At 37.7% G+C, this 497,134-nt stretch overlaps 1 protein-coding gene across 5 annotated transcripts; it reads right to left on the reverse strand.

Moving 5' to 3' along the window:
• Positions 1-666: 666 nt before the first annotated feature.
• Positions 667-475,583, reverse strand: SLC25A21 (solute carrier family 25 member 21). Of its 5 annotated transcripts, none has more exons than XM_054588867.1 (11): positions 475,141-475,583; positions 186,668-186,716; positions 126,298-126,381; positions 50,662-50,728; positions 44,413-44,472; positions 41,039-41,146; positions 28,686-28,850; positions 7,069-7,250; positions 6,098-6,150; positions 2,971-3,028; positions 667-1,517 (listed from the first exon to the last, which is right to left on the reverse strand). In XM_054588867.1, the coding sequence occupies exons 1-11, from the start codon at positions 475,208-475,210 to the stop codon at positions 1,514-1,516; spliced, it is 900 nt and encodes a 299-aa protein (XP_054444842.1). In that variant the 5' UTR covers positions 475,211-475,583; the 3' UTR covers positions 667-1,513. The 5 variants fall into 5 exon arrangements, with proteins under 5 accessions (XP_054444842.1, XP_054444922.1, XP_054445006.1 ...); XM_054588947.1 differs by lacking the exon at positions 667-1,517 and adding an exon at positions 397,136-397,258 and having other exon boundaries at positions 2,594-3,028; XM_054589031.1 differs by lacking the exons at positions 667-1,517; positions 475,141-475,583 and adding exons at positions 397,136-397,258; positions 441,237-441,256 and having other exon boundaries at positions 2,594-3,028.
• Between the last annotated feature and the right edge of the window lie 21,551 nt (positions 475,584-497,134).

Below are 497,134 nucleotides of genomic sequence, written 5' to 3' on the forward strand. Positions count from 1 at the left end.
TTCTGCTCTAATGAATGTAAAAATGGCTTGCTGTGAAGTTTACATTGTTGTAGAGAAGCATGTTTCACATGTAGGTAAACTGGTGGTGGTATTAGAAATACAATACTATTTAATTTTTTAAATTTCCCTTTATTCATTTCTGTAGTCAGAGGACACAGTTTAACTGATAAATCTTTCTAGACCAATTTTAATGTTAACAATAGAGCTGTGGGGTATATGTGTGTGCGAGCGTGTGATTATGTGTTATATTTTAAAACAACTGATTTTCTTGAGCAAACTTCTACAGTTTTTATCTCTTCTGTTTATAAAGTTCGTCCTGTTTGGCAATATAGGCTTAAAAATACATTTTTAAAACATTGGTATAATCCATCTATTGGAAAATTAATATATTGCAAGTTTTTGGTATTAGTTCTGTGCAATAACTAAAAGGGCACATCATTAATATGGGTGTTAAAGATGCATTCGTTAGATGATTTTGACTTCTTCCTATCTGTGCTGTGCACAGCCCACAGGGCAACCCAGTCTCATCACATTGGTTTCGTGGATTCATTTAAAACTCAGATGGCTAGATAAGCTAGGTTTTCAAATCACTAGGATGTAAACAGTAAGCAGATTTCTGACCTACAAGTTATGTCCAAGGAACTGCTTTCTTCAAGCAGCAGCTATCTTATAGAGAGCTTTGAACTGCATTTATTTCTAAAGCAACTGAAATTCAGTGCTACAAGCAGAGGATAATAACTTTAGGAGAAGAATAAGCAGAAGGAGCAGATGAACTCTCAGGGCCATAGTCTTCCTTTGATCTTGTATAACTCCTATTGACATCTGGAGTTCCTAGTCTGGTGAGAAAATAGACTATAAACCAAATGAAACAAAGATACCAATCCAATATCTTGGTGGAGACTTTAAAACCATACCATACAGGGACTCTCCTGCTGTCCGGGAAAACTGGCATAAGGTACAGAATTATTCCTTATCAGATGTTTTTAGGTGGCTATTAGGAGTCTTTAAAAAGCTATCAATTGTTTGTATGGAAACATAACTAAATGTTATTTTCTTTATCTAAATTAAGAAATCTCTTGTTATGCTATTTATAATTTTTCTGGTTCTTGTGTGTTTTAAAAATCTAATATTAATGATATCAAAGTCTTCTTGTTTTCTTTTCTTCTTTCCCCTCTAGGTATTTTCTTAGCAACAGTGAATTCACATGAAAATTTTAAAAAACAACAGAAACCCCAAATACAATTTGCTATTCAAAGCAATTATGGTTTAAAGCTAATTTTAAAAATAAGAGAAGGACGATGGGATGGGATATGAGGCTGAGATTGTTTGATTTTTAAACATTATTATTATTGATTAATGTTGACACATTTCCGCTGTTTCTTAGGGGGTAGAAGTGTTTTTTAATTGGAAAATGCATCCTTCAGAGATCCTTTTGCATCCCATCCACACGGAGAGGTTAAAGATGCAATTTCATGGCTTCTCTCACAGGAGAGAAAGAATTACCTGCAAGGTATTACCTGCAAGGACAGAAGGCAGTTGTACAATAGACACATTCTTATTTCTCTTGTTTTTTCCCCTACTTTCAATGACCCTCTTTTGAATATTGGGCTGACCTATAAATTTTTTAAAAAACCATGCTGGAAAGGATGTACAACTGAAGGCTGTGTATGTATATACAGTATGTCAAAAAGCCTTTATTTTTATACTTCAAATGCTCTAAATTAATAAAAAGTAATAATTACCATGCTATCTTTTATTTTTTTATTTTCAAAATGCTTACTGACATAGTCTCATGGTAGGAATGTCCCATAGTAGTAGTTAAGAACAGGTGTCACCTAGAATATGCAGATATTTTTTGGTGATTTTTAGCTACTGAAGTAGCATCATTTAAGGATGGGGATATGAAATTCTGTTGTTATATCAAGGCCTAGAAGATATTTTTTTGGAGTATGTGTTAGAACAGGAATCTTTGGAAATGCTAAGAATGTACTTTTATTTTGAAACATCATTTTTCCTGAATAATACAGGTCTTAACACTGCAAATAGACTTCTCACCTGAAGCTGTTACTCATAACTAATAACCTGGAAATGTACTTTTACTGTAAACATCCTTTTTAAGAAAGGCATAGGTAAGAGTTCTTAACAAAGGTACCTGGACACAAATGCAGGCAGCACAAATGGGCCCAAAGAGTGGTTCCAATTTGTGACTTAACATGAACATATTCAGCAACAAAACTTGTTCTCAAAGGGAACTATGTGAAGGAAAGTAGTTTAATAAAACTTCATTTTTCTATTTGTCACAAAAGACTTCAAATATCTGGATTTTAAGTATGACCTGCTTTAAATAGCATTGCAAAATATAAAGTAGATTTTTAAAAATGTAGCTGAGATTTGTATTATTACTAAAAAAACCAGATTTACATTTTAACATAAATTTCAATATTTTTAAAAGACCATTTTAATGCACTTTAAAAATATTTTCATTATGACTTTTAAATATTATTTATGGAAGAGTTTAATTCTTATCAAAACTGCTTAAATTTTGCCTTTTTCTTTTTTTACCATAAGCATTTCTTGGCTTTTGGGAAAAAATAATTATTAATACAATGATTTTCATTGTGCAGCTATGTAAGTTAAACATAGGTCACAAAATTTAAAATGCTTTTATGAAATATATCTGATTTCTATGCTATTTTTCTATATTCAGTTTATATAACTTATTGCTTTATATTATTTTCTTCTTATAATTTTATGGATATTGCCATAACTATAGTCTCAAATTGTATAGAGATAATTTCTCAAGTATCAAAATAGGTTTCATTCTTAAACTGTTTTCCCCTTTATAATTGTATATAATTATTGTATAATTATAATTTATAATTGTATTGGCCTAGCTGATTGATAGTCTCAAGGTGCTGTATAGCAAATTTGAATTATCTCAAGGGGTAAGAACACTTCATAGGCAATCACCAGTTCTCCTGAAGCCATGAATAGGTGTATTCATAAACCAGCAGCATCACCGCACCACCTAGAAAAGAAAAGAGCTGGCTTTCATCACAAATCCTGTAAAATAATGTTGTCTTTCCCAGAGTTTCTGAATCCACGAAGTCCCATGCAGCCTGTCAGGCCAGGGCTGTTTAGATCCATCAGTTCTTGAGCTCCAATACATAGATACAAAACTCTGTGGAACATTCTTAGAGCAAAATCAAGACCATCTTGAGTCTCCAAATACATTTTTTCCCCATGAGTTTCTGTAACTTTCATCATTTCTCATCAGATTCTTTTTCAGACTTTTAATTTTTAAAAGTAAATAAATATAGACATTTAGTCATGTAAGGGCATGTGGCTTTCCTGCGAACAGAAGGCTTCAGATTCTTCTCACATAGGCAAAGGATTTGTCTTTTTCAGTCCACAATTAGCATTGTTGTAGTTGCATTCAAGAAGAAAATCTCTAAGATGGTGCTTGATGAATGAATCTAGTTTTCTCTTACAGCTTTCAAATTGGATTGCAATGTGAAAAATAGCTTCTGAATACTAAAAAAGAATATGAATTGCAAAACTAAGCTAGTTTTTATCCTTTTTTTCCATTCCTTTTATCTGCCTAGGCCATATATGGGTGTCACTTGAAAATTTGGTAGTAGGGGTTGGGTGTCATAAGAACACCATTCATCTTGACAGAGAAGAGTTATATAACTGGCTGCCAAGAGGCTTACTATGTAATATATCAAGAGGAATATGATACAGGAAAATAGGCTCCAAGCCTGCTGAATACCTAGACATCACGGGAGCATTTATATGTGGGTGATTCTGCGTTCTATCGGATGCAGTAAATTGCACATGTTATGTGTCCTTTAAGACAATCTCTATTTATTCTTTCATGTCTGTGTGAAAAATATTACAAAATCAAAATGTGGATAAATATTCTCGGCAAAACTTAGAGAAGACTTGGGTGCATGAACAGAGGACTGACTTCTGACAGAAAGAAATAAAACTTGATTTTGGTTTTAGTTATTTTGTACACACTGCCATATGCTTTTAAAAAAAATCTACAGGCCGCACATGTTTGTGTAACCTTATACCAAAGATAATGATCTGCCTGTAATTTTCATTTTTAACCCATGAAGATGCTCTATTAGACCTGCCTCACTGCTATAGCCCTCTTGGCGCTCTGGCAAATGAGGAGGGACATACTGTAGAGGGTTGTTAATATGTATGTAACTGCTGTGTTTGCTCTCAGTAACTATTCGTGGTGTAAGACGAGAACACACAGAATTGGGCTAGTTTTCAGTCTACTGATATTTGGAGTTTAAACCATAGGCTTTGAGATTCTCCTTTCACAGGAGGTACCTATCAGTAGCCACGAAGAGCTACTAAGGCTGTTACAAAAACAGGATGAGATGCTTCTCCAGAGCGAGGGATGGGAAGTCCAGGTTCATCTTCCTTTTCTTTTTTACTCTTTCTCTTTCTCTCTTTTAAATTTTATCCTTAACTCAAAAGTCTTACCTTTCTTTCTACCTTTCTTTCCTTTGAAGTTGGTCGGGCTTGCATGTTTGGAATGAGAGTGGAGGCCAGGTCTTTGAATGAGCTTTCCAGTCATTCAGTGTTGTTTACTTGGACAGTACATTCACAACAACGCTTTTCATTAGATTTAACACCACAGCAACTCAGGACACCTCATGCAAAAATATTTTAAAAGCCAACCAAACATTTGCAAGCCTTTAACAAAACTTGGGGTCAGATTATTTAAAGAGTTTTGGATTAAGTTTCCAGTCAATGACCATATAGTTAAACTCTCCAGGGTTTTCACCCTTTTCACACCCATCCCCTCCTGAGAAAGCTGGGTTAGGGCCAGTCCTATGATTTTCCCTAATGCTAGGTCTACGAGCGGGTTTTTACTGTGTGGTGAAGGAAAAACACATACTTACAGAGATAGTTGCACAAAATCACCAATATTCTCATTATTGGGTCCTTTTATACACATGGGCCAATGACTAACAAAAGGCAAGTCTGAATCTCAAATGTGAAGCACAATCCATGCTTAAATGCCTAGAAAAGTTGGGATAGATGGATTGGGAACTGATGAAGTGTTTTCTAAATAAAAGAAAATATTATTTACCAGCATCAACTTACAGACTGTTGTGCTGTATCTCAGATTGGTAGAAATGCTGGTTATTTGGGTTGAGATCTAAGGGTGAATGTGCATGCATGTGAGGGTGGTACAGGAGGAGGACATGAATGTTAACAAAGAATGGGAAAGGGAGAGAAGAAAGGAGTAGGGGAAGGTTCTGAGGAAGGTCACCAGGATGTCTAAGTAGGTGAGTGTGGCCTGCTAAAAAAAATATGTGTGTTCTAGTGTATACTTCCGTACTTTTTCACAATGTTGCTTATAATCCAAGACTATTTGCCCAGGCGGTTGAGTCTGTAGCAGTTATTTTCTTATCTATTTACATAGAGGCAGCTGACTCTCCCTGAGGCAATGGCAGCCGTTGTTTTTTTTTTTTTTTTGTGGGCTGGCATCCTGAGGTAAGGCCCGGAGCCAGGAGCCTCCACCGGCATGCTGACAGAGGCCCGGACGGTGAGCGCCAAGCTGTGGCTCTACCACTCCCTGGAGGTGACTGTGAAGACAAGTGGCTCTTGCTGTTCCTGGAGGCAAAGTTGCCCTCTTTTTCTCTTTTTGAAATGAAATTGAGGCAGGAGCAAGAATGAACTAGGAGCACCAGGGAAAGTTTTATTGGGCTGGTCCCTCACACACTGAAAATCCTCCCGTCCAGCCAGACGCCACTGTGTATATGCCTGGGTGCTCATTCCATCTCCAACTCCAACTGGCTGTGGATCCTTTCCTATTGACTTAAGCTGGCCTTTGGCCTCTATCAGCCTCCAGCAAGGCTGTAAATAGTACCTTATAAACCCAGGTAGAACGTTTCTAATGGACGTGCCTTCAGTATCTTGAATACTCACCAGCAACTTCATATCCGCAACGTTTCTGTCTTTCACAGTGGGAGAAACTTTTATTGTGTTGCTGATAGACACCCATAAGAAAAAAAGAGGCACTAGAACAATAAAGAAGGAAGGATATAAGTAATAAAAATGCAATTACCTGGTCCAAGCCTCATTATCTTGGGGAGCAGGCCTTTGTACAAAGCTAGAATCCTGTAAGTGAAAGGAAAAGAGCAACATTCTTATTCTGAAAACAAAATGGAGTTGTACCTCAGCTTTATTGAGGTGCTGACCTGGCATTAAAAAAAAAATTGTTTGAAATTATACACATCCCAAACCAGACAGTATCTGGCTGAATAGTCTCTGCAACAAATTGGACAAGGGGAAAGAGTTCATTAATTCTTTATTACCCAAGCTATGCTGGTCTTGCCCAATCAGAAACATGATTTCCATCAGCATGGTGGTTTTTGCTTTCAAGACATGTCTTACTTCTGAGACAGTTATGTATGTGGACACAGTGACTTCTGTAATTGAATTTAAAAGGCTACAAACTCAGTCTTCACATAAGGAAATATGATTCAGTTTAGATCAAAATGACAAAAAATTACTTATTTGAGAATAAGGCTTAGGTGAGGAGGGATAAAGAGACAAAAGACTTGAAAAAAAAATGACCAGCAGAAAAAAGTGCATACTTTAAATTTTTAAAAGAAAACTAATTTCACGGAATTTCCATGTTTAATTCTCCCAGGAGAATATAATTAGGATAACTAGGTGACATTTGGATTACATTTACACTCAGAAGACAATGACTCTCCTGCCCATGTGTGTTAACAGGGCATGTGATATGCAATAGCATATTATGCAAACAAGCAAGCAAAAAGCCCATCTCAGCATTTTAAGACAAACACGCAGCATCTTGTATGGTGGTGGCTGATGGTTCTTGACGGTGTAAGAATGTTTTGCCAACATGTCATTATTGTGTTATCTTGCAAAGTTGGTCACCTACCCCTGAGAGTGGCTCAGATACACACCCAATTTAACAGAGCTTAATGGCTGTCATCAAAACGGAAGTACAATAAGGTTTGAACAATCCTTGAGTCTTGCTCATTTATTAAAATAAGAATGCTTTACCCTTCTTCCTGATAGACTGTTGCCATTGTTTCAAAACAGGTTCTGTACTTGATCTCTCCAGGAACTGGCTGAGGCCCTTGAATCCTACTTTTGGCAACATCAAAAGGGATGTTAATGACTGAGGCTATTGTGCCTGAGAGAAGACCAATCCCAAATTTTCTTAAAAACTCCAAGGTTGGATCCTAAAAGAAAAGAAGAATAAAATAACAGAAAGGGAAGCGGAAGCCCCTGAACCGGTTAAACACTATAAAGCAATATGTATTTAAGCAGAGCGTTGCACTCCAGGCACCCTCCTGTTATTCCAGCGGAACACATTAGGGCTTCCTAGGCTGGAACTTGTTTTCTTGACAATCCCATTGGCTATGTTTTTACACATGGTCTAAATTGCTGAAGTACACATTTCCTCACACAGGATTTATAAACACAGTTCATAAAGAAAGACTGGTATGGCATATGGGGATGATTTGTATAATTGGGCTTCACAATGTACTTAGTATTACTGTATCAAAACAGGAGAAATCCAAGCACACTATTAGCTAATTGGCCAGAATATTTTACAAATGACAGCAACTTCCACCATGAAGCCTACTAAAATGCTCATTTGTGTGTGGACCCCCAAACGTTAAATTAAATCAAGGCTACTCTCGGTCTGCTTCTATTCCTCTCCAGGTTTTTTGCATTTATTTTCACGTGTAGCTGATCCACTGTACTGAGAAGTGCTAGCTTCCTGTTATTAACAAACCAACTTGGGGAGGCCGCAAAACAGCCTGTGACATTCTGTGCATTATAAACAGTAGTAAGTCACTGGACTAATTGGCTGAAGAATTTACAACCCATTGTTTCTGAATCTTATTCTTCCTTCATGGCAAAGGAAGAAAAGGAGAGAGAGAGAGACAGAGAGAGAGAGAGAGAGAGAGAGAGAGAGAGAGAAACATGGGGGGTGGAGGGGAGGGGAGAGAGAGAGACACACACACATGAGAGGTGGAGGGGAGGGGGTAGAGAGAGAGCTAGAGAGAGAGAGAGATTTCTTCTTTCCATTTAAATTTAGGTCCTTTACCCTTTACTTTGGTCTGATTTGATTTTCCACCCCTCCCTGCTCTGCTTTCTGACATCAAAGTATTTAATTAGGTCTTATGTGGGAGTCACTTTCCTTCAGCCTATTTTTGTGCTCAGTGAGCTCACATTATGTTTTGTTATAATGAATTTGCTGGGAAGTTCTCATTATGTTTTCAGCCTCAGTATTGCCCCGAAGAGAGGTCATCTCATATACCATATGCTGCTAGAAGAGACCCCCACCCCTTTCCATATCTGTTCCCTGCCCTCTCTTCTGGTTAATATTTCAGAAGTGTCTTTACAGAGAAACAATCCAGGTTATTCTGTGCTCCTATTTTATCCAGTAGGAGAACTAAAAGGGGGAAACATCTCTGCTTAATTAAAAAACAAATCAGTTTCTGAGCATTGCATACTTCTAGGTCTACAGAAGAAGAAAACTTCCAGAAACTTTGAAATTTTCAACTGAACCAGGAGCCAGGTACCATCACAGAAATTCCTATGTGGCTAGATATAAAAAAGTGAGAAGTTCGGTAATAATTCTTGGATCCAGGCCATACAGGTGCCGGGTAGGTTTAAAGGGATTTAAAAACCAACAGGGTGTTTCAACAGGAAAAACAATGCAGTGATTGCAGTGTGAGTGAGGTGTGTTTTAGTAATCCTTCCTCCCCCCACTTTTTCTCTTTTACAAGGAGACAAAAATGCCCCAATGTTGCCCTTCTCCATCATGGCACAGAGCAGAGTCGGTGCTCCAGAGGACGGTGGACTCAGGACCTGCTCTGGTTGTCTGACTTTGCACGAGTCACCGAATCATGGTGTATAGAAGGGATGCTTTTAATATCTGCCTTACCGTTGAACTGTATGATTTTTCTGAGAAATAAAAACAACAACAGCAATAACAGTTCTGCGGGTGTTATACAGGCCTTGCAGAAAATGGGTAGTATTTTTATGAAGTCTGTCTTCTAAAGACTGAAAGCACCCTGTAACAAGACTCTCTTCTGGTGTCTCTGTGATGCAGCCACGCTCTCTCTCTATTTCAACTGAGGACAAGAGTGAAAAGGAAGGCTGGTATGCACACTGTTCTTCTGGAAAGTTCAGGGGAACTTGTTAAGCATGCAGCTTCTATCTCCTGATGTATTTGCTGAGGATTAGAATTGAAGATGAAGGGTAAGCTGAGGCACTGAGTGAAGGTCATGATGCTTGAGACACTGTTGGAGACCAAAACCTAAGGTCTTCAAGCCATCATAGCATTCACCGGCACTATGTGTTGATGCTGTATTTTCTGTACATTTCCCAGCACAATGGTAAGGTCCCACATTAGTTCCCAAATCCAGCTGTGCATCAGAATCACCTGGGAGCTTTATAAAACATGGATGCCTGGGCCCCACCTCCGGCTCACCTCAGGTTCGCCTGCAACAGTACCTGAAAGTTGTTTAAAAAGACCTTCGGGACTTCTGAAGCTACTGGGCTGAGGACCCATGTTTGGATTCAGTGATTTTGGTATTTCATGCAGGCAAAGCAGATGGTCAGTTGTTCCCCCTCTGGGAGTTCTAGGAGGGAGAAAAGTCTTGGGATGGCTGAGAGGTATCCTTTATCCCCTGGCCTTGGGGCCTGTAGCCAGACTCTTCCTCTGGGACCATGGTCTGCTTCATGGGGCAGCCTGGCCTGGGGGAGCAGTCTCAGCTCACCTCAGCTTTCTTTGCTACCTGTCATCAACCACCCACAAACGAATGCAGCCTCTCAAATGCCTTTCATCCTCATCCCTCCACGCTACTCCCACTCCTCTGGCTTTAGTTCAGATTCCCAGCATCTTTTCCAGGTCTTACTTTCTTCTTGCTTTCTACTGTCTATTCCTCACCAGGATTCTCTTTTTATAAAAACAGATCTGCTTTGGGTATCTCTCTACTCAAAGACCCTCAATCTTTCCCCACTGCATGGAGAGAAAAGCCAAAGCTGCTTTGGTTTCCTTCTTACGATATGCTTCCAATTTATCCTTCTAGCAAGTTCTACACCTTTACCCCCAAACCCACACTATGGTCACACTGGTTAGATCATAAAACCGCAAATTTATACCAAGCTTTTTTCTATCTCCATGTTTTTCCTCAAACTATTCCTACAGCCTAGGATGCCCTTCTCCTTCATATTTACCTACAGCAGGGTCCAGCTGAAATATCATGTTGCCCAGGAGACCTATGGATCCTGGTCAAAATTAATTTCTCCCTCTCCTGTACACCTGCAACACTGTCTGAACAATCACTGTTCTTGCTATGGCTCACTTTGGGTTTGGTTTTATTTTTGCTCTATCTTCCCTGTTGGTCTGTGAGTCGGCACAGCATAGAAGCATGTGTTATTCTTTGTGTCATCTTTTGCACAGTGTACAGAGTAGGTGCTAAATAAATGTCTGCTGATTGGCCTATCAATGTATTACTTATTTTTTTTATTTTTATTTTTTTATCCTCATCTGAGGACATGCTTATTGATTTTAGAGAAAGGGGAAGAGACAGAGAGAGGGAAACATTGATGTGAAATAGAAAACGTATTTATTTTTGTAGACACAATGAGAATCAAGCTTAACTTTTAATCATCATTTCTCAAGACTCAGTGTCTTCTAGCCTGAAAATCAGCCTTTATTAGAATTTTATATTTCTGTCTTCCTGTCAGGAGGCATTAACATGAGGACATGAGAAGGCACTGGACATTTGCAAAGTGGACTATTTCAGGACAAATGAATTGAGATCCTTGTGTCACAGAGTCAGACCTAGGGGCTTGTATCCTCCACTGCTTAATGACTCACAGAAAGAACCACAACAGCAGACTAACCAGAGTTTAGCAAAAGAAAGCAATGGGCACAGAGTAAGCTCTTGAACTATTATTCTTTGGGCTCTTGTTTTTTTTAAATCCTCATCTGAGGATACGTTTATGAATTTTTGAAAGGAAGGGCTGCGGGGTTGCAGGGAGAGAGAGGGAAACATCGATGTGAAAAAGAAACATTGAGCGGTTGCCTCCTGTAGCCCTAACCAGGGACTGAACCTGCGACCTAGCTATGTGCCCTAACTGGGAACTAAACCTGCAACCCTTTGGTGTACAGGATGATGCTCCAACCAACTGAGCCATCTGGCCAGGGATGGGCTCTTCCTCTCTTATACTTCCTGATCTTTCCCCTAGCAGGGAGAGGCATCCATTTGCCTCAAGAATGAAGATTGTTGTGTTGTAACAGAACTACAAAAAGAGAGAAAAGGGTAATATTTAGCGTTTTTGGTTTTCGAATTAGACTCTTCCATGTATTACACCAGTTATAATCTTTGAGGTAAGAACTATTATCATTATTCCTATTTTACAGATGAGTGTACTTAACCTAAAAGTTAAGTATGAGGAGGGAATTTTTGTTACATTCAAGTGAACTCATAGGGCATAGTTTTTCTACTGATACTTCTAGGGGCCATTGGGTGGGCCAGTGGAGGAGTTGTCCAAGAACCTCCTGAAATTTTAAGCAATGTGTATATAGGCTTTTCTGGAGAGCATTTCTATAGATTTTATCTGGCTCATAAAATTTAAAAACAATTTCATGAAACCATTTCCCTTAACAATACATTTAAAAAGTAGGGAAAGAGTGGTGCAGGGTTGAAATTATGGGGGCTGAAAGTAGGAAGGTCTCATTTTTACAGGGGTTATCAGACAATTCACTTTAGTAGAAAGACTTCTGCACATGTTCTACTCCAGAATCAGGTGACTCATACTTCAACTATATCTATGATCTCAGTGGTTCTCACAGTGTGGTCCCTAAAACACCACCAACAGTATCATGTGGGAACTCATTAGAAATGAAAATTGGGGTTCTACCCCAGGCCTGCTGAATCCAAAACTCTGGGGGTAAAGCTCAGAAATCTGTGTAAACAGCCCTCCAAATTATTCTGATGGGTCCTAAAGTCTGAGAACACTGCTTAACTGAAATTACGGTCCATCTCTTTGGATTCTTGGACTCAATAAGGATGCTCTAAGCATCTTAAAATGCTTCCCAGTACATCCCAGATGCTCTAAGTGGTTCTGGATGTTCTGGGAAGCATTTTAAAGATTTCTTTGGTAGAAACAGGGCTTTGTTTCTTAAGGCTGCAGGATTAAAGGCAATGCTGTTAACTTTTTAATCTCTCCATCCTCAGCTCAGTCCAAAGCAAGAATGCACATCTGTAAAGTTGTTGGGTCTCAGTGATTCTTATCACAGAGTCCAAATGGGTCTTCTGTACTTACTGGCTATCAATAAATCACTCCAGCATCACCGTCAATAACCACAGCAACAAATTACAAAAAATAATAGCAAAATAAATAGAAGCAACCCCCCCCCATATATAATGATATTTGTATTATTTTCATACCTTTCATTATGGGAAATAATGGTACTATTAATAATTACTTATTACAAGATATAATGTTTATGCAAAAAATATACAAAGCATATATACTATGTTAAGAACCCTATAAATCAGATATGTAACACCATTGTTCAGACAAAGACATGAAACTTAAAGAGTTAAGTCAGTTGTTCAAGATCATACTAGTTATAGAAGTGGATTCTGGATTTGAACTCAGGTTCTTCTGACTCCCAATTATATGTGCTTAATCATTACATCATTTGTTTCTTATCTGTAATTCATTTGTTGTGTATCCATCCGATAGATATTTATCTAATAGACATTTATCTATATCTATGTGTGCCTGGTCCTACACTGGGTACTAGCATTGAGTTTGGAGGTAAATGGCCCAGAGAGGGGGCGGAGCTGGGTATACAATCAAATATCACAGCACGGTGTATTGGATCCTAAAGTGGAAGAACGAACAGAGTGCAGGGGCGTCTTGCAGCAGGGAGAAGAAAGCTAGCTACTCCTGGGCTTCCCACTGTCAGTGCCCTGTGAGATAGTACCTAGCTTCTGCTCCTTAAAAGCTTAGTCATTTGTTGGGTGCTCAGGAAGTCAACAGGAGACATCTCATTGTTACTAGTCACCGTGCATTAGCCGAGCAGCTGGCCCTCTGGCTTGAAAATTATATTACCTGGAATGTAATTTTTCCTTGTCCATTAGTTTATTTTAAAAACTGGAAGAAGATGATGATGATAATGCTAAGACACTTACTATGCGCCAGGTGCTGTGTTAAGTACTTCCTCTATGTTGAAGACTCACAACATCCCTATAGCAGATGAGATAACTGAGGCTTACAGAAATGTCATGTCTTCAAAGGGATATAATTTTGAATTAGTCAAAAGAGAGCCAAGATTCTATTATTTAGAAGTTAAGAAGCCAAAATATTGAGGAGCCCTGAGACTGTCAGGCATCAACAAGTAGAATTAGAGACGCATGTTTGCCTCTCAGGACTGCAGTCTAATTCAGCATCCAAGGAGATCACCTCTCAGTCCAACTGGTAGGAAATGATATCCTAGAATCACAATATTAGAAGTGAACTCAGAATGTCACCTAACTTAAACAGTGACATCTGCAAGATGGCAAAGTAAGAAGACTTGGAACCTCCTTCCTCCCATAAATAGACTGATTCAGTAACAATTCATGAACAACTTCTCTGTGTGAGAAATCTAAAAATTAGTTGAAAGTTTCCTGCACTCTGGGTAAACACAAAACAAGACTCATGGAAGCCAGCAGGGAGATTTCAGAGTTCTTACCCCTAGTGTAAGGCCATATAATTAGGAAGACTTCCCAGCCCTCAGCTTCTCCCAGGAGAAGAAAGAATTGGTTTGCATGTCCAGCACCCCAACTTTTCTGAGGATATTCCCCAAAGGACTGGCATTTGTATTGCCAGGCTTGGAGCTCTGAGGGGTTCAGCACAGTTTAGCCACCCGAGGGAGAACAGAGATGACAACGTGGGCTGGTAGATGCCACAGGCCCTCCTCACTGCTCAACACAGAGTAAGCGGATGAAAAATCCTAGCTCTCAGTTTCCACTTTGGGAGTCAAAGAGTTGATCTTTGTACCCAACACTCCAACTTCTCTGGGGTTTCCCCCAAAACTGGCATTATTCTTTCCAGTTTTGGAGTCCTGATGGGTCCATTGCAGTCTAACCACCTCGGGGAGAACTGAGATGGAGGTTTGGACTTGTAGATATTGTAGCTCTCCACTTGCTCGGCACAGAGTGAGCAGACAAAAACAACAGCTTCCTGCTTCTCTCTGGGGAGGGAAAGAGTGGGTACAGGCCTCAGAAGCCTCTAGTCTGACTGAATCGTGGCAGTCTTCTCTTGTATGAGGCCAGTCCATGAAGATGGAGAAAGGTGCATGCCTTTTGTAATGCACATATACCAAGACAGAAGGTCAGGTAAGACCAAGAATAGCCAAATACATCCTGAGAAAAAAGCAAAAAGCTGGAGATATGATACTTCCTGACTCCAAAATATCTTACAACGCTATAGTAATCAAAACAGTAAGATACTGGCATAAAGACAGATGTATAGGTCAATGCAACTGAATAGTAAGTGCAGAAATAAACCCAAGCACATATGGTCAACTGATCTTCAACAAGGGTACTAAGAATACAAAATGGGGAAAGGAGAGTCTTTGACAAATGGTGCTGGAAAAACTGAATATCCACATGCAAAGGAATGAAATTGAACCCTCATCTTAGACCATGCAAAAAAATCAATAAAAAATGAACCAAGTAATTAAACACAAGACCAGAAACTATAAAACTCCTGGGAGAAAATATATGGGAAAATCTTCATGACCTTGGTGTTGCCAATGATTTCATGAATATGACAGCAAAAGTGCAGGCAACAGAAACAAAAATAGACAAGCTTCTGAATAGCAAAAACACAAAAGAGTAAAAAGACAACCTGTGGAATGGGAAAAATACTTGCACACCATATATCTGATAAAGGATTAATATGTTAAATACATAAGGAACACCTATAACTCAATACCAAGAAAACAAATAACACGACTTAAAATGGACAGAGGGCTTGAATTGATATTTCTCCAGGGAAGACATACAAATGGCCAACATGTATTTCCCAACATGTATCTCATCGTGTGGGAATATGAGTTAAACCACAATGAGACATCACTCTGTGTCTCTCAGAATGGCTATTATTAAAAAACAAAAGACAACAAGTGTTGGCAAGGATATAGAGATATTGGAACCCTGTATACCCTTGGTTGGAATGGAAAATGGTGTAGCCTCTATGGAAAACAGTATGAAGGTATCTAAAATAATTAAAAACAGAATTATTATATAATCTAGCAATCCCACTTCTGGGTATTTATCCAAAAGAATTGAAATCAGGATCTCAAAAAGATATTAGCATCCCCTATGTTCACTGCAGCACTATTCATAATATCCAAGATGTGGAAACAACATAAATGATAGAGAAAATGTGGTATGTACATACAATGCAATACTATTCATCTTTGAAAAGAAGAAAATTCTGTAGTATGTGACAACATGGATGAATCTTGAGGGCAGTTTATTAAGTGAAATAAGAAAGTCACAAAAAGACAAATTCTGCATAATTCTACCTATATGAGGTAACTACAATAGCCAAATTCATAGAGTCAAAGAGTGGAGTGGGTTGCCATGGGCCAGGGAGAGGGAAATGGGGAGTTAGTTATTAATCGGTTGGTGTCAAGATTCATCTAAGCAAGATGAGTAAGCTCTAGTGACCCTGTACCAATAGTCAATGATAATGTACACTTAATAATTTGTGGAGAATATATCTCATGTTAAGTGTTTTTACTATAATAATATAAAAGAATTTAAAACATTAATGGAAATAGAATATCATCTAGCCCAAGTAAAATAGTTAAGATGGGTCATATTTTAACTATGTAAATGGATATTAAGGTTGATAAAAAAACTGTATTTATTAAAAACTTCCAACTTACTACCATAATTTACTCCAACTGTTATCAATCAAAAATTTCCTTTGTTCCTAACCCACATTCCTCATGCATAAGCATAAACTATTTTACTCTAATTTTTTTGCTCAATTGCAAGGGCAATCAACTGTCACCATTCTTGATGTAATTCATTATGATTTAAAAACCATTATTAAAATAACCTTTTCTTCCTTTAGCTTAAAGAACACAGTTCCTTTTACATATTTATGTATAAGAAGTATGTGTTATTTCCTCATCTACTAATGAGTTTTGTTATTTTTTTCTTTTTGAAAATATTTTATTTACTTTTTAGAGAGAAGGGTAGGAAGGGAGAAAAAAGGAGAAGGAAACATCGATGTGCAAGAGAAACATGGACCGGTTGCCTCTTGCACACCCCGCCAACTGGGGACCTGGCCTGCAACCCAGGCATGTGCCCTGACCCAGAATCGAACAGCAACCTTTTGGTTTGCAGGCTGATGCTCAACCCACTGAGCCACACCAGCCAAGGCTCTTATTTTCTTCTAAGTATTTTCCAATTTTCCTCATAAAATATAACTAAACTAGAACTGAGTAGCTTGAAACGTTAATGAATATTACATGCATTGATAGCAATACAAAATCCAATATTCATAGTTAAAAATTGATAACTCCCCTGCAAACATTTTAAGGCTGAGGTTACCATTTCACTTTACAAATGAGAAAACTGAGACAGAGGGAAGGCATAACTTGCCAAAAAGAAATGGCTAACTGATAAATACCAGAACTGGGAATTAATAGAATTCTCTGGCTGTTTCCCACATTGTGATCTTTTCGTGATTGCAGAGCTAAAGAGATGTATTTACCAGCCCCTCTTCAGGTTGATCGATGGGTTTCCATGAAAGGACATATTATTTATAGACTCCCCAAAGCTTAACAAGAGACACTAGTAAATGATCCTAAAACGCTGGCAGCCATGATGTTCCATAACTTCTAAAAATTCAATGCAAGGTACCAAGTCAGCAGAAATGGGATCAAATGACTCAAAAGAACTAACAATCAACCCAGTACATATTTATAACTAATCTAACCATCTAATACAATTATATAGCCAAATAGCTAAAGACAGCAACAATAATTTAAGGCAGTGGCACTTTAGGAGTTAATATACAGAGAGGCAAAATATCTTGATCCAAAAAAGCATATGCCTCCCCTTTTCACCTTCCCTGGCATGGGCTTTGATGCCTCGCTTAGTGACTGGCCAGCTGGCTGCTAGCTAGATAAACAGAGAACATTTGCCCATCTTACAGGCCTTTGTGATTAGGGTCTGGCATCTTTAAGAAGACATTCCACACAGAGAAATGCCAGAAGGAGGGGGTTAGGAAGATGGGTGAAGTAGGAATTATTAGCTAGTGAGGACCAGGGGTGTGGGGGAGATGGGCCAGGAAGCCTGATGTTCCTTGCAAGGCAAGATTGAGCAGAGGTCACTTAAAGGAGCTCAGCATGAATATGTACATTAGTGTAAAGTCTTCGAACCTTCCTACCTTATGTCAGCCCTTATCACATTTCTTCTGCTCTCTGCAATTCACTTATCTCTTAATTCTCCCTGGTACCACACCAGATCTGAGATCCTCTCTGTGTTAACTTTAAGTCATTTTTACGGAGTTTCTAAGCCTGCACTTGAAGTCAGTAAACCCTGGTAACACAGACAACCTTAAAATGAGCACACAGAGAGAAATGTTCTCTGTTCAGGATCGACCTTGGATGATCCTAGTGTGGATTCAATGTTGCTTGTCAAAAATTGCTAAAATAGATTTGCCATTTGAAGAGCTAAACTTATCTTTCAGAAGTGACTGAGAGACACCACATAAAATGCTTTGGATAAGGAAATTAAAGACAATATGTTGGTCCTACAAGGAATCACATGATTTTCAGGATATCACAAAACATTTCTTTTCAGAACTCTTTTTTTCACCTCCCTCCTCCCTGAGTGGGTGAGTGAATTGTTGGATGAGGAGAATGTCATGACCATAACAGAATGGTTCAAAAAGAATTGAACATTTTAATAAATCTATTACTCAGCAATTAGATTGTATATAAACATGCGGTCAAAATCTATTTTAACAGGCTTTATCGCAGCTATTTCCACAATATTACAAATGGCAGTCTGTGTTAACAGAGAACATCAATTCTATACTTAAATTCATTCTGTCCCCTTTATAGTACATCACAATCAGTAGTTAGGGATGGTTATGATGCAGCCCTTCATTTCTTCAAGGCTGTAAGCAAGAAGTGCTGTAAACATGAAGTTTGTGATATATGAAGAAACTGCAAAAAGCCCATTCCACTAGGACATTTTTGAAAGTTTCATTTCCTTTTTGAGTCACTCTTGATTTCACAAAATCACTTGAAAATTCCCCCAATATTATTCTGATTAATAAGACATCAAATTAATGAGGCGCCGAATGGAGGACGGAGGGGAGGATAGCTGGAGAACCCTCATCTGGCTAAACAAAAACGGTTCTGTGGCAGATGCATCTATCTATAAGGCAGCTGGGTGAAGATGTGGAAGGTCGGCTCATTGGCTCCGCTGGTGACATGGGCTGGGAGGGGAAGCAAGAGTGATAGATGAGGGTCCCAACATCAACTAAAAATTAACATCCAGGCTCAGCACTGGGATGACACCGCAGGATTAAATTTAAGTTCAAGGTGAGAGAATCTTGACTGCTGTTCACATAATCTGGGATTCTAATTGACCATAAAGATTCTTACGTGCCAACGTCTTGATGTAAAAGAACACCCATTCTACCCCCCTCCAAGATCCTGACTAATCCTCCCTATCCATTCTTTGGCTGCATTAAGAAAAGGGTGTGTTCAGATCACAGGAAGGGTTGATCCTAGTGTACTCTGAATTGATCAATCTACAGCATAGTATTGTGTTTAGTTCTAACACTGACATTGACAAATCTCAGTGGGAGAGGCAGAATGTACAGAGAACCAGAAACCATGTCATTTTTGAAGAGGAGTTGAGAAACTGCATATATTCTGAACAAGGAAAGACTCCAAGGCTCACGTACCCAGGCAGTTAAAGAACTACAGTACAATGAGTAAGAGCATGGGCTCTGGCATCAGATTGCCTGGGTGCAAACTTTCACAGGATCTGTGGCAGAGGGCACCAAACTCTTGACACTTTTTTTGAAGACTCCTTCTAGGCCTCTTAAAGGGCTGGGCCATGGCACATTAATATTTGTATATATACTGGGCCTGCCACATCACAGGTGTTTAATATATCCTTTCTCTCTCCCTTATAAAGACATACTACACAAAGAGTTAAGGTCTCAGGAGCAGTTACAAAGGAGGTAAATACATGCACTGGTTAAGCACCTGGTAACAACCACAAGGCAAATAATACCCACTCATCACTGTCTGCACCACAGCCACCATGAAAATGATGTGGCGTGTTGAAATCGTAGTTGTCTCCTGGTAACTAAACAAGGAGGCAGCTTGAGTGAAAGTGAACTGCCTTCTTTTTAAAAGAAGACCTTTGCATTTTAGATATAACTTTTAGCGGGTCCAAATCAACTAGAGTCGATTCAGCTCTCAGTATATACCTTCTATTTTCTCTAATCTTGGTTCCCTTTTGTTTTTTGTTCGTAAACTTTGACAAAAGCATTTTATCCCTGATGTCATGATATCATGCTGTTTGTCTCCCAGTGAAAATACTTGCTTTTGAAGCTTAAGGAAAAAATACATTTGTTTCCACTTCACAGCTATCAGAAGAATCTATTATAGTGTTTGTTTTTTCTTCATGTGAGATAATCTGGGGAAATGCTAGCTCCTCACTCCACGGAAGGTCACCAACTGAAATGAGATGGTTTAATTGATAAGCATTTTTTTAAGGAATGTGGAGTATTCCCAAGATCCTATCCTTGCAGGGCTCTGGGCTTTGGAATGAAATCAAAGCCTTGTTAAAAGCTCAGCATCTAAATGTAGCCATTCAGAAAATAGCCATGAAAATTCCTTTTCCTCCCTGAACTATCTGTTCTTTAAAGTGTTGTGAAATATAAAATAACTTTAGAGGTTTTACCCACTTAGCTTAAATTATAAAATACATACGATGTCAAAATAGGTTGTGTTTACGCACAGCAGTTGTTATTCGATTAATCCATATATTTTTACATATACATATATATCTGCACATACACTCACAACTCTCTGCTTCTCTTATCAATGTTACATATATGTATATACTTACTTATTTACATGGGTAGATAATACCTTCTGAGAGTCAACTATATCACTGAGTATTGTCATACAAAATGCAGAAAGGTATTACTATATTTCCTTGGGAACTCAGTAGGATTTTTCCGTTTTGGTGTGCTTTATCTATTCCTTTCCTCAATAAAGGCACTGACTTCAAGGAAAACAAACAAACCAGGTTCCCAAAACAGAATCCTAAAGGTTGAGAAGCCAGGGCAAAGGCACACTGACATGCTTTGATATGGAGGTAGGCAGATGATCAAGGAATCTTTGAACCAAGTTATTTCATAAGATTCTACTTCTAGACTTCTATACATGAAACTTTCCCATGCCCACTTAGTTCCACTTATGTACTATGTTTGTTCAACATGACCCTTCAATTAAATCCATTAAAGGGGAGTCAACTGCCTTACTATTACTTGCCTAAAACATTTTGGCCCCCCCCACCCTCTGCAGCCTCCATGGCCTCCTTTGCCCCATGATTCACCACACGAACAGTTACCCTCACGCTTATCTTCTCCCAGCTTCCCCAAGTCTCTTTCTGCTTCAGGGGTGTCACACTCCCACTCATCCTCTTCATTTTGGCCTGGCTAATCCTCATCCTTGAGTCCCAGCCTAAACATTGCCCTGCCCCTCCATGGTTTCAGATTGGGATCCTTGGTTATGAGTTCCCACAGCTTGATCGCTGTCTTTCATGGCACGTGCCATGATTGCCATGATAGTTCCCTGTAGAATGTGTCTGTCTCTTCTACTAGAATGTAAACCCCATGAAGGCAGAAGCAGTGTCGACCCTTAGTGAGCTGGTGCCTGGCTCATGGTAGATGTGTCACAAATATTTTTGGAATGAATGAATAGATGGAACCCACTGAGAATCTAAAGCTACTTGCACCTCATTTTCATCCACTTGTGTGGTGCCAGACTGGAAAATTTTGGCCTGAAATTTATTAAAGAAAGTGTCTGAATCCCTGCGCCCCTCATTCTGCCCTCCCCATATCCCTCCTTCACAACACACATACCCCAGGGATTCTGTGAAAACTGACAGTGAAGGACATGGCTTTTTACTGCAGTCTTATCACATATCCTGAAATTTTATAGATAATATATATTTGTAGTTTTAGCCCACTGGTGACCAGAAGAGAGAGCTGTTCTTAATGAAACTTTAATGCTTTTGCCCTTCCCATTACCGGATGACTGGTAAGAACAATGATCAAATAAGAGAGGATCAGAAAAATAAATGATCATAAATTAAAACCTACTGAGCTAATTCTACTGAGATTCTTCTTTTCAAAATACAAACAGCTCTGACTATGATCTCAACTTGAACCCAAGGGTATACTTTTAATTCAGCTAAGTGCACATCTTAGGGAAGGATATAGCTTTAAATTATGAAACTAACACATTTCCACATTTCTGCTTATAAACTGAAGTGGGTCTGGCACCACCCTCAGGCTTTCTACAGAATTTACAGAACAAAGAAAATATTAAAAAATCAAAAGGAAAAGAAAAACATTTGCATTTCTAAAAGGTAATCTTTTATAAATATTATCTTAGGAGAAAACAAAATACATTTGACTTAATGCTGTTTAGTAAAATGACCACAGGGACAGGTCTAAATACTTTATCAAGTAAGAAAGATTGAACACGTGAAAAACTGTTCTCTCTTAGAATATTTCTAACTTGCATATGTCATTTACCTCATAGCAAAATGCAACACAAAAAGGTCTATTGTTTTGGCAAAATAACCTACAAACATTCTTAATTAGGATGAAAACTAAAAGCATAGTTTATATTGTTGACACTCATGAGCTTTAGATGATAATGATTTCTACTATCATTACAATTGTTATCATTATTATTTTACTTATGGAATCATGAAAAACAGTAAAACTGGAACTAGAGGACAAAGTTATTAAAAACATGCAACATTTTAATTTTACAATTCACATTTATGTGTCAACATCACAAATATACTCCGAATATCTCCAACTTGGAAGGGGAATGAAAGACATTGTTTTTTGGGATGAAATCTTACTCCCATGGATATTTGAAAAAGATGTCAGCATTTAAGTCAATCGGTATCTGTTGCTAGTGGGCTTTACTTTGAGAAGAGATGGCCTCCTTGTGGGGAAGAGGGATCATTCTTTATACTGATGTTCCATTTCATTTATTGAAAGATGGAAATGAGGCCTCCATTAAATGAATTCCATGGCCAGTTAATATCCAAAGCAGCCTTTTTCTATTGTAGCCACTTACTCACCATTCAGTAGGAACAGCTAGGTCCTAAAAATAAATCTGAGAGACTATGATACAGGTCACCATTTCAAGCTGTTAATTTCCAGGTTTTCCAGGGCTATATCTTATAATTCTGTGTTTTTATGGATTATAGACTAAGGACTGAATGGGGCACAAGTGAAACTTGGTTATTATCTGAATATTCTAACTATTTCACTTATTTTAATTTTAGTAACCACTTTAGGAGATAACTATGTGTGACAAAATACAAGGTAAAATGTAGAGTTAAAGCATTGCATGATTCAGTGGGAAGAGTTCTGGCGTCCAGCTCTTTCCCTTCTTCAGTTATATGACCTCAGATAAATTACTTCAGGAACTTTCAGCTCTGGGCTTCAACTAACCATTTGGTTCCCTTACCTGAAAATGACAGTTATTGTAATGAAAATCAGGCAAAATCAGGGTCTACAAAAATGGTTTTAATAGTACAAAGTGGCTCAGAAGGTCAAGCCATTTCTGTAATAGCTTGAAAAATGTATCTATGAGAGATTACCCATCTGAAGAGTTAAGTTAAAAACTTCAGGGGTAGGGACTTCTGGTCAAGATGGAGATATAGACATTCTTCGCCTCCCCTTGCAATCACAAAAAGAATTACAACTAAATCTCAAAACAAATAACACCCAGAACTGTCAGAAAATTGAACTGTATGGAATCTGACAACCAAAGATTTAAAGAAGCCACATTCATCCAGAAGGGTAGGAGGGGCAGAGAGCTGAATATGGGTGGAGAGGCATGGTGTGGTGTGGAGAGGGGCTGGTGGTGGAATGAGCACAGACGGTTCCTAATTCATGTGTGATGGATAAAAATTGGGAGTGATACCTTGGGAGCAAGGGACCCCAGCCCTAGGCCAGACTGCACATCCCAGAGTTCCAGCATCCACAAGATTAAAAACCCCATAACTTCTGGCTGTAAAAATCAGTGGGGGTTGGGGCAGCAGAAGAAAATGCCATATTTTCAGGAAACTCTGCTTAAAGGGCCTGCATGGTCTTAAAACGTATGCAAACCCACCCACTCTGGGATTCAAAACCAGGGCAACAGCTGGAAGGGCACCAGTCACATTAGGTGAGTGGGTGAAGTGATTGGAAACAGGGTGAGTGCCAGGAAAACCTCCAGAAGCCAGGCAGCAGCAGAGTCCCTTTTCTAAGCCTTCCCCCAACACAGAGTCACAAAGCAGTGAAGTGGGTTGCCCCACCCTGGCAATTACCTAAGGCTCTGCCCCACACAATTTACAAGTGCCTTTTCGACAATAGGCCATACTACTAAAACAGGGAGTCAAAGCAGCTCTACCTCATACACAGAAACAAAGAGAGGGAGGCTGTCAGATTGAGGTGACAAAGAAATATGGCTCAAATGAAAGAACAGAACAAAACCCCAGGAAAAGAACTAAACAAAATGAAGACAGCTAACCTATCAGATGCTGAGTGCAAAACATTGGTGATCAGGAGCTCAAAGAATTCTTTGAGTATGGCAACAAAATAAAGGAATAAATGAAGGATACACTAAGTGAAGTAACGAAAAATCCAGAGGAGACCAACAGTGAAGAGAAGGAAGCCAGGATTCAAATCAATGATTTGGAACATAAGGAAGAAATAAACATTCAACCAGAACAGAAAGAAGAAACAAGAATTAAAAAAATGAGGATAGTCTAAGAAGGCTCTGGGACATCTCCAAACATGACAACATCCGAATCATAGGGATACCAGAAGGAAAAGAAGAGAGCAAGAAATTGAAAACTTATTGAAAAAATAATGAAAGAAAACTTCCTTAATTTGGTGAAGGAAATAGACATGCAAGTCTAAAAAGCACAGAGACTCTCCAACAAGTTGGACCCAAAGAGGACATACCAAGACACATCATAATTAAAATGCCAAAGGTTAAAGATAGAGAATCAAAAGCAGCAAGAGAAAAGCAGAGAGTTATGTACAAAGGAGTTCCCATAAGACTGTCAGCTGATTTCTGAAAAGAAACTTTGCAGGCAAGAAGGAGCAAGAATTATTCAAAATGACGAAAAGCAAGGACCTACAACCTAGATTACCGCATCCAGCAAAGCTGTCATTTAGAATTGAAGGGCAGATAAAGTGCTTCCCAGACAAGGTAAGGCTAAAGGAATTCAAGATCACCAAGCAAGTATTACATGAAAGGTTAGAGGAGCCTATTTAAGAAAAAGAAGAAGATCAAAACTATGAACATTAAAAAGGCAACAAATTCACAACTATTGACGACTGAATTGAAACAAACAAAAAAACAAACTAAGCTAACAACTAGAACAGGAATGGAATCATAAATATGGAGATCATTTGGAGGGTTATCAGCTAATGGGGGGAAGGGGAAGAATGGGGAAAAAGTACAGGGATTAAAAAGCATAATTGGTAGGTACAAAATAGACAGGAGGATGTTAAGAATAGTATAGGAAATGGAGAAGCCAAAGAGTTTATATGTATGACCCATGGACGTGAACTAAGGGGGAGATTGCTGGAGGGAAGGGGGGTACCTGTCGGAGGGGGCAAAGGAGGAAAAATTAGGACAACTGTAATAATATAATCCATAAAATATATACTTAAAAAAAACTTCAGGGGTGGATATCTGACCTGAGTTATCTGGGCTTACTGTTTCAAGTTCTTATTTTACCTCTGTAGACATAGCCCTAGAGTTCAGTAAAATGTGAAAAAGTTAACTAGGTACTCTATTTTATGAGATTCTATTAAATTTTTCACTGATTTATTACATGCTTATTATGGAAGCTTCCAACAGCTCAGAATGGTATAAAGAAAAATTACTTTCCCTCCACTGCTGCTTGCTTTCTCCTGCTCCTGCCCAACATGCGCGCGCACGCGCGCACACACACACACACGCATGCACATTCATATGCACACATGCACAAATGACTCCCAATTTCCAGTCCCCAGAAGTAATCTTTACAGACAGTTTCTTGTAAAATCAAATACTTCAAAAATGGAACACCCTGCAAGACAATTTATAGATTTAAAAAATATGTTAAGTTAGAGAAAAATCTAGAATTATCCCATGCCATTCAGGGTTGGTGAAATCTCAAATTCCCTTGGAACACTGAAATGACCAATTGCTGGGTGAGGGAACTGAAACAATAACCCTGTAAACAAACTGTCCAAAGCGTACGGCTAGAGCCGGCCTACAGCAAAGATGGAATAAAGATTTCAAGGAACACCACCTCCTCCTCATGGTTAACAACTTGATGACGTTCTTCAACATGTTTTAATGATTATCATACCTTCCTCTTCACAAAGGATTGATTTATTATGGTTTAAATTTAAAGAATACTGGTTTCCCAGTTTTGAATCAGGCTTAGATTACAGAACACATAAAATCAATGACTTTGTTCTAGGCAAGAAAAAACAGTGTTCATTTAAGTGCAAAAGAAACAGTCCTGGGGAAAAATTCTTCACACAGTTCTCCATGCTAACTATTCCCACCACTAGTTTGCAACCTCTACTCCTTCCCTCACCCCTGTCATCTGCACCACCACAATGAACATACCTATGGCACCTTAAAATCACAAACAACTTTACATACTATTTATTTCAATTTCCAAACAATTTTGCCAGGTAGAAAGAACTGTAGCTCCTTAATTTGCAGATAAACAAACAAACAAACAAACAAACAAACAAATGAAACCCTGAAGCTCAGATCAGGGAAGTGATTGGCCCAAGGCCATTCATCCTATAAAGGTATGTTCACCCAGGTTACTGCTGACTCCTAAGTGTCTATACCTCCAACTCAGATCTCTCCTCCCAAGCTCCAGGACCCACCATCAATACTCAACATCTGTACTTTGGAGTTCGTTCCAAATGTGGTTAAACTCAGTTTCCAGGCTAAGCTCATAATATTCTCCCATAAACTTTTTTCTTATTCAAGAGTTTTCTTTTGCAGTGACTGACACCATTATCCTTTCAGTTGTTCAAGCCAAAAACCTAGGCATCCTCCCTAACCACCGCCCCTGTTCTCAATATACATATCGACTTCATCACCACATCCCATAGATTTTGCCTTTTGAAGATTTCACAAACCTATTCATTTCTTACTGTCTCCATCATGAACACTGTGGTCCAGTACCCCGGCATCTCACACTGAAATCATTTCCACGTTACACCCTGCCTTTTCCTCACCACTGTGCCTCCCACCCATTTTCCAGGCTGCAGTGAGAGTGATCAGGTAATTCCCTCTGCTTAAACTCCTTTGTTGGCTTTCCAGTGCTCTTCAGATAAAGATAAGACTCCTCACTGGTGCCTCTACAGGCCAGTAGGATCTCTTCCCTGTGAACTGGAAAGGTAAACAAGCTTGTTCCACAGTTGCAGAATACTATGATGTCATTTAAAAAATGAATATTTAAGCTTCTGTTTTTTAAAAAATAATGCACAACATTTAATAAGTTAAGTTCATTGATTAATTGTAGAATGAAGTTTGCACTTGTGGCTATCTTTGAGGAACATATGACCATATGTAAATTTTATTGATCTTTCTGAATTTCCTTCTCAAATATAACCAAATTCATTATATTATAACATATGCATTAATATACATGCACAAATACAGGGTCTAGCAGGAGTAACACCTGCTTGAGTGTGGTTGGTAGGGTAATAATATGGGTTAACAATTTATAGTTTTAATTTGAACATTTCACCTAAAATGTCATATGGTGTGCTTGAGTGTGATATTGTTATGTTACTGAATTAAATGCCTATGAGTTTGTAATAAAAGGTTTTGTACTAAAGAAGGGGGATTATTTATGCCAGACCCTGTATATGTAATGAAATGCACAGGATGGGGCAAAAGTGGGTTTACAGTTGTGAGTATACGAAATAGTTTATTCTTGTATGATTATTTGTTAATTATTGCATTATTTTCCATACGAACAACTGTAAACCCACTTCTGCTCCACACTGTATAAAACTTATATAATATATGTAAATAATTTATATAATTTATTTCATTGTGTGTAATCCCTATCTGTCTCAAGCCTTTGAAAAACTGGAGAAAGGGGCCCAGATGCTTCACCCATGTTATATGGATTATTCATCTAAGGGTCTGAAAAACAGGGTCGGCTTCACAGGCACGTGGCCTGCACAGTCATCAGGGCCTGCACTGAGAAGAGCCCAGTGCTTCGTTTATTGTTCTACCCTTGCTGTCTTAAAATTCTTAAGTTTTGAATGAGGGGCCTGGCATTTTTGCATTGCCCTGGGCCTCACATTTTAGCTAGCCCATGCCAGCTAAAAATGATCTTTATATATTAAGAGTTGAAGTCTTGCAAGTCATCCAGGACCCAGGTGTTTATTGCACTTTATTTCTGTATTTCATGAACTTGATAGAAGAGCTCTGAGAACCACCAGAGTCAGAATTATTTTGTATTAAGCAAAACAAAGACCTGAAACCCTGCTGGAAACTGCCGGCACGTGAAAAATGTTTCCCTAACTGCTGCTTCCAGGATTGCAATTTTCATCGTGAGCAAGCGATATGATGGCGCAGAAGACTCTGGGCGAAAGCTCCCAGATGCTCATTTTAAAGCACATCGTGTGCTGCTTTTTTCTTCTAGAGGTTGAAAAGCTACAGGCATCTGTAAGTTACCATTTTAAAAACAATGATTATTAGTATTTTGCTTCAAAAGCAAAGGATCCTAGGAGAACTTGTTTACCACTTGCCTTCATTAATTTAGGCCAATTTAAAAATGAATACCTAGGTAAGATTTAAATTTTAGGCTGACAATTTTTCCCATGAGCTCAAAATTTATTTAGGATATAAAAAGGTAAACTTTCTGAGAAAGTTATGCTTTTCCGATAAAAATTAAGTAATAATGTAGTTTCTAGACATTCCCATTAGCGATAAATGGGAAGGGTACATTTAGGTATGATGGTACATTCAGGTATAATGTAATTGGTATCAGACTCGGGTTCAAGTCTCTGCTTTGCTATCTACTGTGTGACCCTGGGAAAGTTATTTGACCTTTCTAAGCTTCACTTTCCAAGTTCAAAACAGGGATAACAGAACTGAATAAATAAGATTGATGGGAGGATCAAATTATAGAACCGATATAAGTGTTAAGCACAGTGACCGGGACATGACAAACACTCTACCGACGTGGCTGTCATCATTGACAGGATTTTTCCTCTAGGAGATTATAGATTTTAATCTATAAAATAGTTACCTTATTGATAGGGACAACGTTTTTAACGTTGAAGTAGAAGCCAAAATAAACCATGTTGAAAACTCCATGACGTCCCAAAGTTGCTGTAAATCCTTTGTTGAGGCCCCGAAGTCCCAAGCCTTCCTTCTTAATGATGTGTCTTGCATAACTCATAGTGGATGGTTGCTGCAAGGAGAGAGGGACAAAGCCAGGAAGATCATCTTTGGCAATGTGAGACACAGTAAATTACTATTGGGCTACCCTTCCAGCCAGAATTATTAGGGACTTTTTTTCCCAAACATGAACAATCAGGCCTAAATCCATGCTTTTAAAATTAGGAAACCCAAAAAGTAAACAAAATTGCATGTATAACAACAGCCTTAAATGGAAGATTCTTGGCAAAGAAAACCATCTTTGGTGGAATTAGTGAAACTAATGTCATGTAATAACTATCACCACTTTCAACATGTTAATAGTTCTATCCAATTCTGGATTATCCACACTAATGGAGGGGATTAACCATATGGATACACTAGTAATCCATAACTGTGTATAATCCAAAAGGAATTTATATCTGTTTCCTGAATTCAGCGTGTCTACCTTTCTAATTATGTTTTCTAAAGTGAATGTTACATTGCCTCAACAGTTTAAACTGGTGCTAGGTTAGAAATTGGGCATGTCTCTCTAAAAATAAACAAATAAAATCTTTAAAAAAAAGACAAAAAACAAGCGCTGGCTGGTTTAGCTCTGTGGACTGAGTGCCAGCCTGCAAATTGAAAGGTCACTAGTTCGATTCCTGGTCAGGGCATGTGCCTGGATTGTGGGCCAGGTCCTGCGCTGGGGGCATGTGAGAGGCAACCGATTGATGTCTCTCTCCCTCTCTTTCTCCATTCCTTTCCCTTTCTCTAAAAATAAATAAATAAGATCTTTACAAAAAAGAATTTGGGCATGGATAAATAGCAGTTGATTGTAGACTTCCTCAGAAAGGCGGGCAATCTGTATGTGTATTACTTTCTGTGATAAATGATAAATTGATGGTGTTGGGAGTACTGGGTTACCTTTAATTTACTCCTTTCCAGTCCTCTGATTGATTACCCAAGGCTGAAATACCTTGACTGCTGGATCCAGCCTATTGCTACTTCTGGAACATGCTAAAGAGCTCACCATAGTTTGCCCTGAGGTTTCTAGTTCATTACAATACAATTATGACAGCTTATGTGGGTTTTTAGAAAAGGTTGTTTCCTTTCTTGGAGGTACAGTACAAAGGATACCTCTTCTCGTTAACTTTTCAGTAGTAAAGAGAGAAATATTCAGTATTTATTTATTTATTTTGCCCATAAGGCAAGCGGTTGGCATGACATTCGTCTGCTATTTTGCTGGAATGGGTTGCTGGAGCAGTCATGGAAGTCTGATGTGCTTTCTGACTAAAGTGTTTTCTTATCATGTGCAATTAAATCTGCATCAGCAGAATAGAACAAATCCAATCAAGGCTTTTCATCTAACTTGTATTTATAGCTATGTCATTAACACGATACATTAAATGAGCTTGTTTATACAGTAAATTCTATAGTTTTTGCTCATAAATGTTTTTAAAACTCTAGCTACAATTCTACACTCAACTTCATCTTTTCATTTTAGAGGATTAATTATAATAAACTATATTAAGCTTAAGGAAATCTTTTTTCTGTAACATGGAAAAAAAATCACATGAGAACATATCTTAAACAATAAAAGACATTTCATATAGGAAAACCAAAAACTCTCAGAAGCTTACATTTCACTCTCTTTTACAAAATGGAACTTTTTTGTTTGTGTTCTGGCACATTGACTATCAACCGAAATTGTTTATTTTCGTTTTCAAAATAGACGCGAGGACAAGTTGAACAGGAGTTCATTTCTGCTGGAGAGACTCTGGAAGTTCTGAGCAAACTGCTAGGCACTGCTGTCTTGCTCTGAGGAAGGCAGCCTTGAGGGCAGAGGAAAGGAGATGGGGCAGCTTCCCTGGGTGTGGAAGGAACAGTGCAGGAGGGAGGGAGTTCTCCTGGGTCTAGACTGATGGATAGCGGTGCTCCCTGCATCAAGCCCAAGCTTCTGCCCTGTCCTCACCCAGTCTGAGGCCTCAAGGTTTGAGAAGACGAGAACTCAGAGGCCATCTAGGTTCTAGAGCAACAGAGAAACCAACAACTTTGAGTGAAAGTGCAGGTGAACATAGCTTTCTTTAAATAAAACAGATCTAAAGGTGTTTCTAAAGGTGTTTAAAAATCCTAGGGTTCTAAATTATCGGAATTAAAAGAGAAGACTCCTACTAGATCTTGGTGAAGATGAAAAAATATTCAAATGACATTTACGGATGGTCTACTGTATGATTCTCACTGGCTTGGGTGTTAGGTGGGTACAAAGAAGTATAGCACATGGATTTTGAATTCAAGTGCCTTGCTGAGTTTGAACTCGAGTTATGAATCAGCAAATAAGTCAAAGGGTAGTATAGTAGTTAGAAATAGGGGGTTGGAGCTAGACTGCCCCAGGTCTGGGTCTTAGCATTGCCACTTGCTAGCCCACGCAATTATTTTTACCCTCTGATTTATCCTCACTTTACTCATCTGTGAAATAAGGATAATATATAATCTTCTTCATAGGATTGTTGTGATAAGTAAGTCAATGAACTTTGTCCTATGTAAGAATTCACTGTGTGCTAGCTGTTAATAACGAGAGCAATTATGCTGAAGAAAAGTAGTTATAATAATAAAATAAGAGGTAATTATTTTGTTAGTTGAAGGCAATGACAATTTAAAAAGTGAAGGCTGATTCGAGGTAGAGGAAGGACATGAATAACTAGCCTCTTTCTTTGCATTCCTTCTGACTACCCCAGAGCCCTGGACGCTTGTGACAAAGTCCAAAAGAAATGTACCCAGAATGCAGATTATAGGTCTGCTTCCTCTGAGGCTCAACTAAATCCAACCCCTAGGCTAGAGATCTCCTTCCACAGTTAGTTCCCTACCACAGAAGCTTGCCTCTTTAGAGCAGTAGGTCTTGCAAACTGGCCTCTTCCCTATCCCTCATAGGGAATCATAGGTAAGAATCATAGGTAAGAACTCTTGCTTGTTAAGTTTATGGACTGTAGAAGCAAGGCCACCCAGGAGAAAAAGTTGGGAATGGAAAAACATGCTAACTGGCCTCCACCCCACACAGTTTACAGCCTAGAGAGCACATTCAGGTATGTTACCAGGTGCCTGGAACACAGTAAGTGCTCTTCAGTATTAGTCATTATCATAAATTCTTAGTACTTTACATCTATCATCTTATTTAATCCTCTCAATGAGTGTGTGAGGTAGGTATTATCATTATCCCCATATGACAGATGAGGAGACTAAGGTTCAGTAACTGGGCAAAGATGGCAGAGTGAGCGGTAGTGTCAAGTGCAAACTGAGCCCTCGCCTTATTCCCCACAACTCCAAGTTTATACTTTTATACTCTGCTTGGTTCTGCCATCTTAGCACATATGAATGCTTCTCTCAAAAACCCTGTAAGGTGGGTAGCAGGTATACTCTCCTCATTTTGCAGGTAAGGAAACCATGGATTGTTAAGTAATATTTTTAAAGTGAAAACACTGGTAAATGGCTTAATCAGAGTTCTCCTTCTAATCCAGTGCTGTTCACATTTTGTGGATGCATTCTTGTTATATATATGCAGTAAGATTTTCAGAGTTTGATAATCCATCTCATGCAGGTAACAAATATGTAATGATACACATTTATTTCTTTCTGGCAATTTGGGGTCTTGAGATTAAGGAAAACCTGAACTCTAATTCCCATACCAATTAGAATTGTGCTTCTTGCTTCATTCAGTGATATTGTATCACACACATGTAAGCAAATATTTCATTAGAAAGGCAAAACATGATTTCCACTAGGATGCTTAGATAGGAAAATATAGAATCACTTTGACTAGGTCTCTGTAAACACAAGGAATTTTACTAAACTTATTTGATTACTGGGCTTCCATTTCAAAACCAAATAGAGACTGATTAGCATCATCAGCCAAATGATTCCCATACTATCCAACCCAGCAGGTCACCCACAGTTCGGTTTCCTTCCAATATTTAGATTCACTTCAATTTTCATATTTAGTTACCAATTGTGGGCCAAATGACATTCTAACTTTCTTAGATGTACCTTTTATTGACCGTACCAGAGTTGCAAGAGTGGAGGAGTAGTGGATCGGGATGTACCTAATATTGTGATACACACTGCTTTCCATATTGATTTATAGAAATCGCAGTTCACTGGTCCTGAAGGAACTCAAAATCTTCTTAAATTTGACTTCCACTATTGCCGACTGCCAATTCTGGGTACTCCCTGTTCTTTAATGCATCATTTATTCAACAATATCCATTGAGTGCCTCGTAGGTGTCATGCATTGTGCTAAGTGTCTAGTACAGTACTTTGCCCATATTTAGGAAACTTAAATATTTTTGTTTTGATTTTTATTTGGAGAGATATGCTGATAAATTTTATATGTACCCATCAGAATATTCCATAATTATGAAATATGGAATCAAATTTGTTTTAAAAATCCTGAAGCAACTTAATGTAAAGAGAATATCCTTAACCTATACAATGCTTCAAGGCACCACTCCGGGGCACTGATTCCTTACTCTCTGAGAGCCCAGTATTACCAACAAATCACTGAGATGACTTATGGCAGCCTGAGCTATTTTTTCTGGAGTTCTTCCATCCAACTACTGACCATAGCTGGCTCCGATTAGCTTGTGAGATCACAGACGGGTTTTTGGTGGCACGCACTCTTCCCTGGGTAAACAGCTATCAGAGAATGGCCAGTAGGTGCAGGTGAGGGGTGTGTGTCAGTGGATTTCTCAGTCCCTAAAGCCAGGGGAGCGCTCTTGGCACACCATGTCAAAACACAGCACGCTCCACATTTGTTCTTGTACTTGCTTCTTATGGCAAGGCGAATTTTGTTGCATTTTAGAGTCAATTGAATAAGGGTGTTGCACTGGATTTCATCAAGTGGCTGAGAAGCAAACCGGATGAGACCTTTATACAATGGAGTAAGTGTCCAAACTCGGGCTCCCAGAAAAACACTGCTTTGTTAAAAAAGAGAAGACCCAATTGCTATGCTTTGGTAGGAAAACACCCTTGCTCTTCAGGAGATAGATGATCACTTATCTTTTTCGTTACTCAAATTAAGTCTTGAGGCATTTTCATAAACTGGAAAAAAAAAAGCAAAATCTCCCATTTATTTGAGAACAGACTGTAAGTGAAAGGAGAGGAATCAGGCTAAAGAATCCCACATTTGCAATTTCTTTTAGCTTACATACGTCACTAATTCATTACAGTTTATTTGAATAGGGCATGATTATGGACAAAAAGACACCCAAAATATAATTATATTGTATCTAGAGTTGTACATTTGACAAACAGGTCTATTTTAAAACAATCTGTGAGTGGAAAATGATTTGCTGTAAACAAACTCTCCCACATGCTGAGCCACAGAGCTCCATTAACACCAAGCTGATGCCAAATAACTGTCCCCGGAGGAGCAGCGGGCCCTCCAGTCGACCAGATGCTGACACTGTTTCTTGCCCCTGCACTATCTCAAGAGCAGGGAGGAGGTGGACATAGCACAGGGGAAAGAGCTCAGAGGAAACCAGCAAAGCGGTTACTTTTTCATGGGTCCAGAAACACTTGATTTTCTCTTAAGCTTCTTAACTAAGCACATTTCTTTATCCCACTGAAAGCAGTGTGGCTGACTAGAAAGAGGCCTCTATGTTAATGCTGTTTCTTAGAGCCATTAACTTCATTGGGCTTTACTTTTCCTATCTGCAAAATAGACATAAAGCCACCTTATGGGGACAATGGGAGGATTTGAAATACTTGGTGTGTGTGTGCAGTTAGCAGAGCAATGGGATTAGAGGGAGGTGTTGACAGAAATCATCAATTAGTTTTTCGTTAGGATAGCTTTGTATCACTTATGGAAAAAAAAACATGTATTACTTTTGTAATACAGAATGACATGAATTTAAAAAAAAATCAAATGAAGGTGAAATCATGTAAGGCATGCTGCACAGTATCTGGCATACAGTAGATGCTCTGTAAATGGTAGCGATTATCATTACTTCAAAGTCTCAATTCTGAAAGCAAAAATCTAGAGTTCCTGGCAGAGCTGAGTGGAAGACTGAAGTCTATTTTCTACAAATGATAATAGAGAGGCAACTTGGCTGCTGCTTTAGCTATTGTTAAAAGATAACTATCGGAATGGATTCATATACATAGTTCACTATTCTGCCCTCAAGAATCATAGACTGGAAAGAAATAATTTATGTACCAAACAGCTTCCAGGCAGTGTTTCACATAGTAATGCAGGGAAAATTTGAACTTAACTCAATACGCCATTCATGAGTGTGGACATGCCCTTGAAGCTGGCTTCTCATACTGTCTGTACACAGAGCCACATAATCACTCTCTGTATAACTCAACTTCATCTTCCTGAAAGAGATGATCACAAAATGCAGTCCTTTTATTCACACTATGTTGACTCTACATAATATATCTAAACTTAAACATTTGTTAATTGTCTATGGAGAAAATAGTCACTAAGCTTTGTGATATCGTATAAAACCTAATAGGTTTCTATTAGATCATTAAGTTCCCAGGATAAAGTGTTCAGAACTATATTTAGTGGTGATATCCAAAACCGGATTTTAAAAAATCCTTATCTTTAAAGATTCTACTATCAATGATGCATTTGCTATTGATTCATTGAGCCTTAAAGTTATAATCATAGAGGATATGTAGAAGACTAATTATTCCTTTCTTGGGATGAACGTCTATAAAAACTAAATAGCGGCAAAAGAGGCATTTGCAATTTCCTAAATGTCTGGTTTTATGTTTGGGGGTGAGAATGATTATGTTCATATGTAAAGCGGATAACAATGACAGACTCTAGAAGGAAAACCTGTGCCCCATCCACACATCGGAGGCCAATCCTATAGACCTCAAGGGAAGGAAAACAAAACCCGTTAGCCAAATAATAACTTTGAAGTAGATTTCAAAGTAGAGAGAAAAACTGGGAAACAATTCATACAAGATTTTGCTTCTGGGAGAAATTCACATTTTCCAGGCTAGCAGAGAGCGTGCCAGCCAAATACCACTTGGCTTCACACAACTGATTTGAGACTTCCAGTTCTTATAAGTATACAGATAAAAAATGATACATTCTCTTAAGAAGGGGAGAAAGTTCCTATAAGGACAACAAGCTACAAAGTCACACTTCTGGTGAAACTGGACGTGCAAACTACCTTCAATAGAGAAATCCTCAGGCAAGCCTAGTCCTAAACCAAAAAGACTACAGACAAGAACGACATTTTGCTTGGGTTTAGTTTGAAGGACAGGGAGAAACTTGGGTCCACCCAGATTTTACCTGAACATGCTTTTACACCCACAAACCAAACCAGACCATGACAAGGCTGTGATTACTCCGCTCCCCACAGAAGGTCAAGCATATTTAAATTAGAGACCAGTTTTCTTCCCTTTTTTCTTTTTCTTTTTCTTTTTTTCTTTTTTGAGATCGGTGTTCTGTATTCGCCGTGAATTTTAAAATGCTGGCCAAGATTCTAGTGTTGGAATTGGGAAGTGTGGCAGGGCTTACAATCTTTGGCCGACATGGCGACAATTTAAAAAGCAGCGAAGAGACAAGCACGCCCATTGAAATACTTTACACAGAAGACAGAAAAAAAAAAAAAAAAGAGAGAAGTATCAGAAATTGAATTAACCACAATTTCCTTTAGATTTTTAGAGTAGTTTATGGCTAACCTGGGTGGAAAGACACATTTTATGGGTAACATACTACTGACTGGTTAGAGAATCAGATCTAGAACAAGGAGGGGAGAAGTCAGGCAGCTGGGCCCGCAGAGAGCCTGCCATGCCCAGGAAATCCTGATGGGAACTGCCCTTGGGGCTCCAAGAACAAAACAGACGCAGCCCCTGCTCTAGCCAGTAATGCCCTTGAGCTCCAGGTTGGGGGGCCTGGTGCTGGATTTCATGCCTCAGAGGCCCCCATTCTGGCTCTCTGCCAGTCATCCTCTCCCCACAGGACTATGGGGGCATCTGCCTATATCCCACAACCTCCTTCTGGACACGTTGGACTGTGGCAGTCCTTTTGCTCCTACTTCATCACTCTGCCATGGCCTGTAAGACATAAGTGTAATATTAGGAGTAACATCGACGACAGTTGCCTTAGCCAGTCTTCCACTGAAGATTCTCCCTCAACAGTAGCAACTTCTTAGGAAATTTCATATTTGGAGGACCAATTTGTGACTCACCTCCCCAGGCCGACAAAATAGGAAAATCCACAATCACTGTGTTGCACCCAGGGTGTTCATATCCAGGAGGGGAAACATGCTACCTAAGAAACTCACAGTATTGGCAGAGCAAGAGTTATCTACCAGCAAATAGCCTCTGGGAAAATTGCTCTGCTTTTCTTAAGGGTGTTGTCAAGCCACTATTCTGTATCCGCCCATCCAGTTAGTGTTCCACCACAGCTGGTACTTGTAATTAACTGAAAAGGCTAAAAATGAGCTTAGTTCACACCTCCATGTGAAGTGACTAAGAAGTCTTGATCAACAATGCACATTGATCTCATGCAGCGATTCCCGAGGAAGAATGTCTTCATTGTGGTAAAACTCATTTCAAAGTGGCTTCAAATACACTTCTGCTGCTATATATGTATGACAGTGGACCCACATCTGAGTTTAAAGACTTTGTCAATAGGCACTGTAACTAGGCTGTCGGCCCTTAGGCCTTGATAAAGAATTCAGGCTATATGGATCCAACTGGCAGTTGAGAATGACCTAAAGAACAGGCGGCCCATTGCTCAGTAAGCTGTTTTCATGCCTACGCTGGAGTCAGTTGGGACTGCTCCATATTAATCAGGGCAGTACCTCAAGATAAATCTGTCTCTACTTAAACTTAAGGATTTATAAGATCAACTTCCATGTAGAAATAGTTTTCTTTACTTAAGTGTCTACCATGTACCAGCCGCTATGTTAAGACCATTTCATATATCATCACATTTAAATTCACATAAAAAGCATGTTGTAGTAATATCCACTAACAGTTATTAAACCATTACTATATGCCAGACTATATTGACAGATTTATATATATGTCTCTTTTAACACTCATTATAGTATTTGATGTGGCTATTACTATTATTCTTCCCTTATGAAAGAGGAACCTGGTTGAATCCTAAGATGGGCCAGCAAGTCATTCCCACCCAGATCAGCTGGGAAGGTTCTCCTTGAGGGTAGAGCCGTTAGAACATTACTTTTCTTTATACTATTCCGTGTTTCCTAAATCTTCTATGATGAACACCTGTTACTTTTTAAAGTGAATGTTCACAGAATACAGAATACATTCTCACGTTAAACATTCAATTACACAAAAACATTCCCTTAAATTCTTGCCTTTCTCTCTCCCACTTCAATCTTCTTTTCAGAGGTATCCAGTGAGAAGTTTGTATGAATTCCTCTAGACCTGCATTTTCTTCTAAGGACGGCACTACCCACATGTGGCTATTCAGAACTTGAAATGTCGTAGTTCAAATTCAAGTGTGCTTGTAAGCATAATATATATATGAGATTTAAAGACTAAGTATGAAAATAGAGTGTAAATTATCTCATATAATTTTTATAGTGATTACATGTTGAAGTGATAATATTTTGGGTATATTGAGTTAAATAAAATATAGTACTAAATTAATTTCATCTGTTTCTTTTTACCTTTTTTAATATAGCTACTACAAAATGTGGCTCACATTACATTTCTATTGGGCAGTGTTGCCCTAGATCATTTATACACTCATATGTATACATAGGAGTACATAGTTGTTTTGGTGTTTTCTAACATAAGTATTCATTACCTTTATACTTGGATTCAAACTTTTTTTTCCTTAAAAAAAGTATAATTTTTAAATGCATTGGGCCTTTAATTAATTGTATTCTTCCTTCCTTTCTTTTTCTCTTCCTCTTCCCCTTCTTCATCCCTACCCCCTATACTTCTTGAAAACCTTCAAAATCCCATAGTGAAGAAAGCAATAATTAGTCTTGGCCATACAAACGATCAAGTGAGCACACCTAATATTTGGATGAATTCAATACAGGTTCAGATTAACAAAAGGGTATTCCTTTGGTGGGTAAAAGAAAGCACTAGTCAGTGGAGAAGGGCTTTGGAGTTATTGGGTCCTAGACAAAAGACACAGGAAATAGATTTATTGCCAAAAGTGATGGGAAGTTACTTTTAAATGACTAGATCCAAATTTGCTATTCTTACCCCATCATCTGTTTCAGGTAATTTTTTGCGATAGGCATAGTCCCATTACTTTATGTTGGGTGACTATGTACTAGTAACTACTTTCAGTTTGATCAATATTGCCTATAAAGTAGCACCTCAGTTCAGCCACCAAATCTTGATAGTTGCTGACACGTGTGACCAACATGATCCCTACGTTGTTAAGTTCTGACTAGTTGAAGCAATATTGCAAATATTTTCTAATATACTTAATAGATTTTACTTTGTCTAAGTAATTATCTGGCAATGAATCCAGTGCAGTGGATTATGCAAAAGAAATGATCCCAAACAAGTGCCCCTTTCTTCTCTACTTAAAAAATGGCTGCATAAACATAAACAGTTTACGCAGACTGCATTCGTGTAAATGAGCTGGGAACACATGTACATGTGGCATTCTTGTGTTGGGCTGGAAGGGGTATTCCCATGTTCTAGCAAGGCCTTAACCCATGCAAAACATTAACAGCTCTTACTTGGCCTAAGTGTAGAACCTCACTGAGGGCAGAGGAGAAAACAAAGAACAAAAGGCATGAGCAGAGGTGCCGTGATAACTCATTATTTTCATTCTTGAGAGCGCTACCTGGTGCTTGTCCCACTGTGTCCCTCTGGTTACCAGCTGCCTTGATAAAGGATGCAGTTGGAGACCTGTTTATTCCTTTGCTTACTCATTGCTGCTCCAAGACAAGCTTCCCAACAAGTAAAGTGAGGAATTGGATGGGGAGCTCCAAAGTTTTCTAGCTAGTAATTCCCCCTGTCTAACAAGGCAGATTTTCCATGAGCAGATTCTATGGGTCTGTTTTAAATGCTCCATATTGATAGGGCATTTGAAAGGTGTTTCTTTCATTTCCTCTTATTCCTCATTGTTCTTTTTCTATCAGTTAAGAAAGAATAGAAAGAAAGCAAACAGAAACAAAGACTAGGGTAATACAAAGATTTTCAATCTTTTCTGAAATGCTATATATCAGTGTTATTAAGATAATCTCTTGAAACTTAAAAGGAAAAAAAATCTCCCTTAATTAGGATTGACTTCAACTGAGTAGATACCATCTGCTGTAGCAGGCTAACCCTGTCCTCCTCGGGCTTGGCAGCTACAGGTGAGTAGCCCCCCCCCGCCCAACCTTTCCCACACCTCTGCTCAGGAAGCTGCCAGGGAGCTCTCAGGCAGGAAGTGGGGTGGGAGAGAGGGGGCTCTCCACCCACTAGCAGCTGCTTAAGTAGTAGGCAGGGGAACTTTTCTATAGAGAAATTCAGGTCAGCAGATACTCCAAACCAATTTATACCACATGCTACCCAGTTGTGGAATTAAATTAAAATGCTGAGAAAGACCTGGAATACAAATCCCCTTATTTTTTTCTCTACCTTATGCTTGGTACCCAAAAGAATAAAGCAAGAACAGTTGGACTTGGTGGTTTAACAGGAATTATTAGGCAACGGGAAGGAAACAAAGTCAGCATACACCAAGGGAAGCTGTCTTCACGAAACATCATGTACCAGCGATTAAACGTCAAGACCTATCATCGTCCAAGTGGTGATATCTATACAGGTTTAGTAACTTGCTCTTTCAGATTTAACCCAAAGACAAGCTTGACAGATTATCAGAATCTTTGGGGGAGGGTCATGGGTGGAGTGGGAAAAGGGTTGAGGTAATTTTTTTTTAACGACTTCATAATTTTTTTAAGAAACAAAAATATTCGAACCTCAGTGGTTTTGCTGCAGTCTAGTCTAGCATAATGTAAAGTAGAAGTGTTGCCAAATGTAGGGAAAACATCTCCAAATAAGTCATTATAGATTACATTAGAGCTCTAAAATAAAAATGTGTAAACATGTGTTTGTTTCTCAGACTTCAGCGTGTTTTTGTTAACATTTTCCTTGTGGGAGAAATTTGACTTTTCCTTACCAATAATTTTCTATGATTTTAGCAAGTGAATAAGAGCTGGGTTCATACTTTCTTATAAATACTTAAAAATATTTGTTTTTACATTCCCTCAACAATAGAAAACCTTAAATGATTACCTCTGCAAATTTGTTCCGATTGGCTTGCAAGCCAACTTTTACTACCTCAAAAGGGTTAACCACGATGGCTTCTGTTAGTCCAGATCCCAGTCCAGCAATGGCAAATGTCTAGAAAAATTAAATCAATGAATACTTTAAAGCAAGTTATCATGTGTATTGGGTAACGCATCTTACTCATAACACTATGTAACTGAATGTTGTGATGAGAATGGAGAAACTTACATAAATGCACCATATACCATTACTAAACAGCCTTAGTTCTTGATTAGATGCTGACAATTCATGAAGAAGAAATTACAGAAGCCGCAAACCACATCCTAACAATTCAAAATAAAATGTCAAAGCCCCATCAACAATGACTTTTTCCTTTAATGAAAAGAAAGGTTGTTTTACTGATTCAAGGTGAATACTAAAACATGTGCACATGTAACAATTAACAGAGGGTTTGACTTGTAAAAGGAAAGCTTCGCTTTTTAAAACATTTACTTAAGTACATTTATTGAGCAGATTAAAAAATTCAAGGAGCAGAACCACAAATAAAGCATTTATAAAAAGCAAAATTTCAGGTACCGAAACAGTATAGCTGAACGCATTTAAATTTAAGGCCATATTCTTAGAGTCACTATTTTAGACTATTATCAAACAAAAAATTATTTTTTATTCATCCTTTCCCTATTTTTTAAAAAACTGATAATTGCCATATTCTTCTAAACCTAGAAGCCACGGAATGAGGTTGGAAAAGACTAGATTGTCCTGAAGGCCTCAACTAAAATCTAGAACATTACTTGCTATCTGTTAAGAATCTCTGCAGTAGGAAAGAAAAACTTTCTAGAATTTTTCTCTAAAGGTTCTTAAAGGTTTTTCAGAAAATCCATATCAAAAGAACCACAATGAAAAAACACACAACACCCACACATACACACAGAGGAGGAAAACAAAATAAAACAAAGCCTTTACCTGCGAAACAGATGTGAAAAAAATAATTCTTTAGTGCTGAAGTTCTAATTTTAGAAGAGGTAGTACCATGTCCAACTAAGAGGGAAAAAAGCTAGTGAAGAATAAAGAACAGATAACTCTTACTAGGAGTCTGTAATTTCTTCAAAGTAGGAGACTAAAAGAAAGTGAGAAAGTAATGTTCTAAGACCTTAGCAGTGGAGGGAAGTCCAGAGCTGGGAGGTCTGGGTTTAAGTCTCGGTTCTGCCACTCACTGGCTGAGTTAGACCAGAGCTGCCACATACAGTAGTTTGTGCACAACAATGTGTGTGGAATCTGCAGTCTAGCCTACACCTGGCTTGCCGAGCAGGGGTCCTGGAGAGGCATCAGTCCAGAGAAAGGGGTGCCTTTTCATAATTCACATGAAGACACCACATGCATTATCTGCAGCTCTGTGTCTAAGTCACTGAATCTTTTATAAGCCATAGTTTTCTCATCTGTAAAATGGAAACAATAATATCTAACCTCCTTACCTAAGGTTAAAATCAGGTGTGAAAGCCCTTTGTAAAGAGCTACACAAAAGCCATTCTTACTGTTGCACATACAGGTGGACAGCAAGAATGGCATTGTACCCAGATTCCAGAAGAGAGGGAGTAACTAATGATGTTTTCCTTTCCCGCTCCTTCATTACAATTTTAAACATGTTTTAGAGGGTAATAGACCAAATATTTTATTCATGTATCTTGGACTTCCATCATGGGAGCCAAAAGCAGGGAAAGAAATACTAGTCCCCAACTTCTCTGACTGAAAAAGCTAAAATCCAGATGTTCAGGTTTTTATAACTACATGCAATCTTCCAAGTAATTCACTATTTTGTTCTATAAACTCAGCTACATTTGCTGTCAGAAATAGCGTTCAGCGGTCCCTTGTCAAAAGAATTGATCAGCTATCAGCAGATCATATTACTTAGATTGTTCCAGAGACCAGCAATAACTGTTGGGTTCCCAGCCTCCTAGGCTTTTCATGTGAGAGCACCAGGGGACATTTAATGGCTGTTTAAGTGTCTAGCTGTATCAAAAAAAAAAAAAAAAGAAAAAGAAAAAAAGAAAAAGAAAAGAAAAGAAAAGAAAAAACACTAGAATAAATGAGTTCAAGAGAAGGGGAAAACTGTATACAGTTTGCATTCACTTGGTTATGGTAACTGGAGTGGCCAAATGCTTTTCTGTTTCAATTCTCAAGAGAGTCGAAAGAACTGCATTTCTCACATGGTACCAATGCTCTGCGCAGGAACAACCAGCTGGCCCTCTGGAGACCACATTTTATTGTCTTTTGCTAGGAAGGTTTTTAATTCCTTTTTTTTACAAGATGTTTTCAAAGTTAAGGAGGACATTAAGGGGAGACACCGAGGAATTAAAAAATAACTTAGGACTAGGCTACCACTTCTTTTTTATGAGGCCACGCCTCAGAGCCACCTTTTTAGGTAGGAGGCTGGACAAGAGGTTTCTTTGTTGTAACACTAAGCCATGCTATTAGTTTTCTTAATAGGACCCTTCCTAGAAAAGGGACATGCATGACTTTTTAAATAACAGATATTTCTTGGATAGTCTTTTGGCAGAGTAAATGTTCTGAAATGAACCTGTACAAGTAAAGTATTTAAAGAATTGAAGCTCAGAACACTACCTTTTTGGTTGCGTTTTGAGGTACATTTTACCAGGAAAACAGGGGTGGGGGGATTCAATTGGAGGGCCAGTGCAAATTTTACTTCGTTTTGTTTAGAAGATTTGAAGGGAGAAATCAGTGCATTTGCTTTCTCTGGAGCTCCCATTGCAAGCACATATTTGTAGAAGCCAATTGGTCAATATAATTTAACCCGTTTTGTGAAAAGCAGCAAAGTCATTCAGAAGGAAAGGAGTGGCATTGGAAAAATGTTCAAATCAACAAGTGATTTTCATGTAATAGTTGACATGTGTCATTGTATGATTCCTATTCTCCCTGACTATAAAACGTTCTTCAGTCCATCTCTGACCACAGAGTGATCCGAAGTCCTATATTTTCTATAGTAAGTAAACGCTGGAAAAGTAACCTGCTAGGAAATAATTTTAGGCACGTTGACTTTTGCATAGATATGTGCAGTATGTAAACATGCATGTTTTGGCTTTAAAAAAGTCTTTGACAAATGTACTCTTTATTTTACATTCTTGACCACATCTCATCTGAGCCTTCCTACACATATCATTATTATCATAAATTCATCACAGGGTGCTATAAAATAGCTAAATTGTGAGTTATTAGGAAGATGGCTTTCAACAAGTAGCTGAACATTGAATAACTTGAATTCATATTTTAGTAGTTGGGCTTGGGGAATCAAAAGGCTTTTTGTCTCCAGATTTTGCTTTATGAAATAACACACGCACTTAAGTATAATAAATATTCTCACTTACCAATGCTGGTGACAGTGACACATATCCTAGCAATTTCTTATACTGCTCAAAGGTGAAAAACTGTGAAACAAAACCAAACCCAGAGATTTATTACAATTTCCTGCAACAAACCCTTTAATTGACTCAAATTTCTTTAGTAAATCATTATATTAACCAGCATTTAAAAAATGATAAACCATTGAACACAGTTTTTAATCTGGTCTCAGGTAGTTGCTATTGGTTTTTACTTTAACATTCACATTTTCAAATGCAGCTATAATAACCTACAGAAGAGCTGATGGAATCCTTTATAGCAGTAAATGAACCATACAGCTTCCATTTACCATGACCATTTCCAGTTTCCCCAGACATCAATAGACTTCTTTTTTTATGGCAGTGATTCAACATTATAGGCATAGAGACCTGAAATCTTTGGTCTCCTCTGTTTTCTCTTGAATTGCTTTCCCAGTGAATGCCCAATTATCTAACTGACTTGTAAAAGACATCCATTTCTCAGCTTTAACTTTCATTTTTATTGCCATGTCTCTACTGTTCCATGAAATTTCCAAATACTCAGCAATGATGAAGATGTCATCATAAATAAGGATAGGACCCAATGAGGTCATCTAGTCCATCCCTGCTTAAACCCACACTGTCCTCCTCCACCTGAGCAGAGGAGAGCTGCTTATTCCTTCCTTTAAAATATGGTGATGATGAAGATTTTGTTGGTTGCTTCAGTAGACAATGTTTAATATAATTTTCCTAAAAATGAATTTCTAGGAAGGGAAATCTAATCAATCACTTTGTATAACGTACCCAAGATGCACTTTTCTCCAACATTTTGGGCAACAATGCTGCTTGAATGTGATGTTTTGCCCCTGGGTACTCTGTTTGATAGCCTCAAGCAGCTCTGATAAGACACTCTCTTAGGTCCCGCTAGTTTGTTTCTCAAGACCCCAGAAATGGCATGGTATTTTGTGATTGCATATATCTTCTACTCTAGCACTTTTTAACCTAGTGAAATGAAGCAAGAAAAACAATGTAGATTTGGAGGACAAATAATATTCTGTTGTTAGAAAGAGGTAGTACTGTAGTGTAGACATAGCTCAAATGTCTCTTTGGGCATCCCAAGAGTCATTACATCACCAGGTAGACTTTCTACTAAAGACTCACAAACTAGTTTTGTGCCATGCTCCTTTAGGTTAACTATGGTTGTAGACTTCTCTAAAAATAGGATTCCTTTACTCATTCAACAAATACTTTATTGGATACCCCATATGTTCTAAGGGGCATGGGGGATGCAGCACTAAACAAAGAGAACCCCTGTCTTCTTGACCTAACATTCCAGGAGGTGGTAATAACCCTCAAGCTGTATCCTGAGGTTACAACAATACCATCAGGGACCACCATTGGCAAGGAGGAAATGCATTGCAGTTTTAGGCTTTAAAGATAATTTATCTTTTCATCCTTTTTATGCTCATCATCATCACTGTTTTTGACAATTACCCTGCCATTATTTTGATGGGAGCAGTTCTGGGTCTGAGTCCTAGCGGTACTACTTGGTTGTGAAAGCATGGGTGAGTTGCTTGACCTTTCTAACCCTCAAGAACACAAAACTTATTTTTTAGAGAAGTTCTTAAATAAGAGCTTTAAGAAGTTCTTGAATTTGAGTAAGATTTCCTGACATGCCTGGCACATAGGAGGCTTTCAGAATATTTTAGTTTCCATTCCCTGTCTTCACTTTGGCTACTAAAGGAACCATAAATGCCTTAGTTATCTGTATCACTCAGGAGAGTGTGCTGTGGTCCAAGAAACATGCTAAGGTCTTAGCATGTGCTCCTGCATTTAACCCATAAAACATCATCAGGTCACAGTTATAATACAGCCATGATTCCCATTTTATAGATATATGTCCTGTAGTTACTGAATGGAAGGAATCAAATTCCCCTGAAGTCTAACGCCAAGTGTGTTAAGCCTGTGTGTGCTCTTAACCATGGTACTATAATCACTGCTGAGTCATGATTGTTAGTGGTTTGGGTAGAGATTCCTTGCCTTGGAGTTCTCTTACTGTTGAGGTCTTCTTGCCTTCCATGACCCTGGAAGCCCAGAGTCCCTCAAGGCAAATTTCAAACCTTTTTGACCATAATCTACATAAAAAAAATACTTGCCCAACACAGGCACATGTATGCACATGTATGCACACAGCGTACTCTTGTATTTATAACCGAAACAAAACATGGTTATAAAATAATATTTACCCTTTTACTAAGTGTAATTCCGTTTCTATTCTACTTCATTAAAAACATTTCTGGTCATGACCCACTACATCTAGTGACTCACTCACCTGATTTCATTACTTATGGGTCACAGTCCACATTTTGGAAACACTGCTCTAAGGGTCCTCACTGGGTTCAGGAAGTTCTGGGAGATGATGGACTTACAAAAGGCTTAATTACCTTGATCCCTTCCAGTGTGAAGATGTGCTTTTTTTTTCTCCTTTTTGACTTTCTCTCATTGCATTACCATGGAGGCAAGCCCCTTCTGAGTCCTCCTTGCAGTGCCCTGTGCATTTTGAAGCCTTCCAGCTTGGCTGGTTGGAACGGGTACTATTCTCAACCTCATGTGGCTAGAGCATTGTTCCCTCTAATTCCTTGGATGGCTCTTTCTCAGGCCTGCGAGTTTCCTTACATGCATGCACTGGTAGTTCTCAGCTGAATACTTACCGGGTGTCTCTGCAGATCTTAGGACTTCTTGCTCAGTGCAGCTCTCCCCTCTCTGGTACTCTGTCCAGTGAACTGCAGTTACCTTGCCCTCCCCAGCCTCTCAGGTCCTTCTCAATCCAGGGAATCCACACACCTCTGCCTGTATTCCCCTGCCTGCTCCTGGGCCTGGAAACCCTTTCAAGGCAGTAAGGTGGGGCAATCCATAAGCTCATTCCCTTTGTTTCCCGTCTCTCTGTCCTTCCTTGTCTGATGTCCTGTGTCTTGAAAATTGTGGTTTCATATTTTGTTCATTTTTTATTGTTGCTGTTTCAGGGAAGAGAGTAAGTCTGGTCCCTGTTACTCCATCTTGGCTGGAAATGGAAGTTTTGGCCTTCCAGAAATTCTGAATAGTAGATGTGGGAATTTCGGGGAACAGGGCAGGAATGTCTCCTGTCAGAAATCAATAAATTTTCTTTCTGTTTCTCTCTCCCTATATATTCCATTTGCTCCTATAATATCAGCTGAACATCTACTATTTGTACACACTACGACAGGCATAGGAATAGTGGTGAACAAACAGCCTTCACAGTTTATAATCTCTCATGAGTTTTCTTAGGAATAAGCATTCCCTGAGGGTCTGATCATGGAAAAATGGTGTTTCTGGAACTGTGGCGCTCAAGACTGAACCCTGGAACCTGGAATGTGGTGCTGCCTGTTTCTGGGGAACCAGTTGGTCTCTTTCTGAAGTCTTCATTTCCTTTTGCTAACTACAATACTAACGGTCTTCATTTGTAAAAGAGAAAGTTTCATTTACTCAGCATCAATGAATCTTATTATTTTCATGATGAATCGTATTTCAAAGAATCAAGTACCAGAAAAGCTTGACTTTGTCTGTTTCTGATTATAATAGTGATTGTAACTGAAGTGTCACTTCCAAGGACGATCTATATCTATATCTATATCCATGTATATATAAAGAATTCATAGAGTATATATATGTGTGTGTATGTGTGTGTATACACACATATATGATTTCTGAATATTTTTTCTGAAGTACACTTTGATGACATACAATGAAGCAGTTTATGATGTATGAAATTGTTACTATCACATGATCACTTTCCTCACAAATCCTAAGATAAATATCTATAAAATGAATGTTTTCATAAATTGTGTTGAAAAAGTAGTGCTATCCATCTGGCAAAGATACACTTTAACTCCAAGTTATACTTAAAAAGCCAACGTACTTACCATATGTCTCAATAATTTTAAGGTAAAAACTACTTGAAACAAGATGTCTGGGACACATATACCATATCCAGTTGCCCAAAAGTTCATCTGTTAACCATTGTTCTGACAGGGAGCATTGCTTTTTTTTTTTTTTTTAGTAGAGACTAACTCAGTTTTGTAAAGCTCAATGATTTTTTTTCCTTCAGTAAAAGACTGTTCAACATTGATAAAACTTAATCCTTTTAAAGTTTAAGTTGCCTCCAATGTATAGTATTAAGAAAGAATATTCCAGGAAAAACTTCAATTATAATTTATTTATACATGTAAAACACCGAACAAATGAATATATCATTCCACAGAGACAAAATGACTTTCCGTTTGAACAGGAACTCAGCTCTGTTTGTTTACTTGGGCAATCTTTTATCAAGTGAAGCCATTTCATAATTCAATTCAGCCCTCATGTGTACTTTGGTGAACTTTTTCCAGATTCTCTACTGAGATTCAGATCCTTATAATGAAATTTGTATTGAAGTAATAAAGTGTAATCATCAAGACTATGGCAAAAAAAAGGATGAATTGATAGAGGAAGTGTGTTTTAAAGCTTTGCTTTCTGAATTATAGACCTGAATTAAGTCCTATTAACTTACTATTTTAAAATAATGTAAAAGTTTGGTGTCTGTGTATATAAGTGGTTATTTTATCATAAATTTTAACCTAGCCACCCTCTTCTTGAGTACAAGTACACTTCTCATCTTTCAGGAATATCAGGAATGTGGAGTGAGCAGTGTATGTGAGAAAAAAGCTTTGTCATTAATTGAAAAGGAAGTATTTCAGTCTAAGTTTATGTTATCCTTATCATGGAAAGACAAAGCCATATTTAGTGCTGTCAGTGGTGTGGGTGTGGGGATCAATGCCAGCTAGAGTTTCTGTGATCTGGACTTTTATCTGAGAGAACACATAAAAAAGTGATCAGACTTAGTTCCTATTTCCTCAGAAGCCCTGCTAGATCTTCATGTTCCTGCCCAGATACTAAACCAGTAAGTAGCACATAAACTCCATAGTTATGTCATTAAGAAGATGGAAATCAGGACAATGGAAATAATAATTTTGTAAAAGCCAGAAGAGAACATTTTAACAGAGGAGATGCAGAGGTGAGGGGAATGAAGTCAGCATGCCAAATAAATGTTATATGAGAATCATATCAAGGAAATACAGTGTATTAGTTTGTTCATAAAATGGGAATGATTTAGGGAGAAAGGTTTTTCCACCTATTCCCTCTCTTCCCTTTTCCTTCTCTCTTTCTTTAATAATTATTGTTCCAATGGAAAACTTATGAATTACTTTGAGAAAAGGTCCAGCTATCTTGTGGCTACTGTGTTCCGATTACATGAATTTCATTCACCATTGTGCTTTTTGTATGATTTCTCCATTAGAAGGGAGTGCCTTTACCTGAAAAAATAATCCTCAAACTAATATTGCAGAGATTGATCAAGCCTAATTAGAATAAAAGCTATGCTATAATTTCTGCAATAAAAATTTTTTCTTGTTTTTAATTCACATTAATGCCCCCATGGGTTAGTGTGGGATGTTTTAATGTAGAAGTTGTCACTGTAGTGTACTTTCACCTGGTTGGAAAGCATACAAGGTCTGTCTGGAAAAAGCGCAGCCATTGTTAATATAACAAGAACAGTTTTCAAAACATTGATGTAACCTGGCAGCCAAGGAGAGTGGACAAGAATGCACATGCGTGAACAATGATGACTTCACTGTACTACTCAGTGGGGATGGTAGATGCTGTTTAGTGAGCATGTATACTGTGTGGCCGTCACATTCAAAATGACTGAGCAAGTAGAACAACAAATCTGCATCAAATTTTGCAGTAAGCTTGAACATTGCTCCGTGGAAACTATTCGGATGATTCAGAAGACCACAGCTATGGGCAACTGGTGATTGGCAGCTTCATCACAACAACACGCCTGCTCATGCATCACACCTCATGCAGAGTTTTTTTGGTGGAATCCAGGTGACTCAGCCCTGCTACAGCCTGGATTTGGCTATGACTTCTGGCTTTTCCCAAAACTAGAATCACCTTTGAAAGGGAAGAGATTTCAGACTGTCAATGAGATTTAGGAAAATAAGATGGGGCAGCTGATGGTGATTGGGAGAACTGTGTGAGGTCCCAAGGTGCTTACTTTGAAGGGGACTGAGACGTGATTGTACTATGTACAATGTTTTTTCTATCTTGTATGTCTTGTAGCTTGTAGGTAATTCAATAAATGTCTCTATTTTTCATATTACATGGCTTATACCTTCTGGGCAGACCTCATACTTTGCTTACCTTCACTGCTCTTTTTGGTGTTTCAGCCAATATTGGTGGTAGAATTCCCTTGTAAAAACCAAGTAGCCTGTTGGAGAAATAAAAGACTTTATGTAAGAAATGAAAGTAGAAAATAGGTAATTCTGCCTTTGGTAATAGATAAAAGCAACTAATCTTAAACATTCCCAATTGTTCAATTTAACACACCAATTTTGAAGTTGTTCTTTGTTTTCATTCTAGAGAGATTATGAATACTATGTTTGTTAGCATTGTTCAGAAGAAGAATAAATAATACTGAGACTGCTATCCTTTCGGTAAGTTGCTAAATACAACCATGAGTTATGCCTTAAAGATGAAGTTGATTCTCCTCAATCTAAGGATCTTGAATTTATTTCCTTTGTTGTGTGGTATGTAGGATGTGTTTCAAGCTGTCTATAGTCTTGCATTTCCTCTTTTATAGTAACCAAATGAGGTTAGGGTTACACCAGAGCCCACTAGCCTCAAACTTTATGAGGCTAACAAGATGATGAAATCTCAATTTTAGCTTTACTAACACGAGGAAACCAACAAGCTCTATGGCTGTGAACTTGGGCTCCCAGGCCTGTCCTGATTTGTCAAAATTTTTTAACTTCCTTCATAGAGATGGAAGTAGGTCAGGGACATACATTGCTGACAGAAAAAGTGCCAAACTCCCTTGCTGATACGCAGTTTCACAGGGCCTGGGACATCTATTGTTGCCATTGTTGAGAAGCTTGTCACATATTCAGATGATTCTAGAAAAAAATGAGCAGGTATGCTTATGACAAGATTATAAGTCATCACTTATTTCATATTAAATTTTATGATTCAAAGTTTTAAATTTGTCTGATCTAGGATCTAGACATATGTATGCCATACTCTCATTTTAAACCTGGAAATACATTAATAGAAAAAATATATTCTGTACTATTTTCTGAGATAATCAGTTTCCCTGATGAATCTGTAAGTGACTACAGAAAAAGGCAAGACTCAGTGTGTCCCTATGGAAGGATGTCCATTTTACATGAGGCTAGAGATTCTTTGATTGATCCTTTAAGCTTCACTCAAGCTTCTTTACATTAGGTTCTGCTTCTAGCTGTGCTTCCAGGACAAGAAAGGCAAGAGTTTATTCAGACTAATGCACTGTGCCACCCAATCCAACATGGTGACCTCTTGTTGTTCTTTTATTAACTGGCTTACACAGCACCCTTCAGTGAGAAGAGCAAAGACTTGTTTTACAGCTTTTAAATTGTTAGCTCCTTGAGGGCTGGGTGTACATTAGAGTGCTTGCACCAGGCTCTGTGTATGTGTTGTGTGTATAGCCAGAACACAAATGTTTGTTAAGTATATGAATTTCATGAAGAGGAAGAAAGGAATCAAATGATCCCCTGATATGCATTTACTCTGCCTACTGTTTTTCACTTAATGGCTAGTACTAGCATTATGAATAAGAAGTAAAGCAAACACATGATTTGAAGAACTATGGGAATTCACAAATTCCCCCTACCTCCTTTCATTCTAATTTCAACTACTGATGCCTGAAATTCACTTGTAAAATTTAAATGCCACTCTTGTCCATCATTTAAATTTCATTATAAATTATTACAAAATTTTCAGCATGAGAGTGATTAAGCATAGGTTTGATCTTCCTAAAAGATAAATGTGATTTTCCTGAAGTTCTACATTTATAATGAAAGATATTATGAGTCCTGTTCTTTCTGTGCTGATTATTCCACTTCTGGAATATTATGTCTGGTTATGGAGGGGGGTGAGATTAAAAACATTTAAGTAAGTGAGGCTTCTAGAACAGAGTGTCCTGGTTAATAGAGGTACTTGAAATTCCATATGACAGAGAAGAGTTAGAGGAAGAACAGTTGCTCAGCATGAAGAAGAAAGATCAGAGGGAAAGACATCAAAACATGATGGATCTCTTGGAAGGTGAGCATGTAGGAAAGAGATTAGACTTGTTTGTTTGTTTCTGGGTGTTAGAACTAGGACCAACAGGTGCAAGCAACAAGGAAAGACACATTTTGTCCCAGTAGGAGCTTAATACAAGGAAGTACTCGTAATAGTCAGAATTATCTAGAGATACACTGGGCTCTTCTGAAAAGTGGTGAGTGCCCCTTTGTGGTATGTGGTCAAGCAGTCTGGATGGCCACTGGGCATAGATGCCAGGCATGGGATATACGCAGTAATGGATGGACTTGCTGGCACTCCAGATAGGTCTCCTCCAACCCTCAGATTTTCTTGTTCTAAGAAAAAGAACAAGAAGACATGGGAAAGTACTTTTCTGAAGAGACAAACTCAGCCTTGCTTCAAACTTTTGCCTAAAGTAGAGCACAGCTTCTGCAGAGGACAGAGTCTTATGAGTGACACAGAAAGTCTTCATTTTAAAAACAGTGCGAGAAAATATTAGAAAGAGGTGTAAGGCAGGAGGGAAGAGAGGCAGCTGGGAGAACAAAAAGGATTTCATATGAAAAGATCTGGGAGCCAGAGACATCTGCTTCAAGTTGTCAATGCTTCCTTGATGCACCCTCCTTCCCTTCTCCTGGCTCTGTTCCTTTCATGTGCAATCATTCCCCACCCCCACCCCCACCTCCTGCCATCCCACCATCCTGAACTTTCTAACAATGAATTGATAGCACTAATGGGAAATTCCCAAGGATCATAGGCAGTCTTTGCTGGCAAATGGGAAGCTAGAGTTATCTACTTCTTGCTATGTATTCTCAGATATCCATGTAATGGTGAACATCTCTGGAATAGTCAGACCGGCACCTCTTCTGGTGAGAGCAGCTCCACCCATTTTTTTTTAACCACTGGAACTGATGTATTAGTACAATGATATCGCTTGTAGGCAGTGGTTGATTGGCACTTTACCAAATGGATCCAAATGGTATTCTGTCTCTTTGCCCTAGTTAATGCGATCCAAGCTGGACTTAGCTGAGTTTTGTTTTGTTTTGTGTTTTCCCCTAGGACTTTGGAATTAGAACTGAAAACATTAGTCTTGTTCTGTGTGGTTGAAGCTCTAACATATAAAGCTAGAAAATCAATGGCAGTCTTCTGTCATTTGGAGGAAGTCAACATGCACTGATGAAAAAGAAGGGAGCTACCATTCAGGGAAACAGAAGCAAGATGGTGAAGGGAAACCCTGGAACTGCGGGTATGACTCTGCTGCCAGGATGTCTGTAAGCCGAGTTACCTCTCAAGCCTTTTGAATATGAACGTTTCCCTTTGCTCTTGATTCACTGAGATACCCAGTTACATTTATAATACATTTACTTTTTTACTTACATGAGTCTGAGTTGGGTTTATTACTTACAACCCAAAGTTGTAAGTAAGCCCCTCCTGACAAAGTGGGTTCTGCAGTACCTCAATTCCATGCCCTCTCACATGAAGAGACTTTGTTAGTTAACATGGGCCCTTGGGCCAATCAGAGGAGGCACACCCAAAATTTGAGCAAGAGAATGTAGGCAAAAGCTTAGGCTGATGAGCTATTTTTCTGACTTGATGAGAAAATTACTGAAAGTTTTCCTAATGTAAAGTATGATATAGAGATTCTAAGAAAAAGGAGTTGCAATGTTTTATGAAGGACATACATTTTTTTTTTTCTGCTTAGGAACTGACGTTTATATCCACATGCACAGTTCATTCTGCCAAATTTTTCTGCCTTCATGTAGTTTTGGTTTGAAATGTAGAACATGTAGCTTACCAGGACAATAACTAGGGAAGCTGAAAGATTTGTGACACCGTATCAACATGTTCGTACTGCTTACTTCTCAAGAAGCAGACTGACACTCCTTGGATCAATAGAAAGTGAAATTCTAATGTTTATGTAGCACTGATGGCAGTTCTTTTCCCTGAAAAGGCAGTAAAGCCACCACTCTGGTTTTAAGTTTGGATCCACATCAAGCCAATTGGACAACCCTTTGGAAGAGGCACAAGAACCAATGCCAGACCTCCCATAACATTGAAGTATAAACTGTATGGCAGCCCTCATATTGTTTCTCAAAGTTGTTACTTCTGAAAATTGTGAGTTTGATTTTAACTATCATGTGTAGGAAAATGTTAACTTGGATGTTTATAAACTTTTGCTGGTATTGTTATCAGGAAAAACAGTCAAAATTTGTTGAATGCTTACTATGTTCTAGTAAGAATAAATATATGAAGGCATATGGACATATTTTGGTCTCATTCAACTTCCACAAAAGCCTTTGAAGTAGGTATGCTTATGTTCTTCATTTTGCAGGTGAGGCCTACCATCACATCACCACCAAATAGGACACAGTGACTCAAATCAAGTTCCAGTGTCCTCACAGTCCTAGTCCTTGACCACTGGGCTGTGCTGTATTGCAGTTTTTCTTGAAATAAAACTATTTTTCTAAACACTTTTTGAAAGTCATTCCTGTTGCAAAAATGTTCTGTCATTTCTTATTTTAGGAGCAAGCAGAAATGGAAATTAAAAGTCAGGTTTCCATTCTGTTTCCATTCAATTCTGTTCTAAAGTAATGTGAAATATTACCTGCATAACTGATAGATTTGGGCTGAGATGAACAAGATCTTCTTGTGTCTGTGTGAAAGCTTTGGGGTTGTTGATTAAATATTTTCTAGTTGGATCAAAATGAAAAAAAAAAAAAAAAGTAGGCCCTAGGATAAACGTTCTTCCCTCCTAGGATAACTTTCGCCCTCAAGAGGCACACCAGGATAATTCTGTCAGTGTGGGAGAAAAACAATATTTACTTCAGTAATATGATGAAACACTGAATACTAATAATGTATTCAAATAAAAACTGTTATCCAAAAAGCCATTGGGGAGCATTGTCAGTTGCTCTCCTGATAGATATTCCTCAAATTCCTCCTTGTTCCTTGAGGTGCAGATATTCACCAGCTCCTATGCTCAGAGAAGAAGGCCCTTCTCTAGTCCAGGAGAGGAAGCAGAATTCTTCAAGCCAATCATGGTAGTCCCATTCCCTTGCTAGTGAAATGCTGTCACTTGTGTGGACATATGACCCAACTCTAGCCCATGACACCAGCGAGAGGGAGAAATGTATGCTGCAAGTCTTGGATTTCCAGCCTAAGGAAAAGAGGCATGTGAGAAGAAAAGCCCGTCTTTGCTAGATGTTGTCCTAGCTGCATGAGGTGTCTGTGTGCTGTGGTCAGGTAAGATATCATTACCCACAAGCTGAAGATGGCCAGCAGAAATATGGAAAGACCTGGAACTTGATGAATGAATTAACCATTCCTGGCATCCTAAATAATCTAAATTTATGATTATGTGAAATTAGAAATAAATCTTTATTATTTGAGCTTTCGATTCTGTCTTCTATTAACCTATAGCTAAAAATATTCTGATACAAACAGCCTTTAACACGCCCATTTCTGAAAAAGTCTTAAGCAGTAATTCTTAAATCTTAACAAAGATAGTTGTTAAATGTTCAGCAAAGCTTTTAAAAGGAGACTGTGAGAACCACTTTAGATGATTTCTTTGAGGAACCCATCACACACTAAAATAAAACTCTGTCCCATTATGATGGTTACCTGTGAGAGAACCTCATATCACAGATAGAATGTGGAGAGGCTTGTAGGCAAATATGAGGATGGGTTTTCAAGTCCCTAAAGCATTCAGATCATGATGGTTCATATACTAATGAGAGTTGTTGTTAGAAACATAAGTATACACAGAGCACTACGATATTGGATCACATTTGTTTTTAATTGTATAATCAAAACAGACCTTGTATTACTTAGGCACATCTATAAAATGAAGATCAAAACTGCACTGCACGTGTTCTCAAAGATTCAGCTCACACACAGCTTATTTGAAATACAGATTTGTGCCAAACCCCACAAAATAATTTTACCCCTCATTTCCCCATCCCCATTTCACAGTCTGAAGCTATTTCACATATTGGGTGGCTCCAAGATCATACGTAGACCAGCCAATGAAAAGATGTTGACTGTATGAAGCAAGGAAATGTGGAATTTCCTCTGGGTTCAAGTTTTGGTCCCATCTTGGTGGCTCATTTACAGCCAGCGAAACCCCTGAAGAAGCCTTCCTGCTGTCTCTCGTTAGTAGGCTCCAATTTTAGGCTGACGGTCCAAACTTCAGGAGTCCAAAGGGACCAGAGAGATCCTTCATTAAACATCTTATACCTGACAACATCTTTAGTCCATTTGGATGGCTGAAGAAAAGTTACTTGCTTTAAGTCAGCTACTGAAATCTGACGACTTTGTGGTAAATAGTGAATAGACAGAAGAGTCAAAATCTGACTCAGGTAAAGAAACCAATATGGAGTGGAAAAATCACATGTGCTGTCTGTACCTCCTTTTTTCCCTCTTGAGATGGTTGGGCTGTTATTTTCCTAATATAGTGTGTAGGAAAAGTTTGTTGGGAAGTCATTTTTACTGCAGAGTTGGAATGCTCCTCCAGCCAGGCTGGGGGTTCTGAAGCTGCTAGGCTAGTGAGCAGGGTGTTGGTGTGAGGAGCAACAACATGGCCTCTTTTCTTCATTGCAGCCCCAAGGAGGAAGGGAAGCTGCAGCTGCTTCACAACTGACCTTTGGAGGAAGTCTTACCTTGTTGTCCATCAGAAAGGTTATAAAGCTCAACTGATAGATTACTGAGAAATAAGTATAAGGAAACCATGAATAAATTATCTTCCCATCTAAGACAGGAAAAGATCAATGTACAGATCTTCTGTGTGTCAAAACTGAGGCTTCCCCTGGTTGTTGGAGACGAAGGGCTTTGGGTCCCAAACTGCTGAGATTCCTAACCAGCTACCATCACCGAATGCCAGGATGGAGGTGCCCATCATCCAAGCCTGAAAAGGTCAATTGGAGAAATGATTTCCAAGTTGCAAAGCCATTTCTAAGCCACCTGCAACACACTCACATGCTGCATGAGAAGGATGCTTTCACCTGGATCCCACTTCTTTGCCAAAAACCTGGCATTCTGCAAGCGTCCAGGGCAGCAATAATGCTCATCGGTGAAGCATGAAATAGGAACGACAGGGAAAGTGACACCAGATCTCCAGTCGGGGAAATTGGAAAGCATTAACACATCTGTGTACCTAACAGAGCACAATTACTACATTTTATTTTGTTTCAACAGTCAGGACCTAAATGAACATCACCATTCAGTTTTGTTCTGGGCAATGGTCCAAGCTCATCTTGGTACAGTTGATTTTGAAGCCTTACGATCAATCATATCTTCACAATTTGTTCTTCTTTCAGGCTTCAGGCATCCTTCTGATTTCCATTTCTTGTTTGGAAGCCTTGAGTCATCTGTTCTGGCAACATGACCAACCCAAATCAGTCATTTTCTCCAAATTATATTGAAATAGGGATCTTGCTAGTTTGTTTTCTTCCTACTTCTTTCTTTCACATAATTTTCCCTTTAAGGATCTCCTAATACAAAGCTGATTGAAGGCATACAATATCCTCTTTCTTTTGCTGTTGTCAAATCCAAGTTTCTTACCCACATGCTGTAGCTCTGTAATTAGAACCGTGAGGGCAGCACTGTTATGAGAGCTCGGCTTCCATTGCTGGATGGTGTTGTATCCCAGGGTAGGATTCTGGCCCTGACACCAAACCTTTAGGGCATTATTCTGACATCACTTACACTGATTCACAAAATCCAAATGAAAGAGTGAGTTTTCATGGCTCTGTTATTTGAATTATGTAGAATCCTCAATCCAAAGCTCTCAAAATTACATGCATCTTGGGGCCCGTTTCTTTTCATTTAGGCAAAGAGGAGAGGGAAAACTATGTATCCTTCAAAGGAAAGAAAAAAAGAGCTTAAAAATTGACAGATTCTTCTTTTAAAAGAATCAACTCAACTTCAAGGAAGTGTAGCATAATTAAAGTTTTAGCTAACATTCTTACATAAAATATCAAAAGTTTTCCCTGCTTCAAATCACATCAGGTCTTCAGAGTTATTATTTTTCATTACAGAGAATTAATTGAATTAAGTTTCTGCATATGGTCCTTGAATGTATTTCTTACTCCAAACCATACCACTTTCATTATATGCTGTATGAAGGAATTCTTTAAAGTTTTCTTGAACACACGTTTTTAACTGAACTTTCAGTATGATTTTACCATGACAATTAAACTTTGTTGATGTGTCTAAAATAAACTACAACTTTGATTTTCTAAGACATGAAAAATTAGTTTAGCTGTCAGTATCACTTAGGAGGTAGGCCCCTGGCTCCACTCCCTGGAAAGTTGGCGGGGTGCTTGCTGCACTGAACATGTTGCACAGCTCAGCCCAGGAAGGCATTAGTGTGATATAAGATCCAGAGCCCTGATGGAAAATGCTAAGGAAAGAAAGAACAGAAAAGATATTTGAGAAGCAACTAAAGTAGTACATAATGTGGGTAGAATGTGGTGTTAATTGCTCCATTAATCTATAAATGAAAAGACTTACTTAGAACTAACTATGCAAAAAGTGTATTAATTTTCAGAGACAGCAGATTGCCTTATAAAGACGAAGTCATTTCCACTAGGAAATAAGAATCATAAGAGCAGGCATTAACTCATGTGGATGGCAAACTATGAGAAATAGGACTTGGGGGGAAAAAAGAATGGGACTGAATGAAAGCCAGGAAAGAGGAAAGAGGACCTTAATCATGGAGTCAAAAAAGTCCATCTCTAATAAATAAGTCCCACTGAAGAAAGTCTTTGCTCCATTCTGTTCACCCTCATCCTCTCACCAATCCCCTTTTACTAATTTCCATTAAATTTTTTTTTATTTATTAATTTTAGAAAGAGAAAGGAAAGGGGGGGGAGAGAGAGAGAGAAACACTGATTTGTTGTTTCACTTATTGATGTATTCATTAGTTGAGTCTTGTACGTGCCCTCACTGGTGATTGAACTTACAAACTTGGTATATAGAGACAATGCTCTAACCAACTGAGCTACCCAGCCAGGGCGGCTTTACCTCCATTTTTAATTCCTGTTTTTTCCATTCATGAAGTAATCATCATTCATTTATTTACTCACTCACTCGTTCAATATGTTTTGTTCTAAGCACTAAGCTAAACACGTTTTTCTAGGGTCAAATGTTGATTCAGGAGTCTCATTATTTCCAAATCAACTGAGACAATTTTCTCCAAGAATCCTTCTCTGAGGTGGCAGACAAAAACTTGATATTGCACTTGCCTGCAATATTTGAAAGATGTTGCCTTTCTTAATACATTATGTATTTAGCACATAGTAACACTCAATATTATATTGAATATACTTATATTCCAGTAAGAAATGCATATACTTATGCACAGATACACAGGGATGGGCAAAAGTAGGTTTAAAGTTGTTTGTATAAAAAAAGACATGCAAGTTATAATTATCACAATAGCTTTATTAGCTCAAAAGAATGCCACTTGCAACTGTAAGTCTACTTTTGCCCACCCCATCTATACATATACATTTATGTATATAGATCCGTCCATACATAGACATGATTCAGTATCCATATTAATAGTCTGAATGACTTGTATATTTATAATTGAACAGAGCATCTATTATTCACATGATTACCATATTTAGTCCAGGACACAAATTGCTTGACAATGGCTACTCCTGTTCTTTATCACCACCCTTGGGCATTTAGCATGAATTCAATGTTACCTGTCAGTAAAGGCAACACGATGTAGTGGGCAGGAGTGTGGACTCTGGGGCCATACTCTTGTGTTTGAATTCTGGCTTAACCACATGTTAGTTGTTTATTCATCATGAGAAACCATGGGCAGAAAAGGTGAGCAAATTAATTCTAAAGTGTTCCCGCCAGAATAGAGATTTTTTAATGCTAAATCTCTTACAAGCGCTTATGGAAATGACTTAGTACATTGTTGTAAGTAACATGATTTAATAGCTTGACCTAGCTGCAGAGCTATATATGACCACAGCTGGGACAGAGAGCCTCAGAATTCAGAGATGTTCTTCACAAATGGAACCTTACCTAAGTGCGTGATCCAGTGCATCAGGAATTCACACCCTGTTGTGGAATTCTGCTGCAACCAATTCATACATGTTTGAGGTCAAAGATGTTGTTCACTAAGTGCACTGAGCAGACTACTCCCAAAGTATAAGTCACATTTGGAAACATGTTAGCTCTTTTTATGGCCTCCAATTACTACAGTAGGCTCCAAATGAATTTCTTGAGGTGCCCCCTGGTGGACTTTTAACAAAACTGAGTATTAAGAGAAACTTGAGAAATAAAAATAGCAATCATTGTGCTAAAGGCTTTACAACTATTAACCCATTCAAAGATTGAACCCTTTTCATTTTATAGACAAGCACATGAAGACTCAGAGAACCAATCTTCCTATTAGTCAGACAAGTGGTAAGCTGTGGAGTTGGGATAAGAACCCACATCTACTTGACTCCAAAACCTCTAGTCTTGAATGTTGTGCTTGATGTCTGTGGAGAGAGAGAGAGAGAGAGGGAGGAGAGAGGAGAAAGCTAAAGGGAGAGAGAGAAAGAGAGAGAGAGAGAGAAGAGAGAAGAGAGAGAGAGAGAGAAGAGAGAAGAGAGGAGAGAGGAGAGAGGAGAGAGAGAGTCGACTGGGTAACATCATTCTACTTCCTGGCTCTAGTGCTCCTTCTGTGACTGTATCTCTAATTCTCAGGCCCCAGGCTCTGCTTGGTTTCTGGGAGGGGCTCAAATACTGGTTTTTGAATGGAGAAACAGCTGGCTAAACCAGGGTTTATACTGTCCTTTGTCATCCATAGTCCCATATACCAGAGTTTCTTAAGAGCCTGAGTTCTTATTGAACTGACTGAAACACAAGTTAAATGTAGCCACCAAGCTTTCTGGATTAAATAAGTTGAAGTCTTATATGTAGTTTATGGACTTCAGGATACGCACAATTTTCCAGATCACTTTGAAGAAATTTTCCTTCGTAACACATCATTACCAATGAATACTTAAGGCCTATTTTTCTACCCTGACTCTTACAATCCATGTCTTAGAAAACCACAAGCTGGATAATTTATGCAGGATTCAGGATATTTGAAAAACAATGCAGAAGACAACTCTAGGACTTAGATTCTGGACTGCAGCTACCTCTCCTTGGTGATTCCATCCAGTCCTGTTACTTTAATTATCATCCATATGCTGATAACTGTCATATGTCTCCAGTTCATCTACTTGTCTCCTCAACATCTCCAGTTGGGCGTCATAATTAGCATGTTCAAGATGAACTCCTGATTCTCCTTTCACAAACTTGCTCTATCCACAATATTCTCCAGACCAGTTAATAGCAGCTCCATCTTTCCAGTGCACTTGGACCAGGAACAGTGAAAGCATTTACCTGAGTTCTCTCTCTTATTCATCTCTGTCACCCTGGTCCAAGCCTTGATCGTACCTCACTCAAGCCATTGTGAGAGCCTCCTAACTAGTTTTCCTACATTTTCTCGCAATGCAGAGACAGACTAGTCCTACTAAAAAGAAAAGGTAGATCACGTGACTCCTTTTTTCCAACCTTCCAATGCTCTCCTATTTCCCTCAGAGCAAACCCAAAGTCCCTTCAAAGGCCCCAGGCCATGCGCTTCCACTATGCTGCACTATGTCTTCTACCTCATCTCTTTGGTTCACTTCCCTCCAGCCCCACTGACCGTCTTGTTTCTTGGACCAGGCATACCCCCACCCTAGGGCCTTTGTACTTGCTGTGTCTCATCTGGGATTCTCTCCTCCACATACCCCTGTAGATCACTCCTCACCTCTTTCAACTCTGTACCAATGTTACCTTCACAGTGAGCTTGATCTCACTGTGAAGCATGTTCAAGATGAACTCCTCACCTCTCACCTTTCTTTTATTTAAAATGGCAATACTCTCATCTCAGTACTACTACCTATCATTTCTGCCTGCTTTATTTTTTCTTTATAGAACTTATACCTGCTTGTTTTATTTATTCTCAGTTGCTCCCCTTATTAGGTCAGCTTCATGAGGACAGGACAGGGTTTTTTGTCTATTTTATTTACTGGTGTATCCCAGGGACTAAATATAGGACCTGACATATAATCAGTGCTCAGTAAATATCTGTTGAATAAAAGAATAAATGCATTATATTCCCACTGACCCAGCCTGACAGTGCTATGAATAGAAAATTGTATCTGGCATTTTGAACTAATGCAGAATCAATCTCTTTTATTTTCCCACTAAATGTCAATTCTTCCTGTTTTCTTTGGAATCACCTCGACTTCACCAAAAAGGCTATAAACAAGGGAAGTGTTGGACATTTGATCTAGTGACTATGAGTAGACTTCAGGAAATGACAACTGAGGAAGCCTAGATTTCATATGAATTATTACTCCTTATCAGGTACCAACCTGTGGCAACAAACGGCACTTTCACCCACCCAATCAGCCCCATTTCTTCTCTGTGCTGGCAGAACCTAATCCTAGTGCTCACACCTTTGAGGCCATGTGCTCAGGGAAGAAGGACTGTTCTGGCATAATTGATTTAATCACCTGCTCTTACTCTCCTGGCTCTAACTGTATGAGACATGAGCATGAGACTTAATGTTAGCCAACGAAACCTGAGGGGGCTTTTGAGAGAGGGTTTTTCTTTTCCTTTCTAAAAGATAGGCTTTTTGTGTTTTACCCCCAGGTATGTTAATTTGGTAGGTCTGAGTAGAGGCTCAATAATTTGCATTTTAACACCACTCTAATTCTGATGCAGAAGGTCCAGGAATAGCACATTGAAAAATAGAAAAACATACTTTCCTGTTAGGTTAATGACCTAGAGCTGCTCTTACATAGATGTCCGTCTGTTAGGAAGCGGCCTAGAGCACTCAGTACCATTATCAGGCAATTTCCCTGGGAACTTCACAAAATCATCCTCACTTTCCTCTACTTTCTAGCCTAGAGTGAACACTGCTAATTGCTGGTGTGCTCCACGTCTCTGATATGGCCATCTCTGGCCTCAGAAACCAGGAAGCTACAGATACTCTTACGATCAGTCACCACTGAATGGGGGACCAGGTAGCATCCTCCCAATTTTTATTAGAGGGACTTTGTTCCTGCTTCTTTGTTTTCTCTTTGGTTTATTTAGGAAAAACACTGAGACATGCCAGAAACAATTATTATCTTGCCACACCTTTTTAAAAGAGATTAATATTTCATTCCACATCTGTCTATGAAGGCTAGCAGAAATCTTGGTTGGCATAAAGCACATTTTGACTGATTAAACACAAAAACAAAATTTAAACGAGGGGGCTTTTCTCAGAACAGGTATGCCAGGAAGTTGCCTCCTCTGTAAAACAAGCAGGACCACACCTATGGCCGTGGAGCTGAAGAGTGTAGGAGAATACCTTCCTTATGCTTTATGGAATGAACAACAAAGAAGTCAGGTTTCTCTGGGGTTCTGCGGGTTGATTTTTAGAGAAGGAACACTGCATGGGGAATGTGCCCACAGATTTAGCTTCTAAACAGATTACTTGTATGAAGAAAGAGACCTGTGAATTACTGACTGATCTTGGTGTTTACACTTTCTACCGAAGCCACTAACTGTCCCAAGAAGTTCCATGTCCCTCACATGCAGTCTGTATTTTTTAGGGACTATTCAGTTATTTATGAGCAAGTATTTCTTGAGCTTATATATACCTGGTACTAATTACCAACAGTACATCAAATTTGGTCATTGAAAAAAGCAAAATGCCATAATTTTGTCAATTATCATGTCCATAACCTGGAGACACAATATTTCATTCATCTGTATAATTTGCCCATGAGGCAGGAAAAGCACAAGAATATTTTTCTCCCATTTTTCAAGCAAAAAATAGAATGCCTAAAGATTAATTTGGATTCCATATTTGGAGTTTGAATATTTTTCCAGTAAATTAATCCATTCATTCATTGAACAACTGAGTGTCTGCTATGTTCTAGTCATGGCTCTTTGGGTTAGAGATAAAGCAGTGAACAGGTCAGACTCATTGCACACACTCACAGAGCCTAGGTCCTGATGGGGGAGCCAGACGATAAACAGGCAACAAACAAATGGATAAAATGATGCCAGATCTATCTCATTAATTATTAGGGAAATGTAGTGAGATATCACTTCACAGCCATTAGCATAGCTATTACCAAAAAACCAAACCAAATCAAACCAAAACCCCCTGAAAATAACAAGTGATAGGGAGGATTAGAGTGATTGGAACCCTCGTGCATTGCTGGTGGGAATGTAAAATGGTACAGCTGCTGTGGAAACTGTATGGTGGTTCTTCAAAAAAGTAAACATAGATTTACCCTATGATCCAGCATTTCTACTTCTGGATATATGTCCCAGAAGAATTGACAGCAGGGACTCAAGTGGATATTTGTGTACCAATGATCAGAGCTGCAGTATTCATGATGGCCCAAAGGTGACAACGGTCCAAATACTAATCCACAACCGACCAATAAATGGACAAACAAAATGTAGTACATACATGCAATGGAATATTATTCAACCTTTAAAAGGAAGGAAACTTATACTTGTGACAACACGAATGAATCCTGAAGACATTATTATGCTAAGTGAATTCTGACACAAAAGGACAAATGTTGTGATTTCATAACATTTCAGAAAGTAGAAGGGTGGTTGCCAGGGCTGAAGGGAGGGGAAACGGGGAGTTAGTATGTAATGGGCGCACAGTTTCCGTTTTGCAGGAGTAAAGAATTCTGGAGATGGAGGGCGGTGGTGGCTGCACAACAACATGAATGTACGCAGTGCCCCCGAACTGTAACCCAAACATGGTTAGAATGGTAAATTTCATATAATAGCTATTTTACCTCAATAAAAAATACTGCCAGAGAATGAAAAGTTAAAAGGAAAATAAAAAAGGAGGGTAACCATTTGCTATGTGGGATGGAAGGAGGTGACTAATTCTGCCTAGGTCTTCAGGGAAGGCCTCCCTGGAGCCCAGAGAGGACTTGTATTTAGAAGAGGTACAGCCTATTAGAAAATGAGAGAACGTTTAGAAATGGAGAGCTTTAGGAAAAATCACTATGTTTTAAGAGACCTCTAAGGCAGCAGTTGATAAGCTTTTACTATGTTCTTCAAGTAAGGAGAATAGAAATACCGTGATTTCCCACGTAGTCTCTTGGGAGGCCCTAAAGGTTAGTTTTAAACATAGTTCATGCTCTTCAGGTTCTTTCTTCCCCCTATAGGGAACTTCATGCATAGTAGTTGCACACTGTGATGATACCAAAAGTTTTAAACAAAATCATTTGGTAAGACCCACCAGAAGCAAAGGCAGTATTAAATATAGAATTCTAGAACCATAGCATCGCCCTTCAGAGTCCTTATCCTTGCTTCTGAAGCTAGATTTCTCTTTGCAATGTCTCTGTCAAGTAACCCCACATCTCTCAGCACATGCCACACTCTGACATCCTTTCAGAGTGTCCATCCGATCCTCAGATGACTTTACCATTGGGTGGGTGGGTGGTGGGGAGAGACCCTCCTGCCCTGAGCTCAGTTCCATTTTCATCTGAATCTAGTTATCAGGTGTGATGGTTAATTTTACTTGTCAACTTGACTGGGCCGCAAATATGGTCAAACATAAGCCTGGTGTTTCTCTGAGGGTGTTTTGGGGTTTTTGGGGGGGGGGGTTTTGGATAAGATTAACATTTATATCAGTAGGCTGAGTAAAGCAGATTGTCCTCCATTATGCAGGTGGAGCATCATCCAAGTAGCTAAAGGCCTGCATAGAACAAAAGGTGACCCTCCCCCATGTAAGAGAGAATTCTGCTTGATGGCTTTCAAACTGAGATACCAGCTCTTGCTGGTTCCAGTCTTTGGAATTGGAGTGGGACATCATCTCTGCAGATTTTGAATTTGCCAGCCTCCATAATCCCATGAGTTAACTCCTTATTTATCTGCCTGTCCATCCATCCATCCATCCATCCATCCATCCATCCATCCATCCATCTTATTGGTTCTGTTTCTCTGGAGAACTTTGACTAATATATCAGACCATATTTAAAAAAAGTATAATTCCAGTTCTCTTGAGAAACTGCAAAACATCTGAAGATGCTTATTGAGGCCTGTGATGCTTCTCTTTTTATAACAGAACTCCAGGCCCCTCATTAAACTACCTTGGAGTCCCTAGACAAAAATTCATACTTAGCGTGGGCTGATATGAGCATGGTTGAGCAAGACCACTACCTAGTTGTTCTAAATGTTAAATCTATTCATGTGGCCAAAGACAAATTTAGCTTTGTTTCATCCATGCCACTCTGTTGTGTATATGTGTAACACACACACGTATATACAACCAATTGTTGTAAACCTACTACTCTTCTATCTCCTTAAGGCCATAATAAAAAGAAACAGTGATGGGTAAGGATAAATATGTCCCAAGTACGTTAAAAGGGATGGAAATAAGTTTTAATGAGGATCACTTGGTATATATAACCTTATTTCATCTTCATTTACAGATGCAGAAACAGTTTCCACACTGACATAGTTAGGAAGTGCTTGAGGTGGGACTGAAGCCCAGGCCACTCCAACCCTGAAGCCCAGGGCCTGTCCAGTGCCCTGCATCACACAGCACACACACTGTCTGCACTTAAAATATAAGGTGATGGATGGCATGAAAATAGGAGGGAAAGAACACAAAAGAAGAAACAAACAAGAAAATTATAATATAAAGAAAAATTGAATTTAAAAGCAAAGGTATTGTTAACTCTACTTGTTTTTTTTATGTCTTCCCACAGAATTCAAGAATTTTCATAGAAAAATTCATACTACCAATAGGAGAATGTACGGCAAAGGAGGAATTAATTTCAGGTAACTTAGGGGTGAGGAAACAAACAAAAAAACAATGCACAATAATCATAACTGTTAACTTTAAAATTGGTGTTTAAGATGAAAACTGTAAGTGTTGGGGAAATAGTGTAGAAAAATAAAAAATTTTAATTGATATAAACTGCTATCTGCAATTCTAAACCAAAGCGAGAAGAAGGAAATTAAACAGAAAATTCCATTTAGTCTTGACCCTTGAAAAACTGTGGCCCAAACTACACCCCCATTTATATGAAATAATAATGAATGGAGACAAATCTGTTCTCTGACTACATTTTAGAAAAATCTCACGTAGAAGTTTTCCTTCAGCCATAGGCATGGAGGTTTCCTAGTCACTGAAGAAAGTAATAGTGTGATACCTAAGAATTCAGTTACCATCCACCCTGAAAAACTAACACTCTCTTCAGAAAGTAGGTATTTTGCACACAGAACAACCCCGTGAATCACATATATGCACACATATGGGCATACTCACACACATGGTAGTTTCCCCCTCCATCTCTGTCAGTGCTTTGTGGTGACAGTAACCGACCCCTTGGGACCCACACTCCCATGGGGCTTGGAAACATCCCACAGAGCACCAGTTGACATTCCTGGTGATGGCCTCAGAGTCTCTGCCCCTGGAGGCTAGGTGGATTATGTGCAGAGGCCCGGGCATCCCTACCAGGACGACAAAAGAGAGAGCCTGGGACTCGGGGCCGAGAGTGGATTTCCTGCATGGCTGAGCCAAGCGCATCCAACTATCCAGCCAGATGTTTCTCTATATGGTCCTGGCAACCATGGCTTGAGAACGAGCCAGACTTTGGCCTGATTTCTATACTGAAAAGCTTGATGGAATGCTGGGGTCGTGCCATCCCGTAATAAAAGAGGTGGCCCTTCAGATTGGCACATCTTTCCCATTTGTGTTGGGAGTCCCTCCAAAGGGAACAGGGGCCTGAGTAAAAGTGGGTGTGTCCATCCAATCCATGCCAGGGCCTAGGGGAGGCTGGGGGGTGGGGGCTGAGGGAAGGTGGATGGAGAAGAAAGGTTCTGAGTGATTGGAAGCTGTTGCCAGATGGGCTGGAAGAGGTGCTCTGCTGCCTCCCTCCCACACCAGGGGATTGCCTGGCTATGCATGCTGCTTCACATCTGTCAGCTAAATCAAAGATATATAATTGAAGATGCAAAGCAAGAAACATTACGTGGTTCACAAGGCTCCCTGAGGATTTCTGGACCTGTAATCCAGTGAGGAGATTTTAATGAGAAGTGAGCCTAGTGCTCTCATCTGTGAGAGAAGATCTCACCCCAGCTGTGTTTAAGGATGTGGAAAACTTCTTTTGCAAAATGGGCAGTCCTTCTTGATTGGTCACTGCCTGCCCATTTCTCTTGGAACCCTTTGGCCTTCCTCCCAGAGAACTGTTTCTTTTTGAAGCTTGGGCAATTTCTGTGCCTGAGGAGGGCTCAAGAGGTGCTATGATTGAGGCTTTAGGACAAATGTGTCAAGGAAGGCTGTCTAGATAAAACCATTAACCTGGTATAATTTCTTAGAGCCAAATTTAAACGTTTCCAAATGTTTAATCATAAAAGTAATACATATTCAAGGTAAAACTCAAACAGTACATAAGGATGGAAAGGATGAACTAAAAATGTAAATAGAATCATTTGCTCACGTTCCTAGAACAGTGCTTCTCAAGTGTTCTGTGGTAAGTGAATAACTTTTCTTATTTCCAATTCTCATAGACAATAGCTTTTGTAAAAGACAATAAAAATGAATTCTAGCACAATTACAAAAAAGCACCTAAAGGCATACAAAATATTAACTCATTAAAATATTCCAAGTTCAACACATCACACACATAGATGTAGTGGCAATACCAAATTGCTGTAACACTTCTAAACAGTCCCAGTTTCTACACTTACAGTGGGCCACACTTTGACTATTCATTTTCTTCTGGAGATTTTCAAAAATTATATATATATATATATATATATATATATATATATATATATAAATAACACGAAAGTGCAGATAAATGTTTTTAAACATAAAGGAATCATACTATACATATTGGTCTATAACTTGCTTTTGTACCTAATATATTTTGGTATTTTTCATATTAGCCCATTAAAGATCTACTTCATTCTTTTTTGTATGCAACTACATTTTTTTTAAAGCTGATCTCAACATCTGTGAGTATGCACATGGCTTTTAGATTTTGCTTACAGTCAGAATATGATGGTATGACCTCCAGAAATGGACTGGTATTAATTCTATATACATTTTGATGCTGAAGTCACCACTAGCATTTGTTACAATTTCTGCTTTGTGAGCAAAAGCAAAATGTTCTGCAGTCCAAAGGTTCTTTTTCTTCAAACTAGCTTGTTAACCTCTCTGAGTGTCACAATGGTAGTGACACGATTGGAATAAGCATCTGTCACTTTGCACAGCATAAGGCATGCCCTCCTCCAGAGAAGAGGGCTAGTTGTTCACTGCAAGGTGGTAGGGAGCGATACTTCAATGAACAGGCTTTACCTTTTCCAGTAAGTAACAGAGAAGTGTACATACAACAGTGAACGCTGCGGGGGTTCCCCACACCACTGCCTCTCAGTGAACAGCGAGCCCTTGGTGGCTCAGATCAGAAAGAATGAATGAAGGGAAGGTCACACTGGAGACTAACCTCATCTTAATGCCCAATTCCTCTCTTGCGGTATTTTTGCCGGAGAAGTGAATTCAGGGGCTATGTGATTACCTGCGTGGTTTTTAACATTACTGCTAGGGCTTTAAGTGGCCCATTGCAGGAACAGTTAGCTGTGTGTGTATAAACCTCACTCCCAGGCAGGCAGGTCTTGTCAAGACGAATCTGAACGCTTGGCCCCAGCACAGGGCGCAGCCTGGGAGACGGGTGTAGTGTTTCTGATATTTGTGTTTTAGATGTCTCCAGTGCAGCCAATTATGTCAGCTCTCCGGGCATGTCTGGAAACTCTGGAAAGGCTTTGTGTTGAAGGCAAAACTGCTCAAGCAGAAAGGTGAGTTTTCCTTTCTCCTGGGTTAGCCAAGTCAAAAGGCAGAGGAGGTTCTAGGTTATTCCCATGAAGTTCATCAATGAGTTTGGTTAGCTCAGATAGGGGAAAACCAGCAAAAACTCCCATCTGCACTTTCAGTTGAGAAGAGAAATAATCTCAGCTACTCCAAAGACTCACAGGGCTGAAATTCTCTTCCTGCATGAGAACTACATGCATACTGAGAGGCAGTGTGGGAACCTAATGGTCTGGTCTTGCTAAGAGTTCAAATGGTCCTGAAGACAGCAGCCCTGAGTAGAAGTGTCTAAGCTAACAGCCAAGATCAAATTACATGGAGAATAAATGAGCTTCATCAAGGGCTGGTTTAGGTTCGCTTCTGGAGCACGCATTATCCATGTCACAGGAGGCTCAGGAGAGGTTTGGGCAAACCACCCAGAGCTGTGTGAGCATTTTCATTATTGTCTTGTGCTCAGTCTGGGCTCTGAGACGGCACCTGAGTACCAGCATTGTCTGTACCCGGAGAGGACTCAGGGTGCAGCATTTCATCAGTGACCTTCCAGCCCCTGGTGAGCAGCTCTTGTAGGGTTTTTTTTTCTAACCCTGCACAGAGCCCTTTGAGTGGAAACCTGCCCCAGCAGGCCTACCTTACACATCCCTTCAGAAATGTTTTCTTTTATTCTGAATACGCTCTTCTGAGTGGGCACCCTTCCTACACTCAACCTTTTCTGTGTGAAAGTAAAGTTGCCATCTAAATCTAGGGGATAGATTTTAAATGTGTACCTCGTTTCCTTCTCAGAAAACCAGGAGTCCCTCTCCCTGTAAACATCATCCTCATGTCGGAGCTCTTAGGTGGACAGATGGTTGTGCTGACATGGAAAGGCTTATTTTTGTCTTTGAGCTCCCTGATCTTACAAACTCTCCGCAGATGGGTTCTAAACGTTTTGAGGGGCTGACACAATCCCTTGGTGACAAGCAAGCCCTCACAGCCCTCATTCTTTCATTGCTCTTTGGCCTAAGCTGACCTCATTTATGTCTTGCTGAGGAGAAGGGGTAAGACCGCAGAATAACTCAGTTCATAGGTGCAGAAAAAGACCACCCACTTCCCCCTTGCAGCACTTGGAGCTCTCAGCTCCAGATGATAATAACTAAACTAGTTACAAAAGTAAAATTCGAAGTCTCTGGACATTTTTTTCCTTGTGTCATCCATTAAACGATTTGGTGCACACCTTCCCATGCATGCTTTCTCTCTGGGGAAGTGCAGAGAGAACCTTGCTGTCTGCCGGCAGCTCACCAAGGACTTGCGTCTGGGAGATGCGGACACTCTAGTTCCAGAGGTAGAAGGGCTGCCTCCCCTGTGACGGAGCCTCTGCACTGTTGTGTTCTACGCCATCATAGGCCATGGCAAGGCCAACCCAGGTCACATTTTACCGGTCATGACTAAATAATTACTTGACATTATTACCATGTTCATTTATGAAGCCCTTGTAGGTGATCATATCTGGAGAAGGGATGTGACAATTTTTTTTATTACATGTCTTATGGAGGCAAGGAGAAGCTTAGCCCCTACCAACCAAGGCCTTTAAAATGTAATGGGATGAAAAACTAAAAGTAAACACAAAACTAAGCACCATTTCCGACCTGTCACAGGAAAGGAACCACCAGCTCCACACTGGCACATCCAGACTTTGTCTAAACAGCTGAGGTTTTTCTGTGTTAAAGGGAATGGCTTAGTCTGAGATGTCCGAGAGCAAACAGCTACCTCACACGTAGTTATTAAAAATGTTTTCACCTCCCATCTGACTCCCACACTCACTTCCATAACTAACGATGGCCAGGGAATGCTAGAGTGTGTGTCTAGAATACTCTTCAGAAGACTGCCTGGCTCCATCCCAAAGAGAGAGGGCTAGAGAAAGGGAGGAAAGATGATCACAGGTGAAGAAAAAGGAAAGAAAAAAGAACAAATGGAAGGGAACAAGGAGAAAGAAAGGAAGGAAAATACAAAGAAAAAGGATATCAAATGGTTTCTGCCTCATTGTTATTTTTCATTCTTGCCAAAGATGCTTGGCACATTCTTAGAGACTGCAGAGCCTGTTCCTTGAAAACCAACTGGATGTCTAGACCAGGCTTAAAGGCACCTCTCTAATTATAGCCACAGAGATGTTCCTCTTCCCTTTCATCTTGAGCCTTTGTGGGGCTCAGCTCGGGCCCTCGCCATCATCTTCTGAAAAGTTATACATGCCACATTGCCATTCAATTTGTGCATCCAAACAGAAACCTTGAAGCATTTTTCTCTTGCTTAGGTTGGCACGGCCAGCCCATGGGGTGTGACTTTGCTACTCTCCCTTGTCCTCCCCTTTTCTCTCCTTGAGCACTTATCACATTAGTGTCCTGTTCTATGCCAGACATGTCTTCACGATGGCATTCACTTCAGACAGCTTCCTGGAAGGGGCAGCAACTCTGCTCCTCTCCCTCAAAAGAGGCAAACCAGGAAAATATTGGCTTCTCTCTATAGAGTTGGTTCATTTTAAAGCTGACCTAATCAAGTTGCAGAGCCTACTAATGAGTATTTTGAAATAATTTGCAACAGTTACTGAAAATCAGTTAATTGACACAGATTTTCATGAAGGAGCATAAGATGCATTTTGCAGGTAAAGTAAACCAATAATTGTAACTGACTTCTCACAGGCCACACAGCAAGCTGAGAAAGAGCCAGCTTAAGAGCTCAGTTTATGAATCACTATTCTGGTCTCCTGACATTATATTTGCTTAGAAGCAATTTAAAAATTAAAATGGGATCGGTCTGGGAGAATAAAAAATAATACATAAAAATGTGAACTATTATGGAATTTGGTAAACTCTGATCAAAATATCAAAAACTACAAAGAAAAGCAAATTGATGCCTAACAGACTGGGTGACTTCAAGGACATAGCAAACTCTTGGTATTAGGTTCTAATTATATGATTCATATTGTATAGATAGTAACTGGGATCAATTTTAGGTTTTTCCTCTTTTCCTTTCTCTTTTCAGGTGTCTGTTTATGTTATTGCTTAAAACTGGGATATAGATGAGAGAGAAGGAAATGTATAGCTCAAATATTCTCACTTTTATAGTGTCAAAATCTTGCAAAATAGAGGATGCTTGAGGAATTATGGGTAGATTTCAATAATAGGAGCTGTATTTGCATATGTAAAAAGGGACCATGTAGTGATACACTTAGTTAAGGCAACACCACCAATGCTAGTCAGTTGTCTTGCAGACAGAGCTGCTCTCTCCTCCAGGGATCATGCAGAATGGGTCCGTCATGTATTTAGAAATCTCAGCAGTAATAATAATCCTGTCAGTACCAATTCATATTGGGGTACCTATGACATCTTAGGTACTGAGTTAGTTATTTTATACCCATGTCACATTATGATACCCATTACAATAATCCTGAAATAGATTTTAATTTCAGTTTTTCCATGTGAGAAAGCTGAGCTCAGTCACAGTGGCAGCAGGAGGGGAGAGGCAGCCTGTGTCCGAGTGCTGTCTGTCATCAAGATTTGTTCTCCAGGTCCAGTCTCAGTGGAAACTGTGTCTCATCCTGGGAGAGGCAGCAAGGAGGCTTGTCCAAAGGCATATGGGTAGCAAGAATTTGAAACCAGTGTGTAACTGCAGAATCACAGGCATTTCGAAACTCCAACTTGCCTGGATGGTGCAAATTTACCTGAGCTTGAAAATATAAATTGTACTCAATTCCAGTATAAAGAGGCCATCAAGCATTTAAATGCGGGATTGAATCCTAATTTAAGTCCTATACCGACTGCTTAGTTGTTGTGTAACCTTGGACAAGGATCCCTCTAAGCTTTAGTTTCTTCATTATGCTGGTCTTTTTGAGTTGGTATGTGTGTTGAGATAATATTTGTAAAGAACTTATACCTGTGCTTGGTGCCTAGTAAGCCCTCAATAAATGTTAGTATTATTGTATCTCTGTAGCATAAAGTAGAGTTTAAGGACATGCCATTGAATTAATCCAACATAGTTATTCAGATCATTAGCAAAAATAAACCCATTACCTAAATTACATAGACCCTGGTAGTTACGGGGATGCATGAGCTTACAACTACCGTAAGGTGAACATCATGTCATAATTATCTTCCTCAAGCTTAAAAAAAAAGCCTGTTAAACCATGGAAAGCAAAGACATTATTAGGTCTTAGAATTTCAAAAAGTTAACATTGCAATTTTATAAAACAAATGCAACATGCTAACTAAATTATATTCAATGTATACCAAATAAAAAATAGACACACTGATCCTGAGGTGGGATTTGAATTAGTACCATCGAGGCCCAGACCTGGATTTTTCTCTGGAAGGATTTGGACAGCACATTCATTTGTTTATTTGTACATTCACCCAATCATTTTTCTCTCTTTTGTTCATGTAACACATACTTAGTGTTGCTAAGCTGTGCTCGGGTGGTGCTAGAAACACTGGGGTGAATCATGGGAGCTCTTCCCCTGTCCCTGTGGAGTTTACAGTCCATTGGGCAGGATGAAGATATTACACTATTAACAAATAACTGATTAATTGCAAAGGTGAAGAATGCTTTCAATGAGAACTATGTGTCACTTAGTCATTCTGCCGTTGGAGGTAACACCAGGAAGAACCTTGAGCTGCTTGTGTTTGGTAAGAAATGCTCACCGGATCATCCCAGATATTTGAGTGGGAGTGGTAAGCCTGAAATAGATGTTCACTGTTGGGGTGGGGTCCCTGCTTGTTTCAAAGTGGTGCTCATACAGGAGCCAGACATGGTGGGGCATACTGAGAAGACCAGAAAAAGAAGCCCCATCAAGTCCATTACCATATACACTGTGTATCCACCAAGGACAAAATGAATCCCAAGGGTGGAACCATCTAGGAACTTGTTCTGGTAACAATGCCCCAGCCCTGGGTCGTTGAGATTGCTTCTGTGGCCCAGCCTCCAACAGCAGCTAGGTTTGAGTATTGGGGATTCCTATTAAAAACAGTAACACTGGAGAATAAAAGTAAGTCCAGGAAGCATGGGTTTCATTTACAGTCTTCATGAGACATTAAAGCACAAGTTGTATTGCTTGGAGACCAAGATAAAACAAAAGGGACTCCAGACTCACACTCCATGCACACACACACGCATGTGCACACACACTGGCGCAGGACCCAGCATGGCTTTGGTGTGCTTAGAGCTCCAGCAGTGACCATAGATATTCACAGTAAGGAGGGGAGAATGCTCCTAAAGCGTTCCTTTGACAGCAGGCCCCCAGCAGGGTCTGTGACAAGGTATCCCATATGGCTTCAGTGTCGGAGGAGCCCTTCTGCACAGGGGATCTTAACCTGGAGGAAGAACAAGGGACCACAAGATAACTGGCTCTCTTGCTCTTGAGCACATTGAGACCCCCTGTGTAGACTTCTGGAACTAGGTGAGCAGGAGGGTCTTTGTCCCTTCTCTTTAAATCTGTGTGGGCTCTGTGACTATGTTTTTAAATCCTCACTTGAGGGCATGCTTACTGATTTTTAGAGAGACAAGAAGGGAGGGAGAAAAAGACAGAGAGAAACATTGAGGTGAGAGAGAAACATTGATCAATTGCCTCTCATTCACTTCCTGACGCAGGGACCGAACCTGCAACCCAGGCATGTGCCCTGATTGGCAATCAAACCCAAGACCTTTCCATTTACAGGTTGACATCCAACTGAGCCACACCCACCAAGGCTCTGTGACTGTTGTGACCAATAGAATATGGTTGAAGTGATACTGAGCCAGATTTGGGACCCAGGCCTTAATGCAAGTAGAACTTCCATTTCTTTAATTTTGTAATGCTTACTCTTGGTGCTCTGACTGCCATGTAAGCAGTGTGACTACCTTGAAGTCACCAAGCTCTGAAAAGCCCAGGCCCTGGAGAATGACCTCCATATGGAGAGAGTTAAATGCCAAGTAGCCCTGAAGCCCCAGCCATGTGGGTGAAGAAAACACCTTAGAAAGGATCACTTAGCTTCAACTGTCCCAGCTAACCACGTGGGCCAGAGAGGAAGCACCTCACAGGTCCTTCCCGGATTTCTGACCCACAAACCGGTGAACAAAATAACGTGATTGTTTCAAGCTCCAGTGTTTTGGGGTCATTTGTTTCAACAGAAGAAGGTGACTGGTACTGGAGGTCTGAAGAACAAGTACTAATACCAAAGATTTAGCTGATGGGTGTGAGAGCGAAGATGCCAACATTGTTTATCATTGTTTCCTGTTTTGCTTCCAGTGTGCTGTAGACTGGAAAACTCAGGTTATACTAGGAAAGATGAAATATTAAAACAGGAAGAAGTTGCATGCTATACTGTTTGACTTTTCATCCTGTGTTTTTGTTTTTCTGGCTCCTCCTGTGCATCCTTTTCCTCTGGTACCCCCCAAACATATGTGTTCAAAAGGAGCTGTCCCTGGACTTTTCCCTTCTCTCGTTTGGACACTATTGACTGTCTTCAACTTCAAATACTCCTCTGTACAGACGGCAACACACACTACCAATAGGCAATATCCAGCTCCAGAGTCTACCCTGGCCCACAGGTTCTTGCTCTTGACCTGCCTACCTGATGCCTCTTGGAACCTGAAACTGTCTTCTTGGGACTGGAGACTCAGCATGTCCCAAATAAAACTCTTTTCCCACACAAAGACAGACCAAATGTCCTTATTTCTAAAAGGCAAACTTGTAGGGTTGGCATGAGGATTACACAAGAAAACACACATAATGGGTTCAGCACAATATGTGGCACCCAGTAGGTACCTAGGAATGGGAGCTCATGTCTCCACCATGCCAGTGCTGTGTGATGATACTTATGTTCATTACAACAGAGCTATCACTTATACAGTTATAAATACAAACAATTAGGACGTAATATCAGGCATGTCTGGGGACACTCACATATTAGTTCTTTCTTTTGTCTTACTACAAGCTTTCATTATAATTTTTTTCTATTTCATATTCGGTGATTCTTATGCTTGTTAATCACTTAGTGGACTTAATACTCCTAGATTAGGAATTTTAAAAAATCTATCTGGTACTTCTCATAGTGCTTCATAAAGTGGTTTTTATATAGGAGGTGCTAACAAAATGGAATGGAATTGGAAGCAGAAATGCTACCACACTGTATTCTAGCCCAAGAAAAGTTCTATACCTGTGGGTGAATCCTGCATCAATCAACTGAGAGTGAATCCTGACTACTCTGGTTTTGTTCTGAACTCACAGGATGGCAGCATGTAAATACAGAACCAATGAGAGCCTCTTCTTAGAGTGGAAAGTAGATTGTGGTATTACGATTTGCCTTGGAGTGAGGCAATGAAGGTCATAAATTCTGTGCGGAACTTTGAGAAAGTAAGTATAAAAGTAAAAAGTGAGAATCTGAAACTAGTTATTTTAGGGACAAAAAGGAACCATCAAATCTCGAAAAGCTGGAGTGAGTCAAATACACCAAGGATCAAATGTGCAAATCCCAGGACTGCACTTATTCACTTCTCATAGTGAATGCTCTTTTCCTCCTAATCCATTATGCTAATACATATGCCACATTTTATGAGGCCAAGGTGAAAACTAATCAGGCTCTATTGTAACTAAGCCTGTTTAGCTGACACATGACACCCAAACGGATTTCTAGCCTAGCAAATCAAGCCCGCTGGTATCTGCTGGGAGGTGATGAATAATGAGGTAATCACAAAGGATTGTCTCACCAAGGCACTTTGTGAGGAGGTGGCAAAACAGGCTTCAGATCTGAAGCTTTAACCCCTTTTTACTGGACATCTGGTACTGCAGATAATGCTGTGACGGGCTGTTGTAAGGCTGTTGTAAGCCCGACACACATGTGGGCCCACTCCTGTGGCCTGTTTCAGTGAATTTTGCGGTGTGGAAAACGTGTAGCTGCCTGCAGAGATCTACTCTAAGAATCTTTAGGATTTCAAATGGCTCTTCGAATATCTGTGGCCCAAAATCACCCACTGACAATAGCCTTTGTTTAAGGGCTTCAGAGCATTTGGGATGGGCTTTGTATTTGAAGCATCAGAGAAGGAGGGGCCCAGTAACTTGCTCACCTAAAAAAGGTGGTGGAAAAAAGCCAGCTGTAGGTTGAGAACAAGCAAGCAAGACAGACACACTTAATACCAGAGTCAGCGTCAGAATGAACAAGGATAGAAGCAACTGTGTCACTCTCTATTAGTGCTGACAGCCTTGAAACACATAGAGAAAACCCAAATCAGTCAACTGACAATGATTTGGACTCAACTACTTATTAATTTATTTTTAATTATTTTAATGACCCATTTTAAAAAATAGTATCAGTACGTGCCTCATTCTGATTCCGGCGTCACCCCTTCTGACTTACCAGGGCTTTCTAATTGTGGCCGCAGCATCCCTACCACATCTGGAACCTCTCTGGGGGAGGCACTAAGACACGGATTGCTTTCAGCTGACCGGAAGCTGCTCTCAGACAGACCTGAGTGCTAATCTCTCCCGATTTCAAGACAGTGGTTACTTCACTGTTCTAAATCTTAGCTTCCATGTCTATAAAATGACAGAGTAACAGAGGCCATACTTTACGGCTATGAGAAGATATAATGAGTAATGTGGGCACAAGGCTAACATGATGCCGGGCTAAGTACCCAATAAATGATAGCTATTATTATAATTACCCAAAGGTGATAAAAAGTCATGTGCTACATTGTCTTTATACTGCTGTCACAAAGCAATATGTCGCTTGATGCAATGTCATCTGGTATTGTTGCAGCTGAAAACAAGGGAAACATTTGTTACCAAATAAGGTGTTTGTTACCAAAATGTCTGTGGATAACACATTGGAAGTATAATAGTGGGGCTCTTCTCTTCATCATGCAACTTAAGTTTCTTTGTCTTTGTTTTCTATGTTGGTTCTTTTTAACATTTCTATCATGTTTCTAACAAAGACAAACGTTTTCTTCCACTGGGAATTGTCAGGGCAGGCATAGTTCGCCTTCTCCCTTCAATATTCCCATGAATGGAAGAGCTTGTTTTTGAAGGAGTTTTCTTTTCTTTTCTTTTTTCAAACTACTTCATTGAGGTATGATTAGAAAGCCGTACATATTTGATGTATACAACTTGATAATTTTGGGAAGGTACATACACTTTTGAAACCATCACCACAATCTATACCATAAGCACACCCATCACCTCCAGAAGTTTCTTCCTGTCCTCTTTATATTTTTATTTTTAAAAAGAGGTGTCAATAGCCTTTCAGGTATGACTGCTTTTAAAACTGTATACATTTTGAAGGTCATTTATAACTTAGAAGTGTTTCATCTGTCAACACTGAAAAAGGATTTTAAAATAAAATACTAATGGTTATAAAACAGAGCTAAATTTCTAAAAATCCCAAGGAGAATCTGCTCTTATGACAGTATTTCCATATTATCCAAATGCTTAACAAGGACAGTAATATTTCTTTGGATGGCCCATATTTAGGTATTTCTTCTCCCAAGGGTATATCAGGATTTTAAAACTTTCCTTAGTTGCTTAAAATTCTTTTTTAAATGTGTAGACCCAAGTTTTTCCTACAAAAATAGAATTCATGAAAAGGAAACTGTAGAAATCTTTCAGAATATGAAACCTCAACAGACAATATAATACTTAAATTGTTGTGTAGTACCTATTATTACATTTCTTTCTTTTTATTTTTACACTTCTTTAATTAAGACTTCTTACTCTTACACTTCTGGGCAAACATTGTTTTCTACCCTATTTAGTGCTGCATCCTCACAGGGCCTGGCATGAGGCCTTGTTTGAAGAATGAACAACCTATATTTCCTGTCAGGTCAGAGACTTCGTTGTCTGAACATAGCAGCCACGTCTTCAGAGAGCTGTCTAGAATCCATGCCCATCGAAGTCAAGGCACTGCAGTCTAGACAGAGCTTGTCTCTAAGACTGGGACCCGAAGGATTGCCCTGCTTTGGTTTATATCTATTTCAGAAAGCATTATGCTATGTATACACAGCATTTGTTGTTGATTATTTATGATTTCTAGAAAACGTTAGGCAGCATACCTCTTGGTGAGGCATATAATCTCCTATTATAGCTGTTACTACCAGGAAATCAGATTTGACTTACGTCTCTCTTACTTACATTCCCTTAATGGGACATAGGTAGATTTAGAGGCTGCCTGTACTTCATTTTGCCATATGTAATTATGTTATATGTATAGCCAGTCTTAAAATTTTTTTGGCTCTATTCTATTACTCTTGTAGCCCTCTTGACTTTTAGCATAACTGCTTTATTTAGATGTTGAACTTATCTCTGATGTCCACCTTATGGTCTCATGTAATATTAGTCCCCTTCTCTTCCTTATCAAGGAAGTCTAACTTGAATCATATCTAAGGTGCTGCCTTCTGACTCCACAGCACAGTAACTGATAGGTCAACATTCCACTGTGATAAACAGCAGGTAAGGATGTAGGTTTTCAAGAATAATATCTTGTTAGCTCAAGTTTTGTTATCTGACAGCCCATCTGCTCTTCAGCCTGACTGCTATACTTAAATCTTTAATATGCTTTTCAAAATTATTGTCTAATAGTTCCCTTAATTTGTAAATCTTAGCATTCCTCAAGCACTGTATGTGCCTTACAAAAACAGAAATACTACAACTAAAAACAAGGAAAGATACAAAATAAATCACCAATTTAATCTTATTTTTGTAATTGTCATTTTTGGATGATAGCCAAGAATGAATTTTTTTTGATGTGGCTTATGAACTGAAGTACAACTCCCTCCATTGTTATCAGAACAAAGATCACTTACTTCGAATGGCTCAAGATATGTAAACACAGCTGGTCCAATAGCTTGAGTGGCAACGAAACACACTGCCACAGGAGAGCTGGGTTCAGGTGTGACCCAAGGACTCAGACACCCTTGTGCGAAATGCCCAGAGGCCGTACTGTGTCTATTACTAATTGAAGCAAAAACTTGTGCTCTTTAGAGAAGTTTCTCCCTTGCTGAACCTTAGAACTACAAGATAGAGTTCCCAGATGAGCAAAATTTCAAAAAAAAAACAACAAAAAATTTTAGAGAGGTCTTACATAAAGTCCTAAAATTCCCAAATTTTATTCTTGTCAAGTAAGAAACAGTAAAAAAAACCCTACCAGCTACCATCTCCATCATTTTATTAAAAAGCATGTTTAACATAAAAATATTAACAAATTACACATATATCCTTTTAAATCAAATACATTTAAACTATATAACAACTCTCTTCTTATCAAGCACTGTGTCAGAGAACACTTGTTACACACAGTGTCGTGTTTGGGTCTGTTGGCCTCACCCCTCTCTGTTAAGTGCTGATTGCTGATGCACAGGAGTCTAAGCTCACAGGCGGGATCAGGTGGGGCACCATTTTCCTTGAGCTAAATGATGAGAGAGCTTGTCATACCCAAGATTCCACATTCCCAAAATGCGCCACTTCAAGAACACTGCTCCCAGGCTGCGTGGGTTCCTTCAGAAGCAAGTCACACCACAGAAAGCCTCATGGGAGGTGAGAGAGAGCTCTGGTAGGCTGGCGCTCAGCAGGCGTATTTTACTGTATCAGAATCAAAGTGAGGAAAATCTCATCCAGACTCGGCAAACGACATGTTTGGAAATCCTTGATATTTGCAGGGAATAAATCCTGAGACATAAAGAAACTCCAAATCTATGAATAAGAAGACATTTGCACAGGCGCCTCATTTTTTAAAGAATTAATTTATCGGTGTTGTTTTTAAAACATAAGTATTTCCAAAACATGTCATCTTTCCAAGCCGAGCAAATACTCCTGGAAGATTTACTTATTTTATCTTTCACACGATGACTACTCTTCTTTTCAGAGAAACCAAGTTTTTAATCACCGAATTACTGCCTACATCAGGAGCAGAAAACAAAAGTCCGATGGAAGAGGGATGCTGAGTGGCTGACGAGGCTAACTCACTAGCTCCTCAATCATTCCCTAACTCGGGCTTCAAAGTACATGTGATTCGAATTTGAACCTCAGCAAAACTGCCAATTAACACATCACAAACCTTCATGGTCGATTGCAAATATTCAAAACCTAGAGTGTTAAATCTGTGAATACCAAGGGTCTCCTGCATAGTTCTCTGGCAGTTCAGTGTTACATAATTTAGGGTGAGAAACCCACACTGCTGTTGGGAATGGTAACAATCACTAACTACATCTTCGTTTGCTGCAATTCAAAGCACAATAAAATAAAAGCAAAAAATATTTTTAAAAACAAACAGCAGTTGCGTATATGAATATCTCTTGTTTTCACTGTGCACTGGTGTGGTGGTGAATGGATGTTATGAATTAAGACATTGGGAGGTCACAGAACATTGTTCTGAAGAAAAAGCTGGTGGAAGGTCTCTTTATTGTTGAAGTACTATGCTAAACAAAAAAAAAATCTCACATTTACCAACATTCTTGAGGATTTCATGTTCTTTCAAAATAAACTTAAAATACTTTGCCTGGTTGCATGCATGATGACAGATTTGGAGAAGAAAAAAATCTCTGGGTGGCTAAACAACAACGTGGAATGTTTGCATCTTCTCAGCTGTGAGTGATGAGTTAGCGCCCCACACTGCCGATACTAGGCTCACCATCTCAGGTGCCCATGTCACCTAATTAACATTCCTTTGAAAAGACCCCTAACAGACATAAAAGTGGTTCAGTCAGAAATAGAGTATGTGACAGAAAAAACGTCTGTGCTTGGCTCATCCTCAGGTTTTACAAGTCGCAAAGAGAATATGTTAGAAAGTTTAAAAGTCAAAGCAATGTACACCTATTATGCATCTGAGAGCTAGAACTATGTTTTTAATGTTTTTTAAAAAATAAATAGTCCTTGTACTAAAGGAGCTCAAAATTTCACTGTATTGATAAGCAGCAGCACACTAATAGCAAATATAATAGTAACATTTATTGAATGTTTACCAGATGTCCACTGCTGTGCAGTTTTATTTAATCCTCATGATAACCCTATGTGGAAGGTTCTAAGGTTCTAAACAAGATATAGATGAGAACACTGAGGCTTAGCGAAGTTAAATAACTTGCCCAACCAAGTATCTCTGACTTCAAAGAACATGCTCTTAACCATTACATCATACATACACACACATACATATGTGCATACACACATACATGACAGTGGGAAAAAATAGAACTGTAACACGGTAAAATGTTCACTGGCATTCATTGATGCTTCATGTAATGAATGAACATGAGTTATATTAAATTTCTATTTGACAGACATTTGTAAATGTGTTGGATTAATATGACTACATCAACTGAGCAAGTGAGCAGAATGACCAGATGCCAGCTCAAATTCCTTCTTTCCTCTGTGGAAGGAACTTCTAGGAGTGCTTTCTTTGTATTCCTATAACAGTACATGCCATCTTTTGCCATTTATTGTAGTGATTTATGTAGGTATTATAATTATCTACTAGACTATAAACTCTTGAACAGAAAGGATTTTGTTCCTTTCTTAATATTCAGTAAGTGTTTTGTGTATAATAGGAACTTGACATTTGTAAATTCTAACAGTCTGATCAATTACTCAGAAGGTATAGAGAGTAGTCACCCTATGTATGCTTTTGATTTCTTTGATTATGTTGTTAGTTTCTACACATTGCTTTGGCTTGTGTCTTAGCAGACATTCCATGTTACACTGGATAAAATATTTTTAAAGTAGAGAAAAAAATAAAATGTCTTTTTCTCAGTATTTTTCCTGAGATTTTTTCAGATAAAGTCAGAAAAAGGAAAAGAACTGATAGTTTGCTAGGTAGATTTTGATAACATATTCTGAACTCCAAATTCTAAAATGAACAAAAGGCTCTATATCCATCTTACTAATACAAACTGAATTATTTTAGTGACTAGTTTTAAATTACAAACAAAGAAGTACAATAAGATCTCAGATTATCTGTTGGCTTGTGAGGACATGGACTAATTCTAGAAACTTTTCTTTCCTTAGTAATGTAAGTTGTGTCAACTATCCTGTCATTTTACTTAAACAGATTATTACAAATTAAAGGAAAATGCTGATGTTTCTATTTTAGAAATAACCTGTATTTAAAATGTTTTGGTGAACATTTAAAATAATTTGAAATTGATCCCATTGGTGTTTAGGTACAATCTTATTTTAATCATTTGTGCAGTATAACAATATTAATAAATATAACAACAGTAATCATGTACTTTATTCTTACCATACATGAGATTTTACTCCCTTCACTCTAGAGTTGCAAATGAGGCATTTTGTAATTGCTCATTTCCAAAGAACTGTGTGAGCAGAAATTAATTCCCATAGGACTTGTAAAAAGAAGTATTTAGTGAATACTTAGTGAAAAGTACATGATTGCCACTCAGGAAATCAACAGTGGAAAAGGGAAAGAGTAGAAACTCAGTCCTATGTTTAAGCTTGGTTCCCAAAATACTTAGGTTTATCCTTAGGAGCCACACATAAGAATTATTTAAAGTAACCAATGATGTGAAGTCTGTATAGTCTTCTACAATAGATATTTCCCATCTAATTTATAAAATTTTACAAACTGACAAATACTTAAGGGCTTTGCAAGTCAAAAGCAGTCAACTCTAGTTGTGGAAAAAGAGGCACCGGTTTTAGCATTGGGCTTCATGGGGTCCTCCGCTGTGGAAGTCATTGGCATAGACATTGAAAAGAATGTGTGTGTATGAAACCCATTCAAAGAGAAGGAATCTCCTATATTCCATAACCAAGCCACCCTTTGGTTAGACACTTTTTACTGTCTCCGAGCACAGAGGATTCATTCTGTTTTCTTCCATTGCCCAGGCCTGTGAGTGATTTTTGTGCCAGCTGCCCACATTTGGTGAGGATTTAAATTCTTTTACTTTGTACTCATCAATGCTAGCCATCATATTTAAGAGTCCTCCCAAAGCTCACCCAAACACCCTAGCTCAATATTTCCTTGACTTCTAAATTTCAAAATTCTTTACCACCACTTCAATTTAGCAGTCTGTTCCCAAGCCCTGGTCATTGCATCACCTGAAATTGAGATACTTTGAGACATCAAGTGTGACCAGCAATTCTTCTATCCTTGCCCTGTTCCTCTCGCTGCCTTGGTTCAATAATATCTGCCTCTTAACCTCACCTGGACCTGCTCTTTTCATCTTTCCTATTTACCTCTGTTCATTAGAACTTCTCATGGATTGCTATCTTTCCTTATTCTTCGTAATTTTTTTTTCCCTGCAATCACACTCAACTCATCAATTCTTAAAAAATTTTCAACTGCTTTTTTTTTTTTTTTTGCTTCTATCCTCAGGTTCTAGTATCACTGGGGAATATCACATGACCTGAAGTTTGGTGCCACCCCAAATGTATGGTGCCAAGTATCAACTGGGAACTCAAAATGACTCCTGATAATCCTGCTATGAGTTCCTGGTCTTTTTTCTATCCTCACAGGTGCTTTTTCTAACCTTCACACCACTTTTCTCAAGTTCCCTCTCCATTCTCATCAGATAATCTTGCCTTCTATTTTGCAGAGTAAATAGTGGTTATCAGGGAGACTATCTGTCAACATCTAGCTCCCCACCTTCAGATCTATTTACCTTCACACATCCTGTCTCAGAGAATTAGAGATACCTCTTCCTGTCAGAGTGCATTTCCCTACCGACATCATCAGCTCATGCCTCCTCAGAGGTCTGATACGTCAATTACTCCCTTTCTTGCATAAAACCTATTTTAAGTCCCTCTCATCTTAAAACAAAACAATAACAACAAGAACAACAAAATGTGACCTCTGCAGTGAGTTGAATAGTGACCTCAAAGGGAGGTGCAAATCTTAACTCCTGGTTCCTGTCAATATGACCCTATGTGAAAATAGGGTCCTTGCAGATACAATGAAAGGATCTCAAGGTGCGATCATCCTGGATTTGAGCAGGCCCTAAGTCCAATGACGGGCGTTCTTATAAAAGACAGAAAAGGGGAGGACATACAGGGAAGGCTGTGTGAAGATGGAGGCAGAGACTGGAGTTCTGCAGCCACAGCTCAGGAACACCAAGGATTGCCAGCAGCAATCCAGGAGGCAGGAGAGACATATGGAATGGAGTCTCCCTCCCCGAGAGCATCCAGAAAGCACAACTCTACAGACACCTTGATTTCGAACTTCTGGCTTCAGACTGTGAGAGAATGAATTTCTGTTGCTTTAAGTCATAGGGTTTGTGCTAATTTGTGACAGCAGCCCTAGGAAACTAATACACTCCTCACAAGTCTCTCTACTTATCAATGATTTCTTTTCTATTCCTTTTTAAGAGAGTCTCTACTCATTTTCTATCTCTTAACCTGACTGTGATGCTGACACTATGCGCCCAAAGTCATTATCTTCCAATAGCCACATGGAGTGGGAACTCCCATTCCTCCCATGAGCTTTCTGCTGTATCCACACCAAAGATGCTCCTTGTTCTTTACAACTCTCTTCTCCCTTGGCTTCCATGACCACTCCCTCTCTGGGGTACTTCCTACCTCTCTGATCGCTCCTTCAATGTCCCTTCAGTGGCCTCACTTCTGTTTTCGTCTTAAATTTCAGCACACTTATCCCTTGGCCCACTTCTCATTCTCCAAGGCATTTTGACTCTTTCTCCCACATATATCTCACATCTACTTCTTTCCTCCCCATTCCGATAATAAGTACTACAGAAGAGGATAGTCTGTAGAAAGATGAATGGAATATTTACAAATCTCTCTGAGCTTCAGTTTCCTCTTTAATATTATCATGAGGCCACCAACTTATAGGGCTGCACAGAAGTCATGAAAAATATGTAGTACAATGACTACTCAACATATATTAGTTCTTTTCTCTGTCCCATCCCCTTAGTTCAAATGTTCATTCATTCATTCATTCACTCCAGAAATATTTATTGAGCATTACCATGACAGGTCTATTCTACGTACACTACATGGATAAGGTACTTACATCCTGAACATGTAAATACAAAAGAGCATTTCAGACGGCGATGACTTCTATAAAGGAAAAGCAAATAGACCGATGTCACAGAGAATGTCACAGTCTACCTTAACTAGAATGGTCAGGAAATATCTCTTTGAAAGAGCTACATGTTAACTGAATACTGAATGATGAGAAGCTAGCCCCACAAAGAGCAGGGAGCAAGAACACTCCTTGTAGAGGAAATTAAAAGTGCAGGGGAGTAAGTTAGGGGTGAGCTTGGTGGCGCTGAGAATAGAAAGGAGGCCGCGGCATCTAGGGCATAGTGAACAGGGAAAGTCCACCATCTTTCATCTGGATGACCGTAATCACTTTCTGAAGGAGCTGTCCTTGCCAGTCTCTTTCTACTTTGAAACCTTCCTATTGGTCTCAGAGTGATTTTATTAAAATAATAATAATAGACAACATTTATGGAGCATACTACATGTATCAGACATTGAGAGCTTTACACATGTCAAGCAATTTAATCACATCACAACAACCCTCTGAAGCAGGTATTACTATCTATTATCTCCACTTAACAGATGGGAAAAACAAGACACCAAGAGATTAATGTACATGAGTCACGAAGACAGTGTGTACTGGAGCTGTAATCTGAACCCCAAAAGTGGGATGTGAACATAAATCTGGATGCGTCACTCTCCTGCCTTAAATTCCTCAGTGGCTCCTCTGGACTTCCAGGATTAGAGCGTGAGCTATTTCATCATCTGCTTCTGTCTCCCTGCCCAGCTGTGACTCCCCCCACATATACCCTATCTTCTGGAAACACCAGATCACTTACTGTCCTGGGACATGCCATCTGGTTTTCCCTCTGTCTAGGACACTCTTTCTTCTTTTTCACCTGGCTGTTTATACCATTTGGTTAAGATTCAGCTTAGGTGTCATTTACTCTTTTTCTTTTTCTTTTTTTAATGCAACAAGGAAAGAGGTTATTTCAAGAGGCAGCCAAATGAGGAGACAGGGAGAAAACCCAAACCTGCCTCCTGAGGTGGAAAAGATGATGTCTTTTAAAAAGTTTGAAAGGGAGCTTTACGTGCAAAGGGAGAGGAATGAAAGAATTCTCAGATCTGGTCAATGGAGTCAATGATTTGGCATGGAGGGCAGTTTTTCCAGGCCTTGCACCAATTCTTCTTTATCGCCGTGGTATCACAGGAGTCACCTTCTGTTAGTGTGGACTCCTTGAAGTCTGCAGGGTTTTCCTCGATGTTTTCTTCAGATTCAGTCAGTCTCCTGATTCCTGATGTTGCTACTAAGCCATGTTCCAGCACCTCAGAACCTCAATGGCACCTGCTCACATTTCTTTCCCTTTGGAATCGCTTCTTCTGTGGAAGCCAGATGTCAGAAAAGGAGGCCACTGAAGCAGGCCATGGAGAGGTCCATGTGTTAAGGTTTCTGGCCAATACCAGTGAGGATGGAGGACTTGCCATACACCTGGCTGAGCTCTCTTGCTTTCTCATGTAGACATGGGGGAGTTACGCTGAGGCAGCCAGTGAGTAGATGTTGCCATCTGCTTTCTTTACTTTACAAAATGTCGTAAGTCTTGTCTGCTTCACTGTCATTCCCATGGTAACATGGAAGGCCACGTAGGGTGCTGGGTCCTTAGATACCAGGGGCAGATCAAAGCAGGCGTCCTTTACTCTTAAACACTATGCTCACCTTTCCACCTGTGGACACATCTACCACTATAATCACCATCAATTAAGGTATCTTCCCCCTGACTAGGCTGTGAATGACTTAAAGGTGAGCACTGTCAGATTCATATGTATCTCAGCACTTAATATATTGGATTGGTCAAAAGGTCTGTTATGGTTTTCTCTGTAAAATGAGACACATTTTTTCATTTTCACCAATAACTTTATTGATTTGGATATTTTGAGTATGTCATCTATCTCCTGCTATTTGCTTCTAGTGGGTAGAGTCCAGTAATGTTGCTAAACATCCTCCAATGCATAAGACAGCCCTACAGCAAAGAATTAATTATTTGGCCAAAATGTCAATAGTACCAAGAAATTTCACAAACCAATTTTAACACATTCAATCAGTCACAGCACCTTCTCCATACACTGCACAATTTTCTTTTTTTGCATTTCAGTTGTGTTTTCACCCTTCTTGAAATAACAAGGCATAATGCACCAAAAATATCATGTATTTTTTTCCATCTTCAATATTGAAATGGCTGCACAAAAATTCACCAATTTTTATAAGTTTTTTAAAAATGCACACTGATATGACAGTTGTCACAATACAATCTAACAAAATTGTTTCAAATGAAGTTAAAGAAAACAAAGCACTACTAGAGCCATCGTACCTAAAAAAAAACGTAATGGACTTTTTGGCCAACCCAGTAGTACCAAACACATAGTAGATTCTCATTCAGTGGGTAAGGATGCAGTACACACATAAAACGGACTATTACTCAGCCATAAAAAAGAATGCAGTCTTGCTATTTGCGACAACATGGGTGGACCTAGAGGGTATTATGCTAAGTGGAATAAGTCAAACAAAGACATACACCATATGATATAACATACGTGGATTACAAAAAACAAAATAAATAAACACAACAAAAACAAACTCATAGATACAGAGAACAAATTGTTGCTTACCAGATAAGAGGGGGAAATGGGCAAAAAAGATGAAGGGATTAATAAGTGCAAATTGCCAGTTATTGAAAATAGTCATGGGGATGTAAAGTACAGCATAGAGAATATAGTCCATAATATTGTAATAACTATGTATTGTGGCAGATGGTTACTAAACTTATCAGTGTAATCACTTTGTAAATTATATAAATGTCTAATCACTATGTTGTCCATCTGAAACTAATATAATATTGTCCGTCAATTGCAATTGAAAAATTAATAAAGGAAACAATGCTGAATGAATGAATGAGGGACAGTGAGGGACCTGCCATATTTGAGCCCTTCATGCCAGAAACTTGGCTAAGCTTTTTTTTTTTTTGACTCTTTTTTTTAATTGTTGTTCAATAAGCTTTTTACATACTATTATCAACTAAATGTTTATGTTCCCCCCAAATTCATATGTTGAAGCACTATCCCTCAACGTAATGCTATTTAGAGATATGCCTCTCAAGAGGTAATTAAAGTTCAATGAGATCAGGGTGGGAGCCTAACCGAAGAGGCAGGTGTCCTTATAAGAGAAGGAGGAGACACTAGCGAACTCAATCTCTGTGTGGGCACAGAGAAAAGGCCCTGTGAGGACATATTGATAAAGTGGCCATCTACAAGCCCAGAAGAGAGCTCTCACCAGAAACTGACCCTGCTGACACCTTGATCTCAGACTTCCAGCCTCTCGAACTGTGAGAAAATAAGTGTCTCTTGTTTAAGCCATCCAATCTGTGATTTTTGTTATGGTAGCTCGAGCATATAAATACACATATATTTTCAATTTGATGTTCACGTCACCTGTTAAGACAGGTACCTTCTATTTTTGGAGAGAGAAGTGGAGAGAATACATGCATTGGGTTTCACAAGGTGGTACAGCCATGCTTTGAACCTGGATTACTTGAACCCAACACTTAACAACAAGAAAGGTAGAAGTGTCTGTCCTCCAAGACCTTAAAAATTAGCTTTAGGGACATGACTAAAACACCTGAACAAGACTGGGTGGGCAATGTCCGAATCTCTCTCTTAATTTCTTGTTCTGTGCTGATGACCCAGGGGACATGTCCATTTTGACGTCTCCTTTGCCCCTCCAACGCAATTCAACACCCCCTTTCTTCCAAAAACTTCCTTTGCTCTCAGATGCCAACACAGCTCACTTCATCACCTCAGTAGAAGCCCTTGGGATCACAGAACTGGTTTATTTCTGTCTTTTTTCATTTCATGCCTATTACACCCCACCCCAGTCTGAGTCCCATAATTTCTTCATTCTCCTCAAGCCCTTCCCCTCCCTTCCCCTAGCACCGGCATCCATGGCAGCCCACAGGACCTCTTTCCCACATTACTGCAAAAGCCTTCAAACCTGTAGCCCCACCAAATCAAGCTCTTGACTAAAACTCTTTGCAGTTGCTCCATGTGCGGTTGGGTTTAGTTCTCATTAAAACCCCAATAACCTGAGGGCAGCCGCAGCCCCTAACATTACCCTTACACCTCCTAATGGCAATTGTGGTTCTAACCTTATGCTTTTCCCCCTCCTGTCAAGGACTCTTTTGAGAATCAATGAAGATTCTCAATCAATGAAGAATCAATGAAGATTCTCAAAAGAATGGATTCTCCCCAGAAAAACACAGGTACACACAAAAACTGGCTGACAGTGTCATACCTCCAGAGGTCTGTGAAGCCTAGATTAAGATCCCTATTGCTGAACACCGATGACCAGACTGGAAGGTCAGTATATGTGCACCCCAATTCCTGCTCTCAGTCCTGTGGATTTTACTGAAAACCTACTTTGTGTATGAAGGTTAGTGAGGGCAGAAGTCATTTGACAAGGCTCAGTTAAGTTGGGGCTTGATCTAGATTTCCAGGCATGGCTATGATTGAACAAGTAGAGGAGGTTAAAGGTATCTAAGGAAGGAGAAAAGGCATGAGTAAAGGCATCATGTGAAGGACATGAAGGTGACCCTCTTGAAGAGATGGGATGGGCTGCTTGAGGGAGTGAAAACTATATAGGAGTGTAAAGTAGAATCAGATCTGACTTGGCACAGAGGGCAGCGAGGAGTCTATAAATTTCTGAGCAGAGAAAAGACACGATGATAGTGATGTTGAGACAAGTGGACACAAGAGAAGGGGGACGAAGAGAGAGAAAGGCTGGTTAAAGCAGCTACAGTGGTGGCAGTGAGAATGGAGAAACAGAAAGAACTGAAGAAATGTTCCAGAAGAAGAAGAACTACGAATTGGCAGGGGATGGAGTAAGGGGTCTAGAATTGGAAAGAGTCTGGGAGAGGGCAGGACCAATGGAGCTGGGGGCAAGGGCATTGGTGGTATCTCGTCACAGGCTGCTGTGCCACGCACCACACAAAAACCAGCATATCAGGTGCCTTTACCAACTTACAGTCTAAACCAGACACCAATGATTGCATCCAACATACTTCTCAGAAATTCTGCAGTCAGTTGTAACAAATGCTGTTAAGTGAATTAAATACATGAGTAATGTTCCCAGGACATACATCAAAATGCCCACATGGAAAACATCTCAGAGAACAGTGCCCTGTACAGAGCCTACTTTTAATGCAACAGCATCTAATCATTAGTCATGTTTGCATTGTGCTGCCTAAAGCATTCTCAACAATAGTAGCATTAAGAATGCCCAATGGCATTTGAATTGGCTTCACATAACTTCACTTATTTTCTAAATAAAGCATGCCCCTGGTTTTTGATGTTGGCATCATCTAAAGATGCACGGTTTGCATTGAAGGAGGCTCTCATAGGTGACTGCCACTTGTCACAAGCCTTTGCATAGGCACAGAAGAGAGTTTAGATGGTAGCAGGAGTAGCATCACTGTTCCCCCAGGTTCACCTCACACATCAAAATTGCTCTCCAAGGCCAAGCTGTGTGTCTGTGTGCTTGGCAACAGCTGCAAGTAGAAGCTCAGTGGCTGGGTTACTTTACTGACTCTGGGATGATGTGAACTATGAAAAGTGTCTAAAACATTCTCCATTGTGCTCAATCATTTTAAGTGAAAGTAGGCATGAATTTAAATTTGGGGCAGGGGTGGGAGGGAAGATCAACTCACCCTCACTTTGCTGCTGCACGCAAAAGGAGTTCTTATTTTTCGGGGGAAGGCTAGATTCAATAAAGACATATTCAAACCACCATGGGATGGGGTGCAGCGTTACCATTAGAATGCAGGCCCAAGGGTGTCCAAACTAGCCCCAAGCTAGAAAAGAAGTCCGTGTAAATTAACATAAATCAGAAACTACATCTTGGGCTCTCTTCCCCGCTTTCTCCCCCAGAGACTTCACCAGTCAGTGAGGCACACTGCCCAAAATTATATTGTGTGTCTGGGATGAGAAAATTTTTAAAAACTTTAAAAAAATGTGAAAGAAAATTTAAGGGCTTGAACATTCTTTTCACCTTTTTTGTTGAAAGTGTCCCTGCACCACCAAAAATGATTACTCAGTTTGTCAGATACTTTGTTGATGAAAGTTATTAGTTTTTAGCAGAGAAGCCCAGGCACCATAGGTGAGCTCTTAATGACAGATTTGGGGAATGTTTAAATCAAGCTGTGGTTTCAGGCATTTTCCAGCCTAGAATTCAGTAGACACCTTTGATCAGCTTAACTATTAGTGCAAGAGTTAGTGTTTTAAATCAGGCTTGTTATGCAAAGAGTTCAATAGTTCCCAATAGAAACCCACATTTACGCTGCCCAGATGACCCACATGCTCAGAAGGCCCTGGCTGCTCGGCTGCTCTTCTTCTTTGGGCTGGAGATATCTTTTTTTTATTTTTTAAAGATTTTGTTTATTTATTTTTGGAAAGAGAGGAAGGGAGGGAGAAAGAGAGGGAAAGAAACATTGATGTGTAAGGGAGACAATCAGTTGCCTCTAGCATGCTCCCAACTGGGGACCTGGCCTGCAACCCAGGCATGTGCCCTGACTGGGAATCGAACTAGCAACATTTTGGCTCACAGACTGGCATTCAATTCACTGAGCCACACCAGCCACGGCTGGGCTGGAGATATCTTGAGAGTTAGTTTATTGATGGCAATGGGCTTATGTGAGAGTGGCCTGAGACCTCAGCATGCAGTCTAGAACTGCCCTCATTTCCCCAGCTTTAGCTTTAAGGCCAACCTTAATTTCTTTCAGGGTTTGAGAGAGCTAGACTGGGTTGGGGGCAATAACCTCAGGTGTTCCCAGGTGTGAGCAGATATCCCTTCCTTGTAGGTACAGACCCATAAGCTAAGGCCAACTAGACAACTTCTAGACACAAAAGTGGCAGTAGCAGAAAGAAGGGGCCAAATTGGATGGGTTCAGCTTTGTCTTTCTCTTCCCTACACAAAAGCAGAGGACATGTGGGAATGGAAACATCTCCTGAGCATTTACCATGTGCTACTTGGTATCTAACACCATGAGCCAGCTATCCTGGATCCCATTTTAAAAATATGGAAACAGAGTTTTAGGGTTCTGTAAGCATACTATACTATATATTTTTTGGCAGTTTGCTTTTTCAAATTTTTTATTTTATGTAGGAAGCAACGACCTGCAATGTTGGAACTGAGAGTAAAATGAATTATTTGGATGTTCTGTGAATGTCATCTATCCTTACTCTTCCTTGGTCTGAGGGGCTCTCAGGAAGGCTGGTAGCTAGGGAAAGATGGTTCAACATAGTTTCTCAATGAGTTCTGTACCCTTGTGGGGTACAAAATGGACCCAAGAATACGTACGTGGTCAGCCCTCCTACAGCAATGGATCAGGCAAATGCATTTAAGAGCTCTCCATTCCTCTCTGGCATGAAGGTGGGGCGCTCCCGAAGGGAGCAGAGTGAGCCACATGCTTCCAGCTGCTTCACTCTTTCTTATGGAATTCTAATTCCATTTGAGCCTTGGGTTTGACAACAAAACCCAACTAACCAAAGAAAGTAGCGAACAAACAAAAAATATGTTTGCTGGATTCATCAACATGTATTTAGTAGTCTGACACATCCCTCTGCCAGTCATCTAGAAAGGAACTTCGTTGTGCCTGACCTGAATGTGAAAAGCAGAGATGTATATTTTTTTCCCTCATCTACCCCAGAGGGATGGTGAGAGGATTACTGAGATAATTGCCATAAAGCCATCTGAGCTTCTTACCGAAAGGTGCTACTGGAATACAAATTATTATTAGCTATACCATTGTTATGTGTTTAAAAGTACAATATGAAAAGCAGGGTATATAGATCAGTGTGTCAGCATCCTACATAATTTAAGTTCAATTTGAAGTTGGTTGTTTTTGCACGCTCAGGTCCTATATTAAAGCATTCTTTTGATGAAAGCACATACAAGGGGCCAGATGTAGTTACCCTGCAAGAAGAATAATGAAGGTGCAAGAACAGACATGCACAGGTAACACCTGTGGAAATGGATGTTTGAGCTTTCATTTCTGTAATGCATGTTTATATTACAAAGTCCCACCACAGTGAAGTGGGGGAACTCTTACAAGCCTTTATTAAGTGGTTCATGTACAGATCATGTGACCTGAGACCAGCTAGAGTTAGACACTGAAATTTTGCTTTAATAAGGGGAGCCTTTTGATAGAAACTAAAAATGTGGTATCACTGAACATTCTTGGGGACAAGCAGGATATTTCTAGTTATTTAAGACTCTGCCCATAAGTTTGATACTTGGGAGGCACCCTGGTGTACAGGCAAGGGCACGGGCTCTGGAGTCAGACACGCCTGGATTTATTTATTAGCTGTGGGACCTCGGGCACCTTGGTTTCCACCTATAAAATGGGGACAATAAAATCTACCTCAAAGGTTGTTGTGAAGATCACATAATGTAATGTGTATAAAGAACCCAGCACCAGAGTAGGCACTCGTTAAAGATTATTCTGGTTCCCTGCTGTTTGGCACGTTTCAAGCACCTATATTGTTCTTCAAATGCAATCACTATGCTGGCATCAAAAAAAAAAAAAAACCAAAACAACAAAACACCAACTTTTGAATAGTTGAACCTAAATTGTGGGCAACCCGGGGGCGATTTTATTTTCTATAAATAACTCATTAAAAAGATATTCTGCAATATTTCTCCAATTAGGACAGGTCCATTCAGAACAGGCTGATTAGAACAGCTCCATTGGAAAACTAATTGTGAGAATAGCCAATAAATAAATTACAGAATATTCTTAATTTGTGTCTAAATTCCCAGAGACACAGTTTCATGGGCAGAGCAGAAATTCTCAGACAGTTTCATCCATCCAACAATGTCTCTACACAGTTCTTCTTCAGAGTCCTGAAATCATACTAATTCTCTTCCTTTAGAACACAGAGGTTCAGTACAATTTACTGCTCCCTTCATCCTCCTGGATGTCCTTGCACTTTAAAACCCCTTTTAAGGGCCATCTGAAAAAGGAGAAAGAAATGGCATAAAAATGGGGGTGGGGTAAAGTGGGGAAACTTTGAAAGTTTGGCATATCGCCCCGCGCCCCAGGCCCCAGCCTCTGCACAGGAAATGTTTTGAGCCACGCTCCGGCCTCAGTGGAGGCCCACAGGCTTTCACAGCAATTAGAACTGATGGAGGTGAGGCCCCTCACCTCTCTGGCAATTATGAGCCTGTGGTAATAAAATAAACACACACAGCCACTGTCCTCCACAAGTTTTCTTGCTTGAGGGTTGCAGAATCTACATTGAGAGCCTTGATAATGATTGCTAGAGTGTCGGGGCAGGGACTGGGGTGGCGTTCTGTATCATTTACTCGGGGGCCCTGGATGAGCTGGATTCATGCATAGTACTTAGGCACCTGCTCTCGTGACTGGAGGGAGTTTTGCATTATTTGGCAAGAGTGGAGGAGGGGAGGAAATGAGGAGAGAGGTGATCCAGACAGAACCAATGAAGTACCTCTCTTCAAATGTGCTCTACTCAGAATTGCCTGAGAAGCCATGAAAGCCATGTGGGGTGGGGAAGGGAGCAGCCATTTATTCTAATCCTGGATGGGGTCCTCTTTTATTATATACCTCAGAACTATCACCATTAATTTTCCTTTTTTTTTTCTTACTAAGGGGCCAATGAAACTACTTCTTTTTAATGACAAAAACAATAGATGAAATTCAAATGGTTTTAAAACATTACTTAGCCTGCCAGTTTTAGAATTTAATTTCTGGATGTTTTCAAAAAAGACAAACTTCTTGAAGAATTCAAAAATTAATGCTGGAATTGACATTAATGTAGAAAAAGTGAAATGAATAAACAGCTCATTTTACACTAAACAAAAACATATTTGTAACAAAATGTTAACAAAATGTTAACAAAAAAGATGTAAATGTGTATAGAATAATATTTAGTAGAATATAATTTTATAGAAACTATCTCGTACTAAAATATATTAAGAAGTTTTTAAAAGGATTACTTCTTCCTGTGACACAGAAACATGTCTGGTTACCACAGGAATAACCAAGATGGAGAATTGCTTTCGCCTCATGCTATTTTGAACACCTACACTCCATGTTTGGTTTTCTTTCCATGTAGGAACAAATGGTTTCTTTGAATAGTTCTTTGCAAGCATGCCTGTTTTAATCAGAATGTTGTGCAGCGCGTAAAACCTAGCTCTATCAAACGAAGGCAAAGCGTGGTGTAGACACTCTTATTTGTTTGATGTGGACCCTAAGCAACGACAAACACTAACGTAAAGCACATTGCTCTCCATACTTAGAAAGAAAAAGACAACATTTATGAGGAACTCTGCGTTTATTTCTCAAGAAGTGGAAGAAATAAAGTGACCACTTTTATAAGTTTAGACATATTTACAGCATTGCTTTATTTTCTTAGAGCATAACGGCATCCATTCATCACTGGAGAGTAACAAAGCAGTAACCTGATATATGACAAATACTACGAGCTTAATGGCTGATGTCCATTACCGATGGGTCCCGTTCGCTCTTTGGAGGAGATTGGCACTGAAGGATTACTGAGCAAACAGAGCACCTGAAAAAACTTGCACTCCACAGTCTGTCATCAGGGCTCCGATCGGGGGCATTACCTGAGAACAGCGGCTCTTATCTGAAGCTGCAAACTGCTGCCACTGCCAAAAATCCTCAACAAAGAGCAGCGGTCATGGAAGGATGAGCCACCGAGGCAGGCACGGGGGACGCTGCCTCTCCATGGCCCACCCCTTTATGGATCACCTGAGCCCAAGCACCACACCACCCTTTAATCGTGGATGACCACAGCACTGAGGACAGCCATCCTACATCTGTATGTGTTGAAAAACATAAAGGCTCCCAACGTTCTCTCGTAACACTATAAAATATTTAGCATTTAAATTGCATTTTTAATTTCACAACCAATTAAGGAATGTGTCTGTGCATACGTTTAAAATTCTGATGGAAACCTTTGGAGTCTACCAATACTGAAAATATGTGCTTTGCTGTCATCTGTCTTTCTTCTCCTTTCCTAAGAAGACCTCATATTCCTGAGAAGCTAAACTTGTCTTACTGGTTTGGCCCTCATGAAAAGTAAGTCACCGCTTTCACTCTGTAGTTATTTTACTTAGAAAAGATCAGTTTTCCAACCTTAAGAGGTTATGGTTTAATAGACTTGTCATATTTGTAAATTCCCGGTGAAAACAAGATTTTTCTGGGTTTGGTCTTACTCATTTTACTGTGTCTGCAACCAAAAAAAAAAAAAAATATGTACGGATTTCCCAGAAAAAGATATTTACCTAATGTTTCTTATTGTTTTGTACATGTATTTTATTTCAATTATATGTTAACATTTGATGTATCTTCTAATAGCCACTTAATTTCATTTATGGTGTGATAAGTATAATGCATACAACTATTAACTTTATGGCAGAAATAAAAAACACTTTACAGAAAGTTTTATTATTTGGAGTTAATACTGACGTTGCATTACTATAATCTCTCATAAATAAAGTCAATGAAATGAATGGTAGAAGTCATTTGATGCTTGAAGTACTGCTACTGATAATCTGTTTTCCTTAAAGTATTTCACAGTATTTATTTGAGGGGGGCGGGTTGGAGGTGGGGGAGTAAGTATCTTCAAGGAAGAAAGGACAAGGATTGGACAGAAGGAAGAACATACGATTTTTTAAAGAAAACAGTTGGCAGTTTGATATATACATGTATTTAAAGCTATTATGCTTTCATTTTGCTAAAAATGAAAAAATTTAGTTCTTTGAATCCTCATCCAAGAACCAGGCAGCATTCACTATACCCTACGCCTGCCATTAGGCATATACTCATTTATAGGCAGGGTCAGATAAATAGAAAATGTTTAAGAAAATATATAGAAAACTAAAAGTTAATCTTGAAAAAATGTTCATCTTGCTGACATAAAAATTCATCTTCTTACTATAGTTGCACTTTATATTTTTTCCCAGTGAAGAAGAATACTTCCAGCCAAATCAATAGCTGGTAAAAAAGAGCAAGGCTGATACGAAGTACTGTTTGGAGCTTTCAAGATGAGATCCGTAGCTTCATGGAGAAGCATTTAATATCCATTGGCCCCCATATATAGAAGTGTTTTGGTTAAGGTTAAATGTTCTTTCTGAAGTGTGATGGCATCTCAGGATGTAAGTATATTTATAGTAATAATTCAAAAGCAATAAGCAGAATAATAATTAACTAGCTCAAAGGAAATGTCCAAACCAAAATAAATCACCATCATCAAAGATTTCAGATCTATGCAAAAAATTCAATTCTTTCCAAACCTAATTTTTGAGGGTTGGTGTATCATTCCATTTAAATCTGTAAATCGTCTATATCTCTCCTGACTTTGAAGTTCTGCCACATCTGTTCTTGCCAGGTAAATGCTGAATTTATTCTGCTTTAGCTCATAAAAAAAAAAAAGCCTATGGAGTAAGCATTCTTAATTCACAAAATTCTTTTGCACATGAACCTTTCTTGGATATCAAAATGGACACTGTTCTGCTCACATTAAAGCCACTAGTCTACTCAATTATAAATTGTTGAGAACTTTTGTTCTCCAAAAAGCCTGCAACACTTTTGAGGGTGTAAAAATAAGTCCTCTGTTAGAAAAACCACAAAATAATGGGATTTGGGAAATCCGCTTTAAGATGAAAGGTTAGCTAGCACACACAATTGCACGGTGATGATTGCCCCACATTTTGAAAAATAAACTTTTCAAAGCAGGAATTTTGGAAGGCAGGACTATTATAAAACTACATATATCATAGCATCACAGCCCTGGAAGCAAGGGGTTGTGTATAGCCAAAATCTATATTACATCTTCCAAAGACAGTATTTCAGTAATAAAAGGAACATATTATATTTCAATTTTCATTTAGTAATAGAGTTTAAAATAAATGCAGCAAGATATATCACCAAAAGACTGGCCTTTTCTTTTCTTTTTTTAAATTTCAAAACAAATAGCAAGAAATAGTGAACATAGGCAAATGGCTACAGGCTTTAAAACTACGGTTTGTACCTATATTAGAATGGTTAATATAATTGAACTGTAGTCTATTTCTAAAAGGATCCTCCCAGAATTATTTAAGTCTAAAAATGTTTAGATAAAAATATAAGTTGCTAATAATTATCTTTTTCAAACTAAATTATTCCTATTAGGCAGCACTTTACAAATGCATGTATTACTTTGAATTTAACTTAAAACTATTCCACTAAATAACCTTTCACAGGGAAACATTTGCTCTTTACAATAATATTCTTGTTCGGTACTTATTTACTTCCTCCATCTAAATAAAAACACGTTACCTGCCTTTTAAAGTCTAGAAACTGATTTTACAAATCATAGAAAACCTCCAGGTTTTAGTATCTAATGTCTATGGAGAAAAACCTGGCTTAATTACAGTTCTTAGCTCCACCAGCAGCCATTTTAAACAGAAAACTGGTTTAGTTGTGTTGACAATCACATTTTAAACTGATTCTTTCCAGATGAAAAGATACTTTTTCAAACAATGTAATAAAAATGTAAACTCAGCTGTTTCACAGACATAAAAGTGATTTATATCACATGTACTGTGCTCATGGAGTTTTTCTCCTTACACAATGGAAGTTTTATTTTAAGGAAAAGTTAATAATTAACAGCTAGAAAAATCCCACAATGCAAAGAAGTCAGCCATAGGGGATTAAGCACCCCCCTTTGCTCTCCCACAAAAATCAGCCAATAAACCTGGTGAGAAAATGATGTGATATTTGAAAATTAGAGAGTCAACATAGGGATGGTCCTTACCTTTGGTGGGTGTGGGGTGCAATAAGGAATGAGGGGAGGCACCAGGGGGCTTCTGGGAGCTGAAAATATGCTGATTTTTGACCTGAGTGCTGTATACAGGGGTGTCTAGTTTGTGAAAATTCACTGAAATTGTACATTTGTGTGTACTTTCTGTATTATACTTCAATGAAATTTCTTTTTTTTTTTTTGGAAAAGGATTGCATACTGTCTTTTTAATGATAGTACGGGAAAAATTTTAGTGAAACTAGATAAGTACTCTCTTTTCCAAAAATACTCTGAGGTATAGTTGGACCGCCAGCCATTCCCCCACAGAACTGTATTGCTAGAGAACTAAAAACTATGCCAGTGGCTTTGGTGATGAGTCCCATGCTAATCCTGAGAAGCAGGGATTTTACATTTTAGAAGAGAGAGCAGTGTGTGTGTGAGAGAGTGTTCCTATAGTTTCATATTTGAAATCTTCACACAAACATGATCTTTTTGAAGAAACTTTAAAAGAAGACTGTAAAATTCATGTTTATAGCAGAATTTTTGATGGCTGTGAATCTGTTTTCTGTACATCCAGTTCCCAATTATTCCTGTTAATGGGAGGCAGACCACAGGGGTAATTGAAACCCCATAGTCACAAGCTGGAACATACCACTCCCCCATCAAAATGGGGGCCCAAGTATTAAATAAATAGAAAAATTGGCCTGTGTTTTAGCTGCTAATAAACTGTGAAATGTCCAAAGTGTAGGCAACTGCAGGGCAGGCCAAGAATGTTATTCAGCTAATGATCCCCTGAAAAATCTAGAATCAGATACATTAAGGAGATACCTTTATATATCTAAAGCTTAATTTGTACACTTGTGCTACAAACTTCTGTGTTTAAAAGCCTATAGTTTAATCCAACAGCACAAACACAATTACCACATCCACTTCCCCAATACAAAGTGTGGGCAAAAGTAGATTTACAGTTGTCAGTACATGAAACACATAGTTTATGTTTATCTCGTTACTTATTAATTACTGCAATATTTTCCATACAAACCACTGTAAACATACTTTTGCCCCACCCTATAATATTTCTTCTGTCATTAAAAAATAAAAAGAATGTATAGGATTAATTTTTAGCCTCATGCTTTCTGAAATAGTAATCAGTTGCCCAACACCACCAGGATTCCATCAAAGAAAATAATTTTACTAATATCACAGATCCTATCATATCTTACATACTACATCTTAAAGGCAGTTCTCTCCACTTCTCTTGTCATAAAACTCCTCCTTCCTGTTATTTGTTAATCCTTGCCTTCCTGTAGTGCCCTTACCCTCTGAAATGGGGCCTTATACTGGCTTTATTCTTCTGTTTTTTCCAAACCTGAGTAAAATAAAAATATTATTTTTAAGCATACAAATATGCACACATGTTTAGCTCAAATGAAACTAACAGGTGAGATGGTAAACAGGCAACGTATGGGCAAAGATACTGTGATACGAGCACCTCTCCATACTGTGTAGTGAATGCCAAAGAATTTCCTCTTAATTTGAAATCACTTAATCAGATACTGAGAGAAAATAGAGGAAGGGTGTCAGGAAAATGGGGATAGAAGGGATGTATAGGCAAATTGCTTTTGGTCCTGGCAAAGTCCTAATAGAAAAATCTGAATAAACAGACTAAGAGTAAGAACCTCCAAGCAGCAAGGAAGCTGACGTGTTATTCTGTACCTCACGATCATCCCGAAGCAGAAGCCTCTTCTCACACCCCTTCACCCTCTGGCTCCACCACTGCCCCTAAAGACATACAAGAAATCCCCCAGCATGAATACCATCACAGTCTCATACATGTCACGTTATTTGCAGTTAGAAGTTAAGGAGAAGGACAAGCATAAGTATGTGATGAACCCAAAGTTAATGGACCAACTGTTTTCTGAGTTACTTGTGTACATCCCCAGGGTCAAATTCAATCCTTAGAAATCCACGTGCAGTCTCCATAGAAATAACTATAAACACCAAGCAGGGAAAAATAGCTGCAGTCAGTCTTTTCTCTGTATTGACATATGGCCTTTATTCCCTCCTGGCTTTATCTTTTGAATGGCAAGTTTTGGCTTGGTTTTATTTATACAATGGAACTTCATCAGCTCACATACACCTTCAAGAGACCCAGAGTAAAATACTCATTGTGGGGCTCAGTAAAGAAGTAGAAAAAACTTGGCAAGAAGAAACAAATCAAAGAAGTTCATGAAACACATTTATTTTATTGGGCTATGAAAAAAATACAGACTTGGAAAGTGAACATGATGTTACCTCAAAGGAAAATAAATAGTTAATAGAGATGAAGGCGTCAATCAGCAAGAATCAAGGCAAGCACATAAAAAAAAGGTCTGTGGCCGAGGCTGGTGTAGATAAAATACCACACAGGCAATGAACACATAGAGTCAGGGCTGGTGCACGGAGTGTTAACAGGGGACTGAGAAGCTGTTTTCTAGTTAGTGATGTTCACTTTTTCACTTCTCTCTAAAAGTGTTTTCATTTCTTAAAAAAAATGAAAGGAGAAAAAACATTTTAAAACACCCTCACTTTCAATGAAATTTTAATGAAGTGAACTGCAATGAGTCTTTTAATAGACATACAACACCAGTATGTAATATGCTTGTTTCAAGCTGAAACAGGATTAAAAATATGATTATGTAATAAATCAAAAATTTAATTGTATAGCTGCTTATCAATGATATGATTAAATGTCCTAGTAGAATAAGACTCTTGTCCAAGTAATAAAAACTAAAGGTTTGTTTATAACCTTTGTAATACCAATGGCTCATGCATAAAACTGACTAAAAAATCAACAACATGAAAATATCATAAATTTTAATAAATCCAACTTTTGCTTGCAGCATAAATTTATGCATTTGCTGCCTTTGTTTTTACCATACATCATGATTATATTATTGGAGGTGGCTAGACCATTCTGGTGAAAGCTTTATTTATTATGACTTTGTGAATCAAGGGGAAATGAGGGAATTCTCAGGCTACCAATATGATTAGAGCTTATTATAATAACCTTAAAGATACGATAAAAATTCATCTATTTAAATTGCTCTTTTTATTATGGAGATTTTTGGGGAAACTGCTTTAAAAAAATTAGAACATGATTTTTAAATGCTGTTGAGTGGTATACAGCTTAGAAAATGATTTACTTCGTTATTAAGCCCTAAGGATCATAAATAAAGTGGTCAGTTTGGTCAATTTAAGTTACAAGTAAACCAATCCCTTGTGATAACAGTTCTGCTCGGGGCAATCTGATTGCCGAGGTCCGTTTCAGAAGTCCAGCTTCGTGAGGCGAGACTGGCGGCACAAGCCTGGTTGCCTAGCAGATTCTGTCTAAGGTCCAGATGTCTTACAGAAAGGGTGAAATAAAATGTGAATCACTGAGATTTAGCATGTCACTAGAGGTTTTTGGTTTGGGTTTTAAGGAAAGGATGGATTTACAAAAGGTTATTTGCAACTTCTAGATTTCCAATCACAGAAGTCCAAGGCAGAAGAGGAGTTTATTTCTGAAAGTGGGGCCAATGTGGATTCGAGGCTGATGGTGTGGATCTGTGAATCATTTGTACAGTGTGACTCGCTTGCCCTAATTCAGCCCATCCGTTCTTCTTGGGACAACAGACAGTAGCCTACTGTTCGCCCTGCAGAGATTCTGGTCACCAATCCAGAGGAGAAACCAGGAACCCAACTTGAAGAACGAATCAGAGAACCATGCAGGAGCAAGAGCTGTGCTGGAAAAGTAATAGGCAGTTCATGCAGACTGGTTTGGGGGACATGGGGAAGAGTAGCAGAACTCAGCATTTGCCGCACAGCACGTACATGGCCCCCTCGGAACAAGTATAACCTAATACCAAGGAGTTGTTCCAGTGCATGGGAAACAGGATAAAGGACAACTGTGGTATCTCATCAGGAGAAGAGATGACTTCCCTCATTTATTAAGAAAGTAAAGTGTTGCACTACATAAATCAGAAGGGCCCACAAGTCTCTAAGTCAGTTGACTCTCAGGAAAGCTAACAAGTTGATGCTCTAGGAACAGAATAAAAATTCTGCAAACACCGTAACTACCAATTTACTAGCAATCTCTGCATGACAAAACATTATAACACTTTAAAGTATAGGAAATCATCATCACCATGAGCATGATGCAGAAAGGAATTAAGAATCAATGAAATAAATAAATGAAGCTGATAAATGAATTATGTGTATTGTACTTCGTAAACAAAAAAAATAGTATTTTTCTTTTTTTTTTAAAGAAGGACCAAATCTATTTAAATAGAGTTAAATTTTTCCATATAGTTTAGTTGAATTAAATAAATATTCGTTGAATTCCATCTATGACTCAGGCATTATGTCAGGTCCCAGGGACGCCAAGATGGGTGCAATTGGATCCTGACCCTTGAGTAGCTCGCTACTGCCTGGTGGTGACTGTGAATTCATTTTAGGTGCATAGCTGGCATATGATTCCTTGAAAAGGCAACCTCTCAGCTGCTACAAGTCTGACATTCCCAGAGTCTCTTTGGTCTGTTCACATTGCATGCATTGTACACAGCACACGCACACAAAAACATCCCCAAATCCAGGGGGTCATTTAGTTGCAGTGATGAAATTGAAAACTGAGCTAGTTGAATGTTCACATATCAGCTTCGTTAGCATATACACAGCTTTTTCAAGGGAAAGAGCCAATGAACTTTACTTCACTGCCTCGGGGCACTTGACTCAGCTAGTAAACCTGGTTTCCATTTCTAGCTCTGTAGCCACTCCTCAGCGACCTTTAACAGGCTCTTTAATTTTCTTCTGCTATTTATTTTGCTCAATGCAAAATAAGATCAGGAGTGTGTGTGTGCATGTGTGTGTATGGTGATAAAGAGAGGAAGTAATAGGTGGCCTGAAGAGTCCTAGGATGAATTAGATGAGTATAAAATTCTTGCTTATTTTTTGGAGGAAAGATGTTAGGAAAAGAGTATTAGTGGTATCACTATCAAGTTAAAAAATTAAAGTTAAGCATTGTTAATCTAACAATAGTTTATTGAAATACTTTAATAAATTATTTCCAAATGCGTAATAGTTTCGCTTATAGAGAGAATAGCTTATTTTTAAACTTTTCAAATGTCAGTTTAAAAGAAAGACAAAAATTTAATGCTGTTGATGCTCAGATAAAAGCAAAACTGAAAACATGCAACTCCTGAACACTTTCAAACCAGTTTTAAAACAGTTTAAAGCAAATTCTGTTCTTCTTCCCCACCAACAATTAAAAATAACAGAAACAAAAAACAAAATAAAAAATGTTAAGAGCTCTTATTATACGTAAGTTATAGGAAACCGTAGAAAGAGCAGTTTATATTACAAGCAATGTAGTTTGGCTTTTGTTTTACTGTTATCTAGAAAGTTTGCATGGCCCATGTAAATTCTACACAGCAGTGAATCTCAGCACGGTAGCATGTTCCTTTTCAACATTTTACTTCCTTCAAAACTCCTGTTGTAAAACATACTTTGGGGTAGTGAAGTGGAGGGGAGTGGAGAGTGGGACGAACGAAGGGAGGAGTGTGAAAGAAATCAACACAAAACGTTTTAATGTAGTTGATCCCAAACCTTATTTGAGAAGTCTGAATAGGATAAAAAGGTTTTCTCTATTCAGTAGTTTCACTTAATCCTCAGTCTAAACATTTGCCCCAATAAACATTAGATTATTTTTATGTTAGCTATAAAGCTGTCAGTCCTCAATAAACAGATACACTCCTGGTGGTTTTACCCTTGCTGTCAAAGAATTGTCAATATGCACACTGGCTCTTAAATTAAAACAAACACACAGGAAAAGAAATGTAAAATAGAATCACACAGCAGAGTTTAACAGGAGGCTGTTGAAATCCTAAATAAATGATGGTCCAAATAGTCTATGGTGATTAGAAGTTCAATATACTGTGATATAAAGTAGTCAATGCGTTGTTAGCGCCTTGCTGTCTCCTTAATGGAATGCTGTAACCTCTCCTATTCAGGTACACCAGACCCTTACTTTAGTGTCTCTCAATTAAATTTTATGCCTGATGTGTCCATTTGTCGTAGGAAAAGCAGCAAGTTCAATGAAAGGGACACTTTGAAGATTTTTATTTCCTATGGAGACAGTTTACTTTGTCTGGAAAGTCCCTTCATAGTTTTTGTGGATCTTTCTCCTGTGATGGAGAAAGGCTATATAAGAGATCTGAAGAGATATGGAGGTACTGAAAATGCAAACCCATTTTCCAACTGGTCAGATCTCTACCATTTTTGCAGTTGCGTTCAGGACGATTTTTCCACAAAAGCAAATAGAATCATGTAACTGAAACAATAATTTTTGCCTATTCAGTCCTTCCTTTCATTGCAGAATTAAGTTTTTAGAAGGTCAAAGTTGTCTTTTTTTTTTTTTTTTACATATTTTGTGTGCTAACAGGGGACTGTATACACATAAATAGCCACTAAGTGCTATTTGTTTGCTGAGTTATGCGTTCTTCTAAGACTGATAAAAACAGCATAAATAAAGAAAAGACGTAGATACCTGTTCTTGGCTATAAGAATGCTGCTTTTTGCCCTTCACCTCCAATACTGAAAACCTTTGTAAACTTTAGAGAATTGCATCTCATGCTAGAGAGAAATTAAGAAATACTTCATGGTATGAATGTCCAATATCACAAAAGGAGATATTCTTTTAATTTTGTTTATTTTAATCTTGTCTAGAATGAGTTGCTCTTTTTATTTTGAGAGAGACAGAGAGAGAAAGGAAAGATGGAAGGGAAAGAGGAAGAAAGAAAAAGTCTTTTATATTGCAGCGTCCAAAATAAGAAAATAAAATAGGATGTGGGACACTTAGAAATGTAACCTGGGTGAATAAAGACTTTGAGGAGGAGAGAGTTGAACACAAATATACTGAGAATCATAAAGTCCTGATGAATACTGCCTTTGTTATATGTAACAAACGTATGATCTTCCTTGCCAAGACTGAAAGAAATGGATTTCCCCAAGGAATGTCCCATCACTGCAAAAGAAATTGGCCATCAAAAGACATCATGCTCTGAGGAGGTGTAGCAAAAAAGATTAAACATGTAAGACAGGTGATGGGGTAGAGGAAGAAGTGAAGACAGGGATGTAGAAAAGGTAAAATGTCAGCATCCTGAAAATGAGATCCACAAACATGAAAGGAGGAAATTGAAAGTGTCAACTTTAAACCCCTGGTTTTGTATTTTGTGGCCCTGAGCAATCTGCAGTTTAAGGAGAAAGACGGGACATTCTGTTCATTGTGGTGGTGTTGCTTATGCACCAAACACACATAAAACAGCTCACGCCAAAATATATTAAGTAGTGCCTCATTGTCCAGAAGTAACATCAGAAAAAAATGTAAAGGTCACACTGCAAGAAGAGTTTAGTGCCCTAGCAGATGTGACCAAGCAATTTGGTTTATTAATTTTCCATGTATGTTCTAAAATTTGCAACTAGCCAGTCAGCCAAAGCAGAAAAATTCTGTTTCTTTCATTTCTTTTACAATGATATAGAAGTAAAGATCTGGAGCCAGATTACCTGGGTTCAAGTGCCTACAACCTATGACACATTAGATGAACAGCATAAATATTTTGGCCTTGGTTGACTTGCTGATAAAACAAGAAGAATGATGGTTCTTCCTGATGGGTCATTGAGAAAGCTGAGTTCATGTATGTAAAGCACTTAGCAAAGTGCCAGGCATCTGATCAATTATTTTAGTTGCTTAAAATGAGATTTTAAAAATTCTGTGATTTCTCTCATCAAAAATATATGTTTTATTATTATTCCTGTTCAATCAAACAATTGAACAGGAATTGTTTGATATATTCAATCAAACAGTTACAACATTGAGTACCTGCTATTGCACTATGGTCCTTAATATTTAAGAACTTACTAAATGATTAACACATTACACACTGACAATAAAATACACGGGTTGAAAATCACCTATTGAATTTTTATTTTCTGTTACATTATTTTTCAAGATTCCCACCTGAGTATTTTTAAAAAACAGATTTCATCTGCCTGGTTAAATTCCTAACTTTTCTTCTACTTTCTTAAACATACTTGTTATATCTTTTAAAAGAATTCCCAGTCTGTTATATATCGTTATCATATGATCCAGCAATTTCACTTCTGCATATATACCCCACGCAGGGTTTCAAAGAAACATTTGTATCCATATGTTCATACCAGCAGTGTTCACAATAGCCAAAAGGAGAAAACCACCTAAATAACCATTGACATGTAGATGGATAAACAAAATGTAGTATATACAGAAATGGGGTATTAGTCTTCAAAAGGAAGGAAATTTTGACACATGCTACAACATGAATGAACCTTAAAATTATGCCAAATGAAATAAGCCAGTCATATAAAAAGATATAATCTCTATCATTCTCCTTATATGAAGTACCTAGAGTAGTGAAATGCGTAGAGACAGAAAGTAGAATGGTGACTGCCGGGGCCGGGGGAGGGAGAAATGAAGAGTTATTGTTTAATGGGTGCAGAGTTCAATTTGGGAAAATGAAAAAATTCCAAAGATGGATGGTAGTGATGATTTCACAGCAAATGTGAATGTACTTAATGCCACTGACTCATGCACTTAAACATGGCTAAAACGGGGAATTTTATGTTATGTATGGTATGTGTACCACGATAGAAATTAAATTAAAAGTCCTTGTCTGATAATTCAAAAATTTGAATCTCTTATTGTTTCTCTTTCTCTTGACATTTGGTTGTTTGGTCTTTTCCCCTCCTAAAGTCCTGTATTTTTATTTTTCTTTCTTTTTCTTACTGAACAACGACATTGTGCATAAAGAACAAATCAAGAGCCTCTGGATGACGGTACCTTTCGCCAAAGCGGAATAAGCTTCCAACCTAGCCAACAGATGGAGTAAGCAGGTCATCTTCACCTCACTGAAGGTTGGATTTAGTCTTTGTTAGGCCTAAACAATGTGTTAGTTTTTCCCAGATTTCTAGGGCAGAGCCCTTACACTTGGGAGTGAACATTCAGGGTCTCAACTGAAATCCTGGAGCGTTTACTGGGATTCTTCTGTCTGGCTGGGCTTGAACTGCAACAAAACTCTGTCTCCCAGCATCACGGGGCTGATGAAATTTCTGCTCATCTCTGTAGCTCCCCAACTTCTGTTTTTGTTTTTCTGCTGACATGAAGCTTAGGAGTGGCAGTTTTTTCTCTGCAGTTTCCCTCTTCTCTGGGATTTGTTATCTTCAGGCCCCAGTCATGTGGCAGCTTGAGCACCAACTTGGACTCCTCTCCTCAACCAAGGCTTGGTCTCAACTCCCTCCCCAGCTTTTCTCACAAGACTTACCAGAGCCTTCAGTGAAAAAGCCTGGGTGAATGGAGGGCTCACTGAGGTGGGCTTCCTCCCTTCCACTGTGGTAGCCCTTCATGAGTTTTGTCTGCTTTTTTGGCTCTCTAATGTCTTCGAACAGTATTTGTGTGTAGTTTGTACAATATTTACAGTTGTTTTCAGCAGGAGGGTTGTTCTGATTCAAGCTACTCTGTGACTTGTGTGTTAATAATAGCTTTTAGAATTCTAACTCTTGGTTTGTCTCTGATTCTGTTTTAAAGATTCTTTTGCTTTTACTCCATTACATTTTTTTATCGACCAGAACATTGGTTGTTATTTATACTGTTTTGGGTCCCTGTGCTTATTAAACTGTAGGCAGACATTGTTTAAAGTACAGTAGTGAAGACAGAACACATTCTAAGCAATGGGGGTAGATTGTTTGCCCTTCACCAGGTTCTTCATATCCCTTCCAGTTTTCCCAACTAAAGCCCCCAAAACCATCGAGCGACACTCATCAATGGTGAATTCCCTCAATCTGAACCTATTTGCAAAACACAACCTCCTACTTTTAGACCTCTGCACGGCCATTAACAATATTCTACTATCTTGCTGAAGCTGTTACAAAAATGATATATTTTGGAGACAGAGACAAATTATTGTCTTTAGAATGTTGGTCTTAATGATATCGCAGGGGTAGTAAATTTTTCTCCATATTAGTTTTGATTTGACAATATATATTTTCTGTATTATTGTGGCTAGAATAGCTGAGTATATAAGATCTGTCCAGGAAAAGTCCAGCCATTGTTAATATAATGAGAACAGTTTGCATGGCATTGATGTAACATGGCAGCCAAGGAGAATAGACTGGAATGTTCATGAGTGAACAATGATGACTTCACTGTACTAGTCAGTGGGGTTGCTAGGTGCCGTTGAGTGAGCATGTGTACTCTGTAGCCATCTTATTCAAAATGGGCGAGCAGAGCAACGAATCTGCATCAAAATTTGTATTAAGTGTGAACATTCCTTCACAGAAACTATTTAGATGACTCAGAAGGCCCCAGCTATGGGCAACTGATGATTGGCAGCTTCATCACAACAATGTGCCTGCTCATCCATCACATCTTGTGAAGAATTTTTGGGCTAAATATCAAATCACCCAGGGGACTCAGCTCCCCTATAGTCCCAATTTGTCGCGCTGTGACTTCTGGCTTTTCCCAAAGCTATAATCACTTTTTTAAGGGAAGAGATTTTAGACCATCAATGAGATTCAAGAAAATACAATGGGGCAGCTGATAGCAATTTGGAGAACTGTGTGAGGTCCCAAGGTGCCTACAATGAAGGGGACCAAGGTGCCCTATGTACAATGTTTCTTGTTTCGTGTATCTTCTTCAATAAATGTCTCTATTTTTCATATTACATGGCTGGATATCTTCTGGGAAGACCTTATATGAAACCACCAATCATTCAATTAAATTCGGAAAACATAATCAGGTAATGAGTATATACAAAGAACTGTGTGATATGCTTTAGGAGCCCAAAGATGATTTCATCAGAGTTCCACTTGTAGTTACAAATAATTAACTATGATATTTATTTACTAATTTACATACCATGTATTATACTGAATGCTTGCAACACAGTCAAGTAGGTATTACTATCTCTATATTACAATTGAAGAAACTGAAATATAATGAGATTGAATAATTTTCCCAGGTTCCAAAATTTATACATGGCATTCTAATCCACATATACCTGGCTCAAAGGAGAAATGTTGTCATGGAGGATCAAAGTGCCATAAGAGAACAGACGGAGAAAATTATTTCCACTTTGGATGATGAGAGAAGGCATGAAAGAGAAGACAGCATACAAGTTGGGCACTTAAGAATGACCATAATCCTCTTAGCTGAACAAAAGGGGAAATTACCATTCTTGGCTGATGAACATGCACAGAAAAATTATTCATGGAATTATAATTGGTCCAGAAGGGACTGAAAATAAAGTGCATGGAATGACTCTAGTTAAGATGAAGCTTGAAAGATTAGAATCTGATAGATATGGTCGGCCCCAAATAAATATGTCTAAGGTTTCAGATTTGCTCTTGTAGTACCTAATTACTGTGTAAATAAATTTCCTCAACACCAAGTGGCAAAATTTTATTACCACACAATTTATGTGGGGCAGGAAACTAGGTGTGATTTAGCATGTGCCCCTGACTCATGGTCTCCCTAGAGCTGCAGTCAACTGTAAGCTGCACTTGAGGTCTTATCTGAAGGCTTGACTGTTAGAGGATGCACCTCTAAGCTCACTCATGTGGTTGTTGGCAGAATTCAGCTCCTCCCAAGTTGTTGTTGGACTGAGGGCCTCAGTCCTCATTGGAGATTGGTCAGAGCTACTGCCAATTCCGTGTCACATGGGTTTCTCCACAGGGGACCGTACCTCAGAGAAATGGAAAGTCCAGAAACCAAAAGAACAAGAGTAAGACAGGGCCACGAAGATGAAAACCAGTCTTTGATACAGTTATCTTAAAAGTGATATCTTACCACTTCTGCTATATTCTTTTCATTGGAAGAGAGTCAGTAAACCTAGTCCATGCTCAAAGTAAGGATGATACAAGAACATAAACACAAGGAGTTGGGGATCACTGGGGCAATCGTTGCGGCAGCCTAGTATAGGGATCAGCGGGAAATCATCAGAAGATCTCTGACTGTGCAAGTGGCATAGTTTGTCCATTGTGAGACATGCAAGCCAAAAACTAGAAAGTCAGTTGAAATTTTCTCTTCTCACTCAAATCCATATTCATTGTTAAGTCATTCCAAGGAGTTTAATTGTCACATTTTTTCTAATGGTACATAAAATAATAGCACATCTTACAACTGTCAGTGTTTCGGATTCTTTGCAAAAGGATAGGATGCCTGTGGTGGCTTCTGAGAGAGCAGTTTGCAAATATAGGTGTGGACAAAAACGAGATCATGGGGATTAAGGAGTGGCCAAGTGGTTAAGAAATATTTTCATAGTCTAACATATTCTATTTTACACATGAAGCTAGATCTCTAGTTATTGACACAGTAACTTTCTATGTCTCCAGTTACCCATGGTCAATCATGGCCTGAAATATTAAATGGAAAATGACGGAGGTAAAAATTCATAACTTTTAAATTGTGCACCATTCTGAGTAGTGTGATAAAATCACACAATACCTCGCTCCATCCAACCTGGGGCATGAATCACCCCTTTTCCCTGCATATGCTACCTGCCCATTGGTCACTTAGTCGCCCTCTTGGTTGTCAGATCAGCTGCCATGGTGTGGCAGTGCCTGTGTTCACATAACCCTAGTTTCACTTGATAATGGCTCCAAGGTGCAAGGGCAGTGATGTTGGCAATTCAGATATACTGAAGAGAAGCCACAAAGTGCTTCCTTTAAGAGAAAAGGTGGAAGTCCTTGACTGAATAAAAAAAAAAATCGTATGTTGAGGTTGCTAAGATCTATAATGAGAACAAACAGTTCATTTATGAAGTTGCTTAATTTATAAATTAAACTTTATCATAGTTATACATGTATAGGAGAAAACAGTATTGACAGGGCTCAGTACTATCCATCATTTCTGGCATGCACTGTTACTGTACGTGCTATCGTTTAATGGACGACATCACAATATTCTTTTAATTTTGGTTCCTGTATAAAGAGTGCCAACCTCTGGGAATTTTGTTATTTGGATTATAAAATGCACATTGACCTATTCACTGAAAATTTAAAGGATTCAAAAAGGTAATGACACAAGAACACATTCTTTTCTTTGATTTTGGTTCTTGATTTTTTTAATTTAAGGAAGGCTTTATGTAAAGAAATCAAAGAACTCATTCACCTAATGCAACTACAAAGTCTCTTTAAGAATGTCTAAATCTCATCTCATATTTTTTCTCCTTTTTGTTACCAATGAGACTGTGTCTGCATTAGAATTTCTTGTACTGGGGCTTTGTTTTCCTGTGAGCTCTCTGTGGCCAGACAGGAGAATTTCAAACACGGTGTTATATCAGCAGGAAAACAGGGACCCTGCATGTGGCAGGCATCTGCCCTGGGTTTTTGTGACCACATATTTCAACATATGTTGCAGTTAAAAGATAGTTTTCACCTCTTCTGATAATTCATCCAAGGAATTTTGGTTAAATGCCTTATCTTGTGTTTCATGCGGTTTTCCTGGTTATTACCCAACACTCTAGTTGAGTTAGGCAATGACACTGGCAGGTCAAATAACTGAGTTTAAGTTCATGCATTGAACCATAACCTTACACTGAGTCCTGTAACTTCCTTTTGGAGTCACCTCTGTCCTGATGGTCATGGGCTTCCCCATCATGGTCTCACGGGATGATGGTGCCACACTTCAAAAGACATTTTAGACCAATTTCATTTGCCCAAGACACCATTTAAAATTATACCCTTGTATTCTGTGAGTGCTGATCTCAGGATCTCATCTGTTATTCTGGGAATCTCGCTAAATCCTTTCTGCTGAAATCATCTGGTTTGCAGAATGTAACCAGCCATACCATCTCTTCCCAACCTCCCCCAAATGCTAGTCAGCCAAGTGAGATATATGACAATGCTCTGAATCCATAACAATGGAAACGGTGTAAATCTCAGGTGCTGCTTCTATTATCACTAACATCACTATTAAGTTATTGGTAGAGTAGGGAGCATGATATAGGATGCAGAAGATCACTGAGGAATACCTTCTGGGCAAGTCCCTTAACATTTTATCAATTTCTTAACTAGAAAACTAGAGTTCGTACTCCTCACCGGGTTACCTGCCAGCATCCTTGTAAATATCAAGTGAGGTAACACATTCGATAAATGGTAAAGGGCTAAAATGGTAATAATGGTTCTGAATATAATCACTATTATAACAATAGTGTCTGAATTTTCTCCTTTCCTTCAGTTTCAAACCACCTGAAAGACCTAGAGGAAAGGCAAAGCTAAAGTCATGAGACTAAACAAAAAATTCCTGGACTGGTGATGAGAGCAGAGAAACTGGGTGATTAAATATAATCCTAAGCAGGAACTGAGTAAAAGCTTATCATAATTAATACTCATGGATTCTCCAAGGGCCTCTGGCTCGAGGGATTTGTAGAGAAAATGTAGCAATCTAAACCCTAAATAGTCCAGTTAGAATTTAAACACAAGTATGTGCGTATATAACTTCCCATGTGACCGTTTATTTCTGAGGAAAGTAAAATGAGATTAAATTTGCATATGACTAGGAACAGAAGATCCTACCAGGACAGCATATTGAAGTATGTGAGCCTACAAAATCAGAGACACTAGATGAAATCAATGATGAAGATAAAACATTAACTCTGTTAACCTTATTTATTTCAAACGTGCCTAAATTGATTTCTACGATAAGAGAATTAGAAAATGGTAGAAGAGTTTTTTAAAGATTTTCTTTCTCATTCTCATCTGAAAACGTTCAGTTTAACCACCACCAGAAAAAGGATTTTGTTTTTGGTAAAGACATAATATTTTTCCCAAGGTGACTATGATTCTAGCCCATCAGAAATCCAGAATAACTCAAAATAAAAGGCCTAACAATATTTCCAGTGGGATATCTCCCATTGACTACGGAACCTCTTCACCTCCCATTAACACTCTATAAAACATAGGGAAGATCTGCTCAGGCTCTGAATTGAGACACAAACCTTCCCGAAAGACAATTCCTTCCACCCAAACAATTGGCCCTCCTTCCCCTCTTGTCAGCACTGAAAGCTGAGAGAGGCTGTGTTTGGTCTCTTAATCAGGCCTTGCTGACGGGCTGACATCACTGCAAACGTTTTCACTTACTCTTTGGCAACAGTTAAATCCTTGCCAAAGGCCAGTCAGTAATTCAGAAAGCACTGTCAGTGAGAGGCTGGGGGAGTCGGAGTGTGACTGTCAGCTAGCAATCCGCGGTGATGACAGGAGGGGAATCTAGGAGCCGAAACCATTTTAAAGGTCACTCTGTGGGCAGAACAAAAGCCCTCTGATTTCAGAAAGGGAACAGAGCTCTGGGACACTGACGTTCCGGGGACGCTGCTTTCTGGGCCCTCTCACCGTGCATTACCCACTCCCTGAGTGTGAAAACTACTTTCCCACCCAATACAGCTCAAAAACACAACTATTTGCCTTCACAGGGGTATAAAACAGTCTGGTAAAATAGAAATGCCAAAATAACGTAGCGATAGTTCAACTGCCTGGCTTTTTAAAAAAATGTTGAAATAAGCTACTGTCTGCGCTTCTTCAGTATTCTTCCTCCTTACCCTTCACCCTTTCATTTTCAACCCTGGATTGCTAAACAATCAGTTTAAAGTTCTTAGCAACATAGCATAAGCTTTTTGTGAAAAGCAATTATACATATTTTATGACTAAAAATGTATGAGGATAATGTATGAGGGGGAACCCCCCAGAAAAAACTGGAATTATCTTCTGGGGGGTCGGCCCTTGTAGTGCAGGCTTCCCCTGCTAGGCGAGTGTTCTAAGAACCCCTCCGTATCAGCCCACCAGCTGGCCTTGTTGTGAGAGACTGCGTTTGGCTTCAGTGAATTTTTTTTTTGAAGATTCTTTCCACAAGTTTGCCCATTTCATGATGGGTGATTTACAGCGCACCTGCTCACACTGCACTGAGTGTTCAGCAGTTTTTGACCAAAAATAGCATCACCTCTGTGCCCCACCCTCCCTATTGATCTCCTCTCACCCTGAGTGACTTTTTTTTTTTTGTCTCCCTGGATGAAAAAAGTACTCAGAGGGAAATGGTTTGCTGATGTGGAAGAGGTGAAACAAAAAATGGCAGGATCACTAAAACACATCAAAATTCATGAGTTCAAAACCCGTTGTGAGCAGTGGAAAAAATGTCTTGATAGGTGTATTGCATCAAATGGAGAGTACTTTGCAGGTGACTAAATTTTAAACATGTAAGAATAAATATACAATTTTTTATAAATAAATTCCATTCTTTTGGTCCCCCCTTGTACTAGAGCATTGATAAACCTGTTTTAAAAGGAACACAGTTATTCAAGAAAAACAATAGTAGGCCCATGACTGAATTGAGATCACCTATTCTTCTCTTTCCACAACAGGAGAAGGCTGGGAAGAAGAAATGGCTTCAGTCTACTTATAAGACCTACCAGACAGATTTGCTATAGTTATTCTGTAGCAAACTCTCACATGCTGCGTTGGGGTTTTTTTCCTGGTTTCCCTTTTTCTCTCCCTAGCTAAAGAGGACACTTGTGCCATCATCAGATGCCCAGGCAGGCCAGGGCCGAGCTCAATAGTGCAGGAGCAAGAGCAGCTGGGACTTTCTTCTTTCCTCTCTTCCCTCCCATAAAAACAATGGAGCAGGGATATAATGTACCACATGGTGACTATAGTTACCAATACTTTATTGTATACTTGAAAGTTGCTAAGAGAGTAGCTCTTAAATATTCTCACCTCTCCCCGCCAACACACACGGTAATTATGTGAGGTGATGGAGGTGTTAACTAACCCTGTTGTGGTAATCATTTCTCAATATATATGTGTGTATCAAATCATCACATTGTACACCTTAAACTTACACAGTGTTATATGTCAATGATATCACAATAAAGCTGGAAACAAAACAAAAAAGGGAGCACTCAAGGGAAGTCCAGTGGGTGCTGGGAAGTCCTCTTTGGTAAAAAAAAAAAAACAACAACAACAACAACAAAAAAAAAGGGAGATAAGGCGTTCAGGGCACCAGGAAACTCATGACAGACACAGCGTACCCCTGGCACGCACCAAAGAATGAATTCTCTTGGGCAAACCCAGTCAGCACTCAGTGTTCTATATACACTTGATCTGCACTGCAAATTATCTGTTTGGGGACCTGGGGTGTATTCTGCAATTATTCATCTGTGTGAAAACGGCACTGTTAAGGGGCAGTGAGTCCACAGTGACCCGTGACTCAGCTGTGTGTGAACTCCACTGGATCTGCAGGCAGATCAGAGGGACCAGCCCCAGGATTTGGAGAAGAGCGATGCCGAGAACCATGTACCCATTCCAGCTCAGCAATGCTGGGTAGATGAGCTGGTTTCTGATGGATGATGAAGGCGGGTAGAAAGAAGAAGGAAAAAGCAGCAGTAACCATGGGGCCTTGTGAGGTTGGAACTTGGTTTAGGGGGTGGAGCTGCTGATTGTTCAAACACCCAATCAATGTTCCTGGCTTTGGGGTACGGTTAGCGCCTCCACTGTCTTTTCAAACCCATGCTTCTCCTCACATCCACAGGACAGTGTGGGGGCAGGTTCCGGAAGCTGCTTTACTCAGGGGAGTTTCTACAGGGGCAGGTCTTTCTGTTTTCAGAGGTCTTTTCTGTTTTCAGGGTGGTTTTCAAAATCACCCGGCAGTGTTAGATGGCATAAGCCACTTTTTAAAAAGTAGACCCACTAAGACCAAATTAAGCCAAAGATCTTGGAGTGAGTTCACCTGTAAAAAGAAAATGTCCAAATCTTACCAGGTTGTTGTTGATTTTGGGTTGTAGACGCCCCGCTTCCTTTGTCTGTGTCAAAAGCCACTCATTCCCGTTCTTAATGAAAACAAGAGGGAGTGATTATACCTCCTGGGGCTGTGCCATTTATGCTGTCTGAAAGGCACTTAAACGACTGGCACATTATCTCACACATCTGGAGTTTACCAAATTAGCCAATTATGCTGGAGCTCATAAAACAAGGCCTTAAATGTCATTTAACTAGAAAATATTATAATCACCAAGTGGTCTGATTGTAAGATGATACTTGGGGCAGCATCAGTGGTTACAGAATACAAATCAGTGTTTGTGAAACAAAACACAGTTCAAATGCCCCCCAAATGCAACCACATAGTTTCTACTTTCTGAAGAAGACAGTATATCTGAAAGCACCAGCAATCAACATGTTTCTCATTTGCTACTATGTTTAATCTGACTTAGTTGTTTCCTAGTTATTTGCCTTGGGCAAAGCAATGTCCAAGATTTTTTCTCATAAGAAAACTAAGGAGCATGCACGATGAGAGTAGACTGATGGGAAACCATAAACTTTTCAGAGATACGGAGTTGTCTGCAAAGAATGGGACAACAACGGAAATGTCTTCAATTGTTAGAGGTTTGTGGTGCTGCCTCTGAATCAACAAGATTTGGTTGACTGAACATATTAACAATGGCTGGAAAATGTTCAGCCATTGTCAATATAACAAATAGGGTTTGAGCAAAATCGATGTAACCTGGCAGCCAAGGAGAGTGGACTGGAATGTGCACGTGTAAACAATGATGACTTCACTGTACCAGTCAGCGGGGGCAGTACATGCCATTGAGTGAGCATGTGTACTGTGTAGCTGTCGCATTCAAGATAACTGAGCAAGTAGAGCAATGAATCTGCATCAAATTTTGCTTTAAGCCTGAACATTTCTCTGCAGAAACTATTCGGATGATTCAGAAGAATGATTCAGATTGGCAGCTTCATCACAACAGCGTTCCCGCTCATGAATCACATCTTGTGCAGAGTTTTTTGGTGAAATATAAAATCACCCAGGGGACTCAGCCCTGCCACAGCCCCGATTTGGCGCCCTGCGACTCCTGGCTTTTCCCAAAACTAAAATCACCTTTGAAAGGGAAGAGATTTAAGACCTTTGATAATATTCAGAAAACAACAACAGGGCAGCTGATGGCAATTGGGAGAACTGTGTGAGGTCCCAAGGTGCCTACTTTGAAGGGCACTGAGGTGTCATTGTCCTATGTACAGTGTTTCTTGTATCTTGTATCTTCTTCAACAACTGTCTCTATTTTTCATAGTACATGGCTGGATACATTCTGGACAGACCTCATATAGTGGTCTCTCAGAGCTTTCAGACTTCACTTGAAGGAGGAGCTAAAGCTACTCTAAATTGCTATGGGATTTGATGGAAGGTACATACCAAATGTATTTAAAAATTAGGGGTTTACAACCACTACCTCCACACTGTGTTCTTTACATTCAATAAATAACTACAAAATTTGGTGTTCAGTGAAAGGTGATGTAGTATAATGGAAAGACCATGGCATGCCACTAATACCTTGGTGTTTTTGAGCAAGTTATTTAATTTTTCAGATCTTCAGTTACCTCATACAGAAGACAGACATAATGATGCTGTGTTGTGTTGAGAACAGTCTGTTTAGAGAGAAATAAATGAGAAAGTCCCTAGAATAGTGACTGTGCACTGAAGAAAATATATATTAGTTTTTTTCCTTTACTTATGTCACCAAAAATATCTTGTTCTTTTTAATACTTTTCTAGGCATTTTCAGGAGAGAAAGAGTCAGGGGTGGGCAGTCCTGGTTTTCATTAGCGTATTTATAATCCCTTCACCCATCTGTGAACATCTCAATCACTCGCTTTAAAGGAGGGGCAAGTATGAAAGAGTCTATAAAAACATCCATGAAGTACTCTGAAGCAAAGGAAGTGAGGCACATTGCATGAACACATGATAAACAGAGTTACCAGCCACTTTTTGGTGGGAGAGTACAAAATAAACCTTATTGGTTTTAGAGACACCTACTCAACTATGCTAAATCTTCGTGTCTTTGTGGACTGGCAATCACAGTAGATGGATCTGTTAGTTTATTTTTGTCAAACTGAGAAAGATGAAGAATCATGGCGTCACCCTGGCCTGTGTGGCTCAGTTGGTTGGAATGTGGTCTTATAAGCCAAAATGTTGTGGGTTTGATCCCTGGTTGGGGTGTGTATGGTAGGCAACCAACTGATGTTTCTCTCCCTCTCTCTCTTTCTCCCTTCCCCTCTCTTTAAAGTCAATAAACTTAAAAAAAAAAAAAAGAATAATGGATACAGTGAAGTGCTCTCAACAGTGACAAATTCCTTTCCTCTGAGTTCTTTCTTTTTTTTTAGAGAAAACAGTAATGGCCTCTTTGATAAAAGTTAATTAAATATGATGATTTCATATTATAGAAATCCTTACTCAGAATTTGAAAGGTATTTATTTTTTACTTAAATTAATTTCACTTCTGTGAAGCTGGGTTGAAAAACTATGTCTTTAATGAAATTACAAAGACAAACAATTTTAGAAACAGTAAAAGGTTTTGGACCCAGGTGATTGAGCTACTGTTTCTGGGAAACATGTGAATTTTGCACAGGGAGGTGGGAAATTGCATCTGTAAGAACCACCACTTCGCTTTGTTACACAGTGGAAATGGGATATCTGTGCAGATTCTAAGTGTCTTATCAGAGTTTAATGTTTTCGAACAACAGAAAAGGACTAGCTTTCAAAACCTTTGACTTGGGGGAGATAGGAAAAGCCAGGAGATATGAATTCTCCTAATATGGTAATAGTCAAGTTGACTGGCACTATCCTCCTTGCAGAGCACAGACCAAACTGACCTCTCTGGACCTGAGTGAGAACATCTTGGAAAGCAGAGTGTACTTCAAAAGCTAAATAAGAAAATCAGAAAGAATCACTTTTACTAGGAAAAAAACAATTCAATAAAGTATATGTTAAAAATCTTTCTTTTCTTTTTTAACCAAAGGCAATGAAATGCTCTTACTCTATATCAAAAGTAATGGGCAGCTTTTTTCCTTTACAAATATTTCCATCTCTAAGAGTGGAGCATTCTGGCCTTTGGCTAACAGCATGTCCAGATCTAAAGGCCGTAAAGAAAGAATGTCAATTTGCTCTAGAAGCAATTATATGTACAATCTAGGAAAAGGCCAATTTTACTATGCAAGGACCACACATACTGTATGTTTGTTATATTACTTGATATCAAAGCAGAAACATCAAATTCCTCCTAAAACACACATGAAATGAAGAGCCTGGCTAAGAAACTCCCACGTCCAATTCAGAGATATCTGTTACAGCTTACAGGACTTGGCAATGCTGACACTACTGTTTTAATGCAAAGGGACATGCTTATAGATTACATAATACACTATGACTTTTTCCCATATATTTTGAGTAAAATGAACATGGCTTTGATCCTACTTGTTATAAAACAGGTACACTGTCAATGTATGGCACTTAGGCATCACATCACCAGTGTAACAGCAAGAACTTGCTAATCCTATGTCACTAGGTGACCTCAAAATATTTAATCAGGTGTCAAGATGATTATCATAGCTTCAGAGGGGGTGGTCTATAGCAAGAATTATAATTTCTGTTTCATTTTACATCATTATGATGCTGCTGTGATGATATGCATTCATCTATCTGTTCAGTATGCAGTTACTGAGTATCTTTAGTCAGTTCCAAATACAGACCTCAGGAGTACAGAGCTAAATGAGACAGGGCCCTTAGGGAAATAGATTCTTGGGGTGGGGGAAGGGAGACAGAAAATGAGCACAATAAATCAGGGTGATGCATACTATATTTTATATAGCATATGTGTATATAGAAAGAAAGACTCATAAAGAAAGCATGTGGTAGAGAAAAGATGGTCAGAGAGGGTGAAACTTGAAGGTACCCTGGAACGAACAGCAGTAGTTTCTTGTGCAGATTAGAAGGCTGGTCCTCCTGGAATAGAGAATAGCAGGCAAAGCCACCAGAGTGTGAGTGACCACAGGGCTGAGAGGCCTGCTGTTCCTGGATCAGGTTTGTGTATGAGGAATGAGCCTGGAGAAGAAGGGACGGCCATATTAGAAGGGCCCTGCATACCATGGTATGTTTGCATATTCTCAAAATACTCTAAAGATAAAATAATAAAAACAGTATGATACTGGCATAGAGACAGATCAATTAATGAGACAGAACAGGAAATGGAGAAACAAAATAGAAAAATTAGGTGGCATATGTGAAAGCTTAATATGTGAAAAAGCTAGCATTTTCATTCAATGTAAAGGATGAATTTTTCAACAAGTGGTGCTTGGCTATTTGACTAACCATTTGAAAATGAAATTTAATTCCTATCTATCATATTGCACATGGGAAAAAATTCTTATATGGATTAAAGATTTAAATGTAAAAAGTACCAGAAGAGAATGTTTATAATCTTGGGATTAGGGGATGTTCTTCTTTTTAAATGTCACATCAAGATCAGATATCAGAAAGGAAAACACACATATAATCACAAAATCACAATCTTCAAAAAATACAAACTTCTGAAAGGTGCAAGACACTATAGTTGTAAGATAAATGACGAGCTAGGAAAAATATTTGCATTCTATGTAATAGTCAAAAGATTAGTGCTTATGATAATATACTAAACTCCAAAACGCCAATACAAAAGAACCTATGCACCCCAATGTTCATAGCAGCACAATTTACAATAGCCAAGTGTTGGAAGCAACCTAAATGCCCATCAGTAGATGACTGGATCAAAAAATAATGGTACATATACACAATGGAATACTACGCAGCAGAAAGAAAAAAGAAGTACTAAACTTTGCGACAGCATGGATGGAACTGGAGAGCATCATGCTAAGCGAAATAAGCCAGGGGGCGAAAGACAAATACCATATGATCTCACCTATAAGCGGAACCTAACCAACAACGCAAAGAAGCAAGGAAAATATGACCAGCAACACTGAAAGGAAAAGAAATCAACAGAGACAAGAGGGAAGGAGGGGGGCAGGGAAAGGGAAGGGAAGGGGAAAGTCAAGGAACATATAGCAAGGACTCATGGACAAAACCAAAGGGGAAGAGCTGAGGGAGGGAAGGTGGGAGGGGGCAAGGGAAAGAGGTGGGGGGAAGGCAGAGACAAATGTATTTAAAAAGTAAATAAATTAATTAAAAAAAATATACTAAACTCCTACAAATCAATAAAAAAAAACTAACCTAAGAAAAAATACGCAAAGGACACAAATAAGCAATTCATAGAAGAAATGATACTTTATGATATAAAAGTATGTTCAATTCCAGTCACATCAAAGGAATGTAACAGCAGAAAATCGGAATGGTGGAAAATTATAACCCGCTCCACCATGCTTTTGACATTGTTTCTGTAAGTGTTGACTCTGACTAGTAGCTTGTAGATAAACAGCATGTTTGTATAAGAATCCTAGGAGCTAACTCCAAAAGATACAAACTCCAACGTTCAGGCATCCCCCAGCTCTGGGAGGTTTGCTGACCTTCAACTGTGGAGCCCCGATGAAGGAAAGTCAGGATGACGTGAAGCCAGGATGACTAAACCAGAATGATGCATGCCGGGCCATCACTTGCTTTAACAGAATGGACTGTGTTGGTCTGCACTTTTCTGCCCCCTCCCCTGATCTCTTTGTTCTGTACCTCTCTCCCTCCTTATAAAAACCTCGGACTCCACTGAGATATGAGGATGGGCTTTGAGACATGAGTCTCCTACCTTCCAAGTGTTGGCACCTGAATAAACCACTTTCCTTTACATCAGCACCTGCCTCTCAAGTATTGTCTTTTGTAGCTGCAGGCAGCGGGACCTGCGTTTGGCTGCAGGAACACTATTAAGGTGGTTTTATTTTTTCACCTAGTAGATTGTAAACAAGACATGCATATGAGTGACATACACCAAATAACGGCTGATAATGCCCAGTGTTTGAGAGGTTGTAAAAAAGGAGAATTCTCAAATACTAAGGGTATAACATCATTACATACTTTTTGGAAGATAATTTGGTAACACCTAATCCTGTAAACTTCATTTCATAGAAATATATATGTATATACACAAATATGCAAAACTAGTATAAGAATATTTACGGCACTGCTGTTTAAAATAGCAAAAGTCTGAAAACAACCTAACGATCCACAAAAAGGATGAATTTAATAAAGTGCAGCAGGTACATATGCTTTTGTAATGTAAAGATGTCCACAATCTGTATATTTAAATAAAACAAAGAGGTTAGCAGAATAGTATCCACAGTCCGATCTGCCCAGAGGTGCAGTGAGCTGCAGCCGGCAGGAGCGTGGGCTTTGGGGCCCAGCAGACCGGGAGCTGAGTCCCAGATGTGCCGCTTACACCAGCTGTGTGAAAATCACTCACTTCCCTGAGCCTTGGTTTCTTCACCTGTCCACCTGGAATGGAGCCCAGTAGAACTTACCTCACAGAGTTAAAAGGAGAATTCCTAGTACATAGTGAAGCTGAATATATTTACTAGTTATTATTATTACTCATCATTTTTGTGTAATTATTTTCAACCAATTCTCTTATGAAAACAACTTCAAGTAAGAAGCAAATCTAATCTCCATTGGAAGATTATACTGGATAAAGTCTTCAACTGAATCTATGCATCAGAGACAATTTTAGCTTATAAAACCAAAATATTCTACTTATTTGTTCATCTAATTGAATGATGAATTTGACACATCAATTTCTGACATAGATCAGTCTTGACTGAATATTCATAAACCACAATGCAAACAAGGAATGCATTTGGGCAACAGTATCAAGAATCAAAGTAAAGAACTGTTATGTTTACATAGTACCAGTTATTGAGAACTCTAAAAAGCCTTCATGGCACAAATTAGAAATTGTCCTCTAGTCATTAAACTGATTATTAATATCCTTTTAATGGTAGTTTCTATTATATATGTATTAATTTTTGATCATATTATCAAGAACAACATAAGAAAGTAGGAAAGCACCCTTTTAAACATTTTTCCCTAATGAGACTAAGAAAATATCCCATTCGAAATGAGAAGATGTGTTATGTAATAATACGTTTAAATACCTATATCAACATAGAATCTATATATGGAGAACCATACATACCCTTCTCTTCGGAAAATTGTTTGAAAGCTGTCTCCTAAGCTTTTATAACTGTTTGGATCAGTTGAACTTCTCTGAATCTGGAACCTAAAAACAAAATCAAACAAAAAGAAATCCAAGTTAAGGATTTTGTCAAATAGCTTTTCTCATTTTTCAAAGTCTTAGGAAACTCAGCTTTTACAGATTAATCCAAAGTACTCTTTTTAGGTATAGATTTTTTTGATTTATTTTTATATAGCTTTTATCTTATTTTTGTAACCTTTAAAATTGTATTTCTCTGAACTTTAATAGAAACTATAGAAAGAGTTTGTTTTCCATCTGTTTCTCAGCCAGACAGATGCACCCTGAGGCATTTATGCTTTTTGCTTTTGTGAAAAGCATACACAGATGTCATAGATTGTGTTAATGTATAATTCAGAAACCTGAAGATGCATATAAAAGAAGGCTCTATTTCTTATCTTAATTAGTGCTCCTTGATGGTAATTTAATACAAAGGTTGAAACTACAGAGCAGCTAATGTGGCCTAACTTTGATCCTGCCTGTGAATTTGGCATTCACTCTGGCCTGTGCTTAGAGAAGGAATTGGTGCTGTGCTGTGATGTATCCTCCTCTCACTACTTCAGATGGAGTGGAACGGGTCACTGTGGGTAGTTCAGGCTGCCTGGATCTTTAGAGAAGTACAATGCTCTACATACAGTTGGCGCTCAACATAAGTGTTTCCCATTGTAGAATGCTAAATTGTTTTTTCTTTTTTTGTGTGTGTATGGTCATGGATCTCAGAAGTCTAACCTTCAAAATATGGAAATTTTCAGTATGAGGGTCTTAACCTCTTCCTTTTGTATTCTACCTTCGGTTTGTTTCTAAAGAGATTTACGACAGGTGTTTTCATTTCCTGACACCCCAGCTGGTCTCTGTTTTTGGGTTCCTTTAGTCTGCCTACTCCTTGTGCTTAACTTCCTCTTCCCAATTCTGAATTAAGGCCCTTACCCCTTCTGTACTTTCCTACACAATTTTACCGAGCATTTTTAAAAAGCGTTTTCAAAAGCATCTCCCATATTGTCTACTTTGAGATGCTTTTCTCCGATTGTTGGATTTGTGATAGGAACACAGCCTCTAAGAGTGATTTATTTTGTAGTTCCAGACCCCAGGGAATTATGCTGAAAACTGACACATACATCACAGAAAATAGTGAATAATTTACTCTGAAGCAGTTGGGCATATGAATGAAACAAGTACATAATAAGATTGGAAAGGGAGGCTGGCTTACATTTGATTTTATAAGGTGGAGGACAGTTGTTGGATGTGATTGTTTAGGAGACTGGCCACTCTGAAATGAGGGAGGTAAGTTTTCTAGCAGAGTACCTGGCACATAGAAATCCCCTAAAAATATCTACTGCTGATTGGATGGATTAGAATAAAAGTATAAAGGGCAGAATGTGAAAGCAATACAACAGTCTAGGTGAATATAATGTCAGAATATGAATGGTGGCAACAAAAATGTAATGAAAGGGATGTACTTGCTCAGTAATCTCTTTTTTTAATAAACAAGTTTTTAAAAAATGATGCATTCAATATGAGCCCCTCTTGATCCTCTTCGACTCAGCAAGTAATATTCCACGGCTCTAGACCTGCTACCATTGTTGAAGTTTAAAATGTCATAGACATTCATTTTCATAATGGTTCGCTTATTAAGCTTATAGCTCTATTAGCATGGTCAATTTTAGAAGGTTAGTTTCTAAGTAAGAACTATATCTCTAAAATTTAAATTTCATGGAGTTTATCAGAAGATAATGGACCAGAACAGCTAACTCATTTAAACTAGTCTGGATTAAGAGGCGCATTTGGTGTGCGTATCATCCCTGGCCCAGAAGACTCAGTAAGCAGTTCTGTCTAGAATCAAGAATGCGATTTGCTGGTCAGGTAGTGGACTATGTTTCACATTCCTGGATTACTGCATATAGATGAGATGACAAAATCTTTATTTCTGCATTTGCATATTTGTAATCTATATTCACTGCTGTTTGAAAGATTTTCTTATGTCTAGTTGGGAAGTCCAAGATTCTTCTCCAACTGTTCTTTCAAGAAAATAACTTAAAATAGTTTTATATATTATAAAAGCATTACATGTTTATAGATTTTTCTCATAATATCTATAACTTTTATTAAGTTTACTTACCTCTGTTAAATTCCTTTCTAGATGCTTCTCTTCCAAATTACCACGTATCTTAAAAATATTTGCCACATGAAATAAGCTGCTACAGGTTTTACAAAAACCCAGGGCATTATTTCTCAAGAAACTCAATAAATAAATAAATGATGAAAAGTAATAACAATATAAGGAAAAATATCCAGAAATGTCAAGTGGCAGCAGCACCACGTCACCCAGGTGTTCATCAGAGGAAGCAATTACTGCTTCCTGCGGAGGACCAGAAAAGATTTCAGGAAGCATTTCAGGATGGAGAGGGGATTTGAGCTGGGCCTGTGAGGCTCAGAGAGACAAAAGAGTGAGCCTGGAGGAGGCATTTCAGGTGGGGAAATGAGAGAAACAGGGGCCAGTGAGAAAAGAGCTGTCCCTTCAAGAGAAGTAAAGGAAAAAAATCCCCACCAGGGCGACCTCCTGAATCTCCTTAAGGATGGACGTTACAGCAGTCCGCTGGTGCCATCCAGTTGCGCAGGGTGGGGGGAGATCTGTGAGGGTTAGAGGAGCCTATTTATGAGATAAAAGTCAAAACCCAGTATAGGTCATTTGGCTTTTTCCTGAGGACTCAGCTGAGGACTCTGCATGTCCATTTCACAGTCATGTGAGTCTGGTCCTTTCACAGGGACTGTGAAAGAGTCAGCAGAGGGTTGAAGCAAGTGCACCTCAATGCCTGGAAAACTTCCTGCCAGCGCCAGACACCTCAGCTTTATCTGTGATGTCTGCATGCTCGGGCACGGTGGGTCTTCTCTCAGCTTAAGCTTTATCTAACCTGGCCATTGGAAATCTAGGCACTTCACTCACTTGTTGCAATTTCTTTCTTTTTTCAGGATCTGACAGATGGTATTTTCAATCCACTCTTTATTATGTTGATAAGCGTTCTTGAACATCTACCATGTTTTAGGCACCCCACTATTCGCGGCATTACATAGAAGACGTAATTCTGCCCTTTAGAAGCTTATAGTTAGGTGAAGGAGTTAGACAAATAGGTTATTACTATGCACAAGGAACAATGTTTAGAAATAGTGTTTCAGAGTACTAGATGTTAGACAATGAGTTTCATGGATACTGAATGAACACTAGTATCATTCTGATTGGAAATTATATCATGCGTGGACTGTGGCTAACAGAAAACAGTATGACGTAGAGACACTGGAGGGAAGAGGGAAACGGAGGGATATCCTTGAGCTAAACATCTGCGATTAAACTTTACCCACCCACGTTAGAACAGGCAACAAAGACAGCCGGTGGAATCCTTGAGGAGTGTTCCATTCAGAAACTGACTGGTGAGTGACGCTATGTTAATTACAAACAGGAGTGACAACATCAGAATAGCATTACATGAGGAGAGTCTGCAACTGTCTTGTCAAGCAATGCAAGAGGATGAGCCAGCATGGTAAATACTAATTCCTCAGTAAGGCCTCCCCACCATTCTGTACTGCTAAAGCAGCTGGAGGCCCCATTAAACGGGCTAAGGCAAGAACGGCTGTGTCTTGTATTGCCCATCACGCATACTGCGTGTCTACATTTTGGAGAGAGAGTCCATGCAGTATTTAGTTCCAGTACACATGGCTTATTCTGATCATAGAGTTATCAGTTCTTCTAAAGAATCTGTTTCAAGTTGATATAATTACAGTGCATTTTGGTCAATCATGTAAAACAGCAATTTCCTTCTTCCTCTCCACTACATTTCAGCAACTTAAAAGGTTTCTCTCTTGGATTGAAATTTTACATCAGCATTTTCCAAGCTGCGTTCTGTGCTAACAAATTCTCTCTATGCTTGAGGAGATAATTTTCCACTTACGTAATTCAACCTTTGTAAAATTATTGAAATACAAAGGCTAAGCCATATTACTCTTGGTTGTATTTAGAAGAAAAGGTTGGACCTTTCCATTGTCCCAATAAAAGCAGCTTAGATATATCTGGAATCTCCAATTGAGTAGCTTCTTTTATTAGAAGGAAAAATTGTTGCCAAACTGGCAAATTGGAAAATGAAGTATAATACTTGAGGAATACTCAGCACCTAACATCCAGTCAGAATAAAACACAAGGGAAAGGAGTGGGGCTCATACCCTCCATTCTATTGCCCAGGAGCCAGCAACTCCATCAGCTGTGACACCAGGGGACACAGCACTGCACACCTTGCAAATGGAAGGGAACTGCCCTATCAGGGCAAGGAAGGGCTGCTTAACACTCACAAAAGCATGTTTTTAAAAGCCAAAGAATGATCTCACTCACTAAAATAATTTTCTCTACACTAGTCAAGAACCATGACTGCACCATTTCCCACTGACCTCACTGTGTGCTTAGCCAATGATACTCAACTTTAAACTAGGCTGTTGTTGATTCTCAGCACAGTTAGAGATGCCACTTTTAAGTGTTCTCCTTGCCAGTGCACCTCTTAAGATATGGCCATAAGAAAGACATGTTTGTAAGAAGGAAGATAGCATTTGCTACCTTCAGAATCACAGGATAAGGTTGTTTGAAAATTCCAAAATTGCAAAGGAATTTTGTAATCTATCATTGTCTTTAAAAATGTTGATGTCTAATGGAGGCTATTCTTGGGAGTAAAGGCTTTAGGACTACACACACACACACACACACACACACACACACACAGTTTATATATTTGTATGTAGGGCAGCACTTGAGTTGCAAAAATCAGACTAGGGTAGGTGATGAGATTTTTCCTGAAGCTATATTTGCACAGTATGCACTCTGCTTTTTACTTAGATCACATGGTTTTTGTTGGTGCTTTAGGGTAGGGAACTGATGGATATTTGGGCACCGGGGGCATGGAGCAAAAGCCAGTCCAAGCCGTTCCTTTGACGCTGCCACCAATCCCGAGCAAAGCAGTGAGATAGATGAAGTTTATTCCTAGCTCATTTCTGTATCATTTTAGAAGTTCAGTAGTATTCTTGTACTCTGCCTTACCTTCCTACATTCAACCTTGCACTCAGAAAAGCACTCAGAATCAATCATTATCCTTCTTGTGGTTTTTAATTTGATATACTATTTCTCAGAATGTGTTCCTGTTAAAGGGATTTTGGCTATCGAAGACGAGGCAGGAAGATTTGGTTTTGTTTAGGGTGGGGATGCTGGGGACATTTACCACCAAGACAGTCCTAAATGGCACTGTTTTTCCTGAGTCGAATTTTTATGTTACCATAATGCACTGGGCTTCATAAAAATAACACCTTTGTGTCAAAGGAGGTGAGGAGGCACTTTGGGGAAGGGAAACACAGGCTAGAAGCCACCGGCTATAATTCCCATGTGACCACCAATAAACAGTAAACACTGGTGAGATTTGTAATGTAATCTCTCATTGCCTTTCTTCCAGCTCTAAAATAGGACAGCAGATATTAGAGGACACTTCGATTTTGAAAGGACAGTGACACACATACTTAACATCCGAGTTTGCTAGCCAAAAGAGAGAAGAGCTATTTAATTTTGTTTTGTAAAGCCCAAAATTCCATATTTTATGGGAGTGGAGACTGCTAATAAAAATAGTACACTGATAATAAGTGGTGATGAACCTTATGAAACTCCCTGCAGGGATCTTTGTAAATGTGATATGAACAAAGATTATTAGTAATTACCAGAATGTTACACGTGCTTCTTAACAAACACTTAAGAAGCCCACTAATGAATCAGAGATTAGCAGGCTAAAGGTTTGCAATTACAGAACACATTAAAAGTATAACTGTAGGAAGATTAAATAAAGATTTTAATTCACTGTAATTAGCCTATCTTACCAAATAAGACGCTACTCCTAAGAAAGATGTTTGTTTTCTTCCTGGTTGATTGAGCATGGCCAAAGTCAGCCTGAACATGCAAAGGCACATCTAAGGTTTTGAAATTTAGGTGTACACACCTACCTGACACACTTCGGGAAAAGGCTCTAGAAAGCACATCTTCAGAAAAATTCCCACCATGTAGATTTGTTTCCTGAACTCTGAAAAGTCACCAGGGAGGCTCCCCCAAGAGAAGAAGTGCCTGTCCCCACGAAAGGCTAACCACCGAGCTGACAGGGAGCAAGGCTTCGGCCTTTGCCGTCCCTGCAGAGAGCCCACAACGGGAGGTGCAGAGACGAGGCAGCCGGTTCTGGAGATGATTCTGTCAGGGTTTTTTTAATTTTTATTTATTTTTATTTTTTTTATTTCAAGCAAGCACTGGAAGAAAGAGTTTGCTCCTACCATTTCTCTATGTCTATAGATTTATTATTCTACTTTTAAGTACCTGGTGATTGTGAATGGTAATTAGAAAAAAAAGTTAGCTATGGATACTTTGTTTTACTTCAGATTATAATACCACTGCACACGCCTTAGCAACAATGAGCACAAGAGTCCTTAATCATGTTGGAAGGGTACAATTTACAGTTCCAGACACAGATTTCTGTCTCAACATTCCCTGAGATCCCCATCTGCAGAAGGGGCTAGGTTAAGAGTTTTGGGGACCCAAAGATGAATAAACCACAGATCTTATCCTTTAGGAGGGAACAAATAGGTGGCAGGGGGTAGGGATGTGTTTTTAAATAATTATAAAATAAGGCAGAATACAAATATTAAATAGAGATTCTAGAACCTTGGTTCACCTGCCCTTTAAGCATTGCTTTGCAGTCTGGGTTCACAGCCTGGACCTGGCATCAATTAACACCATAAAATAATGCTAACAAATCCACAAGCGTCTTGAGTTTGGCTCTGCCCCAGCAGTGATCACTGACTGAAGTTCAAAAGCTGCACTCATACTTATTTGGCTGTTTATCAAATTATTCTAAAAATTCAGGGAAAAGAAAGGTACTTTTCCTGATTGTTGCTCAATCATCTACTATGAGAGTCTCTTTATAAAAGAAGTAGAAACCTGTACCTGGTTAAAAAAAAAAAAAAAAGATGTCCTTTGCCTGTTTAAAATGTGAATGTATTCACCAGGGGTAGGTAGGGCTAGGTGGGCTGGGCTTTGCTTTCGCTTAGGGTTTATGATACTGTAAAGAAGGCCAATAAATTTCTCTATGTGATTATAAAACAGTTTATAATTTGAAGAAATATGTAACCTGGAGTGCTCAGTCAGCCTAGATAATTACTACAGATAAAGTAACAACATCTTGGCAAGGGCACAAAAGCAAGGGAAATCCATGCCGTGTAATTTTGAACACGTTTTTGAACAAAGCCTCAAAAATATTATCTCTCTGAAATATCAGATCAACCCAGATAGTCTGATTGTAATGTAAGTAATTTCCTGTGATCCTAGACACATCTAATTGCAGTCTCATTTCACAAGCCAAGGAGATTTAAAGTCTGATATTCTGTGACTGTACATTTTACAACTTATACTTTAACAGTACACTTAAGGATCCTGTAAATGGTTCATCATTTTGCCAACCACAAATTTTGTTACAATAAATAATTACCTACGTGTCCCTGATTATTGTGATGAAATAGATCTAGCTTTGTGCATTTTACACAATTATAAGACATATGCTATTTTTAGCATTTAGAATCTGCATGACACTGTAAAAAGAGTCATGATTTGAGAGTTTATTCTACCATCTAGCTGTATATATTCTTTATGGGATAATAACTAAGTGTACTGACAATATAATTCTAAAATTTATTTTAATGACAATATGCTAGTTAACAAGTCAGGAGCAAATGATCATTAGAGATTACAACCTAAATCTAATAATGATAAACCACAAGTAATAACATAGGCTAATTGACATAGCTGTATAATTAACATGCTCCAAGCGTAAACCAGTCTCAATTAAAAGCTTGACTAGCGTGACTTTCGGACATTTTGCTTTGTAAGATACATGTCACATTATAAAACTATGCTTAATATTAGATGATAGTGCTGCCACTCTTTGAATATAATGTGTAAATTATACATCTATTTAATTACATTTATATTTAATGTCCACAAATGACCTCACACCTAGATGCACCCGCCTACATTTTCCTAAGTGCACTGAGAAATAAACTGGTCATTACATGGTTAATTAGCATGAAACCAACTTGTATGGGGGAATGAGGGAAAGGTGGCTCACAGACTGGAAAAATACCCATTATCTAGATAATGAGGATAGAGACAGTTACATCAGCTTCGTCATGACAAGTATCAAAGTTTTCCCATATTCCCCCAATATTTACAGTTTTTAAAAAACTTGACAGCCCCCCCAACAAAAGAGAAAAATTAGCTATATCCTTTCTCTCTCTTATCCTCCCTGCTCACCTCCCTGGCTGCTAGCATCCACCAATAGCACCTGCTGTCTGGAGACAGAGAACACATCACTCTTACCTATTCAGCATCAGTTCATTGCTCAGGATGAGACTGCCGTTCTTGGTTTCCAGCCTCCATAAAACATTTTCAGAACAGGGAATTAGAAAGCAGTCAAGTCTAGTAGAGCCCTCTCGCTGGCCCTGGGAGCTGAGCCCCTTCATAGAAAGTGATTGTGCACTAGAGACCATAGTCCAGGGTCCCAGTCAGGGAGCTGTCAGAAAATAGTCTCTGGAGACCGAATGTACCATTCCACTTTATTTTAATTAATCAAATGTGCCTATTTTATGGTTTACTTAGCACTGATAAGGAAGGATACTTTTCAATAACATCCAAGAAAGAAAGATGAAAAGAGTGAGTTGTTTCTTTGCATTCATAAGCATAAATGCTTATGCTAGAAAGAAATTTGGGGAATGGAGATAAATAAAGTTGGCTAATAAGGAAGAAAACATGCTGTTTATCATATTTGAGGAAAATTCAAGGAACGGTTTTTTCTTTATTCCAAGATTGACCTCATATGTTACCAAGATTTGGATGAATTGTTATCAGTTTCAAATGTGGACACAGTTTTCAAAAGCATTTCATAGGTGGACAGAACCTCAAAATGACAAGGAAATAGTAATCATCCTGCTTAGCTGTAAATCACTTTTAACTTTGAGAGCATTCTTACACACATGATCTCAGCTCTGCTTGCTCTTTAGTTTTACAGGTCCTTATATTTGTATGGGTAAAATCACTGGAAAAAGAAAAACAAAAAAGTATCAAATTGGAGTTAGAAATGCATCGGACTAGATGAAATAGGTTTACTGAAGTCTCTCAGTTGTACTATAAATTTCTCTCTCTAGTTCAGTGAATGACCGGTGAAGTTGGTTCGATGAACCCACGCTTTTACAGTTGTCGAAAAGGGAATAATGTTACTCCCTTGGAGTAATTGAGGCTTATCTCTGGAACTGTAAAGAAATGAGCCTGCATTAACTGTGCTGGAGAAAGCCAGGTTTCAGAAATGCATGGGTCGTGTTCATTTAATTTGGTTCTCCACTGTCAGGAGTATAGACTGTCGATGGAGAGAGATCTCTTGATGGGAGGTGGGGCGGGTATCTACATAGGAGAATTTTGATGCCATTTTTTATTTGAAGAGCAAAAGACATGTGATTCCTTTCAGCCCTCATTGTGGACAACTGGTTTGATACATTGTAGACCTCCAAAATATCTTTTTATATTTATCTAGCTCTTATTTTATGAGATTTATTTATTTCTAAATGTTTAAGTACCCACTGTGTGACTGGGGAACTGCCTCCAGGCCAATATCAATTAATGAACTTTAGGACTTTCTCTCTCTGTCTCTCTCTCCATCTCCTCCTCTTTCCCTCCCTCCCTTTCTTTTCTCTCAACTAAATGTTTTGATAATGAATATTCCATTATGTCATGAACTCACAAGAGCCCCAGTGGAAGGGTGTGTTTTCCTTGTTATCATCAAATAACATGCTAAAAACAATTAAAAATCACTTAGAACACAGGCCACCGAAGAGATGTATGAATTATTCCCACCCAGGAGCAGGCTTAACTTGTCTACAGAACTTGTACGGAAAACTATGCTTTACTAATTAACCAAGTGTTTAATTAAAAACAACTAATGTTTTTGACAGAATCACAGATGGGTACTTTGGCAGGTAGCAAAGCAACTACAAGACAGTTCAAGTCATTCAATTTTATAAAATGCTGATCTTATCCCAACTAGCAGCTTTTACATAAAGGTAACCTTGCATTTTTAAACATAATTAACTTTAAAAAAAAAACAATGCTCTCTGTTCTACAAATTAAGATGCAGATATTTAGATGTCTTGGTTAATCTAGGTTCCCTAAAATCTTAAACACTAAACAGAAGGCATTCATTTAAAATGAGACCCAGGCAAGTGAATACACGAGACTTAAACCTCCCCCTTCAAACTTCTGCTAGGGCGAGTCTGGTTGCGTCCACGAAACTCTGTGCACTCTTATTCAATTAATCATCAAGTAAGTGCGGAGATTAAATTTAAACGTCTGGAGAATTAGCCCCTCCCTTCACAAGTTAAACCTTATCGTTGAGTACAAAAGAGCAAAAAGTGTTCTGAAACAGTGAAATTTACAGAGAATCCCAGCCAGCTAACATTTATTGAGTGCCTGCTCTGTACATGGCACTTAGGTTTTATACTCTGACTCTCTAAGACATCAATCCTCTTATAGAAGTTTGCATTCTAACAGGGGTCAAAACAGGTAGCATTAAAGCATTAATGACAGGTAAGTCTTTGCAAATTTGTCATATTCTTGCTTGCCTTCTTAAATAATACATAGGGAGCCCAATGTAGCATCTTCGTAGTGCTCCAGGCTGGTGGGAACCTTCTGAAAGGCGGTTACCCTCCTGTGTTATTGTTATATAGCGATCTCTTCAGGCCTCACAAGGCTTGGGCAGGCCAGTCCATACTTTATTGGCCTCACAGTGCTTTACTGAGTTTTTGTTTTCCCTGTAGGGTTTTGGCCTACATGCCCCTAAGCCACTCTCCTTACTCCCCTCACTCCCTCCCACTCTTCTTCCCATTCCTCCCATGATTTGTAATTTGCTTCTTAAAACCAGCAGTGAACCAAGGACCAAATAACCCAGCTTGGTCAAGGCTCTTAGTGAGGGCCTCAGGGGCCATACTATGAGTCGGTCTGTGAATGTCAGTGCCTGGCCTTTGCAACATCTATTCTGGCTGGTCAGAGGCCGTGTGTGTGTGTGTGTGACCAGAGAGTTGAGGTTCTGACATAAGAGGCCTCTGGCTGAGCTCGAACTTTCCCTGAGAAAGACCTGTTCTAACAGAAGGGAAGAGGCAGACAGCCTCCATTTTGCTCTCGTGCTCCTTTTCCCAAGGCGCTGCGGTCACGCTCAGGTGGAGCTCCCCCAGGCACGTGCAGTCTCCCTTCCTGGTCTCACTTCAAGGGCTTAAAAAAGAGTCCCGCTGTTGCTGGAGCCCAGCTAGAACTAATATATAACTTGAGTGTTGAGGATGATAACACAAAGCACAGCTGACTCCAGCCTTCCTCATTTTGTCCCCCTATGTATTTTGTGCGTTCCATTTCTGTTTGTTTCCCATGTTTTTGTGTTTGTTTTCCATTTCTTCCCTATGGGCTGTGTGGGTCTGTTATTTAGATTCTCATAGATGCATGTTTAGTTTGAAAATTTGAGAAAAATATGAAAATGACTTTTGAGAAACCTACATATTTTCAGAATTCTGACTAAATCACTGTGGTTTTTCTGTTGGTTCTGGTAGGATTGCACTATCCCTTTTGGGGGGAAGTGAGAAAGAGAGAGACAGAGAGTGTGCACAGCAAAGGATTCTACTTCCCAGTAAAAGTACTTTTGGAACTGCTTAGCCCACTCCTACTCATGTGTGTTAGGTCAAATTTTGGCAGAAATCATGGAACAGCTGCAATTCCATAGTTTGAATTGTCTCTTTAAAAAAAAATCTTCATATAATTTATAGAATTGTTGGCACATATTCCCTAAATTTTTGACTCCCTTGAATGTAGACAACTTGGAAAAAAGGGATTGGGAGAAATGACTATTTTCAATGGTTTAGTCATTATGTTCACAACTTTAAATATGCAATGCCAAGAGAACTTTCTGCAATTAAGACTGGTTCAAATAGACATTTTAAAAGTAATATTATTTGTGTCAGACTGAGCTTCCATTATCAAAATAATTAAAAAGCCATACAATTTCTGAAAGTTTTTATGACTTAAGAAAAAAAAATTTACCATAGGTAAACAAGTATACAATTAAAGGTACCAGACTTTCAGATAAAATAAGATAAAGTAAATTTTCTTTAAGATCTCAAGTATGAATATTCTAGAAATATTAGGCATAAACAAGTAACTGTTTTTGCAACATTGCAATACCTATCCTAAATGAGCATGGCTTCAGCAAAGGCTTTGGTAGTTAGAACTGATATGTCTCAAGGTAGCACACATTGGAGGGAGAGATGGGGCTATTATAGAGACCACGTGTGACAGGAGGTATAATGAGGTCTCCTGGGACCTGGGATTGGGACAGGGGAAATACATCAGGGACTGCTGTGGAAGTGATAAGCTGTTCACCTAAAATCTCCTTTTCCATTGGGTGAAGCTGATGCTGGGAGGTACGTACACAGCCAGATAGTGAGTAGATCTCCAGCCCTCTGTACACATAGGTGTAGATAATATTAGTTCTTTTCAATGGAGTCTAAGTGAATTGCTGTGTGTCACTTCTAGACTGAGGCTTTTAAGAAGTGAGTGAGGCTTCTTCACTCTCTCTCCTGTTCTACATGCAAGGCATAATTTGCAAGATGCATTTTACATCAAGACTAGCTACAGCTTACAGCAAGTCTGTATCAGCTGCAAGAAGGAAGCTTTAGTGGGTGCAGAGAGACAAGATGAAAGGAGCCTAAATCACACACTGAGGAAAACTTCCTACAACCTGGTAATATTCACACTGGACTATCATATATTTTATTGGGGTAAACCACTGAAATTTAGGGGGTTATTTGTTACAGCTAGTTTTGCCTTACCTGATCCAAGAATCAACAGTGTCCTGTCTCTGTCTCTCTGTTCTCTCTTCAGACCAGCTCCTTCTGGTTCCTCATGCTTACTGTTCCCCCACAGCACTGACTTTGATAGAGCAACCCAGCTTTGGTGTAACATGACACAAACCTAGTACCCACCATTTACTCCTTTCTGCCACCACATGTGCCTAATATCTTTTATTTGCTCTTCCAGATTCATTCTCTGCCTTTTTCCACCCTATTCACTGCCCTGGGAAGTGATCTGGATGGATTACATTAAGAGACTCCGGAGCTCTCTGCCTTCCAGTTAGATTTGGTCATTAAAAAGTCCTGGCAGGTGACAGGAGGAAGGGAAGAAAATGAGTTCTTGGTATTTATTTGTCTGGTTCCTTCCTGTGAGGCTTCCTCAGGCTTGTCTCTGTCAACAGACGTTCACTGCTCTTCTTAAGGAGCCCTGTCTTCATGACTTTCATCTTTCAAGTTTTGGTAACCTTTCCCTTCACACATGCATTGCGCTTAGAGGTAGTGAGTGACAGCTACGCCTCCTGCTTGGTAGCCCTGGGATCCTGAGTTCTTCCTTCTGACTTCCTTACACCCTGCGCAGAGGTCCCTTGGTAATTAATCCATTTATATACCCTCTTCAAAGCATCCTAATTTGAGAGTGTCATCTGTTTTCTATAGATTTTCTCACTACAAAACCATATCACAGTTAAAATTCTTCAGGGAGTCGGCTGTTTCCCACTCGCTCGCTTGGCCACGCCCAGGGGACAGTGTGACTGCGCGATCGTGGCCATCTAGCCCATGGCTTCAGGCCAGACTGTGAGTGATGGCAACTCACACAGAAGGAGGAAGTTCGTAGGCACCTTAAACCTGGTCTACTAAAAAGTACATCTTCATTTCTTCTGGGAAAAGTTTCCGTTCTTTTCACTCCTCCTCATCTATATGGCTGCTGTCATCCACTGTTGCATTTTCCCCCTAGTGGTTTGGTCACCGCTGACGGAGAACATTACTGCTTTAAACAGGATCGTGCATTGTACACAGTGCACAATCCTAGTACACCATTTAGAACCCAGGTCTTTACAGTTAGAAATAGAAATGTTCTTGAAAACAAACAAAAGAGAAAAGTTTAAATAAACACAGAATCATGTTTTTGCAATGTTATTTCGTAGGGGGAAAAACACCTTTGTGCCAGCCTGGATATGCCAAGGTTATGTCATACAGCATTTGCATTCAAAAGGCTAATCACAATTTTCTCTTTCACACGTATTTGGTATTATTCACATTCTTTCTATTGCCATTAGTTCCCAACAAAAAGAAGCTATATAAGCAACCAAATGAATAAATAATTATTACTATACCGAACATCTCACCACTTCCATTGAGAGGGAAGTGCCTCATACATGCAGGGCCAGGCAGTTTTGGTAAAGTATTTGGTAACTTAAGGCATTGTAAAGATGGGCTGTGTGGATATCCAGGTACAGAATTCAAACATTTTATTTTTAAGGGGATTTTTTTTTCTCTAAATATTTTATCCTAGTATACTAGTAAGTCTTTGGTGATAACAGTTGATCCTTTTTTCTTATTTCAGAAAAAAGGGAACTAGAAAACACATTCTTCCTCTGGGAGAAGATAAACTGAGAGAAAAAAATATATTTTTTCACTCTATTTAGTTTTAAAGTTTCATGTTTTATAGACGTTGTAATGAACTTAAGAGTTATTTTTCCAAATTAACATATTCTTTTTAACTTTAATATTCAAATATCACTTGTTTAATTTTTATTAAATTTATTGGGGTGACATTGTTTAATAGGATCATATAGGTTAAAAGTGTACATTTCTATGACACATGATCTGTATATTGCACACAATGCAATAAGAATATACAAATCAATATATTCTTAGGGAATATCACCATTGTCCTTCACCATACATAGGAAATCAACACTGACCCCTTCTCAATATCCCTCATCATCAATTTCATGACTTGGAATTCATGCAAAAGCTTGAACAAATGGCCAGTTTTCCCCTCTCTGCCACCCTTCCTCTGCCAAGCCTTCCAGCAGATACACGCATGTACCTAAAACCAGGGAAATAAGTGTGCTTAGAGGTCAGTCGAGCACAAAAGCAATTTATTTACACTGATTTCTAGAGGATGTGTAGAAAGTGATTTATCTTTATTCGACCATGTTTCTTCTAAACAATAACTACATACAAAAAGACTATTAATATAGCACTAGAGCTTTGTGTAAATCCACAAAGGCTTAATACTGAACTGTCCAATGGGGTAGTCACTAGGCACATGTGGCTACTGAGCAGTTGAAATGTGCCTAAAGCAACACAGGAAATCAATTTATTTAAATCAATTTAGATTTAATTTAAAAGCTAAGGAAGTGTAAAACCTTTTCTATTAAACCTAACTTCATCATTTTGCTGGGAATAAACTTTACCATTGCATTCCATAAGAAGTATCATAGTAAGCATGGACTTTTGGCTTTTTACAATGTGGCTAATATCATATTTAAAATTATATGTATAGCTCACATTATACTTCTGTTGGAAAGCTCTGGCTTAAAGAGCTGATATAAGGCTAAAGGGTTAGGTTTTTTGTTTGTTTTTGCATACAGCTGCACCTTAATATATGTAGCATTACCAGAGTTCGTGGGGAAACATCTCTAGTACAGAGTAGGGACAAGAGTTAGGAAAGCAATCTGAATTTCAAATTCAGGTCTCCTCTTATAAGCATAGTGTTACTTGTATAAAAACTCAAATTCCTCATCACTTGAGTTTTTAGTATGTTTAAAATAAAATAAGTTCCCATCACAAGATAATTTTATTATGCCAGTTTTCAACTGATTAAAGATGAAAATGCATCCTTGGTGTCCCTTGAACAATCTTTTATGAGATGTATCAACCCTTAGAATGGAGCAGCAGTGCCTATAAGGCTGGCAAAACGTTTTCTGAGAAATTCATAATGGAGTCTACCAAATCAAAGTCCAAACCAAATTAGGAACATTGAAAAGACACTTAAAATACACAATGTTCTTTTCCTTCAAGCTATTTGAGTTGCAGCTGAAGATACCAGTGTAGTCTTTTCCAAGTATAAAATTTGAGAAAGATTAATACATAGACATGCTCAAGTCCTTTCCACTCCTGTGTCTTTGCTAGTTTGATAAGAATTAAATAGAATCTTCCAAACATAAGGGATTGTCAGTGTAGTCTTAAAGAAAACCAAATCATTCACTGAAAGACAGAAATAGCCAGTTTCTCAGGACAGTACTGGAGAGGAGTTGGAGCTGTTTACGTAGAGATAGTTTCTTGAAAATCACCAGAGTGTGATAGAAATGAAAAAGTGCTTTTTCTTCCAAATCAACCTAATGACTTTTATAAAATAATAAACATACCTTCATTATAATAAGCAATAACACTGATTTGAGATCTTCCCATTTAAATGTATGCCTCTTTGTTCTTCCTTAGACAGGTCAAGAGACAAAGACTGGAAAGTTTGGGTCATATGGATCATGGCAGCACTGCTATGTCTGGAATTTTCTTATAAATATCCTATTGCTTTGAGGCTCACAAGCCCAGCTAAAACAGCAGGGACAATCTCATTTGCACTTTTATGGTTGTAGAGGGATTTTCAAGAGTTAAAACAATTTTCCATAATATTCTGTATTAACTTAACGGATCTGAAGTGTGATTATTACACCTTTTCATGCTTTTCTGCAGAAGCCTGACAATTTGGAAGTAATTTTAGAAAAACAAACAAAATTATAAACAAATGCCAACAGGAAGGCATTCTTGGGTACTCAAAAGAATCTACTCCGCAACAAATTTTTACTGCCTGTTTGCAGCTTTATGCCTTTTTAAGATTATTTTTTTAAACACTATAAATGACTGTTTCTACCCTTGTGAAAAGCATCACTTCAAAGGAACGTTCTGCGGCACTCTGCACTAACACATATCAAAAACAAAGTGGATGCCACCCTTCCTTGTGTGATTAAACAACAAATAACACTCTATCAGAATCTATTTTTACTTTACTGAAATAAATGCTCATGTTTACTAGTTTGAAAAATTTACTTTGCTTAAAATTAGAAAAAAAAATTAACTTCACTAAAAATACTTCCATAAAAGTCTATTAAAGTTAAATTTTCAATCCCTCTGTAAAGTACATAGTAAACTATACCAGACATAAGGATCCTAAAAAAAATGAGATATAAGGAAGTTTAAAAATCAGAGTCAATGAGAAGGGAATTCAAAGTAAATAAAGAGTACTATTAAAATAAATTTTATATACACACACAGAAAATAAATAAATGCTTAAGGGAGATAGGATATACAAATCGGTTTGATGGATTGGAGAACAGATGGGGTTAAACAGAGAAAACTTATTTGAAGCAGTTAACTTGTGATGCCAAGAAGGGTGGTTCTGGGGCAGTAAGCACAATGCTTTCATGGGTGCATGAGATGTTAAACCAGCACAGAAAAGAGCCCTGTTAGAGTTTTAAAAGAAGTTATGTGTACATCAGTAAGGGCTAATATCCTTTTCCTAAGAACTAAACTTACGATTATTGGAAGTTTAGGAGGAATGTTCTAGAAGTTTAGAGAAAAAGGTACATGTAGAGTCAAAAAGACGTTAAGTACCTAACAACAGGCAGAAATGAGAGTAAATTATCAAATAGTTGATTTGTATGTACTTAGGAAAGGGCATTCATTACCTGCCACTGAACTTGGCTCTGTGAAGGGAAATTGTGTCAGACCTATGTAATTTCCTCCCATAGAAGAGTGACAGGCAATACCAACCAACAGGAAGCAATAGTAAATAAGAATGTTAAAATAGCCCAGCAGAAGAGAACCAAAATCTGGAACGCAAATTTGATAAGGGGTTCGGCAATGTAAGATATACACAGATACAGCTGTAATTCTTTTCAAAGTCTGCCTTCTCTATGCAGACATCATTTAAAATTGTGTAATGTAGAAAACAAAGCTTCAGTAGACTTCTAATAAATATGCATTTGCAGTAGACGTCTAATAAATGCGCACTTGCTGAATTAAAATAGCAAACCAGATATGTCTTCTAAATTCAGAAGATCCTCAATTTTTAAAAATATCTACGAATAAAGAATAGTATAAATTCTAGGGTATACTTATCCTCCACCCACGGGCCTTTTGTGCATTTATCTCTCACAACCATCTTTTAAAGTGCTATGAGTGAAGGTGTGGATTAATTTTGTAATAGTGCAATATATAGAACTGCAAGCAACTTAAGAATATGGTAAAAATAAGACATTATGTAGCATGAAAAGAAAATACAAATTAGCATAAAGGAATATTAATATTCTAAACTGCAAGGATCTCTTGCATTTTTTGGGGGGGGAAGTGAATTTCAATCAGCCAAGATTTCATTGATTTTTCATATCTTTTAACTTTTCTTAGGATCAGGTTCTGTGACCCAGTGGAAATAGAAAAGGCTCTGGAGTCGGACAGACCTAGATTCAAATCCTGACTATGTCACTTACCCAATGCACAAACTTGAACAGGAAACTTAAACCTTTTTGTTTCTTTATTTGAAAATGTGATATGTACTTTGCCGTTTGCAGTTAGGATTAAGTAAGGCAATTTGTGTAAAATGCTTGGTATGCATATTTCTCAGTAAACATTGGCTCTCTTCCGCCACTTCTCAATCCTAACCTGTCCTCCCTTCCCTCTCCCGGACTGCCCAGGCATAAGGGAGAGGGATATAAAAAGGCTAAGAATAAAGCCCTGTCTTGTGAAACAGGAAAAGGGACACAGGCTCACTTCCTTTTACTCTTAAACCCTTGTTAAAGGTTTTCTGACTCTACAAGGGACCATTCACACTCATTTGGCATTCTCACCGTGTGTCCCAGTTTTTCCTCATCAAATGCCCAACAAGCTGAGCGAAAGAGCTTCCTTGTCCAGTAATATTTTTTACAAAAATTCTTCAACATTTTATATTTTAGGTAAAATGCAATACAAGCATGAATATGATCACCAACAAATGGTTACCTTATTAGTGCTTAAAAACACAGCCATCCCATCATGTTGGGTTTTCAACTGCAAACTTGAAATAAGAAATCAGTCCCTTTGTTCTTACAGACTTGTCCAGTTTTCCCAAGTTAAACAAAGGTGCACTTCCTAGCATGCATTATAACATCTTGATAACAATTTAGCACCTATGCAAAAAGAGTTAGGGATTATAAAATCACTTAGAATATATTATTTCTAGACTGAGCAGACATAATTCTTTGAGGATTAATTTCATGCTGAGGGTTAAATTTCACTTTCACGATAGGCGAACCATTGAGGCTAACTATTGCCAGGGGCAGCACAGATAATGAACCTGCCAAGGGATTAGCAAGGAAACACTTGTGTTATTATAAAGCGGGTACACTTCCCTTTCTAACCAAGTTCATCCTACATGACATTAACAAATTATTCCCTCTCTCTGCCCACATTTCAATATAATGTGAGCCAGCAAGTGACCCTGAACCAATGGGGACACAAGATAAGATCTTCTCAGTGCCTGAATGGCTACTAAACCCGTCTGAGAGAGCTAGAGCTCCTGCAGGGAAACACAAGGCATTTTATCTCCAGAGGGAGAGGGCCCTGCCTTCCTTGCTGCAACCTTCCTCAGTCATAAAGCCTCTGAATGGACACGATGCCAAGAGGTAGAGACGTCTTAATACGAGCACAAAAGAGGCAGTTTCCAGAAAACAGAAATGATACAGTTCGTTTTTGACAAACTCACAAAGACCTAATATTTTCTAAATAAGAACTAATGGCTTAGCATTTGTTAAAATATGCTCAGAGATATTTCTGTTTTTTTTAGACAAAACTATCCTTTTCTCAATAGCCTTTCTTAAATAACAGATTATTCATAGAGGTCAAAATTGTTTGCTTTTTCTCAGTCTTTGTTCTCAGAGTACCATCTCCTGCTGGAGGTTAGAGAGGAACTCCCTCCCATGTAATGGTTCCTCCCCACTCTAATTGACATTCACCATTGTCTCTGTCAACTGTGGTCTCCAGGTACTTGTCTTGTTTTTACTACTTGACTGTAAACTCCCTGAGGGCAGGTAGTTAATCTCAATTTACCTTTGCATCCCCCTAGAGTCCCACCAAATATCTTCACAGAGTGAATGCCCTGCCACCGTTGGCCAAAGGAACTTAACCAGTCTCTACATTTGAATATACCGATTCCATTGTTCAATGTTTGGAGCAAAGAACATCAAATGGATGTGTAGAACATGTGGTTCCTGTTCTCTATGAAGTTACAATTTAGGAGAGTTTATTATAAATTAGGAGTGCTTTTGTTAAGAAGCTCTTCTGTAACTGAATGGACCAATTGCTGCCAAAGTGAGAACTGCTACTTCTGGAACTTGCCAATAACGAGCAGCAGGAAGAGAAAATGTGAAATGTTTAGAACATCCATTGGTATTTGTTACAATGCAGCTTGGCTCAAATCACACATGTTATGGGAAGTACAATGTAGTTTTCTTGTGATGTATTAGTGCAATTCTTTTCAAAATATTGTCTTGTTAATAGTAGATAATGTTTCTATAAATTCACATTCTCATTTGCTAATCTGAAGTCATTAGAACTGGGCCCGTTATGATCTTGTTGCATTTCCTGTATATTCTTGGACCAATTGAACGTGCAGCTCATCAACACAGAGGTGCTGGATGGTAACATGGGAGCATTTTGTAATGAAGATGCAGGGTTCTAAGCTTTGCCTTCTGAACTCTGCTAGACTAAAGCACGACATGAGCACATATTGGAGAAGGCAGTTTCAGTAGAGTGGGGGAGGTGGGCATCAGTGTGCCTAGATATGGAAATGAGCTCATGGCAGAGAAAATGGAGGCTGACAGTAAGTTCTCTTCATCAAAAAGTTTGGCCGCTAAGAAAAGGGGAGAGAGGGCAGTAAAAAGAGGAATTAATAGCGAGTATTTTTAAAGGCGGGAGGAGATGAGCATATTTGTAGTTAGGAAAATCAGATTAAAAGGAAAAACCAAAGAAGCAAAAGAAAGAAGGGTTAGGATAAGTTCTAGAGAGGTAGAAGCAGGAGAAACTAATCTTAGAAAAGAGATCAGATACTTCCTCATTAAGACTATGAAATCAAGACTATGTTGTATACTTGAAGGTAATATAATAGTTTATGTCAAGTGTAATTAAAAAATTTTTAAAAAGGAAAACAAGAAAGACAAGAGGAGTGACACAAGTTTAAGCCAGAGTAGAGGATTTTTTAAGGAATTCCTGTCAGATGTCCCCAATTTCCTCACAAGAAAGGAAGGCAAGTTCATCTGCAGAGAGTGATGGGACAGTGTGCCACTGATTGGTGGCTTGTGGAGTGGGAGAGAGCCCAGAGAGGCTGCTGTGCAGAGCGGCGTGGGCACTCAGAAAAGAAATTAATTAGAAGTATTGCCAGCTTACTGTGGGACCAGGGAACATGGAGCTGGGACTATGTGTGACTGAAATGGCTGGCTATGGGCATCCAGAATGAGAGCCAAGTGAAGTCAGAGGGAGTGGAGGACAAGGAGAAGGAACCTAAGGGGAGTAGTCCTGAACAGGGTGAAGACACACGAGGGAGGGGCAAGAAGAGGGGGGTTTCAGATTTGATATTAGGGAGGTGGGTTTCCAGTCACCAGCCAGCATGGAGAAGAAAGCCGGGGCTAGTGCAGGGGCCGCGAGGACAAGAAGTTAAATGCTCGGTTGGACCCCTGATGATGTCATCGGGGAACGGGTTCTGGCATGCTGGAGAGTTGGGCAGCCATGTGCAGGAACTTGGTAAATGACCAAGGGGTGAAAGAGAAAGATGTTGAGCAAGAGTCAAGAACAATGACAAAGGCAAGTGAGGAACGTGTCAGCCCTTGTGTGTATAGGGGAGAAGCAGCAGCCTCTTCTGGAGGGTTATGAGGTGTTTCAGAGAATGTCGGGTAAAGGGGTAGAAGAGCGGGGTGAGATGTCTGATAAGAGAGTGGATGAGCTAATGAGCAGTAGCTAGAAATGGAGCAAATTTAGGGAGAACTGGGGCTGATGGAGCTTGGGGTCAGAGGGCATCAGGCAGCAGTGGACACTGGCTTTGCAGTTCCTTGGGTTCCTGAGCTCCTGTGCCCTGCCTGCACACTCTATTTCCATGATTCACCCACATGGTTAAAGCCTGACTGTGTCACACTGAAAAACTTTCCAAGATGTTGATCCCAAATTTTAACTTGGTGCTATCCTGTTCTCCCATTGTTTCCGGTGACTGGGCTCCTGAGTCCTGTGAACCCGTGTCCATTACATCTCCACTGCTCACTCCCAGGGCAGCAGGGCATGCAGGTGGGCTCCAGGTCTACCAGGATATTAGCAAGGAGCTCTGGGAACCGAGTCATCACCTCAGAGTCAACAGAAGAGATTACAGATACAGGTGTGCCACAGCTTTCCACATGGAAGGTTGATGGCAATAAGTGGTTTTATGACTGTAGTCCCAGATCACCTAGTATGACAAGCACCAAGAGGGAATTAAGTCAGAGTCAGTAAGTGTTCTGGGAGGAAACTGAGATGGCCAGAGGTGGGCAAAGTGCTCAGAGCTGCCAGGGCCCTTGCTCTGCTTTCTCCTCTGGGTGAGAATGTGGGCTTGCTGATGTGGAGTTCAGCTGGAAAACAGGATCCCAGATTCTTCCTAAAGAGTGAAATGCAAATTTTAAAGGAACTGTAGTTCAGCGTAACAGCATCTTCTCAAACATAGGTACTGACAACTGCATATCCCTGTTGGGATCTTTGGGAAGCTATACTGGGACACATAGCACCTGAACCTCCTCTGAGTGGCCACATAGCATCGACTAAGATTGTGTGGCTTTTGCTTGCTAAATAGATCAGGACTGTAATATAGACTTTACAGAGCATGTCTGTGTGGTCTCTTCCAGCCAGGCTGTAGTCTACTTGAGGTAATGTGGCTGGGGTGTAAGGAACAGCGTGCAATATCATAAGCCTGACACTGCAGGAGGATGGCCTGGTCTGGAGAAAATCAACCTGAGAGACAGGCAGAGTAAATTCCCAGGAGGCTGGAAGATCATGGGTAGAAGCAATTTATATTACTTGGACTGATAGTCCAGGCAACAGTGTCAGGGAGATTACATGTTGTACGTTAGTCAGCATTCCTGTTCATGGTAGCATGAAACATTGATGCTTATCTCTGGAGTTGAGTGAAGAGTTTTATTCATTTGTTAGTAATCACTAGCTGCCAGAAGAAACACACCTTTCCCTTTTAATAAGCATTTCAGTTGGTTAAGTACATTATACCAGTACATCTACTAGTCTCTAAATGGAACTTTCAAGTTGCTACAAGGTTAGTGCTTTTTTCAACATCTCACTTGCTATGGAGTATGCACTCTATAATCTGCCAAAACACATTCAGCTGAATGAAGTTCTTTAATCCACATAATTACTATCTAAGATATATTTATAATATTTTTATTTGATGTTTCCTTTAAAGAAGTCACTGAAGTTTATCCAAGATCACTTACAGTAATTCTCCATTTTCATATGAAGGTTATTAAACCTTAATTAAAGTGCATTTACAGTCAACTATGAGAGGCTCTCATTCAACTAATATTGACAAATTATATTATAAATCCCCATGGTCTTAACACATTAACTCATCTCTCAAACCACATTTCGGAACAGAGAACATTTGCATTGGTATGCAAAATAAACATTCAATTGAGTATCTACTATGAGGTGGGTATTTTCCCCAGAGAACACATAACTGAAAATGCAAAGAACTAGCTCATTTAAATAAGGATTGTCTTTTGGCTGATAGATCATGTTCACAGCTTAAATGGAACTGGCCAAAGGGAACAAAATTAACTTTCTTATAGCTCAATTTAGAAAAAGGCCACACTGTACATAACACCAAATGACATCCTTTGGCTCTGATGAGTTAACTTGACATAATCAAAATCTAATTCCCCTGTCTGCCCAAATCCAGGTTAACAATGACAAATACAACAGGACAAAACACTTTGATGCCAAAAAAAAAGGCCTCTGAGATTCAGAGGGTCCAGTTCACTTCTGGGAGAGGGTTAAAAGTTGGTGAGAAGTGAACTGTGACTTGAAGGGGAGACAGGACTTGAGCCCTGACTGACCCACAACAGCACCATGGAGGCAACCTCCCAGAGGGAAACGGGCTCGCAGAGCTGACTCCATGGGAACGTTCTTTGACCGATTCGATCGTCATGCGTCAGAGTAGAACTGAAGTCACAGTCAAGAATAAAAACAAGAGTTTTAAGAGAAAAATTATTATGCAAGAAGTCACTGGGAAAAACCCATGGGAGTCAATCCATCTGTAATTACAGACAAGAAACTTTTATAATGGATAACAAAAGGAAGAGTCTATTTCAACCGCAAATATATTTGTCTTTATCTTTGGAAATGCCAATGCAAAATAACTGTTTTGTTAGCCCCACTTGCAATTATCTTTTATCTACCAAATATTTCAGTGTTTTCAACATTATTTTTTAAAAAAATTCTGCAAATGGGTAACCTGAGAAAATTCCTTACAAGCCACATTAATGAGAACAGACAAATCAGTTTGTTTTGGACAGCCTTTACTCCTGTAAAATTTCTGAAAATGCATTGTCCTTCAAATAATTTGATAACATCGAGTTCCTTTGATTAGGCTCTGAAAAACCAAATATCTATCCAAAAGTTTCCTCACTTAATATTGTAAGATAGAATCATGTAACACACAAGGTTTTCAAAATCTTTCTAAATTTCAATAAACTGTGAGTTCCAAAGATTGCAGATGAATACCTTTTCATTAGATCTGATATCTGATGTGCCAGAAAAAAGGGAGAAAGAACCAAGAAGACGAGGGGGATAACATAAAACAGTGGCAGCTTTGACATTAGTGTTCTGGGTTTGAATGCTAGTTCCACCACTTAGCTGTGTTACTTGCTGTGATTCTAAAATTAGGATTATTGGGTGATGAAATGAAATTATGTATGGCAATGTATTTGACATAAAGCAAACACCAAATAAATGCTAATTCTCTTTTTAGGAACTTTGAGTAAATGAAGTTCTCTTTTCCCTTCTTATGAAGAATTAACACAGTAAGTTATGAGTTTTTTGAAGTATAAAGTATCAACATGTCCTCAGTTTGTCTATTACTCGTAGTACATAATGATTTCAAAAATGTGAGTTATCTCTCTCATGAAGACATTATCCTTAAAAAACAACTAGTAGGCACCTTCTTGCTGAAAAATACACATAGCTAAACACACAAAAGATCACTAATGTCTCAATTAACTCAGTAGTAATAACTTTGGGGCTTTTACTTCTACAACAATTATTAATGACTTTTGTTACATCTCTTCTACCCATTCTTTACAGTTCTTCCTCAAATGTACAAAGTTCTCCAGAATGCATAACTACGCACTGCCCCAAAGCTCCACTATTCTCCCAGACAAGAAACTTCACAATCATCCTGTATTTTTTCCTTTCCTTGCATTCTCTAATCTTCAAATTTTATTCAAACACCTTTCAGATTTGTCCTTTCCCCTCCATTTCCATTGATTTCTTAATATAGGGTTTATACTTATTCACGCCTATGCTCATTTATTAATTCCATCCTCTTTACTTACTCCTATTTGTAACAAACTGTCTTCCTATAATACCATTTTTACCTAACTAATACCCTGCTCAAGAATCTACACTGGCTCCCTGTTGCCTAGTTCATCAGGATCGAACACAGTGTCCTGGGATCCTTCTCCTCTGCAATCCATCCCCATTCTACTTGTCGTTTTAGTTTCTGCTCTTCTCCCAAACATCCCTTCTATCCAGGTAAGTGAGGCCACGGCACTGACCCAGCCTGCTCGTTTCCTCTGTGCTTTTCTTGTGCTGGTTTTTCCCCTTGGAGAATTCTCCCATCATATCTATTATCTAAATCTTTTGCATAGTCAGAGACCCTGCCTGATGACTTTGGTTCTCTCTCTTCTGTCAGTTTCATTTAAATCAGCACCAAATTTTCTTCTAATTTTCCCACATATTTTGCCTCTTTAAATAAATTGTAAGTTGCTAGGGGAGATGTGTCCTATTTTTTATGCATCCCTCCCACCCACCAGCCTACAGTCTATACTCAAGTAGCTGATACAATGACATACTAATACATGCTGGAGCACCAGATTGCTAGTTGTACAGCCAGTCTGTGTTCTTTCTCCTCTTCTTCCTAACAAATTCCCTGGTTTTATTTGGAACAACAATATGCCCAAGGGAAAGACTACAATTCTCAATCTTCCATGCAACTTGGTGAGGTGCTGGCAGAAATTATTAGGTGAGGCTCCCAGGAGATTACTTTGAAGGTGGCTGACTCAGCTGAGAAGCATATTCTTTTTGCCTGGAAGCTGGACCTGCAGGTGGAGCCCTGGCAGCCATTTTGTTCTATGAAGTGACTTTGCAAAAGGGCAGAAGCCACAAAGGAGAATAGAGAACTCATAAGATAGAAGGAACCTGGGTCCTGAAATTGTAGGGTTATACTCCTGATATATTTGGAAAGGAGGACTCCCTCTCGTTTACAGCTGAACACAATATTTAATTTACATTGGTGTCAATAAAGGAAAAAGAGGCTTGAGGATAATGTGATATAAAGTGGGGAGGAAATCACAATCTTTGGTATAAGTAGGAAAAGAATAAAGTAAGAAAGGTTTAAAAGCATGGAGTCTCAAAGGGGGCACCCATATGGCACTCCAAGCACATTGCCGCAGGAGCAGAAACTCGCACAGGGGGAGGCAGGCAGGTGTGGAGCGAAGGGACGGGTGTGCCTGAATCTATTACTCTCAGGGGACTGACGCTGAATATGAAGAGGAAAGAAATTGCTAGGGGACATGTTTGGCACCATATGGAAGGGAGTCTGGCTAATGCTATACAGATATCCTTGGTTAAAAACCTGTGATGTCAAGTAAGAATATTCACAATAGCTGTCAATTTAATAGCTGTAAGAGTCCTAATCAGGTATTACATGATCGAAACTCCACGGTGACCTAAGGAAGGTGAAGCTAGCAGAACATTACTGTTAACATCATGAGCAGTAGCCACACATTGAGCTAAGCAGTGTGCTACTCACTTTGCCTCTGTAATTTTAATTTAATTATTAAAACAATTCCATGAGGCAATTATTAGAAATCTCATTGGTAAAACTCATCTAGAGTCATTGGTTTTTAATATTTTGCCACACAATTTTTTTCTCCCTCTCTTTCACTCCATATGTGTGTGTATGTAAACATGAATATTTTGCTGAGTCACTTGATATTAAGTTGAAGACATCATGACACTTCACCACTAAATACTTCGGCATATATATCTCCTGAGAGGAAGGACATCTTCCAACATAACCAAATGCCACCATTTCATTTGTGAAATCAGCAATTCAGCACTGGTACAATAATATTATCTAATACTCAATCCACATTCAAACTGCCCCAGTTGTCCCAATAACATCTTTTGTAGTTTGTTTGTTGTTTGTTTACTGCACTCAGTACCACAGATCACATTTGATTGTCATGTCTCTTCAGTATCCCTCAATGTAAGATCACTGCCTGACCTTTTATTTGGTCTTTCAAGACACTGACCTTTTTGAAGAATACAGGCCAGTAGTTTGTAAAATGTCCCACAATTTGAATTTGACTGACTGTCCTTACAATTCTGCAGGTTAAACATAAACATTTTTGATAACAATATTACATAAGTGATGTGTCCTTTCTACACAGCACATGAGGAGGCACACTATGGCACTCTGTCCCATTACAGGTGGACAAAGGTACATATGTTAATGCTCTATAGTACTAAAAAAGTCAGCTATTTCAAAAGCATCTAACTTATTAGCATGTGAATCAAGCACTAATCAGGTTAGTAACAACAGCACTCATTTTCTTGTCCACTTTAAAAACATATCCTTCTTAATTTACAACTTCCCTTCGGTTACAGAAATACAGTGTCCTCTTATTTATAACAAGATTTACATCAAGGAGAATCGCTCCTGCTCCAGATAGTGTGCAGGCCCAGCCTCACTCACTGCTGCCTCCCCTGTGCCCATGCCAGAGGCTGGGCGCAGGTGGCACCAGCACTGCCAGCCGTGCGCACGGGCAGCGCCCAGCAAACCAGATCACGTAACACTGTGTTACCCAGAGGAGGCAGGAAGAGATGAAGCCAAATCTGAAATATGACCCCTGACGACTCAATCATTTCCATTTTATTTTACCTAATGAGGCAGGAGTTAAAATGCTGACCTGATCAGAGTCAGATGGAAGCCTTAGAGAAGCGAGACCCCCACTGCCCTCCTGTCCCGACACCCTTTGTTACCTCCAAGTGAGCTGAGACCAGGCTGTGAACCATGTAAATAGAAGGCTTCCAGGTTAATGAAAAGCTTCAGCACCATTCAAAAATCTGGACAGAGGGTCATGCCGTCTCCTAATCCAGAGAAACTTCATGCAGCTCAGTAATAAAGTTTAATGAATGCTGGTCATTTTGAATCATGAGGCTGAGAGCCTAGCCAAGGGCTAATAGTTTCCTTACAGAATCTCTCCTCTGGCAGGGACACAGCAAGTATTCGAAAGCTGCACGGGAAGCCAGTCGTACATGAAATGTAATATTCCATATGCCCAAATCCAAGGGGAAGTTTTTGAAAAGGGCAGTAAACATTTCTCACAAGCTGATGTTTTTATTAGGTGGTGGCATGCTTTGTGCGGCATTTCATTAATTAGCTGCAAAAGGAACTTTCTTTCAACACCGTGTCAGATTTGACCTATTGTAATCATGTAAACACAGTACAAAGCCAGGCTGCAAAGTAGCTTCTCCTTTTCTCCAGGAGCACATGCATGTAAGGCAAGCTAACAATTTAACTAAAACTGACCCTGGAAAAAGTCACTTCTTCCAGAGAATCAGTCATGGATTTTTTTAATATTAATTTTAAAATCGGACTATCCTAGCTGTCCAGAAGAGCAACCCAGAAATGGATGGATTTCTGAAAAAAGTAGACATCATGTTCAGAGTACATGAAAAAGCCATATAGAAAAATATGAAGATCAAATACAACTTTCACATGGGTGGATGCAAACCTTAAATCCTTGAGATTCATTTTAAAATACAGTAGAAATTATACTCCAGTTAACTAGTACATAAACTTAGATATGCCATACGTCAAATCATATTCTAAAAATGTTCTTGCTTACACACAGGAGAAATCTAAAACGTGCCAAGCCATGTATGAGGCACTGGGATTTTTCAGGAATGCAGAGAAGTTTTCCACATTTAAAAGTGCCTCAAGTTGAACTATTTCAAATAAAACTTCTGTAGAACATGATCCAATTGATGGCCAAATTATCAGATTTGCCTCAAAATCCTCATTCAACAAATAGGACTTGCTATTGGCTTCTACCTATTCTTGTAAAACAATCAGGTAGGATTTTAGACATTCTCTTGACCGGCAGGTCTGGGAATTCAATGTAAATGTGGATCGGAAGATTTATGGGGTGAAATATTGTGATCGCACATCGGCGCTTCTCCAGTTTTCCAGAGATCATAATTCCTGCCTCTGTTTATTATTCAGTTTATGGTTGGAGCATAACAGATGATTCATTTTTAATGTGATAAATGTTTGGGGGTTTGTTTGAGGGAAATAAAAGTTTATAGTTCAGCACTGGACATGGATAGTAAACTGGAGTGTAAGGCAATATATTTCTAAAACATGGTGATTAGGATATTTATTTGCTCCTTTATACGCTGAGCTCCAGTGAAGAGTGACTGATAGTGTTTACTTTTAAACCCCAAACCACATTACTCTGCTTTGCAACTTAGTGAACTTTCTAGAAAGAATTTCAATTTTCTCAAAAAATTTAAACTACTATTTTCTAGTTGTAAAAGGAATTTGTAATTCCTTACATGAAGACAACACTTACTAAACTATACAAAGCATAAAAAGAGAGCAAGATGTGATCAAAACAAAGTACCCCAGACCCATAAGAACTAACAGTCCATGAAAAAAAAAATGCTTAGAAACACATAGCAGTCTCCATTATTTCGATTATCTCTACGTTAAGTCAGATATTTGTTTAATTCATGTATCCATCTCTCATCCACACATTCAACAGAAATTCACTGAGCAGATACTAGATGTCAGACGTAGTTTTAGGACTAGTGACGCAGGAGCGAACAAGGCAAAGTCTGTGATCCCAACGAGCTTACACTCTAAGGAGGAATACAAATGGTAACTGGCATATACAGGTCCTAATCCTTTCCCGCAGTTCCCAAGTCCAAACTCTCAAAACATCCCAAAACCATGATTTCCCCCCTATTTCTGGCAAACTCATTTGGTGACAGAACCTTACCTGAAAAAGAAGTGAGGCTATCTGTATTTTGTATTCCATTCAGTGTGAATGTTTGTATGTTTAGGGTCAGAACTACTGTGTTTGGATTATGGAGTGGTACCCCAGACCCTGTTGGGGTATTTGCAATATACATGATAAGTAAGTACACTGTATTACTTCTATAAAATATAAAATTGCTGAATTCTGGAACATATCTGTCCCCAAGAGTTCTTAAAAACAGTTTTATTGAGGTATAACTGATATACAAAGAACTGCACATATTTAATGTGTACAATTTGATGAGTTTGGACATGAACATCCATGATGCTATCAGTACAATCAAGTTAATAGACATCCAACTCCAATACCTCCTAGAGTTTCTGTGTGTACTTTTATTTTTACTTTTTGTGATATGAAAACTTAATATGTGATCTACCCTCGTAACAAATTCTGAAATGCACAATACTATAATATTAACTATAGGTACCATGTTGTACAGCAGATCTCTAGGTCTTATTCATACAGCATCACAATTTAAACCCATTAAACTACAACCTCCCATTTCTCCCATTCCCAGCCCCTGGCAACCACCAGTCTACTCTCTGCTTCTATGACTTTGACTCTGCTTCTATGTCTTAGATACTTCATATAATTGGAATCACACAGTATTTGTCTTTCTGTGACTGGCATATTTCACTTAGCATAATATCCTTCAGGTTCTTTCACATTGGTGCAGAAGGCAGGATTTCCTTCTTTTTAATGCTGAATAAGACTCCATTGTACACATCATTTTCTTTATCTGTTTATCTGTTGGCAGACACCTCAGTTGTTTCCATATCTTGGTTTTTGTGAACAGTGATACAACACAAAATACACAATGAAAAGGAGAATGCTGATGTTTTTTAGAGATCCTGTTTTCATGTCCTTTGGGTAATAACCAGAAATGGGATTGCTGGGGCATATGGTAGTTCTATTTTAAAATTTTTGAGTAGCTTCCATACTGCTTTCCATAGCAGCTGCACTATTTTACATTCCCACCAAGAGTGTACAAGAGATTTGGTTGAGGAATTTAGATCTGTATACTATAGTGTCTGAATGTGAATGAATAGATGCATGGGTGAATGAATTAATAAACAGATGTTTAGAAATATTTTTTCAGGTGAATCTGATAATTTCATTAAAATATACAGCCATCAGTAGATTTATACATTTTATAATGTCTAGAATCTAAAGCCAAGTTATTTGGTAGTAACTGACCCTAACATTCATTAGTTCATTAATTAGTACTTACTTTGTCTACTGGGAAGACTAAAATGAGTACAGCATGGCCTCCACCTTTGTAAACATTTAATCTAGTAAGGGAAATAGATATGGAAACAGAAGAATGTCACACAAATATGATAAATGCCGCAATCACCTTATTCTACTTGGGAGAACTGGGCAGAGGAGGTGACATTTGAGGAGCGCTGAAAGATGAGTAGGTGTTTTCCAGACAGAGAAGGTGAGGGAGGACCCTCCAGGAGGTGGATTTTTATGTTTAAAGGCTCACAGAATTTGAGAAGGGCATGGCCTGTTTGAGGGAAAGGTGAGAAGGTCGCTGTGACGGTAGCAAAGCGTGCGCGGGGTTAGACGGCTATGGGGTGGAAAAGACGGGCTGTGAGCAGCTCTGTTTGTGGCTTTGCAAAGGAGCTTAGAAGTTTTTTATAGGACATTTTCAGGAATGGGGGTGAGTGAAATGCTTGGCTTTTTTGCTTTATTTTTTTGTTTTAGGAAGGTAACTCTAGAAGCATTACAAAGGTACGTTTGGATAGGGATCAATAGTGGAAGGCAGGCCTTCGGGAAGAGGTGATAAAGGCTAAACTGGGAAAAGGGCAGGGTGAGCAGGAGGGCAGACCAATGGATGCATGCAAGGAGGGGGAGAGAAGAGTCAGGGTGCCTAAGTTGGAAGACTAGGTGGAGAAAACCAGTTAGGAAAAAAACAAACTATAAACTGAGATATAATAAGGTATTGCTAAGTATGATTTATCAACCCCAGGATGTTCTCCTTTTAAAGTTATCCCCCACCTCAAAAGGTCAATAATATACTGTTTTTATACAACTGTGGACCCTATTCATAAAGCACAAAAATATTAGAAACTTTTTTCTTGTACTTAGGAACTTTCCAGTGGGACAAGCAAAAGAATTAGACATTAAGTATATTCTCCATGCTATCAAGGCCCAGATTCGTTTCCAGTGTCAATAAATCATCATAATTAACAACCTTTCAACTGAATGGATCCCAAAGCACTTTCCAAATTACGCAACTCTGGAGGTGAATTGCCTCAGCTGTCCAACAGCTGTCAGCAGCATTCTGCCACAGGGACAGAGCAAGAGGGAGGACGCAGAATCTCCATGGGGCTCCTTGCAGTACTTAGCTCCGTGGAATGCAATTCCCCAAAACCGAACTTGGCCCAGAGCAGGGTCTCATCTACTCTTGGTAGAAAGGCGGTAAAGCCATTCTTATCCTCAAATGGTCAACAGATTTCTCTTGCTTGCAAAAGATTCCTGCGAATGGAATCAATACCAGTCTTTGGCCTAAGAAAATCAGTTATATATTTACTTCAAATTACATTTCTTATTTTGGTAATGGCTTCCTTAATCGTCGATCAGGGCATGGTGGGGTTAAGTGGAACCTCATTTCTTTTTCACATATTAAGAGATCACTAAATAATTGTGAAATTGAATTCAGTCAGGATGTTTGGAATCCCATGTGCTCAAATCCACCCGTGTGTGTGTGTGTGTGTGTGTGTGTGTGTGTGTGTGGTTTGTTTTTGTCTGTTTGGAATTTTTGAAGGGCCATTTTTGTAACCTGATCAAATTCTAACTTTTCATTTCTCTCCCTGTTAGTTCAGGCTCAGCTAATCACACTAAACCCCCTAAAATATTCTCTTAATTCTATGCTTTTCCAACTAAGAAAAGCAGGGGATTTGCAGTCATAAAATCAATATTGTGAATATTCTTGGAGCTTCTAAAATATTGTAATATTTGGGAGAAATACAAAAGTTGATATGCTATGAAGTGTAATGTAACATTAAAATAAATCTTAAAGAAAAAATATGGGAATTTGAGTTTTGTGGACTACTCAGGTACATCCCTAGATAGTTCTCCTCTTGTTCTTCCCTGTTCCCATTTGCCCATCTGCATTTGCACCCCTTTCATTTGATATGGAGAGGACTTTCGAGTATAACTTTATGAGACACTGCCATAATAAGTACTTCTATTTTTAAAGCATGGCTCTCTTGGGCAGCAGGGGGATGAATTTTACATTTTTGAAATGACAAATCTGATGTTAAGGAAATAGCAGTGATGAAAGGCACTTATATATGTTTTATAATAAGTAAAAGCTATCACTGCTAGTCAGAGAATAAGTCAAAACAATTTAACTCCAGTTGAAGTAAATTATTTTACCGATGCCATTCTAACAGGAGAAGTAAGAACTTAATTGTTTTATATCAATTTAATAAAATGAAAGTTTCTGAATTGACTATCATATACCAAGCACTCAGCCAATTAAGAGACACTAAGAAAGTAAAATAAGAAAGAGTAAAATAAGAAAGAAATAACATCTCCAAAGCTTTGGGCTATGCTAATATTGGGGACAGTCTATCTGTCTCTGGTGAATCTTGGAAATCAGTTACCCAGAGCTTATTTCCTGCTAAAACTTATGGAAGAACTATAATGGACTCATTAGGATCTGTTATCTTGCTGAGTTAAATTCTCACAATCAAGGGTTTATAAAAAGTTATACTTAATTTTACTTACATTTAATTACTTGTTAATTCACTGCTTCATTAATTAGTTAATAAATCCATTACTTTACATCTTTATTTTTCTCCAGCCATGTGCCAGTCTCTGAACCAAGTGAGTGATATATGTCTCCTGTAGCCACAGAACATTCAATCTCGTGTGGATATAGGTCAATGAACATGTAAGTGGCAACACTTTTTATACGAAGTGCTATGATGGGGAAAGTCAGGGGGCACATGGCAGCAGGCGGATACGTGACCCTAACGTGAGGGGAAGAAGGCCTTCCAGAGGAAATGATGGCTAAGCAAACACCTAAAGGATGAGGAATTAGCCATGGAAATGGGGGAAGGAATGAGGTGGAGGGAAAACACTCTTCCACACGGAATGGAACTAATATGGGCAAAGGAAAGCAGAGAAAAACAAGAAAGCGTTGTTTGGGGTACAGCATGCAGGAAGGGAAACTGGCGGGAGAAGAGGAGGAAAGAGCATGCGAAGGCCAGATATGACCACCTGTAAGCAGGGCTGAGGAGTGTGGACTTCATCCTGAGGGTAAAGGGGATCCTAGCCCCAAAGAGCAGAGAAGAGCCTGTACTTCACCTAAACAGATGTTATCATGACTCCGCGAGTCAGAAAGCAAACAACATATTCATGCATGCTTCCTGTCACACCAATCCATGTTTGCAGAGAACTAATGATTGCTACCATGACGGGCTTTTTGTCAGAGTTGCTTGGAATTTTACATACATCATAGCATATACTGTAACTATTGCATTAGGTGGATATCATGACCTCCATTTTACAGATTAGAAAAAGTGGGATCAATTAAGAAATTGTTTAATGCATACTGTTTGTAAATCATAGAATTAGGACTCAAACCTAGGCCTGTCTTCCTCTAAAACTAAAATTCTTTCCATACCTTAGCTTACCATCTACACAAAGCAGTAGAAGAAGATAAAGTTTTCGCTGAGTTTCTCAGCGAAGGCTTGTGATCACAGAAAGCTATTTAATCAAAACTCAGACTTGTCTACATTTTCTTTCAATCTCTCAGAAATAATGTTCACCAGGGTACCTTGTAACCACACTGGAAAACTAAGTGATAGTTTATTGCTTTGTTATAACATATGACCTTCTCCACATTACCTGTACTCCCCAGGCATCGACTAGAGCCATAGCACAGGGCACAAAAGCCTCCTAAAATCTCTGAGAAGATTTCAGCACCATTCCACCAAGAAGGAGAGCAGGGATTCAGCATCTTTTTTAGGAAGCAATATTTTGGCCTTGATTATGCTCCATGGGACTTTTGCATTCACTACTTGAAACTCAGACTTAATGCATAATACAGGAGTTACACAGAGGGACCTAGGCAGGTGACAGAGAATCCTGTTTTCTCCACTGATTCCTTCCCAGTGGAAATGGTGAAGATTGTAGCAGTCTACTTTCTTCTTTTTAAATAAGAGATACAATTTAAGATTTTAAAGTACAGTGTTGAAAATTGTTTGGTATCTTTATTTAAAGGGAGATATTCTAATTATGAACAAGCTAACAGATGCTGGAGTCACTGATCATTTATTAAACTTACTCTTTATTATGCACAAAATAAAGCATGTAAGATAACCTGGGAGCCATATGTGTCACATGGTTTGTTAGGGCCCAATCACACCTAATTTCAGTGGCTGAAGAAAGAGAGGCAAGCAATTAAGGCAGAGTTTGGTCAGCTTCTGTTCAACCAAGGACGGAAACCTGCACAGCTGGAGACAATTCTGAGCAAATTGATCAGAATTCCTTTACCTAAGTAGAGCTGGGCTAACAAGTTGATACCCATGAGTTTCTATAATCAAGCAGCAAGAATTTAAGAACCCAGAAAGGCAAGTCACCTTAGACTATTCTATAGCTCTAAACCGTGTCATACCAAGAAACAGGGGGCACCTGTTAGTTTGGGCTAAGGCAGACTATTTTTTTATGAATAATATAATTTGCTTGGTAACAAAATCCAGTGTCAGGAGAATTAATCAGTTGAATGTAGCTCATTATAAAAATAAACTGATAAACTAGACAAAAAATGGGGACTAGAAACATTATGAAAATTATTACTCTTAATGCCATAATATTTGGGTATTCAAAATGTTGTGTCTCCTATTAAAAAAGAGAGACTTACACTTTAATGTGTGTCATTCAAATGAGCAGCTAAGAGCCTTGTCTGAGTTACTAATCCCCAGAACCCTCCGAAGGGTTGCTTTATATACACCGATGTTTGCTTGCTCTCTTGCTTGCCAACGCCATGACCAAATCCAAAAACAAAGTCTTTTCCTGGGACAAATCAGCTACTTTAAGGAGGTTTCCCTAATTCCTGAATAATGAACATGGTATTCTGGAAGGATACCAAACATATTTAACATTTGGAAGAGTTAGTGAAAACAGTTACATATTTTTTTAATGATAAAATGAATCTACCTCTCCCCAAATTTAGGATTATTTTTGCAGTTGCAGACTTTAACTCAAAGCCAAAACGTTCTGGAAGTACATTCACTGCTATTCAAATGAGCATGCTATGTAGCCATCCCTCTGTTGCATGGAGCAGGAAAGACCTACAAAGCAAAACCACCTACACAGAGAAAAACAACAAAAATGATGATAAGGTCCAATCTGTTTCCACCAGTCAGCTAAAGTGAACCTGGTTAGCTTGCTTTAGCATGGAAACACTCTTCCTTGATTCTACATCTTTTCTTAACTATACCATTGCTATTTAGGGGGAGGAAAACACACCAGAACTAACAATTAGACACACCTGCTTAAAGTGCCCTGTGCTCTGTTCACACTTCATGGTGTATCTTAAAGTGACAGCATATTAAAATGTCAATGCAATTCCTGCGCATTATGTAGCTATAACAGCTGAGAGTACAATTAGAGTTCCTAGCATTATGCAACTGAACTTGGCTCATTTAGAGTGCCCAAAATTCATATATTACATGAAATATATGTAATTTTCACAAGATATAAAAACAGAAAGATGGAAGTGTACTTTCCTATAAACTTATAAGTTCTTATTGGCTCTTTCATTTGTGTGCTATGAACACAGTCATAGTATTCTTTGGGAGCCTACCATCATGAGTTAGGTATAATACATAAAATTTTGGATAAAGAAAATTGCCACTCTGATATTTCCAAGACAAACACACAGCTAACCATATTCAGTATTAAATCTATATATTTAAAAACCATACAGGAAACTCTCCTAAAATTTTACATGGAAACCAAATATACTGAATTTAAATATAATGAATATCATAAACATGAAACAGGATCAAATTGCTTCCATGCACTGAAAAAGGAAAATTGTAAATCTGTTACAACATATATCCCTGCTAATAAATTGTGACATTCTTATTGTGAAAATCAGGAGGGCTATAAAGTACTTATACTGTAAGACTGTCTCAGTAGCCAAAATAAAACAGAATATTACAAAGAAATTTGGCACTAAAACCAAAATAACTGTTCAAGAGGAAATAGTATGATCAAATCGTTCATTTGAAAATAGTAATGGTAAGATATGAATCACACATTCCAGATAAATGTTTTGTCAGCGCTCTGTTTCCATTAAAGTCTCCCAAGGACAATCCTAAAATTGCAAAACCTGAGAAGCTGTCTGAGTGAATGCTGCACTGAAGTACAGCATTTCACAACAGATTGAGCACTTCTCAACAGAACTGTACTCCACTTTAATTTATCGACCTCTTATAAACAACGAGTTAGCCCTCTCTGAACTGCGGTGTGGCTAGAACACACTGTTTTGTTTTGTTTTGTTTTAAATATCTGAGCATTCATTTCTAACTTCTAGGAATCATTTCCTAATTTGCAAAGCAGCACCAGGACCAGCCTGATTCCCTCAACTCCCCCAGCCTCCTGCTCCCAGCTCAGGTCATCACGCCCAGGTCCTGTGCGGGGCCTGGCTACTATCTCACTCCTGAGAAGACCTTGCTCTGCCCACTTGGACATGCAAACGCATGCTTATTTGACTAAATAATTGGTCATACAGGGAAACGTGTTTTGACGGCTGCAGTTGTTCCAGCTTGGCTACTCCTGGTTCTGCTGGACCAGTGACAAATGCTACAGCTTTTTAATGGTCTGATCCCTGGGACTTTTATCAGCCAACACCCTATTTTTCAGAGGTCTTAGGTGTCCTCTGAGACCCTCCAACAAACACTGCTGCATTATGCATCTCGTGCTTTTGTTCCACTTGGATTAGAGAACACAGTCCATATATTGTCTATTTCCCCCACTTTTATACCAAAGTAGGTAGAATGAAAATCTTTTAAGCTCTAGAAACCAGAAGTGTAAGTGTTCATTTCAACTCAGTTTTGACAACTGGTAGATTGATGTGACCTTTGCTCATTTAAGGCAATATTTAAAGTTGAGGTATATCTTTCCTTTAATTTACTCATTCCTTCAGTTAGCACTTGTATAATACCTATTTGGTACCAGATACAGGGCTAGATGCTATGAATACATATAAATGTGACATGATCTCATATTTTCACAGAGGAGATGACAAAAATCTAACAGCATTTTTGTGTTAAACAGAGTATATAACACACACACACACACACACACACACACACACACACACACACAGAGTTTTATCCAGTGTCAGAGGAAAGAATCGTTCATTCAACCTGGAGGTGTAGAAGAGGCTTCACAGGAGTAGTCATATCTGAGCTATGTCTTGAACAATAGAGAATTTCCCCCAGGAGAAGCTGGATGAGAGCAATCATTGCAAACACAAATAGTATATACAGTGCTTAACACAGAAAATTAAAGACAGGAGAAGAAGGCTTGAAACAATATAGCTGCCTCACCCATCCCTACTCCAACATTGGCAGATCAAGTACCAGCCTAGAAAGGTCTAATGTTTAGAGTCAGACTGCCTAGCTTTGAATCCTGGCTGTCTCGTTTATATCATTTCTTCACTCTTAAGTTCCAGGTTCCTCATCTGTAAAATGGGAATAATAATAGTGCTTCCTTCATGCACTTGTTGGAAGGAATAAAGAGGCAACGTAGTAAGTAACTATACATAACACATAGCAAACGCTTGGTGAGGTCATTACTAATGAGTTTTATTGCTATTATCACCATTATGTGTAGTTATAGGTTGTGTATGGAAAATAAAAAATGACAGTCTAATGGAGATAGAATGTAAGTGTACCACAGTCAATTCTGAAAAACCTAGGTTTGGGTCCTCCTCGAAAGACCTCATATGTCCTATTTGTATCAACAAGGGGGACCACGGATGATTATAGTGTTCAGCGGAACACCTGTCAAGAAACCTACAGTGTGCAGAAGCCTGCAGCATGGGGCGAGGTTGTGTCTTTTATAATTTTATAGGGCCTCAGGCAGGGGAGGTATTTGGCCATCCTTGGAAACAACCAAGGGAGAGTGGTGATAGCAATTTGCCTGAGGTGCAGGCAATAAGGGGGTGTTTTGTCTGTATAGAATTTTTAAAACACAATAAACTCCGACTTGCTTTTTATGATTATCATCATTTCCTGGTAATTATAAAAAATGTCAGTGATAAAATGTTCTTCCCTGCTGGGCCAGCCACCCCCTCAATGTTCCATGGCTGGGTTGTTTGTTTTGTGAAATCTGAGGAGGCTTAACCCGCACCCAGAAGCTGGGTGCCTATGAGTACTTTCCAATGCTTGGGCATGGGTTAGTTCAGGAGCAGGAAATAGACGTAAGGGTCAAGCAGCCAAATAGAAAGTTTTAGTGGAGGCAAGTATTTGGGAAAAGTTAGGGGCAGGTCAAAGGGAGAGGCACCATCAAGAGAATCTCGGGAAAAAGAGGCTAAATGACATTGGATAGTGGGCAGTGAAGAGGAAGAGATAGACACATAGAAGGCTTCAAATAATATAGCTTCCTCCTCACCATTGGCAGGTGAGTGTCAATCCCAAAAGGACCAGCCTAGCTGTTTTTAGGAACACCAGCATCAACACCACCTTGTTGGAAGTGCAAATTATTGGCCTCTGCCCAGAATGGCTGAATCAAGTAACTCTGGAGTGAGGCCCAACCATCTGCGTTTTTGACGGGCCCTCCAGGTGGCTGGGACACACACTGGAGTCTGAGAGTCGCAGCTCTCCCCATCTACAGAGCAGGTCCCTGAATACAGTACCATGTCTTCCATGTCATAATACCATATTCGGATGCCTCACTGCTATTTGTGGCATTAGTCGCATATCAATATTTAAGCCTATTAACACATGAGACAAATGGATTCATTTCTTTTTTAAAAAATAGTTGTTTAGTTACAGTTCTCCCAATTTTTCCTCCATTGCTCTCCCCTGCCCTGCCCATCCCCTCATTTCCTCTATCAGTCCCCACCCTGTTGTCCACGTCCATGGGTCCTTTATACACGTTCCTTGATGACTCCCTTCCCCTTCTTTCCCTGTGATCCCTCTCTCCCCTCCCCTCTGGTCTCTGCTAGCTCTTTGTTTAACCCAGTGGTCCTTAATGGGGTTGAGGGGGATCTTGTCCCCCAGGGGGTATTTGGCAATGTCTGGAGAGATTTGGTTGTCACACTGGGAGGAAGGTACTACTGGCATCTAGTGAGTGGAGGCCCTGGGTTCTGCTAAAACATTCTACAAAGCCCTGGACAGACCACAACAAAGAATTAACCAGCCCAAAGTGAAGCCCAGGGCAGACCATGACAAAGAATTAACCAGCCCAAAGTGTCGACAGAGCTCAGGCTGAAAACCCGTGATTAACCTTACAAAGAAAGAGCTTTCTTTAGGATCCCTATTAAGTTGGGGGAAGGGAAAAACAAGGTGGGGAAGGTGACATCCAATCTGATGCCTTTAAACACAAATCTGCACTTGTGTGGGGAGGAATGTTTACTGATTTGACTGACTGTTTATTGTTGGTCCGTAAAGGAAGTAGGAGCTTTATGACCCTAACCGGGAACTGCTGGCTTTGTTTGCTCTCCTTCTCTTGAGCTTGTCCTTCTGTATATTGTTTCTATCCTGGCTTCATTCTTTGATTCCAAAGCAGTCGGGCCAGTCATGATTTGATCTCAGCTAAGTCTTCAGTCCTGGCTGCTCGACATGGCTTGTAAGAAGAGGCGGATTTTGGATCCTGCCGGTTCTGGTAGCGGGCACTGGGGGGAAAACCTCACTGAGTTGCTGAAGCCAAGATACCCTCCCCTCCTTAAACTGGGAGAAGCCAGTGGAAAGGGTGCCACTGGCACCAGTTTGCAGAGGTCTGTAGCTAATTAGGGCTGTGCCAGACACAAGGTGGGGAGTGACCAATATGTAGAAGCCCAGAGATACCCACACCCTGGCACATTGCTGGTACAGCAGAGGCGGGCAACAGGGCATGTATTGAGTGAGTCCAGCTAGAATCAGAATGAGGCAGGAACTGCGCTCAGTTGTGGGGACAGGAAGGAGGCAGATTTATGGAGATTGGAAGCTGGGCGCTGGAAACATGCCCCACACAGAAAATGTGGAATCAGATGTAAAGAAAAAGCGAGAGTCACAACTATTTGGCTTATGTTCTTTTTATGTAATTTGGGAGAGGCTTGTCTGCTGCGCTGTCCAAGGAAGCTCGCTGCTGGTGCAAAAGCCATTTCATTCCTGGGAACAACTTTTGGCATGTTTTTTTTTTTTTTTCTTTTCACAATGATTTTTACAGGCCTCACATTTACCACTGTTTGATGACTCTATAATGCACTCCAGTAGCCAAATGAAATATGGTTCTATTTTAATTTTAAAGGAAATTCTTTGTATTTAAAGTCTAAAGTGTGCTTTATCTTCTGCCTTGGGATCTGGACTTCAGATTTCTTATCATCAACTGCCAGGGAGGGGGGCAATCCGAAGGGTGCTCCGGAGGACAGGGCCGATGCAGGAAGCTCACTTCCTAAAAGACACCGAGAGCAAGTGAGTGAGAGGCCCTCCAGTAGAAACACCTTTCAGGCAGCTCCGCGGGAGTCTCTATTTAAACAGGTGACCTTGCGGAAAGAGGCTCCAGATCCCATTACCGACTGCCCGGCTAGGGGCAGATTTGTTTTTACGAGCTCTCAATGCACGCACTGGGGCCAGGCGTAAATACAGAGAAAACCCACGGAGACCTTGCTCTTTTTACACATACTATAAAGAAAAGAAAAATTTTGCAGCGGCTTTTTGAGAATGACTACCTATCAGTAAATGGCCAGCGAGCAAAGTGGCCCTCATTCACCTAGAGTTCTAAATGATCTAGGGGGACTCAAAAAGAGGGTCAGATATTTCAGCTCTCCTGCTTCCTTCAGGGGCGGCGAAAAGGGGAAAACAGCTGCTTGTATATGAAGCAGTTTAAGGGTCAAATATTGCTCGGCACAGCAGTGCTGACATCACTTAAGTCCCCCCAGGAGAGGGGCACTGGCGTCACTCGCTGGGCAGGGGCCACAGGCCTGAAGATGGGCTGGTTGCAACTCCCACTTTGTTTTTCCTTGAGCACCTACAGGTCAACAACCGCAAGTGAACACTGCAATCAAGACTAAAACTTTGTTTTTATTGGCTCTTTCAGGGAAACATTTTTTTTCACAGTTTATGAAAACACAATGTAGCCAGTAAGTTAAAATGTGAATTTCAAACTTTGCATAGTCATTAGATTAATCGTTAGTCATTCGTGGTTGACAAGGAGGGTTATAATTTGACACCTGGCAAAAATCAGGCCGATTTCAGAGAATTGAGAGTTGGGAAATGAGATGGAAAAAACACCCTCTTTTTCACTAGGAGGTCCCATGAAGTAATGTTTGCAAACCACTTTTCTCTCCGTAGAAGTCAACTGCTTATGATTCAGGGCTCTGATGTCTCTCCATCTCTGACTGCCGGACCTCCTCCCGCCTCCTCCCAGAGCCTCCTAAGCACTGGCCAAAGAATCGGTTCAGAAGGTTCCCAGAAGTGAACCTCTGGGAGTTAACAGAAAGAGATAAATAACTTCTCCACCTGATGCTTAAGCAACAAGAGGCCACCAGAAAGTTTCAGCATCAATTCTGGAAATGTTTTCTGAAACATCAGAGTCATGGGAGAAAAATGTTTTAGAATGACAGAATTCTTAGTTCCCAACCTCTCCATACTATCTACGACCATGTTCTTTTGTGTAATGTGATCAAAATATTGAACCCTGAGTTTGTATTTTCTGACCCCCGACCTCTCACAGGTGTTCTGGCTCATTTCCTGAGAGTTATGTTTGATTTGGGAATGCTTCTCTCTTTTCTCCCATCCCCTCGTTACAGTTTGAAACCTGGAACACCCGCATACAAGACCCTGACTATGCTGGACCCTCCCTGTGCTACCCAAAAAACACTCTTAAATGTTCTCCCAGAACTTGGCAAGCATCTGGACAGGGACAGTATTCTCACACTCTGGGAAATCAAAATGCAAAATAATAGTTCTTTTCCAATTCTTCAACCTGAGGATAAAATTCAGGGTCATTTCTTTTTTCTTTTTAAGCCTAACGCTTCCCCCCATTTTAGTACCGAAAGAATCAAATAAATAATCTACTTAAGTTTTCAGTATGTAACAAGGAAATAGAAATGCTAATTTGGAATTCTTTAGGAGCAAACATCAGCATAAATTCAAAATTATTCCAAGGTCATTGCTTCAGAAGCAGTGATCAACATTTTTATAATACATCTCTCCCGCTCCCTTCCCTCCCACTCAGGTTCTAGGAGAAGAGTCTAGAAAATATTACTTTTGGAAGTCACGCATTATTTTTGTTCTGAGATAAAGCTGGAGCCCTGCTTGACACTACCAATTTTAGTTGTCTCTGAAAAAGTTTAAAATACCTAACAAATACTGATTTTTTTTAAAAAAGGATATTTCTACACTTTTTAATTCAATGAGTTAGGCCAGCTACTAAGCTAGGAAAAAGAACAACCTTGAGGAATGCAGCAGGCCCTGTCTACTCCAACTGTCATTATGCATTAAAAAAACAAAACAGAACAACTAGGCTTATGAGCTGCTAGGTAAAAATAAGATATTGTGTGCGCTAAAAACATTTTCCTAAGGAGTATCCAGGATGGCCTCAGGAGGCCCATCTGCCACTAGCATCTTGTCTACCTGTCCTTGCATCACCCAGGGAAATGAGTCCTCCCTTCCCTCATCTAGTGGGTGGGATGGTCATCCATGCATTAGACGGAAGAAAGAGGGCTGACCCTTGGCAGAGGAGGATAGACAGAACTGAGAGAGACTCAATGAGCCCAAGTCCAGATCACAATGTCGCCATGTGCCAACACTCTTCCAGACACCGTATATATCCAGCAGTAAACAAACAAACAAAAAAAAAGAAGTGGAGGTGGGAAGTTAATGAGCTCACAAACAAATCAACTGACAAGATCAGAAGACTAGAGCAAAGATAAATAGGGTAACGAGAAAGAGGAACACAGGAGGCCACTTTAGATGAGACGGCCAGGGGCAACTCTCACAGGAGATGACAACTGAACTGAGGCATGAAGGTGGAGAAGGGGCCAGTTGTTCCACGAAGAGGGGATACCAAGCGCAGGGGAGAGCTTGGCATGCTCAAGGAATAGAGAAATCCCACTGCTAGGTATGTACTAAGATCAAGTTATTTTTAAGCAATAAAACATGATTTTAGAAACACAGAATATCAAACTGGAAGAAGCCGCTGAGACCTTTTGGAGGTATACCCTTAATTTCCGGGTGAGAAATCAAGTCCCAGGGCAGTTCTGTTAACGCACACAGCTGGGGCCAGCAGCGTAAATCTTTCTGCAAGACCCATTGCCTCCCCGAGCTGATGCGTGTTAATCACATTCTCCCTGGACACTGAAAGCCTGGACACAAAGGGATCATCTCTGCTAACCCGTCCTGTGGAAGTGAAAGTGCTCAGAATTCTAACCAGCTCCCCCTTTAGAACATCTTCAAAAAAAAAAAAAAAAATCAACACTTTTTCCATGTGCGTACTTGTTACACTTAAGAATTTAAAAGGACACAAACACAGAGAAGACTTAAATTATAAAGCCTTGAGTATTTAGTAGTACTGAACTACATCTGATAGTGAGATATCTAGCATGATATGTTGCTTTTTCACTAAAAAGAGAAATGCGTATCTTGGATAAATTTTCATTACCAAAAACTGAGGATATTCAGTTCAATTTTGGATTGTTTTTGCTATAAAAGGAAAGTATGTAACCTATTAGGTACTCACAAAAGTTTCACTGGAGAAAATATTATTCAATAACCCCCAAATGGGAAAATTTTCTTATGTAGGAACTTGGCCCAGAGTATGTAGAACTGCATCTAGAGAATATACAGCTCTATTTATCATCTTGCAAACTTCTTCATTATGTCAAAACTAAATCTCAGCTGCGCCCTGACTGCAAAGCAAAAACAATAAGGCTATTTTAGCCATCTCAACAAGAATATTTTGAGAATTAATCGATTTTCCAGGAATGTTAAACAGTTTTATCAATTTTTGGTCAAGGTTCATAGTTAATGACATTACATTATCAGCCTTAAATTTGTTTGTCTAAAGAAATTTATGATTTTTATTTTTGTTTCACAAAGAGGAAAAACAATTTTCTAGACTATCTGTGATAACCAAAGTTTAAGCTGTGCTACAGTCCCAACAATTTAGATTTCACTGGGCTTGATTCCCACTATATGCTCAACTCAGAGGCGGCTTTCCCGTGGGCATCGCCTGAGCTTCTAGGTTCAGCTCACAGTCAGAGATTTTTCTTCTCAAGCAGCTTCTTTCTCAACACTTATAAGTTTTCTCACGCTACAGGAAGAGTCCAGCTAAGCATCCTATAGTGTTTCCTCCACAACACATGACTTTTCTAAGGCATAGTCCAGCCCTTTTGCGACAAGCACCTGTTTTTTGTTTTTGTTTTTAGATAGACACAGCTGAGGAGCAAACTCCCCTGGATCAGAAAATTTTATTTTCACAGGTACCAGATTGCTTAGAGCTTAACTAGAAATCATTTACAATAAAATAAGTACTATAGCCTCGCAAAAAGCAAACATTTTAACTTTCACTTTACCTCTTGAATTTAGAGCTAGAATTTATCTCAGCCTTTGAATAGACACTGAAAATAGATAGGCATTGGTTCCAAATCCACCCCCTCAAAAGCTGTACTTAAAATAGGTTATGTGAGAAAAGTTCTTGAGTGCATAAGAAGCACTGAGAAAAATATCCCATTTGTTTTTAATTCAAAATAATCCCAAATCACTTAACTTTATTACTATATTTTATAGTCATGTTAAGTTCTAATAACCCAAAATTGGAATTTAACCCATGGCTAAGGCAAAAATATCTCATTGTAGGGGAACCAGTGACGGGCATTGGCAAAATCAATAGATGAATGAAGTTGTTGAAAGTTTAAAAGCAGTTGGGATAAAACCCTAAATGGGCCTGGGCCGTGGTGGGGGTGGAGGGACAGGAGATAGTCTTCATGCGGATGCTCATTTTAGAACTTACTTTCTCTTGACAAACGTAAGAAGTCTACTTAAGAACTCTTTACCTCTCATGCTCTGCTTTATACTTGCAGTTCTCCTTTTCTAGGCAGGGGAATAGTGAATCTTAACATAGAAACCTTTGGTTCCCAATTTCTAATAGTCAATGTGCCTCTTTGCTTGCCCTTACACCAAGATTCCCTGGCATCCTGCTTTCCTTGTCTATTGAACCACCTGTTTTCACCACAGCTTTCCTTCCACTCAGGTTCCAATACCTTTTACCCACCACAACCAAGTATGTATTTGAAATGAAAGGTTGCCACTGCCCTCGAGCACCGTATTTGCCACCAGGTTTGATTCTGTGCTGTCAATTCCAGCCCCTGCCTAGAGTAACCATTTTGATGAGTAACCCATAATGCCTCTATTAAATACCAACATATGGCAACATAGAGGATTTTTTCCTTTGTATATGAATATCATTGTGACTTGCCAGAATTATTATTTATTTAGGAAAAACAAAACAAAGCAAACATTTACCAACAAAGGAAGAAAAATGGTAAACACATTAGCTTGCCCGTCCTCTGGGAGCATCAATTCTGAAGCATGCCCCACCAGTTTCTCAGAGGGCTCCCCAGTGAAATTAAAGCTCTGGTTGCTCACAAATTTGATTTCCTAATAATGCATTTTGCACTTCTAGGGATCAGCTACCAAATAAACTGCCAGCACCCAAGTGTTTGTCTCAAGATCTGTTTAAAGGAACCCAATCTAATATACGTTTCAAATTGCATCAAACCCAAATTATCTTGTTTTCTTTAGTTAAGATAACATATCTGAATCCCTTTGCATTTTCCACACAGTTCCCGAAACTCCTCCTACTCTGGCAATCATTAGTCTATTTTCTGTATCTATGAGCCTGTTTCTGTTCAGTTTGCTTGTGTTTGTTTATATTGTTCTTTAGATTCCACATATAAGTGAAATCATGCGGTATTTTTCTTTCTCCGACTGACTTATTTCATTGAACATAGTACCCTTTGGGTAGATCCATTGAGAAATGCAGATTGTTAGTTACAAATTTGCCATGATGATGCAAAGTACAGCATAGGAAATATAGTTAATAATATTGTAAAACCTATGTATAGTGCTAGTTGGGTACTGGAAATATCCGGGGATCACTCTGTAAGTATATGATTGTCTAACTACTATGTTGTATTCCTACAATTAATACAAAAATATTTAATGTAAAAAAAAAAAAGAATTCTTTACCTCTCAGCTTAAGAAAAGAAAAGACATTTGGAGAAGGCCATTAGCAGGCATGAAGAATGCACAGGCTAACACAATACTGTATATTAACTATATTAATGAATAAAAAGAACACGTAGGCACTTTTCTTTCTCATGCCCTGGGCTGGGATCACCTGTGCAGAAGGAAGCAGAAGGAAGAGAGAGGTATCAAAACAGAATATACCTTATGTTATTAGCTATGGGGAAAAACACTCAGCTTATTTAATTAGTTGAGGGATAATAGCTACTGTACTTTAAACAAATACCAAACCTTTAAAAATTTATCCAAAAACACAATTTAAGGAGAGATTAAACACTTAACAAAGGTTCTACAATGTGAGTCATAAAAATAGTATGCTCCTCTAGGGAGTGATTTTTAAAAGAATTCTATATACAAAAAGAAAGAAAGAAGAAAGAAAGAAAAAGAAAGAAAGAAAGAAAGAAAGAAAGAAAGAAAGAAAGAAAGAAAGAAAGAGAAGGAAGGAAGGAAGGAAGGAAGGAAGGGAGGAAGGGAGGGAAGAAAGAAAGAAAAGAAAGAAAGTAAGAAAGAAATTAGAAACAATAGTTCAAGATTGTAAAGTGAGCTACAGTTGATTTACCATAATAGAACTTGTTATTTTATGTGGGACGAACTGACTGGATTTTTTTAAAGAACAGATTATCTCCTTATTAATAAATCTGACAAATAATTTTCACCTATGGTAGTATTATTCTACCTAAGATCTTTGGGACCGATTGTCCCCCACTACCTCAGAGCAACAGGTCCTTAGGTGTCCTTTCGTTCTCTCTCCTCCTCATTATTATTGGGCCACTGGAAAAGTGGTTAAACTGTTCAGCAGCAGCAAAGGCCAACATATGTGAAGCACTCCCTATGAATAAGGAAACAATCGCAACCTGGCCTTATGTTGAGTGGGAAGGACCACCAAATGTGAGGAAGCAACAAGACTTTCAAGTGTGGACCCTTCTGAGTTTTCCACAGTTCTGATATAACCCTTGTAATCCCAGAGAGAGGCAGAACATTGTCCAAGGACAAATCCCAGAAGGAATATTAGTGAAATCTTTTCACGGGTCATGGCCATCATATCCAAACCCTTTTCCTTTCGCCAGAAAGTGACAGCTACCCAGAGTGTAGACATGCAGCATTCTGCATGGTGCACAAAATAGAATCATTTTCTCTGGTTTTAGGGTCATGCTGAGGTTATATTAGTCTTCTGAATGAAATCACTATACAAATGTGGGACCTTTTAAAGTTTGCCATGAACTCATTAGCCATAATGAATTTAATTTGTAATAAAGCACCTAGGTGGGAGCAAATGTCATTTTAAAGCACACATTTATTCACTTAACACATACTCACTGCAGCCCTACAATATGCCAAGCAGAACACAGTTAATTGTCACCTCTATCCCTTCCAAATTTCTTATCCATTTTGTACTCCATTTTTATTTGATCATGTTAATAAATAAAATCTTTAATGATGACTGCATGGAAAAGGCTGACATAAGCAATGCAGAGTTGCAGTGTGCCCACCACCCAGGACTCCTTGCTTTGACTCGGTAACTGCAAAAAGACATTTCAATTATGAAATAAACCCCAAAGAAACCCTAAAAGAGTCATATAATTTCAAAAGCAAAATTGAAGTTACGCTCACATGTATTTGGGGATACTGTAATCATTTCATACCATTATATGTTGCCACTGATTGAATTAGCTACATGACAGAGTCCCAATGAAAATATGGTTTATAGGAATGTGGCTCTACTCATTGCTTATTTTACTTCAGACACATTCTCTCCATGGTTAGAAACAAGCCATGACAATGGTCTAGCCCGGAATTTCTATGCACAGGGAGAAATCGGGCATAACCATGGTCTAACCCTGAATGTGATCTTCATGTATTATAACATGGACAAATCATTATCATATGGAAATAACCCTTTCCACTGTCCCATTAGTATTTTTTCAAATCCAATAGACTCTACTACCTTTGCTCTAGACTCCATCCTAACTTTTTCCCACTGTTCTCTCCCCATTTTAAAAGATTCCTTTCCTTTTTAAAAGGAGGTTCTGTTGAGGGAAAGCATTCTTCATTCCTTTGTTTCCATCCTGCTGTTCTGTTGGCCCCAATAGTTGTTCAATGCCCCCATCCAACCTCTAAATTAAGTGTTCATTTTCAAGTTCACGGCTTTCCCCTCTGCCCCCCTACCCAGCCCGCCCCCCCACCGTGAAGGGAGTCTGTAGATGTTCCCCAGTCCTTGGCTCTTCACTCTCTGCTGGGCTGTCCACAAAGCAGCCTTTCACCATAGCCCATCCTCAGATTTCTCTTTTTTATTAAAGTTTGTGGTAGGCTTATGCCTCTAAATCATTTTTACCCATCAGAGCCATTTACCTTCTCTCCATAGCAACCAATGCTAACTTTTCTCCAATCTTCTGGCACTGATTTTTGCACCGGTAACTCTGCTCAGTAGGACAAAATGTGTTTTTTCTGGCTGTAGGTAATATATTCCCATATCATTCTCACAAACCACAGAATGAACTCTGCAAGGAAACTGCTGCTCTTCTACCTCCATTCACTGCTAACAAAGCAGTTTACATAAATGAAACCAATGAGAACCACAGGTTAATGAGATGTTTAACACAACACAACACACACACACACACTCACACACACAGAGAAATTCTTTACATCAAGACTTTTTACTGGACTGTCTATAGGGTATTCAGCACTGGTTTCCAAAGGCTGACCCAGTGGCCAGTCTGAGCTCGCTGCTTAAGCTTCACCCAGGAGGATGTTAAACATAAATATTGGTAGGCCCGCCCCTAGAGTTTCAGATTCAGCGGGGTTTGGGGGCCACAGATAGAAAGTGTAAATCAATCTCAACAGCTTGAGCAAAAGCCCCATAAGCATATATATAATAACACATGGATGCCAAGTTTTTTAACCCATGCGAGTCTTTAGAATTCACACAGTGATTAATATGTTTTGAGAGATGCATGATAAGACTTTTCGGTGAAAGTTAATTCCTGATGGGAGGAAGGATGAAAGCCAAGGTATGTATTGGCCTGTCCACTGAACAACAGCCTATGAGAATGTGTCTATAAGGAGTGTGAAATGCCTCTCCCCTTCTTACCTTCCCCAGCACCCGCCAGAATACATGCCCTACAGCTCTTTAACAGCACATGTTTTTAAAGGATCAGTGCTTACAGGATCAGTAATTAATTTAGTTTGCACCTGATGTATGCCCCTTTCAAAAATGAAATAAAACAAAATGATGAAAATGAGTGGGCAGCAGGGAAACAGAATGAACACCTCAGTAATTCTCTCTTCCTGAAGCACAATGAACCATTTCCCTTCCTGGAAATAAAAGTGTGAAAAGGATGTAAGCTAAAACCCCCTTGGGCTGTGACTTCGATAAATCTTTGGGGCTTCAAATGTCACTTTCTACACACAGGTACAACCCTTTGAATGCATATGTAGTAAAATTCCCTCTCACCTAGGCCCCTGCTTATTTACAATTGTCAACCCCATTCTAAGCAAGAGTATTCTTCAAGGAAACCACTGGACCACATCTCCTTCCCTTTAAAGAATTCCTTTCCATCACACTCCAGGCCTGTGGCCATTGCATTTGAAATGTGAGGGACCAGTCAGTACTGAGATGTGCTTTAAGTGTAAAATATGCACCCGATTTCAAGGATTGGTATAAAAAGGAATATAAAATGCCTCATTAGTAATTTTTATATTTATTGGTTAACGTTGCTATGACAATCTTTTGGGGTACATGACGTTAAGTAAGATATATTGTTAAAATTAATTTTACCTGTTTCTTCTTACTTTTTAAAATGCGGCTCTTAGAAAACCTAAAATGACATATGCGCCATGCATTTTATTTCAATTAGCCCGTGTGGCCCTGGACAAGGCCCATCGTAAAGCTTGTCACAATGCTCCCTCAGCACCTTCGATCCCTGGTGCCAGCTCAGTCCACCCGCTTCTCATCTTGGCGCACCCGGCGGAAACGTCCCACCTCACTCTTTCCCAGTTCAGTCACCGAAACTCCACCACAGCTTGAGATGCTTTTGTCCACTATCCTATCAATAATTTCTCCCTTTCTATTTCAACAGATTCTTACTTTTCACCTTTTTCATGAAAGCTTACATTTTAAAAAATGAATACAACAGAGGTGCATATTGTTCACTTTCTAGACATTCTAGTTTGGCCATAGAACTCATAGGGCTATTATTTCTGATTGTCACCAAATACTCATTTATTCGACAGCATTCACTGGGCACCTCTGGGAGGCCTGGCACTGTGTTAGCCATGGGGGTTCACTAATAATGTCAGCACACAGCCCCGAAATGAAGCATGGAAAGATGCCAACAGGAACATAGACTAAACCAATGCTCTCCTGCCCTCAGACCCAGAAGGACGCTCTACTTGCAAACACTCCTCTCAGGAAGGATTTAAATGCAGTGCTCACATAACACAAGTCTTCCGGCTTGGAAACTTGACACTGCCTGACTCTATAGTAAGCATTTCCCCTCTCCCACACTTTGTATTCTCCCTCGTGTTTCCCTCCATTTGTCTTTTTAGTCCCCTTTCTTTTCCTTTGCTGAAACAGTATTAAACATGATATATTTAGTCCTCACAATAATGTAGATACCATTTTGTTCTCATTTAAAGATGTGGAAACTAAGGCACAGAGAAGTAACTTACCAGAAGTTATATAGACAATCAGTAAAGAAGCAAGATTTTTAACCCATGCAGCCTAACTCTAGAGTTTTCTGGTTGGATGGATTCCTTCTAGAGTTCTTAACTATTAAGTTATCCTCAGAGAGAGTCCAAAGAAATGTCAAGGACCATGTGAGCTTGAAGATGTTGGGGCCACCAGGTGCCAAGTGAGAGAAGCCATCCTAAAATGATGAAAAAGGGAAGCTAAAAGAAAAGGGGGGAGAAAGGAAGAGCGCGAGAGTGACAGTGACTGTGAGAATAAGAGACAATATGGGAGATATGAAATACTACTGAATATTTTATTTAAATTCCTGGAGAATACAAAGCTAAAAACTACATTTGGTCTCCCTAGCTATTCAAGTAAATAGGGTCTTTGTCGTTTGTAGCTGTAGGTTCTTAACTGGAGGGTTGTAGACCCTGGGAAAGAAGATTCCTACTAAAAAGGGCTCCTGGTGGCCAACTGGGCTCAAATTAGAAAGATCCTAGCAGTCATTTCTACACAGCAGCCTCTATACAAACTGTACTTCAGTGAGAAGCCTGACCTGAACCACTTGCCGCTGAACTGAACCGCCTGCTTGCACTGTGCTTCTGCCACCTAAGCCAGCCCTTATAAAGGAGTTCCTAGAGTCCTATTTCAACCAATGGGACTGAGGCTTTCCCCATCCATTTGGATCTGTGCACCTATGTCCCCATCAGCATCTTCACTAACCAATCAGAGCAGCTCCATTCTGACCAATCAGGACAGTATCTTTTGGACCAATCAAACTGCAAGGACTTGAAGTCCTCATTTGCATGAGAACAGACCAATCAGAGTCCAGGGGTGGGGACTTCTGTTAATGTAAGTCAGCTCCCCTCTGTCTCTGAAAGCACTTTTCTTTTCCAACAACAACTGAGATTCTTTGGTTGAGATGAAACACTGAAGATGTCTAGCCAGAGCAGAGTGAACTGGCAAAGAAAGTGAGGTATTGGGCAGGTCCGTCCAGCCAGAGAGGGGCCTGGCCCCAGGGCCACCTCACAGCGATGCTGTTTTCACAGTAGTGCTGTTTCACCAATTGAGCTGTTTTGAACTGGATAAAGTTTCTTTCTTCACTGCATCCCAAATGAGGGATTCCTGTTGGCATTGAATGGGTGCCAATGATCAATGGTTGACAAGGTCTGCCCACAATTGTACAAAAATTCTCTGTATATGAACAGAATTATAAAACAGTGTATACACATCTATGTGGAGGCTTTCAAGGGAGACTATGATTCTTCCTTACTGCCATGTGTTCAGCATTGCAGTCAAACCTCATCTGCTAAAATCTGGTAAGAACAAAGCAACTTTCATGTGGCTACCCTGTGCTTACATTAGGTCTATTTACATGGAGCAGAATAAAATATTTCTTACATAAAGCCAAGTGCCACAGTGCCTAAAATCTCTCCATAAAAGATTTATTGATTATAACTTCTAATTATCTTTTTAAATGCAGAGTGAGCTCCTGTTAAGCATGATGAATTAAAAATGCATACTTATAATCTAAATATGCATTGATGAATGAAGAAAAAAATGTGATATGTATATATATGAAATATATTATGGAATATCATTCAGCCATAGAAAAGAAGGAAGTCTTGCCATTCGTGACAACATGGATGATGAATGGACCTTGAGGGTATTATGCTAAGTGAAACAAGTGAGACAAAGACAAATGTCAGGTGATCTCACTTATGAGTAGACTCCAAAAATGAAAGAAAAGCTTATAGATACAGAGAACAGACTGGTAGTTACCACGCCTTGGGTAGGGGATGGGCAAACGGAGGAAGGTGGTCAAAAGAAACAAACTTTCATTTATAAAATAAGTAAGTCCTGGGAATGTAATATACAGCATGGTAACTATAGTTAATAATACTGTATTGCATTTTTAAAAGATGCTAAGAGAATAGATCTTAAAATTTCTCATAAGAAAAATTATAATTATGTGTGGTAATGGGTGTTAACTAGACTTACTGCGGTATCATTTTGTAATGTATACAAATATAGATTCATTATGTTGTACACCTGAAACTAATATAACATTACATATCAATTATATCTCAATTAAAATATGCATGCTTATGCCAGCTTTTTCTGCAAAGCCCACTAAAATGGCAGTATGTCAGTCCTAGTTCTGTTTGTCTTCACACCCATTTCTCCCTCTTCCTTTGTTTTGCTCTGCTCTATTATGCAGAGGGTCTGCCATCTGCTAGGATGGGCTTCCCAGGCTTTCTTGCATTCAGCTACAGAAGCACTCATGAGAGACTGAAGAGTGCAGAAAAGAAGAGACCAGAGTATTTCTCTTCCTCCCTGTCTGCCTCAGGCAGTGAATTTTAGGCAGTGGCTGGTGCTCCTCTGAGCCTCCACCCTTCACTAGACAGATTTGCTATGGTTGTGGCTTCTGCCAGGTAACCCTGGCCCCTGGCCTCTGGTAACATCACCGCTTCCCTTTATCAGTGCAGCCTCGGGGAACAGAGGCAATCATTTAGAGAATGAAAAAAATAATGAAAAAAAATTTATGTGAAGAAAGAATTTGGAAACACATATTTAGAATCTGTCATCTTTCACTCAACAAAGAAAATGATTATGCACAAATGGATCCCCCAAAGACAAGGCTAGACTTCAAGAAGTAAACACATTTATTTTGCCATACTCCAGCGCATGAGATATTGTGGAAAATGAACCATTTCTATACCCAGGTTAATTAAGTGAATCACCTTATATATTATTATATATTATAATATATAATAAAATGTATTATATATAATATATTATTATAATATATAATAATATTAAATTATATACAATATAGTATATATAATATAGTATATAATATATAATATATTATTATATAGTATTACTTTCCAGTAATAATATATAATATGTTATTATATATTATTACTTTCCAGTAATAATATATAATAAGGGGCAAAAATAGCCCACAAAAAACCCTGTAAAGCAGGTAACATTTGGCCTGGTGTATACCATGCCCCACTTGGACAATGTCTGCAATAACTTAGACATCAGTGCCGTTGGATGTCATCATTTAGAAAAGTGACCTGCTCAAATAATTAATGCTACATAGTTTCATATACTGTCTCTTACAGTTTACAGTTTATTTTATTTAGAAAGGTAGTTATGTCCTAAACCATATAATAGTGAGGAGAGTTTAGCATTATTTAGTCTGTTCTGTCTACTCCCTATGTGTTAGTATCCAGTGATAAGTGCTACCAATCTTGCATATTCTACTTCTGTTGCAAAGTGAGTTGCATATATTTTGGACTTTCAGTTTACTCTATGATTGTGGGTTTTTGTTCAATGTATTTTTTATTATTATGCAGACCAAACACCATCCAGTATCCAGTTCCCTTCTCATTTAGGGCTATTGTAAGGATTGCATTTTCCATCCCCCTGGAAGTTAGGCAAGGGCATGTGACTGCTTCTAATAAATGAATGTCATTTTCATGAATACATCTACATGAAAAAGGAGATATAAAGCGCCAGTAACTTTGCACATCTATTTAAAAATTATTCTATTTGTCTGCCATACAAAGAAATAATATAATAGTAGTGCATATTTCTGACTGTGTGAGAGGTTGCCGCCCCTAACCTCCCTTTGTGGAAGGGTCAACTGTACAACAATTTTTGAAATTCATTGTGACGAGATTCTTATTAGCTCATCAGACTGTGAGCTCTTTGAGGGCAAAGCTAGTCTGGAACCCACACATACAAGATAATCAATACATGCTTGTTGAATGTATGAAAGAAGGATCGAGTGACTGAATAACCATAATTTCAATAAAACGTCTTGCTTAAATCATTCTTTTTTTCTCCTCTGTCCTCATTTGAACACTTCCCAAATTTAGGTGATTGCCCTTAAGTTACACTTTTATTTCTCAGCAAGACTAGCAAAAATATTCTGGCTTTTCAAAGAAGGTTAAAATGAAATCTAAGAAGGAAATGCCAGTGAATTTTGCTTTTTGTTTCCGAACCCTATGAAAGGATAGTCCAGGGAATGTGCACATCTTATATTTAAATATCATTTGTGGTTTCATTTCTTCTTTTTCAGTTTGGTGACTTAAGGCTGTTATCAGTGGAATGTTTGCAAACCCCCAAATTCATATTTTGAAGCCTTAACCCCCAATATGATGTTATTTAAAGGGAGGACTTTGGGGGATGTAATTAGGTTTAGATGAGATCATGAGGGTGGAGCCCCCATGGTGAGATTAGTGCCCTTATAAGAAAAAAAAGGTATCAGAGCCCCATTTCTCTGCCATGTGAGGATACAGCAAAGGGACTGCCTGCAAGGAGGAAGCGAGTCCACACCAAGAACCAAACTAATTGGCACCTTGATCTTGAATTTCCCAGCCTCCAGAACTGTGAGAAATAAATGGCAGTTGATTAAGCCACCCAGTCTGTGGTATTTGTTATAGAGGCTGAGGTAAGACAGAGGTCATATTCTCATCTTGTCTACCTCTATTAGAAATGTAATATGATTGAATTCAGCAAAGTAACAGGATAAAAAATTAATATCCAGAAATCAGATGCATTTTTATATGCCAATAATGAAGTAACAGAAAGGGAAATTAAGAAAACAATCCCATTTACAATTGCTTCATAAAGAACAAAATGCCTAGGAATAAACCTAACCAAGGATGTAAAAGGCCTGTACTCAGAAAATTGTAAGATATTGAAGAAAGAAATTGAAGAAGATACAAAAAAGTGGAAATACATACTGTATTCATGGATAGGAAGAATTAATATGATTAAAATGGCCACACTACCCAAAGCAACGTATAAATTCAATGCAATTCTTATCAAGACTCCAATGACATATTTCACAGAACTAGAATAAATATTTCAAAAATTTATGTGGAACCATAAATGGCCTGGCATAGCAACAATGATCCCGAGAAATAACTAAGTTGGAGGAATCATACTACCTAATATCAAACTGTACTCTAAGGCCATAGTGATCAAAACAGCATGATACTGGCATAAAAACAGACACATAGATCAATGGAGAAGAATAGAGAGCCCAGAAATAAACCCACACCTTTATAGTCAATATTCAACAGAGGAGGCAAGCGCATACAATGGACTAAAGATAGTTCATTCAATAAATGGTGTTGGGAACACTGGACAGAGACATGCAGAAAAATGAAACTAGACAACTTCTTATACCACACACAAAAAGAAACTCAAAATAGATTAAAGACTGAAATATTAGGCCCGAAGCCATAAAAATCCTAGAAGAAAACATAGGCAGCAAAATCTCAAACACATCTTGTGGCAATATTTTATCAGATAGATCTCCTCAGAAAAGGAAAACAAAAGATAAATAAATAAATGGGACTAACTCAAATCAAAAAGTTTTTGCACAGCAAAGGAAAGCACCCACAAAATAAAAAGGCAACCCACAGAATGGGAGAACATATTCGCCAATAGATCTAATAAAGGGTTACTATATAAATTTATAAAGAACTTAGAAAACTCAACACCAAAAAAACCAAACAATCCAATTAGAAAGTGGGCAAAGGACCTGAATAGAGACTTCTCCAAAGAGGACATGCAGATGGCCAATAGACATATGAAAAGATGCTCAACATCACCAATCATCAGTGAAATACAAATTAAAACCACAGTAAGATAATCATCTCACACCTGTCAGAATAGCTATCATCAATAAATCAACAAACAACAAATGCTAGTAAGGGTGTGGAGAAAGGGGAACACTTTGGCACTGTTGGTGGGAATGAAGACTGGTGCAGCCATGGTGGAAAGCATTATGGAGATACCTCAAAAAATTAAAAATGGATCAGCCCTTTGACCCAGTGATCCCACTTCTGGGAATATATCTGAAGGAGCCCAAAACACTAATTTGAAAGAATATAAGCTCCCCTAAGTTCACTGCAGCATTATTTACAGTCACCACGATATGGAAGCAGCCCAAGTGTCCATCAGTAGATGAGTGGATAAAACAACTACGGGACATTAAAACAATGGAATATTACTTGGCCATAAAAAAGAAGAAACTTTTACCCGTTGCTACAGTATGGATGGAACTGGAGAACATTACGGTAATGGAAATAAGCCAGTGAAAGAATGACAAATACCATATGATTTCACTCACATGTGGACTCTAATGAACAAACTGAACTAATAAGTAAAATAAAGTCAGACTCACAGATAGAGAGCAGGACGACACCTGGGTGGAAGGTGGTGGAGGTTAGGGGGTGGAAAGATTGAGCAAAAAGGAAAAGGACTGATGGATATGGACAAAAGTGTGGTGATTGTGAGGGGTGCAGGGGACTGTATGGGGACTAAATAGTAATGGAAAAAAATACAATAAAAAATTAAAACTAAAAAAAGAAAAGAAATGTAATATGATATGCATGGCATAGTCAGCTCCCCTTGCTTTCAGCAACCAGCCTAAGAGTCTGTGGCCTCTTTAGGTAAATTAGCAGCATGTCTATTCAATGACCAGCCTAGCTCATCAAGTGCAGTAGTCCCCCCTTCGTTGTAGGGGGTACATTCCAAGACCTTCAGTGAGTGCCTGAAACGGTGGATAGCACCAATCACTATAGATACTATGTTTATTCCTAAGCATACATACCTGTGATAAAGTTTGATTTATAAATTAGACAAAGTAAGAGATTAACAACAACACCTAATAATAAAATAGAACAACTAGAACAGTAAACTGTAATAAAAGTTATGTGAATTTAGTTTCTCTCTCAAAATACCTTATTGTACTGCACATACAGTGTGGATATGCTGGACAAAGAAATAATTCACGTCCTGGACAGAACAAAGTGGGATGATGTGGAATTCATCACAATACTCAGAAAGGCATACAATTTAAAGTCTGTAAATTGTTTATTTCTGGAATTTTCTATTTAATATTCTTGGTCCACAGTTGACCGTCATTAACTGAAACCTCAGAGAAACCGTGGCTAAGCAGGGTGACTGTATTACCTAATTGTGGCAGTAAGGGTTTGTTCGACCCTCTTCTTGCTTGGCACTTTTTGCTGTTATGCTACGTACAGCCTAGGTATAGTGTGCTTCGGTTTCACACAATATAAATAAATGGAAACTTGCACTATATTCTCAGAGCTTCTATTCTGAAAAAAAGAGTTCCACAATTCAGCCACACGTTTAAGTTTCTAAAATGCTCCAGATCATATTAAAACTCATAAGATTTTTTTCTCTTGATAAATAGATTTAATACATTGCTCTTATTTGTATCTGCCTTGAGTAGCAAATGCATTTTTCCTGGAAATATGGCATTTTACATTGGCAAACAGTTATAGGAATAAATTTGTTAAGCACCATTTAAGAAGTTTACTTGAAATTTGGAGTCTCACACCGAAATGCTGACTATTAAATAGTAATCTGTTATATGCAATGCCAAATGAAAGTCTGCTGCAATAATTCACTGGGTAAAGTTTAGTTTTTACATCATTTTGATAAATTTACCTCACTTAACCAGTTTAGCCACAAGTCATACCTCATGGTTGCATGTGAAGGCAGTAAAATATTATATGCCTTCAGATGACCTCAATCCAGAAATGCTTTTCACTGTTCACATCTTATCTGTCAAATACTATTTTCTTTAAGAAGTAAATATAAATGCCATTATTGGGAGAAGCTACCGGCTTGGGACAAGTTCTAGCATTTAGTGTTCTGACAGACCTTAATTTGGATATCAGCCAAAGTCAATAAAACTTGTTCATGCAGAACCTTACCTGGTTTTCACCACATCGAGGGGGTGCATCAGGCAAATTTCTACAAGACCTGAAAGATGATAAAGGAAAGTCTAATAAACACTTATGTAAGCACTGGTTCTTATTTCCTTAACCCTATTGATTTCTCAAGTATGAAGATGCAAATAAAAATCTTGGAACTTTGGACATCAAAGCTAATAGTTGTAGGCTAGTGGCAAAAGAAAAAAAGTATAATATGACTTTACTGCAGTAGAAGCAAGATATGTGAGTGAGTACTTACTGGTGCCCTGGCACAAGTTGGAAGGGGGTGCAATAGGGAAAAGAAAATGGACAGGAATCAGATGTCCTAGATCCCACTCAACTAGGCAGTAATTATTGTATATTACTCCAGTCCAATAAGTAGATATACAAGAAAGAAAGGGAGGAGAGAAAATAAGGAAGAAAAGGAGAGAAGACCTTTCAGCACCCCCTACACCACCTACTAACACGGCAAATCATGAACCTCAGTTTCAGTATTCATGAAATTAAGGGTAACAGCTTATAACTTAATAGAGAACATGTCTTAAGTGTTTACTGTATGCTAGGCATTGTTCTAAGCAGTGCTCAGTTTATCTCATTTAATCCCCACTAGAGCTCTTTGTGATAAAAAGTTAATATTATCCCCATTTTACAGCTGAAATAATTGAGGCACACAAGGTTAAACAAACTTGTCTAAAATCTCATAACTAGGAAGTAGTCTTAATCTTGTATAGAGCATGATCTTAGCCATTGTACAATGAGGAAGAATTTATACAGCTTCTTGCAAATCCATTGTAAAGCCTCTTTCTATTCTCTAAGTAGATAAGAATAGTAGTAATAATCATAAGAGTTACCTCATCTGCACTCTCTACACAGTGATGGTCATTTGCCATATTATCCCTGATATGTACAACTGCTGGCCAAGGTCAGCATTATCATCATCTACTTGAAGATAAGCAAACTAAAGTTGAGAGTGTTAACAGATTTGTCCTAAAGCCATCCAACAATGTTTGTGGGTAGTTTCTCTTTTTTCCCCCCTTTTAAATTATATTTTATTCATTATGCTATTACAGCTGTCCCAATTTCCCCCCTTTCCCCCTCTCCATCCAGCACACCCCACTCCCTCAGGAAATCCCCACACCATTCCATGGTGTGTCCATGGGTTGTGCATATAAGTTCTTTGGCTTCTCCATTATCTATGCTGTTCTTAACATCTCCCTATCTATTTTGAACCCACCAGTTTTTGATTTTTAATCTCTGCACCTTCTCCCCATTTACCCCTTCCCCCTACCAACTGATTACCCTCCAAAATCATCTCCATATCTATGACGCTGTTTCTGTTCTGCTTCTTTGCTTAGTTTGTTATTTGGATTCATTATTGATAGTTTTGAATTTATTGCAATTTTAATGTTCATCATTTTTATCTTCTTCCCTTATATAATTCCCTTTATCATTTCACATAATAATGGCTTGATGATGATGAACTCTTTTAGTTTTACCTTGTCTGGGGAGCACTTTATCTGCCCTTCAATTCTAAATGACAGCTTTGCTGGAATAGAGTAACGTAAGTTGTGGGTCTTTACTTTTCATCACTTTAAATGCTTCTTGCCAGTCCCTCTAGTGTGCAAAGTTTCTTTTGAGAAATCAGCTGACAGTCTTTTGGGGACTCCTTTGTAGGTAACTCTTTGCTTTTCTCTTACTACTTTTATGATTCTCTCTTTATCTTTAACCTTTGGCACTTTAGTTATGATGTGTCCTGATGTGGTCCTCTGTGAGGCCATCTTGTTTGGAATTCTCTGTGCTTTCTGGACTTGTATATCTACGTCTTTCACCAAATTAGGGAAATTTCCTTTCATTATTTTTTTAAATAAGTTTTCAATTTTTTGCTTGACCTCTTCTGCTTCTGGTACCTCTATGATTCAGATGTTGGTATGTTTAAAGATGTCCCAGAGGTTCCTAAGTCTATCCTCATTTTTTTAAATTCTTTTTTCTACCTGCTGTTCTGTTGGAATAATTTTTCCTTCCTTGGTGTCCTTGTAGATTTTTCTGTATTTCACTTAATGCATTAATTCATTTCTGCCTGGGTCCTTTTTATGGCACTGAAGTATCCAATGAGTTCCTGGAACATCCTGATAACCAGAGTTTTGAAATATGCATCTGATATATTGCTTATCTCCATTTTATTTTGTACTTTTTTGTGGGGAGTTTTGTTCTGTTCTTTCATTCAGCCATATTTCTTTGTCTTCTCATTTTTGAAGGCTCCCTGTTTTTGTTTTCTGTGTATTAGGTAGAGCTGCTTTGACTCCCTGTTTTAGCACACCTGTTAAGTTGTATGGAGTGGAGCCTTAGGTAATCACCAGGGCGGGGCAACCCAAGTCACCACTCTGTTGCTCTGTGTAGGGGAGGGCTTAGAGAGGGGAAAATGTCGCTGCCTGGACTCTGGAGTTTTGCACAGGAGGAAGCTGTCTCCTCACTCGTACTTCACTTTCTATCCTATGTCACCGGTGCCCTTCCAGTTCTTGCCCTGGTGTGGAATCCCAGAGGGTGTGGGTCTGTGTAAGTCCTAAGTACATTGCAGACCCTTTAAGAGGATATTGTTTCCTATGCCACTCCAACCCTCACTGGTTTTTACAGCTAGAAGTTATGGGGACTTATCTTCCTGGCCCTGGGGTCCTGGCCTGGGTGGTCTGGACTGGAGCTGGGATCACTTGCTCTCGAGGTATCCCTCCCATTTTTTATCCAGCACACATGGACGTGGGACTGCCCATTCCCATCTCCATTCCTTTCTGTACCACTCTGCGACACCATATTTCTCCACATTGTGGCCCCTCCTACTTGTCTGGATGAATGTGGCTTCTTTAAATCTTGGTTTTCAGACTTCCACACAGCTCAATTTTCTGACAATTTTGTGTGATATTTCTTTTGTATTGTAGCTGTATTTTTTGCTTTACTTGTGCATCGAGGAGAGGCACGTTTATCTGTGTCTCCACCTTGACCGTAAGTCCCCAATTTGTACCTCTTCATTCTGTCACATCTCCCATTACCCCTCCCATCAGGCAACCATCAAAATGCTCTCCATATCCATGATTCTGTCCCTGTCCTTCCTGGTTGTTTAGTTTGCTTTTTAGATTCAATTGTTGATAGATATGTATTTTTTTGCCATTTTATTGTTTATAGGTTGATCTCTTTTTTCTTAAATAAGTGTCTTTAACATTTCATATAATAATGGTTTGGTGATGATAAATTACTTCAGTTTTTTCTTGTCTAGTAAGCTCTTTATCTGCCTTTTGATTCTAAATGATAGCTCTGCTGGGTAGAGCAACCTTGGCTGTAGGTCCCTGCTTTTCATGACTTTGAATATGTCTTGCTATTTCCCTTACAGCCTGCAAAGTTTCTTCTGAGAAATCATCTGAGAGTCTAATGGGAACTCCCCTGTAGGTAAATAACTGCTTTTCTCTTGCTGCTTTTAAGGTTCTCTGTTTTTCTTTAACCTTTGGCATTTTAATTATGATGTGTCTTAGAGTGGGCCTCTTAGCATCCATCTTGTTTGGGACTCTCTGTGCTTCCTGTACTTGCATGTCTATTTCCTTCACCAAATTAGGGAAATTTCCTTTCATTATTTTTTCAAAAAGATTTCCAATTTTTTGCTCTCTCTCCTCTCCTTCTGGCACCTCTATGATGTGAATGTTGGAATGCTTGAAGTTGTCTCAGAGGCTGCTTACACTGTCCTCAATTTTTTTTGATTGCTTTTTCTTCTTGCTATTATGAAGAAAAATGATTGGTTGTTTTTTGCTTCCTTATGTTCCAAGTCATTGATTTGATTCTCTGCTTCATCCACTCTACTGCTGTTTCCCCATAAATTGTTATTTATTTCAATTAGTGTATCCTTTGTTTCTGACTGGATCTTTTTTTATGCTCTTAGGTACTCACTAAGTTCCTTGAACATCCTTATAACCAGTCTTTTGAACTGTGCATTGAATTGCTTATCTTCATTTTGTTTAGTTCTTTTTCTGGAATTTCGATCTGTTCTTTCATTTGGGCCATGTTTCTTTGTCTTGTCATTTTGGCAGCCTCTCTGTGTTTGTTTCTATGTATTAGGTAGAGCTGCTATGATTCCCTGTCTTGGTAGCATGACCTAATGTTGTAGGTGTCCTGTAGGGTCCAGTGGACAGCCTTCCCTGTCACCCAAGCTGGGTACTCAAGGTGTGCCCTTTCTGTGGGCTGAGTACTCCCTCCTCTTGTAGTTGAGCTTTGATTGCTGTTGGTAGGGCAATGAAAGGGATATATCTAGGCCAGTCAGCTGCAAAGACTGGCTGTGACCACTAACCAACAACCTCCACCCTCCATGGAAGAACAGCTGTTCAGGGGCATGGTGGCGGTGCTTTGATGTGGTCTGTAGCTGTGCATGGGTGAGCAGGTTCTGGGGTTTCCCAGTTGGTGCAGGCTAAGGTCAGCCCTCCACCTGTGTTCTACTTGGTGCCACCAAGCTTGAGCTATAAAGCAAGCTGTAGATGCCTGTTATTTGTGTTGGGATCAGAGATTCCCAGGTAAAGCCAAGCTGTTTACCTAGGCTGGCTGCTGCTAGTGCCAACCTAGGGCCACTCAGCAATAGGTATGGGGGCCGGGAGCTCACTAAGGCCAGCTGTTGCTTGTTTGAGAGGATTTAGGAACTTGTGAATCATGAGCCAAGACCAGCCATTCATATGGACAAGCCAATCTTAACAGCTTGATTGGGCCCATAAGTTAGGTGGGATGGAGCTTCCGGGAATCTCCAGGATGGAGCAAACAGTGTTAACCTGGTTGATGGAGCCTCGGATATGGCACTCACCTGCCGACTCTGGCTTTGTGGGGGTAGGGTTCACAAAAGTAGCAATGGCCTCTCCCTACCTTTCTGTCTGGGAGAGAATTGTCCCCCAGCTCTCGCCTTGATGCCAGAAACTTCAATTCCTCCCTGTATGCCACTGGTGCCTTTCAAGCTGCTACCCCATTACTGGAGCTCAGAGGGATGGACTGAGTCTGAGTAAGTGTGAGTGGGTTCTTTAAGAGAAGGTTTTTCCACCGACTCAATCCCCACTGGCTTTTGCAGCCAGAAATTATGGGGATTTATCTTCCTGGCACTGGAACTGTGGGTTGGGGTGCCTGGTGTGGGGCTGATGTGGAGGAATATCCTCATTCCTGAGATAACCCTCCTGAATTTTTATCCACCACACATTGATGTTGGACCAGCCCATTCCATGTTTCCATGTCTGTGTCCATCCTACCATTCTGGATGGATGTGGTTTCTTTAATTCCATAGTTGTCGGACTTCCATTCAACTCGATTTCTGATGGTTCTGAATGATGGTTGTTCTACAGTTTAGTTGTAATTTTGATGTGGTTGTGTGGGGAGGCAAGCCATGTTTACCTACACCTCAGTTTTGACCAGAAGTCTGTGGGTAGTCTCTTAAGGACTAAGCACTTACCTTTCTTTATTGCAAACTAATTCAATTTGAGCTCTTCGGTAATTAAGTTCTTCTTCCCCATCATATTTATAGGCACAAATATCTTTTATGTCTCTAGTGGTCAGGTCCAGCAAGCCCAGAGGACTTGTACCTTCCAAAAGGCTGACTTTGATTCCAAAGAACTTTAGGAGGTTCTTCCCGAATAAGCCTGCTATAGTTTACAAAGTCATATGCATTAACCAAAAATGACTGTCTTACTTTGGTTAAAACGAACAGAAATCAATATTTATTTCATTCCAGCAGGGATACTCCTTAGTCATTGGTAATCAAGTCACTGACCCAATCAGAATCATTACCTGGAGACTGGAGAAAGGAGCAAAGATCAGGGGCAACAGAATTACTGGGCATAACAGCAAGCCTCTGAGCCACTGCTTTTGCTCTATGAAAAAGCCTTGTTATTCAAGATCGCAAATGGTAAGGTCTTAATACACTTTATTTTGCTTGAAAATTCACATTCACCTTAACCCTGGAAGTAGGAATCAGATAACCAGAATTCTTGTCCTGGTGCCTTCAGGAAATGGTAACTTACCCCTGGAAGCATGAATTCCTTATCTGTAAAGGGAAAGGTTAAATGACCTTTAATACCTTGGAGATCTACAATAGTGTTCTATGTTTGTGTCTTCATTCTTGAATCTTATAATTCTAATTTATGTTGTATTAGCTGAAAAAAGGATAAAGGCCTAAACTCATAAATAAAGATATATCCTGGAAACTCAGACATATAGAATAACATTATTACCAAGCACTGCAGCAGGTAGATATCTAGTAAGGCCACTTCTTGCATCTCATGAGCATAAAGGAATAACACATTGAGAATCAGTTTACTAAAGTAAGTGCACACAGCTTCTCCCATTGACTTGGCAATAGAAAAAAAGCAAAATAATAAACACTGAGCACCACTAGTTGGTGTATCTCTTAAAAAGTTTACCAAAAGAATCAATAATCCAACAACTTTTAAAAACTAACAGCAGAACTTGGAGAATCTGTTCACATTTATATACACCAATTTGTTTATTTGCAAAATTGTTCTTGTTTCCTTTGTGCAAATGTGCATTTCTGGTGGTAGGACATTAATAATTTCTCTTTTCCCAGAGAATATTTTCATTTGAGGCAATTGCTTATTTATCACAATAACAAGCAAGCAAGAATTACTATTAAATTTTTTAGAATTAGACAATAGACTAATTTTATAAGGCTTGACCCTTATGCAAATTAAGAAAACCCAAGGTAGATTGCTATTGTGAATTTATCATATTGTAAATATTTTAGTGTTCTTACGGATTCATTTCACTTCAGTAAGATTCAAATGAAACTGGTAATGTGACCCTATCATGGGCACAGAAAAGCATGGGCTAGCCCCTGAACCTGAACGTTGGGATAGTCCCTGAATGTTCCTTTCTTTGAATTAGCTCAAGTACATGCCTTCACATGAGCCACCATTTCAGAGGGAGGATTAATACCCCTCTGTCATAAATTTTCCCCAGCCTCTCTTCTGAGAAGGTCTTCTGGCCTGTTGAAGTACAAATCTGCACTAAACATCAATTCCATCCCTTCCTTCTATTGTAACCCGAATCATACCTCATTTCCTAAGTACCAACATGATCATGCAATGATCAGTCATGATTAGTGAAAGAACAGTTTCTTCTCAGTGTTTCTTTCCCTGTGCTTTTCCTTTTCTCTGGAATATTGTCCTATGAGGACACACACATCCACTTCTCAGAATCCTACTTACCTTGAGTTCTCAATTTGGGCAGCCATTGTCCCAGAAACACTGAGACAGAGACTGTTAGTTGTCCCCTAGTACTCATCTTCATTTCTTTTTATCTGGCTTGAATAAATATTACATTTCCCAGCCTCCCTTGCTGCTAGGCATTACCACGTGACCAAGTCTGGTCAATGGAATGTAAGTGAAAGTGGTTTCAGCAACTTCTGGTAAGTCTTGTAAAGACTGGGAGCCTAGTCCCCCTCCCTTTTCCTCCTTCCTGCTGGTAGAATGTGGGCTTAGGGTTACAGTAGCATCCTAGACAATGAGGTGACTTTGGGTGCAGAGCCCACACATGGCACAGCAACAATGTAGAAGTAGTACCTGACATAGTGGTGTTCTGGTCTGTCTACTTCCAGATGGTCATGTTGGAGAAGAATGTCTATTTCCTTTAAGCTATTGCTATTTGGGTTTTCTGCCATTTGTACTCAAACTTAATTCTAACTGTTAATAGGAGCTCTTTGATGTGCTCCCACAGTACCCTAAACTTGGGTTATTACATGTCACTGCAACTGTTTTCTTGTGTGAAAACTCGATGAGGACAGAGACTCTACCTGCCTCAATCCCCTTTGCATTCCCATCACTTTACACAACGGCTGGCACTCAGTAAACTCAATAAAAATGTGTTGAATACATAACGTAATGCTGATTTGTGTTACTGTACATACCATTATTTCAGCTGATTCTCAAGATAAATTGAACTGGAAGCTATTTATTCTGCATTTACTTCATTAGTTTGGAAGTTATACAAATAAGCAACTAAGGACAGAGGAAAATTGGTAAAAATTTTATGAAGTACAGCACAGAAGGTGCTTGAACTGAAATACACAATTGAAATATTGTTACTATGTGAGAAAGCAACTAATCAATTGGCACCTAATGGATTGCCAAATGATTCTGAGAGCTGTGTGTGTGTGTGCAAGGGTATCATGCTAGGCACTGGGGGCATATCCTGATGCAGTATTAAAGGTAACTGCAAGGCTGAACAATTTCAAATACAGACACAGATGTGACCCATTGAGGACGGCCGTTTATGTAAAGGGAAGATGTTGTGCACAGAATAGAAAAATGCATAAAACTATGTTTCAGGCCCAATGGTTCAGTGCTGCTATTTACAGTATGAAATGTTACTATTTATGTTCTACGTCAATTCTAGTCTTGCGTTACTATTGACTTTTATACCGAATTGTCAACTCCCTTCAAAGAACTATGTCATTGTTCTCATAAAACTAGTAACAGAGTATGTGGACAAATATTTTTAAATGTTTAAGTAATATTTTAATTCATCTGTTGCCTGGGTTTTCCTCATAATTGAGTTTACTTGTCTTAAGTCACGTGTTGATTTATATGAGGTAAAGGCCATTTGAAAATATATGCCATATGTAAATATGAATATGAATCTCACCAGGAAGCAGTTCCTAACAGTTTTCACCTGCTTTGTCAATAAACACTGGTACATATCTCATAACTCAATAGTATCCTTTTTCTTTAGACCTGGGAATAGAAAACCACATTAAAGGTATCTCTTCCCAGATAAGATAAGATTGCTCTTATTTTGGAGAGATAAAATGCTTACAACATAAACCAGAAGATCCATTCTTTTAATCCATCCCTTTACAACCTGGGCCATAGAAAGGAAAGAAACAGTGGAGAGCACACTACTTCCTTGGTGGACTGATTGACAATGGCGCAGGCCCCCCACCTGCGCACTCCTGTGGACTCCTAAAGTACAGACACAGGGAAAGAGGCTCATTCCCTGCTTCATCTCCGCTTCACCCCTGCCTTTCATCCAGAAACAGGGCTGCAATGGGCTTCAGGAGCCTTTCTAGCCATAGGATGGGAGGAGAATGTGGAAGACAAACTGGGTGCCCGAAAGTTGACTTGAATATAGGTTATTAAAGAATAATGTCCAGTGATCCTCATTTAAGGTCTTAACCTTAATTTTAACTATTCAAAATGTTATTATACATTAATCTGTTCTAAGATATACTATTTGAGAACAGAGAATTCTAAATTTACTCTGCCCTCTTATCACTATGTCAATACACTGTTCCTTTCTCTACACTTTCATTATGTAACAATTACTATATTACATTTTATATCACCAATTATATTACATTATATTTCATTACAAATATCAAGAATAGCATTTATCATACCGTGCTATGGCTAGTAATATATAGAAATATATATGCAGACATTGTTGCCTATGTGAATGACATCTAGGTTTGTGAAAACACGTGGTCACATATGAACTACTAGCTCTTTAAGAAAACAGAATATTTAAGTTTATAGGCTCACTGAGTAAATAATGTCAACTACATGAAATGTACTCAAGAAGTTTTCTATCCACACTCACTTTTTTGGTGATCCCAACCCATGGTTTTAATTACCACCTATATGCTAACAACAGGCCAATTTACATTTCCAGTCCAGGCTTTCCTTTCAAAGTCTAAACTTAAACATCCTATTGCCTATTTGACATCTCTGCTCGGATATTAAATATCCATCTCAAAATTCACATGTCTAAGATGGGAGCCTGACCCTCCTCTCTCCACCGCAAATTAAAAATAAATAAATAAATAAATAAAAACCTACCTGTTATATTACCATGGACTCTTTGTAATCACCTTCTCTCAAAACCCTCTTCCAATTTATTTGAAAATCCCATTGGCTTTACTTTAAAATATGTCCAGCTACTCCCATTTCTCACTTCCTACACTACTGCCCGCTCCCCTCCATCCAAGGAACATCATTTCTCAGCTGATTAAGTGCAGCACCTCATTAACAGGTCTCCCTCCTTCCACCTTTGACCCCTTCCATCTGTTCTCACCCTGTAGCCAGAGTGATCCTTTAAAAGTGTAAGTCATTTCATGTCATTCCTCTGGTCAGCAACGGCTCCCCGTTTCACTCAGAGAAAAGACATACTGCATTCCTGCTCTCACCAACTCTCTTACTACTCTCCCACTCACTCATTTATTCCGGCCACACTGGCCTCTTCACTGTGTCCCAAACCTGCCAGGACCGCACCAGCTTTCAGCCTCTGCGCTAGCCATTGCCTCGGCCTGGAATGCTCTTCCCCAGGTCCTGCTTGACCAGCTTCCTTCCCGTGGTCGCTGAGCAGCCCTGACCGCGCGAGCGCGGAGCCTATCCCTCCGTAGCCCAGCACTGGGAAAACTCTTCATGCTGCTGTTATTTTCTTTTTTTCACAGTATTTATCAACTTCTAACATATTCCATTACTTACTTATTAATTATGTTTATTGTTTCTTAGCCCTCCGGGTAGAACATACCCTTCACCAGGGCAGAGATCTTTGTACTCTCCTCCGATAAGCACCACATACTCAGAACATGACTGATACGTAGCAGTTGCTCAATAAAAAAAGAAACTGAATTATATAAAAGAATAAACCTACAACAATGATGAGATTCCTTTTCAGTGGTATATATAAGCAGAAGTTTAATGAATTTAGTTTATAGAAGGGGGACTCAGTCATTCAAGGATTCCATGAAAGTGTTTAAGTAGGAAGTAAGCCTACTGATAGGCTCTCAGTCCATACCTATCTTCCAAGTAGAAAAGATAAATCCCCAAGATAATTTTGAGGTGCCTGGCCAGTGCTTTGGTAACATTTTATAAAGCAAAAGACATCTTAATATCTCCGTGAACTACAAAAGGATAAGGTGCAGACAGAGAATCGAAGCATTCAAGTGTCCCCACGATGTCAGTTACAGGTAAAACCTACGCCACCCTTTTGTCAAGCCCCAAAATCTCTGCATCGTACTACAGCCCCTTCCTGGGCATTTTCAAACTAAATCTAAGACTCTTCTATTGTTCTTTGAAATCCATGCTGTTCTAGCCATTACCTTAACTGATTTTGTCAGACATGTTTAACTCTTTAAAATATAAAAGAATCTTTTTATTGTTTGAAAGAGAACCACAGAGGAATAAACGGTTTCAAACTCTGCAAATTTGAAATTCAAAAATAGAACAGCTACAGACAGAACTGATATTTTTTCATCTACTCTGCTAGTCAAGCAAATCATTACAACATCCTATTTGATAGCCTGCCCAGAAAATGTGGTAGCCCTATTGAATTATAAGCAATGTGAGACTCATAAAGGGAAATCAAATATATTATGCTTTCCCCCAATAAGAGTTAAGACACACTACCTTGTGGCACAGTAAATTAATATTATGCACACAGAATTGGCTAAATAGGCACTGTGATTTGGCAGGTTTGAAAGATGTTGTTAAAAGTTATGCTTTTCGGCAAGCCGCTGCCTTCCCTGAAAATTTGAAGCAAATATTTTCATAGCCGTTTACTATTAGTATGTATTTTTCTAACAGAACTATCACTAAGCAATAGCTGTTAGTATATATCTGAAGGGAGTGCAGTGATCTCAGTGCATCCTCCCTCTCATAGCGTTTATTATCTAATTGACTTAGAATTTAGAAAAATATATTTCAGACTCATAAACATATGCATATATTATGGTCTAGAAATCATGATAGATAGAACATGTACAAAGGAGGAAGAAAAGTTGAGGCAGAGTTAAAAAATAAGTGAGTTTCTAAAATATTAAAACCCTGAATGCAGACAGGAAGGTTGAAAATTATTAAACAAATGAAAATATCACTTGTAATATAAAGTTTTCATATTAATTTTTTACTCAATTTCAGCTCAATGTAATATCTTTAAAAATTGCTTGTTATTTTAATTTGGTGGAAGTTATTCTTTCATTTTTATTTTTTATTAAACTCTATATTAGACCAAGCACGCTCCAAGTGCACTTCGGTAAAAGGACCAATTTTGAGATGTGTTGACCTTTTATGGAAAGCTAGCTGCTATCTATGGGCCTCACCACAATCAGTAACGCAAAGAGAAACATCAGGGGAAAAATAAGTTGCAGATTAGGCTGGTAAATGGTAAAGTACTTTTAGAAGTGTATAAAATGTCTTTAAAATAAAGGAATTAGAATAAAAAAGAGAAAATGGGATCACTTGTTTTACAGATTATATCTGTATATAATAAATATAACAACAGGAAAAGGTTGTGCTGTATTTTATTTATCTAAAGTAAAAAAAAAAAATGCTCAAGCTGACCAGCATTTCAAATTGGCAGTTTATGAAAATGCAGAAGGGTCGCTGAGAGAGGGGTCAGGACTCTATGGCGTGAGGGGAGGGAAGCCTGCCAAGTGCCAGGACCTCTCTTTCTACTCTAGAGAAGATTGTCCAGTTCTGGTACTCTGTTTTTTTTCTGCTTTGCTATAAACCAGAAAGAAAAAAACATTTGGCTTTGAACCAAGGTTTCTTTTTATTTTCTTTATTTTTATTATTGGCACTATTACAGATGTCCCCATTCCCCCACCCCCGCCCTTTGCCCTCCACCACCCAGCCCCTGCCTCCTCCCCTCTGGCCATCGCTGCACTACTGCTGTGTCTGTGGGTTATGCACAGATGTTCTTTGACTAATCTCTTCCCTTTCTTTCATTAAGTCCCTACATTCTTCTCTCCCCTCTGACAGCTGTCTGTTCTCTGTGTCCATGCCTCGGTTTCTGTTTTATCTGTCAATTTATTTTGTTAATTCAATTCCACATATAAGTGAGATCATATGATATTTGTCTTCCTCTGACTAGCTTATTTCACTTAGTATAATAATCTCCAGGTCCATCCACGCTGACTTCTTTTTTAGGTAAAAGTTCCTTCTTTTTCACAGACACTTAGTATTCCACTGTGTACATGCACCACAGCTTTTTTACCCACTGATCTACTGATGGACGCTTGGGCTGCTTCCAGACATTGGCTATGTAAATAACAAGGTAATGAACAGAGGGGTGCATGTATTCTTTCTGATTAATGTTTCAGGTTTCTCAGGATAAATTCCAGAAGTGGTATCACTGGGCAAAAGGCAGTGGCATTTTTTAATTTTTAGGGAATCTCCATATTACTTTGACATAAAACATTGTGTAAATTTAAGGAGCACAACATGTTAATTTGATACATTTATGTATAGTAATATACAGGGTTGGGCAAAAATAGGTTTACAGTTGTGAGTACATGAAACAGTTTACTCTTGCATTATTAGTTATTAATTATTGTATTATTTTCCCTACAGAGAACTGTAAACCTACTTTTGCCCCCACCATATAGTTGCAGTTGTAGTAATAATTAGCACCTCTATCATATTACCTACTAATCCTTTCTTTTAAGTGGTTGAAATAAGTCCTAGTCTCTTCCCAAGTCTGTTAACTTCTACAATATTGGCCTTCCTTTCGTCTTTTATTAAATTGCTTAGGAAAAAGGGGCCCTCCATCGTAAGAGTCAGGAACAGAACCCTGTCCCTCCCTGTGACCCCTCCAATCATGTACAGAAGCCGCCTCTTCCAGGCCATATGGTGTGCCTCTCTTCCCAACTTTGCATTCGTGGCACCGTAGGGATAGCTTGAAACTAACCGTGGTGGGAGTATTTATACTAAGGAAAATGGCAAAGACTATACATCGGAGTTTTTGTTTGTTTGTTTTCCAGAGAGCCTCTTGTTAAGTATTTACTAGCATGACAGTGTCCAAGTCTAACCACAAAGTCTGTTACTTAGCTTTTAGGTTCAAATGGTTTTAAAAGTATAGTAGTAAAAGGTGAGTTTTTATAATTTCCAGCTTCTTCCTCCTGCCCTCTCCAAAGGATATGAGCCCTTTAAGGGAGGAGATGAAATGTGGCTACAAAGCCAGCTTCACTCTTAGTCACTGGACAGAAGTTCAGAGACAGGAAGATTGCTGCCTTAGGCAAATACATAGCATCTTGCCAGGGGAGGAATTCAGATTTCTAGGTTACAAGTACCTAGTTCTTTCTTTTCTATAAGTCATTAACACCAATTACCATCAAAGAAAAAACAGAATAAAATTATAATGTGGTTTTATATTATTTCTTGCAATGATATTATTTATCTTGATAAAGACTTACGACTTTCAAAATATTTGTCACCATTGCCTTGATTAATATATAGCAAGTTTCCTGCTTTTACTTAATCACACTGCTTTAATAACTGCCTTTAGGTATGAGCTCTTAATTTTATATTTGCTGAGTAGCCTAGAACCACAGCTATACAAATTCTTATCTCTGAACTGTTCATTCCACACCAGCCTCTGTGCCGTGCCCATGAACTCCAGCTCACTCAGACAAGTGTTTTAGGTGAATTCCACAGACCATACTGTTTAGCCAGGTCTGGCTAAGCAGGGAAAAAGAAAGTTGACTCAGTTTCGGGGACTCCTCTTTCAATTATGTAGGTATCCATATAGTTTAATCACGCAGGATTTCTACTAAGTATGCATTAAGCTAATCTTTATTTCCACATGAAAAACCTGCAAAAATGAAATGGATTGCACTTATGTAAGATAAGTGTTGGCTAAAAATTAATATGCGGATACTAAAGTGGCTAAAAATAATATTTGGACATTATATAAACTCAAAGGCAGATGAATTTCATAACACAAATATTTTGTTGTAATAGCATTGCATATATTACTACTTACAGAAACACTACCCAAATAATAATCAATGTTTGAGTTCAATTATTATTCTTAAATTACTAATTCATTAGAAACAATATTTGCCTCCGCTGCTTCCCTCCCAGGGAACACCATGGGATGTTTTTTGCTACTGTGCAACATAAGTGTGTTTCATCTCAGATAAACATCTAAGAGGGTTCTTATTCACCAAATTTTTTTTTTTTAATGCCTACTCCATGCATAGTTCTTCCAGCATAGTTCTAGGTTCTGGTTCTCTTCTGCTTGCTTCCATTTTCTCAGGAGAATAAGAAGCAAGGTCATCAACTGAGAGTTAGAATGAGGAAGGGGAATTTAGAGAGACCAGAGAGGAGGTTTGGAAGAGTCATCAGTGGGAGAGAGAGAAGGGGTGATGATGGAAATGTAGTATGATTACTGGGTGGCATTAACGGTCCACCTGAGGCCAACAATCATGAAATTAAGTGTCATTTTCGGCAGCCACATTTGGCTGTTTGGGTGCAGGCAGAGTAAGATTAAACTAGAACAAGGTTTGCCAAATGAATATGATAAAGTGAGAGGGGGCAAAGAAAAAAAAATGTGTGCCAAAATAATGGTTGAGTGTGAAATTTGAGCTAGAAGAAAGGAAGTGAGAATATGACAGGGATGAGGACATGGTGGTAAGATCTTGTTGGTTCTGGTTGAGCGAGGATACTAGAGGAGAGATCTGGAAAGATAAGGGATGGAGTTGACATTGACATAACCCGTAAGTCCCATTTTTATTAATACATTGTACCTAAAGTTTGAATTTTTTTCTCTATCCCCAGTGCCTTTGTTTTGATTTGATCTTCATGGTTCCTTTGAGTTTATGGTTTCCCAAATACTTAACTAAGATCCGAAAATGACCAGAATGCACACACCCTAAGAAGTTAATATATTTAATCACCAATATGCCATAGTTTGCCATTTATAATGGGCACTCATGTTTTTGTGTGCCTTATACATGGGATTATACCCATTACAATACCCATGTTATGTAATCATTATACCCATGTATAATGTGCATCCTTATTTTTCCCTCAAAAATTTAGGCAAGAAAGAAGGAAGAAAGTGCATACTATACACGGCAAAATACGGCACATCATTTAGAAATTGCTGGAAGTGTGAAACACTGAATAAAATGATTATACAATCATGTTTATCTTTTCAAAGAAACAGTTCTTGAATTCATTGATCTTTTGTATCATTTTTTTTATACCCAATCTTGTTTATTTCTGCTCTGATCTTTATTATTTCCTCTCTTCTACTGACTGAGGGCTCTTTGTTCTTTTAAAAAATACAACTAAACAAATACAAGCCTCCAAAGATGGGATATTTAAGGCCCCAAACAAAACTATTTTGAAAGATTTTGAAACTACAGCACTAAGTGCTCAAAAATAAATGAACACATTCATATTCATATTCTGAATTAAGGTTAGACAGTAATTGATGAAATACATATTTTAAAAGACTTAATCATCCTCTCTAGGGAAGGCAGAGCTAACTTTATCAAGCAACTTAAAATGTGCCCTCACTAGAAGAATCCCTTCATGGTTGAAGATTAAAACTATGACAATGTACGCTGGAATTCTACAGGGTGCCTACAAGTCTTTACACATAGGCAAAGAAACATAATGTTATGAAGGCACTGTCAATCTGGATGACTTTACAGGACAGGAGTGACTTCTATATCCACTCGAGGACTAGATTTAGCTACCAAATAATTTTTGAATAAGTGAAAAATGAAGAGCAATATTCCTTTTATAACTCCAATTTCTTCATGTTTTACTTTGTTGCTACAGGATCAACTTACTCATTTTTCTCAGGAGATGTGAAACAATGGCAGCAGTGAAAAGAGTACCTGCATCCCTAGGACAATACTGGCGCTCCACCAAAATCCATTTGCTCTTTCTTCCAGGGCCCATGATATCTCAGAAAGATGGCCTTTCCCAGCATTTCTTCCATGTGGCCATGTGACTAAGTTCTCACCTATGGAATGTGAGAGGCAGACACCCTAAGGCTAGGAGTATGTCTCTTTTATACTAATTTCCTCTTTTGCTAACTGGAACTTTGGTGTGGTCCTGACTCAAGTTACATCTCACAGATGACAAGACAGTGCCCTAAGGGATGGTAGAACCACCATTGGGAGGGACTTGTGTCCCACAGTGACTCTGAGGAGCAGAGATTCTGTGCTGACCTGAACTGTTAATCGCAAGACTATTACACGAAAGAGAATATAAACTTTGTATTTGTTAAGCCACTGTATGTTGGATCTCTTTGAAGCAGTTAAGCTTTAACCTGACATACAAATACCAAGTCAAATAGCACCATCACACAGCTGCTAACTATGGCTTCACCCAAGGCTTCTCTTGCCTTGGATGAGTTTTGGAGCATTAGTAATTGAGGACTGAATTTAAAAAAAGATATTTTAAAGTTGATGTGGATGATATAGCTCAAGTTGAACAATTATTAAAATGAACAAAGTCTAAAATGCCATTGTCTAAAAAAAAAACAAACAAAAAGGATCAGTACTGTTTCTTCCACTGCAGAGTTTAATTTGTGTTTTGCAATGGCATTTCCCAGGGTGAATACATGTTCCATGTTTTCTGTTTTACTTTACCAATGAACAGATGGAGAAATTTGTGTGAGGGAAACAATGCTTTCTTATTCATGCAGGTAGTCAATTCCAACGAAAATAATTTGTCAGGGCTCTTTTAGTTGTTTGAGACAAAATTCAACACAAACCAGCTTGAACACAAAAGGGGAATTTGTTGGCTCATATTTGAAATGACAGAAATGGCAGGGATGCTTGGCTCCAAGACATTGTCTCCCCTTCCTTCATCTGCTTGTCTCTGCTTGTCTTTATTCACTCCTGCTACGGAGCTTTGCTAACATGGCCAGGAATACTGCCTCAGAGGGCTCTCAATTCCCACCCAGTCATTTTTAAGATGCAAGAGGCAAGCAGGATTCTTCTCTGCTGGCACAACAGAAAAAATGCTGGAAGGGCTTTGATTGGTCTTACTTTGACCACATGTGAACCCTGAGCCAGTCACTATGGGAGGAGTTTGTGGACACCTGAAAGGTGGGGCTTTGGTCACAAGCGTACCCCTGGACGGAGGACGACAGAAAAGAGAATTTCAGACTGTTAAGTCTCCTTGTAACATCTTTTTCTTTGTAATTTGGAAAACAAGACTGGGTTAGAATATTTGAATAATACTCTTGCTGCTTCCTTCTCTAAATAATTTAGTTTTAAGTTAATTAACTGTGTGATTCCCCCACATTGCTAACCATTTAATGACAATGATACTGGGACTAATTAACTGCACTTCATCTCAGAAAAACTTTCCTATAAGGAGCTCTAGTTTATAGTTTGGTTATTCTATATTCCTATGAGATTAGCAAGCTTGGAAAGGAAATGAAAGGGCTGAAGTTTTAAATATGAATATACAGCATAAGATGTTATGTCAGTTTGTGGATAAGGCCCCTGCTCACCTAAACTTGTCATTTATAAAGTATTTACTGTATTGGGAAAGGTGTGCAGAAATAGGGAAGACATAATCCCTGCTTGAAAGGTTTACATAATAACTCTGGAAGCCATTGCAATAGGGCGTCATAATTACCAAAACCATAAACTGCTTCCCGGAGTGGCAAACAGAGGCACCTTTGGCTGCATGTTACAATCCACAATTCAGTTTGGCATAGCATCTTGCACAAAAGTGTATCCCAAACCACTTTACAGAAGTTAAATTTCCATTCTCAAGCCAATATATGCTATACATTACAGAACAGCTGTGTGCAAACATTGCCTCATGGAAAAAAAAAGAAAGAAAGAAAAAGGAAAAACCTGAGGCATTAGGTCATGAGATGGGAATCCAAAGGAGAACTTAGGAGGCAAGGACCATGAGGGTGGGAGGGAGAGGGAGGGGAAAGACTGATGAGGAAAGACTCGCATTGTTTTACAAGCTTTAAAAATAGGTCTGTGATAAGTTAAAGACACATCACACACCTTTTCCCTGAAAAAAAGTTGAGAATGAGATAATCTTTTATATGAGTTAAAGAAGCAGTGGCAGAAGTTAAATAAACAGAAAAAGTATGAAATAGAAGCTGATACACTTTCAAAGTGGTGGTATAATTACACAGGATTAATAATCTCAACTAATATGGGGTAAAAGCAATACAATGATGTATTTTGAGTTAACCTGAATTATGGTGAACCATTATCTAGAAAAGTTAGGGTAAGAGGTGTACTATAAAAGCTAACTTCATGAGCATAAATACTATGCATGAATTGTGCATTTAAAAATGAATGGAATTTTATAAAATATACTGAATACTAAGAAAACCAATTAGACCACGTACTTTTAGAATCTTGTCTGCTTTTTTAAAAAAAAGAAATCAAAATATTAATTTTATTTTAGTTTTGAGTCCTGGAAGTATCAGTTAATAATGAACTGTATTTAACAAATGACAACAGTTTGTTGCACTTAAACTGGATTCATAATATAAAATCCTGCTTTTAAACCTGAATAAATTTTAAGTAAAAATTACTCCCAAGAATAGAAAAGGGGAAAAATGACTATTTAGATTTCATATCATTTAAATAATAGTAAAATTTTTAAATTGATTTTGGAGAGAGAGAAAGGAAGGGAGAGAGAGAGGGAGAAAGAGAGAGAGAAACATTGACTTGCTGTTCTGCTCATCCATAGATTCACTGATTGACTCCCGTATGTGCCACGACCGGGGATCAAACCCTCAACCTTGTTATATCGGGAAGATGCTCTAACCAACTGAGCTCCTTGACCAGGGCAATAGTAAAATATTTTTAAAAATTCAAATTCTCCATTTTGGATCTTTATTTGAAACTTAAGTTACTATTTCAAGTATCATCCACATAGCAAATTAATCTTCTATGCACAGCTTGCATAACAAACATTATTGATGTTCCATGAACTCCAAGATTATTCACTTAACCAAGGGTTTACATAACTCATTAAGAGTTATGAACTTCTTAATTGGTAGTTACAAAATAGTCAAGGGTATGTAAAGTACAGCATAAGGAATCAGTTAATAATATTGTAATAACGATGTCTGGGGCAGGGTGGGGACTGGAAACACTGGGGTGAAAACTTTGTAAAGTGTATGATTATCAACCACTATATTGAACACCTGAAACTAATACAAAATAATATTGAATGTAAACTGTAACTGAAAAATACAATGGAAAAAAAACTTATGTACTTCTTTAGAGGTGGTATATTCTTGAATACTGAAGTTTTCCACATAAAAATATGATTAAGTCTCTTGGCTGGTATGGCTCAGTGGATTGAGTGTTGGCCTAGGAACCAAAGGGTCGCCGGTTCCATTCCCAGGGTTGTGGGCCACATCCCCAGTATGGGATGTGTAAGAAGCAACCACACATTGATGTTTCTCTCCCTCTCTTTCTTCCCTCCCTTCTCCTCTCTCTAAAAAATAAATAAATAAAATCTAAATAAATAAAAAGATTAAGTCTCTATCTTGTGTAAGTTTCATTTTTGGCATCTGCTCATTTTAACTTGGCAGGTATCTCATTTTGCACGATGCTACAATATGCTGGAAAGTAAAGAAATTAACTCCATAATGTATTATTTCCCCCAACTTTTGGAAGTACTGGGTACTCAGTGGGTTGCAGATGAATTTATTATGACTGGCCTTTGAGGGATATTGAAAGTTACAAGATTATCACTGATTTTGGCAGCTTAACAAGGGGTTAGCAATGACTGATTTTATATATATTAAAAATCTCCTTAGAATGGGTAAAATTAAGGTGTTTTTTTTTCTCACCTTCTTAAATACACAGTATTTTCTTTTTAATCCACTCTATTTGGAAAAAAAATCATTGTGTCTTACAAGAAAGAACAATGGACTTCTCAGGAATTTTTATACTATCATGTATTTTAAGAATGGCAGTAGAATAAAGGATCCTCCCCTGCATCTTCTCCTCTCCTGTATGCTCATTCTAAAATGAAAAACAGAATCACGAAGTGGATAGCAGTGTTGGATCTAGAGTCAGGATGATCATCTTGGTTTAGCTGTTTTCTTATCTGTGGGATAGAGGTAAAAACTGTACTGACTTCAGAACTCGGCATAGTGCCTGGCATCCAAACGTGGGGTAAACACTGGCTACTCTTACAGTTGCTATTATTATTTGTACCTCTGAGACCTCTCAGACAATGCTGATATTTCTAGACACTGTGGTGAGGAGGGTTCCAGCTGTACGGTCGAGGTCCTCCTCGCCAGCCCCAGCCTCATCTGAGTCTCGCCATCGCACCGGGAGCTGCACAGGTGGGTTGCAGGTGACTCTTCAGCCTGGGCAGGCTGCTAACTGTGCTCTTCTCTAAGGAGGGAAGCATTATGTAGTAGAAAAAGGCACACATGTACACACAGGGCTCTGAAACCCTCAGCTAATGGTCTATAACAAGCTTCCAGAGGTTCTCGTGGTTGGACTTTGGAAAGAGGAAAGTGTCCGTGAACTCCTAGTATTATATGCTAAATACTTTTTAGTGTTCATTTTTATGCAAGAGGGGTTCACAACTTTCAACAATTTCTCCAAAGATTCTGTGTCTTGAAAATGATTAAGAACCACTCATTGATCTTTAACGTTCTCCTCCGTAAAATGGGAATTAAAAAAAAAAAGTCCTGTTGGCTAATGGGGTTGTTCTGAGGACCCATCTGAAGAGTGAACGTGCACTGTAAGTCATTCCTATGCAAGCATTTGCTATAACTAACCTTGCTACCATTTTTTTTCATCAGTCTGTATGAGCATTTCTGATTACAGATTATCATCCACAAGGAACTCAAAATCTTCTCTCTACTTTCTGATGCCACGTCATAGCTTGCCCAAGCAGGAGCCAGCAGTGTCCAACCCAGGGCCTGCAGGCTGCATGCCGCCCAGGGTGGCTGTGAATGCAGCCCAACAAAAAATCATAAATTTACTTAAAACCTTTTTTTTGCTCATCAGTTTTCATTAGTGTTAGTGTATTTAATGTGTGGTCGAAGACAATTCTTCCAGTGTGGTCCAGAGATGATGAAGGTTGGCCACTCCTGCCCACCATAAATATTGAAAAGAATATTGAGGCACTACCTTCAGAAAATAGTCTACAGAGCTTTTTTCAGTTTGCATAGTGTTCTTTTAAAAATGAATTGTCATCAACGTTTAGAAATCAAGAGTTTTCACATTTAAAAAATCAGATTTCCAAGTGAGCTGAAAAACAAATATCTGGCAACTTACAGTCACCTGCCTGCAAGGCAACGACTGGCTTAATTGAGTAGGAACATACGTTCCTCCTCCCTCTTCACCTGAATCTTGCTCTCTTGTTTCCTTCCTATGACTGGCCACATAAGTGCCCCTGGCCTATAGGTGTCCATTCATTTAAAAAAAAAATTTGTATTGTTGTTCAAGTACAGTTGTCTCCATTTTCCCGCCACTGCTTTCTCCCACCCTGCCCACCCCCTACATGTTCATTCTAAATTTTAACTGAGTGTAATTGCTGTGCTTAGAAAAGATACAAAGTATCACCTTGCCCTCTTTTTGTTCTTAGAAAGTTCTTTCAAACTTCAAATATAGAAGAGTTAGAATAAACATTCAGGTAATTGAGGACAAAGTGTCTGTATTTTCCACATACACTGCTTTTCCTACCAGTGAGTTCTTGTCCTGTGAAAGAACATCTTCTAACAGGAATATTGGAGGGCAAGCCCCACAGCATGAGTATAGGATCCAAGAAAGAGGCAAGTGATGTGACTGGGAAAAAGCCACAGGTTTTGCCAGTGCGAAGTCCTGATCCTGACTCCTAATTTGACCATGCACAAATCAATAGGTATGGAGAAATAAACGGATTGATAACATATCATTTGGGAAAACTTGAAATGAATCAGTGACTCAGAGAAAGTCCTAGTTTTGTCTTGAATAAAAATGTCACTCTTAAGGATAAGAAAATTGTGAAATATAGGACGGTATTTGTTTTCCTTAAATTTCATAGGTTACAAGAGATTTCACAAGGTTGATGTTTCCTGAAACTATCAAGGAGGAAGAGCCACTGTGAAAATTGAAAATACATGGTAAAAAATTAGGAATTGGGAAGTTCTGGGTGTCTTTTTAAATCAATGTTTCCTCATGTTATTAAGGGCCCCTAAACAATGAGTGGGCTGCTATAGATTACAATAAAGAAGAAAAAATGACAGAGGGAAACCCATTGATATGTGATTAGAATGGCCTTTTTTTCCAAAACAATTCTTAAACTCTAGTACATGATTATTTGCTCTAAGGAACACTTGATTTTTTTTTTTAATTGATGATGTTGACATTGGACTTCTGATGCAAAAGAAGACTATATCAATTACCTAGACCTGTGAAAGAGTCTAAGATTTATAAAGTCATTACCAAACTAAAACTTGTGCTGGATCATGTACTATAGCAAATGCTTTGGCAAAAGCGAGGTGGTGTGGCAGAGGCCGTCCGTTCAAGCAGTATAACCTGTAGGAAGTTTTTCTAAACCTAATTGCAGGGGCCACTTGGGTTAGTGCAAGGCTGCACTGTAAATCTGCCATTCTTAGAGGGCCAAATTTCTCAGTGCATATTGAACCAATATTACTGCTATGAAACTGTGTAAGCTAGATTGTGTGCCAATGTAGTAAAATGCTCCTCAATAAACTTGTTTTCACAAGAAGTTTGCCCACTCATGCGTCCCAAAGCTGTTGTAATCTTCATTGTTGAAGCTGATCTAACAGCAGGGACGTTATTCTATTTCTTGACATGTTTAAGTTCTCTAATGAATAAAGCTAACAGTTCATGGCTGCTTGGACTGTCACTTGATTACCCCAGAGGGATTTTCTTTTCTTTTTCTTTTTTCTTTTTTGTCTCTAAAATTGGCCTCCTAGTTTGTTTTTAACTACCTTGTGCACAGAGGTCTGAAGGGGAAAGCAGATCAAAGATCAGCGCGAGACATAAAAAGCAGCTGTAGTTAATTAAAGGCAAATGAAGGACATCTGACTAGATTCTTTATGAGCCGCCTTGTCACACATTCAACAGTCTATAATCTCTGTGACCTTGTCCCTTGGTCCTGAACTGTCGCCAGACCTGAGAAATGGATACATCTCAAAATTATATACTAATAGAAAAAAGGGAGGAATGTTAAGGGTGGGGCTTAAGAAAGAGGAAGTGATGTGGAAGAAGAACACAATGAAAGTGGAGTTACCTGGGATAATGGGAAGTCACCTGGAGTTTCCATTGTAAAGTATGAGTCTTTTCTCACATTGAAAATAAAGTGGTTTGTTAATGGAGAAGGAGAGGTAGATAATCAGATTATAAAAGGCAACACTTTGAAATGTAATACTTAGCCTGCTCTGATTTAAAAGAAAAGGAACTAATAATATTCTTAACAGTATCTAGTATTTAAAAAAATTTTATAATTGTTCCTATTTAAAAAAATGTTATTAAAATCTAAATCAAGTAAAACAATTAATAATTTTTCTAACTTTATAAAGCAATACATGTTCATTCCAAATACGTGAAAAATCCCAGAGACATGTAAGAAAGAAATAAAATTCTCCCAAAACCCAGCCTCTGAGAGAATCCTGTTATGATTTATATTTAAATAAAGAAAAAATTTTGGGTACACACTACCAAAAAAAAAAAAAAAGAAAAAACAAACAAACAAGGAAGTCTCATGGCACCTGTGCATGTAGATGGTCAAGACAGCTATGAAGCATGCGTGGTAAAATGGAGGCTCTGGGTTCTGACAAGTCACTGACCTCTATTGATACCTGGGACATGGTTATTAGGGTCTGCAATAGCCCTTGAAAAATGCATGTTCAGCATGGATAAAAGAAAAGCCACTGAATCCTCTCTAATCTATAACAAACTTACTTCTTACAGGCCCAGAATGGTGCACTACATGCCCCCATTTCCATTTTCTCTTGACTGGAGGTGGGGGATAATTTGGGAAAATCCCTAATTTACAGAAAATCTGAGGTCATATCTCTAGGAATGTTTTGGAAATTGCAAAGTATTAATTATTTATTAAGTATTATCAGAACTACCCAATGTAAGTGAGGGTTATTCTTTTCTAAGTTGTCATCTTCACCATCTACAAACACATTAAAAAGGTATTGCCACTGTTTAAAACATTTTTGGACATTATGAGATTTCCTTGAGCCTGGGATATATAATTTTCAAAAATGTAAAGTGGTAATTTTGAAGTTAGATTCAACTTCTAGAAAGAACAAAATATTAGATGAAACCAAGAGTGGTGAATATACATGCTGGTCAGACTGGATCATACCACCTTAGATATCAAAAGAAATGTAGCCACAGAATAATGTATTGATGATTGTATAGAGACCAATTATTTCCAAAGAGTATTCCAAGAGGGAGTGTCCATAAAATATTTTAAGGCTATGCCTTGACAGAAACTACTATATCTTCTTCAGTTAAAGAAGTGCTGGTTACTTTGTATTCACACTCTAATTGCACAGAACTTGAGAGGGGGAGATGTGGGACAGCTTCTTCGTCTAATTTGGATTTGACTTTCTATTGAAGGATAGAGAAGATGTGGTTGGGAGAGCAGAGAAAGAGTGGATTTCAGGAAGGTGGAATCATGTGTAAAAATGGTGGTATCACAGAAAATTTTTTAGGGCAGTGACACTATTCCTTATGATACTATGATGATAGATATACGTCATTATGCATTGGTAAAAGCCTGTAGGATGGACACCAGTGAGAGTGAACCCTAATATAAACTATGAGGGTGATGATGTGTCAATGTAGGCTTTTTGATTGTAAAAAAATGTACCATTCCAGTAGGGATGTTGAAAGTGGGAGGTGTTGTCTGTATGTGTAGAGACAGAAAATATATGGGAACCCTCTTATTTTCTCATTTATAATCTAAAATATAGTCTGATTTTTAAAAAGATGGTGGGGAAGCACAAGGCATTGATGGGGAATAGGAGGGAAAGAGAATTAGAAAGCATTCCAGGAAAAGGATTAAAAACTATAAATGAGAGAAGGCAAAATCCCAGGAAATGAATGGATTGCAGTATGTACCATGCTGTCGAATAGAACTTTCTGCAGTAATGGAAATATGTTATAACGTGTGCTGTCCAATATGGTAGCCACTAGACTCATGTGGCTACTGAGCACATGAAATGTGGCTAGGATGACTGAAGAAATAATTGTTTGTTTTCACTTACTTTAATGAAATCTAAATAGCTCTATGTGGGGAGCAGATACTGAACTGGAAAGGGCAAGACAGACCATGGAGTGGGTGGGGGTCCTGTGAATTAGGGATGGAGAGTTATACAGGAGAGGCCTAGGTACTAGAGAATCTTCCTGCCATACTAAGGAGCAATTAAATTTATCACAAGGAACATAAAAAGCCAGTGAAAAGACTTTAGAGGGTGAGTAACTAACTTGACCAACTTCTTTGCTTTTTGGCCTCAGGCTGTAGTGAAAGGATATATTAAGGTTGGGATAATGATTTACTTAGAGGCAGGGGTGGCAGGGAAAGACTATTGGATAATTCAGGCAGGCTATGTCATGACCTGAAAGGGTAGAAATGGAAAAGCTTGAGGGACATGTAGGGGGTGGAGGAGAAGATGGATTAGATATTAGGTATGAGGGAGGTAGAGGGAGAGATAAGCAAGGCTTGAGAACGATAGATAGTGATGTCAGGCACTGAAGAACAAATCTGAGGAGGTGATGAGTCTCCTCATCATCGTACGAACACACTGAGTATGAGGGGCCTGCTAGGCCTCCACATGGGATATGCGTTCAGGAACCATGCACACGTGGATGGCCACTGTCGCCACGGTGGGTGAGGAGACCAGCAGGGCCACAAGGGGGAAGAAGAGGGAGTAGAACACAACTCTGAAAAACACCAAAACCTTGACATGATGTTTTTGCTTTTAAGTCAGTTTCACATTCATTCCTGCATATTGCGGCAAACCATATTAATATGTACTTGTGATTCTTTTAGATAAAACCCCCAAGCTCACAGCCTTGGTACCCCACAGCTCTCTCTCAGCAGGAAAGTATTTGGGGTTCTCCCTGACCCACACCCATTTTCAGGACACAATCACATATGAAAAGTATTATTCTAAATTCAGGTTTGTTTTTTTTTTATTCAGGACGATTTCATATAAAAGAGGGAACTCTAATGCAAAAAAATAAGGTGATAGAGACTACATTAAGCATTTCTAAAAGAAGTTAACAAAAAATAAAAAAACAGAAAAGAAATCCACATGTTTCTCTCTCCTATAAATTTATTATCAAATGTACAGTACCCTTCATACATCTAGCAAACTACCAAACTACCAACTAATTACCTCATGAAACAAGGGAATATATTGATTTTTTTTAATTGGACGCATAATACAAATTCTTCTAGCTAAGTACAAGCAATGATAATATCATTCCAAGGTTGTAGTTTACTTTGCTTTATCAACAGTTTTTACTATGCAGAGCAGAGTCTTCATGGAGGGTGCCATTGCTCCTCCATAAAACTTGTGATCATACATAGTAGAGGTGTGTAAGTGCTACTCTCAATTATTTAGATCTTATCAAACTGTCAAATGCTCTTATTTGGGGGAAGCATAGCTAATAAATTAACTGAGATATTACTTACTGCATCTTAAATATTTTTTAAAAGGCTAGCAGACAACACAAGTATAAGTCTAGGGATCATTATAGCTCTTTCTTACTTCAAGAACCCAACAGACACGTCTTCATAAATAGATTATGACAGATCCCGTGTTGGGTCATTCTTTTATTTAACAGTCTCTTATGAAGCACTTAGTAAGCAACAAAATATAGAGAGTTTTGACCATCACGTTGAACAGGTGTGAAAAAAGAAGGCATCAAAGTGTTGGGAGATGAGATATGGTATGGTAGGAACAACGGGATCTCATCTATGTTTTCAGAGAGAGAACACTGGCAGCAGAATTAGCTTGCAGAGAGACTGGATTTGTGAGCTCAGACAAGAGGTTTTTACATTAACTTGGATGAGAAAAGATTAGTGCCTGAAATTGGGAAGTGGTGGTAGAGAGAGAGAGAGAGAGAGAGAGAGGGATTAATTGAGAAGACAGTTAGAAGTTGAAATGGGAACTGAGAAATAATCCTGAGGGTATTACCAGAGGGGATTGAGTAGATGTTTTTGATCCTAGTAATATCTAAAGATACTACTAATTATTTCTTAGCCTTTATTTGTGGTGCTTCCCTAGAAGTATCATGGAAGTGTTAAGCACTGGTTAGCGGCTTATTTTGGAATTATAGTGATTTCTTAATTGAACAGCACTGTCAAGAAGTTAATGATCTGCAAAACTCTTAACTAACAAGTAAGAGTTCTTTAAATTAAGTCTGTAAATCAAAGATCCATTTATTATATTTTGTAAATTCTTATTTGCTTCTCTAAATGAATTGTGCCTGTTTTTTAGTGTGTGTTTTCTATTTCCTGAACTGTGAGGAAAATTTTAGTAGTTTTTAATATGATAAAAGGGAAAGTACGCTCGACCTGTTAGTGTTCTATGAATCAAAATACCATAGATTTTAAAAGCTCTAGTAAAACTAATTTAGCACTTGGCATGAAACTCTGTTCTATTTCTAAGACAGTATTTCTTCTATTACTCCTATTACAGTAGTGCCCACTTATGCATGGGAGATACATCCAAGACCCCCAGTGGGTGCCTGAAACCAAAAATAGCACTGAACCCTACATATACACTATGTTTTTCCATATACATACATATCTATGATAAAGTGTGACTGATAAATCATGCACAGTAAAAAATTAACAATAACTAATAACATAGAACACTTACAATATACTGTAATAAAAATCACATGAATGTGATCTCTCTCAAAATATTTTATTGCGCACTCACCTTTTCACTTAAAGGAAGCACTTTATTGCTTCTCTTCGACATATCTGAATTGCCAGCATCACTACTCTTGTGCGTAAAATCAGGGTTATTTTGAACATAAGCACTACGATGCTGCAACAGTTGATCTAATAACCAAAAGGGCTACTAAGTGAGTAAGGGGCAGGGAGTCTATGCAGCGTATGTATGCTGGACAAAGGGACGATTCCTGTCCCAGACAGGGTATCTCAAGATCCCTTTTATGCTACTCAGGTCAGCCTGCAATTTAGAATTTCTGAATTGTGTATTTCTGGAATTTTCTAGTTTATATTTTCAGACCATGGTTGACTGTGGGTAAGTGAAACTGTAGAAAGTGAAACTATGGGCAAGGGTAGTATTACTATACTGTTACAACTAATGGTAAATCTACTATTACTCTTATTATAACTACTACTATCATCGCCACCACTGCTACTGGCTAATGGGGAAGAGAAATAATTTGCCCAAGATCACACAGCTATTAAAGGGCAAAGTTGGGATCCAATCCTTTTGTAGGGTCTGTTTGGTGGTCACTCATAAACCAAACTTCTCAGTATTCTTGCCCTGGGGGAATGTCCTCTCCAGGTGACGAGCTTTGAACAGTAAGATATTAAGTATGCGTTATGCAAGCAAAGGCTTGATAAGCCACTTGCACATTGGTGTTTGTTCACAAGCTGATACATTTTGTTTTGGGACCCAGCTGCCATATGCTCAAAAGCCCAAACCACGTGGGGAGGCCACTCTAAAGGGACCGGAGGCCCTCCGACCCGCCTACAGCCCGCAACGGCTCTCAGCCGGCCGAGGGAGTCACGTCAGCTGTTGCAGCTCCAGCCACCACCTCGCTGTAGCTGCATTTGTGACAGATTCCAAACAGAGCCAGCGGAAGAGCTGCCTGAGTTCGTTCCATCAACCCACAGAACTGTGAGAAATGATAAAAATGGCTGTTATTTTAAGCAACTAAACTTTGGAGTGAGTTTTTATTTTTAAAAAAGCAATTAGTTTGGCTCTAAAGCCTATGCTCACAGACACCTTGCTAACCTGAACTGAAGCTAGTTACCTTCTAAATAATCATTATGTGTGTGTGTGTGTATGTGTATATATGTGTGTGTGTGTGCGTGTGTGTGTGTGTGTGTGTGTATACACACACACATACAGGGTGGGGCAAGAGTTGGTTTACAGTTGTATGTGAAACACAGTCTATTCTCATATTATTATTAATTATTGTATCATTTTCCATATGAACCATAAACCTACTTTTGCCCCATCCTGTATATATATGTATATACATATATATAACCTATAGTATTTATTTACTGTGTACTTACTATAACTACTTACTATTTTAAATCTATATATTTATAAAATTTGTCTTATTTTTTACTACTTATTATTATAAATTTCTACCTTCAATATGAAATGTATCCTAGGAATTAAAAACTAACAAACTACCTACCCATGGCCAAGAAAGTTCAGATTTACCACAGGACTAAGTTGTAGAAAGGATTAGCTCTATTTCACTAACTCTTAAGAATTTATAACAATGTTCAGTTACTAATTCTATCACTCAACAAATAGTTAACATTATTGTACAAACACTGTGTGTGGATGACCATGCTGAGCCACCTGCATACATTTATTCCTCACAACCACAAGGTTATACAAGGAATGGAGATGTACCAGGATCCGTGCCTGAGGTTCCAGCTGGTGAGTGGCACAGGCTGAGTCCAGGCTCAAGTTCATCCAATTGTAGAGTCCAAGCTCCTCCCCCACACTCTGCTGCACTGGGTGCTGCTATACAAACATCAGGCACTAATCAAATCCTACTGGATTATGACTGAAAGCATTACTGAATAGCTAGTTTCATTAAAAAAGCATTCAAAATTACCTATTCCTAGTTTCAGTTTGAATTGATATCGCATGCATTTTAAGATAAATCTATAGATTATCTTTAAACTAATACACAGACAAATGCAAATTAATGTTTAATGCATAAAATCCATTTTTTGCATTAAAGTTTGCCCACATGTTAGTTTGCAGGGATTTGGAGCCTCTGCCTGGCTAAAATCAATGCTTCAATTGTTAGCTTCATCCTCTCCTCAGGCAAATGACCAACCTGAACTAGCCCAGTGAGGTTAGGAGCACACCTTATCTCTCATATAATGTAGCAATAAATTCCAATGTTCTTTTCACCAATCTACCTCCCAATTCTCTCCATCTCTGTGAGGACTTTGAGAACAAGAAATACATTTTTTAAAAAAAATCTATGTTGTAGCATCTTTGGTGAAAGAATAAATCCCTGGGTAGAAGGCAGCTTCCCTCCAACATTTCTCCCTCTTCTCTGCACCAGCTGTCTACTTGGGTTGCCCTTCCACCTGACAAGGGCTGAGAAAATCTGTTGTTTTATTGAGAGATGACAGTAATAACACAACTGCAAGTAGTAATGCAAATTCAGGTAATAATGAAATTTAAGTTTTCATTATTAAGGTCATTATTTAGTTTTTTCATTTCAAAAGACCTTTTACTTATACAATAGGGGTTTAAGGATCAGAAAATGATATTTCAAAGAAGGGAAATTCCTGACACAAAGGCCACTGTATAAGCCTGTATGTTATTTAGATAGCTAAAATCCAAAACATATCTTGGCAAGAAGAAAACCTTAAAGTAGAGGTAGAAGTAGTCTGATATCTGAACTGAGTTTTGAAGGCTAAGAATGAGTTGTCTGAGTAGATCTTTATAATCCTTTCCACCATTAATGGTAGAAAAAACAAGGGTTAAGAAGTCCAAGTGAAGAGATTTCTTAGTCTATGGTAAATCATATGTTGTCAAAAGAACATTGTATGGATCATTAAATTCTTATGAGAGTAAAATAATCACAGCAAATATTAAGTATTCATTATCTTAAATTTCAAACTAAATATTCAGACATGAATGGAAAGCACCACATGCATATATCCTTGATAGACAAAGAAATTCAGAATTAGAGGAGTCAGAATATTTTAGATTATCACAATAAAGTAAGACTTGAGGAGTATTTTAACAAGAATCAAAAGACACTGAGAAATAGTAGGCATTTGCAACACGTGATTATGCAGAATATTGCTAAGTCATGTAGTGAGAAGTCATAATAATATGGTACAATTGCAATCCTTACATAAATAAGGATTTCCCTTAACAAGTAACTTTCCCAAGGCAGATATTTTACCTAAAAGCTAAATATTAAATACATTGACATTAGCAGAAGGTGAACAAGAGCAAATGAATGTAAACTTTCTAAAAATCAGGAAGACTTTAAGAAAACCTTCCAGCTTAGAATAAATACATGTTTAATTTGCTTCCAGCTTCACTTATACCTTACTGGCTTTAATCACCATAATGAAAATTAATAAATGATTTGTCAGTGCTTTAGGAGATGATATAGTCTCCATCTGGTATATTCAAGGCTTGTGAAAACATTTTCCAGTACTACCCAGTGACAGAAACCATTGGTCAGGGAAGCTCTTACAGCTGAAATGCAGCACTTGATTGCCAATGGAAGCTACAGGAAAGGATGATTAATATAAACAGGCTTTTGCCTGTGCTTCACAGCAGCATTACATAAAGCAGTGCTATTCCAGGAGACTTTTATATTTTCATTTCCAAGAGTCCATAGGGTAATGGATTTGTTCCTTCATCTTGTTTGATCTTTGATATTTAAGAGCAACTTCTGTGTTTTGTTTATTTTTTTCTTTGCATTGGAAAAAGAACATAAAGTGAGTGACAACACATAATCAGGGCTAATTAGTATTTTTTTTCAGAGAGGAGAAAAAAAAGAAAACACCTTTTATGATGAGCCAAATGCAAACATTTTACAAATAGGCTATCTTGCACCAAATAATCATGTCAGTAAAAAGAGTGGTTATGTTGCATGCATGCAAGTATTTGTTAGTTTCAGATTTAATCACAGCAAGTGGTTTTAATTTATATTTTCCTAAAATTTGGCTATTACACAAAGCAAGTACTTTAAAAGACTAAATGATTGTCTTTTCCCCCAAGGAAAGAAACTGAAAGTTGATTTCAAACTGCAAGGACGAATAGAGACAAAGTACTTTAAATAAAAATAAATAAAGGGGGTAGGTAAACCATCCGGTGGCCAGCTTATTTAATACAAGCCAATTTAGTCTCCTTTTTTAAAAAAATTACTGTTTTTTCATCCTAAAAATGACCATAATGATGCAAGCTAACTATTCTCTTTAAAATACTATCAAACATATAGGGGTCTTCTTGTTGCGCGTTGGTAAGGTCTGTGTTTTCGAAACAGGTGATGACAGCGGTACTATTTTGTGTTATTTTAGCCGTCACTAGCCTTCCTAGTATTTTTCACCACTCCCACTTGCTGGCAGTATATCATGGCACAGTTTCAACAGAATTCTACTATGCGCTGTGAGCTAACTGGGAAATGTCAACATGTAAAGCCATGTCTAGAATTAACCTGTCTTTAGCAAGGGCAAACTCCCACACTCTTTCTTCTCTCTCAAAACTTAATTACACCAGAAGTACAGCAAAAAGGGGTGAAGAGGGGTGGATGAGAAGATGCTAGAGACAATTCTATAACCAAAAGACAAGATAATCACACAAAATCCACCATCAACATTTTACTGTGAAACTGGAAAATACTACTATTCGTCTTGTCAGGGAACAAACCCTTCTAATTAAGAACCACATGGCCATCTGAGTGAGATTCTATCCCCACAAAGTGAAAGGATAAAGCCCGCCAGCTTATTGTGATGCATGCCATGTCCCTTCCTCTGTGGAACATCTGACTTTAATTGAACATCTATTGAGGTTCCTGTTGTGACATCCTAGAGGTATCATTACACTTTCAGGCATCAGCCTTGGCTGTGTAATCTGCCTCATGTCCCCTTTAATGACAAGGGGTCAACATTCTATGTAGAGCCAAGTTACAAACTATATGTTAGCTTCTCTTAGCACTGCTTCATGCCTGTTGACCTTTAAAAGTGACCAGTAGCCACAGGACAAATCAGTAAAGTCCCTGAAGGTCATGGCCTCCATGGAACTTAATCAGCATCTCTGATTCGTCAGAGTCAAGTTGAGAGTCATCCACTGGAGGGACATTGCTGCCTGCACACCTAAATCTTTTTTCAGATAAGAAATGATTCAAGGACTGCTGTGGAAATAAAAAACAAATGTCCAAAACTTTTGGTAAGCTTTGAGAACGCAAAGAAATAAAAGGTGGTTTTCAGATTAAAAAAAAACAATTGATTAAGGCATTTCCTGGGTTGTCAGTAATATGAGAAAATTTCACCCAGAAAAGAACAGAGTTCTAAAGATCTGGACTCTCATCAGTACAAATAGCTTCTAATGATGCTAGTAGCATCCTGGGGATCATAAAATGGCATGAGAAATAGCTCACATGTTGTCTCTTGAAGAGATTACTTTTCATTGGCCTGTTTATTCTTTGTCCTCTCAAAACTTAATTTATTTTATACTCTACTGTCAGGGAGAATATATATATATATATATTCTATATATATAGAATATATATATATATATATAAAATATATATACCCCATTCTTTCTTGTGCATTTGTAGTTCAAATCTACTCATACTGTTATAGTACAAAACAAACAAAATACAATGTTTTTCCAATGTAATTTTGATTGAGGCTTCATTTAAATCCACTATTTACCAACTGTGGATAATATGAAAATGTTGGTGGGGTCTATTGAAACCCATAAAAAGGCACTACCTAATTGTATGCTAAAATGGCCTAAATTCTTGATGTTGTTTAAATAAAATGGGTTTGAAGTTCAACTCATTTTGAAAGAATGGGTACAGACTTTGACAGAGCGATAGCAACCATTAAGGTAATTAGCTTATAACTACTGCCTTTGAACTGTTGACTTCCCCATCTGTAGGTCTAGATTTGATCTCTCTAAGGTCCAGACCCAGCTTTTGAATTGCCTCCTGGACAGCTCCATGTGGATATCTCTGTGGTACCTCAACCTTGACCTGACCAGACCAGAAGAATCTCTTATCTCTCTTCCCAGAGTGCCTCCGCCCCCACGCCATTTAATCTGTTTCTCCTTTGCCTCCACGCAATAGTTCTACATGCAATAGTTCAAGTCAGAAACCTGGACTTGCTCCTAGATGCCCTTAGCCCTCATGTCCAAGCCTGTCTCTAAATCCTGGGATTTCTAACTCTGATTTCTCTTGAATCACTTCCCTTCTCTCTGTTTCTACTCCCCTTATCAGGCCTTCATTATTTCTTGACTGGATTTTAACAATAGCCTCTACTATGGCTCCTTCTACTTTAAATTTCTCTTCCCTGCTTAGGTAGCTCCATTATTGCTGTTCCATCACCACAGAGGTTGCCCACTGCTCATAGGAGAATGACTCTTTGAAACCCCATCTCTTTGTCTAGGACTCCATCTTCAGCTCCCTCTGCTATGGGCCTCCTGCTTTCTGGCTCTACAAAAGTAACTGCGGGGTCTGTTTTACACTGGCCCTCTAGGCACCAGGGGTGGGAAAGCCCTGTGTGCCTTGTCTGCCTGAGGAATGCCACCTGGGACCCTACAAACAATGTGAAGCCCCCTTTCCACAGTTCCTTGTTTGTACCTTGTTTTGCATAATAATCTTGTACATATCTACCCCCTTACCCACCAAACTGTGAGCTCCAAAAAAGACAGACTCCATGTACCACGATAGATGTTCAAGATCTATCACAATGTATAGTGTATAGGAGGCAACTGAATAATGTTGAATGGGTAAATAAACAAATGAATCAATAAAACACAGAAAGATGCTTCAATTCTTGCATTCAAAGCTATGCAAATATGACAGAAAATATAGTCTCAAACTGATGGCATCTATGCTTTGAATAGTTCCTAATAAAACCCTGGAGAAATATTACTTATAAAGGAAAAATTAAGCATCTGGGATACACAATGCTATTTATATAAAAAGCCAGAGGTATCTCACATTTGTACTGTACCATTAGCAGAAAAGATGACAAATATTTACAGATAAAGTTGGAGACTCAGGAAATGCAGATCTTATTTTCAATCAGTTACAACGTGACTAAGGGCAAATTAAATGTTCTCATCTAGAAAATGGAACCTGGCATCATAATCCATCCTACCATTCTTAATTATACGAGTTTTCAGGGTCTGAGGTATGCTGTTTAGCATTGCTTTTTCTGTATAAAAATCTACAGTGTTCAAGATGCCAGACCTTGGGGAAGAGACAAAGGCTCCCTACATGACTGTGATATAGAAGTATACTCTCTAAAAGGGAATGTAACATGGAAAGCCCACAAGTTCCTTAGCTCAGGCCAGCTTGCTTATTGCATAAGATTTACTATAAAGATTGAGCTGAAAAAGTTGCAAAAAATCTTAACATCAGTATAGCAGATGTTAGACATCCTTTGAGCTCCAGATGTCCAAGACAGCCTGGCTACACTGAGTCAGACCCATGGGTCACCCACCCAAAATCACATGTCTTTACAGAGATCAAGGGACGGTTGTGGGATGCCATGGTTTTCCTCCAAAATGCCAAAACTCAACATGCTAAGCAAGTACTTCTCAAACATTCCCAGTTTCCTAAATAACTTATTGAAAAGCTATCATCCTCAAGTTGATTTAAATTCTTCCTGAAAAACAAAATTTATTACAGACTCCCGATCTGGACCTAGGGAATTGGCTGGACTTGAATCAGAATTGTTTTCAGAACTGCAGGATGAGAAAGCCCAACACAGAGGGCTTTAAAGGGATTTCTCCAAGGGAAGGGAAATACTGTCCACAATAATTGTGTAAATCTAGAGTCATTTTTAGAAATCACCTTCGATTTAATATAAATAAATGTCATACTTTCTCATTGTAAATGATCAGAAACCAATACAACTGTAAAAGCAGAAAAAATGGAGAAGCTATAACTTTGTCATACTTGTATGTTTATTACTTTTAAAAATAACTAATGAAAAACATTCTCTCTCTCTCTCTCTCTCTCACACACACACACACACACACACACACACACACACCCCAAACCCAAATGGGGGAGTGGTGGAGAGAGAAGCTGTAAAAGGAAAAGCCCAAAAGATCCTTTTAAGTGTAACACACATAAATTTTTCTTTTTCTCTCTTTTTTAACAACCCTCCTCTGTGAAAAAAGATTTTATGTGATCAGTCAGAACTTCTAGATAGTAACTAAAACAGGGGGAAACAGTAAAAAGAGGAAGAGTTCAGTGCAGAGTTCATGTTCTTCCCATTGCTGTTAGAAATACTTATCTCAAAAAGATACCTACAATAAATTTACCATTCTTATAAGCTCAGAAGCATAAGTCCTCTCTAAATCCTTTTAAACCAATATTCTTTACCAAATCCACTTTGGCTTTAGATATCATACTTTATTTTAAATTGCTTCACAGTAAGATATAAATAGCTATTTCCATGTTAGAAATTAGGGAATTGCTTATTAGGGTATGTCTTCATTAGGTTTCTTTTATACATGTTTGAACATGATTTGTTTATGCGGTCATTTTTGGGGGGTAAAAACTCTTAATCCATCTTCAGAAGCACTGAATTAATTCTAAGTGCATTTTAACCTTTGATGAACACCTGCTAGGAGGTATAGCAAATTAATGTTGAAATAATATGTTACACCAGGACCAGGATATCATAATTGTACTTCCTATGTCCAAAGTCATTTCTCTATTTCCTGAAACTTCTCCTTGCCATTTCTTCCACTGAATGGGAGAACTGTGTGTGTGTGTGTGTGTGTGTGTGTGTGTGTGTGTGTGAACTTCAAATATTCTAATGTCAAATTTTTGGTAATTATTCAGGAGGCCAAATACAAATAGTAGGAATTTTGTTTGAATCAGAGATATACCCTCACTTGATTTGCAATCAAAATGTTTCCTTACTATATTAAAGATCACAGACCACATTATTGTATCACATACTTAAAGACAAAAAGACAAATAATTGTGATGAATGAAAGTAAAGATCTTGCCAATGAACTTCATTCTCTGTAAGTGAAACTACACTACCATAAAAGCTCTCATGCCGTAGAGATGTCCTGAAGATATTTTGTTTTGTCAGGTCCCCAGAGTTTTCTTTTCTGATTGCTCATTTCAACTCTGGAAATCAGTCAAATAAACACAAACACTCAAAATGTAGCTGAAGAAGCAAGTTTTGAAGTTGTATTGGGGAAGTACACCAGTTAACATTTCTTCTAGATACTGTGTTAATTTTATAAACTTTTCTTTCTAGTTACATTTATGGCAGGAATATACATATATATGATCTCCAATTACAAAGACTTATTGCATGAAAAAACTATTGATTCAGATAAAATAACTCTTGGTATCAAATATACTTCTCTTTCCATAGAAAATTTAGAATTATAAAACAAGCTTCCTTTAAAATTTTATATTCACACACACGTGGCAGGAATGTGATATCACTTTTTAAAATATGGATTCAAGTCATTTTAACTATGTTTATATTTACATCATTTTAAAATCATGGCAAGTTAAATATTCTTTATAATCAGGACAGCTACTCTAACAGACTCTCTAAACAAACTCATGTAAATATTATTTGAGAGACTCCACATGTTGAGAAGGTACTGTGTGTCTTCAAAAAAAGCTGGGCCATTCCCAATAAAGACTTTTCATCACACCTTCTTAAATGTCGCTGGAAGAAGTGCCATGGGATAGGGAAGACAAATGTGTTTTATACAGTGATACTACACTGAATAAAAATTTTAATTATTTTTACCTCCATTCTTGCATTTTCAGTTTTACAATAATTGCAGTAGATAAAATCTACAAAAATAGAAAAGGAGGAGCAATAGCAATTCCACTGATATGTTATGGCCCTTACTCCAAAAGAAATTCTAAAATTAACCAAGGTTGATTCACTCATCTTTTTTTGTTGTTCAATAAATATTGTTCATATACTACCTATGTACTAGGGAAACAAATTACATTGGTAATTAGAGAATCATTATCTATATCAATCATATATAGGTAAATGAATCTGCTTGCTTTTAACTGTTCCATATAACAACTCAAGGATTTTAGGTCTAATACAGTCTTAAAAATTGAGTCCTAAAAAAAAAAATTTGAGTCCTCCTTTAGTGTTGTTTAAAACATACAAGCTAGAAATTGTGATCCAATAAACTTTGCCCTCAAGTGAAAAAATAGTAGTAGTAATTATTTCTCCATTAAAAAGAATATGATTTCATTTGTTTATTCAGAGAACATATATCGAGCACCTTCTACATGCAAGGCACATCCTACATCTTAGAGATGCTAAAATGAAATTAAAATATAATATAAAAAATTATACTACGTTTATGAAAATTTTACAAGCTCATTCTTGTTGTGGAAATGCAAAATATACATGGGGATGCAAAAGCCAAGAAGAGCCAAGGTGACCATGATAAGGAACAAGTTTAGAGGACCCACACAGCTATACATCAGGATATATGATAAAGCCATAGTAATTAAGACAATGTGATATTGGCATAAGGATAAACAAATAGACAAATGAAATAGAATTTTGAAATCTACAAATAAATCTTTGCATATAGGATCACATGATTTATAACTAATGTGCCACTGAAGAACAGTAAGGAAGGAAGGTCTTTTCAATAAATGCTACTGGGACAATTGAATATCCATACTGAAGAAGTCAGTCTTGAATCTTACACCACAGTATACACAAAAATCAAGTCCAGATGGATTGCACATCTAAACATCAAAAGTAAAACAATAAAACTTTAAAGAAAAGCCATAGAAGACAATCTTCAGAAAACTGAGGCAAAGATTTATTAAACAGGTGACAGAAAGGGCTACATAAAAAATGATAAATTAGGTTATATTAAAATTTTGAAATTTCACCAAAAGAAAAATCATCAGAATGAAAAGAAAAGCCATAGGGTGGGAGAAGTATTTATAATATGTATACTAACAAATGCCTCTTATCTTGAACATGTAAATGATTCTTACAAATCAACAACAATAAGTCAGAAAAAAGGAGGCAGAGGATTTGAATCTTCTCATATAAGCAAACAGCTTTTATGAAAAACAGAACTTATGAAAACATTCTCCAATTCATTAACTATCATGAAAATGAAAATTAAATCCACAAAGTAATACCATAATACATCCATCAGAATGGCTAAAATGGCTAACAGACACATGTTACCAAATGTTATTGAGGGTGTGGAACTGAAACTCTCATATATTGCTTACCTATAAATTGGTAAAACTACTTTGGAGAACTGTTTGGCAGGATCTGCTATAGCTAAACACACACATACTTTATGAAACAACAGTTCCATTCTAGGAATATACCCAACAGAAAAAGTGTGTGTGTGTATGTTTGTAAATACACACACACACACACACACACACACACACACACGTAAGTAATAGTGTAATATAGTTTCCTCAAACTAGACTGCTAGAAGTAGACTGCATAAATTAATTTATATTGTAATATTTTACTGCAACTGAAAATGAAGTAGAGCAGAGGCTTTGTAATTTTTAAAACATGCAATACCTGGCTACTTAATCAGGCACACTGACCTCTTTTCCCTTAGTTTGTCAAGTGAAAAAATGACAACAGCCAACACAACAATAGCCACCCAGTGTAAATGAATCAAAATTATACCTACTTTTTTTGTCAGATTGGTAAAAAATACACATTTTTTGCTGTGCTGAATTTTAGTAATTAGTTTATGTGTGCCATGAGATGAAAAAGGACAAAAGTAGCTAAACAAAAGAGCTACATAAAACAAAATGGGTGAATCTTAAAGTATATAATACTGAATTAAAGAAGATAGACTCCTAAAAGCTTATATTATATGATTCCATTTCTATAAAGTATAAAAGAAGGCAAAATTTATGTAAGGTAGTAGATATTAGAATAGTATTTAAACTCCCTGGGAGGACATAATAACGTGAAGGGGACAAAAGAGGACTTGCGGGGGCACGGATTACATTCTGGAATGCAGGTTTAGATAGATGTGTTCACTTTGTAAAAATGTGATTAGGCTGAACATTTATGATATGTGTACTTTTCTGTATGTATGCCATATTTTGAGCTAAAAGTCACTTTTAAAATTACAGTATGGAAACTTCTAATTCTGTCCATGATTTGGTCTCACAACTCAACTTGCTCTCCCATCAAAAACAACTAGAAAATCAGAAAAAATATGGAGCAGTTGTTTTCAGACAATTGCTAACCAGCTGTGCAGGGCTCTTTTCCCTAAAAGAAGAGAAACAAAGTTGTCTCTACGGTCACCCCTGCATTTCTCCTGGAAACAATATATAAACTACAGTGCAAGACTGGGCAACCCCACCAAAGTACGGTGGTCTTGTGGAATTGAGGAGACAGAGATTAGAACTCAGGAAGGCCAAGCCAGCTCTAATTTAGAAGACAGAATACCAAATAGGAATCACCTATGCAGAGAAGGAGCTCCAGAAATCTTCATGGGAATCCTCTTGGTTTTTTCCAAAATTGTATGAGGTTATACATATATTCTATCCAGAAAAAGTCCAGCCATTGTTAACATAATAAGAACAATTTGTGCGATACTGATGCAACCTGGCAGCAAGGAGAGTGGACTGGAATGTGCATGCATGAACAACGATGACTTCACTGTACCAGTCAGTAGGGGTGGTAGATGCCACTGAGTGAGCGTGTGTACTGTGTTGCTGTTGCATTGAAAATGGCTGAGTGGGTACAACAAAAAATCTGCATGAAATTTTGCATTAAGTTTGAAGATTCCTCCATGGAAACTATTCAGATAATTCAGAAGGCCGAAGCTATGGGCAACTGGTGATTGGAAGCTTCATCACAATGATGTGCCCGCTCATGCATCACATTCTGTGCAGAATTTTTGGTGAAAGATCAAATAATCCAAGTGACTTAGTCCCCCTACAGCCCAGATTTGGCACCCTGTGACTTCTGGCTTTTCCCCAAAGTAAAATCACCTTTGAAAGGGAAGAGATTTCAGACAGTTGATGAGATTCAGGAAAATATGATGGGGAAGCTGATGGTGATTGGGAGAACTGTGTGAGGTCCAAAGGTGCATATTTTAAAGGGGACTGAGGTGTCATTGTCCTATGTACAGTGTTTCTTGTATCTTGTATCTTCTTCAATAAATGTCTCTATTTTTCATTATTACATTGCTGGGTACCTTCTGGACAGACCTGGCATGTAGTAAAATTCTACAAGACCAGGCAAAGAACTATGAGGAAACTAGAGCTAAAATATTCATAGAGCTCTCTAGGGCTAGGATATATTCATATAGTTTAAATAGCCAGAGTAGAGATGTCATTGAAAATATGAGGCACTCAGTAGACTCTCCAGAAGGGCCACCTTCAGCAGAGCTAAACTAGCTCTAGAATAAGAGACAAACTAAGTCCATCCTTAAAAACTTGAAAACAAGCTTTGAAAGAATCAAGATGATCCACAAGTAACTTAACTGTCTGAAAAACAAACTAAAAATCACTTTTTAAAAGAACAGATAAATCCAGACACTCAAGAATGCAACATTTACCATGCCCAGCATCCATTCAAAAATTAAGATGCTGGAAAACAAAGACTCATATCCAGGAGAAAACTCAGTCCAGCAGAAACAGATCCAGAAATGAGAGATAATGAAATAAGCAGATAACAACTTCAGAGCAGCTTTGGTAAATATGATCAAATTTTAAAGGAAAACTGTAAGCCATGTCTTTAAGCATACACACACAAACACACACACACACACGCACACACACACAAATACCAAGTAGAATAAAGAGGAATAAAATCATTCAAAGGCAAATTATATTCAAATTGATATAAAGCAATGATAAAGAGAAAATCTTAAATGCAGCCACCAAAAAAGTCATTATGTACAGAACAAAGGTAACAATGACAATAGAATTCTTATCAGAAATTTACAAGTCAGCAGCAAAAAACAAACATCTTTAAAATAGTATTAAAAAAATACAACCTAGACTTGTATCTCCAGAGGAAAATAACCTTAAAAAACAAAAAAAAAATTTTTTTCCACATAAAGTTTGAGACATTAAAATTTTGCCAGCACCACCCTGTACTATGAGAAATATTGGAACTCCTATAGGGAAAAGAAAAATAGTAACAGATGGAAATCTACACAAGGAAATGAAGAACACGAGAAGTGATACATGTGTGAGTAAATGGAACCCATAGACACAGACAACAGTGTGGTGATGGCCAGGCAGAAGGGGAGCTGGGGGCTGGGCGACAGTGGGTAAAGGGAGGGGGAAATGAGAAAATCTATAATAGTGTCAACAAAAAAGTAAATAAAAAAGGAATATCTTTTTTTTTAAATTAATTTATTTACTTTTTAAATACATTTGTCTCTGCCTTCCCCCCACCTCTTTCCCTTGCCCCCTCCCATCTTCCCTCCCTCAGCTCTTCCCCTTTGGTTTTGTCCATGAGTCCTTGCTATATGTTTAAAAAGGAATATTTCTTATTTTTAAATTTGTGTAAACAACCATAGACTGTGTAAAGCAAAAAATAGTAACAATGTATTGTGGGGTTTATAACGAAAGTAAGGTGCATGACAGCAATAGCACTAAGGACTAGTATGTGAAAAACGGAAACATTCTCTGGTGAGGTTCTTACATCATGTGGAATGTAGCACAATACTAGCTGCAGTAGACTACGTTAAGGTAAAAATACATATTGACATCTTGTAAACCCTTAAGCAAGCACTTAAAAAATAAAACAAATTCATAAAGACAGGATGTCTTTCCATTTGTTTCTTTTTTAGTTTCTTTCATCAATGTATTATAGTTCGTAGTGTACAAGTCCTTTATTACCATGGTTTATTCCAAAGTATTTTATTATTTTTCATGCTATTGTAAATGACGTTGTTTTCTTAATTTTCTTTTCAGATCTTTCATTGTTAATGTATAGAAATGCAACATATTTTATGTTAATTTTGTATCTTACAACTTTACTGAATTCATTTATTAGTTTTTTGATGGAGTTTTTAGGGTTTGCTATGTGCAAGATCATGTCAACTGCAAACAGATACCATTTTACTTCTACCTTTCAGATTTAGATGTCTTTTATTTCTTTTTCTTGACTAATTTTTCTGGCTAGAATTTCCAGTACCATGTGGAATAGAAGTGGCAAGAGTGGGTATCTCTGTCTTGTTTCTGATTTCAAGGAATTGTTTTCAGTTTCTCACCACTGAGTATAATGTTAGCTGTGGTCTTGTAATATATGAATTTTGTCCTGTTGGGAAATAGTTGCCCTATACCAAGTTTGTGGAAAAATTGGATCCCTTGTACAGTGTTAGTGGGAATGTAAAATGGCACAGCACCTATGGAAAACTGTATAGAAGTTCCTCAAAAAATTATAAATAAAACTATTATATGATCCAGAAATCTCATTTCTGAGTATATATCCAAAAATTAAAATTAGGAACTTGAAGAGATATCTGCACTTCCATACTCATTGTATCATTATTCACACTAGTGAAAATATGGAAATAACCCAAATGTCCCAATCAGCAGAAAGATGAATAAAGAAATTGCAGTATATACATATAATGGAATATATTTCAGCCTTAAATATATTTTCTAAACAGAAGAAAATCCTAGCATTTGTGAGAACAGGCATGGACCTGGAAGACATAATGCTAAGTGATATAAGGCAGCCACAGAAGGACAAATAGTGCATTATCCACTTATATGAAGTATCTAAAACCATCAAATTTATAAAAGCAGAGATAGATTAATGTTTGCCAGGGACTGGGGGAAGTGGGAAATGGGGAGTTGCTGTTCAACTGGTACAGAGTCAGTTATGAATAAGTACTAGAGATCTTCTATATAATATAGTGCTTATAGTTAATAATGTGGTATTGTGCACTTAGAAATTTGTTAAGAATGTAAAGCTCATGTTAAGTATACTTCACACACACACACACACACACACACACACACACACACAGCAAAGGGACACAAGGAAACTTTTGGAGGCAATGGATATATTTATTACCTTGACTTTGGTGATGGAATCATGGGTGTATGCATATGTACAAACTCATAACACTGTGTATGTTAAATATGTGCAGTATTTGTGTATCAATTAAAACCGAATAAAGCTATAAAAATAAACCAAAAATGTATGGCTAATGAGGTGATAAAGATATAAATGCAGTAGTAAAGTACACTCAATCCAAAAACAATGCAAGAATAGAGAGATGGGTAAACAAATAAAAGTAGAGCAAAAGAAAACAATCAGCAGAATAGTAATCTTCAACCCTACTATGTCAATAATTACATTATTGTAAAAGGTTTAAACTATTATATGACAGAATTGTCCAATTAAATTAAATAAGTAAGCCCCAATTATATTCTGTCTAGTAGAAGTCCATTTAAATATAAAAAATACCAATGGATTAAAAGGACAAGATATATTGTGCAAACACTACTTAAAAAACACAATATGGCTATGTTAATATTGGACAAGGCAGATTTCAGAATAAAGAATATTATCAGAAATATAGACATTTTATAATAATAAAAGGGTCAGTTCATCAAAAAACACAATAATCATAAAGGTTCACTAACCTAATAACAGAGCATCACATTATATGAAATAATAACAAACAGAACTGAAAACAGAAATAGATAAATTCACAAATACGGTTATTAGTTAAAGACAGAAAATCAGTAAGCATATAGAAGAGTTGAAATTCATCAACTAACAGGACCATACTGACATTTCTAAAACTCTCTACTTAATATGTGCATAATACATATTCTTTAGAGCATACATGAAACATTTAGCACATAGACCATATGCTAGGCTACTGTTATAAATTTGATAAAATGAAATCAGGAGTATGTTCTCTGATCATAATAGAATTTTAAAATATCAATATACATAAGAAGTTAAAGAATGCAATTTTAAATAACTCAGGTCAGAAAAAAATCATAACAGACATTAGAAAATATTTTTAGCTGAATGATAATGAAAACATAACATATCACAATTTGACCTTGTGGTAGGCAAAAGTTTCCTAGGACACAAAAAAACATTAACTGTTAAAAAAAAAGTGATTTTTTAAAACAAAGACATTTACAGGAGAGCAGAGGATGGAGACCCTTGGAAAGGGGAGAAGAAAGATAAATCAGTAGAGGTAGATGTGACCTTATCAGGGAATTTGTCAGAACTATCTAAGGATACAGAAGGAGTGACATTTATCTTAAGATGCCAAATCAAAAAGCAAGAGGTCAGGTAAAAGGGACAGCAGAGAGGGAAGGCAACATAGGTGATGAAACTCAGTAAAATTAGTGTGTGAAAGGGCACCTGGGTGAAGACACACTCAATGGATTTTGAAGAGATCAGTAGTTAGAATACTGGCTTCAACATAGGTTAGGTATTTAACTACATTGGCACTTGCAGATTAAATATTTTAGAATATATCCTTAATCTTTCTATGCTGCCACCCCTCCCAAAGAATGAATTGTAAAAACTCTCTGTTCTGTTTCCAACTAAATCTAAAAAGAGCACTTGTTTAGTAATTCTTTATCACTGAAATATTATAATAACTAAGTCCTTGTAGAATATGCCTCATTTCTTTGTTCTGGCACATAGAAGTATTTCCTAGGTTATACTTGGGCCACAGGTGGTCAAAAACCAAGTCAAATTACTGATTTCATAAATGATATTTTACACATTTAAAATTATCTGAACATTTTTGACTTCCAGTCAAGACGGAGGCGTAGGTAGACAAGCTTTGCGTCCTCACACAAAAAGAATTACAACTAACACCCAGAACTGTCAGAAAATGGAACTGTATGGAAGTCCAACAACCAAGGATTTTTAAAAAACACACTCATCCAGATGGGTAGGAGGAGCAGAGATGTGGAGACGGGGTAGAGAGGCGAGGAGATGCAGTGTGGTGTGGCGAGGCAGCGGCAGAACAGGCATGAGTTGGCCCACATTCACATATGGTGGATAAAAAACAGGAGGGATACCATGGAAGTGAACAATACCAGCCCCAGGCTAGAATGCACAGTCCAGGGATCCAGTGCTGGGAAGATAAATCCCCATAACTTCTGGCTGTAAAAATCTGTGGGGGTTGAGGTGGCAGAAGAACTGCTGGACTTTCAGGCAACTCTGCTTAAAGGGCCCACAAGGTCTTAAAATATATACAAACCCACCCACTCTGGGATTCAACACCATGGCAACAGCTGGAAGATCACCAGTCACATACAGGGAGTGGGTGAAGTGACTGGAAACAGGGTGAGTGCTGGGTAAACCCTCAGAAGCCAGTCAGCGGCACAGTCCCCTCTCCAATCCCTCCCCCCACACTGAGCCACAAAGCAATGAAGCGAGTTGCCCCATCCTGGCAATTACCTAAGGTTTTGCCCCATTCAATGTACAGGTGCCTTTTTTACAGCAGGTCAGAGCAACTCTACCTAATACACAAAAACAAACAAAGGGAGGCTGCTAAGTTGAGGAGACAAAGAAATATGGCCCAAATGAAAGAACAGAACAAAAGCTCAGAAAAAGAACTAAATGAAACAGAGATAGCCAGCCTATCAGACGCAGAGTTCAAAACGCTGATGATCAGGATGCTCAAAGAACTAATTGCGTACAGCAACAACAAAGGAAGAAATGAAGGTTACACTAAATGAAATAAAGAAAAATCTACGGGGAACCAACAATAAAGGGAAGGAAGCTGGGATATCAATCAATGATTTGGAACGCAAGGAAGAAATAAACATTCAATCAGAACAGAAAGAAGAAATAAGAATTTTTTTAAAAAGAGGACAGTATAAGAAGAATCTAAGACATCTCCAAAAGTTTAACATCTGACTCATAGGGATGCCAGAATGAGAAAAGACAGAGCAAGAAATTGAAAACTTACTTGAAAAAATAATGAAAGAAAACATCCCTAATTTGCCAAAGGAAATAGACATGCAAGTACAGGAAGCACAGAGAGTCCCAAACAAGTAACCTCAATTACTCTATCCAGCAAAGCTATCATTTAGAATGGAAGGACAGATAAAGTGTTTTGCAGACAAGGTAAAGCTAAAGGAGTTCATGATCACCAAGCAACTTACATGAAATGTTAAAGAGTCTTATTTAAGAAAAAGAAAATCAAAACTATGAACATTAAAAAGGCAACAAATTCACAACATGCAGCAACTGAATCTTAAACAAAGAAAGCAAACAACCAGAACAAGAACAGAATCATAAGTATGGAGATCATTTAGAGGGTTATTAGCTGAGAGGGGGAAGGGGAGGAATAGGGAGAAAGGTGCAGGGATTAAAAGGCATAATTGGTAAGTATAAAATAGACAGGAGGGTGTTAAAAATAGTATAGGAAATGGAGAAGCCAAAGAGCTTATATGTATGACCCATGGACGTGAACTAAGGGGGAGACTGCTGGAGAGAAGGGGGGTACTGGGAAGAGGCGGGCAAACAGGGAAAACCTGGGGCAACTGTTATAACATAATCAATAAAATATACTTAAAAATAAAATAATTGGAACATTTTCAATACATTTATAGGTATTTCAATCCACAGATAGCCTGAACCTTTTTTTTTTTTTTAATCACTTATTTTCTTGTCCAAGGGTCATCTCTATGTTTGGAGCTCTCAAGATTAAAAGGTGAAGGGACACAAGGGCTTCTCTCCTGTTTTGTTTTCCTGGCAAACATGAAGGATACAGACAACTCTGTGCAGCGCTAGCCATTAGCAGAGGCCGTCTGCAGCAACAGCATGCATCTGGAATTTTTGACTTTGCCCCTATTTTACTCAACATAGATTCTGATGCTATCTCTGTTTAGATGATCAGGAAATAGGCAACTCCACTAACCTGGAGTCTCGTATATAGTTTGTGTGAGGAAAACTTTATCTTTTAAAGCAAACCCATTGTAACCAAAATGTTCTTGCTTAATCCAAGTATGGTAATAGCAACCAAAAGTAACTTGAATCCAGCTTTGTATTTGTCCCCAGGCAAAAGAATAATGAAATATCAGCTCTGTGGTGTCTGTGATCACAGATATGACAGATAGTAGTAGAGAATAAGCAACTACTTGGGGGAAAAAAAAATCCTATTCTCCTTACATTGTAGAAATCAGCCTTCCTTAGCAATTCTCTGTACCTGGCATACAACTTCAAGCAATGGAAGTTCGGGCTCTAAAACCGTGATTTCTTAATGACATCCTAGAGGCTGAGAGCATTAATGCTGACTTCCTAAAGCATATAGTCTCTCCAGGGAGAGGTACATTCTCCCTCCTGATATATAGTCTGGCTCACTATGACAACATCAAGTGAATACCCTTGTCTTTAAAACAACTTAGAATAATTTATAAATCCTGGCAATATTCACAGCATAAGAAATTATAATAGTCACATGTGAAAAATAAACAGGTACTCCAAAGAGGACTAATTCACTTAAGGAATAATGCCAGAAACATTAAATGTGATAGTTTTGCCTTTAAATAAAATGTGGTTAATTTGATTACTATTTATTTTATTTTTTGCCAGATTTCAATCAATTTTTATGAGAGGATTAAGCTTCTAAGTAGAGTGTTTTTTTTAAATAATGAAAGCACTTTTCCAAACTTTACCATGGTTAACTAATGGGAGGTTAAATGTTGTACACTATGGATCTGTGTTTATCCTCAGACGTATTTATCCACAACGCATGCACATTTAGGTCTGGGTTAGAATGAGTAGGTATGTGTATTGCAGACTCTCATTAATTCATAACAGCTTAAATTGTGATTTTTATTTGGCATCCTACTGTGGAACCCAGTAGAGAATGCCGAACTGCTCAGCTAAACATTTTCAAATCCGTGACTCTCCATCTGGTTATTCAATCAGAACAAAATCCCTGCAAAGAAAATCCTCTTCCTAAAATGTACCCCATTTTCCTGGCTACGAATCATACTAGAGAAATGTGAACAGCTTGCTTAGTTGTTCAAGGAGTTTATTTGCAGGAAAAACTAACACTATAAATATCAACAGCACTTAGAGGGAAGTAAAGAAAGAATTTCCTCATTCTGCATAATGGCAGGCTTGTTAGAAATAACTAGACATAGAAAATGGAAATGTTGCATTTACTATTTTGAAGCATTTTTGAAAACTTCAAATCACTATACAACAATCTCATATGACTATTGACATATAAGGAATAGCTACATTAACATCATCATGTTTATAGAAGGTCCAAATAATGGTAATTTAGTACCTAACACTTTATAAGGCCTCCATAAAAAAATAAATTGAAAAAAAAAATCTGTTCTAAACAAGAAAACATATTCTGAGGTTCCTGGAAAAGAATGAACTACTCTCTACCTAGCAGGATGCCTGAGATATAATGGTCCAGAACAGACATTGTCAAATGAATACTACAATATCCCACTCACAGTTCATGGGACTTTTGTTCCTGACAGAAAGGTAGAGAATTAGACTCCCACCTTAAGTAGTTTTTAACAGGGCCTTTTATAGAGATACTTTATTTAGATTAATAATGTTTTAAATGTGTTTTTCATTGCTTTGGCTCATTGGCCATCCCTGACTTTGAGAAGAATGGAAAAAGTAAACATTGTAATTATTTGTTTTCTTCTTAAAAGGTAAGTCTGTTTCCAGTTAGACAATGTTAAATAAGAGAAGGTTTTTTTTTAATGTGTGATAATGGAGAAGTAACAGAAATTGTATGGGTTAGAAATAGCAGGCTTGGCTATAATGTTAAATAGAATAAATATTGTATAAATATTGAATGTTGGAAAACATCCTATGTTTTTAAGTAAAAGGTGGTTCTCTAAGTCTTTTACCTTTAGGATACAGAAAAGATATTTAAGGGAAAAAGATGAATCACCTTGATTCACTTAAGAAAGAACTGTGGCATGAGGTTGTAATATATCTTTTCTCCAAGAAGGCTGCCATCAATTCTTTCCTTCCATGTATATGCAACCATCCTCCTTTATGAAATGGAGACTACTCTTTCATGCTCTTGAATCTGGGCTGGTCTAAAACTACTTTGATCAACAGAATATGACACCAGGTGACTTCCAAGATTCGTTTATAAGATGACTTATAGCTTCCACCCGATCTCTTGAAACATTCGCTTCCAGCGGAAGCTGACCACCATGTAAGAGGTCCAACTACTCAAAGAATGCCATACTGTGAGGAAACCCAAGACAGCCACATGAGAGGTAGGTCTCTTGGGAGAGAAATGTCCAACCAGTCATTGTAGCCTGGCACCGGACATGCATGTTAATGCATCTAGCTTCTAATGCATCTGGCTGACCCCACATGAGAACTACCTTGCTGACCTACCAACTCTGAGAAACAGGAGTAATATTAATAAGTTGTTGTTTTAAGCCACCAAGTTTTGGCAAGCTGAAAAACACCACAAAATTCAACATTAGTCAGTTTCTCAGAATAACAATGAACAGTATTCTACTGCTGAATGCTTTAAAGAACCAATGAGATTTTAGAATAATATAAGGTAGAAACCTAACATTCACTATGTCACAAGTTTCTAAAATCAGAAAACTGGGAGTTACATTAAACTCTCCTTTTTTATTCAGTCCCCTCATTCAAATCAATCATTAAATTCTCCAATTTACCTTCTTACTGTCACTTGATTCTATCTTCTGCTCCTCACTCAAATTGGCACTGTCTTCTATAAAATTTGAACTTCTTACACAACTTACACAACTAGTATTTCTTCCATCAGACCATCTAAACCCCCTCATCAAACCTCTGCTCTATCGTCTAACCTTATATATTCTTCCTACAGTGGTAGGAATCTAAGACTCTAAAAATCTTTTTACAGAAAATTCAATCCCCTCATCTTTTTACCTAAAATCCTTCAATGGCTCTCAATGGCTGCTACAATGAAGTCTCAGCTCCTGAGTCTAACACAAGGGCCTTGGTGATCGGGCACCCTCCTGCCTCTCAGGTGTTGTCCCCCATCCTTTTTCCCATACGTCTGTCTAGCCACTTCAAAGTTCTCGTAACTGTGTGAGGGAGTTAGGTACCTGAGTACTGGCTTTCCAAATGCTCTGTATTCTCCTTACATCACCCATCCCTTTGCCTTTTTCAATTCCTACTTGTTCTTCAAAGTTCAGCTCAAAAATCAACTCTTCTAGGAAGACTTCCCTGAACCAGTCTATCTAATTTTGACACGTTTCCTCTGGACTCCCAGGGATTGTTTGTTTTTCCACTTGTGAGTTCAGTGCACCTTGAGTTAATTATGTTTGATACATATTAGGCCCTTAATAAAGATTCCTTGAAGGAATAAATGGATTATTGAAAGCCATGCTATTTTCATTTATAAAGTGAAAAATCACAAAAATCACTTTCCACTGTGACTAGGAAATTTTTTCTCTGAGGAGGAGCACGCAATTTAAATTATATGTGGAATATAATGAACATAATGAACTAACAGGCAAAATAGACACAGACTCATAGATGCAGAGCAGGCTGACAGTTGTTGGGAGGGACTGGGGGCTGGGTGGGGTGTGTGGACTAATTGAGCAAAAAGGAAAACAAAAGAAAAAAAATCCCATGGACACAGACAACAGTGTGGTGATTGCCAGGGGGCGGGAGGAAGAGGTGGAGGAAGGTAAAGGGGGGTAAAAACAGTGATGGAAGGAGACTTGACTCGGGGTGGTGAACACACACATACAGTGTACAGAGGATGTGTTGTGGAATTGTGCACCCGAAACCTGCATAACTTTGTTAACCAGTGTCACCCCAACAAATTCAATAAAAAGGAAAATAAACTGTAGGTACATAAGAAGCTTCTCAGAGGAGGCCGCCGGAGCCATGATGAGGCTAGCTTGCCAGACACAGTGGAGACCAGGCGTGTCCTAGGAATGTGAGGCTGACACGACGGGCAGAAGCCAGAAGATGGAAGGTTCTGAGATGGATGTTCTACTTTATTATGGAGGTGATGGGGAGCCATTAAAAGATGCTAAGAAGGAGAGAAACACTAGGGTTATGTTAGAAAGCTCAAGTGTGGAAAATTGATTAAAGGATAGAAAACAGGGAGGAACAGTTTGGAATGTAAGACAACAATTCAGGTAAATTCAAAAGGCATGGAGTTAGAATTGACAGGATTTATTAAGTGACTGGATATAAGGGGACAGCAACGAGAATGCCTCTCAGAATTTTTGCTCTATGTCATTTTGTGGGTGGTGGTGCCAAATTAAAATACAGTTCAATTAAAAATGGCATGGAAACAGGAAATGCTGCTACACTGTAGGTTAGGAGTGTACAAAGTACAACTACTTTGTAGGATATTTTGGCAATTCCTGTCAAACTTTAAAATGTACATTTTTTAAGTCTCTTCTATAGATATGATAACAAATGTGTAGAAACACATATGGTTCAAAAAGGAGCACTGTAACATTTGCAATACTTAAAATTTGGTAAAAATCTTAATGTATATCATTAAAGGAATAACTTATCTTGTCAGTTATAAAAATAGTCACAGTGATTTAAAATACAGCATAAGGAAGATAGCCAATAATACTGTAATAACTATAGATGGTGTCAGATGGGTACCAGGCTTACTAGAGTGACCACTTTGTAAGGTATGTAAATGTCAAATCAATATGTTGTACACCTGAAACTAATATAATATTGCTTGTAATCTGTAATTAACAAATAAATTAAATTTTTAAAAATTAAATAAATTAATTTTCAAGGGCTTTTGAGAATTTAACTATACTTTGAGCTAATTGGAAATGTTTTGCAATATAAAAGCCATGATGTTTTGAAAGAGGTGATTCTGACACTGGTGTCCATTTGCTATGAAATAGCCATGAAATATGATTCCTTTGGATTATGCTGTGGATTCTCTGTATGATCCCAAAGAGTCATTTAAACTTTCTGCATGTACTTCAGTCTTGCAAATTCATATTCATAGCCTCCCAGATAATTCAATGAAGCAAGTCAAAAGTAAATTCATCAGTGTAGTAATTTCTGTTTTCTGAAGGCAAAATGAAATAGAATCTCAATTTCTATCTTTATTTAAAACAATTTTTTAAAGGAGAAAGCTTATGATTTCAAATGGCACTTTCAGCTCTAAAGATCAATAGCTCCATAAGTCAGAACACTTGGTTTGAGCTACATTCCACCCAGATCAGTGGTTGATCCTCAACAAGAACCAAGGGATTTATGTGGAGGTCAGTTGTCCTTTTTAAGCACTTCCTGCTGAGTGAAGCAGTACTTCCTTTTATTTGTTGTCTTAATAATCTTTTCTTCTTTATCATGCTACTTTTTAATACAATGTTTTCATTCATTTAACCAATATTTATTGAGTGCCTACTATGTGCTGGGCACCACGCCAGGTGCTGGAGAAACAAAAATAAATAAGACATGTTCCCTTTTTTTGCATTTTTAAAACTGTAAACCACATTCAAGCCAAAATGCATCCTCTTATAAAGTAATATTTATCATGTACATGATCCTGCTCTAGGAACCATGCCAGGCTACCCCATTAAACTTGATGGGCCTAAGAATAGTAAAACTATACACTGTATAGTGTATTTATAGTATATTGCAAGGCAACAAGGTCCCCTGAGAAGGGAAGGCAGGAGAACCGAAAAATCATCATGAGTGCTTTGGAACTGGGACCATTTGCAAATTCCCCAACTTCTTTGTGACTCCATTTCTTTATCTACATAATGAAGATAATAAGGCCTACTTCTAATATTCCTAACAGGATATTCTAAGGATTAAATAAGTAATCCTTATATTAACATATTAAATACTTTGAGCACTAAATAAATATTAGGTATTGTTGTTTGGTAGCATTACATAAAATCCCATTAAAGTCAAAAGCCTACTGTAGTTATTCTAATGGAAGCTTAAATCCCAAGATGAAAGCAGGGTGAGCTGAATAACTAAAATCAGGGCACACCCCTAATCAGATCTAGTTAGACACTAAAATTAAAATGGAAATTAGCTGCGTGACTGAAAGATGGTTCCTCATACAGGACAGAACTTACAAGATATCTAGTTTGTGTCTACAAAGTGGGGAATGCAAGCATGGGCTCCAGTTGGGATGACAACTCTTGGATTTTAAAAACACATTTTCACCTGGCTGCAGCTTTCAGAGAGAAATCCCTAATTGGTGGAGATCACTGAAGGCCTCGAGTGCCAAACAAGGGCATTTCCAAACCAGGGCATATGATGCTTCAACAGCACAACCATTTGTTAATCTTGAGAGGTCAACTGTCATAAAGTTCATTTGTCTCTGCTCAAAAGCATTACTTAGGTTTAGTTCGAATGTCTTATTATCAAATATTCAGGCCCCTGAAGAAGATAATTTCTCATGAATTTTTTTTTTTTGCTAAGATGTTCAAAGCTAAAACAGACACTGTCACCAAATAAAGAAGCTATACTTATTGAGCCTTCAGCGGCTTCCACATTAGAACTGTGTCTCAGCTCAGCAAGAGTAATCAAGAAACTGTTCAACCCCCTCCTTCAGTTCCAGGATGGAAAGCTTCCTGACTAGGGAAATAACAGACATAGCAATATGGAGGTATTTCCTTTTGCTTTCTGCTTCTACGCTGTACATATGAGGATAAAAAGGAGCAGAGCAATATTTCCTTTTTCTTTTCACCTCATTCACAGCAATTCCTTTAGCTACGGAAAGACGAAATCGACAAAAGAGATGGGTGAGAAGATTTCTGGATCCTAACAATTTAGGACCATAAGGTTCTCTGGTGTCAAGCATGGCTTAAAGTTGAAAACAACCCTCAGGAACAGCTTTCAACTCCAAGACAGCATTCAAGGAGCATGGATAAAGGAAAAAGATTAGCTAGAAAAATATCAAACTTTAACTAGATTTTTTATGTTCAAAAATAGTGTTTTTAAAATTTTTGTTTGATTAGACCCAAATAGTTTTAAAAAGAGGTTTATTTGGACAACAAGTGGAAATTACATTATTCTTAATCTTTTAGGACCTGAGTAGAGAACAACTGTTTGAGTCTCAGGCAAAGCACATGCCTTTTACTACTGATGTGAATCCAGGGGATTTCACATACTTTTTGGAAAGGGGAGCAGATCTCTTTAGAAAGGTGAATCTCTATAATTAAAGTAAGCAAGAGCAAGCCCACAAATTCTAGTGACTTACATACTTCTCTGAGCTACACATTCCAGGGCCGTAAAATTCATAGACTCAAATTCTCTTTTATACCAAATCTGTCTCTCTTTTATCTTGGGAGATAAAAAAAATTAAAAGAATGTCATCCTTTGAGAATTAACTCTTCATTTATATTAAAGCTATAAATCATCAGCCACCAACCACTGACTGAAATTAATGATCTTAGTTCCTATGTCATTTCCTTTTAACTTCCAATTCTCTAGGGCTTTTCAGGGTGAAAAGAAGGTGGTAGAACTCTCTGCTTTTAGTTTATAAAACGTAGTTATTAAAATTCTCACTCTTGCTCTCTCATTAGATTTTACACATGCACGCACACAAACACACAGTAGAGGATCTGAGATTTTGAAACTTTTATATGCTTAATGTCTTTTATTCCCCAAACTTTGTTCAAGATACATTTATTAAGCACCTGTTATGTTTTCTAGGTACTATTTCCATGTTAGTAGTCTTGATTTTTCACTTTTGGGGCTTCATTTCACAAGATACTTCAAAAAACCTACTCAAAACTACCCCTGTCAAATACATACATACGTATATACACGCATGCATATAGACATACATACATACACATCCAGTAGGTAAAACCTTCCTCATCTTTCTCCTGAGACCATCACCAGGACTCTCAGTAAACCTATCAGCATATTTTAAATGGGGATGATTAATTCAAGAGATCCCAGAAGGCTTTCAATCCAGTCCAAATTCCATACTTTGCCACTGCCACCTCCAAACATCTGTTCAGAATCCTAAAGCTTTGGGCTTGTCTAGATTTTCTAACTGTCCACACAATACCTGGAATGCTGTTCTAGCTAAGCCTCTTAATCTTCTACACGAATCCCCTAACAGAATAGTCCCAAATCATAATTAAATTTCTTCATTCCTCACATCTTTCCATTTCGAGTTACCCTGGCATGGAGCAAGCTGCCCAGGCAAGGGATGACCCAGAGCTTAGCTTGAGAGGTTCCCCATCTGCTGACACCAATCCCAATATGGTAACTGCTTTAAAGGATTCTCGCACTATGTGAAGATGGTATCACTATACACACTATGATTCTCTTTCAGGTTAGCCCTGCTACTAAATTATTTTCAAGAGCAAACAGGTTCATATGGGAGCCATCTAATATCTACATTCACCATGAATTTTTAGTGGAATAGAGCCACATTATTTCATTATGGTCACTGTTTAACATCTGATTAGATGGTTTAACTCCAAGTTTTCCTCTCTGCCATCTCTTGGAATATATCATATTTTAAACAGAATAAAACACAATTTGTGAATCTAGCAAAGCAACCTGGAAGTGAGGGAACATTCTTCAAGTATTATTGTGATAAATATTTATATATAACTGAAAAAAAAAGTTATGTACAGGTTTCTTATCTTCATCTTAAATTGCAAAGTCTCTATAAAATATTTATAGGCTCTTTTATAAAAAAAAAGCAAATATTTTTGGATCCTTTAGAGACAATAAAAAGGGGGGCATCTTACAGAGCCCTAAAAGTTTAAAGACTACTGTCTGCATGCTTTGGATGTCAAGGAAGAAACAACTTGTTTCTAAATGATGGACTAGTTACTCCAAGGTAAATTATTTCACATTTCCTTCAACAACTGGTACTGTGCTTTTATCTACCTGTACTATCAGTTTTGCAAACCTCAGGCTAACACTCACAGAGACTGAGAGGACCTCATGAGAGGAAATCAATCCTAGTCAGGCTAAAGAAACTCACATCTGCATTTCTTCCAAGCTGAATCACAAACAGTCCACACCCATGGTGATCCCTCTTCAAATAATTTCTTCATTTACCTGTGTGTGGCACTTCCTGAAAGTAAGGAATGGGTTTGACTAGATGAGCTATTATCTCCTTAGGATTTGTGAAGGGCTCAAACAGACTGGAATGTTTTTCATGACCCCTCCCCCTCCTCCCCTCCCCATTTCCCATACCCTGGCCTCCGTTAGTACTGTTTGCCTTTTCTCAGTTTCTCTGTTGCTCAAGGCAGATAGATAAGCTCTTTCAGTGATTACTACCACCCCGCATTAGCTTTCAAAGCCACTGACAATTTTTCCAGGTTCGGTAACTGATTTGTGAGAGAAGTGTTGACAATGTAAAGTGATAACTACATCACAGACCAGAACTTTCCAGAATAAATGAAAAATCACCCAAAGGCCCTCTGGGAACCTTTTCCTAAGGATTTCACCCACAGACCTGTTCAAAGCATGTGTGAATTGTAAGGCAAGATCTATTTCCATTGTTTTTTAATCAGCAGAAAGACCCAAAACAGCAATATAGGTATACATACTGGGGTTTTCGGGCGCGGGGGGGGGGGGGGGGGGGGGAGGGGCGTGGCGTTCAATATGATAGTTTTAAAATGTATTTTATTTTTCCACTGTATTCTTTTAGATTATCCAGAAGAAAATAATATGATGTCTCAATGTGATATTCTAGAAGAATTACTAACTTTGGTTTTCATTTAGGTAAATAATAAATGCTTATACAGGAGGAGATCAGCTTTCCCTTCAGCCTGTTGCATGTATATTCATGCTGCTTGAGGTTTATTGGTAATAGTGTAGGTTGAAGTGCAAGGATGCAGCCAGAATTCTTTCTACAGTACCAGGACAAATAGATATTACATTTCAGCTCCAGAGATAAGGCAGGAGAGTTTGCTAAATATTTGCTCCCTTTCAGAATACTAAGTTTTCTTTTGCTGGTTGATTGAACGCCTGTTATTGAACAAAACCCTGCAGTCACACTGTAGAAACTACTGTGTCCAACTAAACTGGAGTGATGCCAATGGTGCCCACACTGTCCCACGTTGTCTTGGGCACCTGGAAAGAATTCTGCCAATGAAGGCTCTCAGAAGCGTTCTCACTGGGGTTAATTTGGAGTGGACAGGTGTTCCCTGCCTGACCTTTTCCTTCCAAATGACACCAGACTAGGTTAAGAATGCCTGCACAGATAATGCCAAGGAAAAAACAAAAATGCTTTTGCTTTACCATGTTCAAAAACCAATGGCTGGGGCAGGAGGGTAGTGAGTGACATTGGTTTCTTCTGGACATAGGCTGCCTACTGGTGACATGGATGTGATGTGTAAATGTAAAAGGGCAGCACTCACTCCTCTTGACTCTCTTTCAACATCTACTATGTGCCTGCGCTGTTCAAGATGAAGGAAATACAGTGGTAGAGAGTAAGAGACAAGAAGGGAAACCATTTCAATAGAATTCTGGATCATAAAGGAAACAAACAAAAAAATGATAGGATTGTGTAACAGGGTAGAGAGAGGCAGGCTAATACAGATCAGATACTCCATCCAATGGAAAAAGAACTAGTAATGCATAGAGGCCAAAGAGCAATCCAGGCAGCACACGCAAATGCAAAGGCCACTAGGTAAGAAAGTATGGAAAATGCTCAGAAACTCAGGGCACAGAGGAAAAGTGTATTTATTGTTGTTTTGAGGACTGAGTTTCTAATAGATAGCTAAGAAACAAAGAAACAAAAGTATATAATAAACAAGTATAGGTTAACTAAATATATTTATTTTTAAAATCAATCTGTTATTTCAGATATTTTCTGGATAGAACCCCTTTTTCTTCAGGAACTAAATATGATACGTGGCTTTTTTTTCCTTTGAGTGTTCAGGAAAGGCTGTGATGAGGCCCGAGAGGTCTACATTTTTACTATTGATTAATTTCTTAAAGATAGCCCCTGGAGACATGTTGTTAAGATTTATACTTTAACTTTCTTTGAGAAGCCTTATTCTGGCAACACCTAGGCATTGATTTAAACTGACCCACGGATGGCAACAAACCAAGTCCCCATGGCACAGGGTAGATTGTGCCCAGGGCTTTGACCAGGACTCCACAGGGGTCTACTGATCTAGACTCTAATTAAGCAGGTTTACTTGATGCCAGATGACGTAGCTCTTCACAAAGGAAAGACCACCTTGTTTGTGTGATGGGGCAACGTACTCTTGGAGACCATCAAGTCCTGGACAGCGTTAGAGGAACAGCAGGGTGGGGTCCTTGACATCTCTGCATCACCCCCTTCTAAGCCTGCATCCCACCAAGCTGCTGCCTATATGTGGATCTATTTAGACATTTTTCTGCTTGATTGATTTTGATTTTTTAATACATAATAACAAACAATTGCCAAACAATCAATTGGATCACTGAACAGTCAATCCAATTTGATCACCAAGATCACATCTGGTTATTTTACTCATTTTAATGACCAAACAGAATTAACCATGAAAAAAATGTGGGTTCCTTAGCAATCAGTTAATCTCATAAACTTCTAAACAAGAACCTGATGAAAAACAGTCAAGTTAGGATTGTATATACAGGTATGGCTTATATGATGAGTAAAACACAAATTTATAAAAAACACAGCAGAAACTTATTTTTCTCATTGCATCATTTAAATGTATCAACCTGTAATAGATTCAAATTTAACTCTCTCATACTTCAATAGTAGTTACTTACAACTTACAGCTTGTGTTTCTGGAAAGTTTTGTTTAAACCGAATTTTTGCTAATCTAATCCTATTTAAATACATTAACAGAATTTATGACTTAAACTGTGAATCTGTTCGTAATCAATTAACCCCCCTCAAATATGTGTCTGGTGTATATATTAATTTCATATAACAGGTTTTGCTTAGTAGTGAGGTTTTGTTGCAAAATTCTGTTTCTCATACAATTTGAACAATTTTTAGTAAACTTAAATTTGTGGTCAGATTTATGAAAGAAAGAAGAAAGAAAGAAAAGGAAGGAAAGAAGGAAGGAAGGAAGGACGGAAGGAAGGAAGGAAGGAAGGAAGGAAGGAAGGAAGGAAGGAAGGAAGGAAGGAAGGAGAAAAAGAAAGCAGGTCATGTTTCTCTATCTAAAAGAAGTAAAGAGGGACAGCTTGTTTTTTCCTAATCCAATAAACTGGAACCAGAGGGGAAAATGTAAATATGAGTTCTCTATCATGCATATTTCCTTTTGCGAGGGTTTTGGCTGCAATACGATTAAAAAGAATATATTCGCGGGCATTGCTTGTGAAGACAGCATTTTTGTTAAATGGCTCTGTCAGGTGAACATGACTGTCGCTCTTTCTCATTCCCATAGTCTTCTCGTTACCCACCTAAGTCTTTCAGGAGTGCCATCTCCAGGCTACCCGGGGCTTTCTCAGATCTCCCCGCATCCAGTCCCTCTCCTTTCTCACACTTTCACAACCATCTGCCTCTTGTTGTCCTATGTGAAGAAGCCCTTTTTAAAAAAGTGTATCTTATATCAAATAGATCAAATATATCTTTGGGTTCTTTGAGGGGAAAGTATTCAGTATTTATATACATATGTAAATAAGTTGTAAGTGTACAGTCTTACTCATAATTTACTCACCAAAGGGAACAAAATGGATTCAGATGACACAGGGGACTTAAATCAGCAACATTAAAGAAAAAAATTTTAAATGAAAAAATAGAAAACATGGACAATTTTAGTCATGAAGATTGTGAAGTGTAAGAAATAAGGAAATCTAGTTTTTGACTATTTTGCATTTCTTTTTTACACTCAGCGTCCTTTTTCGCTTCAGATTTTCTCAGAGATCTGCATCACATTAGCTCTCCACGAAGCACTGAAGTAGACTTTAAAAATCACTGTAGCTGAGGACACACCTCCTTTCCCACATAGTTTTATAGAAGGGGAATCTAACAAGTAATTTTAAATTGTAGACTCTAAAATGCTTATTGCAAAAGTTTCATAATTATACTTAACTTCAGTCAACTTTAAAAACTATCAGCAGTCTCTCTGAATTAATACATTATAACTGTCTTACCACACAACTAACTAAGCCTGTTTGGGGTTGAAAAAGAACAAAAATATATCCAAAACCACTGACATTTTTTTCATTTTGTTTCTTTCAAATTTAAAGGAATAAAACTATATTGATTTCAAGATTTTAGTACAGTGTTCTGTCAGATTAAAAAAAATTACTAATCTGAATGTAGGTTAGGGTTTTTTTAATGGCTGAGCTATAAAGTAAAACTCCTATATAAACTAAAACTCCTAAAAATTGGAGTATATGGTGGAAATGACAGCATTTTAACTATAAAGGCATGAGTGGTGTCCTTTTACAGATGCTTAAATCAAACGCAGAAAAAAGTGATGTATTGCCAGGACATTCAGTGTACTTTTCTTTAATTGCCATATATAGTTAATAACCTGACTTTTTTTTTTTTTGAAAATAAATTGCAAGGATGCAAGCAATTCAATTACATAATATCTTCCCATGCAACATATCAAAAACAATGAATTTAATTATTTTGTGGTCTGGGTTGAATTCAACACTAAAATCTTTTTATTGAACTTCATAGCAACAAAGAATTTCAAACTTACAGATGACCATCTTTGAAGTTAGATAGAACCCTGACCATACTATGATTGCCTGATACTGGAAGTGGACAAAGTACAGAATACAGTGTTCCAACCAGGATTTGGGCCAATCTGAGAAACTCAAGAAAAGTAATGGGAAGGAATTACAGATATAGAATGACTGGATAGGTCATTTGATCTTGCTTCTGAGACGGAACTTAAAAAACCTCTGTTTCAGATTAAACAGTATTTCATTGCTTTCCGTTTTCTTTTTCTCTGAACACAAAATACTTCTACAGATTAAAAGAAACAATCAGAATGGAAGTAATAGAATTATGTCATATTATTATATCTATATAGGTCCAGAAGCTTCCTGAAATTTGAATAATCCAAGTTTTCCTCAAAATAATGAAACTAAGTAGTATCAAACCAAACTCTCAGAGCACACAGTGGTCTTTTCTACAATGTGTGTAATCAGTAACATCAGTCATCTTATCCCAGGACATACCATAAAACAGAGGAAAGAAATCATCTCACATTTATAGAAATCAAGTTATATCATTAGCCTAAATATATAGCTTAGGAAGTCAACATTTTATGGCTCTCATCATTTTTAAAAATTATGCTGCACATAATTGTACAGAAAATGTTTTGATTATATGGTTGACATTAAAAATATAGGAATGACGACAACAATGATATTGGCTTGTAGCTTTAACTTACATTATCAAGATAACATCTAAAAATGAAATTTATAAAACTTTGATATAAATCTTGAATCATATGATTTTTACCATTTACATAAACACTTTCCATACTAATTTGCATTTTAATAGTATTTTTTAGGTAGATCTATGGTATATATTTAGTTATGGCATGCAATATTTTTATTGTATTTTCTTATATAGTTTAGAACATATAAAATTAAGTAAAACTATCCTTTTGTTTACAGAGTAACTTTACAGGCTCTTCTTTATGAGTAGTCAAAATATTAACTGATAATTATTAAAAACTTCAGTTTTATTGGGGGGGTGGAGGTAGAAGAGGGTATGGGGATAAATGGTAATGGATAAAAATACAATAAAAATGAAAAAATAAAAATGAGACAGAAAAAATAAAAAAGGAGGAAATCTTAAAAAATTAATTTTAAAATAATGAAAACTTTAGAGTAGGTCAACAATAAATACCTAATTTTAGAGATTATTACATACACAGAATATGGTACAACTGAATGTAAATATAGTAGTAGTGTATTCGTTTTGAAATGTATAAGAATTTTGTTAAATACATTTGAACATGTAATTAGATGAAGCAAAACAAATGATACATCAAATTTCAAACACAACTCTAAAGGAGAGACAACTGTTATGAAGTTGAAAAAACTAATTCCTGAATAACAAAGTGGTAAGCATCTACAATTTTGTTCTTACTTAGAGATATGCCATGCCTCTTTACATTTATTTTTATTGCATAGTTGTTAAATTTTCAATGATTTGACTATTATTCATTCTTTCACAATTAATACTGATGTCAGACTAAAAATAAAAGACCTTGCTACTTGTAATGAGTTAAATTCATCATACCTTGAACAGTGTTTGAAACTGTACTTCTTGGCGATTAGAAAGTCAGTCTAATGAGAACCTTTTTGGTCAAATTCAGTAAAAACTAACAAATAAAACAAATAAACCATGTATTCAAAGTCTATGTTATTAAAGAGTACGGAGGATTAGCTGAAATACCGGCTGCAGAAAAGAACAAAAGCGGGGAGCAGAGCAGTGCTGGCATCTAGTGGAGAAGGCGGTACACGAGTCGTTGGCGTTGGGGTCTCAGAGACACGCTGGAGAAAGAACACGTTATTTTAGTCTACGCTTGGTATCACACACATCTGAAAAGAAGATAAATGAAAAGTATCTGGGATGATTCATCCTAAGTATGCAACCAAATTTTATGATTTTAATTTTCTGCCAAGACAAAAAAAAAATTGGGAGGGATGCGGGTAATGAGGAGTAACAAGACCAGCTGTGGAGAAAAATATTACATAGCAAACATAAGGATTGCACGATTTTCTTTTCCCTTGATATATTCTGCCAAACCTGGTCACAAACCTCTGTTGGGCAAACAACTTTTATGAAATCAAGTGACAGCCTGTTTGTAAAGTTCTGTCTGTATTTGGGACATAAGTCGCCAAACACTACTTACACACATCTCTTAACAGTAAATTTGGAATTTTCCAATGTCAATATTATGTGCAAAAGTATAGTTATTTTTCCTTTACAGCCTTTTTAGTAAAAAGGCGAATTTAAATTTGAGCCCTGCCCCGCATATCGTTTGGGACTGGGAAAAGGCGTGGTTCTAGCAGAGAGCTTCTGCCTTCGAAGGCAAGGCAATTAGTCCGCAGTTTGGTGTGAGCCAGCAAAGGCAGAATTACTGCTACTCGCCAGGGGAGCCAGACATCGGTTAAGTTTCCCCAGTGACTTTTTGGTCTCTTCCAATTGTGAGATTCTATGATTTCCTAAAGAAAATGTTTTCCTATATTCTTCTAATGTTAGGAAATGGATTTTGTTCACTGTCCCCATAAATGTTTCAAGGACTACACCTGTCCCCTAATTTATTGTTATTCATGGAATGGCTGGTAATTATTTTAAAAGGAGGACACAGAAGGGTCAAATCATATTAAGGTTATAACAAGACTTACCTTGTGGTAAGTTAGGTGTCAAGTTTCCCCTCATCGCGTACTTACTTAGGTCACTAAAATGCAAGTATTGCACTGTCAACTCCAGTTCTGCTTGGCTCTATCAAGCAGCTACATTGTTTTAGTTAGCTGGTCTAGCGTTTAGCTAATACCTGATGAGAGAGGTTCATGCACATGTTCTTTCTTATTAGTAACATTTTCCTCATCTCTAATCATGGAGCACACCCTGTTTTCATACTATGTATTAACCTGGTATCACATACCTAACCATGTGCCTAAGGTTTATCCTGTGTACTACACCGATGCTCAACTTTAAAAACTAGTATTTTAGCTAATATAATTGAGTTTATTTCATGTCTATTTTAGACATCTAGAACTTTATTTCAGAGCATGTGAATGACCCATTCCCAGTATCACGCTAGTAGAGGGCTGTCTCTGCCCCTTGAGGTCCCAGCTCTGCGGCAGCGTGAGAGAACAAGATCACCTGCCCCTGGTGGCTGGTTCTCATAAAGTTGCAGGAACTGCCTCATAGCCCATGTTCCTACCAGTATAACCCCTTTGGCTCCATAAAACTTACCTGTAGATAAACAGGGCTCATGTCCTAGACCACCTGACTGTGCCTTCCAGTTAGCAAGTATCCTTTGGGTGGCTAGGGAAGATCCTTGTAAGAAGTTTGATGCATTGATTGAAATAATAGATATTAATAGATTTTCTATACTGTTTGAAATTATTCTTAGTAAATCTATGAGAGAGAGAATAAAAGGAGGAAAAAAAATAAACTGATAGGTCCTAGTTCACTGGCACAAGAGGATTCCTTCAAAGGACATCCTAATTCCCTCTGAAATCTAAAATTCACATAAATACAACCTCTGCCCTACTCTCACTCTAATTACATCACAGAGCCACAATCTGTGTCTGCCCCTGTACTTTTCCAGGTAACCTTGATGAAGAGGTAGAGGATTCTGTCTCCACAGGCCAGCTGCCAGGATCAGGTCCTGAAGCCTGTTCACACGTGGGACCCCAGCCCAGCATGCTTGTGGGACAAGAGTAGGATCAACCAGAGCCAGAGCCTGCCATTATTAGTAGGAGGGGAAAGACATGTGACAAGTAGCAGGAAAAAAGTGATAGCCACAGTGGGCTCAGATCAACTGCTATGAAAATTCAGGGCAAGGGAAGTACTTTCAGTTCAGGGAGAGGATTTGGGGACAATGGTGCCAAGAAAGACTTCCTGAAGAGGGCAGAGAATGTTAGGACTTGGGAAACTATGATGGGAGAAGAGCACACTGCATACGAGAAAACATTGCAGATGGTGGCAGGATATTTCTCCCTCTGGGCCACACAGTCTGAGGAGAAAGATCTCTGCTCCAGCATTGGAAGGGTGGGGCTCTCAGTGGCCAGCCTGGCCACAGGCATGAACATTTGATGGCAAAGGAAAACCATTGCACATTTGTAAACAATTCTAAGCCCACAGAATTTACCTGTGGCCTCATTAGCAATGATAAATTTCATATTTCTTCCAATCCATTTTCCCTTTTGTCATTGTTTTAAGTACAGTGAGCATTAAATTCAGAAATCAAACCAAAAAAACAGAATCAACACTGAGTGGGCTAAAATTAGGTCCACACCCTTCCTCTAACCAAGGTTAGTATTCTAGTTCTTCAGGACTACCTTTCAATGTAAAAGCAGAGGTCACTATTGCTTCTAAAACGCTTCTGTTCTTGTTTCAAAACTACTGGGTAGTGAGGAAAATTATCTCTATTTAATGAAGAAACTGATAATTTTAATAAAGAAAGTTAATAATATTTCTCTGAAAAGAGGTAGAAACATCAATTGATACCATGTATCCAAGTGATATATCTCATTTTTAGCCTATTTAAAACAAATTTCAACCATAGGATCAAGCAAATCCACTTCTGGTCCTATACCCAAAAGGACTGAAAGCAGGGACTAGAAGACATATTTATACATGCATCTTCATAGCAGCACTATTTACAATAGCCAAAATGTAGAAGCAACCCAAGTATTTGACAGAGGAATGGATAATCAAAATGTGGTATATGCATACAAAGGAACATTATTCAGTCTGAAAAAGAAGGGAAATTCTGACACATGCTACAACACAAATGAACTCTGAAGACATTGTGCTAAATGAAACAAGCCCGCCACAGAAGGACAAATACGATAAATGGTATGATTCCATTTATGTGAGGTATCAAGGGGAGGCAAAGTCATAGAGACAGAAAGCAGAATGCTGGTTGCCAGGGGCTGGGCGGAGGCGAAGTCTGGAGAGTCACTGTAGAATGGATGCAGAGTTTCAGTTTTACAAGCTAAAAGAGAGTTAATGTTTCCAAAAATGATTTGACTATACTTAATGCCACTGAACTGTACACTTAAACATGATTAAGATGGTAAATTTTATGTTATGCGTATTTATTGCAATGAAAACATACCTAATATTATTCAATTTAAAGAAAAGTTAAAAAAAATTTCATTGTTCAAAATCTAGGAATTTGAATATATGAATATAAGCAAGCTAGCAAGTATAAATACTTTCTGGTCCTATAATGTAGCTATGATATGGATGATGTTCATGCTTCTAATAGTACAGGATAAAGGCATCAGGTAAATTAGTGAATATCTACCTCAAAGATGTTGTGAATATAAAAATATTAGATTCAGAACAAAAACCAAGCAGAATGATGTTAGCAATCATGAATAATATATAAAACAAGTTTACAAATGCAAATTTACTTTAACAGTGTACTAATATAGTAAAAAGTTTGTTAAAATAGGATGTTAAAAGCTTGAAACAGTGTCTGAGATCTTGCATACTATAGGTGCATTCAAAGATTAACTCCTCTTGCTTCAAAATAATTTTTGTATTTACTAGCCACTAAGCATTATCAGCGTAGGATGAAGAATGTGTATGTGGTTATTTTAAATGTAATTCATTAAGTTTAACTAAGGGACCATAAACTCATTTTACCAGTTATTAATGCTAATAAATCTATAACCCCACAGGTAAATAACAGCAATAGTAATTCCAATGAAAGCTTAGTATTTGCATTTTTAAATCTTTCAGTGACATTAACATGTGTTCCCTTAAACTTCTATTTTATACATGGATCTGCCTGCCTGATATAATCAGCATTAAGAAAAAAGATCTGCTAAATATTGAGTAGGTAAAATTTTTCTTCCATAAATCATTACTTCAAATGTGTTGTCACAATTCTCAAATGTCCAATTAATTAAAATCCAAGTAACAGTTGGTTTTACTCAACAACTGTCCAGCTTAGCAGTCCAATGAAAGATGGCCACCCCTGTAATCTTAATAATACCTCTAGGCTGTCAGCGTGTCATGGCCTGAGCATGAAATCGAACTTGACAGATAATGGAAATGAGCTATTAACACAAACCAACCTGCACTCAGACCATGTTTTAATATTTCATGTGTTTATTTGGCATAATATTACAACTTTTTTTTTCAGTCTGTCATGTAGCAACTCCATTCTGGAAACTATTTCTCTTTTATAGTATGTTTTTGTTTTTCAATGCTGAGAACTTAAGTCTATGTCCTCCAGTCTTCCCCACCCCACCCCACCCCACGTTCACAGCAAAAGATTCTAAAAGTTATTTAGTACTTTGCTCTTGGGCTGTTTCAACTCTCGCCCTTTGAAACAGCCCATAAGTGATAATGAAATGCCTAAAGGAATGAGAAAGAGAATCCAATTACATCTACCTGCATAGCTCAGCTGCACACGAAGTAACAATAAACAGGCATTCTTAAATCACAGCATTTCACTGGAAATGGGGCAGAACCTGTGTATTTTAACAACTTTTTACAACTAGTAACCACTACAGCATTTATTTTACTTTCTCAAAGAAAACCAGAGAAGGTTCATAATTTAAACTAAAGGGTCTTTCAGCCTTGAAGACAAAAAGCACTTCTGCTTCGCACCTGAGTAATAATGTGGGATGTGTGCAGGTGAATTAAGAAGACTGGATTCAAAGATAGTTTGTCTTTGGCCAGTCTGAAACATATGACTCCTTTCCAGCCCTGCAATCATTTATTATACAGCAAAGAAAGGCTGGGATTTTGCTCCACAAACACAGCGGTGGTCCTCAGCTTATGATGATTTATCATGTCTGCTCTGAAATGCATGACACAGACTGTTCCAAAATGGTCTCTCACATACAGACACCCACATCTGATGGCATTTTAGGTCTGTTTTACTTTTGTGCCACTATAACCAGAGAGTTTTGGTCACCTGCACACATTTTCCCTCTCAAATGTGATATGCAAAACACATTTTAGAGAGTACTTTACTTTAAACGATATATATCTGAACATATATAGCAAAAGCATCTCAGGTTTTATTGGGTTAGTAACCTGATACTCATTTTTCCTCTTAGAAGGGACTGTTTTTAAGACTTAGAAGTATTGCACCCAAAACACATTTTAGGCATTACTCTATTTTAAATGATATGTATATGGAAATAGTGAAAGCTTCTGAGGGAATGTTGGATTAGTAACTAGATATGCATTTTTCCTTTAAGAAGAAACCACCATTACTCCAAATTATGAGTATTTTATAAGAGCACAGAAAAATATAGTATTAATAAGAAGGAGCTTTAGCTCTTATAGAAATTTGGACACATCAGTTTAGAAATTCCAGTTCTTAAGTGCACAAATATGCCTTCAAATTTATATCATGCACACATTCAACTACAGACACAGCTATTCAATATAAGCACTGTCTTATGTATGATATAACTAGGTGCTCAGAATATGTATACAAAGTCAAAGGTTCCAATTTTTTAAAATTTGTTACCCTAGTTAGCTGGAATAATGCAAATCAGAAAACAATAGATTTTAGAGTTAGCTGGTGTGTAGATTTATATACTTTCCTTAGATATACATGGCAGGATGAGTTTCAATGCTAAATTACAATACAAATGGACTTTGTTAAGCTTGTCATTCTTGGCAAGGATAGGTTATAAATCTATCACAGATAGTTAGGCATAACTGGCAAGTTTGCACTCAGAGAAAACAGTTCTGTAGTGCGAAGTAGAAAAGAAGTAGGAAAAACTAAGAAATCATTATATGAAAACCTGCTTGAAGATAATGGAAGTAACTAGACACCTAGTAGAATATAATAAAATAACTAACGTTGAAAAACAGAGTAAAGTTACTCCAGAGTATCAAATAGTGATGAAAATTTTGGCTTTCTCACGCTCCACATCTGAGCCTGTCCAGCCAAACATGACAGCTACTAGCCATTAGTGTCGATTGAGCACTTGAAATATGGCTAGTGTGCTTTTTTTTTTAAATGTGACTACTAAAAAATTTGCATTTACATGTGTGGTTTACATTTCATCTGTTTTACAACAATGGATCTAATGGTTACAAGACATAGAATGTGAAAACTCGTTGAGAACTTAGAAATCACCTTGTCCAAACTCCACATTCTACAAACAAGGAAACTGAGGCTTAGCTAGACAAAGTAATGGTTTCTGATTAAACCAAGACTTACTGTAGATTCTTTAAGAGTCCGGTGCCTATCAAACCAGTTCTCTTTCCCTGAGAGTATCACAAAGGAAAAACTATTATTTATCTCAATCACTACAATCAAAAGTACCTTACTTTCAGGCAATTTCAAAAACTTTGTGTCATCTTTTGAGATGTAATGTAAGAACCTTTCATCTTGACTTACAGCCACCTATGCAACTGTCCTCATTCTCCTCTTGATTCTGCTGGTGGACACCTACCACAAGTCATGCCTTATATGTACTGTCACCAATATTTGTATGTAGTTCAATGAAGATTTTAAATTCATGTTATACACTAAAATAAGTTCATTAAAAAGTGAAGAAGTTTATAAGCCAAACCAATTTAAAATTATCCTTAAACTTGTCTTTAAAGCACAATAAAGGTTAAGTAATCTTTCACATATGCTCCTTTTCTTTCTCGGGAGTTCTCTCCCCTATTCCCCTCCCACTCTACCATCTCTCAACCTCAAACAAAGGGCTTCTGCTTTATATAGTTATTTCTACATTTACGGGACAAATTTTTACCTTAGTTAGACAACTTTAATTTTTATTGCTATTGCCATGATACCAATTTTAATTTTATATAGTAATGTCCATTTCCATATTCCCATTCATCGTCTGAGAGCCAGAGGTTGAAATGAAAATGAAAAAATAGGATACACTAGAAATTTCCCCCTTACCCTGAGACTATTGCCCCTCAGCATGAGTTGAAGCACTTTCCAAAGTGGGCAAATAGGCAGCAATGGGCTTCTTTAAGAAAGAAGAAGCAATGGGTTTCTTGAAGTACATCTACTGAATATATATTCACTGTGTGTGTGTATGTGTAGAGACAGAGGGTTCTGTATCCCATATGTGGACACAACATATGGAACTCCAGGTTAAATACAGTAAAAATGGCTTTCTTTTCTGAAGTATGTCTCAGAAACTTTAATATAATGATGTATAATATGACTCTCCAAGAAAGGGATGTACTATGCAGAGTTCTCCAAACCCATTTAAATTATGTAAATCCTGCTCTCACAAAGCATCTTGAGAGTATCTGATAGAGCACATTTGGGGAAACTCTGGACCATGGAATTTGCTGCAAGATCCCTTTATAAAAATCATGTATCATGTATTCTTGCAGAATAACACATTTTATTCAGCAACTTATTTATGAACTTTTATTATCTTGTTATAAATTATACGGTGTCCCCTCCTCAAATTCATATACTGAAGCCCTAAGCCCACCAGTAGGACTGTATTTTGGAGATAGGTCCCCTAAGCAGGTAGTTAAGGTTAAATGAAGTCATTCAGTGAACCCCTAATCTGACAGGACTGATGTCCTTACATGAAGAAGAAGAAATGTCAGTGATCTCTCTTTTTCCAAAGACCATGTTAGGACACAGCGGGAAGGCAGCTGTCTGCAATCCAGGAAGAGAGATCCTACCAGGAACCAACTCTGCTGGCACCTTGATCTTGAACTTCTAGCCTCTAGAACTGTAGAAAAGAAATTCCTTTTGTTTAAGCTACTCAGTCTGTGGAGCTTTGTTTTTGCTGCCCCAGCAGACTAATACATAGCTCCTATCATGTTTTAGGGGATGGAAACAGTGAACAGACAAACAGAGTCCCTGGTCACTAGAAATTTTCATTTTAGTCCAAATGGCGGTATGCGAAAGACAGAGTAACTGTCTGATGTTACACTAATCAGTTAGGGTCAGCAACAACTTGCCCCACAGTTTACCTTTCAATTTATATTCTCATTTCAGGGCATAATCAAATTATTTGTTTTGTAATTTCTTACTTGGATAGATGGACCAGTTGCACAACTTAACTCTCTCATTTCCTAGAAAAAGCTAGAATCAAAGCCTGAGTCCCTCTGCTCTTGTCATAGAGTGTGGAAGGATATTCCAACCAGGCGGTGAGGAATATATACATTGCATGCTCCCTCACAACAGCTTTCCAGGAGTCCAAATGCAAAGCCCCATATCTTAACTGCTAGATTTCCTCAGCTATGGTTACTAAAACCACACTGCAAGTACTCTCTGCCCTTGAATCTCCAGAAAAAAAAAAAGGCAGCAATCTGAAGTCAGCCCCAACTACCACACCCTATAGAGGCAGCTTTCTCTATCTGCCTGAGAAAATGTTCTGGTGACTAAGCCACACACCATGAACTATTCTTCTTTCCTTTAAAATTACACAAAAAGAGCAATAATTTGACTCTTGCCATTACAAAAAAAAAAAAAAAAGAGAGAGAATAGTGAATTTTTACCAAGATAAATGGCCTATTTTTAAGTAATCAATAATTGTGTTCAGAAATGGGGTTTAAGCAATAAAATAACTTAAAATAGAGCGAGAACATTAAAAATGATATAACAGAGAATTTGGGGTCTATTGGTTAGTTCTATTATTTCTACTACTTTCTCCACAGCACTGTCTCTGAGTTATTGCAATACTCTGCATCTCAAAATTTCAAACTTCCTATTAGACCCTGTCAATTACTCTGGCATGTCACTGAAAAAAAAAAGAAATAGGGCTTTCCTTATCCAAAGACATGTTCATTAAACAGTCATTTATTTTGTCTAAATATTTGTGCAAGAAACATTTCTTTTTTTGCAAAGAATTATTTTGCAAAATCATCAAAAACAATTAAAATGTAATAATATTAAAACAATTCAATTGCTGCCCTGGCTGGTATGGCTCAGTTTGTTGGAGTGTTGTCCCAAAATTGAAAGGTTGTGGATTTGATTCCCAGTCAGGGCACATAAGTAGGTTGCAGGTTTGATCTCTGGTCCAGGTGCATCTGATCCCTGGTTGGGGGACAGAAGGCAACAAATCAATGCTTCTCTCTCACATCAATGTTTCTCTCTCACTTTCTCTATCTTTCTCTCCCTCTCTCTTTTCCTCTCTCTCTAAGAGCAATAAAAAAAGTCCTCAGATGAGGATAAAAAAATACTTAAAAAATCAATTGCTATTGAGATGATATAGTCTAGATCTAGTTATGCCTTCTTGAAAAACTTACTTACCTTCTCTGAGCCTTAGTTTCCTCAAACTCAAAATGAAAGGAAAAGTTTATTTGACCTCTAAAATATCCCAAAGTGCTGTGATTGAATAAAAAATTCTTTCTTGGAACTTAAGTGTAAAGTTACCTTAAAACTCCATTGCTTCTTACACTTTGTAATTCTAAATTTCAGGCACATCATGATACACTAAGAAAATAGCTAGTTCTACTTAAATTTTAGCCATTGCAAAATTGTCCTGTTGAGCTGTGGTTTTTATTTGAATAGCAAGAAAAAGCAAAATGATGCCAACTGCTTGCTACTATTTTCTTTGTAGAAATAGAGACAAGGTCAGTCTCTTGGAAGAAATGAGTCTGAGATTTGTACAAATAAACTAACCATGTGTGTGCTTATATAAGAACAGTTAAATATTTTATTTTAATAGTTAAATATCACCATGCATGCTCACGTTGTTTTCAAATACTCTGCCTTGTGATTGGGTAAGAATTGGCATTATCCCATTCAGGACATATTCACTGTTCTTAATCCCTGTTGTGTACATGACGTGCCCAGGACCCAGGGGACGTGGTGCTGTGGTGCCAGTCCCTTTGTTTGGGCATTCCCTACCTGCATACAGGAGGGCCCTGAATGTGAGGCTCATAACCATCTTGGTTACATGTACAGAGTTCTGTCATGGATGTGGATCACAGGGAGAAAACTTGGCTTTTCCCATAAGTGGCAGATGTTAGTAAACCTTATCAACGTCAATGATTCTTTATCAATAAGGCAAATAAATTTGGAGTTTTTTTATGATTATAGTGAAAGCACAAACAAATCTGCTTATGAGGAAATATGTTTCACGGAAGTAGACATTAGCCTGTGCTACAAATTTTTCTTCCTCTGATGTTGAACTAGGGTCAATTTTGTGGTAAAGCATGGTTGACCACCATGAGTTCAAAAAGAGGACATGAATAGGAATACCGGCCAAAAGCATATTCGATGATGACTTTGCCTCTTAAGAACTGTCTGTGGAGACACTTTACTTTCTTTAAAGCTAATTATATTTTCACATAGTTTTACCTTTTGAAAAAAATAAGCAGCCTGGGTTTATTAGCTTCTGACTGTCATCAAAATTTGGAAAATAAGGAAACCTAAGAAAAAGCCACCTCATATAATGGTGGTCCCCAAACTACAACATTTTACATACCAATATATTTATTTTTAATCTTGGGGAGTTACAAAGAGTTGCCAACTTTTTATTTTTCCAAGCAAGAAAAGATTTTAGATTACCCTTATCTACTCTTACCATTATTTCATGGAAGAAACATTTTAATAGTACAGAGGAGCAGAAAGGATACAATCTTTAAAATGGCAGCTCTTTGACTTAAAATTAATTTTATGAAGATGCATTCTTTAACTTTCCTTATTTCACACCACCTAGTAAAGACTTCATTATGAATAGGCATGGTTTAGGAAATAACATTGGGGAGTCACTAATTTATACTGTATAGCCTTTTCTTAATCCTACCCCATTAGCGTATTTTCTTTCTCCACTTCCCTTAACATTTTGCTTATATTAGTTCTATTTTATTTGTATGTGTCCTTCTAGTCAAGGATAAGGGTTATTTTTTTCATCTCCTGACTTCAGTGCCTACAACAATAAACTCTGTTAATTTTTTGATAAATAAATGAATGAATGAGTGAATTAATAAGAAACTAAATCAATGGAGGAATAAACAAATGAATGAATAAAACCCAGGCACACCAAACGCACTTACGCAAATCCGTGTGTTGGCCTATTTTCCCCTACTGTGGAAGCAGATGGCTGTGAGAGCCTGATATCTGCTACAAAAAAAGTATATAACTGAGAGATCAATGAGTATATTGTGGATAGAGAGTATAGTTCTATAAACAAACACAGAATTAATTGAGAGCTTCAGATTATAGGCTTTTAGAGTACACAGAGATTTCATCGGCTATGACTCTGCATTCTGGACCCCCACAGAATGACTGACTGGTTATACACAGCTGAGGCAGGGACATCTTGAAATGGCTTCATTTCTGCCCATGCTTCAGGTAGTCTTGCTTCATGTACAATGAATGCAGGGTAAACATGAACCAAAATATAAAGGATCACAGTAGAATGAAAAACTGTCTTCATCCTTTCAGTTCTTGGCAGTATAGATAATGAAACAGGAAACAGAATAGCTATTTTTGGGGGGGGAAACAGGGTTGTCTATTGTTTGATATTCTTAAAGATTCCTATATTTACATGTCTCTTGGGCAAAAAGACTACACCTTCTATAGTTTGGGCTCAGTCTCCAAGTTGTCATGTTTCAGGTATGAAGAACAGGATATTCAAGGAGACCTTGCTCAAATGACTGGGTATTTACAGAACGTTTAGATCTGGTTACTCATCTGTCATCAAGCTGTGGCTACACAGTGTTCTCTGGATCCTTCAGTGGTGTTATGGAATTTGATTTTTATCATTTTGCTGTTCTATCTCTACCTCTACCTATTTAGTTTTGAAGTGTCAATTGCCAGTATATGGTCCATGTCTAAACACAGCTTTTGTTTATCAGGGGTTGAATGTCAGAAAATATTTGGTTAAACATAACAAGACATACTATAAGCTATTACTAGTCAGCAATGTGCCTGAACTTTAAGATGTTTCTTAATTATCAACTTTTGAATTTTACATAAATACAGCAGAATACTTCTGGGCTACTTTGTGTAAATGGCAAGCTAGGCTAAATAACAAAGATCGTATTAGTATTTCTGTTTTGTAACCCGTAAGATTCACATTGAATGTGAATATGGCATAAACATGAACATGGCATAAACAACGGATAAAATCAAGTGAAAAATCCTAAAGCACACATAAAGTCAGGAATATGGAATACCAAGGAAAAGTCAAAACAGAACAAAACAGCATATAAAAAATTGTAAGTTGTTAGCCTCAAAATGAAAAATGTGAATGTGTGCCTACTCAAATGAATATTCAATAGATGGCAAAACTAACAGAGGTAAAAACTTTTAGATAATTTTCTTTATTTCATATTGTAAATAAATGGCTGAAAGCAAGTGTTATTTGCTGGAAGAAACTAATTTTGGTACAGTTTTTCAGCATAAGACCATAGATTTCAAATATTGTGTTCAGTATTAACCAGAAAGAGAGGGTATAAATCTATCACTTTGGAAATTATGACAATTATAGAGAAATTTATTCAAAATTATTTATTTACCATTTATGCATTTTAATCACTTATGCTTAAGAAATAAAACTTCTTAGATATTTAATACATGCTTAAGTATATACTATGTGAAGAGAGAAAAATAAATTATGAATCGCTTGTTTTTGCAACTGCCTACTGAATATCTTCACATGGGGCAATTTGCTTATTAAATAACATTACACATCCACACTTTGCTTGAAATTGAAGACTCAAAAATGTTTATAGTATGATTCTGTAGAATCAGATTATACTGGTGTCCAGAATTGAACTTATCATCCCATCTCTTCTGAACTTGCTCACATTTTTACTGACTCTCCCAGTCACTCAGCTGAAACCTTGAAAGTTGATCTTGATGCATCATCCCCAGTAAAAAATGCCTCTGATCCTCTCATGTGGCAACTGCCTTGTGTTTCCACTCCACTGCCCCTCCTTTTCTCAATGTCCTTTTACAGGAATTCTCTCCCTTTCCGCAAGGCTTCCCAAGCACCCTCTCCACCTGTGGTCTCTTTATCCTTCACCCCATCCTAGAAAACTCTTCCTTAGCACAGTTCTGATCAAGTCAGTTTCTACTAAAGACTTTCAATTCCTCCCTACTGACTGACTGCAGAAGAAGGCCTGAAATCTTTGGCTTGGGTTCCCAGGGTCCTTGCTGATCTGGTCCCAACTTGCGTTTCCATTGTTTTCTTATTCCTCCATTTCTCCCTTTCTTCCCTTCCTCTGTGGCTTTCTTCATTTTTCTCGTGCCTGCGATCACCTTTCTCTACTTTATCCTGCTCTCCAGAGGTGCAAACTTCAGGCATCCTTTAAGGCCTACCTCAAATCGTGCCAATTCTACGAAGTCTTTCCAGGGTCCTCCAGTAAGGACTAATGATCGTTTCTGCATCTGTAACCTTCTAAAGAGATGAATCACATGCTACCCTATAGTGGGGGCCTTTTTGTACCTGTTTCATCCACTCCACTGTTTTTTAAGCCATTTGAATGCTCCTTGCCTGATGCATCTTTGTGTCTTCCTCAAAACTTGACATAGTATAGGCATTCAAAAACACTTACTGCCTGAATAAATGAAAAGAATGAACAACTGAGCAAACAAACTAAAAGTGACTGAAGATGGAAACGATAAAATTAAATGGAAAGGTATAACCATCAAGAAAGAAGAATGCACAGCATTGTTCAAGAGGTTATAATAACCTAGTATAACGGTTGACAATTTAAAGAAATAATTTATGCTAAGTACTTGGAATATTTTCCCAAAAGGATTACTTTTGTATAGTGATAATTTCCCACTAAGCAATGAAAGAAAATTATCACTTGGGTTGATACTAAAAGTTCTTCCTATTTTTCATTACAACTATGTCCATCTACATGGGAAAGGGCACCATGGGGACAAGTCTATGCTGTCACTCAGATGGCCTGGTTGACTTGTTGGTCTTTTATATTTCTGAGTTTTGTGATTTTTTTCTATAGGCACTCTCAGTAGCAACTCACCATTAATCATAGGAATTTTAACTGTAGACACATTAGAGATGACAAATCAAGATTAAAGATCTATGATAAATGTGGTAAAAACCTTCTCTGCTTAGTTTTTCATATTTACCCATCAACAATTGCACCTCTGGTAATGAATACTTAGGCCTAAAATTTTTTTTAAGAAAGCAATCCATCTTGTGGGATGATATCTGTGAAACAACTTAAGAACTGTTGCCTGTAAGGGGGTGGGACATAGAAAACAGTTTCCACAAAAAGAAAAAAGTAGAGACTGTTCAAATCCCAGCTTGGCCCTACCCTTCGGTGCTGGTCAATAAACTCGGTACCAGATATAAACAAAACATTCCATTCAACATTATGTCAACCTTCAGCAGAAAGGTCATCATCCATCACTGTACATGGAGGTTCTGAGCACCTGTAAAATCTGACGTGCATTCTTTCAGGCCATTTTTTTCAACTTTGTGTCTGTCAGAGATACCCCCCACCATATTCATATTATTTATGTTGGGAGTAGCTTTCTAAATGTCACCCAAATGAATTAGTATCACGCTGAGCCTTCGAGTTAAGAGAGTCGCCATGTGCATTTATGTGTTTTCTCTCCCCGAATACTGACACATTTATATCCTTTCCCCGTCTGCTCTGGCTTTGGCAGGGATGCAGAGTACAAGCAGTTTATTTTACTATGACATGGTGACAAAATAGAACTTTATTTATGTGAAGTTGGTTAAAAATGCTCTGGCCAAAAAATATGACACCAGTTAAAGAAATCTAATAAAACCTCTTGTAGAAATGGTGTAAAGAGTTTTATTTGGAACTTAATGAGGTTAGCAATGCATACTGTACCTTATTGTGTCTATCATACAACATCAAGCTAATGTTGCTACATATTTTTTTAAGTAGCTCAATCTCTGTTAATTTAGTTAGTCACATCTAGCTCCCTAGCATTCCCTCATTCGCTCATTCATTCATTCATTTATTCTTTCAACAAATAGAGTATTTTTTCACATATCTATTTTATGTAGCTGAAGAGGAATTATGTTAGTGTTTAGATACATGGAATCTCAAGCCATTTTTATCAGTATTTATGAGTTCCCTAAGGGTCTCAGAAGCAACTCACTAATCACAGAGATAGCCATCAAAGCTGAGAGAAAAAAAAACAAACCCTGTAATTTGGTTTTATGAAATTTTTATGCTAAATGCCTTATCATCTAACAATTATTTTTCAGAATGACAAAAATAGATATCTTCAATTACATATAGTGTCATGTGGCTTGCCCATGGTGACATAAGCAGCTTGTACAAATAAGAGGCCAACACTTTTAGGCATCCCTAAGCATACAAACAGAAATGAAATCAGAGTTTTCCATCCAAATTTGTATTGATTTTGAAAGGCACTACAGTGAAAGGCTGAATACACAATCAAAGAATGCTGTCTGCTGCTCGGAGAATTTTGGCCATCAGAGAGCCTTCCCAGGTCACAGAAAAAAGTCCATCTTATTTTAGAGACACAGGACACTCCTCCATAGTCATCACTCCCTCCCCTCCTTTCTCCTCTTATTTCCTCCCTCCCCCTCATTCCTGGGCCAGGTGCTGCTATTCGCAAAGATCCACTTAAAGAAGAGGCACTGCAGCCTGCAGAGGCCTTAGGGAGCAAGAGGTGCCTTCATCAGCATTCATCAAGGTACCTGTGGGAAGTATCCCCAGCTGATACTGGTGGCAAACCAGGCTGGCTAAGACTGGGACCCTGAGTCCCCATCCTGGTTCACTCACTAACATGCTCTGTGACCTTGGATAAGGGAATCCACCTCTCTGGATTTTTTATTTTTTCACCGATAATGTAAGCTGTTTGGGAGTGAGGATCTACAGACCCTGTTCCACAGTTACTTCTGTGACACGATAGCCCCCTCTCCAGATAATCATCAATGGGCAGAAACCATCTTGCCTCAACCACAACTAAAATGACATAAAACTCCCAAATTTGAGAAACCAGTCATGTTGCCTGAACAAAATTTAACTTTGATTAGGATTTCAAATGCAGCTGCAATATAAATATCACATAGAAACAGCAATATTTCTGATGAGAAGTATGTGCTTACTAACTAGTCTTTTCAATGTAATTCATTATGTCCCCCTAACAATTAGTATCAGGATAGGCTTCTGGCCATGTTTTAAGAATTATAGTATTGTATAAACCTTGTTCTTATATTTATTTATATAGAATTCTGCTTCTGTTCAAATATCTACATCTATCTATCTACCTATCTGTTTATCTATCTGTATGTATGTCCTTTCCTCCTCCATATCTCTAGACAAAAGTCTAATATTTCCTTTGGAAGTGATATAATACAGTGTTGATTACCTTGAACACGTATAACATAGGACATGACTGGGTTATATGTAACCAGAGAAAAAAGAAAGAAGGTCTTCAGAAATCATTTTCTAAGGCTTTTTTTCCTCAGCCATTAGGCCTTTACGTACACATAAACAGCTACTGAGGATAATTAATGAGGCCATTTCCAGGTGTATTTCCCAGAGAGCCAAACTGCCAAACACCTACAACTGCTTCCATCGTCCCTTGGTGCCTGTGTGCACACGGCACAAGCAAGTAACCATGCCCAGCCCCAGACAATGCTCACTCAGAAACACAGAAAACTACAGCTCTAGCAACGTTCAATTTTCCATTTTGCATTATGTAATCAGTAGACACACTTACTTCACATACTGAAGAGTAAAGTGAGTCTGAAAAAAGTTTCATAATTAAGAAACTATTTAAGAGATTGTCTCTTTAGGAATCTCAAAGATTAAACTCCTTTGAAGTCTTCCTGCAGGTATGTGTTTCATTATGGCCCTTTACGCAATGAATAATACCAAGCACTAGTTCAGAGGCAAGCTTCCTGACATTGGAGATATTAAGAGTTATTAACTATGCCTTGTGGAGACTAGTCTTGTCTCCAGGTGTTGAGGCCTTACCCAGATATGGGAGACTGACAATCTCCTCCCACATAATATTGTCAGGCTTACACATGCATGTGTGTAGACAGACATGCACACACACACACACACACACACACACACACACACACACACACCCCTGCAAAAAAGCCAGAGTAGGAGGACACTGAATGCAGCCACTTGGTTTTCAAGAGCTTACTTACATAGGCCGCCATAAAGGTAAGTTTGAACATATTGGAAAGAGCCAAACCACCTGCAGGAAGCCCCGGAAACAAGACCACACTCTAGAACTGTCTTCTATGACTAGCTTCATGGTAGATTAACTTACCTTTTCGGCCCTGTTTTATCACACTGTCTTGCTAGATTGCGCATATTGACTCCACAAACTTTCAGCCTTTTAGTTGCTTAGTAAATAAGTGATTCTATCATTCAAAGCATGGAATAAGAAAATCGCTGTCATGTAATTCTTGTGGTTGCTTTGACTATCAGTTGAAAATGTCTTTTGAGGGAGTCCAGAGTGTGCGGCATGAATTCAAGCCTCAGTTTTGCTTTCAGTGGGTGTCACTGTGCCCAACTCCTCCATGGCAGGCATCTCACTGCTTCCTCCACCAAACACCCCTCACTCTCCTCCCTTACTCCCCTCCACCGGGAACCCTATGACACAGTGAAGACACATAGAGTTGAATGGTTGGACTGCTAGATCCCAAGCCCTTTGTATGGGATTCTACTCACTCATATCAGGACTGTCTCCTCTCCCCTTTTCCTAAAACCCCAGTAAATGTCCTTAAGCATTCTTATTTTCTATAATCCCCCAATGACTGCAGGTGAAGGAGGTGATACTTCACCTGCTTTTGTAACCTTGGGAATAAGGGGGAATAAGGTCTCTGAGCCCAAGCATGCCCTGTCTTTGCCCATGTTTCCTAGCGCCTATAAGTCTGTAGAAAGGATAGGCTCTCCACAAAGCCAAAGAGATGGTGAAGAAAGGGCACGTGATGCCAGCTGACCTGAGACAGCTACAGAAAAAATGAAAGAAGGAAAGGCAACCCAATTTTTTGCTCACTTTCACCTTCACATCTTTGAATTTCCTGAATCTACATTCCACAAATTAGACCACCATTCCTCTGTTTGGTCCCAGTAAACAGCCCAACACATACATAATGGGTGTTCAAATAAATATTTAGTAATAGTATAATCAGTGGCCAAAAAGTGGTTTAAATGTCTATCTTATCCTGAATAGTAAGCAAAGAGAAAAGATGGGATACTGGAGAACAGCTCATTGAACTCGGAGCCAGAAGAAATGGGTTGGAATGTTCCTTCTGCCACTTGCTGATCATAAAATGTTTCACAGGTCACTTAAGCCTTCTGGCTTTCAGGTTCCCCATCTGTCTAATTAGGACAAGGACTCACTCCCTGCTTCTCTGCAGGTGTGAATGCCTAAGGTAGAGAGGTGCATGACTGTGCCTTTTTGGTTTTGATTTTTGTTGTTTTTTTTTTTTTTTAATTTTAGAAGGGGAAATGGAAATCTAAATATTTAATCCAAAATATGGTCAGGTGTTTATATAACCATAATCCACTTTCACTGGCCAATTTGTCATCCCTATTTTTAGTCTTGTGAATCCTATTCCTGTCTAATTATACTTTTGCCATTTCAGTAGTTTGACCACTTAACCACACATAGACATGTGTTTGTGAATGAGAAAGTGATATGGTATTTCTAGGATAACAATGAAGAACAAGTCAGGATTTAAAAAATTTGCTTTCATAAAACAGAGCTGGAACTCTCCATTTGGGGCTAGTGATGAGAAGTGTAGAAAGAAGAAAACAGGTAGAGGTAATACCAGATAAATGCCTATATTTTTCAACTCATAATGATGTAATAATTATTTCTATTTCTCAAGAGTACCTTTTCCATATAACTTCCTGATGTTATAAAGTGAACTCTGTGCTGATGTCATGCCTTTGCTGTCTCTTTTGTGTTGCATTGTATCCTCCTTGCCCCAGCCTGCCTCCTCAGCCCTTTCCTTCCTTCCTTCCCTTCTCTGAGCTGCTCTCCCTGAAGATGGCCTCTGCATTATTCTCTTATTTCTTTTCTGGCCGGTACCTTTACAGCAAATCCCTCTAGAGCAAGAAATGTAAAGCTGTAGGGTAGTTATATGCACAGTCTTGCTCAGCAGCATCAAACACAGTTACAGCCAAAATAAGCACAAAAGTCCATGGGAACACCTATGTAAACAGCGCTCGCGATTCCACTCTCCAAGCCACCCTGAGCATGGAGCCACACTCATGATGTGTAACTCTTGCTTTGTGCCAATAATCAGAACAAGGGGAGTTCACACAGCAGCGAAACTGCTCATGTGCAATTGTGATAGCAATAATGCTGTTGTCACTGTACCAGTTTTTAAACTAATTATTGTACAATCTGTGAAGGTGAGGAGATTTAAGACAATGGTTTTCAAACTGTCATGTGCTGAACTATCCAAGTGAGCATGTAAAAACCCACCACCAGGGAGTCTGATTCTAAAGGTCTGGGGTAAGACCTGGGAATTCATTTCTTCAGCAAGCCTTCCCCAAGCATTTCAGATAAAAGATATCTGAAGGCCACACTTTGAAAGTCACTGCTCGAAGGCTTTGCTGAGAATATGGCCACTATTAGATGGGCCTGCAAGATCTTCTAAGAAGGCATGGTCCCAAGAGGGTCACTTTGGCTCTAGGCATGGTGCTGACCCCCTTACTAGCCTTGGTCTTGGCCCACAAGCTCTGGAATCATTCCCCTTCCTGCCATCCATGCTCCATTGCTGGTGAGAAGTAGATGGCATCTGTGCTCTCTAGTTGACACTCAAAGCTATTGTCTATGTAGGACAAGAGCAAGGGAAATATAGGCCCTTCCAGAGCGATGAAAGAGTGTCTCAAAAATGCTCTTTGCACATATTATTCCAGAATTGGAGAGGCACGTGCCCTCCCTAAAGTTGGGGAGATAAGAAGTATTCCCTAACCCTCTACTCCCAACTCCTTGAATCCACCATATGCAGAGGCAGTTGTGAGAACTCTCTCTAGGACAGACACATTCCCTCCTTCCTCTATGTCTTAAAACATAATTTCAGATAGGAACAGCATTTCCCATAGAAATAAAAGGAGGGAAATTAGAGCGCCAGACCAGCCTAGGGCTAATGGCAACTCTTGAAAGTATTTCAATTCCATCTCCACAGTCTTGGTTGAGATCTCCTAATCATTTGTCTGAACAATTGCAACAGCTTTCAAAGTGGCTCACTTTCTCTACTCTCTCTTACCACTCATCCTTTCTCAAGTCTGCTAACAAAGTCATTTTTCTTACATATAATTTTTTATTTGTGTTAATATACTTGCTTCTGTCAACTAGGCTCCATGCTATTCCTTAGCACAATGTTTTTAAAACATAATCAAGTAGCATCAAATATAAATCAGTAGCTGAAATATCTGGAAAATAACTAGAAAAGATAGTAATAGTGTATGTTCCATCCAGAAAGGAATCTAGAGAGTACTCCCCAGTTTGATTAAAGACAAGAGAATTCCATGTAACCACCCAGCCTTTCTTATCTCTAAAGACTAAGTCTCCTTTAAGGGTTACACAAACCAAATACAATGAAATTCACTTTTAATAATTCATAATTTTACTGCTTTCCTTAATTCTAGAATTTGAGGTGGAAGTAGCAGATATGTTGTTTTGATACGCCAGAATTATTTTTTTGGTAGTGCAGTAAAACTATTAATATAAATAGCAGTAATCTTAGTTTTTGGCACAAAAATTATTGTGACACCTGGGTTGGCAGCCTTCGGGTTTTTATTTTATTATTCCATATTTTTTTAGTCTTTCAAGAGGTTGAAAGAAAGTCAAAATGCTCCAGAAATAGTTTCCACTTTCTTACAGTTACAAATAGGCCTCCCTTTCCACCAAAGGTTAGTACATATCCCCTCATAGTATATTAAAGTGGTTAAAGAAACGATAAGTGAAAAAGCCAATAAGCTCATTCTATTTAAATATTTCCCTCTTTTCCTGTTTTATTCCCCACAGTCATGCAGAAAAGCTGCTTAGATCATGTGAACAGAGGATATAATTTGGGCCTCCTCAGATTAGGGTGATTCTGAACAACGGCATGTTAGCAAGGAAGGTATTTATGGCTGACAGAGTAATGGGAAAATTTATATTTTAAAATAATAGTTTATGTATACAGGGACCATAACAGCTCTCTCTGCCTTCAACACAAAGAGGTACAAAACCATGCATGGGGTTGTGATGAAAGTAGTTGCATCAACATGCTTGGCCATTGTACCTGGTATTCTGTACCCTCTTGGAGGAAGGCATGTTTTCACTCTTTGTTGGTGGGGAATGGGGTCATTACAACCTTTAAGCTTTCCTGCAAAATGAGCTTCCAGAGGTTCACGTGGAGACGTCCATCCATCCTCATTCTGAGCCAGACCAGACTCACTTGACTTCGCAGGCCTGTTCTGTGCAGGAGCACCCAGCAGCCCCTCGGTGCCTGGCACAACCTAAAGGGATCCCGGATAGAACATCACTGCTTTTTGTTTGTGAAGAAAGTTGCTAGCTGAAGTGGAGAGACGTTCAAAGTACTTAGTGAAGAATGGTTTTTCTTGTCCACTAGGTTTCCAGCATTCACAATTCTACAGGACTCTTCTCCATCTCTCCCTTGAAAACTCTTTTTGAAATTGCACTTTTACTACATATACAAAGAATATTTAGTGCTTTCAGTTTCTAAGACTGCTTATGCACATATACAAGTTCCTAGTCTAAATCCATGAAAACAAAAATGGGTAAATATATTTTTAATGGATATAGTTTTATTAGTTTCTCATAAACATTAATCATCATGGACTTAAAGCAAATACCAATAAAATGTTTCTAATTACATTCATCCTAATTTGTGAATCAATAACTTGTTTATAATCAGCACATTGAGTGTGAGCCAATGCACATGAAATGCTTGGCAACCTTTCTATGAAGCAAGTTAACCATATATATATATATATATATATATATATATATATATGTATTACTTCATTTGCTCAGCAAACCCTTTCTACAAAATGGATCTCTCATGTATGTTCACAAATTATTAATTTACTGGGGGTCCACATGATCATTCTCTGGGTGCCAGCCATTGCAGAATGTCTCCTTCAAGTGTTAATCTCAAGGGTGGAGCAGTCAAGCCCTAAAATCAGGAGCGGCTTTGTAGCCACATTAGAGATTTGGTTTGAGCCTTTGAACAAGTTACTTATATCCATGGGAAGCAGTTTCCTTAGTTATAAAACAGGAAGAATAATCCTGGGAATAACACACTAATGTGAGTAAAGCTCTTAAAGATCCTCTCAGGAGAGGTGCAGTAAAAAAGACTAAGTAATATTGTTGGTACCTTGTCAACACTCAACAATACACTTAGGTATTAAGCATTAAAGAATATAAATATAAGTAGAATTGGTGCCTACAGTATAATCACATAATTCCACTCAGTGTGCTCGCCCAGAACTCTAATTGAGTTATGCATTTCAAGGAGATAAACTATTTAACATCAATACAATTTATTTGGCTTCATTTTACCAGAATTACAACGTTGCTTGTGATGGGAAGGGTAATGATTTTTTTGTATCTGTTCCATCAATTTAGCTCTGATTTGTTTTATTAGTTTAGTTTTTTTTTCCTATCTATGTGGATGTTTCTATAAATTGAGAAAAGGCTTTTCTAAGGTATGTAAAGGAACGGCTCCAGCTGTGTTCTCATTTGTCTTCCAATTCTGTACTCCATTTTCAGTTTTAAATGTTTCTAATTACTTTCAAAAGATATGGGTCAATTAGTTATCAGATGTGGTAATTTGATTATCTTTGCATATATTTGTTAGCTTTGTTTCCCTTCTGGAATCCTCAGAATTTATTAAATTGAAGGTAAACTGAAAATGCTTCCTTTTGGTCCTGACCTATGGAATAGAGTTATGCTTTAATCAAAAGACATCGTATTTCATGTCACAATCACTATGGCTTTCCACATAACCATAAATTCACAGTTCCACAGTTATTGTCAATCTTTTTCACTCCACTAAATTTATAATCTTACACTAGCTTATTTTTAAAATAATTCTCTTCTCAACAAGATAAGTGAATCTTGATTATAATTGTTGATAGTTTAAGATGCATATTTTTATTATTTTAATAGTTCAATAGACATTTAAATTTCTTATTTTTTAATAAAGGACAAAGATCCCATGAGATAATGATATTTACAGAGAGTTTCATAATCTCTAACATTTCAAAGTTTGAATAATTTCATTTTGGTTTTGGTATATAGATACACACAAATTACATATAAGAAATACTTTCCACATAAAAAGTAGAGCATTCCTATTTATTCTATCAGAAATAAGGGTACGATATTCTGGAGAAAGTCCACTATTTCTTAGAGTATACTAGATCATAAATAGTTTCCTTCTGGGTTTATTGTCTGCTCTCTCACTCTGATAAATCCTTGTTAAATTATAATTCTTATGAAAATATTATATTTCCATTTAACATAATACTAAAAAATACAAATGAATCACAGCCTATAAGAGACATCTAACCATCTGACAACAATTTGTAAATACATCTTTGGTTTGGGATGAGAACTACACAGAACATACGAAACTGAACAGCTTGGTGGTGTCTCAGGTCTGAGGAACAGCTGAATCTCCATTTTCGATGTGGCTTCTCTCCTTTGCTCTTTCTGACCCATCTACTATGCCAAAGAAAAATTTCAAGGAAGTGTCCAAAAAAGTGGGGGGAGTTGCCCATCAACACACTGTTACTTCACAGACATTCCAACCCTCCCCACTACTTTCACCAATTTCGCCCCCAAGCAACATGAAGGCAAATTTGAGGAAACTTCTGAGTTGATCAGAGGAATTGTTAGAGTCTTTTTCTATTCAACTCAGTTACCTCAAGAAAGAGTCCTACGTGTTCTGAAGGAGATTCAGCACAGTCTATCCTAATGTCCCAACTGACCAGTGGATTACTGTCAAAATCTTAACAATTCTTTGCTTTCCTTATAAGAAATGTTACTGCTTCTCTCCTTGTCTATACACTATACTCACATCTCCCAGCTTATTAACATTCTGTCCTTTGACATTCAAAATGATTAACTGAAGTCACCTTCTCTGCACAAGAATTCTTGAACTCTGCAGGTTAAGTAAAAGTTAGGAAATCAGGGCAGCCGAACTCTTTCTTATAATCAGATTCTAAAATTCTAAAACAACACAGAGCCATTCTTGTTGGTGGATTGGGAGGAAGCAGACTTTTGTCGCTTGAGTTTCTCCTTTCCTGACATCATCTTCAGAAGCCCCTGCAGTGATTTCACAGGGAATGAAAAACTTCTAAATTAGATAGAAAAGAGAAACTTCCATGTGAAATTTTTATTTTCCTGAATATTCACTCCTTAGCTCCATCTAAACACAACAGTCAAAAAAAAATGCACTTGTTGCCATCCCAGGGTACCCTCCTTTTGAACGGTGGGTTAATTTTAGAATGAAATCACAAAATTTATGCATTGTAGTGCTATGTAAGTCACCACAAACTGAGGGTCTGTTACATTTTTATCTTCATGATTCCACAGGGATCTCCTAGAAGGGGAGGGAATTAGACCTTCCTTTCCTTCATATTGTGATTCTTCCACATTCTCACTAGTGAACACAGTGTTCTCTAGTCTTTATCTGATGTTCACCGTTTAGATGATAAGCCTCCAGGAGGGCAGGGATCTTGTCTATGTTAGTCATCTTTACACAAAAGCAAAGGACTAGCTGTCCTAAATGCACACCAGCACCTGGGAGCCACTGTTTAATAGGGTCAATAAGAGAGAACTTTATTCGAAATATGTATATTGATTTGATATGCAAACATTGAGATATTTTTGGTCCATTAATTATGAATGAACTTTCCTTACACACAAAAGGAAGGGATGCTATACTTGTTCCTAAGTAAGCAACTTGGCCTTGCTCTTAAAATGTACCTTATACTATGAATGTTTCATATCTATTTATGTCTTTGTAAAGGATACAATGAGAAATTTATGCTTCCTTTTTTTAATCATCACCCGAGCATATGTTTATTGATTTTAGAGAGAAAGGAAAGGGAAGAGAGAGGGAAGAACGGGGGGAAGGGGAGACAGAAAGACAGAGAAACATCGATGTGAGACAGAAACATCAATAGGTTTCCTCTTGTACATGCCCTGACCAGGAAGGAACCCGCAACCTAGGTACATGCCCTGACCAGAAATCAAACCCATAACCTTTTGATATACGGGATAATGCTCCAACCAACTGAGGCACCCAGACAGGGCTCTGCTTTCTTAATGATATAGAAATTAAATGTCAACTGTATCTAGCAGCAACAAATGTTCATTGAATAGAAGGCACTGAAGGTACTGAAGGGCAATGATGAGAACTGATGACCACTGTCCCCGTCCTTGAGAAACTTGCAGCTGGAGCAGGGGGTATAGTCATTGCTATCAAGGAAGGGGCATTGTCTAATGACCACATAGGGTTGGGAGCTCCATCCTGACCAAGGTGGTGGTGGGGGGGTTCCTCCATCAACTGAGAATGGAAAGATGAGTATCAGTAAAGAAGGCAAATCAAGGGGGGAGGGGCATGTATAACTGAGGGAACAGCATGTACAAAAACTCTGTAGCAGAAGCTAGTCTAGCAAGTACCAGGGACTGAGAGAAGGCCAGGGAGAAAGAATTTCCTAATGTGAGGTAAAGTGAAAATGTTTCTGAAGGCAAAAAAGGTCAAGCCAATTCCAAAGCAACTTCTTCTGTTATTCATCTTTATGCAACCTGATTCTTTTCCCTCACTGCCCTTCTCCCCTGCACAGCTCAGCCTCTCGTCTGAGAGTGGGAGGTCCTGCTGATTGACAAGCAGTCACTAGTGAGCCACAGTCAGTCATTCCTGACAAACCCAGGTTATTATTAAATGTAGTGGAGCAATGAATTCAATGGTTAGAAACGGAACAGAGAGAGCCTGAGAAACGCAGCGAGGCAGCCTAGAGGAAAGCCACCTCCATGGAACAGGAAGTCTTTTCTCTTTTCAGAGCATCATCCATCATGCTGGGGGAAACGGCAGGAACGTAACCTACTACTTCTTAATAGGCTTCTGCACAGAGAGTGGCTTTGAAGCAGCAGCTGCCCACAGTAAATTTCACTGACCCTTAGAGCCTTTCCCCAAGTTTTCCAACTGTTTTGTCTCCTGAGCTGCAGCTCAGTGTTGGGTCCAAGTCACAACACCTGACAAAACTAAGGAGCCTCCACTGAATGAGAATGGAAAGTGTTCAATGATGTTGTCTTTTCTGTGCTACCCCAACAGTGAGACATGATGCCATTCCATCTGGCCATAAAGTGTATTCTTTCCCAGGGAGAAGAAGCTCAGCAAGGGATTTTATTTTAGAGTTTGGATTTTCCTGAACATTTATCAAAGGAAATACAGTGAAATATAGACCACTCCCAAGATAATGCAGCCAAGCAGGTCAAGCCTTCTCAATAAAGTAGAATTAGTACGTCTAATATGAACCACGGTCTTTAGAGTTCATTCAGGCTTGACTTATTCTAAATTATGAAGTTGCAGAGATATAAAAATCAAAGGATGGTGCCAGAAAAAAAGTAGTGTGGAAATTAAGGAAATTCAGCTTTTTCCTTTTCTGAACCATTTTCATAACAGGTCCAACAAATATGATTCTTATGTACAGAGCAGACATAAATTTAATAAGTCAATATGTGGCCTTTGATGCTCAAGGCTGATGTTCCAGGGTCCTGCCCTAGAACTTGTGGGTTGAGCTGCTTTTCCCGTTGTGGGAATAAGTTTATGTAGCTACTCCTATCCTATCTTACAGTCTGGTTCCCCTGTGGGCTATGGGAAGACTTTCATGAAATGAGGGGCTGGACCCACAGTGAATCTACTTGACACTTAGGAGCCTGAAATCACACTGTGATTTTCATGACTGCCTACTGAGCTAAGAATTAGGACCCCCCCAAATACCCTAGACACTTGCTGCTTTTACACTTCAATTCTTCCATGCCAATCAGGTGATAGAGGCAGATGCAAACAAGAGGGTTTTGGCGGTACAGGTTTTGAACCATGCTCTCACAGGAGAAATGTTTCTCAGATGTTTAGAGCCTTCAGAGAAGGGAAGAGCAGAAGAGGGGGTGATGCTCTGAATTCCATTGTTTCCAATTACCTTGAACAAAGGTCTAAATACATTCCTATGAAGTTGATACAACTGAGCATTTACTTAATGAAGCCATCTCCTTTGGAATTTTCTCCCTCTCCTTAGTCATGAAAATGCCAGAAAAAGAAATTGATGTATGAGTGAACTTTTAATTATAAAGAGAAATTTATCTTATTTATTTGTTTTTTTTTCCATCACCATTTATCCCCCCATATCCTCTTTCACCTCCCCTACCCCCTCCCTCCAAAAATCACCACACTGTTGTCTGTGTTCATGAGTTCACTTTTTTCTTTTTTGCTTAATTCCCCCCAGAAGCCCCTAGCAACCCCACCCTGAGCTGTCAGCCTGCTCTCTATCTCTGTGTCTGACTTTATTTTGCTTGTTAGTTCAGTAAATTTTTAAAATATAGCTAACTTCCCAGTTGTGATTGTGACCACCATCATGATGATTATCATGATGACTGTCAGTCGAGCAAAGATCATATAGCCCAGGCACTCTTTATACCTGTCTCCTTGAGGTTAAGAATCCTATGTTGTTTAAGATGGCCTGTCTCACATAGGTACTCAGGAGACATTGCTGATGAAATCATAAATAAATGGATGAGCCAAAGAGCATAACTCACCGACAAGCACCAAAGTTACTGAGTCAGGGTCATGACATGGCATGTATATACATTTAGTCTAACTTCAAAGTAAAGGAAATACTCAATTAATTTTACATTTTAATTACTAGTATAATAAACCGAAGTAATTATGAATGAACATGAACCAATAACTAGCAGAGAATAATTACCAGTAATGACAAATGAATGGCATTACTAATTAACACTCTATCTCCATAGGCTGAGTCCAAAGTTAAATAACAAACCAGTTTAGGGTCAGGAAAAATCCAGTGCCACACAGATCCTCAGAAAATGAAGTTCTAGGGATTCAGGCCGACCCCACTCCATGCCTAAGTCGGCTGACTATGTGAAATTGCTGTTTTTGTTAAAATGCTCAAACATCAGCAGTTTCATATAGTTCAACCTAATATTTTCATGTAGGTATCCTTGTACTGAACTAACAACAAAGGTAACAAATTATCACAAGTTAGTTATATTACTAATCTTTTACTCTTATGAAGAAATTATGTTAAAATTTCTAGTTTCTTTACATTTATACAACCTATATTTATTTATTCATTTGTACATTCAATATTTCCTCATTGAATATAGTCAATCAGTCTCTGCCCATAGGGACTCATATTTTAGCAGAGGAGATAAATATATAAACAAATAAAGCTCTTCGAGATTTTTAAAATTCAGACAAATGCATAAGCTTGCTCAGCAAGGCAAACTAAAATGAAGTTTTCAGCTTCCGTCAGCATTTCCCCATTAATCCAGAATTGATAATAACAGGCTTTTCAGGGATTCATTCCCACTTTCTTCCTCAAAGTACAAGTCCTGGTTGGGAAAAGGAGGTCCTGAATCTTGGAGTATTACAAAAGTGTGACTGTATATATTGTGTTAAAAAGGAAATAAGAGGAGATATTGGAGATTATATGTGTTATATAATATATGTATATGGAGATAATGTATGTATATAATCATATACATAATATATGATTATGATAATATACATACTATATATTCATATTATTCATATTATATATACTATATATTCATGTATATATATTTATGTATATACATAAAATATACATATTTATCAAGTACAAAACATGTATAAGGCATTTTCTGGACACTATGGAGAATACAAGAATATTTAAGGCAGTGATTGCTACCACCATAGATCTTAAATTCTAGCCGAGAGGAAAGAAACAAACATAATTAGTTGTAAGGGGAGGTATCGATTGACGGAGTAGGAAAAAGGAACATGTAAGGTAAAGACTGAGCAGTAGGCATGGAGGCAACATAACCGAATCAAGGGCGGCTTTATTGAGAAATAGTATTTAAGCAGGCCTTGAAGAATGAAATGACCAGTATCCTGGCAGCTGATGATTGAGGAGGGAGGTAGTAAGCAGCAGAGGAGCACTGAAAGATTTGGGGCAGAAATAAACAACCATTAGAGCCACATTTTCGGAAGGAAAATCTGGCAGCTGTAAAAATGGATTGGAAGCAGAAGGGAGCAGGGAAGCTGAGTGTGGTACATGTGATGGGGATGGTGGTAATGGCAGCAAGATGGGTTACAATTCAGGAACAACGGAGGAGGAAGAAAGTGGTAAGGGCCTGAATGAGTGCAATGCCATGACTGAGGAACCGAGCAACTCAGTGTAAGAAACAGCAAGCGGACTTAACAGGACGTGGTGACCAGTTCAATGTGGAGCAGAGGAGGAGGCCTAAGGTGAAGAAAATGTCAAATTTGCTGGCTAGGATGACTAAGTAGCTTCATTACTAAACATGGTGACATGATGAACTTATAGTACTGGAGGGACACCAATGTACAGAAGTTCATCAGGGAATGAGGAAGACAGATTTGGGTTTAGGAGAGAGGTCAAGACCAATTTTGCAGTTGATCTCCTAGAGTTGAAAACTGACCAATTTACTGATTCAGAAAATATTGCATAACTAATAAAGGAAAAAGGGTTTCCCTAGAAAAATTAAACTTGAAGCACAATTAATTATAACATGTGGTTAAATAAATCCAACTGGTTCATAAAATAAATTTTAAAGATCAAAGGAAACACAGTAAATGTAGAAATGAACTGGAAGCTCATAGGAGAAAGAGGAAAGGAAATAGCACAAAAAATTTATATACAGGATAAAAATTTGGAGCAAACTGGGGCAGAAGGAGAAGGAAGAGCAGCAAATCAAATTCTGAAATCAAAATTAGCGAGGACAAAGTCAAACGTGGTTATAATCTAAAGTTAGCTAAGGATAGGAAAGCCTCAGGGACAGCCCTATTCATGTTAGCATCTAAGGCTTGATATGAGGGGGAAAAAGCAGCATATTAATAACAGGATTTGACAAACTCCGAAAGAGCTGAGTGGAAGTGAAATAAAAGGACACTTGGGATGGGCTCACCAGAAATATTTGTTTGAAAGATAGAAGGAGATTTGTTTTTCCAGTGTTACGTAAACTAATCACCAGTATTTAAACTTTACTGACTCTTAATAATCCCAACTTCTAGAATGACTTAGACGTTAACAGACGTGCTCCTGCATTGTTTCCACACAAAGTCAGCGACTGCCTTTTCTTGTTAGAAACATGAGTCACTCTTTCTTTTAAATATCCCCTCTACTCCTCCCTTTTTATTTGCTAATATAATTCTGAAAGAGTGGCGTGTACCGACCTTCATTTTGACAACTCTTCTGCATTTGAGAACTTGTCTTTAAAAACTGTAGGCACATGTATTATTTCTTTTTTTCTAATAACCTCAGGAGGCTACTGAATATTCAGAAAGCTTGTATTTCCTGAGCCCCCAAATACTTTGCTATGAAAAACCACATACCCTAAAAAATTGGGCCATTTTGAAGTCTAATTTTGAAAGAATATAAACAGGCATAGCTGCATAAAACAAATTGAATGGAGCTGGCATAGTTTGCCCATCTGACACACAAGAAGCAATCCAGTGTGTATGCAAGCCTGCAATTTTGTATCATCATGGTCTGTGCAGATCAGAGGCGGAACTCAGGTGAGGGAGTAAGCAGATGGGGACTACATGGAAGGCACAGGATTCTCTGTAGTGTGTTTCAATGTATAGCAGTTTCTCAGTGTCAGTTTAATAACATGACCCTATTTTTTTTCCTTTTGCCAACAACCAATGGCAAAGATGAGAACAAATCTTTAAATGTGATCATTACTACATGAGGTTTAAGTCACAAGCATGAACCTGGGGATTTTTTTAGCCTAAAGCTTTAATATTTATATCAAATGAAATTTTTAAAAATTCCAATAACTGTATCTGAGTAATATTCTCTAGGGATATAAAAAAATTAATGCAGAGTTGAATACATAAGACAGGAAACCAAGTAGATAATAAAAGGAAATCAAACTTGGACCTGTGATGAAAAAGAAATAATAATAGTGCCCAAAATCTGTGCAAGGAAATAATCAAGCTGGGTCCTTTGACTTCTTGACCTACTAATGATGCAATAATGATGATGATGAAGATGACGACGACTGACATTTTAAAAGCACTTTCTAGGCACATATTATCTCATTTAATCCTCACAACAATCCTAAAAGGAAAAAATTTTAATTATGCCCATTTTGCAAACGAGGAAGTTGAAGCTTCCCAGAACTCTTGACAGGACATACAAGACCAGCCAAAAGAAAGAGACATACACAAAGAACTTGACTGATGACATCAAAGAAACACCTACCAAAGAAAGATGCTAGAGAATGAGGAAGTACAACAGATGACTAAATGTTACATTACAATGAAATCTATACACTGAAAATCTAATATAAAACAAGAAAAAAATGTAAGGAAGATATTTTCTCTCCCAACACACTAACACTCCATCTAGAAAATGAAGTTAAAAGAGAATTTTTTTTGTATACTGCGCTGTTTGAAAAGATAACAGTGGTTCAATGAGTATAAACTTAAAAGAACACATACATTAAGGTTTTACAAACCCAACTGTGAAAAATACACTTTTAAGATGGTCTTGTTTGGCTGAAGAAATGCTTGGTAGTTCAGCAGTTTTCCAAATAATCTTTTTTAGTCCATGGCACATACATATCCAGTGTCCAAATCCTGAGATACCCGGACAGACAGTGTTACTGTCTTCTCTTTGGCAACGCTAGTAGAACCCAACAGGTGACAAATGGAAGGAAACCTGGGACCATGGTTGATATCAGTGGAGCGATCAAGTAACAGTCACAGGAGGAAGAATCAAAGTTCAAGACACCCTGCAGAAGTAGAGTCACAGGAAGAAACAAACTAAAAATGAGAGTTGCAGAGAAAACATCTGTAGGCAGTGCTACTGTTGGGGGAGGCAAACCCTCAGGCAGTCCCTTACCAGGCCGCGTCCATGTAAACCAACACCTCAGCCATGGGAATTTTTGCTCCAGATCAAAAGGACAGCAGCAATGCCATCTGCTGTTTGCTTAGAAAAATGGTAAGAGCAGATGTTTCCATGTGCTGACCTGCCATCCCCTGACTAAGAGGCCACTTGAAAAATAATCATGAAATAGCACAGGAGAACATCTGCACAGTGTACAGCAGACCACCAATCGCGCAGCACAGGAGAGAAGGAACATGCAATGAGCTCATGAAATAATTGTAGGCAGGTCCCCAACAAGGGGTGGGGCCCCCTCTTGTACATGTCACTTGAGAACATAGGAAGGTGAGATCAGCCCTGGGAGTGGGGTGGTCAGAATATCCCCCATGGACCTGAGTAATTTCAGTGGGCAATCCCTAACCTATTTCAAAAATTTTCACAAGGCTCATAGCTACACATTCATGTCTCAGACTTTCCTCCGTTGCTGCCTATTATATTATTTGATTTTGTTTAGCCCATACTGTAGCCGTCACTGAAATGAAATGATTAGCGGTACCCTAAGGACAAGCCATGGCCTGTAGATGGAAAAAGCTCAAATGCAAAGTGCCTGTGCAATGTGGCATCAGGATGTGGTAAGAAGATTTGCATCTCACCTCTCCTGCTACCCCAAGCTTCAGGAGGACCTCACCCCTAGGGTGAGGCCGATTCAAGCTCGGGTTCTTGGAAATTGCTGAGTCACTCACCAGGCATCAGGTGGGACAGCAGAGGCTCAGCCTCAGAAGGAACCAAGTTTCATTTAGGATCTGCACCTCAGGCGTTGCTCCCTTCGCTTTGCTACCACACCTGCCACTCTGTCCCAGTTCATCCTCTTGCTCTGAGAGCCTTGTATGAAAAGTACTTCCTGCCTCCCTGCTGAATGCAAGTCCTTGGCCCCCATTTCCCACCAGCTAATCATCACCACAGCCTCTCAAGTAATTTCTCAGCCAGGACACATGTACTCAGGAGTAAATGTTACTCAGAATTTTTCAAAATCATTAGTTTTCGCTTTGTGCACATGGAGGACAAAACGTTTACATGACCTCTATTTCCCCTTAAACATGTTACACTTTCATATTTAGGAGTTTGCTTTCAGGGCACTAATTTTTTTTTATAACTTGATTTAATTATTTGTTCCATGCTCTGTTAATTTATTTTCTGATCTAGTGATGCATTGCCTGATCTATCCTCAACAGTTTTGGTTTGGGTTTTGAAATTTGGTGGGAAAGGGTGTGGTGGTGGGGGGTTGGCTCATTTTTAAACAAACACTTCCTTTCTTCACCTGATACAAATGAGTCATTTTTAAATTGATCAGAGAGGAAAGGCTCAGTTTTACTTTCTTTGCTTTGCAGACCCACTGGCACGTCGTAAATGCTCAAGTGTTTTAAATAATTAAAAAAGATTTTCAGGAGAGTTCTTACTGAAAATGTCTGCTATATCATAAAACCACCAGAAATAATACAGATTTTTCCTAAAAATGAAACACAATCACTGGTGGGGATCTTGAGCTCTGGACTAACTGCCACTGGCTTATCCCAAGATCTTGGGGACACAGAATGGATGTTGCTACCTCTCCTCTCACAGCATAACAGCCTTCGGAGGAAGATGTTACAACATAATGAATTTCTACATGTTCTAATGCAAATGGAGTCTTCTAATAAAGTTTGTTTTCTTAGGTGTCATCATGATTTGGCACAGTGTATGATACTATTATTTATACAACATATTCTAAAAGAGAGACAGAAGATACTACTTAAAAGATAAAGATATAACTTAATTTTCAAAACTGAAACACACTTTGTTTTCTTCAAAGTTGTAGTCTTGTTAAGACAAGTATGAAACATTATCATTCTCCATTCACATGGCACTTTAAGGAATTCTTTTCAATATGCCCTCAGGGATTTCCTTTCCCTTTCCCTTCCTCCCTCCCTCCCTCCCTCCCTCCCTTCCTTCCTTCCTTCCTTCCTTCCTTCCTTCCTTCCTTCCTTCCTTCCTTCCTTCCTTCCTTCCTTCCTTCTTTTCTTCCTTCCTTCTCTTTCTTTTTTTCTTTCTTTCCATACAACCTTCAGTGATTGTAAAGCTTTTTTAAAGAATTTAAATTTTGCAAAGATATCCAATGTCATTTGGAGGCACCCATGGAAAATAACACGATTAGGCTGAATATCATTTGGTTAAAAACAAGATGTGATTATAAAGTACCTCATTTATATGAGCAATTAGTTGTTTGTTTCTGTGATTCAAACTGGATCTAAGGGCATAACAACAATTTTTGAGCAATGGCAGAACCGCTGCAACACTTCAAGATGGCAATTTTGGTGGGTAATATTTATTTGTATATATAAATTCTATTTCACGATGATACTCATGCTGCAATGTAGAGTGTAAAATTTAATCTAATATATAGTTATAAAATATAATACCCACAGACTTTTAGCATGCTCTAGAATATTACAATCACTTGATTTGGAAGATTGAGTTTTGCATATTGTACATTATTTCCGAGCTAGACTTGGTTATCCCCAACTAGATAGAAAATTGATGTCCTTTCCCCAAAGAGATGATGTCAGTGTTTAAGCCATTCATTGACCATAACTAAGGCCTACTGCTAGGATCACTGCATGGTTAGCTAACTTTGATCACTATTTTCAAGGAGCTATTCTCAATCTTTCAAGGACAGTTTACCATAAGACAACAATATGCTGTAACAAGTTGCACATCATGATGCTGATGCTTGTCAAACCCAAGTATTTGCCAAATACCTGGTTTTCCAAGGTACTAAAAAGTAGAACATGAAGTCTTTTCTCTCAGAGAATATATTACTATATTAGAAAACAAGCTAGCCAACATTTTCAGTAAAAATTATTACAGAAGACTGTGAAGTAATCTAAACAACCAGCTACGGTAGTACTTTTAAAATTTGGTTACACTGTCTAAAAATAATCTTCTAATTGATTAAATAAATAATCAAACATGGAGAAAAACCCAGTCCCTCAAAACCTGATTTTAAAATGTTTGTGTGTAAATTAAATATGGTGCTATCATCTCCCTTTTTAACTTGTACAGAGAAAGAAAAATCCTGTGTAGATTAAGGATCTGCAGACATACAACCCAGCAAGCTCCTAGGCCTCATTAAAGGAAACATAAATTCCTAACGTGTTGCCTGGAATTAATTCTTTTGCAATTAAACAATGACATTTCCTTAAAAATAATTAGCCCCTATAAAACCCTGGAGGGCAAGGACAACATATACTCTGAATATACCCTCAGACCGAGTCCAGTGCTTTAACTTAATCGCAGTTCTATGCTGGGCGTAAGGTCACTGATGTTTTTTTCTGGCTTGCAGGATGAGACCTGTATGACAGAAGAAAAGGTTGCTCCTTACCTTGTATTTACTTAATAAAGCACAGGCTGCATATATACAACGACAAACAACTACTAGAAAAATACTGAACTGAGTATTTGCTCTACTTGATACCTAACAGGCTGATTTATTCATTTAATCTTTGCCATTTTACTGAACTGAATGATTGTTTTGCTGTTGCGCAAACAACAGTAGGTTTTCTACTGGCCATCCCTACTATTCTATGCCCTTTGGAGTATGACTGTAGTGATCATGTACAGTCATGTATTCTTAAAACTGTTTGCAAAATATGCATACTGTCTGTTATTGTCAACATTATACGGTCTTATTACTTATAAGCAACAGTAAAAGTTCAGCACCAGACTGAACTTTAGAACTGATTTTAGAATCCTTTAAACTCATTTGTAAAGAATGCATGCCATGAAGAAATTGTTATAAGAACATACGATCACAGAGAGTGTGACTCATTTAAGAATTAAAACTATTCATTGTGCATTATTCATAGTATCATTCTTAGAGTGAACACTCCTTAATGAGTAAACTCTCAGTGTATAAAAATAGCACAATATTACTCAAAAATTACAGCACAATAACCCTATTTTCAACCTGTTGAGCTTGCATACATGAAACAAAGAACAAAATTCTTCTCAAACACTCCTGATAAGATTCTTCCTTTGGGAAGTATAAAGTGTGTTTCTTAAAGCTCCTTTGGTATGTGGAAAGATCTTGTTTTAATTTGCTACAGCTGCATAACAAAATGCTCCACACTGGTGGCTTGAGCAACAGAAATCACAGTTTTGGAGGTTAAAAATCCAAGCTCAAAGTGTTGATTTCTCCTGAAGCTTTTCCTTTTGGTTTGCAGATGGCCATGTTCTAACTGCTTTGTCCTCACATTGTTGTTCCTCTGTGCACAGAGGCACCCTGGGTTCTTAATCTCTTATTCTTATAAGGACATTAGACAGTGTGGATTAGGGCCCACCCAAATGATCTCATTTTAACTAATTACCTCCCTCCCCCCCTTATATGACATTATTTATTTTTTATTTTTAACAATAAAATTTTTTTTATTTTAGTAGTTTTTTTAATTTATAAATCATGGTTATTCTATTACAGTTGTCTCTGTTTTTCCCCCTTTGCACCCCTTCACCCATCCCACCACCACCCCAGCTCCCACAGTCAGTTCCCACTCTTTAAAGGTCCTATTTCCAAATACATTCACATTCAGAGGTTCTGGGGTTAGGGCTTCAATATACGAATTTGGGACTGAAGAAGTCAGTCCATGATACTACTACAGATAAACTGTGTCTTCTTGTGAATATATCTGTACTTCATTCTCATTATTAAAATATAGTTTTGCTGGTTACAAAATTCTAAGTTGGCAGCATAGTATAAATGTTGTTACACTGTTTCCTGGCTTCCACTGTTGTTGTTTAAAAGTATGCTCATTTCCAACATTCATTCCCTTTCAGACAATTTGTCTTTTTTATTTGGCTGCTTCTTCTTTGACTTTGGTGTTCTGCAGTTTTATTATGATATATCTATGTATAGACTTTTAAAAATTTCTGCTTGGTAATACAGTGGTGCTACCTTTATTTATGGAGTTATATTTTTCATCTGTTTTAAACATCAGTTATTTCTTTTGAATACTGCTGCTTCTCTCTTCTCCCTATCATATCATCTAGACATGCTATTAGACATATAGTGGAACTTTACATTGCGTTCTCTATGTCTCTTAACTTCTCAATTCTATTTTAATCTTTTTAAAATATCCCCTTGAGCCAGATTTTGATAATTTCTTTAGCTCCTTCCAATTCACTAATATTATTTCCAACTCTCTGATCTTCTATTTGGCTTATACATTGACTTTTTAACATTGACCTTTTTATTTTCATTTTTACAAATTTAATTATTTTTCTAACCTGCTTAGTACTTTTTTAAAAAGCTTCTTGGTCCTTGTGCACATTTTATTTTTCAATTTTTACATAAATATTTTATGACGGTATTTAAAAATTTTACCTTATAATTCAAATATATAAAACCTTCATAGGTGTGAGTCTCCTGTTTTTGTTTCTAATGGCTCTCATTCCTCCTTTGGTGACATTTTAAAATTATTTAATGAGTTTTTAAAAATGTTTGCTTTTGAAATAAATTCAAACTTAGAAATGCAAGAATAATACACAGAATTTTCCTACACCCCTCACCCAGAGATCCAAAAATGTTCTCCAAATGTCTCAGTTATGTACTTTATAGCAAGAATACAATCAAGGATCACACAATGCACTTAGTTCTTATGTCTCTTCACTCTCAAACAGTTCTTTAATCCTTCCTTAATTTTCTTGATGTTATTATTTTTAAGATTACAGGTCGGTGATTTTGTAGAATGCTTCTCAATTTGGGTTTTTATCATGATTCTTCATGTTAAGATTCAAAGTCTAAAACTATTATGCTGTTATCTCAGGGAAACATGGGAGGTAAATGATGTCAAATTTTAGCATATATTGCTATTTCTTTTTTTTAAGATTGATTTTAGAGAGAGAGAAAGTGGAGGGGGGTGGTTATGTTTATTTTTTGTTCCACTTATTTATGTATTCATTGGGTGATTCTTGTATGTGCCCTGACCAAGGATCAAACCCCCAACCTTAGTTTTGGGACAATGCTCTGACCAAGTGAGCTACCTGGTCAGGGCCATATTACTATTTCTTGACTGAATTATAACTATAATGGTTGCTATAATTTCCTAAATATAATACCTCATACATTTAATAGTCATCATTCTATTTATATCAGTCAAAATTCATGGATTCTTATTTTATTCAATGTGATACAATCCATTAGTACTGTTACTTTAATGTTCAAATTGTCACAGATTTAGCCAATCAGAGCCCCTTCAAACTATTTTATATATCCTGTTCCCATATCCCCATCATTAGTTGAATATATCCTTACTTTCTGGTATAAGACATCCCAAGCTTATTTATATTATCCCTGCCTCAACTCTTGTAATCAAGCCATTTCTCCAAACAGCTCTAAATATTTCTTAGTGAAGAGTGGTAATTAAAAATAAAGATTTAGGTATTAGGTGTGCTCTTTACTACTGAGATCTCTCAGGAGCTCTCCAGTGGACAGAGCAGGAAAATATATGTATGCAGATGCATACATGCATATCTAGAGACACAAAATTTTACATTTGTATTTATTTCTATATCTATCTACATATATTGAAAGTCATAAATTCACCAAGGATCTGTAGTTTAACCCAATGCCACAAGGTACATTCTATATTTTTCTCTTCTCATATTAGGAACATCCATCTCCAAAAATGAGAACTATTATTCCCGTTATCCTTAATCCATTCACTTATTTTCTCAACCCACCTGTATGTAAACGATGTCCTGACCCTACAGGGCCTCCACCCTACTTGGCAGATCCTAATGAACTCACATTTAATTGGACCCAATCTGTGAGAATCCTGAAGGTCTACAGTGAGGTCAGTTTCCTATAGAGGACTTAGGTTTCCTTCTACCAGGAGCCTAAGGCACAACTAGTATGAGATAATGCAAATTCCCCTACAGAGCATCCTGGTTAATTCAGAAGTTTCAGGTTAGCAATCTCATATTACAGCAAGGTTCAGTCTTTGTCTACTGATCCCATCATTTACTGCTCTGCTTTCTGATTTCAGTTCTCTTGTGATTAAGGGAGGAACTTTTGGAGAGTTGGGTGTTTGTGTTCTTTGTTTTGGCTATTTTTTTTTGTTTTATTTTGTTTTTGTGTTATTTGGTTTTTGTTTGTTTTTGGTTTTGGTTGTTCTTTGTGTTTTACTGCTTTGCTTTTTAACATTGAAGACTTTCATTGGCTTCTAATTTATCCAGAAATAGTTGTACTAAATAGTGGATACTTTCAGAGTATCTAATCAGCCATATCTTGCCTTTATGTGTCCATATGCTTATTGAATTAATGTTTTTCTATGCCACAAAACTATTAATGCCCTTGAAACACTGTGGGAATCTCTGTGATGGCCTGATTACTGCTTCAAGGCATAAAAAAAAAAGTCAGATTAGAGAAATTATTGGGCAACACTTCTATTTTGTTCTTATCAGAAAATAGGAATTCTTTATAACAAGGCTGTGATAAGAATGTCTTTCTCAAAATCTTAAAGATAAAAAAGGTCTTTAACATTCCTTTGATTCACTTTTCTAACTTAGACAGGGGGAAAATGTAGCCCACATAGAAAGGATTTCTACCAAAGTAAATGACATTTTTGTGGTCTTGCTTAGATTTATTTAGAACTCAGGTCTCTGGTCTACTATCCCGAATACATGTCTGTCCAGTCTTCTTTTTCTAACCAAACTCTATGATTATTTATTCCTGAACATGTTTCAATGTTTAAAATAATACACGACCATTTTAGAAAAAAATTTAAATGCATAAAAAGTATAAAGAAACTTTATTTATAATCCTAATACCTGGAGATACTACTGTTAACATTTTGGAATTTTTAATGCTTACATCCTTTATTTTCATAGCTGAGATCATACCATATAGTTTTGTGTCTTTTTTTCACAAAGTATCATTAATATTTCCTCACTTCATTAAAATCTCTTCATAAGCATTATTTTGGATGCTACATAATATTTCATCATATGGATGTACTTAAGTATAGTGAACTATTCACCTTCACTAAATATTTAGATTGTTCCCTTTTTTCCTCGACTATACATAATGTTTTAAAGAATATTATTTTTTATTTAATGCTAGTCTACACTAATGATTATTCTCTAAAAACAGATTCCTAGAAGTAGAAATACTATGTCAAAGAATGTGAATGTAATTCAGATTTCTGAAATATGCTGCCAAATTACTTTCCAGAGAGACAGTAACAATTTATGCTACTTCCAGCTGAGATAAGAGAGCTGATCTTATCACGTCCGTACCATGGTTCTTCCATTTGGGCTTGACCATTCTCAAGTAGTCTCTTTCATTATTTTCCTAAAGTTTCAACTTAAAGGGCTCTTGAACTATGGAATGAAGACTGGGCATACCACAGACAGCCCTCCAACCTGATGGATCTGTGTAAGAATGACCATAGGAGCACTCGAAAAGCCCTGCTTATGCAGACCGGTCCTTCTTCCCCTCCATGAGGCAGCATAGCCTTCTGGGGACAATCAGAGGCTCATGACTTAGACATAATAGTAATGTTCCATTCCTGTTATCTTTGTAATCTTGGGTAAGGGAGGTAAGCCTCATTGAAATTTACTTTCCTTATTTATAAAACAGAATTTTTGATGTCTATCTGATTGAAAGGATTAAATGTAAAATTGTCTGATTTTTTTATTCCCTAGTTAGTCATTCCTATCAAGCTTGAATATCTATCCTTAAGAAAATTTTAGGAGCTAGATGAAACAGGATATGCTTTTCCCACAGGTCATAGGTAGTATACATACCCTCCTACTGGTGAGTTGATATATTGGATGCCTTTGTGTTTGCAATGTGGCAGCATGAAAGCATGAGGCTTTCAAAAAACTGTCCTAAGGAAGTGGGCATCCAGGACACAAAAGCTAAAATGGGAAGTTTTCATAAGCTTTTTCATCACATTTCAATTAGTTAGATCAGGCTGTTCTGTCTAGGAACACAGAAGTGCTTGGCAAGGATTTAACTATGTATTGTAATCTCACCCCTGGTTGTACATCTACTTTGTAAAAGCTTTTAAAAGCTTCACCCAGACCTACTGAATTGGAACCTCTGTGGGATGGGGCCCAGGTATCTGTAATTTTTAAAGCTCTCTAGTTGATTCTGATTCACTGCCAAGGTTGAGGTTTAATGGATAACGTGATTCACAGATTCTGGAAAGTAAAAGCTGGAAATGGTCATCTAAACCTTTAATTAAACACCCTTGATTTATAGATTAGGAACTGAGGTCTACAGAGGTTCAATTACTTGCTAACCATCACACAGTCTGGCAAAAATAGGACAAAAACCTAGAGTTCTAGCACATCGCCAGAATGCCTTCAAGAAGCATGTACGATAGAAGACAAATGTCTCAAAGAATGTAAAAATCAGGTTTTTTTAAAAGCAATTACTGCCATTTGGCACAGGGTCTTTACTGCTCTCATTTTCAAATGATCATATTTCATATTGTATGTATATGCAGGACAAAGAAATTAGATCTCCGTTTTCACCTGGATGAAGGGCCAAAAAAGTGCTTGCTTTGCCATTTGCTCTCCCTGGGAAGTGAGCAACTGCTGCTGCAATGCAGAGCCTTTGTTGTCCTCAGTACAGTGAGTCCTCTTAACATTTTTGAGTTTCAAAACTGTTCGCATGTGCAATGATCAAGGTTTAGATGTTGTCAAAAAGGTTCTCTATGAGCTGCCACCTCTAAAACACTTTTTAATTTGTAAAATGTAATTATTATTATTATTATTATTATTACCATGAACTTCGTGAAGACCCCTTTTCTTAACATATACTGTTTCTTCTCTAGATATTAAGGGCAGGGGCAGTGAGTGTTGGAAGTTGCTTAGGTACACGACAGTAGAGGTATGGTGATGTCAAGACCTTGAGTAGGAAAAGGACTTAACCCAACCAATTTTTTACAGTTTAATTTTGACTATGGATGGCCCACTAATGAACTTTTAATCACATTATTTATGCAGTCTTAATTGAGACTTTATTTTAACTTTTTAAAAGTTTCCAGAAAAAAAAAATACCTAACCATACAAAAATGCTTGGTTAATTTTTATTCATTTGGGGCCATGCTGGGAAGTGCTGGGTCTTAAAATATTGCTTAAAGGCTCTGAGTTCACAGCTGACACGTTCTTAACATTTATAGTGATCCTAGAGACCCTCAGTATCTAACACTGCAGTTCCTTCTCTCAGTGTTTTTCTTGGATTGGATTTACAGCCAACTGGTTGTAATTGACCCTCTATAGGGACAAGTTAGGATATGAATGTATGACTTTCCTTTTTTTAAAAAAAAAAAGAGAGAGAGAGAGAGCAGGAGAGAGTGACCAAGAAAAAAAAATCACCGTTGATATTTATCTTAAACTTCCTTCATTTCCAGCTTCTCTGGCAGCAAGTCAAGCTGCTGTCATAAAGTCGAACTCTCAGTAAAAGGTTCCTAGCAAAAGCCGGCTGTACTGAATGCAGACCCACATACGAAAGAGTATAATAGAAAAGACAAGCATTTGCTGTCCTTTAGGGCACACATAGCACCTGAGTCTTTCCCAAAAGTGGGGTGTTCCACGTGAGATTCAGGCTGGCATTTCCACACGGGGAAATTAATCATAAAGGATCTAAGGACAAATGGGGACAGGGGGACAAATCTCTCTTGGTTCTTCAAGAAAAGCAAAGGCCTATCAATATAAACAAGCCCTCCCAGCCTCTGACAGCACTGTCCCCACTCTTCCCCATGGAACTGGTCCCAGGTCTCTCTGCGGAACCCATCTGTGGTTCCTCCTCTACTGCCTCATTTAGTCGGCCACCACCCTAAAGTAAGGGAAACTAACTAAGGTTTCACCTACTAAATGAAAGTCTGAAATTCCTTTTCATTTGATCTATCATGGTTGGTTTTGAGGAGAGGGAAAAAAGAAATAGGAATAATTCTGAATGGGGCGCATGAAATGCTTATAAATTTATACCCCAAAGAAACTTTCACTACTATGCCTACTATACAAATTACAAAGTACTGATTTGTAAGAATCTAAAACCAGATATGTCTCAAACTCTTTAACCTATGGTCATGGGCTTGGAGTTCCTACCCACCATGTGCTAGGAAACACAATGCAAACCATTCTGTTCAATGGCTTCTAGCTTTCCCCCCAAATGGATGCTAAAAAGTTAACCATAACTGAAGCCTGTTTTATGTTAAAGTCCTAATAGTGTAAATAGTCAAATGGAGCATTTTTAGTCATTAGCACTGAAAGAACAGCACATACCCAACTGCTTCACCTGGGTATGAGCAAGGAGTGCTGCTTTCTCTACAAAGCTGTTGACCACAATGGGAGATGGCCCATCTGTCTGATTGCTGAATAACACTGACCAGAAGTTAGAGGACTAGTAACAGTGGCCACTTGAAGCAGGGTTGCAGCTCATCTTGGTTTCAGCTCCTCGAATTTCACACCAGCCTTACATTCTGCTGGACTGAAGCAGACAAGAAGTGGCCCTGGCCCATGACATTCAATACTTATAAACTTGGCTGCTGGGTAGCTAAGGGTCTGTGGCAGCAAACCCTGGGCATCACTGACTTCAAAAAGCATTTCTTAAGTACTGTGCTCTGTTATGAGAACTCCTGCCCTCTGGTAATAATAGGAGCTGAGAATTTTTGAGCGCTTCACTGTGCTAAGGTCTTACCAGCATTACGTCACTAATTCCTCACAACTAGGAGGGAGGTAATATCATTATTCCTATTTTATAAACAAAGAAAATGAGGTTTGAAAAAGTTAAGTAACTTGCCAAAGATCACACAGCTAGTAGCAGAGCCCAAATTAAAAACCAGGCCTACTTGATTCCAAAGTCTATGTTTTTAACCACTACACAATACAAAGAAGTTAATGGTCTCTTCAACGCTGCCATCTCCTAACCTGGGCTGTGCACCCTGCTTCCCCTGTAACAACAGTCACACGGGCAGAGAAGATGGCAACCCCTAGAAAGACAGAGCAATGAACTGTTTGGGGGCTGTTTCAGTACCATCAGGGCTTTGGACTCAGTATACCTTCAGTGAGACCTATGTTTGTCTTGAGAAGATCCTGATGCGATCTGGGTGACATATCACATTTCTATGAACATGATATAGTAGTTTGATGCTCTATCAGTAGCTTCTCCTTTTCTCATTTAGCAGGAGCTTGAGCTATTTTCTTTTTCATATACAGCAATAGCAAAATAATATTAATGATTTATTAACTGTCTGTAAGTGTGAGCACTTGGGATGGGCACTTTGCAACTTGCTAGAGGCTGCGATAGCACATCAGTAACTACATCATTTGCAATAATATAACCACCTATGGGCGGACCCATGTGCCCTCCCAATGGATAAAACCCCTATGTTTACAGGTCAGAGAGGTCATATCACTACCTGAACCCCCAGGATATTGAGAATAGCACTGTACCTTGGGCACTTGTTCTGAGAAAGGAGGCTTTTTACATCTGGCTCAAGCCCTGAGTCAGCAACTGGATACATATACTCAAGGTATACTAAAGAGAAATTATTAACCATGCAAACTAGCCCCAAATGGCTTTTCTGATTATTTGCTAGCATGCAGGTGGCTTGGCGAAGAGGACTGCAATTCTAGAATGTTAGTTTTTGTAGTATGAGAAAATCATAACTTTTTTTTTCCAGGAACTTGTTTTGCCACAGATTTAAGGCAGTAATTTGTTACAGGCAAGACATTTATAGGGGCTGCGTTATCGAAGCTAGAATCATCAAGAAATTCTATCAGAAGACACAATGTTTAAGTATAGGTCTAATTACTGCAATCATTTCTTTTTTGTTTCCTTTGCAGAGATCCACTTAATCCCATCTCTTAGTGTGGGCACAAGCTGACAGTTGCATGACAAGGAATGTTTCCCTTTGTAAAAAACCCACTTCCTTTCTGTGTAGTTTTAGCCTAATTGAAATGTTTCCTATTAAGCTCAATCAAGGCAGCAATTATCTAATTACTCACTTATGCTTTTCCAGCCAAAAATTTGCCTAAGCTGGTATATTGGAATGAGAGAGCGCATATTTATTATTGCCTTAACATTTTCCTGTTTGGCTTTAGACAATAATCATAAACATTCACTTTGAGCTCACCAGTACATATCTGATTAATTCTGCTATTTTCTATAAAATTGTATCACTGTAAGCTATAGCCCAGTGCCAAGCATAGCCCTGCCAACGCAATGTGCTTTAAAAGTCTTGTGGTTATGCTACATGAATGGTGTCATTGGAGAAGGGTAATAAGGAAAGGGGCTAGTGAAAAGAAATCACAAACATATATTCAATCATTTCAAAGCCACGAGTTTTATGGCTTTACAAAATAAAAAGTAAGTAACTTAGATTTAATTGAGAAAATAATTTTTATAAGATTTCTTTAAAGAAACATGTATCCTGCATGTCTGGATTTTCTCTTGATACAAATCCCTTAGGTCTCGAGATGATCACAACCAGTCAACAACACAGGTGGTCCACACTTTTTAGGTATAAATTAGAGACATATATCATTAAAACCAGAATTAATTTTGGAGTTAGTGACCCTATGAGGTCATTCCTGATTGACTCAATTTTGATTGAGGTTGTACCAAGCCCAGCAGACAAATTGGGTATGAGGGATTGATATTTTCATTTCCAGACAATAAATTTTATTGTTGTTTTCATCATAAATGTTAACTAATGTGAGACTAATGCAGCTCTCTTCTTGGAAAAACATCCCCAGAAAATGTGTGTACTTCAGGGTGAATTTATAAGGAGAGAATGGAACACTTCATCAATCCCCCAAATGTGGCTGCTTCACAGTCTTTCTCCTAAGTTTACCATAAACCCAGAAAATGACTACACTCAATGGAAACTGCAACAGCAAATCTACAAGGAAAACATTTCATTTGCTGGAAAGAGATGCAAGTTTTGCGTTGCATTAGTAAAGGGAAGAGCTTTCTTCTACTTACTCATAATGATGCATCAGCCATAAAGAGTATTAGTAATCTCAGAGATAAAAGACACCTCACTTTCTAATAACTGATTTACCCCAGTTATTAGTATACACACTGAGTGGCCAGACAGGGAGTCCAAGAGATGTTATACCCAAAACCATGTTATATTATCTGCTTCACAGTTTGGAAAGATGTCTAGAAAAAAATGCATTGTATCCTAAAGGTGGCCCCAAAGATTCTGCATTCTGCTATGTTTGTGTAGTCCCTTTGGGAGAGGAAGTCAAGAACAAAAGGTAGACAGAAAAGGAGATGAAACAAATTCTTTGTGAGAATGGAGAAAATAAAGTAATCAGAAATTTCCCTTTCACTGGTCCTTACTTAAGAACTTGGAAGTTGTGAAGTGTATTCAATACAATAGCTGGAAAAGAAATTTTATTTCTGCATGTGACCATTCACTGAAGATGACAAATGAGTCTCAACATTCTGTCTGCAGTTTAACACATCCCCATCGTTCTCTGCTAAGCAGATTTACATGTTTTGGAGGGGGGACTAAATCCATTTTACCATAGCAGAGTGGGAGCCTGAGGTAGTAGGTGAAGATATCATTAACTAAGGACAAACACAGAGACCACTACTATCACTCTTCTGCCTGGATCCACCCTCAGCTGACCATGAGCAGCACCAGCAACAGAGCAAAGCGGGTACATTGAACCTACAACACCTCTTCCACACAGGTGCGAAACCTCTTGCTTCGTGCCGAGCAATAAACAAAAGAAAACAATCCATTAAATCAACATAGTATTTGTTTCAATGTTGAACTCTTGAAATTATTTTAAAATATATTTTTATTTATATATTTTTATTTATAAAAATAAAAAATACATTTTATATATATTTAAAATATATATGTTTTTATTTATTTTTAGAGAGAGAAGAGGGCAGAGAGAGAGAGAGAAAGAAACATGTGCTCTGACCAGGGATCAAACTCACAACCTTGGTGTGTTGGGATGATGCTCTAACTAACTGAGCCACTAGGCCAGAGCTACAGACCTTGAATTTTCAAATTGAGTTACCACTGCCTTTATTTCCCCTCTTACTTTGTACTAGTTCTCATATTTCTACCTTTCCTCCACTGCAATAATTCAATAGAACTAATTACATCTTTAAAAATAGTTAAATAAGCAAATGGCTGAAATTCTCTTTCCGTTCTCCCTGATGCTGGGTCAAATGGCTTCTCAAGTTTGTCTGAAGTGATACGCTTGCATGTCTGGCCAGAGTCTTCTTTTGGGATTTTTTTAATGACATCCCCAAATACTTCCCAAAGTGTGTTGAAGTGGTGCTGTTTTATCCAATTTAAAGTAATACCCACTTGCAACAAACCTTAAAATCATAGAAATTTAATACCAGATAAAGTAAATGTCCCACAGTTTCCTAATGACAACTATGAATTCTACATTTATGTTAACATTTATTCTGTTTTCTATTTATGAATTATTTTTCTATTTTCTGCAATTTTAATATTTCTTGGTCTGTTACTTATTTTTCTTCTAAGTCCAATAATGTTAATACAATTCAGGTTTTAAAAATAGTAAAGTCTTTGACAGAGAGAACATGAACAAAATCATAACTTATCCTCTATTATTCTAAAAATGCAAATAAACATTTGGGTTCCTTCAGTCTTTGATGGTCATGAGTTGCCTTTGATAAATGAAACTATTTGCTATTCATCAGTCCATTAAGGTCTTACAAATCAAAGTTAATGAATACAAAGAGCACCTGCTATGGGAACATCTAATGTTAAAAGCTCTTCACTTGTCAGTGCCCAAGTTAAAATATATGTCACACTGTTTAAAGCATATAAAACATTTAACCCTGGCTACATATGGCAATCACCCAGAAGCTTTTTAAACCATGGATAAGTCCCAGCCCCAGAGATTCTGATTTAATTGGTGCTTTGTGTGCCTGTGTATCAGGACTTTAAAACATTCCCAAGGTGATGTAAGTACAAGTCTGAGAATGAAAGTATATTTAGAATTAAATTATCCAACATAAACACACACACAATTAATGGATTTGTAATTTTTCCATGTGTCCTACCATTAGCTTGAGGTGAAACAGAGTGATTCCTTCCTTCCTTCCTTCCTTCCTTCCTTCCTTCCTTCCTTCCTTCCTTCCTTCCTTCCTTTCTTCCTTCGACATCATTTATGTTCACTGCATAGGCCACAAACTGCCAACAAACTGCCAACATTACCTAACTGGTCACAAACACAAAATATCCCTTGCATTAAAAGAAAAAAATGAGAGAGATACTTGGGAGGAAAGCTAATTTGAAGGAAAAAATAGTGTGGTAGGAAAAATAATGGCCCCCAAAAGTGTCCCATTTTCACCCCTGGAGCCTGTGAATATATTTCATTACATGGCAAAAGATATTTTGCAGATGTGAAGAAATTAAGGACCTTGAAATGGACAGAGTATCCTGAATTACCCAGGTGGGCCCATTCTAATTGCGTGGATTCTTAAAACAAGAAAACATTTCCCCACTGTGGTCAGAGGAGGTCCTGATTAAGGAATAAAGACACACGGAGGTGCAACAGTGCTGCCTCTGAAGGTGGAGAAATGAGAATATGAGACAAGGAATGCAGGTCTCCAGAAGTTGGAAAAAGATACATTCTTCCCTAGAGCTATGTGAAAAGAACATAGCCCTGATGATATCTTGATTGGGCCAAATGAGACCCATGTTAGACTTCTGGCCTGCAGAACTATAAGATAAAAATTTGTGTTGTTTTGAGACCCAAGATGGCAGAGGAGTAAGTGGAAGCTACATTAACCTCCTCCCAGGATCAAACTGGAATTACAAGTAATTTATAGAAAATATCATCCTGAATAACCAACTGAACACTAGCTGGAGAGATGCCTTATAACGCGGACAGATGGAAGAAGCCACACCATCACAACATGGCTGGTAGGGCGTGTGGAGCAGGCACAAGAGGGCTGTCTGGGCTCCCACAGGCAGCAGCTTCAGTTCTGGGGAGATATTTCAGCAACCAGGGGGTTCCCCTGAGAAGTGTGGGGTCTAAATCCCAGGCTGGGCTCCCCAGAACAAGGAAGGGAACCCAAATAACATAGAGCTGTGAAAAGCAGTGGGGCTTCTGTCCACCAGGGAGACAGGGCTGGAGATGCAGAGAGCCTCTTAAAGGGTCAACACGCAAAATTTGTTTGCAGCCACTTACCCTGGGGACTGGCAAAGGGAGGTCAGAGTGTACTAGAGACATGTGAGGAGAGTCTGGGGCTGGTGGCTCTGGGGAGAGAATTGAAGGGACAGGCACCAGGATCCCTTTGCTGAGTGATTCCCCATAGTGCAGAAGCCATTTTTCTCAGGCAGAGCATTCCCCTCCAAGTGGCAACAGCTTGAGGGGAAGCAATAACCCCAACTGCAGGAATTATTCTGCCCCATTCTGTGGTACTTAAGCCCTGCAGCTGAGGAGTACAGCTGGAAGATTTTCACTCTTTAAGCCTAACAGAAAACCTACAGGCAGAGGGGATTTTGGGGAGCTCTGAGATTTTAGCTGACCCTCCCCCAGGCCTGGTACTGGTAAAGCTGGTCTTGGTGCGGAGGCTGGTTCTTTCTGAACACAATCAGGCCCAACAGAGGGAACCACACTCTATGGATCACTAATAGCTCCAAACAGGTTGCCCAGGGCCAGTCACAGGCAGGGTTTGACATAGGTCTATACCAGTATTTGCAGATATACCTAACACATAGAAACAAACACAAAGAGGCAGTCAAAATGGGAAGACAAAGAAATAGGCCCCAAATGAAAGAACAAGAGAATTCTCCAGAAAAAGAACTGGATGAAATGGAGGCAAGCAATCTATCATTTTGAGAGTTTAGAGTAATGATTGTACAGATATTCAAAAGCATGAAAAAAAAACACAGAAACCATAAAAAAGAACCAGCCAGAACTAAAGAAGGCAATATCTGAAATAAATAATAAACTGGAAGGAATAAATGGTAGGCTAGATGAAGCAGAGGATCAAATCAGTGATTTGGAAGACAAGGTAGAAAAAAAAACACCCAAGCAGAGCAGCAAAAAGAATTTTAAAAAATGAGAAGAGCTTAAGAAATTTTTGGGACAACATAAAACATAACAACATCCACATCATGGGAATACTAGAAGAAGAAGAGCATGAACAAGAGGTCCAGAAGGTGTTTGAAGAAATAATGGTCAAAAACTTCCTTAATCTGGTGAAGAAAAAAGACACACAAGCCCAGGAAGATCAGAGAGTCCAAACAAGTTGGACCCAAAGTGGCCTACACCAAGACACATCATAATTAAAATGTCAAGCCTTAAAGACAGGAAGAGAATCCTAAGAGCTTCAAGAGAAAAGCAGGTGGTTACATACAAGGGAGCACCAATTAGACTGGCATCTGATTTCTCAACAGAAACACTTCAGGCCAGAAGTGAGTGGCGTGAAAAGCAAGAACCTAAAACCAAGGCTACTTCACCCAGCAAGGCTATCATTTAAAATCAAAGGAAAAATAAGGAGCTTCCTAGACAAAAAATAGCTAAGAAAGTTTGTTGAAACCAAACCAGTACTCCAACAAATGTTAAAGGGCTTGCTAGGAGAACGGGGGGAGGGGGAGGGGGAGGGAGAAGAAGGAGAAAGAGAATAAGGAGGGAAAGAAAAAAAACAAGAAAAACAGTCTAACAATAAAATGGTACTACATATGTATGTATCAATAATCACCTTAAATGTAAATGGCTTAAGTGCTCCCACCAAAAGACATAGGATAGATGAATGGATAAGAAAACAAGACCCATACATACGCTGCCTCCAACAGACACAACTCAGATTGAAAGATACTCAACAACTAAAAGTAAAGGGAAAGAAAAATATATTTCATACAAACGGAAAAGAAAAAAAAGCTAAGGTGGCAATACTTATACCCTACAAAACAGACCTTGAAACCAAGGCTATAGTAAGAGAAAAAGAAGGACACTACATAATGATAAAAGGAAAAAATCCAACAAGAGAATATACCTCTAGTAACCATTTATGTACCCAAAATAGGAGCACCTAAATATCTAAAACAAATCTTGATGGATATAAAGGAAGAGACTGACAGAAATACAGTCATAGTCGGGGATCTTAATACCCCATTGACTTCAATGGATAGATCTTCCAGGCAGAAAACCAACAAAGAGACAGTGGCCTTACATGACACACTAGATCAAGAGCACATGGAACATTTTCTAGGATGGACCACAAATCAGGACACAAAACAAGTCACAATAAATTTAAGACTGAAATCATATCAAGCATCTTCTCTGAACTCAGCGCTGTCAAACTAGAAATCAATCACAAGAAGAACACTCACAAACACACAAAGACATGAAAGCTAAATATTTTAGTAATCAATGAAAAGTTCAACAATGAGATCAAGGAAGAAATCAAAAGATATCTTGAAACAAGTGAAAATAAGAACACAACAATCCAAAATCTGTGGGACACTGAGAAAGCAATCCTAAGAGGGAAATTCATGGCATTACAGGCCTATCTTAAAGAACAAGAAAAAGCTCAAATAAACAATCTAACTTTACACTTAAAGGAACTTGAAAAAGGACAACAAACAAAGCCCACAGTGAGTAGAAGGAGAGAAATAATAAATATCAGAGCAGAAATAAACAAAAGAGAGTAAAAAATGATACAAAAGATCAATGATTCTAAGAGTTCGTTCTTTGAAAAGATAAGCAAGATTGACACACCTTTAACCAGACTCATCAAGAAAAAAAGAGACAGGACCTAAACAAATAAAAGTAGAAATGGAAGAGGAGAAATAACAATTGACATCAAAGAAATACAAAGGATTGTAAGAAAATATTATGAACAAAAATATGTCAGGAAACTGGATAACCTGGACAAAATGCATACATTTCTGGAAACATTCAATTCTCCAAAACCAAATCAGGAACAATCAGAGAATCTGAATAGATAGATTACACCTAGTGAAATTGAAGCAGTAATCAAAAAACTCCCAACAAACCAAAGCCCTAGGCCAGCTGGCTTCACAGATGAATTTTACCAAACATTCCAGGAAAAACTAACACTTCCCCTTCTCAAACTATTTCAAAAAATTCAAGAGGAGGGAAGGCTCCCAATCTTATTTTACGAGGCCAGCATTATTCTAATTCCAAAACCAGATAAAGACACTTAAAAAAATCATAAAGATATTATAGCCCAATATCCCTAATGAACATAGATGCTAAAATCTTCAACAAAATATTAGCAATCCAAATAGAGCAATGCATGAAAAAGATCATACGCCATGATCATTGGGATTTATTTTGGGACTGCAAGGTTGGTACAGCATTCTCAAATCAATAAATGTGATTCACCACATAAATAAAATGAAGAATAAAAACCACCTGATCATACCAGTAGATGCAGAAAAAGCATTTGATAAAATCCAGTATCCATTTATGATAAAAATTCTCAGCAGAGTGGGAATAGAGGGAACATAACTGAACATAATAAAGGCCATATATGACAAACCCAGTGCCAGTATCATATTCGATGGGCAAAAACTACAAGTGTTTCCCTTAGGCTAGAGAACAAGGCAGGAATGTCCACTTTCACCTCTCTCATTCAACATTGTACTGGAAGTTTTAGCCACAGCCATCAGACAAGGAGAAGAAATAAAAGGCATCCAAACTGGAAAAGAAGAAGTAATAAAACATCTTTATTTGCAGATGACATGATACTGTATATAGAGAACCCCAAAGATTTCTTTCTCTCTCTCTCTCTCTCTCTCTCTCACACACACACACACACACACACACGCACACACAACTACTAGAACTGCTAAATGAATTCAGCGAAGTAGCAGGATACAAAATTAATATCCAGAAATCAGTTGCATTTTTATATGACAATAACAAACTAACAGAAAGGGAAATTAAGAAAAAAAATCTCATTCACAATTGTTTCAAAAAGAAAAAAAAACACCTAGGAATAACCCAGGATGTAAAAGACCTGTTCTTGGAAAATTATCAGACATTGAAGAAAGGAATTGAAGAAGATACAAATAAGTGAAGCACATACTATGTTCATGGATAGGAAGAATTAACATCATTAAAATATCCATACTACCCAAAGCAATCTATAGATTCAATGCAATTCTTATCAAGATTCCAATGAGGTATTTCACAGAACTAGAACAAATATTTTAAAAATTCACATGGAACCACAAAAGGCCCCACATTGCAACAGCAATCCTGAGAAAAACAATGTTGGAGGAATTACGCTACCTAATATCAAATTATATTATAAGGCCATCGTAATCAAAACAGCATAGTACTGGCATAAAAACAGACACATAGATCAATGGAACAGAATCGAGAGCCCAGAAATAAATTCACACCTTTACAGTCAATTAATATTTGACAGAGAAAGCAAGTATATACAATGGGCTAAAGATAGTATATTTAATAAATGGTGTTGGGAAAATTGGACAGTTAGGTGCAGAAAAATGAAACTAGATCACTTTCTTACATCACACAAAGAATAAATTTAAAATGGATAAAAGACTTAGATGTTAGACTCAAACCATAAAAATTATAGAAGAAAACATAGGCAGCAAAATCTTGGACATTGCTTGTAGCAATATTTCATCAGATATATCTCCCCAGGCAAGGGGAACAAATGACAACAACAACAAAAACAAATGGGGCTACATCAAACTAAAATGCTTTTGCATAGCAAAGGAAAACAGCAACAAAGAAAAATGACAACCCACACAAAGACAGAACGTATTTGCTGATACATCTGATTAGAGGTCAACATCCAAAATTCATAAAGAGCTTAAACACAGCAAAGTGGATTACTCTGCCCTGGCAAATACCTAAGGCTCTGCCACTTACAATAGGACAAAGAAATATGGCCCAAATGAAAGACTAGACCAAAACTCCAGAAAAAGAACTAAGCAACAAGGAGATAGACAACCTATCAGATGCAGAGCTCAAAACACTGATATTCAGGATGCTCACAGAAATTATTAAGTTTCATTGCAAAATGAAGGCTATACAAAGTGAAATAAAGGAAAATATACAGGGAACCAGCAGTGAAGGAAAGGAAACCAGAGCTCAAATGATTTGGAATGAAAGGAAGAAATAAAGATACAGCTAGAACAGAATGAAGAAACAAGAATTCGAAAAACTGAGGAGAGGTTTAGGAACCTCTGGAACAACTTTAAACATTCCAACAAGCAAATTATAGAGGCGCCACTAGGAAAGAGGAAGAGTAAGAAATTAAAAACTTACTTGAACAAATAAGGAAGGAAAACTTCCCCACTCTGGTGAAAGAGCTACACATGCAAGTCCAGGACACTCATAGCATCCCAAAGAAGTTGGATCCAAGAAGAAACACATCAAGACGGATCATAATTAAGTTACCCAAGTTTAAAGATAAGGAGAGACTTTTAAAAGAAGCAAGAGAATAGGAGACAATTACTTGCAAAGGAGTTCTCGTAAGACTATCAGCTGATTTCTCAAGAGAAACCTTAGAGGCAAGTAGGGGCTGGCAAGAAGTATTCAAAGTCATGAGAGGCAAGGACCTATATCCAAGATTACTCTATCCAGCAAAGCTATCATTTAGAACGGAAGGGTAGATAAAATGCTTCCCGGATAAGGTAAAGTTAAAGGAGTTCATCATAACCAAGCCCTTATTATATGAAAGGTTAAAGGCACTTATCTAAGAAAAAAAAGATCAAAACTATGAACAGTAAAATGACAACAAACCCACAACTATCAACAACTGAACCTAAAAAACAAAAAACTGAGCAAACGACTAGAACAGGAACAGAATCACAGAAATGGAGATCACAGGTAGGGTTATCAGTAGGGAAGGAGACAGAGAATGCAGGGGAAAGGTACAAGGAATAAGAAGCATAATTGGTGGGTACAAAATAGACAGGGGGAGGTTAAGAATAGTATAGGAGCCCTGGCTGGTGGGGCTCAGTGGATTGAGTGCCGGCCTGTGAACCAAAGGGTTGAGGGTTTGATTCCCAGTCAGGGCACATGCCTAGGTTCCAGGCCAGGTCCCCAGTAGGGGGTACGCAAGAGGCAACCACACACTGATGTTTCTCTTCCTCTCTTTCTCCCTTCCTTCCCCTCTGTCTAAAAATAAATAAATAAAATCTTTTTTTTAAAAAAGAATAATATAGGAAATGGAGAAGCCAAAGAACTTGTATGTACAACTCCATGAACTAAGCAGTGGGTGGGATGCTGGAGGGTTGGGAGATGCAGGGTGGAGGGGGATAAAGAGGAGAAAAAATTGAGACAAGTGTAATAGTGTAATCAATAAAATATACTTTAAAAAAAGAAAAAAAAAGAACTTAAAAAACTCAACATCAAAAAAACAAACGTCCCAGTTAAAAAATGGGCAAAGGACTTGAATAGACACTTCTCCAAAGAGGACATACAGATGGTCAATACACATATGAAAAGATGCTCAATGTTACTAATCATCAGAGAAATGCAAATTAAAACCACAATGAGATATCATCTCACACCTGTCAGAATGGCTAATATCAATTAATCGACAAACAAGTGCTGGTGAGGATGTGGAGAAAGGGGAACCCTTTTGTACTGTCAGTGGGAATGCAGATTTGTGCAGACACTATGGAAAGCAGCATGGAGATACTTCAAAAACTTAAAAATGGATCTGTCTTTTGACCCAGAGATCCCACTTCTGGAAATATATCCGAAGAAACCCAAAACATGAATTCCAAAGAACATAAGCACCCTATGTTCATTGCAGCATTATTCACAATTGCCAAGATATAGAATGATCCCAGGTGTCTATCAGTAGTAGATGAGTGGATAAAACAACTATGGAACATTTACACAGTGGAATACTACTCAGCTATAAAAAAGAAAAAAAAATTTTACCCTTTGTTTCAGCATGGATGGAACTGGAGAACATTAAGCTAAGTGAAATAAGTCAGTCAGAGAAAGACAAATACCGTATGATTTCACTCATAGGTGGAATCTAATGAACAAACTGAACTAACAAGCAAAATAGAGACAGACTTGTGGATAGAGAGCAGGATGACAGCTAGAGTGGGGGAGGGGAGGGGTGGAGGGATTGAGCAAAAAGTAAAAAGGACTCATGGACATGAATAAACAGCGTTGCAACTAAGGCGGGTAGGGGGGTATAATGGGAATAAATGGTAATGGAAAAAATATAATACTTTAAAAAAATTTTTGTGTTGTTTTAAATCACCCAGTTTGTGGCAGTTTGTTACAGCAGCAAGAGGAAGTTCATAAGGATACTGATGTTAATTTGGAATCTCCAGAGTCATCAGGCAGACCTAAGAGAATGTTGTGTTGAGTCCTGTTGTGTCTCACGGACCTCCAGCAGGGAGCACAAATGACTTGGGGCCCCTGCTGCTGCCCTGATCTGCATCTTGGTGTCTGTGCAGAGACCATGTCTCCCATGGCTGCTCCCAGCCACTGACTGAGCCAGCAGCAGTGCTGAAGCAGGAAGGTTCCTGGAGACATTGAGTTCCAAGCTCCTCTGGCTGCCAATTTGACTTGAGGATTCTACTCTGTAATGGGCTTGACAAACATTCGTCAGCTTGCACTGCAGTCTAGGAGCTTCCACTCTGTCTCCCGTCCACTCCTCTCACCTTCACTCAAGGTTGGATTTGCACAGGGGTCAGCTAGAACTACTCTACCCCTCATTGCTCTCTCCCCATTTATTTTCTTTCACAGGCATTTCCTCCAGGACCAACTTTATAATTTGAGTACAAAATAAAAATGTGGGATCCTTTGTTCAAAAATTATTAAGAATTCCAACAGCGTGTGCATGTGGTTTGCCACATCTTCGTGCATTGGATTGTAACCTTTTCTTTCTCCTGAATAAATCTATTTCAGTTCGAGGAAAAAAAGAATTTCAAGACAGGGGTAGCAGAGCATTAAAGCAAATATTCTAAATGCAGTGCGTGAATAGCTCACTCATGAGGCTGGCCCTGGTATCTTTTAGTAAAATCCTTGCATGTCTAATTTCAGTTTGGTGCCTGCTTGGAGGACCCTGACTAAGGATATTCCAGGTATCTTCCCATAAAGTTAGCTCTTTTGGGCATTAAACCCGCCTGTGATCAAGTGAGTGAAAGTCACACTGAGTTTCATCCTGCCCTTCTAAGCCTCTAATATGGTTTCAAAATTAATTTTATTGATTCAAGCTAGTTTTCTGTTCAGTTTTGAGGTTTCCCTTTTCTACAATAAATAGTACATAGTGTTTAAGAAGCAGTGTGGGTTTCTGAGCCAGACTCATTGGAAAAGGATATGTAGTGAGAAGTATAGCTGTGATTACAACATTTCACTTGAAATAAACACCAAAGCAAAATTCAGGCAGCAAAACTCATAAACACATTCTTTCATTTCATGTTTAAAGGAAAGAAGCTGGAAACAACAAAAGACTTGCTTAGGGGAAAGAACTAAATTCTCTCCTCCTGCTCTATTTGCAATTCCAGGTGCAATTATTATTTTGAGAAGGTGTTTTCTAAACATTTGGCAATTTTAAACATCAGGGCAAATCACTGTGGCCTTTAGCAACCTCTCTAGGCTTCAATGGGCTAAGCAAATTAGACCCTACCTACTCTCTGAGGTCCTTAACAGCAATAAAATGCTTTGAATTCATGAGAAACAATCTGCTTTGGTCAAGTCTGTGAGATTTTGTAACATTATATATTCTTACTTGGTCTATATTCTACCCCAAAGTGCATGTCTTTTGAGGATTTTCCAAAGAAACTTTTTTTGTTTAGTACTCCTTTTATCAGGATCTATTGAGGTGTGAGACAAAGAAACTTAAATGAAAAATGCAGTTGATATAAGGTTCAAATGACTAGCCCAAATCCCCAGTGTTGATTAGACACAGGCCATGGATTGGAACCCTTGACTCGTCATCAAAATCTCTCATCTGTGCAATGTTGCCTCTATATTTTGTCAGCATAAAGAATCAAGTTTTTAGATTTAGCATTTTTTCAGTATCAATAGATTCACATTTTTCAGTTTAATATGTTCCCGTAGAGAGTGCACAACTTTGAGCAAAATATTGGATTCCCCAGGGACCCAAGCAGACTAATAATTAGGTCCTTCAAACTGATGCTATTTAAATATTTACCTAACACTGATGTGAACCAAGTACTTGGCGAGAAGGAGGCACTGGGGATTGGAGGACCACCAGATCTCCATTTGTGCACTAAAAGCCCTACTGGTAACAGGACCCACATAGACCCACGTCTATGGCAATCACCTATTGTTACTTTGGTATATCTTTTGTGGGCCCACCCCAAGCAACTCATTCATAGCGGTGAACTTTTGTGTAATGTGTTGGTGCCCAGGGTAACTATCTAACTGTTCCTCCTCTTTATCCTGCTTTGATATCATACAAGTTTTCCTTTAAGTCCATTTCCTTTTTATATTATAATTTGAGGGAACAAGTAGGGATGAAACTATGGCTCCTATATTCCCAATATGAATCTTGAAAACCTCTGTTTCAGGTCTTTCTCTTTATCCAGGTAATTTATTTTTATCACAGAGTTCTAGATATAGAAAAGACTCCTACATCTCTTTAAGTAAAAAATTACCTCCCAGACCAAAAGAAAACAAGAACCATATATACAATATTATTAAAAGGCTATGTTTATTGAGTTGAAGTGTACAGAAAATGTTGTCTTATAAAAATACTTACTTAATATCATATTTTGAGACTATTTGGCATTGCCTGGACCAGGAATACTAACAGGGAGATAGGACATTTAATTTCATGTAGGGTCCATGCCAGCCATTATTAATTGTATGAAACATCTTTTCTCTTCATCAGGAACTAAGAGGCTTTATTAGCTCATGATCCTGTCCCAAACTCAAGTTTGTCAGATAATAGCGTAGAGACTCTAAATACTTGGGAAAACTTTAAGAAAGCAGTATATGATACAGAGTGAACATACCATTCAGATCTTGGAAGTCAGCTATTGAATTTTGACCACCATTGTAGGTAAGTAACCTACGAATCAGCTAAAATTGGTACAGCCTGGTTTCCAACCCATGTCTCCAAAGTTTTCAACCGCGCTACATACTAACTATCCAGCTACTCTTTGTTTCTGTCATTACCATCACTGGCTTCCACTCCTCCTGCCCTCACAGTCTATCACACCCCTTGGGTCTTCTCCTAGTTAATGCCTTCATTAATATCTAGTGTTCAGCTAACTTCTCTTGGCCCACCAAATATTCATCTTAGTTCTCTGTGCTTCACTTGCTCCTATCGAAGTCATGCTAGCCAGCCTTCATCAGGTCCTCACAGATGCTCCGCCTCAGGCATTAATGACTTCCTACTGCATATGGTGATAACACAGCACTGTAGGTAAAAGAAAGGCCTCTGGAGCCAGATGCCCAGGTCTCAAAGCCTGGGTTCTCCACTTTCTAGTTTGAACAAGTTACTTATCCTTTTTGTGACTCTATTTCCTCATGTGCAAAATAGAGTTAGCAATATATTGTTGTCAGCAGCAAATATGAATTGTTAATTAATCACAACAGCTATAAAAGATCCTATTTGCTCTCTTTTGACTGTTCAAGTGCTACTCTCCTGTCCTTAAGTTTCCCTAGGTTATTGCCTGTGTGAGGAAATGGCTTTATAGAAAACTTATAAGCAAAGAAATCAAAACAATTAGGCGAAGAAACAAAGGAGAAAACAGTGGGATAAAAAGGCAGTATGGCCTCAGAAATTAGTCAGCCAGGCTGTCAGCATTTTCTTAAGACTCACAGATGAAGCGACAAGGCCATGGGGTCCGTCTCCTCCAAGTGTATTTATACAGGAATTTGGTGACAAGTACACAGAGAGTATATGAAATTAAAAAAGAATAATGGAGTTCAAATGGGGAGCAATTATTTTAAAAGAAGGGAGAAAGAAGGAAGCCTTGGAGTTGTTCTTGCTTTTACTGATTAGTGTTTGACTTCACTAAGGGAAAAGGAAGGAATGAGAGGGGAGAGACGGCCCAAATCTCAGTAGGAAAGCAGGCGGTGCCCTGAACCACAGGACAATTTGTTCTCAGAACTAGAACCAAATCAAAGTCAATGAAGGATTCTGTTGTGGGAACCCTGATGATAAACACACTCAAGATGAAGGAAAGTGAGCTCCCCTCCCCCAATTTTGTGGATACCAAAATTGAAAACAGAATGATGTAATTCTTAGAAATGGAACAATTCAGAATTTGGTGCAATATTAATTGAGCCCTTGCAGAGCTACATACCAGAGGAGAGACAGATTTTCTCAATGACTGACTAAAAGAGTCAAGAGGAGAGAGAGGGGAGGAGGCTGAATTGAGGATGTCTTCCTGTAGGAGGAGATAGTTTACACTTAGCTATGGATAACAAGTACAAATTAGATTGCTGGTGAGAGAAACTTGGCAATGAAATTACTGTGTAAGCTAAAAATAATTATTACTTCAGAATATGCATGAGATGGAAATTAAACGCTTGACTGAAGAGACACAAAAAGTAAGATTTAAACCATATTACTTAAATGTGATACTAGGGGAAGCTCAAAGCAACCTGCTATTACCACTATTTTACAAATGAGAAATCTAGGGAACAGAGAGGTTAACTGCCTTGCTTAAGGTTACACAAACAAAGCCAGCTTCAATATTGGAACCCATTTCTCTGGATTTCTTGCTTACAATGCTGTCAGCCCACTCAGCATTTTCCCCAAGTGTGAACTCTGGAACATTAGTTCTGCAGAATGTTAGCAAGTTCCCATTTTATGATAAAGTAAGCCTTAGGCAGGCTGGGCAAACAGAGTTTTAAACAAGTTTCTTATTGTGAGACTTCTCAGAGCCTTAAAAAATGATCATGTACAATGTGAATTTCCAAGTGAGGTATATAGAATGTGGCTTTCTTAAACTTATTTGATTACAGAGCACTTTTTTTCTGGTCTGTCTCTTAGACTTAGAGTAATAGGAAATATGCAGGAAAAAGCTGTACTAATGAGTACTGAGGTGAGCAAGAAGCTATACAGGCTTGGAGCATGGGCAAAGAAATAGAAATTTTAGGTAGAAAAATTGACAAAGTGATTCTGGAATAAATTATCCACTTGGAACAACTTACCATTAAGCAGGAAGGAGTTGGTACCCCTAAGCTAGACTGCTGTGTTCCCATAAATATCTAAGTGACACTAAGTCTGCATAAGTATGCACATGTATATTCTACTACAGAGAATTCAGATACAGATAATGTCTAGTGATGGCATTTGATGTGAATTGTGTGCCAAAGAAGAGCCTATTTATTGCATCTGAAGAGGGCTGAGAAAAAAAAAAAAGAAGCAACTTGGAAAGAGTCATCAGTGACAGCAGAAGATATTGTGGTCCAATGGCTTTAGAAGCAAATTGTCTGAAAACTCACAATGGAACTGAGGCAGTAACAGCAAAGCTACATATTATTTATTATTTATCATCTTTCCCCATTTGAATGAAAACTCCTAAAGGGAAGAGATTTCTGTCATTTTTTTTCACTCAATGATCTATCCCATGAGTCTAGAACAGTGCCTATCTCACTCAAATAAGAGTCTTTGATCTCTCCTTCACCACTCAGGAATAAAAAACCTTCTCCATCTTTTCCCTCTTACCTAGCTCCTTGTGCCCAAAATCTCAGAGGTAACCTTCACTCCTTTTTCTCTCTCACCCTATCCATTCAAATGGCAAACCAAATGAAGCCTACATTTATAAGTATCCCAATTCGGATCTCTTCTTCCCATCCCCACTGCTACTATCCTGGTCTAAGCCACCATCAATTCTTGCCTGTCCTATTTCAGTTTTCTCCTAATTTTTCTCTCTGTTTCCTTTCACACCCTGCTACCATTAGGCTCCACAAAGCAGCCAGAATTATCCTCTACAGAAATACGGTAGGTTTCATGATTCCCGTGCCTAAAACCTTTCAGTGCCTCCCCGTCAAACTCAGAAGTCCTTACAAGGCCATGGTCTAGCTCCTTCTCTCGTCCAGCCTCACCTCCCCTCGATCCCTCACACTTTTCATGTCCAGGCTTACTGGACACCTGGTTTTCTGTAGTTACATCCAGCACAGCCCCCACTGCAGACTCTTTCCATTCACTGTTTCTCCACCAGTCTCTCTTCACTCAGACCTCCGCACTCCATTCTCTTCTTCCTTCAGCTCTCAGAGGCCACCTTACCGGGAGAGCTTTCTGACCACACTATGGAAAAGAATAGCCTCAACACCATGATGCATTCCATCCTTTTTCATATTCAGTTTTTTTCATAGCACTTGTGTCGTGGAGAGCACAGGGCTCCTGGATCTGAGGGTCACTGTCTGGAGCCAGCTGAGGTGGGAGAGGGGCTCTGAATCCTGCAGAGTCCGTCATGGGGTTATCACAGATGTGGGGAATAAACATGATTCATCACAAACACTTCTTTGTTTGCTAGGAGAGGGGAAAGTGCACTTCCTTGTAGTGGAGAAGCCCCTGAGCCCCTTTTTCCAAAGGCTTTTATTGAAGAAGTTATCAATGGGGCTAGGTAATAGGAATGTCCAGGTGATCTCGTTACATCAGTATGTTAATGTTTACAGAGACTAGACAATATTTTGAAGAAAACAAATGGCAGGAACACACCGATTTTCATGGGTCTTAGAAGAGACTAGTAAACATGACAGCATGAACATGAGAGTGCCAAACCATTTAGGGTTAGGGTCTGTGAATAATGAAAATTTCCTTCTCACCATGAGCTGGCTATCATAGCTTTTGACGAAGAAACAAAGCATGCTTTAAAGAATTTAGTTCTAGGCCTGATTTCCCCTGGGAACCACCAGATCCAGCTTAGGACTATCTCCAGTATTGTTTCAAGCCTGAGCCAGGCAGGGGGAGGGAGCCACGAAGAGACAAAGTTCTTTCAGATAGAATGAGGACCCTGACCATGTCCAAGCCAAGCCAAGGGGTGCAGGTCTTTTTGCCCTTTCTCTGTGTCCCCCAAGTTCTTGTCCTGCTGCCCATTTCAGCTGTGTCTGGCTTAGGTTGTCCCTTTCCTCGAGGGATCTTACCCATCATTAACTACCAGCCATCACAGGGCCAAGCAAGGTGATGTGAGGGAAGCAAGGGCTGTGCCTCTGCCAGGCAGACAGGTTTCGTCTCCTCAGTGGCCTGTTTTCCCAAGGCCTCCTTGATTATTTCCAGCCTTGGGACCCTCTCACCTGTTCATGGGGCTACAGTTCTTGAAACCAGACAGGGAGATTCCCAACACACTTGATGCTTTCTGATTTTATATGGCTATTTGTTTTCTGCCCACTATAATGTGATCTGCTCACTAGGGACTTAGTTTTGCTAAATTCTGTTGCTTCAACAAACAGAATAGCGCCTGGCATTTTGTAGCCCCTGATAAGATATGCTAAATGAACAAATTACTAATGTTTGTCAAGTTATTGTTATATGCCAGGGCTTTTAAATGCATTATTTCATATGATCCTTAAGAGGTAGTTGATATCATTAAAGAACTTTATAGATAAAGATTGATGTCCAAAGAAGTCAAGTAACTTGCTCAAGGGGACACACCTAGCAAGTAAAGGAGTCACGATTTAACTGATGTATATCAGTCATTCTAATATTCTTGCTTTAATGATAGTTTCCAGATAGGCATTATCTCTCTGCCTTCCCTTCCCTTTTTTTTTCTCTTTCTTTCTTCCTTTTGTTCATTCATTCATTCATGTGCTCACATGTTAAACACTGTGATTGGCTCTAAGGATACAAATTTAAAGAAGACACATGCCCCACTCACAAAAAGCTGTCTTGTCTAGAGGGGGATGACAGACATATAAACAAATATTTATAAGATATGTATTTATTTTCTCTGAGAAAATAGGAGTCATTTTACTTTGCATTAAACTACAAGAGTTTTTAGTCAAAGTCATTTTCTAAATGTTGTAATCTGCTTATCTCAACTGTCCTAAAACATGTGAATACCATATTTTGCATTTTTTCCTTGCAAGTTGTTTCTGGTTTTTTGAAAAGCAGATGAAGTACAAATAGCAAATAACATAAAATATTAATTATTTCATTGTTCCTCACACATTATGGATATTTATCATCAAGGCATAGCACTGGGCACAATGAGGGAGTAAAAATGACTATGACACGATACCTGCTTCTCAGTGAGTTCACAGTCAGGCAAAGAAACACAGAAGGAATGACTGCAGTGCAAAACCCCAGGAAAGAGCATCATAATAGAAGTATAGGTCTGACATGTTTTCTGCCGAGAACTAGATTCTTTGGGTGAGGTGATGGGGATTTAAACTCAGGTCCAAGGCCCTTATTCTTAACCATGTCCCTCTCCTGTGCTCACTGAGGTTGCTGTGAGTTTAGAATTGGTGTAAGTCAGAAAGTTTTCATCTCAGATATTTTAATGTAAACTATTCAAATGCTTTGTCTTCTATGGACTTAAGTGCTCTACCAGCCTTATAGGATTTCTCTGCACACAAGTCTGGACTTCAGGATTATACCCTGGCCAGGCTTTTAAAGATCTAATACAAATCACATGTAAAAAGCAACACACATTCTTCTCTACTTCCTACCTATATAACTTTGAGTAAGTTACTTAACTTCTCTGTACCTCATCTGTTAAATGGAGTTAAAAAGGGTATCTACAGCATAGTGATAGGTTCTGAGGGTAGAAAGATGATTAAAAAGCAAGAAGAAAACCAAGAGCAGTTAATTAGATAAAATACAATAACATTCAGGTAAAACTATTACATACCGTACATAACAGTCTAGTGAATATAGCTATATAAACCTCTTGTCCCTCTTAGAGTTAAGGGCTGGTCCATGATATTCTGGTCAGTCTTTCCATTAAGTATGTGGTTCAGAAACCATGGTATAGGAACAGAGCTTCAGTGAACATTTGCATTTTTAAAGGTAATATATATAATAAAAAATGTATCTACTGAAGCTGAGCACTTCAGTTCTTAGTAATTCTCCCTCCTCATTATATACCCCACAGAAATGTTCATATGTTCACCAAAAGACTTTTATAAAAATACTCATAATGACAGTATTCATAATTGGTAAAAATTGGAAACTACCCAAGTACTCATTAGTATGAACTATAGTATAGTCACTCAACTCTACACAGCATTATAACGAATAAATCACAACTGTATGCAACACATGGATGAATTTTACAGACACAATGCTGAGCAAAGAAGCCAGGAACAAAATGTACACATTCTGTAACTGCATCTCAATAAAATTCAAAACAGTAAAATTAATCTATGATGTTAGAAGTTAGGTTAGTAGCTTATTAGAGGATATAGTAATTACAGGGAGTTACAAGAGGGACTACTGGGGTTTTGGTAATGACTGTCTCTTGCTTTGACCACTAGTCAGGTGGGTATGTGCAGATGGTAAAAATTGGCCAGACCATGCACTTAAGATATATACTTTTTAAATGTATGTTATTTTTCAATAAAACACTACCTGCAAAATGGTAGGTCCTCCTCATTGTCCCAACACCCACGCCACACATTTCTTAGCTTTGTGTGACACTGCACCCAACGCCAAGCATTCTGAGTGTAAGTGTTAATAATCTTTCCTCCTATAAGCATAATGCCAGTAGAAAGTATTGCTGCAAGCCACTCTTAGAATCAATGTTTTCTTTGATTATGATTAGCTCATTGGTGCCACATGTTCTATGAGGCATTAAGACATTTTTAAATGGCAAAATAATGAAAGGCATTTGGTGGTAAGGTAAATAAATAGCTTGTCTCTATTTTCCAAAAACAACCTGCAGCCACCCACCAAATTCTATTTTGAAATGTAATCAATGCTTGAGGAGAAAAAAACTATCCACTGACAACTATTATTTATAAAAGACCCTGTAAAAGGTATTAAAGATGTCAAGAGTGTTTTATCTACTAACCTGAAACTTGCCTCAGACAGAAATAAAAACGGCTGCAGAGTCAACACATGGATTTCATGTTAGTGCTGCATTTGAGGGCACCTGGGCTGAGGTTATGTGTTAAGTCAGTGAAAATGTGTAATTCATGAGGTAACTGAAAAAGCCACTAGGCAGGAAGATGGATAGATTGAACATTTTCTGTGCCACCATTTCTGTGCTAATGATCAGGTAAACACCTGTGAGGAAAACAAAATCCAGAATTGTTCCAGTCATGCTCTACCCACCTCCTGCCTCTGGCATGAGAAGCCATGAGCCTGCTGAGAGCTTCTCCAGAAGAGGGACCAGCTGCAGAGCCCCTGGGAGGCCACATCCTCCCTCCCACCCTTCAGAGCCTAGTAACTAACTCGTTAGTCAGAGGCACCTGCTGCAGGGAAACTAGTGTGGGACACAGCCAGGTTTCAAAGCCAGTTTGCTCACTCGGAGGCCTAGTCTCATACTGTTACACAGTACTGCTTTCTAATCTATAACACATTTTTGCCCTCTTTCTAAAAAGGAATAAGAACAGGGCAAGGCCAAAGAATTCATAATGATCCATACTCATCCATTTAAATTCCCACTCTGGGTCTCAACCAGCCATTTAATGATAAGTAAGACACAGACTTATGTGGAATCACCAAATTCTCTTAAGATACTGCTCTCCATAATGTCACTTTCCAACTATTCCATCTACATAGCTGTCCTTTACACCTCTGTGTGTGTGTGTGTGTGTGCGCGCGCGCACGCGCACACACACACACATACACACAACAAAAAGAATTCTGCAGACAGCAAAGGTCAGAGATGCAAGACTCCAGGTTCAATCTCATTTTGCCTGACTTCCACAGGAAGCTCAGGCAACTCTCTTCTTAATTTTTTTTTCCAAATACATTTGTCTCCATTTTCCTGCCACCACTTTCCCTTGCCCCACCTACCCTCACCTCTCTCCCTCAATTCTTCCCCACTTTGACTTTGTCCATGGGTCCTTTATACCTCTTCCTTGATTTGACCCTTCCCCTTCTTTTTCCCGTTACCTCCTTCCCTCCTTGCCTAACATTACTGTTGGTTTCTTTTTTCTTTCAAAGTTGCTGGCTATATTTTCCTTGCTTCTTGTTTTGTTGATTAGGTTCCACTTATAGGTGAGATCATATGGTATTTATCTTTCACCCCCTGGCTTATTTCACTTAGCATAATGCTCTCCAGTTCCATCCATGGTGTTGCAAAGGGTAGTAGCTCTACCTTTCTTTCTGCTGTGCAGTATTCCATTGTGTAAATATATCATAGTTTTTTGATCCACTCATTTATTGATGGGCACTTAGGTTCCTTCCAGCACTTGACTACTGTAAATTGTGCTGCTATGAACATGGGGTGCAAAGGTTCTTTTGAATTGGTGTTCTGGGACTCTTAGGGTATAATCCCATCAGTGGAATCACTGGGTCAAAAGGCAGTTCCATTTTTAGCTTTCTGAGGAAATTCCAAACTGTTTTCCACAGTGGCTGCACCAGTCTGCATTCCCACCAACAGTGTACTAGGGTTCGCTTTTCTCCACAACCTCGCCAGCACCAGTTATTTATTGATCTGTTTATGACGGCCATTCTGATTGGTGTCAAGTAGTATCTCATTGTGGTTTTAATTTACATTTCTCTGATGGCTTGCGATGCTGAGCATCCTTTCATATGTCTCTGGGCCCTGTGTATGTCCTCCTTGGAGAAGTGTCTGTTCAGGTCCTTTGCCCATTTTTTAATTGGATTGTTTGTCTTTCTGGAGTAAAGTCGTGTGAGTTCTTTATATATTTTGGAGATCAAACCCCTGTCCGAGGTATCATTAGTGAATATATTTTCCCATATGGTTTTTTTTTCCTTTTCATTTTGCTGATGTTTTCTTTAGCTGTGCAGAAGCTTCTTATTTTGATGAAGTCCCATTTGTTTATTCTTTCCTTTATGTCCTTGCTATAGGGGATATATCGGTGAAAATATTACTGCGTGGAATATCAGAGTTTCCTGCCTATGTTCTCCTCTAGGACTTTATGGTGTAATGACTTATATTTAAGGCTTTTATCCATCTTGAGTTTATTTTTGTGTATGGTGTAAGTTGGTGGTTGGATTTCAATTTTTTGCATGTTACTGTCCAGGTCTCCTAACACCGTTTGTTGAAGAGGCTATTTTTACTCCATTCTAGGCTTCTGCCCCCTTTGTTGAATATTAATAGACCATAGAGACATGGGTTTACTCCTGCACTCTCTATTCTGTTTCATTCATCTATGTGTCTGTTCTTATGCCAGTACCAGCCTGTTTTGATTACAGTGGCCTTATAATATAGTTTGATGCCAGGCAACTCTTCAAAATTAACCTCTTGTTTTTGGTTCTTAGCGCCCATCTGTAGCCAATGTGTTATCTTTTTTGGTTTCTCTATTTATCCTTTAAGAACTATGTCTATATTGATCTGTTATACTTTATTAAATAGTCATGATTGGATAGTATGATAACCAAAAGTTAAAGAAAAAAGCTTTGTTACATATTATGAAACATAATACAGCATCTGCTAATAACTGAGCTCACTTACCTAGTTATCATACATTTTGTTTTTAAGTACTGCACTTACAGATTAGATTTGTTTTGTATATATGTTTTTGCAATTTATGTTCACTTATGAATAAATATATTGCATACCTTTCATGCATATATACATGATATACATATATGATATTCAAAGTTAATATTTCTCAAAGATATACATACAAAATCAGCACATGTGTAATTAAAGCACTTTATAAACAAAATGAAAAGAACTATAGCATACAACACATACAGCATGTATCTTGCCTGTATAAAACAAAATATATGGCCATTGTATCTCTAGAAGATTTTTTCCTTTTTCTTTCTAAAAAATAAAACTCATTAACTACCTGTTGAGTAAATAGCAATGAAGTTTTCTAAAAATGAATTTGCTAAATAATGATAAATTTATTGTGTTCTTGGCTTCAGCCCACCAAATATCCAAAGAGATTTTTAAAAAATATTACATGTAATACAATGTAAATTATTTTAAAAAACATATTTATATTTAAATATCTGAATAATTAACGTAGTCCGATATTTGAGAAGTATGGTCTTTTCCCACTGTTATCTCATCAATGATAAAGGACAGTCATTGGCCTCCTTTTCTAAACTTTTATAGTATTTTTAAATGTTGAATAAAAATTTCATGTATTAGCTTCAGCATTTTATTTTGAAGGATAACAGCCCTATATTTATCTCTATAGTTTAAATTACCCTAATCTTAAAATATGTGTATAACAGCATACATATTTATATGCTTATTAAACAACTTGCTAAATAAGGTCCCTGTAAAGAGGTTTACCAAAATTGTGCAAAACCAAGATTGATGACGAGGAAACCTCTAGCACAGCCATTCAATAATTTATTATACAGGCTGGGGAAAAAAGAAGGTCTGCAAAATTCCATATTGTCCAAGTTGATCAATATTTAATATCCTAAAATATTGCTCCAGAAACTCAGACAAACCTCAGACAAAATTATTTCCTTAATAACTATTTCCTCCCACACTTTAATATTTCTAAAATTAGGATTATTTTACAAAGAATATACATGTTTTATGGTAGTTCCCTTTAAAAATAGAGCTATATTAAATTGATGTCAGATCTAACAAGAGAAAGAAATTCAGAATCACAGAAATATAGTAAATATAGTATTATTCATCCAGGGAAACTTTAATTTAAATACTTTCTAATATGCCATTTTTTCCAATAATTCTAATATTACTATTACTCACCTTACTCACAATCTCCTAAAACAGAGAAATGGCATAAACCTGGAACAAATAAATTTTTAATATTTTTTTTGATGCAAAGGTGACTAATCCCAAGTCATTTTTTCACTACCAATGTGAAGAAACCAGGAAGTAATTGAGACTAGAAAGATAGATAATAGAGACAAAGAAAACTTGCTGAAAAATAAAGACATTAGTTGCCAAATTGACAGCATGAGTTATCTGTTGCAGAGGAATCTTATAAGATGCCACACTGCTATTCCAAGAACTGGCCATCTCCTGGTTTGCCCATATTACTACATGCAGCACTTTTTGCAACTATCAATGCAAAAGCCTTGGCTAAAGTGACCTCTAATGACCTGGAACTTATTCCAGGCCATTCGGTATAACTTGCCCAAGAACTCTATTTTGCTTGATAAGAAAAAAAGGGTTGTTTATCTATCTTGATTTTACTGGCACACTTTAAGGGAAAAAATTATCGATAGTTAATTCATTTATATATTCATTCATCTTTTTAACAAAAGCAGGATAGGCACATTTTAAAACCTGGCAGGAGAGATAACAAGCTCTCTCCCAATTACCATTACAGCCAGTTCCTTCAGTCTGATTGGCCGTGTGTCAACAGTCACTATGGGGATGTACAAATTGGGTGACTGAGAATGAACCAGACTCCACTACTGGAGTTGGGGATGAGGTCAGCTTCCCAAGGGTCCCATGGATTCCTGTGGAAAAGGTAGCCTTTTGAACAAAATCTGTTAGGAATTGGGGAGGGAGAATTTGTTGTGTGAATGCAGGACAAGCAAACATCAAGGTCATGTACAGGCATCATTAAGGTATAAAGAAATCAGTGCTTTTGGAGAGTGGATGAGATCCCAGGAAGTTTTGTAGGCTGAGAAAGAAAGCAGATGTAGATAGATGAAACTTCTTATCTACAGCCCCATTTTATAAATCTTTGAAATGCAGGTACTGATAACTTCTCTAATCATCTCGCAAGGCACAGATGGATGAATATGGGAAAATTCCATCTTACATTCTCATTTAAGAGGCTTAAGAAGGTGTTAGGTCTCTCCATTGATAAGTGGCAGGTCCTTGAACTCAAGGAGGATGTGATGTGGGTCATTTCCAGTCCATAGCATTCCACTTCCTCTGATATTGGATCCTCACCAAAGCAGAAGACTCTCTGTTCAAGTAGGGGCTAGTAACAATGGAGAATCTATGGCTTGATTAAAAAAAAAACCCCAAATCCCATTTAAACTCTACCATCTCAAGGAATCTGCATTTACTTCTGATTATTTTGAAGAACTTGTCTATATGATTGCTATACAATCTCCCAACATCATTTCTCACTCATCACCCTCAAGTAAACCATCAGGCTAAAGGGATTGTATAGATTTTCAGACGGCCTAAATCTGGTTATTGGAAAAGACTATCAAACTAATTTGGTAGTCTTCTCATTGCTCCAAATATCACCACATGTATTCTTTGCTCCAAAACAAGAGCTTATCCTGCAGAATTCTGAACAGAAATCTAGATTATTTGCCTCAACTATTTTTATCCAGATTTGTGTGAAATATGTACAGGTTAGATATATATAGTCTCGATGCTGCTCTGACCCTACAGAACCTGACAAAGGAGGTGTGTATGCATGTGGGTGGGGGAGTGGGGGTGGGTCCAGCCACTGAAGTTGAGGATGTGAAGCCCCAAAGCCTCACCAAGTCTCCTGCAGCCAACTGGAACCACATCAATATAAAGGCACCTCCTCTACTGTTGATGTTTAAACTACCTCTTATGGCAACTCACTACAACCACACAATCCCCCTGCTAGAGTGGCACCCCGTAATTTTAACCACCTGGTGTAATGCAAAGAGGGTCTTATGAAGAGATACAGCTCAGCTCATCATCAAGAGATGATGCTGGAGAAGGAGAAAGAGATGCTTTGATTAAATGCTAATGTTTTTGTTCCTTCTTTAAAGTTCTTCCATTATTTTATGTCTCAATTATTTTGTGATGAAGTTAGATAAAGGAAGGTTTACAACTAAAATAATTCTATGTGAAAAGCTGCAAATATATTTTATTTCTCTTGATACATCTATTCTTGTGTGACCAAAGATATCCAGCAAACAACAAATTAAAATGGAAGACAAACTGAGTGCAGGAGGGTAATTCTTTATAGAAGGAAGTGCATGGAGATAGAGCAGGCAGCAGGAATGCAGGGCCCAAGTGAAGGCAGGAGAACAGCAGGGCAGACATAAGCCTTCACTTTCTCCTTTCCTCCCCTCCTATACCTGCTCGTTTCTCCCTTTTCTCTTTCTCAGTCTTACTCTTTCAGCTGCTCAGAGCCATTATATTCATCTACCTCAATGACAGGCTTAATGATCTTCCTTGGAACTAAGAGATACTAAAGATTAAAGATTTTAACTTGGTTTTATACGGAAAATCTTAATTCAGAAAGATCTGGTGGAAAGAAGAAAGAAAAGAAAGAGGCTTCCATTTATTCCTAGATGTTAACTTACCATCACTGGTGACATCTCTGAATTAGTGTGGTGTCTTAAATGTGATTAAAATCTTCTGACTCACCTGTTGCCCTCTAAGCAACTTTCTCCCCCAGTAAAAGCAACAGCCTCATCATGGAATGCTCAATGAACACCACAGATAGATTGATGTCTTGACATTATCTTCTCAGTGGTCCAACTAGTTCAGGCATTAATGTTTACAAGACAGGATAGGACAGGCAAAATCAACTATAAATCCGCATTATAGATAGTGGGGAGAGACAGGGTTCAGGAAATATATCATAGCTTTGTAGGCTTTAACAGCTTAAAAAATTTTAACACAGTGTGAAAAATATCTCTAGAGCTCACATAATTGTCTAGGTGGAATAAGAATTAAAAACTTGGTTTGAATAGAATGGTGGCGAGAAAACTCATAGTCAGAACATCTGGTTCAAATCTTACCCTGTCATTTATTGCCTGTGACTTTGAACACACTGCCTCCCTTAGCCTTAATTTCCTTATCTGAAAATTGGGAAAATACAAATACATACATAATAAGATTGTCGAGAGGACTCAGTAAGACGAAACATGTGAAATGTAATAGCATAGTGTCTGAAGTGCAGTAGATAGATACTCAATAAATATTTTACAAAAACAACTCTCCTCCACTGCAGTTATGCACTATCAACTCATAACAAAATCTTTTTAGGGGGGCTTTTGGGAGGAAACTTACATTCTTTTGATATGTCCATTTCCTGACACCTTCATTGCTTGAAATATTAGGTCTCTCTTAATCTCATATTGTCATGTGTGAAGTAATTTGAGGTCACTTCACATATTTAGTGTGGATCTGCTTTCTTCTGCAACAGGCTTGCAGTCTAGCTAAGAGAAATGCAAACTATTACAATCCAAGATGTCAGAGCCACACATGCCTTGATGGAGGACGGGCCATGGTACACAGGTGACAGTGTGGGATTCATGGGCCCCAGGGAGCCTGGAGGCTGCAGCCAGAAGCAGGATTTAGACCCAGGCTTGGGGATCAGAGAAGGCATCTGCTAGGCATGAGTGAGAGAGGAGAGGTGTTCCAGATGGAATGTAAAGAAAGATACCCAAACTCTAAAATGCTTTTAAATGTTTAAAATGATCTTTTTGAATGTACCTAAATTCTAATTTCATAGTATTGTGTGTTAAGTCATTCATAATTGTATACATTTTTCTCCAGTGACTCTGAGATAATTTTAAAAGTAATAGTGATATTTGTCTTTGGAGGTTCATGAGAACCTCAGTAGGAATAAGCAGTGATGGGAATAAATGGATAAAACCACATCAAACATTCTACTTTTATATGCTGGTAATTAACTGGGGACAATACAGCAGACACTTGATATCTGGTATGTGTAAATGCCAGTAGAAGTCAGTTTTCTTTCAAATCACAGCTCCACCCAGAATCACATCATCATCCTTAGTACCATCATCATCAGAGCTAATACTTGTATAGTGTTTATGTTCTAAAAACTGTTGAAAGTACTTAAGAGATGAGAACCCATTTATTTCCCCCAAAGATGAACATGTTCTCATACCCAAAGTCAATGGCCTTTTCAAATTTGCTAAAGATATCTTACTTAATGAGCCATCTTTAGTTTGGCTAGAGCACTCCCAGCACAGATTTACAAACTACTTCTTATTTCTTTGTAAAGCAAAGAAATGTATAGTAGGGTCACTGCATTTAACTATCACTATTCATTGGCTTTTGCATTCTCACTTCATGTCCGACCACTTAGCTCTTAGCTTTTTTCTCTGGACAACTTTACACAAATAAACTAAATTTTTACTCTTCACAGAAGTTACAATATAGTGATCACTAGATTGAAACAACCAAATTGCCCTGGTAAGTTCTTGCAGAGTAGAGTTGGGCTCACTCCCTGACTAAAGTGATTTGCTTCTACCCAGTACAAGCAATTCCAATCCATGCTTCAGAAAAATGACAAATTAGTACCTGTCAGGACTTGGGGGCCATGCATGAAGAGTGAAACCAAGTATATTAAATCCAAAGGTCTATTATTGTATACGATCACTGATGTTAGAAGACAGCATGATGTATAGTCCATATAATGAAAACATAGCTGTAATATTTAAGAAGAAAGTCTAAAAGCCACTGCTATCGAATTTCAGTTTCATGTTATCTTGATGCCTCAAATGTGTATTTTGTACTTGTAATTCACATATTTCATCACACCTGCAATTAACCTGCTAAAAGAAAAATTTAACACTGTAACTTCTGCCACTACCACCCTTAAAATGAGATGATTAGGGAATTAGAAGCTAAATTATACATCTGAATAAAAACATGCCCGCAAATTGTATAAAGTGAATATGTAGAAAGTAGTAAATAACAATTATCAGAGATGTTAACCTCAGCTTCAAGACATCAACAGAAATTTTAGTACTTTATAGAATTTTGATAAATTTTAGTTGAATCCTGGCTCATTATTTCATGATACCACCACTTAATACAGACAATATTTTGTTTTTTAATTTAAATTATATTTTATTGCTTATGCAATTACAGTTGTCCCATTCTTCCTCCATTTGCCCCCCTCCACTCAGCACCCCCACTCCCTCAGACAGTCCCCACACCATTGTCCATTTTCACAGGTCTTGCATACATGTTCTTTGGCTACCCTATTCTCTATGTTGTACTGTACATCTCTGTGACTACTCTGTAACCACCAATTTGTGCTTCTTAATCCCTTCACCTTTTTCACCCATCCCCCTGGCCTCCCTCCCATCTGGCAACCATCAAAATGTTCTCTGTATCTATGATTCTGGTTCTGTTCTCTTGTACATTTATCTTGTTTTTTAGATTCAATTACTGATATACATGTATTTACTGCCATTTTATTGTTCACATTTTTCTTCTTCTCCTTCCTCTTATTCTCCTTCCTCTTCTTCTCCTTCTTCTTCTCCTCCTCCTCCTAGGAGACTTTTTAACATTTCATATCATACTGGTGACGAAATCCTTTAGCTTTTCTTTCCTGACAAGCTCTTTATCTGTCCTTTGGTCCTAAATAATAACTTTGCTGGGGAGAGTAACCTGCATTACAAGACCTTGCTGTTCAACACTTTGAATATTTCTTTTCATTCCCATTTAGCCTGCAAAATTTCTTTTGAGAAATCAGCAGACAGTCTTATGGGAGCTCCTTTGCATGTAATTAACTGCTTTTCACTTGCTACTTTTAAGGTTCTCTCTTTGTGCCCTGGCTGGTGTGGTTCAGTGGACTGAATGCCGACTCATAGACCAACGGGTCACTGGTTTGACTCCCAGTCAGGCACATGCCTGGGTTGCAGGCCACATCCCTAGTAGGAGATGCACAAGAGACAACCACACACTGATGTTTCTCTCCCTCTCTTTCTCCCTCCTTTCCTTTCTCTATAAACACAAATAAATTTTAAAAATTTTTAAAAAGGATGTCTCTTTATATTGAAGATTTTAATTATGACGTGTTTTGTGTGGGCCTCTTTATGTTCATCTTGTTTAGGACTCTCTGTGCTTCCTGGACTTGCATGTCTACACATCCTTCCCCAAGTTAGGGAAGTTTTATTTCATTATTTTTCCAAATAGATTTTTAATTTCTTGCTCTCTCCCTTATCCTCTGGCAACCCTAAGATGCAAATGTTGGTACACTTCAACTTGTCCCAGAGACTCCTTACACTATCCTCATTTTTTAAATTCTTTTTTCTTCTTGCTGTTCTGATTGGATGTTTTGGCTTCCTTATACTCCAAATCACTTATTTGATTCTTTCCTTCATCACCTCTACTGTTGATTCCCTGTAAATTGTTCTGCATTTCAGTTAGTATATACTTCACTTCTGACTAGTTCTTTTTTATGGATTCTATGTGCTTTTTTATACTGTTGAAGTTCTGAGTTTATCTGTTTTCTCCTAAGTTCCTGAACATCTTTATAACCAGCATTTTGAACTGTGCATCTAGTAGGTTTTTTGTCTCCATTTTGTTTAGTTCTTTTTCGGGAGTTTTGTTCTGTTCCTTCATTTGTGTCATGTTTCTTTGTCCCCTCATTTTGGCAACCTCCTTGTATTTGTTTCTATGTATTATGTAGAGTTGCTACAACTCCCTGTCTTGGTGAAGTAGCCTAAGGTACTAGGTATTCTGTAGGGCCCAATGGCTTAGTCTCCCCTTCCACCCAAGTTGGGTACTCAAGGTATGCCCACTGGGTAGGCTATGTACAGCCTTCTGTTGTAGTTGAGACTTGGTTGCTATTGGCAGGTCAATGGGAAGGGTTTACCCAAGGTAATCAGCTGCAAAGATTACCTGTGACCACTGACCACAAACCCCCAACCACTGTGCAGGATCAGCTGTGGAGGATTTACTTCAGCAGGGCTCTGGTGTCTGTTGAATTTACCCCTAAGTGTGTCACTTGTGGAGGTGGTTGGCTTTTGGTGCTCCAATGTGCTCTGTAGCTTGTCTACTGGGTTTGCAGGCTCTGGGGCTTCCTAAGAGGTATAAACCAAGGTCAGCCACTGCTTGTATTCTTTCTGGAGCCACCTGGCATAAGCTACCAATTAATCAATCAGCAGATGGCTTCTACTTGTGCTGATGCTGGAGGTGCCCAAGCGAGGCCACGCTGTGAACCAAGGCCAGCTGCTCCTAGTGGCCTGGGGCCACTTAGCAAGGAGTACAGGGCTTGCTGAGGCCAGATGTACTTGTTTGAGAGAATTTAGGAAAATCTGAAGCATGGGCCAAGACAAGCCATTCATATGGAAAAGTCACTGGAAATAGCTTGGGTGGGCCTGAAAGCTGGGTGGGATGGAGCCTCAGGGAATCACCAGGCTGAGGCACACAGTGTGAGTCAGGTTGATGGAGTCTCAGGTGTGGCACCCACCTGCCAGCTCTGTGGGGCAAGAGTTCAGAAAAGGACCAATGTCCTCCGCCAGCACTTCTACGTGGGAGGCAGCTGTCCACCAGCTCTTGCCCTGATGCTAGACAGTTCAGTTCCTACCTGTATGCCTCTGGTGCTTTGCAATCTGCTGCCCTAGTGCTGGAGCTCAAAGGGAGTGAGTCTGAGGAAGTTCTTGTGTGGTCCCTTTAAAAGGAACTGCCTGGGAATGCAGTAGTTTCTGTCTTCTGTAGCCTCAATCCCCACTAGTTTTAACAGCCAGAAGTTGTGGGGACTTATTTTCCTGGCACTGGAACACTGGACTGAGAGGAGGGAGCCTGGTATGGCACTTGGACCCCTAGCTTCTGAGATAGTCCTCCCAATTTTTATCCACCACAGGTGGTGTGAGACCAGCCTGTTTTGTGTTTCGACTCCTCCTACCAGTCTCTATGTGGTTTCTTCTTTAATTCTGTAGTCGTAGGACTTCCAATCAGCTTCATTTTTGGCAGTTCTGAATAACGGTTGTTCTGTAGTTTAGTTGTAATTTTGATGAGGTGGTACGAGGAGGTGAGCCATGTTTACCTCAGCCACCATCTTAGCTTTCTTCTCCTCATCACATTTTTAGAACTATGTCTGCATGTGTGTGGCAGCCAAACTTCCCAGATTTAATAATAGTTATTTGGTTTAATGGATTCAGTTTTCATAATAGACCCACCACTTAGGACATTCAGTGTAAAACAACTACTCTTGAAGTTAGCAGGGAAGGTTCACCACAAAGAATCCACAGTGTTGGGCTGTGTTTAACTTGTGATTCCTAGTGTTGGAATGACAAAATGTATTTGATCAAAAATAGTCTCCAAAGAAGGCCAGTGTGCTTTGGGGACATGCCAACTCGGTCCAACCACCATGAACTTGTAACACTGAGAGCACGGTATCAGACTTCTTGGGGGGATAGTGGTGGAATGTGGAGCTCAGAGTCTAAACAAAAGTTAAATTGCTTTTTTAATTAAAAATATATATATTCCAAGAATCCTAATAATTGGAGTAGTATTTGAAAATAATAGCTTCAACAAATAAGACTGCTTACCATTCAGACCTGCTGTTCTATGAGTGTGAAATAAAACACCAGACTTTATCCCGCTGAAATCTGAGAAGCAAGGAGCTCATTTTAGCCATGCGTATGTCTGTGTTGGCTTTACAGATAAAGATCAGCTCAATGGCATTTTAGAAAATTAGTTGTGTCTAATCCCCAGTGTCCTAGTCGACATTTCCTTTATTAATAGAACAGGATACACATGGCTGTGGGGGACCTCTTTCTGGGTTTGCTATAACCATTGTAGCAGCCTGCAATGCGGGGCTACTCCATGAAGTACACTGGCTGCTCCAAGAGAAAAAAAAAACAAAACAAAACATTTCTTCAGGCTTCTTGTTAATTCTCTTTAACCATCAAAGTTTCTTGAGCATTTACAGATTTGTTTTCAAATGTCTCTTAAGATATACGTAAAAAAAAAGGAAGACGAGACATTAAAACATTGAATTCTAAATGCCTTTTAAAAACGATCTCTCATATTTTGTTAATGTACAACTTTTAGAAGCAAAAGCATAAATGATAAGTTTTGTGAAATATTTAACCTTCCCCCTACCAATCATGCTCCAAAATTCTCATGCCATCCAATAACAAACAAACCAACAAATAGTAAGCATGCCTCCTTTTCTTTCCTTTACTCTCCCCCATTACCTATCTTCCTTTCTTCCTTTCTTTTCTTCCTTCATTTTTAAATTTCCCATTTTCATTCTCTTAAATATCTGAAAATTATTTTGCTTTTTCATTCCCGGAATCATTTGATATATTTTTAACATAGAACCAAAAGAAATGGAATGGCTAATAAACATATGAAAAGATGGTCAATATCTCAGATCAGGAGACGATAAGGTAAAATAACACTGAGACAACATTTTCTCCTTTCAGACTATAAAACATAATATAAATTGATAAAAGCCAATTGTGAGGAAAATTGACATTCTAATACATGGATAATGGTGCAGTTTCTTTCAAGGATAGCAATTTTTATCTGAATTCAAAATGTGTATACCTTTTGATCTAGCAACTCCACTTTTGGAAATCTACAGAAATACTTGTAAAACTATGTAATACTGTTCATTATAATGACCATACATGGAAATTGTTGATTAAATTTTGGCATAGCTATACTAATGTGCAACTTTAAAAAATAATGAAGCAGATCTATATTACAGACATGAAATTCCCATAATTTTTCATGAAAAAGATCAAACAGCAAAATAATGTCCATAGTATGATCTTCCTTTAATTTACAAATACGTATATGCATGTGTATTTTCAGATTCTTATATTTAGTTGTCTACTTTAAAAAAAATCTCTTTTTAGGCACAGATTTCTCAAATTTAATGTCTCCAAAATTGAATTACTGATCTTTCCCTCAACTCTGTCCCCTATCTTAAGAAAGGAAAACCCTATCCACTCATTTGACCACTCAAAAAACCAGTGATATCTCCCTGTTTCATATTTCACATCTTTAATCCTAAGTATGTTTCAAATCTGTCTTCTCCCTTCTATCTCCTTTGCCATTACCCTGTTTAAGTCTCCATCATATTTCACCTGATTTTTACAACAGCCTCCCATATTATTTGTTTTCTTCTGTTGTCACAATTTTCTAATCTATTTTTATACCCCTTTTAAAAACACAATTGGAATTACATCCCTCCATGCCTAAAACCCTTCATGGCATCACTTTGTACTTAAAGAAAAATCTACTCTCCCTGTCATAGATTATACCAACTGCACCATATTGACTACTTCACCAGCCAAGAGCACTATTACTATAACAGCAATAATAATATTGTCAAATATTTCCTCATCTAGGTTTCAAAACAGAGAAACAACTATTAGTAACCACTCAAGATAGCAGTGGGTTTATCCAAGGACTAACTGTTTCAAAGTTATCTCTTGCCTAGACCTTCGTAATATCCACGTTAACTGGTTTTCCTAGGATTCTTGCTCCCCTCCAATCTATTCTCCACACAGCATCAAGAGATGAATTATGTTCACCACATTCCTTTACCTAAAAGCCTTCAATGGTGTAGATCAACTTGTCTGGCCCCCATCTAGCTCTCCAACCTTATGTCATGCCATTGCCATCTTGATTAAATTAACTGAGTCAAGTGGGCTTTTGTCACTTGTTCAAATACACCTCTTCTTCATCTCAGAGCTTTGTATGTGCTCCTCTGTCTGAAACATTTTCCTTCCACACTTTATATGGCTGTCTTCTTCTTATATTTTTGGTTTGAGCTTAACTGTAATTTTTTTAGAGTCCTTCCTTGACCAGTAAGTTGCCTACTCCTACTTTTCTTTCTCATTGCACATACACATTCCATTTATATTGCTTGACACAAGTTGATATTGATTGTTTACTTGTTTGTTATCTATCTTCCCAATACTCTGGAAATTTTATGCAACACAACCATAATAGATGCATTGGTAGTGGGAGCTGTGAGCCATGCCGGCAGAGTCAGGAAGACCTCTTGGAATATAACTTTCATCCTGAACTTAAGGAAATATGCTAGGAAAGAAAATGAGGAAGGTCAAGAGAACAACTAGTGAAGCTAGACAAAAGCATGTAAGGGGATATCAAATTCCAGAAGACGGTATATTTCGGACCTGAGGAGGGAAGTGAGGAAGGGGTCACTGAGATGGGAGGTGAGCACTGAAGCAGGGAAGATAGGTGCAACCAGGCGATGAAGGACTCAGGAGCCTTTTCTTACCCTATAAACATTGGGAGCCACAGAAAGCTTAAGAGAAGGAGAGTGAAATACTAGATGTATGATTTAGATGGACCAAGGGAAGAAAAGACGAGGTTATCTTCTAAAAATCAGATTTATACTCCCAACTCTCCGCATTAATAAAATAAAGACAGGGAATAACAGTTTAAAACATGAGATGAAATAAGTATAGTTTTAATTAAAGTTAAATATATATGAAAAACACATGTAAATATTTAGTATACATTCAAATATATTTCAAGAAGTTAACTTTTTAAAAAATAATGCAGTTCCGGGAATGTGGACTAGTTTTCCAAAGAAACCAGTGCCAAAATTGCTTGATAAAAGTCAGTCATTGTAGCCAGTTTATAGGAACAAGGGCAGAGTTATTTGCTCTAAATAACTTTTTAAAAATTTTTTGAGGATGATAACCCATATATCACTTTGGTAAACTACATAGTAAGATTGCTGGACTTAAAGAAAAATGAAAATATCTCAAGATACTTGTACATAAACAAAATCTATAAATTGAAAACAATGTAAAAGATTTGGAAAATACATGGAATTTAGTATTTCCAATTTAGAGATTAATCCAGTAATCTAGAAAAAAACCTAGTCAATATGAAGTCACTTATTTTTTTAAATCAGAGTTTAGATATGACCTGATTTGACCCCAAATTCCACTGGACATTCTGTTACAAAGTAATTAGAAATACACAATGTACTTGTTCAATTTGTTTGTACTATGTAAAATTGATTTTTTTCTTTAATACTAAAATTTGGTCCATCTGTTGGGAAAACAGAAAATGTTCTAAATATATACAAAGAGTGGAAATGCTTCATTCCTCTGGCTGTATCCTGTGGTATATGCATTTTCATCAGTATGTTTGTCTTGCAGACAAAATGAATATCAGATGGTGGTTTTGAAAAAGGGCAGACCTAACATGAGGTGATTAGTTTCAAAAACAGATTTTTATTCTTGATAAATTATTACCAAATACAATCATCTGTTGATTGAGGATATAAAACAGATTGGTCATACTACAAGCCACAGGTTAAATGAAAAACGGAAATAATAAGTTTATTTAACATGGTCTTGCATTAGGTTCCCAGCAGTGCAAATCTAAGGCAAATAATTAGATTTCCAATTTAAAGATATACATTTGTTAAGCCAGACATTTCCTGAGGTCATCTATTTCTCTGTTGGCTGGTTTCATTGCACTGGCAACGTATGTAGGACATTTTGACTTAGAACTTCACATTACTACACCTTGTACCTTACCCTGATCAAGACAATATTATCAAGCCAATACTGTAGTTTGATTCAGGGATAATGCAGAGAGGGCAAAAGGCAGATTGTGATGACTCCTGGCTGCAAATCAGATTCCAATACAGGGCCACACAGACTGATAGAAAACAAATGCCTTAATAATAAATCCCAGCCAGGGTAGGGGGGAGGTGGAGGGTGAGGGAGGGGTAGGGAGAATTTACTAAAAGACAACTGGTAAACCAAACAAATCAAACACTGTATACTCAATAAATGGACAACAAATACAGCACACTCAATTTCTTATATATCCACTCTTCTTTCCTCAGGACAACGACTTAATTTTATGGTAAAAAGTTAAAAAACAATTGCTTTGATCAATAATATATCGTATTTTTATTAAGCATATTCCCCATCCCTCCAATTTCTCCTCCTTTATTTCTTCAGTAATTTACAGCTCTGCTAGATAATACCTCTCTAGGGAGCAAAGAATCCCATTACAGATGATTCCTCTGTGCAGACTTCAGCTCTGTAAATCAACAGGTTGAGCTCTCTAACAGATTTTAAATCCCTGCTTGAGGTGAGCAGGGACAACTTGCAAACTGGTGAAGCTGGAAGTGGGAAGAGGAAGGAGAGTTTGGTACCAGAATAAGTTCCAGAAAAAAAACTTATAACATAATCTGTGCTTTTCTTAACTTTATCCAGTAACTATTGTGCTTTGATATAGAACAAGGGAGGTCCAGAAATAATAGGGATTGAACAAGTACATCCGAAGGAGATTTTTCTCCCCAGAAGAATATTCCCAAGGGATTCTAACAAGTCCAGTAAAGTGGTAAAGTATGTCAGAAGCATAAAGTAAGCCTCTTTAGAGATAAGATTTCTAAGTGAAATACAGCATCTTAAAAAAAAATAGTGATGGATAACAAAGATGGAGGGATTATGATGGGTCATAGGGAATTCATTTTCCCATGTGCCTTTATTACTCAAAAAATGAAAAATTCTCTAGAATCCATTGATGAGGTAGAAGAAATTTGAGATATTTCTATTATTCTTTTTTGTATAGTACAAATCTCATTAAATAATGGTTCTGAATGATAACTAATATGTAAAACAGCTAATTATATAAACATATTTTTAATAAGGATGTTTTACATATATTATACCAACACTGAGAAAATTCAGAAATAGACTTTTGTGTATTTTCCTTATTAAAAATCCAACATGATGTGGTTTTAAATGCTCTTTATGAAAAAAATTTACACTATGTTCAATTTCAAGCAAGGGTTTACTGATATTAAACAACAGTGAGAAGAACAGGGACAGTGAAGGCAGTTCAATATTCCAACCAAATTGTTTCTGAAGGCCAGTTCCACATTAGACCATATCACTTGAGACTTAACAGACTACTATTTTATTGTTATTACCAATACATATAATAGATCTCTACCTCTCTGCCTTTCTGCCCCTCTCTGACTGCCTGGTCCTAAATTAACACTTCACCTTTCTCCGCTTTTATTCTCAAATTATTTTCACTTTTTAACTTTTTCACCTGGCGGTTTCTGTGACTAGCACTCCAATTTCACTCTAAACTATATTCGACTTACATTCAATAGTTACTTAATCTTGTCCCTCCTTCCTTTTATCTCTCTCTCTTTTTTAATTTTTCCTACTACTATCATCCTAGTACCAGCCCTTATCACCTCTACCGTAGATTACTACTATTTCATTCTGTCTAAACATTTTACTTTGAACTTTTTCCTATATCTTCAGCTTATGCCCATATTTCCAATTAATCCTCCTAAAACATTATGCTAATCAAGGAATCTGGAATCTGAGATGATTGCCTTTACTTGGTTTTGTGGTCTCAGAGAACAACCTTTGACTACGCCCAAATATTCTGAAAACTAATGTCATCTGTAAAGGAATGAGAAAATGAATGGACTGGGATAAATCATTTCTAGACTAACTACTCCAAAGAAGTGCTTTTGTTAGTCAAAGTTATTAAACTCGAAGAGGTTTTAGAAGATAACCTAATGGAACCCCTGAGTATCAATTTCCAGCATCACCTCTCCAGAGCAAAAGCCCACCTCTCAAACATTGCCTCTGATTACTCGGATTGCCAACAGGCTGACCACGCCTCCAAGGGTCTGACGCTTTTCTGGTGAAAATTTGACTGACATTTTATAACAATCTTTGCTGCAGTCGGTTTTCTGGAGGAGATCTCACTGTCAATCTTTATTCCAAAAGTCAACCTTTTCCTTAGCATGGATTATTATGTAGGGATTTTTCTATGCTGCCAGAAAACTTCAGACTGAATTTTTAAATGGAAGAAAAGGCCTTAGGGCACAATTGGGCACCCTTGCGCTGCTTTAGGAATGTGTGTTTGTTTTAAATTGGTGCTCCATCTCTAAAGTTCAAGAGGAACCTTTAAAAAAAATCAGTGTTTAAAAAGATCCAATTTCTTTGCACCTTTGGTCAAGAGTTCATAGTTACTTCCTCTGTTAGAAGGAGCACTAAATTATCTCCACAACAGTAGAGAAATTTAAAACAATAGATTCTTTTTTCTCTATCATTGATTCATCAGTATCTTATTGTCTAAAACTACCTTTGCCTTTGTATGCAAAAGCTTTAATTATCTTCTATTTGATGTTTACAATCAAGAAAGTAAATAATGAATGCTGAACTCCAAAACACCCTTGCAAATACTTCTTCACTCTTGCTTACACTTACTTCAAACAGTACTTCCTTGACTTCTGATTCACAATTTTTCTGTGTGTGATCTCACAGAACACTGTCTCTCCTCATCACTAATACAGCACTCACACATTGCATTACAGTGGTGGTATGAGTTTGCTTCCTCCCTGCTGGCATAGTCTGTGAGCTCCTGAGAGACAGAGGCTGTGTTTTATTCACCTCTGATTTTCAAAACACAGCATAGTAGTTAACATGTACTAGGTGCTACATAAATTTATTTGCTGAATTGAATTGGACTGACAAATTGCTACTCAGGCCATGTTAATTACTGGCTAAGGCCAGGCCTCCTCAAACAGAAGACAGCAGCAAAATGAAGTAATTATCCAGAACACTGAGGACAAAAATATGTGCTAATTTGGGCAAAGTGAGTAAGCAAGATTTTGCCTAACTGAACTAATCCATCATTTCTTTTCAATGCTTGGCTTTGCTAATGGAAATCTGACCTCTGTGAGGCAGTCCTATTCTCTCCTGTGCTTTGTGTTATAACTGAGTCATCTGTTTTATATCGATGATGAACATATCCTACACCTCTTGTGCACAGGACAAAAATCGACTCCTATTCCCTGTCAACTGCCTCGTGGGAGTGCCAGTGGTTCCAGGCAGGGTCATTTGAGGGCAGTGTGAGGATGGTTCTGTGGAACCCATGACTGAACCCACATTTTAAAGACCCAGCCCCACTAATATTATGAGTCACTGGTATCTTCTTTATACACCAAAGTCAGCAAGTTGCACAATTCAAGTTTCAGCTCATGATTTCTCCAAATGAAATTTACATAATCCTCCAGACAAAAATTAAGATGGGTCTCTCAATACATTTACCTTTTGGGATGAAGAGAAACTTTTACCAAATTTTAAGCATTATTAGAAGAAGAAAACAATGTTGCTTTTTACACAGGCCATTAGCTGTGTTATTGATAATGTACATATATATTTGTTGGCATCTTTTCTTTTCTGGCTTATTTGTACTCGATCTAAGCACAAAAAACAAAGTTACAAAACTGAGTGACAGATTAGAAATTTAGATACTGGACTTCTAAATTTTTGTCATTCTTATATAAATGTGTCTAGGTTCAGAAAAAGGAAGAAAAGTTCTTATTGTGTTTCATGAGTCAGCATAATTTTCAGGAAACAGTTGATGTAAATTTAAATCTTTCAATTTACAAGCTGTTATTTAGTTTTCAAATAATTGAGAAAACTATACTGAATACATAACTATATTTAAAATCAATACTATCAAACTTAAAGGACTTTTAAAATACCCTAAAGCCTTAAATGCAGGATGAGTAATTTTTTAAATCAGTAGCAAATATTTAATGAAAACTACAAGACACAACTACTACTTTAGACAGTACAGAGCAGTAGAGAACCTGGATATCAGAAAAATCCTAGTTTGAGTCAACTTCAGCAGTCATGAACCTTGGTAGCAGTGAGCAAGTCACTAAAACTTTCTGAATCTCACTTTGCTCACACCTGAAATAGAAACAACAGTTTCAGCCTTATCTAATTCTTGGGGTTGTATTCAGAAAAACATGAAATAACATAAGTGAAAGTAACTTTGAAACAATTTAAAGAAATACAATATAAAAATATGGTTATTATCGTTTTGGCTTGTGGCTGTTGATGGTGAGGACAGCAGCAATGACATGATGTTGGCTATCCCGTACATTACTAATGCTCTGTTATTAGTTAATGCAATTATCATAAAAGCAAATTAATTTTTTTTCAGATTTAGCCATTTGCAAGCCTGAAATATTAGTTTCAACATCAAGTGAAAAACAACTTATATTAGCTTCAATAGAGAATGCCAAACAAACACATATACCCTACAGCTCTGCCGGAAAAAAATTAAGTCATATTTCTTCAAATTAAAACGTCCTCATCTGGCTTCCTCCTCACTCATATAGGACAACTTGTTGGCAAATGTCGATCATATTTTATTAAATTGACTGTAAAAGGGTAAACTTAAGACTCAGACCTAGGTTCCCTTGATCCGCTTGTTGTAGATGAAATTTTAGCAACTCCTGCTCAAGCTTTTGAAAGAGAAAAGAGAGAGAGAGAGAGAGAAAGTAAAGAGAAGGAAAGAAGGAAGGAAGGAAGGAAGAGAGGGAGAGAAGGAGGGAGGGAGGGAGGAAGGAAGAAAGGAAGGGAGGAAGGAAAGAAGGTAAAGAGAAAGGAGGGAGGGAGAGGAGGGGAGAGGACGGAAAGGAAGGGGAGGGAAGGGAAAGGAGAGGAAGAGAAGGAGGGAGGAAGAGAGGGAGGAAGAGAGGGAGGAAGAGAGGAAGGGAGGGAGGAAGGGGAGAGAGAGAGAAGAGGAAAAAAGGAGAAAGAAAAAAGATGTGAGATAAAAAAAATATATTAGTGAATAAATTTAAACTCATGTGGGAAAAAGCCAGGTGGTCAATACCAGAACATGCAGCAAAGAAAAGAAGCCTTAATCCAGGCATAGAGTCATTGACACTTCACCATGGGGGCAGGGGCAGTCAGGAGCTAACCTAGACATCATCCACTATGTCTTAGGTAACAGGAAAGCACCCAAAGGATACCAGCCATCTTCCTAAAGACTAGAGTTCCTAAATAAAGAAGCAATCTTCAACTAGTTTTCTCTCTTTGTGGTTTGCTAACCTCCAAAATGTAATCCATGACTCTGGGCAGAGATTTGCTGCACCACAGAAAATAATCTTTATTTTTCTACATATCACTAGTTCTCAATTATTTTCAATGAGACTCTTCCCCAACACTAACTGTTACGAGTTTAGAAAAAGGTAGAGGCATCACTGCAGTCCTCTGGGTTTTGCCAAAATGATTACCCTTTAATAAAGGTATTTTGAAGAGTCTCGGTAATCTCCTCTTGGCTTTCTTAGCAGTAGCAGCAAAAACCTCTGATGTAAAAAATAGGAATAAAAGGAGTTCCTTTCACCCATCAACTTTAAATTCCACATATTTTTTCAGATGAAGAAATAATTAAATTATATAATATCAATATAACATATGCCCCAACCTAAATTAGTGTCCAAAACTATATTGTGGGATATTATGGTGTCATGTGGGAAAAAAGAAGTGTTTCATTCTCAAATAAGTTTGAGAAACACGAAGTTAAATTAGGTTTAAAAGTTTTTTTCCGGTGGATTTCTGAGAGCTACAATATGCTATCATGTATTGTGATTATTCTAAAAAAGTGTTTACAAAATTTATTTAACCATGAAATTCTTTTTTTGGATGAAATGTGGTTAAGAAATGCAGGTCTGTAGCATGGCAGAAATATGTCAAAGAGTTCATCATGACCATTTAATAGTTGTTTTCGTGTGGCTATTTCTACTTAGGCCAATCCACGTAGCCACAGAGAACCTATTGTCTTGCCTGGTTCTGTTTATTTAAGGAGTTGATACAGCTTGCTTTGAGGGAAGAGAAAACCAGATTTAATCAGCACCAACAAGTCCAAGGATTTTTTTCCCCCCTAGTGACAGCAATCTTAAATGGTTTAAGCTACCTTTCCATTAAGTCACAAGGTGCCAATATTGTTTCACCTTCATTTCACTGGAGAGACTGGGGACTCCACATCTGGGAAACTACAGAAGTCATGACACAAACCACAAAACACTTGTGCATCCTCATCTCTAGAAATTCTAGGAAAACTGGTTTCACAATTTAAGAGGATATACTATAGCATGTAAGAGATGAACTTTAGGGGTAATGATTTAATATCTAATGCTAATATATCTGAATCTAACTTCCAGGAACTCATATTTGAATTCAACTTTCCTATCTCTGCATCTCTGACTTTCCTTTCCCTAGTTTCCAAGACAGTCCAGCTAGGACACAGATAGTGACAACTGTCAAATGACTATAGAAATTCAAACCAGTTATTCATTTCAGAAGACTTTTCGCTAATCAGAGTAACAATGACCATTTTTGTTCTGATTTTTTTTTTTTAAGGGTGGTGGGAAGGACCTAGGTTTTATCTGATTTCATGAAGCTCCTTTTCCCAAGCTGTAGTGGAGCCTCCCACAATACTACAGTAGCTCCGGAGCGTGTTCAGCGGCTGTGGCAGCTCAACCATGCAATTTTACAGCAGGCGGCAAACAAGGCAGAGAATTCAGGGTTAAAAACTCAAGTGAAGTTTTGTCTTCTACAGTAATGAAAGCTGACTAAAAGAGTAAATCAAATGGATCTCCTAACAAAATGAAAACAGCTGTTTGGCCTGGCTTGGTCTCTGATTTAGGTTAAGTAATTATTGCTCTAGTGTGGTTCAAGGTTGTTCTGTATTAGTGAAATAGGATATCACATGAAAATCATCCAACTTTTTAATTTACTGTAGCATCAGAAATTCCATTGTATAAAAAATTCCAGAAATGTAATCTTCTAAAAACTTTACCTATAAACCTTTTCAAATACCAATTGATTAAATCTTTGAAGACGTAATTACTCAATACATAATTACATTATAGAAAACTTTAGGGTCTATGCTGAGAAAATATTTTAAAATTTTAACTTTAAAATACTAAGTTTTTCAAGGTTCACCAAAGTGATATATCTCGGTTACCAAATGTCTGTAAAAATCATTTTTTGTACAGAGATTTTCCTGTGAAGAGTAACCAGTAAATAAATACTTCCTGAGCCTCCAAACAAGTCTATTTAATAGTGTAAATCTTTTTATTTTTAAATTCAGCCTTTGCATACCAATAGTGGTTGAGAAGAAAGACAATTATAATGAAGAATCAGAGCAAAAGAATATTCTTGAGAAAGAAGTTTATGTGTTTAACACTTTTCAGAGTAAAATAAATTATTGAAGTCATTTCAGGTTCCATTTCTTGTTTGTGGACTTTTGCTTTTGATTTTTCTATCATTAGTGCCATTCCCCCCTTATTTAAGCACTTTATTTCAGCTTCTGCTTGCTTATGATAACAAAGGAAAAATCAATGACAGGTTTTTGGTGTTTTTTTAAAATGAGGCTCCAGTAGTTATATAGTTTTAAATGGCTAAATTAAACAAATGTTATCTGATATAAGATGTTATGTTCTTGAAGAAACTGATGACTGAAAGGCTTGGCCACTGATTTTTTAAGTCAACCTCCATTATACCACTGGATAAAATGCTTAAATGTCTGAACAAACAATAGCATTAAAATATTTTCTAACACTAACAACTATTTCAATTATAGAATAACTTTTTTTTCAATAAAGTGACATCTTTTGAGCATTTAGTTCTCTAAGGTATATCCAACTTAGTTCCCCAAAAAAAGGAGAAGAGAGAGAAGACTGCATCAGGAAGTTAATACTTTAAAGAAAATTACTTAGGTGGTGTAAATCCCAGGGGAAAGACTCAGATGTTCTTGTTATAATTATTGTTTTTGGAGCCAAAACATGACATATTTACCTTACCAGTGGGATAGTTTCATAGCTTTACCAAGTCTAAATAGTATTTCTTGCTCGTCCTTGCCAATTATCCTAACTAGAGCTTGCCAGCACATCAGAATAACAGAAACAGCACTTGGATGTTTCTTGTTTTTCCAAAATGTTTCCTCATTATGTTCCTTCTTTGTGGGGAGGGGAGGTCAATATGCCTTATAAGGAGCATATACCATGTTTGGGGTTTCCATTCAGAAATTGTGTTGTCTAACTAGATCAACAGTGTATAATTAATCTAAGGATTAGAGAGAAAGTCAGTGAAAAGCAATATTTTTTTAAAAAGTTAAATTTTTCCCCTTCAGACAGTTAATGTAAATTCTCTTAACTGAGATGTTCCAAGATATAAGGCCAAGAAGCAGGTCTACATTCTTAGCTGTCTACAGTCCAAGGAGGGTACAATAGAGCAATGGTACCAGCACTTTGCATAGTCAGTGTTTTCCTTTCAAGAAGCACAAAGCCTGTTGTTGTTACTGCATAATAAATCTCAGTGAATAGGCAAATGTCATTAACTCAAATTTATCAAGAAAGTCAGCATACTTGGAGCCACGTAAAACACTGTAACTTTAATTACTGAGCCCAAGTATAAGGTCAAACTCTATTGAGCTCTCTGTAGATGTTTTCATAAACAGTGTTAATGCAATACTTTCAGATAGAATCCCTATGTTGAAAGGAGAATCTCCATCCCTGAAAATCACCTACCTTCCTTTCAAATACTTCTTGTGAGACTGATCTCTTTCTAAGCTCTCTCAGTTACTCCTGATATTTCTCTACCTTTGAATAATCCTTCAGTTGACATATTTTCATGAGTTTTATCTTGGAAACAAATGTCTTCTGGATCTACATAAAAAAAGTCTTGCCCCATGTTTATATATATTTTTTCTACATTAGTCTCCTAAGATATTACTATTTCCTCTCTAATCTTGAAATAATTCCAAGGATAAATCTAGTAGAAACTAAGAAATTAGCATCAATGTTGATTTTGTTGGTTTAGAACATTGTTTATGACCTAGTGCTCAGCTCCATAAAGGACACATAGCAGGAAGGGAGAAAATGGACACCCATAGTGACTAATGTGATAGACTGAGGGCTTCATACCTTTCATACATATTTACTGTTAAGTGTTCCTACAACTCTTGGTTGGTCAAGCTATATACAGGCGAAGGTCCTGGATTTTCTGGGTTTGGTGAAAGGTCTCTAAATCCCAGTACTTACATTGGCACCAGGTGGCTCAAGGTAGTTGAAATCAACCATCCAACATTTCAGCATGGGTACCTAGAGACTGGGAATCTGATCCAACTTTGTTTTGAAGAATTTATCCAATAAGGTAGTCCTCTGTTAGGAAGCAAAACCCATGCCAAATGGTACTTTCCTACTACCTTTGTTTCTTTGATCATGTATGTTTACCCTGAGGATGAGCAGAGTAAAGAGAAATGGAGTTTCCAAAGGCTGGCATTCTTTGAGCTCTTCTTCCACCTTCTTCCCCATTTATTTCTGGGCTAATACAGAGCCACCTTCCAACAACCCAGAGCCTTCCAAGCAGCAAGCCTTTCTGCACGTGCTTACTAAAGAAAGACACGACACTTGTATGAAAATGAGATCAGATAGGTGAAGTACACTGACTACCCTGAAGAACATTTGCTCTTTAAAGGTGTGAACAGTGTTCTCTTACAATCACACTGTTTACACACTTGCAGCCAAAGATTTCAAAGCATATTTCCCACACATTTTTCCTTGTCTTCTTAAATTCCCTAATGAAGAAATTCCTGTTCTAAAAAATGTCTTTGATTCAAAGTAACCAAGTAACTCATAATTTACAATATCTCATTATATATCATTTTCATTTTAAGTTTTAAAAATTTAGAAAATAAAATGGGCATAGAATATAAAATACCATTTTATCATATGAACTTCTATAAAATTTTAATTATAAAAACTTACAAGGATGTTTTGGCAACTATTCTACACTAATGTACACGTTACTTTGCATCCTAGATACTTCTTCACTTGGTGGTGGCTGAAATATGAGATGATGTCTCAACTTTTATAACCTGTGAATAGTGGCAACCATGTCAAAAATTAGGGCCTTTACAATACAGAAAATTGAGCCAAGAATTTAACCAGTTAAAACCTCTTATTGTAAAATATTTACTCCTACTCTCAAATCACAGAATTTTTACATTGAAAAGGCCCTTAGCAACTATCTTTTCCAAAGCCATCATTTTATATTTGAGGAATTAAGGCCCTGAAGATGAAGAACTGATCCAAGGTCACCCCATTGGTAAGTAGCCCAGACTAGCTCTTTCTTCTTCCCCAAACAGTAGTGTTAAAACAACCACATTTTAAAGAAGATTTTACTTTCTATTGTATCCAGAAAGGACAAATAATGTTCCCTTTGTAGAATTCCCAATTCCTAAAATTAAACATTTTAGTCCTCTACTCTTTAGCACTTCCTATACAGTAACAAATTCAGCCATAAGGGTTTGATCATTCCCATTGAACATCCTTATTCATTGAATCTGACCCACACTTTCCCCATTGTTTTTCTGATAAAGCTATCTGAATATTGTATTTAGAGAAATTAAGCTCCTAGAAAAAAAATGTTATGTATAAATTACAAATACTATTTTTATGTTACAAGATCTTAATCTTGCATTGAGTTTCTTAAATAAGCACTAAGTCTATAATTAAAAACTAATCCATTTATGGTTTTGAAATATTCCAGGAAAAAAAGATGTAGAAATAGATGAAACAAGATTAGCAAAATTATAATTTAATTATAATTGTTATAAAATTATAGTTGGTAATGGATTTATATGGTTCATTACACTGTTGTATTCTGTAAATATTTGAAGTTTTTCACAATAAAATGTTTATTGAAAAAATCAATCCATGTACTTAAGCCTTTGGGGAAAACAAACAGTTACTAAGTCTCAATGTACACCAGCGGACTATTCTAATCAATAGTATAAAGGTAAAGGAAATAAAATCATGTCTTTATCTTTTCTTCTAATTGCGCAAAAAAAATCATATAACATGATCTTAGCCATCTTAACCATTTTTAAGTGACCAGTTCAATAGTAGTGAATATAATCACAGCCTTGTGCAATGGACATACAGAACTTCCTAATTTTGCAAAATTGTAATTCCACATTAAATAACAACTCATTAAATAACACTGGAACAATTCATTAAATAACAACTCCCATTTCCCCTTTCCTCAGCCCCTGGCAACCACTACTTCCATTTCTAAGAACTGGAGTGCTTTAAGTATTTCATGTAAGTAGGATCCTATGGTATTTGTTTTTTTGTGACTGGTTTATTTCACTTAACATAATATCCTTGGAGTTCATCCATGTTGTAACATGTGACAGGGTTTTCTTTTTAAGTCCGAATAACATTCCATTGTATGTATATACTACATTTTTTCTTTGTCCATTTATCCACCAATAGACATTTGGGTTATTTCAACCTCAAAAATCATCTTAACATATTTTCTGAGGAAACTGAAAAGATGCTGTGAGAAAAACTGAACTAAGCAACAAAGGAAAAAATGGACGCACAATAATTGGAACAAAGTCTATCAACTTGACATTCATCATTCTAGAACCTAAAGGAAATTGGGCATACTTAGATTTTAGTCAGTGAGTCTATAAGGAACTAAATTCATTTTTATCTACTTTGTTTTCTACTCCCCTCTTATTTTGATATCCTTTGTCAATGGAACTATTCAGAGAATATTGGTAGATATAAACACACTTTTATTCTCTTAGTCTACGAACATAGCTGTAAGCAGTGGGGCTTGACTGAGAAGAAGGTACGATGGATGGATAAATGGGTAAGGATTGGGGAAGTGTCCAATTTTTCAGACTAAAAAATTTTAGATTAATAAAAATTACATTTAAATCCAAAATTTGTCAAAGAAGCAGTGTTATGAGTATTCCATGGTTTATTTTGATGATGAATTTAATAAACCATTTGCTTTCTAAAAGGCTGAGCACCGTGTTCCATTTAGCAACTTAGAAGAGTTTTTTAAATGACACCATGGGGATAAAATTATTTTATTATTTACTAGAGAGAATGAACCTACAATAGAGGGTGTAGCTTTTTACATGATTGGACTCCACCTGATTCCATCTGGGATAAAGTCTGTGTAAAATCACTTGAGTGTCTTGGGAACTGAGAAGCCACTGCCATCTTATTATCTGGAGCCACTTTTGTATTTTGTATTTTGCCTCCAGTTCACTTTCTCAGCTCCCACTCCAAGGGGTCACTGATCCCTTGGGCTCATTAAATTTCTGGCTTGAATTATGTGGAGTGATTAATGGTGGTGAACCTGGTACATGTTGAGGTCATCGTGCTGAGCATCCTGTATGTCAGCAACAAATACAGCAGTGTACATCCACCAACTCACTTTTCCCCTTCGCGACTGTAATTTATTCATCCCAGAGTACACTCAACCATCTGCTAGTTATTTTGTTTTCTTTAAGCATTATTTCCTCCTATTGGCTAAGCAAGGGCACAGGTGAAAAGTGGTAAGAAGCCAAGGGAAGTTGCTGTTGTTGGACACAGGAGGGGTGAGTTGAGCTCCCCAGGAGGAAGAGCATTCAGCTCCCCCAAAAGGGCCTAACTGTATTGTTGAATACTTAAATCTCTGTCTAATAGGAGCATTTGGGCCAGACCCAATCATAACTAGCTAAGGCTAGACCCCTGGGGTGAGCAGTGTAAAGCTGGGGAATTTTAAGCATCCTTAATAGTAGCCCTGTAATAAACTGATGCTCTGAATCTTTGCTAGAGTCTGTGCAAGGCTGGGCTATAAATTTTACATTTGGTTAAGTGACTCATAAAGAAACACCCACCTGATTTCAGACATGCATTTTTGGCAGTCAGGGCACTCGCTAAATTAGCTATGGTTCTATTTTTAACCGCTTTCTTTCTCTGCCTAAAATACAATGATCCTATCTGAACAGTTTTACAACTATACTCTCTACTATTGCTTGTTAGACCAACTCTTGGGCTGTGAGATTACTTCTTTTTTTAAATGCCCAAAACATTGGAATAAATTTTATTTTTTATTTTATTTATAAGATTCTTACCCTGTGAGCTGTTTTTCATGGAAGAAATGATAATAAATAATTGATCAAAATGTAATTCAACCTACTTGTTCTTTAGCAATCTCTGTTATTACAGAGTGATAAAAATATAAAAACACTTTTTCTTCAGGAAGACTTGAAGTATCTCTTGTCTGGGGAGGTCCAGTGTTGACTTGAGGAACTTTGGTCAAGCTGGTATTTGACCTTTGGCAGGAGGCTGCCCTGGGTCTTATATTCTCAACAAACTGGGCCCAAGACAATAGCATGCTTTATAGCCCAAAGCCTGATCAGTGTGTTTCTCCAAGGAAGACCTCAAGCTGAAAAGCCAACATGCCTGACAAGCACCGTCAGGGTACCAAGGGCATAAGCACTAGACATTGGAAAACAAATGGAAAAGCACACACAGCTACATCTGGAATCCTAATGGGCCGCCAATGGTTCCCAGCTAAAGGAAGAATTACCCATGTTATTTTATCATCCCTTGCGCTAACTTCGCTGTTTATGTACAGCAATAAATGATTTTTTAAAAACATATTTGGGTCATTATGTCATATGCCACCAGCAAGTAAGGTTGTTTTATTGTGCTTGGAGTCAAAATACACTGCTGTACCCAGATGGACGGGGAGTTTAAAATCTCTTGTCCTTCTGTATTCATTTCTCTTGGATAAATGAGTTAAGTTTTTAAAAGGGAAATTGAGAATTTTTATGGCTTCTACTCCCACCTCACCAGTAAAATTTGCACCAGTATTTTTCTACCCAACAAAGGTGCTTGGCCAATGATAACACAAAGTAGTAATGCAGAAAGCCAAACAGCTTCCAACCAACAGGAAATGCCAAAGAGGTTTTCTTTTTTTTAACACTTTTAGCAAGTTGAATTCTCCTGCCAAGGCTGTGCTATAATCAAAAAGTAACTACTCATCAGGAATATGGAGTGAAAGCCAGAGGTTCAAGCTGACTCTTCCCATGCAATGATATGTGAATGCCTTCCTTCTTTTCTGGTTACTGCAGGCAGCTTTAAAATACACCTGCTCTGTTAATTCTTTTATCATCTATACCCAACATTTACCAACAAGAAGAACAATTTTCTTACTTTTTAAAAATTCCAAAATGCCTATCTCTTTATGATGTATTCTTTTGCATGCTCTTCAATCAATGATCTGGTTGGTTTCTTTCCTATCCTTTCCAAAATTTAAAGTTCAAGTCATTCAGATCTGCTTCCATTTCCTTATTAATAAAGGAAAAAATTTTCTTCATGTGAATAAAGAAGGTTGAGGGCTTTATACATCAAGGGAGGGAAAAGGAGAGGAAAGGCCAAGAAAAGCAGATGTTCAGACATGACTGACCCACCTACCCAGAGAATTGGTTCTTGTGTGAGTGTTTGGTTTCTGACGCAAAGGATGCTGGCTTTCCTGTTTACTTAGCTAGCCTGTCACTGGTTTACAGGTGGCCTGGAAAGAAGATTTAGGAAATGTTTTCTCTCTCCATAAATGAACATCAAATTATTTTACAATGTGCCCTGGTACATACATCATGATAGGTTGGAAGCAAAAGACAATCTCAAAGCAGAGATGAGGACGGTGGGGAGTGGGGGAATAGAGGGGATTTAGTTGAGTGTTGAGGAAAGTTGTGAGGAGCTTTGCTTTAGAGTTCTTGGTGAAACAAAATTGTTCTCTTTTTTATTATTGATTTTAGAGAGAGAGAAGAAGGGGAAGAGAGAGAGAAACACCAACTTGTTGTTGCACTTATTTATGCATTCATTGGTTGATTCTTGTATGTGCCCTGAACCAGATCAAACCCGCAACCTTGATGTATTGGGACAACGCTCTAACCAAGTAAGGTACCCGGCTTGGGTCACAAAATTGTTTTAAATGTTTACTAAGAGATAAGTCATTTTACTACTCTTCAGTCTGGCACACACGTCCATCCTAGCCCCCTTCTTAGGCAGGATTTCTAAGTTCTGGTTATTCTTGCAATGTAACAGACTTTAACTGGTCAAAAGATCCTCTCTAGTACACAGTACTGAGTTACCTGGAACCATCTCCACCATCTCACTTTTGCTACTAATGATCAATCAGTCTTCTTTAAAAAGAAGTTAACTTGATTCTGAGTTTTACCCAAATCCCCTACACAAGGAAAGCCTAATATCACCAGCACTGCTTGCATATCAAGAAACCACTACTTGATCATTTATCAATTAAGGCTAGTGTTCCAACTCTTTTTTCCTCCCTTTTTCACGCTAATTACATTTATCTTTTACTTCTGTCCTATTAACTTTTTTAAAAAAATGTCATTGGTGATTTCTTCCCTTTTTTCTTGCTCATGTTCTGACCCTGTCGTCCTGACACATTCCTAGCTTACATTTCAGCAGTATCTGATTCTCATCATATTTCACATTTCCAGAGAATGTCAGAGTCACTTGCTCCTACCTCTAGGTTCTCCCAGTCCAGAAATCTTCACAGATCATCTATATCAACTCATGTCCCTCCTCCTTCAGAATGTTGCCAGAAATCATCTCCCAAACTAACCCCATATGGCTCCGTTCAACTGAATGACTTCAACAATACTGTTTGCACATTGAGAAGAGAAATCACTTAGGAAGATGTTTCTATATTCTGCAGATGTTTTCTATTTTTTCTATGATTCTTCTGCTCCTGTTCTTTTGTTTTTTGATTTGCATATATCTTCTTGTCCTAATTTAAACTTAAAATTTCTTGTGGCTATGGAAAGATCATATAATCAAATTCTTTTTGTATGCTTCTAGAGTTCTCCGTTCTGTGTTCACTAAATCATAGGAAGAGAAATCAAGAAATATGGCTACCTGACTGAACTGAAGCCTGAAATTGCTTTTTTGGCTGTCATACTCTTTGGTCTGGTATAGCTAAGTGTATCTTAAATGACCACTCATTGGCCTTTGTTATCATCTAGGCCTATTCACACCCACTGGACTCAAGATTTCTGAGGTGACATAGGTATATCCACCTTCTATGGTTCCATATAAAGTGAAGAAAAATAGAGCTGAAAAAAATTACAGTATCTGAACAATTTTTTTTTTGGCCTCTAGCATTCCCTTTAGCATTTGTGAGAGTCCTGTCTCCTTTCCCAAACTCAGGTGTTGTGGGTCTTCTTAATTAATAACTTCTTCAATAAAAAGAGCAAGAAGTTATATTATTTAAACTTTTACTAAAATTAATTATCACAAAAAATATTCACTCTTAAGAGTTTTCAATTTTAAACCTCATTTCCTATTATGAAATAGAGTATCTCCAGAGAGATGAGTTTAGAGAATATTCAGAGAATGAAAAAATATTGGGGTTAGGGGGTGTTTTGGGTCTTATGGACTACAGAGTAAAATTGCTTTAGTTTGGGGAGGCACTTTTCTCAATAAGAGACTACTAGAGCATGTGACTTTCAATTTTCCTTAATAGAGATTCTGATGCCCTAAGAGTCACAGATACCAGAGGTCCTGTACCCCCAACCTGGCCTGGGCCTCCTAGCATCAATTCCATTCAGACACCTTCCATACCCCTACCACAACCACATAGACAAGGGGTATGCCTGTCCACACTCCCCTCTTTGCTTCTTCTAGAAGATAATCCATAACCCCATGATTTAAAGTTTCAGTTATTTCCAATACCCCAAACAATTGAATCTGACAACAGGGAAGCAGGGATCAGTTGCTAAGTAGTTACAGAGGAGGTACAATGATAGTAAGGTGGGGTGGGGACCATCAGCCCAAGTACATGCATGGTTCCTGTAAAAGCACCATGGTAATTAGCAGATACGGTCCTGCCTCTTTGTCCAAGTCCCCCATAGTGTGACCCAATAAAGTTTAAAGGCATTCATTGAAAAATTCATTCCTCTGTCTTACTGGCATTATTTTTAACATGAGGTACAACTGATGTGCAATAAACAGCATATACAGAGGTGGGCCAAAGTAGGCTTATAGTGGTAATACTAATAAATAATAATACAAGAATCAACTCTGTTTTATGTCTTCAAACTGTAAACCTACTTTGGCCCACCTCTGTATATGCTGTTTATTGCACATCAGTTGTACCTCATGTTAAAAATGTAAATATGATTTACAAATGTAAAACCTGATAATTTTGACATTCACATATACCTTGGAAACCATTACAATTCAACATAATAATGAACCTATTCATCGCTCCCCAAAGTGTCCACATTCCCTTTGTTATCCCTTCCTCCCATTCCTGCCTCTCCCCAGGTAACCACTGAGTTGGTTTCTGTCACTACATAATAAGTTGTATTTCCTAGAATTTTACATAAATGGAATCCTATTGTATGTGCTCTTTTTTGTCTCACTTCTTTCACTCAGCACAGTTATTCAGAGATTCATCCATGTCATTTTATGTATCACCAGAATGCTTACTTTTGTTGCTGAGTAGTCTTCCATTGTATGGATGTGTCTGTCTGAGAGGCATTCATTGAGCCTTTTGTAAGTAGCAGGTATGTGCTAGATACCGGAATATATAGCCACTAAAGGCTAGGTTCCAGCCCTCAGGGATATATGTGGTGTCTAATTTAGAGACATAAAAATAATTGTATGACTATATAGCAAAGTTTGATCTGTGCTTGAAGGGGAGGTAAATGCAGGGCTTTTGGAGCCTCAGCAAACACCACGTAAATCAGACATGGCGGTAGGTTCAGCAAAGCCTCTTAGAGGAACTAGTGCTGCAGGTGGATTTTGGTGGGTAGGCAGAAATTTCTTTCAGGATGAGGTCAAAGATCTATAAGTAGTTCTATACTCCTGGCATTGCGGGGGTAAATGAAGCAAGCGAGAAAGACCTTTTATGCTAGGTAAGAAATTAATTATACATTGGAAGTTATTAAAGGCATTTAAATAGCAATTGAAGGACATCATTCAATTTACTTTTTACTGTAGAAGACAAGGCCAGATATAGGAAGAGCAATTTAGGGGCTATCAAAGTAGGGGCTACATGAGAGGGGATGGAGGCTTAGGTTCAGATGGTAGATGTAGAGATTGGGGGAAGTATACCAGAAAGAAGAGATAGAGGGAAGAATTCTAAGCCCTCCTTGACTGATTAAATGTGCGTGGGAGAGTCTAGTAGATTTCCATAGTTACGGCTTGAGCAATTAGGTAAATAGACAGTGAATTAAGAAGTGAAAGATGTGGCAAATTCATTCTAATATTTTGAGTTCAAGGCTGTGTGGGACATTCAAAGGGTGAAGCCCAGAATTTAGATGGATGTAAATATGGGTTTAGACTGTGCAGAAGTTTGGAGATGGAGATATACCTTTTCTCATATTTGCAGGCTTGAAGGAGAAAGAGGACAGAGACTGGAAAAGAGCAAAAGACTTAAAATGCAGCTCTTGGAAACACTGCCTCTGTGGGGAAAAATAATCTCATGTATCTTTTGTATTTATTTTTCCTACTTAACTAGTTTGAAAGTTCTAGAAGGAGGAGGCTTTGCCTTAAACTTTTCAGTAACTCAGTGCCTCTGACAGAGAAGGGTTCAAAATTAATTCATTGTTTGAAAATTAGGAATACGGTCCGTCTGGGTCTATACCTGGCTATCTCTGAGAGGCTGGTCCATGGGACCCACTAAAATGCTAAAGCAATTGGTTTGGGAATAGTGGGGCATGAGCTTTCACTGCCACATAGATGTGATCAACTTCTGCTGAGTAGGAGGAACAACATATCCTCCTACATGACAGAATTTTCTGATATTTAACTAAATATGTGAAAGAGAAAATTGCTTCCAGTTTCAAATCCAGTAAGACACCTCGCAGAATCCGTGACAGTCAAGTTAAGCAATGGGCTTAAATACAGGGTCCAGCATAAATAATGCCCTTTTTTCATTACAAAATCATAAGCATGTTATCCTGCAACATAACAATATCATATTCAAGCACACCATATGGCATTTTAGGTGAAATATTCAAATTAAAACTATAAACTATTATACCCATATTATTACCCTACCAACCACACGCAAGCAGGTGTTACTTCTGCTGGACCTTGTATATAGCTAAGTAAAAATTCAGAGGGCATGTTAAACATCAGTTTTGCCATTTTTTTCACATCATGCAGAAGTTAGCAGGTGACAATTGGGTATATTTTTGCTTAAATGATTAAGAATCCCAATTCTCTCCACAGCACTACCATCAAAATTAGGAAAGCCTTCTAATCCAAGTTAAATCTAAAGATTGTAAATATTCTATCTTTAAACTAATTAAGTTGAGGTGAAAGAGTATAAGAAGGTCAGGAAAACTTCAGTGACTCAATCCTCAGGTTTCTCATGACATCAAATGAAGAAGTTGGGAGTGAAGCAATTCCTGTTAGGAAAAGTGCTTCCCGTGTAATGTTCTTCCTCCATGGTCTCTCCCCCATAATACATTAAGGGGTAACCTTTACATGCCATAGAAAAACAGACATGTGAATTCAATACTCTTCGTTTGTTGATATGTTTTTAAAGCTGGCAAGCAAATGGAGTACAGAAATTTTTTTGCTTCAACTGCCACATGGCAAGCTGGAAGCCGAGTTCAGGACATAGCAAACTGTCTATTCTGATTTCCAAGAACAGCAAAAATATTAACTTATGTTGAAGGAGAAAAGTTCTTCTTGATATCATCAAACTGTTGTTTCCAAAATGCCCTCCAATTTTTTCTAGGTAAAGAGCTTTACAAATGAAATAAAATCAAATTTAATTTTACTGTCTCCAAAAGATGACTGACAATTTTGAAAGGACTTTCTTAGATACTCTTTTTTTTAAGTTTCTTTTTTAAAACGGAAAACAACAACATAGTTTGAGTTCCAGGTTAACTTCCAAACCCTTTACAGAATTATCATTTAGCTATAACTTGATTTTTACAAAGTTAATATGTAAATTCTTTCTGAGGAAGATAAATTAGAAGAAAATTAATTTTATTTACAAAGCATTCTTCACTTTACCAGATTCATCAATATACTAATCTCTTCAGTAAACTTTTAAAAAATTAATTTATAAAACTTGCGTTCACAGTCTTTGGGGAAACACATTTATTGTGTAATCCAAGGCATGTGTGAATATTTTTACAGCCATGAGTCCATGATACTCAAGCTATCATTCCATTCTATTTCCCTTTACACATTCGGTTTTCTCCTAACTTGCCAGAGTTTACCAACTCTGTACCACCAGGTGAGGTAATTTTTTCTGCTCTCCAGACCTATGTATTTTATGCCTTATGACACATCATCACCTTTTTAACACTTGGAAATCTAAATTCAGTGTATCAGAACTGATAGCACCACTCCATTTTCCAAGTCCTGCTCCTCTTCTAAGTCCCCCTCAACCAGCCATCAATAGTCGAAGTCAGGAACCTAAGGTCACCTTCGAATCCATTCCACTTTTAACCACAGACACAATGCAAGTCTTGTTAATATTCCATCTCCTTAATATTAGTTAAATGCATCTACTTCTTTCCCTCTCCACTTTTCATCTCAGTTCAGACTGACTCCACTCTCCCTATACAAATGCATAGTCAACAGTCCAATTACATCCTTTTTTAATCCACTTCCCATATCACAGCCAATGACCTTTTAAAGTAAATCACTCATGCTTAAATTCTTTTTTATTCTAGGGAGCTGGAAGATGGCGGAGAGTGAATGGGAGTCACGCTGACCTCCTCCACCCAAGACCAAACTGGAATTGCAACTAAATAGTGGAGTAATCACTTGGAAAACAATGGAACAATAGTGGGTGAGGAGCCTTGGAGCCGCGGACAGATGGTGGATTCAACTCTCACACATCCCAACGGGTGAGAAGTGTGGTGGAGGCTCGAGAGGGTGGGCTGGGTGCCCACGGGCACCAGCACCAGAGGGACATTGAAATGGCCAGTTAGCTCCCCCCGAGAAGAACAGGGTCTGAATCATAAACAGGGACCTCTAAACTACAGCAGCTAAAACCAGGAAAATACAGACAAAAATGCAACACCGAAAAGCTTAGGGGCGCTCTCTGCCAGAGACAGGTGGCTGGGGATGCAAAGAGACATTTAAAGGGCCAACCAAAAATTGCAGCGGCAGCCACCCTCCTTGATCTCTGGGTACAGGCGGCAGCAGGGTGGGCTGGTGCCTGGGAAAAGACTGGTGAGGAAAACTTTGTGAAGAGAACTGAGACGGCAGCTGGTGGAGCCCTGGTGATAACGCGCCTCCCACTCTGCAGCTACCGTCTCACTCAGGCATAAGGGAATCAATTAACCTGACTGTTGTGCGCTCCGCACACAGCTTGTACGCGTGTGAGCAGCGGGGCTGAGTGCAGACTGGCTGGAAGAAATAGAGGATCCTGGGCCAAATGGGTCACACAGCTGCATTGAGAGCCTTGAGGAGAGACTGGAGACGGGAGCGTTGGGGAAAGAACGGGAGGAGAAACCGGGGAGTCCCAACTCCCTCCCCATTCGGTAGTCTCCATTCTGGGCAGGCAGCGCACGCCCCAAAAGAGGAACAAGCGGGGCGCACACAAACCAGACTGCCCGCGATTGCAACGCCCTCCGCACAAACAGTGGATCCTTGGATGAAGGGGTCACAGAACTGCCCAGAGACCCCTAAGGAAAGACTGGAGACACAGGTGTTGGGGAAAGAACGGGAGGAGGAACCAAACCGGGGAGTCCCAACTCCTTCTCCTTTCCCTAGTCTCCATTGTGTGGGAAGAGGCCACACCCCCAAAGAGCCAAAAGCTGAAAAGCACACAACAGACAGCCCAAAACCTCCCAGTGCAGGCGCACACACTTGTGCCCAGTGGCCTGCGAGGGTTGGTGAGCGTGTGTGTGGACCCGTGCGGGCTGGCGAGGGCTCCTGCGGGCTGGCAAGGCCTCCCACAGGTTGGCACCGATGGGGCCTGCGAGGGAGTGTGCAGATCGGGGAGCGCAGGTGTAAATTGACCCGCGCAGGCCGGCGAGTGCAGAGCGGTCCGCAGAAATAGTGGATCCCGGGAGAAAGGGTCACAGAGCTGCCCAGAGTTCCTGGAGAAGAGACTGGAGACAGGGTTAACCAGAGAGTCCTGGAGATGACTTCCTCCCATTTCTGTAGTCTCCATTTGGCAAGGACAGGCAAGGCATCCAAAGAGCCAAAAGCGGGGGAAGCACACAATAGAAGACCCTAAACTGACCAATGCCAGGGTGTCCACCGGCCTGGGGGGCCAGATGAGTACGCCAGGTTGCGAATAAGCCCCTTGGGCTGGGGCAAGCACACGCGAAGCCAGGGGGGTGGGGGATCCTGCCTGGCCAGGGAGCCCGCTCACTCAAGGAGCCAGCATGAGAGTGCAGAGCAATCCACAGAAATAGACGATCCCTGGCGGAAGGGGTCACAGAGATGCCCAAGCAGGAGTCAGACAGAGACAGTAGACTCCTGGACGGCTCAAACAAATGACCCAAGGTCATATAGGGTCAACAACTGACATCATCAGAGGCAGACCCAGAAAGGAAAGGGTAAAATAAACAAACAAACAAACAAACAAATAAATAAAAAGACCCGCCTACTACCATAGAAGTTTAATCCACAAAGTCAGGAAATCTAGATAGCCCAATAGAAGCAGAAGCAAAAATAAATAAATAAACAAACAAACAAACAAACAAACTACTTAACAGACTCTCACAAAAATGGGAAGAAAAAGGAGTTCCCCCCAAATGAGTGGAAAAGGGGACTCCCCACAGAGAGAGCTAAATGAAATAGAGGCAAGGGAACTATCAGATATTGAATTCAAAACAATGGTTCTAAGGAAGCTCAATGAGCTCAGCCAGCTCAAAGAGAACTATGAGAAACTGCAGAGAAACTATCAGGACCTTACAACAAACTATATCAACCTGGAAAAGGACATAGAAACTATCAAGAAGACACAAGAGGAAATGAAGAATACCATTTCTGAATTGAAGAACACAGCAGAAGGAATCCAAAGCAGGCTGGATGAAGCTGAGGATCGAATCAGTGAGATGGAGGATAAGGTAGAAAAAAGCTCCCAGAAAGAACAAGAAATGGAAAAAAGACTCAAAAAGAATGAAGAGGCATTGAGGGAAATGCAGGACAACCTGAAACGCAATAATATCTGCATGATAGGGATACTAGAAGGAGAAGAATAGGAGCAAGGGATAGAGAACCTATTTGAAAAAGTAATGATGCAAAATTTCCCCAATTTGAGGAGAGAAAGAGTCTAATGGATCCAGGCGGCACAGAGGGCCCCACTAAAGAGGGACCCAAGGAGGTAGACTTCAAGACACATCATCATTAAAATGGCAACTATCAAAGACAAAGAGAGAATGCTCAAGGCAGCAAGGGAGAAGGAGAAAGTAACATACAAGGGGGCCCCCATAGGCCTAGGAGCTGACTTCTCAACAGAAACAATATAAGCCAGAAGGGAATGGCAACAAATACTCCAAGTAATGAAAAGCAAGGGCCTAAAACCTAGGCTGCTCTACCCAGCAAGGCTCTCAATTAAAATAGAAGGGGTAATAAGGAGTTTCCCAGACAAAAGAAGGCTAAAAGAATACGTCTCTACCAAACCAGCACTACAAGATATGCTAAATGGACTGGATTAAGAAGATGAAGGAAAAGATTGAGAAAGAGAAAAACACAGGTACAAAGAGAAAAAATGAATAGGTTTCTATCAGTTATAACTCTCAATGTGAATGGACTAAATGCCCCAATCAAAAGACACAGGGTAGCTGAATGGATAAAAAAACATGACCCACAGATATGCTGCCTACAAGAGACCCACCTCAGAACAAAAGACCTACACAGATTGAAAGTAAAGGGATGGGAAAAAATATTCCAAGCAAATGGGCAAGAGAAAAAGGCCGGGGTTGCCATACTTGTATCAGACAAAGTAGATTTCAAAACAAAGGCCACAAAAAGAGACCCAGAGGGGCACTTTATAATACTTAAAGGAAGAATCTATCAAGAAGACATCAAATTGTAAACTTATATGCTCCGAATATAGGAGCCCCCAAGTTTATAAGGAAATTGATGGACGACTTCAAAAAAGATATAGAGAACAACACACTGAGAGTAGGGGATTTCAACACCCCACTGTCAAAAATGGACAGATCTTCCAAACAAAACTAATAAACATATTATGGAGCTGAATGACACACTGAATCAAAGAGACTTAACTGACATATATAGAACCTTACATCCCAAAGAAGAAAAATACACATTCTTTTCAGATGCTCATGGCAGTTTTTCAAAGATAGACCACATGATAGGACACAAAGCAAGCCTCAGCAAATTCAGGTAAATTGAAATAACATCAAACTTTTTCTCAGACCACAAGGGCTGGAAACTGGAAATCAACCTCAAAGAGAAACTTCAAAAACTTGCAAACTCATGGAGACTGAACAGTAGACTATGAAACAATGAATGGGTCAATAATGAGATAAGAGAAGAAATCAAAAAGTTTCTGGAAACAAATGAAAATGAACAGACAACAGTCCAAAACCTATGGGGCATAGCAAAGGCGGTCCTGAGAGGGAAGTTCATAGCAATACAGGCTTACCTAAAAAAGATAGAAACATTTCAAATAAAAGACCTAACACTACAACTTCAGGAACTGGAGAAACAACAACAAATAAATCCCAGAGCAAGTAGAAGGAAGGAAATAGTCAAGATTAGAGCAGAACTGAATGACAAAGAGACAAAAAGAACAATTCAAAGGATCAACCAATCCAGAAGCTGGTTCTTTGAAAAGATAAATAAAATTGACAAGCCTTTAAGCAGACTCATCACGAAAAAAAGGGAGAGGACCCAAATTAATAATATCAGAAATGAAAGAGGAGAAATAACTGATACCACAGAAATAGAAAGGATTATCAGAAACTACTATGAACAATTATATGACAAAAAATTTGAAAATCTTGATGAAATGGACAAATTTTTAGAAAAGTATAATCTTCCAATGCTGAAGGAGGAAGAAACAGAAAGCTTGAACAGACCGATAACAGCTGGGGAAATGGAAGCAGTAAACAAGAAACTCCTGGCACACAAAAGCCCCGGGGCCGGACGGTTTCACAGGAGAATTTTACAAAACATTTAAGGAAGAGCTAACTCCTGTCCTTCTCAGAATACTCCAAAAAATCCAAGAGGAGGGAAGACTCCCAGACTCCTTCTATGAGGCCAGCATCACCCTGATCCCAAAACCAGATAAAGAGCCTACAAAGAAAGAAAACTACAGGCCAATTTCGCTGATGAACATAGATGCTAAAATCCTCAACAAAATGTTGGCAAACTGCATCCAGCAATACATTCAAAAGATTATCCACCACGATCAAGTGGGATTCATCCCAGGGATGCAGGGATGGTTCAATATACGCAAATCAGTAAACGTGACACATCACATAAATAAAAGAAAAGACAAAAACCACAGGATCATCTCGATAGAAACAGAAAAAGCATTCGATAAGGTACAGCACCCATTTATGATCAAAACACTCAGCAAAATGGGAATAAATGGAGCATTCCTCAACGTAATAAAGGCCATATATGAAAAACCTACAGCCAATATCATACTCAACAGGCAAAAACTGAAAGCTTTCTCACTAAGATCGGGAACATGACAAGGATGTCCGCTCTCACCGCTTCTTTTCAACATCATATTGGAAGTCCTAGCCACAGCTGTCAGACAAGAGAAAGAGATAAAAGACATACAAATAGGAAAGGAGGAAGTAAAGCTATCATTGTTTGCAGATGACAGGATAGTGTACATAGAGAACCCTGTAGACTCTACCAAAAAACTCCTCAACCTAATAAGTGAATTTGGCAAAACAGCGGGATACAAAGTCAATATTCAGAAATCAAAAGCATTTTTGTACACCAGCAATGAAATAGAAGAAGAAGAAATCAGAAAAAAAAAATACCATTCGATATAGCAAGAAGAAAAATAAAGTACCTAGGCATAAATTTAACCAAAGACGTAAAAGACCTGTATGCAGAAAACTATACAACATTGAAGAAAGAAATTAAGGAAGACACAAATAAATGGAAGCATATACCGTGCTCATGGATTGGAAGAATTAATAGCATCAAAATGTCCATACCACCCAAAGCAATTTATAGATTCAACGCAATCCCTGTTAAGATATCAATGATGTATGTCACAGAAATAGAACAGACATTTCAAAAATTTATATGGAACCATAAATGACCCTGAATAGCCTCAGCAATTTTGAGAAAGAAAAACAAAATAGGAGGGATCACAATACCGGACATCAAACTCTACTACAAAGCCACTATACTCAAAACAATCTGGTACTGGAAGAAGAACACATTCAAAGACCAGTGGAACAGAATAGAAAGCCCAGAAATAAGTCCAGGTCTATATGGGCATCTAATATTTGACAAAGGGGGCAAAAGCATAAAATGGAGCAATAATAGCCTCTGAAACAAATGGTGTTGGGAGTGCTGGACAGCTACATGCAAAAAATTGAAATTGGATCCTCAGCTGACACCATACACAAAAATAAGCTCAAGATGGATAAAAGACTTATAATATAAGTCGCAACACCATCAAAGTCCTAGAGGAGAACATTGGCAGGAAACTCTCAGATATCCCACGCAGCAATTTTTTCACTGATATGTCTCCTAAAGCAAGGGACATAAAAGAAAGAATAAACAAATGGGACTTCATCAAAATAAGAAGCTTCTGCATGGCTAAAGAAAACATCAGCAAAATGAAAAGGGAGCCAACCGTATGGGAAAATATATTCACTAATGATACATCCGATAGAGGTTTGCTCTCCAAGATATATAAACAACTCACGTGACTCCACTCCAAGAAGACAAATGATCCAATCAAAAAATGGGCAAAGGACCTGGGCAGACGCTTTTCCAAGGAGGAGATACAGACGGCCCAGAGGCATTTGAAAGGATGCTCAGCATCACTAGTCATCAGAGAAATGCAGATCAAAACCACCATGAGGTACCATCTCACACCGGTCAGAATGGCCATCATAAACAGACCAACAAACCACAGGTGCTGGCGAGGCTGTGGAGAAAAGGGAACCCTAGTTCACTGGTGGTGGGAATGCAGACTGGTGCAGCCACTGCAGAAAGCAGTGTGGAATTTCCTCATAAAGCTGAAAATGGAACTGCCTTTTGATTCAGCGATTCCCCTGCTGGGACTATACCCTAAGAATCCCAAAACGCCAATGCAAAAGAACCTATGCACCCCAATGTTCATAGCAGCACAATTTACAATAGCCAAGTGTTGGAAGCAACCTAAATGCCCATCAGTAGATGATTGGATCAAAAAGTTATGGTGCATATACACAACGGAATACTATGCAGCAGAAAGAAAAAAAGAACTACTAAACTTCGCGACAGCATCGATGGAACTGGAGAGCATTATGCTAAGCGAAATAAGCCAGGGAGTGAAGGACAAATACCATATGATCTCACCTATAAGTATAACCTAACCAACAATACAAAGATGCAAGGAAAATAAGACCAGCAACACTGAAAGGAAAAGAAATCAACAGAGACAAGAGGGAAGGAGAGAGGGGGGGTGGGGGAAAAGTAAGGGAAGGGGAAAGTCAAGGAACATATAGCAAGGACTCATGGACAAAACCAAAGGGGAAGAGCTGAGGGAGGGAGGAAGGGAGGGAGGGAGGGGGCAAGGGAAAGTGGTGGGGGGTAGGCAGAGACAAATGTATTTCAATAAATACATAAATAAAGTTAAAAAATTCTTTTTTATTCTAATTTTATTTTTTACTTATTTTCTTTTTGTTTTTTAATTAAATATTATATTAAACATAATATAATATTGACATATATATTATATTAGTTTCAGGTATAAACCATAGTGATTAGATAATTAAATACCTTGTGAAGTGATCACCCTAAATAAGCCTAGCGCCCACCTGACACCATAGGCAATTATAATATTATTGACTGTATTCCTTATGTTGTACTGTATATCCCTGTGACTGTTTTTATAAATGTAAATTTGTACTTCTTAACCTTTTACTTTTCTCATTTGTCTCCTCAACCCCCTTTCCATCTGGTGACCACCAATTTGTCCTCTGTAGCTCTAAGTTTGTTTTTGTTTTTTTTTGTTTTGTTTTTCAAATTCTACATATAAGTGAAATCATATGGTATTTGTCTTTCTCTGTCTGGCTTATTTCACTTAGCATAATACTCTCTAGGTCCATCCATGTTGTCACAAATTGTGATTTCATTCTTTTTTATGGCTGAGTACTATTCCATTGTATACATGTTCGACATCTTCATTATCCATTCATCTCTTCATGGACACTTAGGTTGCTTCTATATCTTGGCTATTATTGCCAAGGATGTGGAGAAAAGGGAACCTTGACACACTGTTGGTGGGAATGCAGATTGGTGTGTACAGTCACTATGGAAAATTTTATGGAGATCCCTCAAAAAATTAAACATAGAACAACCATTTGACCCAGAAATTCCACTTCTGTGTAGTCAGCCAAAAAAATTTAAAACACTAATTTGAAAATATATTTGCATCCTTTTGATCACTACACAATTATTTACAATAGCCTCTCTCCACCCTCTTCCACAGTCCTGTCTGGGCTTCAACCATATGCAGCTCGCTGCAGCCCCCTGTGTGCCGCCTCCCTGTCATTTCACTTGTTCTGCCTAAGCTGGATCTGCAGCCCTCTTAAATTCTGTCCTAGTTGCTTCTGCTTATCTGACCTTGATGTCTCATTTCAGGATATTATCTTTCCAAGAAACTTCCCCGAACTAGTCTCCACCCCTTACGTATAGAAGATAGTGCCTCTCCTACATGTTTTGGAAGTTCCCCAGACTATATATACTGTAATTACCCAGACTATAGCACTTACCCTTTATTGTAATTGCTTCTTTACTTGCCTTTCTCCTCTTTTAAGCTATAAGCATCTTAGGGGTACAGACTGTGCCTTTCTTTCCATCACATCCCCAGTGCCAAAAACAAAGTCTAGCACATAGTGGACACTCAGCAGTTAGAAAAATAAATAAAAGTATGTGACAGAAAACATAAGCCAAGGATTAAAGGTAATTTTTCCCATTTTGTTATTAATGATATTTTTAACTCAATGTATTTAACATTTTTTATATAACATCATGATTTTAGTTTCTCAATATATAAAAATGTAAAACAAAAATACAAAATGTTTATTTTGTATTATTTACTTAAATACAAACTTAAACATATTTCTTCTCCTAAAAACTAATAGTAGACTATTACTTTAAACTAAAGGAATGCTTACATATATTCATAGCAATTTCAATGCAGGTATTTTGATACATAACATAAGGTTATCCTGAAAAATTACAGGTAAGCATATTTTAGAAATATTATTAATTTTGAATGTACCATTGTAATCTTTGCCTCAGTATTTACAGGAACATTGGCTTTATATAAAATTTAGTTCTTTTTAGTTTTAGTAACTTGAATTTTTATGTACGGTATTGGGCTTTCTTCAGGTAAAGCACAGCCATGAAGTACTAAAAACCAAGAAAGACTTCACGTTTGTGAAGAAAGGAAAAAGTACATTTTGAAACCTACATTATCAATCTTGTCTTAACTTAAACTAACTAGTGACTCCAACTTTTTTGGTTTTTAAATTTGTGGCAAAATCCCAAAGCCTGAAGATTAAAGCATTTATTTCCCATTTGTTTCCTCCTGGGCAAAATGAGAAAATTGGTCTAGATCAATGTTTCCCAAATATTGTTCCAAAAGAAAAACTTTTCCTGTCTTAAAAATAAATATTATGAAGATGACCAAGATATAAAACATTAAATATAAATATATCAAATAAAAAAGAAAGACACTTGTTCCCTACTGCCTGTACCACAGCATGCTGTTCTAAAGTGTCAGGAACTCCATGGAGCATGGTGTTAAAACCACTTGTTTGTGTGAGCTCCAAAGACCCCTTCCAAATCTGAAGTTACATGATTCTAAAATTTACAAACATTTCTGTGTATGTAGTTCTCTAGAGAAGAGAAGCTAAATAATCAACTCTCTATACTGGGACTTTTGAGGAAATATGAAAGTGTATAGTACAATACAGGTGTGTTTTAAATTACTAGTTATGAAGGAGAGATCTCTGGGAATCATTATCATAGAATTAATGGATTCTATAACATTTTTGTAATTATTTTTTTAATCTATTACTTTTCATCATTTAAGGGAATCTGTGAGAGCATGTATAGTTGAAAGAAAAGACCAACTCCTGGGAAAAACTTCACTAATATTTCAAAATTGGAAAGTGGAAAGAGTGCATTTCATCGAGAACCACAAAATAATGACAGGAACTGAGTTTGAAGAAACCCCAAGGCATTCAGAGACTCAAAGTAATGATTTTAATTCCCCAAAGTCTCAAGCAGTTTCCACCCCAGGGTAACAAAAACAAGAACTCATGTTTGTTTGTTTTGGAATCTCCATTTGGACCTGGAAGGTCAGACTCTGAACAGCAAAGCCATTGTTCAACGTCATTCATACTGATCATGGTGCAGCACCTGACGAGGAATTAGGAAACCTGGGTTCTCTATCTGATTGTGATTGACTCACTCTGGGGTGTTTGAAGAGCCCCACTTTCTCCACTCTAGAGTATCTGTGAAATGACCTTTCCCCTCTGGATGATGGAGGAATTACAGGGATTATGCTGTGTTTTAGTACTTGAACATACACTAAAGATGGTTATGCTGATACTTTATTATCAATGTTTTCATTTCAATACCTAAAAATAACAACAGTCATCACTTTACTGAATGATTATTCTGTTCCAGGGCCTGTTTTAACTGCTTTACATAAATTAATTTGCTTAATCCTCACATTAGTGAGGATTATATATATATATATATAATCCTCATATATATATATAAAACATTTCCATTAGTTTTATATATATATGTGTGTGTGTGTGTGTGTGTGTGTATGTATATTTTCCTCATTTTGCAAATGAGGTAGCAACATTATAAAGTAGTCAAGTAACTAGCCTAAAGTCACACAGCTGGCAGAGCTATCAAAGCTGTCAAGTTTTCCCAGACCTATCACTACGAATAGGAAGGCTAGAGCATATATGATGCCTTAATTGCTTGTCTAATCCAGTGACTTTCAACTGGTATGCTGCAAGAATTTTTGAAACATGCAATACCTGCCCTGGCTGGTATGGCTCTGTGGATTGAGTGCCAGCCTGTGAACAAAAGGTCACTAGTTCTATTCCCAGTCTAGGGTACATGCCTGGGTTGTAGGCCAGGTCTCTAGGGTGGGGCATAAGAGAGGCAACCACACACTGATGTTTCTCTTCCTCTCTCCCTTCCTTCCCCTCTCTCCCTCCCTTCCTCTCTCTAGAAGTAGATAGATAAAATCTTTAAAAAAAAACAAAAAAACAAAAAAAAAAACCCAAATATGCAATACCTGACTATGTAATCAGGGACACTGACCTCTTTTCCCTTAGGTAGTGATATAAAAAAAATGACAACAACCAACACAACAATAGCCATCTTGTGTGAACGAATCAAAAGTTTTCCTAGTTTTGTTTTGTTTTTTTGCCAAATCAGCAAAAAACATAATATATTTCTCGGTGTGCTGCAGATTTTTAGTAATTAGTTTATGTGTGCCATGAGATTAAAAAAATAAAGTTGAAAATCACTGGTCTGATCAGATGAACTGGTTTGCTCTCACACTATTACAGACTATGGCATACATTGGCCGTGTACTTTGTTCTTCTCTGAAAGGATATTAATGTTTTTCACCATGCAGATAGCTGGGAGAGGGGTAAATAGTTTCAAAATGGCCTTTTTAACTAAATTGAACTATCTCAATACACATGTTTTTAGAATAGAAAGGATTTAAAAATGTTGTTAAATATTCTCTGCAATCACCTTAATAATAATGGCAAATCTTGACATTTCAGTTAGAGATACTTATCAATTAACATCCAAGTGCCAACAAGATAACAACAGCTTCTAAAGAGAAACCTGTTGCAGAGTATTCTCTGATCAAGTTTCCACAAAAGAAATGTTGGACTGATTTCTTAAAATATGTATATATTCATGATTGTGCCCTATCTTTACTTTTTTTCCCTCCTAATTAAAAGTCCTATCAACAGATTGTACAGGATAGGGGATTCTCAAGTCATAGCAGAAATAAGAAAACAATTGAAAGTGTATCATGCTGTTAAAGGCAGCTGAAATGATGAACTACTGTATTTCTGCCCTACACAAGGCCCCGGCCCTGCCCCCCAGTGGTTCCTTGAGACTGCCTTAAATAGGACAATGGTATCTAAAACATTTGGCCCTATTATGGTTTGTTTTAGGACACTGAAGTTCAAAAGCCTCTAAGCAACTACTGAGTTGCATTAATCAAAAAGCAATCTCTCATACAAGAACTATGACAAACTTTAACTAGAGTCTTCTTTCCAAGAGTTCAATAACTTCCAAAAGTCACAATGAGTCAAAGAATTTGGAAAGGCATTGATGCTGGAGAAACACCCTGGAGGGGTTGTATTAACCCCAAATCAGTCTAGAAATCAATCCACATGAGTTTGGGAAGCCACATTGTTGGCTAGAGGAAATAAAGCCTGGGTGTCAAGTCCTGATCCTTGGAACATGCAAATAAGACTCCTTGTCCAGGCAACTGAGATATGTTTTGAAGTGTACATTTTGTGCAGGAACACAAGGATAAATGATATCAACGGCTGTGAAACCAGAACAAAGTCAGAAGTATGGAAGCAATAAGAAAATCATGACCTGAAGTGGCAATGTAGCAAAGAGCAGACCATGGACCATTGCGGAACTTTGCTCAGAGGCAAAAGCAGGAGGCTCTGGGTCTCACCAAACCCAGATGGTAATGTAGAAACACATGAACGAATGCCGAGTAATTACTTATCAAACAGCACAATCATTCCAGAAACACAGAAAATATGTAACATAACAAGAACTATTAAATCAGTCCCAGCAGAGTTTTGAAATGGGGCAGTAGAAAAGTTCAAATTGATTAAAAAACAAAATGCAACCTAGTGCTTTTGATTTGCTTTGCTCTTAGATAACAAAAGTGTTTTTATCAATATCCATATGTGGTGACAGAAAACAAAACCTTTCCCAAATTTCATGCGAAGTAGATGTGGTTTTCAATGTGCTGCCCACTCTGTGTCAGGCTTCAAATGATCTTTATCAGGCTTATCAGGGAAAACACAATGAATATATTAATAGCACAAAGTTGTAGGTGTTGAATTTCATACCATCCCTAAAAGGAATATATATATATATATATTGGTTTGGCCATATTTTTAGAGAAAAAAAGAAAATTTTAAAATTAATGTGGAACTCACCACAATTACCCAAAGAATGAAGATTCTTCATATTTTAGACAGAAACTTATTCTTTAAAAACTTCTTTCCAGGACCCTTCACAAAGTTCTTACATTGTTTATGATGTTTGTTTACCTATTTAGGCTCTTTAAAAAAAAATGACCACTATTTCTATCCCTCCCTCAACATATCTGAAAGGAAGCCAAGGAAAACCCTCAGGAAAAATGCTATCTCGTGAGAACTCATGAGAATAGTAACACTGTTAGATTTTGCAAAATTAAGGTAGACCATACAAATACACATTTCTCCCAGTGGCCATGTCATTTTTCATATGCTAACCACCACTTTATAATAATACTGTAGGTGGGAAACTACTGTCATCATAAACTGGTCATGTGTCTCAGTCAACTACTTCTCAAGGAAAGCTAGAGAATTGGGGGAGGGGAAGAGGCAGTATAAAGTGGCCACACCTTCCTTGTTTTCAATAAAAAGTGTAGCTCTGAGCTCCAATGGGAAGGTGGCACCACCTAAAGAAATCTACATTACTCCACAGACTTCAAAACTGATAGCTTGTCTGTAACCATAGATATGTCATTAGCTACCTGCCTATGATATTTGACAGATATAATCTCCACAGAAAGGTCCAAAACATCACTCTGGTATTAGTTGAATGAGAAAGTACTTACCTATACTCTCTGAGTTTCGGCTTCCTCATCTGTGAAACACAGGCAGGCAAGTCTGCCTCAGAGTTCTCGAGAGAATCAAGGGAGCTAACGTCTGGGGAATCGTGCATCTTTCATGCATACTCACATATGTACTAAGTAACTCCATGTAACTACCTGAGGAGGTAGTACTAAAATTGACCAGTTTTTGCACTGCACATAGATTCACAATAGAGAGGGCAGGGTGGAGCTGAAAGCCAGCTCTTCTTCTGCTTATCAAGTGGGAGAGGTGCCTTGAATTCTTCTCCTAATTCATCAGCCCACCTTTTGTCTAATATAGTGAAATAGGACCACATATTCTTGTGGTTGTCCTAAGTCTTGGAAACATGAGCAGCTTTAATAGAATTTATTCATTTAAGGAGAAGTAGATGACAAATCTGGCCCATCTTCTATACCTTCCAAGCCAAAGCCATTCACTCAGGTAAAAATCAGATGGCAAGTGAACATAAGGTAATTTGAGAAGAGTTTAAGAAAGAGACAATGTATTTACAAATATTTAGGCAGCATTTAAGAAAATTAGCAATGGATACTGTAGCACCCTGAGATAAGTGAAGCCATTCCCACGCCTGAACCTAAAAGGGCCAGGGAGGGCCAGGCCCTGAGAGGACAGCTGCATGGGAAGGGCTATGGTCCCTAATCAAGGGACACAGCCCAATCGCTGTGGCCAGGCAGGGAGGGAGACAGTGGATAAATACTTTGTCCTTGCTCTGCATCTGCCTGCCAGGTCTCCTACCAGGTCCTGCCATTGGCTAAACTCAAGTGGGAGTCAGAGGACAAGGAAGCCCCAAGGAAGCTCGGGGTGAGCTTATAGCAGCAGACCCCGAGTTACAGAGCAGTAGGAGAAGAGCGAAGAGTGACTGAGAAGGGGACCCAGGACACTGCGTGAAATGTAGCATGAAATGAGGTTTTACATTGCTTCGTCTTTCATTCTCAGGTTAAAACTATTATTTAAATTATTTAAACATAGAATTGTTGCCACTAAATCTAAAAAGGCAAGTTATATATTTAGTAAATTTCCCTTACTATGAGAAAAGCTGAATGCACAGCCTTATAGTTCTGTTGAAGTATTTAAATGAAGGCCTAAAGAAATCTGTTTTTCATTATATAACTTGGTACAATGATGAAGTTATAGAACATTGAAGAGTGGATAGTGTGACCTGTAGGCCAGTGGCTCTCCAAACATGGCGCTGCATCAAAATCGCCTGGAAAGCATCTTATTTATTTATATTTTTAAATACAGAATTAATTTTATTTATTTTTTATAAATATGGAATTAATTTTATTTTCTATTTTTTTAACTTAATTTTACTAGCCATTATAGGGGGACATTTCTAGCTAATGCCTAGGCCAGTGGCACAGGCAATAAATTTCAAAACCAGCGATTCTAGGATGCACACGTTCTACCCTCTGACTCCAACTCTTCAGGGAAGGGCACAGGAATTACTGCGCTCAGATTTGGAACTAATATTTTAGAATTTCCCTTATAAGTGTTAAATATCTTGGTTCTTTTAAAAATGTTTTTAATTTTCCATGCTTCTTTTTGTGCTATTTTAAGTTCAGTATTCATCAGAGACAATTTGTTATTCAAATTTCTAAACCAATCAGTAAAATCATTAATAAATATAAACATTCAATAAAAGACTTCTGGAAGTTCCACTCACCTCCTCTCATGGCATGAAATACTAACTTATTTTTAGAAATACTACCAAATAAGGATTAAAAGAGATGGTTAAAGATATGTAAAGACCATATACTCTGACAATGTAGATACAACTAGTTCTTTAATGAACGAAATGGGGAAACCATGTGTAAAAACAATTTTCTTAGCTGTTTTCACATTCTTTTTGGCGGAAGCATCCAATCTGTGGTAGTAAAATACTATTTCCCACTAAAAGATACCAGGACTTTTTAAATAAATGGTTGGCTCTAGGTCTAGGAAAGAAATACACAAAATAAAGCCTGAAACATTTGGCTATACCAGGTAACAAGAGAGTTATCAAATGCTACCAGGGTCAGGTCAGAAGGATTCAGGTGTCAACTCTGGGAGGCTCACATTAACTAAAAATAAGATAATTTGAGCATCAACTAGAAAAAATAGCTACAATGCTTGAAACACATCAAATATATTTAAATCCATGAATTGTTAATGATCCTTTTTTTTTAAAGGTCACCTTAGAATAATAAGTGTGGAGATTAAAGATGAACACGAATTCTTTGTTATTCTTCTCATTGAGACATGAAATCTAATTCCCTTCCCTTAATACGGGCTGGCTTTAGGGACCTGCCTGAGCAATAAAATGCAATGGAAGTAATACTGACACTTAAATGTCTACCCTATAATGTGCTGTGCAACCTCCTTCTGGCTCTCTTAGAACATTCTCCCTGGAAGACCTGAACTATCATTGTAAGACAGTCCCAGCTGAGCCTAACCTTCCGACCATCCTTACCAAGTTATCAAACACATGAGTAACAACATCTTGGGTCTCTCAAATCACTCCATTTACGACCGAATACCACCAAGGACTTTAGCTGATGCCACATGGAGCAAAAGAAGATGAGCCCTGCTTAAATTCCTGATATATAAAATCACCTGATGTAATAAAATGATTTCTGTTTTATGCCACTAAGTTTGGAAATACCTTGTTATGCATCAGTAGATAACCAAAACATATGTTTATACCTAACAGTAGAGTCTGCAGTAACAAAAACCTAAATTATGTGACATTAGTTCTGGGACTAGGTGGTAGGCAGAAGCTGGAAGAGCTTCAAGACAGCCAAAGGATCTAGGAAGAGTGTTGGTAAGGACTTGAAAGATAATAAGAAAATAGCTAGCAGAGTTTGGGAAAAGGGAGGCCCTTATCTATGGCCAACAGCTTGACAAGTACCCTTCAGTAATCCAGAAAATAGAAGAGAAATGAAAAAAAAAATAGTTTCATGTTTTCAACTGAATCTAGAAGGGAAAAAAGATGGAGAACTTTCTAATTTTAAATAAAACTGTTTCTCACTTCTAATGTCTCCCAGGAAAATATTCTCAAGTTAGAAGTGCTTAGAGCAAAGATCAAATCTAGAGCCCTACAAATAAAGCATGACCTAAGAACAAAGATGTTGAGTGTGACTCTAAAACCCTTTGGTGACACCGTCAAAAGATTTAAGGCTGTGCATAGTAGAATCTCTAAGCATCATACAGGTGTGCCTCTTAGACCCCCTCTGCTACGGAATCAAGCCTCCAAGAATCTTAAAGTTGTGCCTCACAGACCTTTTCAACTAGACAGTAGGCTTCGAAGAATTTTAAAGTCATTGTCTCACAACCCCCCGACATTCAGCTTAAGGTTCAGAATGGAAAGATTTTAGGATAAAATGCAGATGTGGATTTGGTCTAATCAAGTGGACTATAATTTGATACACAGGAAACTATTTTTCAAGAAATTGTTATCAGCTTTGACTAATAAGCACAAAGACAATCCAAAAGGAAAAGAGGAATTGGATAACCAAGTTTCTACCGACAGGAATGAAACTGGCACAGTTATCCCTTTGCAAACATAGAAAGGAAAAGGGAAAATAATTCAAGAGTGTGAAAACAAAAGCCTTGAGAACAATGTCAAGAGCCACAAAGAATTATTTCCAGGAAGAAGTGGGCCCTAGGCACGAAACTGGTGATATGTGCCCAGGTGGAATTTGGAATTGCTATCCAGGGGTGTCCAAGCTTTTGGTGTCTCTGGGCCACACTGGAAGAAAACGAGTTGTCTTTGGCAATACATTTAACACACAAACAGTAACAAAAACTGATGAGCAAAAAAAGCTTTTAAGAAAATTTATGATTTTGTGTTGGGTTGCATCCATAGCCATCCTGGGCTGCATATGGCCCATCGGCCACGGGTTGGATACCCCTGTTAGACCTTGGGGGTTATATGCCTCCTATTTTAGGTCTTTGTGAATGAAAATGTATATGGAGATGCCTTATGTTTTTGTCACCATGATATGTTGGATGTACGGGGTGGGAGTAAAAGAAACAGATGAATTTGTCTCTAATTCACAGACTTTTAGATCAAAAGGAACTACGCCAGAGAATGCTACACCTGAGAAATCACAGCCAAGTACCTTCATTAGCATTTGTACCTGATTTAGAAAATATCTTTGTTCAGGCTGTTACAACAAATTACCATAGACTTGGTGACTTAAACAACAAACATACACAGAGTGGGGCAAAAATAGGTTTACAGTTGTGAATACATGAAACAGGGTTTATTCTTTTATTATTATTTATTATTGTATTATTTCCCCTATGAACAACTGTAAACCTACTTTGGTCCCACCCTGTATTTCTTACAGTTCTGGAGGTTAGGAAGTCCAATATCAAGACGTTAGCAGACTTGGTTCCGGGGAGAACCTCCTTTCCGGTTTGCAGATGGCTGTCTTCTAACTGTGTCATCACGTGGCAGAGAGCAGAGAGGACGCAAGCTGTCTAACGTCTCTTCTTATAAGGGCCCTAATTCCATTCATGAGAGCTCCATCCTCATGTCCCCACTACCTCCCAGAGCCTAGTTCCTATTACTGTCACATTGGGGGTTAGGATTTCAATGTATCATTTTAGGGGTCACAAACATTCAGTCCATAATAGATAATGAGTATTAGACTTCAAGAAGGTGTCATAATAAGAACAGAATTTAAGGGAAATTGGGAAGATGATAATTAACTATATCCTGCACATGGTAGAAATGTAGGGATATAAATACTCTGCAACAGAGGGCAGTCTGAAGTAGATTATATGTAGCCACAAATTCTCACTACTCCTCCAACTGAAAGGTGGAATCTCATTTCCTTCTCCTTGAATCTGCGCTGGCTTTAGTGGTTTGTTTGGCCAGAGAATGCAGCAGAAGCGACACCTTAGGATTTCTTATGACTTAGAAGCCTTGAAGCTTGCTCCTGACCCTTTGGAAACATTCTTTCTGATATACTTGATCTGCCACACATAGAAATCCAACTACTCTGAGACCTCTCTGCTGGCGAGGATGGAGGTGGCTCCCTAGGAGACAGCCCTAGTGAGCCCAGTCTTTCAACTATCCCCATTAAGGATCCAGACCTGAATGACCACCCACAGTTGTAGACTGGAGACAAAGGTTCCTATGTCATTGTTTTCTTTAAAAGATTATGTAAAGGCCTAAGTGAAGATACCATGAGACTTCACGAGTATTGTAAATCCTATAAAATAATGTGCCCAATCGGTACACATAAAATGACACACACACATCTCATAACATCTCCAGAATTTACACATTCTCCCAGTCTATGAAGTGAGTCATACCCTTTCCCATCAGGTCCTCACATGATGGGCCTGCCACACATTCTGGCTGCCACCCAACTGTGCACTGACCTCCAACTACAGACTTGGAATCTGTAACCAAGTCAACACTGGAAGATAATTTATTTTTGCATACAAGGGGCAAGCATTCATCCATATCCATCACACTTTTCCAAACTATCAGGCTTTTCTTTCTCCCATACAAATTTTTGAAAACCTTTATCTAGCCATGCTATCGATTTTAACCCTGGATCCAAAAAGACTACATACACCTCAAAATCTTCTCATTTCCCTCTCTAGAAGCATTTAAGTAAATTTATATACATTAAGAATTGGATTGTGTTCAACCCCATCTCAAAAGAAAGTCAAAGACCATTTTAGATAGATTTCACAAATATCTTATTTTTTGAGATTTAATGTAAATCCTCTTCTGAATTTTTACCATTATATCTAAAGTAATGCAGTACCATTTTCTTCCCCTCAGACTTAGAACTTTCAAATATGTGTACATGGCTACAATAACCTCTCTTTAGTGATGGGCTCTCTATTTTCAGCTTTTGCAGTCTCCACATTCCTCACCCTAGCTCTTTTTCTGAAACAATTTTGTTTTGCTTTCATCTGCGATACAATATGACAGCTGGGACGTAAAGCAATATTCCAGGTGGATCCCAAGTTCCTTGTCCTTTATGTGGTATTTTTTATCCTCTGACCAATCAATTTTATGATAAATTTAAGTTAGGAAAATTTTAACATGTTCAGGTACAAAAAGGACAAATTATTATAAATGGAGAACTTTCATAGTGAACTGTGCAATTTCCTTTGATTTTCCTAGCTCCCTTTTCATGTCCTCAACCAAAAAGTTACTGGGTCTGAAAATCTTGTGAAAATCCTCCAACTAAATCAACAGACATTTAGCAACTATAAGATAAAATATAACAGTTCTTTGAAAATAAAAGGCTTACAGCATCAACTTATTCTAGTGAATGTTTATATACAACTGGAAGTAAACCCAATCTTATTTTCTTTCTCTCTACTGATGAATTACATTGTTGTTACTTTTTTTTTTTGTTATGTTAATTTGAGTTTTCAAACTAGTAGAAGCTTCTCTTTGGTAGAATATTTTATTCCTGGATTTTTAGCTCTATCTCATCAATAGATGCTTCCTTTGGTGTTTTGAGTACATTTTCCATTTTAGCAACATATGCATATTAAGATCTAGACACTAATAATATCTTAACAAATTAATGTCAAGAACCCAGATGCCAAGAGATTGCAAAGATGAACCTTCAGCCCAAACCTCATAGGGCTTGGAATGGTTTGCATTTTTACATTTGGCATATGAACAGCTTTCTACCCATGCGGCAATGATCATATCCGTGCAATTTTGAATTTGGAATGTGTTCATGAGATCCTAGAGCCAGACTTTCCCAAACTCAAGTCATCCAAAACTTTCAAAATTTTATTAAATAATTGGAAAAAAATGAATGAAGCATTGCAATGGCAAATTAGTCTCCACATTTACTAGAAAATTTATACAATTTAATCAAATCAGTTAAAATCAATTCAGCAAATATTTATTAGATGCCAGAAATTTATTAATGAAAAACACAGTTCATACTACCTGACAAAGCCTTTAATAATTAGGTGAGCCTTGTTCTTTTGGTAACTTAAATTTGGTAAAGGTACAACTCATTTGACCAACCTGTATATGCAACTGTTAAAGAAGATCTTCAATGGTTATCTTTCTTTTATATCACTTCCACGAAATAATATAAAATAATAAAGGCAACTCTTCTGAGTCCAGGCCTGTCAGCTATGGTAATTAATCATTTTATAAAAGTTACTTTTCCTCCATGAGTTTTAATGTTCTCAGATATAAGATGAAGGGATTGGACCGTGTGATAACTAAGGGCTTTTCTAGTTTAGGGTACATGGTTCTGTTCTGTCACAGGTAAGAAGGAGCATTATGTGCTCTAGACAGATGCAACTCTGATATGCACTATAAAAATATATTAAATACAGGTTGGATTTGGGACACCTGGGTTTGAAGGCCATAATAAGACCTTTTGAGGCCCTGTCACATGCAGTCATGTTTTGCAGAAGCTGACCGCTGGTCTGGGAGGCCAGTCCTTTTCCACTCAGAGGAATGTACAGACTGGCACCCTGTGTCTGTCTGCTCCCAAGAGCCTTTCTTGGCCTTACACTCCTGAAACAGATGAGTGTGAATAGTACCTGAGCAGGTGGTAAACTCTTTCTCTCCTTCAAATTCTTTTTTAAAGAATTCTCCTCTCAAGGAAGTTTAAACAACTCCATGAAGCCTTCTATAACCTTTTCAGATATGGGTCTCTTTTTCCCGGATCACTGTTATAACTTGAATGCATTGTGGTTATGTTCATATTTTACTATCATTATTTAATTATCTTCTGATATATTAAACCACATGCTCCTTCAAGGTAAGGATCATGTCTTACTTATCTTTGTATCTAACACAACAGCTTGCCACATAGGAGACATTCAAATAGCAGTAATAGCTAACATTTATAGAGTATTTACTAAGTGGCAGGCACCTTATAAATAGCTTTTAACCTTTACACCATCCCTATGAAGTATATACTGTTATTATCATCATCACTTTCCAGATAAAGAAAGTAAGTCAGAAGGTTAAGTAAAGTAACTTGTCCCAGCTATGCTCAGCTAGACAGTGCCAGAGTAAGAATATGAATCCAGGAAGTCTGGCTCTAGATTCTGCACTATTGAATATTATGCAGTGGTTAATTATCATGTGATGGCACCTTTCTATATTACTGTGATATACCATCACTCAAATTATTCTTCCCCTCCTTCTAAGACAAGGCATATTATTTCTAGGCTGGGCTTCTCGATTTTGTATGGAGTATATGAATTAGAACTGTGTTTTTAAAAATAGCTATAATTCCATTTGGGAGAAGTTAACTGAAACAAACAAACAAGCAAATGATTTTTTAAAACGCACAAGGAATACATTTTTTTCTTTGGTGTTTACCACTGGAAGAAAATGTCCACAAACGCGCACCTTCAATCATCTTCTTCTATAATGAAAGTCTCCATAGAGTTGACAAGTATTATCATGGTCCTGTGTGGATGGAATCTGGCATCTGAAATGCCATCTTGCAATACTGCCACCCAAAGGTGAGGCCATTAGCTAGGACAGCCACGTGATGGCACTGGCAGAGCAGGTACAGTCAAAACTAGAGGAGAACCATGCAATAGATCTGGATCCAAACATAGGGCTAATACCTAGCCAGTGGTGGTCACAAATTTATGTACTTTTAAAGGGATCAGGCATCTACCAAGACTGATGGATATCTTCTTAGGAAAACATTTACAAAGACTGGAATAAAATAAATATTTCATTTCTCTCTTCGCTCTATTATATTAAAAAATAGTGAGAAAAACAGGGCATGGTGGGAACTATAAAGAACTAAAGGAAGATGCTGATATGTCAATCCAGGCCTTGCTTGCCAAATCTTTCCATTTTTCACGGGATATCAAAAATCCAGATTTGAATGTGAAATCTTCTTATTGTTAAAATATTAGCAACTGATTCCATTAAAACACACACACACTATGCAGATAAACCCTACATGTGTCAAACAAAACATAACTGCAGGTCAGATTCAGTCCGTGGCCCACCAAGTTTGCCACCTTGGAATAGAGTCTCTAAGTACTCCAACATTTAGAAAAAAGGAAACAACTACATGGGCAATCAGGGTTACTTGTGGTCATAAATATAAACAGAGAGTAGAATTCAGCAAATTAAATAAGGTGAGGAGAAGCACAGGAATCCTGGAGGTAAAAGAAGAGAGAGCCCAGAAGCCAGGACGTTCAGTGGGTAAAGACAATGGTAGCAGAAACCCAAACCACAGAGAAAGCAGCCTGAGCCAGGGGATATTTTGCCCTGCAGGGCCATTCTTTGTAGCTGCAAACTGAAGGTGGTAGTGGGTAGTAGCCACCCCTGGAACCAAACTATGCACCAGGAAGTAAATGCAGGAGGTTGGAAGCAAAAGCCCTCTCCCTGCAGGTGTGCTGTTGATCCCTGTTGAAGCTGGGGCAGTCCAGCTGGGATTCCAGGGAGGTTCTTACAGTAAGGATCTCTGAACCTCCCATTCTAGATAGGAAGCACTCGTCAGAGACAAAGAGGTTAAGCCCTCCTATATCTCAGAGCTTCTCTTGTCTTCCCCGGGCTCCCTGAGTGCTCTACACATAAAGGACATTTTTCTATGACACCAACGTACAGCGCTGGTCCCAAGCAACAACATTCAGGCTGATTCCTCAAATGTCAGTTTGCACAATCTGCTCTCTTTCTTGTAGACCACCCAGCCTTTTTATAATGATTCTACACTGTGTCATTTATTTTCTTCATGGCAGCAGAGATCCCAATTTCCTTAGCTGAATTTCATTCCCTCCCTTATGCAACTGCTGATTTATTGGTAATTCCCTGGCTCTTTATTAGCCATCTCAGAATGATTGTTTTTTCTCTCTAATCAGCTTAAAAATACAGTAAAATTGATAAACTCTTTTTTTCCTGTTCTACTTGGAGAAAAGTGAGGAACAAAAATAGGGAAAGAAAAAACTTAAGTACAAAGAGCGTAGAAGAGAAAGGAAACAAGAAGGCAGATGCTACACATAGGTAGTTCCTGGTTCATAGCGTCCTTTTCACCGAGTGTTGTGAAAGAAATAGACATGAAAACAGTCTTAATGAATTTACCCTATCATTTAGTGCAGCCCATGTTATTGCATTATTGTAATGAAAAACACATCAGAATATGTCTAGACACATGACATACTCCTGGTAGAGAGTTCCCTGCACTTCAAAAAATTGTGGTTCAATTTCCTTCTGGGAAACGCTCCAATGGCAACATTTCAGGTTCTTGAAAGGCTCTTCAGAATGACCGCCTAAGGGGAGGCCACCTCCAAAAGTAGACTTAAAGCACCAGGGCACTGTAGGGGCTGGCAGAGCTTTCCATGGGAAAATGGTCAAAACAGCATGGCCCCCCTGTAGAAACCCCATGTACAATAATCCACTGATAGGTTTTGCTATATACAGAGTAGCTGTGACAGTCTAAATAAAACACTGAAAAGAACCTGTAAACAGAAGAGAAGTAATGAAATACTTTGTTTTGGTGATTCTTTAATTTTAACTATATATGGATTAAACAAATCCAATTGGTATAACTTTCACCAATGTGTTGATTTAAACCAAATTCTATAGGCATTGGAAGTCAGAAAAGGAAAGCAACACCACCTCCCCATGGTATATTACCTCTTACAGGGTAAATGATGCTATGCCTGTGTTCTCACAGAAGAGTCATGAAAAGAGTTAAGTCCTGAATTGCAGCGATTGTCCTTAAATTGCAATTCTCTCTGTGCCACTTTCAGAGACTTAAGTCTGTGAATACCTGAAGCTGGGAAAACCACGTGATCTCCTATCACACATTTGTAAAATAAAGATTATAAAATAAAACTAAGGGAATCTTCTATTCAATTCAACTCCTAGAATTCTCTGTGGTTTGAGCACATAAGGGACAGAATGATTAGAGAAGTGAGGGAACTGTCCTCTGTCTGTATTCAACAGATCAACAACTATTTCCTGAGTGCATAACAGGTGCTAAAACTAGACCAAGGGCCCATCAGGGTGAACACAACAGTCTCTAAGGGCCCAACAATCAAGATTGGGAAAGAGGAGTAAATTTAAGATTGGGAAATAATTAAGAAGCAGGACAAAATTGAATATAATTAAATATAGAATGTTGAGGGTTCAGATAAGTTATAGGAGTCTGGTCAAGGGGCTGGAGGAATAGAGAAGGGTATCTTAGCAGAGGTGGAATTTTAGTTGAGCCTTAAACCCTGAGTGGCACAGAGAAAAGCATACCAGAATGGAAAAACATAACAGAAAAGGCACAAAGCGGGGAACACATTGCATAGGGAGGGCCAAGAGCAGCATTGCTGTGGATTTCTAGACACTTCAGCTTGACCAGCACTTATGGAAAAGGGGCAGGCAGATGAATCAGGCTAGAAGTAGTTGAACTACGAAGTCTCAGAAGTAAAATCTCTCTCCAGAGAATTTAGCCCTCCATGCAGTGGCTGAGCCAAAAGAAGTTTGCATTGCTCTAAGGAGCAGCCCATGTATTGCTCAAAACACACAACAGTTTGCATAACAACCAAATGCTCTGACCAGATGCAAGCAAGCCAAAGAAGACATTTTTTGAAACTACCTCCATTGTGCCATTGAGTGTTACCACCTACCTTTCCTAGTTCTGGAGTTGCTTCAACTCTGCCTTCTATCTGGATTGTTCTCCCTGGACTGAATCTCTGAACAACTGCCAACTATAAATGCCAAAACATTCCATATTTGCTTCTTTTTGGTTAGACAAACCAGATTGTATCACTTCAGGACTCACAGTATTTCTACCACTATTGCTACCACCATCACCAACACCCTATTCTATGAATTAACCTGCTCATGTGCCATGGCCTGTATACTGCACTAGCCATTCTGTCCCTTACCCTCTCTCAATTCCAGGTTGAAAAAATTTCTGTCAACAAATAGTTAATAGACACTAGCTATGCAACAGACACTGCTTTAAACTCTGAGGTCACAAAGACAAATAAGACACCAGTTCTCAAAGAGTGCAGTCTTTGGGAAGTTGGATCTGCCTTCCTTCATTCATTCCATATCTATTAAGGGCCTTTCATATGCCAGCCACAATACTAGGCCTTGGGGATGTAAAAATGTATAAATATAATACCTGCTCTCAAAAAACTTATGGTCTATTTGGAAGAGACAGGGAGGAAGGCAAAACAAACAAACCTCATAATAAAGCAACATATATGCTAGAGCAAACTGGAGCAAGAAAATAATCTATTGTTCCTTGGGGGACACATTTGTACAGGAAAGTAGTTATGGAGGAGATGACACATGAACTGAGATGTGAAACCTAAGGGGGTGTTTGGGAGACAGAGCAGGTGGAGAAAAACACTCAATGTAGAGATGATAGCATGGGAGAATATGGCAGCCCCTGTTATTCAAACCAGTCTTCCCACTGAAAATAACAATATTGGATAGAACAATATTGCTCTAGGACATCTGTCCATTAGGTAACTGAGTTTTTATTTGCAGATGTCTCAGGTGAGGGAAAACAGAAATCAAAGCTAAGGTCCTGCAAGGTAAGGAGACTAATTGAAGAAATTTATACATTAAACTCTTTTCCCAACGGGCTACACCCTCAGGGAAAGGGTAAACTAGAAATAAACTCACCTGATACCCCAGAGGACTGAATATATTTTTAGTTTTTCCTGGGCAGCTTAAGGGAGAAAGTTCTTGAATGGTAACCATGAAATGTCCTTTGAGTAAATCTGAAAACCAAATTCACATCACTTAAAAATAAAAAGATACCCTAGCAAGAACCAGCCAAAGCAGTAAAATGCAGAAGCAGATCTTCAAAGATTTCAGGTACTGAATCGCTGGCCATAAATTATTTTAAGAAATTTATACTTACTATATTTAAAGAAATACAGAAAAGGTGGGATAAAATCTGAAAGGAAAAGATCAAAATGTGCTCTAGCAAATTTCAGAATAATTGATTAGATCATTTAGAATTCAAAAATAGAAACAAAATAAACCCTATGTCAGTAGAACATAATAAAATCAAGTAAATAATTTAGCAGTACATGCAAAACCAAACAAGAACTACAAACCCCAATTTCTTGCGCCTTATAAAAATCTCGCCCTAGATATAGCATTCATTGATGGCTCACCTGATCTAATACTTACAATTGTTGCAAAAACTATCCATTTTAAATTAATTTTATTTTTGAATTCTAAATGATCTATTCATGAGATCTACCCTCTTAACAAATTAAGTGTACAATACAGCATTGTTAACTATAGACACAATGATGTACAGCAGATTTCTAGAATATATTGTTCTTGCATAAATGAAACTTTATACCCATTAAACACAAAATCCCCATTTCCCCCTCCCAGGAGCAGGTTATTTGTATGATTTTAAAACACTATAACTCAAACTGCTTATTAGTTGCAAAGAGACAGTAATTATACTATGGAGAAATTGGATAATTGACTAATTGATCAAAATTAATATCACCACCTCCAGATATGATACCCTAAGAAAGAGAGTATCATTCACTGAGGCAGTATTTTTGGCAAGAAAGCATAACCTGAATCTAATCAAAGGAAATATCAGACATACCTCAACTTAGAAATATTTTAATTTAAAAAGTTGAGCATCATGGCTATGGTCTCCCAAAATGTAAGAGTCATAAAAGAAAAAGAAAGGCTAAGGAAATGTTCCTAATTAAAAGAGGCTTAAGAGAAATGACAACTGAGTGCAATATCTGACTCTAGACTGGCCACTGTACTAGAAGGAAAAAAAAATGCTAAAAAGTACAATATTAAATCAACTGAAAAAATGAAATATGGCAGTAAATTAGATAAAAAGCATTGTACCAATACTTTCTAATTGTTATATTTAAATTTACCATCTAAAATGTTAATGAAATTGATAACTTTACTATAGTTACATGAAAACATCTTTATTCTTCAGAAATAAATGGAAATACTCAAGGATAAAGGGCCATGATGTACATAATTTACCACAAATGCTTTGGAAAAAATTATTTACATGTATACACATATATATATCTATATTTAATATCTCTATATAAATTATATTTAATAACTATACATAGACAAGACAGAGCCGGAGAGACAGAGCACAAATGATAAAGCAAAGAGAGCAGAATCTTGTTAATAGGTATATCTGGGGAAAAGGTTTACAGGGTTTTTTTGTACTATCATTATTTTTGCAACCTATCTTTATGTTTTAAATCTTTAAAGTTATTTCCAAAGAAAAAGGTTAAAAAGGAACCACAATAAATGAATTCAACAACAGTATAAACATACATGGGGGAGAAATTAGCACACTAGAAAATAGCGCTGAAGAAATTATTCAGAATGCAACACAGAAGAAAAAGATGGAAGAAATACTGAAAGAGAGGTTACCATACATGAGATAAGGAATACGGGTTAACCTATGTGTAACTGGAGTTCCTAAAGGAGACGAGAAAAAATAATGAGGCAAGAGCAGGGACAGAATGTGAAGAAGTAAAATTTTATCAGTTCTAACAATTATTTAGAACTGATGAAAGACTCCGATCTAAATTCATTAATGAATGAATCTTGAGCAGGCAGATAAAGTGAAATGCACCTGAAGAAGCATCATAGTAAAACTAAACTACACCAAAACTGTGGTTTGACAGCTGACTTTACAAAAACAATGAAAGCCAAAAGACAGTGGAATTACATCTTAAATGTGCTGAGAGAAAATACCAGCCTAGAATTCTATATCCAGCAAAGACATTTTTATTATAAAGACGTTTTCAGGCAATTAAAGAGATTTTTCCTCTAAAAGCCCCTAAATAAAGGAACTTCAAAAATTTATACTTCAAGAATGAAGATAAGGATTCCAGATGTGAAGTCTGAGATACAAGACAGAGTGACAGCAAAAAAAAAAAAAAAAAAAAAAAATGCTAAATATATGAGAAGACAGCATGAATAAAGGAATACAGGTAGAAAACAGCCTAGCATGTCCTAAGGACCAGGTGTTTGGGTGTGGGTCAACTGAGCAGAGAGTTAGTTTCTCAACCATATCAAACACAAATTCTATCAGTAAAAAATAAAATGAAGCATGTGCTCTGAATATACAGATTTTTAAAGGAGTAATTTAGGTATGTTATAAAAACATAAAAAAATTAAAATTCAAGAGGGTGTTTTCTTCCCATATTTTAAGGGATTGACTTGTACACAACAAAGGTTAGCAAACTGGCCTGCAGGCCAAATCTGGCCTATGACCATTTTTGTAAATGAAGTCTTATTAAAACACAATTACATTCATTTGCTTGTATATTGTCTATGACTGCTTTCATGCTGCAACAAAAATTGCATAACTCTGGCAGGTGTATAGACCATTAAGTCTAAAATATTTGCTATCTGGTGCCTTATAGAAAAAGTTTTCCAACCCTAGACCTGAACACAGGTAGGCTCAGGTAAGTAAAGGGCTCATAAGTCACCTCTTTGTGCACATGCATAGGCAATGGGGAGTCTTCAAAGGATTTTAAGTAAAAGAAATACCATCCTGGCAGCCATGTGGTAAATGGAATAGAGAGGAAAAGCCTGAAGAAAAGTAGGCCAATTAGGAGATTTTTTTGTGATGTTGATTAAAGTGCTTTCTCTGAGACCAATTTCCTTGTCTATAAAGTGGGAGTGATCATTCACACACAGTTTTTGGTGGGTCAAATAAAATAATGTGTAATTAAGTGCTTCTTAACCTGTCAAAGCACTATAACAAATTAAGGTATCATGATTTTACTTGCAGTAGATTTTCATCAAATGAATGTTTCAGAGTTATATATATTTTTGCCATGTCTGTTTTGGTTGCACTCTTTGATATTAATACATCATGTGTAATCGTATCACATATACAGAAATCATTTAGTATCAAATTTTAGAAGTGATTTGTGTTAATTGATTTAAACCCATTTTAGTCACTTGTCTGAAAATATATTTCTAGCTGCTAATATTCCATCTAATTTATTTCTGTTCAGTTGAAGAATATACTGTACAGACTTTCACTCCTTGTTAACATCTAATATGTATATCTCATGTGAAATCAGACATAAAACCATAAAGAAATAATATGATGGAAAAATCTCTAACCACAATTTTACATTTTCTTAAAATTCTTGAGACTCCCAAAACATTAGGAGCTAAATAAAGCAATTTGAGAATTCTTAAAAAATATCTTGTTACTTCTCTAATTACTATGTATGATACTTAACACTACAATAAGTATATATGTATGACAATCAATCCTTTTAAAGATTTAGGGATATGGTTTTCAAGAGTACCAATCTGCACGCACCATCTCATACGACAAAGTGCAAAGAACCTCGCTTGTTTGTCACGTATCATAGAATATCTGTTGCAATAATAGATTATGCCCTCATAATTTTTATATGTCTCTGTCCCTTATGTGTATATAAATATATGCTTAGAAACACATGTGGAGATGTCTTTTAAAACATGCTAGCAAATTGGTAAAAGAAAAAATATATTATCATCAGTGAAGATAGAAGGTGAGAAACAGTACCACATGTATTTTAATAGAAATCCAGGCTGTTTTAATTTAAATTAGTTTCAGCCTTCTTCGTTGAAAACAGAAGTAAATCATGTAAGGAACTAATTCATACTGGGAGAGACAACAAAGAATGCCAATAAAATTTATTTGTAAAAAAAAAAAAAATTACTACAAAAATATTTCTACCACATTTCCAGGGTTGTTTTAAATAAAAGAATAGAGGCCTTTTTCCAGGAACATTTTAAAAGGATATAGCTTAAAGGAAACTTTTATTTCTTTTTTTATATAGTATATGGCTGGGTCTAATTTATTATGCATTAATTGCAGAAAAAACCTTGATTCTCTGCACAAAAAAGGCTTGACACAAGCAACATGGTGGTCTATGAAATAGATGGTTACATGACCCCTAATTTTGGCTCTGTCCCACATATGCATGTTATTGTTTGCTTCTCTGATAACCAAAATCACTGCTCCTGGACTAAAAGGTACATGCTTTCATAACTTTCCATCACCACTACCCTGGAATCCACGCAGTTATTTTATTTACATGTCTTTGGGACCTCGATAATTCAATGAGTCCAGCTCCCCCCCCCCGCCCCCCACATTTTGCAGTTGTGTTACTTGCTTAGTTAGACTCTAAATCATATCTTACCAATCGCCTATTCACCATAATATTCCTTCTACAATGGGCACATCAAGGGGTATATGGTAAAAGAGTATGTCTAATCTCCTTCAAAAGTTGTAGACATATCCCTAAGTGTCACTGTTTCCCCAATCTGTTATTCATGAACTTATCTAAACTTTTAATAAATCTATATATATTTTCAATCTGCACTGCATCCTAGGATAATACATTCCACAAATTTCTACTCATCTTAAATTTCTTTTAAGTTTCTGAGAGTGCCCTCAGTTCCAGTATGCCAGGATTCAATAAATAAGAAAGCATATTTTTCACAATTTTTATAAATTTTAATCATATTCCCTTTCTTAGCCTTCTTCCTTTGTTAGGAAGAGTCCTCTTTTTATGCTACACTCAGAACAAATCTAAAGAATGAATCCACATATAGAAGCCTATTCTTTTGCCCATGTTTAGTGAACTTTCTCTGGACCCTTTCACTTTAATCATGTCTTCATTGAGGGTTTCTGACCAGAACTGCACACCATGTTCTTGATACATAGTGAGGTACAAAGAGAGATTGTTTATTCTAAAACAATTTATAAGCAAACCTGGAAATGATTAAGATACTTGTGGAATCACCACATACACCGGAATAAAGAAGGGCTCTGGGTGAAATGGTGCTTGTCAGTGAAGACAGGGTGTAGAGGTGAGAAGCAAGTTGCCCTTGTCAGGTTCACCTCCTCTCAATCCCGGGCTGTCTTCCTCACTGGCCAAGCTGTCACAGCAGTTTTTCCAGGGTAAGGTCTCTTCACATAAGAGTTTGAAATATCAAGTCTTTTTTGAAAGCAGAATTTGTCAAATAATTTTGTAAGACAAGCTAAAATACAGTGACCATGCAAAAGGAAAAGGAGAAAGATATTAGGATATTTGTCCATTTATGATCGCATTAAGCCACATTCCAAAGCGATTACCCACATATGAAACATCCAATAGAAGTTCAAGGGCATAAATCCCCTGGAAAGCTCATTTAGGTTTCTTGGCAAGTATAGAAACAAAGCAAAGAAGTTTACATGGTATTGATGAAAATGAAAATGAAAAACATGTTAAATTAATCCTATCTCTGAATACAATAGTACACCAGTGTCATTACCAGATAACTTGGGTCCATCAGACACTTTCTCAGAGACCCGGGCAGTATTAAACAGTTAAAAGTTGTCAATTTCTAATTCCCTTATTTATATAAACTCCATGTAAACAATTCCTTTTCAATTACTTTATAGGAAGGAATATAAATGCCTGGGTCACAGCAGACACTTTTCTATTTCCTATCCATTAATGACCTACCTTATAAATGGAACAAGCCCTGAGCCAGAATGCAGCTTCTGAATGTCTCTTAATACAGTATTTTTGGTATCATTACAAAATTATTACCAGGTTAACTAGTAAGTAACTAAGTTTCAGCTTTCTTAGTTTATATTCTAGTTCTAAAGATATATTCTGATCACGCGAAATACAGACATACTCCAATTATATTTATGAAGATAATTTCTTTTTAAAAATCTCATTTTTTACTTTATTTTTTTTATTGAATTTATTGGGGTGACTTTGGCTCACAAAATTACACAGGTTTCAAGTGTAGAACTCAACAAAACAGCAACTGCACACTGCATTATATGCCCATTGCCCCAAGCAAAGTCTCTTTCCGTCCCCATTTTCATCTCCTTTGCCCAATTCCACCTACCCTCTACCCCCTTTACCTTTGGCTATCAACATGCTGTTGTCTGTGTCTATGTGTTATATGCGTGTGTGTGTTTTTGTTTAATCCCTTCACTCTTCTTTCACTGAGACCCTCATACAGTCCCCGTCCCCTCTAAGAGTTGTCAGTCTGTTGCATGTATCCATGCCTCTGTTTCTCTTTTGTTCATCCGTTTATTTTGTTCATTAGATTCCACATATAAGTGAAATCATATGGCATTTGTCTTTCTCTCATTGGCTTATTTCACTTAGTGTAATAATCTCTAGGTCCATCCATGCTTCCTCAAAAGGTAGGATTTCCTTCTTTTTAATATCTTCATAGTACTCCATTGTGAAAACGTACCACTGCTTTTTTTATCCACTCATCTAGTGATGGGCACTTGGGCTGTTTCCAGATATTGGCTACTGTAAATAGTGCTCCAAGGAATAAAAGGGTGCATGTATGTATTCTTTTGAATTAGTGCCTTGGGCTTCTTTAGATATATTCCCAGAAGTGGGATCACTAGGTCAAAATGCAATTTCATTTTTAATGTTTTGAGGTAACTCCAAACTGTTTTCCACAGTGGCTTCTCCAGTCTGCATTCCTACCAATAGTGCAAAAGGGTTCCCCTTTCTCCACACCCTCACCAGCACTTGTTTATTGATTTACTGATGACAACCATTCTGACAGGCATGAGGTGATATTTCATTGTGGTTTTAATTTGTATCTCTCTGATGATTAGTGACGTTGAGCATTTTTTCATATGTGTATTGGCTGTCTGCGTGTCCTCTTCAAAGAAACCTTTATTGAGGTCTTTTGCCCATTTTTTAATTGGGTTGTCTGTTTTCTTGGTGTTGAATAGAATATGTTCCTTATATATTTTGGAAATTAATCTCTTATCACATGTATCATTGTTGATGGTTTCTTTTGCTGTGCAAAAGCTTTTTAATTGGATGTAGTTCCATATGTTTATTTTTCCCTCTGTTTCCCTTGCCCAGGGAGGTATATGGGCAAAAACATGGCTATAAGAAATGTCTGAAATTTTACTGCCTATGTTTTCTAGGATTTTTATGGTTTTGTGACTTACATTTAAGTCCTTAATCCATTTTGATTTTATTCTTATGCATAGTGTAAGTTGGTGGTCTATAATTTTTTACATGCATCTATCCAATTTTCCCAACACCATTTATTGTAGAAATTATCTTTACTCCATTGTATGTTCTTGCTTCTTTTGTCAAATATTAATTGACCATAAAGGCATGGGTTTATTTCTGGGCTCTCTATTCTGTTCCATTGATCTATATGCCTGTTTTTGTGCCAATACAAATGTCCTTTGAAGGTTCAGTTTTTAACTGCTCAAAAATGCCATCAATCATCACATGCACCATTGTTTGCATGTGCTACTAAGGAAGAAAAATGCTGCTAATTATTTGTAAGTCTATAGCAATTATAAAATCTACCCTGATTTCAAAAAATGTATTTCAAAATCTGTGAAATATAGCCTTTTCATTCTCATTATATTTTTCCCAGATCAATCTCAAATTGTGACAACACTCCTCACCCAGGCACCTGCTGTCTGATTCCCATATATTTTCAGGCTGTCCTGCAGGCTTCTTTGAATTAGTGAATTTGGAGAAGCGCATTAGTCAGGAGCCTCCCACACTCAGTCAAAAGTATGTGACAAGCATGGATTTATTTGAGATAAGGCTTCTGGTTGACTACAAAAAGAGGAAGAGTCATGCCCTGGCCGGGTGGCTCAGTTGATTGAAGCATCATCCCATACAACAAAAGGCTGTCGGTTCCATTCGGGGTCAGGGCACATACCTAAGTTGCAGGTTTGATCCCAGGTTTAGGCACCTATGGGAGGAAACTGGTTTATGTTTCGCTCTTACATCTATGTCTCTCTCCCTCTCTTTCCCCCATCCTCTTTCTCTAAAACCAATAAACATATTATTGGGTGGGGATAATATATACATATACATATATATATATATACACACACATATACACACACACATACACACACATACATATATATACACACATACACACACATCCCCCCAAGAGGAAAAGTCGTAAGAAGTTTCTAGAAATATTACATAAAACGAGAAATCAGGAAACTGTCTATCAGGTTTACAAGAACCACTGCTTAAAAAGTAGTTGTTTTGTAATGACTGGTGTAACACAATTGGTTGGGCGTCATCCTGCAAACCTGCAAAAAAGGTTGCTGACTCATTTCCCTGTCAGAGTAAATGCCTGGGATGCAGGGCCCCATCCTCAGTCTCAGGTTGGGGCTCATGTTTCTCTCACACTGTTTTACTCCCTCTCTTTCTCCCTGCCATTCCTTCTCTCTTAGAATAAATAAAATCTTTTTAAAAAGTAGCTCTTTCAGCCATGTATACATGTGTAAATAACACCATCAGATATATTATTAAGTAATAATAACAATAACAAAAAGCACACATACACATGTGACATATTAGTCCTGGGAAAAGGTGTCACCCTTGAGCATGGTTCTCAGATTCATCCTGTCCAGCCTGCCCCTGCTATCCAGGCTGTCTCCTTGCATCATTTCTGAAGCCAAAAGGCACTTCTGGGCTCTAGAATCAGTGTCCTAGTTAAATACTCTGCTTCTATGCACTCTGGCATCAGTTCAAGGAAAAATGCTGACCTGTCTTATTTGGGCATAACCCAGGGTGGCCTCCTGTGATCCCGCTGCTCCCTGATTGACCATGGAAATTAATCATTTCTCCAGACTTCTGTACTGTTGGAATATGTCTCTGTTGTCCAAATAACTTCCTGCCTTTCTTCCACATCAACATAACAAATAAGTAAAACCTTTGTGCATCTGGGATACAAAAAATCCCTAGAAAGTGGCCCAGAAATCCAGTTCTTAAATCCCCTCTAGAATCAGTCTCCTTATCTCCCCAGGAAAGATGTTCATCTCTGTCCAAATCTGTCAAGTAGCATCTTACTTTAGAAAATAAGGAAACAAGAAATAACTATGACTCCGTACAAATGGATAAATCTTTAACCCTTTCTGCAACATTGCTAACAATAAAACCCCTCAGAAATACTAACAAGAAAAACTGCTTTCTTACAACAAAGAAGATTGTGTCTAATGACTTGTTACTCTTTTCTAGAGTCAAAGTGATGCTTTCTGTATTTCATAACACACAACTCATATCTATTATTGAATGAAAATGGGACAGCTCTCCATTTATGGAATTAGAAACCAGGATCCTCTGTTGTGCTAGTCTTCATTTGCCCCCCAGGATCCACTCTTTTGAACCTTTCAACCTAGCTTTCTTCCCTAGAGGCTAGGTTCAAGGACTTTGTCAGCTGCACTCCCTTTTGTCTTCTGATTTCCAGTTGGATAGACCAATAGGAGGTAGCTATAACAATTCAAAGTCAGGAGGAGGGAGAAGGTTGAGTATTTCCCCAGCTCCAACCTCTCCAGGCATGGCTTCAAATTTTTTCCCTCTAGTTAAGGTCCAGCTCCTATAAGGCAGCCCTCTTCTCCTGCATTAGCCATGGTCTGTGATGATAACAATTTCCCATCGTTACCATTCCTTAGTGCTGCAATGTCCCTTGTTGTTTCCTTAAATCTGCCCAACCTTGTCAAGAGCTCTTCCATTAATCCCTCTTCAGTTATGCCTTTTCGTGTGACATTTTCTGCTGGGACTTGATTGATATATCAGATTTTACAATAATACCTGTGATTGGATGCTTAGCGTGGATCTTTTCTTCAGTCTGAAGCTAAGGATACTTCTTCTGCAGATCCTTGCTAGTAACCTCAATTTTCAATAATTAAAGGAACTTCAACCATACTGCAACTGTCAAGTCCTGCCTGAACTACCTGATAATCAAGGTGCACAGTCTCTTCAAGAACCCAAGTGTTGTTATCCCTGCTTTAGCCAGATCACAAAAAAGCTACCAACCTCTAACTCTGTGCATACTCTGCAGAGCTGCTTTCCTGTGGGATTGTGTGTGACTCTCCCATCTCCTTGGTCTGCATTAGCGACTCTTCCTGTGGGCTCTCTTTGAACTTGTCTATTATCTTTCCACTGTGTAGCTGGGTTTTCTTCACATATCTGTTCATCCCACAAGATTATAAACTCTTTAAGGGCACAAACCATCTTATGCACATTAGTACTTACAGTGCCTAAAACTGTGCCACTAAATAATATTTGTTTAAAATACACTAATGAACCGAACATCATGCTCTTGAATTTACTGGGCAATGAGGCAATAATAAGAAACAGCAATAGTTAGAACACATGTACTTCATTCACTACTTCATTCAATGATTATTCTATCAAATGTGTTTAGGGCTATTGGACAGCAAGGTCCTGGAAACACAAAGTTGTGTGTGGCACTGTCCCTGCCTGAAAGCAGCATTGTTAATTATTGTGGACCCTATGAAGATCATATTTTGAATGTAGAAAAAGGTTATCTATGCAAATTCTTCTAAAAGGAACTGGTATCCTTTTGCATCCCAGTGAAAAGTGCAAAGACTACTTTGAAACTTTATGCACTGTTCAACATCAAACGGTATTGCTTTCCAACACTGGTACTTCTTGACTTAACATTCCCCTTCTTTTCTGAATAATTTCCCCTTTCTTTCCTTTTCATTTTCCGAATGAATCTCGGCCATGTTTTCCTTTGCCCTGTTTTTTATTGTAAGCTCTCTCAAATGCTACTTGAATGAATTTAAAACATAAACAACAACAACAAAAAAAACCAGACTGCTTTATTGCCCCCCCACTTAAATGTTATGTACCTTTGAATTTTTTTGATAGATCCAACTAATTTTTCATTTAAATTAATTTTAAAATGCACTAGTTATATTACTAGAGTATGGAAATTGAAAATTCCATTAATCATTAAAAAGGAATTGATACACACCAAGCTGTTAGCAATATATCAATAGGTATGTCAAGTGATAGAAATTAAAGAGGCCAGCACTGGTGACTTCAGCTTTCTATATTATATAATTTTCAAAATTTTACAAGCATTTTGCTTACTTATGCAAAAAAAATACACTTAAAAGAGAACACAATAAAGACAGCCTAGATTATCTTTGTTTTCCCATGTTCACTTGGTGGTCAAATGAACATGCAGGTTTAAGATATATAGGGTGGTAATTTGATTATTGAGTCATATGTGACCTAGCTGAATGAATGTAATAACCAACAGATGATGGTTTATGTCAATGATATGAAGTGATTTCCCTCGCTCCGTGTTTTAGCAGCCAGTCATTTCCAGAATTGGCTTAGACCCTAAAATGTCCTCAGCAGGGATGTTGTTCTGAGCTTGGGACATTCTCTAACAGCTGGAAGACATTCCATGACTCCAAATGACGAGGGCCAATGGGAGCATGTAAGGATGGGCACTACATTGGAGCTTCCCTGAGCTAGCAGACACCTTGCTCTGGCAATGAACTCTCCCATGGGTTCTTTTAGATATTAAGTTTGAGATGCAAATATAAAGAATGACAGTTCATTTGAAATAGCCTTCATATCTAAAGACCACATTTTAAGAGTTTTAAAAGTTTAATATGAGTCTGCTTTCGAGAATGGGGAAAGGCAAGAGTGTGCACAGACAACCTTATTGTCAAATCGCTAGGCCACTCTCTGCAGAAAAATTGTAAAGATTAACAAAGCAGGTTCTCTCTATTGCAGAGTAAAAGAAAGTATCTATAAACATAAAATTAAATGTAAAGTGTGATAATAATAAAATACTGAGTTTCCACATTTGTATTCTTACAGCATAAAATATTTGAGCTGTTTAACATTATATCCCAGAGAGCTAATGAAATAGATACCTAAGTGACTCCGACATTGTAAGTAATTTCAGTATTGTAGCATTGTATTTGCCAGCAGATATAGTCAGTTCTTTTACCAACTGAGATATCATTTAGTCTATAACTTAAACAGCATTGATAAAGTTTTTTACAAAAGATGCTATCAACAAAACAAACAGAGGACTTCATATTACTTCAAAGCTTATTTATAATATGTTTAGAAAAAAATCAATGGAAACAGGAAAATAATGTCTTGATTTTCTAAACTTTACAACATCTGCTTTTACTTACTTTTCAGCATTGGAAAGGTCTCTGAATTTCAAGTGAATTGCTTTGTTTTCCCTTTGTCTGTTCCTTTACTTGACTATCTTCACACTAAGTTATACACTGAAGCACAATCTGTGAACCCATAAAAACCTCTATGGCATGAATCACAAAGGAATTGTAGAACATGAGACACAGTATATGTAAATATGCCTCAAGAAAAAAAAAGGCCAGGTGTATAGGAGTAGACCCCTCCATAAAAATACTCAAATGCATGTATTGTTCTTTCTCATACCATCCGACACTGGTTATTTACTCATTATTCACAATCTTTCCCAGATAGTATAAAAAATATTTCCTAAAAGAAATGAAAGAACTTCTACTCTTATGTATGTGTGTATATGTAAGTAGTTTATGTACTTTGCAAAAATACAAATGAGAGTATTAATATAACATTCAATAAATCCTCAGGTTTTGACCAAAAAAAATAATAATAAGGCACTGGAATCTGCTGGGAACATCATGCTCTATGTTAATCCACTCCATTGGGCTTTTGCTTTCCTTCTCCCTAAATCAAAAGGATTTAAATCCAAAGACAGCTTGGAAATGTTTTCTAAACTTTTAAAATAAATATATTTCTTTATATTCAGTGAGAGTTGACCATAAAACACAAAAGTCCAATTACTTTGGAGGGCATATAAGTCTCTCATTCCTTGATCTTTCTCTATCTGACGAAGCATTCATTTATTTCATTTAAAATAAGTCAACTTAGAGAAATGCAACCATTTCTTCTGCTACATTTCTTGATTTGAGATTTCAGTAAATTTTGCATCAACAGGAGACGGGTGAAAAATGAAAGCTGATATATTGGTCATGATACAAAAACAATTCTATTCAGGACATTCTTGGAAACTCTGTAGAGATGCTTTAAACATTCGTTGATGGCTTCTTATGAAGCTGATTTAAAAGCTGTGGGTTATTTGTGGTTAATATACAAAAGAAAAGAAGAAAAACAGGGAGAAAATGCCCTTTACAGAGCATACTCCCAAGTTTCACCACTGGGTTAGCTGACATTCTTTCCTTCACTTCCCCAGTTGGGCTGACCTCAACATTCTTGGTGTCCAAGACTTCTAAAAGAATGTAAACCACATTATCTTCCCCAGAGGGGAAAACAGAAACAAAGTCGGATGATATGTCAGGATAAGGAATAGGTCCACTGCGTGTTTAAGAAGGAGGAAGAGTTCCACTGTAATCACACTAAAGATCAAATTTTGTGGACATGGGTTTGTCCACATAAATAAGAAGAGTGGTTTTTTTATTCAGTCAAAGGTCCCTCGCAAGCCTTAAAGAGCAAGTTGGGAGCCCTTATTCTTGGTTTCGGCCACACACCTGTGAGATCATGACAGGAGAGAGACTATGTCCAAAGGATTTTTACGATGAAAAGATATTGGAAGTCAGAAGTAAAAACGGGAAGAGGAAGGAAGGTCCTTCCTTGGCCACCACTGAATGTTGGCAGCATTGCCTTTTATAATTGCTTTATGTGCTAAATTCAAAAACTTTTAGGCATGGATAATTTGATGCTTTGGTTTTCCCTTATTTTCCATTTTTTTTTCATCGCATGTTTTAAAATGGTTTATGTTCAAAAATCAATTTAACCACAACAGAAGAAACTCTGACTTAGAATCTGTGACTTCATTTGAGGTAGAAAAAAAGGAAATCAGTTCTGAAAAAGAAAGGAAACTCAGGCTCACGAGCCTTCCTCTTTTTCTTAAAATCATTTTTTAAAATGTTTTCTCCTAATATTATCTTTAAATCACCACTTTGAAAAGATTCTATATCTGTCAATGCTTCTCTGAGTGCTTAGTCATAGGCCTTCTGTTTTTCTCATTCACTGCACTTCAGTAACTGCACTGACTTGCAGAGCTTCGATTAGCATCCATGTACTGGTCACCCTCATATTTTTATCTTTGAACCCATTTGCCTAACTTCCTAATATAACAACAGCTTACTTGGTATCTCATAAACCCTCCAATGCATCATGTTCAGAAATGAACTCATGTTCTTCTTCCCTCTCTCTCTGCCTATCCCAGCTTTCCCCCTATGTTCCTTGCCTTCAGTGTCTACTCAGGTAGCCCAAATCATTAATCCAAGGATCTCTTTGACTTTCCCGTCTCATCCAATTAATGACCAAGTCCTGCCTGCTCAAATACCACTCTGATACCTATTTACCTCCATCTGCACTGTCACCCTAAGTCGTTGTTATCTCTGACAGGTTATGCCAAAACAGCATCCTAGTCGGCCTCGTTGCCACCAGTCTTACTCCTGCCCAATCCATTTACCCTGGGCATAGCCCTCGGAGTAATCCTTCTTGAAGTGATCCTCAGAACAAAAATCTGATCATGGCACTCCATTAAAACCCATCAGTAGTTTCTCATTTTCCTATAGTCAAGTCTGGACACATTAACTTAAGACTCTTACAATCTAGCCTGTGCCTACTTCCCAACTGCTTGAATTTTAGTTTCCCTTCCAGTCACACTGAGCATCTTTTAGTCTCTAGAACCTGCCATACTTTCAGCTGAAACATACTGTTCTCACTGCCTATCCCCATTTCAAATGTCACTTTTTAAGAGATCTCTATCTTTACCCTAAACTAGATCAAGGTCCTAGCTATGCTTGTAAATCACCCTGACTTGTATTATATCACCCATCACATACTCTTATAATTGTGTGCAATGTCTTCCTCATTTTACTCTAAGCTCCATGAGAGCAGGGACCACACATTTTTCATACTAACTACTACTAAGCACCTGGCCCTTGGTAGGTATTTAATACATAGTGACTGAACAAACAGGTATATTTACTTACATATTTCTCCCTTCACCAGTACAATAGGCTGCATGATCTCCTGTATACTTACTGGTGACTGGCTCATTTGCTATAGAGGAAGTGTGAGCTATCTCAGATGGAAATTAAGATTCAAGATAGTTCATGATTAAGACATCTCACAGAATTTACAGGCATCCTTTGTTACAAACTGTTCCTGGATAACAGGATGGTAACAGGGTCAGCTAAGCCTGGCAAGGTCCAGAGACATACTTGCCTTTGGCTAATCCAAAAGTCATGGATAAAATAAATAAAATTATTTAATGGTCATTTACTATCTACATATATTCGCTTTGATCCTGTCACCTAGTTTGGAGAAAAGTAGGAGTTATTCAAGATGCTTTTAAACTGGAGGAATATTTTATCCATGCCTTGAATCTAATTCTAAGGGTGGTTACCACCAATGATACTCTCAGACTCTGACCATGTTACCAGTAACATGCCTTTGTGAATTTTCTCATATTTATTTGAGAACATAAAAAAAATCTTGGGGTTTTACAGGCATTACAATGACATCCAAGTTAGAAGACTTTTATATATTTTTTAATTAATTTATTTATTTTTTCATATACATTTGTCTCTGCCTACCCCCCACCACTTTACTCTTCTCTGACCCTTGGGTATGTTTCCTCCTGATGTTAGATGTAACACCAATGCAACCTCTTGAGTTAGTTGTAACGGACAGAAGATGCAATGTTAGTGATTCATCATGAATATCGTGGAAAAGCGGCTCAACTGTCAAAAATGTGTCAAAACTGGGTCACAAGACATGATTTAAACAAAAGGCACACCACCTGCAATGGTCTCACGTCATGACCAGCACTTGGCCCACTTAGAATATTCTGTTCCTGCTGCTGTTCATTAGAGTAGGACCATCTCCAAATGGTCACTGTTCCCCAAGAATATTATGTCAAACAGGAATTTCTCATTTGCTTATTTATGCATATGGCCTACTAATATAGGACTACATTATTAAGCCAAAATAATTATTGGCTTAACAGTTTTGTTGCTCTATATTGCTTAGGGTGATAAAATGTGGTAACAATTAGGAATTAAAACATTTTCAGTGTTCTCTTTAATTATGCACTTCAACTACTGATGCTTCAATTTCCAGCACTGAAATTATGAAGTAAGGTGCTGCATAAAATGGAAAATTATGTGATGAATTGGATCATCCCTGGATAAGCATAAAGGCTGAGCAAGAAAAAGAAATCATATTCAAATACCACATCAGAATTTCTCAGTACCTAAACGTAGGTCTGGTTCTCCATGGGCTGGCAGTATCAGCAGTACCTGGGTGCTTGTTAGAAATACAGAACCCACTGAATTTAGGGAGTGTGGCCTAGCCATGTGTTTTGAACAAAGTCCTCCATGTGATTTATGCATGCTCAAATTTGATAAGCAGAGCTCTAAATCACTGCACTATACAGACTGTTCAGCTTCCCTAATTCACAAATTACTAATGGTGTTGGGTTACATTATTGCTCACCTGCATTTAAGAATTTTTAGCTCCCATCGCAGTTGTTCTTTGGGGTTTGATTCTAAGGGCAGTGAAAAATACAACCTTGTGTCATATCCTTTAGGCAGGGTGACCATCCATTCTAATTCTCCTGGGACAGGCTCATTAAACCTGTTGTCTTGATGTAACTAACAGTGACCTTTCACTCGCAGAAGTGCCATAGTTTGGACTATAAATCATATGGTGGCCTACCTATAAGCCATTTCTTGCCCTGGCTACCACTCTTTCCAACTTCATGTCCTCACATTTACCTGTCACTTCTATGCACTAGCTACTATAATGGTTTTCTATCACTTCCTTAAATTTACAAACTCACCTGTAATGAAAGGGCTTAACATGCCGTTCCCTCTTCCTGGGAGGCTCCTCCTCTAGATCTCAGAATGCTTTGTTCTTCCTCAGTTGCATCCCACAGGTGGAATGATAGAAGCAGTCCTCCCTTCTAAAAATTCAGGCAAGTAAGAGAATTTTATAACAATAGTAAAACCAACTGAAACATAGATATCTGCAATTTTATCATTAGTGAAAAAATACTGCTCCCTCCCAAAAATTTTTGCTACTTGTCCTTTAATAAACATTGTATTTTACATGGAAGTTGATTTGGAGAACTCCAAGGTACACAGGTAGCCCTCAGCAAACACAGACATTGATACTTGCATCCATCTCAAAAGCAAATTACTAATAGATGTAGACTAGGTATAGCTTATTTGAGCTGGTTTGTGTATCCAACCCCCTTGTTACCACATTCCTGTTTAAACAATAGATTTGGAATAAATTGTGGTAACAGTGATTGAAAAGATGAAGTAACAGAACTTGAGTTACTTCAGTTCTGTCATGCTATTTAACTTCTTGAGATTTTTATTTGTGTTCAAGATTTAAAACATAGAAAAATCCAAGGGAGACAGAACAGCAAAAATGGTCTTCAAAAAGAAGAACCACATTTGAAAATTCACACTTCTCACTTTCAAAAATTACTGCAAAACTACAGTAATCAAGACAATGTGGTACTGGCATAAGGACTGTCACATATGTCATTGAAACAGAATTGAGAGTCCAGAAATAAATGCTTACATTTACACTCAATTAATTTTTGACAAAAACGCCAAAACAATTCAATGGGGGGAAAAGTCTTTTCAACACATGGTGCTGGAACAACTGGATATCCATATGCTAAAGAATAAAGTGGTACCCTCATCTTGAATCAACTCAAAATGGACCAGAGACCTAAGTGCAAGAGCTAAAACTACAAAACTTTTGAAAAAGAACATAGATGTACATTTGGGTTGCTTCCATATCTTGGCTATTGTAAATAATGCTGCAATAAACATAGGGAGGCATATATCTTTTCAAATTCATGTGTAATTGAAAAAATATAAAAATTAACATTGAAAAAAATTTTAATATAAATAAATAATAAAAGAATATAGGAGTTAATCCTTACACTCTTGGATTATACCACAGTTTCTTAGATATGACACCAACAGTACAAGAAACAAAAATTAAAAACTTTTGCCTTGAAAAGACAGCATCAAAAATAAGAAAGACAACCAATAGAATGTGACAAAATATTTGCAAATCATATATCTGATAAGGGACTTATATCTAAAATATATAAAGAACCCTTACAACACAATTATAAAAAGAAAAATAATGAAATTAAAAATAGGCGAAGAAGCTCTGCAAATGGCCAATAAAAAAAATGAAAAGATGTGCCACATCATTAGCCATCAGGGAAACACAAATTGAAATCATAAAAAACTACCTCTTCATACCCTCTAGGATGGAAAGAATCAAAACATCAGATAATTAACTGTTGGCAAGGATTTGAAAAAGTTAGAATCCTCATACATTGCTGATGGGACTGTAAAATGGTGTAGCATCCCTTTTAGAAAACATTCTAGCAGATCCTCAAAAGATTTAACACAGAATTGCCATATGACCTGGCAATTCCACTCTAGATATATACCCCTCAAAATACAAACATGTGTTGCATAAAGCACCCATGGACAAAGCCAAAGTGGGGAAGGATTGAGGGAGGGGAGGTGGGGATGAGTAGGGCAGGGGAAAGTGGTTGTGGGAAAATGGAGACAAATGTATTTGAACCCTAAAAATTAAAATAAAAAAGAACATGTTCATGTAAAAACTTGTACATTAATTTTTATAATAGCATTAGTATTCATAGTAGTAAAACTGTGGAAACAACTCAAATGTTCACCAACTGATGAATGTGTAAATAAAATATGGTATATCCATATAATGGAATATTATTCAGCAGTAAAAAGAATGAAGTACTGATACATGCTACAATATAGATGAACATTAAAAATGTGATGCTAAGTGAAAGATGCTGGTCACAAGTGAGAGCATATTTATGATTTCAATTATATGAAATACACATAAAAAGCAAATCTATAGACATAGAAAGTTGTTTCCCAGAGCTGGGGGGAAGGAGCGGTGGCACGGGCAAACAAAGGGCGATCAAGAGTATGGGGTTTCTCTTTTTGGGTGATAAAAATGTCCTGAAATTGTGACAATAATTGCATAACTCTATGTGTATACTAAAAACCATTGCATTATACAACTTAAATAAGGGGGTTATTATAGTATGTGTATCTCAATAAAGCTGTTTAAAAAAAAGATTTAAAACAGCAAAACATGGTTTAAACTTCATATTGTATAAAGTATGTTATTTTTCCCTTTTTTATACAAAAATACAATGATTTACTTAAAAAAGTACTAATCAATTACCCTTTAGTAATGTTTATTTAAATTAATTTTGTTACTGGCATGATAATGTATCAAGTTCAATACTTTTTTTCATTGGCTGTGTTTTTTTCTAGCCACTATTATCATTCTTTTCATTGCATAATTACTACTAAAAAATAATTTTGTCTGAAGAGAAGGGGAGCATTAAAAATTATTTATCTTAAGTAATAAATATTCTAGAAATGTCACTGGTGCTTTGTATTATTATTTAGATTTTGCTCAAATATCAGCATCTCCGAGAGGCATTCCCTAACCATTCCATTCAGAATAGGTATCACTCCGGGACCCTGAATGACACCACTTTCTATCCTCTTACTTTATTTATTTTCTTCGTAACTTTTATGATTATCTAATATTATATTATTTATTTGTTTATTCTTGTCTCCTTCACTAGAATGTTAGTTTATTAAAGGGTTGTCTGCCTTGCTCACCCTGGTGTTCTCAATGCACAGTACACACTCAATCAATTTTTGGTAAATAAATAAACACTAAAAATTATATCTACTCCTTACATTTCTTCACAAGAAAGATTTAAAAATTTTACCTTTTGGCACAATTTCTTTTCTTTTTTTTACACTGAGGTGAAAACAATGACTCTCACCCTTCTCAATAGGGGTGTGTGGACCTCACACTAGATATTTCAAAGATACCTGGATAATCAAAATCCCTTCGTCCAGGAATTTCAAATTTAAAAAAAAGTATGGAATTGTGTAACTTTTCATTCATTATCTTCAATGAAGTTTATGAGCTATAATCCACTCAACTCTACAATGTCTCTTCCTTAAAGTTACAAAAATAAAACATAATTTTTAAAGGTTAATCAGCTTAGATTATCCCAGAATTCATTACTCCAGTCTAGTGATAAAAACCAGCCTCTTTCATTGAACCTAAATATTTCTGGACTTTGTTAAACAGGCTTCAAATACTTACTTTTGAAAACCTGACAAATTTTTATAGAAACTACTTCTTGGAGTCTAGATTTTCTTTTTACTGTTGTTACTTTATCTCCTTTTCAAAATAATAGTGGTGTTTTTTTTTTTTAAACAAAGCAGAAGTCTGTTATAATATGGTTCAATATTACAACTGTTTGGGTAGGCCATAGGTCAAATCCTGTCCCTCCCAAAATGCAACAACCACTCACAGTATAAACTCAATCACACTCTTAGCCTATGACCCTTTAGTTAGTGATGAGCTGGGATATGAAAGTTAAGAAAAAAGGATATTACTGTGTGTATAGTTATGTTAATATAATATTCTTTCTAGAAAAGAAATATTTCTTCCGTTCTTTGGAATCCAGCTCCAAAATGTCTTTTTGAATAATAAATTTGGTGGATTTAGATGTTTGTGTAGAGAACTTCAGCTGCTTTACCAAACTAAAGGCTGTATTACAGAATGGATCTGAAGTCAGAATGCCTAGGTTCAAATCCACAGTCTACCATTTACTAACTGTGTTATGTTGGCAAACTTATTTATCCTTTCTATGCCTTAGTTTTATAATCTTAAGGTGAAGATAATAATAGCCCCCATCTTAAGGGGTTGTGATGATTAAATAAATTAATTCATGTTGGGTATTTAAGACAGTGCTTGTTACATAGGACACTATCAATAATAGCTAGCCATTGTTTTTAGGTTGAAAGGAAAATGGCATTTAAAATTAAAGTCTTAGTTACCACTAATATATCAATTAAAAATAAAAAGATACAATTTCATACATTTTAATACAAAATTAGTAGGAAGACTTGATTTTAGCTTCAGGCTTTCCCTATGTAATTATATTTTATTTGTGCAGCTAAAGTAAAGACTTTCTGAAGTGAAAATTTATGCAGAAGCCTAAAAGATGCAAGATTATTTTCTTATACTGTTACAGCCTAGTAGGAAAAAAAAAAGGATCCATGGCCTCCTGCTAAGTTTAGACTAGACGCTTTTCTTAAACAGTCACATATTTCTTCATTAAACTGTTTTTTAATGGCCCTTTTGATGACTGCCAGTTTCCTCCACAATAAAAGAAGTTTTGACCTGTGAATTCATTTTTTTAATCTAGTAATAACTTTGAATACATTAACTGAGCATTGCGGACCAAATAAGGAGCCAATTAGTTATGTTTTCCATCATCTGAATGAAATAAAAATGAATCAACTTCATCACTAAACTTAAAAGGTTGTCTTCATTGGCAAAGAAGTCTAAATATTGTTCTGCTAATTCAAGTTCCTTTTAGAAAGTAAGGAAAGTTGAATTATCTGTGACCTGAAAACAACTAAGTTTCATTTTCCCTTTCCCTCTGTGAAGGCTAGTCAAGCGACTTAATACCGTTCTACAGAAGCACTCCCCATAAAATTACTTTAAGAACTCGTTACTTAGAGCACTACCTATCAGTTATGACCCAGCACAGTATTCATTTTCACAAATAGAGGCTATTTATTTTTCCTTCCTCATTCATTCTTTATTTTCCTTTCACACTCACCTAGATATTGGGATGATGGAATAAATGCATCTACTCATCAAGCTACCATCTTTGTTAAATAGGACTCACAGATAATCAAGTCATCAGCTAGTTACAACAAGTCAAAAATGAGACAACCATGAGTGAGTCTGTAATCTCACTGCAAACATTCTCCAACCATGTTTGCTTTTTGTAAAAGCACTTCCTTTCTCCTCAAGCCCTTAGTTGTTATAGATAGCAGCTAAAAATATTTTTAAAACACACTCACATCCAACACAACATCACCATTTTAGGCCTCTGCAGGTAGTTTATGAGAGTTACATCAGGCCCAGCTGGAAGTACATTTTGTCTCACTAACACATTTTGGGAAAGGTCCTCATTTTCAGGTTCACTTTCTTTGGGGTTTCAAAAGAGAAAGTGAAACATCAGTTTTAACATTAAATGTGTCACCACAGATTTGGAAATTTTCATATTATAAAATCAAAAACACACTTGGGACTCAATGATAATTCACAATTGAATGCTTGGGTATACGTAAGCATTTTTTCTCTTAAAAATATCTTTAGATTCAGACGGCCTTTCCTAGTCCTAATTATTTCCTAATTATTCGCTTACATTGTTGCTCAAATATTATAATATCTTCATACTCCAATTTGAAAATATTTCTGTAGCTGTTGTTTTGTAGAAAAAGTTGAGGAGTAATGCAGCTAATAATATAAAGAAAATAAATAAATCATTTTATGTTTAAAATGAATTAACTAACTGGGTAACTAACTAAATAGAATACAAAAATCTTACTTTTAATACTCGGGGGTTCTTACTGTGAACATACATTCTGTTACATACTTTTCTGTCAGGCAAAGTCTTCAAATTGAGAATGGGCCCTGGCCAAGGCTCTGAAAATCGATTGTTCAAAAATCGTAATTATAAGAAAGTAAACAAAGAGCGGGTTGAAGTAGTGCAGAGTTCTAATGAGTTAATATAACAAAACTCAAGCAAAGTCAACTCTCTTCAAAGCCAGCAGGCTCGGCTCTGACAGTCATCCATCAAACTGAAGGTCTCCTTAATAAATGCCAATTACAGGGCATGTATGCACAAACGTGGCTAGCATAAGCCACAGGATCGTTTCCTTCTGAGAAACCTAGTGACCAAGTAAACACCCAGGCAGTGCAAGCGACCAGCCCACCCGACAGTAAGGCTTCTGATCAGAATACTAACCATTATTATTTCACTCCCTCTTTTTTCAACTTATGAAAAGTTCAGAACCACACAGAATTTTGTTTGGGGTTATACAAATTCCTTCAAAATTTGTATAGAAGTCTAACATAACTTTTTAAAAGCCATGACATGCCCATAATGTATACAGAGTCTCTGACTTCCGCCGTAAGCGAGGCTTTTTCCTAACTTAATCATACTCAAATTTCACCCCTTTTAAAGATCCTGATTCAAAAATGTTCACTCATTCTCCACAGTCCACAAATTTATACCATCTCTTCCTGTGGTATTTTATGTGCATAAATTAAAAAAGAATGGCCTCCAATGAGGATTAAAACGTTGAAAAATATCATAGACTTTCTAAATTTAGCTTCATTTTTCTTATTTTAATTCTCAAAATATGTGTTAGCAAAACATATATAACATATACATTTTCCTTCACTCTTATAAAATAACCCATTCATGTTAACATTATTACCTAGAGGAAATGCTGGCTCAACTCAGATAGGAAGTTACATCTAGGTTTCTCACCGTATCACTGTGTAATCCAGCATATATGAGAAATAAACATATGACAGCTCTTGAGAAATAACTTAAATATGCCTACTAGCACATTAGCTCTTATCATGGAATTGAATAAGAACTCACACCATTATTTGATTGCCAACTTTCAAAAATGTTTCTCTGCCACTATTTTTATTATCTACCTGACCAGGTGCTAAGCCCATCCTCATACAGGTTTCCTAGTGGTAGCTGATGACATCGGGGGAGGGGAAGAAACTTTCATAGAAAATATGCCACAGATATTGTCCAGAAGCCAAGGGCCAAAATTTCATACCATGGCATTACTTCTTTAATACAGACAGATGTGCTTTCAGAAAGAAGGGCTATATTCTACTATAACGACAGAGATAATTAATAGAGTAAATGAAAACATTCATGTTTGATATTTTTATGCAAATGGATTAGAATAGTCTGCACTAGCCCCAAGTAGATGTCTTATCTAATTGCTCTATAAAGTGACATCTTCCATCACACATGTGGACCCGTGCTAAATTCATTTATTTCCATCTTGCCTGATATTATGATGAATGGTCTGAGCTCCATTCAATTATTTAAAATGTGCAAAGAAACAGAAACAATGAAACTGGCAAAGCTCTCTACATTCTTAGGAACAATTTAGGCTAATTAGCATCAACTTCTCCCCCATTCATCATACCCCTTTAGAAATATAAACAAACTGTCAGCTCTAACCTAACAAACAGATCACTGAGCTACTTAACACAAATTATTCTTACATGAAAAGCTCCTTCTCAGGCAATATTCTCCTTTAGGGCATCTGGGAAGCTGAGCTATTAAAATTGAAGACATATGTTCCAGTCAAACTCAACTCCCGGACTGTAATGATCGCTGTTGTGACAGTTTTCAGTCAGCATACTTGCTGCTGGCAACACAGTCCCAACCCTGAGCGAAACAAAAGTCAAATGGAATGATGCAAGCAGAACCCCAGATACGCAGACACCTCTTCACACTACCCATCACGATTTACTTAGTGGAACTCACTCTTACGATCTCCTGCTGCAGCTTGAAGTTTTATTGCATTTCGTTTGTGGTATTAAGAAAGGGAAGGTATTAAATGTGGTCTGTGACAAGACTGTCAATTTCATCACGTGTTATTTTTAATCACATCTTATGAGGCTGATGCTACTTAGCTTTCAATATTCAGTTAAAGCCTCTAAGTCCCAGCCTATAATTTCAGAGAAGCTAGAGAGGATATAGTTAGAAGGGTCCAGAAGGAGGTGAAAGGTAACTTGCGGATAGATTGGGAAGGACCCTCACATGGACTACTTAGAAATTCTGAACTTCTTCCTTTCAACTAACAGAAATAAAAATGAATTGTTCATACCTTTACATATTAGAACTCTGTAGTTAAAGTCCTTCATGGATATTGGACCCAGATAATATTTTCTTCATTTGTTTAAGTGCATCCACATATGCACCAATTCTCATTATTTGCCTGAGTTATGCTCTATAAAGCCACCGTGAACACTGAATTAGTGAATTCTGAATCCATGGTTCCTAGGGGAAATACAAGGCTAAGTTCCCGCAAGTCTCTGGTCACAACCTTTTCATCAACTGGTTAGTACACAACTTTATTTTATGTGTGCTTCTGTTTAAAGACATCTTATTTGATATATATTGTTGATTTACTAACACTGACCTCACAACCAGCAGCACTATAACTCATGCCTGAATAAAACTTACCAAACACAAGAATTTTCTCATGACACATCACAGCCTTCTTGTGTTTAGGAACACTAGGCAGCACTTTAGCACATGCCTGGTGACCATGTTAAACAGTGAAATCACCAACCCAAAAAAAGCAAAAAAATGTGAAAAACATGGCATTGAACAGACCATGAAAGGGACACTTGTTCACAGTATGAGAGCTAAACAGGAAGGCAGAGCATCATCTCATTCAACCTCAGCTGGAAACATACACTTCAGAAAGACTGAAATTTTTCACCATTCTGCACATGTCTGCGAATGGCTATGAAAGTACCATGACTACTGATTTTGAGGTTACAAATACATTTTGGCAAGTAGGTAAATTCATAAATACTATATCTTCAAATAGTGAGGATCAACTGTATATGTGTCCATACCTACATACTCCCCTCAGATTTCCCTCTGAGTTATTTCTCTGTCAGGTAGCGTCATAGTCTGAAAATCAAGCAAAGCCTTTGTAAGCTAACTGATAAGTAGGTGGCCATCGATTTTCTAGCAACATGGTAAGCCACAAAACCCTTCTAATATGTTCCTATTCTTTAGCATCCTAGAAATACGAACATTGACAGCACCTATAACTACTGCAATAACAAGTGTCAATCCATACACAACCCACCATACACGGCACTGTGCGCCCACCTTACTGCAGCATTTGAATTACTGTTATTTGTTGCAGTGGATAGTTGTTGCTAGCATCCACCTCCCCCTCCCCCTACCTACGCAGGTCTCAGGTTCCCCATCCACACTGTTTAAGCAGGGTTGTCTCTAGAAGTGGGCTATTGGCCCTTGAGCCAATTAGTGCATGCCCTTTCCTTAGCTACACTGATTTGTTTAGGGATGAGCACGTGACTCAATCTGGGCTAATGACACAAAAGGAAGTGTTTTGCTGAGCGCTTTTTGGAAAAATGGTTCTTCTCTGTGAGTCATTGTGTGAACCAACATCCGGAGGCAGCACTCACTACAAAGAGCAGAACAGAGAAATGTAAAGAAACTCGGTCCTAGGTGACAGTATTAAGCTACTGGAAAGTGTCTCACATTTATCACACTCTATTTTTAAATTATTCAGTTTGATAACTAATAAATACCCTTCATTGTTTAAGACAACTTGGGTGAGGTCCTGTTTTTCTTGTACCCGAGAATTCTGATATTAATATACTAGTTTATACCTGCTTGTTCCTAAAACACACACATGCACACACACACAGAGAAATATTAATTACCTCAATTACCTTTTGCTCATCTTTTTATGTATTCTTTATTTCTTGGAATCATGATTGATAACATCAGACATTGATAAAAAAATTTAATGTAATTAGTAGTACAGAGAATACTGTCCATGGATATAATCATAAATAGTATAATGCATTAACTGTAGAATAGTTAATCAAGATGGCTGCTGTCCACATCGCTGCTCCCCTGAGAACAAAGTTCTCAATACAATTATCTTAAATATGAAGTGGTTCATTTTATCTTATACACATTTGTACTACAGACAACTAAAATCTTAATATAACCAATCAAGATTCCTTTTTAGTTTATCAAGTAAAATGACAAAGGTAACATGTCTGCTGCTCACCCTTCAAAGTAGGATAACTTTCAAATACTTCTACTTCAGTGTCCTTATCTCCGGTATCTCTGGATTGGGATAAAATGAATAGAGATGAATGGTACCCAAGCTTCACTTATAAATATGAAGCAATAATCCAGGTTTTTAAAATTTCTGCCTAGTCTTTTCTTTTCCTGTGGGTGGTTTAAGCAGCCATAGTTATTTGTGGATGCAAAACTGTGTATAATAAATTGCAACTGCAACTGACTAACCTCAGAAGGACTGACAAGTGACTAATTACTCCCACAGGTGGCCAACTGCTTTGGCAATTAGCCCATTGTAGGCAAAATTCATAGTGTATAAGAAAGAGGCTTCCTTTTCAAAATATCCACACCTTCTTTTTGGAGAATAAATGGAGGGGAGAGGACTTTCAGGAAAAAGGAGGGAGGGGATGAAGAGAAAAGGGGTAAATGGAAAAAGTAATGGTTTCTTCAACAAACCAACCATTTAATCTGATTTTTTTCCTCCCAACGTGGCAGAATTCCACACAACCACCCCCTACCAAATAAACCTCAGTAATAACTTTAAAGAGAGATCAGGCCTTCTATCTAAACAGTATAAATAATTCTAAGGTCATCTGCCATAAATGAATTTTTTTAGTCTTATAAATGTTTCAGAAGTATTTGAGTGATACTCTAGCAATTTTAGAGACTATTTTGACGCATTCTTCATATCATATAGAAAAATAGTGTAAAAGAATTCCGTCTACATGTACATGTTTTTAGTTATTTATCTATAATTGTACTACTTCACTAGCTTCCCACTAAAATGTCTCTAAGCTCTAAATAATATTCCCTATAGCATAGTAATGTGATCAAGTGTAGAATTTAAATTTTAAAGATTTATGTCCATAACAGACTTCAAATAAGGTGTTAAAATGTCTATACTACCCATAATGATCTACAGATTCAATGCAATTTCTATTGAAATTCCAATGGCCGCCTTTATTTCTTTTTACAGAGATAGAAAAATCAGTCCTAAAATTCATATGGGACCACAGAACACCCTCAGTAGCCAAAGCAATCTTGAGCAAGAAGAACAAAGCTGGAGGCATCACACTGCTTGGTGTTAAAATATACTACAAAGCTATAGTAATCATAACAGTATGGCACTGGCATAAAAACAAATATATAACAGCAATGGAACAGAGTGAAGAGCTTAGAAATAAATCTACACATTTATATTCATCTGATCTTTGACATAGGTGCCAAGCACACTCAAAAGAGAAAAGACAGTCTTTTTAATAAATGGTGTTGAGAAAACTGGACAATCACTTGCAGAAAAACAAAACTGGACCATTATCTCACACCATATACAAAAATCAATTTAAAATGGATTAAAGACTTAAACATAAAACCTGAAACTAAACCTACTAAAAGAAAACAGGAAAAAGCATCATGGCCTTGATCTGGGCAATAATGTTTTGGATATAAACTCAAAAGCACAGGTAACAAAAGCAAAAATAGACAAACAGGACTGCATCAAACTGAAAAGCTGCACAGCAAAGGAAACAACAGAGTGAAGCGACAATCTCTACAATGGAACAAAATATTTGCCAATATCTGATAAGGAGTTCATATCCAAAATACATAAGGAATTCAAATAACTTTATAGCAAGAAAACAAGTAACCCAATGCAAAAACAGACAAAGGAGGTGGTTGCTACATCGCCACAAAACAAGGCTGTCACGGAGCCCCGGCATCAGCCTCAATGGCAGCAAGGTCGGGTGGGGGTGGGAGGTAAAAATGATAAAATGAGTAATATAAAATAAAATAAAAACAGGCAAAGGACCTGAATAGGCATTTCTCAAAAGAAGATAACCATTATATGAAAAGGTACTCGACATCACTAACCCTCAGGGAAATGCAAAACAAAACCACAATGAAATATCACTTCACACGTTGCGTGAAACCACTTAAGTGTTCATCAACGAATAAATGGATAAAGAAAATGTGGTGTATATATAAATACAACGGAAGATTATTCAGCCTTAAAAAATGAAATCTTGTCATACACAACAACACAGATGAACCTAAAGATCATTATGCTAAGTGAAATAAGCCAGATACAGGAATTGTTGGTCAAAGGGTACAAGGTTTCAGATATGTAGGATGAACAAGTTCTGAAGACCTAATTTGGTAACTATAGTCAACAATATTGTACTGAATACTTGAAATTTGCTAAGAGAGTAGATATTAATTATTCTTATATACACAAAAAATGTTAACCATGTGAGATGACGGATATGTTCATTAGCTTACTGTGTTAACCATTTCCCAATGTATACATATATCAAAACATTACATTGTACATCTTAAACACATACCATTTTTATTTGTCAATTATATCTCATGTAGGCTAGAAGAAAAAAAGAACTAGGCAGTTTTTCTGAAGTCACCACCCTGTGATCAGTCTCTGTTCACCAGAGTCAGGTGTCTTGGAAGACAAGACTCATAGCACTGCAACAAACAGGCACTTTACATACCAGACTAGGAAAAAAATTGGACTCTTTATTACCATTCAACTAAGAAGATACCTATTAGTAGGTAAAAGATGGAAACATTTGGTAGTGTCCACTTTGGTGAGAATGGGGATATGTAAGTACCATACTGAGAACAAACTACACTATACTGAAAACAAAAATTAGAGAAAAATGTAGCATCTATCAAAATGTAAGTACCAAATTTGTTTGAACCATAAATTTCTCTTGTAAGGAATTACGTTACAGATAAATGTTTGTACATTCACACATATTCATACAATCACACATAAACATCCACACATGTATATAGATATACCCACATGCAACTAGAAGAATATACTACATTGCAGGGTGCTCACTGCAACATGGTTAGTAATAGCAAAACAAAAAACAATGAAAACAAGCTAAATGTCATCAGTGGTAACTGGTTAAATAAACCATGGTACATAAGTGCAACAAAGTAAAATACTAGTATCCAATTTTTTTCAAAACAAAATAGCTTTATATATTGAAATACTAAATACATGTGCAAGATAAAATATAAGCTCCATGAGAGCTGAAATTTTGTCTGTTTTGATCACTATTATATCATCTGGGCCTAGAACAGTGTATGGCACATAGGTCCTCAAAAATATTGTTGAATTGAAATAACTATGATATTCACTAAAAACATGTTGTAGAAAGGGCATGAATAAAAAAGGTAGCAATAAACAACACCTTGACTTGATGTTCAAAATTAGCATCACAAATGAGGTACATATAAATATGTGTGCCTCTAGTTGTGATATCCTAGAAAAACATATCACTTATGTAGTGTTCCACCCAGGAATGCATAAAGAAACATCAGGTAAACCCAAAACAAGAAAGTCTATTAAATTCTTCAAAAATGCCAATGTTATAAATAATAAAGCACTGATTAAAAACTGTTCCATATTAATAGGGACTATGACATAAAACAACTAAATACAATACATGATCATAAACTAGACCTGGTACTGAAGGGGAAAAAAATACCATAAAATATATTGTTGGGCCAACCTTATAAAAGTTTTGTATCAATGGCACAGTTATTTAAGTTGATAATTGTATGGTGCTTATAAATATCCTAATTTATAAGAAAAACTGAAATAATTAGGGATTGCTATAGATTAAATGATTATGTCTACACCAAACTCATATGTTAAATCCTAATGCCTAATGTGAAGGTATTTTGAAGGTGGGCCTGTGGAAGATGATTAGGATATCAAGGTTAGTTAACTTGTCAAAAAGATATACACACATGCAATTTCTGAAAGTAAATACCAAAAAAAAAAAAATGTTCACAGTATTCACCCCCAGGGAATGGAAATACAGGGCATTTAGGGGTGGGGGTGAGGTATAAGATTGTTGAAAGGGAGGGGATTCTTAGCTTTTATTTAATATCATTTTATACTGTCATAATTTAACATGAACTACCATTGCAATAAGAAAGTGCCTAATTAATTGTAAAGCATCCACAGGGAGTCATAGAAAGTGTTTGGCCTTTGGAGGCAGAAAGACCTTGGCAGAAATCCTGTCAGTGCCCACTTTGCTCAGGGTAAGGCCTTGACCAAGACAAGTAATTTCCTTGAGTGTGAAATTCCTTAGACGACCTAAGTTTCTATTCCCAGCTCTGTCACAAACTCCATGGGGAATGTTAGGCAGGTCATTTCACCTCCCTGAGCCCCAAGTTTCTTGTCTATAAAATGAGAGAACGCAACCATGATTTCTTTTCAAGTCTATTTTTGCTGCAAAACAAGTTTGGTTTTTTGGGTTCTTATCTCTTTTACCAGGAAGAGTTCTTTTGAATTTTATCATTCACATGAAATAAAGATAATCTACCATTTTCCGGGCCTATGACTGTTACCTAATCTCCTAATATAGCTTTAAATCGTCTTTATTTCTTTTCTCTTTTATTGTATCTATATTAGAAGATGGATGTTATCCAACCCCATTGTAGTAATCATTTCACAATATATGTAAATCAAACCATCATGCTGTGTGTGACTGTGTGTAAACTTACTGTGATGTATGTCAATTATTTCTCAATAAGACTGGGGGAAGAAAAAATTTTTTTTAATTAAATGTTCTTAAATTTTTGGTGCTGAGCCCACATTGAATTGTAATAATTTGAACTTCCCCGAGGTTGGACTAAGGGTATGGTATTCTTTCCCTGCTCCTTCTCCTGCCTACCTTCCCCAGGGAGCATTTCTCAGACATTTCTCTCTGAGTCTGCCTGAAACCCTCCTGGAGCAAACATCAGAGAGTTCCTAGCCCAGTAGGGCCCTGTTCTCATGTCTCTTTCCCCTTAACATTTAAGCCTGTGCATTGCTGAAAGGAAATTTAATCCATATGCTTCTGAGTAATTTACACTTAACACATCAAAATATTCAGTTGTAACAGGCATTTGTTGTCACAAGAATCCTCCTGAGTCTTTTTAAGCCCTTTTACTCTTAGCAGTCTCAGTTTAGCAGTCATAAATGGAATTTGAACCGAGAAGGATAGTTCTTTATCTTTATTATTCCTCACTTAGTTGGTAGACCTTACCCAGCTTTTTCTACCCTGAGGGAAGAAAATCTTTGTTCTAAGACATTTTTTGTGTTATTTTTGTTATATAATCAGGGTGTTAATAATTACTATTTGCTGGGCATCAACAATGACAAGCTCTGTACTAAGAATTTGTAAGCATCTTCTTTAATCTTCAATGGATACATAATTTTTCCCCTGCTTTTCCAGATTCAGAACCTAAAGCTCTGAGAGATTAAATAATTTGTCTGAAATCCTGCAGGGGTGTCCAACATTTTGGTGTCTCTGGGCCACACTGGAAGAGTCTCTTGGGCCACACATTACATATACAAACACTAAAGAAAACTGATGAGCCAAAAAAATAGGTTTTAAGTAAATTTACAATTTTGTGTTGGGCCGCAATCATAGCCATCCTGGGCCACATGCGGCCTGCGGGCCATGGGTTGGACACCCCTGCACCTGGTAGATAAGAATTGAGGTGAAACTAACCAAATACAGCTCTGGACTCTCCCTAAATTCAATTAAATTTAAAAAAAGAAAAACAGACGGTGCTTCAACTTCCATAGCTAGAAGCATTGTTAGCAGATCCTCTCACCCTTATCTCCTGGAAAACTGTACCCATCCCAATTCAAATGTCACATCCTCTCTGAAGGTTTCCCTCTTCTTTGCTGTCTTATACACTCTTTTTTGTCATACCACAATGTAACAGAATCATATTTTCCAACACCATTTTCATTTTAGACTATGAGCTACTTGAGTTCAGGGTTATGTATTATATAAACATCATTGTCTTCCCAGAGCCCAACCCAAAGCAGACACTTACTAGATGTCTGTCAAACTGGCTCTCTCCTAGTTAAAACTAATTATCCATTCTAGGCATTGGAGAAATGGCAACTTAAAACAACAGATGACCTCCTCCACTCCACAGTACTCATTCTGGGAACCTACTTCTCCACTCCCTATTGACTGTATCTGTATATTCCCTTTGGAGCGTAGATCAGTAGAGCATAGTTGTACATTGGGGGACAGTATAAATCAGTAGTCCAGTGATTGGACTATGGAGTCAGCCCACCTGATTTGGACAATTTACCTAACTTAAGTTTCCACATGAATGAAATGAGGAAAATACCTACATGACTGGGTGGTTGCAGAACAGAATTTATATTGTAGACATTACATATAGGATTAGAATAGTGCCTGGACCACAGGGTTCAATAAATATGAGCTATTATTATCATTCTTTGTCTCACTCAGCCCATTCATTCCTCCTTCTCTGTTAATCAACTTAATTCACCATTATAGACTAAGAAACTTAGTGAAATGACCTGATTGTTTCACATACTATGAAAGGCCTTTATTGTATATTGTGGAGTAATGCATTAATGCTATCTAAAATGCCTAGCACAAACAGGTCTGGGATGTCAAGAGATTTCATACAAAGCATAATTATTATTTGAACAGACACTCTCTCACTTTCTTCTTACACAGGTATATCTTTTTTTTCCATCCCTAAAATTTCTGCTACTTAAACTCTACATTTTAATTTTTATGTTTTTCCTTTCTTATTTCTTCTAAGTCTGCTTGTCTTACCCTGTGTGAACACACCAATGTTGATGAGGCCAAAGCCATGAACTCACTCCCTTTGCAAGTCAATTGTTCACTATTTGATGGCTGCAGAATATACCCCAAAGCTTAGCCAGCACTACTAATGAAAATCATTTATCACAGGAGATGTCAGTGGGTGAGGATACCACACTATGCTTTAAAAACCTTCAATATCTATTAAAATGTAATAACTAGGTACATGGAAGCTATTCACATGCAAAGCCATTCATCACACTGTTATTTTTAATTATTAAAATTTTTTAAAGAAAATGTTCAATAATAGGAAAATGGTTAATAAACTTTATAGTTGTGCAATAGAATTTAAATAGTGATTTGTAAAGATTTTTAAGTGACATTAAAATATAATGAGAACATATAGCAAGGACTCATGGACAAAACCAAAGGAGAAGAGCTTAGGGAGGGAGGGAGGGAGGGGGCAAGGGAAAGTGGTGGGGAGTAGGCAGAGACAAATATATTTGAAAAAATAAAAAAATAAAAATAAAATAAACATAAAAAAATGAAATTTTTAAAAACAGAATACAGAAATGCTTTTAATTATGTTAAATTATTCACTTAAATATATTTCTACAGACACCCATATATGTATTAAAAAAGCAAAATTTAAAAATGCACTAAAATGTTACCAGTGGTAATATCTGGGTAATAAAGTGAATTATGGGTGATTTTTATTTTCTTCTTTATTATTAATAGTACCAGTTTTTAATTTTATTGACTATGTTAAATGACATGTGAATTCTCTCATATTTCAGTTTCCTCATCTGTGAAATGAAGACAATGAGAATATCTGTTTCACAAGTATTATAATGTACAAAATGAAATAACAGACATAAAATTGACAAATGTTGAAGTAATGTTTAAGTATTAAATTATTAAAAAAATACAACTATTATATGTTTGAATTCCAGCCATTAGGACTGGAAAATTTACTCTGTTTTGTTCAAAACATGTAAAAGAAAATGAATTACACATGTGGTTCTTTTTTCTGAGACTTTGCTAAGTTCCCTAGGATTTCCTGCTCCTTTACCTTCCCTAGCTGTGGCATTATTATCACTGGGAAGGCTGGGGAAATAGTAAGAAGGTTGGTAGCATATAAAAAGAGATAGAAAAGAGGTCAAATTAAAAATTCAGAACTGGATGCCATTTTAGCCACATAATGGAGAGTAAAGCCAAACTCTCAAGCACAGGAAAATGTTAGATTTAGACTCATTCACATGCCAAATAAAATAGATAATTAACATCTCAGTGTACTGGACATCAAATCACTGATGACTTTAGGCAGAGGAGGCCTGACTGAAAAGGTGCAAACCTAAAGGGCTAAAAGGGAATGAGGTGTCCAATCCTGAATACAAAACAAGCCCCACATGTCCCAGAGGGACTGGAGGTGTGGGTCATTTTTCTCGGAGCCAAATCACCACAATGGAAACTGTAGGACAAATGCCTTTCTTCATGTTTCCCATCTTAGATTGTGCCTTTTAATTTTATTTTTAATTTTCAGAAATAAAGAGGAGAGTCAGTGTGGGGGTAAGCCAAGGCTGTCCATTCCAAAAAGAAACACCAGATAACCTGAGTTATTAAAATGAAGAAACTGAGTAATCACAAGTGTAAGAGCATATGTATCATAAAGACATAAATGCCTATTTTTAAAATAGAATAGAATTAATAGAATTCTATTAGTAGAATTCATAAAGTTATAGATTATTATGAAGATTCATTTCATCACAAATCCAAAATACTCCAAGAAGATAATTAGCTTGTTACTGCTGTCTCACCACATAAATGTTACTAGTGCTAAATACTAAAACAATGTTAATAATTACTACATACTAAAACAATAATGAGATTGTGTCACCCAGCAGCATTAGCACAGACATGAGTAATTTTAGGTAGGGATATTCAAAGTACATAGTAGACAATATTCCAAGAATTGATTCAAATACATGCTCCAGAAATTAAATGAATGTTCTTAGATAAATAGCTTCTAAGTTTTCCTATTAAAAAGTAGTTACCAAGGTCAATATTCAAGTTTTAATTTATCAAACACATATAGTACGTACTAAATGCCAGACACTACTCTTTCAAGAATTTTACTCATTCAATTCCTATAATATCCCTATAAGTACTATTATTTTCATCCCCATTTCACTGAGAAAGAAACTGAAGAAGAGAGACGTTAAGCTGCTTGAGGTGTGCCCAAGAGCTGACAGCTAATAAGCGACATTCCCAGGATTGAAACCTAGCTATTCCTTCTCTTATCACCATTAAGGTATTTCCATATATTTGCATATACAACACAGGTGAAGTCTGAGAACCACAGAATAATAAAAATATGTGAGAATCAGTTGTGAATCCTAGTAGAGTGACAACAGGTCTTAGTTTCCTTGGGACAGTCCAATGTTATCCCTATTGTCCCAGTATAATTATTAATAGTAGTTCTTGTCACCCTCAACAGTGTCCAAATTCAGGCAATAAATTACAAAGTTGACCTGTTAGAAAGGCTCTATTCCACTATCACCCATTCATTCCCCACACCCTAATTTCTGATATAGTGATCATTTTATCATAATCTATCAATTCATTTATTCCTTTTCAATGTTACCATCTCACTAAATGTACTCTTTGATTGAAAATAAAAGAAGAAATGTAAATATACTCTTTGCATTTATTATTTCCTTAATTTGTCTCTCTTTGCCAAAGCAGAGTTGGGTCACAGTTTTCTCACCTATAACATGAGGACTTTCAATCAGTTAATCCCCATAAAATTCACAGCTTTGTAGATTACAAAGTATCATGTGAATGAGAGGACCTTAATAACTGCTTTAGACTGAAACAAGGATAAAGATATCATGGTATGGGTTATTCTATCGTGCTTTGAGTGGGAGGAGAATAACATAGCAATTAACTCTGCTTCAGTTAAGCAATAAATCTCTGGTCAAAAAGAAAAAGAAATAGCCAAAGAAAGGAAAAAGAAAAGGAGGGAATAAAAGGAGCAAGAGAAAAAAGGAATGAGGGAGAGAGCAAGGAAAGGAGGGAGGGAGGGAGAGGAGGAGGGATGAAAGGAGGAAAGAAGAAAAACTTCTGGTATCTAAAAACATGTGTCAGATTTAGGACATTCTCTAATTTCTTGCTCCAGTGAAGTTTGATCTGTTAGTTATTGGAATGTGAAATACAAAGCCAAGATATACAAAGGCGACTTTGGCTTTTTGAAAAATCTTTTTTACCTTTACCTGTCATGAAGAGTGGTTGTGAAAGTAAATGATGCTGTACAGCCAGGAGACCCATGTGCTAGCCGTAGCTCTACTTCTGATTACTTGCCCAAGAGCAGGCAAGTCACTTGGTCATTATAGGAATGGGTTTTGTCACAGTCCCTGAGGCAACCCTCAGAATAATGGTAGGGATTACATCTTCATTCCTTCACAACTTTTCACATTACAAAACTGTCATGTCGTTGACTCTCTTTTATTGATAATCTGGAGTCCTTATGAAAGAAAAAAACAAATTTAATGCATAATATCTTGCCAGTTAGATTTCTCATAGAGATGTGCCAATTATTAACATTGCATGTCTAAAACTAAAATAGTTTAATTTCATATCATGAAAATAAATGATTACAATAGTATTAAAAAGTACATTAGGTGAACATACAATCGAAGATGGCAGAAGAGTGAAATGGAAGTCACAATGACCTCCTCCCAGGACCAATCTGGAATAATAACTGAATTGTGGAGAAATCACCTGGAACAAACAGCTGAATAATAGCGAGAGAGAAGGCTTATAGCCTCGGGCAGACAGAAGAATCAGCTTTAGCACAATCCAGCTGGTATGGAGTGTGGGAGAGACTCGAGAAGGCGGGCAGGGCACCCATGGGCAGCAGCACCAGAGGGATATTTAAACGATCAGTTGGATCCCCCTGAGAAGAGCGGGATGTAAACCATAAGCAAGAATCTCCAGCCTCCAGCACCAGAGATGAAAAAGTACACAGATAACAGCCAGCTGCAAAGAGCGGCAGGGTTGCTCTCTGCTAGAGACAGGAGGCTAGAGATGCAAAGAGCCCTTTAAAGAGCTAACACATAAATTTTTATTTGCACCCACTTATCTTGGGCTCTGATAAAGGTGGGAGCAGACTGGGCTAGAGAAGTCTGAGGAGAGACTGTGAAGGAAGCTTTGGGGAAAGAACTGAGGGAGTAGCCAGTGGGGTCCTAGTGCTGACTCATCCCCCATATGGCAGTAGCCATCTTGCTCAGGCAGACCACTCCCCTGAGTGGCAGCAGCATGAGAGAACACAATAGCCCCGCCCCCAGGAGGCTCTGCCCAGGCCTGGTGGTGCTAAAGCCTGACTGCGGAGTAGAGAGTGGCAGCCACAGATAGTAGATCCCTGGCTAACAGAGACACAGAGTGGTTTAGAGACACTTGAGGAGAGACTGGAGATGGAGGCTTTGGGGAGAGAACTGAAGGAATAGTGGGCGAGATCCCGGCACTGACTCTCCCCTCATATGGCAGCAGCCATCTTGCTCAGGCAGACCACTCCCCTGAGGGGCAGCAGCGTAAGAGGACACAATACCCTGCCGCCAAAAGGGACTCTGCCCCATCCTTTGGCATCTAAGCCGGCCTGCTGAGTGCAAAGTGACTAGATTTACAACTGAAGGAGACAGCCACAGAAAATAGATTCCTGAAAGTCTCGAACAGACTGCCTAACATCAGACAGGGTCAACATCTGACATCATCAGAGGCAGATCCAGAAAGAAAAAAACAGCAGTCTCCTACCATAGAAGCTCACACCACAAATTCAGGAAGTCAAGAAAGATCAGTTTAAGAAGCAGAAGCAAAAAAGAAGAGTCTCACAAATAATGGGAAGACAAAGAAACACCCCCCCGTCAAAGGAAAAGGAGGAATCCCCAGAAAGAGAACTCAATGAAATAGAGGCAAGTAAACTATCAGATACTGAGTTCCAAGCAACGGTTCTAAGGACGCTCAATGAGTTCAGTGCGCTCAGAGAGAATTACAAAAACTACAGGGAAACTATGACGAACTTACTGCAAAAACTATCTCAGCATGAAAAGGATATAGAAACTATCAATAAGAGAAGGGGAAATGAAGAATACAATTTCTGAATTGAAGAACACAGTAGAAGGAATCAAAAGCGGGCTAGATGAAGCACAGGAATGAATCAGTGAGCTAAAGGATAAGGTAGAATAAAAGCCCCCAGAAAGAGCAAGAAAATGAAAAAACACTAAAAAAGATTGAAGAGGCATTTAGGGAAATGTAGGACAACCTGAAACATAACAATATCCGTATAATAGGGATACCAGAAGGAGAAGAGGAGGAAGGGATAGAGAACCTTGTTGAAAAAGTATTAATGAAAAACTTCCTTAAATTAAGGATAGAAAAAGTCACACGAGTCCAGAAAGTACAGAGGGCCCCATTCAAGAGGAATGCAATGAAGCCCACTCCAAGACACATCATAATTAAAATGGCAAATATCAAAGACAAACAAAGAATCCTAAGGCAGCAAGGGAGAAACAGGTAGTAACATACAATCCAGCAGCTGACTTCTCAACAGAAACAATTCAAGCCAGAAGGAAATGGCAAGAAACATTCCAAATAGTGAAAAGCAAAGGCCTCAACCAAGACTGCTCTACCCAGCAAGGCTATCAATTAAAATGGAAGGCGAAATAAGGAGTTTCCCAGACAAAAGAAGACTAAAAGAATACATCTCCGCCAAGCCAGCATTGCAAGATATGTTAAAGGGACTGCTTTAAGAAGATGAAGAAGAAGAATAAAAAAGAGAGGAACAGAGGTACAAAGGGAAAAAATGAATAAGTACCTATCAATAATAACTTTAAATGTAAATGGATTAAATGCTCCAATCAAAAGACATAGGTTAGCTGAATGGATAAGAAAACATGACCCACACATATGCTGCCTACAAGAGACCCACCTCAGAACAAAGGACCTACACAGATTGAAAGTAAAGGGATGGAAAAAAATATTCCAAGCAAATGGACAGAAAAAAATAATAATAATCCAGGGTAGCAATACTTACATCAGACAACATAGATTTCAAAACAAAAGCCATAAGAAAAGACACAGAGGGACACTTCATAATACTCAAAGGAAGAATCCATCAAGAAGACATAAATATTGTAAACATATATGCGCCCAACAAAGGGGCACCCAAACATGTAAGGAAAATCTTAGAGGACTTCAAGAAAGATATAGACAGCAACACACTGATAGTAGGGGATTTTAACACCCCACTGTCAACAATGGAGAGGTCTTCCAAACAAAACATCAACAAGAACATTGTGGAATTGAACAACGCATTAGATCAAATGGCCTTAACTGATATATATAGAACTTTTCATCCCAAAGAAGCAAAATACACATTCTTTTCAAATGCACATGGAACATTTTCAAAGATAGACCACATAATAGGACAAAAACAAGCCTCAACAAATTCAAGAAAATTGAAATCATAACAAGCATTTTCTTGGACCATAAGGGCTTGAAACTAGAAACCAACCTCAAGGAAAAAACTCAAAAACATTTAAAATCATGGAGACTGAATAGCATGCTATTAAACAATCAATGGGTCAATCATGAGATCAAAGAAGAAATCAGAAAGTTTCTGGAAAAAAATGAAAATGAACATACGACAGTCCAAAAACTATGGGACACAGCGAAGGCAGTCCTGTGAGGGAAGTTCGTAGCAATACAGGCCTACCTAAAAAAAAGATAGAAACATTTCAAATAAACGACCTAAAAATACAGCTTCAAGAACTGGAGAAACAACAACAATCAAAGCCCAGAGCAAGCAGAAGAAAGTAAAGAATCAAGATCATAGCAGAATTGAATGACATAGAGACTAGAAGAACAATTCAAAGGACTAGCAAATCCAGGAGCTGGTTCTTTGAATAGAAAAGCAAAATCGACAAGTCTTCAAGCAGACTCATCCAGATAAAAGGGGAGAGGACCTAAATAATTAATAACAGAAATGAAAGAGGAGAAATAACAACCGATACCACAGAAATACAAAGGATTATATGAAATTACTATGAACAATTATATGCCAGGAGATTTGAAAACCTCGATGAAATGGACAAATTTCTAGAAAAATATAACATTCCAACACTGAATGAAGAAGAACCAGAAAGACTGAACAGACCAATAACAGCCAGTGAAATTAAAGCAGTAATCAAAAAACTCCCGGCACACAAAAACCCTGGACTGGATGGTTTCACAGGAGAATTTTATAAAACATTTAAGGAAGAGCTGACCCCTGTACTTCTCAGACTATCCCCAAAAATCCAAGAAGAGGGAAGACTCCCAAACTCTTTTTATGAGGTCAGCATCATCCTAATCCCAAAATCAGATAAGGACACAAGAAAGAAAACTATAGGCCAATTATCGCTAATGAACATAGATGCTAAAATCCTCAACAAAATATTGGCAAACTGCATCCAGCAATACATTAAAAAGGTCATTCACCATGATGAAGTGGGATTCATCCCAGGGATGCAAGGATGGTCCAATATTCACAAATCAATAAACATGATACATCACATAAACAACATGAAAGACAAAAATCACATGATCCTATCAATAGATGCGGAAAAAGCATTTGATAAGGTACAGCAGCCATTTATCATAAAAACAAGGCAAAGTGGGAATAAAAGGGGCATACTTAACATAATAAAGACCATATATGAAAAACCTACAGCCAACCTCATACTCAATGGGCAAAATCTAAAAGCTATCCCACTATTATCGGGACGGGAACAACACAGGGTTGTCCGCTTTCACCACTTCTATTCAACATAGTATTGGAAATCCTAGTCACAATGATGAGAAAGGAAAAATAAATAAAAAGCATCCAAATTGGAAAGGAGGAAGTAAAACTGTCATTGTTTGCAGATGACATGACAGTGTTCATAGAAAACCCCACAGGCTCTACCAAAAAACTACTCTACCTAATAAGTGAATTTGACAAAACAGTGGGATGGATACAAGGTCGATACTCAGAAATCAAAGGCATTGTTGTACACCAACAATGAAATATCAGAATCATAAAGCAAGAAAAAAATCCCATTTTCGATAGCCACAAGAAAAATAAAATACCTAGGAATAAACTTAACCAAGGAGGTAAAAGACCTCTACTCAGAAAACTACACAACACTGAAGAAAGAAATTAAGGAAGACACAAATAAATGGAAGCATATACTGTGTTCATGGAGTGCAAGGATTAACATCATTGAAATGTCCATACTACCCAAAGGAATTTATGGTTTCAATGCAATCCTTATTAAAATACCACAAATATAGAACAAACATTTCAAAAATGTATATGGAACCACAAATGACCCCAAACAGCCTCAACAATTTTGACAAAAAGATCAAAGTATGAGCGATCAAAATACCTGACATCAAACAATATTACAAGGCCACTGTAATCAAAACAGTCTGGTACTGGCATAAGGACAGACACATAGATCAATGGAACAGAACAGAGATCCAAAAATAAACCCATGTCTCTACAGTCAATTAATATTCAACAAAGGGGGCAGAAGCATAAAATGGAGTAAAAATAGCCTCTTCGACAAAAGATGCTGGGAGAGCTGGGCAGCTACAAAAAAATTGAAATTCAACCACCAACTTACACCATACATATAAGTAAACTCAAGATGGATAAAAGACTTAAATATAAGCCTCAACACCATAAAAGTCCTAGAGGAGAACATAGGCAGGAAACTCGGATATTCCACACAGCAGTATTTTCACCAATTTGTCCCCTAGAGAAAAGGACATAAAGGAAAGAATAAACAAATGGGACTACATCAAAATAAGAAATTTCTGCACAGCTAAAGAAAACATCAGTAAAATGAAAAGGGAACCAACAGAATGAGAAAATATATTTGCGAATGATACCTCAGACAGGGGTTTGATCTCCAAAATATATAAAGAACTCACACTGCTCCACTCCAGGAAGACAAACAATCCAATTTAAAAATGGGCAAAGGACCTGAAACAGACGCTTCTCCAAGGAGGACATAAACAGCACCCAGAGACATATGAAGGGGTGCTCAGCATCACTAGCCATCAGAGAAATGCAAATTAAAACCACAATGAGATACCACTTCACACCAGTCAGAATTGCCATTATAAATGCCAACAAACAAAAAGTGCCGGAGAGGTTGTGGAGAAAAGCGAACCCTAGTACACAGTTGGTGGGAATGCAGACTGGTGCAGCCACCGTGGAAAACACTTTGGAATTTCCTCAGAAAGCTAAAAATGGAACTGCCTTTTGACCCAGCGATTCCACTGCTGGGGTTATACCATAAGAATTCCCAAAAACCAATTCAAAAGAACCTATACATTGCTATGTTCATAGCAGCACAACTTACAATAACCAAGTGCTGGAAGCGACCCAAGTGCATATCAATAAATGAGTGGATCAAAAACAATGGTACATTCATACAATGGAATACTATGCAGCAGAAAGAAAGAAAAAGTTCCTACTGTTCACAACAGCATGGATGGAACTGGAGCGCATTGTGCTAAGCAAAGTAAGTCAGGTGGTAAACGACAATTATCATATGATCTCACCTTTAAGTGGAACCTAACCAACAAAACAAATAAACAAGAAAAATATAGCCAGCAACACTGGAAGAAAAAACAAACTGACAGTTATGAGAGGGAAGGAGGGAAGAGTAATGAAAAGAAGGGGAAGGGTCAAATCAAGGAACTGGTATAAAGGACCCATGGACAAAGCCAAAGTGGGGAAGGATGGAGGATGGGAGTGGGGGGTGCATGGAGCAGGGGAAAGCGGTGGCAGGAAAATGGAGACAAATGTATTTGAACAATAAAAAAAATACTTTAGGTGTATTTTTTACAACTTCATCAGATTCCAAGAACCAAAGCTTCTAAGTTGACCTGTGCTTTCCAAGTAACACGTAGAACATTTCAATACTTGTGAAAAAAACTGTATAATTGCTGTAAAACAATAGTTAGTGAACACTACTTCAGACTTTCTAACCATGCTCTAGGGAATCCAAAAGCTCACTTCCTATGAATTTCTAATACTTATGTTTTATGTTAAGAGGTTATATTGGTTTGCAAAGACATTAGTTAGCCAGAAAACTAGTCCCTAGAGAACTTACTTCATTAAATGCAAAATAATATATTAAATAGCAAGATGAAGGCAACTTTCACATTTATCAAAATTACCAAATAGTCTAACAGAAAATGGGTGATTATCATCAGATTATGGAGTATTAAGTGCATCCTCTTGAAATAGGGCATATATAGGCTCTTCTAAGCATGAAGAAATCTTCACCTTTTATTGCTCAGAATCCAAAACAACACGTACAAGTTATGATAAAAATACAAGAAAGATACAGCCTGCTTGGGTCGAAAAGAGCAGAATAGAGGGTGACGGGGTCACTCCTGACCCAGTTCTCCTTCTCCAGGCCGACCTGCGCTTAACCAGGGCCGACTCCAGCCACACCACACCCACAGCACCATGATCCGGCTGTATGATGGACCATACCCCGCCACACTGTGCTCAATCATCGTCAGTTAAATCCATGGCAATAAAAATATTTCATTCCCAAACAACTATTCATTGGTAATTGATAATATGCACAATGGAGAAATAGCCTGTTTGAAGCAACATTTATCATATATGTTACTTAGTTTTTAAGAGCCTATTGGAAGAGCTTGGTTTCCTATTTTATGCCAAGCTTCACTATATAAGTCCAAAAATAAGCACTGCTCATTTTGTGAACAGCAGCAAGTCACTGATACAAGGATGCTTCGGAGCAGGTACATGCACAGCGTCCCAGAAAGACATCCAGCCCAGGAGTACAGAGATACAAATTCTGGACCTCACTCTGCTTTTGAAATCTTTGAAAAATTTCCTCCTCTTTAAGCCTCAGTGTTTTTATCTGTAAAAGGAGGAAGTTGAACTCAATGGAAGGTTTCTTAACTTTTGGTAAAATAAGAACCCTTTTTTTCCCCCAACAAATTTACTAATGAACCCAACCTGTTAAAATGATGAACCAGGTTCAACCAGAACCTGCACTGGTTGAAAAGAGCACAGGAAACCCAAGCTTCACCAATCACCTTCCTGTCTACCTCCCAATTCAGTCTGCAAACCACTAAGCTTTAGAACCTCTAAGGTTCCCCCTGTGACTCCATGTGGATGGAAAAGAAAAGAAATAAAGCAGATGCTAGTTTTTAAAGGCTGACAGTGAGCTGTCGGAGGCCCTGGAAAAGAGTTTAAGATAGAGAGGGAAGGAGTTGATGGACATCTCTTAGGGGTTTTAGATTCTGACTACTGGGGCCTTGTTTTAGAGAACACCTTTCTCTTGCTATCACTCACTTCTGCTTTGAAGAGCCAAAGCAGTCAAATAATAGATCAATTAGAAAGAATAATTTTATTGTAATGCATGTCATATTCTTACCTACACCAGTTAACTCTCCTCAGAAAACCAAACTATGTTTAAAGTATAGGTTGCCCCCTGTACATTTGCTCTTGTACCTCATAAATCTATTTCCAATACCCCTTAGAGAAACAACTAATTATAATTTTAATAAGCGGAACCTAACCAACAATACAAAGATGCAAGGAAAATAAGACCAGCAACACTGAAAGGAAAAGAAATCAACAGAGACAAGAGGGAAGGGCGGGGGTGGGCAGGGAAAGGGAAGGGAAGGGGAAAGTCAAGGAACATATAGCAAGGACTCATGGACAAAACCAAAGGGGAAGAGCTGAGGGAGGGAAAGAGGGAGGGGGCAAGGGAAAGTGGTGGGGGGGGAGGCAGAGACAAATGTATTTGAAAAAATAAATTAAAATAAAATTAAAAAAAAAAGAGGCAGTTTGAGACAGTACTAAGCTGAATTTTCAAATAGCGAATACCTACTATTTGTCATTCAGGAAAGTTTTTTGTAATGGAAAACTGGTATGTTTGATGAGCTGAAAGTTTAAAACAAACTAAATAGTGAGATGAAAAAAATAATTTGTTTTATTCATTCTTTTAAAAATAGCTGAGCACGAACAATGAGCTGGGCAATATTCTTGATGTTGGAAATATATCTGTAAACGAAACAGGCAAAAATCCCTGCCTTCACAAAGCTCATAGATATTCTCATTTTATTTCTTTTCTTTCTTTTTTTCTTTTTCTCTCTTCTTCTCTTTCTCTTCTTTATTCTCTTCAATCTCCTCTCTCTCTCCTCTCTCTTCCCCCTACCGCGACTACTTCCCTCTCCATTTCCTATACTTCACCTTTTCCAGGAAGAATTAAAGGTAATAAAGGCAATATATTCTATGAAATAAAAAAGTTTGCTTAAAGGTTTCAGGCCCAGAGAAATACTACAGGCTCCTTTGTATGGAACAGGGCACTGGTGAGCACTAGCTATTTAGCTTAAATATTAGCATTGTCATTACTATACTATAAAATAAGGGAGGGAGTGAAAGAAATAAGCAAAGAAGAGTAAGAATGAAAGGGGAAAAAACGGGGAGAGGAAATAAATAAAATCAGAAATTTGAATTAGAGATCTCAGTTTTCAGAAACAGCTTTGGCAGAGACCAATAATTGTCCTCCAATACTCATTCTCCTCTTCCTTCCTTTTAGTAAGAGAACAAACCCACCATCACCACTGACTTTTAGTTGGACACATAATTGTCTGTCCCCAACTATACATCCCAGAGTTCTTTGCAGCTAGCCATGGCCATATGACTAAGTTCTAGTCAATGGGATGTAACAGGAAGTGATATAAGCAATTTCAGGTCACATCTTTATTAAGGAAATTGCTTTCCCCTCCTCCCTCCCACCACCAATTCAGGCTGAGACAAGGCTGAATTTATATATAAATCCAGCTTTTATTATATATATGGGGACCATACTCTAGGAAAATCAGGAAAAATGAAAATAACCTATATTCCTTGACCTTATGGAACAAAAACTCCTGTATGCCTTCTTCATTGTTTGAGTCACTGTATTTTAGAGTTTCTTTGTTATTGCAGCCTAGATTATACTCTACTAATGCAAGTTCCTCCTACCTTATTAACGATTTAAAAATGGAAACAAAAATAGAGAATAGATGAAAAGAAACAGCACCCAATAAGTGCATCTGCCTTAGTGCTATAAGAGCTAACATCCCCAGGAGCCTTAACTCTAGTTCAGTTCTCAGAGTGTCAAGTCACACTAAGAAAGTTTCATAAAGTGATTCTGAGGGCTTCCACCCACACTTCAGATAGGTGAGATTTCAACAGGCCAGCAGATATTTCAGCAGGAGGTTAAAATCGTTCACAATACTCATATGTTAGCTATGGCTGTCTACTAGTTTCTATTACATGGAACTTAAAAATACACCTATTTTCCCTTCCACATAAACATCTCTACCTTGCCATTTTGTTTAGAGGGATGAATTTGGCGTGGAATTAACTATTTCTGGTCTCTTTACTCTTTAATTCCATTCCTCATGACAATAAAATAGTGATGGAGTAGATTACAAAGACTGTACACAAACTGGGCAAATACAGACACAGAATACACTATACTCATATACATAGCACAAACCAAGTACACTTTACCACTGAGTTTGCCTTCCTTCCTCAGAGCCTTTTCTTTAGTTATTTGGAGAATACCATATATAATTATTAAATCTTATGCTTTGAACCAATAATGCTAAATTTTCCTCTTACATTCATTATATTTTATACCTGTTTGTATAGTTGCTGCTAAGATATTAAAAGCTATTTGAGTCCAACATGAAAAAGATCTATATATATATATATATTTTAATAATCCAGGTAATTAAGCATCAAAAGTGGTAGAGAAAAGAAAGGTTAAACATAGTGATGTAATAAAAATGTTTAGCATGTCTCAACATTCCATTTTTCTTCAGACTTTTCATTGTTTGCTTTTCCTCCTACGTACCATAATAAAGCATAGAGTTACAATCAACGTGTGATGACAAATGGTCTCAGGGTTGGGTTTGCGTTCCTCTAAATACATTGGCATTTGTAAGCTGGAAAAGATAGATGTAATCAACCACCCTCAGACAAAAGTAGGATGACTATTCTGGCAAAATGTTCAAACCACATTAAGCCCTAATTTGAAATGATGTTTGAAAGAAAGCAATGCAACTAGGGCCAATTTATTTGTACAGCAACTAAAAACTGAACTTGCTAGACATATTTAAGAGATGGAAACAATTAACTGCATTTGTTTTCTAAATAGACCAAGTATATTAAAAACTTTGAAGGTAAAAAAAATCCAATTTTACTAGACACTATTATTTGTTGCTGTGTAATACTGAAATTATTTTTGAAATGGCTCTCTGAGGTTGTTCTAATAAAACATGCTATTTTTAAGAGTAAGCAAACAATCTGTTTAATTTCATATTATCAAGATATCATGGAGTTTCATTCTAATTAGGATATGGAAGGAAGTAGCTGTGAGAAAGTGTGGAATAACAAACAGAATGTCATTTTATTAGAGGCGCTGTTGTTTGTTTTCATTTTTGTTTTTCAGAAAAGATAAGTTTTGATGCTTTCTCCTTTGTACTGAAATCAAGTTTCTATGGTATTCTGGAAAAATTATGTGAGTTCTTTTGGGTAGATATCTCGATACCATGGGCACTTCAGCTAAAGATAACAATTGTTCTGGCTCTGAAAGGATTAAAATAATGACATTTTATCCAGAATAATATCCTGCCCCAAATGTGGGATGGCCAGATACCAGTATATCATCAAGTCTTTGGCTATTATGTATACCCTGACCGCTCAATCAAGGAGAGTCTCTTTAAGACCAAATACCCTAGACTCTTCGGCGTCTTCTTCCTAGGGCTACATTCTGACAAGCCTGGCTAAGAGAGGTGGCTCTTTACACACCATAATGAAGCACAGGTCTGGGGGGCAGCACTGCCAAGGCCCCAGTGGCACTGGCCAAGAATTGATGCTACAGAATATTGAAAACAGGACAGGGCCTTTCTCAGTTCTCCTCCCCTGCACCACTAGTTTGTAGAACAGCCTGAAGAACAAACGAATGAATAAGCACCAAGAGGAATTTTTTTTCCATAAGGATCACACATCACTAGCAAAAGTATCTAAGGCCTTCCCCTACATGGAAAACACAGGAAGGCCTGGTAGGAAAGGGAGAAAATGCACTAATTTTTTAATCTCATTATTGTATAACTCCAAAGTAAAAAAGGCTCTTCTCTGGGCTTATTTATTTTATTTAGAAACACTAACAAGTCAAGAGCACAGCATTTTCCTAACATTAGTTATTACTCCTAGAAATCCACCTAGGGTTTGGAGACTATGTTTGACTTTAATAGTGTGCCTATTCAAGCTGCTAACAAAAGAGTTAAGGATATTCTGTTCATTGTATTCAGCCTCAAGATATTTAAGATGTTAAAATACTGGTAAGACAACTAAAGCATGACTGAAACATCAAGTCTAATGAAATGCTTCATTCTATACCAGTATAAGATTTCAGATCTAGCAAGTTTTAAAGCATGTTCTAATTGGCTAAAAATCAATGAATGTTTCAGATACTATAATGGTAATTATTCAGCATTTCAACTAAACTGTTTAAAGATTCCAATGTTTCCTCTACATACAAAAGTGCAGTTAGAATTAAAATATAAAAAGCACCCTGGCCAGGTGGCTTAGATGGTTAGAGCATCATCAGCTACACCAAATGGTTGCAGGTTCCATTCCCAGTCAGGAAACATACCAAGGCTGCGGTTCAATCCCTGGTTGGGGTGCATTTGGGAGGCAACCTATCAATGCTTCTCTCTCACATCAATGTTTCTCTTTCGCTCTCTCTTCCTTCCTCTCTCTCTATAATCAATACACATATCCTCAGGTGAGGATTTTTTAAAAGGAATTAAAATATAAAAATACATGTAATGAAAATACATTTAGACTATTTATGTAAAATAGAACTTGTCCAGAAGAACAAGTCTATAATATAAAGGATAAGGAAGTTGAAAAAGATTTTTAAAAGACAAGCTCTTTAAAATAAGTTGAAATTATTGAACAAGGATAGTCATAAAACTTACATCAGCCAGCAAATGTTAAGTGAGCATATGTTATATATAAGATACTATGTTTCAAGTATCACAGCACACAACATACAACCTCTCACTTCTACTCACCTCACAGAATGAGCTTGGTACTGAATGTATAGATCTGTGCCCTAGCCAGAGTAGCTAATCTTTAAGTAGCCTATTCTTAGAATTTTAAGAATAGTAAGAACTGCCTTACCATGCCTATAGATTCATTGTGAGTGTGTCTTCAAACACACAAGACACACTGGTACTAAAGGCCTATGTTATATTCTCTAACTTCAGCATTACATTTTTTAAGTCCTCAGACATGCTATTGGAAGCCTGTACTAGACAGAGCTTTCCAAACTAACCAGAACATATCCTTTTAATAAAAAATAATAGCTATGTTCTCATTTTCAAAGTTTGAGATTAAAACCTACAGTGAAAGAATCCAGCTGAGAAGAAATTTCCTTTTGGTTCAAAAAAAATAATAATGTCATTAAATTTATCGGAACAATATGAAATGAAGATGTTGTTGTTGGGTCCTTCACTTATAATGGAAACCAAATAGGCTTGCTTGCTTAGTTAAATCCATAAATTATTTGTCACATAACATTTCAATAATAATTTTAAACATAAAAATTAAGGTACAAAAGAAAATCTCATGCTCAATGATAATCAAACTAAACAATTACACATCTTTTGCATGTGATTTAATTGCCCAGATTTCAAAGAAAACCACATAATCTCACATATTTCTTTTACATATTTTAAGCAAGGACAGTGTTTCAAAATGTCACTTGCAGTATTGGGTGCTATTCCCATTGCCGCTTCAGATCTTTTGACAGAGGAGCTTAGTTTGCTAATCTTGGCTTATACTTTTAAAAATAACTTACTACAGCTGTACGTGATGGCATTCTATCTTTTTCATCGTTTGTAACCTTAAAAAAATGCACTGCTAAATTGCTTTTGATAGTGACAAAGGGCACTGTTACTTATTTTATTTTTCAACATGGAGCTAAAAGGTTCATGAATCACCCTTTTGAAACTTGGAATGCAGGCAAAACAGTGGATGTGAATGGAGACTAAGTAAATAATTCCTCTCATCATCTAAACTTTTTTTCAGGGCATCAGCCCTGGAAAAAGTCATTCTCTTAGCAGTAGCCTATTGCCCTAAAAAAAAGAAATGGTGAAAAATTTATTCCCAGAGAGCAGTTTATTTACCATAAGATGCGGCTAAGTGAAGTGTTTTGTGTTTTGGAAATGTAAAGTTAATTCTTCCTGTCAAAGCCTTAGGAAAACAGGCACATTGTAAACATACTTTTGCATTTTAGAGCTGGACCTGATTTTATTTTTTAAAAAAAGGTTGTTTCTATGTGTCCCATAAATCGGCTTCTTAGATGTGCAGAAATGAGAATAAGTAATTTAATAGTATCTTTGTATGACAGATCTAATATAACATATTTTAGAGCTCTCTTTCATTCTCCATATGGAATTACAAAGGGGAATGACGGTAGAAAATGAAATCCCAAGGGATGAAACTGAATTTAGCTAAAGTGATACTTCTTTATGAAGAGCTTTAAGCTCCTTCAAAGTGTCAAGTCAGAGCCAAGGCTCAATACTGCCATCTCCTTCTTAAATGTTGAAATACAAGGAAAAAGTCTCAGGATAAAAATACAGAATAACAAAGCAAAAAAGAAGTAGCTAATAGACATATAAAATTCACATAATTTTTATATTTGTCAATTTGGAAGGAAGATTCAATCTCTAAGATAGTAAGTACATGTGCTCTATAAAATTAACATATATTTTGATTAATTTTTTTGTGGATTCCCCCCTCCTAAAAAAAAGGCAAAATATACAGCTAACTTATCAATTTTATTATTGATAACAGTCCAACTTATTTTTCTTATTTTGAAGATATTTAAGGATTAAGACAACTACTAAGGTAGTCAATAAAGTCAGCCTTAAGTTTAGGCAGAGTAATTCACTGAACTATATGTCAGAGCTCTTCATTCTCTGACTCTGATGGTTTCTTTACCGAGTATTTGATACCTGACAATCCAACATTATAATGCTTTCTGTTTAACTTAAAGCTTTAAGCTCTATTAAAATGCAAATAGAAGTGAATTTTTAATGTATTATCAACTACACGTGAGGTCTATCTGGAAAAAGTGCAACCATTGTTAATATAAGAAGAATGGTTTGCACGACATCAATGTAACGCAGGAGCCAAGGAAAGTGGACTGGAACTCACATGCATGAACAGTGACAACTACTCTGTACTAGTCAGTGAGGGTGGTAGACGACATTGAGTAAGCATGTGTACTGTGTGGCCGCTGCATTCAAAATGACTGAGCGAGCAGAGCAGTGAATCTGCAACACATTTTGCATTAAAGCTTGAACATCCCCTCCATGGAAACTATTCAGATGATTCAGAAGACTGGTGACATGAAGCTTCATCATGACAACACACCTGCTCATGCATCATGTCTCCTGCAGAGTTTTTTGACGAACCTCAAATCACCCAAGTGACTCAGCCTCCCTACAGCCCATATCTGGCGTCCTGCTACTTTTGGCTTTTTCCAAAACTAAAATCACCTTTGAAAGGGAAGAGATTTCAGACCATTGACGAGATTCAGGAAAATACACTGACAGTGCAGCTGATGGCAATTGGGAGAACTGTGTGAGGTTCCAAGATGCTTACTTTGAAGGGGACTGAGGCATCATTGTCCTATGGACAATGTTTTTTTGTATCTTGTATCTTCATAAATAAATCTCTCCATTTTTCATGTTACATGACTGCACACCTTCTGGTCAGACCTCATAGATCTCACTGGGCATTGTTCTGTTTTAGGGTGACAGTAAATTCCTGGACATGCCAGCTGATGCCTCTTTTCCCAAAATAATTATTAAAAACTCCACTTTATCAATCTTGATAAATTACATGGCTATCCTAGTGTTAGGTCCTCCTTGAGGTTTTGATTTAGCAGAAGAGGAAACCATTGTAGCAGAAAGGGGGCCACTACCAAACTGAGAGGGTGGAGAGAAGTAGAACGGGAATGTTCAGGGGAAAAGTGCTTCTTGAGGAATTATTTCGGTATTACATTTATAGGACTTAAGAGGCAAAAACTTTGAAGTATGAAATGCAACACAATCTGAATTGACTATAGTAAAAAATATATTTAGCGAAAATAAATGTTAAGGCCCTGGATTTGTTAAAGCACCAACTCTGAGCAAAGAACAAAAATGCTAATTTGGAATCCCCCTTTCCCAAACTGAATAGATTATTACTGTAGCCATTTCTCAGATCCAAAACAAAGAGGAAAGAATACATTCCAAGTCAGCCTGAGGGAATCAGTGGCTGGGAGAGGCACTGTTCCACCATTTGCATTCTTACCTTGTTTAGCAAAACACCTTTTCTCCTGGAATATTAAGAGCTATGAGAGAAGCCTTGAAGGAAATAGGAAAACTACCTTCTTGTTAGGTGTTGGATGGGCTACTCATGGACAGAGCAGCTCTGTTGACCTGACCAATGCACATTCTTAGAGATGGGGTTCAAATTCAAGAAGGGCCAGTGACCCAAGGGGGATAAAGAGGATGTGCTCACTCTTACAAGGTAGTCATAAAGGACAAATGCTCCAACAACGTAGGTTGTAGAAGGGTATGCAGTGCTTAGACTTTAGAAATAGAAAACAACATAGAACATTTCTGTGGATTTATCAAATGAAGTGCACACCTCATATAAGCCACAAAAATTGTATTAAAAGTTAATGACAAATTATATTAAAATTTAACCACAAAAATATAATAATTTAATAATGTTTTTATACCTTCTAAATTCAGTAATTTAAAACTTTGGACAGTTTTTTTTTTAAGTAAACTGACTATGAAATAAATCAGACTTAAGAGAGGTTTCTCCTTCCTCTAATAACTAGGAATTTTTATATAAAAGTTGCTGGAGCAGATTATCTCTTCACCTACTACTTCCAAGTTTAATCTGTGTTTTAAACATTTGGGCTTTAGACACCTTAATGAGAAGCATATATTTTACATGCACTTAACGTCATCTGAACAAATTTCTCTTGGAAACTTATAAAATGTATTACAAAAAATAAAAACGACAAATGTTTTTAAATGACCAAAGGGGACTGACTTAATATTTATCAATCCTGCCTTTAGTTCTCTGAGAAGGCAATGCCTATTTTAAGTCTCCTCGGATTTCATCCAAAGTTAAAAACAAAGAACACCAAGCACGGTGGCCACCCTCTGCAGCGCGGAGGACACAGGAGAGGCTACTGATGCAGCACTAGGAGCACCAGGTGTGAGGACCTCTCCTCGTCCCTCAAATAGAAAGATGCTACCGACTGCGCTGTCTACCATTCCTCAAGTTTTAATCCCAAACATGTTGGCTCAATTGGAGGGAAAAAATAGTCAAGAAAATATTTAGAACTTCAGTGCCCTGTTCTTGGTGTTGGTAAGTGGCAGCATTCCCAGTGGCAGGCCCAGCAGTAATCAAGGACACAATACAGAAGTTTCTACATATATAAATCAGTAGAAAAAAATATGCTGCTCCTTGTAGAGTGAATAATGTCCTAACTGGTATAAGCACTGCCGGCCTCATCCTTCTATCATTTCCTCTTATAAGGGGAAAACTGAAAGAGCTGTGTGGGCGTTAGAGAACTGAGGTCACTTGCTAAATGAGGACAGGACAGTCTGAAACTAATAAAAGGGCCAAATAAACATGTCTTGGCAAAATGCATTATGGCCAAGGTCTTTTAATCTTAGCAACTTCAGGAAATGCCGAAAGGGCATACTGAGGCACCCTTTTCAAATGACTTTCAAACTTTTTAAGAACTCCAGACCCCTTGTGCTGGGCAAAAAGTTTAACGACAATGTTTGCTCCTAGATATAGTTCATGAGAACTATTGGAAAAAGTAGCCCTGATTTTCATGATACCCTGTTGGAGCAATCATGTCTTCAGTTATTTGGTACTTTCTTTGGGCTGATTACATAATAGGGTGTGATTTTCACCCTGTGGTAAGTTGTATGTACATGAGCTCAATTAATTTAAAGTTCCTAATCTTGCTGACCTATTGGGTGGGAATAAAATTGCCTGTAAATGCAAATGAGTAGAGGAAGAAATAAACAGAGCAAGAAAGGCACATAATTTGTAAATATGGATGCCAGCATGTAATCTGTTTTAAATTAAAATGTGTTGACTTCATTACACACCAGGAGTGGGGAATTCATGTTATAGAAACTAACTCCCTTTCTCAAACTCCATCTCATCTCATGCTCTGATCTTTCTCTCTTTCAAGAACCAGCTCAAAGTCATGTTCATCATAGAGTGTCCCCTAATGCCCAGAGATATGAGTAAACTCTTCTGATTTCTACTGACAATTTTTCTCTTTCTATCCGCCTCATTATTCCGTATCTTACATTTTTTTCTTTCTTTTCACCCCCTAGTTTTATTGAGATATAGTTGATATGCAACATTGTATTGCTTATGGGGTACAATATAATGATTTGGTATTCGCATATATGTTGTGAAATTATAATCACAATTAGTTAACATCCATTACCCCGCATAGTAAGACTTTTTTACATTGAAGAGAACTTTTGTTTTCTTTTTTTCTATCTCCACAACAGCTAGGATGATGCCCTGACATTTAGGTCTTCAAACTCCTTCTGATATTTCTGAGAAATAATTCTTTTTTGTCCTTGTTGAATTCCTCTAATTGTCTATAAACCACTTCTTATGTTAAACCACTTTGTAACTTTTAACGCATAGATCCTAATTATGCATTGTAGAGTTATGCAGAAATCTAATCTACCTTTCATGGTATAATCTTTCATTATGTTTATTTTCCAGATTAAACACCCCCTACCCCATAAGACATGGCTCCTAAGACACTTTATCATCTTTGTCATCCATTTAAATGTATCTTTCATTTCATCAATATCCTTAAAATTTTCCCATCAAAAATGGCAAAGATTTATAACATAGAATTAATATGAGGACTGTAAAAAACACATGAACACATGAAATAACAAAGCACTACAGAAGCACAATGGAAGGAAAACTTATCTGACTTGAGAAGTCATTCATTAATAATCAGTGAAATAACTGAACAAAACTAAACCAACATCAGAGAATCCTATAGCAACCCCTCAAATAACTACCTGTGAGTCACTGTTTTCCAGGTGTAGCAAATAGTAAACAAAACTAATAACAGCTAACATGACTTGAACATAAAACATATACCAGGTCTTATGCATGCAATTTTTATGTATTATGTCACTGAATTCTCACAATAATTCTTTAAGGTAGATATTATCATTACATCAATTTACAGGTGAGGAAATTAAAACTTAAAGAAATTATTTGCTAAAAGTTAAACAAGTAAATGGCAGAGCAGGAACTCCACCCAGATGTATCCAGGTGCCAAAGCCCAAGCTTTTAAATCTCACAATATATTGCTTATTTTTAAAAATAAATAGATAGGTAGACAGACAGACATAAAATTAAAAAGTAGATGTGGTCACATAAATTTGGAGAACAATCTTAAGTTATATTAAAAAAACAGGTAACTGCTCAATTTCTCAGAATTGTTAAAGATGCTAATTTACATTGTTCATCTCCAATGGAGGGATATAGTTTGCCATGTTTCCCAAACTTATTTAACCAGAAACACTTTTTATCTAAGAGCTTCCTGCAGGACTAGTGTTCCAAAGAACACATTTTGGAAAAGGCTGCATTCAGTTAAAGACAACTGGTTTTTTTCAAGAAAAACTCTTTTTTAAAAAAAAAATTTTAATAGTTTATTTTGTATTATATTCTTTCCATTACCATTTATTCCCCATATACCCTCTTCCACCCTCACCCGTCCCCCACCCCCACAATCACCGCACTGCTGGCCATGTCCATGAATTTTTTTCTTTTTTTCCAATAACTCTGCCCCCCAGAACAACTCCTTATAATTTTTTTCATTACACTTGTTTAATCAGTTATGACTCTATCTAATGGTGATTGTACAAGTAAATTTTTGTAACTAAATTCTTGGAGACACCAACTACCTGAGTATAGTCTATGGAGTAGAAAGCAATGTGGCTTGATAGTAGCCCATTCTTTTCCTTATTAATTCAAAAGAAAGTACACAATGAACAGCTACCATGAGCCAGGATCTGTGCTAAGTGCAATGCATACAAATATGTCCAAAAACCTGTTGCCTCTGTCAAGGTGCTAATTGTTTTCTCAGCGATGTGGAGACACAGTGCACACCTTCAAAGGTGTGATTCACATGAACATTGTGTACACAGAGCAGCTAACTTAGAAGTTTTTAATGGAGACATGTAAAGAAATAATATGATATAGTATAATGAGTACAACATTTGAATAATAAACAAACTTTAGATTCCACATAAAAGAAAATGTAATTTTCCTTGAATCTCTCAGGGAAGATTTCACCGAAGAGGCGCTGCGCCTTCCTTCTTGCCCTGATCACTAACAGGGGTCCGAATGTTTAAATGACTTTCTTGTCCATCAATGACCAAGAACCTATTTCCCAAAATAACATAAATGAAAGTATCACTAACCTCAAAATTGCTCAACAATTACTTTTTATAAAACAATGTGAATACTTATGCATATAGGTCCACATACCTGATAAAATTTGCTATTATGTCTGCAGTATTTAAAATCGAATATCAAATAGGCATTTGCTTTTTCAGAGAATACTATTGGGGTAAATCACATGCTCCATAAACACTTAGGGCCTACAGTCACAGATAATGGGAAGCTACTTATATAATATCATGAGTAAGAAGAATGGTAAAAAATATAAATCAGTTGTTTTCTAAAACATTTTAATATCCAAAAAACTTCAGCATTTGAAAAAAGAAAAGACTTCAAAATTGTTGCAAAATGCCACAAGTGACATCTTGCACTAATTTCATCTGTGGGGCTCAAGAGAAGGAGGGAATAAGGGGTCAGGCTGAAATGGAGCCAGGCGTGGTGAGCCCGCTTTGGACTCTGTCCTTCTAAATCCTCAATTTCAAACATCAACAACTAAATGAGAACAAGCATGTATAACGGACAAGATAAGAAGGCTTGGGTTTACATAAGCAATGTGATTTTTCCTGTTATGGAATAATTTTTCAAACTAAAAGAACACCCCCCAAAATGCTGCAAAACAGCATGCCACCTAATGCTCTCTACCCTACCAGACATTCCTTCTGACTAGACTCTCAAAATTCCTCATTTATGCACCCCAATGTTTATAGCAGCACAATTTACAATAGCCACGTGCTGGAAGCAACCTAAGTGCCCATCAGTAAATGAGTGGATCAAAAAGCTATGGTACATTTACACAATGGAATACTATGCAGCAGAAAGAAAGAGCTACTACCTTTCACAACAGCATGGATGAAACTGGAGAGCATTATAAGTGAAATAAGCCAAGGAGTGAAAGACAAATACCATATGATCTCACCTATAAGTGAAACCTAACCAACAAAACAAAAAGCAAGGAAAATATAACCAGAAACATTGAAAGAAAAAAGAAACCAACAGCATTGTTAGGGAAGGAGGGAGGGAGATAACGGGGAAAGGAAGGGGAAGGGTCAAATCAAGGAACTTATATAAAGGACCCGTGGACAAAGCCAAAGTGGAGAAGGATTGAGGGAGGGAGGTAGGGGCAGGTGGGGCAGGGGAACGTGGTGGTGGGAAAGTGGAGACAAATGTATTTGAACAATCAAAAAAAGTTTTAAAAAATTCCTCATTTTATATAATGATGTGTTGTTGTACATAGTGAAAACTGGGAAGAACAACACATCCAACAACAGGAGATGGATTAAATACATTGTGGAATACCTTCATTAAAAAGTGGCATTTATATATGTAACATAAAGTAATAGAAATATCCTTATTTAAAAATATGAAATTTTATATACTGTATTATGAGAATCCTGTAAATAGAGTTATAAACACATTAAAGACCAGAAAAAATATGCATAAAAATAACCACAATTATGACTGGTAGTAGAGTTATTAGTGATTTTAATATTCCTCATTATGGTTTTTTTATATCTTTGAAATTCCCCAAATTAAGTTGTATTGGTTTCAAAATAAAGGAAAAATAATATCCTCTCTAAAGTACTTCCTTTTCATTTTCTTTTTCCATCATGGTGCACTAGACCTATTATTCATATGACCTTGAATAATAACAGAATTTTCTATTTTATATCATCTTTGTCCAAGGACTGATATCAATATTCCTGTAAACAGAGGATTCAGTTGTTTTTAGTCCTCATCTGAGGATATGTTTTTATTAATTTTTTTTAGAGAGAGAGGAAGGGGGGGAGAGAGAGAACATTGATGTGAGAGGGAAACATCAGTAGGTTGCCTCCCATAGGTGCCCTGACCAGGGATCGAACTTGCAACCTTTTGGCGTACAGAACAATCCTCCAACCACCTGAGTCACCTGGCCAGGGCCTACGGATTCAATTTAAAGGCTACCAACCTGAGATTAATACTTAGAGTTATACCACAGGGCATAAGCACTAAGCAGGTTTTCCCAATATATTATCATTACCTCTAGCAAAGATAAAAATCTATTCCTTCCCTGACTGGTGGCTCAGTGGGTTGGGCATCATCCTACAGACCCAAAAGTTGCCAGTTGGATTCAAGCAAGGTCAGGGCACTTGCCTTGGCTGCAGGCCAGTTCCCCACTTGGGGGCATGCGAGAGGCAACCAGTTGATGTTTGTCTCCCTCTTTCTCCTCCCTTACTCTCTCTCTAAATATAAATAATATATAAAATCTTTTTTTAAAAATCTATTCCTGAGTATATGGCTATGCTATAATGATTTCTTACTTAAGTTGGAGGATTTGATTTCCAGCATTGAAAGTATCAATAAGACCTCTTTTGGGGCCTTTTTGCATACAGATGTTACTTTTATGCAAATATACAGTAAACTATGTTGGATATATGACCATCCAACAGAACGAGCTCTGTAGTCAGGCCACCGAGGCTCTCATCCTGGTTATACTACTAAAAAGCTGTGTGACCTTGGAGAACAACTTCTTAGAGTGACAGTTTCCATATATGTAAAACTAGGGAATTAGACAATTTATTTGTCCATGGAGGGACTCTACTTATAATAGTGTTGCAAATGCATAAATATCAGTGAGTCACGTACAGAACCGGGTGATAGGCCAATGTGAACAACTACTGAAAGATTCTCTAAGGGTCCAGAATCTATAATCTTTAAGTCTCTGGGCTGCCACTAGGTAGCTATATGACTTTCTGAAAATCATTTGATTTCCTTAAGCCACCGTAAAACCAGGTGGGTAGACTAAATGATTTCAAAGTTCTACTCCACCTCTAAATTCTATGATTTGGAATTCAAATATGCGTCTAGAGAGGACAAAAGGAAACAAGATTAAAAGGATTAAAATAAACATGAAATTCTCTGACTTCTTTGTTTTTATGCTGGGTTAGATTTTCTCTAATTGTGCTATTTGGTGGAGGGATAAGTGCAGGTAACTCCTGAATTCCAGTTGATGGCAGGATAGCAATTATTAAAAAACAAACAAACAAAAAATAACTATAATTAGGTTAAGAGACAAAATCATTTATCCAAATGCTAACTATTTTTTTACATATAGTAACTAGCCCCAGAAGATCTGTCTACCTAGCACTTTTTGGCAACTAGTAAGCACTTAATAAACACACTGTCCGGCACAAGTAATACCCCTTTTTTATTATAGTATCTTTTATTACAAAATCATAAACACGTAATTCCGTAATAACAATATCACATTCAAGCACACCATATTACATTGTAGGTGAAACGTTCAAATTAAAACTATAAATTATTACACCCATATTATTATCCTACCAACCACACGCAAGCAGGCATTACTTCCTCTGGACCCTGTATTTACTTTATGAGTTATTACTGTTGTTTATTTGAACAAGGATGATTAGGAGTAGACAGTCTTCAGTGCAGAAGTCTAGTGTTTAGAAATCCCTTTCCTTTGGTGTTTCAAAAGGTTCCAACTCTATGGACCCATTAAACATCCATTACGTTTTTATGGTCTAGCACAGCATCTCAGTTACTTTGAAAGGTGTCCAAATCTGTGGCAAGATTTCACTGTATTGAGTAAGTGTCAAAATGAACTCAAGGAACCTAATAATTTAAAAGAAATATTCTTTGACCTATACATTAGGAGCAATTATGTTTTTTGACCTATAGTCTCATAGATGATAACATCATTTTCAAAAATATGTGTAACATATAAAGAAATGGTCCCAAGGCCTTTCATCACATCTCTTTTTATCCAATATATAACTTAGGTTAAATATACTATCTATATTTTTATTTTACTCACAAGTCAAGGCATTCCTCCACTGTGGCCTGGTTGATGGCTTTCTTCCCTGCTATGCTGCAATCAGAAGTTGAATAGCTTTGTCATTAATAAAGGCTGGAATGAGCATTAGTTGTACTGACTGTCACAGAAGTGACAGTTCACTAACACTGGATTAACAGAACATCATTATAAAACCATCCATCAAGGCTTGATAGTACTGTGCTTTATCAAAGCCACTGAAATGGAAAATGACCGATATCAACGCTGTTATCATTACATACCAAAATTAAGGGAGGGAACTCATATGTGGAATTTAATTATACATACAGTATTTTTCCATCACTCTCTCTTTGTGATGCCACATTACTGTTGTAACTACGTTTCACATTACAAGTTACCGAGACATTGAGAAGAACTTGTAGCAAGGAAGAAGGTACATGTGTACAATTATATATTTTTAGCAAAATTATACAATACATATAATGCAACATAAAAATTAGAGTCTGTTTGTCACCACATTGATTTCCATGTATAGTTCAACTACTGCAAAAAGCTTACAGGAACATGTCAGTCTGATGCAACTTAACAAGCATTTACAAAGTGGCTGCTAAATACAGGGCACAAAGGGACATTCAGGATGTGTTAATCACCTCCCTACCCTCAAGGAGCTTACTAGGACATTTTAGTTTCCCTTATTTAAAAAAAAATCCTAAAAATCAATGGTTCTTTTATTTTTTTTCTTTAATGGAGTTCCCAGAAAGAGGTTCTGCTAGAAGTTAATAAATTATATTTTTGCTACAGGCCTATGTTTGGGAAGAAGACCATGGAACTGGATCTGATTTGAAAGAAAATAGCCAGGGTCTAATGGAAACTACTGAAACACATGTTTCTACAACATTAATATTAAAGGGATACTGCTTGCCTGGCCTGGTCCTGAGAACTTTGGGTTCCACTAATGTAAAACAAAAAAGACAAGCGAGACAGTGGTAAAGGTAGCACTTGTAATAATACAGCCCTAGGTTAGTCAGGACTAATAAGTATAACTACCGTTTTTTAAACACCAACAACATCCAAAGAACATTACAAGTGTTATCCTATTCACCCTGAAAAGTGGGCACTTTTACCGTGATTTTACAAATGAAGAAAGTGAGGCTCAAAAGGCTTAGAAAATTTCCCTGAGGACACACAGCTACGAGTGGCAGAAGTAGCATTCTAACCAGGAATGTCTCCCTCACTCCAAACACAATTACTTTCTGCTCCAGAGAGATACTTCTGTGGATGCCTAGTATTTAGCCAAAACAAATTTCTTTGACTTAAACTTTAATTCAATGCTGCATAAAGCATTTCAGCACCCTCTCAGTTCTTACTCCTCTGTAACTGAATGCTTGTCTTTGACTTGTAGTGATTTTCTTGCCTTTTTTCCCCTCAAAGGCTTGAAAGAGTGTGCAGCAATTACTGAAAGCTGGCACAGAATCAGAATGGGTCTCAAATTGTTTTATTTTACTTGTGTAAAACTAAAATCCAATATTTTCATTGATCAAAGGCGAGGTAAAGTTTTAAGAACACAAAGACAAGTTCTCTAGCTTAGTGGTCCCCCCACCTTCTTGGCACCGGCAACTGGTTTTGTAGAAGACAATTTTTCCACGGACCTGGATGGGGCAGGGCAGGAGGAATGGGTGGGGGAGGGAGACAGGAGGCGGAGCCTAGGCAGCAGTGCAAGTGGATGCTTTGCTTGCTTGCCCCGCCCCCCTCCCCCGCTTTGTGGCCAGTTCCTAACAGGCAAGGGACCCGTACTAGACTGCAGCAACCGCCCGGCCCCAGGGATTGGGGGCCCCTGCTAGCTGACTGCTACATCAATTGTCTTGTCTGAAGAAACACACGATGGAACATGGAAAACTCAAAACTAAAAACATGGTCAGGAAGCCTGAAGTGGACTAAAATGAACACAATTTCTTATTCCAATTTTGAATAGTTGTGGAATTATTTTGGTAAAGATGTGCTAGACTAGTACTCAGTAAGGGCCATATCAAGTTATCCTAAGGAAAGGAAGATATTAAATATTTTAAAGACTAGGAAAAACCAAATATTTTGCTATCAGCCACAGAGCAATGAGAACGCAATTCTAAGATAAGAGACCTATGACTTCAACAAGCAAGCTTACCAAGAGAAAAGTTATGTTACAATTTATGTTTAATAGTTGGAAGATGATTTTCTTGTCTGTTGTGTGTTAATACAACAGTTGCTATAAAAACAGAAGTGCCTGTTCCATGTCTCCCTTACTTTCAGGTCAATAGGCGTTCCTCTTTAAGGAATTACCACATTACAATGGTTTAAAAATGTGTTGTTTAAGCCAAAAAATGCCTAGCATTACCAGCAACCTCAAGAAGCTAGGGGAGACATGGAGCAGATTCTCCCTCAGTGCCTCCAGAAGGAACCAGCCCCATTGACACATTGGGTTTAGACTTCCAGGCCTCCAGAAGTGATACTATAAATATCTGTTGTTTTAAGTCCCCCAAAATTACATTGTTCAGCAAAAATTTAATCTCTTATAGTGAAGCATGAGCTAGATTAAATTATATTATTTTGAGGTGCTAATACAAAAAAAAAATCCCCCTAGTCAAAAGTAAATCTACAAGTCAGGGTGGTCCATTGTTCTACATTTTAAACATTATTTCTTGGTTTTCACAAATGCATAATCTAAATGGTGCTAATACAGTAGCTACTAGTCACATGTGGCTATTTAAATTAATTATAACCAAATAAAATTAAAAATTAATTTCCTCAATCTTAATGACCACACTTTAAATGTTCAGTAACCACATGAGGCAAATAACTACTATATCGGACAGCACAGATACAGACCATTTCCATCAATGCAGAAAGATCTAGTGGAAAGTGCTGGTCTAGGAGGATGAAATAGAGAGTAGAGAACCACTACTACAACCATGGCTTCTGTTTAAAAAAATTCCCAGCTTCTCCTCCAACACTGACTTCATAGTACTCACATAATGACAGCTATACTCCACAGTCCCATAAATATCACTTTCTTGGATTGACAACCTAGAGAAACCTAACAACTGGTGCTTTATTATGCACAGTGTCAGGTCAGCATCTAGTTTGGAACTGCTATTGTCCTGGCCTTTCTGTTGGCAAGAGTTACCTTACACAGTTCCATTTGTCTGGATAAGAACACAGTTGGGGTGAGAAAATGGAAAACATGATGCTCCCCTTCCAGCAATGACCCAGACTTGCCCAGTGTTCCTGGTGGGATTGTTCCTAAGTGACTAAGAAGCATGTTTTACACCAGCAACAACTCTGAACTTTTCAAAAACCATAATAAGCCCTCCAGATAATAAAAGAACTGATCATGAATAGAGGAAAGCTATGCATTTCCCCAATTCTCATATTCTGTCATTGAGATCAAAACATTGTATTAAATGCATTTTAAATGAGGGTTCAAAACATTCCACCCAGACAATCAATATTCCTTAGTGTGCCTATAGCTCTCAAAATAGGTTTATAGTGTTTTCCATTATATCACAGGGTTTCAAAGTTCTCATAAATGTAATTAAGCAATATATATTTATTTCCCTGGATTAGAGTCCCCAAATAGATTTGAAAATTATTTAATAATTTTTCTCAAGATCAATGTTTCTGGCATTTATCAAAAACTTTTATTTTTTAATAGTTTATTTTCAACTGTATTTTTTCCATTATGCTTTATCCCCCTTATACCCTCTTCCACCTCCACCCCCAAACTTGCAATCACCACACTGTTGTCTGTGTCATGAATCCTTTTTCTTTTTTTACTTCATCTCTCCACTCCACAACACCACCATTCTGAGCTGTCAGCCTACTCTTTATCTATGAGTCAGTCTCCATTTTGCTTCTTAGTTCAGTTTGTCATTAGGTTCCACATAAGTGAAATCATATGGTATTTGTCTTTCTCTGACTGGCTTATTTCACTTAGTTTCATGTTCTCCAGGTCCATTCATGCTGTCACAAATGGTAACATTTCCTTCCTTTTTATAGCCAAGTAGTATTCCATTGTGTAAATGTCCCATAGTTGTTTTATCCACTCATGTATTAATGGACACTTGGGCTGCTTCCATATCTTAGTGACTCTAAATAACACTGTAATGAACATAGGGGAGCTTATGTCCTTTTGAATCAGTGTTTTGGGTTCCTTCAGCTATATTCCAAGAAGTGGAATTGCTGGGTTAAATGGCAGATCCATTTTTAATTTTCTGAAGTAACTCCATACTGCTTTCCACAGTGGTTGCAGCAATTCACATTCCTACTAATAGTACAAAAGGGTTCCCTTTTCTCCCCATCCTAGCAGCACTTACTGTTTGTTGATTTATTGATGATAGCCATTCTGGCAGGTGTGAGGTGAGACTCTGTTGTGATTGTAATTTTCATTTCTCTGATGATTAGTGATGTTGGGCATCTTTTCATATGTCTATTGGCCATCATATGTCTTCTTTGAAGAAGTGTCTTCAGGTCCTTTGACCATTTTTTAATTAGATAGTTTCGGGGGGGGAGTGTTGGCACTGAGTTTTATAAACTCTTTATAAACTTTGGATACTAACCCCTTATCAGATATATCATTGGCAAATATATTCTCTAATTCAGTGGGTTGTCTTTTATTTTGTTAATGATTTCCTTTGCTGTGCAAAACTTTTTAGTTTAATGTAGTCCCATTTGCTTATTTTGTCTTTTGTTTCCTTTGCCTGAGGAGATATATCAGAAAAAGTATTTCTAGGAACAATGTCCAGGATTTTACCGCCTATGTTTTCTTTTAGGGTTATTATGGTTTCAAGTCTAACATTTAAGTCTTTAATCCACTTTGAATTTATCCTTGTGTGTGGCATAAGGCGGTCTAGTTTAATTTTTCTGCACGTATCTGTCCAATTTTCCCATTTATTGAGTAAATTACCTTTAGCCCATGTATGTGCTTGCTTCCTCTGTCATATATTAACTATAGACCCATTTTGTAACAGACTGTCCCCACTAAAAGAAAACAATGGCCTGTGGTTTTTTTGTGGGCCACTGTAGACTTTTGTGATTTTGAGTCCAGAGATGTTATGACATAGATCCTGACAGCAGTAAAACATGTTTGCTCTGCATTAACATGAGAACTGGATCTGTCTTTTGATAATTTTTAACTTTTCTATTTAGTATGAGCTTATGCAACATGTTATGATGCTTAAAGCATAAATCTAAGGAAAAATAATAAAGTATATTACTACAACTACCAATATGATAGGAACTCTGACCTAGCAAAAATTAAAGGAAATTATTTATTAAAATTTACAGAAGCTTCTGCCCATGGCACGGCCCTTTTGAGAAACACAGTCCCCAACAGACACTTATAGCCAAAGAAGACTTGATGGTTTCTCACGAAGCCCCTGGCAGTGACTATTTCAGAAAATTAAGTAGTTTATGGAGCACATGCTCTTGAGACATTCCCTTGCTTGATTAGATGAGGCAACAATACAATGTGGATGTGAATTCTAAACAGATGGGGAAAATAACCATAGAAAAGGAGCTGCTGGCTTTGGCCAGATTGTAAAAGTGTTCCCTTAATGGGCAAACAAAATACACCCCTTCAAAAAAGAAGTTTGAGGATATCTGGTCACTAAAAAGAAAGAGCCAAAGTTAAATGCCCTACTGTTGGGGCAGAGAAAGAAGGTAATCATAGGAGGGAGGTACAAGATGGGGCTTCTGGGTTGCTGGTCATATTCTACTCTTTGACTGGGGTAATGGCTACCCAAATTTGTAAACTTGAAACAATTCATCAAGCTCTTTACTTAAAATTTGTGTATTTTATGTATATATGTCACATATATATTTAATTTTTTTTTAAATGTAAAGAGTTTAAACATCTCCCTTCTCAACTGAGAATCATGCAGACAAACCTCAGAATCTTTGTGGGTTTCTATGAAGAAGCAACCAAAAAGAATTTGTTTAGTGCAACACTAGGCCATGTCACTGAGTTAGACATATGTTATCATGGTGAGATTTCATCTCCTGAAGTCCTTTTGGTGCTGTTAGTCTAAGCTCCTTCTACATACTAAACAAGATGTTTCATGTTTGACCGCTTGGTACTAGTTGTCAGTCAGTAGACATGTGTAGAGGATCTCGTACTGCACTGGTAAGTGTGGTGAGAGAAGTATTCTGCCCACGATGGAAGAAAAATGACTTATGTCTTTTTTTCCATAAGGAATATATCAGCAAGGGTAAAATAATACAATTCACATGCATCAAGTTTTATATTCTACATCTCTTCCACAAGTCCTTCCCCTTGTGCTGCAGCAAATTTGCTCAACATGATTTTTATTGGCTCTCTTCCATCTCACTTGTCATTCTTCTCTAAGTTTGAATCCTATGGCACCCTCTTCATTGATCCAAATAGTATACTTAACACTTTCTGCACATAATTTAGTCATTTTGTTTAATTGGAAAAACTGTAGACTTTTGTGATTTTGAGGGAGGCCTCTACAGCCAAACTTTCTGAGATTAGATTCCAGTGCTGCCACATACAGCATGAGCAAGTTACTTCATCCTGCTCTTCTTCAGTTTCCTCATTTGTAAAATGAAGTTGTTGACAGGTCCCACAAAACCTGGTTCTGCTGTAGTCTTTATCACAGTACCTGGCACATAGGAAGTGCTTAATAAATGTAAGGCATAATGAAAATTACTATCATTTATAGAGTTGCGATAGTTCAGTGACTAAATCCATCTCGAATACCTGTATTAATCGTATCTGTCTTGGCTTAAAAATTCCTTGGTTGTTCAGGATGGAAGGTAGAAGGATGCACAGCTCATCAAAGGTTTTGAATGGTACTTAGCACAGAACTCAACTACTCAATTCTATTATAACTAACTTATAAACAGACCTTCAGTAACCGAGGGAAACACTCCAATCTCCTGACTATACCCTAGTAGTAATCTTATTATGTGCTACGTTTGCCACTATCTTTAAAACGACCCATCCTCAACAATTAATTGTAATGGCCTTATCAAATTTTGAATTTATCTTACCTTGAAAGATTATGTTATAAAAAATAAACATACAGTGGAAAGCATAAATTTGAATAGTTTTTCATTCCTATGCATTCTATGCAGGGAGAAACAGAGGGTATTTGTTTACCTAAAATTCAACTATATGAATACAGAAAACAAATTTTTGCCTCTCCTACTACTAACTAAAGATGTGGACATTCCTATACCAGTGACATTGTTACAATTAAATCATTTAAAAATATTTCAACAACCCAACAAGCACACTTTTAGATATTTATCCAAATGAATTGAAAATTTATATCCACACAAAAATCTGCACACAAATGTTTATAGCAGCTTTATTCAAATTGTCAAAACTTGAAAGCAACCAGGATATCCTTCAACAGGTAATTCAATAAACGAACTGTGGTACACCCCATGCAATAGAATGTAACCCGGACATGAAGACACAGGGAACATTAAATCCATGTTTCTTAGTGAAAGAAACCAGTCTGAAAGGCTACATATTGTATGAGTCTGAAAAAGGAAAAGCTATATAAATTAATGAGGGTCATAGTTATCAGGCATTGTGTGGGAGAGGATAAGTAGGTATAAAAAAAGGAATTTTTAAGACAGTGAAACTATTTTGTATGATTCTATAATGATGGATACATGACATTACACATTTGGCAAAATCAGTATGGCAATGAATTTTTTTAAATAGTAGTATTAAAATGTTACATTTATGTTTAAGTATTACAATTTATTCATTTGTGTCAAGTACATTTTTTTCCAAAATTTAATTTTGCCTGTATGCAAAAGTCCCAATTTTAGTTCCTTGTTAGGAGCATAGACATAAGCTGATTTTCTTTAAAACTTTCTTATTGTTTATGTCAAGTGTGTGATCATATATTAGGCTGAAATAAGAAAACCTCCTTTAGTGGCTCTTAAACACATTCTCTTTTGTGCCAGCTGCTTGATTTTTATTTTTAATTTTAATTTTTTTATTTTAATTTTTTTATTGTTGTTCAAATACAGTTGTCTCCATTTTCCCTCCACCACTCCCTCACTCCACTCACCCATTCCCACTTCCCACCCTCGGTCCTACCACCCTGCTTTGGCTTTGTCTATGTGTCCTTTATACGTGTTCCTTGACGACCCCTCCCTATCTTTTCCCTGTTACTCCCCTTCCCCCTTGCCTCTGGTTACTGTCAGTTTATTCTTTATTTCAAAGTCTCTGGTTATATTTTCCTTGCTTGTTTGTCTTGTTGATTAGGTTCCACTTATATGTGAGATCATATGGTATTTGTCTTTCACCACCTGGCTTATTTTACTTAACATAATGCTCTCCAGATCTATCCATACGGATGTGAAGGTTAGGAGTTCCTTCTTTCTGTTGTGTAGTATTCCATTGTATAAATGTACCATGGTTTTTGATCCACTCATTTAGTGATGGGCACTCAGGATGCATCCAACACTTCGCTATTGTAAATTGTGCCGCTACGAACACTGGGGTGCATAGGTTCTTCTCAATTGTTGTTTTGAGATTCTTAGGGTACAATCCCAGCAGTGAAATCACTGGCTCAAAAGGCAGTTCCATTTTTAGTTTTCTGAGGAAATTCCGTACTGTTTTCCATGGTGGCTGCACCAGTCCGCATTCCCACCAACAGTGCATTAGGGTTCCCTTTTCTCCGCAGCCTCGCCAGCACTTGCTATTTGTTGATTTGTTTATGCTGGCCATTCTGACTGGTGTGAAGTGATGCCTCGTTGTGGTTTTAATTTGCATCTCTCTGATGGCTAGTGATGCTGAGCATCCTTTCATATGTCTCTGGGCCCTCTGTATGTCTTCCTTGAAGAAGTGTCTGTTCAGGTCCTTTGCCCATTGCTTGATTGTTATATACTGCTGCATTATAGGATCATGAGTGAAGCCAAAAGAATGGGATGATGTGATATAAGCCATCATGATTATATATTCTGCCTTTACAAGGAAGTGGCAATTATCTCTGCTATTCTCAAAAGTAAAGGATACATAAGATATCGACCTTTCTTTAAAATTTATAGTCTACTACCATTCAGCATGTCTGTACGTAAGTAAATTAATTTTATAAGTATTCATTAACTACTGACATTCAATAGACTATGTAGAAAACAATTCAAGTGTGCTATCGGTGGATCATCCATTAAGGACACATTCATCAATATCAAGAAAAAACAGAATTCCAATTTTAAGTGCTTTTACTTATGTTGCTTGCATTCCTAGATTCTTTTTGCCTTCATTTTGCCTCAAAATTTGTTTCTTAAAATATTTATACACATTCAATGTGTTTTTCTCTTAAGTGATTATCAACCATTTTGGAAGTTAGTCATTTTGTCATAATGACAACAGAACCAAATATAATATCCCACCTCCCAAAAGACATTTATTCCCCAGGTGATTTTTTAAAAGCTACTATGGAAACACAATCACACTTTCAGAAAACTGAGACAAGGAGAAGGACAATAGAAGAGATAAGGAAAAATAAAAGAAACAAACAATAGTTCTCCTAGAAGTTTTAAGTCATGACCTAACTTAATTAGATTATGTAATTTGGCATTCAATAGAGCCAAATTCATAATTTATAAGGCCTTTAAGTATTATCTGTTTTTACATAAACTAATTTTCAAAATAAATAATTCTTCATAACTTTAAAATTTCAGAGAAAATGTTTAAGGTTTTCATTGTACCAGCTTTTTTAAAATTATAATTTCCATGGCAATGTGATTTTTCAGTATAATACTCTAGCTGCTGCTGAAAATGACAATATGCTAATAACTATATAGCTATGCCTTAAACACATTTGTCACATATATTAATTTATTTTCTTTAAACAGTATCTTTTAACTATTTCATTCTACTCAATTGCCTATACATTTCTATTTCTCTTCATCTGCTAATTTCTCTTCATTGAAATGTTATGTTATGAGCTTCTTAAAAGCCTTCCCTATATACTAACTCCATACTATAGTTATATTGATTTTCATAAGGAAAAATTAGTTTTTGAAAAATATTTTAAATGTTTATGTAATATCCTACGAACAGTCTTGAACTGAATTTTTTTGGTAAACCATGTTGCAGTCTTTTACCAATGCTCTTTGGTTTGGTATAAATGATATGGTACATTTGCATTCAAATTCATGGAACTTTTCAAATCTGTTTCCCATTTAGCTGGCCAGCCAAAAACAATATTTTCATTTGTAAACAGCTGTTTCATAATCAGCTCTTTTGTACTATGTGGAATTCCATAAAAGATAGAAAGTTTTATTTAAAATACAGGAATTGCATTAATCCACTGCAAATCATTGATTAGTTTTTGTATACTACCACACAGTTTAACTTATAAGGAAAGATTTTAAGGAAAATTTAATCTTGTGTCCAAATATAACATTACTTTAAACATGAGGTCATCTAAACATCTGTCTCCAATATATCACTAGGGATTTAAATCAAAAGTCTGCTAAACATGTACAATCATTTTGAAAATAAATAACAGGACAAATTTTGTCTTGATTATGATTATCATGCATTTTAAAAGGAAACATTTATTCTAATAAGAAAAGTCTGAACTAATTTAAACTTTATTGACATTAAGTTAAAATAGTTTCATACAAGAATAAGATATTACATTTATTTGCTGCTTACAGTACTTATATTTTAACTTTTCAACATTATACCCTATTCCTTTATCTCTTAATATATTTTTAATTGTAAAGTACTTAAGGAAAATTTTAAAGACATGAAATGTTTCCACTCAGTAACTGAAAAACTAATAATATTCTTTCTGAACTTTCCTTCCTTTAGGGTAGATAAGAATCCTCAACAAGAACTAAAATAGTTCTACACATTTAATTGACTCCTGCTTTATGCTTTAAAAAAATAAATATGGCTAATTACAGAAGACAGTTAAGGCAATAACTTCACTCCCAGAGTTTACAATCAGCAAAAAAAAAAAAAAAAAAAAGTATTTTAAAGAGAATTTAATTAAACTTAAACTACACCTTACTGTAGAATTTCACTTGTGTTTAGTGAGAGTATTTTAATTCAGCAACAGAATTACTTTTAAAAAAACTGTTAATATGAGGTAAATTAGCATTGAAAATAAACTAAATGCTTAATCTTCAAAAGAGTTTCCCAAACTAAACAAACATTAGCAGTTGAAAAGCTGGAGAAAAGCAAATTAAAACATCACTGAATAATACAGTCTAAAAAAACATCATAGCTTTCCCTAATGTGACAGAAATCACCAAAAAAAAAAAAAAAAATCCAACTGAAAAGGATACATAACTGTAGAAGGTGGTAGTTATGGGTTTCTGAACTACCTCAATTCTCTTCTTCTTGCCTATGTTTTGGAAGAGTTGATAGCATGGGCCATGACAATCTCAGGTCATGTTTTCTGCCTTGGTAATAGGTTCAGTCTAAGAACTTTCCGGCAGTGTGTATGGAACTACTTAAAGGCAAGAAGTGTGTCTTACTCATCTTGGATGGCCATTGCCTAGAACTGCATCTGGCACATATCTGCAGCTTGGTAATGTTTGGTAAATGCATAAATGAGATAATGAAAGGAACATCTGACTAAAAACCAAGAATTTTTGCCCTGGTTCAGTTGAAACTGCCTACTAATAAACTGCCTTAGTTTTCCCACCTATAAAATGAGGCTAATTTTTGTTATTCACCCTTAATGAGGTTTTGTAAGGAATAAATAGCAATATATATACAAAAGTATCTGGAAAGCTCATAGTAGTAAACAAGTGTAATTATTATGATGATTAGCAGCAATACAGGGTGGGGCAAAAGTTGGTTTATATTTGTGAGAACACAAACAGTTTATTCCTGTATTACTTAATAATTATCATATTATTTTCCATACAAACAATTGTAAACCTACTTTTGCCTCACTCTGTATATCTAGGTTAAAATTATATACACAGAGAAACAGATACTGAATGTGAGATGAAGAATTTATTTTAAAAATTCTTTTGAAGAAGCTTAAAGTTGAATTAACTTGCTTACCAAAATAATGTGATATGTTAAAATACAGATGAATTCACTTTGAAAATAAAGAAATGGGGACTAAAACATCCCTTCCAAAATGGTATCTTGTGATATCATTGTCTTAAACTTTATAAGAACTAGAAATTGTAATAATTAATGTTTTTTGAACTACCAGAAAGAAATTTAAGTGTTTTTAAATAGTTAATACAGCTGAGTTTATCTCAGATCTTAGCCTTCCCGTTCCAAAAGGTTTAGTACTATATTAAATGACTAAAGATGCCTACTCAGCATAAGCAATGTAAAAAGCATGTATTTTTGTGTTTGGGTTTTCCCCAAAATTTAAACAAGCACATATAAGATCTAAGTAAGGAATGTTAGAAGTTATACTGATCTTTGTGTTAAAATAGAACAGATTTATCTTTATTATTAATTGTCACTTAATTCAATTTTTTACAAAAACAGTAAAAATATAAAAATAATTTGGCTTTAGTATAGTTTCCATTTGTATAACTTTCTCACATCCAAAGTTTGGGTTCCCACATTTTTTATAGTTTTCCATTTGTTTCTTAGGGAATTTGCTCTACATGATATTGATAGTAAGTGGGCCCTTGAAAAATCACCTAATTTAACTTTCTCCTATTCAGTTACTTAACTTTCCCCTATTCAATTACTCAAAATACCTGTAACAAGATATATATGCAAGGTAATAAGTGTCGCTTTGTATTTTTTTTCTAGATCATACTGGCTTTTATGTTTCAAAATATCCACAACTGCAAGTTTTTCACACATTTTCATTTAAGTGCTTTAATATAATACACACCCCACCTTCAGGGACAGTATTTCTCAACCTGATTCCAATGGGCTGCACATTGGAATCAGCTGGAGTGATTTTTAAACTGCTAAGTCCTGGCCTCTCCCCACAGAGGCAGATTTAGTTGATCTGGGGTGTGGCCCTGGCATCAGAATCTTTTAAAGTTACCCAGGTCATTCTCAAGTGCCCTCAAAGCTGAGAACCACTGCTTCGGAAAGGAGATTACTAACAGCAGCAACGAACCGCCCATTTATGGGGTGCATGCTTGTGTCCAGCAGCAGGCTAAGCGCTCCGTGTGCAGTATCTCACTTAACTCACAGCAATCTGATGGGAAGAGATTGTTATTAATTCCTACTTTATGAATGAGCACATGACAATGAGAAAGATTCAGAAACTCTCCTAAGCTGCTATGGCTGTTCACAGGCTGAGAGAGAACTCAAGGGCAGCTGTCTTGCCCGAGTGGGAACTCTTCATCAAGGACTACATCACAGCAGGAGCTCTGCCACAAACCAGATTCTTTTTTAAGGGCAAGTCAGAGTGCTAGTGAATACAAATGACAGCAGAATTACCTTCAGGGATATAAAAACACCAAAATCAGCAAGATATTAGAAATGCCCGTTTTTCTCCTTAGCCTGATTGTCAGAATGGATTGCAAACTTTCTCAAAATAGTAGTATTTGAGGCAAAGAACACTCCCCAGCAGTGTTCTGGTCTAGCTGCATACCTCTCAGTTGTCATGGACACTGGAAAGAACAATGAAATCATTATTTGACTATTATTTCTTAGTTGCTAGTCAGCTTATGATTCTGCCTGTAAACTGCATCTTTGCATTCCCTTTGGATCAGGGGAGCTGTCCCTCCTGGTAGTGACAGAATAACCACAAACAAAACAGTCTTTCTCAAGGGAAAGCCATCTTTATCTGTCAATGTTAGTCACTTGAGAAACAGAGATGCAGGCAGCTGAAAAAACAGTTTGACTGTTTTCAGTTTACAGGTGGCCTTATAATGGAAAGTTTTACACACTGAAAGTCCTTCTTCAAGTTAAAAAAATTTGGATAAAAAGGAACAAAATTTGGCAGTATTTTAATGCAATGGTTCTAACCAGCTTACGAAAGCAAAATATCACACTTTAGTGAAGCTTGGTGAATTGAACACCAGCCTTCTGGCAAGCAGACCCAGTAAACTGCTACTACCCTTTATAAGCTACACATTCCTCATGGTTAAAATCAGATCAACCACACGTACCTGTTATCATAAGACACTTAAGAAATGTTTCTGAATGAATTCATGGACATTGGGGAGAACTAATTCAAAAAATATTTCTGAAAATCAAATTGTATACACATAATATAATAGTAACATAATAATATCAGCATGTAAATAATAGGTCTGCAGCTTAAAGTCCAGCTAGAAAGTATTTTGATGTATATATTTATCTTCTCATGCATGTGATTATGTGTGTGCACGTTGTTTGTTTGGAAGAAACCAGAATGAAAAGACAAGAAGGCATTTGACTGATAATTCTGTAAGCACTGGCAACAAAGATCAGATGCTTGGGGTTCCATCAAAGATACGTGTTGTACTTTCTCCAACATTTGGGGCAATGAAGCAGACAGGACCAGTTTATTTTGTAGGTGGCTCAAAACCTTCTTCCTGATTGGCCTGTCATAACTTAAACTTTTAGTGGGAAAAGGCACTGTTTGGAGCCTATCCCCTAGAATAAAGTACAATTAATTAAATTTATCAGTTTAGCTACAACTACAATAAAATTTTCCTAGGATAAAATCATAGTTTTAAAAAAATCAGATTAGACAGCTATTGACAAGTCAGAAAAGTATGGGGTGCCATGGCCGACAGCCCTGGACAGTCCCTGAGTGAGAACACTGAACCATGGGGTTGAGGGATTAGAAAAAAAAACACAGAAATGAACGAGGAAGGAGAGACAGTTAATTATAGACTTGAGTAATAATTTTGCTTTCAAATCCCAGGAAAATGGCTGAGAGACCCTAGTTAAACTATAAATCAGCAGTTGTCAATTAGGTGGTCTCTTTATAGCAGGGATGGGATACTCAAATAATTAAATTAAGGACAAGATTTTTATTACTTGTCTTGGTTAATAATGTTTGATAAAATTTGCTCTAAGTAATACTCCGCAATTTTAAGATCCCAAAAGTTACTATGAATGACAAATATAACTGAATACCTACAAAAATATAAATGTCCTTCTCTTTTAAAGAAAGTAGGTCTTAGGGGAAAGTAGTGATCCAAATTATTTGATAGAGTGACCCATGGGATGTAAATTGAGAATCACTCCTATAGACCCTCTACAGAATATTGAAAAGGAAATTTCCAGAAGCAACCTAATGATTCTATTTTGGAAATGGAAAGACCACTACATCTGGTGAAAACTATTATATTAATGATATCCAGGTTTGAGAACAAAACAAAACTCTACCACCCCAAATTAGAATTAAACAAAAAATAAGATTAGGTTTCTAGAAGGCAAACAAAATATACAGTTTACATTATAAATTGTAGAACAGAATTATAGTTAGCATATGTTCATATAATGCATCACTCATCTATGAAGATATTTTTAAATGTTTGGAATATGCCTAAATACTTTTACGTTTTCTCTCTCCGTTAATAACAGCTAACATTTACTGAGTGCTGGGCACAATTATAAGCACTTTATATGTATCGACCCAACTGATCCTTCCAACAACCTTATCAAGCAGATTGCAATGTATATCTAGTTTATGGACAAAACACAGAAATGTTAAACTGCCTGCCCAAGGTAACACACCTAGTGAGTGTCAGAGTCAGAATCTGATGCCGGGTGAGGCATCAGAATCCCCTCAGGACACCCCCTCCCTATATTACCTCTACTCTGTTTGCAAGGTAAAGTTCACTGTTAAAACATAGATGCCTCTTGATAGGGTGTCATATTTTCTTTGTTGATCTCATTTGCACCTAGCTCCCATAAGTGTACTCAAAAGTTTGCCACCTATGTAACTAATTTTGGAAAGCTATGTAATTCCCAAAGAAAGATCTGAGAACAAAAATGAGGTAGGTCAACGTTTCCATATATACAAGGGCAGGCAAAAGTAGGTTTATAGCTGTTCTTACGAAAAAGACACGCAGATTATGATTATTACAATAGCTTTATTAGCTCAAAAGAATGTCACAATGGCACAGTGCACTTAGGTGCATTCGTGTAAGTGCTCAAATTGCTGGCCTTCATTATCTACACATTCTTGTAGTCTACTTGTTATACTCAAGCATACTTCAGCACAGAGTTCAATCAATTTACTTTTGCCCACCCTGTATATGAATATATTTTTTTTCCTACAAACACACAGGCATGCGAATGAGTTAAATAACTCCCTGGGATACCAGAGTAGGAACTTAATAGACCAGAAGAGAAAATTAAGATTAGGTTGCTGTGACCTCACTGAAGAAGTACCCTACCATGTGACTGCATGCTTCTCTCTGTGTCTGCAACACATGTGGAAGTGACTCAACTATTCCTGGGGGAGTGCGGGGCAAGTAGAAAGACTGACTTAAATAAATACAACTAACACAATGACCTCTGAACTTGAGAAAATAAACATACCTTCAAACAGTAGGCAACTTAACAGTCAGATAGTCTATCTTCTTATTATCGTTCTAGGAAACCAGGTATTGGGAAGAAACAGGTCTACATCCATGCATAGTCAAGATCCAGAAAGACATGTATCCAAGCTTGCAGAATCAATGGGAATTTAAGTACCAAGGATTAAAGTCCCTCCAAGGTTGACTCCTACATAGAGCAATCACAGCAAAAACACTAAGACCCTTTGGACTTCCTTCTTCTCCCTTTGCAGCTATTAGGAATAAAAGAAATAGTGGATCTGAGACAGTGTGTGGTTTCTGGGGTAATGTCTGAATTTGGTGGCAGGTGAGCAGTGATGATTCCCCTCACCAGCGATGACATGCATCAGGCATGGGGGGAACTGCACCAACCCCTTCAGATCACTTAGGGCACAATATATGCTCTAGTCTCTTGATGAAAGGTTTAAAGGTTTTTTAATTACCATCCAAAATTGAGAACCAAAATCAACCAGACATCCATTCACCAAATTATCTATCTATTCATTCAACAAATGTTTACTGGGTACCTGCCCTGTGCCAGGCTCTGTGTTGGGCACTGGGGATATAACAGGACACCAAAGAGACCATGATTCTTATCTTCAGGGAGCTTATCGCTTACTGATAGAAATAAGAAGAGCATATTTTAACATCTGTAATTATTCTACATCAAGTTTATTTAGCCATTAATATTATGCTTTTTTACATTTAAATAAACACATCAGTGTTACAGCTTAATACAATATAAAAACAATGCTAATAAAACATATGTATTAAAAGTGTGACTTCCCTCATGTTTATTCAAATTCAAGAGTATAAAAACTCATAAACTGCTCAAATCATAACCAAAAAGCAGACATTTTCCAATGTAGAAACAGTTAATTTGCTAACAGCCTGTACATACGAATGACCACTGCAACACCCATCTTCTCCAACCTAGAAGCCCCCTCTATTACAGTGCTTTGGTTCGCACTTCCCCTTTGGTCCTCCTCTGCTGTCTGACTATTCACAATACATACCTCCATCCACACATCCGTCCATCCATCCATCTATTCATTGCACAAATATGTGCCAGGAATAAATGGAGTGAGAACCTCTAGAATCCATTTACCCTTGTCCCTTAGGACCAGAGTCTCTCAAAGGTTGAAAGAGACCTAAGACGTTTCTATTTGCTAAGACTCTCAATACTCAAAAAAAAGGAATGCCAACTAAAAGACTTACTAAATTGTACTTCATCTTAGATAGCTGCATTTTATATACTAATGCCTTCAAAGCACAACTGCAGTGAAAAGGCAATGACTTTATGTTTACATTTATTTAAAAGAAATGTCAAAATTTATGATGTCCTCTGTGAATGTGAGGTTCCATTCAAATGGCCCTCCGGGTCCTGCTTACACCCGTTTCCTCTTGGCTCCTGGCACATTCCTATCTTGTTGCCCAAGAAAAGACACCAGACTATCTGCATATATGAGCAGCTCAATCTTATTCCCTACTGCTTATATCCCTGGGCATCTCCAGGGAAGTAAACCTCAGAGGGCACAGGACCCTAGGGTTAGGCTAAAGGGGCTTAAATGCCCTGGGGTTCAGGGCTCCTATTAGTGGTATTTCACACTTAGTACAAGTTTAAAAAATAAGATTTTTGTGGCTCTCCCACAAATTACATAAGCAATGTAATTTGTTCTAGGGGGAAATGCACCCTGATTGCAAATAACTAACCTAAAACTACAGAGTTCTGGAACATGGCCTACACACTTAGGCATTACACGAAACCATATTTTTCCTCACCCATGGTAACTGCATTTATTATTTTTTCTTATATATTTGTCTTATATGTTTTTCCTATACATGGTAACTATGAATCTTTTTAAAAATTTTAACTTGTCCACAAAAACATTTACCATCCATTCCTAACTTATGTAAATCATGGAAAGTAATAGGCTTCCTTTTTGAGTTTATAATATAAAATATTTCTGTGTAGGGTTGCACACAAGCAGCAACTGTACATCTCATATTGATTACATGCCTATATTCTATTCTACAAAGCAAATCATACTGTTTAGCGTAAGAGTGTTTGCACTGAAATACACCTTAGGTCAATAACAAGAAAAACATTTTATTTTCAATGCTACTCTGTGAACTATCACTCCTACAAGGAACACACCCTTCACAATTGGCAAAATAAGATGTTCAAAGTACTTAGCTTCTAAACTAGAATGTATTTTCCTTACCTCTTCCACATTTATGGCACATAAGCAAAATAGGTCTTAATAGAATTGAATTGTCTTGTGGTAAATGCAATTTGAATAAAAACTAATTTAATGAGTGGCTACCTAGTCTAAACACTGTGCTAGGCCGGGAGATAGAAAATAAATAAGGCTTGGTCTTCAACTGAAAGGGACTCACTTCACAAGACATAAAAAACAAGAAATAAATCCAGGGTAATCTTTTAAATCAATCACACACACAAAAAAATTTAAATTGTGAAAACCATCTATGTAGAGTGAAACATGATACTACCTAGTATGTAGGCATACTGATGAAATTATTATAAGTACACATGGTACTGGATAATGGCTATTTAAATACCCATTATAGAATAAACAGATAATATGTTTTTAAACTATGGAATATATAAATCCAGCAAGGGTGGAATAGACATTATTGTTACTGTTTAAAAAAAAAAAGTTAGGTGCCAGTGTCTCTATTTTGCTTTCTTTTTTTCCCCTGTCTCTGCTTCCCTGGTGTCCTTCCAATCTTCAGCATATCCATGCTCCAAAGAGTAGAAGGTATAGGCCAATGCCGGTTGCCATGAAAACATGAAGGAAACAGTTTTTAAAAAGTCTTATTTCTTGATGCTCAATCAGGAAAACATGAGGCTATATTGCTCTGTAAAAGAAAGATGCTGATATGTCTTTCAGCTGTGGTATTATCACATTCCTACTTTCAACTTAATGCTTTCTCAGAACAACTGAAATTGTTCAGTAAAAAAAATCACTAAAGAGTCTTAGTATTTCTTACAGTGAGTACTTTCATTCATCTTCTTTATAAATTTCCTTAAATGTCATAGCTGTATAGGTTTCTCATTAAGAAAGGAAGAAATAACTTGTTTAATTTAGTAATTTTTTTTTTAATGTTTTAAAAGTCATGGGAAAGTTATACTGCCATCTTGTGGTTGAAAGTTCATTGACAGGAGCAAGGACTCAAGGTATTCCCCATTAACTCCACAATTCAGTATGTATTATATTAATATTGAAATAAAAAATCCTGTTTGGAGCTTTTGCTCAATAAAATATATTCTTCACATCTCTTTCACTTTCTTATGTTAAAGTCCACTAGATTAAAATAAGAAGTAGCATTATGAGTGGCTGCCTCAGACAAATAAAAATATATTTGGCACTCTAGATCCTGCTCACAGAAGCTTATAATTTACAATTAGTGCAACATACACTCTAACACTGAAAATTTAGAGAAACAAAATTATGCAATCTAGGAGTTTCATTTCACAAGGTAATCTCCAAAACCTAGAAGCAATTAATAATATGTTAGCTAAGCTTATCAAAAATTTTTGATAATTGTTTTAATAATTGATCCAGGACTCTAATTACAAAAGCAAGGTCACCCCAGAGAAAATAAATATTATAGCAACATAAATAATTTCTTCGATTTCTCTTACTTAGATACATAAACCTATTTTCCATATATAAATAAGAATCATGATTATGAACAAATCAGTTCCAAAAGTACAGTCCTCTACATTTTTCAAATGTATAATCTTCTATGATCTATGCAAGTCACCTGTTCCAAATGTTCTACAATGATGGACTCTAACTAAAAGGTTAACACACTTCTACATATGTCTGTAGAAAGCCTTCTTTTTTTTCTTTCTTTCTTTTTTAGCAAATCACCAAAATTATAGGAAGACAGCGCCATCTATAGGTATGCACAAGTACTGAATGGAATTCTTAGATTAGGATGTGGCTGCTCAGTTTTACACTAGCCAAGAAAATGTACTGCCCTAGAAAGAAGCTACAAAATAACGCTGCTAATATTTGAATCTCTGGAGAAGTATCTGCAACTTATTTCAAAGTGTTTTTAGGCCCTAGCCAGGTAGCTTAGCTGATCAGAACATCACCCAATACTCCAAGGTTGCAGGTTTTTATCCTCGGTCAGGGCACATAAAAGAATCAACCAATGAATACATAAATAAGTGGAACAACAAATCGATGTTTCTCTCTCTCTCCCTCCTTTCACCTAAATCATACTGTTTAGCATACACTCTAAAATATATAAATTTTTTAATATATTTTCACACTCTAAAATATTTTTTAAAAAACACAGTTTTTTAATCTATCTCTATAATCATTTTCCAAAATAATAATGACAATAATAACAGTCACAGCAACAATAATAAAAACTAATGTTTTCCATAATTGTGTCTCTCTGATTTTGGTATACCTGATGACCCATAAATATGGATAACTTTTCAAAAACTTAGCATAATGACATATCTGTTCTCTCTTTCAATCTCTCTCTCTAAAGCTTTTGGCCACAATTCTATTTTAGGTGTTATTCAATTCTATTGAAATATATATATTATTATTTTTCTACAAAGTTATATCTTCCTCCTACAAAAGTACATTCTAGCTTTTATGGACATTCAATTAAACTCACCCTTGTATCTAACCTAAAGCTACAAGATTCATGTAAACAAAAAGGCTCAAGACACCTATTTTTTTGCAACTTAAATTCCCTTGTTTTTTACAGAGAGGTTTGTCCACTCTCATTTGGGTTTGTTCTCACTCCAGTGAGTCATTCTGGTATCTTGCCTAGTTACATAAGGATTTAATTACCAATTGCCTGAGGATTGAGGCTCAGTTCATTCCTAATCAATTGCCTGTAGGAGTTGGCAGAAAGAGGGTAGCCCATTGATGCTGACAGACCTCCAGCTGGGTAATATGGAGAATTTCATGCTTGTGCTATGTCTGGCATTTAAAGATCTGGCTAAAACAAGAAATGTCCCATTTTACCAAGGGCGGACCCTGTTTGTTCATCAATACTTGAGTTCCAGAGCAGCTACAATATTTAAATCAACCAGAAAGACAAGAAACCTTCTGAAGGTGATAACTCTGTATGTGGCTGCCAGCCTGATTTCTCATTCTGCACACTATGAGGCCATCAGTGGGTAGGAGTACAAGCTTTGAAAGCAAAGAGGAGAGTTTGAGTCCATGCACTGTCACTGTCTTTGAGCAAGTTCTTTAATTTCTTTGAGCTTCAGTTTCTTAATCCTCAAGAAATTACAAATTAATATCAATGATTTAAGCAAAGTAAGGTGCTTTAAACATAGTAATTATTCAATAAGTGTCAGTACTTATGACTTATCTTACAGTTTCCCATTTGTCTTATCAAAATTATTGACTTAATAATTAGGTAGGGTCCACCTAACCCAAACAAACACCCAGAGAAATTCGTTTGCAACTTCTTAAGATAGCAAAAAGAATGCATGAGAAAAGCTGAACTCAAAATAGGGATGAGTACAACTATACAAAAAGAGAAAATGGTATTTGAGGGCCTAATATCAGTTTCAAAATTTAGCTCTGAATCATTTTTAAAAATTGTTAGAGTGCATGTGACTCTTGATTGTGTATTATTTTTACTGCATAAGTTACAAATTTGTCTGCAGGGCACAGAGGGGCTGAATATATAGATCCAACAGTTATCTGCAAATGGATAATGAAGCCAAAGAGCAGATGGGCTTGTTCAGAGAGATAACAGACGGTGTAAGGCAGAAAAGTTTAGAACACTGCAGAACATATTTTTTTAAATTTATTTTTCAATTATAGTTTATATACAATATTATATTAGCTTCAGGTGTACAGCCCACTGATTAGACATTTATATAACTTAAGAAGTCTTCACTTCAATAAAACTAATACCCATATGACACCATATATAGTTATTACAATGTATGCTACATTCCCTATGCTGTACTTTACATCCCCATGACTATTCTCTAACTACCAATTTGAACTTCTTAATCCCTTTCCCTTTTTCACCCATCTTCCCAAACCCTCTCTTATTTGGCTGCCACCAAAATGTTCTCTATATATATATGAGTCTGTTTCTATTTTGTTTGTTCATTTATTTTTTAAGATTCTACATATATGTGAAATCATATGGCATTTGTCATTCTCTGTCTGACTTTTTTCACTCAGCACAATCTGCATTGTTCTAGATGGTAACATTTCATTCTTTTTATGGCTGAATCATGTTCCATTGTATATGTGCCCCACTTTTTCTTCATTCATCTGTTGATGGTCACTTAAGGCGCTTCCATATCTTAGCTATTGTAAATAATGCTGGCATGAACATATGTATCTCAATTTAGTATTTTGCATTTCTTCAGATAAATACCCAGAAGTGGAATTTCTGGGCCCTGCCTTGCTTCTTGTTATAGCCTTGTCTGATATAAGTATTCCTGTCCAGAGTTTTTTTCTGTTTGTTTGTTTCCTTTTTCATGAAACATCTTTTTATTTTTAGTCTGTGTGTGCCTTTTGACCTGAAGTGAGTCTCTTGTATACAGCAAGGTGGGTGGGACTGGGTCTCAGAGAATCACCAGGGTGGAGTTAACAGTGTAAAGCTGATGGAGACTCAGATATGGCCTGGCCTGGCCTGCACCTCCAGAGGAACAACTCAGAAAAGGAATGATAGCCTCTGTCCACACTTCTGTCTGGGAAAAAGCTGCTCCCTCAGCCCTCACCCTAAAGCCAGGCAATTCAGCTCTTATGCATATATATCTGGTTCATTTCAAGCTGCTGCCCCAGTGCTGGAGCTCAGAGGGAGTGAGTTCAAGTAAGTCCAGAAAATTAAGAGGAACGCCTGGGAATCCAGAAGACCTCTGTCTCAGCCACAATCTTCACTGGTTTTCACAGCCAGGAGTTATGGGGACTTCTTTTCCCAACACTGGAATCCTAGCTGGAGAGCCTGGCAGGGCTGGGACCATTGCTTCTCAGAAGCAACTTCTGCAGCCATGATAGCCCTCCCAGTTTTTAACTGCTACATGTAGGTGTGGGACCAGCCCGATCCTGGTCTTCATCTCTCTTACCAGTCTGGATGTGGCTTTTTCTTTAATTCTCTAGCTGAAGAACTTCCATTCCTCCAGAATTCAGGCACTTCTGAATGATAGCTATTCTGCAGTTAGGTTGTAATTTGGATGTGGTTGTGAGAAGTTCTGAGTTCTACATTTACTTCTACTGACATCTTGGCTGGAAGCAGAACATCAATTTTTAAGGAAAGGGAAAGAAGAGGGACAATAAAAAAGTGATGAGAGTTCTAGTTGGGCGGCTAAGTTGGCTATAGCATCATCCTATACACCAAAAGGTTGTGGGTTCTATTCCCAGTCAGGGCACATATCTAGGTTGTGGTTTTGATCCCTGGTTGGCATGCTAAAGGAGGCGGCCAACTGATGTTTCTCTCTCTCTCTCCCTCTCTTTTCCTCCTTCTCGAAAATCAATAAGCCTATCTTTAGTAAGGATTTTTTTAAGTGATGCGATATGAATAACGGGGTAAAAATCAACAGCTCAGACAACTTTAAAGACAAAAATTGGTCAGAGATGTGGAATTCAACAAATATTTGGTAAAACTAGGAATGAGCATCAGTAGTTTATAGTTTCAGCAGAGTGGTAAAGTCAGATAGGCCAATTATATTAGGTTAAACACTGAGTGGGAAACTATTCACAAAGTTTTACATTGAAATGAAAAGAAATACAAGGCCAACTTCTGGCCAAGATAGAAGCATAGGTAGATACACTTTGCCTCCTCACGCAACCAACAGAAGGACAACAACACATCTAAAAACAAAAAATAACCAGAACTGCTAGAAAATTAAACTATGTGGAAGTCTGACAACCAAGGAGTTAAAGAAGAAACATTCACCCAGACTGGTAGGAGGGGCAGAGACAGGCATCTGGGGCAGAGAGGATGTGCAGCAAAGTGGCAGCTGAGGACCAGTCAGGCGAGGCAGCAGCTGGAGGACCAGGCAGACAAGGGGGCAGCTGGCAGACCAGGTGGTCCATTTGCAGGGGAAACAGCTGGGGAGTGAGACAGATCATGCACTCCAGGGTTCCAGTGCAGAAAAAGAAAACCTCAAAATCTCTGGCTGTAAACACCTAGAAGGGTTGCGGTAGTGGGAGAAACTCCCAGCCTTACATAAGAGTTCACTGGAGAGACCCACAGGGTCCTAGAACATACACAAACCCATTCACCCAGGAATCAGCACCAAAAGGGCCCAGTTTGCTTGTGGTAGTGGGGGAAGTGACTGAAAGCTGGTAGAGAGCCAAGCAAGGCATTGTTCCCTCTCAGACCCCTACCCCAAATACAACGTCACAACTCAGTGACCTGGATTGCCCTGCCCTGGCAAATACCTAAGGCCCCGTTCCTTTCAAAGTAACAGGTGTGCTGAGACAAAAAAAAAAAAAAATGGCCCAAATGAAAGGACAGATCAAGGCTCCAAAAATAGAACTAAGCGATGAACAGATAGCCAACCTATCAGATGCACAGTTCAAAACACCAGTAATCGGGATGATCACAGAAATGATTGAGTATGATCACAAAATGGAGAAAAAAGTGAGGGCTATGCAAAGTGAAATAAAGAAAAATATACAGAGAACCAACAGTAAAGGGAAGAAAACCAGGACTCAAATCAAGGATGTGGAGCAGAAAGAAGAGATAAAGATGAACATTTAACCAAAACTGAATGAAGAAACAAGAATTCAAAAACATGAGGAAAGGCTTAGGAACCTCTGGGACAACTTTAAACAATCCAACATCCTAATCATAGGAGTGCCAGAAGGAGAAGAGGAAGACCAAGAAATTGAAAACCTATTTGAAAAAATAATGAAGGAGAATTTCCCCAATCTGGAGAAGGAAATAGACTTCCAGGAGATGCAGGAAGCTCAGAGAGTCCCAAAGAAACTGGATCCAAGAAGAAACAGACCAAGACACATCATAATTAAGTTACCCAAGATTAAAGATAAAAAGAGAATCTTAAAAGCAGCAAGAGAAAGGGAGACAGTTACCTACAAAGGAATTCCCATAAGACTATCAGCTGATTTCTCAAAAGAAACCTTGCAGGCAAGAAGGGGCTGGAAAGAAGTATCCAGTCATGAAAGGCAAGAACCTACATACAAGATTACTCTGTCCAGCAAAGCTATCATTTAGAATGGAAGGGCAGATAGAGTGCTTCCAAGATAAGGTAAAGTTAAAGGAGTTCATCATCACCAAGACTTTATTACATGAAATGTTAAAGGGACTAATCTAAGAAAATGAAGAAGATCAAAACTATGAAGAGTAAAATGACAACAAACTCACAACTATCAACAACTGAACCTAAAAAAGACCAAAGCAAAAACAAACTAAGCAAACAACTAGAACAGGAACAGAATCATAGAAATAGAGATAAGAGGGGAAGGGGAGGGGAGAATGGGGGGGAAAGGTACAGCGGTTGGGGGAAGGCGGAGACAAATGTATTTGGAAAAATAAATTAATTAATTAATAGAAGAAGGAGGAGGAGGAGAAGAAAAACAAGAAGAAGAAGAAGCATAATTGGTAGGTACAAAATAGACAGGGGGAGGTTAAGAATAGTATAGGAAATGGAGAAGCCAAAGACCTTCTATGTACAACCCATGGAGATGAACTAAGGGATGGGGGTAGGGGGATGCTGGTTGGGGGTATGTGCAGGGCGGAAGGGAACAAAAGGGAGGAAAAAATGGGACAATTGTAATAGCATAATCAATAAAATATATAAAAGAATAAAAGGAAAAAGCCAAAATAATACAAGGTCATAGTTTGAGATATGTGACATGAATTTGAGAAACACAATATGAAGAGAAAAATACAACTGAATGCCTATTGTGGGTTGAATTGTGTCCCCCAAAAATATATGATCAAGTTCTAACCTCTGGTATCTGAGAATATGACCTTATTTGGAAATAGGGTCTTTACAGAAGTAATCAGGTTAAAATGTAATACTGGATTAGAGTGGGCCCTAATCCAATGAATGGTGTCCTCCTAAGAAGAAGGAAATTTGGACACAGAGACAAATAGGGAGAGAATGTCATGGGACAACAGCCAAAGAACACGAGGATTGTTGTCAACTACCAGAAGTTAGAAGAGAGGCATGGAATAGATTCTCCCTCAGGACCTCCCGAAGGAACCAGCCCGGCCCACGCCTTGATTTCAGACTTGTAGTGTCCAGAACTGTGAGATAGTGAAGTTCTGTCATTATAAGGCACCCAGTTTGTGGAACATCGTTCTAACCGCCCTAGCAAACTAATACAAGGACTATCAATAACAATCAAAAGCTACAGAGCTGCCCTGACCAGGTTGCTCAGTTCGTTGGTGTATCATCCCATACACCAAAATGTTGTGGGTTCAATCTCCAGTCAGGGTGCACACAGGAGACGACCAATCCATGTTTCTCTCTCATATTGATGTTTCTCTCTCCCTCTCCCTCTCTCTCTCGCCCTCCCTTCCTCTCTCTCTCTCTCTCTCTCCTTCTTTCTCTCTGTCTCAAATCAATACACATATCCTCAGTTGAGGAATGAATGAATGAATAAATGAATGATACAGACTTAACACAATATCCACAATGAGCATAAACCATGATCACATCAAAGTATGGAAATAATTTACATAAACATAATAATTTAAAAGCAAAAGGAAAAGACAACTGGTCAGAAAAATCAGTTAAGATCTAGAATAATTAAGAATCTTGTAGAAGTCCCTTAATCTGGTTTCAATCATTGCTATTTTAAGATATAACCTACTTTAATCAGAATAATGAAAATGATTTTTTCATCTCTTTTAAGTTTGGGATCCTGGAATGAAAAATGGTATATAAATTTTAAAAAACTATCATGGGCCTCTCTCAGAAAGTGGCAGAGATTTTAGACCTGAAGGTAATTTTTTCACTTAGATTACAATGAAAGAAAATACCATATTCTTACAAATATCAGTTGTCTGATGACTAGAATCCTAACAATAATATTCTGTGACATGTGCTTCTGATATTTATTCATTAATATAGTCAACAAGCATTTCTGAGCACCTGCTGTGGTGTACCTAAAACACCAGGTTCTTATTGTTCCGCGATGTCCAAGTCAAGAATGGGGTGGGGGCCGGGGATTACAGGGGGAGGAAAGTGAGAAAGGGCTGCTTTAACAAGGTTTCCCTCAAACGTTGTGTACAAGTTGTTTTATGTCAACTAAATCATGTACACATATACTATACTTATACTTTTAAAATGTCTTTTAGTTAAGGACAGTAAAATAAGAAATTCTTTGAAATGTGGTTATGAAATTCATATTTTAACTGTTCTTAAATTTATGCTTTTGAGACCTAGATTTTCCTTAAGAGAGACAAGACTACATTTTAATTAAAACACATCCCTTAAAGGTATTTTATAATTAATTTGAGCAGTAGAGTTGCTTCCTCCTGTATGGTAGAAATAAGGCAAATTTTTCCTCCCTAATTACCCAGATAATGGGTTCCAGCCTCTCTTTGATGTGTCATAAAGGCTCACCTGTTTCTACAACCTGCTATTTATTATCAAACAATTGCAGTTTCCCAAATCCTGAATTTCTGAAGGTGCCATTTACCCAAATCACATGTGTATCCCCTTTGCACCCATTCTGAAAAAGAATTTTCCTTGATCAAAATTTTAACCTTGATTACCCCCTGGTGCATCACCTCTTTTACTACCTAGTCCAAATTAAAATCCAGAGGACTACTAGTATACATACTGCCTGTTAAGGCATTGCTTTTAACTGCATTTTAACTAGGGTAAGAAAAGGTATAACTCTTGTGAAAATGAAGATATATAAGATCAGGAATTTAAAAAATAAGATTTAAAATTATCCCATACCTTTTTAGTAACCTTTTTACATTGAAAGCCTTAGACTCTCTCCCATCAGTGCAATGGACATTTCATATAGACTGTCAACAGTTAATCTCCCCAAAGCCTATCCATTGCCAGCTTTCCCTTCCCTGGAAAAGGTCTTTCATTTCACTTTCTCATTTGAGCCCTTGAAAGTGATTAATGAGATAAACTGCACAAAGTACTTGAAACTGTGTGTAATGCAAAAATTGGAAAACTTGTTTCCACAATACTGTGAACAATTTGACTAAAATTTCTCCAAGTAGTGACTGGAAGATGCCCTGGGGTACGTGCCTACAAGATACAGGGGAGGGGGGCGCTACTGCAGTGCTGGAGAAACAAATCAGTATCCTGCCAATATGGTGATCATGTAAGTACTACATGGAACAGGAATGTTCTAGGAAACATTGAGTGGAACTTACAGACTTTGAGGAATTAAAGTATAAGATTCTGAAAGGCAAGGGTAGGAGGATTCTAGAAATGCCACTGTGGAAGGGATTCAGGGTGAATGGGGCCTAGGCATGTCTTCGGGAAGGAGCCTGGCAACCCCTGGTAAGAGCAGGGTCTCTCAGGGGTCCAAGGGGACTTCCTCAGAGACCCTGGGAGATTCTGAAGTTGGGATGCAAAGCCCTAGAAGAATTTGGAGGAAACCATCTGAGAGGGCCTTAAAAGTTCCTACCTGACATTAGATAAGAATCCCATGAACTCTGGAAACACATGGAGGAGCCCAAACTGGCCATTAGGGAGCATGAGAGGGTCTCAGGTGGAGCTATGTTCCTGGCTCCAAGGAAGAATTGTGCATAAAAGAGAAACCTTCTGGAGTCCTGCTGATGGGCAGACAGTGTAATGACATGGGATCTGGGGGATGTTGAGACCCAGGGACTTTGGGAGCTCTAACAAGTTTGGGGAAATTCAATTAGTGTTGCTGTCAGGTTTGCTGCCAATCCATTTGGTGTTTCTGTGGGAGACAGAAAAAGGTGTCCATTCTCCTCTAGGTGGACATGTCTTAGCTCTCAAGTATACAGATGATGAAATAGAGCACAGGATACATTTCAGTCCCCACTGGCCCCAGTGACCAGAGTCCTTTTGCAGGCAACCCTCTGTCCAACTGCATGTAGAGGCCCTAGATAGATTGAGAATTTTCTTTTGGCTAAAAGCTAATTGGTCCCCACACACATGGAACTATTTGAAAAGAACGAGATACTATTTAACAGAAAGACTATAAGGATTGTGTTTGTAAACAAAAGTTCTTCTAAGGGATGTAAACTAATAAGAGATACAGAGGTAATAAGGGATAGCATACGTGACTTGATCTCTCCAACTTCTATAAATGTCTGTCAATAGGAATAATATTCTCCTAGTCTCTCCCCTATCCTGATTTTCTGTAGAAATGATGACATGCTTGCGCACCCATAGGCAAGTTAATTAGGCCCTCTGTACATCAATTTCTTCGTCTTGGAGTTGTGGTAAGGATTGAAAATGTTAATACCCATAAAGCTTAGAACTGGGTCTGGCATTTAGTATTGCCTCAATAAATGCTAGATACTTTTATTATTTGTACCATTCACATCTTAATGAGAATGCTAAAGCTGGATAGGGCTGTAGAGACCATCTGGGAAACATTTATGCAGAAAATGGTTTTTCAAACTAAGCCTTGGAAAATGGATAGGATTTCAATAGGTAGAGAAAACAAGGGGAAGACATACCAGGCATTGGGAATAAAGGTGGAAAGGTACAGGCAACATTCAAGTATGGTTAGCAAATTTATTTAGCAGAAACCAAATGGAATGTGTGGGAGAGGGACAGAAAATAAATCTGAAAGCTAAACTGAGGGCATTTAATAAGGCATTCAGAATTCATTCTTCTCTCTCTGGTCAGCAATAAAAACCAAGAAATTTAATTTGCAACCCTCTGTGATCCAGCTCCCACTCCATGGGCTCTCTTTTCTCAAAGGTCTAGTGCAGTACTTCTAAAACAAGAAGTACAAATCAATGACTTGGGGACCTTTCTAAAATGCAGATTCTGATACGGTAGGTCTGGAGTGATGCCTGAGAGCCTACATTTTTAACGAGCTTCCAGGTGTTTCCTACCATTGCCCCTGCTGCCTATCCCTGGACCACACTGAGTACCAAGGGTCTCATCCAATGGCCTCTTCTCATTTTCATATTTAACTCGTCTACAATGTTAGACCTTAGTGATCTTCCTGAAGCTCTTATCATTGGCTTCTATTCTCTCACCTGAATCTTATGCTACTACTTGAAGCTGAGAATGAAGACTAGAAGCCTGTAGAACTCCAGTACATACTGACTTGTCTTGAGTACAGCTTTCATTATATAAAACAAGGCTGCCATTGGTTACAATATCTAAGTATAATAGTTGGCTACAAACTCAAGGCCAGTCTTTAGGTGTGAATTGTCCAAGCAACTGTCAGAGCATCGATCTCTTTGGGTTTTTTTAAATACAAATATTGCAAACCATCTTTTAAGAAGAGATAGGCCTTGTAAAAGACATCTATTGCCCATCTCATGATGTGTGTAGCTTCTCTAGAGAAAATCTCTACTGAGATCCCCATCCCACTCCTGCCCCAGACATCTGCATGGGCATTAGCTATAACTGGTGAAGAGGTGGGTCTCTGACCAGTATTGGATTATTCTGAGTCTTTCCTCAGATTTTACACCAGAATTGAAAAAAAGCAAGTCAGCCTCTTTTTGCTCCCTCTGCAGAACAGAAGTCAAGAAGCATGTAAGTGCAGGAGCTATTGGGGAACATTTCTGCCACATGGACTGCAGAGCAGACAACAGCAGAAAGAAGACTGATGAAGGCACCAGGAGAGCACAAGGAAATAACTCCAGTGTGGCACCTGACAACCTTACACATCTCCACTTAGGCCACCTAGGCGAGGCTTAACCACAGTCTGACCTGAGTCTTGGCAGATGTCCTGTAATTTCTTGTTGCCTAAGGGAAGATTATCAGCCTGCTGAGGAGCTGTTGACAGGCTGTTTCTCACACTGTCTTGTGGAAGGCTGCCACAATGCCATTTCTCATCGATCTCCCTAGTTTCAGTTGAGCACAAGACTTTCCACTTCACTCCTACTTACGGTAAAGCTGCAGACTTCAGTGAAGTCTATAAAACTACTTGGTTGTCATTCTGAGGGACCAAGAGCAGAGGGACCTACCACTCATACCGTTTACCATCTGGTCTGTTCAATTTGGTGTTACCTGTGGAACGAGGGACATCAGATATGGGGAACTGACACCATAATTATTTGCTTTTGTTGTCTGTGTCAGTAATTAACTATCTGAATCCATTTGGGCATATTTACTCCTTACCAGGCAAATTTATGGAAGCTATCGTAACACCGGTAGTAGTATTACTTGTGACCCTATTATTAGCCACCACCTTGCTGCTTTGGGAATGCTGAACCATTTGACAAAGAGAAAAAGGAAGACATGGCAAGAGTTTACTTCCTGAGTTCCCCTCAGTGCCCCAGCTCCTGATTCCAGTCTGTTCCAGGAATGCATCCCAGACCCTGAATTCCATGGTATACCCTAGTATTTCTCTAATAAACCTCCCTAATTACTTTTTCATAAGAAATCTATATTATATTTTTAGCCTTTACTATCAAAAGATTATATAATACACATACATACATACACAGAGGCGTTTCATTTAATGACAGTATCAGTCAGAACTCCAGTGCTAGAGATTCATATGTATTTTTTATATTTATTAAAATTCTGACTGTTGTATATTAATTTCTTTTTGTCCCTTGACCTAGACTATATAATATGATTAGCCTGAACTTATTAAAGTCCAATAAATATAAAATTTTATGAAAATGTTTTTGGCCAAGTGGAAGAAAACATGACTCTCTTTCACTGTGATGAAAGTGTAAATTACTCTCATCATTTATCAGTAATTCCATAGTACTAAATGTATAAGTCAGCTATGCTATGTTTAATTTATCTTATATATGTACTAATTTTCATTCATATTAGTTGTAATTTTAAGAACATGGTGGAATCACACATTGTATTTGTGCCAAATAGTTATCATCCAACAAAACAATGTAAGTAGGATTAGAGTTTGATCTATTATTAACATCCCTTAAGTTTAGCTGTGTCTAATACATAGCATGATCATCTAAGCCAATATACAGATGATTGTGAATAACTTAGGATGTTCACCAATTAACTTCACTTTCTTATTGGGCCACTTGAGTTTGCAGGGGGGGCGGGGGTTTGGTTTGTTTGTTTCTTGTTTTTTATCAGAGTCATGGACTCTGAATCCAGTGAGTCAGGGAGAGTGGCAGAGTCTTGAACATTGTGGGATTTGACCAAAATGGTGAATAAATTGGTGCAGATTCATCATCACTACAGGCAAACAATAAAAAAGTGGACAGTGGAACCATTGATCATAACAATGGATAGACATATCCATAATTACATATAATAAATTCACGCCTTGGTTGCCACATTAATAAAATATATTTATGAAAGTGTACAGATTGTAAGTGATACATCTGGCTGCTTGCAGTACCCCTGAGATGAAAGTAGTTCATGACAAAATGAAAACTGGTCATTATTTGTAGTAAGTAGTCCCTTTTATAAAAAGTTCAAATTTGTTTGAAAATAAATTTTACTAGTGGAAGTTAAACATTAGACATCTAGTCATTGTCTTAATGTGTTTTATTAGAGTTACCAAATATAATTTATTAAGAGACATTTATGTAAATGTTATATGGCAATGAGTGAATTATATAATTATGTTTATAATAAAAATGCATGACAGTCTGTAAGATTAATTTTTCAATCAACTCATAATTTATATTTTAAAGTATCTTTAAAATACATTCACATAACATAATCTCATGGGTAACTTTCTCTAGCCACACTTAGTAATTATTTCCATGATTAGTATCGCAGATTTTTTTCAAATGTTTTTCCCCACAGTATAACTCTCTAAATTAATGTAAGCCCATTCTATCAAAGGTGTTTATATGTGCTAACACAAACATTTACTCTAATATGTCTATTTAAGACACGAATTGTCTCAAGCAAGCGCAGTATACAGTAAGAATATCTGTAGAGTCCTGAGGTACACATTTTAATGAGGGAGAAAGGAGTTATGCAAGATCTGAATTAACTCAGAAGAGGCTACAATAGAGAGCAAAACTAAGTCTAACAGAAGCTGGATCGTTTAAAGTAAAATAACCATCTAGGCAAAAAAGCCTCCTCAGTGTTGCAGGCCTTGGGGCTGCCTACCTTGCATTTCAGGCTAGGAACGGAGACGGAGGGGAACCCGAGAGCGGCCAAAGCGAGCACCTCGGCGACTTGACCCCAGGACACCCACCTCCCGCTCCCGGCCTCCTTTGCTCTGGTTCCGCCCGGTCAGGTTCTGCGCCCTCAGCGAGTTGTTTATAGGAAGACGGCAAAAACTTCTGGGAAACTTGTCTGAGAAACTTTTGTGGACAAGCCAAGATGAAAAGCGACCGGCCCCCGACGGAGCGAACTTACCAGCGGAACCGCCGGCCAGGATCTGCCGAGAAGCCTCCTTCACGAAGCCAACATCGGCCGTGGCCGTCATGTCTGCAAAGCCCGAGGGCGACCGTGGGCCGAGTTGAGTGAACAAGCTCGCGGGCCTGCAGAGCGTCTCCTGACCCAGAGAGCCCGGGCTGAGTTGGTCCTTGGGCCGAGTGGCTCACTCTGAGGCGGCGATCCCGCGACTGTTCGGAGGCAGCGGTTCCGGGCGTAGACTTCTGCGTGATCTCCCGCGGGTCCGAACTTGCCCGCGCGCTTCCCCAGGGGCTCCTTCGCGTCCCCGCTTGGCTCCCGCGGCTGCACGAGGGTACCCCCGAGGAGAAAAGACTTGCGGAGGGGGTTGGGTTGGCCGATTGCAGCAAGTGGGGTTTGGTCTCCTAGATTGGCGCCCACAGGCTTCCCTATCTGGAGCCTCCTGCAGTTTGTCAAACTGGACGTGTTGCCTCTGATAATGCAAGTAAAGAAGTGACCCGGACCTAGAGTTCTAGCCACAGAGCTGGGGCGACCCTTGCTCCTCCTGGCAAGCCACAACACAGCGCAGTTCTAAAGAAGGGGCAGGTGGATAAATTCCTTAGAGTTAACTTCTGAAGTCGTGGGCTGCAGCAACTGACTCAAAGCAAATCCAATTTACAATAATCATAAAATAGAGCCAATGCAGTACTATACCCCCGCCTAAAATGGTTTTGGCTTAAGAAAATTTATCTTACACCTCATCAACTTGAGCTTTATTTTAATGAAAGATATTTTTTTTAAAGAGGGCTTATTACAAGTAAGTCTCTTTTGTACCACGGAGGTCAGTGGTTCTCAAAGTATGATCTTAGGCCCCAGCAACATCAGTGTGATATGGGAGTTTGTAAGAAATGCAAATTTATGGCCCCACTCAGACCTACTGAACCAGAATCTTGGGATATAGGGCTCAGAAACCTGTGTTTTAATAAGTTCTCCAGTGACTGTTATGAACTACTGACCCAAGTAATCAGGGAACATTAAGCAACTACCAGAGTAGTCTCTCTATAAAAAGCTTAATTATTCATACTAGGCCTTTAGGGTAGTCGACAAAAGAGAAATAACTAATTTATGCTATTTAAAACTACAACTTGCAAATGCTGTGCAGGAGAAAAGCAGGTTCTAAAATTTTAATGGGCTTAGAGGGTATTATGCTCCGTGAAATAAGAGAGAAAGACAAATACCATATAATTTCACTTATATGTAGAATCTAAAGAACAAAATAAATGAACAAACAAAACTGAAACAGACTCAGACACAGAGAAAAAACTGGTGATCACCAGAGGGGAAAGAGGTTGGAAAACTGAATGAAAGAGGTGAACAGACTGAGAGGCACAAATTGGTACTTACAAAATAGTCACGGGGAAATAAGTACAGGAAATAATAGTTAATAATAATGTGATAACTGTACGGTGCCAGTTGGGGTTCTGGAAATATGGAAGGTCACACTATGTCAAATATATGATTATCTAACCACTTAACTCTACAACCAAAACCAGGACAAAATAAAATTGAAAGAAAAAAAAATTTTAGAAACATACCGTACCTGTAACAGGCAGATGATATAAAAGAAAATGAGAAACTTTGGAGCCCCTATTGTTACATTACTTTTTAAATGTGGAATATAATACTAAATATATTTAGTTTTGAACCATATAAAATTGCCATTTTTAAAAAATGTATTGTTCAGTTACAGTTATCCTACCTTTTTCCCCATTGCTGCCCTCTACCCTGTTCCCCACCAACTCTCCTAATCACCCCCCCATTGTCTGTGCCCATGAGTCCTCTATTTGTGTTCCTCCGCTAGTTCCTTCCCCTTCTTTCCCCTGTTTTCCTCCTCCCCCCACCCCTCTGGTGACTGTCAGTTTGTTTTTATTTCCAAGTCTCTGGTTCTGTTTTGCTCATATTTGTTTTATTGATTAGGTTCCACTTACAGGTGAGATCATATGCTGTTTGTCTTTCACCGACTGGCTTATTTCACAAAGCACAATATTCTCCATTTCCATCCATGCTGTCGTAAAGGTAGGAGTTCTTTCTTTTTGCTGCGTAGTAAATGTACCAGTGTTTTGATCCACTCGTTTACTAATGGGCACTTAGGCTGTTTCCAGCACTTGACTATTGTAAATAACACTACTATGAACATCAGGGTGCATAGGTTCTTTTGGTGTTTCAGAATTCATAGGGTACAGTCTCAGCAGTGGGATCATGGGATCAAAAGGCAGTTCCATTTTTAGTTTTCTTGGGAAATCCCTTACTGTTTTCCACAGGGGCTACACCAGTCTGCATTCCAACCAGTGGTGTACAAGGGTTCCCTTTTCTCTACAACTCACCAGCATTTGTTTGTTCTTTTATTCATGAAGGCCATTCTGACGGGTGTGAAGTGGTATCTCCTCATGGTTTTAATTTGTATCTCTCTAACGACTAATGACTTTGAGCATTTTTTCATGTGTCTATGGTCCCTCTGTATGTCTTCCTCGGGGAAGTATCTGTTCAGGTCCTTTGCCTATTTTTTAATTGGATTTCCTGTCTTCCTGGTGTGGAGTTATGTGAGTTCTTTATGTATTTTGGAGACCAAACCATTGTCCAAGTTATCATTGGCAAATATATTTTATCACACCATTGGTTCCCTTTCCATTTTTGTTGATGTTTTCTTTTAGCCGTGCAGAAGCTTTCTAGTTTGATGTAGTCCCATTTGTTTATTCTTTCTTTTATATCCCTTGCCCTAAAGGATGTGCCGGTGAAAATATTGCTGTGTGGGATATCTTAAATTTTCCTGTCTATGTTTTCTTCTAGAACATTTATGGCATCAAAACTTACATTTAAGTCTTTTACCCACCGTGAGTTTATCTTGTGTATGGTGTAAGTTGGTGGTCTGGTTTCTTTTTTTTTTGGTGTGTACTTGTCCAGACCTCCCAACACTATTTATTGAAGAGGCTATTGTTGCTCCATTTTATGTACCTGCGCCCTCTGTCAAATACTAACTGACTGTAATGACATGGGTTTATTTCTGGCCTCTGTATTCTGTTCCATCATTCTATGTACCTGTTCTTATGCCAACACCAGACTGTTTTTATTACAGTGGCCTTATAATGTAGTTTTGATATCAGGTATGGTGATCCCTCCTACTTTGTTCTTCTTTCTTAAAATTGCTGAGGCTATTCAGGGTCGTTTATGGTTCCATATAAGTTTTTGAAATATTTGTTCTGTATCTGTGAAATATGTCATTGGTATTTTCATAGGGATTGCATTGAATCTATAAATTGCTTTGGGTAGTATGGACATTTTGATGATGTTAATTCTTCCAGTCCATGAACACGGTATATGCTTCCATTTATTTGTGTCTTCCTTAATTTCTTTCCTCAGTGTTGTATAGTTTTCTGGGTACAGGTCTTTTACCTCCTTGGTTAAATTTATTGCTAGGTACTTTATTTTTCTTGTTGCTATAGCAAATGGGTTTTTTTTCTGATTTCTTCTTCTTCTGTTTCACTTTTGGTGTACAAAAATGCCTTCGATTTCTGAATGTTGACTTTGTATCCTGCCATTTTGCCAAATTCATTTATTAGGTGAAGTAGTTTTTTGATGGAGCCTATAGGGTTTTCTATGTATAGTATCATGTTATCTGCAAACATTGACAGCTTTACTTCCTCCTATCCAATGTGGATGCCTTTTATTTCTTTTTCTTGTCTGATCACTGTGGCTAGAACTTCCAATGCTATGTTGAATAGAAATGGTGAAAGCAGAAACATTTGTCTTGTGCTTGATCATAGGGGCAAAGCTTTTAGGTTTTGCCCACTGAGTATGATGTTTGCTGTAGGTTTCTTGTATATGGCCTTTATTATGTTGAGGTGTGCTCCCTCTATTCCCATTTTGCTGAGTGTTTTTATCATAAATGGGTGCTGTACCCTATCAAATATTAAGATTAGTTCTTCTCTAAATGTCTCATAAAATTCTTTGAATCGGTCCAGTCCAGGGCTTTTGTGTGCCAGGAGTTTTTTATTACTGCTTCAATTTCACTAGCTGACATAGATGTATTCAGGCTTTCTGCTTCTTCTTGACTCAGTTTTAGAGGATTATATATTTCTAGTAATTTGTTAATTTTGCTCAGGTTTTCAAATTTCTTAACATATATTTGCTCTTAGTAATTTCTTAAAATCCTTTGTATTTCTGTGGTATCAGTTATAATTTCACCTCTTTCATTGCTGATTTTATTTTGGGTCATCTCTTTTTTTTCTTGATGAGTCTGGTTAAAGGCTTGTGAGTTTTGTCATTTTTTCAAAGAAACACCTCCTGGATTTATTGATCCTTTGGATTGCTCTTTTAGTCTTTATGTCATTCAATTCTCCTCTGATCTTGATTATTTACTTCCTTCTACTCACTCTGGGCTTTGTTATGAAATGGTTTTAATTATGAAATGACCTTCTTTGTCTGTTTTTATGGCCTTTGTTTTGTAATCTATTTTGTCTGATATAACTATTGCTACCCTGGCTTTTTTTTTTCTGTCCATTTGCTTGGAATATTTTTTTCCAACTCTTCACTTTCAGTCTGTGTAGGTCTTTTGTTCTGAGGTGGGTCTCTTGTCAACAGCATATATGTGGATCATGTTTTCTTATCCATTCAGCTGCCCTAGGTCTTTTGATTGAGGCATTTAATCCATTTATTTTAAGGTTACTACTGATAGGTACTTATTCATCGCCATTTTTTTCTTATTTTACCTGTGTTCCCCTTTCTCTCTCTCTCTCTCTCTCTCACTCACTCTCTACCTTCATCTTCTTAAAGCAGTCCCTTTAACATGTCTTGCAACGCTGGTTTCATGGAGGTACATTCTTTTACCGTTCTTTTGTCCGGGAAACTCCTTATTACAACTTCCATTTTAAATGACAGCTATGCTGAGAAGAGTAGTCTTGGTTGCAGGCCTTCAGTTTTTATTACTTGCAATTTTTCTTGCCATCCCCTTGCGGCTTGTAGTGTTTCTATTGAGAAGTCAGCTGTTAGCCTTATTGGGGCTCCCTTGTATGTAACTTCCTGTGTCTCCCTTGCTGCCTTTAAGAGTCTATCTTTGTCTTTGATATTTGCCATTTTAATTATGATGTGTCTTAGAGTGGGCCTGTTTGGGTTCCTCTTGATTGGAACCATCTGCGCTTCTTGGACTTGTATGACTTTTTCTCTCCTCCAGTTAGGGAATTTTTTCCATCATTACTTTTTTAAGCAGGTTTTCTATCCTTTGCTCCCTTTCTTCTCCTTCTGGTATTCCTGTTATTCAAATGTTGTTACGTTTCATACTGTCCTGAAGTTCCCTTAAGCTATCCTCATACTTTTTGAGTCTTTTTTCATCTTGTTGCTCTACCTGGGTATTTCTTTCTACCTTGTCTTCCAGCTCACTGATTTGATCCTCTGTTTCATCCAGCCTGCTTATAATTCCTTCTAGTGTATTTTTTTTATTTCAGCTATTGTACTCTTCATTTCTTCCTGGTTCTTGCTATCTAGTTCCTACTTCCTTTTTCATGCAGTTATAGTTCCCACTCAGTTCCTTGTAGTTGTCACTGAGTTCCTTGAACATCCTTATAACCATTTTTTTAAAATTCTATGTCTGATAGGTTGCTTGCCTCCATTTCATTTAGCTCTTTTACTGGGGATTCTTCCATTCCTTTCGATTGTGGGTTCTTTTTTTGTCTCCCCATTTTAGGTGACTCCTTTTTTTGCTTCTACATGTCAGGATGCTCTGCTTTACCAGCTGTCTTCATGGGGTGGACTTCTGTGGTAGGAGCTCTGTGGGACTCAGCAGTACAGTCTCTTCAGGCTTTTTGTCTGGATGCTCTAGGGTCGCCCTTTCTTTCTTTTGTGTGGGCTATCTTATTGTACTTGGGCTTTACTTGTTGGTAGATTCTGTGTTGTTCAGTTCTCCCCTCCAGCAGGTGTACTGGTTGTCACAACTCCTGCCTTGTCTTGTATGCTGTTGTACAGGTATTGGTTAACAAAGCAGTATTACCTAACAACCAAACCTATGCCAGCCAAAAGAACCCCCCTACCACATCAGTAATCTCAACCTGAATTGAGCAAAGATTAATAAAGGTGAAGAGAGGTTACAAATATTATAAGATATGACAAAGGGAATATGAGGTGACTAAAAGAGAAAATGTTATTGAGTAGTAAGAGGGAGGAGAATTGATAAGAGTAGGGATAGAACCGAGGTGAAGAAAGGGAGAGAACAAAATTTTAAAGGTAAGTAAAACACGAAAGGGCAATGGGAACAATGGAGTAAGAAAAGGGAAGAGTGCATTATGAGGACTGAAGTAAAATTGACAAGGTATTTGACAGATGGGAGCAAAATTGCAGAAAAACCACAGCAGGGTCAATAGCAATGAGGCTGAATGAAGTTTAGTAAAGGTAGAACAGGATAGGAATATTGTACAAAATTGAAAAGTGAATATGAGATATCTACAGTAAAGAAAAAGGATTTTGAGAGGATGGAGGAAGCAAAATAATAAGAGTAAGAAGTAAAGCCCAGGTTGAAAGAGTGGGGAAAAATGAAATAAAATTACTCACTCAACTGATCAGGGGCAAGGGGAAGGTGAAATGGAATAAGACAGGCAGAGTATTCTATGGGATTTAAAGTACAAACATATAGTGAACAAATAAAAGTTCCACTGAAGTACAGCAATAACTAGCCACTATTTTGTAAAAGGTGGAAAGGAAGTAAGACCTTTGTAAGAGGGGAAAAGAATGTGAGCTGACTTAAGAAAGAAGAGTGCTTAAGTGCTTATGTGAGATTAAATAGAGGAAAAATAGAGTAAGAGATAGGAACATGATGTAATGTGAGAGAAAAGTTTACTACATCAGTAATAAAGCTCATGGAGATGGTGAAATGGATTAAGACCAGGGAAGGGTGGTGTGGGGGATTTGGAATAAAAATAATATGATAAAAAATAAACTGAATTAAAAATAAAAAGTAAAAGATCAAGAGTAGTGAGTTATTTGGAATATAAGTGAAGTGAAAGAAGAAAAATTAAAATGCGATATGAAAGGGAGGGAAAAAGAAAAAAAAAACTAAAAAACAAAAAGAAGAAAGAGAAATTAAAAAAAAAAAAACAAACCCCACACAAGATCTGATAGAGAGCAAGGTGAAATTTGTGTCAGCTGTTGGTTTTCACCTGACCCCTTTCACGATCTGATCTGTCTCTTGTTTTTTTTCTCAGCTCCAGGTCTTACCGTCTTACTCTGGGGAGGAGGTGTGGGCAGAGGGAGCCCCCTGCTGATTAAGCCTGCCCAACTGGTTTTACAGATCTTCCCAGCTCCTGCAGGCAGTCAGGAGTTGGGCTCATTTTCCCCTTTTTGGTGGTACCCCCAAAGAAGGGGGCTCAGTTGCCAGCCTACTGCCCTCCCAGCACCCTGCAGACCACACTCTCCATTATGCACAGTTGCACTGGGCTGGTGTCCATAAACATCCTCGATTTGCATCCCTTTGATCAATCCAAGAGGTGCACTGAGTAGGGGCAAATCGTGGCCACAACACTCCCTCCTTTTTAGCTGGGCTGCTGTACTTGTGTACGGTCCCTGCCCAGCATGCTTCAGTTCCCCTTTTGAAATAAGTCTCTCTGGGTGCCACTGCCGCTCAAAGCCACTGCCTGGCTTTGCACACACTCCATCTCTCCGGCAAGTCAAGAGTCTATCTCAGTCATCTCAGTCATGGCCAGCCATGGCCCACCTCTTCACCCAGTTCCAGGTGTCACCAGGATCCCCACATCCCCACCCCACCCCTACTCTCTGGCACTGTCCTGGCCAGCAGCCACCGCCCCAGCTTGGGTGCGTAACCCATTGTGTGCATGTATGCTGTCTTCACACACACACACCACCCCCCTTCCCCCACAACTTTATGCATCCAAGTCTCCTATAGCAGGTCTGATTTTCCTGCCCTGGGATGGGGAAGCCTCAAGGCTATCACTAACCCAGCTCTTCTCTGATGTCCTCCTAATAGTCGCAGTTTCTGGCGCCACACCCAGGGACTGTCCCCATCTGCCTACAAAACCTCCTTGCCGCCCATTTTGAAGCATTCTCTGTACACTTTGGCTTACAAACTTAATATCAGCAAGGATTCTGTTGGCTGTTCACTTGTTTTTCGGAAGATCAGCTAGGTGTCCCAGTTGGGTGCAGAGCTAGTGAGCTCAGCTCCCACCTACTTCGCTACCATCTTCTCAAAATAACCTAAAATAGCTATTTTTGAAGACCAAAACCATTGCATATCAGCAATATTATATGGTTCAATTCATGTAATTACATAATTACAATTCATGTAAATATACAAAATACAAAAACTGGTTCATACATAGTTTTGATTTCTTAGCTGAACTATTAAAAGCTGTTAATCATGATTTCTAACTGGCAGATTTAAAGTGATAAATTGGGGAGATTTGTTGCTTATGTGATTACATACGCTAAAGTGAGGTTTCTTATATTTGATTACATTTTTTATTAGAAGTACTAAGTTTAAAATGTTTACCAAGAAATAATTTTCAGAAATTTGTCCTGTTTAGGTATTTGAGCAATGTGTCAGTCTTTTACTAATTAAATATGTCTTGAATGTAATATAGAATCACTCAACAAATATTGAGAACTTATTATATACTAAATACTGAAACAAAAATCTCAGAACTCATAGAAAACATTTCCCTCATTTTCAAATGGAGAAACTGAGTCTCCCAAGATTGCACAGTGAATTAATAGTACAGCTGGAATTCAATTCCAGAATTTCCTCTTCTATAGCAATGGAATTGTATATTTAAATATTAACCACAGGCCAAACTACATTCTGTTACACAGAAAACTAAAATAGTTAAATGCCTCTCCAAATTAACTTTATTTATTCACATATGAATAGGGAATTTTTTAAGGTTGAAAAAATTATCAAAACTATTCATCTCCAAGGCACACTCTGAATCAAATTCTGCGTTCATTCAATTGAGAGCTTACTAAGTAAGTTTCAGCACTTCCCTATGTGCTGGCAATGAATAGTTAAAATCTGTTTTATTTGGCATATAATCTATTGAAGGAGATCCCACTCTCTTGCCATGTAAGTAAATTTTGCTTTCCCTATATTATTTCAGGAAACGCCATAATACTCCCAGGTCAAGATTTAAAGTCAGCCTTTTGATGTTATTTACCTTAATCTCTGAATCATCCTGAGGAGGTGGATCCATGTTTGTGATCTCACTAAGCCCTCAATCTCTCAAGACCCCTATGTATTCATTCAGAAGTGCCTTCTAGACATCCTTCCAAATACCCTGTTAGAAAATTCCTACCTCTTTTTTAACGTCTCTGGACTATATATATATATTTTTTTTTTTTGCATAAAAAAGCAAGGCCTGATATCAGAAGTAATCTAGTCCTATATCTCTAGAATAGTTTAAGAGATAGAGCCTAAGTATAAAAATGTTCTGGAGTTTCAGAATCAACCAGTGTCAATCCAGAGGCAACAAATATCCTATGTGCTAGGAACTGGGTATTATATGAGAACTCTGATTATGGGATATATCTCATATGTAGCTAATTTTACCATGGCCAATATTGGAATGCAGGAGGTTTAGCACTGGGGGAAAAAGTGGTAAAATGTACTTGACCTACTAATTCAGTTTCCCTAAACTCAATCTATCACATTATTATTATTTTATGTAATATGTAATATCCTGATATTAGAGGAAAATGCTGAAGTATCAAGCTTATATTTTTAAATTATTGATTTATTTAGCTGGTCTTGGTTGATAACTACATAATTGATTTATCAGTTTGCAGAGTGGCTGGAAACTAAACCTTCAGGAACCTCAAAATATTTATTGAATGACAATTTCTTCAGTGACTCTTTGGAGTAAGTTTTTGTATTGGGCTATTGGATCAGCTGTTGTTCAAGACAAAAATAATAGTGGCTTTCACAAGATAGAAATTTGTTTCCCCCTCTCATACAACCCAATTATAAGCCAGAGATAAGGCTCCATCCAGCAGAGTGGAAGAAAGGTAAGAATGATAAAGAAAACCCTGAAAATTACATAGATCACATTGGTCAGCTCTTGGCCATGAAGGCTATATCTAGATTGGCGTAGGTAGTATTTTCCTTGGTGGCAATACGTAAAAATAATATTATGGAAAAAGGGGAAAACATACTGAGAAATAACCAGCAACATCTGCCACAGTTGGGGAAAGGTTTAGGAATGAAAAGCTATATTTTAAAATGACAGTATTTGCTCATGTTGAAAGATCTTGCTCTCCTCAAGTCTAAAGTTTATCTTCATCATTGTCTAACTAGAAAATAACAATATAATCTCATGGTACTCAATGTACTATGAATGGAAACACATTTTTAAAATACCACCCACTGAAAGATACATAGTTATTGTGGGCCCAGAGATTTTCTTCAGGTATCTAAACATGTGTCTGCACACACATAGACAACACAAAGGTAGAATTTGGCATACTTGAAGCTCATCCATGGACTAGGTTTACAATTGTAAACCTACTTTTGCCCCATCCTGTAGAAGGGATTATAACTGTTGAACTCTTCAAAAAATCTATATTTGTATATTATTCTTATGTAAAAGCATTAGAAGTATTTTTTTTCATTCTGTTTGCAAATGAAAGACTCTTGTGTGCTTTAAAATCTGTGGTTCTGAGCATCACTGCTGTAAGGTCTCAGTGGCTTATAACTTACAAATACCAGGGCATCATGTTATTATTTAGAACAGATCTTAGTTTCTGGTTCATTCAATTATCCCATCATCTGACAGAGCATTTCTATATTCCAAGGGACTTTACTAAGTAGTGTGAACAAAACAATTACTTTGAAAACTTTTTTTCAATATTTTATTGTGATAGAATAGGAACACATAGAGGCCATTTATTCAGGGGCGGGCAAAAGCAGGTTTACAGTTCATATGGAAAATAATATAACAATAATAATACAAGAATAAACTATGTTTTCACTACTCACAACTTTAAACCTACTTTTTCCCAAACCTGCATGACAGACCTCTGAGTAGTCAACATGCAGAAAACCATGCACTTTCCTCCTAGGAGCTTCCTACGCCTTTGCTTAGAACTAATTTTATACACAGTTCTTAAAAGGTTGAAAGGGTGGATATCTAATATATTGGTTCACAGCAGATAAGAAAGAAAAAGTTAAAAAAGAATAGGAGCCCTGCCCAGGTGACTCAGTTTGTTGGAGGGCCATCCCATGCACTGAAAGTTTGCAGATTTGATTCCCAGTCAGGAAACATTTCCTATGTTGCAGATCCTCAGTCAGGGTGCATATGGGGGTTAACTAATTGATATTTCTCTCTCACATCCATGTTTCTCTCTCCGTTTCTCTGTGAGATCAGTAAATATGTCCTCAGGTGAGGGTTTAAAAGAAGAAAGAATAGGGGATGGAAACTTGACTTAGGGTGGTGAACACACAATATGTATGTGTTCACATGTTGTAAAATTATGCACCTGAAACCTGTATAATTTTGTTAACCATTGTCACACCTATAAATTCAATAAAAATAAACAGAGAATAGGGTAATGAAACTAAAAAAAAATCTAGAAAAGTGGAAAGAAACCTGCAACTTCCAGGCCACATTCAGCCTACATAGCATTGTAATAATGACAATAGTCATTTAATGCTTACCTTATGGCACACACTGGCTAAGCATTTTGTAACTATTACCTCATTCACAATTTCCCTGTGACATAGGTATTCTTATTTTCATCTTCTGAATGAAGACACTCTGGCACAGAGCTTAAGTAACTTGCCTGGAGTCACATTGAGTATTTGACTGAGGTATTATTTGAACCTAAGTATGTATTATTTAAGAGGCCTTTTTCTGAGTTACTAAGTGTTATTGTGGTCTAATTTTAACTTCAGCTTTTTTACCCATACAAAAAAGAAACGATGTAAAATTATTCAGAATAAAAAGCTTCTGTCATTCTTGACTTTGATAAACAATGAATTAATTGATAATCTGGATCAGGAAACTTATATACCTGAAGGTAGAAAAGTACTAACTTTACTGCCATAAATTATGTAAGTCCAAATGGTGTGAATTTTCTGTTTATTAATTCAGGGTTTCTCAACAACAGCAACATTGATATTTTGGGACAGACTGTTTGTTGTGAGAGACTGTCCTTTGCAATGTAGGATATTTAGCAGCATCCATAGCTTATGCCCACTATCTGCCAGTAGTAGCAATCAAAAAGTCTCTGGATACTGCCAAATGTCCCCTGTGGGGCAAAATTGCCCTTAGTTAAGAATTATTGATTAAGTAAAAAAGCTAATATAATAGTGAAGTCTATATTAACTTTCCAGAATCATAGAATGACAAATATGGAAGAGACTTTAATCACTTCCTTATATGACAGGTGAGGAGACTGAGATATGATGAGATTGAGGCCCTGGCTGGTGTAGCTTAGTGGATTAAGTGCTGGCCTGTAAACCAAAGGGTCACTGGTTCGATTCCCAGTCAGGGCACATGCCTGAATTGTAGGCCAGGTCCCCAGGTAGGGGGCATAGGAGAGACAACCACACATGGATGTTTCTCTCCCTCTCTTACTCCCCTCCCTTACTAAATAAATAAATTTATGCAGGTTTGGGAAAAAGTAGGTTTAAAGTTGTGAGTAGTGAAAACATAGTTTATTCTTGTATTATTGTTAATTGTTATATTATTTTCCATATGAACAGTGAACCTGCTTTTGCCTGCCCTTGAATAAATGGCCTCTATGTGTTGTTCCTATTCTATCACAATAAAATATTGAAAAAAAGTTTTCAAAGTAATTGTTTTGTTCACACTACTTAGTAAAGTCCCTTGGAATATAGAAATGCTCTGTCAGATGATGGGATAATTGAATGAACCAGAAACTAAGATCTGTTCTAAATAATAACATGATGCCTTTTGGTTTTAAATAAATAATCTTTAAAAAAAGAATAAAAATAGAGAAAAAAAGTTATAATCACAAGAAAAAAACATAATCTAGACATTGATGTCTGGGACATGTTCTATAAATTGAATAGACTATTACAGTTGCAGTACCCAGAATGATTCTTTTGAAGTATATTTCAGATATTTCTCACCTGTCCCAAGACATCTAGTGGCTTCTTCTCACCCTTAGAATGGAATCCAAAGTCCTAGCCATAGCCCAAAAGATCTTACATAATTTGACTTCTGGCCACCTCCCAAACTTACTTCCTAACACTCCTTTCATCTTGTTCTTGTTACACTGATTTTCTTGGCTTTCCTTTGAACACTCCGAAGCATGCTCCCATCTCTGCATTCCAGATATATTCTTTTCCTACACATTTCCATGACTTGTTTCTTCACTTCCTTCAGGCATCTGAACAAATATCACTCAACAGGCAGGTTCCGCCTGTCTAAAATTGCACTTCTTAAACTTTTAACTATTTATGTAGGCTGATTTCTCTCTATTACAATTTTTAACACTTATATATAGTCTGTATTGTTTATTATTAGTCTTTTCCTCCTTTTGAATGCAAAGTTCATGCAGAACTGACTGAAATACTGCCTGGAACATAGTAGGCACATAATAAACATTAATTCAGTGAACAGATCACAGTCATCTCAGAAAAACATCTCATACTCTTTAAGTAATCACTCTTTATTTACCCTTTTCCCATCCTCTGTTAACCACTAGTATGATTTGTCTCAATTTATTTCTTCTGAATATTTCATATGTTCATCTACAGCTATAAATTTTCCTTTTAGCACCACTTTTGCTGCAGCCTTTAACTTTTAGTATTTTGCATTTTCATTTTCATGTTTCTCCAGGTATTGTTATGGGTGGAATTGTGTTTCCCCCAAAAGATATGTCAAAATCCTAACCCCCAGAACCTCAAGAGTATGCCCTTATTTGGAAATAGGGTCTTTACCTAGTAATCAAATTAAAATGAGATAATTAGGGTGACCCTAATCAAATATGATTATATCTTTATAAAAGGGGGAAGTCTGGCACAGAAGCAGACATTCACAGAAGGAAGACTATATGAAGATACATGCAAAATACCACTTGATTACTGTTGTCTACAGTATGTTTTGGAATAAGGAAGTGTGAGACCTTTGTTCTTTCTCAAGACTGCTTTGGCTCTTTCGGGTCTTTTGTGTTTCCAAGTGCACTTTAGGATTTTTTTTCTATTTTGCAAACAATGCCATTGAGGTATTGATAGGGATTGCAATGAATCTATAGATTGCTTTGGGTAGTAGGACCATATTAACAATATTGTTTTCCAGTTAACAAACACAGATGTCTTTCCATTTATTTGTATCTTTTTTATTATTTTTAGCAATGCTTTACAGTTTTCAGTGTACAAGTATTTTACCTCCTCAGTTAAGTCTATTTCTAAGTATTTTATTCTTTTGGATGCTATAGGAAATGGGATTGTTTTCTTAATTTCCTCTTCTGATTGGTCACTATTAGTGCATTGAAACATAACTGATTTGTGTGTGTTGATTTTGTATCCTTCAACTTTGCTGTAATTGTTTATTAGTTGTAAGAGTTTTATTGTGGAATCTTTGAATTTTCTGCATATAAGATAATGTCATCTGACAATAGGAATAATTTTGGTTCTTTGTTTCCAACTTGGATGCCTTTTACTAGTTTTTCTTGTCTAACTGGTCTGGCTAGAATTTCCAGTACAATGTTGAATAATAATGGGAAGAATTGGCATCCTTGCCTTATTTCTAATTTTAGAGGAAAAGCTTTAAGTCTTTCATTACAGAGAATGATGTTTGCCATGAGCTTTTCATATATGGTTTTTATTATGTAAAGATAGTTTTCTTTTTTTCTTTGATTGTTGAGTGCTTTTTTTTAATCATAAAAGAATGCTAAGTTTTGTCAAATATTTTCTCTACCTGAATTGAGATAGTCATGTGGTTTTTGTTCTTAATTTTGTTATTTTGGTGTGTTACTTTTAATGATTTTTGTATACCAGTGTTTGCATTCCTGGTAAAAATCCTGTTTGGTCATAGTAAATCCTTTTAATGTGCTGTTGAATTCAATTTGCTAGTATTCTCTTGATGAATATTGATGAATTTTTCATCAATATTCATCAGGGATACTAGTCTGTAGTTGTCCTTGACTGATTTTGGTATCAAGAGTATGCTGCCCTCATCAAATGAGTTTTGAAATATTCTTCTTCAATTCTCTGATAGAGTTTTAGAAAAATTAGTGTTAATTCTTCTTTAAATGTTTAGTAGAATTATTGAGTGATGCCATCTGGTCCTAGACATTTCTTTGTTTCTGATTACTGCATCAATTTCCTTAATAGTTGTAGGTCTGTTCAAATTTTTTTTTTATTTCTTCTTGGTTCAGTCTTGGTAGGTTATATGTTTCTAGGAATTCATCAATTCCTTCTAGTTTATTCAATTTGTTAGTCTATAATTGTTCACAGTAGTCTCTTATGATCCTCTTTAATTCTGTGATGTCAGTGGCAATGTCCCCTTTTTCATTTCTAATTTTAATTATTAGAATGTTCTCTCTTTTTTCTTAATCTAGCTAAGGGTATATCAACTTTTTTGATCTTATTAAAACTCAACTTTTGGTTTCATTGATTTTTCAATTCATTATTTCATTTCTCTCTGCTCTAATCTTTATTATTTTCTCTCTTCCTATTACTTCGGGTTATTTTTTTTCCTAGTTCCTTGAGGTGCAAAGCTAGGTTGTTGACTTGAGACCTTTATTGTCTTTAATATATGTGTTTACCAATATAAACTTGCCTCTTAATACTCCTTTTGCTTCATGCATCCCATAATTTTTATATGTTGCATTTTTATTTTCATTTGTCTCCATATATTTTCTAAATTCTAAATTTGTGATTTCTTCTTTGACCTACTTGTTAAGAGCGAGTTGTTTAATGTCCATATACTTGTGGTTTTTCCTGTTTTCCTTCTGCTATCAATTTCTAACATAATTTCATTGTGATCAGAGAAGATACTTTTAATTATTTCAATCTTCTTAAATTTGTTAAGACTAGTTTTGTGGCCTAACATGTTTAGAGAATTTTCCATGTGTGTGAGAAGAGTATCTATTCTTCTATCGTTGGGTATAATGGTCTTTATGCCTGTTAGTTCTAAGTGGTCTATAGTGTTATTTAAGTCTTCTGTTTCTTTACTGATCCTCTGTCTTGCTATAGTCATAATTGAAACTTAAACTTTAAAATCTCCTTTTATTGTATTGCAATCTATTTCTCAATTCAGTTCTTTCAATGTTCACTTCATATACAGGGGTGGGCAAAAGTAGATTTACAGTTGTTCATGTGAAAAAAGACATCTAGGCTATGATGATTATAATAGCTCTATTAACCCTCTCATACTCACAACTGTGAACCTACTTTTGCTTGCCCCTGAATTAGAGAGTACTGATGTAGGTTCATGTATATTTATAATTTTTTATATATTGCTGGTGAATTGACCCTTTTATCATTATACAATGTCCTTCTTTATTCCTTGAGACAGTTCCTGACATAAGTATGACCACCTGGATCTCTTTAGGTTCCTGTTTGCATGAAATATCTTTTCCCATACTTTCACTTTTAGCCTGTGTTTCCTTAGATCTAAAGTAATTCTCTTGTAGGTAGCATATATGGATCTTGTTTCCTCATCTATTCAGCCAATTAATGTATTTTAAATGGAGCACTTAATATTTACATTTAGTTACTGATAGAAAAGGGCTTATTATTGCCATTGTGTTAATTGCTTTCTGTATGTCTTTAACTTCCCCCATCTTTCTCTTTGTTGTCACAATTTTTTGTGTTTCATTGATTTTTTGGAAGTTACAGGTTTTGATATCCTTCTCATCTCCCATTGTGTATATTCTATATGTTTTCTTTCCCTTGTGGTTACCATTACAATTACATAAACCATCTTAGAATTATAATGGGCTATGTTAACCTGATAACATAAATTCAATCACATATAAAAACTCTACTCCATTACATATCTGACCCACCATTTATGTTATTGATAACAGAAATTACTTTTTTTATGTTGCATATTCATTAACATAGATTTGTAATTACTTTTTATGCTTTTATTTTTTAAATTCGTACCACATTTAAAAGTGATTTATGCACCTACATTATAATACTAACAATTCTATATTTGTCTATACTTCTTTTACCAGGGAGGTTTATATTTTCACATGGTTTTGTGGCACTGTTTATCATCCTGTTGCTTCAACTTGAAGGGTTCCTACCAGCATTTCTTATAGTGGTGCTGAACTACTTTAGCCTTTTTTCTCTGGGAAAGTTTTAATTTCTCTTCATGATTGAAAGACAGTTTTGCAGCATATAATATTTTTGATTAAGTTTTTTTCTTTCAGCATTTTGAATATATTATTCCATTCCCTTGTAGCCAGCTGAGAACTATGCTGATTACCTCATAAAAGCTCATTTGTACATGATAAGTTTGCCTTTCTCCTGCTGCTTTCAAGATTCTCTTCTTTGTCTGTGACTTTTGATAGTTTGGTATTACGTTACTCGTGTAGGTCTCTACATTTATCCTAGGTGCAGTATTTGAGTCTCCTGAATTTGTCTGTCCATTTCTTTCATGAAATGTTGTGACTTTGAGGTCATTATTTCTTCATATAGAGTCTCTGTCCCTCTTTCTTTTTCTTCCTCTCTGAGGATTCCCAAAAGGCGTATGTTATTCCACAAGAGGTGTCCCATAAGTCTTTTAGCCTTTCTTAATTTTTCTTCACTCTTTTCTCTTCACTGCTCTGTCTTGGAAATTTTGAAAGTTCCTTTTAGAGTTTGCTGATTCTTTCTTCTGTCTGGTCAAGCTTGATATTGAATTCCTCTACTGAATTTTTCAATTCAATTATTGTATTCTTTAGTTTCAGAATTCCTGTTTGAGTCTTCTTTATAGTTTCTCTTCATTACTGTTCTCATTTGTTTTTGTTAGTTGTCTATTGGTGCTCTTCTAATTCATTAAGAATCTATATGATGATTATTTCCGAATTCTTTGATAATCCATATATCTGTTTCTTTGGGTAGGTCATCAAGACTTAATTTTTTCTTTTCAATGGGCCATGTTTCCTTGTTTCTTTGAATGTCTTCTGATAGGACTCCAGCATTTAAAATAATCAGCCACCTCTCCCAGGTTCTGTGGTATTGTACAAAGAGGACTTTCTCTAATCATTCTGGCTAGAGATTCTGGAGGCTTTTTAAGCCATATTTTGGGATATGAACTCTTTTGGCTTGTGCATGTAATGTAACAATTAAAGAGGTTTCCCAGTTTGTACATAAAGTCTCCCCTTGGGATCTGTCTGATATATTGTAGTCTCTGTCATGCTGTAGTGAACTGTGATAATGGACCTCCACTTAGCTCCAGTCTGTGATACTGTGGACTCTGATGCACATTAATTGCCTTTGTTCTCAACAGCTCCCAAACTAGCCACTCATTTCTGTCAGAGCTTAGATTCAGGTAAAATAGAAACCATTCCCTCAGGCAATGTCCTGAAAAGTCAGAACGTTGGACGTACATTCTACTCCTTTCTCTCCCCTGGGAGATATTGGGAGTTGATAATTTCTTCCCAAATCGTATCATGCTGAGGGGTGAGCCAGCTGCAAATGAGTGCTATGAATTTTCTTCAGGGCTTTGATGTACTTGGTTTTACACTTGCTTTGAGTGCAGAAACACAAATGTGAATGGCCCATGTTATTGTTAAATTTGTACCTTCATGGGAGAGAGAGGGTCTGGAACTTCCTATTCCACCAGTTTGCTGATGTCACTCCTGATTTGAATCCTTTTAAATGAATTTGTATTTGTTTTATGGTCTGTCTTAGTAAATATTCCATGTAGACCTAAAAATGTATTCGGCTGTTGATAGGTGGTGTTCTATAAGTGTCAATTAGGTAAGTAGGTTAATAGTATTTTTCAAACCTTATATATACTTACTGATAATATCTGTCTACTGTTCTATAAATTATTGAAAGATAAGTTTGAAATCTGACTGTAATTTTATATTAATTGTGGATTTATCTCTACAGTTCTAATATATTTTGCTTTGTGTATTTTGAAGATCTGTTCTTAGGTGCATCAGAAATGGAATGGTGGAGGACAGAGAAATGCAGGTTGAGATCAGGAGAGCATGAAGTTTGTTTTTAAAAAAAATTACATATGTGATAACCAAAAATGAGTCATGAACATATCAGATTGAGTAGGAAGGAATAAAATTGTCTTTGTTCACTGATGATATGATTGTCTACATAAAATTATTTTTAAAACATCAACAAAGAAAATCCCCTTGGACTAATAAGTGACTATATCAAAGTTGTAGGAGACAAGGTTAATATACAAAAGTCAATTGTTTTCCTATATACCAGCAAAGAACTGGAGTCTGAAATTAGTAGCACAACACAATTAACATCAGACCAAAAACCAAACTTAGGTATAAATCTTAACTAAATATGAATAAGATCTATATGAGGACTATTTTGAGACTATGATAAAAAATATCAAAGAAGATGTGAATAAACAGAGACATTACATGTAGAGTTGATCCTTGAACAACAGGTGGGTTGGGGTGCCAACCCTTGATGCAGTTGAAAATCTGTCTATAACTTAAGTTGGCTCTCTGCATATGCAGTTGGTTGAACACACAGATGCAAAACCTGAAAATATGGAGGACCACTGTATAATTATTTTAAAAATCTGCATATAAATATATCCGTGCAGTTCAAACCCATGTTGTTCAAGGGCTAAATTGTATCCAAGATATCAGTTCTTTCCAGCTTTATCTATAGATTCAGTGCTATCCCAATCAAAACCTAAGCAAGCTTTTCTGAGGCTATTAATAAACTGATCCTAAAGCTTATGTGGAGAAGCAATAGCCAACACAATGTTGAAGGAAAAAAAATAAAGTCAGAAGATTGACACTACTCACCTTTAAGACTACTATAAAGCTATAATAATCAGGACAGTCTGGTATTGGTGAAAAAAACAGATAAACAAATCAACTAAACAGAACTGAAAGCCCAGAAATAGACCCACACAAATAGAGTTAAGTGATCTTTGACAAAATAGCAAAAGCAATTCAGTGGAGAAAGGACAGTCTTTTCATCAGAGTGTGCTGGAACAACTTGACATCCATATGCAAAAAATAAATCTAGGTACAGAATGTATTATACACCTTTCATAAAAATTAACTCAAAATGGATCATAGGTCCAAATGTAAAATCCAACGTGATTATGATTAATCTCCTAGAATATAACAAGAGGAAAGTCTAGGTGACCCTCGGTTTGGTGATCACTTTTTAAATACATCAAAAGTATAATCCATGAAAGAAAAAACTAGGAAGTTAGACTTCGTTAAAATTATAATTGTCTGCTCTGTTAAATACACTAATAATAAAATGAGAAGACTAGCTACAGACTGGAAGACTATTTACAAAACACGTATCCAATAAAGGATATATATCCAAAATATGCAAAGAAATCTTAAAACTTAGTAAGAACACAAGCAATTATGGGCACACAATAAAAAAGGGGCAAAAGATCTGAACACACACCTCAACAATGAAGATATACAGATGTCAAAAAAAAACAAACAGAAAAAATGCTCAACATCACATCATCAGGGATTGCAAATTAAAACGACATCCCTTACAGTAAAAATTTGTGTATTTATGTATGTGTATGTGTATATGTGTTGTTGTTCCTATTTCTGTAGAGAACCCTAATATACAAGGCATTCTCAGCTACTTGTGTGCATTTTTACTCATCATTTCATTTCTAGAATTGACTGAATTGTTTGGCAGATTTTCAGAGGCTAATGATATTTACGGACTTTAGAGTATTCACCATCTGACCTTCTTTTTGGCCCCTGGAATAAGAGATTCGTTTTCTTTTCCTTTCATCTTCATCCGTATTTCTGCAAAAGCCTTACTTGTAGGGGGACTGAGGGCACGGATATCTTTGATAATTAGCTTGAGAAGAGAAAAAAAAGCTCTAATTGGTTTCTTTCACTTCTTGTAGACTGGCAACTGTTAGCAGGATGGAGAATAAGAAATGCATATATGAGTGAAAATAGTAGTGAAAGAGGGTTGGGAAAAATTAGTTATTGTGATCTGAGAAGTTCAGGGAAAAAGCATTAAGAGTTGCCTCAGGTAGTTGGAGGAAGGACTAGGGAGAAAAGGCTAAATGGTTGAACTCATTGAATAAAAGAGGCAGAAGGAAAAAACAGATTATCAAGAGGAAAACTTGGGTTTTTTCTTTACCCTGGAGATTTTCAGCACACAGATAATGAGTTTTAAAAACTAGGGTTAATAATGTATACTTACCCAAAGAAAAATAGTATAACCACTTTCTCTAAATTTAACCTATAAATTCAATATTTGAATTTTCTTAATGTTGTGGTCACTATTCCCTCTTTCTTGTTATTCCTTAGCTAGGAAAAGCAACTTTCCCTCCTTTCTTTTACACATAATTTTAGTTGTGCCTAAACCTTTCATAAGTCACTGTTCCTGATTGGAGGGCTCTTCCAACCTACTCTGACAAACTACACTACTCCTCTTTTTGTTTCATATATTTTTATAGTATTCTGTGTCTATAGATATCTTTTTAAAACCTTGACTGAATTAAAGAAAAATGCATTTCAAAGCTTATTCTGTAACAAACCTCTTCAGAACAATGTTCATTCTTCACAATACCAAAGAGTTTATGCATTTTATAACTATTTTGTTCCAACTCATTTACGTCCATCCCTTTTTTACACTTACTAAAGTGTAAGTTCCTTTCGTTAACTTTTACTAACTTGAGAAACTGCCAACATTTCATATTACGCGTATTGTCTGTAAAAATTATTATTGCTACACCCAGAAGAGAACCCGACACATTGTATATGTATTCAATAAATATTTGAATACAATATTTATTGTATGAATGAATTAACTATTTGGTGTCTGAAGGAGTTAACATGACATTTATAAAAATAA

This window comes from Pteronotus mesoamericanus, unplaced genomic scaffold, assembly GCF_021234165.1.
Source record: "Pteronotus mesoamericanus isolate MK-2021 breed Mesoamerican mustached bat unplaced genomic scaffold, CSHL_Meso_final contig_100, whole genome shotgun sequence".
NCBI classification, from domain to species: Eukaryota; Metazoa; Chordata; class Mammalia; order Chiroptera; family Mormoopidae; genus Pteronotus; species Pteronotus mesoamericanus.

Excerpts from the sequence above, each read along its gene's own strand:
- SLC25A21 (XM_054588867.1), bottom strand. The coding sequence starts at position 475,210 with ATGACGGCCACGGCCGATGTTGGCTTCGTGAAGGAGGCTTCTCGGCAG. Across the intron at positions 126,382-186,667 it reads CTCGATGTGGTGAAAACCAG|GTTCCAGATTCAGAGAAGTT; the intron begins GTAAGGTTCTGC and ends TTTTGTTTTTAG. Across the intron at positions 7,251-28,685 it reads ACGTTGTCCCTATCAATAAG|GATCCAACCTTGGAGTTTTT; the intron begins GTAACTATTTTA and ends CTTTTCTTTTAG.